This window comes from Sitophilus oryzae, unplaced genomic scaffold (assembly GCF_002938485.1).
Source record: "Sitophilus oryzae breed Bouriz unplaced genomic scaffold, Soryzae_2.0 scaffold_815_pilon_pilon, whole genome shotgun sequence".
NCBI classification, from domain to species: domain Eukaryota; kingdom Metazoa; phylum Arthropoda; class Insecta; order Coleoptera; family Curculionidae; genus Sitophilus; species Sitophilus oryzae.
Window position 1 is genome coordinate 1,685,201 of NW_022147434.1, and position 576,716 is coordinate 2,261,916.

The following is a 576,716-nucleotide window of genomic DNA, read 5'->3' on the forward strand; positions in this document are numbered from 1 at the left end:
ATATGACTCTATTTTATGCTAAACTTATGAATACAAAGTTTTATTGCAGCCGCTTGCAGCAAAGATGGCTATGGAAAATTTTGTTTAAAATTTAATATTTTTTGTGATACACTATACAATAATTAAGACTTTGAAAATTATTATTGAATACATGTTCGTATTAAAGAACTGGACAAATCGCAAGGTCATAATTTATATAGAATAAAAATATGATAAAAAGTTCATTAAGTTTTGGAATAAGTATGAAATTTTGCAGTTTAATTTGTAATAGTCAATTTAATACGGAAATTCAAATAAAATATATATTCTGGAAAAACACCCCTGCACTATTCAGTAAGTTATCTATAATAAAGTTATGACTATTTTTAACAAATTTGAAGATTTTAGAACACATTTGCTGAATGTCCCGCAAATTGCATTGGGTCGATCCACTGTGCGACTCTCGAGTAAATCGTTTAGCATTTTGGGCTGCCCTACTAATAGGTTTTTTGTAAGAAAATTACTTGTTGCCTTAACTTACTACGAAATACTACAAAAGTATCTTTACTGAGAACTTCTAGATCATTTTTCAAGAAGCAAAAATTCATGATTTTCTAGCATTGCTTATAACAAGTGCAAATCAACAAATTCAATGTTTTTGTTACATTAGCAACTAAAAAGTGTAAATTATAAAAAAACACATCTCAAAAATATTATCTCAATTTATTAACGTCAGAGATGCCGTTCGGTAGGTGTTTTATGTCCTTAGAGTAATTTTATTTTGTTCAAAGGGGATGAAACCAAAAATCTTCCCTTCTTACAAACTAAAATATCACTTTTAGCACTTATATTATAGATAAGTATTGTTAAATTCGAAATTCTAGCTAAATTTTAGGAGTTTTCCGTACCGTTTAACAATGAATATCTCAGGAAGAAAAAGTGTAAATCTGGAAAACAAGACAGGTTTATAAAGAATGCTTTTAGGACTACAACATATTGTAAAATAAGCGAAATCAAACTTAAATTTTCTTTCGAAATTAAAAGGGGGGGCCAAGCAAGTTTTCTCAAAAAACAAAATTTACCAGAATGCAACTAAAGTATTCTTCTCTATAGTTAATTCTGCGGTTTATTTATAACCGATCTTGACTAATTTGAGGAATTATAATATCTATTTTAAAACTTAAAACAATAAATGAAAATCACTCATTTCTCATCCATCGTCAAAACCAAACCATCTTGACGTCGTTTTTTCGATCATACTATAGATATAATAACACCGTATGCCGTATGATCGAGAAAACAACGGCATCAAGTTCACTTGGAAATGCCAATCTATGAAATTCCCAAATCCCTTAACACATCAACAGATCTTGACTAATTAAGAATATGTACCGGGTGGCCAACTAAGAATGGATGCCGGCTGTATCTCAGAAACTACTTATCGTATAACTTTGGAGAAAACATTCTATTAGGTAAATCAACCAAGAGAAATCTCTGGAAATTATTTTCAAGTTCGAAAAATGCCCGCTAGGGGGCGTTTCTCTAATAGCCAATCAGAAAACAGGGTTTTTCTCAAAAATATGCAGGTGAACAGGTATTTTAAACATTACTATTGTAATCATCGAGAAAATTGTAATTTTTTTGATATAAGGTATTGTGCTCTATCTCATAAAATAAAGTGATGGGGAAAGGTTAAACTTGCATTTATTAAAATATGGATAACTCTGATTTAGGTTATGCGATTTAAACAAACTAGGCCTGGTTTAAAAGAGCTTTTCTTCCTTAATGATCTCCAGTATAAATTTTGTTTCCACAATTTTTTTCGTGGTAGCTAGAGGGCGCTGTTTGATATCATAACAGATATTGCGCTTTTGCATAAAAAATTTAAATAGGAGGCTATACTTCTCTTTGCACAGTTAAATAGAGCACAAAATTTCCAAAATATCAGCAACCGCAAACCGCAACTTTCTATCTTCTCTCTAACCGGAGATATTAAGAGAACAAATCATGTTAGGCCGCTTAGGATTATATTGTCTAAAAATTACAGTAGTAGGCTAGGAAACAAAAAAAGGTAAATTGGTTACGTCAAAATATCAAAACGTTTAAGTTCAGTTTTCATGCATCCGAATTTCGGGCCTTTTTTTAAAAAAAATGACGTCATAATTATTTAAACGTGTTTTTGTAACATTATCATCCATCCATATAATTTTTACGAATTTGTTGATTAATTATACTTAAGTAGTTCTCAGATTAAAATGTCCGAAAGTCGGACAATCAATAATTTTGATAAAATTTCTAGGAATTTTGTGCCGCCATATTCCTTTTAACAGAAAACGGCCGAATTTCGTATGGCCGAAAACAAGGGGTTTATTTCATGTAACGTCATTTAGTTATTATCCAAGTGCGTCCTTGATTTCACTTGTTTTCGTGTTTTACCTGTTGTTTGTGTTATTTATTATTATATTATAAAGTTTATGTCGTTTGGGTCACTTTTCATATAGCACGGAACGAAGGTGCGAATCTTAACAATATGCACTACTGGTCCAAATCTACCCCTGTTGCAAGTAGTTTTGCACCAAGACCGTTGGTCGGTAAATGTTTGCGCAGGTATTCTAGAATGGCGAATGATTGGACTTTTTTAATTATCTGAATGAAATGAACTATCCATAATTTCTAAGAAATGAATCGCCAATTGTATTAGAGGATCCATCATGATGAAATTGCATTTGTTGCAATTTCATCAGCATGGATGCATTTAGTGTAGTTGAGGCAGTGGAACCGCTTATTTTGCTATGAATGTGTGGGGCTTCTTTGATACCACCTACTTTAGTAGATAGAAACGCTAGAGCGGCATATTTCCATGGCCAGCTGGGTCATCGGATTCAATATGCCTAGGTTTCAATTTATGGGGTCGAATCAAGAACGAACATGGATAAATAGTAATTAAATGGTATTAAAATGAAATTAAAATATATGTTTTGATATTTTGACGTAACCAATTTACCTCTTTTTGTTTCCTAGCCTACTACTATAATTTTTAAACCATATAATCCTAAGCGGCAGCCTAACATGATTTGTTCTCTTAATATCTCCGGTTAAAAAGAAGATAGAAAGTTGCGGTTTGCGCTGATATTTTTGAAATGTTATTCCCTATTTAACTGTGCAAAGGGAAATATAGTCTCCTATTTAAAATTTTTACGCAAAAGCGCAATATCTGTTATGATGTCAAACAGCGCCCTCTAGCTACCACAAAAAAAACTGTGGAAACAAAATTTATACTGCAGATCATTAAGGAAGAAAAGCTCTTTTAAACGAGCCCTAGTTTGTTTAAATCGCGTAACCTAAATCAGAGTTATCCTTATTTTAATAAAAGCAAATTTAACCTTCCCCCACCACTTTATTTTATGAGATAGAGCAAAACACTCTATATCAAAAAAATTACAAATTTCTCGATGATTACAATAGTAATATTTAAAATACCTGTTTACCTACATATTTTTGAGAAAAACCCTGTTTTCTGATTGATTATTAGAGAAACGCCCTCTAGCGGGCATTTTTCGAACTTGAAAATAATTTCCAGCGATTTCTCTTGGTCGATTTACTTATTATAATTCTTTTTTCCAAAGTTATACGGTAAGTAGTTTCTGAGATACAGCCGGCGTCCATTCTTAGTTGGCCACCCGGTACATATTATCAAATTGTGATTATTGTTAATTGAGTATTTGTAAAATCTTTTAACAAATAATTCAAAAGCAGCTTTATTGACTGCTTCTAGATCATTTTCTAATAAACAAAAGTTCATGATTATTTAATGTTGCTTGTCAACAAACACAACTCAGCAAATTTTATGTTTCTGTTAATATCGATGCAGTAGCAACTAAATTGGCAAATTATAATAATATAAATGAAAATTATTAAAAAATGTATCTCGAAAAAAAAACAAGTGTTACTTAATACAGTTGAAAAAATTGTATCTAGAAGAAGAAAAATTGAAAACGCTGTTTCCTAATGGAAGCATGGTTTTATGAAGCGCGTTTGTATCGTTTAAAGACGATTGTTTCATATAGATAACATACAACAAAAAACGGTATATAATGTTCAAGATTAAATTTTCTTTAATATTATACATAATATAGATATTAAATACAGGACTGTGCAGAATCAACCAATCCCAAAGTGTCCGACTTCTGGTAACTACACGACCGGACACTGGCAAGCTCTGTCCTACTAAGACTACTGAAAAAACAGCACTTTTAGCACTTAAAAATTAATTAAAATCATTGGTAGGTTTACGAAAAAAACTGTTATATTTAACGTGAAGCACAATAACCACACACTATCTATTTCATAAAATTTCATTTCCATGCCATCAATAAGGAAAATTTAATCAACAATTTAAACTCGACTTTTTCTAAACTGTCCGATCACTGACTAATTCACCCTAAAATATCAGTTTTAGCTCTTATATCATAGATAACTTTTGTTAATCTTAACTAAATTTTAGAGGTATGACAGTTAGTTTAAAACTTAAAATAATATTTACATTAGTGACAGTCCGAATGCAAATCCACCCACATTCTGCCTTAGCCAAAACCACCAAAAATAAGGGAAACAGCACTATACCGCACTTTCACGTAACTAATCAGGCAGCAGAAGATTTTGGCGAAATCACGAGATAACATAACACAATCTACCTCGTCAGGCTGACGTATCTACCTCGACCTTGCCGATACGAAACGCAAAGTACGATTTTTCTCAGTGGCGATCGAAGAAAATGCGGCACGGATGAAAGTACCTGCCAGACCGGGCCAGTTTCTTTCATTGATAGAGGAGTACTACGCCGATAAATGCAGAAGTCCCCCGAGGCAGAGAATGTGATTCTGTTTATTGATTAATAATTTCGATTTCATTTCTTTTCATCTTAATAGTAATATTGTTCGGCCAATCTAAAAAATGCTGTGCTTTCAAACTATTTGTTTAAATATTGCAGTGATGGTCATTAACGTAATTAGCAATTCATCCTGGGGGCCTAGGGTTGAGCCCAGGAGAAAGCCTAAGGCTTTTGTTTTTAAAAAATGAAGAATAACAATATTAAAAAATAAACACAATTTTTGAATAAAACGTTTACATGGAATTCTCTATCAATAAATTTCGTAGACTTAGAGTGATAGCACCGAGTTCCCGTGGATTAGTTAAATACCTACAAATTTTGTAAAAAGATAAAAAACATTTTTGGAACAAAAGAAAATAATATTGTTACGGATTCCGTGGGTCCACTAATTTAAACTCACGATAAAATACTTAACAAATTTATTTTCTCACTATATACACACAATTTATACTGATTACAACACACAATTAACTATTCAAAAATCCTTCGCCAATTTGTCAACGTTCGCTATTCAAAAACTCATTATACAGGGTGGCGCACCTCATTCGCCTCGATTGATTATACGAAAACGGAAAGATGTAGAAACTAAATATTTTATGGGTATATGCGGGGAGTCAATGTGCACAATTTAAAATTATTTTAAAATATACAGGGTGTCTCAGAACTAAGATCCATACCAAAGTTACATTTTTTCTTATGGAACACCCGGTATTTTATTTCATTTTTGGATTCTTAGACCCAAAAAAAGACATTTATTATAAGGGTTAAATATGTTTAAAATCATTGGTGTTTAAGATATTTAAAGATATTTGAATATGCATGCTACTAGAGAATTGATTTTCAATATTCTGTACATTACTTTTCAGAATTAATTCTTGTTCTGAGTTTAAAGGCAAAGAAATAAACTTTACTGAAAAATGTTACTGCTTCCTTAAATTTATACAGGGGTACCAAAAATTAGTGATCTATTTTAAGGATTTATTTTACATAAAAACTTTGTTATTTCAAATGCAACACCCTGTATTTTCTTAAATAAATCGAAGCAGATTCAAATGCTGTTTCAAACTATATTAGTGTTTCCGATACCTATCTATCTCAGATTTTGAATAAAAAACGATTTTTAAATAAAATGGCAATCAAGATGGCTGGTATCGCCATGGCAGTTTTCTAGTGACAGTTAGTAACTATTTTCAAAATCGACATTAGTTTTTATAGACTTTATTTAAATCTATACCAGTTTATTTAATTGACCTACAATAGTTTAATAAATAATATTTATTAATATGTATTTATTATTCTATCAAGAAAAACAAAGAAGTAGTTCTTTGTTTTATTTTACGATAACTTGTAGACTGTAGATATATAATTTTTTTATAAAAGAGCCAATTACGGCAAATTCAATTTCTCTACTTCCAACGACAGGTTTCTGCCTGTATAGTTTCTGCCTAAATAGGACAAGTAGTTTTTCAAAGGAACGCTTATCAGGAAGATTCCTATTTGGATATCTTTGAGCATTAGCTCTTGAGGCCAATAAATAATTTTCATCACAAAATAAAATCACTAGTAACATATCCATTCGTTCCACCAGCAGATATGGCTTTATTTTTCTTCATAAAATAAGAATACTTACTTAATAAACTATTGTGGGTAAATTTTAGTAAACTGTTTAAATAAATAATAATGTTATAATATATAAATAATAACGAAAATAGTTACTGTCACTAGAAAATTGCCATGGCGATATCAGCCATCTTGATTGCCATTTTATTTAAAAATCGCTTTTTATTCAAAATCAGAGATAGATAGGTATAGGAAACCCTAATATAGTTTGAAAGAGCATTTGAATCTGCTTCAATTTATTTAAAAAAATACAGGGTGTTGCATATGAAATAACAAAGTTTTTATGTAAAATAAATCCTTAAAATAGATCACTAATTTTTGGTACCCCTGTATAAATTTAAGGAAACAATAACATTTTCAATGTACAGGGTGTTGATAGTCAATTCTCTTGTAGCATGCATATTTAAATATCTTTAAACATCTCAAAAACCAATGATTTTAAACATATTTAACCCTTATAATAAATGCATTTTTTTGGGCCCAAAAATGAAATAAAATACCGGGTGTTCCATAAAAAAAATATAACTTTGGTATAAATCTTAGTTCTGAGACACCCTGTATATTTCAAAATAATTTTAAATTGTGCACATTGCCTCCCCGCATATACCCATAAAATATTTTGTTTCTACATCTTTCCGTTTCCTTATAATCAACCGAGGCGAATGAGGTGCGCCACCCTGTATTTCAAAACTAGACTGCTGAGCGCGGGTGCGCTTATATACATCCCTTTGGGGGGGCATCACCGTAATGACATAGTGTGACAAGGGGCAGGGGGGGTCAAAAGTTTTGTTACGTAACATGTTAAAATTTAAAATAGTAAAGCACCAAATTTATATAAGTAAAAAGCTTTAAAAATGATCTATATTTATTAATAATAATTGACAGTGATTCTTTAGCCTTATACATATATTATTTTTTTAGTTGTTTCTTGGGTCTGGTGACTATGGTTAGATTAAAACAATAGTTTTTCGACGACGTTTCGCATTTACTGTGTCATGTTTCTTCAGGATTTTTTTTGGCTTTCCTATGTCTTGAAGTGTTTAATACCGTTTCTTTACTAAGACTAGATTTATTAATAATTTAGCACTCTCGCTTAATACATGCATAAATTTGAAAAATGTGTGACGTCACATCAGTGGGGGGTGTTCTAAAAATGTGACACTCTGTGACAAGGACAGGGGAAGGGGTTCAAAAGTCTTGAAATTCGTGTGACGTAATTTATGGATGGCCCCTTTCGGGATGTTCCACATGAGCTAGACTATATTTGCAGCTGTAATTCTAATATAAACTATCATCTGACAAATTTTTAGGACTGCGAAAAAAAGGGCGATGGTTTCAATAATGTTTATTCAATTTTTCACCTGCCAGATATATTTCCCATTCTCACAGATTAGCTAGACTATTTTTTGTTTCTTAATAACATAACAATTCACATAAATAATTCTGGCATACTATCTCCCACTAATAAAAAAAAATATTTTCACTAAACTATTTTTATCGCTGGAAAAAAAAGTGCAGAATATTGGTATACTTTCTAAAACATTTTCCGCCCCAACCCATCGGAAACCCCCCCTTACATATACAGGGTGGTCCGAACTGTATTCCGGAAACTTCGGCAGCATATTCTGCAGATAAAAATAAGTAAAAAAGTTTGTGTAAATGTATGTCCTAAAATGCTTAGTTTCGGAAATACAGGGTGTAGAAGTTTCATTTTTATTTCGATTTTTTCCAAATAATTTCTGAAGTATCCTCAATATTTGGATGAAAATTAGTGTCAGATAGTATTTTGACATGAGCAATTTGATTTTAATGTCATTATGGCTCCTACTTGTAGAGGGCGCCACCTACATATTTTTTAACTGATTTTAAGAGTAATAACTTTTCGTCCGTACCTGTATAAAACTAGTGAGTTAAAAAATATACATTTGCGACGTTTTTTACGTAAAAAAGGTCTCTTGATAAAAATCGCTACGAGTAATGGTTTTCGAGATATTTTGAATCGATATTATCAATACCTATCATCATTGACATAAATTAAACATGTTGACTAAATAGTTATTAAACTGAAATCATAAATTTGAAATGTTTTTGTGTCAAACGTTCAACAGAAACTGTTTTATCATCATTTTTTTGCAGAAAAATTTATGATTAATTTTAAAAAAATTAAAATTTCCCAAATTTATTATTTCAGTAAAATAACTATCTACCCAAAGTGTTTATTTTTCGTCAATAATGACATGTAATTGACTATTTCCATTCTAAATATCTTGAGAATTGTTACTCGTAGCGATTTTTACAAAGAGATATTTTTTACGTAAAAAGTAACAGAGATGTATATTTTTTCCATCAGTGGTTTTATACAGGTACGGACAAAAAGTTATTACTCATCAAAACAGTTAAAACACGTGTAAGTGGCGCCCCCTACAAATAGGAATCATGTTGACAACAAAATCAAATTTCTCATGCCAAAGAACTCCTAGACACCAATTTTCATCCAAATATTGACGTTACTTCAGAAATTATTTAGAAAAAATCGAAATAAAAATGAAATTTCTACACCCTGTATCTCCAAAACTAAGCATTTGAGGACATACATTTATACGAACTTTTTTACTTATTTTTATCTGCAGAATATGCTGCCGAAGTTTCCGGAATACAGTTCGGACCACCCTGTATATGAAATTTGTTTAGAATAAGATACCGAATAATTCTATCGGTGTTTGCTGACAGGGAAAATAAGTACCGAAAATCTTCACTGCCTCCTGGACTATTATTTTAACTCAAATAAAAGTACCATAAATGGCAGGGGCGGATACAGGAATTTATTTTAGGGGGGGGGGGCCCAAAATGAAAAGCAATGTAGAATATGCTTTTTAGGGCGCCATTTTTAACGCAAAAGCCTAATATTTTACACAATTCACAGACTTTAGGGGGGGGCCCGGGCCCCATGGGCCCTCCCCCTGTATCCGCCACTGATAAATGGAGATGGAGATCTTTATAATGTTTGGGAGATAATGGCGATTTTTATAATTTAGTTAATAGATAAAAATAAATTTAAATTTATATGTTATAATCATCTTTTAATGTATATTTCTCTAAGATACGAAGTTAGGTATGAAGCTTTATCATATATTTAACAATTCAGTAATATATTAATATTCTTATCAGCTTATTCATAACATGTTTAAGATTTAAGATACGGAAATTTACATTGTAAATATAAATAGAAAGCTGCCAAATTATGTACAATTTATTTAACTCATCGGTACATCAATTTACCTATACTTAAACTCTTCGAGGCCGATCTGCAATTTCAGAGAAAGCAATATTTACAAATACGTGAGGCAAATTTTAAATACGTATAATCTTAACTTCGCAAAGGAATTAAAGGTCCAAACATAATAAGCACCAATTTTTTAATTTTAGGGTTTTACAATATTATAGTAAGTACTCGTAGTAGGTCTAACTGATCCCTATATAACAAAATGTATAAACTCTGCAAGACAATAAGCTGTTAAATCCTATGATATGTGCCTAGTAAAAATATACATACAGGGAAAGAACCTGATAACCACCTGCCATCCAGTGCTCTCTTGTAGAATTAGTAAAATGGCGCTTATCATTTATCATGTTTTTCTTGGACCCTCCAATTGCAATAGCACTAGAGGGGCCCAAGCAGTGATTTAGGATTTACTCAAGCGCAGGAGAATAGCATAAAGGGAGAAACGCAAACACTGCACCCTGAGCCACAACACAAACCGAAGTAGCTAAAATCATCAAGAGTGTGGTGTCAGTCAAATCGTCAGTCTCTTAAATAGGAGCTCCTTTTTAGGGTTCATTTAACATTTCTTTTGAATATCTAATGCGCTCCAATAACATTTTCCTTTCCTCATTTTCTACCCCTTTTCCATCCCCCAGCAACTTTTAAAAGGTCCTACACGCAACGTTATCTGAGAGATTTGAGCTGTACAGTAGGGTGGGTAAAAAAAATCGACTATTTTTTTCACTTTATACTCTGAAAAAAAGGTTGGTAGACGCCTCAAAAAAAGTATCTCCAAGTATGAGCTCTTAGTTTTAATAGGAAGGCCCTCCGCCTTTCAGTTTTCTATTTTTTCCTTATTATTAGAAAGAAAAAATCATATCTCGCTATCTACTATTTGGAAAAAAATCTCTCGTCTCATATATTTGTAGGAAATTGAATTCTCTACAAAAAAGGTCTCTTATTTTTTTTGTAAACCTCACCGGCACCGTTCGAAGTTAAAGTTAAAGGTTGAAGTTTGATTATTTTAAGGCCGTTTTATTTTTTCTTATGAATTTTATAACTTGTTAACAAAAAAGCATTATGATACATGCAACTCATGGTTTTGTAGGAAATTCACTGCTCTACAAAAATAGTTTCTCATGATTAGTCTATTAAATTAACCGTTTAAAAGATATTCCTTGTCAAACTTCAATGCGCAATAATTTTAACAGTTTTTGATTAAAAATTTGAACAATTGACCCACTTTCGATTCTTAAAATCGTCTGAAAACTACTCGTGAGAGTCGTGAGGAAGGCGTGGGAGATTTTTTTTGGCGTTTTTTGTTGCCTCGTTCAATTTTGTTTCGTTTTGAGCTATTTCCAAAATCTGGCGGTATCTGTACCCGAGGCAAAGGACTTTTTTCATAAATCTCAGTGAAATCAGTAAACCTAGACATTTCTAAAAGAGCTGTTGTTACGATATTTCGTTAATTACTTTTTTGTATAGAATTCAATTTCCTACAAATATTATATGAGACGAAATATTTTTTCCAGATATGATTTTTTCTTTCTAATAATACCTAAGGAAAAAATAGAAAACTTAAAGGCGAAGGACCTTCCTATTAAAATTAAAAGGTCATACTTATATATGATACATAAGAGAATTGTAGTAAGTGAAAAAAAGAAAAAAAGTAGTCGATTTTTTTGACACACCCTACTGTACAGGGTGGGTCAAATTCGACGCTTTTAAATGGAAACACCCTTTTCTATAGGAGATAGACAAAAACTAATATCGGTGTCTGGAGCTCAATTTTTGTCAAAAACATGATGGTGAAAACCGCATATCGATATCTGTTACCGTTTCGGACTTACGGGGTGTTTTTCAAAAATATGCATTTTTAACAAATCGCTGTAACTTTTGTGCTATGGAAAATTTTGTATTTTTATGCAAACATTTCTAAAGTACCTTTTTACGTAGAATTTAATGGTCTAAGTATAATTTTTTAAAAATTAATAATTTAAGAATTATCAACAGAAAATTTGATTTTTTATATGGGAAACCCTGTATATTTTTAATTTATTGAAAAGAATTTAAAATTACTTTTCCAAAAATATAACACACTTGATATTTTGCTCGATTCCTCTTCGAGATATAGAGTATATAAAAATTCGCCCGCTTTAAATAAGTAGGCTTTGAACGGCACCGGCTGTAATGCAAAAAAATTCTAACTGTGAGCATCAATTAAAACGAAAATAATATTTGCTATGAGAGATGCAGAATTTTATAACAATTTAAAATATATTTAACCAACATCAACACATTTAAACTATATCTAATAACAATAAAAATAAATAGCAAACCAAGATTAAGATATCATCGAAGAGATGAGATCTACGATATTTCAACATACTGAATATGTTTTATTTGCACAGAGCACAGACTTGGCGGGAACTGTACTAGACTATAGAGAGAAGAGAGAAAAATAACCGTACTATAGACTAACAAAATTATCTTTTATAAAATCTGAATGTGTAGTGTGAAAAGATCGCTATCGAGTTGGTTTTAAGATTTGAAAATGTGCGATTTGACATGCAGATCAAGTCGTTGAGTGTAGGGCCCCTTTTAGTCACGACCCGTTCTGAATCTGCCAGGTGCATATTTGATTGTAAATAAAACATTCTGCTTCACTTCGAATCATGTGTAAAAAATATTAGACCGAGACAATATTTTTGACTAAAAGTTTTGCTCTTTCTGTATGTGTCCAGCGTTAAGCCATAAAAACGACTTAGTTAAAGACTTAAAGATTTAAATCATTTTATTTTTAGAAATGACTGGAGACTTAAGTTTTAATCTTTTTAAAACTGACTTGTTGCTTGTTGCGGCTCTGGGGACTATTATTGACCACTAGGCATGTGTTGACCATCTTCAAATCTTCAAATGTAACTCGCATCTCCGAGAAAACCGTTAGCAAAAAAATACATGCAATGCTTGCGTATACGTAACATAAAGTTGCGAAAGATGTCAAGAACAGGTACCCTGGTCTAAGTCCAAAATGTTTGTTAAAATATACAAACTTATCAGATATTGCCTTTCGAGACAAAGTAAACATATGAATATGCTGAAGTATTAATACTTTATTTGATTCCACCTCTTCTTGGCTGCTTCTGGAAGGCAAAATATTATCTAGAACATTTCTTATTTTAAATAAGGTTGGCACCAATTGTTAAAATATACAAACTGATCAGTGATAAAAAAGAGTTGGTACAAATAAAATAAGTAGCTAAATATATAAAAATATTATATTACTAAATAAAAAATAAAACATCTAAGTACTTAAACTAGGTATCTAAATTTTCACATTTTTTGTTTTAGTTATAAACTTCACTATCACATGACTCTCCATCATCCATATTAGTCTCGTCAATAATAAGATTGGTATCATCAGCAAATAGCTCATTTTCGTCATCAATTTCATCTTCAACAGAAGTGTTTGTACTTTGTGTTGGTACGTCCAACACCAATTCGTCCTGTAAATTTTTATTTGGCAAGTAACCAAAATGAAACATATTCAACATATTATTAATGCAAAAAGCTGCTTTAGCACGATACACTATCGATTCCAATATATGCCTAAAGGCTGGTATATAGGTAATTACACGGGCATCCCGAGTTAATTTTGATTCACAACAAAGTTTATGCATATACCTGGTACTACTGTGCATTATTCTAAATATCTCTATAACGCTTTGTGGGTGTACTTTAAGCATAATTTCGAGAATGGGGAGACCGTGTGTTAAAAAAACTTTCAAAATCCCTATAGATTTTTTCAAAAAACATATTGTATTTGTACGATTTTTAACAGAGATAGCAATCAATTTAAGATCGGCCATTATAGTGAACACATCTAACCATACCTCCAAATGTTCTCGATTTGTTAAAGCCTGTATTTCAAATTTAATGCTCTCTAATAAAGCATTACAGATTCCTAAATAAAACACGTGAAAATTTCTTTTATCTATTGCTGCCCAGTCATGTAGGCAGTCTTCTTTAGTACTTAGATTTCCAATCTGCTCTTGAATAGTCTCTAATAAAGTCAGTATATCTTTCACACCGGCTATACTTAATAAATAGAATACCAAAACATTAATATTTTCATTACAGCCTCTCCCATTATCAATATCACCACTAATGTTATACCAACGTTTTTTTAATAATAATTCTGCTGTTTTTGATATTTTTTTCTTCAAATCTTCATTAGGCTGAATAATTTTATGAAGTACGTCCATAGTTCGAACCAAATTAACGGCCTGATTTAATTCTAAGCACTGATCAGCAAAGGAACTTAATCGCAAAACAAATCCTGTAACGAGCCGAATTGCGGAAGTCTGAGTATTATCTGATCTCATAGCTTTTAATATATTTTTTAACAAATCAATATTTGCAGTATGTTGAAATCCGGGCCATTTAAAAACTAAATAGAATGCTTGCAAAATAAACCCAAAACACATCCTTATTCCTTTTGCTTCATCTGTGTATAAATTGGGCAAATCATGTCGGTCATCCGTTTCATTCAATAGATTTTTGATATGTTTAACAATTATAAGTAAGTATTTATCAATTTGAGGCAAAATATATACACAATCTTTAATCAAATCCTCAGAATTCACATCATTAAGATGAGACAAACCTATGTCCTTATGATAAGTTAATAATGACAGTTTAGTTACAAAATCGTTAAGCAAAAACTTTACTTGTGTAATATTCAAGGAAGACGTCTGTGAAGATTCTGATACGTCACTTTCATCAATTTTTAATGGATATTTCATCAGATGCACTACATCAGTGTCTAGTATTCTAAATTGTATTTTTTTCTTAGGGGATACTGGTAATTTAGTAGAAGACGCAAGTTTAGTAGATTTTTGGGTATTAACAGGAGTATCACTGGTCTCATTTAGAACTGAAACTGATTTTATTTTTTTAGTTTTATTCTTTTTAACATTAGATTCAGTTTTGACAGTTTGTTTACTAGCTACAGACGAGTCGAAATAGCTGATTGGTAAATGATGTCCTGGAATATAATCGAGAAATGAAAACAGTTTCTCCTCAACTTCAAGTAGAGTTTGTAAACGTTGTATCACGATATTTTGGATAGCTGAATCTTTTACAGTTACAAACGCGCTAATAAGTTCCCTTATCCAATTTGCACAATGAAACAAGCAATCAGAAATTCGCTTTAAATCTTCAAGATCCAACAATTCAGGATCATCAACATCTGGTAAAATAATGCCACAATCCAACAAATCTCTCAGACTTAGAATATTTTCATTATGCTGCCTTAAATGCAGTAGTCTTAACACACGGAATAATGGAGATAATAATAGTATTGTATTATCCTTTTTAATGATTATATAACTTGCGATATTTATTCCTGTTAAAACAGTGTCTGTGCTAATTCTATATTGTAATGAAAAACTAATATCATTGATAGGCTCTGGAACAACGTCACTAACAAATAGTTTGTAAAAATCTTTTGTAATTATATTATAAAGCCACAATAAAAAATATTTATCAAATATATATGGACTAGCTAATATTGAAGCCAACTGATCATAGTAGAGACCTAGAAGTTCTGGCGAATTGGCAGTACAATTACATGCAAGTTCAATAAGACATGCTGCCTCTCTTGAAGACCCTTCTGGTATATTGTTTATTGATAGTGAGTTATTTACCGTACAATCACTATCTTCTTCTGTTTCTATTGAAGCCATATGTTTAATTATTACAAGAACACTGAGAATTCCTCTATGTTTAACCACTCTATCAGTACTTGTAAGCTGTTTCCGAAGAATAATGTGAATTTCATTTTTAAAACCAGATAAAGAATCATCACTACTAGTTTTTCCCCAAATCAATATACCTAATACATCAAACACAAGCTTAACATTTTGTAAACTCAGAGTATCCAATTTTTCTAGTAATTGCATTAGCAATACGATATGTGTTTTTAGTTTTTCTGCATCTGTTAATGCAAGTGATAGTAATAATTTTAAATTTGTATTTATTACACTTGAGTCAGTAGAAGCTGTTAATGATATTAAGCTTGAAATAATTTGACTTCTATAAATGACCCCAGTATATGCATGACTGAAAAGTAATTCAAATAAACGTGTTGAAAATTTTGCTACTGTAGAATCTTTAGATGACCTAACTAAGCAACATCCAATTTCAATTATAGAAGGCATATAATCTCTTAGTATCTGTTGGGACATATATTTTTCAAATAGCTTTTCCAAAAATTCAATTTTGAAAAGTCCCATACTAATGCGTTTTCGAAAAATACCTTCAATTAAGTGCTTACGGACTTCAGATGTATGATGCAACATAAACATTATTAAATAGTCAATTGGTTTATGGTCAGTTGATGATTTAATATTAGATACTGTTGCTAACCATCCTTCAGATATTGCCTTTCGAGACAAAGTAAACATATGAATATGCTGAAGTATTAATACTTTATTTGATTCCACCTCTTCTTGGCTGCTTCTGGAAGGCAAAATATTATCTAGAACATTTCTTATTTTAAATAAGGTTGGCACCAAACTAGGTAATTTAGAATCACTTAATAAAAATTGTAATGAGATTGGAAAATTTTTCGGACTCATGCCTACTTGACCAGCTAGTAATTTTGCTAGAATTCTATCTTGTACTTGACCCCTTATATCGGATTCTAAATTTAAAGCATTTAAACAATCAATAATAGCTCCAAACAAAGCATCATTATCGTCTAGCAATGTAATCAGCTGCCTTGCAGCTTGATCGCAATCAGAATCTGGTATAATTTGAGGAATAGCATCTAGAATTTCCAACTGACTGGAAAATGTAGAAATTTCAAGTATGTCTAACAATTTCTTTGTTAAAAACTGTCCATCTTTAATAATGGGGAGATATCTAAGAGGTTTAAGAATGTCCCTTAAATAAGATGTATCTTCTGTTTCCTCCATTCCAACTGTTGTTAATATATCAAGAAGAATGTTGATGACATCATTTTGAAGGCAGGGGACTTTTAAGAATAATCTGCAAAATTAAAGAAAATCCTATATACACAAAATGTATACCTACAAACATTCATATTACATAAGTTTTCTTATATAGTTCCTTGCATTCACCATTTAGTAAAATTCATTGTAAAAATTTAACTTCATGAAAAATTGAAAGAAATTATTTTTTTATGAGTGAGAGTAGTACCGTATGATCAAATAGAAACGGCGTCAGCGATGGCTATGAAATAAAGATAACTATCATTTTATATGTAAAATTATATGGGGAATGTCATTGATGTTCATTTCCAAGCCAACTGGACACTTGTTCTTTTTGACTGTTTTTTTTTTTCGATCATACTGTAGATATAATAAGACAATATATATAAATACATAATAATAGCAAAGTCTGATGGTAAGATTATTTGAGTATAAAGGTTATTAAAACATACTAAGGACACATTTCATAGATAGGCTAGTGGTTGAAATCTTAGATTAAGAATAAAAATAGAATTACAATAAATTTTATATAGTCCAAAACAGAAGATAACGCTTGCATTATACTGAATATACCAATAAACTAAGAAATTGACAGTGATAAATTCATTCAATTATCCTCTCCAATTAGTAATTATTACTTCAATTACTTATATGTTATAATCGTAAATCTTGAAACTAAGTTAACTTAAAATTAATACTAGGCTACTGGCTAATCAATAATTATAAAATACCACTAGGTATTTATATCGTTACATCGTAATAAAATCTAGTACATTTTTCAGTTATTTGTTGTCAAATAAATTTAGATAAAACTATGGCTAAGAGATAAACTAAGAGAAGAAATCAAAAATAAGAGGAAAGAATAAAAATTAAAACCATACCGAAAAAGACTATCCTGATATATTTTTATATGAGTGTCGCTATCCTTTTTCAAAACTGTTGGTCCCAAAAACTGCTTACAATACCGTTCTTTTTTACAGATTGTCTTCAAATTTCTTACAAAACTTAGTATTTTACTTTGACCATCTTCCCCTTCAAAGTATTTAGTCAATGCAATCACAACTAAAGCCTGCTCTTGAGTTAAAATATAATGTTCTTCTGTATTAAATTCAACATTTATACTAACTTCATTAAATAGTTTTACTAGTTGATCTTTCACTTCGCTAAGTAAATGTTGTGTTGTATTAATGGATAAAGTACAATTTCTTTGAGACAATTCCATTTTTTAATCATATTATGTAGGCAGCAATAGGAAGGTGGAAAATTTTCAAAACTGTTTACAGTTGCATGTTTACGTGAGAAAACCAAATAATTTTGCTTAAGTTTTGGGCATGTTTTGGGCTGTTTTGAAAATTGTTTTTTGCTTTTTAACCGCCAAATTTTGATTTGATTTGATTCTCTCCATCATAAAATAATTAACTAGCTCTCCATTGTCGCCAACGTGTGCTTAAAAAATATATAAAGTTATCGTCTCTCTATTCCTTTATCTATGGTTAACATTTCCTTTTTGCTGCTAGAGCTAATCTAGACGTGACCCTTGGACGTGACCTACCAATGAGGCCTACTTTGTTTACACGGAATCCGAACCAGATAAAAATTATAAAAATTATCTACCTATTCCGCAGTCAAAACTTTAAATCAGGAGTGGCTATGAAGAATACTGTCGCTTGCCATTTAGTTTGTACGGTCAAGGTCATTATTTTTCATCGCTACCGAGTTATAGAGTTCCAGCCCAGAGAAACTTTTTTCAAAGAATAGTCATTTTAATTTTATTTTACCCAACCCTAGATTATATATATGATCCTAGTTTAGGGTAATGGTGTGGATCCGGTGGCTGACCTTGAAACGAGTTTTTGCTGCATATAGTCACAGACACTACGCATGCGCACATCTTTGATGTTGCCAGATTGCGAGTTATTTTGGAATTATTTTCAGTAGAAAACAAATAGGTATGTGCTTTTCAGTGTTTTTTTGTCAATATATACCGTATGATCGAAAAAAGTCTGTTGGCTGGGAAATGACGATTGAGGACATTTCCCATATAAAATGACAGCGATCTTCATTTCATAGTCATCGCTGACGCTATTTTTTTTCAATCATAGTACGCGGTATATTATTATTTATATTATTATTTTAATATTTCGCACAACACGTGAACGCTTATTACATATGTATTATTATAGTCAATAAAATTATATAGAAATAAAACTCTAGATTCCTATCTAGATTATTATGCTACGTTTAAAAGTGCTTTATTAAAAATTCGGGAAATTAAAATTTCTTGTGTCCAAGTTTTTCTTTTTTTTTTTAATTTTAAATGCTGTAGCTCCATGTCATGTTCATAATGGTTTTTTTTTAACATTCCATCACAACAACGGAGGCCTTAAAAGGCCTTTTAGCCTCCGTAATTAAAATTGTAGAATCAGCTTCAGCAATAGTTACCTTGTTTAATTCTGCTTATACATATATTGCATTAATTTTCCGCTACATTAAGATTTCTCTATTCTTAAATTTATGTGATTTTCTTAGCATATATGATTTATAAGCCATATTTTTCCTAATGGAAGGATGGAATAGGATATGCAAAATTAAGATATTTTAACATTTATTTTCCAGACCAAGCATAATATAGTATTAAGATTAAGACATAACAAATATTATAAGAAAGATCTTAATATAAATCACAAACTAAGTCTTAATTTTCTCTTGTATAAACACAGGTATAAAACTAATCAAAACCCAACCTTCACCATATTGTCAAGATTTGGCATTATAGGAAACGAAATTACAGTAAATTAAGAAAATAATATCAGAGTACACGATATTAAATACTGTAATGTATTCTACGACACAAACCATCTCCCTTCTAAAGAGAAAAAGATAAAACATAAAGCTTATTTTAGTCTTATCAACACACTCTTCGATAAAATATATGTCTAAACAGGTCTAAAATTGCTATTAATCCACTAACTTGATATTTTTAAGAAATTATGATACAAACATTACAATCAAAGTATATTATATTAGTAACATTATAGGTAAAATATGTTACCTCTATCTCCCATTGACGTGTATTGTTCTATAAGACTCGTCATGGTAGTATTTCAAAACATCAATACAAATAATCAAAACTATTGTTGCCTGTCTGTAAATAACTAGAAATTAAATAACTTGAAAGAAATAAAACAATTTTAATAAGAAAAAATTCGTGTAAATATATAAATAAATGTTATTATTATTCAACCACTTCCATATCTCATCTGTGATTATTACAATTTTATATATTCATATTACTTTCATTTCACAATCTTCATTATCCTTCTTACCTTAATTTTGGATATTAAGATAAATCTGAAATTATAAGATTAATTATAGAATTTGTATTATTATTGATTAACACTCAAAAAAACATTTTTCAACTGCAAATAATTCGAAAATAAACTGCAATTTGGCAACATCGACGATGTGCGCTTGCGTAGTATCGATGATCAAATCCAGCAAATATGGGCTTCAAGGTCAGCCACCGGATCCACACCTTTGCCTAGTTTAGCTAGCTTTTTAAGACATCCCACATACAGAAAATAACACTTAATCAGAGATTTGTTATTTACATTTATAACCGAAAAAAATTGGGAAACTTGTTAATGCTGAAGACAAGCGGCCATTCATATGCGGCCTTCTGGAAGGGATTATCCTTCCACAGAAGAATAAGTAATGGACATATATAAAAACGTTTGTTGCCGGTTGTTGTGGACAACTGTTTCCATGGAATTTTTTAAAGAAGAAACATTACAGAACCGTCAAAGGCTCTCTTAGGTCAAAGGCACAAGGCATGTTAAAGGGAAAGGGACAGTAAATAAAAAAATATATCATGAATTCATTTTTAAAAACAATTAAAACTACAGGAAGTAATTGTAGATCTCTGCCATTCACCGGTAAGATTTAAGTAACTTTTGCGGATAGTTTTCATATGGTTTTCATAATGAATCAATATAAACATTATGAAGTAATAAAAATGATAAATGCAAAACATAACTGTAATAACATTTATTTTATCTGTTTTGCAGATATATTTAGTGCAAATTATTCGGTAGGCGAAAATGTCAGTGCTCGAATGCAAGAATTTAGAAAAAAACTTAGGGAAAAAACACCAATAGGCAAACTAGATGAACAACTAGCTAAACATCCACACGAAGAGAAAGAACCTTTAGAACCATGGCCAAACAATACAAATCCACACACTGGAGAAATTGGAGGGCCAAAAGGGCCAGAACCTACGAGATATGGTGATTGGGAAAGGAAGGGCAGAGTGACAGATTTCTAAACCCGATAATTATTTAAATAGTTTTTTAGAATTGTATATTGTTTATTAAATTGTTTTCCCAAATTAATGTTTTTTTTATCATTTTTAGAATGAATATAAACGTGAATTTAATCTATTTATTTTTATAGTAAACAATATGCTTTATAATATTATAATTAACAGAAAACAGTTAATTCTGTCTAGATGTTAGGTAATAATGTTTAACTATAATTTAATTTTTAAAAATAGTGTTTACTTTATGTTGATTAACTATTATAGGTAGATACTGATTTTATTTTAATCCATACAATTGAATTAAGATTACTTAATAAGTAATTTATAGTAGATTTGATATTGCCAAGAAATACTGAAATATTATCCCCATATTTCAAAATAATAAGTAATCTGTTAACATATAAGTAAAATCCTTCCTTTTATTAGGTAAACATTTAAATTTAGAAAGCACTGTTTTTCTTTTTTAATAAAATAAATACAAAAATAAATTTATTATTCCCTGATAATATTAAAATATCCCGAATACGACCCTGTACTCCTATCACAACCGTTCAATAAAATATTGCAGAAATGTCGACCTTATAACACCTATAAATACGATTGAAAATATTTCACTGTTCGACTTGAGTCACTAGACGATGAAGATTCCCACACAATCGCCCAGTGAAACAATCCTCCCTTTGCGCCATTTTCTTTATTGAAGGTGTGCATCTGTTTTTGTGTTTGTGTTGTGGTATTTTGTAAACAGAAATGGAGGAAATCAAAATAGACGAAATTAAAACAGATACCGTAGCTCAAATTGATTTAGGTAAATTATGTAGGACTTGTCTAGGGGAAAACGGAGAGATGAGATCTGTTTTTATGATGGAAGAAGCAACGGGACAAACGATGAGTATGGCTGATATGCTTATGAGATTTGCAAATGTTGAGGTAATATGAATATTATTATACAGCTTAAGAGCAGAAATTAAGCAATGTATTTAGTCTAAATAAAAAAAATTGTTTTTATTTGTACTATTTATAACAGTCTTTAATTTGAACTACTTTAAATTTACTACTATTTTAGAAATAGGTATCAACAGGTGCACAATTTCATTTATTATTAAATCATGAAAGACTTGTGCTCTTTTTAAACTTGGTTCAGAAAAATACTTGTGTCTCTTTCAATTATTACATTTAAAACAAAAAGGCTAGTTCTTTAGTTCGAAACACCAAATATGCAGTTATATCTATTTGGTCCACACAATTTATAAAGCATATAATAAGTAACACACGTAAAAAAATGCAAAGTAACACATGTAAACACTAGTGATGTTACGAATCTTAATATTCGTTACATCAGTTTTTATGATATCCTTATTCGCAAGATTTATGCAAATATCAACATTCAAGAAAATATATAAAATGTAGTAGGAAAATAACATTGGGTAAATTTAGCAAAGAAATATGAATTTCTTATAATTTTTAAGTTAGTATAATCTTGCAATTATATCAACTGTAATAATTAATTTCAATCAACGTTTACTTTAATATTTGATATTGGTTTTATGTTATAAAAAACAGTTTTTAATTAGCAATTACTAAATAAAAAATAGGTATACCGGGTGCTTCTCAAAAGTGGCTTACCCCCTATAACTTTTTTATTTTTTCAGATAAAAAATCAAAATTTGCTTTATTAATATATGACATAAATTAGGATTGTTTGACGTATTCAGTTGTTTTCTGTTACTTCCTGTTTCACCGGAAATGACTACAACTTTTGATTTTTAAATGGTACCCTCGGTGTTTTGTTGTTTTATTCAATAGAAAATGACACTCTGAATAGAATGTAGAATGACATATTAAATGTCAACTTTTCACATTTTCGAATATGGTTTATTTGAAATTGCAGCATGGGATTCATAATGACAAAATGACTCGAAATACCGAGTTTGTGATACCAAATTACTCGTAAAAAATGATTTTTTGAAATATGCTAATGAGCCACCCTTGTTCCATTTAAAAAAATGAGATATGATTAAAATTACGATTTGGGCATCTTTTAACTGGCCAGGATAAGATACGAATAACATTAGACGTTCAAATCTATTTTTCCAATGCTCCTTGATTAAAAATTAGTGTTACCAACACAGCCATGGCACTCTAGATTGAAATTTAAAATTCAATTTTGTTTTAAGCAAAAATGTCAAAAGTTGACATATGATATGGCATTCTATTCAGAATGTCATTTTCTATCATATAAAGTTGTAGTCATTTCCGGTGAAACAGGAAGTGGCCGAAAAGAATTGAATACGTTAATCAATCCTAATTTATGTCATATACTAACTTACCAAATCTCGTTTTTTTATCTGATAAAATAAAAAAGTTATAGGGGTGAGCCACTTTTGAGACGCACCAGTTATACTTCTTTTAAACGTTTATCAGTCTTTATATATATATCGTCGGTGAAATGTGGTCAACAGCTAACTCCATTATTTCTAATTTTACAGGAGAGCAAAAAAACGGTACGAAAAAAATTTACACATGTAGCTAATACCGTATGATCGAAAAAAATGGCGTCAGGGATGGCTATGAAATGAAGATCGCTGTCATTTTATATTTTAAAAAATTTTAAATTTAACTGGCAAATGTCATCGATCGTCATTTCCTAGCCAACTGGACGCCGTTTTTTTCGATCATACAGTATAGAGGCGTTAGTGCGTTAATTTGTTGGGGAAAAATAAAAATCAATATTTCTTTAAAAATTTAACGTAAAAATTATGTATTAAACGTATTATTTAATTAACGTAAAAAATGGAGTTAACACGTTTTACTGACGATATGTTTTGTGTTTATGAAGGGGGTTGAGGCCAGGGGGGCCTAAGGCTTTTGTTTTTTTAAAAATGAAAAATAACTTAAAAAACACATTTTTTGAATAAAACGTTTACATGAATTTCTTTATCAATAAATTTCATATACAATAAGTCTATGGTCTACCAAACCGCGTTCCGTAGGTTACTTAAATACCTACAACATTTTTTAAAAAAATAAAAATTAACCATTTTTTGAACACAACAAAATAATATTAACTAAACAAAACTAGAAAACGTAATTTTAACTGCATCACAAGCAAATAAAAATTAATACGTAGCCAAGAGTCATAATTCAGGATTTCTCTGGGGGGTGCCCAGCAGTACCAGAGGGGGGCCTGGCACCCCCGGGCACCCCTGTAGTTACGCTAATGTCCAAACTCCAAACAAGAGCTGTTTGAAGTTTTTAATGTCACTTTTTGCATTCATCTATGGGGTCGAAAAGTTGTTTTTCTTGTCATAAGATTTTGAAAATATTTTTTTCCTTTTAAATAAACACCATTACGAAGAAACAATGTTAAAATTCCCTCATTTTCTACTCTAAAAATCGATTTAAAAATTTGAAGTTTTCAATGTTATTTTTTGGATTCATCTATGGGGGGTTTCAAAAGTTGTTTTTTAAAAATGAAAACTTATATTAATATTATCTAACTTTTTTTGATAGTCCTGGATAAAGTATAGTATTCTACTCGCATATAATGGCTGTTATTCACTTGGAAACTTCATCCGCGTGATTAAAAGCCACCATTACATGCTCGTTGAATAATACACTATTAAATAATAATAATTCTTTATTGGTATTAATACAATGTTTACACAAGTCACAAATAGTAATAATAATTAATTTATAAATTAACAATTATTAATATACACCTGAAAGTCAATGGCAGAGCAACAAGTCAGTTAAAAAAAAACAAGGAAAAAACTTGAGTCGTTTCTAAAATCGAATTAAGTCAAATTCAACATAAAGTTCAATTGATTTAAGTCCTAAGTCTTTGACTTAAACCATTTTATTTCAAGTCAAGTCAATTTTGCATACTTAAATCACTTAAGTCATAAAAACTTAAGTGATTATTATTGACTTAAGTCTATATTTTTGACTTAAATCATGATAATCTGCAAGTTAAGTCAGTAAAATGATTTAAATCAATAGAATTACCCTCAAGTCAAGACAACCAGAATTCAATTTAAGTACCTTTTTTTAATGTTAGTATGTATTAATTTTCTTCTGTTCCAATAATTAGCGATTTTCTTACAAAATTTCATATTATTAATTTATTGTAGGTACAGATGAGAATAAAACCACTTAAAACAAAACGATTTATTTTCAGAATATCTAATATAATCAAGAATAAAAAAATAAACATAAAAAAATAAACACAACTTATATTAAATTAAATTTTGTGGTACTTACTACAGGATGGCCCATTTTTGCGTGTTTTACAGCGTTTCTCGTTTATGAGCAGAAGTACAAAGATGCGATGCATTACTATGCTACTTTTTTATGAAACTAAAAATGGTACACACATATTTGTCCTAGCACTGTTAGTTCCTGAAATACAGGGCGAAATTGAAATTGCTTTTTTGGACTCCATCATATCTCCATTATAACTTATCGAAAAGGTGAAAATCGAGCTCCATAGAGATTTCCAAGTAAAATTCAGTGGCGCAACTAAAACCAAGATACGAAGAGGGTCGAAAAATGCAACATTTTAAAATTCGCCTTGTATTTCAGGAACTAAGAAGACTAGATGTGTGAAAAAGAAATGCTGATGTTAAAAATTTATCATAAAAATATATAAAAACTTTCTAATGACTTAAGTCTTTTATAAAAAGATTTAAATTTTTTTGATGACTTAAATATTTTCTAAAAAGACTTAAATCTTAGGGCTTAAGTCAGCTTTCGAAAAATTACTTAAAATCAAATGACTTAAGTCATTAAAATTATTTAAATCCAAAAAATATTTAAGTTTTCTGTGAGCTTGCAGCTCTGATCAGTAGTAATTTAAAAACAACACATTTAAATATAATGAGACAAACATTATAAAAAATATATACCTATTTAACATAGGACGCATTCTTCTCTTAAATTTTTGCCAATCTTTTTATTTTATTTATTTTCATTTTGTACTTAAGATAATTATCCTCATTTACAACTGAAAGTTCTTTTTTATTTTTAATCATGACATCTACCTAGTGCGTCTCAAAAGTGGTTCACCTCTATAACTTTTTTATTTTTTCAGATAAAAAAAATGAGATTTCGTATGCTAGTATATGACATAAATTAGGATTGATTGACGTATTCAATTGTTTTCGGTCACTTCCTATTTCATCGGAAATGACGACTTTAATTGACGATTTTTAATTTTTAAATGGCACCCTCGGTATTTTTTTACTTTATCCGATAGAAAATGACACTCTGAATATAATAACATATAATATGTCAACTTTTGATATTCTCGCTTAAAAAAAGTTATTTTAAATTTTAATCTACAGTGCCGCAACTGTGTTAAAAACACTAATTTTTAACCAATGAGCCAATGGAAAAATAGATTTGATTATCTAATATTTTTAGTGTCTTCTCCTGGTTGGTTAAAAGATGCCCCCTAAATCGTATTTTTAATAATATCTCTCTTTTTCAAATAGAACGAGGGTTGCTCATTAGTATTTGGAAAAAACATTTTTTACGAATAATTTGATACCACACACTTGGTATTTCGAGTCAAATTGTCGTTATGAACTAGTAGTGGGAACTATTGAATGAATACTATCGAAACATTCGATAGTTGCAATTCATTCGAATAATTCGATAGCTAGTAAGAAAACATTCGTCGAAAACTATTCGAATAAAAATTATCGAATAGATGCGTCATCTGCCTTGAAATATTGTATTCTACTAATTCGGCAGCAAAAACCATTCATTTATAAAATTCATTCGTTTATGAAATTCATTTATTCGCCAGGATCGATTTTAATAAAATATAAACTGGATTTTAGTTGTCGTCCGGCGACGTAGGCTATATAGAAACCCGACAGCGATCGGTGGCAATGCTATGAAAGAAGCCGGCATCTTTGACTTTTTGCCGAGTCAAATAAAGATAAGGACACATTATTTTTTTTATTGAGGTGTTAGTATTTACACAGAAAATACATTATGAAGGGCGCTGTTGCCATATATTCGTATTAGTTGGTATTACCAAAGAATATTATCCTTTAGCATTAGTTAGTTAGGGATAGTATGTCTATATGTTTTGCATTTTTTTATTAATATTCTGTTGTTACACTGCAGTAATACTTTTTATTTTGGATGTAGGAAAATGATTTTTAATGTTTTTAAGCAAAGACTGGTTTAATAAATAATCATAACAGTAATAATTTGTTATACCTATTAACAACAAAATTTAAAATCATTTAATAATATAAACATTTTTTTAAGTAGTAGCAAAATATAAACAACAAATAGAAGTCAAAAGTATTTATATTAAACCCTATTTAAAAATAATATACCTAGTCTCTAAATGCGTGTGTGTGTGGCAACGTTGGTTTATTAAATAATAATAATTACACACAGAACTAATTTGTTATATTAACAACAAATTTTAAAATCATGAAATATAAACATTTATTAATTTTCTAAGCATGCAGTGTAATGGAAGGAAAATATAAATAAAAAATTAGAAATCAAAATTATTTATATTACTTTTTATTACTTTATATTACTATTTAAAAATAATATTTATTTTTACTGGCATTTACTTTAAAAAATAAATGAAATATTTCTTCGGAAAAAACTACATGTAAAATTAGCATCACCAAAATAAAACATTGTTAACTTTTTTTTAAATTGGCATGTAAAACTTTCAATTTAATTTTCTCACCCCAAAAATAAATATGTATTTTAAAATTAATAGTAAGTTCATCTCATCTCTCTTAAAAATCGCTACTTTTCAAAATTTCCCATTAAAAAATGCAATCTAACCTAACCATAATATACCATATAAAATTAAATAATTGAAAGATCGAGCTACGGAAAATCACACAAATTTTCGGAAAAATTTGCAACCACTTCACTTACCCCACAATCGTCAATTAAAAAAACTACTATTTTAGTATTTTAAATATTTTAATAAACATAAAATAGCACAGTATTTACAAGGAAAGTTATAAAAATTTGGAAGAACTAATAATGCACTGACGCACACAAAAATCAAACGAATACTAAATTTCATTTATCAAAAGCATTCGATAGTCGTGGCTCGTGGCGCAACGATAACCATTTAGTCGCACGGCGAGGTTGTCACATATGCTTTAGTATACAAATGAATGAATGATTTTATTCGAATAAAACCATTTGATGGTTGAAATCATTCATTCAGTAACCATTCGATAGTCTAATTCATTCGATAGTTCCCATCGCTATTATGAACCGCATGTTACAATTTCAAATACACCATATGCGAAATTGACAAAAGTTGACATGTCATATGTCATTCTATTCAGAGTGTCATTGTCTATCGAATAAAGTAAAAAAATACAGAGTGGCATTTAAAAATCAAAAGTTGTAGCTATTTCCGGTGAAACAGCAAGTGACCGAAAACAATTGAATACGTTTATCAATCCTAAATTATCTCATATACAGTACGTCTGCTGGATCTGTGTCTATGAAAGGAATGCGGACAAAAAACATTTAAATAAACAGCAATTTATTTTATACGTCGACTTGACGAATACGTCACCGCAAATCGCTCCGCCCACTCATTTTATTGGCTACTTGCAAATTAGTTGAATTTTTATTGATGGGACGCGTCGTCTAATTTTTTACGAAAAAAATTTAGAGGATATCGTTTTCCCTCTCACGGATACCCCGTAGCTACAGAACGGACAGACATACTGTACTAACATACCAAATCTCTTTTTTTTTACCTGAAAAAATAAAAATGTTATAGGGGTGAGCCACTTTTGAGACGCACTCGATATAATCTTTCATATTCTATTTTTTAACTACAGATCTCTTTTTTCGCTTTCGCGAATGTTTGAAAATTGACATTTGTTACATCACTAGTAGATTCATTTAAAAAATTGCAGGTGGATAAGGAGGATGGTCTTCCACAATTGATATGTCTTCAGTGCATTTTGCAGTTAAGCAGAGGTTTTTCATTCAAACAGTTGTGTGAACAGTCCGATTGTAATCTGAGACAATATCTTGGAAAACCCCCAATAAAATTAACAGAAAAAAAGGAAGATCCTGAACAATCTAACTTCAATAATTCTTTTTTAATTGACTCGTTTAATGATAGCAGAGACTCATATAACGATAGCAGTACTTCAAGTGACAGTGAAGATTTTAAAGAAGAAATTACTATTGTTTCTCATCCTGTGATTGAGAATGAAACTGAAGAAAAGGTAATTGCACATAAACAATTGTTACAAATTTCAAGAACTCAAAACGGTAACGATAAAAAAAAGAAATGCACAACAGAACTAAAAGGTATTTTTTATTATATATATTAATATAAGGTATATTTCGCTATTTTTTTTTTGTTTAGGTTCAAAGAAACCTCATGTTTGTAATGTTTGTAAAAAGACACATTTATCTTTAAAAGCATTCCGAAAGCATCTGCGTACTCATGTAGAAGACAGACCTTATAAATGCAAGCAATGCTCAAAAAGTTTTACCGAAGAGAACTATTTAAATAATCATATGAGATCACACATTCCCGATTCAGAAAAACCGCACGAATGTGAGTACTGTAAAAAGAGATACACGCATCCTACTCTATTGAATAACCATATGTTAAGGTAGGTATTTTATGAAAATCAGATAGGTGTCCCAATATTCCGTGGACATAGAACTACTACATATTTTTGGAATCAAAATAAGTTCATTGGACACAACTTACTAGTGATGTGTCGGTATTTGAGTAACGCGATTTTGGAGCGGTATTTTTTTTGTAACGTCGTGTCGCGCTCCACAATGAATCAGGAACCTGTTACTGAAGAACGACGATCATAATGACGATAAAATAATATAATATTTATAATTTGCAAATAAATTATTTATAATCGGTCTTGAAGTTAGCTCGAACCGTAGTAACCGCATAGCGACGTGTTTAGCTCCAGCCGTCGCGATTTCGTCGGTCGCCCTGATACAATAACGGGTCGGTCGCCAACGGTAGTAACTGGCACTGGTATGTACAGTACGTCTGTCCGTTCTGTAGCTACGGGGTATCCGTGAGAGGGGAAACGATATTCTCCGGATGTTTTTTTGTAAAAAATTAGACGACGCGTCCCATCAATAAAAATTCGACAAATTTGCAAGTAGCCAATAAAATGAGTGGGCGGAGCGATTTGCGGTGACGTACTCGTCAAGTCGACGTATAAAATATATTGCTGTTTATTTAAATGTTTTTTGTCCGCATTCCTTTCATAGACACAGATCTAGCAGACGTACTGTACGCAGCGTCGCGCGTGTTCGCAACAGCTGTCGCGCCGTAGTTCCGCCTGTCGCGAACAGAAGTAACTGGTAACTGGCTATCGACGCTCGACATCGGCGGCAACGTACTTCGTCGCTGGAGCTGGAGCTCTTCTAGGGTTCCGGTTTTGTCTGTCGCGATTTGGTCGGTTACTATTGGGGTTGGTGCTCCCGTCGCTACGTTACTTTCGAAATAGCGATTTTCTATAAAGTAAACACCGCTCTCAGTAATAGTGTAGTTCATTGTAGTAGTGTCATTTAGTAGTGTATTTTGTAGTATATGATTGATAATAAATAAAAGTTAGGTAAATAAACCTTTTTACAAAAATAAGAATAAATAAAGAAGAAAATATGATTGAAAAAAAAGGAAACTTGTAAAGCCACTCTCAATTGATTAAAAATAAAAATCCTAATTCGAGTAATATAATCTACCAAGAAAGAGAATTACATTTTACTAACATATACGAGAATAACGTAACGTAACAATGATTTTATTTTAATTACCTGACATGAACATTAACATTTTACTTATAAATTTTCTATGAGTAAGAAATATATGCAGATAATAACATACATCTAGATAAACATTTTAGCATATGTAGGTATCTGGAATAAGGATTCTAATTATGTTATTTTTTATTGTTTAAGCTTTTTAAAGCAAATATATTTTAAGAACAAGATAGAAAAATGTAATTATCTTACGAAAGTATTTTTTTTACTTTAAATTGCAGCGGTTATAACGTGGATCGGAAGAATATAAAGATCAAAAGAATACAAATCTAAATATTATTATTGGAAAAAATAAAAAATTTTCACTCTGAAGAATAGATGGCGAATAAAAAGTATTGAATACCGATAGATGCATGTACATATTTTAAGTCAATCTATTCGTGCTTAAATAATAAAAACTAGAGGTCAGTTTGGGGTAATAGGAATAGATCATATTGATTTATTTTATTTAATAGTTTAATTTGCAATATTGAAACCTAACGTATCGCCACTGTCATAAATTCTTCTAGCCATATGTATTGTTCACAAATTTGTCTATGAAATTGTTTATGAATTTACACGGGTACAGAGTTAACGGCAGAGTAGGGAGCAGTGTTGCCAGAACTTCTATCATTCTCAATAATAAATTTAAAAATACAATTTATATCATTACGAGTGTTTTATTTTTAAAATTTGCAGTTTGTGAAAAAAGGTGGTGGAAAAGTCAGTAAATCTCAGCAAAATGTATTTTGAGCTGGTAGAATGTAGAATGAGTGGGAAGGGGTTAATCACTGCGACTTTGCAGATCTATCGTGTGTATCTTTCTTGAGTTATAACTCATCATACAGTCCTAGGGCTTTGACAACAGCCAGTATCTAACAACGATAAAAAAAGCTGGCAACACTGGTTGGGGGTAGGTAGGTACTAATGCCAGAAATACTGCATAAGCGAGGACCGCGACGCGGACCACTTTGGAAGTCGGAACCTCGGTTACAAAATAGCGGTATTTTTCTGGAACGGTCGCTATTGTAACGCGACTAATGTGGAACCGGTATTCCCATCACTACAACTTACCTCTATACAAAAATGCTTCGTTTGTCCGTTAGAGGGCATCAAACTTTAAAAATAAACAGATTTTTTAAGAAATTTTAAGAACAAATATTCCGATTTCAATAGGATTTGGGGTGCGTATGTTTTGCTAATCGCTTTATCATTTGAATTTCACAAAATATATGAAAAATTACGGGAAGGGTAAGAACTACCCTCACCCCCACATAAATTTTAGTAGAATACTTAGTTGCCAACTCCACCGACGACTATTTTTTTTAATGGTCCTAGTATTTACTAAATTTTTGTATCTAGTAAAAAAACGATGCATAGTTTTTTTACTAGATACAAAAATAAAACAAATAACCTACAAGATATACAGAGTTCTAATATGCCGTGGAAATGGAATAGCTACGTATTTTTTGAATCAAAATAAGTTAATTGCGCACAATTTAGCTCTATACAAAAGGGCTTCGTTTATCCTTTAGAGAGCATCAATCAAAAATATATCTGATCATTAATGAATTTAAAATTTATGAAGTTTATTATTAAATATATTTTGTGATACTAACATAAAATTTCATATTTTTACCAACTAGATTATTAGAGCATACTAGATTTTATGCGCCTACATAGCTTGATGTGACAAGAAACATTTTTTGCAAGTCAACTTCGAAAAAAAAATATTTTTTCCTCAAAAAGTATACGCAGTAGCGTCTTTTTTTTACAAGAGGCACAAAATATACTAAATATTAGAAGGACTATTTTACGAAAAAAATGAGTCGTCGTCGTTGGAGTTGGAAAATATTTCTACTAAAATCTACGTAGGGGTGAGAGTAGTTTTTAGGGGGTACCTTAGCGTACCTTTTCTTGATTTTTGTTAAAGTCAAATGTTTAAACACTTAGCAAAACACAGGCATCCCAAATCTCATTCAAATCGGAATAACGATTCTTTAAATATCTTAAAAAATATGTTATGTTATCGACGCCAACGCCTATGATCCTTGTGATGGGCAGTCATTGCCACGCCGTGCCCGCATCCAGTGTCCGCTGATATTTGCGACATGCGGAGTCGTAGGCTGTGAAAACAGTTGGTTTCCGGGGCAACGGGTTGCTGATTTCGGTGGAGAGAAGATATTATTTGTCAAATAGTTAGAATTATATGTGAAATATCACAATTTTGGTTAAATATATTAATCTCCCGATTATAGTTATTTTTAGTTTGATGCCCTCTAACGGACTAACGAAGCACTTTTGTAATGAGGTAAATTGTGTCTAATTAACTTTTTTTGATTCCAAAAATTCGTCGTAGATCTATGTCTGCGGAATATTGGGACACCCTGTATAAGGAAAATCAAAAAAGTTGGCGTTCATGTCATCAAAGTATATATTTAACGAATGCGCGTCGTAGTGTTGCCAGGGCTACTTTTTGTACTTTGGCGTTTGACACGTGTCAAATAAGATTTGTATTGCCGATTTTTCACTTCAGTTTTAAACACAATACATATTACAGTTGAGGATTGGAACCTTTGGTGTTACACTGCAAAATAAAACACTAAATCACCACAATACACCAAAACACTTTTACTTTTACACTGGACGCGCGTTTCGCTAACCATGTTACCATCATCAGCAGATGATTATAAACTCTCAGTTTATAATAAGCAGATGATTATAAACTGAGAGTTTATAATCATCTGCTGATGATGGTAACATGGTTAGCGAAACGCGCGTCCAGTGTAAAAGTAAAAGTGTTTTGGTGTATTGTGTTGATTTAGTGTTTTATTTATAATAATGCAGATATAAAAAAAAATGTATATGTATTGTAAAATAAAACACTAAATCACCACAATACACCAAAACACTTTTACTTGTGGTGATTTAGTGTTTTATTTTACAATACATATACAATTTTTTTATATCAGCATTATTACCACAGTATAAAAACTATGCTTACATTTTTGCTCTTTACTATCAAAAGCAGATAAATTTTCGTGGACCCCCATTAACATCTTATGGACCCCCATTTTTTGTTCACGCCTACGTAGACCCCCAGCAAGTCTCCCGTGGACCCCTGGGGGTCCACCTGGACCACTTTGGGAATCACTGTACTAGACTATAGACTGACGAAATTATCTTTTCTAAAATCTGACCCTGTAGTGTGAAAACATCACTTAACTATCAATTTAGTCTTAAGATCTGATCTGTTATTTGGTATCAGATTAAATTGTTGCGTGTAGGGCCCCTTTTAGTCTAAAGTAATAATTTTAGTCGTAATAAGGTTCGAGATCTCGAAAGAAAACAAAAACTGTAATAAATACCCTAATACTTGATGACGTGCCCGCCAACTTTTATTGATATCTTTTAAAGGTATTTTTTTGTTAACTTTCAAGGCACACTGGTGAAAGACCATATGTATGTGAAATTTGTAATAAAGGATGTTACGCGGAAAATAGTTTGTTAAAACATATGAAAATACACATGAAAAAAAAGGGAGATCCTGGATTATTGAAACATATATGTGATTATTGCCGAACTGAATATCCAAGTGCTGAGGCATTATCAGTGCATATTAAACAACATAGTGGCGATAGACCGTATCTATGTAATATATGTGGAAAAACTTTTCCACAAAGGTTTAATCTTGAATTGCATTCCAGAACACACACAGGTAATATACCTTATTTAATCAGATTCAACTTTAACATTGTAACAAATCAATAATAAGTTATAAAATAATATTTGTAATGTTTTTAAAAATTGTTTGATTTTTTCTTTTATAAAAATTGTGAAGAGCTTGTAATGTATTAAAAAAATCTAAACTTACGTGAAAAAGAAAGCGCTATTTTAAAAATATATTATAGTGATTTTAAAATAGCTTTAAATGTTAAAATTAAGAATGCTATTACCGCTTCTGTAATATTTTTCTCAATTGGTAATTAAAACAATAAAAATTAAATGTATACACTGAGTGTTTATAAAAGAACTAGTGGTAATAGAGTGAACGAAGTTCCCATTCGTAACGAGGAAACGTTCGCGAACATTTGCGAACGTTCAGTATCAATGTACGGGGATGTTTCTTTAGAAGAGCACGTACGAGCACAAACGCGCATCTATTGACATATACGAGAATGTTCGCTTTAAATATTTTGTAGAATTTCTTGAAGTGATTCTTAATGTTTAGTCTAAATAGCCTTCGTTTAGCTAACTTAATCTGCCGAAATTCTGAGTTTAGGGATTCCCAGTATCTCTATTGTATACTTGTAACTACTCATTTGCTGTTTTATGGTGGGTTCATACAGCCAAATAAAATAAAATAAGAATAAAATAAAATAAAATAAGAAAGTTGGTTATATGGGATACCGTACATGCGTTCATACAGCCAAATAAAATAACAAATAAAATAAAAAGTCTTTATCTTTTAACTTCTTGTTTTATTTTATGTGAAAACGGCTTTGCGCACGCTTAATTCTAACCTACAAATATTTTCAGTTTGGATTTAATTTATTTTTTAATTTCGCATAAGTAAAATGTATAATATAGTAGGCAACGTACCGGCAACGAATAAATAAATATACTATAAATAGTAAAATTACTATAAACAATCGTAAAAGTTAACTTTTATCCAGCCTCATCCTACTGCGCATGAGCAAATATATATTTCTTATTTTATTTTATTTGCCTGTATGAACGCACACAAATAAGAATTCCTTATTTCTTATTTTATTTTATTCTTATTTTATTTTATTTGGCTGTATGAACCCACCATTAACTTGCAAATAGCAATATGTAGCGTTGACAGTTACTCTCTCTGTCTCACCCGGTATAGTATTTACCCATTGGGTATATACCGGATGCAAAACTTCGGATTTACCAAAATTTCAATACACCGGGTGTTTGTCCATTTCTGCTCACAGTCCCATAACCAGACACACCACTAAATTTATTCAGATTCTTAAGTACTACTTTTCTATTTTTTAGGGGAAAGACCGTTTGAATGTGAAATTTGTAAAAATGGTTATGTATCCAAAGCCAGTCTGAAGATACATATGCGCACGCATACTAACGAACGCCCATTCGTGTGCGATTTTTGTGGAAAAGCTTTCCGTCAATCTGGGGACCTAACAAGCCATAAAAGGCTTCATGGAACAGACAAACCTATAGAGTGTAATGTTTGTTTAAAAAGGTAATGTATAGGCTTGGTATATTTCGACCTATATATATAAGTCGGTTCAGAACGTTCTACGACGTTTTCGTCACCTAATCTCCACTCTTCTCTATTTAGCCAGGTAAATCTCTAATTCACACAAATTATATTGCCTAACACTTTTAGAATAATTATGTATAACAATTTTTTCGTGTGCTCGTTATTTAAACCCATATATTTGTTTAGTCGGCGATTTACGGTATTCTCCGATGGTGGCAGCACCGGCGGAGAATACACCAAGCCTATACTTTGTAATATTGCAGTATAACTAATGACAGATTTTTTATTACTCGTTTTGTATTACTTGAAAGTTTTTTTTTCAGATTTACAACAGTAATGAAACTTAAATATCACATGCGCAACCACACTGGTGAAAGACCATACGTGTGCACAGTATGCAACAGGGGCTTTACAGTAAACACTATTCTCCTTCGTCATATGCGAGTTCATTCTGGAGAGAGACCGTATGTGTGTGTCACGTGCGGAAAGGCATTTTCGCAGTCTAGCACTTTACATACTCATATGAAAGTTCATCAGAATGCAGACAAATTTGACCAAGAAAAGGAAACCAAATACGATAATGAAATTAAGTACAACTCCAACCAACAGCAGACGCAGCAACATATCGTCATTGATAACGCCAACAGATTAATTCAACCAAGTAAGTTAAGGCAATTCTATCTTTTGAAAATAATGTGTATATCTTTGTGGCGGGTTCATTTCTTGAAAGTAATTCTGAATTTTATCGCCATTGGAAGAAAATCTACAAAATATAGTAGTTATTTTTTTGGTTTAAATTCAACTGAATCCAGCTTGTCAGTGGTTTTTTTAAACGCACGTGTCATGTACAATGTTTTTTTCTACAACCGAAAAATAAGAAAATGCTGTTTTAATTTTCGTTTATCGATTTTTATATATTTAGCCCACCTTTAACTATGACATTTGTCACATTTTTTTCTGAAAAGTCAGTTTGCCCTGTCAAGTAAACTCGGGCACTTTTTGCCCAGAAAAATCATTTTAAAAATTACGATGAGCGATTCCGAAAGTCTCCCTTCAGATGTAGAAGTTGCCGCAGTACGTGCCACGGAATCATTATTGCCGGAAAAGTTAATATATTTAGATGTTCGTAGTTGTTTTTCATTATTATAAAAACTAGTTGTGTTATAGATTCATAACACCACTAGTTGTGTTATGAATCTCATAATAAAAAAATAGTGATGTAAAAACGTTATAACTAAACGGTTGTAGATAATAGTTATTTTTTGGTTTAAATTCAAATGAATACAGCTTGTCAGTGGTTTTTTTGCCAGTAAAAGTTTTGAATAAAAGATTAAGGAAGGACCATTTTACAATCGAGCGGAGTTGCCATTATCAATAAAAATACAATGAAAATAAAAATTGCTAAACAATATTTTATACAAAGTCAAACCTAACATAGTAGATATGCTATTTAGAGTTAGATAATGCGTATTAGATAATAAGTATTAGTACTAGAGTCATTTGAAACCGGTTTTGGATTTTATGAACCGGTTTTCCAGTACCTTTTTAAACCTTTTTTAAAGGGTAAAAGGTAATAAAAAGGTGTTTTTTTTGTTAAGTTACCAAAATAAATGACCTGCTATTAAATAAATTTGTAGGACGAGTTCTTATTCTAAATTTTAAGAAGTTTTAAGATACATTTTGACATTGACTTTATAAACAAAAACTAAAAGTGTATTTATTTACTGTCATTTGTCAGTTAAACCGGAAGTAATATAGTAGACTTTGATTAACTATCCTTACAGGGGTGTGTATACCGGGTGGTATACATCGGCGTTGGAAATATAGGAAATCCCATGCAAATTTTGAACTGTACAAATATTAGCTCCCCTATTGGGCGCGTTCAGGTATTGTAGACGAACGTCTATGTAGACGTGACGTCACAACCTTGGGTTGTGAATTTCCACTATTTTAAAACGATTGAAATTTGATCGTTTGACAATTGACATTGGCCAACTTTGACGTTCGATAAAACCGGTAAACATAAACAATTTATACTTTTGGGCAGATACTTAGGTAATACCTTATAATACGTATTAAACGATGATCATAGACGAAGAACGGTGATTAATAAAGTAATAAATGTAAATATTTAATCAAAATAAAATAATATAACCACAGAAAAGTAATTGACACAACAAACAAATTGTAATGCGCATGTCGAGTAAAAATTACCCTACTTAAAAGGTGGATAAGATTTTAACGCCCCAGTACACGTTATCTGATTTTATGAACGACTAGGACGTACTTCCCTAGAAGAAACATCTTTTATTTTAGAACGCTTATGGACGTAAATGTTACGTCCGGAGTGCTTCTACCCTGAATATCTGAACGCAGCCTTGATTCTACAGCTAAGTCGTAAAGGTCTGGGCATGCTGAAAACACGTGCCAAATTTGAACGATTTTGTGCAAGCCGTTTCTAACTAATTGAAGAAAAACTGCAACTATTTTTAAATTAAAACTGAACAGATAACAATGCAAAAAACCAGGTAAATACCAATATACCTTAAGTTGTCAACATATAATTTGGTCAATGTCAAATTATATTTCCTAAACCGTAAAGCTTTGAACAAGGTTTTAATTTGAACAAGTTTTAATTTACAAAAATGCATATTGGGCACACTTAACCGTAGGTACTATTACTATAACTTAGTAACGCAGACAGCACAACAAATTGCATTCAATCATAGGTTGACAACTTAAGGTATGTTGACAGGTTTTGCATTGTTACCTGTTCAGTTTTAGCTTAAAAATAAATGCAGTGTTTCTTAAATTAGACATAATATGTATATCTGACATATGTATTCCAGTATACGCAGACCTTTAATAAACCTATTTACGACTTCGCTGTAAAATCAACCAGGGGAGCCAATATCTGGATAGTTCAAAATTTACATAGGATTTCCTATGTTTCCAACGTCAATGCACCACCCGGTATATTGTAGGCATTGCCTACCCCAGACAAAATCATATTTTTTTAATATCATTACAGAGTATAAGAAATATTTGCAATAAGGTTTTGTTCTCTGTTTATTCTATAAATTACCTAAGACATATTTAAATCATTTTCGACTGCTGCGTTATCGCGGAATTCCAATATACAGGGTGTCCCAGAAATAAGTGCAAGTATTTTAACTGGTAATATAGTTCAACCCCAGAAACATGAGGTTTTTAGGTTTTTTCGCAAATTTTTTTTTTGAAAATTCGGAATTTTTTGAAAGTTTTTATTTTTTTTAGCTTTTATTTAAAAAAAATAATTTCTTGTTAATATGGCAACATAGGTAGTAGATTAAATTTATAAGAAAGGGAATCCAGAAAAGATCCAGTGGTTCCCAAATTTTTTGCAAAAAATCATTTTTTAAATTTTCAAAGTAAAATAACTCCGTTATTTTGGACTTATTTGAAAAACGCTAAAGAGAAAATGTGTTTCTTTTATCGAGATCTACCACACCTTAAAATACTTGCACTTATTTCTGGGACCCCTGTATATTTCAAAAAGGCGCTTTATTTGATTTACTCGAAGGCGGATTAATTTACTTTACATTGCCTCTAAATAATAATGGGATATTAAAGGCTGTGCCTTTGCGAATCCTCCACCCACCCTACACATCAATGACTAGAGGTCAATGCGTAAGGAAGAGATAAGGGAGTAAAAAGAGGACGAGGAAATAACGCGTGATTTAATTTCGTCACTGTACTGCAGAGTGATGCCAAATCTGAGAATTTTCCCCCAGTTTAGAGTAAAAAAAATAATTATATTGATTGCTTAATTAATTACTTGCTATTTTTATTTTAATATTTTGCCAATTTTTGCCTACCCTGCTTTGGTTTGGACTGCACGCCACTGATATATTTTACAGTTCCAGTTTATAGTTTTGTAAGTTCCAAAATTAAGTCATACAAATTTACCATTAGGTTGCTAATAAACAATTTACAATGTTCATTTCATAATTAAATTGAATTTATTCAAGTTTTCATAATCAACTTTAAAACTACATTTGTTTATATTTGAAGTTCCAGATTCACGGATGCTACAACAAGCACAGCCAATGAGAACGCTTCAAAGTGATAACGTACACGACAGCTCAAGGTTACTAACCGAAGCCACACATTTCCTAACCGATAACCGAACAATTCTAAACGATAACTCTAGAATTTTGGTGAACGATCCGAGACTTGTTGTAAATGTGGTGGAGCCGAATCGGTTGCTTGTCCAAGATAATACCGGTAGACCGCTTATAAATGATAATCGGTTGGTCACGATTGACAATCGCCTACTCAATAATGTTAACGATAACCGGCAAATACATGTTGCCGAAGGAACTCGGATCTTGACAGATAAATATATAACGTACGATTCGTATCATCGAGGTCATATGTAATTTTTTTTAGACATAAACAGTTGACGTTTAATTTGTGAGTATTGAACTTATTGAAACCGGAAACACATTGTATGTAAAGTCTGTCTCAACAAGTGAATACTTGACAATTGTCTGTCATACTAATTCAAAAATAAATAGTATTTTCTGTCATTTTTTTTGAATGTCTTCCGAAAATTTCCCTGTCTTGTTGGACATACTTTATATACTTAGCTTCATACATATGTGTCTTATGTATTAATTTATTTAATTTGTCTGGTATAACTATTATACGGTGTGTCCAAAAATATTGCCATAGTGTGTGTCAAAAATTAATCAACCTTATTTTTCAGTAAACATATTTTTGAAACTGTCCACTATACAAAGAGTACGTTCCACTAAGCACACATAACGTTCACGCTCAAGATCGCGATTTTTCCCGTTCCACTTGCTTGCGAGCGTTACAATCATAAACTCAAGTGGAATGGGTTATGGGGCGTTTTAAGTTTTAAGCGTCAATCCTGTCAATGTATGTAAATAAATAGTAAATAATAGTCAAAATCACAGAAGAGAATTCAAAAAATCTGTCTAAAAAAAGAAATCAAAATGTCTTTGGCGACAGTTGGATATTTGGTGCATCGGAATGTGTCTGAAACTTCTTCATCTAGTTCAGACGACTAGTGGAATGCAATTTTACAATATCGCGATGTAAAAAACGAACACTTAGGCCACGTATTATTGGCTATGAGAATCTATGAAAATTTTTTATCCTAAGTCGATAATCTTTTGTCTAAGTTTAAAAAATTGCGCCAAAATTCCTCAACGTCCACTTCGATCCTAATATTCAGATGGGTCGTTGTGAGCTCGGCGTGAGCGAAAATAATGACGTCATTAGTGACGTTTACGCCGCGACCACAACGTTCGCGATCGTCATGTGGAACGACCGAAGGCATATTTTGAGCATTAGGAGTACTTAGTGGAACGCACTCAAAATACCGTATGATCGAAAAAACGGCGTCTAGTTGGCCTAAAAGTGACGATCGATGACGTTTTCCATATAAAATGACAACGATAATCATTTCATAGCCATCGCTGACGCCGTTTTTATTCGATCATACGATACATTCTATGGCGATGGCTATGAAATGAAGATTGCTATCATTTTATTTAAAGGTATAATAAATAATAAATATTCAAAAATTGAATATTTATTATACCTTTATTATCATTGAAAATTAGGTTCAATGTCGCAGGTCGATGTATTTGAACTACCAATATTTTTTTTAACCAATGTGATGTAAAATTTATCTTTTATATATATTTATTTTATTTTTGTGATACTTTTTGATAATTAAAATGTTTTAAACAGAACAAATATGTATTTTCTTAATTAAAGTTTAAAATTAGTCGTTATACCTATTAATTTTGAAATTATAAAATAGTTTGAAATTGTAAGTATTCATCCCAGAAATTGTTTGTGTGTGATAATTTGTTGTTTGAATTGAATGCAATGATACATCACTAAGTTACATTTTTATATACCGTATGATCGAAAAAAAAACGTCGTCCAGTTGGCTTGGAAATGACGATCGATGACATTTCCCAATTAATTTAACATATAAAATGACAGCGATCTTCATTTCATCGCTGACGCCGTTTTTATTCGATCATACGGTACCTTTCCATTTGTGCCCAACAAACATCTGTGCAATCTGAAAATACATGACAATAGTTCTGTCATCTTAGTTAACAAGTAGATTGTATTTTCTGTCATTTTTTTGGACATCTATTAAAAGATTATTTTATATATTTTGAACCTAATTTAATTTTACTATTTATTAACTAAATAATTTACATATTTACAATACAGTAGAACAATTAATCCCATCTAGATTTCTTTTTTAAAAATTCTTCAGATCCATCATCTTTAATTGCACCATAGTATCCTAAACTTTCATATTTGTATCTCATATAAGCAATATATCCAAAACATCCGGCAAGTGCTGTTAATCCTAAACCCATAACAACGATATTCTAAAATTTAAGTTCTTAAATTATAGAAATCTATTTGGAGTTTATAACAGTACATTTTTACAGTTCGTTTAATTTATTGGAAAATATATATTAAATATTATTATTATATATAGAATGAATACATTATTTAGTTTACTTACAGGTTTTACGTAAAGTTCAAAATTTACTGCTCGGAATAAGTTTGTAGATTTCAAGGAACGTATACCATCACCTGGTTTGTTTTCTTTATTGGACATTATTATTTAAAAAAAAACCACATGTAGATAAAAGTTCCTCTATACTTACTAAGTTTTATTTAAATAAATATGTATATTATTAACTACTATTCCTACTAAATTTTTACAAATTACAAATATTTTTAATCTCGAATATCAATTTAATCTCAAATATCAAAATTATATAGGTTACATTTTAATTTTTCTTCTTCGTTAGTTTTTTTTTTCCTTCAGTTTAACGGCCTTTAGCTGCCTGGACTATACGGCCCGTGGATAGATTTCCTATCTCCATTTCTTCTATTTCATCACTGAGAGCGCCCTTTCAGGCATCTGGAACGAATCCATACCCTCCGTGTTTGGTCTTCAGAATGGACTATTTCTTCTATTCTTCAATTAAACTTTTTCAACTTCTTTCTTCTTCATTAGTTCATTATTTTATGGTCACAAGCTACAACTGCTAAAGTTATCCAGCCTATCTCCTATGTAGTGCGCTTGATTAGGGATAGGATGGTGATAGGAAAAAACAGGGGTACCAAAGGGTACACAATTATTTTAATTATATATGACTTTTCAGGGATGGTGTATTTCCAAAGATTTAAAAAGACATGACCTTGCAGTTACAGTAATCTATAATTTGAAGACGTTCTTGGCCATCTGTCAGCTGTCATCTATTGTCATAATTGTCATTATCAAAATATAGCAATGTTTTTATTCTAGCATTATTTATTTTTTAATATTCAAGATGATTCCTGAAGATATTCAATTTATGATAGACAAAATCTGTCGATCTTGCATGTGTGAAAGTGATGAAATGCAAAATGTATTTAAGAAAAGTGCAGGATCGTCAGAAGAACCAATGCTTCTATCAGATATGCTCATGGCTTGCGCCTCTGTAGAGGTAAATGATCATACAAAATACATATAAAATTAATTTATCAACAATATACAAATATATTACAACTAAGAAAATGTGATCCTTTATTATGAATAGGTTGCAAAGATAATTAGATACATGGGATATGATTATATTGAACCTAACTATGCAGAAAGATCTATTTTATATTAAACGTACCAATAATTGAATATCTATTAAATGTTGTTGAAAGATGCATTAGTTGAAGTTGCTAATTCTTATTCACTTTACTATTTCAGGTAGCAGAAGGTGATGGTTTACCTTATTTACTTTGCTTAACATGTGAGAACAAACTAAGTACAGCATTTGAATTTAAACAACAGTGTGAGAGATCTGACTCGGCTTTAAGGGAAATTGCAAATCAAGATGGTAAATCAAAAAGAGAAGAAAATATTATTGTGCAACCTGATGTTCATGAAGGCTTATTTGAAGAGGTAAAGCATAAAAAATTGTTTTTCTAGAATGCAGTGTCTGATTTTGTCTATTATTTAGGATGAAGATGATTTACCTTTGGCCAAAAGGTTTAAACAAGATGTTACTGAGTTAACTTGTTCATATTGTTTAAAGGTTTTTAGTAATAAAAGAGGATTGCGAATACATATTAGACAACATACTGGTGATGGAATGAGGTGGGTCTGTAAAAAGTTGTTCATTTCAAATTTTAAAAAAATTATAGAGACATTTTAAGACTAAGTTAATGCATTATTAGGAATATAAATAATATACAAATTTTTATTTGAAATCTGTCATTTTTTTTTAAGGTACTGTCCATTATGTTCTTCAAAATATACCCGTACAAATCATTTAGTGAGACATATGAAAAAACATGATAAATCAGGACATAAGAAAAAATGTAAGATATGTTCTGAAAAATTTTCCATAACAATGGATTTATTTAATCATATGAAAATGCATATAGAGGAGGTGACCAAATTTCTTAAATTTACTTTTAAACAACTTAACTTCTTTTATTGTTATTATTTAGGTGGAAAAGAAACATAAAATAGACCTTGATAGAGATATTATATTAGAAATTAAATCGGAAAAATATGAGACAGTAAGTAATGATCAAAATAACTTGGATGGAGATACACCATGTGAGCAAAATGAATTTACTGAAGAAGTTATAACTAAAGAGGATGGTGATATTTTTGAACAAAAAGCTATAACAAAGGTTTACTAGAACAACTAAGATACAAGAAATTATTAATAGGATAATTAATTTATTTTAGGATGATGATTCTGCAGATCTCCTACCTCTCAGTCAGTTTCCATTCAGTGATGATGACGTTGATAGAGATAATAATGATGTTGAGAATTATTCTTCGGAGAGCAAAAATGATTGTTTTGCTGAACAACCAAAGCGGAAAAGAGGCAGACCAAGAAAGAAGGTATATTAGTAATTGAATAAAACCAGGGGTTTGCATATAATGTAGTACCATGCCATCTAGATGAAACAAGTATATAACTACCATCAGTTATATAACTACCAGTTATTTTTGCTTCAGCCACGAGAATCGTCGCTGCTATTGGTGCTCTAAGCTCCACAATCTCGGTACCGCCTGCGCCGAAGGCATTTCATCGAGATTAGAGACTTATCTATTCTTCAATGTTGTCTTGCCTGTACCTAAGTCTTGTCTTTTTCGTCCTTTTCCTTTTTTTTTATAATGTTCCTTAACATCCTGCAAATCGCTTCGATATTTCCATTCGATAATGTCAGAAGGTTTCCGACGTTTACTCTCGTGATCTTCGTACCACATACTGTTTCTGTATTTTCCCGTATATCGTCGTGCGCGTGACCCACAAATGGTGTATGGTTGGCAGAGTCTGACGCCTCGCAATACCAGTATGTAGAAGAGTCTGTCTTGCGGATCCTGTGCAGATACTCGCCAAAGACTCCATTGCCAGTCCATGATGTAGTAGTCCGAATTTGCTTGGTTGCATTTTATCCAATCTTTGATATTAGATATGAAAATCTTTGTCCACCTGCTATATGCTTGCCATCGTGTCTGCCATCGGCCATCGCACTAGCACAATATTTCAGGCCTCTTTCCGGAAAGAGGTTCTGTTTTTATATATTTGGTTTCTTTCCTCGATCAGTAGGTGATCGATCCATGTGCACTATGACGATGCAACCCTGAGTGCTATCTTCCTCTTTATTCTTTCTAGAATGTTGTCATAATGTTAGAAGCGCATGGATCTGTCCAAGATTGGGGATGCGTAGAGTCTGGTCGAATGGACAAAACCAACCGAAGCCAGAAGTTTTATTTTTTCCTCGCGAGGTTCTCCGATATTGGGAGTAATTCTCGTCAGGTGCTGGATGATGCCAGTTGTTGGTTTTTATCCCTGATCTCTGTGACGTGCCACATTTTGCCTACCCTGCTTTGATTTGCTCTGCACGCTACTGGCAGAACCATGTTCATTTTAGTGTTTTATACGAGCCCTAACAACTATATGTTGGGATAAGGTCATATTTTGGAATTATTGCCCTGGTTTTTCAAAATGACTGAAAAATATATGTTTAATTTTTTAAATATAAACATAGCCATATATCCTAAACAACTTGACACTATTTTTAAGAATTTGTAAATCAAACCATATTTACAGTAGCGGATTTTGTTCATAAAAGGACAAATTTGCCTGACAACTAAATGTTGGAACAAGTATTTTTAAATAATTAATATCATAGGCGGCTTTGCTATAAACGTCACAAATGTCGCAAACTGTTTACTTCAGCATTGACAACTTGTATGTGACTTGATACTTTGAGTAGTGAGACTTACTGTAAGTAATTTTAATTTTTTTAATTTTCAATTTTGTTAATTTAATCCAAAGTAATGGTCCGTGGAAAAGCTACAAATCAAAAACTACGCGAAATTATCAATCGTCAATACAGTACGGGAAAAACAATTCGAAAAATTTCTGATGATTTAAGTATTCCAAAAACCACGGTCTTTAATATAATAAAAAAATACGGCGAATCTGCCAGTGTAGGCGTTAGAGGTAAAAGTTCGGGAAGGCCAAAAGTTGTATCTCAGAGAGATTTACGAAATTTCGTAAAAATTTGCAAGTCTGCGAGAAGTACTCTTCGCAAAGTAACAGTTAAATGGAATACTGTAACTGGATTAAATATATCAAGAGAATGTTGCCGAAAATATATCCATAAATGCGGTCTGGGGTTTTACAAGGTAAACTTTATTTTGTGTGGATAATCAATTACCTGAAGATTATTGATACAAATTCTTATTTAGGCCAAAGAAAAACCGCTACTGACAGAAATTCAAAAGAAAAATCGCTACAATTGGGCAAAATCTAAATTATCGTGGATCCAAAATGATTGGAATAATGTCATATTTAGCGATGAGTCTAAATTTGATGTTTGCGTTGGAGATCATCGAAAAAGAATAATACGAAATAAAGCAGAAGCCTTTCATAACGATTGCTTAAAGAGGGTTGTTAAATTTCCTAGGGGGATTATGGTTTGGGGCTGCATGTCAGCAAGAGGTTTGGGCAAATTACATTTTATAGATGGCACTGTTAACGCCCAAAAATATCAACATATACTTGAGACCTCACTTTTGCCTAGTGCTCAAGAATTGTTTCCAAACGAAAACTATATTTTTCAACAAGATGGAGCATTGTGCCATTCAGCAAAATCAACTAAAAATTGGTTCGGTAATAATAATATAAAAGTTCTATCCCATCCTGCAAGTAGTCCGGACCTCAATGTTATAGAAACTGTGTGGCATAAAATGAAGCAATATTTAAGAAACCACCCTCAACGAACAATTTTTGATTTGTGGGCAAAACTGCAGGAAATTTGGGATCATTTTTCTCCTCAAATATGCCAATCTTTGGTAAATACAATGCCATTAAGAGTTCAGGCAGTTGTTAAGGCGAAAGGTGATGTAACTCCGTATTAAACAAATTTCTTGTTGTGCTGTCCGAATATATAGTTGCCAGCAAATTTGGCTTGATTTTGGCAAAATAAGCTATTATCAAAAGTGATTTGTTTGCAAAGTTATAAAAATATAGTAAAATTGTCTAGATCATATTGTAATGTTTGAATTTAGAATAATAAACAAAATAAATTGAGTCGTTTTAACAAATTACTATTTTTATTGCAAAAAAAGACCTTGTCCCAACATATAGTTGTTAGGGCTTGTATATTATTTCAAAGATAATTTAACTTTTGCATTAGAGTTGATTTTTAAGAAAAAAATGATTCTGTATGAAAAATTATTTCAAATAATGTTTATATTATTGTTAGGAATGTATTGGAAGTTATTTAAATTTTGAAATAAATTACAGGGCGTATTACTGTAACATTCTTTCATTACATTGTTTTTAAAGATTAAACTTTAACAGGTATATTATTAAATTTAACAGGTGTATAGATTTCTAACAAAGCATTATAAGTATGAGGTTTGCTGTTTGAGTTTTTCGCTCCCATCTTTTTTATAAAATGAGCAATCATAGCACACTTTGAAACTATATTCATAGTGATATATTCTTACTAAAGATAAATATTTTTTATGGTATGAATATCATTTTTTTTTAAATTTAATTGATTATCTGTTTGGGTAATATTCAATTCCATCCAAACCAGAAGTATATTTTTATTTCTTAATTCTGCAAGACGAATATCTGCTATCTCCCTATTATGTCTGAAAAAATGATGTAACACGAAATATTGAGTTTTATTGTTCCCCAGCAAATAAAATTCTTATCTCTTATCATATTAACGCTTTAAAATACTTCCTACATATGTACAGGGACATCATTTTAAGTGTCTCACTCGATTTATAATTTTCCTGTTTGGTATTTAAAGATAGTGGAAAGATTTTCTAATGTAATTTTTCGCGAGGATGCCGATTCTCTACACCAAAATTTTTTAAAACATCAATTTTAATAGATACGACGCCATCTTGTTTTTTTTTAATTGGAAACCCCCACATATTTTAGCATGGTCCGGTAGACATATTTTAGCTAATTTCAAATATATATAGTTTAGTATACTTTGCTCTTACCGTTTTCGATATACAGTGGATTTAAAAATGAATTGTTCCAGAATCATTTTAAGTGTCTCACCCAATTTAAAATTTTCCTCCTTTCTATTTTAAGATAGTAAAAAGATAGTTTAATGTAATTTTTCGCGAGGATGCCGATTTTCTACATTAAAATTTTTTACAACGTCAATTTTGACAGATACGACGCCATCTTGATTTTTTTTAAATGGAAACCCCCACATATTTTAGCATGGTCCGGTAGACATATTTTAGCTAATTTCAAAAATATATAGTTTAGTATACTTGCACTTACCGTTTTCGATATACAGTGGATTTAAAAATGAATTGTTCCAGAATCATTTTAAGTGTCTCACTCAATTTAAAATTTTTCTCTTTTCTATTTTAAGATAGTAAAAAGATATTTTAATGTAATTTTTCGCGAGGATGCCGATTTTCTACAATAAAATTTTTTACAACGTCAATTTTGATAGATACGACGCCATCTTAAATTTTTTTAAATGGAAACCCCCACATATTTTAGCATGGTCCGGTAGACATATTTTAGCTAATTTCAAAAATATATAGTTTAGTATACTTTGCACTTACCGTTTTCGATATACAGTGGATTTAAAAATGAATTGTTCCAGAATCATTTTAAGTGTCTCACTCAATTTAAAATTTTCCTCTTTTCTATTTTAAGATAGTAAAAGATATTTTAATGTAATTTTTTCGCGAGGATGCCGATTTTCTACATTAAAATTTTTACAACGTCAATTTTGACAGATACGACGCCATCTTGATTTTTTTAAATGGAAACCCCCACATATTTTAGCATGGTCCGGTAGACATATTTTAGCTAATTTCAAAAATATATAGTTTAGTACACTTTGCACTTACCGTTTTCGATATACAGTGGATTTAATAATGAATTGTTCCAGAATCATTTTAAGTGTCTCACCCAATTTAAAATTTTCCTCTTTTCTATTTTAAGATAGTAAAAAGATATTTTAATGTAATTTTTCGCGAGGATGCCGATTTTCTACAATAAAATTTTTTACAACGTCAATTTTGACAGATACGACGCCATCTTAATTTTTTTTAAACGGAAACCCCCACATATTTTAGCATGGTCCGGTAGACATATTTTAGCTAATTTCAAAAATATATAGTTTAGTATACTTTGCACTTACCGTTTTCGATATACAGTGGATTTAAAAATGAATTGTTCCAGAATCATTTTAAGTGTCTCACTCAATTTAAAATTTTTCTCTTTTCTATTTTAAGATAATAAAAAGATATTTTAATGTAATTTTTCGCGAGGATGCCGATTTTCTACAATAAAATTTTTTACAACGTCAATTTTGACAGATACGACGCCATCTTAAATTTTTTTAAATGGAAACCCTCACATATTTTAGCATGGTCCGGTAGACATATTTTAGCTAATTTCAAAAATATATATTTTAGTATACTTTGCACTTACCGTTTTCGATATACAGTGGATTTAAAAATGAATTGTTCCAGAATCATTTTAAGTGTCTCACTCAATTTAAAATTTTCCTCTTTTCTATTTTAAGATAGTAAAAAGATATTTTAATGTAATTTTTCGCGAGGATGCCGATTTTCTACATTAAAATTTTTTACAACGTCAATTTTGACAGATACGACGCCATTTTTGATTTTTTTTAAATGGAAACCCTATCATATTTTAGCATAGTCCGGTAGACATATTTTAGCTAATTTCAAAAATATATAGTTTAGTATACTTTGCACTTACGGTTTTCGATATACAGTGGATTTAAAAATGAATTGTTCCAGAATCATTTTAAGTGTCTCACTCAATTTAAAATTTTCCTCTTTTCTATTTTAAGATAATAAAAAGATATTTTAATGTAATTTTTCGCGAGGATGCCGACTTTCTACAATAAAATTTTTTACAACGTCAATTTTGACAGATACGACGCCATCTTGATTTTTTTTAAATGAAAACCCCCACATATTTTAGCATGGTCCGGTAGACATATTTTAGCTAATTTCAAAAATATATAGTTTAGTATACATAGCACTTACCGTTTTCGATATACAGTGGATTTAAAAATGAATTGTTCCAGAATCATTTTAAGTGTCTCACCCAATTTAAAATTGTCCTCTTCACTATTTTAAGATAGTAAAAATATATTTCAATGTAATTTTTCACGAGGATGCCGATTTTCTACATTAAAATTTTTTACAACGTCAATTTTGACAGATACGACGCCATCTTGATTTTTTTAAATAGAAACCACATCAAATTTTAACACTGCCCGGTAGACAAATTTTAGCTAATTTCAAAAATATATAGTTTAGTGTACTTTGCATTTACCGTTTTCTATATACAGGGGGTTGAAATCAAGAATTCCTCTAATTTTTATGTATTTGAATATGAATGCCATTCACTTACAACTGAGTGGTATTTGTATCCAAATGCATGAAATTTACGTAAATTGAGCTATCTTATGATAAATGACTAGCAGTTTAAAACTAAATTTTCATTTTTTTATATACAGGGTGGTCCGAACTGTATTCCAGAAACTTCGGCGGCATACTCTGCAGATAAAAATAAGTAAAAAAAATATATGTCCTACAATACTTAGTTTCGGAGATATAGGGTGTAGAAGTTTCATTTTTATTTCGATTTTTTCGAATTAATTTCTGAAGTAACGTCAATATTTGGCTGAAAATTCGTGTCTGGGAGTTTTTTAACATGAGAAACTTGATTCTGATGTCAATATGACTCTTATTTGTAGGGGGCGCCACCTACATGTGTTTTAACTGTTTTGAAAAGTAATAACTTTTCGCCCATACCTGTATAAAACTATTGAGTAAAAAAATATACATTTTCTTGACTTTTTACGTAAAAAATGTCTCTTGGTAAAAATCAGTACGAGCAACCTTTCTCAAGATATTTCTAATGGAAATAGTCAATACATGTCATTATTGATAAAAAAATAAACACGTTGAGTAGATAGATATTTGGCTGAAATAATAAATGTGGGAAATTTTAATTTTTTTAAATTAATTATAATTTTTTCTGCGGAAAAATGATGATAAAACAGTTTCTGTTGAACTTTTGGCAAAAAAACATTTCAAATTTATGATTTCAGTCTAGTAACTCCACATGTTTAATATATGTCAATGATGACAGGTATTGATAATTTCGATTCCCAATATCTCGAGAACCATTACTCGTAACAATTTTTACCAACAGACCTTTTTTACGTAAAAATTGTTATAAATGAATATTTTTTCACTCAGTAGTTTTATAGTACGTATACTCAGTAGTACGGACGAAAAGTTATTACTCTTCAAAACAGTTAAACCACGTGTATGTGGCGCCCCCTAGAAATTGGATTTATATTGACATCAAAATCACATTTCTCATATCAAAAATCTCCCAGACACCAATTTTCATCAAAGTATTAACGTTACTTCACAAATTATTTGGAAAAAATCGAAATAAAAATGATACTTCTACACCCTGTATCTCCGAAACTAAGCATGTTAGGACACTTATACGAACTTTTTTACTTATTTTTATCTGCAAAATATGCTGTTATAAGTTTCCGGAATCACCCCATATGTAAAGGTCATATTGAAGAATCAAAGTATAAATAGATAAAAAAATTTAAGCGTCGTAATTGTCAAATTTGACATTTTCAAGAATTTTAAAATTCGAAAATTGTAAACTGGATAAGTCACTTAAAATAATTCTAAAGATTTCATTTTTAAATGCACTGTATATCGAAAACGGTAAGTGCAAAGTATACTAAACTATATATTTTTGAAATTAGCTAAAATATGTCTACCGGACAATGCTAAAATATGATGGGGTTTCCATTTAAAAAAAAATCAAGATGGCGTCGTATCTGTCAAAATTGACGTTTTAAAAAATGTTAATGTAGAAAATCGGCATCCTCGCGGAAAATTACATTGAAATATCTTTTTACTATCTTAAAATAGTGAAGAGGACAATTTTAAATTGGGTGAGACACTTAAAATGATTCTGGAACAATTCATTTTTAAATCCACTGTATATCGAAAACGGTAAGTGCTATGTATACTAAACTATATATTTTTGAAATTAGCTAAAATATGTCTACCGGACTATGCTAAAATATGATAGGGTTTCCATTTAAAAAAAATCAAGATGGCGTCGTATCTGTCAAAATTGACGTTCTAAAAAATTTTAATGTAGAAAATCGGCATCCTCGCGAAAAATTACATTGAAATATCTTTTTACTATCTTAAAATAGAGAAGAGGAAAATTTTAAATTGGGTGAGACACTTAAAATGATTCTGGAACAATTCATATTTAAATCCACTGTATATCGAAAACCGTAAGTGCAAAGTATACTAAACTATATATTTTTGAAATTAGCTAAAATATGTCTACCGGACCATGCTAAAGTATGATGGGGTTTCCATTTAAAAAAAATCAAGATGGCGTCGTATCTGTCAAAATTGACGTTTTAAAAAATTTTAATGTAGAAAATCGGCATCCTCGTGAAAAATTACATTGAAATATCTTTTTACTATCTTAAAATAGAGAAGAGGAAAATTTTAAATTGGGTGATACACTTAAAATGATTCTGGAACAATTCATATTTAAATCCACTGTATATCGAAAACCGTAAGTGCAGTATACTAAACTATATATTTTTGAAATTAGCTAAAATATGTCTACCGGACTATGCTAAAATATGATAGGGTTTCCATTTAAAAAAAATCAAGATGGCGTCGTATCTGTCAAAATTGACGTTTTAAAAAAATTTTATGTAGAAAATCGGCATCCTCGCGAAAAATTAGATTGAAATATCTTTTTACTATCTTAAAATAGAGAAGAGGAAAATTTTCAATTGGGTGAGACACTTAAAATGATTCTGGAACAATTCATTTTTAAATCCACTGTATATCGAAAACGATAAGTGCAAAGTATACTAAATGATATATTTTTGAAATTAGCTAAAATATGTCTACCGGACCATGCTAAAATATGATGGGGTTTCCATTTAAAAAAAAATCAAGATAGCGTCGTATCTGTCCAAATTGACGTTGTAAAAAATTTTAATGTAGAAAATCGGCATCCTCGCGAAAAATTACATTGAAATATATTTTTACTATCTTAAAATAGTGAAGAGGACAATTTTTAATTGGGTGAGACACTTAAAATGATTCTGGAACAATTCATTTTTAAATCCACTGTATATCGAAAACGGTAAGTGCAAAGTATACTAAACTATATATTTTTGAAATTAGCTAAAATATGTCTACCGGACCATGCTAAAATATGTGGGGGTTTCCATTTAAAAAAAATCAAATGGCGTCGTATCTGTCAAAATTGACGTTTTAAAAAATTTTGGTGTAGAGAATCGGCATCCTCGCGAAAAATTACATTATGAAATCTTTCTATTATCTTTAAATACCAAACAGGAAAATTATAAATCGAGTGAGACACTTAAAATGATGTCCCTGTACATATTTTTGTACCGTTTTTTTGCTCTCCTGGAATATTAGGAATAATGGAGTTAGCAGTTTATCACATTTCACCGACGATTTATACTGAGTGGTTATTTAAATACCTATATTTATTATGGATAAAGGAAATATTTTTCCTTATTTTAGGAACCTACTACTTTATATGAATGTAAGGAATGCAGTAAAGTACTTACTACATACTATGGACTTAGAGTTCATATGAGAAAACACACAGGTGCAGAATTAGCAAGCTGTAACGTAGATGTCAGTTGTCCATAAAGTATTGTTTGATATAAAAATATTTATGTTAAATTTTTATTTGCAGCATTGTGATAAATCTTTTACCAAAAAGAGCCATCTTAATAGACATTTACGAGCACACGGTATCTTTAATGGAAAAAATAAATTAAAGGGAGAGAAAAAGGTAATATAAATAAAATAAGCCTATTTTTACAGCGTAATCAAGCATTTTTAGAGGCCTTTATAGCCGTCTAGCTTAGAGAGCTGCGACCAGCAATGTATCATTTGATTTAATGGCTTGGCCGTTGGCTGGTCGCTGCGACCTGGTCGTCAGTGCATTTGAGCTCTTAATGCATAAAACATGTTAGAAAATTAAACATGCTATAAACACGCTAACTTATTTATTGAATAACCAACATTTTATAATTATTCTTCAATTATACATTAAAAGATAATAGAAAACAAATAATAACAATATTATTAAATCGAGAAATAGTACAATTTATATGGATATATCCTTTTAAAAAAATCGGTTTTGTGAAGAATTACCCACGCATTTAAAAAAAAACACTTCTGTTTTTTATTGCCAGATTATCTTAAATTGAATATTTTTAAACAATAAAAATTGTTGGATGAAATTGTTTTTTCTCTAAACAACTTTTTTTAACTTTATAAAATTTTCTATACAGATTCAGCAAAAACATCAGAATTAAAATGTAGAATGAGTGGAAGGAGGGCTAATGACCGCGACCTTAAAGATCTATTGTGCCCTCCTTTCTTGAATTATAACTCATCATACAGTCTATAGACATACATATACATGTCTATAGACATACATCATACATGGAGATCTTCCAGTTGTAGGGAGGACAGGGTATTTTCTATCCTCTTCTGACAACAGCTGTTTATCCTCCGAGGAGTGGACATCTACCTCCTATGAAGGTATACACCCTTCCACGGTTGGGATTTACCCCTCCGTGCCTTTCACAGTCGAGGAGCTTGTCTCCTGCTGCCATCTCTTTAACTTGGTCTTGGACCCGATACCGGTGTTTTTCCGAATCTATAATAGAGGATATATATCTCGTTCTCTATTGCTTTCTTGGATTTGAGGCTAATTCTTATTGTGAGGACCCGACCATGGCCCTTCTCCCTCAAGTTGATGACTCGCCAACTCAATGTCCTTACATTGAAGTTCTGGCAGAGCCTGGCCACGACACTATAGCCCGGGAAAAGACAATGAGGTGCTTCTTAGACCCAGCCAAAGTGCCAGAGGGGATTCCCCCTAGCACCTGAATTATAAACTAAATTTATAAATTGATTCAGTTATTGCTAACATATTCGTGAATTGAAACCTTAAATTTTCCTCGCATTATGAACGTTATAATAAGAGTTTTCGCATGGAATTGTGAAAATTTCGAAATTTTATTTTTTTTTCATAGAAAAAGTCATTCATCCAACAATTTTTTTTCTTTTAAACTTCCATGAACTATGGGATCTGTTTTAAAAGTTAAATAAAGCTCTAATTCATGGGGACTTGTTCGTCACAAAGACCCAAAATTTCATTGAGAATGATAAATACCAAGTAATATTAATTAATTAATATTATAGTTTATAAATAATTTATTTTTACAAATTTATTAATAATATTAATTATTAATTTAGATAGAATAACAATAATATTATTTGTAGTAATGTTAAATGTTTTACAATTTTTTCTAGGTCAGAGAATGTGAATTTTGTGATAGAAAGTTTAAGTATAGAAAAAGTTATGTGCATCACATGCAAGCAGAGCATGGTATGTCTGACATTGAATTTGAACTGGAGAAGGATAATTTAGGAAATACTACAAGCCAAAGTAATGTAAAAAGTGAAGGTAGGACTTATTAATTAATTAGGCTTAGATAATTTACTTAATTATTTTTGAATGATTTAACAATGCGAGCGTGTGCACGGGAAAGCTTACCTAATATTTATGTGCATTTAAAAGTATCTTACCTATTATTTACGTTTTGGTGTAAAACATTCATACAACCTCAAAAAATGTTAAATACGTGAAATTCTAATAAAGAGAAGAAGAAAATATATTCCTCTGCTTTTCTAATCTACAGGGTAATTCAAATTCGACACCCACCATTGGAATCTCAATAACTATAGAAGATATGATGCATGGTTAAATTCGGGTAAAGTTGTGCATTCATGTGCGTAGAATGTTTAGGAGGGAGGTTAATCACCGCAACCTTACAGATCTATTGTGTGTTCCCCTTTCTTGAGTTATACCGAGTTACAATTCATCATACAGTCTCAGGGCGTCGACAAAAGCCAGTATCTGAGACAGCTCCACAGAGACTAGCTCTCCATCTTCGACATTCTGCTGCTGTTTCTTGTTCTTTTTGCTGTTTAGGGAATAAAAAAAACGTAAAACGTCATAAATCAAGGGTCAGCGAGATTCTACGCTGAATGTCTGCGGCGTGTTCCCTGAACGCGCCCAGTGTCCTGTTAAAAACCCAGTGACAATCCGAAGATTGTTTTTACTCGGTCGTAAGTTCTGAGGAATTTTTTCGAGTGCCTTAAGCTCGATTTTCATGCATCCGTTATCCGACGATACGATGATGCGACATTCATTTTATTAGTTGAATTTAAAGACTTCAATTGGTTAGAAATCGTTAACCAATCGAAGCCTTTAAATTCAACCTATAAAATTAATATCGTATCAACGTATCGTTGGACAACGGATGCATGAAAATCAAGCTTTAGACCGTTGGAGAATTTCCATTCCAGGTTACGGATGGAGTCTTCAAGGTTCTTCAATTCCGCTTTATTAATGTGCGTAATAATATGCCGTTTAGAAACATTTAAAATTCCGTGTCGATCCGGAGATATTAGAGAACACTGAAAATTGAAGATTTTGATTTTATTTTTGTTTGACGTTGACAAGGTATCCGAAATCATTAGCACATTTTCATTGCCACTTTTTTCCAGCTGCACAATTGTGGTCTAAAACACAGATTTTATTTAAAAACATCTTTTCTCTATTTTACGATTGAAAAAATGCAAAATATCTATTTCTTTTAGAAGCAAATGATGAGAATAATTGTCAAACAAATGATGAAAATTGTCAAGCAAATGGAGAGGAGCAGCCATTGGATGAAAATTTACCAAAACTAGATGGACTAGAGGAATTTGATGTTACAGTCATTGACGAAATTGATGGAACGTCTAAAAATAAAGTCCATGTATGTCACGTGTGTGAAGCTCAGTTTGCCAGGGCTAATCATCTCACAAGGCACATGACGCTTCATAGATCTGTACTAACTCATAAGTGTGATCGCTGTGATCAGGTGAGTAGTGATTAAAGATTATTTTAGAAAAAGAAAATTATTAATTATTTAAAATAAATAATGACAATTTTAGGCCTTTTTCACTGAAGATCTTCTAAAGCAACATATAGAACAACAACATATTAATAAACCGTATGTCTGTACTACGTGTAATAAACCGTTTAGTAGAGGCGAGCATTTGATCCGTCATTTGAAGTTACATGAAGCTCTGACAGATGAAGGCCAACACAAATGTTCGATTTGTGAAACTCTGTTTGCAAGGTAATAAAAATATAGATAAATTAATATTATGTATGTCCCCAGATTGTCTTCACATTTTTGTTCGTTTTGAAAATGACTAATCCTGTTTGTATTTTTCTAAATTTCCATACCGTTTTAGAGAAAAATAAAAAAATAATATAATAGTTGAATTTTTCCCAAAAGTCTAAAAATCAAAAGGCGTTTCTATGGTAATAGCATTTCGTTTTCATTCTTTGATAGATGGTTTTTATTTTAATTTTGATTAACATCATAATTTCTGTAACATTGAACTGAATAAATGTTGTGCCTCTTTGACATATTACATATTAATAAAGCTTCATTCAGAACCCCGAAATCAGTGGAATAAATTAGTAGTTTCAATTAGCCGTAGAAGTTTGTTCACCTATTTTTAATGTAAGCATTCAGAACGTCATAATTAGTGGTAGTAATTTTCAATTAGTGGAAAAAGTTAACAAACCTTTGACTTTTCCACTAATTATACTTCAAAATTTGCGAGGAATGTCATTTTGGCCTTTGATTATCACCAATCAAGAAAAATTTTGGTTAGAAATCAAAAGTTTATTGTTTTATACACTAAATATTATGCTTTCTCTATGGATATAACTGACTACCGCAAGGTAGGATATTTTACTAGGATATTTTATTAATTTTAATTGTGTTTTTTAGACATTGTGAATGATTGTAAACTAAAAAGTATAAAGTGTAATTGAAACCACTAATTTATTCCACTAATTGGGAGGTTCTGAATGAAGCTTTTTTCCAATAATTGAAAATTACTACCACTAATTATGACGTTCTGAATGCTTACATTAAAATTAGGTGAACAAACTTCTACGGCTAATTGAAACTACTAATTCCACTGATTTTGAGGTTCTGAATGAAGCTTTAAAGTTAATAATAAAAAAAGATTTTCCTCTTTTACTGACAATCTGGGGACATACTCCAAATTAAAAAAGTTTTAAATTACAATGATTTTGCGTTACCCTGTATAGATTAAATATACTTTTTCTATATATTGCAGGTCTGACCTTTTAGCAAGGCATACGAAAACGCATCTAATGCAAGACAAAAGACACGTTTGCATGGAGTGCGGGAAAGCTTTTAATAGATTAGATAATTTAAAAACGCACCAAAGGATACATACAGGATTAAAGGATAATTCAAAACTGCATTTATGTGTATATTGTGGTAAAGAATTTAATAATTCGAGTAATATGGTAAGGTCTCAACAAAACTGCTAATATGCTTTTACTTTACAATGTATATGTAATTTTTAGATTGTTCATATGAGGAGACATACAGGAGAAAGGCCGTATAAGTGTAATGTGTGTGGGAAAGGTTTCCCACGATCGCACGACCTTAAATGTCACGAGAGAACTCACTCTGGTGAAAAGCCTTACTTGTGTACTTTGTGCGGCAAGTCTTTCAATAAAAGTAATAAACTGGTATGTACACCTTTTAATTAGTAAATTACATATCAGGACAGTAATCTAATTAAAACTGGTCTATCTGAAACTACTTATCAAACGACCCTCTAGTATATCTCATATCTCCGACCCTCTGTTGTTATTCAGTTTGGCAAAATAGGGAGCAATCAACAGTGATTCAAATAGTTGGCAATACTGTTTTTATTCTCTAAAACAAATTTTAGATTGAATTTTTAAGCAACTTATGTCATTAACGTCATTTTTTTTGGGCTTTTCTTTATCTTTTTGAAAATCTGCAAGTTTTTACTTTGTTATTTGTGAAATCAACATATTATTTTTCAATACAACTATAGTGTTCAACATGGAAAAGGAATAATGATATACCAGGTGCGTCGCAAAAGTGGCTCACCCCTATAACTTTTTTATTTTTTAAAAACATTAGACGATCAAATCTATTTTTCCAAGGCTCCTTGATTAAAAATTAGTGTTTTTAACACAGCCATGGCACTCTAGATTGAAATTTAAAATACGATTTTTTAAGCGAAAATGTCAAAAGTTGACATATGATATTCTATTCGCTGTATTTAAGGTTCTCATTAAAAAAAATATTTATTTTTAAATTGTGACAAAATGGTGTTAGATAGGAGAAAGTTGCAATAGACATTTTTTCTTGGAAATAAACTGAGCAGTCAGTGGCGTACTATTTTTTTTTTTTGAAAAAATTACGCGATGCATATCACATCTCCGCCATTGGTTAAAATTAAAACCTCTTCTTTTTACATTTAAAGTGTCTCTGTTAGGCAGACTCCTATAATAAAATTTTATAACGATACCTTCAACTGTTAATACTATTAAAGAATATCTTTAATTTTTCAAAAACTTTAACACCCTGTATCTTGCGTAAGAGGCATTTCCGGCCCATAGTGTGCTATATCAAAATTCATATTTCGACGTCCTCTATCATTCCACGAAAGCATGACCCACCTACAAGAATCACCCTGTATATATAAATATTTACTACAGAGCAACCACCTGAATCTCCAGCGGGAAATTTAAATTCCAGATAGTCAGCCCGGCGCCGAATATGTACATGGTTGGCAACAATGAATTTAAAAATCCCGCCCTAGATTATGTAACTAACAGTTTAACTGGTATCAAATATAGAAGTTCTTCTTACTGCTAATTTCAAGTGTATTTTATAGTATATTGGATACAAGAAACATTTTTTGGAATAAAACTAGTTATATGATGCCTTAATATGCATTGTTAACCTGTAACCTAACCTATATATTTTTAAATACACTTATTCAGTAATTAAATTAGAAAATTTTCAGATTAATTCCATTTATTTCCCCCCATTTAGAAAACGAAATAATAATGTAATATAAAAATATAAGTAATATAAAAAATGAATTTAAAAATGGGCATTATTAATATGGTAATTATATTTGGTTTGTTGTGACGCTAGTGATAAGAGCCGATAAATATTTGAATTTCTTAAATTTATTTGAGCAAAATCAGAATAGCCAACCACTTCAATCATCGTTGATCCATATACAGTTTGTTAATTTGTTTATTACTCGCGGCAAGAGCTTTATGGTTTGGTTTGGTTAAAAAAAGTTATATGGCAACTTCGGTCCGCTCGTCGATAGACGACGCGATGGGACGAGTCGGCAGAAAACCCTATAAGTGCATGCGTTCTCAGGCAGTGTTGCCATTCTGTTCCCCTATAAGTAACTGTCCAGTTAACAATCTGTATATAAGTGTTAACTACTTTAGTTAATAAATATGTGTCGTTGATCACTCCGTATTACACATATTCTTATATTTTTTTAGCTCAGGCACAGTAGAGTTCATACTGGTGAAAGACCGTACGTGTGTAATATTTGCGGTAGGGCGTTTACGCAATCTAACGATTTAGCCTTGCACATGCGCAGACATACGGGAGCTAGGCCTTACGCTTGCGGTGTTTGTCCTGCAAGATTTATCCAATCGGGTCAGTTGAAGAATCATCGCAGAGCCACTGGTCATTGGATGGAGACGCTGCCAGATTTGAAAGGCGGTCACAGGTATGTTCAACCCCGAAATTTTGTTAAACAAGTTTTGCTATTTTTACAATTTTCTTAATTAAAATTACGTTGATAATTTTGACAGTTAATAAGTCATTATTATTGTGTTATTTAACATCATTACCATACAAACGCTTGTTCTGACACTTTAACTACCTTGACGTTCCAATTTAGATAATAAATTAAATTCCATTTTAAATCGTAACTCAGTATTATTATTATTATTTGCTAGTTTTAACAGGCACAATCCTAAATTATTACGTCACATAAGTGTATTTTATGGGATACACAGAGTTATCAGAAATTTTGCGCTGACTTCTTAAAGCCTTGGACACGTTCACCAGTAAATCGTTGATGACGAGCTTGGTCTCATCTTTAGATGCGGCCACTCTGTCAAAATTGTATACCGATTTGGTCATTTTAAAAGTGTGGTCTGGATTTTAACGTGTAAGACAGAGAATAATATAAATGACCAGTTGACAGACAAAATCAAAAACGGCATACAGTGTTGCCGGTTTTTACGTTGGTAGGAAAATTTGTGTAGAAAAAAAACTATTTTAAAAACTTTCATGTATACTACTGAAATAAAGATAATATATCTAAACTAAATATAATCTATTACATCTGTAGTAAAATTAGTAACTAATTGTGAAAAATAAGGTTCCAACCCTAGATGCAACATTTTTCATAAACTCCTACTTGTGCGGTTTGAACTTTTGATACAAAATCTGACAATACCGCAGAGAACAAATTTATTAACCCAACTTTTGTCTCTTTTTAATACATTTGATTTCCCGTTAAGCTGCCTACATCACTGTCTTCCAGACCACACTTCTAAAATGACCAAATCGGTATATAGAAAAAGTAATATCATTTGTCATTTTCATTTTAAATTTTATTCTGAGTTTTCTTTGACAAATTTGAAATTAAATCTGCGTTTTGCGTAGTTAAAACTGCGATTTTCATTGCAATAAAATAACAAAACCACTAAATAGTCAGATTTTTTTTGTTATGACAAAATTACGAATTTTATTTGACACTTGTCAAAGTAAAAAAAGTAGCCATGGCAAGATTACGACGTGCATTTATCAAATACACTATGTTGTAATTTCCCAGCAAGATACACGCCTTTTTTTGATCATACGGTATTTTGATGACGTGCACGCCAACTTTTATTGATTTTTCTATGACCATTGGTTATTTTGAATAAAAACAAAAATATGCTGAAACACCGGATTTTTGCGATTTTGTACTTTGGAATATCTTCTAGTTTAATTAATGCTTTTCCATTACAGAGTGGAACCTGTAACTACTACAGTTGAACCAATGCCCATTAAATTTAAGACGTTCGGAAAGAACCGAGCCGTCAAACTCGAAGACGAAGCGGTGCAAGTACAGCATCTCCTTCAAACGCAAGAAATCGAACAGAGAGTGGATGCGCAGTCGCAACTTTCGCAGTTACAGTCCCAACCTCAAAGAATACTTATGGGCATCATGGGCGACATCAAGATACAAAGCGAGGTCCAACCGTTGATTATCGATTGTAACAAATTAGTCCAAATACCGGGTAGTGCGCTGTCACTCGTAACGCTGCAAGGCGCGAACGGCGAGGAAATTAAACTAAAAACTGAGATAGGTAGTTTCAACTTGGGGCAGGTAAATGACGGCCTGGACAAGCATAAGGTGGTGACGACATCCGACACCTTCGACGAAGGCGATGCGGCAGTCGCGTTTTCTACAGTACAAAGTTCAACGACGTATACCTCAGCGGAAAGTTTTGCGTACCAGACTTTTAATAATATTTAATTTGATCTCAGCAGAAAATTATTTGTAGGAAAATTTAGACGTGTAAGCTATAGACTTATAGTCCGTACAGGGGTATTCCATAAAGTTTGATGGGAAACAAATGGGAAAAATTATATTAATATATAATAGTTATTGGCATCAAAAAATATATTTTTTACAATATGTCATGCAACAATGGTCATGGCTGGCGAATTACAAAATTGTCTTATATGCAAGAAGTGGGGTTAGGTGACAAAACATCTAAACAAGTCAAAAACAAAAGTTGTTCAGAATTTAATTCTACTTGTATATATGTCGCAGGCGCATAGAATAATCCGGCTTTTTGCAAAAAGACTAGGCATATTATAAAACGCCGGCCTTTTAAACAAAAGAAAGAATTTTTACAAAAAGCCTATCTATTTTCAGTCGCTTTGCAAAATGCCTAATCAGAATTAGGCATATTAAACAATGACGATATTTTCTGTACACTTCTGCAAAAATATTGTTTTCAGTCGTTTTACAAAATGCCAAATCGAGGCCAGGCACTCCAGGCAGATTAATAAAAATGATCAAAATTTACTCAGCTATGAGCAATAAGCATATTGAATAATTTATGCTTAATAAAAATACCACATATTTTCCTATACAAAAACAATAATTTATTCATAAATTATAATAAGTAACATAATTTTAAATAAAAATATATTAAAACCTTAATATCAATATCTCGTTTAATTATTTATTATACTCTGTAATTTGATTCTGTGTGGCTGCCTCTTTGTGGAATTTTGCTGTCTTTTTTTGGAACTTTTATTCTTTTAGGATAAAATGAATTTAGATCCTTATAATAATCGTTCTTAACCATACTCCATTTAACAGATTTATCACTTTTTGTGCCATTATTGGGTTGGATAAATTTAGGTTAGTTTTACCCTTGTTTATATATTAATAGTTAGTCAATGTGCCTGTATAAGTCGATGCTGCCAACTGGTGGCAGAAATTAAAACGTAAAAAGGGGCGGAGACTATTGAATTTGACAAAGAAGTAGGGAGTAGGAATTCTTCGAATTTAATTCTCGGTAAAGAATAAAATATCTTATCTGATTCGAACCGAATTTATACCTCAAAGCGTTATTTACATTTTTTTATTTTTGGACATGGATTTATATTTATTTTGATTTTCATGGCCACTTGTTGTAAGCTAAAATTAGTTTTAATTTCAATTTGTTGATGAAGAAAAAATATTAGATATTTATATGTAGATATTTAAGGTAGAGGCTACAGGGTGTTCAATATATATTTTTGAAATTCGACTACGTATTTAAAATAGAAAAATATCTGCAGATTCTTTCAATGACGCAGCCTATACTGAGTGTTTTTTCAAAAGCGGTTCACCTCTATAACTTTTTTTTATTTTTTCAGATAAAAAAATTAAATTCGGGGTTTACCAAATTCGGAATGTTAGTAGGTATATGACATAAATCGAGATTGATTCGTATTCCGTTAGTTTCGGTCACTTCCTGTTTCACCGGAAATGTATACGAGTACAACATTTGATTTTTAAATGGTACCCTCAGTATTTTTTATACTTTATTTGATAGAAAATGACATTCTGAATAGAATGACATATATCATATGTCAACTTTTGACATTTTCAATTAAAAAAAATAGCATTTTAAAATTCAATCTAGTGTCATGGCTGTGTTAAAACCATTAATTTTTAATCAAGGAGCTTCGGAAAAATTGATTTGATCGTCTAATATTTTTTGTGTCTTTTCCTTTTTGGTACCTGGTAAATAGGTAATTTGGTACCACACACTTCGTATATCGAGTCAAACTGTCGTTACCTTTACGACCGGTTACATGTTGTTTTTTATCATGGCACTCTAGATTGTAATTTAAAATACAATTTTTTAAGTAAATATGTCAAAAGTTGACATTAAATTATTCTATTCACAATGCCATATTCTGTCAAATAAAGTAAAAAAATACCGACGGTACCATTTAAAAACCAAGTTGTAGTCATTTCCGGTGAAACAAGAAATAACCGAAACTAATTGAATACGTCAATCAAGCCACTTTTGAAAAACACCCGGTATATTATAATTTTTTCTGATAGATTTTACAAAATTCTTCAATTTCTATTAATAATGTCATATAACTATATAAATTACTTTAATGCTTAATAATAAATAATTTTTGTTTTGTCATGGCAAAACTTGTTATACTTGTTATAGTGTAAATGAAGTAAAAGAAGGATAAAAATTGAAAAATTCAGAACAGATTGCAAGCTGTATAGAGTATAGATGTACTTAATATACTTTCTTAACAAATGTTGAAAGGTTTTGTAAAATCACTAGAAAAAATAATAATATATAGGATCAGCCCAAAAAAACTGTTTGAACACAGTGTAGCATCTAACTCCAAGTATTTTTACATATATCTTTTTCTTCACCTCTGTAAAACACTCCTACCAAATTTGTGTAGCCCAACTTCGGAAACAACTGACAATTATGTAACATAGGAATAATTTTTTTTGCAAATACTAACGTTATTTATAAAAAAAAGTTATAGAATTTTAGGCAGAATCGAAAATAAAATAAAGGTTATAAATAAGAGTTTTGCATTAAAAAACATGTTACATTATATCCGCCACATTTTTTGAAGCACCCATTATACTCAAAAATAATATTTGAACTGTGTCTCTTAAGATTCTCTATACCCTTTTTTGTGAATTCCCAAAACAATTTGATAATTAACATTATTTATTTCCTGATATCTCATTTTATAATATTTCGAAAGAATCAATAAGGTATCTTATTTTTATAATTATTAGAAATAAATCGGATATAAAGGATAAGGGATATATGTAAGTGTATACCATACGATAAAAAAAACGGCGTCAGAGGTGGCTTGGAAATGAATATCGATGTCATATATTTGTACGTAAACAAATAGACGCCGTTTTTTTTTCGCTCATACCGTATAAGAAAACAAATTTAATAAAACAAACGCATTTATTAATATATGTATATAGATTTACATGGTATGAAAAATTCGCATTATAATCTCTGAAGTCCTACCATGGTCCCACCAATGGTTGGTTAAAGTGGCGAGTACGACCACTTAGCAGTCACACCTATAATAATTTAATAAAATATGAATATAATAAACAAACTTATTTCTTTTAGATTTTTTAAAAGCGAGTTATATGTGTTAAGTGGTTTTTGATTATTTTAGACTAAATTCTTTAGACATATGATTATTTTAGACCAAATTGTCTGCCCACTCAAACGTCTTTCAAAATTATAATGTAGGAAATTCTTAATATGTTTTAATTGGGAATACTTTTAGAAAGTTTCATTTTCACCAAACAAAACTACGTATGTATAATAAATTGCAGTATAATCAACTATAATGCATGATATATACTGGTGGCGTCAAAACTAGATGTTGGGTTTTTCTCGATTATTTCAAAGAGAACTCCACATTTTATGACATAAACGTAGTTTTTTCCAACTTTGTTTTGAAAAATAATTTTTAAATCCAAATAATCGATATTTATACAGTAATGTCCTCTTTTGGAATACATAATTATTTTCAGCTGCAGCGATAAAATAAATAATATTTACTGATACGCCAAGTAAAAAAATAATTAGGAAATTATTTTAGACATCTAATTCTTAATTTTTGTCGCTGATAAATATGTAGATACATCACTTTTAACGACAAACCTACTAATAAAAATTGCGAAAAACAAATCATGTTTATTCTCAAAGAGACAATTATTGAGAACAATTCAATAACTATTAATTTGGGATATAGATCTTAACAAAACAAAAGTTGGATAAAAGATTTGTTGATTTATGATATAAAATAAAGTGTTCCATTTGAAATAGCAAAGAAAAATATAATATATCTAGTTTTGACTCATCCTGTATATAATACAAAAAAAATAATATAAAGAAAATTTAATCATATAAATAATTTAGGAATTTAGCATATTTTTATATAATTATATGAAGAGAACATTACCTTAAATTAGTTCCAGTAAAAAACTTCCATATTACTTATTTTTAACTTAGAAAGGGCTTTAAATATATATTTTATTATATAAACAAAAATTTTTATTATTTAATCCAAAAATGGTCAAAATGAACTCTATACGATTACGACATTATAGTATTTTCTGGAATGACAATTTTTTGACAAATTCACCAAGAAAAAATAAAAAATATAGCCTTTCTTTTGACAAACTATACAACTCTAAAGTAAATATGTATTTAAATCTATGAATCATCCTGTATATCTATAAAAATACCTCCCTGTTAAATTTACGCTACTTTTGCATGCAAGCATACCTATTTTACAAAAATATGATTTGAGTGAAACTTTGAATAAGAAGACTAAGGAAGGAGCATAATGCTATCCATGTATTCATGCATGGTGGGCGGAAAAAGCGCCATAAAAGCACTCTAGGGTGGGGATCCTTGACAGTTCTGTTTGACGATTCATTTGACACATTTGAATTTGATTTGAAATTTTGTGAATTTGTCAGTCTTTACGGAGCTTATTTTATATTATTTATTATTTATTCTACTACTGATAGTTGTATAAAGGTAGTAAATCTAGATAGAAATTGTGGCAGCACTTAAATTAACAGTGACACTATCGCGATTTATCGAAAAAGACTCTAAAATAGTTGGTTGTGTAGCGTGCGGTAGATCTCGGCAAAAATTGAGTGAAATAATGGAACAACTTTTCGCTAATAAGTGACTATATAATATACATACGTGTAGTAAACCGATCATTTATGAAATTCACTTAAATTAACTAAATTATATATTTTTCTTGCATTTTAGCTTTTATTTATTACTTGTCAAAGATTAGATGTCAAAGAATTTAGATACGTTAATTTGACTTACCTGCTTCAGTAGCGTATCGGATGTTTGTGGTAATAAATACTTATTATAACTTATCTATTTTTATTAGAATTATATATTTTTATAACAATTTTAATAACTACCAACATTTATTCACAACGTAAAATAAAACAACAAATTATTGAGTCTACCCCACGTCTACCCTACATCATAGTTTTACATTTTTTAAATAAAATTAAAACGACACTGATAAACCGGAATTTAAGTCGGCCATATTTGAGGCCCATCGCGGTGTACCTAAGATTTTTGATATGCTCCTTCCTTAGTCTTCTTATTCAAAGGAGTGAAAATATAAAATAGGAAATCTGATATGAAGCTTTATCTAAACACAGGGTTGACTGTAGATAAACAATATTTTACGTTATTAATTAAGAAAAATTATAAAATACACAATATATATCTGACAGTTCCAAAAAAGCAAAGTAAGAAATGAAACATAATTTATAGCATAAAATCAGTATTTTTTAAATTTTTAAGTCAACTGGCCATTATCGTTTAATCTATCTATCAATCTATCAAATTTAATGTTTATTATTAAACTTATCTCAGACTCTCTATGAGGTAAAACTCTTAAGATAAAAACTCTAAAAACCAAGAGTGATTTAAAACAAATTTATATGAATTTAGAAATAAATATGAACAGTATTTACTCACCTGTAATACAGATGCTTTTTGTTTAATTAAATATGTTTCAAAATATTATCCAGCAGGTACAAAATACACATTACACATCACGTAAACAACACATAAAACTCATAAAATAATAGTTTGTAATCCAAATATTCAAAAATACTGTTTCGTTTCTTCGTGAGGGACGAAAAAATTGATTTTTTTAATTATTTAGATATGCATTAAGGTATATTTCAACTCAAAAGCTTATAAATAATTATTTTTTAATACATAACCTAAACGAAACGAAATCAGAGGAAGTCGAGAAAGATAAACAAAACTGACGAATTTAGAAACGAATATGACTTTTTTTTTCCTTTTTTCTTGTCACAGTTGAAACAAACAAGGATAAAGCTATTTTCGTAAAACATGCGTGAAACGTGCTAATAAGTAGCCCAATAGATGTGACCTCGCGCCCTTCCATTTTTGAACGATGGGCGGATTTAACGGATTCCCCTCAAAGAAAATCGTAGGGGAATAGAAAAATGCAAAACGGGCAAGGCGCCATCTAGAAGATAGGATTTTACTAAGCCCTCATTGTATATCTATTTATACATAATCAAGGGTTTTACTAATCCCGCGTAAAATATTTTGTGCGATCTGACTAGTCTTCATTGGGCATTTTGCAAAGCGACTGAAAACAGATGGGCTCTTTACAAAATATCCTTCTATTGTTAAAAACGCCGGGTTTTATAATATGCCTAGTCTTTTTGCAAAACGCCGAGTTATTCGATACGCCTGCGACATATACATATCAGGTTTCATAAATATACAGGGGCTTTGAAAAAAAAAACAGTTTTCCAATTATTTTTTGAAGACATATTTTTTTCATTAGGATTGCAAAAGACAAACCAAATCTAATAAAAATAATTCCTAATGCAGTAATTTAATTTTACTCTTCTTCAATATTTGGTAAAGAAATAAAATGTACATTTTCTATTTTTAATTTGAAAAAACAATATGCGTGTTGAAAAAAAAAGAAGTTGAAGTTTCCTTTTTTTATAATTTTTGTAGCTTAAAATCTATTAAAAATAAATTAAATAATCTGTTATTTATGGAACAGAGAAAATGTTGTATTAGGAATTATTCTTATTTTATGAAATTTTTGGGAAAAATATATTTTTTTTAATATCCAAAATATTGAAATTTTTTGAAAGTGCTCTGTACATTTATGACACTTGGCGCATAGACGTAAAATTCTGAAAAAATTCGATATTTAGGTAATCACTTAACCCCACTTTTTGCATGCCTAAAAAATTTTGCCTTATGCCTTATTTATAAAGGTGCGTATATGGTGCGTATTCATTATCCGAACGAACGAACGAACGAATGAAAGTGCGGTATATTTAGACGGGGACCGAACGCATGCGGCCGTTCGTTCGTTCGTTCGCTCGACCATCCGTTTCGAGTCGGTACATCAAAGGCGTTCGCCAACAAATGCCTCCGGTCTTCTCGTGCGGTCCCCGTCCATACCACTAGCGTACATTCGTTCGTTCGTTCGTGCGGATAATGAATACGCACCTTAAGTGGTTGATCCACGATATTTGTCATGCGTCAAATATTTTTTTGGTTGGGCACGCTCTTATGTTTCCCAATATTAAAAATTGTTTTTAAAAAAATAACTTTTGACTCAGAAAACTCAAGGCTTTATTTATTACTTTTTTAGTTTACAATATATTTTACTTTTAAATTATATAATTAACAATACAGAAAAGAACATGGTGACGGGCAGAGATTCGTTCTGCACTGTTGTTGATAGATCATTCATAGTTTGATGGCTGTGTTCACCATTTATAGTTGAAGGACTTCATGAATCAACGTTATGGAACAATGAAGGCTAGAAAATTCACTTTAAACTTTTTTCAGTAAATCAATAAAAATAGGTTATGAAAAAATTGTGGTCACTTTTTTGGCATAGCCTGTATATTAGACTATAAGCATATGAGCTAAACCACAAATTCTTTTTTAAAATAAGTCTTAATTTTATAATATTATGTAAACAAGTTATTTTTAGTATTATTGATACTAGGCTGTCAGAGAGAGAAATATATGTATTTTTAAACTGTTCAACAATTTGTGTAGAGGTAATGAATATATTTTTAAATACTATTATCTTAAAAAAATATATTGGTTAAACTTTATTAAGTGAATTATTTTTAATGTGTTCAGGTCTATTTACTTAATATTGTGAGGTTATGCCCGTATGCGCCGCATTATTTAAACAAGCTTAATATTGAGCCTAGGATATAGATCCAGGGTTGCCAAATCATTATAATGAAAAAGCAGGTGACTGACGCTAATTACTAAATTAGCAACTATTACAACTTTTGACAACCGACAATAAAACTGACAACCAAAAAAATATCTATATTAATATATCTGCTTTATTTTTTGGAAATTTCTATAGTTGCATATAGTAATATTACGCATACTTAAAAATAGTTTTAAACAATTTAAAAAGAAAAATCTAAAAAGCGGGACTATTTTTCCTAAGGCGGGATCAGTTAGATTTTTTCCTGCTTTAATGTCACACACTTTTATCCTAAAAAAATATTGTATTTTATAAAACGACAATTTTTTCGTGATAGTGATTCGCACAGTGCTGGTATACCAGTGAGACTGGCGCCAGCCACTGGATACGTGCAAATCAGCCTAAATTTTAAGTTGTGTTAATGTGCATTTATCTTTTTCTTATGGAATTTTTTTAATAAAATGGCAGAAATTACGAGAATTTCTGCCATCTCGTCGTAATTTCCAAGCCAACCATGACAGCATTTTTTCTCCATCGTATGATACTTCTGCAGAATGTGCATACAATATAAAATTGAAGCAACTTTAACTTCCTAAACCAATCAAAATTAAGCGTGCTAAACTGAAAACGGTGCATATGGGTATTAACAATTTGTAGAAGGAAGTCAAGTCATTAATTTGTAGGGTGGTATTCGTTTTCAAAGGGCCATTTTTTATGTTTAAACAGGGGCCTAAAAATGCTGACGTCACTTAGGGCCATTTAACGAGTTAAGTAACAGAGGGCGTCACTAAAGCTTAATATTCCAGCGTTGCCGTAATTTTACTTTGGAGGTTAAATTCACGATGGTTTTTTTCTTATTAAATTCGTTAAATTATTGGGAATTATGTTATATAAAGTTTGTATTTTTAATTATGAATTACGATATTAATCTTATAAAAAATAATTCTTAAATAATAGTTTCAACCCTAATCTTATAAAAAGTACCCAATCGAAATTAAAAAAAATTTGGGTACCTACTTACCTATCGTATCTATTTCGACACTGTAAGAATATCTACAAAATAAGATTTTTTTGCACTTTTTAACACTGCTGTATTAATCCAACGGAGACTAAAAAACTTTTTTTGCTTCCGACGATGCGACGGGAAGATACTTCCCGAAACGTTAAGCATATTTTCGTCCGTTAGGGAAACTTGTTTATCAGTAAACCACTGCTGACAATTAGTCTCCGTTGGATTAACGCAGCAGTGTTTACAAAAAAATAACTCTTTTATTTTGTAGATTTTCTTGCAGTGGCGAAATACCCATAGGACCAGGGTTGGCAAATATCATGATATTTATATAAATATCAAATATCGGATATATATCCGATATATATATCAAGCTTTGATATTTATTTTTGTTTTTATTTTTTATGTAAAACTGCGTTTAGTATCAAGTAAAATCAAGAGCTCAAGCAAATATTTTTATTTCAACTTAATTATTGTTGCTTTGTACAGAATAGGAACAGCATTAAAACAAAAATATATAAAAGATATACAGAAATTCTAAAAAAATAAACAGAACTTCTAAAAAATAAACAGGAATTCTAAAAAATAAACAGAAATTCTAAAAAATAATCGAAAATTCTAAGAAATAAACAAATATTCTAAAACTAACAACAAACAAATTTATATGTGATTTATTAATTTTATTATTGGTAAATCGTTAAGTCAGACGTCAGAATCAATAATTGATACTGTTTCTGGCAAAGTTTTTGGTACATTTGAATTGTCCCAGATCCAATCAATATTATCTTTTTTTTTGTTGATTGTTGTATTTAAATAAAAAGGTTAATTTTCCAGCTTTTCCGTTCCCAAGCCTATTACGCAGTTTCGAGTTTATGTAATTCGAGAATCGCATAAAGTAATAAAAATACGTTGTGCCGTAAACATGTTGACTTTTTTAACGTAGAAATTTAAGAAAAGAGTTGAGTTTTATTTTTTTATAAATATCATGATATACAGGGTGATCCGAACTGTATTCCGGAAACTTCGGCAGCATATTTTACAGATAAAAATAAGTAACAAAGTTCGTATAAATGTATGTCCTAAAATGATTAGTTTCGGAGATACAGGGTGTAGAAATTTCATTTTTATTTCGATTTTTTTCAAATAATTTCTGAAGTAATGTCAATATTTGAATGAAAGTTGGTGTCTGGGAGAGAAATTTGATTTTCATGTCAATGTGACTCCTACTTGTAGAGGGCGCCACCTACATATTCTTTAACTGGTTTGAAGAGTAATAACTTTTCATTCATTCCTGTATAAAACTACTGAGTAAAAAAATATACATTTACAACTTTTTTTACGTAAAAAAGGTATCTTGGTAAAAATCGCGGGTAACGGTTCTCGAGATATTTGAAATTGAAATTATCAATACCTGTCATCATTGACAAATTAAACATGTTGACAAAGTAGTTATTAGACTGAAATCTTAAATTTGAAATCTTTTTATGCCAAAAGTTCAACAGAAACTGTTTAATCATCATTTTTCAAAAATTTATGATTAATTTAAAAAAATAAAAATTTATTATTTCAGTCAAATAACTCTATTCAAAACGTGTGCTTATTTTTTGTCAATAATGACATGTATTGACTATTTCCATTTTAAATATCTTGAGAACGGTTGCTCGTAGCAATTTTTACCAAGAGACATTTTTTACGTAAAAAGTTATGGAAATGTATATTGTTTTAGTCGGTTATACAGGTACTGTCGAAAAGTTATTACTCTTCAAAACAGTCAAAACGCATGTAGGTGGCGCCCCCTACAAATAAGTTTTATTTTGACATCAAAATAAAATTTCTCGTGTCACAAAACTCCCAGACACCAATTTTCATCCAAATATTGACGTTACTTCAGAAATTATTTAGAAAAAATCGAAATAAAAATGAAACTTCTACACCCTGTATCTCCGAAACTAAGTATTTTAGGACATACATTTATACGAACTTTTTTACTTTTTTTCATCTGCAGAATATGCTGCCGCAGTTTCCGGAATACAGTTCGGACCACCCTGTATATCAAGGTATAAATATAATATATATCAATGATATATATCCGATATATATCATTGATATATATCATGCCAACCCTGCATAGGACTTTTTTGAAGAAATGAATCCGCCACAGGGGTATAGGTATAAACATTTTTTATGAATCTTATATAAATATTTTCTCCCGTTAAAAATATAAATTTAAATTGTAATATTGGGTTATTCTCTACCTAACAGGGCACTAAACACAGTAATCAGTGCCAACATTTATTGGCACTTTGTACCACACATGCTCATCACTTGCTGTCCTCCTTTCACGCAGTTGAGCTGCTCTGAACTGTTCAAGAACGCGATACTCTCACTCCATCCAATTGAGTCATAAAGTTCCAGAACTGTTCCGCGCCATATGGAGGCACCAGGCTATCGCGCACTGCTCCTTTCAGAACAGTTCTCGAGTAGCCCCAGGGCGTAAAGCCCGGAACTCCAAGTTCGCGAATGGAGGAACAGCAACTGTGTGTGGTACTTTCCAGAAGTGACGTCAGGGGTGCCATTACTGAATTTGAAATGTTAGATTTTGATTTCTTTTTGAAAATTGGGAAAAAATCCGGTAAAAAAAATTGTATTATTTATTCAAAATAATCAAAATATGCTAAAACACCGAATTAAGCCATAAGAGTGTCTGTGTGACATTAGTATATCTTTTGAATAGATATGTTGTGTTTACATACAATTCATATATTGTATCAGTTTATAATTTATGAAATTATAGTATTTAAGTAATATATGTTTGTCAAGTTTAGAAATGATTAGAATTATTACGCCACTTCTCTCGAAATCTAATTTATGTACAGGGTGTCTCATTTTTGTATGTTTTACATTTTTTCCCGCTTATAAGTAGAGATACAAAGATGCGGTTTCCACATTACTGTGCTACTTTTTTATGAATGGAATATAAGGGCGAATTTGAAATTGTTGCATTTTTCGACTCCCCTCGTATCTCGGTTATTTTATAACTTATCGAAAAGATGAAAACTGGGTCCTTTAGAGTTTTTCAGGTATAATTCAGTAGCAGAACTAGTTTTTCGTTGGCAGCTGTCATTTTTGATATATGACTCAAACTTATGTTTTTTTAAATGAGATACCCTCTATATATTATTATTTTATTTTTATTTTCTTGTTATGAGCTTTCTATAAATATAATATACTCTATACTTACTTTCCTAAACAAGGTAAAAAATGCATTATTTAACTTTTTAACATAAGGCGGTCAGTTTAAATTATGTAAACAAAGCAATCAAAAAAAATATTACTATTCCACGCTGGTTTCTATGTGTGAAATTATTGCAGAAGTGCATCTGCATCAAAGATATCAATAATATTGATTGACTATGTATTATCTAAAAACAGCACGAGTTCATTCTTAGTGCCAGTTTATTAAAATAACACAATGAAAAGTAAAATTATCTGATTAAACTAAATTAAACAAATAATAATTATAAACTAGGTTCTGGGTAGTTTTAAACTTGATTTATCTTAAAAAGTTAAATAAAACATTTCTTACCTTATTAATGAGTTGTTTGAGTCATATTTCGAAAATGACAGCTCTCAACGAAAAACTAGTTACGCCACTGGATTCTACGTGAAAAACTCTACGGGACACATTTTTCATCTTTTCGATAAGTCATAAGATAACTGAGATATAAAAGGTGTCGAAAAATACAATTTCCAGCATCTTTAGTTTCATCAAAAAGTAGCATAGTTATGTGGAAACCCCTTATAAGCGAGAAACACCTTAAAACACAAGAAAATGGGACAGACTGTACATGAAATATCAGAATTCTAGGGTAGAATTTTGGTAAAAGCTAAATATACATATGTCATATATTTTTCCATGTTAATTTTAAAATGTAAAAATGTTTTATAACAATGTATATTTTCATGTTTGTGTGTTTGAAAGAAAACATACCTTTATTCAAAATTCAGTTTGCGGTCTATTCATGAAAACGCTGGATTCATACGACACTAATTTTGTATAGGATATACAAATATTTTGAATAACTTGGGTACTTTTTACTATTTTAGAATATCTAAAGTATGCCTGACTTATGTAAATATATACCTTTCAATTTTCCAAAAAGGATGTATTTTATAAAATAGCTTAATAGCGAACTTATTTTTAAAGTTCATAAAAAAATAAATATGTATTATAGTTCCATGTTGCTTTATTTGAAATTTCTTTTTTACAATCGAAATATTTTATTACGATTCATACTTTTCTTAGTGACTTGAACTTCGTTCAGAACTTCAAAATTAGTGGTTTCAAATAGCATAGATGTTTGTTCCTCTACTTTCAATATAACCTTTCAGAACGTCAAAATTAGTGGCTATTGCGCATGTACGAGTAATGTCATTCTGCCCTTTGATTATCATCTGTCGAAAGAAATTGTGGTTAGAAATAAAAAGTGTATTGATTTATAACTGACTATCGCAAGCTGCTGCTAGGATATTCTATTTTAATTACGATTTTTTCTTTAACATTGGAAATGATAATAACCTCATAAGTACAAAGCATTATTGAATTCACTAATTTATGCCACTAATTTTTAGGTTCCGAATGAAGCACAACACAAAAGTACTTTTATTCCTAAAAATTGAAGTGCTGAATTTTTGCTACTTTATTTTTTTCTGTCTTTATCCTTATTGGCTGCTAAAACAGCTCCTGGTGCTGGGTAAGGTCTCTGTTGGAACAGCACGCCAGATGCTGTGTTATCTGCTCGGATTTTGTTAGTTTCAAGGCCGTCACTCCAAGTACCTTGAGGTACATCAGAGTATGCTGCGGGATCCATGGGATCTAACTGATCATCTTTCTTCTGTCTTTTTTCTTTGTCCCGTCGGTGCCGATCATCTCTGTCCCTTTTCCTTCTATCCTCTCTATTAATTAAAAATAACAATAATATATACAATTTGTATTAAAAAGGTGGAGATTTACTTGAGCCATGTGCTGTTATGTTATGTAATGTTGTTCGCTGATTATGACAATTTTCATAGTGATTTACAGCTAGATGTAAACACAAGACTTCACTTGCCAATAGGATTTGTAAAAACTGTATATAGTACCATATGATTGAAAAAATATATATAAAAGTTTATAAGAATATAAATCTGTTTAGTCATTTTAATGAAAAGTTGGTAATTTATAACACCAAATCAATACTAAATATTACAGTAACTGAAAAACAGTAATAATAGTGCAAGACTATGTTAACTTAAAAATAATAAGAAATTCATATTTATTTGGTAAATTTTCGAAATAATAGCCATTTTCAAAAAATGAACCCACTACAGACAGATATAAGTATACATAATCTACAATACCTTTCTTTGTCCCTATCTCTATCCCTTCGATCACCGTACTTGGATCTATGGTTTCTATCATCCTCATCACTCTCTCTGTCTTTCTCCTTATCACTAATTCTATCATTTTCCTTATCCTTTTTAGCAGTATCTTTGTCTCTTAATTTCTCCTCCTTTTCTGCGAGTATTCGTCTCTCTCTTAGCTTAGCCGCACTTCTAGTTAATAAAGCTTTTGGATGTTTAGGAGGTAACCACGATACCATATCTGTTTCCATATTCCAATAATAATAACGCCCCCTAAAATAAAAGAAATGATTAAATAAAGAATAATGTAATCAAGCAATAAATTTGCATACACTCCTTTATCAAAGACTTCTGTCCAATTATTTGGCAAAGGAAACTTTGCTAGAAGCTTTTGCATATTACGCATGTATTTTGGTTCAGGAGTCAAGACCCCCTTCCAATGTGTTTCGCACCAACGAGTACACTCATGAAAAATATTATTTTTATTAGGACAAGTGGATAGCCCTTTATAGTCGATCTTTTTCAATGGTTCCGACGGTTTATGTTTGGCTAAAAAAAAATTATTCAGCTACTTATACTTTAACTACTTAAATATAATTACGTGTTATTATCCCCCTTTTAGATAATTTGGCTGCCAAAGCTGGAGGTAGAGGCATTTTTTACTAATAGTTTCAATTTAAAGTTATTCTAATAAAACCAGATAAAACTTTTAAACTTTTGTATGTTTACTTTTCTCTACCGTTGTTTTAAAAACTGACAGGAAATTGAGGTTGGGTTGGTATGAAAAACTGTTCTTCATGATAGATTTAAAGTTCATAATCCAAAGTCATATATAAAAAGAAACATATATTTAAGTATTCTCTATTTTGTATATATGATCCAATATCATATATAATCAGGGTTGGGTTATAACGCGTGTATTTTTTTCGTTGTGATGTAAAATATATGTAAAAGCTCTTTCCTTGTCTAAGTGTAAAAGACATTAGCGATTGTTTGAGCCCTTTGAATTTTGAGCCTAAATATTCATTTCTACACAAAATACAAATTTAAAAAAAACGAATAAAAATATTTCGGTAAAAAGGATATAACTGGGGTATAATGTATAATGGGTATAATGGCTGACCTTGAGAGGTCTATTTGCTGCACTTATGGTGGGTTCATACAGCCAAATAAAATAAAATAAGAATAAAATAAAATAAGAAATAAGGAATTCTTATTTGTGTGCGTCTTGGTGTGCGTTCATACAGTCAAATAAAATAAAATAAGAAATATATATTTGCTCATGCGCAGTACGATGAGGCTGGATAAAAGTTAACTTTTACGATTGTTTATAGTAATTTTACTATTTATAGTATATTTATTTATTCGTTGCCTACTATATTATACATTTTACTTATGTGAAATTATAAAATAAATTAAATCCAAACTGAAAATATTTGTAGGTTAGAATTAAGCGTGCGCAAAGCCGTTTTCACATAAAATAAAACAAGAAGTTAAAAGATAAAGACTTCTTATTTTATTTGTTATTTTATTTGGCTGTATGAACGCATGTACGGTATCCCATATAACCAACTTTCTTATTTTACTTTATTTTATTCTTATTTTATTTTATTTGGCTGTATGAACCCACCATTACTCATAGATACTACGCATGCGCACCTCGTTGCCACTGTAGGTCTTCCTGTTTCTAAAGTTTTTGTTTTTTTTTTAAATCTACAAGTATTATATCACAAAAATTACTTTTAGCTCTGCTTTTAGTAATGGATTGTGATTGGACAGTTCAGAATTATGTTTTAGAATTGTCCAAGAATTATAATTTGATTTTTTATACCTGCGTTGCCAAGATATTAGCGAAACTCTGATGCCTGAAACTAATCTAAATAAATACATATTTTTTGTAGTATAGAACGAATTGAACCTTTACAATAATGATAAAAGTAAAATAATACTTTTTTAGGAACAGCGTTTTATATTTTATAGTATACACAAAAAATTAATATTTTTTCTACATCTGCTCAATCTGACAACGTTGATAGTGCGACATTTTCCGTTGTGCACGTTCTTATGTCGCTTTAATAGAAAAAGTTGGAAAAAGTGATTTTTCTGAATACTATTTGAGTGTATTCTGTTCCCTAAGGCCTGTTGTGGGCCTGTTTAACCTCGTGAAAATGTAAGTACCCATTATTTTGCCTCTTTTGTATAGTTTTTTTCATTTCTAATATTTTCAATTAAATATATCGTGATTACAATTACATTTTTATAATTTTCTTTTTCAAAATCGAATGTATGGGAATATAGATACTTTCTATATGATGTCCCTATTGTTACAACCAATTTACATTGTACCCCAAACCTAACCAAAATGCTCCATATATAGAGATATTCGGTATTTTGTGAACCTCTCTTTTGGTAAAATTTATTTCACGCAAATAAGTATCTTCTACGTGGTTGCCATCATTAATCCATTCTACAAACTCTTCCATTAATTGATTGTATATACCGTCGTATGATCGAAAAAAAACGGCGTCCAGTTGGCTGGGAAATGACGATCGATGACATTACCTATATAAAATTAGAAATAAAATGACAGCGATCTTCATTTCATACCCATCGCTGACGCCGTTTTTTTTTTCATTCATACGGTATTAATTACTTCTACATAGACACAAGTTCGTCAACACCTTGTGCCGGGTCCAGACTGTGGTCCAGACCAAGCAGACAAAACAGTGACAAGACAGAAACATTCCTGTTTTACGACAAAGTTGTGACAAATCCAATACATTTCTGCGACATTTTTGACTCATTTTTGTTTTGTTTCAAAATTCGGAGACATTTCAATGTCCCGTCTCGAGTTGGTAAAGATCAAAGTGTCTATGTTTTGTTCGTATATTTTGCGACAAGTTGTCGGCGCAGTGTGGATGGCGTGTGCTGCCAACAGTAGGAGACTAGTGAAATCACACATGGTTAATAAAACTCATTCGCAATAACTAAACTTTTGACTTTTTTGTACTTTTGTCTTTGCGGTGTGCACAATTTGTCTCAAGTTTGTCTAGTCAGAAGTATCCACATTTTTTGTGACAGGTTTGTCTTGTTTTTGTCTCAAAATCGTGTTTATTATTTGTCACCTTGGTCTGGACCCGGCATTGATTTTAATATAGAGTATGTCCCCGGATTGTCTTTACAAGAGGAAAACCTTTTTTATTAAGATTTTGAGAAAAATGCATTCTCATAAAGATGTTGGCTTCTTTTAAAATGATTTTTTTTATTTTTCCGTTTATAATTTTCTAAATTTTCATACTGTTTTAGAGAGAAAAAAAACAAGAAAATGTAGTTGAATTTTTAAAAATCAAAACGCGTTTCTATATGGTTGTATAATTTCGTTTTCATTCTTTGATAGATTATTATCTATGATTATTATTTACAGAATTTTAAATAACGTCATGTATTTTGCTGTTTTAAAATGTTAAAAAAGCACAACCATTATTTAGTTCAATTCTACATGAATTCTACCACGAAAGGGTGATGATAGTTATCGGAAAATTAAAGTCCCTCGGAAAATGTTAAACTTTAACACAGCTTCAACAAAAAATATGGTAATAATCAAAATTAACTATAACCATAGATAAAAGAAAAAAATTATCTATTATTATAACTAATTATATCAAAGAATAAAATCGAAATTATATATTACCATAGCCTTTTAGTTTTACGACTTCAAAAAAAATCAACTACATTTTTATGTTTTTTTTTTAATTTTCTCTAAAACGGCATGGAAATTTGGAGAAGTATAAACATGATTAACCATTTTAGAACGAGCAAAATTTTTTATAAAAAATGAATTTTTCTCAAAATGTCAGTAATAATAAAGTTTTTTTTGAAAGTCACCAAAGTGATTTTAACGCCTAGGCATAAAAGTAAAGCACTTTTACGCCTAAGCATAAAAGTACGAAATAATATTATTAAATTGACATAAAGTATCAAATTCAACGAGCGTAACCATAGTTTCTCGATATACTCGATAATTACATTCAAGGCATGCCTTTTAATTATTTTTATATTATTTGGAACGTTTGAAATTATTTAAAAAATAGCATTGTCTTATTCGGAGCAAAATTTACTTGGTCAAATAACGTACAGCCTCGCCACAAAAAGTGTCATTTTCACTCCTAATAAAACAATATACTATTTTCCTCTCGGAAAGACAACCCTATGGAGTGTAGAGGTAGTAGTTTGGTTTGGTTGTAGTAATCTTATGTACAGGGTGGTTAAAAAAGTGCCTACTTTTTTAAGCACAATCCAGTGGCGTAGTCAGTTTTTGTCTATGCTTGCTCTTTTTATCAGAAATAATGAAAAATATAATTTTATAAATGGAAATCGTAGTTGGCTATGAACTTAAAAAAATACTGGCATTTAACCCTTTCCAATGATATAAAGTTAAGGGTATCTATTTCTACGAATGAGGGAAATATTAAGTTTTTTATCTTTATATCGAGGCGGGCCTTGATTTTGTGTTGACCTATTTTCCTAATTATTTTTAATCACAATTTAATATTCTATATTATTATTTATCTGTATAATTAAAGACTTTTGAAAAGGTAAATTAACATTCTATATTAATATTAGTAATTACAATTGACATCGATACAATAAACAAAGAACAAAACTAAAAAAACTATTTTTTGAGTGACGAATATAGTTTTCTAAAAAAATTATCGGATGTTCAAACTGAGCACCTCCTTGTTGAATACACAATATACATCTTTTGCGCAAAGGGTTACAACGATTTATTAGGCAAACTGGTGTAATGAGTCCAAAAGCTTGCCTAGTAGCCTTCTGTAATTCTTCTCTCGTCTTAGTTCTTCCTTCAAAGTCGAACGGAGTTACATCACAGGACTTAGCTGGCCAAGATATGGGATTCCTTGTTCCAATCCAATTCTCTCTAAATTCTCCATTTAATAGTGCAGTTGTAACCCTGGCTTTTTAATTGTAAATGGTAATACCCTTGTAATACTAATATAGAATGTTGATTTACCTTTTCAAAAGTCTTTAATTATGCAGATAAATAATGATATAGAGTATTAAATTGTGATAAAAAATAATTAGGCAACTATAGGTCAACACAAAATCAAGGCCCGCTTCGATACAAAGATAAAAAACGTAATATTTCTCTCATTTTTAGAAATAAATACACATAACTTTATATCGTTGGAAAGGGTTAAACGCCAGCATTTTTTTAAGTTCATAGCCAGCTATGATTTCCATTTAAAAAATTATATTTTTTATTAAGCAAGTATAGAAAATACTGACTACGCCACTGGATTGTGCTTAAAAAAGTGCCTTAAGAACGTTTTCTACAGAATTTTATTATTCCGAGAAATACAAAAATTATGGGCAATTTTCCAAATGGTAAAAAAAAACAAAAAGACTGCGTATCTCGGTTGGCAGTATAAATATAAATATAAACAGGCGGTTTAGGCCATTAAACTTTTCTCAGAAATGGAGCCCATGACATCTATGTCGGTTTTGCTCTATCTAATCAGGAAATAGGTTTTCTCTGTTAAAACCTTTGAAAACAGACCAATGTCGACCACGCTATACATCTCTACACTCCATAGACAACCCGGGGACATATTGTACTTTTATTATTACCTTATTACCGTATTGATGATAAAATGTAATTATAGTTAATAAATAAAAATGTAATCAATGATAACAAATAAAAATTATATTTTACTACATTACACTACTTCTATCTCAGTTGTAGTTAATTTAAATGAATTGCAGTTTTTCTTAACATGACTTAACTAGAGTATAAAGTAATTCATATAGTTTTCTACATTTGTGTAGGTAATTAAATGAGTAATTTACCTAATTTAAGGGCAGGTATTTCAATCAAGGGCATTATTGTCAATAATCATCTAAAATAGAAGAATTAAATGTCTTATTCTATACATTTGTTTTGACATAAAGTTTGAAATATATTTTTATGTCAAACTTAGTTATTTAATAAAATGGAATCTAAAGAAAAAAAGAATAATCAAATTAGCGCAGATAATTATAGAATTAATTTAAAACAAGTAATGCCTTACATATTAGATGCACCGTATAAAGATATTATTAATGGGGAGGTAAGAAATATTATAGAAATGTTTGTTTGGTTGTTTAGGATTGAATGAAAAAAATTTAAAACGGTCAACAATAAGTAGATAAAACAGCTGTACGGCTTATTATCAAATTTAGTGTTTCATGTAAATTTATTGATATTAATAATGTAAAGTATTGGTACATACAATGGTACATACCAACAAATTATAAGAAATATTTTATAACTATTTCAAAAAGAGTAGACGTAGAGAGTCAGTTTTTCTATTTTTTATCTTTTGTAGTGGACTTATAATTTTTTTCAATTAATTTTAGACGCCATCTATTCCCATGCATTAATTATTTTTATCTCAGAATACTTTTAACAGCGCTTTCAGATGGAGCGGAGCGTCCGCGTGTTTTTTCAATATAGCCGTCGGACGAAATCCTCCGGACGGAGTATACGCGACCCATGTGAAATTGTTCATATAAACTCATGGTAGGTACTTGCTCGAAATCGCGGAGTATCCGCTCCATCTGAAAGCGCTGTAAAGATTACATTTTCCAAAGGCATGAGTGACTTACAGGGTCCGGCAGTAGTACGTCGACCATCTGTAGCTCCTAGAATAAAAAAAAAATTAAAACTTATAGTACGAGAGCTAGCAACGTCGGAAAAACAAGTATTTTAAGACGTCTGGCTCTTTGATATATGTTTTACTATGCTCTCTGGAACAACATGCGGCCCGTCTGGCTGCCGATAACCGTTGCGTTCACTACAGCCACCGAATATCTAGCTTGTGCTACTGCGCATCGGAAGAAGATCCTATATTTTTATTCGTCCTATAAATTCTAGTATTGAATATAAATCGAACATGTCTCCATAGCGCAGTGCGTAGAGTTTCCGACCAGGAACCGAAGATTCAGAGTTCGAATCCGGGTCAGGGCAAAGAGTTTTTTTATTTTATTTTCGTTTATATTCTGATAGTAAAGTATTAAATATTTGTTTTTTTAATCACCAGAATTATTTAATACTTTACTATCAGAATATAAACGAAAATAAAATAAAAAAGTCTTTGTCCTGACCCGGATTCGAACTCTGAATAATCGGTTCCTAGTCGGAAACTCTACGCACTGCGCTATGGAGACATGTTCGATTTATAATCAATACTAGAATTTATAGGACTAATAAAAATATATGATCTTCTTCCGATGTTCATTAGTGAACGCAAAGGGTATCGGCAGCCAGACGGGCCGCATGTTGTTCCAGAGAGCATAGTAAAAGATATATCAAAAAGCCAGACGTGTTAAAATACTTCTCGAAAACGTTGCTAGCTCTTAGACTATTAAGAGTCCATTTCACTAGTCCGAAAAAGTAGCAAAATAAGCGTTCGGCATTAAGAGCCATATGTAATAAACACGCGAATATTTGCGAAACTGTTAAAAAATTGAAAATACTTTAAACACAAAAGTGTTCATATTTAATTCTCCATCTAACAAAAATATAATATACAGGGTGTTCCATTTAAAAAACAAAGACAAACTATTTTATATTTTGTAAATTTTGGCATATAATTTTGAACACCCTGTATAGTCTAAGATTATAGGAAATTAAGTACAAACCAACTATAGTAAATAAATAGTATGGTTTTAAATTCATTACATTTTTTGTATTTTTATTATTTTTTTTAAAAAAAGTATATTTAAAAAAAAATAATATCTTAGGATTATGTAAAGTGATCATAAAGGAAGCCAAAATGCAATAATATACAGGGTGTTTCATTTAAAAAAAAATCATTCCGATGCACCCATACTTTTTTGAGCCACCCTGTAGAGGTTTAAACATTTTTCTGAAATACATACTTTAGGTTTGCAGTTATACAAAATTCCTAAGTTTTTTATTAGTAGAGCTACAGATAGATGCCCGACACTAAACTACCGTATGATCGAAAAACAGCGTCCAGTTGGCTTGGAAATGAACATCGACGACATTCCCCATATAGTTTTACATATAAAATGATAGCGACTTCTCGTAGCCATCGCTCACGCCGTTTTTTTTTTGGATCATATTGTATAAACCGTTTATTATTCTTAAATCACAGTTATAGGAAAAGAAAAAGAATCGTTTTTATAAGCCAAGAGTGAATACAAATATCTCTAAATTTAAAAGTTACTAGGACAGAATTCGCAACCAATACCGTTCCAAAATCTTGTTATTAAAATACCGACAGATCACTAAAAGTTACTAGTTTTCTTATGCTATGGCCAGAGATCAGAGATCTACCTCTATATTTTTGGCTATGGCAAGTAGAGTATAACTAGCTAGAAGGCACACTGTGGGTGCTCTTAGCAATGATAATATAGTTTTTATTAATAAAATATATTATTTTTTCAGATTAAACCGTCATTGGCTTATAAAGAATTACGTTGTACAACAGAAGAGCGATTAGAAAAACTACGAAATCCCCAACGAAAATTTAAATTAGTATCTAAAAGAGACGCGTTCAAGAGAATACCCGAAGCAGTGATATTTCAAAACTTCGACAAAGGCGTTCCTTATGTAGTTCCAATAGAGATTATTAATCAACGTGCGGTAATATATTTTAGGCGAATTCGTATAGTTCCTTATACTGCAACACATGTAAAAACACTTAGCTAATTTATCTAATAATGAAAAATTACAATTCAACTTAAAATAACACAAAACTACAACTACAGTCTGTTCAAGGAGAGAATTCCTGAGAGTAACAGTTGTGTCTGTCATTTTAATTATCAAAGAAATTGTATTTTCTGTCATTTTGGATATCGTTTATCGAAATCTTTCCTGATTTCTTGGACAGAATATAACAGGCATCTCTAAAAAGTGGTTCACAACATTTCGGGGATAGTCAGGGGCGGATACAGGAATTTATTTTAGGGGGGGGCCAAAATGAAAAGCAATGTAGAATATGCTTTTTAGGGTGCCATTTTTAACCCATAAGCATAATATTTTACACAATTTACAGATTTTAGGGGGGGCCCGGGCCCCATGGACCCCCCCTCTGTATCCGCCACTGGGGAGAGTGACACTATCCCCGAAATGTTTTATGGAATATTTCTGGAAATATTTCGTGGAACATTTCACAAAACATTTTTGGAAATAGTACGATAAATACGATTACTACTACGATACTACGATAAAAGTCCATACTTTCCCGGTCGTAATGGCACCCTCGGTATTTTTTTACTTTATTCGATAGAAAATGACACTCTGAATAGAATGACATATCATATGCCAACTTTTGACATATTCGTTCAAAAACAGATTGTATTTTAAATTTCAATGTAGAGTGCCATGGCTGGGTTAAAAATACTAATTTTTAATCAAGGAGCCTTGGAAAAATAGATTTGATCGTCTAATGTTTTTAGTGTCTTGTCCTGGCCGATTAAAAGCTGTCCAAATCGTATTTTTAAACATATCTCAATGTTTTCAAATGGAACGAGGGTGGCTCATTAGCATATTTGGAAAAAGCATTTTTTTACGAATAATTTGATACCACACATTTGGTGTTTCGAGTCAAATTGTCGTTATGAACCGCAAATTACAATTTCAAATAAACCATATGCGAAAATGTCAAAAGTCGACACGTAATATGTCATTCTAATCAAAGTGTCATTTTCTATCGTATAAAGTAAAAAAATACCGAGGGTGCCATTTAAAAATCAAAAGTTGTAGTCAGTTCCGGTGAAATCGGAAGTGAACGAAAACAATTGAATATGTCAATCAATTCTAATTTATGTCATATACTAAAATACCAAATATTGTTATTTTATCTGAATAAATCAATCTGAAAATAAAAAAGTTATAGGGGTGAGCCACTTTTTAAACGCACCCGGTATAGGGGTTACAGGAAGAAATACTTCCTGTTTTACCGGAAATGACTACATCTTTCAAATTTTTACTCTTTTTAAATCCCCCCCCCCAACTTCAAAATCTCAATATGCTTTATTCATCTTTTCGTTGTTGTCAGTTACTAAAATGGATATATTTGTATTTTGGAAGACAAATGACTTATGTTGATTTAACACACAGTGCATTAACTTGCTCAAAATCAAATCAAATCTATTACAAATTTCAGATATTATTACAAATATATTACAATTTTACACTGACTGTATAGAATTTAATAACTGTCTGAGGTTTGTTATTATACACCATCCACGTTTCACTTCATAGGCTCACAAAAAGTGACAAGCATATTTTTATATTAGGGTACTGCTACAAATGAAATTTGATACTTTATTGTTGATACAAATGTAATTTGTTAAAAGGTTATAGTAAACCTAATATTCAGTCTGGGAATATATAACGAATTTAATTAATAACAATTTTTAGCAAAATAAAACACTAAATGACCACAATACACCAAAACACTTTTACTTTTACACTGGACGCGCGTTTTCAGATGATTATAAACTAAAGATTATAAACTTTGAGTTTATAATCATCTGCTGATGATGCTAACATGGTTAGCGAAACGCGCGTCCAGTGTAAAAGTAAAAGTGTTTTGGTGTATTGTGGTGATTTAGTGTTTTATTTTGTTGTGTAACACAAAAGGTTCCAACCCTCAACTGTAATAACAATTTTTATTAATAATTTTAGGTTCCATTGAACATTATGATCCATTTCGAAAATTCGAGACATTTTACAGCAATAATAGAGAATAGCAAGACCAGAATTGCTCCTGGAATGTCTATAATTATAAAAATTACCTTTTTGCCTACTGAGAGATTTCTAGATTATGAGCACAAGATAAGAGTAACGTCTAATTACGAATGTTTTGTAATACCAATATACGGTAATAATAGTAATTATTAAAGTAAATATTTAAGACCTATATTTTGATACCTGCTATTAAAATTTAATGTATTACCTTTTTCATAAGATACAAATTTTTAAAATAAAACTTTCGGAATGATATAAATTGCACAAAAAAAAGTATGGAACTGATATGGAATGGAAGCTTACGTATAGCGTCAGTACAATAAAAATACGGAACGGATATGGAATGGAAATGGAAGGTATAGTGAGAAGCAACCTTTATGCAGCTGAAACACCTCCTAGACTACTGAAATTCCGTCGAGGCTTCTGAAACACTGTAAATGTAGAACAACCAGATGATCCCCTACATCAAGATCCACCAAGGGGAATCCACTTGAAATGGAAAACCTAGAGAACACTTAATAGAATTAGGACCGGTGTCCCTCCAGTAAAAGCCAATCTAGTGAAATGGGGTATAAATCATAATGCGGACACCCAGTGTAAATGCGGCCAAGAACACACCATGGATCATGTTCATCAAATTACCTTTAAGGATAATGGAAATAAAACAGTAGAATCCTGTGAAACTGAGCCATCTTCTAGTAAAAATTCAGATGTCTGACCCAATATTGATTTTTATGATTATGCTGTATTAAAGACTGTATTCCGTTTCTTATATTTTAAGAGATACGATTCTTGAAAAATATCTATCATTATTCTCAGCCAGCGTAAAAAAACTGGATTCTTTGAATCTTGGTTTTTCTGGTTCGTTTGTAAATTGTATGCCATTTTATCTCTTTACTGTGTAAAATATATTTTGAGATTACTCTCTTGTTCTGAGTAGCGTGACCATAATATAAATATAATTAAAATAATTCTCGCGAAGTTTCCGCGGTCGGCTAACCTGGAAAAAGAGTCCACCGACTCTTCGGTGCGTATATCTAATGTTTTCTATTGAATATGAATTAAGAATAAAAGGATAGCTTATGGTAATGCACTCAACCTTATGACACCTAGAATCTATTTATTTATCGTATGGCTATACATGCAAGAAAACCAGACTCTTAAACATAGACATAAAGTAAACTATAATGTAAATGAAAAACATTACAATGTAAATATATAAAAAAAACAAGTATATGATAAAAATACAACATAAAAAACGTATTTACGAACACTATATATTGACATCTAGATGGCCTATCCATTCCAAAGCTGCTGGAAAAACCTCCAGAAAGTCCCCCCAGTCTTCACCATAAGGGGATCCGAAGTCACATTCTGGGGAATGCATTTTACCCCACTTATAAAGGGAATCCGCACATCTTCCATGGTCAGAGCGTATCCTATTCAAAGTTGGCCATTTTTTCCGGTTTAGATCGGTACCTGGTATCTGGCAATAGTTATCTTCGAACCAGGAGTATAGGTGCGCATCGGCCATTTCTCTCCATAACTGAAGCCACTGTTCTCGAGAATTGTAGTTGTCTGCTTTAACTGCTTTTTAGTTGTTCAGTTCCCGATTTCAATCTATTCACCTGTAAAGCAGGGAGTGTTTCATGAACAGGGAGCGTTGGGGTAGCGATTATTTTATTAAATTCTCTAAGAAGAGCCTCGTTTCTGCGTAGACTAGGTGTGGATCTGATTGTCTCTGTAATCAGCCGCATGGTATTGTTCAGCTGTCTCTCTACGAGATTTGTGTGGTGGCTGTTCAACCACACAGGTGCACAATACTCTGTCACACTGAATACCAGACCAAGGGCGGAGATCCGAAATGTTGTTGCTTTTGCACCCCAAGAAGTACCACAAAGTTTATGTATAATATATTGTTTCGTGTTTTGATTTTACCAGCAACATGTTCTAGGTGTTTTCGAAATGGCAGTGTACGGTCTAGAGTAATCCCCAGATATTGTGGATATTTGTTGTTACGCAGAGTATTCTTACCAAACTGGACGCTTATTTCGGCATTCGCCAGCTTGTTATTAAGATGGAAGGTAGTATGCGTATCTGTTAGGTCAGAGATGTATATATAGTTGAATAAGAGAGGGGCGAGAACGGAGCCTTGGGGTAAGCTGTTGTTAAGTTTTTTAGGTTTACTTGTGCTCTCTCTTAGAAATACTTGGATATATCGGTTACTTAGCATGTTGTTGATAACTCGAGCTATAGTTTGACAAGGAAGTGATTTAAGTAATTTATAAACCAAATCTAACCAAACCTAACCTAACCTAACCATACCATCTCTCCAGACTATGTCTTAAGCGGTTGTTAAATCGACAAAAGCTATGAAGGTTTTAAGCTTAAGTTGGAAATTTCCTTCAATGCGAGATGTGAGTGCTAGGGACTTGGTCACAGCAACTGCGTTTAGGAATGAAACCTGCCTGTTCAGCTGGAATATGGTCTAAGATACTATCCTTTATTCTATTGAAAATAAGTCGTTCTAGGAGCTCATAGGTACAACTGAGAAGGACTATGGGTTGGCTTTTATTTTAGTTTTCTTCAATTCCTTTGGAATGTTGCCTGTTGATAAAATTCTCGAGAAGAAACTACAAAGCCATTTGAGGGCAGTTTTTCCAGCGCAAATAAGGAATTCTGGATGAATGTAGACTGTATCTACAGAGATCACATCGTTCAACCGAACTGGCTTTCTCACCTAATAACACCCCGATTTTCGATATTCCAGGGATGAAGGTTGGTAGCAAACCCCACTTGACGTTAACCGTCAAGTTACGAGTACCTCTTGGATTGGTCAGTTTGACACGCCCTTTTAGTCGGACAAACCTATTATCAACTACATTCAACTTTTGTTTTCATGTCTTGTGTGGTACCAATAAAACGTGTTTTTTTCTGTATTTATAGTCCTTTATCAAGAGTTGTTGTTGGTTTTAATGTGTTTACTTCGTCCTTAGTTAGCTTGTAAAGTTAGACAGCTTGGGAATTTTCAAAATAATACAGTTTTAGTATAGACAGACAGAAAGATAGTTGCAGATGTTATATATAACTTCCTTTGCTAAAAGGGTCCTATCCAAAACAAACACCTACAAGATAGATTTTGATGGAAAAGAAAACAATCTGTTACAATTGATGCAAAATAACTTGAAATGTCTGTGAGATGAATTCATTTAAGTAGAAATTATATGTCAACATTAAACTCTAAACTCAATTGAAAAGATGGATCAAGCATGAAATAAAGGTTCTATCATACATCAATACTGAAGTTGCAAAAACGTCAAAATATGACATTTCTTCTATTTTATTAAATCGTTTCGTATTTAACCGGTATTTTTCAAGAACCTATCCTTTCCGTAGTTTACCAATCTGTTTAACCAGGTATTACAATGAAGTACAGCCTTAATAATTGAGAATATCTAACAAATCACAACCCAAATATCTCTTGATAAATAATCCTCCTAGTTATATACACTCAGATGCAAAAAAACGCAACGGAGAAATTTTTGATCAAATTTAAAGTGTTATATTTTTGTTATTTTTTGCCCTATTTTCATGAACTTTTTAGCAAACTGTATATAATTAAATCAACTTTCATTCGTAAACTCAGCTTATTATAAACTTTAGTATTTGGCATATTATACAGGATTAATCAAGGGGTTGTTTTTTACCTTAATTTTAAAACACCCTGTGCAATAATTTCGTCTGTAAATTTTCCTAAAATATAATTTTCCAGTCAGAACCATGACTCCTGAGCATTTTGTTTTTTGATTCATGTCAATACATGCTTTGGTTAATTTTTAAGCAAAATGAACTGATAACGATAAATTTGCAATTTGTTTAATTATCATTACTTTTTGATGTAATTTTTTAATATGGCGAGATGGTTTTGGTGACTACTGTCGTAACGTCATATTACACTGCATTGAATATTCTATACTAAATTAAAAAAAAACGTTAAAGATTCACGATACAGTCCAATAAACACTAATAACGATAACAGAACTAACGATATTAAAGAAAACATCTTAAGAAACATATTTAAGTATACAAACAGAAAAAAAATGTAAAAAATAACCTAATACTTTGTATTGCCGCCCTTGGTTGCTATAGCTGCCTGTATACGCCCGTTTATACTATCATTGAGGCCGCATATATCATATTGCGTTATGTTCTCCCATTCTTCTTTAAGGACCAAGCGAAGTTAATTTAATCCTTAGATTTAATCAATCTGGTACTGCTTCGCGACCTCTAACTCTCCTGCCAAGCATTTGCCAAACGTCGAACATGATGGGCAGTTTATAGTAGTATATAGTTCACAATGATCACCAAAGCTGCCTTGTCAAATTGAACAATAACTTCAAAAAAGAAATGATAACTGAAAAAACTGCAAATTGTTGGTGGCATGCTCATTTCGCTCTTAAAAATTAACCAAGGCATGCATTGACATGATCCAAAAAACAAATTCCTCAGAAGACATGGTTCTGACCGTAAAATTATATTTTAGTAAAATTTACACATGAAATTATTGCACAGGGTGTTTTAAAGTTAGGGTAAAAAAACAACCCCTCGAATAATAATGTTTATAAAAAACTGAGTTTACGAATAAAAGGTGATATAATTATATACAGCTTGCTAAAATATTCATGAAAATAGGGCTAAAAATAACAAAAATATAACACTTTAAATTTGACCAAAAATTTCTCCGTTGCGGTTTTTTTGCATCTGAGTATAGTTATACTGAATAGTGAATTGCTCAATCAAATTTCTAGGATTATCGCCATTTATAAAGGGTGAGTCATAAATAAGTGCAAATATTTTTAAGGATATTTCTACTTTTGTAAATAAAACTAGTTATAATTGAGTTTGTTTGGTAGCAATCCGCTTTAAGTATTAATCTTTAGATAAATGGTGAATCATATACAATTAGATTATAAGCGAAAATATGTGATATTTATACGTAACAACGCTTAGCTTTTAAAATAGATTTCTGTTGCTGTTTATTTTTGATCACACATCATTATTATACAGGTTTATTAACCTCATTCCATACTGAATTAGCCACACGATTAGAATTTTAGAAATTGTGAGTGATGGGGTCGCGCGGTCGTTGGAGGACTACTAAAGTTACAATTTAAAATTATTTTCAAACGGTACAGAGTGTCCAAATAAATAAAAAATATTAAAGTTGTATTTTTTTAAATGAAATACCATGTATATTATTACATTTCTAGTTTCTACGATTAAAATAAAGGTATAAATTGAATTAACAATATAACAATTTTAATGCTCCATTTCTGTAGGTGTATTTAAATTTTTAAAACCAAATATTGTATTGAAGTTTTTCTATTTACTAAATTTTGTGTTGCAATAATAAAAATAATACTACCTTACATACAGAGCGTCTAAAAAATTATTTTTAATAATTAATAGCTTTAAACGGCAATATCTTGTTTAAATTAAATAGAACATTCTGTATATTTAGGAGAATCAGATGCATTATTTAATTATCTATCAAATTGTGCTATACCATTTTTTCCTATCTCTTCAAGTTTTCGTAGAAGATGCATGTTCTTATAATTTAGACCTTAATTATCAATATATCTAAAGAATATTGACATTTTAGATTATTTTTAAAGATGTAACAAATTTTCAAAGAGTACAGATATTAATATTGTCGATATAGTTCATGCTTATTTATACCAACACAGACGTTCACATTATTATTATATTGATTTCTGATTCAAATCCACGTTTATTTAAAATAATATAATTAATTAATATTTGGGCGGAACTAATTGTGGTATATTTAATTGGTATCATTTTTTACAAAGATTCAAATAACGCCTCAAGAGCATTTTCTCTTTGTAAACAAATCGGCTAGTAAAATTATCAGTTTTAGCACCTATACATTTTGTACATTTGTTGCTTTAAAAAAATATCTAAAATGTCAATATTCCATGGGTATATTGATAAAATTACATTAACTTGAAGAGGTTGGTAAAAAATGGTATAATACAATTTGATAAACAATTAAATTGTGCATCTGATTCACATAAAATATACAGGGTGTTACAAAATCGTAAATATTCCAAAAAACAGTAAGATTATAGTGTGGTAAACCTTACACCAAACTAAAAATGTAATAATATACAGGGTGTTCCGTTTAAAAAATAAAACTTTGATATTTTTAGCCGACCATACCAATAGGTATGGTAGGCTATTAGGATCGACAAAAAAAAAATTTAATTTTACTCAAAATGAGTTATTTGGGTCATAAATGACCTAAATACAAAATATTTTCGTGGTGTCTGTCTGTCTGTCGGCCTGCCGTCTGTAACACGATAACTCAAAAACCGCTGAACCGATTTTAACCAAATTTGGCACAAAAATACTGTGGCACCCGAGAATCTGGCCATTAGTTTTTGGTGGGGTGGGGGGTTGGTAAGGGGGTATAGGAGGGGGTTAAAAATTTAAAAAAATCGTAACTCCAAAATTAAAGTAGCTAGCGAAACGCGGTTTTCAAATTAAGATTAGGAATAATGTTTGCAACAAAATTTGTAATAACATCAAAATCAAAGTCGCAGTTTTCGAGATATTAACATATTTTAGTATGGGCGGCTATACGTGCCTCCCGGCGCCAATTTTTTTTTATTTAGGACACTTTGTACCTTTTGAAAATAATTTTAAATTGTAGCTTTAGTAGTCCTCCAACCATCTCATCACTCAAAATTTCTAAAAATGTCAATGTGTCAAATGAGGGGAATAACCCTGTATTGTTTTTAATAATAATTCTTATATCAATGCCTCGTAGTAGTTCCTAATTCGTTGTTTCAGCCCTTGGACCTCGTCCATTGTGCAACATGCCGGACAGAGTAGTACTTCCGCCTACGGTAGTCAGAGTACCAACTGAAAAAGTAATGATAGTCAAAAATTTATCTGAAGTTTTGCTATCTTATGTGGCGCTAACTGACAAACCGTTCACTAATCCTCTAACAAGAGCCACAGTTCCGCCACACGGTATTTTTGAGAAAGTGATTTCGTGTCTACCTCTGAAAGCGGGCATGGCCTGTGGAAATATGAAATGCTATTTTAGAAATCAGTTGTGTCTAACAGTGAAGCTGGAATGTGAGGTAAAACTTAAGTATTTATAAAAAGGTAAAGTAAACTGACACGAAAATCTGACAGCTAAAATTTTCATATATTTTAAAGCTAAATATACTTTGTTCTAGTGGACCGATTTTGCCTCTTTTTAAATCAAAAATTAAAGCCCTCATCTGCCTATTATACGAGGGACATCAAAGTAATCATATAACGTAAATGGGTAAACGTTTGAAAAATCCTTTGGAATGGTTTAGGTTACTCATCAAGGTGCATCTTGCCTCGATAGTTTTTTTATTTAACTCTACAGCTTCATTTTTATTGGAGATATTCGCTTTTGAAGAAAATAGTAATAATTTAAAGCAATTTTAGCATTAAAAACATGCCTTTGCTTTTGATCCTCATCAACATACATAAGCCTTAACTTAGTGGTTATTTTTTTGTCATGTGACAGTCATTGAAAAGGGATATTATTGTTGTTTGTTGGCGGTAACACTAGCAGAGAGTGTTTTAAGTCCAGTTGTCTATCATGTTCAATTTCACCAACTATAATACAAATTCTGGACTTAAAATTATCTCTATAACCCAACTTCCAACAAATGATCATAATATCCTTTTTCAATAACAGCGACATTACAAAAACAATGAACATAATTTGATAGGTCAGGTATAGTCCTAGCAGCTGGAAAAATATTATTCTCGACTCCAACAAAATGACTTTCCGGATGAATGTTAAAAAATATCGAGAAAATATGCATCTCAATGATAAAGTAGTTTTTAAGAGAAGAAATGTTGAACACATATACGAGCCCTAACAACTATATGTTGGGACAAGGTCTTGTTTGCAATAAAAAAATAGTAATTTGTTAAAACGGCTCAATTTATTTTGTTCATTGTTTTAAATTCAAACATTACAATATGATCTAGACAATTTTACTATATTTTTATAACTTTGCAAACAAATCACTTTTGATAATAGCTTATTTTGCCAAAATCAAGCCAAATTTGCTGACAACTATATATTGGAACAGCACAACAAGAAATTTGTTTAATACGGAGTTACATCACTTTTCGCCTTAACAACTGCCTGAACTCTTAATGGTATTGTATTTATCAAAGATTGGCACATTTGAGGAGAAAAATTATCCCAAATTTCCTGCAGTTTTGCCCGCAAATCAAAAATTGTTCGTTGAGGGTGGTTTCTTAAATATTGCTTCATTTTATGCCACACAGTTTCTATCACATTGAGGTCCGGACTACTTGCAGGATGGGATAGAACTTTTATATTATTATTACCGAACCAATTTTTAGTTGATTTTGCTGAATGGCACAATGCTCCATCTTGTTGGAAAATATAGTCTTCGTTTGGAAAAAAATTCTTGAGCAATAGGCAAAAGTGAGGTCTCAAGTATTTGTTGATATCTTTGGGCGTTAACAGTGCCATCTATAAAATTTAATTTGCCCAAACCTCTTGCTGACATACAACTCCAAAACCATTATCCCTTAGGAAATTTAACAACCCTCTTTAAGCAATCTTTATGAAAGGCTTCTGCTTTATTTCGTATTATTCGTTTTCGATGATCTCCAACGCAAACATCAAATTTAGACTCATCGCTAAATATGACCTTATTCCAATAATTTTGTGTCCACGATAATTTAGATTTTGCCCAATTGTAGCGATTTTTCTTTTGAATTTCTGTCAGTAGCGGTTTTTCTTTGGCCTAAATAAGAATTTTTATCAATAATCTTTAGGTAATTAATTATCCACACAAAATAAAGTTTACCTTGTAAAACCCCAGACCGCATTTGTGGATATATTTTCGGCCACATTCTCTTGATATATTTAAACCAGTTACAGTATTCCATTTAACTGTTACTTCGCGAAGAGTACTTCTTCTCGCAGACTTGCAAATTTTTACTAAATTTCGTAAATCTCTTTGAGATACAACTTTTGGCCTTCCCGAACTTTTACCTCTAACGTCTACATTGGCAGATTCGCCATATTTTTTTATTATATTAAAGACCGTGGTTTTTGGAATACTTAAATCATCAGAAATTTTTCGAATTGTTTTTCCCGTACTGTATTGACGAATGATAATTTCGCGTAGTTTTTGATCTGTAGCTTTTCCACGGACCATTACTTTGAATTAAATAATTAACAAAATTGAAAATTAAAAAAATTAAAATTACTTACAGTAAATCTCACTACTCAAAGTATCGAGTCACTTACAAGCTGTCAATGCTGAAGTAAACAGTTTGCGACATTTGTGACGTTTATAGCAAAGCCGCCTATGATATTAATTATTTAAAAATACTTGTTCCAACATTTAGTTGTCAGGCAAATTTGTCCTTTTATGAACAAAATCCGCTACTGTAAATATGGTTTGATTTACAAATTCTTAAAAATAGTGTCAAGTTGTTTAGGATATATGGCTATGTTTATATTTAAAAAATTAAACATATATTTTTCAGTCATTTTGAAAAACCAGGGCAATAATTCCAAAATATGACCTTGTCCCAATATATAGTTGTTAGGGCTCGTACCTGAGCATACGATGCTTTGGGCCTTAAGCTGAACATCGATAAAACTAAAACCATATGCACTCCCTCGGAAGATCGCAACAATGCTATAAAAAGCGGAGAAGAACTATTGGAATATGTAGCGGAATTCAATTACCTCGGCAGTTTAATTCCGGAAAAGGCCAATATCGACTCTGAAATTCAGCACAGGATTAGCAGCGCCGCAAAAGCATTCTGAAAATTAAAAGACAGGGTTTTCTATAATCATGAATTGAGTACACAAACGAAACTTGCAGTGTTCCGAGCAATAATAATCGCTACCATGCTATATGGAAGCGAAATCGAACATTTACGGAGAGCTTTTAGATGGTAAGAGGAAACCGGGGGACAACCCAAAAAGTACAAGGATATTTTCCACGAAAACTTAAAGGGGATAAGCAATATAAGCATTCAGAATCAGTGGGAAGAAGCAGCTCACAACAGAACGCAATAGAGAAGGATAAAAAACTCAGTTAATAGCGACAACCAAAAAGTAAAGAGGCAACAAAGCAATGAGATTTTTGAATGTCCGAAGTGCGGAAGAGAGAGACACCACGTATCGGGCTTTTCAGTCACAGAAACGCTCATGAAAGTAACGCCTTGTGTAACCATCTTCTGATGCGTGTCAAATACTCATCAGCGAGTAATAGCAGTAGTAGTAGTTTTTAAATTCCTTACTCTGTTAAACCATTCCACAGAGTGTTTTAAGCTTTTCCCCAAATAACAATATTTTGCTTTTAATAGTATAATAGACAGACGAAAGCTTTAATTTTTAATTAAAAAAAAAGAATAAAAAATCAAATAATTGAGCTATAGTCTGTCCAACGACAAGATCCTTGACAGTGATAGATGTATCTGTCATTTTAATTTCATAGTAGTTAATTTTATTTTATAAAAAAATAAGTTGGTGCAATTGGAACGAGGAAATTAATATATTTAAAATTTGAGTGACAAGTGATTACTTCAAAATATTGTGAAAAAAAAACTGTATAAAACTGAAAAAAATCTAATCGAGGTATTTTATTTAAAAAAAAATAAGGTATGTGTTAATACAAGACAAATAAGCACAAAACACCACATACCAAAAAAATATAAAAAAGAACCATTTCTTACTTTCTAGCTTCAAGAAATTTCCTGCATTTATTATTATATTTATCAATATAATATATAACTTATGTATAAATAAAAATTTGTAATATTCCCCAGGAATAAATAAAACAACATAAATAAAACAAAATATTTTATTAATAATAACACTTAATTTTTTAATTCTTAATAAACCAATAATAACACGCCAAATTTTATACCTTAAAAGTTGATCAATTAACTTTAATCTTAATTTTTTTAAACCAGTACCTTTTGACATTATCTTTCTGCAGTACTAAAAGCCATTATTTACGTACCTATCGTGTGATGTTATTTTACAGCTACTCCAGTTTAAGCATATACATATGTTCATAGCATTATATGTATATGTTCGATGAGATGGTATACAAACGAGATGGTATATAAACTTTATTAATGGTAACTTTATTGGTGTATAAAACTCTCTGCCGGCACCGAATATTAACTATAAACTGTACTCTGGGTCTACAGTTAATTTTCCCCCAATTTTTCCTTCACTTAACTTCACAAGACACAAAACACATGTAATAACACGAATCAAAACACATCATCTTCCAAAACATAGTGTATTTGACATAATTTGACAAAAAAATATAACTCTAATTTGACAAGACTTTGACAAGCTTCAAAAATCTAAAGGCGAGTTCATACGCATCTGCGTCCAAGATTCGTTCATCGTTCCGTCACTCCAATAATATTCAAAATATGATCTGTCATTTTTAAAATAAACCAATAATATAATATATATAAAACTGGTTAAAAACGAGTCAAGAGACGACGCATGACGGATTTATATATAAATCCATCGATAGAGTTAAGTTAAAAAATATTAGATTTTTTTTAGTGAAATAAATAGATTGGTATGGGCGTCATCTGCTTTTTTCTGTCGTCATCTGTCAAAATCTCACCTGAAAAAAAAGTATATACATTACTACATACAGAGTATATACATTACTAAAAAATATTTAAAGTCGGCCCACCAGAACAAAGTATATCATAACTTTTAACAAATTTCAACTTTTGTCTTATTGGGTCGCTTTTCAATAGTTATTTTATAATATTTCTCGTTCATTTCATAATTGGTTTTATGTAATTAGTGTGTATAAATCTAGAAAAAGACTATGTCTGGACTTGAGTTACAGTCAGATTATTGCGATATTCTTGGACGACAATACTGTTTTTAGCAGTCTTTTCTTGTTTAAACCTGATTTTCTTGTTTATTAGCATTTCTTAATTGTTGTTGTAATGTTTTATTGACATGATTTCCTGCTTCTCCACTGAGGTAGATGCAGAAATCCCCTTCTTCCTCTACTGACATTATTTTCATATTTAGTTTAGCATATTTACAAATAAAATTTGAACCAGAAATATACTAAAAATAATGTCTATACTTTTGTGGCTGCTTCATTTCTTAAAAAAATACATAAATACACTATACAGCGCTTTCAGATGGAGCGGACCGTCCGTCAGTCTAATGATACCTCAAAACCTTTACATCTATTTAAATTGAGTTTTAGAGTAACAAAAGCATGACGACATTTTTTGACAGTTACCGGTCCAGACGCTCGCTTCGTATTGTCGCTAACATCAGTGATCGAATAGGAACCGGTGTATATTGCAGCAGATTGGGTCGTTGTCCAGATTTAAATTTTATTATACTGTGGCGAGAGAGAGAGAGAGATGGCCTCATTACAGTTCAGATATTAGGTTAGTGAGCGTGCCAAGTTTGTAAAAGTAGATAGTAAAGTCGCAGTATAAATAACTAAAATAATTATAATTATAGGTATAGTACATATTGCACGTGTATTTATTTTCTAATATCGTTTTTGCCGATGTTGTAATGTTTGTATTCGGCTCGAAACGGGTCATTGGAGTGTCCTCCTCCCAGTAGTGGTATCTGATTGCCCTGCCAATTTAACAAACAGATAAAATATATTCCTATTATACAGTACTTTTATTTTAACTGTGGACATAGTGCATAACGAGGTGCTTAATATAGTGCAATGCTATTCTGCTATGTTCATTTTTAAAGTGAAAAAGTCAATGCATTGGATTTGAATGAATAATATGCAACCAACAATACTCCATTAGAAAAAAAATGTTTTAAAATAATTTATTTTGTTTAACTATTTCTTGCTCAATTGCTATTTCCAAATATTCTAATGTTGGATGAAGAAATAGCTTAAATTACATTTTTATTCATTTTTAGGTGAAAAAACTGTATTGCCTGTCAATATTTATTCAATGGACGATAAAAGTTTAGTTATGGCACTGACAACAGAGAGTGATTACAAATTACAATGATTAAAGCTTGATTTTCATGCATCCGTTGTCCGACGATACGATGATACGATATTAATTTTATTGGTTGAATTTAAAGACTTCGGTTGGTTAGAAACGGTTAACCAATCGAAGCCTTTAAATTCAACCAATGCAATTAATATCGTATCAACGTATCGTCGGACAACGGATGCATGAAAACCAAGCTTAACGCCTATGTTCACAGTTAAAATAAAAGCATTGTATATATTCTTTGCTGTTGGCAATGTAATAATTTTCTGATTAAAAGAAAAATGTCTTTTTATATTTATACTCAAATATGTTCCAGATCGGTAAAGGCGAATTTCCATTAGGAAAGGGACATATCCAAGGGGGCAAAATTGCAAAAAATTGTGTGTGCACTATGTGTGCATATTTGAAGTTAAACTTCCCTCTGTCTGTCTATCCGTCTACCCCTCTGTCCGACTGAGCACTTCATTCGGGTGCCTCTACCCACGTGCCAAGTTTGGTTCCAGTTGAACCATTATTACGAAAAATCCTGATGACTTCCATTTAGAGGCATCAGTTCGAAATGTCAAGGTCGTCATCCTGTAGCCTGTCTCCAATTATGTCGAAATCGACCCACATATTTCCCCAATATGAAATCGTTAGTCTCACCCTGATGAAGATGCAAACGAAACCTAGTGTCTAACTTTGCAGGGTGGAACCGTGTTCACCGTCGCTTACATAGCCACCCACCAAACTTCGCGATCGGACGACATCAAATTTTGACGTTCCTTACGTCAAAACTAACTGTCACAGTGACACGTGTCGTACACAGTCAAGTTGGCCTTGGTCCAATCTATCGACGTACCAAATCCTCCGTATTAAAATCCGTATTTAAATCGGACGATTTTTTTGATTTGATTCATTGATGGAGTTTCGATTTGGGATTTGATTCATTGACACATGATGGGGTTTCGTGGAGCACAAATCGTGAAAATATCATGAAAAAATGGGATTGCGATAAACCATTTTATTTTGTACAATAAATAATTATTGTTTTATTAACTTTTCGAAATAATAACGGTGTATCATTATATCCTGCATTATGATATCTATAAAATACTGTATTAAATCAAGTCGGCAATACAAAATATTTAATATTTGTAGAGTCATGTACGATTTATCTCAAAGTCTTATCGAATATTATCATATTTGGATGATCTATGTATCAATAATTGCAGATAGATCTAATTTGTTATCAATCGGTAAAATTGCAAGGATTTTTCGAAATTGATTTTTTCATTTAACATAAAAGTTATATAAATATGAGATGTATAAGTATAAAAAGAGGCTTATATTATTTTCATTTAATGAAAAATCTTATATTTTAAGGCTGTTAGCATGAATTTTTAAAAATTATTTTGTAGTCATTCATGGAATTATGTGGTATTGGGAATGTTAGACAGTATTTAGATAATAAAAAAGATACACATTACCGGTATTTTGACATTCGGCCAATAAAAATAGTAAACATTTATATAGTGCGCGAGTAATAAGCGCAAATATCAAGACAACGCAAATACAATATATAAGATACTAATTTAACAATGGGATCCAAAAAATATATGCGTGCAGACGAAGAAGTGTTTATAATTTAATTATGTTTGTAAAAAGGTTTTATTTTGTAAATCAAGTGATTTCCATACTTAAAAGAAACTTTAAACAATACCAAAATAAACCTGAAGTATAAAATTAAACAAATATATATTCTATAAAACAAAAAAAACTAAACCACCATTACAACTCTGAACGTAAAAGTAGAAAATAATATTTATGTAAGAAAACATATTCTCAACCAACTCAGTAATATGTTCCATAAAAGGAGTTCTTTGGCTTCATCATCCAGCTCTAAACATTCACTTTTCTTCCACATATGCCGAAATGCAGCCAAATAAGGGTCAGAGGATATCAGGAGACAATTAAAAACATCTTGATTTGTGGCATACCATGAACATTTTCGACTATTGTCTTTTCTGAAAAAACGTAACTTAAAATTGTGTTGCGGTCTATTGAGAAACACGGACTGCTTCAAATAAATATATCGCATAAATAGGCAGAATTCGGCAAACCATTTTTTGTTTATAAACAAATACATTCCTCAAACAATATTATTTGCGATAAGAGGAAACGTCGATAGGCGTCGATAGTATTTTTTTTGGTATTTTGTAAACTATAAAAATATGGATAAAAACTACGTTTAAAAAAACATGAAAAATTAATACATGATAATAATTTCAGAACTTTCTTAGTAATAGTCCAAAAGTAGAGAAAACCTTTTCTTTAAAATATAAAAAATAGTAATCATCTCGGGTTTTTTAAAGTCTCCAGGAATATTTACCTTCTTGTTTGCTATCACTAAGCGAAAAAGACAATTAAATGTGATGGGTTTAAGAGAAAAAAAAACATGGTTACAAATTTTATTCAAAAAATTTGTTGTTGTTTTTTTTAAACCAATGCTACTACTATTCAAAAAGTTTAAAAGTGTGTCATATAGTTTAATTTTTCCAAAATCACTTATGGCCGCTCTTTAACATATGCAAGAGCCACTGTGCGTCCGCGTGTTTTTATATATCTGTTGTTTTGTATATGGCCGTCGAACGAAATCATCCGGACGGAGCATACGCGACCTATGTGAATTTGTTCATATAAACTCATGGCTCGAAGTCGCGGACGGTCCACGCGTACGCTCCGCTTTATCTGAAAGCGCTGTTATATACCGGGTGCGTCTCAAAAGTGGCTCACATGTCAAAGTTGACATATGATATGTTATTCTATTCAGAATGTCATTTTCTATCGAATAAAGTAAAATATACCGAGGGTGCCATTTAAAAATCAGAAGTTTCAGTCATTTCCGGTGAAACAGGAAGTGACCGAAAACAATTGAATACGTCAATCAATCCTAATTTATGTCATATAACATACAAAATCTCGTTTTTTAACTGAAAAAATTAAAAAGTTATAGGGGTGAGCCACTTTTGAGACGCACTCGGTATATATTTTTTTTTCGTAATAGTGTTACGTTTTTCGTCGGTTCCGTGTGTATAGAAAGTCACAATTAATTTAAACACAATTTATTTACACTAAGTAACAACAATAACGAGATTAAAAAAAACTTAAAGAACTATTTATAACTTATTTACAATTTATCTAACTATTTATCTAAGAGGAATTTATTTCGAATTAGCGCGGCGATTGTAACTGTACGCGTCCACCGGTTGTTTTTCTCTCTCCTCTTCAGGCTTCAGGCGCCGGCTTTTATAGGAGAGAAACAGACAATCCAGATTTGTCTCGAGAATTCTTAGCCGCGTTCTTAGAACGTCGTGGAGCGTATGAGTCACAGCAGAGTAGCCGGCCTAAGGCCGAGTTCACACGGGTCCGCAACAATAGGATTTAATGTTTTTTCAACTCTACTAAATACAATGCTATATTTGAGAAAACCACATATAAAACTTACTATGTAAATACTTATTAAACAGTTAACTATTATTGACATATTTTTTCAAAAACAAATAAATGATATCGGATATTTTTATATTTTCAAAATATGACATTGTATGGTTCGTTCCAACCGGACCGAGAACCGATCCTGGGACGGTAATTTCTAGTCGCCCACTTATTGTTTGAAAAGTTTGATCGTTTGTCAAGATTAACAAATGAATTGACTGATAGGAAATTACCGTTCTAGGACGGTTCTCTTGTCCGGTTGGAACAAACATGTAGTGTTCGGCAAGGCGCAACTTTACTCCGATTTAATTATCTTTGCATCTCTTCTGGTTTACCAAGATCACGGTAATGTCAGTTAATATATGGGACTCACATGGTCACACTCTCATGGAATTTTACAAATAAAATGACAGTGATCTTCATTTGATAGCGATCGCTGATGCCGTTTTTATTCGATCATACGGTATATATCTAAAATATATATCTTAAAAATAAAATTCTTATGTGTTCAATTTTTCATAACTTTCCAAACTATGAGACACACTTTATACACTGTTTAACTAACTAGTTAAACAGTGTATATAAGATTATTTATTTCGTCTTACATGGCAGACAAGACCTCGTCATTGTAGTAGTACCTTTGATACTTAAGTGCGATCCGACAAAGTCGGCCTGATGATGGGGATAAATCCCCGAAACCGATGGCTGGTTCCTTCGGTCTGATGAACTTAATGCAGAAATTAGCACACTTTTAGGGGTTAAGGCATTTCTACGCTTCTGTATATTATTATTGTTTTATATAGAACCCTACTTTGCTTTTAGCTTCATCTACAGTCTACGGTTAGGTAGGTGAAGCAAACTTGAATAATAATATATTTTAGGTTAAAACAGTCAAACTAAACTTGGATACTCGCTTAGTAATTTTTGAAGATACTTATTTAGGCCTATGCAGTCGTAAGATTTTTAGAGTACAAAATGACAGTCCGTATACCCTGCAGTTTATATGGAAAGAGTTCGATGCCAAGAAAGAAAGTGAAGAAATGAATAAAATGCTTAATCTGATCGAAGACATGAGAGCATACGAGGAAAAAAGATACGCTAAGCTTGAATATTTGGACATTTTGAATCAGAGACAGCATTCCGATATTTACCGACGCATATACGAGGATGAAAAGAAAGAATTAGCAGCTAAAGAAGATATGTTTATATTTAGATCCGATTTTGCTGACATTATTCCAAAGGTTATTGCTTTTTAAATATCAGTAATCCCTTAATCATACTGAAGAATTATGTATTCGAAAAAAATATAAGAAACCGCGTTAAAATGGCAAATAATATTTTTTTTCAAACGTTACAAAAGTATTAAATTTTGCGACGTGATTGACCATATAAAAAATAATTTTAACGCCTAGGTATAAAAGTAAAGCACTTTTACGCCTTAAGCTTCATTCGGAACCTCGCAATTAGTGGAATAAATTAGTGGTTTCAATTATACTGTATACTTTTTAGTTTACGATCATTCACAATGTTTAAAAACGCAATTAGCAGAAATTAATAGAATATCTTAGCAGCAGCTTGCGTTAGTCAGTTGTATCCATAGGAAAGCCTAATATTTAGCTTATAAAATAATCAACTTTTGATTTGATTTGAATAGTGGCAAAAAATAATGTCTCAACTTACTACTACATTTTTATACAGGGTTGTTTACCACATACGACACGGAGTATTGTAGCTAAACGATTAGATTTTTACAAATTGTAAGTTTTGGGTTCGTTGAAGTACTATTATAGTTACAATTTAAAAATATTTTTAAAAGATACAGAGTGTCCCAAATAAGTAAAAAAATATTATAGTTGTATTTTTTTAAATAGAACACCGTGTTTATTATTATATTTTTAGATTCTACGATTAAAATAAAGGTAATTTTGATTAAGGTTTATCACACTTAAACCGTACCGTTTTTGAAATATTTTCAATTTTATGAAATTGCAGTAAAATGTTAAGGCTTCATTTCTCCAAGGATATCAAAGTTTTTAATAATAAATAATTACTGAAGTTTATTTATTGATCAGATATTATGTTGCAATAATAAACAAACTACTATCTTATACAGGGTGTCTAAAATTTTATATTAAATAATTACTAGTTTTAAAGGGCAATAACTTGTTTAATTTAAAGGGAACACCCTGTATATTTTACGAGAATTGTATTATCCCTTTTTTTACCTATCTCTTCAAATTTTCGTAGAAGTAGCATTTTCTTATAATTTAGACCTCATTTATCACTATATCTATGGAATATTGACATTTCAGATTATTTTTAAAAATGTAACAAATCTTCAAAGAGTACCAGATACTAATATTATATTGTCGATATAATTTGCTTATTTCGTTAAAAAAATAAGAAAAAGTGTTTAAATATTTGTTAAATAGCACCAATTAATATGATCCTAGTATTTAAACTACATTAATTGACTGTTTACGTTGTTTAATAATAATTGCTCCAAATACTAAAAAACTGAATTTTGTATGTGTATCAGGCAGTGTGGTAAAAAGTAACAACTTATAAATTTTATTTAATTTTTTTGACAAATGCTTATTTATAACTTCGTTCAACTACGTTCATTTTCATAACTTATTATTATTGTATTGATTTCTCAGTCAAATTCACATTTATAATAAGAAAATGCATTTTCTACGAAAACTTGAAGAAATAGGTAGACAATGGTATAATACAATTTGATAGACAATTAAATTGTGCATCTGATTCTCGTAAAATATACAGGGTGTTCCATTTAAATTAAACAAGTTATTGCCGTTGAAAGCTAGTAATTATTTAACATAAATTTTTGAACACTCTGTATAAGGTAATAAAATTGTTATTATTGCAACATAATATCTGATCAATAATTAATCTTCAGTAAATACTTAGTATTAAAACCTTTAATACCCCTGGAGAAATAAAGCCTTAAATTTTTTAATGCAATTTCTCAAAATTGAAAATATTTCAAAAACGGTAAGGTTTAAGTACAATAAAATTTAATTAAATTTACCTTTATTTCAGTCGTAGAATCTAAAAATACAATAATATACAGGGTGTTCTATTAAAAAAAACTATTATATTTTTTACTTATTTGAGCCACTCTGTATCTTGTAAAATTATTTTTAAATTGTAGCTCTAGTAGTCCTCCAACGAACCCAAAACTCACAATTTGTAAAAATCTAATCGTTTAGCTACAATACTCCGTGTCGTATGTGGTGAACAACCCTGTATAAATGATGTTTTGAATTCAGAAAATTGAATTATGTATACAGAGTTTACTTAAATTGGCTGTAAAAAATAAAAAATGGGTTGTATAAAACAATCAGCTTTTGATTTCTAACCACAATTTCTCTTGACGAGAGATAATCAAAGGCCAAAATGACATTTCTCGCAAATTTTGAGTATAATTAGTGGAAAAATTAAAAGTTTGGTAACTTTTTCCACTAAATGAAAATTCCTACCACTAATTTTGACGTTCTGAATGCTTACGAATTTGCAGAACAAACTTCTAGGCTAATTGAAACCACTAATTTATTCCACTAATTTCGAGGTTCTGAATGAAGCGCTACTGTATACAGGGTGGTCCGAACTGTATTCCGGAAACTTCGGCAGCACATTTTTCGCATAAAAATAAGTAAAAAAGTTCGTATAAATATATGTCCTAAAATGCTTAGTTTCAGAGATACAGGGTGTAGAAATTTCATTTTTATTTCGATTTTTTCTAAATAATTTCTGAAGTAACGTCAATATTTGGATGAAAATTGGTGTCTGGATGTTTTTTGACATGAGAAATTTGATTTTGATGTCAATATCACTCCTACTAGTAGAGGGCGCCACCTACATGTGTGTTACCTGTTTTGAAGCGTAATAACTTTTTGTCCGTACCTGTATAAAACTACCTAGCAAAAAAATATACATTTCCAACACTTTTTACGTAAAAAATATCTCTTTGTAAAAATCGCTACGAGCAACCGTTCTTAAGATATTTAGAATGAAAATAGTCAGTACATGTCATTATTGACGAAAAATAAACACGTTGAGTAGATAGTTATTTCACTGAAATAATAAATTTGGGAAATTTTTATTTTTTTAAATTAATCATAAATTTTTCTGCAAAAAATGATGATAAAATAGTTTCTGTTGAACTTTTGACACAAAAACATTTCAAATTTATGATTTCAGTCTAATAATTATTTAGTCAACATGTTTAATTTATGTCAATGATGACAGGTATTGATAATTTTGATTCCATATATCTCGAAAATTATTACTCGTAGCGATTTTTATCAAGAGACCTTTTTCACGTAAAAAACGTCGTAAATGTATATTTTTTTACTCAGTAGTTTTATACAGGTACGGACAAAAAGTTATTACTCTTCAAACCAGTTAAAAAATATGTAGGTGGCGCCCTCTACTGGTAAGAGTCATATTGACATCAAATTCACATTTCTCATGTCAGACAACACCAAGACACCAATTTTCATCAAAATATTAATGTTACTTCAGAAATTATTTGGAAAAAATCGAAATAAAAATGAAACTTCTACACCCTGTATCTCCGAAACTAAGCATTTTAGGACATACATTTATACGAACTTTTTAACTTATTTTTACCTGCAGAATATGCTGCCGAAGTTTCCGGAATACAATTCGGACCACCCTGTATAATTAAATAGTAACAATAGCAAACTGAGAATATCTTAAATATGATTGAATTCTAAAATAATTTTAATTGATATATTTAGGTGGGAAAAGTGTTGCCTCGTTCCGAATTTGAATTTACAGTTATATTTTGTCCCAAAGAAGCGAAATATTACAGTTGCGTTGCCTATTTGGATATAGATGGAGTCGAAGAGAGAATAAGGGTAGACTTGCAAGGAGACGGAATCGGACCACGAATGGCCTTAAATGTTTTAAGTATAGAGGCAAATCAGATTTATCTCACAGATAAGCATCAATATGAAATTGCTGTTTTCAATGAAGGTAATTAAATGTATCGCTACAAATGGCAAATGCATGATTTGTATTGCAACTTTTTTAATTAAAAGTGTAGCTGATGATGAGTGCTAATATTTTTTGACAATATTCTACTAAATTAATATTGTGGTATAAGAAGGCGACCATTTGTGAGGGAATCAAGGCAGGAGGAGGTCAAAGCGAATCTCACTAAATGTGTGAAATTCTCAACTCTGTGAAATTCTTAGGACTTGTTGTAGACAACTCGTTAAAATGGGACTTCGAAGCGAACTTTTCACATCGAAGCTCTATCAAAGAAACTAAGCGCTGCCTGTTTTGCGCTAAGATCAGTTTCTAAGGAACTTAACTTCCTAACCTCTAGAATAGCCTATTATGCCCTTTTTGAGTCACATCTTCGTTATGCCCTTCCATTCTGGGGTACTTGCTGCGCAACAAAATTTGATCGTATTTTCAGACTTCAAAAGAGAGCAGTTCGATATTTATTGGGACTGAACAGTAGAACTCACTGCCAGAATTTCTTTAAAAATTTCAAAATACTGATTCTTCCCTCTTTATTCATTTTTGAATCCGTTTGCTTAATCCGAAAGCACATATCTGCTATTCCCGAAAGGTCATCTCATAACTATCCACTTAGGAATGCGGAGCACGATCTTTATCTGCCAACCCTGAGCTCAGAACTAGTTAAAGGTTCAATACTGTACAATGCCAAAAAAATGTACAATCATCTGCCTTTAAATATCAAGATGATTTCGCAAAGCTCTGAAATCATACTTACTGGAGAGAGCCCTATATGCGGTAAATGACTTTTTTGTTGATGTTTAATCATGAACAATTTTGAATTTTAAAATTTTGATCATCTCACAGACTGGTCAAAGGTCAAGTATTTAATATTTTATAACTCTTAAAATTATATCTATTTACTGCTTACTGATCTGCAATTGTCCATGTATGTTATTTTTGTAATTTTAATGACTTAAATTTTTTTGAATTATATGATTTGTGTTGTGTATTTTTTGTTGTTTGTATATTTTTTTGTGTGCTTTTGTTTGTTTTGTGAGTGCTTTGACGATGAAGCTGTTTTGGCTTTTTGCACAATAAAGCGTTGTTTGTTTGTTTGTTTGTAAATCTCACGTGGGGGATAGAGATGGTTTCGGCAATTATCACGTAATTTTTTTCCGGGAAAAAATAGTGTAAAAATGTAAGAAAATCAAATTAACTTACGCAAGACGCGCACCAAGGTGGTAAGTAAGTGACGTGGCAGCGGCGTGGTAATCGAGTGGCAAATGGATCTGCTAAAGCCTACGTAAAGAAATGCTGTCGCACTAATAACAGTAGGGTGGCGGTGAAGTGGTCTTTTGTAAGTGGCGTGGCATCAGTCGGGTACCACTAGTTCCCGACAAGTTTAATTTTCGACTGGCAAGCGGCTGGTGACCACATAAAGTTTGAATTGCATCTGCCTTTTCAATACGTAATTATATTATTTAAGTATTTTTTTACTGAAGTGTAAATTATATTATCCTTAGTTCATCCTCTGAGGCTGATGACATTTTCGATAATAATAAAATTACAGATGAGATGAAGCAGTAACACCAACGTCGCTTGCTACTGCAGTGCGCATTACTTCACTTTCATGCCACTTCGCCGCTATTCCAGTGCCACGCCAGTTAATCACCATTCCTATGCCTCACGCCATTTCTTTGCTTCACCACCGCCACATCATTTCAGTGCGCGCCTTGGCTTAAGTAAAACATGTTTCTAGACTAGAATATGTCGAAATCTGACATAATTCTTCTGTATATTAAAATCCATAAATAGATGTAAAGATATTTTAGTATTGATATATATCGAAAATGTGGTTCCCGATCTCTTATTGGTCGAAAAATTATAGCGCGCAGTTTATTTAACAAGACGAGCTACTGAATTTCTGTGCACAAGCAATAACAGTTAGAGTCAATCAGAGCGAAGGCGAAGGAGCAGACGATTTTACTGAAAATTGCATGGATTAGATGACCAGGAACAGTCACTCTTGAAACCGTGCACTAGTTTCCACGACCTGAATTAGAGCGCTTGCACACACACCAGCAAAATCGGTGCCGGTGACGGTGCTGAAATCGATTGCAATATAAGTAAATTAGCTCAACTTAAGGAATTTTCTCAAGCCTGGGGTAGTGGTAAATGGAAAACTATACATATATAAATACTATAATAAAAATTAGAAATTTGCTACTATTTATAGTAGAAGATAAATATAGTTCTATGAAGCTAACCGATATACTTTTTTTGTAAAGGGAGTAGAAGCAGTCAATAAGTCGATCGTTAAAGCTATTATTCTCCTTATATTTTCCTTGACTAACTAGATTTGATTCTCCAATATTTCTTGTACGTAAATATATTTTTTCTGTATGAACGAGTAGGGCTAGCGAAAAACATGCTATTGCCAGATTAGGAATTTTATTAAGCATCGATGAGATAGACGATCATTTTTTAAATTTTGAGTTTAATCTTAAAAATAAAATTCTTATGTATTTTTCGGGAAACGGGGTTTCTAGAATTAATAATAATCCAGATTTTCAACTAAATCCCTTCGAACTGACAATAACAAAATGGCGACAACGTGTTCAGGGGTCGGCTGTCGGCTCCTTTGTTTTATTTTTCTGAGCCCACGTGCAAGACGCCGCACACTGACCGGCACATCATGCCGTCTGTACATCATCCGCGACTGGGCTCTCCCTCTCTCTCCGCTTAACCATAGAGCATAAAGACTACTAGAGCCCACCCGGGACCACGTTTGCAATAGACATTTCGATTGCGTCACCGTCCTTCCAAAAATATCAAGAAACTTTATTCTGATAATATAAAAGATGTTGCCACGAACATTTAATCATTAAATTATAAATTATCCGACATATTCAATTTTTCATAACTTTCCAAGCTATGATACACACTTTATACACTGTTTAATTTAATAAATAATAAAATATATAAAAAGATGATACATACTTTATAAAATGTTTAATCAAATAATCAAGGAATTACCTTTGATATTATTATTGATATCTCCAATACTTTCTCAGCATTTATAGTAACTGTTACTAGTAATTGTCTTTAGTTTGAGGTTACAATTTTATTGACATACATAGATCAATACAATACAGCCAAAATTAAAAATGAATTGCGCTCTCATAAAAAAGCACTTTTTTGTTACTAAAATGTCTCAACAGCCTCAGTATTTATTTTTTAATCTCAATCTAAAGTATTTATCGACATTGAACAAGGTCCCATCGCGAAGCTTGTATTCCCTACACTAATTTGAAGGCTCACAAATACGGCTCACTTAAGCGACTGTCACATAAAAACTAGACATTGTTATTTATTCAGCGTATGGCTCTAGTACACATAAAATCACATGTTATTATCACAGCTGTAAATATACTAATAATAAGAATACGAACAAAAATTGGACATGTCAAACACAAAATGTAAAAAGGAAAATTTAAAATATAGTACAAAACAAACTTGTCACAAACACACATCTAGTCTTTTTATATAATCAATCGCACTTGGCATTGCCTTCAGGAAATCTCCAAAATCTCCCTCATCTGCCGTTAAAGCGCATTCTTCTCGAATATGTCGAACAGTCTGTCGTAGAGCTCCACAATTACATACCGGAGTGGTGACCTTTCCCCATTTATAGAGAGAATCCATGCACCTGCCATGTTCGGTTCTCAGCCTGTTTAGCCTGTTTACTAACTAGACATTTAAAATCGCTGTAACCTTAGTAAAGTAAACGCCACGAATGTTTGGGAGTGATTCATCGCCTGATGAAGTTAGAATCGACACGCGCGCTATCATTTTTACCTTTGAATAAGAAGACTAAGGAAGGAGCATATCACAAATCTTAGGTACACCGCGATGGGCCTCAAATATGGCCGACTTAAATTCCGGTTTATCAGTGTCGTTCTAATTTTATTTAAAAAATGTAAAACTATGATGTAGGGTAGACGTGGGGTAGACTCAATAATTTGTTGTTTTATTTTACGGTGTTAATAAATGTTGGTAGTTATTAAAATTGTTATAAAAATATATAATTCTAATAAAAATAGATAAGTTATAATAAGTATTTATTAACACAAACATCCGATACGCTACTGAAGCAGGTAAGTCAAATTAACGTATCTAAATTCTTTGACATCTAATCTTTGACAAGTAATAAATAAAAGCTAAAATGGAAGAAAAATATATAGTTTAGTTAATTTAAGTGAATTTCATAAATGATCGGTTTACTACACGTATGTATATTATATAGTCACTTACTAGCGAAAAGTTGTTCCATTATTTCACTCAATTTTTGCCGAGATCTACCGCACGCTACACAACCAACTATTTTAGAGTCTTTTTCGATAACTCGCGATAGTGTCACTGTTAATTTAAGTTCTGCCACAATTTCCATCTAGATTTACTACCTTTATACAACTATCAGTAGTAGAATAAATAATAAATAACATAAAATAAGCACCGTAAAGACTGACAAATCCACAAAATTTCAAATCAAATTCAAATGTGTCAAATGAATCGTCAAACAGAACTGTCAAGGATCCCCACCCTAGAGTGCTTTTATGGTGTTTTTTCCGCCCACCATGCATGAATACATGGATAGCATTATGCTCCTCCCTTAGTCTTCTTATTCAAAGATTTTTACATTAAAAACGTAAATTTTTACCGCAGACGTGGGTTTTTAAAGGCCCGGTCTAATCATCTACCTGCGTCCTCCTACTTATTCTAAAATGTTAGCGTGATTGACAAAGACGATACTATATCGCGTTTCTTTGATTGATTCGTTTTTGTGCGTCAGTCCATTGGTGTGCTTGCAATGCGACCAATGGGGCATTCCATTTTATATTTATAACCAAATATATGTTTTGACAAGACTTTGACAGTTAAAACAACAAATTAATACAACAGATTATATATTGATTATTATATGACTTGAAACACCACGGCACTGGAATTAAGTTTTATGTGACCTTGAACAGATTAGTTCACATGGTAGCGACCGATGAATCACTCCCAAACATTCGTGGCGTTTACTATAGGTGTCTTTCAGGAGATACGCAAGCAAAATTTCCTGAATTTGATGCGTGATGTTGCCGAATACATCGTTGTAAACTCTTTAGCCTACCCTAGTAATATAATTTATTTTAAACAGTTACTAATTAATTTTAAGGTATTATACCTGGGACTGTGTCTTACATAGAAAAGGAATCGAACTTCGGTGGCACAATCAGATGCATTCCTAAAACCTTCAACGTGAACGCAAATGAAAAAAGGGCATTTATTTTGGTGTTCAGTTCTACAGTTCAAGGCGATTTTCTGGAAACAATAGATTTTATTATACAAGAATCCGGCGAAAAACTTCAGTGTCTCTTATCGTAAGAACATTAGTGTATAGGACTTTTACAGAACATGTAGTATTCTTACAAGATGTTTCATACAACCCGATCATTATCGCCTATAAACTGTTGTTTTGCCTGTCTCTATCCTAGTGATTTTTTTCACCATTCTAGATATTTGTTAGTAGATATACAGGGTGTCCCAGAAATAAGTGCAAGTATTTTAACTGGTAGTACAGTTCAACCAAGGGCGTAGATAAGGGGGGGGGGGTGTACTGGGGGACAGTACCCCCCCCTGACGCTTGACGAGATATGAGAATTGAAATAGTCATTGACTATGAAAGGATTTTTTTTAATTAAAATCCGACATAAGAACACTTTGTATGCTTTTAATTATGTTGATTTATCGTTTATAATATGTTCGACCTAATTAAAAGCACACAAAGTGTTCTTATTAACCAGGACAGATTAGTGGGGTTAACTCTAATCAATATCCATAAAGATATTGAAAATAAATGTTGATGCTGTTATTGATAGGTTTTCGAAACAGCGTACTAGAAAACTTGATTTTGTTTTGTAGTTTTATTTATAGTTTATAGTTTTATAGTTTTTTTGATAGTTTAGAGTTTTTTATAGTTTATAGAAAATTAACTAATAAACGTCGTTGTTTCATTTTTGTTTATGTTATTTACAAATCTATATTTTAATTTTTGTGTTATGTTTTTATATCTTTTTGAAGACAAAAAAATCGCCGTCGTTTTAATTCGACAAAAAAATTCCGACGGTGATTTTTTTTGCGACTTAATCATAGTACCACCCCCATAGCATACACCTATCTACGCCCCTGAGTTCAACCCCAGAAACCCGCCTATGAGGTTTTTTTCGCGAAAAAAATTTTGAAAATTAATTTTTTTGGATTTTTTTTTAGTTTTTACTTAAAAAACATAATTTCTTGATAATATGACAACATAGGCATTAGATTAAATTTACAAGAAAGAAAATCAAGAAAAGAGCAAGTGGTTCTGATTTTAGCAAAAAAACATTTTTTTGGAAATTTTTAAAGTAAAATAACTCCGTTATTTTGGACGTATTTGAAAAACGATAAAGAGAAAATATGTTTCTTTTATCGAGATCTACCAGCCCTTAAAATACTTGTACTTATTTCTGGGAAACCCTGTATAAAAAAATAAAATTTATATCATGTATTTATATTTTTTTATTGAAATTTATTTGAAGATGAAACTGTTTTTGTTACTAAATTGAGAACGGGTTGAGTAAAGATCACTGTATTCAATATTTTTTTAATCAATTTATTGATAAATTAACTCATAACGTATTATTCTAACTTCTGTAAATTATTTTAGAGGAAAAGTAATATGCCCGTTATTGAAATGTCTACCAAATAATCTTGAATTTGGTGAAGTAGCTATAGGTAAGTACCCTGAATCATCAAACACATAATTACATTACCTAATTCAAAACATCCGGTATTATAATTTATTATGCATTGAGGAAATAGACGATGTGTGCCATAATTTGACATAACGTTAACATTTTGTTTTATGTTTGTTCTTTTTTCACAAAAACAATATACGTTAGTATAAAAAGAAAGCAAATATCAGTTGTCAAGAAACCATAGGAAAACTATAAAGAGTGAGTCTTAAATATGTGCAAATTTTTTCAGGGGTGATATATTTCGATCCCAGGAACACGTCTAACGAGTTGTTTTTCTAAAAAAAAGATGTTGAAAATCTTACATTTTAATTTAAATTTTACTGTATATTTTAGAAAACTTTTTAGAACTGCCTGTTCACCGCAAATTTTCCCAAGGTATAATTTGTTATAGTTGTTGTAGCTAATACTGGAATGGCGGCCAAGACAAGATGCTCTTAGAAACAGAGACAGACCTCCGACAAGATGGTCAGATGACTTAAAGAGATTTAGGGGAAACTGGATCCAAGTGGCACAGGACCGAGAACAGTGGAAAGATTTGAGGGAGGCCTACGTCCAGCAATAGACACTTCAGGCTGGTAGATGATGATGATGATAATTTGTTAATCGCTGATATTACCATGGTTGCGGCACCAGGGATGCAAACTTTTTAGAAATAAATATTTTTTTTTAATTTTCAAACTTGAATAAGGCGTTTATTTTGGACTTATTTGAAAAGCGGTAAAGAGAAAATATGTTTCTTTTATCGAGATCTACCAGCCTTGAAAATATTTGCCCTTGTTTAAGACTCGCACTGTATAATATAATCCAACTAAGTATAAAGATTCAAACAAGTATAGCCAAACTTCAGGGAATGATTCGTAGAGCGATTTTATGTTATTTATGTAGTTAGTTTATTGGTCAATATTTAAATGCTTTTTCAGTGTAGAATCAGTTCTATATCTCGTCAAAGTTTAAATATATGCGAATAAGCCTGTAAATAACTGTAAACTAATATAGAATATAAAAAATAAGGACATATTGATTTGATGGTGATATTCGCCTATAAAAGATTTTTTAACCACCTCCTTACCAAAAAAAGGAAACAGACGGGAAAGTTTTAGTTTTGGATTATTAATAAATGGCGAAAACCGGACATAAGTGGTCCAACTTTATTTAGTTGTTATTTTGTTTATTTCTCTCTTTAGGAGTGGTACATGAAAGGACAATTGATTTAATTAATGAATCTAGAGTAGACATTTGCTTTGACATTGAAGTAAGCTATGCTCCTTCAGATCTTATTTACTTATTTGAGATTTCCCCTACAGATGGTTTAGTTAAGCCACAATCAAGTACTCCTGTTAAGGTTGTAACGGTTATTATTTATTTCAACAGCATTATTTTAAATATGGTATAAACGATTTTAGGTTACCTTATTTTGCGAAACAGACTGCACAGCAAGCGGTGTGATATCAGTAATTATGTGGAAATCACATCAGTATACCGCCACAATTCCATTCCATTGTACCTGTTCTTGTCCCAGAGTCACATGTTCCCCTGAAAAGATTATGATTAAGTTTTGTTTTTTGAATTGTAAATATCAAAGATCATTTAAAATAACAAATGAAACAGATATAGCAGGAAATATGGAATATGTACCAGAAGAGGTACGAAAATTTTTACAATAAAAAAATAATATTACATTGTAACTTGATGACGTATGACGTCTTGGAAATGACAAAGAAAATGAAAAAAGGATACCTTATACAGGGTTTTAAATAAATGCACATATTTTTAAGGGGTAGTATGCTTTTACCCCAGAAACACAATTATGAGGTTTTTTCGCGAAAAAAAAATTTCAAAATTTGAAAAAATTGATAATATGGCAACATAGGTAGTAGATTAAATTTACAAAAAAAAGAAAATATTCAGTGGTTTTCAAAATTTAAGCAAAAACATTTTTTTTGGAAATTTTCAAAATAAAATAACTTGGTTATTTTGGACGTACGGTAAAGAGAAAATCAGTCCTGAAAATATTTGCACTTTTTTAAGACTCATCCTGTATATTATTTTTATCTTATTGAATTTGCATTGTTATTCTTAAATATTTAAAAAGTACTAGGCATGATTGTTTTTATTTAAAACTTATATTACCACAATAATTTATAGTTTTGGATATACTTTTTATGATCCAGTTAAATTTACAGGGTGGTCCTCTTACCTACATTAGAGGAATTTATTATAAGTTTAGTATAATTAGAATAGTTCCAACAGGAAGGCAACATAAATTAATATAATAATGAATTGATCTGGCATCTGTTTATTTTCATTTTCTCGCAGAACGTTTTATTGTGCAAAACGATTTGAGTGCCTTTTTTATTACTTTTTTTTAGTTATTAACCAATAAGCGTTTTCAAGTACAAATGTAAACAATATATAGGCATAAGGTATTCTATTTCAAATAACTAAGTTGACATATACAGAGCGATCAATAATGATTGAATTCAACAGTTGGCAATACTGTGTTAGAGGATTTTAGGATTTGTGATTGGTACTGATGCTAAAAAATTATCTATCAAAAAATTTAAGCAAATCATGTCCATTCAATTTGACGTCAATTTTTTTTATATTCTTGAAAATTTTCAAGTTTTGACTTTGCTATTTGTAAAATCGACATATTTTTCAATGTAAAAAATTACTATTTTTCAATCCAGTTATAGTGGACAAGAAATACATACATAATCTTTGAATAAAAATATTAAGAAAGGAGCATATTAAAAATCTTAGATCGACCGCGACGGGGTCTAATTTTATTCAAAACGTGTAAAAATATGATGTAGCGTAGACATGGGGCCTACACTCAATAATTTGTGGTTTTATTTTTACATGATATCTTCTAACATTTTTTTTTGAATAAAACTAGTTTGCCTTAAAGTTTTCATTTTTTTTCCATTTTCTATAATTTTCTTCCAAAAACTTTAAGCGATTCGAATGAAAGTTTGAGGGTAAAAATTGTTCTTAATGTTAAAGTTTGAGGGTAAAAAGTGTTATATATATTCTAGTACTAAAAAAGTGTCGACATCAGACTCCCCAGGCACGTGCATATGGGTTATTACTGGAATATTTTATATATTTTACTACAAAAAATATGGTGCGTCACTGACTCTTTTCTTTCCTTAGCAAATTCTATAGGCCGTTTAATGCCGATTAAAAGTTTTTTGATTTCTATCCCCTTGATGAGCAATTTTACGCATAACAATAAAATTAAAATAAAGATAAAATAAATAAATAATGTTATTTATTTAATCAATTTTAGTATTAAATTTAATTAAAATTTATAATACTGATGTTCAGTGCTACTTATAGCAAATTCAAGAAAAAAAATTATGTTATTTGAAATAATTACAAAGGATCTATTTTTTAAAGTTTTAACATCCTGTAACTTTATAACTATGCATTTCCGGAACCATATTTATAGGAACATTTTTTCATATTTTTTTACAAGGAATCAATGAGCACTTATTTAATATTTTAACCATTTAATGACATGGACATTTTTTAAAGGTTGCTTTTTATTAGTTTTAGGTTAAGGCAAATTAATAAAATTGTGTTTATCTCATCAAGGAGGCTGAAGTCGGCACAATATCAGGAGACAACTTTCAATTGGCCCAAATAAGTCGAACATATAATAGCTTTCACCCTGAAAATTTCATAGGAATCGCTAAAAGCACTTGAAAGAAAATTATAATAGACAAAAATTAAGACTTTAACACTGTATGTAGCTACGAAATCTCCCCACGAGAGACAGTACATGTTTTTGAAATACTCTGTATACCTACTCTTTCGATGAATAAAAGAACAAACGCAAATTTTATCAATTTTGTAGAACGTGGAGCAAGCTATTCTCTGTGAACTGGATGATACTAAATTTTACATTCCCCCTAAAGGATCGATAGATGTCCCAATAACTGTAACTGTTACTGAATTGGGCCCGCAAGAATTACCTTTGGTGTAAGTTTCTCTTATATCTCTATATTTATAGAAATAATTGCATAGTCAAAACACTCATGGAGAAAAAAAGTTGATCAGAAATCATAGAAGTGTCACACAATAACTAACTAACTTTTGATTAAAATTTGACATACTGGTATTAGTACGAGAGCTAGCAACGTCGGGAAAACAAGTATTTTAAGACGTCTGGTTCTTTGATACATCTTTTACTATGCTCTCTAGAACAGCATTCGTTTCGTCTGGCTGCCGGTAAACGTTGCGTTCCCTACTGCGCATTGAAAGAAGACCCTATATTTTTATTAGTCTTTTAAATTCTAGTATTGAATATAAATCGAACATGTCTCCATAGCGCAGTGCGTAGAGTTTCCGATAATGAACCGATGATTCAGAGTTCAAATCCGGGTCAGGTTACAGACTTTTTTATTTCTATTTTCGTTTATATTCTGATAGTAAATTACTAAATATTTGTTTTTTTTTAATTACCAGAATTATTTAATACTTTACTATCAGAATATAAACGAAAATAAAATAAAAAAGTCTTTGACCTGACCCGGATTTGAACTCTGAATCTTCGATTTGTGTTCGGAAACTCTACGCACTGCGCTATGGAGACATGTTCGATTTATATTCAATACTAGAATTTATAGGACTAAATTAATAAAAAATATAGGATTTTCTTCCGATGCGCAGTAGTAAACGCAACAGGTATCGGTAGCCAGACGGGCCGCATGCTGTTCCAGAGGGCATAGTAAAAGATATATCAAAGAGCCAGACATCTTAAAATACTTTCTCGAAAACGTTGCTAGCTCTTAGACTATATGTTATATTTATGAGTTTATTTGTCAATAAGTGTTCATGAAATAAAGTTCAATTTTAAGAATGATTTTAGTATAGTAATAATACTCAAATGGGGCATCGGATTTGGGATTACATCTGTACTGGATATACAGGGTGAGTTTCCTACGATGTTCTCTATGGGTATCTCGGAAACTACTGGAGATAGAGAGTTGGTTAAATGGAGAAAGAATTGCAATTTTTGTGGGGTCATAAATATGCGCCTTTCAGATTTTTGAAAAAGTTCATGGCTTACTATATAGATATTTCGAAAAAAACAAATTTCGGCTATTTTAAAAATTGTCCCTAATTCCATTATAAAACAATTTTAAACAATAAGTTTTCAGATAAAAGTTGTAGATAATCACATCCTTTATGAAATTGTGTCCTCCGCTTTTTTCTAAAGTCTGTCATTTTTGACATATGATACAAACATGTCTTTTTTTAAATGGAAACCATAATTGGCCATGACTTCATAAAAAGCGCAATTTTTTAATCTTTTTAATGATATAAGCTATAATATGTTTTCTTCGGAAAATTACTGAGTTATAGCCAATTCTTATAATTTTTAAAAAATTTCACTTCACCATGGAAACAAGTTCAATCGTCGTTGCTCTCAGAAATGTGAAGCTGTCACATCCAAACTTTGTAAATTAAAATGAACAAAAATTGTAAATCAAAAATAACAGGCTTATGGAATTAGGAACAGTTTTTAAAATAGACGAATTTTTTTCAAAAATCTGCATATTTATGACTCCACAAAATTGCAATTCTTTCCCCATTTAACTGACTCTCTATCTCCAGTAGTTTCCGAGATAGTATCCATAGAGAACATTGTAGGAAGCTCACCCTGTATTGTACATTAGTATTTATTTAACATACTGTATAGTATAATCATTAAAGCAATGAACTGTATTGACATAATACATGCATTTACACATATTAGGAAATGGTGACTTCAACTGCTACTTTTTTCAAATTACATATAAAAATTACAGCATGCTGTAGTTAAAACAGTTAATTTCTGATTTTAGATTTTTGTTTGGAAAAGATATTAAACAAAAACTTTCTTCGATAATATGTAATGGACAAGGACCAGTAATAACGTATTATCCCGATGAAATCAACTTTGGAAAAGTTAATCTTTTAACAAAATATGAACAGTATCTATCTCTTATTAACGATTCGCCTATTCCTGCATTTATCAAAATATATTGTGTAAGTACCTATACATTACTTTGAATGTGGTAGACAATGATTCAGTTTAAAACTAAAAGAGTTTCGGACATCCATTGTCTTTATTTATTTTTGCTTACACAACGTTTCGGTCAGAAGTACCACTGCCGTTATCAAGTGTGAACTGTTAACGGTCAGTGAAATAATAGTGTGAAGTGATAAAAAGAGTTCACACTTGATAACGGTCAATGATACTTCTGACCGAAACGTTGTGTAAGCAAGAATAAATAAAGACAATGGAAGTCCGAAACTCTTTTAGTTTTAGTACGGACACATGTTACGATTATAGTGCCTACACGCCTATAGTCTGTCCAACGACAGGATCCCTGGCAGTGACAGTTATGTATGTCATTTTAATTCACAGGCAAATTGTATTTTCTGGCATTGTTGGATATCGTCTGTCGAAATCTTTCCTGAATTTATGCCATTTAGTGCCACACCGGATATACAGGGTGGCCTCGGTTGATTATACGAAAACGGAAAGATAGGCAGGCAATGTGCATCATTTAAAATTATTTTCAAATGTACAGGGTATGTCAGAACTAAGATCCGTACCAAAGTTATATTTTTTCTTATGGAACACACACCCGGTATTTTATTTCATTTTTGGATTCTTGGGACCAAAAACGGTATAAGGGTTAAATATGTTTAAAATTTTTGGTTTTTGAGATATTTAAAAATATTTAAATATGCATACTACAATAGAATAGATTATTAACACCCTGTACATTACTTTTCGTAAATTAATTTTTGTGCTTAAAGGTAGAGAAATAAACTTTACTGAAAAATGTTATTGCTTCCTTAAATTTATACAGGGGTACCAAAAATTGCTGATCTATTTTAAGGATTTATTGTATATAAAAACTTCGTTATTTCAAATGCAACATCTTGTATCAAGTGCTCTTTCAAACTATATTAGGGTTTCCTATACCTATCTAACTCAGATTTTGAATAAAAAGCGATTTTTCAATAAAATAGCAATCAAGATGGCTGGTATCGCCATAGCAATTTTCTAGTGACAGTTAGTAACTATTTTCAAAATCGATATGGACATTATTATTTAGATTTATAACAGTTTACTTAAATTTGCCCACAATAGTTTAATAAGTAAGTATTCATTATTTTATCAAGAAAAATAAAGCAGTATCTGCTGGTGGAACGAGTGGATATGTTATTAATGATTTTATTTTGTGAGGAAAATTGCTTCTTGGCGTCAAGAGCTTATTCTCAAAGATATACAGAGAGGATTCTTCCTGATAAGCGTTCCATTAAAAAACTACTTGTCCTATTTTGCAGAGTTGGTAGTGTACTTTATAAAAAAAACTATTAGGTAGAAACCTGTCGTTGGAAGTGAAGAAAATGAATATACCGTTATTGGCTCTTTTATAGAAAATTCATATATCTACAAGTCATCGTAATGTTGCGGACCCGTGTGGACTCGACCTAACCTAACTATATGTCCCGCCCTCAGATGACCTTAACATCGCATTAAAGAATAGACACCGTAATGATTCATTCGTTCGAGAAGAATCGAGTCCCACTGGAATGGACTAGTACATACGAGAACATTCGAAAACCTTCTCTACGCACCTAAGGATCTATGGACTATTCTAGAGTTCTTTACCTGTCGGTATATAAGCCGGCGACTGTGGCCTACAGGGGGTAGTTATAAATATACAAGTGCAGTTGACGCGCTAAAATTCAAAATAAATTCTTAGTTATAAATCGTTTGTAAATAGTTCTATAAGTCTTTTATCGTTATTGTTTTTGTTAATTAGTGTTAAATAAATAGTGTTTAAATAAATTGTGACTTTCTATCCACACGGAACCGACGAAAAACGTAACAATTGGTGTCAGGTGTCGGGTGTGTGATAGACTAAAAAATAAATAAATAAGACTGAAAATGGCTTCGAAAAAATTGTTGAAGGACTTGAAAGTGTCGGAATTAAAATGCATACTGGAAGAGAGAGAATGTGAGACAGATGGGAAAAAAGCATTTTACAAGCAAGACTAAGAGATGTTCTGATCGAGGAAGGTGAGGATCCTGACACATTTTGTTTTGAGTTAGAAGGTGATCTTGACTCGTCATTGAAGAATTTGCAAGAAAATTTAAACGACAATTTGAACAGTAAGATAATTAATCTAGAAGAAAGTTTGAATACTAAAATCAATACATTAGAAGATAAGATCATCGAAAATTCTAAAGATATACAGGCCAGCTTTAATAATAAAATACAGGAATTAGAAGAAAAGATAATAGATACACAAGACAAAATAACTGAGATTGAGGAAGATGTAAATAGAAAAGTCGAAATTTTGAAAGAACAAATAGCGAAGTCAAATTCACCAAAATGTCAAGAAACATCGGAGGGACCGAAACTAGTCGAAAATAGGTATACCTCAAAATCAGTTATGAAACCTACGCAGTTTGACGGAAAAACCGCTTGGGCCAACTACTTTTGCCAATTTGAAGCCGCTGCGAGAGGGAACGGCTGGACAATCGCTGAAAAGCTACCGCTTTGACTATCGCACTGCGAGGAGATGCGACTCATATCCTGCAGACACTGTCACCATCGGAACAGGGAGATTATCAGCAATTGGTACGACATTTAGAAATGAGGTACGGCCAAGCTCATTTGGGACGTGTCTATCATTCCCAGCTAAAAAATCGCATTCAAAAGTCAAATGAGTCTCTGCAGGAGTTTGAAGCCGACGTAGCCCGCCTGGTTCGCCTTGCGTATCCTGCTACGCCCGAGAATGTTATGGAGCGGTTGGCAGTACAGACATTCTCCGATGGCTTACGTGACAGGGAGACAAGGCAAGCGCTTCTTCTAGCCCACCCAACGCGCTTGGTGGATGCTTTAGCACGTGCCCTAGAATTTGAGGCCGCGAAACAGTTCTCGGTCTCTAGTGAGAGTACGGGCGGTCAACCAATGTTCCGACAAATCCGTGGAAAGCATTGTACGGAAAGTCATGGAGGAGTACATGGGCAAGAAAGGACCGACTTGTTGCTGGAATTGCGGCCAGGCAGGACACGTAAGAAGTCACTGTCAAGAAAAAGACGTGGACTCGGTTTCGCCAAGTGTCGAATCAAAGGGACACATATGGAGCAGTACCCAACAGGTTCCAACGAAAACTGTTCAAGTCGCATCGCTACAACACAAGTTCAACAGCATTTTTGTGGCTAGTTTCGTGGATGGAGAGTTACGGACCATGCTGTTGGATACGGGTGCGACCAAAACGATCATCAGGCCGGATATCCTTAAAACATCAAAAAGGATTAAAACAACACAATGGCGACTACGTACAGCTACAGGAAGCTGCGCTCTCATCCATGGAGAGGTAGATCTTAATTTTGTTATCGGAAGCACCTGTTTTAATCATCGAGTGTTAGTAGCAGACATCGAAGATGAACTTATTCTCGGAATGGACATCGTGACCACTAGAGGTTTTGAACTAAACCTCAAACAAGAAATTTTGAAAATAAATGAAGAAGAAGTGGTTCTACATCGAAAATGTGAGGAGACGCTTCGCGTGGTAGTAGCAGAAGATGTTTCGATCCCTGAGCGCTGTGAGATATTTTTGGATGGTCGCCTGGAAGGTAAAACGAATAATGGGAGTATTATTCTGTTGGAGCCAAGGAACCATGACAGCGAAATAGGACGAGGGGTCGCTGTTGGAAAACCCCTGCTACGAGCGAAGAAGTCTGTACCGGTAAGAGTAATGAACACGAATTATCATTCTGTATCCTTGAAGAAGGGAACCCTGTTAGGGTACTGTTGTTCGGCCTCCTCAGTCATTCGAAGCGTGGAAGCCTCCAAAGTTTCGATTTCAAAAATTCCGGACAAAATGGTTAAGGAGTTAGTAAACGTTAAGGGATTATTTCCCGAAGATAGTAGAAAATTGAGAAACCTGATAATCAAGTATCAAGATGTGTTTGATAAAGGAGAAGCAGGACATAGAGGTCGTACCAATTTAGTACAACATAAAATTGACACCGGAGATGCACGACCAATCAAACAAAATCCGAGTAGACTGCCGCTCGCCAAACGTGAAGAAGCTGACAAAATCCTTCGAGAAATGAAAGAAGAGGGTGTCATCGAACCATCTAACAGCCCGTGGACATCGCCGGTAGTACTAGTAAAGAAGAAAGACGGTACCACCAGGTTCTGTGTTGATTATCGGCAACTTAATAATGTTACCAAGAAGGATAGCTATCCCCTGCCGAGGAAGACGATACTCTAGACACGCTGGCGGGGTCAACGATATTCTCTACGTTAGATCTGAAGAGTGGATATTGGCAAGTCGACATGGCGCCGAAAGACAGAGAGAAGACAGCGTTCTCGGTGGGCTCCGGACTGTGGCAATTTACCGTCATGCCTTTTGGATTGTGCAACGCGCCAGCTACCTTTGAGAGACTAATGGAGTCTGTGTTAAAGGGACTATCCTGGACTACCTGTTTAGTGTACCTGGATGACATCATAGTGGTTGGGAAATCCTTTGACGATCATCTGAATAATTTGGAAGAAGTTTACAAGCAACTAGGGAGCTCTGGAACTTAGCCCCAAGAAATGTCATCTGTGTCAAGAAAAGGTACACTACTTGGGCCATGTAGTCTCCTCACAAGGAGTTGCGGTAGATCCACAGAAGACCAAGACAGTGGAAGAGTGGCCAATACCTAAAGATAAACATGAACTACGAAGCTTTTTGGGACGATGCACATACTATCGCAGCTATGTACAGGGTTTCGCCACCATCGCAAAACCATTGACCAGCCTTACCGAAGGCGAGTGGCGTTTCTCTTGGGACTCAGATTCTGACGAGGCATTCCGAAAATTGAAGAAGGCCCTGACTAGTGCGCCCATACTTAGCTACCCTCTTGGCAACGGAAACTTTATATTGGATACCGACGCTAGCAATGTTGCGTTAGGCGCTGTTCGTGAAGAACGCTGTTCGTCACAAATAAATTGTGACTTTCTATCCACACGGAACCGACGAAAAACGTAACAGTAAAATAAATCAAAGAACTACTTTTTTCTTGATAAAATAATAAATAGAGAAGAACTAATTGAAAGAGCTTTAAATCTGCTTCGATTTATTTAAAAAAATACGGGGTGTTGTATTTGAAATAACGAAGTTTTTATGTAAAATAAGTCCTTAAAATAGTCAGCAATTTTTGGTACCCCTGTATAAATTTAAGAAAGCAATAACATTTTTCCGTAAAGTTTATTTCTCTACCTTTAAACTCAGCACAAGAATTAATTCTGGAAAGTAATGTACAGGGTGTTAATAATCTATTCTATTGTAGCATGCTCGGTAGCATGCATATGTAAATATCTTTAAATATCTCAAAAACCAAAGATTTTAAACATATTTAACCTTCATAATAAATGCCTTTTTTGGGCTCAAGAATCCAAAATAAAATAAAATACCGGGTGTTCCATAAGAAAAAATATAAATTTGGTACCAAAAAACATAATTGCTTGATAATATGGCAACATAGGTAGTAGATTAAATTTACAAGAAAGAAAATCCAGAAAAGATCCAGTGGTTCTCAAAATTTGAGCAAAAAATCATTTTTTTTTTGGAAATTTTCAAAGTAAAATAACTCCGTTATTTTGGACTTATTTGAAAAACGATAAATAGAAAATATGTTTCTTTTATCGAGATCTATCGCTCCTTAAAATACTTGCACTTATTTCTGGGACACCCTGTATAATAACAAATTGTCTGTCCGGTAGGACAATTTAATTTCGACAGACAACCTTCAAAAATGTCTTTACGTTTTTAGAAAAACAACAGTCCGTTCTCCGTCGAGGAGGGCAATATACGCTTGGAAGGGGAAGACACGAAAAAAATCGCCGTCTCATTATTTATGAAGGACCCGAAAAAAATTAAGGATACCGTTTTTGTCGAGATATACCAAGGCGACGTGCTAACAGTTAAGGTGTCTGGCGAAGGTGTGGGCACCTCCATAGTTTGCGAACCGGAACTGCTGGATCATAATTTGGGAACGGTTCTAACCTACAAATTGTTTTGCGAAGAAATCAAAGTAATGAATAAGGGTTCTGTACATCACAAGTTGTTGTTCTCCAAACGGAGCGATGTGAAATCTTTAACTGAAGAGGGAGAAAGTGACATACCGTAGGATTTATTTGGAATATTATTTAGAAAAAAAAACAACGGCCATTTGCAATCGCCGAATAAAAATAGCTCAGGAAGAAGTGATACACGCTTTGTTTTTCCATTCTTGACATCATATTGGTTTTCACGTATCTGCTGAATTGGTCCATAAGTTGTAAACATTTCATGGACAGCTGGCTTATAAACTTATCTACCTATACAATATTTGTTTTTAAATTTATCAATAATTTATACCCTTTTATTTTTTCAATTAGTTTTAACATTTACTGACTCAACATAAAATAGAAACAGAAAATTTTTGAGTAAAATACTTAACTTTAACTAATAATAACATGTTAAAAACAATGTGAACGCTACTGATTAACTGGAAGTGAAGTAAGCCATATTGAAACACCAGTACGGCCTCGCCAAGTTTATTGATGTACCGTATGATCGAGAAAAAACGGCGTCAGCAATGGCTATGAAATGAAGATCGCTGTCAATTTGTATGTAAATTTATATTGGAAATGTCATCGATCGTCATTTTCTAGCCAACTGGACGCCGTTTTTTAGATCATACGGTACTTTATCCTTATTATTTTTATTCGTTGGTTCTAACATTAATAATTGTACATTAACATCAAACAGCATATTTTGTAAAAATATATTTAGTTATATAGTATCACACAAGGAACCTGATATTTTGCTTAACAGTGCGTAACTATACAGGGTGGCGAGAATTGATTCGAGAAACTTGGGCAGCATATTCTACTGTAAAAATAAATAAAAAGTTCGTATAAATTTATGTCCTAAAATGCTTCGTTTCAGAGATACAGGGTGCAGAAGTTTCACCTCTATTTCGTTTTTTTCCAAATAATTTCTGAACTAATGTAAACAGCTGGATTAAAATTAGCGTCTGGAAGATTTTTGACATACGAAATTTGATTTTGCTTGTTGAGGGCGCCACCTATATATTTTTTAACTGGTTTGAAGAGTAACTTTTTGTCCGTACCTGTATAAAATGAATTAAAAAATATACATTTACAACGTTTTTTACGTAAAAAGATCTTTTAGTTAAAATCTCTTACGAGTAATGGTTGTCGAGATATTTGGAATCGAAATTATCAATACCTGTCATCATTGACATAAATTAAATATGTTGACTAAATAGTTATTAGACTGAAATAATAAATTTGAAACGTCTTTGTACCAAAAGTTCAACAGGAACTGTTTTATATTTATTAATAATTTAAAGAAAATAAAAAGTTCCCAAATTTATCATTTCAGTCGAATAACTATCTACTCAACATGTTTATTTTTTTCAATAATTAGTACACGTATTGACTATTTCCATTCTAAATATCTTGAGAACTGTTGCTCACTGTTGGCATTTTTAACGTAAAGAATGACGAAAATATATATGAATCTCATGTCAAAAAACACCAAGACACCAATTTTTAACTAAATATTTACATCTAGTTCAGAAAATATTGTTAATAATTGAAATAGAAATGAAACTTCAACATCCTGTATCTCCAAAACGAAGCATTTTAGTGTTTCACATATATATTTTCATTCACATATGTTCATTTATTTATAAATTTATACTAACCTTTTTACTTATTTTTATCTGCAGAACATGCTGCCGAAGTTTCCCGAATACAATTCGGACCACCCTGTATATTTCCAAGACGTTTTGAATAATGAAATATACTAAGTGGAACTGAAAATGCGATACCTATGGAGAATGTTTTAATTTTTACTATAGTTTGACAAAATGTTGGCCTACCACTCAATGGTTAGTGATTAGAAATTAAACCCGAAACGTTTATTCAATTATTCAATTGTTTTCGGTCACATCCTGTTTCACCGGAAATGACCACAACTTTTGATTTTTAAATGACACCGTCGGTATTTTTTTACTTTATTCGATAAAAAATGCCACTCCGAATAAAATCACATATTATATGTCAATTTTGTGACATTTTTGCATATATTTTATTTAAAATTGTAACATGGGGTTCAAAACGACAATTTGAAACGAAATACCAAGTTTGTGATACAAAATTATTCGTAAAAAATGCTTTTTCCAAAGATTCTAATGAGCAACCGTCGTTCGATTTGAAAAAATTGGGATATGATTTGGACATCTTTTAACCCACCAGGACAAGACACGAAAAACATTAGACGGTCAAATATATTTTTCCAAGGCTCCAATTAAAAATTAGTGTCTTTAACAGTGTCGTGGCACTCTAGATTGAAATTTAAGAAACGATTTTTTAGCGAAAATGTCAAAAGTTGACATGTGATATGTCATTCTATTCAGAGTGTTATTTTTTATCAAATAAACTAAAAAAATATCGAAGATGCGATTTAAAAATCAAAAGTTGTAGTCATATCCGGTAAAACAGGAAGTGACCGAAAATAACTGAATTCGTCAATCAGTTAAACAAAAAAAAACTAACTACTTAACTAATTATTGGTAGGCCAACATGTCAAACTATAGTGAAAATGAAAGTACTCTATATTATGTTTTCAATGTGACTTAGTATGTGTTAATTTTAGAGGCGTATTTAGCATGGAGCCCTGTTTGTTCGATTTAGATAGCAACCAAGAGCAGATTATGAAGCTTATTGGAAAATGTAGAAACCCTAATAGGGTAGAAGAAAAGTTCTATTGCTATGCCATTATAGGTTCGATCAAGGGCATCAAAACTCTTAATGAAATGATAATTAGTGCTAATTTTGTTGACCCAAGTATACAATTCTCTATGACGGAGATGCATTTCAACATTAACGTTCTAGATGGAAAACAAACGGGAAACACAAAAGGTATTTTTTTGGTTATTTATTTTATAAAATTAATACCGTTGAGATTGGAACCACTGCACTGTTGTTACAACAGCAAATTAAAACACTAATTTATAACAATTCTCTAAGCATATTAGCATCAGCAGCGGATGATTAAATCTACTCAGTTTTAATAGTGTTTTGGTTTATTGTGGTGAATTAGTGATTTACTTTTCTGTTTATTTTATGTTTCATAAATGTTATCAGGCTAACATTAATTTGATTAAATTGCTCATTCTTTTTGTGTTATTTTTGTTACCGTTTTTGCATTTCATTTTATTTAAATTAAGAACTTTACTATTAATGAAACTTAATTTTTTGCAAGGGGTTTGATTTATACTTATATTGGTAAATTATTATATAAGTAATATACCGGGTGCGTCTCAAAAGTGGCTCACCCCGATATATTTTTTACATTTTCAGTTAAAAAATAGAGATTTGGTATATTACTATACAGGGTGGCGCACCTTATTCACCTCGGTTGATTATACGAAAACGGAAAGATTTAGAAACAAAATATTTTACGGGTATATGTGGGGAGGCAATGTGCACAATTTAAAATTATTTTGAAATATACAGGGTGTTTCAGCACTAAGATCCATACCAAAGTTATATTTTTTCTTATGGAACACACACCCAGTATTTTATTTCACTTTTGGATTCTTGAGCCCAAAAAAAGGCGTTTGTTATAAGGGTTAAATATGTTTAAAATCTTTGGTTTTTGAGATATTTAAAGATATTTAAATTTGCATGCTACAATAAAATAGATTATTAACACCCTGTACATTACATTTCAGAATTAATTCTTGTGCTAAGTTTAAAGGTGGAGAAATAAACTTTACTGCAAAATATTATTGCTTCCTTAAATTTATACAGGGGTATCAAAAATTCCTGATCTGTTTTAAAGGTTTATTTTACATAAAGACTTTTAAAAACGTTATTTGAAATACAACACTCTGTATTTTTTAAAACAAATCGAAGCAGATTAAAATGCTCTTTCAAACTATATTAGGGTTTCCTATACCTATCTAGCTCAGATTTTGAATAAAAAGCGATTTTTAAATAAAATTGCAACCAAAGTGGCTGGTGTCGCCATGGCAATTTTCTAGTGACAGTTAGTAACTATTTTCAAAGTCGACAATAGTTTATGGACTTAATTTAAAATTATTTAAATTTATAGCAGTTTATTTTTATTTCATTTACCTACAATAGTTTAATAAGCAATATTTATTAAATATATATTTATTATTCTACCAAGAAAAGCTTTCTTTTTTCGTCTTTGATTTATTTTACAATGACTTGTAGATATTATATGGATTTTCTATTAAGAGCCAACTACGGCAAATTCATTTTCTTCACTTCCAATGACAGGTTTCTGCCTAATAAGTTTTTTATAAACCACACTACCAGCTCTGCGATATAGGACAAGTAGTTTTTCAAAAGAACGCTTATCAGGAAGACTCCTATTTGGATATCTTTGAGCATAAGCCATTGAGGCCAAGAAGCATTTTTCCTCACAAAATAAAATCACTAGTAACATATCCATTCGTTCCGCCAGCAGATACTGCTTTATTTTTCTTGATAAAATAGTGAATACTTACTTATTTTAAACTATTGAGGTAAATTTAAGTAAACTGTTATAAATTATAAATAATAATGTCCATAAACTAATGTCGACTTTAAAAATAGTTACTAACTGTCACTAGAAAATTGCCATGCCGACACCAGCCACCTTGATTGCAATTTTATTTAAAAATCGCTTTTTATTAAAAATCTGGGCTAGATAGGTATAGGAAACCCTAATATAGTTTGAAAGAGCATTGGAATTTGCTTCGATTTATTTAAAAAAATACAGGGTATTGTATTTGAAATAACGAAGTTTTTATGTAAAATATATCCTTAATATAGATCAGCAATTTTTGATACCCCTGTATAAATTTAAGGAAGCAATAACATTTTTCAGTAAGGTTTATTTCTCTACCTTTAAACATAGCACACGAATTAATTCTGAAATGTAATGTACAGGGTGTTAATAATGTTAATACATGAATTATTGTAACATGCAAATTTAAATATCTTTTTAAGATTTTAAACATATTTAACCCCTATAATAAAAACCTTTTTTTGGGCTCAAGAATTCAAAAATGAAATAAAATACTGGGTATTCCATAAGAAAAAATATAACTTTGGTATGGATCTTAGTTCTGAAACACCCTGTATATTCCAAATAATTTTAAATTGTGCCACATTACCTCCCCACATATACCTATAAAATATTTTGTTTCTAAATCTTTCCGTTTTCGTATAATCAACAGAGGCGAATGAGGTGCGCCACCCTGTATAACACATAACATTTAAAAAAAACATAAGTTTAGGTTATATTTCGAGAATGACAGCTCCCAACGAAAAACTAGTCACTGGATTCTACGGGAAAATGTTTACTGGCCTCAGTTTTCACCTTTTCGATATAAGTTATAAAATAACCGAGATATGAAGGGGGTCGAAAAATGCAACATTTTCAATTTCGCCCTGTATTCCAGGAACTAAGAGGATTAGGACAAATCTGTGTGGCATCTTTAGTTTCATAAAAAAGTAGCACAGTGATGGGAAAACCGCATCTTTGTATCTCTACACATAAGCAAGATACCCCGTAAAACACACGAAAATGGGACAGCCTGAACAGGTATAAATAGGCGGGGTTCAAATATTTTTTATGTATACCTGTCCAAAATTACGTGCATGCAGTATTATTGTGTCTACCTTGCGGTGTTGATCTGCGAACATGGCGATATTTATTCCAAGCAAGGTAAAAGGTATTATTGATTTAAGAGCGAAAACTGTACTTTTCAATACTCATGATTTCTTGGCGCATCAAAAAGTGAATACTGGTGAGCCCAAAAAAAAGTGGAACTGTTGGTGAGCCCAAAACATCTATGGGGAGTAAGCCATTGGTTGTTGATGACTTTTCTAAAGGCATAATAAGGAGACATGTGCAAGCCTTTTACTTAAACAAAGATAAAATTCAGAAAGTTGTAGGTAAATGAAGATGAAGACGAAAACTTGCCGGTCCGGAAGAAAGAAACTTTGGACAACTTTAAAGGAAATCAACTTTTCATGGGAAAAGTGCAACAGAAAGTCTGTACTCATTGACAGAAGATAAAATTCTTTGAACAAGGCAATATCTAAGGGACATTCGTAAATATCGCAGGGAAGGAAAACCTATCTTCTATCTAGACGAAATATGGCTGAATGTTATGACATTCTGTTAAGAAAATCTGGGAAGGTAATAGCATTGGAAGTTCTTGTGAAGCGTGTTTAGGAGGATTATTGAAGAAAACCCGTCCTTCCGGAAAAGGACGCAGGCTAATTATATCGCATATTGGAGGAGATAATGGACTACTGCAATTCCAATCTAAATCGACCAAGGATTATCATGAAGAAATGACGGTGGATTTTTTTGAAGATTACTTTTCCGAAATGATAACATTACTTTCAGAAAACTCTGTCATTGTTATGGACAACGCCAGTTATGATACGAGATTAGTAAAAAAATTGCCAACTGCTTCTTGGAGGAAAGGGCCGGGACATTGTAGGTTCGTTGTCTCAAAAGGATATTGTGTGTACTTGTCTGTACTTGTGTGATATTGTATATAGTGTACTCGTATAATTCAATGTTACTGAAAATGCCAATAACGGGTAAATAAATATTTGTATTAACATTATCATATTATTTTACTTTGTGTAACAAAATACAGGGTGAGTCTTAAATAAGTGCAAATATTTTCAGAGCTGGTAGATCTCGATAACAGAAACATATTTTCTCTTTACTATTTTTCAGATAAGTCCAAAATAACCTAGTTATTTAAGTTTGGAAATTTAAAAAAAAAATGATTTTTTTTAAATTTTGAGAGCCACAAGATTTTTTCTGTATTTGGATCCCTTTTATTGCCGTAACCATAGAGTAAAGCCGTAACTATGGTAATATCAGAGATTAAGAAATTATACCGTCGGAAAATTTGCGGTGAACAGGGAGTTCTGAAAAGAAATATTTTAAAGATAAGTATTTTTTTTTGCTTCCGACGACGGAAAGAGATAACTTTTCGAAACGTTAAGCATTTTTTTCTTTGTTAGACAAATTTGTATTACTGTAAACATAACTTCTGACAAGCAGCGCCCGTTTAGGTTTAACGCAGAAGTGTTTACCAAAAATAACTATTTTATTTTGCAGATTTTCTTGCAGTGCAGTGGCGAAATACCAATAAAGGATTTTTTTGGAGAGATGAATCCGCCACATAGATATAGACATTTTTTAGTTCTCAAAAGTTGTCGAAAAATATACAGGGAAATTCAAAAGAAAATGCACGATTTTCAACATCTTTTTTTAGCGAAAAAAACTTGATAGACGTATTCCTGGGGTCGAAATATACCCCTGAAAATATTTGCACTTATTTAAGACTTACCCTGTATATTTAACAAAACTTAAAACAAATCTTAAAACCCTAATACCCGACACTGGTGCGGTCAGTACCTGAGAATATCTTTATTACCTATTGTTATACGGAACGTTGCTATTGTTCTCGGCAGACGTACCGGATGTATCCATCCACAAACGTGTTAAAGCTGTCTGAATTTCATTGGAACATATACCCTTTAAATGAAATTAGTCCCATCCATGTTCCATCTTTTAGCATGCCACACTGTACACAACAAAACGCCTTTTGCATTTATAATGGGGTCTTATCTCAAGCATTATGAAATAGAGACCATACCCTGTATCCCGTGTAGTATACCAGCATTAGCCTGTCGATGCTCCTACGCGAGTAAATGAGCTCTCCCGATATCCTAAGGTCGTGTTTGGGCCAAGTTTTCCTTAGGAGGTGCTTAAATTTTTTCATCTACTGTCTATCTAAGTCTATCAGCGCGTTTGTTCTCCTATATGTTCATGTAGTCTGGAAACCAAAGCAAAGTTATGTCGTATCTACTTGCTACGTAGGTTTACTTCTCGTATTGGGAGGATATGGTAGATAAATCTAGCGCCCACTGAGAATATTGGTACGTAAGGCAATAAATTTGATGAACCCTGCTGTAAAGAAATTACATTACATTACTAATTCTAAATGTAAATTCAAGTGAGTATATAAATTCTAAGTTAATGTTTAATATTTTTACAGATAAACTTCGTTTTCAAAACAAGACCGGAATTGATATTGATGTATCTATTACAATAGGCCATAGTTTTACTATATGCAGTAGCGGGAAGAAAACTAATAAGATTACGAAATGTATTAAAAACTTGACCGAAACAGTGACCGATGTCGAATATTGTCCAAGTATTAAGCAAAAACGTAGATATAAGCAAAAGGGCAAGTTAATTTTTGAATATGACAATCATTATAAATCGGTAAGGATAATTTACATTATTCTAGATACACAAGTATATACAAATCTGAATATATCGTCAATGTAATAAGTTGTATCTATCATCATTAGAATAAATTAGTGATGGGAATACCGGTTCCACATTAGTCACGTTACAATAGCGACCGTTCCAGAAAAATATATATATTAATCGGTTTAAAACGTTCTACGTCTTCCGATGCCATCTCTCCATGCCTGTCTGTCTCCGAAAGATCTTTCCTCCATAAACGTGTCAATCCCTTCCTGCCAACTTCTTCTCGGTCTACCCGGTTTTCTTCTTCCTGCAGGTTTCCAGTTTATAATTTGTTTTGGGATTCTTATTTCTGCCATTCGTTGGAAATGCCCGTACCATATGAGTTGACTGTTCTTTATGTCGTCCACTATCGTATGTTTAACTTCCATAATCTCTCTTATGCGTTCATTAGTTATTCGCTCGAGTCTTGATTTGCCTGCTGATCTTCTCCAAAAATCCATCTCTGTAGCTTCCAGCATTCGTTTTGTTGTTTCCTTAATTGGCCAGACTTCACAGCTGTACGTGGTATGATGGTAGCTGTATACTCTTTATGATGGTATTGTATATTAGAGTTTTGTTCTTGTTGTTTATGCTTCTGTCCTACAGTATCCCATCCAATACCGTGATAGCATTCCTTCCAAGTTGGTTTCGTTCTTTAATTGCTGTATCCAACAGTCCATCATTTGTGATTTGCATACCCAAATATTTGTATTTTGTGCAGCACTTAATTTTCTTCCCTTCTTCTAGTATTAGATCTTGTTGTTCTCCTCCAATACACATATATTCTGTTTTGTTAGTATTGATCTCAAGTCCCCATTTCTGATATTCTTCTATAAGCTTACGTGTCATATAATTTATGTCATCGTAATCTTGTGCTATGATCACCTGATCGTCCGCGAAGCAAAGTGTGTAGAGCATATTATCCCCTATGGGTACTCCCATATTTCTACATTTTTGCTTCCAACCTTTAAGAACTTGTTCGAGATATATCTTGAACAGTGTTGGTGAAATACAGCACCCTTTTTTCAGACCTTTGGTTCCATTAAATCCTGTTGTTAACTTTTTGCCGACTTTTATTCTAATTTTTGTTTGTTTATATAATGATTTCACTGCTTTTATTAGCTTTACATTTATATTGGTTTTTTTCATAGCTTCCCAAAGTCTCACAAGGGGAACGCTGTCGTATGCCTTCTGCAGGTCCACGAATACAAGATGTAGCTCTTGGTTTATATTGCTCTTTTTACTTATTACTTGAGTGACTGTAAATAAGTGGTCCACCGTCGATCTTCCGGCTTTAAATCCTGCTTGTTCTTCGGCTTCTATTTCTTGGTATTCGTTTTCGATCCTATTTCTCCAAATTTTTCCATATATTCTACTCACGGTGGCTGTTACTGATATTCCCCTGTAGTTTTCGCACTTAGTACGATCTCCCTTTTTGTATATAGTTGAGAGGTAAGCCTCATTCCATTCTTGTGGTACATCCGTTCCGTTTATGCAGTCCTGGAATATTTTCCTTAAGTGTTCGTACAGTTTTTTCGGTCCCGATTTAATTAACTCTGCCGGTATATTTCCCGGTCCGGGTGCTTTACGATTTTTTAGTGAGGTACATGCCTTAATTACTTCGTCCATTGATATTCTAATCGGGGATCCCATTGTTCTTATATTTGTCGTCACGTCAGGGTAGTCCATAAATTCGACTCTATTTTCCGTCATAAGATTTTCCATGTATTCTTCCCATTTTTGTGGTGTAATCGGGGAGATGATTTCTTTGCCTTTTCCCTTTCTGCCATTTTTTTCAGAAAAATACCGCGACAAAACACTGCGATTTTGTAACCGACGTTCCGACTTCTAAACTGTCGCGGTCCTCTAAAAATATATCTAACTTATCTATATTTGTAGATTAATGTAACTTTTATCCGCCACTCATTTTCCAAATATCGAGTTTATAATTGTGTATAAGGGTATAGCCAACCTATCTCATTTTTAGAAAAACGATGACATTCCTTGTTATTTTCCATCAATTTTCGTTTAAATAAAATCAACAGCTCATATTTATGTGTATTGCAATATAATATATTTAATGTTAAAATCAGGAACAAAGTCCAAACCACTGTCAAAAAAAATATTTATTGGCCTAACCTAACCTTAAAAATAGATATAAACAATAAAACTTATAATAGCGACGGGAGCACCAACGCCAATAGTAACCGACCAAATCGCGACAGGCAAAACCGGAACCCTAGAAGCGCTCCAGCGACTGCTGGAATGAAGTACGTTGCCGCCGAGGTCGAGCGTCGATAGCTAGTTACAGCAGGGACCAGTTAGTTCTGTTCGCGACAGACGGAACTACGGCTCTAGGAGCGCGACGACTGGAGCGAAGTTACGCCGCCGCCGCCGAGGTCGAGCGTCGATAATCAGTTATAGCAGTTACCATCGCGACAGGCAAAATCGAAACCCTAGAAGCGCTCCAGCGACTGCTGGAACTAATTAGGTCGCCGCCGAGGTCGAGCGTCGATAGCTACTTACAGCAGGGACCAGTTACTTCTGTTCGCGACAGGCGCAGGTGGAACTACGGCTCTAGGAGCGCGACGGCTGGAGCTAAACACGTCGCTATGCGGTTACTACGGTTCCAACTAACTTCAAGAGTGATTATAAATAATTTATTTGCAATTATAAATAATTTATAATTTTGTCGTCATTCTGATCGTCGTTCTTCAGTAACAGGTTCCTGATCCGTTGTGGAGCGCGACCCGACGGGACGTTACAAAAAAATACCGCTCCGAAATCGCGTTACTCAAATACCGACACATCACTAGAATAAATGCGTTGATTTTAGACCTAAATGCGAAAAATATATAAAATGATTTCTGAAAATAAAAAAATTCCGACCACAGCGCTCGATACGGCAGAAATTAGAAGTTTTCGGCTGTGTATTTCAAGCAGTTCCGATGTTGATCGCATTGAAATAATATTAAAATCGTGGATTTGTCATAATATTTAAATATTTTAGTTTTTTACTAGTGCAGTTATTGAAATTATTAAACACTCAGATACGAGGTTTGTGTGATGTAACGATGTTTCGGGTAGTAAAAATTAAGTGAAAAAGAACCCAAACTGGGCGTCGCTTTGTGTTGTGACAATTTCAAATTTTAATAAAATTCTCGAAAAAATTTTAACACGTTAAAGGAGGGCGTAGTTTCGTGGTTGTTGGGTGCAATAACATTCAATAACTCAACTTTCCCGGATATTCAACTCTCCCGAAACAACATTTTATAGCTCTACAAAGCAAGTGTTAAGCTTAATTACGTGACTAAAATTTTATTTGATATGAACTATAGGTATATACAGGGTGGCTTCTCTCATACGCCGCGGAGGCTCCAAGGAGAACGACAGTTTGTATTGATATGGAATTTTGTGAGCTTAATTAAGAGTTCTACAGGGTGTCCCCAAAAAAAGTTTATCAAGGTTGTGTTTTTTGTAACACCCTATATATTAATTGATTTTCGGATTCTGGGAAAAAATAAAGGTGAGTTTTATAAGAGAAGTATATGACTAAAATATCAGGTTTTTAACATATTTAACATTTTCTAGAAATAAAGAACAATTTTTAAATTACAATAAAATCTACCTAAATTGGAATTTACCCGGTATAGTCTAATATGTATATCTAATGTCTCTTTTATTTTAAACGGATCACCCAGTATATTATTCCGATATTCAATGGAGAATTCATGTCTCTTCAAAATATTAGTGAGGTTGCCTACCCCTTAAACAAAGACTTTCCTAGATAATTTTATTTGCATGATTTGATCTGGGTAGATCTTTACTATTTGATAAAATCTAGGGGGTGGCTGTGATATGTCTGACGTTACTCCAACATAGCTGTCTAATTAGTCCAACTTTAATAACTAGTTATCATTTTGTGTCAGTTAAAACAAAACAAATTCTCAGAAATTTACCGAAAATGCAAACTTACATCATCTTATCAGAGAGAATTGATATGATTCTATTAGTTGGTGAATGCAGAGCGCATATACCATTAATAGAATACTTAAATGCTCCTGATTTTATCTAGTCTGTTTTTTTATGGGGATATATTAAAGACAGTGTTTAAAAAACTCGACCAACTATTGTCGACAACATCAGAGAAATGATTGCAGCTGCTTTTCGAGGTAGAACTTTTTAAAATGAAAAGATCCTTTTGAAAAGACACTCATTTTATACAGTTAACAGAGAAGGAAGCATTTTGAGTATTTGAGCTTCATCATCTAGCTAAGTTTTGTCACATAATTATAGGTTTATATCTAGTTTTAATTGTGTAATAATTAAAATACATTTTAAACGTGTATCTTTCTATTACCGTTGAGTATTTTACTCTACAATCTTTAATTTTTGTTAAATTAACAAAAGGTATATGACAGCCACCCTAGATTTCTTCAAATAATAAAGATCTACTGACGCAAAATCATAAAAATTAAAATATCTAGGAAAATCTTTGTCTGAGGGGTAGGCACCTTAATAATATTTTGAAGATATATAAATTCCCCATCGAACACCAGAATAATATACTGGCTGTTCATTTAAAATAAAGGAGTAACTTTTTTTTAAAAGTGATAATGTTCCATATTAATTTTGTCTCACCTTGGTTTAACATACAATGGTTACTGTAATTAAATATCAGGCTATACAAGGTCAACTAAAATTTAGGGAGGCTGTTATCGAAATTTAAAATTTACTCTTAATTTTTACAAAATGTGAAATATGTCAAAATCCTTAGATTTTAGGTATATGCTTCTTTAATAAAACTCACCTTTATTTTTTTCCTAGAATCCGAAAATCAATTTATATATAAGATAGAAAACAAATTTCTTGTATAGGTATATAATAAAATTATATAAGGATTCTTGCCACTTAACTGCTTATATAGAAATTTAATTCTACGCTGTGTCTGTCATGATACGAAAGTACTACCATTGCACGCAGGCCGCTATCTCCCGTTCGGGACTTAATATCTAACCGACACTTTTCGACAAGTCGGAATTAACTATCTCTGCGCTGTGGTTGTCATTTTGTGGATCTGCCCAAGCTCACCTGATGACGGAGTAGGGCTCCGAAACCGGTAGTAAGAGCAAGTTGATCCACATTATGACAGACACAGCGTAGAATTAAATTTCTATATAAGCAGTTAAGTGGCAAGAATCCTTATATAATTTTATTTTATATATAAGGTGTTCCATTAGAAAAAACAAAACTTTGATGTGTAACTTTTTTTGTGGACACCCTGTATAATTCTATATATTTTTATAAAATTCTTTCAGTTAACCTACAGATGCTGCCAAAATTTCATTTCGATATAAACTACCGTTCTCCTTGGAGCTCCCTCGGCCTATTAGGGGCGCCACCCTGTATTATAAAAAACTTTTATTTTACGAACATTTTTTATTCAAGGATGTCATTAATCTACATGGAGAGGTGATGTTTCCCACGGTGAATTTATACCCAGATTCTTTAGATTTCCAATGCATACCACTAGGATCATCAAGCTACAAACTGGTTGTAATAAAAAATATCAGTTGTCTAACGGTGAACTTTAAATGGTACTGGTCGGAAAATATTTTCTCTGCAAAGAATATTAAACCGGATGAGGTAACAAAAACATTTTATTTCGAAAAATTAATGAACTTCTAATAATATATAATTCTAAAGCATGGCGATGAAATGTGCGTTAATTTTAATACTGAAGAGAACCTTCGAACTAAACCTTGGTTTTATACCGAAAATAAAATCTGTGATATTGTTCCAATGGAAGATGTGGAAAGATGCTCTCAAATCACGGAACCATCTTTATTAAATCAAGCTATTTATCGTAGTGAAATGTATAAAGAAGAAATGAAGGAAATTTTATTTCCACTGTTGAGTAGTGTAGAAGTAGAAGAATCCAATCTGTTTGATATGTCCTTTAAAACTTGCAACAGCCACGACATTACCAAATGGTTAAGTATAGAACCTAGTGAAGGTAAAACATAACGCCCAAACAAGGATCCATAAACTAAAAAGGTTGCTTGATAACTATTTATGGCCACCGGATGCTATATATTATAAACTTGCCGACCTAACTAATAGTATAGTAATAACTAACTAGTATAACTAACTAGTATTAGTAATAACTAATAACTTCTCTATAAGGCTCTATAATTAAAAAAAATTAAGCATTAATAAAGTTAAATTCACTCCAGGTTGTAACCACTTTTCCGACATACTGTTTTTAACCAAAATTTCAGTAAATAAAAAAAGCATGGCAACACTGCATAGTTCTTCAAATAAAAATAACGCAATATACAGTACGTCTTTCCGTTCTGTAGCTCCGGGGTATCCGTGAGAGTGGAAACGATATTCTCTCGATGTTTTTCGTAAAAAATTAGACGACGCGTCCCATCAATAAAAATTCGACAAATTTGCAAGTAGCTAATAAAATTAGTGGGCGGAGCGATTTGCGGTGACGTACTCGTCAAGTCGACCTATAAAGCCGGCATCCCACGACGCGGGACTTGGCGAATTTCGGCTTGGCAAGTCAGTTCGCCAAGTGGCGATCCAGCAAGCGTGGTTGTTTCCCACGGCGCGGTGCGTGGCGAGTGCAAATTTGCGCGCCACCGTCGACTGGACTTGTCAAGTTGCATAGTAGTGAAAACAGTGCAGTGTATATTTGTTTGTGGCAGTGTGTAGTCAACATGGTTGCCATCAGTTATGCTTCTTTCTTCTATTTAAGTTCCGCCACCGTGCATTTGACACTTAAATTAGTTTCAATTATTTTCCAACTATCATGAACAATATTTCTATTTTTGTGGCTTGGGTCCTTTGGATTCCAAATTGCTGGTTCACCTGCGTAAAGTTCCAAAAATTCTATAACCAGTTCATTTGACCACCCCATTCTTCAAAAAATAAATAAATGAGAAACTTAATTTGCAAAAAATACACCTATCTCAACGATTATTCTCCGACGATATGAAGAACGCTACTGAGACTGCTAAACATTTTTGTTTAATACAAGCCTACGTGGGAATGGTAGGAAATGATTCAACAAGTTCAGACAACTCAAGCCTGCGATGCTCGTTCATCCTTTGACTTGTACCACATTTACCGACAACTGACCGGAAGACCGCGCCGAGCCGAGCCGCTCGTCGCATCGACGAGTGCTCTCACTTCCACGACGCGTGGCTCGGCAAATGGCGCGCCAAACTCGCCAAGTCCCACGTCGTGGGATACCGGCTTAAAATATATTGCTGTTTATTTAAATGTTTTTTGTCCGCATTCCTTTCATAGACACAGATCCAGCAGATGTACTACACTCAGATGCAAAAAAAACGCAACGGAGAAAATTTTGGTTAAATTTAAAGTGATATATTTTTGTTATTTTTAGCCCTATTTTCATGAGTTTTTTAGGCAAGCTGTATATAATTATATCAACTTTAATTCGTAAAATAAGTGTTTTATAAACTTTAGTATTTGGCACATTATACAGGGTTAATAGAGAGGTTGTTTTTTTTACCTTAACTTTAAAACACCCTGTACAATAATTTCGTGTGTAAATTTTCCTAAAAATAATTTTGCGGTGAGAACCATGACTCTTGAGCATTTTATTTTTTGATTCATGTCAATAAATGCTTTGGTTAATTAAAAGCGAAATAAACTGACCACGACCAATTTGCAATTTTTTCAATTATTATTACTTTTTGATGTAATTTTTTAATATGACGAGATGGTTTACGCTGCATTGGATACTCTATACTAAATTTAAAAAAAACGTGAAAGACTAAAGATACAGTCCTGGTTTTAATAAACATTCATAACGATAACAGAACTAACGATATTAAAGAAAACATCTGTAATACTCAAGCATACAAACAAAAAAAAATTGTAAAAAATACCCTAATACTTGTCTCCCTTAGCTGCTACAACTGCATGTATACGTCCGTTCATACTGTCATTGAGGCAGCATACATCATATTGCGTTATGGTTTTCCATTATTCTTTAAGAACCAAGCGAAGTTCGTTTAATAAAGCTGCTACCGCTTCGCGACCTCTAAACCTCCTTCCAAGCATTTCCCAAACGTCGAACATGATGCGTAGTTCATAGTAGTATATAGTTTACAATAATCACCAAAGCCGCCTTGTCATATTGAAAAATAACTTCAATAAATGGTAATTGAAAAAATTGCAAATTGTTGGTGGCAAGTTTATTTCGCTCTTAAAAATTAACCAAGGCATGTATTGACATGATTCAAAAAACAAAATGCTCAGGACACACTGTTCTGACCGTTACATTATATTTTAGGAAAAGTTACACACGAAGTTATTGTACAGGGTGTTTTAAAGTTAAGGTAAAAATACAACCTCTCGTTTAACCCTGTATAATATGCCAAATACTAAAGTTTATAAAAAACTTAGTTTACTAATTAAAGTTGATGTAATTATATACAGCTTGTTATAAAATTTATGAAAATATAGCTAAAAATAAAAATATAAGCAACACTTTAAATTTGACAAAAAAAAACTCTGTTGCGTTTTTTTGCATCTGAGTGTATATAGAATTTTAAGCTGAATCTAATTCTGAATTATAGTCGAATCTTTCGATATGATTCGACTGCTAGATCTGCTAGTAATAATTGTTAGAATTGAAGACATGAGTAGATAAAGGTGTCATGTCGATTTTTTTTAAAAATAAGTTTTATCCAGTATTTCAACATCACTTTGACAGATCTGTCCTCCAATAGACTCTAAATATCAAATATAAATACCATAAAGAATATCCTAGATGATAAAGGTGTCATGTCACATACACCATCAATAATTTTTAGGCTTTAACTTTAAAAATGCGACATGACGTCTTTTTCCACTCATGTCTTCAATTATAGTCATAAAATGTACATGTTATTTCAACAGTGAGACCACCCTTCGATCTCCTATAACCGAAAAATTCGATAAATTCAATGAAGCACTCCTTTCAATAATATAACCTAGTTATCAGATAACCTTTTTAGAATAGACATTCTCTAATGTATAAATTTCTAAATTATAAGTTTGCTCTAAACGGACCAAAAATCTTTCAATGTAAAAATTCAAATTAAGTAATATTATATAAACTTATCCGCTAGCTAAATCATGTTTGTATGCTAACTAAATAATCTTTGCTTTGCATATTATAGTCCAAGATTCCAGAGCGATCAGACATAACTTATTTTCACAAGGATGAAATCTTAGGTTTCCAGTAATACTCTCATGATACAATTTTTTTAGAATTTAGAATGAGTGGGAGGGGGGTTAATCACTTCGACCTTACAGATCCATTGTGTCCCCCTTTCTTGAATCATAACTCATCATACAGTCCCAGGGCTTTGACAAAAGCCAGTATCTGGGACGGTTTTATAGAGGGTAGTTCTCCATCTCCAATATCAGTCGTACCAAAATTCATGGCACGAATGGTTGTCGTCTCGGCGCACTCAGTGATGAGGTGTACTGGTGTTTCACCATCTTCCCCACAGAATCTGCATTCGCCGTTTCTTCTTAGTTTCAATCTACTGAGGTGTTCATTGAGGAGACAGTGTCCTGTTAAAACCCCGTGACAATCCGAAGATTGTTCTTACTCAGACCTAGGAAGATCTGTGATTTTTATTGATCATAAGCCCTCAGAAACTTCTTCGAGTGTCCTAGACCATTGCAAGATTTCCATTCCAGGTTGCGGATGGAATCTTCCAAGTTCTTGAGTTCCTCCTTGAGTTGGTTACCACTTGGAAAGCAGAACGGTTCTGGTCCAGTTAGTGGAGTGTTCGCTCCTTTTCTACCTAGATTATTTGCTTTTTCATTGCCTTTTATCCCTTGGTGAGCAGGCACCCAGTGTAGGAGGACTTTGTTTTCTTTGCCTAATTTATTCAGCTTCTCTATGTATTCTTTGACCAATTTCGAATTGATTGAGACTGAGTTGATCGCCTTTAACGCTGCTTGACTATCAGATAAGATGGCTATTTCTTGTTTCCGATAGTTCCTATCTAAGATAAGTTGTACGCATCTCTCGATAGCGTAGATTTCTGCCTGTAGGATACTAGGGTAAGTGCCCATTGGTTCGGAGTAATTAGCTCTCGGCCCAAACACTCGATCCCTGTTCCCGTATTGGTTTTGGAAGCATCAGTATACCAAGTTATGGTATGGTCTTTTTAACTGCTGGGCAAGCGTTTCGCTCTTCCAATCCTTCTTATTGCTCAATACTACATTGACATGTTTGTCAAAGTTGTACGTTCTTGGCATATCGTCCACTGGGAGTTGCAGGAGTGGTATTTCCTTTTTGAGGGTGTTCCAAGTCCCTGATCTGACAATTCTCCCAGTACTAATTCCGTTAGTGACCATTCTAATCATTGTCGCATTGGCATATCTACCAATGACAATGTGCAGTGGTGTTAGATCTAGAATGACCTCTATTGCTGCTGTTGGACAGGTTCTCATGGCTCCTGTGATGCACACACATGCTAGTCTCTGGACTTTGCATAGGTTTAGCCTTGCCGTCCGTTGCTCTAGTTTTGTGTACCAGGCAACTGCTCCATAAGTAATCATGGGTGTTACTATCATGGTATACATCCAGCGCAAAATGTTAGGGGAACAGCCCCATCTATTTCCGGCCAGTCTTCTGCATATCATGAGAGCCTTTATGGCTTTGCTGGTAGTGTTCTTAATATGCCTGTTCCACAGGAGTTTACTGTCCAGGGTTATTCCCAGGTATTTAACTTCCTGTGTTGGCAGTATTTCCTTTCCATCTAGTTTTCTTTCAAGTTTTAGATTCTTTTCAAGTTTTTAAGACTTCGCCTTCTGGTGAATGGCACTATCGCGGTTTTGTCTGAGTTGATACTCAGCCCTACAGTCCTACACCATCTCTCAGTGATACGGAGTCCTCTTTGGATAATATCACACAAGGTGCCTTCATGTTTCCCCCGAGCGATCATGACTATGTCATCTGCATACCCAATGCAGTGTATTCCCGCTAGAGTTAATTCATCTAGTAGTTCATCGACCACCAAGCTCCACAGCAAAGGGGAGGTTACTCCACCTTGTGGAGTTCCTTGCGTTGTTTGAGTTCCTTGCGTTGTGTTGCGTTGAACAGCTACAGTTTTGGTGCCCATCTGAGCCTCTGCTGTTCGTGTTGACAGCATTTCCCAAAACCAGCGAATAATAGTTCTGTTCACCCCTCTTGTTTCTAGAGATCGCCTGACCTCCTTATGTGGTATATTGTCAAACGCCCCCGCAATATCCAAGAAGGCACAAATTGCTGTTTCTTTGCTATCCAGACTTGTCTGTATTAGCTCCGTTAATTGGTACAGAGCAGTTTCTGTGGATCTGCCCGTTCTATATGCATGCTGACTATCATGCAGTGGTTTAACCTTTAGATGATTTTCTCCATTATGGTTGTCAACTACTTTCTCCAGCGTTTTTAGTATGAACGATGTGAGACTAATAGGCCTAAATGACTTGGGATTTGTCCAGTCAGTTTTGCCTATTTTGGGTATGAAGATTACTTTTGCTCTTCTCCATGTGGTTGGTATATCGCTAGACTGCTTCTTGTAATGCTTAGTAGATGGTGAGTAGCTATTTGCTGACCCTCCTTTAGAAGGGCAGGAAAGATCCCATCCACTCCTGCTGCTTTATAGGGCTGAAAGGTGTCGATCGCCCATTTCAGCTTTTGTTCTGTTATTACTAGCTTGGCCACTTCCCAATCTTCCCTGCAAGGATTGTGGGGTTCAGTGGGAGCTACATAAGTATCAATAGGTATGCTACCTGGAAAGTGTGTATAAAGTAGGAGATTTGCTCTCTCTTCCTCTCCCTCCGTGTAGCTTCCGTCAGATTCTTAAGTGCCATGTTGGGGATAGATCCACTCTTGGCCATAGCTTTGTGTAATCTAGCTGCATCAGGAGTAGGAGTGATGTTTTCGCAAAAGGATCTAAAGTCAGACCGGTTTGCCTTCTTATCTCCTTTTATACTCAGTTAATTTCTCGCTGTAGAGCTGCCATTCGCCACTGGATTTAGCTCTATTAAAGAGTCGTCGGACCTCCGATCTAAGATTGGCCAACTTCTTGTTCCACCAGGGCTTGTTGTTACTTTTTTGTATGCCTTTACTTGCGGGGCAACTAGATTCGTATGCATCCAATATTGCACCGCTAACTTCCCTTGCATACCATTCTAGATGCAGATGGTTTCTGGCCCTACTTGCATCTATACTGTTTAGGTTGTCTACGAGATTGGTGTTATATATGTCCCAGTCTGTTTTTCTTGGATTCCTTCGAGTTTCTGTTTGGAGTGTGATTCCTCCTAATTTGAACTCGATGATTCTGTGATCTGATAGGGAGGGTTCCGTTGAGACCCTCCAGTATTTCACGTAACTGATTACACTAGCACTCCCGATTGTTAAATCTAATACTTCTGCCCGCTTTTTTGTCACGAACGTGAGGCTGTTCCCTACATTGAGTACTTCAAGATTGTATGCTAAGAGGAATTCAAGTAAACACTCACCTCTAGTGTTAGTGTTAGTGCTTCCCCATACCTCATTGTGTGTATTGGAGTCGCATCCCAATAGCAGAGGTAGTCGCCGTTGGCTGCAGAATCGCACGAGCTCCCGTACCTCCGGAGGCGGTGCCTCCCCGTCACCCGGAAAGTAAGCAGAGGCAATCACGATGTTTTTACTGCAATCCTCGATAATAAGCTGAACCATGATAGGAACAAGATCTCGGGTTGTAAATTCTGAAACACATGTGTAGTTAATGTCCTTTCTTATAAGAATACAGGCTCGGGGAAATTCCTACCTGTTATCATATATTACCTTTGAATTTTTTCCAGACAAACCTCTAATTTGTCCCTGATACACCCAGGGTTCCTGGGCTAGTACCATTGCATAATGATGTTTCTCAAAGAGTCTTGCTATTATAGCGGAAGACTCTTTTGCATGGTGCAGGTTTATTTGGGATATCCCATGCATGGGGGGAAGGAAGAAAGGATAAGTTCGGGGTGGGAAGAGGGGCTGGAGTAGGACTTTGGACCTGGTTTAGGTTACTGGGGTGTGTGAGGATTCTCCCGTTGTAGAGGGGATAGGGTATTCCTCATCTTCCTCTGACAACGGAAGTTCCTCCTCCGAGAAGTGGCCATCAACCTTCTCCGAGGATATACACCCTTCCACGGTTGGGGTTTGGCCCTCCGTGCCCTTCACAGTCGATGAGCTAGTCTTCGGCTGAGGTAACTGTGAGGTAGAGGCTGGAGGATCTGTCTCCATTTTCTCTACCTGTTTAGCTTGGTCTCTTCTTAGGCCTGATACCGGTGTTGTCCCGAATCTATAGTAAAGAGTGTATCCCTCTTTCTCTATTGCCTCCTTGGATTTGAGGTCAATTCCTATTGTGAGGACTTGGCCGTGGCCCTCCTCCCTCGAGTTGATGATTCGCCGACACGATGTCCTTACATCGGAGTTCTGACCCTGGATAAGGTTCAGCAGGTAGGTGGTGTCTTTCCCTTTGCTCCTCGGCAAAAAGACCGTGATGGTCGCCTCCTTAGGGATGTTTTCTCCCTTCAGAGCAACCAGTCCTGGCCCCTGCCAATTCTTAAGTTTAGGTGCCGTTTCTATCAACCAATCCGCCGATTCTGTAGATACACAGTCTATGAGGAGCATGCCCACCCGAAAGTGAATCCCCGCAAATCGCATTTGACCCACATTTTGTCCGTCGTTGTGTTGCTCTCCAATCGCCACTACTTCGTCCAGTATCGCCTCTTCTAGAGCCGTTTGCTGGTCGGTGGTCAGTACAACCTCTGGGTAATCCTGGTAGCACTGCCATTTTCACTTTTCCAGCAATAGAGGCAAAGCTGGTGATATGTCCCTGCTTGCCTCTCGGTGTTGGACGTCTTTCCATCCTGGCTTTTTTCTCTTCTTGCCGGAGCAGAGGTGAAAGGTTTTCGCTCCCTCTTTTGCCCTTTGGTGGAGATGCGCCGGCCTGTTTCTTGGTTCCTTTACCCTCCCCTCTATGGAGGAGTACTTTCCGTTTTGCTTCCTCTGGAGCAAGTCCTGCGTGGAGCAGTTGCCCTTCTTATCTCCTTCTTATACTCAGTTAATTTCTCGCTGTAGAGCTGCCATTCGCCACTGGATTTAGCTCTATTAAAGAGTCGTCGGACCTCCGATCTAAGTTTGGCCAACTTCTTCTTCCACCAGGGCTTGTTGTTACTTTTTTGTATGCCTTTACTTGCGGGGCATCTAGATTCATATGCATCCAATATTGCACCGCTGACTTCCCTTGCGTACCATTCTAGATGCAGATGGTTTCTGGCCCTACTTGTATCTATACGGTTTAGGTTGTCTACGAGGTTGGTGTTATACATGTCCCAGTCTGTTTTTCTTGGATTCCTTCGAGTTTCTGTTTGGGGTGTGATTCCTCCTAATTTGAACTCGATGATTCTGTGATCTGATAGGGAGGGTTTCGTTGGGACCCTCTATTGTTTCAAGTAACTGATTACACCAGCACTCCCGATTGTTAAATCTAACACTTCTGCCCGCGTTTTTGTCACAAACGTGGGGCTGTTCCCTACATTGAGAACTTCAAGATTGCATGCTAAGAGGAATTCAAGTAAACACTCACCTCTAGTGTTAGTGTTAGTGCTTCCCCATACCTCATTGTGTGTATTGGAGTCGCATCCCAATAGCAGAGGTAGTTGCCGTTGGCTGCAGAATCGCACGAGCTCCCGTACCTCCGGAGGCGGTGCCTCCCCGTCACCCGGAAAGTAAGCAGAGGCAATCACGATGTTTTTACTGCAATTCTCGATAATAAGCTGAACCATGATAGGAACAAGATCTCGGGTTGTAAATTCTGAAACACATGTGTAGTTAATGTCCTTTCTTATAAGAATACAGGCTCGGGGAAATTCCTACCTGTTATCATATATTACCTTTGAATTTTTTCCAGACAAACCTCTAATTTGTCCCTGATACACCCAGGGTTCCTGGGCTAGTACCATTGCATAATGATGTTTCTCAAAGAGTCTTGCTATTATAGCGGAAGACTCTTTTGCATGGTGCAGGTTTATTTGGGATATCCCATGCATGGGGGGAAGGAAGAAAGGATAAGTTCGGGGTGGGAAGAGGGGCTGGAGTAGGACTTTGGACCTGGTTTAGGTTACTGGGGTGTGTGAGGATTCTCCCGTTGTAGAGGGGATAGGGTATTCCTCATCTTCCTCTGACAACGGAAGTTCCTCCTCCGAGAAGTGGCCATCAACCTTCTCCGAGGATATACACCCTTCCACGGTTGGGGTTTGGCCCTCCGTGCCCTTCACAGTCGATGAGCTAGTCTTCGGCTGAGGTAACTGTGAGGTAGAGGCTGGAGGATCTGTCTCCATTTTCTCTACCTGTTTAGCTTGGTCTCTTCTTAGGCCTGATACCGGTGTTGTCCCGAATCTATAGTAAAGAGTGTATCCCTCTTTCTCTATTGCCTCCTTGGATTTGAGGTCAATTCCTATTGTGAGGACTTGGCCGTGGCCCTCCCTCCCCTCGAGTTGATGATTCGCCAACACGACGTCCTTACATCGGAGTTCTGACCCTGGATAAAGGTTCAGCAGGTAGGTGGTGTCTTTCCCTTTGCTCCTCGGCAAAAGACCGTGATGGTCGCCTTCTTAGGGATGTTTTTCTCCCTTCAGAGCAACCAGTCCCGGCCCCTGCCAATTCTTAATTTTAGGTGCCGTTTCTATCAACCAATCCGCCGATTCTGGAGATACACAGTCTATGAGGAGCATGCCCACCCGAAAGTGAATCCCCGCAAATCGCATTTGACCCATATTTTGTCCGTCGTTGTGTTGCTCTCCAATCGCCACTACTTCGTCCAGTATCGCCTCTTCTAGAGCCGTTTGCTGGTCGGTGGTCAGTACAACCTCTGGGTAATCCTTTGGTATCACTGCCATTTTCACTTGTCCAGCAATAGAGGCAAAGCTGGTGATATGTCCCTGCTTGCCTCTCGGTGTTGGACGTCTTTCCATCCTGGCTTTTTTCTCTTCTTGCCGGAGCAGAGGTGAAAGGTTTTCGCTCCCTCTTTTGCCCTTTGGTGGAGATGCGCCGGCCTGTTTCTTGGTTCCTTTACCCTCCCCTCTATGGAGGAGTACTTTCTCTTTTGCTTCCTCTGGAGCAAGTCCTGCGTGGAGCAGTCGGAGGTATCTCCGTGCTTCTGCTCCGCTAAGACCCACTCTCAGCGGATCGTCCAACCCGCCTGGTTGACCCAGGCCAGGTAGGCTAAACGGTAGTCTGTGTCGCCTGTTGTTGTCTCGACCCTTGCTAAAGGAGGTGGTAGCTTGAGTACCACTAGCGCAGGACGGTCCCGCGCAAGTGTCAGCCACCTCTCCTGTAGTTTTCTTTGGGGGGTTTGACCCCTTGGAACTTTCATTGTTCCTGTTCCCAGTGTCGCTAGGGGGTTTCCCCACAGCTTCTCCGGTGGTGTTTTTATTGTTATTACTGGATCTCATAGTGTTCCCACGAGTCGCTAGGGATAGTCAGTCCACTTCTACAGAGCCCCGCATGTAGAAGTAAGGGGTAAATACAATGGGGTGCCCCCTGATGCCCCAAGGTTGAGACCAGTAATGGCTAGTCCTCTATCTAGCCACGCATCCCTTTGACCTGGCCCCGCCATCGTAGGATTTAGGTTTTTGGTGAGGTTGTCTCCTCTTGGTCCAGGCGGTTAAGCCAAGACCCCCCACACCCTCTACCCGCGAGACATGACCACAGACAGTAGAAGGTGCCTGGTTTAATTGTCTTGGTGCAATTCCCTGGCCACTACAGCCAGAGACAAGACAATGAGTGAGATGCTTCTTGGACCGAGCCAAAGTGCTAGAGGAGATTCTGCCAGCACCTGACAAGGAGCTTCCCCACCAACGACAAGGTCTTGCATCTCCTAGGGGAAGCTCATGATACAAAGAATACAAGGTATGATATTGTGCAGGTTGGTCACTACGTCACAGGTGATAACAGGCACCATTGGTCGGCAAGCTCCGCGCGCCAATTTTAAATTGTCAAACAGATGACAATAAATGTGAAAATAATTTTTCAAATGTCAAGCTCGATGATTTGCCGTGATGATTTGACATAACTTTTGGGGTTATATCCATTGCCTGGAAACTTATATGGTGAAATTTTGATAAAATAATTTAGTACTCACTAAAAACACGGTATGTCGCTAGTGGTAGGAAAAATAATTTTTAGAGGTTACTAGTTTATTTGGTTGCCTGTGATATGCATATACAGGGTGTTTCCTAATTAATCTAAAAAATAAAAAATCGTTAGAAAACGGCTTAAGGCGGGCTCTTAATAAGTATATTTATTTTTTTCTCGGCAACCGTTTGATGAACAACAAAAACTCAAAAGATCAATTGTGTTGAAAAAGGATGACCAGTCAAGAAAAAAATATATTTTCTTTAAAAAAGCAGTAGTGTACCATTTATTTTAAGCAAAATATCGATTTTTTTTAATTTTAACACCCTGTAGATCAGAAAGGAAGTACTTTAGACCCAATGGTTATATAAAAATTGTTTTAAGAACACATGAGGAATCACACCACAATTTCTTAGACTAATTAGAAAACACCCTGTATATTGTCAACTTGACAATGATTGTTGATAAATCAAAAAATACCTTTTCTGTGAAAAAAGCCCGATTTTCGCAGGAAAAATTTTGGTTTTTATTAAATTTGGGCCTGCGTCTGCAAATACCGGTATGTTTTTTAATATTCTATCTATCTAAATGTTAAATATCAGAGTCAGAAATAGTTTTATTATTTATTAACTGTAAAAATGGTATACTTATAAGTTTTATCAAATATTGTGATTTACTTTCTACCTTGTAGTCAAAATTTATATTTAATAAACTGTAAAATATATATATATTCTTATGTTTTATTAAAGTTATTCTGATATACTAATATATCAGTGTAGCTTTAAAACTAAATCCTTTGAAATCAAATATAAACATAAAAAATATTTACCGCAGAAAAGGCGAAGGCGCTGGGTTAAACGTAGTCTCTACTAAGAACACGGAGGGGCGCTTTGACCCAACATTTTACTATTAAGTTTCATATCTATCTGAATAGAAGATTATTTTCTTTTATCTATGGTTATATCCTAATTCTTCCCTAATTTAGGTCTTTTTTTATTAATGGCAATTGAACAATATGGATATTTTTTTGTATGGCATATGATGTCACAGGTGGTATGCGCAAACTTAACGAAATTGGAGCCGCTATCGATCATACCTTATTTTCTTTGTACCATGTAATACTCTCATGTGCTTTGAATACCCGCGTGTTTGTGGGGTTTGTCCTGTGACACCTTGGCAGATACCAGGTGAGAAAGGTAACTAAAAGAAATAAATGACCTTTACTTATTTTTACATGTCTGATTTTTACGTTTTTAAGTTATATTTAATCAGTCAGACAGATTGTAATGACCAAGTCAGACAGATTGTAATGACCTCTATTATTTAGCCGTGACTAATATGAGCGCGGGAGAACTATGCGCTTCACAGTAATGTAATTAAATATTTAAAAACTTACTGCTTCCGATTTAATATTTTTGCATCTCTATTTAAATAAGATGAGCTTTTTTATTAAAGTAATGATTAATAATTATTTAAGTAAATTAATTTATTGCATATAAACTACTCAAAACAATTGTTTAGAAAATATTTCATAATTATTATCGCATATTTTCTAAAAAATATATTAATTTGAAAAACAAGACACCTTGAATTCTCTGACTTACGTTTTTAAATAGTTTGGATACTGTAAGAGGAAATATTGGAAAAATGCAATACTTAGTCGGCGAACTATTTAGTTGCAGATTTGTAACCCATATAATTCTTATGGAGCCGTGCTCACATGCAATCCAATAGTCGATCGATCGGCTCCATAAGTATGTTTGTATTGTTTTCATTTTTACAACTAATTTTATTTAAATAGAGATGCAAAAATATTAAATCGAAAGCAGTAAGTAATTTCAAAACATTTAAATGCTTTACTTGGAAATGCATAGTTCTTCCGCGCTCATAATCACGGCTGAATAATTTTTGTGTTTAGAGGATGTTTGGTCATTACAATCTGTCTGACTGATTAAATATAACTTTATAATAGCTGTCTTAATAACATATGTAAAAATCAGACATGCAAAAATAACTTAAATTCGTTTATTTCTTTTAGTTACCTTTCTCACCTGGTATCTGCCAAGGTGTCGCAGGGCAAACCCCACAAACACGCCGGTATTCAAAGCACATGAGAGCACTACTGAGAGCCTAATGTTTCATCCTTGTGAAAATAAGTTATGTCTGGTCACTCTGGGATCTTACTATGTTAGTGTTTTATTCATTTACAAGTCTTGTAAAGCCGACGTCTACGCCTTTAAATCCTAGCAGTAATGAAGTCGTTTTATAACCGTGAATAACAAAAATATGTGGGTTAGGACAAACCTTAAAAAATATATTAACGATTCTACGGTTTCCCGAAATGTAGGCATTTTGGAACCATCTGAATACACTATAGTCACTGTTGGTTTTAATCCTCCACCTAATACAGAAGTAAGTGCCGGAGCTATATGCAAAGTTTATGGAGGAGAAGAAGAAATATTAAACATTACAGGAAAATCTTCAAAATTATCTTATATTCTGGATAAAACTGTCATAGATTATGGAAATCAGGTAAACAATAGCATACATTCGTTGACTGAAGAAATAAAAAGATGCGCAACCTTATGGGCGATTTCGTGGCACGAAACCTGTCTGAGATGTAGCTGACGATACCGGTCGCCGCTAGTCAACTTGTCCGAGAATTAGTTTAGCTCTGCGCCACTGCGCGTCTATAGTCGTTTGCAGCGCAGCGAATAAAGAATATTGTACCGTAGTTCTGCTTTCAATCGACAGAGTGGGTGGTTGTCGGAAACATTTAGTATAATAATATATGATTAAACAAAGAACATCGTCAGAATTGGCTTGAAAATGAAGATCGCTGTTGTATCATATGTAAAATATTATGGTAAATATCAATAGTCGTCATTTCCAAGCCAACTAAACCACTTTTTTCGATTATACGAAATATTCAGGACCTATAGAAAAAATTTTGTTTTTGTTGTTTAATCTAAGTTTAACACCGAATAAATTTTCAATATATAAACGCGGATTTTTCATCCAAAGATATTTTTGTCAAACGTATTACAGATATTACACATTTTAATATGGCAACACCGTCGCTTTCAGTTCCACGCCGTTTTCGATATGCCTTCGTTAGCCGAACTAGAGTTGCGTATCTTCCCAATTCTTTTAGGAAACGACACTCATCCTTGCATATGCATTAAAACTTTGGGTTTACATTTTTTGTTGGGAATTGAATGGTTCAGCCTGATAGAAATCTGCCATTAGATTTTGTACAGTTTACTTTATCTATATACATGCATACATACTACATACTGCCATTACTCGCTGACGAGTATTTGACACGCATCAGAAGATGGTCACGGAAGGCGTTTTCTTTCATGAGCTTTTCTGTGACTCAAAAGCTCGATACGTGATATTATCTGTCTACGGCACTCCGGACATTCAAAAATCTCATTGCTTTGTTGCCTCTTTACTTTTTGATTGTCGCTGTTAACTGAGTTTATAATTCTTCTCCATTCCATTCTATTGTGAGCTGCTTCTTCCCACTCTTCATTCTGCTTGTTAATCCCCTTTAAGTTTTCGTGGAAAATATTCTTGTACCTTTTGAGTTGTCCACCCGGCCTCCTCTTACCGTCTTCAAGCTCACAGTAAAGCAGAGATTTTGGTATGCGGTTTTCCTGCATTCTGCATACGTGACCAGCCCATCTTAAGCGGGACTTTGTAATCATGACTTCAATATTCTCGCAGTTAGCTTTTTCAAGGACCGATACGTTTCAGACATGATGGAACCATTTGATTCTTAAGAGTTGTCTAAGATGTCTCTGTTCCAACTTGTTTAATGAGCTCATGTGTCGGCGGTATGTGTCGGCACCCAGGTTTCGCTTCCATATAACATGGTGGGAATTATTATTGCTCGGTAAACTGCGAGTTTGGTTTTTGTGCTCAAGTTATGATTGTAGAAAACCCTGTCTTTTAATTTCCAGAATGCTCTTGAGACGCTGCTAATCTTGTGCTGAATTTCAGAGTCGATATTGGCCTTTTCCGAAATCAAACTGCCATCTATTAAAGCTTATCTTAAGGTTCTACGTTTTATTTTCATTCAGCGATTATCGAATCATTCTCTGAAAAACTTTTTCCTTGCCCATTCGTACAGTCGGTCTTTCACTAGTCCTTTATCAACGCTAAAGTTGTACAAACATATTTTAAACTCGAGTTCATGTGAACTGTGAAAAGCGCTGAACTCGGCAATTTTAGTTAGGTATATTTTTCTTGTAGTATAAGATTATAAGACGATTAAAAACCCAGTTTAAGCTTCGAAAACAGCTAGCGTAATTTTAATCGTCAAATTGAGTGTCGTCGGATCATAGATAAATGAAACAAGTTTAGATTGGAAAGTGCCCATAAGGACAATGTAAATACTACCGTATGATCGAATAAAAACGGCGTCAGCGATGGCTATGAAATGAAGATCGCTGTTATTTTGTATGTAAAATTAAATGGGGAATGTCATTGATGTTCATTTCCAAGCCAACTGGACTCCGTTTTTTTTCGATCATACGGTATTTGGTGCATTTCTTGCAACAGTCGCGATCCAAAGCTTTTGATAATTTCGGATCGGTTCGGCTTTTTCCGGAATTATGTCGCCAAATATTATTTATTCAAATTTATTATTATTTCCTTTTAATTTTATAAATAAAATACAGTGTGTTGCATACAAGAAACTTTATTTTATATAAGGACATGTCATGTGAAATACCTATGAAACATTGGAAACCGACGTTATGCCACGATCCACGATGGTTTTTGCAGTTCACAGTTCACAACACATTTTCTTAGTTTTTAATGCCACTTTTTCATCATTATCACGGGTTTGAGTAAATAAAATTTAAATTAAACTCACAATATAGAAATAATTACTTTGAAAATGGACGCTTTAAACACTTAGTATATTTTTTCAATGAGGGCGGTTTAAATTTTGAAAGACTTTATAATTTTTGAAGATTCTGATTTTGACAAGAGAAAATTATTTCTGTTATTGTTTGGCGGTTGTTCTTAGAAACCGCTATAGCAGCGCCAGATCGCGTACAACGGTCGCGACCCAAAGAAAATATATATTTTGACGAGCTTTCCAATCTAAATTTATTTCCTTTATCTATGCGTCGGATTGAGCAATTTTTGAACCTAACCTAAAGTTCTTTTGTAGATATTCTGTGAAATATGTGTTCAAGAGTTAAATTTAATAAACGACAGCCTGTGTTGTATAGAATTTAAGACAAGTGGAGATGACTTGTGTTCATTTGAATGGGATCTATTTAACGTAGAACCTAAAACCGGAACTATAAGTGCAGGAGAGATTATTACATTTACTGTAAGATATTTTCCTGGAATACCTGGCTACTTTTCGAAAAAATTCGTATTAGAGGTTAAGCCATTCAAAACACAAAGTATAAATATTAAAACAGTCATATAATTTTAGCTAGGTTATCTGGAACAAGTTACTATTGATGTTTATGGTTACGCCGTCATGTGTCAAATATTTTTACATGCTCCCAGAGCATTGAACATAGACGACAGTGATTATTACAAAGCAATATCGTGGATAACACCTGAATACTTAGAAAGACTTCCACAAGATAATAATAATCCAGTTGAAGATGAACTTGTTGATTCAGCAGATTTCTTATATAATAATAACTGGACAGTAGTTTCGTATAACGTACGTGCCTGATAAAAAAAGATAATTTTGATTAAAAGATGCTATAATGTGATTCATAGTCAATTTTATAATCGTATATGTATACGGTTAGCCGTAAATTAGGATTTTTACATAAAGCTTCATTCAGAACCTCGTAATTAGTGGAATAAATTAGTGATTTCAATTACACTTTATACTTTTTAGTTTACGATCATTCACAATATTTAAAAAACAAAATTAAAATTAATAGAATATCCTAGCAACAGCTTGAGTTAGTCAGTTGTATCTATAGAGAAAGCCTAATATTTAGCTTATAAAATAATAAACTTTTGATTTCTAGCTACAATTTCTCTTGACGGAAGATAATCAAAGGCCAAAATGACATTTCTCGCAAATTTTGAAGTATAATTAGTAGAAAAGTAAAAAATTTGATAACTTTTTCTATTAATTGAAAATGTCTACCACTAATTTTGACCTTCTGAATGCTTACATTGAAATTAAAGGAACAAACTTCTACGCTAATTGAAACTACTAATGTATTCGACTAATTGCGATGTTCTGAATGAAGCTAAGGCATTTAAATTATTCCAATCTTTACTTGAATTGAAAAGCCCGGTAAAATCGGAAAAAGATTTGCCTCTTCAATTGAGAAGTAATAGTGTCTTTTTTATTTTAAATGGAACACCCAGTGTATTATTACAATTTTGAAAACTATCTTTTTTTATATTTTTTCTATTCTACATCTATATCTACTCCTACATATATTTAATCTAACTCTAACAGTTTTCCTGAAGTCCTGATTTCAGTATAATGAAAGTTGAAATTTGAATTATGGGTTAAGAAAGTCAGTATACTCGATCTTTCAAAAGTACCGATTGGATATCGTACAAGGAGATAAAAAATATATTCATAAAGGATTTATAAAAATAATGATGTTAAATTTATGATTTGCCTTGCTTATTCAGAATAATATTTTTTGTCAATTATATTTTATCTGTCTAGCCAATCTGTCTCTTTTAAATAAGTCAAAAACCAATAAGCTAAAAGTGTAAGAAGACATATTTGTCGGAACATATAACAACATTATTCTGTAGTGACGCTATAACCAAAATTGATATATTAGAACTCTGGAAGGTTAACTGTAGATGTTTTGCAAATGTTCCTGTAAATTTACTTTTACTCTTTGATATTCATAACTTGTATTTTTATGATTCGCCTTTCTTATTTTTACAAGCTTTAAAATTTTAATGTTTGTATGTTCTTACAATTTCACATTTTTAATATAGTATATTATAATACAGTATATAAACTCAGCGGCAAAAAAAACAGTTTTGCAGTTTTATATATGTATATAAATGTCATGATTAGAAAAACAAAATGCTCACAAAAGATAAGACTACAATGTGATTTGATTTAGCAATAGCTACTACAGCTGCTGCATCCTACAGGGTGTTACAAAGTTTGGGAAAAAACTTCGTCTTATTGTTGTGCCCTGTTGACGTAGCATCCGTTAGAAGGAATTAATTTACAATTTAAAAAAATCATCAAAATCTAATGAGTGGTTCGCGAGAAATCCAACTTTGAAATTGGGACTAGTTTTTAGTGGCCGGTTTTTTTTGCCAGTGAGTGTATTATGAATTTAAATCAAATAAATTAGGCTTTGTTAACTTTGTTTGCACTTAACAATAATTTGCCGGTGGTGTTTTACATTGAGAATTAATGTTAATTATAATTCAGAAAGATTGAAAAATATATTTCTAATTAAAGTAAATGTAATTATATAATTATAAAAAAATAGATATATGCTACCGAAACAACTCAGTAAATCTCATAAAATTAACATATCTTAATTATTTTTGACAGGTAATAATATAACATAACAAATACGTGAAACAAACATAACGTTTTAACTACATATAAACAAATTTCTTAATTGATTGGTTGACTCCTCGTTAACACATATTATGTGACTATTTACCAGTGATTCCATTTGTTTTTAGTTTAGTAAAGTAATTGTAAGATTCACAATAATTTCCCTATAATTCATGTCCTAATACAGACATACAATTTCCAGATTTACACACTGTGCATATAAACAATAAAGTCTACTAAAAATGATATGTATATTAACATTGATATACGTCAAACTCAAATTCAAATTTCATTGATAAATCAAACTAAAAAAAATCCAAATTTAATGTATTTCAAAATGGTTTCAGTATATAACGTAGCTTGTAAATTATAACTTATAGATTATAGATATTTAGGTAAATTATAAAATTATTTGATATTCATAACTTCTAGTTTTACGAGGCACCTTTCTTAGTTTTACAAGCTACTTAAATTATAAGTTGGTAGTCATCATCTTCATCATCATCATTTTCAGCTTATTTATCCATTTCCGATTATGGTTTAGCCTCCCTCACATACTCTCTTTGTAGTTGGGCCCATTGTTGTCTATTGTTGCCTATGCGGGCCCAAGTTATCCCTGTTAATTTCCTAATATCGCGGTCCCATCTAAGGTTCGGTCTTTCTCTAGGTCTTTTAGTTCCTTGTAGGTACCATGCTATAATTTTTGTGGTCCATCTGTTGTTCCTTCTTCTTGCCAGGCGTCCTGTCCATTGCCATTTGAGGGATTTGACTTTGTTGTTGACATCTATTACCTGGGTCCTTTGTCGAATCTATTCTATTTTTTACGGTCTTTCTTGGTTATTCCCAGCCTATTTCGTTCCATTGAGCGTTGTGCGATCTACAGTTTTCTTACGATGCCCGTTTTAAGTGTCCAGGTTTCGCATACATAGGTTGTGACTGGCAGTACACATTGGAAGAATATTTTCTTCTTTAGATAGAGTGACATTCTAGATTTGAATATGATCGAGTTTCTTCCATAAGTACTAAATGTTAACGTAATTCTTCTATTGATTTCTGGTAGTAGAGATCTGGAGCTGTGTATTAGTTGTCCTAAATATACAGGGTGATTCCTGTAAGTCGGTCATGCTTTCGAGGAATGATAGGTGACATCGTAATAATATTAATTTTGATATAGCACACTATAGGTCGGAAATGCCTCTTACGCAAGATACAGGATGTTAAAGTTTTTGAAAAATTAAAGATATTCTTTAATAGTTGACAGTCGAAGGTATCGTTATAAAATTTTATTATAGGAGTCTGCCTAATAGAAGAAAATTGCAAGAGACATTTTTTCTTGGAAATAAACCGAGTAAATAAAAAAACTCCGATATTTTTATTTTTATCAGTGGCGTACTATTTTTTTTGAAAATATTACCCGATGCGTATCACAGCTACGCCACTGGTTGAAACTGCAACCTTTTCTTTTTGCATTTAAAGTGTCTCTGTTAGGCAGACTCCTATAATAAAATTTTATAACGATACCTTCAACTGTTAAAAAACTATTAAAGAATATCTTTAATTTTTCGAAAACTTTAATACCCTGTATCTTGTGTAATAATATTAAAATTAATATTTCGATGTCCCCTATCATTCCTCGAAAGCATGACCGACTTACAGGAATGACCCTGTATATATTCTTCTACTATTTCCAGGGTTGTGTTATTTATTAGAATGTATTTTATTTCCACTAGTTCGTTGTACATTACTTTAGTATTTGCTAAATTCATTTTTTAAGACCCTCTTTATTGCTGGCTGTATTTAGTTCATTAATTTGTGGTTGTAGTTTATGACTATTTGCAATTAGGACTATGTCATCAGCGAATCTTAGATGGTTAAGATATTTTCCATCTATTTTTAATCCTTCGTTGGCCCATTCCAGTTGACGGAAGATCTCTTCTAATATTGCTGTAAACAGCTTTGGGGATATAGCGTATCCCTGTCGTACTCCTTTGCCAGCTGGGAACTCTGGGGTTGTTTGGTTTTATCATTACTCTAGCTTTGGCTTATCTGTATATATTGGTGAGAGTTTTTATATAAGGCCTTAGGATATAGGCTTAAGATATATCGAGTCAAAAGCCTTCTGAAAGCCTATGAAGGCTATGGTTAGTGGAAGTTCGTATTCTTTTGTTCGGCTGATAGTTTCTCTTAGTGTATCAATCGTGCTGAAGCCGCTTCTAAAGTCTGCTTGTTCTCGTGGTTGTGCAGCGTCTAGCGTGTTTTGTATTCTGTTGTTTATTATTTTTGTGAATATATTGTATTGTTATTGTTGTTACTGGTAGTAGGCTTATTGGTCTATAGTTACTTATGTCTTCTTTGGTGCCTTTCTTATGAATTATGTTGGCGCTATTCCAGTCTTGTGGTATATGTTTTCTCCTTAGACAACTTAGACAGTTGGTAGAATATTCTTACAAATTTAAATTAAAAGAATACGTCAATTAATCCTAATTGATGTCCTATACGAACATACTAAATCTCGTTTTTTTATCTGAAAAAATCAAAAAGCTATAGAGGTGAGCCACTTTTCAGACGCACCCGGTATAAACAATAAAATAATATTAGTAAAACATATTTAGTATAAACATGGAGAAAGTACACCAAACTCAAATTTAAAGCAAAAATTCAAATTTATCAAGAGAAACGAAACCAAAATTGCTAAAAAAGGTATTTCAAAATGGTTTCAATGGCGTATAGAAAAATACAATATATAATTTATTTCTTACGGAAGATGTACCCAATAATCAATAATTATACTTAAAAAACAAATCTCTATTTTTTAAAATATTTTTAATTAAATAACATATTTTAGGATACTTATCCCAGCTTAATGGACATAGACCTGGCAGCAGAAAGGATAATCACGTACAACTTTGTCTCTAAAAATAAAAGGATTTTAAGAGCTCACACATTCCTGAAGAAGATACCGTGCATCCCTGACTTGACACCACCCCCATATTTGATTGATTTTGGGCACGTCATCAGGGACCTTCCCGTATGCTATACAGTCACACTCTACAACTACGGTCCAATAAGAACCGATGTTAAGCTGGTAATGGATAATAAGTCTTCGCTTCTCGAAAGCGAGTTTGTAATAGAATATAAAGATACCATGCTTGATCCTGGAGATTCTGTGGCTTTGTACGTTATATTTTCGCCATCCAGAAGGAAAAATCCTGTTGTAGATAAAGAGGTTAACAATGTCTTTCGGTTGAGAGTACGGCACGGTCCTACTATTACGGTGAAATTGAAAGCAAAAGTTACTTTACCGACGATTAGCGTTAAATATGAAGAGATTTATTTTGAGAAAGTGAATTGTGGAACTGCGCTTAGAAAAACTGTTTTGTTAACAAACAAGTAAGAGCTAATAGTTTTGTTTTAATTTTAAATTACATATACAGGGTGTCCCAGAAATAAGTGCAAATATTTTAAGGGGTGGTAAATCTCGATAAAAGAAACATATTTTCTCTTTATCGTTTTTCAAATAAGTCAAAAATAATGGAGCTATTTTACTTTGAAAATTTCCAAAAAAAAATGATTTTTGTTAAAATTTTGAGAACCACTGGATCTTTTTTGGATTTTCTTTCTTGTAAATTTAATCTAATACCTATGTTGCCATATTATCAAGAAATTATGTTTTTTAACTAAAAACTAAAGAAAAATCCAAAAAAATTTTCAAAAAATTTCGAATTTTCAAAAAACGAAAAAAAATTCATATGCGTGTTTCTGGGGTTGAATTATACTACCAGTTAAAATATTTGCACTTATTTCTGGGACACCCTGTATATGTTACGGATAAAGTGGATACGTAGCTACTTTTAAAATTAACCAGTAATTTGTGTTTGGGAGCATTTTAGCCACTCAAAAATGTTTAAACGCCAAAACGTAGTTCGGTTGAATTTTCTTAAGTAGATAAAAGGTAATTAAAACAGGAATATAAAGCTTGTCACGAACTTATGCGAAGCGCGGCGTAAAACCGTGCATTGGATTAATTTTATGTAATATAATGCCGGTCCGTAAACTAACATTGCCTCGGTTTCCTGGCCGATGCACCATATCAACCATTACAGCGTCACTTTCCTTTGGCTTCCAAACCACATTGGAATTCCTGGCAAATGACACAGCTGACTACTTGGTTGTAAAAATGCCCAACCCTCACAAAACCAACCTTGTCTTTTGCCTTCTCCGTGCAAGTTCTAAAGAATTATGGCAAACCTATGATGGATAGTATAATCCGCCTAGAATGGGACTTAGACATGAACGATAATAAGCTTCATAAAATCAAAAGGGACTATTTTGAAAATAATCTAATATCTAGTGATGTCGATCCAAAATAATGTATACTGTGTTTTTTTAATTGGGTTTGGTAGGTTAGTTAGTTTCACTTCTAGGTAAATTAACGACATTATTTTCAAACTGTTTTTTTAATTGGGTTAGGACCGAAAAAAACTCAACAAAAGGCCTTTGTTTTAAATTAGTCTACATTTCGCAAAATTTATTTGCATCTTCAGGACATTACAAGTTAAGAGAGAGCAAAATACAATGAAAAATTAAAAAAAACTCAAAAAACACATCTCAGTGGAATTTCACACATATACAATAATTGGTAAAACTATCCTAATGTTAACGATTACGATGTTTTATTATCTTATGCATCTTAGAAAAACAGTTTGAAAATAATGTCGTTAATTTACCTAGAAGAGATTTCGTTGTACTCACTAGAATTCGTTTAGAACACACGAATCTTACCCAGGAACACCTCCTTAAAGGATGGAATCAGCCCATTTGCGAAACATGTAATCTGCCAATAGTATAATATAATTGAAATATATGATCTGTCATAATTAGATTGTTTAATGAAATATGATCTGTCATTTTTGAAATAAACCAATAAGACTGGTTAAAAACAACAAGAGATGACGCATGACGGTTCTATATTCAAACCCATCCATAGTTTACTTAAAAAATATTAGAATATTTTTGTAGTGAAATAAATGGATTGGCATTGACGTAATCTGCCTTTTTTCTGTCATCGTCGGTCGAAATCTTACCTAAATCGTAAAACAGAATATACTAAAACCGGAAGTTGTACGAAATCGATAGCGACTGCTACTATGTTTTAAGTATAGTCTGTCCAACGACAAGATCCTTGACAGTGATAGATGTGTCTGTCATTTTATTTTCAAATTAGTTTATTTTATTTTACAAAGAATTAAGTTGGTACAACTGGAACGCATAGTAGAAAATTAATATATTTAAAATTTGAGTGACAAGTGATTACTTCAAAATATTGTGAAAAAAACTATTTAAAATTGAGAAAATCTAATCGAGTTATTTTATTAAAAATAATTACAGTATGTGTTAATACAAAACAAACAAGGGTTTATTAAAAAAAAACACCACATACCAAAAATGATATAAAGGCGAAAAGATTTCCGGCTTTCAAGCTCAAGCAGCTTCCTGCATTTATTGTTACATTTATCAATATAATTATTCAATATGATTATTATTTACCTATCGTGTGCTGCTATTTTACAGACACTCCATTTTTTGGTATTGTATACAAGATAGTATACAAACTTTATTTGTGGCTAATACATCTATCAGGCCATAATTTCTGGTAAACTGTCTCTAGCGGTCTCTGGGCACCGAATATTAACTGTAAACTATGGTCTGGGTCAACACTTAATTTTCCCGCGAGTTTTCCTCCGCTTAATTTTAAAAAACACACGTAATAACACAGTCCAAAATGCAAAATATTTATCATTTCTATTTGACATAATTTGACACAAAATTATAACTATAAATTGGCAAGAGTTTGACACCTCTCAAAAATCTTAAGACGAGTTCACACGTATCGGCGTTTGTTTGTCGTTCATCTTTCCGTCAAACCAATAATATTGAAATATGATCTGTCATTTTTGAAATAAACCAATAAAACTGGTTAAAAACAACAAGAGATTGATTGAGATGCATGACGGATTTATATATAAACCCATCCTTAGTAAACTTAAAAAATATTAAAAACTTTTTTTAGTAAAATCTCTGGTAAAATAAATAGATTGGTATGGGACGTCATCTGCTTTTTTTCTGTCATCGTCTGTCGAAATCTTGCATGAGAAAAAAAAAACAGAGTATATATCTATGGAGTGTAGATGTAAGGAGAAATATCTTCGTGCATTAAAAAATGGTCATAAAAAATTCTTAAGATGGTGCTGCTGTAGCAAAAACGTAAAATTTAAAATATGCGCCGAAAAATTTTAGAACAGGAAATTATTCAAAAGAGATAAATATGATAAAGAGATAAATATTTGACTTGAAGGCGCGGGTTTAAAAAAATACAAATTTTATTTTCAATGCACATGAAATAAATTATCGATTTTTATTCAGCAGCAATATACTGGGCCTCTAATATATAAAAATAATTGTTTTATATTCTAAAAAATATAAACAAAGCTTTTTTGGGTAATGTTTGGTTATATTACTTTTATTCTCTTATCTATGGTTACCAATGACTACCAATAACTAACGAATACAAGGACATATAACACCCGAGATCAAATTGTTACCATGGCACCAAACAGTGCCATAGCCATATATTTCTTAATTTAGCTGATTGAAGGGATATTTATATTTTTGATAAATGTTTTGACTACACCTATGGTGTAGGCGGTGGTATCATACTAATTAATTACGAAAAAAAAACGTGTTAAAATGTTAACAAAATGTACAAGACTAGTATCGACGATTAGCACATATCAAGTACATACAGGGTGGTCCGAATTGTATTCCGGAAACTTCGGCAGCATATTCTGCAGATTAAAGTAAGTAAAAAAGTTCGTATAAATGTATGTCCTAAAATGCTTAGTTTCGGAGATATAGGGTGTAGAAATTTCATTTTTATTTCGATTTTTTCTAAATAATTTAAGAAGTAACGTCAATATTGGGATGAAAATTGTTGTCTCTGAGTTTTTGGACATGAGAAATTTGATTTTCATGTCAATATGACTCCTACTTGTAGAGGGCGCCACCTGCATATGCTTTAACTGGTTTGAAAGTAATAACTTTTCATCCATACCTGTATAAAACTACTGAGTAAAAAAATATATATTCACAACTTTTTTTACATAAAAAAGGTCTCTTGAAATTGAAATTATCAATACCTGTCATCATTGACAAATTAAACATGTTGACCAAATAGTTATTAGACTGAAATCTTAAATTTGAAATCTTTTTGTGCCAAAAGTTCAACAGAAACTGTTTAATCATGATTTTTTCGCAGAAAAAATTATGATTAATTTAAAAAAATTAAAATGTATTATTTCAGTCAAATAACTCTACTCAACGTGTGCTTATTTTTTGTCAATAATGACGTGTATTGACTATTTCCATTTTAAATATCTTGAGAACGATTGCTCGTAGCTATTTTTACCAAGAGACATTTTTTACGTAAAAAGTATATTTTGAAATGTATATTTTTTTTAGTCAGTGGTTTTATACAGGTACCGTCGAAAAGTTATTACTCTTCAAAACAGTCAAAATGCATGTAGGTGGCGCCCCCTACAAATAGGAGTCATTTTGACATCAAAATCAAATTTCTCGTATCACAAAACTCCCAGTTACCAATTTTCATCCAGATATTGACGTTATTTCAGAAATTATTTAGAAAAAATCGAAATAAAAATGAAATTTCTACACCCTGTATCTCCGAAACTAAGCATTTTAGGACATACATTTATATGAACTATTTTACTTATTTTTATCTGCAGAATATGCTGCCGAAGTTTCCGGAATACAGTTCGGACCAACCTGGATAGTATCAGAAAAATAATTACCAAATTCAATAAGAAAAAGCTAAAAAGGTGGAGTGGACTGTTTATTTACTTATGAAACGCAACTCCTGGCTCTTTCTTATCATTGCGGCTTTTACACTTTAAAGCTGAACACATCACCATTGTAATAAAGTTTATACAAAGTTCACTAAACACAACAAATTACTAAAAATCGCTAAAATTGTCCCTGTTGACGAGGTGATGACTCCTCCGTAGGCTCCAATTTGATGGCGTCTAACGTAACAAATTCTGCTGCAGTCCGTATACGGGCGTTACATGTCTTTGTATTCTTCAGTCATTGATGGTTACTTTTCATTTTTTAGATTTATGCCACTTGGTGAACCCTTATTCTCCCTATTTTTGTGACCACTTTTTCAAATAAAGTCTCACAAGAGATATTTCTCCTCATCTCTACACTCCATAAGTAGATCCGAAATTCTGAAATATTTGTTATATTTTAGTGGTAATGTGGAAAGCAAATGGTTTCTTTCATTTCCCAAATCGCAAAAAACGAATGCCCTTTCTGGTTTCTACGTCATGCCGAAAAAAGGAACGCTTAGTGTTGGCCAATCGACACTGTTGAACGTGTATTTTATACCCAGCGACGCCGAAACATACAGAAGAGTCCTAAAAATCGAGGTAGAAAAAAGCGACAATTTTCTATCGATAAGTTTATTCGGAGAAGGTGTCAATCCGAAGCTATCTATCTTACCGGAACGTATGGAATTTCCTTCGACACTAAATTACTTTTCTCGAACGTTGAAGTTTTACGTAGAGAACGTCAGCGATCTGCCTATGGAATTTTACTATCCAACATTCACTGAGTAAGTACAAAGAGTTCCTTCGTAATCTATAATTAAAGCCGCCCGATATACAAGGTGATCCGACTTATCTAATATACAGGGTGAGTTTTTTACTATGTTCTCTATGGGTATCTCGGAAACTACTGGAGATAGAGAGTTAAATGGAAGAGCAGAAGCATTATGCTTCTGAATTTCGTTCCACTCCAAAATTGGGTTTGGATTATTTATATGAATATATACAGGGTGCTACAAATTCGAGGTACGAGTATTGGTATCTCGGTAACCGTAATAGATACGAAGATGGTTAAATTGGGATAAAGTTGCGCCTTGGGATGTTCAATAAAAATGCCATCAAAAAAGTTTTACAAATTTCAAGGATTGCTGAGTTTTTTGAAAAAAACAGATTTTTTTGAAAATCAATTTTATTTGTTCCTATCGTTAGTTTTTAGAAAATCAAAAAACTAATTGTACATTCTCATAACCACTTTATTAGGGCTATCTGATAGTATTTTTAGATTTTCAAATTAGCTGATAATTTGTGAGATACAGAGGCCGACTTAATTTTCTTAAATACGGACCTGCATTTTTTATTTCAGATTTTGAAAGAACTCGGTCTCCTGAGTACAATGAAGTGCCACACTTTATACTTTTTTTTTGTTTCGGACATTTAAACACAAAATTTATTTAAACTAATTTCAAGGCCGGCTGTGTTTTTTAAATATTTAAATTATTCATCGTTACAATATTGATAAGCCTTCAAATTTAACTATGACGTGGGGTAAAACATTGAATACGAAAAATCAAATTCAATAAAAAAAAATAATTGCATTACTTGATGTCATTTGTAAAAGTGAAATCAATATTTTTCAACATTTACAATAAAGAGTACAAAATGCATTCAGAAGTATAAGAAGAAGATAAATGTTCAAAGAGCTATAAATAAAATTGAAAGAATAATAAATTTGTGCAATAGGCAAAGTGGTAACCCTTTCGAACATGTAGAGCATTAGAAATTAGTTTGTAGAAGGTGATTTATTTATAATAACTACGATTAATATTATGCATATTATTAGATCGTACACTGAGAATTTCAAATTCACAATAAAAAAAACTTAAAAATAATATCTTTAAATTACTAAGCTGGATATTATTTATTTCAATCTTTCAATTGGCTCGCGATTTTCTTAATTCAATGTTAATTAGCGCTGATCAATATTGTTGCAATGAATATAATCAGATTAAATATTTTAAGAAACCAGGGTCGGACTTGAAAATATTTTAAATAATAATTAAATAGTTTTGTTGTTGTTAAGGTACCCAAAACAAAAAAAAGTATAAAGTGTGGCACATCGTTGTACTCAGGAGACCGAGTTCTTATAAAAAAAGAAAAAGAAAATGCAGGTCCGTATTTAAAAAAATGAAGTCGGCCTCTGTATCTCACAAATTATCAGCTAATTTGAAAATCTAAATATACTGTCAGATAGCCCTAATAAAGTGGCTATGAGAATATGCAATTAGTTTTTTGATTTTCTAAAAAGTAACGACAGGAAAAAGTAAAATTGATTTTCAAAAAAAATCATTTTTTCCAAAAAAACTCAGCAATCCCTGAAATTTTAAAAACTTTTTTGATAGCATCTTGGTGAACATCCCAAGGCGCAACTTTGCTCCAATTTAACCATCTTCGTATCTATGGTTTCCGAGATACCAATGCTCGTACCTCGAATTTGTAGCACCCTCTATATTCTGATGTGTAATTATTTAATTTCTATGATTTCCTACTATTTTAATGTATTAATAATTAACTGTATTTTATTTTACTTTTTTGGAAATAAAGGCATTATTATAATTATAGAGAGTCGGTTAAATGGGGAAAGAATTGTAGTTTTGTGGGGTCCTAAATTTGCGCCTTTCAGATTTTTGAAAAAGTTCAAAATTGTCCATAATTCCATTATAATCTATTTTAGACAAAAAGTTTTCAGATAAAATAATCACATCCCTAATGAGTCTGTGTTCTCCAATTTTTTCTAAATCCTGTCATTTTTGACATATGACACAAACATATGTTTTTTTTAAATGGAAACCATAGTTGGCCATGACTTCATAAAAAGCGCCATTTTTAAGCATTTCAGCGATATAAGCTATAATGTATTTTTTTCGAAAAATTACTGAGTTATAGCCAATTCTATCTTTCTTGACTAATTTCATTTAGTTGGTATGGTATTCTTAGTCTGTTAAGATTTGAAATTTATAAAAAGACAGAATATATTATTAAACAGTTCTTTACAATTTACATTAGACACCAATTAAAACGTAAAAAAATAATATCACTACATTCACTTTAAGTTATTTTAGAAAATGTTCAAAAAATCCGCCATTGTTTTCAGTACATAAATGCATCTTTTTAAAACTGTATTACTAGCCACGAGTATTCTCACAGAACGACCGATTGAGTTTATTAAAGAACTCCAGTACCGCCTCTTCGAGTGCTTCTCTTAATTCATAAGTTCTTTTGTAAACCTTGTTGTTAACCATACCGCATAAAAAATCTAAAATGGATAGGTCAGGTGGTTCGAGGAGGCCCATGCAATTGGCCCACCTCTTCCAATCACTCAGTTTGCATAATTATGATATAAATAATTTTTAACATTTCTTTCATTATGGGGGAAAATGTCATAATGAAAGTCATGTTAGAACCACTCTATTGATGCGCGAGTATCTAAATTTTTATCTGAAGAATATGCTGCCGAAGTTTCCCGAATACAGTTTGCACCACCCAGTATAGGGTGGTGACAAATTAGTCGCTCAACATTGATATTTTGGAAACTACAAGAGATACGATTTCGGTTAAATGAGACAAACGCCTGCGAAGAAAACCCCGGTATCTAGATTACTTCTCCTATGTCAAAAATTTGAAATAAAATACGTTTATTTTTTTTAAATGACAATATATTCGGAACTATAGTAGATATACAGAGAAGACCAGGCTACTAGTAACATAGCAAGTTGCCGGACGAATTTACGTTTACCCGATTTGCGTTCGTACTCGAGATTCACTGCCGGCTAGTCGGCTGGTCAGGCAGTACGCAGTTGCAGTTGTGCTTGGACGGGTCGGTCGTGACAGACTAGGAATACGACGCGAGGAGTGCCGAGTATTTATTATTTTCATTTTAAGTGTTTACCTTCACTTAAGGTAATTTTTAAAATAAAAATATTTAAATATTTATTTGAGTGTGTTTACAAGCCAAAACTAAAAATAAATAAATTCTCTAAACCCAAAACTCATTTCCAAAATTAAAAAATACATCAATAAAATAACAAAAAACTAAAATATTACTCTAGATAACAAAAGTTATAACAAGTGTTCAAAAAGACCACCTTCTTGTGCTAGACAGAAGCCTAGGCGGTCGTAAAATCTCCGTCTGACATTGGCTAACATATTAGGGCTAATAGTTTGGAAAGCCTCTCGTATGTTTACTTGAAACTCATCCAGATTATTAGCCCTATTATGACCATACACTTTGGATTTTACATAACCCCACAAAAATAAATCATTGGGAGAAAGATCTGGTGATCTAGCGGGCCACAAAATAGTTCCATATCCACTAATTAAACGGTTTGACTCAAACGGTAAAGACCTATTTTGGAAATACCATTTTCGAATTTGAATTTTCTCACGATCTTTGTAAACATCCATTATTTTACTTAAAAAATAAATTTTACACGAGAACTATCGCGAGAATCTATGTATTCGTTTTGGCTACTAAAACACGAAAAATACAAATTCTAAAACATTCTAATCACACATCTATTTTTATTTTATCGCATTTGCTTTTTATCTGGCGGACGGGTATATGCTAATTCGTCCGGTTCTGCCTATGTTACTACTACGGTGGTCCGGTCTGTATAACTAGAGCCTAAAATGTACACATTGAAGAAATATAAAATATGTACAGTATTTACCTGCATAATATGGTATTGTGTATAGTCATATTCCACTCGGTATAACCGCTGATTCAAGAAAAAAGAAAATGCGCCACCTTATGCGCGATTTCGTGGCACAAAACTTGTCCGAGATGTAGCTGGCGTTACCTGCAGCCTGTCCGAGAATTCCGAGATTTAGTTTAGCTCTGCACCGCTGCGCGCCGATAGTCGTTTACAATAGTGATGGGCAAAACTGTTATTTTTAGATAACAGTTGAAACTGTTATAGTTATTTATAAAAAACAGCTTAAAATAACAACTTAAAAATAACAGGTTTCTTTATTTTACTGCTAAATATCTGAAAGTATGAGGCGGTCACCGCCAGGCGTATTAACGCAGTTGCAAGTTGCAACAATGACGTGCTCGGTGGTAATATTTCCAGGGTGTCAAAACATTTCTAAATATCGATTGTTATCTAAAATACCTCTCTAAAAACGGTGGTTGTTTACAAATAAGCGCTGTTTACAAATTGCGATATAAAAAAAGCCAAAATTCCGCCACTCGTCTATACCTATACATTCCGATCTACCTACGCCCTGCCCCTCGATCCGCGTAGATCCTGAATTGAGTAGCAGTGTTTTTGTTAGCAGCACCTTACTCGACGGGCGAGAAGCTCTTAGTTATGATTTTACCATTTGCGGTCAAAAAATAACAATATAAGAAAATGTGTAGTATATTCTTCATAAGTAAACCAACTACACACTAGAGTTCGAATTTATTTTACACTTAAACTAGCGTGTACCCGCGACTTCGTTCGTGTCGAATTAATAATTTCTAATGGTGATGATAAAGCAAAACAAGAATTTCAACGAGAATTTCCATTAACATACAGACTGGATAAAATTTTCTCACATGTGCCAAAAATAAGCTTTAAACGTCGAGCAGTTTAAACAGAATCGTGGTTAATCAATTACTCAGCTTTTTGGAACACCCTGTATGATTTTTGAAAAAATGTCAACATATGTAAAAAAACAAAATAAATTATGCGTGTCCAGGCGTTTTCCCGAATGACTAACCGTTTTTTAAATAACAAATATTGTAATATTTGAGGGGCGTTTTCACCCTGTTGGAATTTGAGATTCGAGAAACCCCTCCTTATCGAACCTCAACCCCAGAGTCAATCCGTTTGCCAAAAATCAGCTTTAAACGTCAAGCAGTTTAAGCAGAATAGTGATTACTCAATGGTCATATTTTATGAAACACCCTGTATATATTTTTTAAAAATCTGAATATATGTAAAACAACATAATAAAATATACGTGTTTTAAGAGTTTTTCCGAAAAACTCACCGGTTTTTAAATAAAAAATATTCTAATATTTGAGGGTAGTTTCACCCCCTTAGAATTCGAGTTTCGAAAAATCCCTTCTTATCGAACCTCTACACCCTAAAGTCAATCCGTTTTCCAAAAATCAGTTTTTTACGTCAAGGGCTTTAAGCAGGATCGTGATTAATCAATCACCAGATTTTTCAAAACACCCTGTATACATTTTTAAAAAATCTGAAAATATTATTCTGAAAATTTTTCAGAATAAATAAATACCTAAATATTGAAACTTAATAAGTAAGTACTGAAACATACAGCGCCATAATATCTCGACCTCCGCCCGTTATGCTCGTAACAGGTTGAAACAGAATGTATCTAAAACAACTGATGCGTTATTCTCCAAACTGTTTCGAACCTCCATCGACAATCGACCGATGCAGCAGCGTTCCTTTCCCACTCCGATTATCTCGACCACCGCCCTGTTATGCTCGTAACAGGTTGAAAAACAACGTATCTAAAATGACTGCTTCTCCAACCCGTTGCGAGCCTCCATCGACAATCGACCGATGCAGCAGCTTTCCTTTCCCACTCCTGTTATCTCGAATGCCAGGCGTTATGCCCGCAACTGTTTCAAAAAACCTGCTTCTTTTATATCCTATTATTTTTAAGCGGTATCGACCGAAGCAGCTACGTTCGCCGAAGCGCATTCCCCACTCCGTTGTCCGTTGTCTCACCGCCTGTATCGATGGTTGACGAAATAACATGTTTTCCATCCATACTAGTTGTTTTTTGGAATTGCTTCGAGCAGCATAGAATTTCGTGACGGTGCAGAGCGCCGACTTCGTTTTTCGTTTTACGAGCGGCCGATCTCTACCTGTCGTTATTTTATATCTGTTATTTTTTAGAAGTAGTAACGGTTGCGTTATGTTATTTATAAATAATTGTTATAAAATAACAGATAGTTAAATAACAACCCATCACTAGTTTACAACACAGCGGAGGATAAAGAATACTGTACCGTAGTTCTGCTTTCAGTTGACAGAGTGAGTGGTTGCCGGAAACAGTGTTGCCAGAACTACTGATTAATCCGTAGATTTACGGATTTTGGGTTCAGTAGGTTAATAATACGGATTTTCTATTATTAAACAATTTAATATAATATTATACGATTAAACAAAGAACGGCGTCATAGTTGGCTTGAAAATGAGGATCGCTGTTATTTCATATGTAAAATATTAAGTCCTCGGGTAAGTCAATAATCGTCATTTCCAAGCCAACTAAACGACATTTTTCGATCATACGACATATTCAGTACCTATAAAAGAATTTTTATTTTTGTTGTTTATTCTATGTTTAACACGAATAAATTTTCCCAATATAAACTCGAATTTTTCATCCAAAAATATTTTCGTCAAACGTATTACAGATATTACACATTTCAATATGGCAACACTGTTGCTTTCAGATCCACATCGTTTTCGATAAGCCTTCGCTGGCCGAATTAGAGGAAATAAGTGTTTTATGCGTTTACCGCAGAACGATTGGTGTCTCCACCGTTCAGCACTTGAGACGTAAGGGAAAATCAAATCAGCCTTGTCACGAATTCGCCCATTAGGTTGTGTACCTTCCCATTTCTTTCAATCAACGGTATACAGAAAAGACCAGGCTACTAGTAACATAGTAAGTTGCCGGACGAATTTACGTTTACCCGATTTGCGTTCGTACTCGAGATTCACTGCCGGTTAGTTGGCTGGTCAGGCAGTACGCAGTTGCAGTTGTGCTTGGACGGGTCGGTCGTGACAGACTAGGAATACGACGCGAGTAGTGCCGAGTATTTATTATTTTAATTTTAAGTGTTTGCCTTCACTTAAGGTAACATTTAAAATAAAAATACTTAAATATTTATTATTTGAGTGTGTTTACAAGCCAAAACTAAAAATACATAAATTCTCTAAACTCAAAAAAAACTAAAATATTACTCTAAATAATAAAAAAGTTATAACAAGTGTTCATAAAGACCACCTTCTTGTGCTAGACAGAAGCCTAGGCGGTCGTAAAATACCCGTCTGACATTGGCTAACATATTAGGGCTAATAGTTTGGAAAGTCTCTCGTATTTTTACTTGAAGCTCATCCAGATTATTAGCCCTATTATTACCATACACTTTGGATTTTACATAACCCCACAAAAAGAAATCATTGGGAGAAAGATCCTGTGATCTAGCGGGCCACAAAATAGTTCCATATCCACTAATTAAACGGTTGGGAAAAGTATTGTTCAAATATTCTTGAACAATACGGGCATTGTGGGCAGGGCAACCATCTTGTTGAAACCAGACATTGTGGAATCTTTCTCCCAATAACTCACGAATTCTAGGGACAATCTGCTGCTGTAACAAGTCCAAATACTTTGCAACAGTTAAATTACCCTCTATAAAAAATGGACCAATCATATGCTCCCCTACACAACCACCCCAAACATTTAGCTTTTGAGGATATTGCGTGCGTACCTCAAAATATCTGTGCAAATTTTCCTGAGACCAATATCGTACTTGTGTAGGGTTATGACGACTCAATAAAGGAAAATTTGATTCATCGGTGAAAACTATACGCCGAATAAAGTTTTCATCTAAATTGGCCTTTTCCATTACAGATTCACAAAACATCATACGCGGAAATTGGTCTTCATGGAAAATTTCTTGAGATTTGCGCGCTTTATACGATCGGTATCCATTCTTTTTAAGGATTCTTTTAACCGTGCTAGGTGAAGAATCTGTTACCTCAGCAATTTGATTACTTAAAAACATGGGATTTTGATCCGCGGTATCACAAATGAACACTTGCTTTCACTCCTGTTCTTCATTAATCAACACATAAGGCTTTTTGTGTTTTTGTGGGGACACGCACCCATGTGTTTCAAAATTATTAATAACTCTTGATATAGTAGGTAAAGATGGAATTGGCCTGTTTACAAAAATTTGTGGAAAAATTGTTTGTATATCCCGATAAGACCTATTTTGGAAATACCATTTTACAATTTGAATTTTCTCACGAACTTCGTAAACATCCATTATTTTACTTAAAAAATACATTTTACACGAGAACTGTCGCGAGAATCTATGTATTCGTTTTGGCTATTAAAACACGAATAAAAACAAATTCTGAAACATTCTTATGACATATCTACCTATTTTTATTTTATCGCATTTTTCGCCTGCTTTTTATCCGGCGGACGGGTATACGCTAATTCATCCGGTTCTGCCTATGTTACTATTACGGTGGTCCGGTCTGTATAACATTTAAACGTGTAATTTGGCGCTTTTATACGAATCTGGATTATTGTTGGCGATGACTAGATCTATTTTTTTATATTTTAGTGATATTCAACAGGAACAAATGTTAACAGATACTTTTCTAAGCGCTAAAAGTCTCAACTACGTTTTGATACCGTATCGACATGCTGGTGACACATTGCCTACTCATTTTAAAACCGAATATGACAATTTACTAGCTCGATTACGAAAGAAAATTATTGCCAAGAAGGAAAGTGAAGTTGCTACAACTGATTCTCCATATCCTAAACAAGAAATAAGTAGAGTCACGCTAAGGTAATATTGCTCTATCTACCGTAAGCCACGTATTAAAATATGTGTCCATTTATTAAAATTAGTTAGAAGAAGTTCTACAATTTTTTATATGCAAAAAAAAATAAATGGCAAAATGTGCTTTTATATGGGCTTACCATATTGAAGAAATTATTATCCAATTACTAAGTCTGATATTTAATAAATAATTAAACGATACTCTCAAAATTGTGATCTTGTATTAAATAAAGGTTGGTACTGTATGTAAACTGTATGCACGTCATCAATCATATTGACATTGACACTAAAATCTATAAACCTGACTAATTGAAATTTTGACAAAAATGTTTAAATTTGTTGTATAATTTAAGATACCGAGTAGCTCTTCATTTTACTTTATACAGCAAATGATTGTAACAGATATTTTATTTAGTTTAAACCTGCAAAAATTAGTTTAAACTTTGGTTTAAACCGAATTTTATTATCGCTATGTTGGTCATATTGCGCCGTGTTCAGCAATGTTGTCCTTTATTATTTGACAATTATCCTAGTGTCAGTCATTATTTTGTATAATATCATGTTGTGTATTATTTTGTATAATATCGTGTTGTTGTTGAGTAATTCTCGTTTTTGCATATTTTCATAGTCTTTTTTTAAAAAATACACTTTTATGCACAAACAGTTCTTTTAAGAACTAAATTTTCGAGTTTTTGAATTGCATTTCTTGAAACTGTGTGTTGAAAATATGCCGAAGCATTTAAACAGGCGAAGCAAAGAGCTTGTAGCTTCCCTGTTTTTTTTAAACTATTTTGAACGAAAACGTGACAATAAAGGTCCTTTATTAGCCTTGACTGCAGTAAGAAAAGTAAGTTTGATTGATAAGCACATTAAATTAAAAATAAAACGTAAAACTCTTTAAAAATGATATAATAAATACGTGTTTGTCAATTTTAAATTAAGATTCATCTCATAAATCCATCACAATCTGGCAGCGCTGTCGCCATCACTAAAAGTTGATCATGTGCATCGGAAATTGTTTTGCGATTACCATATGTTAATAATTTTTTACATTGAAAAATATGTCGATTTCACAAAGAAAAAAACAATCGAAAAAATATTAAGATTTTAATACCCTATAGCTACGAAACAAAGCAGAATCGAACCTATGTTGATATGAAAAATAAATCTTATTTTTACATGAGGAATCTCCCCACGGGAGATGGCACATGTTTTTTGAAACACCCTGTATAATACAAAATATTGAATACGGTTACGGTTCCACGAAAGTAAACTTAAAAAACAAAAAGCACAACTCAGCAGCAGTTCCCTTTTTATTCCAATACTCTCCAAAACTGATTTATTTGAAGAAATTATATAGCAACAACAAGTTGATATATAATATAATAATATTGTTGAGTTTAAATAAATATTTTAATGTATTCTGGTAGATTTGTGGTAGCTTTTGCTCTAATACTAGCATTATTTTTCATATTTGTACTTTACTGTCCATAATTACATTTCAGTTTAGTAATCAGAACATATTTTAGTTACGAAGATCCTCTAATAAAATATTCAAAAGAAGAACTGCACAAGATTTTAAAAGGTAACTTTTAACGTTTTTTAAATATAACTTTTTATACTAAGCTTTTTATACTTTCTATACTAAGCTTTTTATACTTTTTATACTAAAATTTTATACAGGGTGGCGCCTCTTATACGCCGCGGAAGCTCCAAGGAGAACGGTAGTTTATATCGAAATGAAATTTTGGTAGCTAGCATATGTAGGTTAACTGAAAGCATTTTATAAAAATATATATATATATATATATATATATATATATATATATATATATATATATATATATATATATATATATATATATATATATATATATATATATATATATATATATATATATATATATATATATATATATATATATATATATATATATATATATGTATATATATAATTATACAGGGTGTCCCCAAAAAAAGTTACACATTAAAGTTTGTTTTTTCTAATGAAACACCCTATATATTAATTGATTTTTGGATTCTAGCAAAAAAATAAAGGTGAGTTTTATTAAAGAATATACATATACCTAAAATCTAAGGATTTTGACATATTTCACATTTTATAAAAATGAAGGGTAAATTTTAAATTTCGCTAACAGCTACCTAAACTTTAGTTGACCTCATATAGCCTGATATTTAATTACAGTAACCATTGTATGTTAAACCAAATTGAAATTTGATCTGAAAAGTTATACAGGGTGAGACAAAATTAATAAACATTAGTCATTCAAACATTACGGTGTTCAATGGGGAATTTATATATCTTCAAAATATTATTAAGGTTGCCTACCCCTCAGACAAAGATTTTCCTAGATATTTTAATTTTTATGATTTTGCGTCAGTAGATCTTTATTATTTGAAAAAATCTAGGGCGGCTGTGATATACCTTTTGTTAATTCTACAAAAATTATCGAATGTAGAGTAAATACTCTACAATCGATAATACTCTACAAACGGTAATAAAAAGATACACGTTTAAAACATATTTTAATTATTACAGAATTAAAACTTGATATAAACCTATAATTATGTGACAAAAATTAGCTAGATGAAATCGAATGCTCAAAATGCTTCCTTTCCTGTTAACTGCATAAAATGATTGTCTTTTCAAAAGGGTCTTTTCAATTTAAAACGCATATGTGGAGTTATTACCTCGAAAAGCAGCTACAATCATTTCTCTCATGTTGTCGAGTTTTGTAAACACTGCCTTCAACATATCCCCATAAAAAAAAGAATAGATAAAATCAGGAGATAAAATCAATTTAAGTATTCTACTCGGTATTCTATTAATAGGTGAATGCACACTGCATTCACCAATTAATAGAATCATATCAATTCTCTCTGATGTAGGATAAGTTTGCATTTTCGGCAAATTTCGAAGATTTTTTTTTGTTTTAACTGTCACAAAATGATGCCAAACCAAACCAAACTAGTTGTTAATGTTGGACTAAGTAACGTCAGACATATCGAAGCCACCTAGATTTTATCAAATAATAAAGATCTACTCAGATCAAATCATGTAAATGAAAATATCTAGGAAAATCTTTGTTTGTTGGGTAGGTAACTTTAATAGTTTCTTGAAGAAACGTGAATTCTTCATTGAATATCGGAATAATATACTGGGTGTTCCATTTAAAATAAAAGAGTAACATGCTCTTAAAGGTGACCAATTACTAATCAATATTAATTTTGTGTCATTCTGTATAACTTTTTGGATCAAGTTTAATTTGATTTAAAGTACAATAGTTAATTTAACTACATATTAGGTTATACCGGATAAATTCCAATTTAGGTAGCTTTTATTTTGATTTAAAAATTGTTCTTTATTTCTAGAAAATGTTAAATATGTCAAAAACCTTACATTTTAGTCATATACTTCCCTTATAAAACTCAACTTTATTTTTCTCCCAGAATCCGAAAATCAATTAATATATAGGGTGTTCCATTATAAAAACACAACTTTGATATGTAACTTTTTTTGGGGACACCCTGTAGAATTCTCTATATTTTTAAAAAGTGCTCTGAATTAACCTACTTGCATATGCTAATAAAATTTCATTTCCATACAAACTGTCGTTCTCCTTGGAGCCTCCGCGGCGTATGAGATGCGCCACCCTGTACTAAGCGATTTTATTATTTATATAGAGTACATCGATATGGGAGAATTTCAAGAGGACGTTGAATCTTCTTCGATATGTCATTTAGATGAATCACCTCAAACTTTCGAAATTATAGAACCAGATGTGAGTCCTGAAACAGATCAATACGAAATAAACGGTGGATTAATAATTATACATGGAGGTCCATATACAGGTAAATACATATTTCTATATGAAATAAAAAAAATATACAGGGTGTTTCAAAAAACATGTAGCATCTCTAGTGAATCTCGTGGGAGATTCTTCATATAAAAATAAAATTTATTTTTTATACCAACATAGATCCGATTCTGCTTTCTTTCGTAGCTAGAGGGTGTTAAATACTTCATTTTATTTTGATTTATTATAATTTTCTTCCAAGTGCTTTTAGTAATGTGTTTTAAAGGTAAAAGTTACTAGGTGCTAAATATTTTAATTCTAAAAAATGTCGACAGGTACATGCATATAGGTTCCTTGAATAAATATGATATGACTGGAATATTTTTCTAAAAAAAACTTGGGCGCAACTGACTTTTTTCATTCATAGTTGGGTAGGCCGTTTAATGCTGATTAAAAGTTGTCTCTTAATATTTTGTCGATTTCAGTCTCCTTGATGAGATAAACGCATTTTTATTAATTTGCCTTTGTCCAAGTCTAATAGCAACCTTTACATTTACTCATTGATTTCTTGAAAAATATGAAAAAAGTTCCTACAAACATAGGTGCGGAGGTGCATATATTTAATGTCAATTAAACTTTTAGTTGCATAATCGAGGGCGCGATTTTTAAATTCATTGTTACCAACCATGGACATTATTAGCCGTCGTCGCGTCGTGCTGACTAACTGGAATTTAAATTTCGCGCTGGCGATTCAGGTGGTATCTCTGGTGGTAAACTGTAAAAATGTCAAGTTGCCGTATTTGTTTATTTATTTATTTCCTGACATTGTCTTATGACATATTCTTTTTAGAACCTCTTTTAGTGCAAAGTGTACAAGATAGCGTAATAAGCGTAAAAAACTCATCGCAATTAGATAATTTATTCATTTTTAAGGAGATCAAAACGTTCAAATTTTTAAGGAGATCAAAAATCACAAAATATTAAGATACAACTTATATTATGATATAATCAACATTAAACGGCCTACACAATTTTGCTAACAAGAAAAAAAAACAGTGGCGCGCATGTTTCTTTTTAGAAAAATGTTCTAGTGATAACCCATATGCACGTCCCTGGTAAATCTGTCGACACTTTTTTAGCATTAAAATATGTACCTAGCACTTATAGTAACTTTTACCCTGAAAATTTTATTCGAATTACTAAAAGCACTTTAATATTATAAGAAAATTATAATACATAAAAAAATTGTGTGTGCACTAGGTGCGCATAATTGAAGTGAAATTTCTTCTTACTTCCGTCTGGTTGTCTGTCCGTCTCTGGACTCCATTTGGGTACCTCTATCCACTTGTCAAGTTTGGTTCCAATCGACCAATAATTCCTGATGATCTAGTCCATTTAGAGGCATCGGTTCGAAACGTCGAGGGCGTCATCCTGTAGACCGTCCCCAATTATGCCAAAATCAACCCATTTTTTCTTCAATATCAAATCCTTATAGACCTTATATCCGTCCCACCCTGATGAAGATGTAAACGAAACGTCGTATCCAACTTTGCAGGGTGGGACCGTGTGCACCGTCGCTCACTTAGCCTACCCACAAAATTTACTCGCGATCGGACGACATTAACTTTTGACGTTTCTTACACCAAAACTAACTGTCACAGTGACACGTGTCGTACACGATTAAGTTGGCCTTGGTCCAATCTATCGACATACCAAATTTCATTTAAATCATTTCATCAGGGTTTCGTTATGCACGAATCGTCGTCAAAATATCTTGAAAAGATAGGGCTATATTCCGAGGTTCAACCTCCTAGCTCACATATGGCCCGAGGTATGATACTCCAAAGACCCATCTTAAGTTCTCATTCGCTTATCACTTTTTCGATCATTACCACGTTTCGTGACGCATGTCGTGACGCTAGCTGATGTGTTACGGACTTGAATTTTTACTCCCAGCGTGTGTAAAGAAGTTTCACTTTAAAAATGAAGTTTTTAACCCCCTGTAGCTGCGAAACAAAGCAGAATCTGACAGTTGATACAAAAAATAAATCTTATTTTTACGTGAAGAATCTCCCCACGAGAGATTGCACATGTTTGTTGAAACACCCTGTATATTGTTAGAGTCGTGACGTATATATTTGAAGATATCTGTACTTTAAATACACTCAGATGCAAAAAAACGCAACGGAGAAATTTTTGGTCAAATTTAAAATGTTATATTTTTGTTATTTTTACACCTATTTCCATGATTTTTTTAGCAGGCTGTAATTATATCAACTTTAACACGTAAACTCAGCTTTTTGTAAACTTTAGTATTTGGTATATTAAACAGGGTTAATCGAGGGGTTGTTTTTTGACCTTAACTTTAAAACACCCTGTGCAATAATGTCGTGTATAAATTTTCTTAAATTATAATTTTACGGTTAAAACCATGACTCCTGAGCATTTTCTTTTTTGATTCATGTCAATATATGCTTTGGTTAATTTTTAACAGCGAAATGAACTGATAACCACCAATTTGCAATTTTTGTAATTATCATTACTTTTTGATGTAGTTTTTTAATGCGACGAGATGGTTTTGGTGACTATTGTCGTAATGTCATATTACGCTGCATTGGATATACTTTATACTAAATAAAAAAAAGTTACAGACTAACGATACAGTCCTAGTTATAATAAACATTAATAACGATAACAGAACTAACGATATTAAAGAAAACATATGTAATACTCAAGTATACAAACAGAAAAAAAAATGTAAAAAATACCCTAATACTTTGTATTGCCGTCTTTAGCTGGTATAACTGCCTGTATACGCCTGGCATAACTGCCTGTTTATACTGTCATTGGGCTGCATATATTATAATATTTCGTTATGTTTCCCCATTCTTGTTTAAGGAGAAAGCGAAGTTCATTTAATGAAGCTGGTACTGCTTTGCGACCTCTAACCCTCCTGCCGAGTATTTCCCAAAAGTCGAACATGATGGGCAGTTCATAGCAGTATATAGTTCACAATAATCACCAAAGCCGCTTTGTCACAATGAAAAATAACTTCAAAAAAGAAATGATACTTGAAAAAATTGCAAATTGTTGGTGGCAAGCTCAATTCGCTCTTAAAAATTAACCAAGGCATGTATTGACATGATCCAAAAAACAAAATGTTCAGGAGACATGGTTCTGACCGAAAAAATATATTTTAGGAAAATTTACACTCGAATTATTGCACAGGTTGTTTTAAAGTTAAACCCTGTATAATATGCCAAATAGTAAAGTTTATAAAAAACTGAGTTTACGAATTAAAGTTGATGTAATTATATACAGCCTGCTAAAAAATTCATGAAAATAGGGCCAAAAATAATAAAAATATAACACTTTAAATTTGACCAAAAATTTCTCCGTTGCGTTTTTTTGCATCTGAGTGTATTATGAATTATTCTTCAAAGAAAAAGAAAGGAGTTTAATGCTATCCAATGCATTAGAGACGGAATGAACATCATGACTCCATTTCTAACAGTTCTGTTATTCTGACTTTTCAATCGACACATTTCAAATTTTGAATAATATTATATTTTTTCAATTTTATAGTAATAGTGGAGTGCTTTAAGCCCTTATGAGATACAAACCTCGGAATTCATTTACTGTGAACGAATTTTTATAAAACTTTTTGCATTGTATTGTTAATAAGATATATTACAAAGTTTACCTATTTAAATTCGTTGCTTTAGCTTTAGTATTTAAATAAACACACACATAAATAAATGCATACATACAAGATGGCTCCGTTTTCCGGAAAAGCTGTGTATCAGGATTCCTATTTGAGATTTTCACTCCAAACTTTTTACAAAATATATGTTTAATGGTAGTTCACATTTCAAAAATATTTTTATAGATATACAGGTTGAGTCAAATATACAGGGTGTTTCAAAACAAATGCGAAAAACTTCAGGGGGTGATTCCTTGTTCAAAATAAAGGGTAGTTTGCTTCATAAACGTTGGGTCAAAAGTCAACCATTAGGGAGATATTGCGGTACAAAGATGGCGGAAAAATAATGTTTTTATTTTTTATCTTGAAAACGAAAAAAGATAGACTAATAAAATTTTATGGAAGCGTTACTGTTATGAAAACACACTTTCTGGTAATTTTTTCACTTTTTTAAAATGAGTGGAAGGGGTTGAAATAAACTACCCCTATCATTCTTGTTAACGAAATTTAAACAAAAATCTTATCAAACACATGCAAAAAAAATGATTTGGATAGTTTAGTTTGTTTAGAAACTTTTTTATCTCTTGTATTTTTTTGATAAAACTCACCGATTTGAAATTAAAAAATAAAATGTAAAGCATTACATGTCAGGACAAAAAACATTTTCTGATAAAGAATCTAGTGGGCTGCTGTAATTTTTTTAGGAAAAAATCTAGTCGGCCGCTGTTACTTTTAGGATGTTCCTAATATTATTTTATTTGACATTACTCTACTGCAATACGTTATTATCTAGATGATTATTATTATCGTTATTATCACTAGATTCTTAATCTAAAATGTTTTTGTCCTGACATATAATGCTTTACATTTTATTTTTAATTTCCAATCGGTGAGTTTTATCAAAAAAACACAAGAGGTAAAAGTTTCTAAACAAACTAAACTATCCAAATTAAAGCATTTGCATGTGTTTGATAAGATTTTTCTTTAAATTTCGTTAACAAGAATGATAGGGTAGTTTATTTCAAGCCCTTTCCACTCATTTTAAAAAGTAAAAAAATTACCTGAAAGTGTGTTTTCATAACAGTAATGCTTCCATAAAATTTCATTAGTCTATCTCTTTTCGTTTTCAAGATAAAAAATAAAAACATTATTTTTCCGCCATCTTTGTACCGCGATATCTCCCTAATGGTTGACTTTTGACCCAACGTTTATAAAGCAAACTACCCTTTATTTTGAACAAGGAATTACCCCCTAAAGTGTTTCGCATTTGTTTTGAAACACCCTGTATATCATTTATTTATTCGAGTTTAGTGAATTTGCTATAAAATTCTGATTCCAAAAATACCTTAATACCATAGAGTATATTAAATGGTCATTGAATTATGACCACGTCTATGAGGACGTCAATATAGACGTCCAGGAACCTTCGTATGAGAACTTCTAATCGAGACGATCAACGATCAACTTATTGTAAGTTTATCGCTAAGAAACCGCCGTTTGTCAGCTTTTCAAATTGATAATGAATTGCCCTTAAGAACCGTACATATTAACTAACGGACTACAAGAAAAAGATTAAATGAAGCAAATCTTATGTCAAGATGGCCTGCTTCGGGACCAGAACTTACTAGATGTGTTGACTAGGCCCAACAGCAAAGGCATGGTCTTAATGTAAAAATTACGAAAAATGTTAGTGCTTTTTTTAAAACCGAATATTTCCAACAAAAATAAAGCTAATGAGATGAACCAAAAAACAAACCATCGAGAAAAGATGTATCTAGATGATAAAATAATTTTTAAATTTCTTGCTGTTTTAACATATTTCACAGGGTGTTTCAAACTTTCATAAAAAATATCAACATTTTGTTTTCCCTCGTATAATTAACAGACGGGCAGTTTCATTTTTAACTTAGAAAAAGATACTAAGAAGTCCACTAATTTGGCAACACACTGCTTAAAAAATCATCAAAATCGGCCCATTAAAATAAAATATATTAACCTTTAAAATACATCAAAGTTTTAAGGTGCCCATTTTTCGTGCCGGTGAATGTATTTCAAGAACTATACATTTTAGTCATATACTTTTCTAATGAAACAAACCTTTATTTTTTTACTAGAATCCAAAAATCAATTAATCTAGAGGGTGTTCCATTACAAAAAACATAACTTTGATGTGTAACTTTTTTTGGGGACACCCTTAGAACTCTACATAATTTTAGAAAATACTTTAAATTGACTTACATAAGCTCAGAAAATTTCACTTCAATACAAACTTTTGTTCTCCTTGCAAAAACCGCGTCGTTTATGACGCGCCACCTTGTATAATTCGATTTCAATCAAAATTTCAATGATTAGAATATAAGCAGAATAGGTATAGCTTATGCATTAGATTTATTTATTTCAATAAATTTACTTAGAAAAAGAATTAAAAAAATCAAAATATTAAGAAGGAAATAATTAAGAGTTTACTAAAATTACTAAAATAAAAAATTAAAAGCAACGAAAAAAAATGGGTAAACATTTTAGTATTTTATCTATAAAACACAATACAGAAAGTATCACATTAATACATTCACAGTAATTGAATTCCGAGGTAAAGTCTCTGGGCCCTCCACTATAAAATTATTGTAAGAAGTATATTTATATATACACTTTTGTCTAAAATTTATAGAATAAGAAGCAATCAATGGTACTTTATACAAGTATAATGGTTTTATTGTCACTAATATAAAATTATAAAATTTTCTGTTTTATAGAATACTATAAAGCTGAATACTATATAGATATACAGGGTGAGTCGAATATATATCATTTATTTATTCGAGTTTAGTGAATTTGCTATAAAATTTTGATTCCAAAAATACCTTAATACCATAGAGCATATTAAATGGTCTTTGAATTATGACCACGTCTATGAGGACGTCAATATAGACGTCCAGGAACCTTCGTATGAGAACTTCTAATCGAGACGATCGACTTATTGTAAGTTTATGGTATGGAGTCTAAAAGGAGGAGGCGAATCGAACGCAAAAATTTTGGGCCCAGATTTCATGATCTAAATGAACTTCGAAAATCGCCGTTAGGGGCGCTTGTGATGATAGGGATACTAAAAATACACAGCTTCTTATGACAAGAATAACTATTTTATTATAAATTATAGAGCCAAGTTAATATTTGGGCATATTTTTACCAGAGTTAGCTTTTAGAAACGTGTTTTTTTCGAATTGAGCAACGTGCGTGGCTAAAATTGTGAATACAATACCTTAAATTTGAGTTTGAAAAGTTAGTTAGGTTATAACAGATGCCGGTTTTAGATATTCTTTTCCTAAGTTGTTATTATAAAAATGTTTTATTATGGGGTTCTATTTAGTGCATACACGGCCGAAGAAAAATATAAGCTGCTAAAGTAAATGTTTCCTTCAACTGGTGTACAAAAAATATAGAAGTTCCAGCAACAAACGTATCACCAGTTCAACCTTTTGATTTGATGTAAACAGTAATTGTTTCTTGATGAGAAATGTGAATTAAATAGTTTATGATGTGAGTGTGTTAGTGATTTATTAATAATTTTGCTGATGCAGTTTAAAGTTTCATAATTTTTCATGAAAACACTTGGAATGGACATGTTTACGTGCAGTTCATTGTGATACTAATAATAAACATTAAAAACTTTTAAACTAGTAGTGGTTTTATGACAAATTACAGCAAATGAATGACGAAAATTAATCAGGAATTATATAATATAAACATTGCACTTATCTTGTTTGATTGGTGTTGTGTATCTCGTAACTTTTTACTTTTTTTTAGCTTTTCAAAATTGTAAGTTTTAATGTCATCAGCAAAGTTTTGCCAATTATGACTGTTTCACAGACATTTAAATTGAAGATATATTATGTTCAATGTCACCTAACAATTGTGTTATAAATACATATAATAAGTCAGGGACTAACGTATGATCGAAAAAAACGGCGTCCAGTTGGCTGGGAAATGAACATCTTTAACATTCCCCATATAATTTTATATATAAAATGATCGCTGACGCCGTTTTTTCGATCATATTGTATGTATTCCTTCATATATTTATTTAGGCAGACAGTAGTATCTATCAGTAGTATCGACTTACTAGGGAGAAAGAAAATATAGGAACTAGTGAGGTTGCAGTCGGAAGGGTTTGGACTAGAATTAATACACTTTGTTAATGGTCAATCTTTCGGAATTTATTTATTCCTTCCTCAGGATACTGAAATGGAAATACATGTTACAGAAAAAAGGCTATAAAAGTGGAAAGAACTTACTCAACGTGGTAAAAAACCTTCTCTAAAAACTACATTAAAAAATAGGCTTACAGGAAACATTGAAAAACATTAAATTTATTTATTTAGGAATATAAATACATAACTTTAATTTTGATTAATTGACTAACTCCAAATAGCTAAATTTAATAAATGTAACATACACCTGAATATACAATAAAGAAATTATCTACTAATAGTAAAATAAATTATCTACCCTTATCTACTGATAGTTCCGTTTTGGTTCCGTCAACTAATTTTGTCTAAATAAGTACATAAAACACATCACTACTGCGAAGTATTTTGTCTGGGGAACTGCCCTTTGCCAATGCTGTAGCAAGTTAGGATGTCTTTCTTCTTTGTCGATGCTAGGATCCTAGTAATCCTAGTAAAAGAGATATACCTAATTATTAAATAAATTTAAAAAAATATTTTTTCACTATTCGAGTTGGCTGTTATTTTGAAACTACATTTTTGAAGTGTAAATAATGTTTAATATTCACTTTCTATAATATTCAAATAATATTTAATAGCAATGGTTGTTAATATATATATTATTAATACCTACTTATTTAATAACAGGTAATTTAAACACCTAGTAGCACATATATAATAACATGTTAGAAGATATTAAAGTATTAAATTATTATTATTTTAGGCTCTCTAGGTTATGTCATGCAGATGTTCGATTTTGGGCTATATTCTCTATTAATATGATATTTAAATAAATCTGTACACTGATTATATATAATTTTAATGTTTTTCTTAACAATTATCATAATTTTTTTTAAATAAATAATATTACTTACATTAGGAGCTTTGAAAAGTTTTGGGTTACTTTTCTTTCTTCGCTTTTTTATCATTGAAATATCCACTTTTACAGGCAGATACCGAGCTATTTCTACTGTATAGTTTTTTTTTCACAATGTTCATTGTTATACTGCTAAAAATTCAACAAATTAACTATAATTTTAGCAAAAATAAACTTAAACCGTATAATAACAATGAAAATATAGTATCCATATCGATCGCAGTGCCTCTACTGTCAAACCGAGGAACCTGCTTAAAAGTGGGGACAGAAATTTCAAATATGCCCATTGCCGATAAACCTCCTTTTTTAAGCCCTCCATAGTTTATGGCTAAGAAACCGCCGTTTGCCAGCTTTTCAAATTGATAATGAATTGCCCTTAAGAATTAAAATTAAATGAACCAAATCTTATGTCAAGATGGCCTGCTTCGGGACCAGAACGTACTAGATGTGTTGACTAGGCCCAAAAACAAAGGCATGGTCTTAATGTAAAAATTACGAAAAATGTTAGTGGTTTCTTTAAAACCGAATATTTCCAACAAAAATAAAGCTAATGAGATGAACCAAAAAACAAACCATCGAGAAAAGATGTATCTAGATGATAAAATAATTTTTAAATTTCTTGCTGTTTTAACATATTTCACAGGGTGTTTCAAACTTTCATCAAAAATATCAACATTTTGTTTTTCCTCGTATAATTAACAGATGGGGAGTTTCATTTTTAATTTAGAAAAAGATACTAAGAAGTCAACTAATTTGGCAACACACTGCTTAAAAAATCATCAAAATCGGCCCATTAAAATAAAATATATTAACCTTTAAAATACATCAAAGTTTTAAGGTGCCCATTTTTCGTGCCGGTGAATGTATTTCAAAAACTATACATTTTAGTCATATACTTTTCTAATGAAACAAACCTTTATTTTTTTTCTAGAATCCAAAAATCAATTAATCTATAGGGTGTTCCATTACAAAAAACATAACATTGATGTGTAACTTTTTTTGGGGACACCCTTAGAACTCTACATAATTTTAGAAAATACTTTAAATTGACTTACATAAGCTCAGAAAATTTCACTTCACTACAAACGTTTGTTCTCCTTGCAAAAACCGCGTCGTTTATGACGCGCCACCTTGTATAATTCGATTTCAATCAAAATTTCAATGATTAGAATAAAAGCAGAATAGGTATAGCTTATGCATTATTTATTTATTTTAATAAATTTTAAAAAGAATTAAAAAAATCAAAATATTAAGAAGGAAATAATTAAGAGTTTACTAAAATTACTAAAATAGAAAATTAAAAGCAACGAAAAAAATGGGTAAACATTTTAGTATTTTATCTATAAAACACAATACAGAAGGTTTCACAATAATACATTCACAGTAATTGAATTCCGAGGTAAAAGTCTCTGGGCCCTCCACTATAAAATTATTGTAAGAAGTATATTTATAACACTTTTGTCTAAAATTTATAGAATAAGAAACAATCAATGGTACTTTATACAATTATAATGGTGTTATTGTCACTAATATAAAATTATAAAATTTTCTGTTTTATAGAATACTATAAAGCTGCCAATGCAATTTCCAAAACTTTGTCATTTCCCACATATAGTATAGACAGATTAATTATTGAAGCCTTAGTGGAACAGACACATCCTTGCTCGAACGATATACTTAGTGTTATTGACGAACAATATTATGAAATCACTTATTCGACATCAAAAACGAATCTAACAAGATCAGCAGATATGGAAGGTAAACTTATTTTTAAATACTTAGGGTGTATTCCTTTGCTTACATTGGTTATGGTTTTATGTTCCGTTTTTATCAAAGTTTTCTTAAAGTTTTCTTAACCAAGGAAACACGGTTCCTGAAAAATATCTATCATAATTGTCACCAAACTAACCAGCGCCAGACGGTTGGTTTTTATGATTTTGTTTGTCAATTAGTGTCATTTATGTGACAGAAATCAAGCAAATACTGGAAGTTCGAGTGTAATTCTCATTTAATTTCTAAAATTTGTAATAATATTTTGTATTTATATCCAAAAACAACGGAGGTAGATAGTAAAGGTAAATAAATTTCAACTAACTAAATAGAATAACTTTTTAGGATCATTTAAACTTATCATGCAGCCATTGTTCCTTAAATCAATAGCATTTAAAGAAAACATGAGAAACAAGACAAAAAGTAATCGTGAATGTTTTGTTAGCTATAAAAATATAAATAAAAAATATAAATATTTATTAGATTTGTTTATTTATTATTGATTTGCTTTAATATTGGACCTGCAAATCTTCACTTGAGCTGCCTAACGAGTTTAACAGTTCATTAATGAAGTACTTTTCAATATTAAAAAAAATCCATTGAAATGAAGAAACAATCGTAAAAGCAGAGAATAGATACATTTAAAATGCATAAAAGATAAATTTTATAATAAAGGAATTGACATTTAGAAAACGTCAACATTTGACATTTCCAGTATTTTACCAAACCGTTCCGTATCAAATTGATGTTTTTCAGGAACCGCTCTTTACCGTAGTTTACCGGTTTGGTTCGCCTGGTTTTGCAACGGAATACAGCCTTAGTCATTGAACAATGTTGGAAAGATATTTTTTTTAGCTTAGATTAGATAGGGATAATAAACTAACTTAGGACACGCATGACAATAGCAATATTAGGGAATGCTGATAATACTTTATGTAAATCAAACACTAAATTTGTAAATCATCATCATTTTCAGCCTATTCAACCATACCAAATTATGGTGTAGCCTCCCTTACATACTTAAGATAATTTCTTTGTAATTGAGCCTATTGTTGGCTATGCGGGTTTAAGTTATTTCTGCTGATTTCTTTATAGCATGGTTCCATCTTAGGTTTGGTCTTCTTTTAGGCCTCGAGGATACCATGCTCTAATTTTTGTGGTTCATTGAGCTAAGCCACATCGTCGCTTTGCAGCAAAATTACTCAAAATTAATATTTTTGTTAATTTTACCTTGTTACGAGTTTTCTTCCTTTATGAATGAATCTTGCCTGTGCCTTCTTGTTGGTTATCTTCTGTTCTGACTTGGTACTGGTTTTCCCACCACCTCTATCTGATCTGACATTTGATCTATCATCTGATCTGATATCTGTCTTGGATCGATGAGGCTCTGGCGTTTGACTTTGATTTAACAACAATCAACCAGTGAATTGTAATTATTTCTTCTTGCAGATGCTGAATGTTGTTACTCGTGTCATCACTAATCCTACCCACTGTGCCAATTAAAGTTTTACTGCGCTAGAGCGAGTTTTATAAACTTTATTGTTCAGGCATTAAACAACGTTTACAGTTGATTCAAGATTCTTCTTATGCTCTCTTAACAAAGCGTCGGCTACCTCTCGCATGTACCTGTAATGTGTGTCATCAGTGTTTCACAAGTACACGGGACCTACAGTTTATCGCCGAATCCGATCGGCACTATTTGAGAAGCTGTACAGGGCAAATATACTCAAGGTGGTTTGTCATTGCCATTGCTTAGATAAATAAATATTTTTATTTAAATAAATAAAGCGACCGTACTGGCTGGGGATCGAACCCAGTACCTCTCGCACCGTAGATCGACATACTACCGCTGGAGCTACGGCCGGTCACAGATTAAACACTTAATAATAATTATATTCACTTACATCGGCAGCAAAACCCCTTGACAATCTGAAGATTGTTCTTATTTAAATCAAGGAAAATATTTTATTTTTCTCGGTCGTAAATCCTGAGAAACTTCTTCGAGTGTCTTAGACCGATGCAGAATTCCCATTCCAGGATACGGATTCCGCTTTGAGTTGGTTTCCAATCGGTTAGGTTAGTGGACTGTTCGTTCCTTTTCTAGCTAAATCATTTTCTTTCTCATTACCTTCTATCTCTTTGTGGGCTAGCACCTCGGCTAGCATCTAGAGGCTATTTCTTGTTTCCGATAGTTCCTATCTAAAATAAGTTGTACGCGTCTTTCGATAACGTAGATCCCTACCTGTAAGATGCTGTATAAGTAGGTGACCAATAATTCGGCGTATTTAGTTCTCGACCCAAATACTCCGATAACTGGTTCTGCTTTGGTTTTGGAAGCATCAGAATACTATAAACGTTATATATATGGTATAGCCTTTTTACAGCTGAGCAACTATGTTGCTCTAGTTTTGTGCGCCAAAGCAACTGCTCCATAAGTAATCATGGGTCTTACTATCATGGTATACACCCAGCGCAAAATATTAGGGTACTTTACTTAATACACTTTAATCTTTACTTTGTTCCTCTATTAATTGTTTTGAATCTGAGTTTTTTTTTCAGATAATATGTATGATAAAATATTACAAAAAATTAATACCATTCTAACAACAAAACCAAAGAAATCTACCAAAAAAGGATCTCTTACAGATAAAGGTAGTAGAGGATCATCTGAAAAGAGTCAAAACAAAGCAAAATCTGGTACTACAGATTGCTTTTTGAATATCCTACCGGAAAACCTTGTAGATTTATTAAAAATGAAATTTTGTAAATTTCCCTTTTTGATTATTGAAAGTTTAGTTAGTATATTCTGCCCAAAAGAGAACTTAGCTTTGTATAGTATTTTGAAAGCAGCTGGACCCTTAAAATACATACAAATAATACTATTTTCATACACTACATCGGATTTTATAAAGAGCGAACAGAATAAAGATGAAGAAATCGATGAGAGTAAGATTGTTAAGGATATTAAAAAACAAGAGGTTAGTGACAAAATTTCTAAGAAAAGTGCCGTTTCGGACAAGAAGTCAAAGGCTAGTGAGATGAAAAAGAAGCTTCCGCCAGTTCCGAAAGCCTTGAAAGATAAACTGGAAAAATACGAAAGCTTGCAAAGAGAAATTGTGCATGTGGCGCAAAACTGGGATAAAATATCTGGTGTATTAAAAAAGGTAACTAACGATTAATAAAAAAATGCGAATATTTTCCTTCAAGTTGAATAAGGCATTTTATACTCCTATGCAGAAGTAGGCCAACCTGTTACTATTATTTATACATAGCAACTTAAATCAACAGATTTGTGTTATTTTTATTAATTTTACTAGTACAAAGTCAAAATATTGAAAAAAATGAGTATATTTTCTCTAGTTAGCATATGAGTATTTAAAAAACGATAATTTATGTTTACAGAGTGTCTTAAAGCTAATTTTCTCAGATCTAAAGAATTATATTTTTAAATGGGCGTTTCACCTCAATTGGTAGAGGTACCTTAAGAAGGTTCAAATTTATGACTAAGAGGCAAAGCATTACGAACTTTACATACTAATAAAACATAGTCGAGACACAATTACAGACCTCCATCAAAACTAGCGCATAGGGATTGCTTCATGCTAGAAGTAAAATGATCGGCATTTAACAGATAATATTTGTAAGAAATAAAATAGCATTATTGTTTACAAAAAAAAACCTGAAACTAATTTTGAACGGAGTCCTCGTCTATTTGTTTGACGAACCTTGACATTATTTGTCCAGTTTACACGGTCATATTACATTCAAACGAAATGAATTCAAGTTACTTGATCAGCTGGCTTGACTCGTGTAAACGCACTTTAATGCTGCGTTTGGCTACATTTATCTTTAAAAGATTTTGATGTGAAATTCATTTACAGGTTTTGAATAATTATTTTATTATACTTTTTTAGCCGTTTATTGACAAGATACCGAAGTCCACAAGAAAGGATATAAATACGAAAGAATCGGTGAAAACATTAAAAAGTTCCGCTAGAAAAGTCTCAGATACCAACATAGATGACTTATCGAAATCTGAAGATATTGGTATTAAACGTCATATTTCATATTATACAGGATTTTTAACACTAATTTATTATTAATAATTTTTAACACTAATTAAAGTGTTTTTTAAATGACACTCTCGGTATTTTTTTGTTTTTTTTTATAGAAAATAACACTGACATATCATATGTCAACTCTTAACATTCTCGTTTAAAAAAATCGTATTTCAAATTTCAATCTGGAGTGTCACGGTTGTGTTAAAAACGCTAACTTTTAATCAAAGATCCTTGGAAAAATAGGTTTGATCGTGTATGTTTTTCTTATTCTGACCGGTTAAAGGTTGATTCTCACTATACCTTCCATATCAGCTCCCTTCCGTTTCTCTACCGTTTACATAAAATATTATATCATGTAAATGAATAGGATGCTAATCAATGCACACTATCCGTTCCGTTTCCCTTCTGTTCCATACATTTTTTTGGCGGACGGACTGAAGCGTATCGGAAACAGCATTGTCAAGTTCTTACATTTGTACCAGCTCTGTTAAAATTTTGCCGATATTTATTTATTCTTTCACCTCTTAATTAAGTCTACTGCTGTTTTCAAAAGATACAAATTTTTAAAATAAAACTTTCATAATGATATAAATTGTACAATAAAAACTATGGAACTGATACGGAACGGAAGCTTACGTATACCGTCAATACAATAAAAATACGGAACGGATATGGAATGGAAACGGAAAACGTAGTGAGAATCAACCTTTAAAGATGCCCGAATTCAAATGGAACGAGGGTGGCTCATTAGCATATTTGAAAAAATATTTTTTTTACAAATAATTTGGTACCACACACTTTGTATTTTAAGTCAAATTGTCGATATACTGGTGAATGACATTCGAGTAAATATGGAAGACAAAAAAATCACCTGTTTTGCTTTGCTTGATTTTAGCAAGGCATTTGATACTATAAATTACGATATATTACTAGCTAAACTCCATTACTTCGGATTATCAGAAAAATCTATAACGTTTCTTAAAAATGATCTATCTAATCGTCTGCATTGCGTTCAAGTAAGACAGGGGAATCATCAATTAAAGTCAAATTACGTTTCTATGACATGTGGAATTCCTCAAGGATCCATATTAGGGCCATTGCTATTTTCATTATATGTTGCCGATATGAATAAAGAAATGAAGTTTTCTACATTACAACAGTATGCAGATGATTCACAAATTTACTGTGCTTTCGCATCTGATAATTTAAAACAAGCTGAAGAAAATTTTAAAACAGATATTAATAACATATACAAGTATTCAATGGAACATAATCTAAAATTAAATGCATCCAAATCCTGTATTATGCTGCTTGGAAATAATCAGACTTTTCTCAATTATCTATCGGATAATCTTGATATATGTGTTAATAATACTAAAATACCAATAGTTAAGGACGCTAGAAATGTCGGCATATATTTTGACTCTGATTTAAAATTTGATATAAATGTAAAAAATAAATTGAAAATTGCATATATGCAACTAAAAGGTTTGGTTTATTTTAAAAAACATCTTCCTCAGAATACAAAATATTATCTGTGCAATTCGCTAATTTTGTCCTTGTTTGATTACGGAGATGTGGTATACGGCTCTTCATTGACTCAAAGGGTTGCCAGATCCATTCAAAAACTTCAAAATTCCTGCATGAGATTTTCGTATAATATCTCATTTCGTACACATATTACGCCATATTTAAATCAATTTAGTATTGTCTATAGTAAATAGGCGAAAACTTCATATGTTAACATTTATCTACCGTATCTTACACACTGGCCAACCGCCTTATTTAAAATCATTGTTTATACCTTTTGACCACACTCATGTAACAAGAAACTTACATCGTTTCAGAATACCTCACATAGGACGGCTGGCTTTCAGAAATCGTTTTCTTTTCTTGCGCCGCAATTATGGAATTCTCTTCCAATCAGTGTTAAATGCTTTAAATCACATTATTTTAATAAATATGTTAAGAATAATTTGCTGGTTTTACAATCGAATATAATATAGAACTTATTTCTAAATTTATCTTTTATCTTTTGTTATTTTGGCAAACTGTGGTGAAGGGGTCTTTAATTTGATATGGTTTTGACTGGCTCACTACTCAGCTTTACAATTTTGGAAAATATTTGTGTATGTGTTGAAATTGTATTTATATACTTTTTAACATTGCTAAATTGTCTTGCAGACGCTTTGTTCTGTGCGCTCGGGGTTTCTTTTTGCTTTGCCGGTCGTCCTCTGTTTTTCTTACGAGTTTGTTTGTTGTTGGTATATTATTGTATTGAAAATGAAATTCTGTTTAGTTATTTTTTACAGGGAGTGTGCCACACTGATGCCTTTAGCAATCTGTCAATCGGTTTTATAATCGCGGTGCACTCCTTATTATGCTATTAGGCTATTAGTCAGCCAAAGTATTTTTTCAGTCAGTTTGTATTTTGTATATTTTTTATATTGGGGCCTAATAAAAAGATTTGATTTGATTTGATATGAACACCATGTTACAATTACAAATAAACCACATGCGAAACTGTCATAAGTTGACGTATTATATGTTATTGTATTTAGAGTATCATTTTCTGTCGAATAAAGTAAAAAAACCAAGGGTGTCATTTAAAAATTAAAAGTTGTAGTCATTTCCGATGAAACAGGAAGTGACCGAAAATAACTGAATGCGTCAATTAATCCTAACTTATTTAGTTATCTTTGGTCACTTCCTGTTTCACCGGAAATGACTACAACTTTTAGTTTTCTTGAGTGAAAATCCCTGTATTAACATTATTACATTTAATTGTTATCAAACGTGTATATTGATTTTAGGATGTTACTTCTGGCTTATTTTAAACAGTCACGAAGATCGACCTGTGGATTTCTGTTCCATGATAAGGAACTCCATTGAAACTTTTGCTGAACTGAATGAAATCTTACAAAGTATCGATGAGTCGACGAGACAGGTTTTGGAAGAGACAGATACCTTATTTTCAGTCATTTCAAAATATAAATCCAAAGACAACGTTCTGTCGGATATTTTTAACATTAAAAATTGTAAATCAAGGGATAGTATTGACAGTACAAAGGTAAAGTTTACAGCAATTATTAATTTCTGCTATTTTTTTATCACCTCGTATACCTCGAGGCTATTCAAATGATGCATGGAATCCATATTTTTCCTCTATTTTTCTCTACATACCTCTTCAGTTTATTCTTATTAGAGTGATATGTGTTTTTTCTCTTTGATCTAACTAATAGAAATTTGAATAACAGTAAAGCAACTATTCTAATAAAGTTATAGATTCAAATATTTCAAATTAAATTAAATTATTACATATGGATTCTATATAGTTCATATCAAATAGCCTTGACCGGCACAGCGTTGCCCACTTTTACATATTTTCTTTTAATCAAAAAAATTTTAGGAAACAAAAATAAATTAATTATAAATATATAAACACTTATTATTTACATCAATAAAACTCACGGTAACATTTGGGCTCTGCGGTGGAACTCTAAATTCACTTATTTTATTAATAAATACATATCTAGCTTTCAATATTAGTGTATATAAATCATTTGTGTCAACGAAAAACAATACTTTGTTACATAAATTATCGATAATACTTAAAAAATATAAGCCTTGATATTATGCAAATCGGTAAATCGGCCATCTATATTTACAATTTTTCGTGCCATGTTGCCGATATGTTTTCATTTTCCTTTAAGATTTTTATTTTATTTAAACTCTAGAAATTATCAAAATACCATTTTTAAATAAACAATTACTAACACAGTAGTTGTTATATTCAATCGTTTCAAGAGGAAAAACATTTTTATTATTGATATTTTGAGAATTTTGCATGAAACCAAAATGCATTCTTCATAAAAAATGTTTGCTTGTTCTAAAATGGTTAATCCCGTTTATACTTTTCCAAATTTCCATACCGTTTTAGAGCAAAGGAAGCAAAGAAAAACATGAAAATATTGTTGAATCTTTTCTAAGTCCTAAAAATCAAAACGCGTTTCTATGGTATATAAAATATAAAAATAAAAAAATTCTAACAAAATAATAATTTAATATTCTAGTCTAATATTTTCATGTTTTTCTTAATTTTCTCTAAAATGCTACGGAAATTTGGAAAAGTATAAAGGGATTCATTTTCGAATAAGCAAAAAAATTATGGAGAATGCGTTTTTCTCAAAATGTCGACAATAAAAAAGTTTTTCCTCTTGTAAAGACAATCTGGGGACATATACTGTATATGTGTAGATGTGGAGCAATAAAGAGTTCAAGTTGTAAGAATTAATTATACATATAATTTATTTAGAGTCTTGATGATTTGGTATCAAAAATTAATACTAATTTATTAAAAATTTTGCTTTTATTATACGAAGTAGGTATATTATTTGTAAAAACCTTTGTAAAAACTAATTTTAAGATTTTTTAATAACTTATAGTGGCAGATGAGTAAACATTTTTTTACGTACTAGTATATGGATATATGAAATGCTGGTACTGACTCTAGGAGGGTCTCTGATACTGCCCTAGAAGTTTCAGACCTGTATCTCATCCGGAAGTGGTCGTACCGCAGAGCCCAAATAGAGTAAACGTCAAATATAAAACTTTAGCTAGACACTTTAAATTTGGTATGGAGACTCCAGGAGGATCTCTGATACTACCCTAGAAGTTTCAGACCTGAATCTCACCCGGAAGTGGTCGTACCGCAGAACCAAAATAGAGTAAACGTCAAATATAAAACTTAAGCTAGAAGCCTCAAATTTGGTATGGAGACTCCAGGATGGTCTCTGATACTACCCTAAGAGTTTCAGATCTCTATCTCACCCGGAAGTGGTCGTACCGCAGAGCCCAAATAGAGTAAACGTCAAATATAAAACTTAAGCTAGAAGCCTCAAATTTGGTATGGAGACTCCAGGATGGTCTCTGATACTACCCTAGAAGTTTCAGACCTGAATCTCATCCGGAAGTGGTCGTACCGCAGAGGCCAAATAGAGAAAACAACAAAATTAAAACTTAAGTTAGAAGCCTCAAATTTGGTATGGAGACTCCAGGATGGTCTCTGATACTACCCTAGAAGTTTCAGACCTGAATCTCACCCGGAAGTGGTCGTACCGCAGAGCCCAAATAGTAAGTAACGACGAAATTAAAACTTTAGCTAGAAGCCTGAAATTTGTAGGGTAGTATTTATGACTCTCCTGGAGTCTCCACACCAAATTTGAGGCTTCTAGCTTAAGTTTTAATTTTGTCGTTTACTCTATTTGGGATCTGCGGTACGACCACTTCCGGATGAGATTCAGGTCTGAAACTTCTAGGGCAGTATCAGGGACCCTCCTGGAGTCTCCATACCAAATTTGAGGCTACTAGCTTAAGTTTTAATTTTGACGTTTACTCTATTTGGGCTCTGCGGTACGACCACTTCCGGGTGAGATAGAGATCTGAAACTCTTAGGGTAGTATCAGAGACCATCCTGAAGTCTCCATACCAAATTTGAGGCTTCTAGCTTAAGTTTTATATTTGACGTTTACTCTATTTGGGCTCTGCGGCACGACCACTTCCGGGTGAGATAGAGGTCTGAAACTTCTAGGGTAGTATCAGAGACCCTCCTGGAGTCTCCATACCAAATTTGAGGCTTCAAGCTAAAGTTTTATATTTGACGTTTACTCTATTTGGGCTCTGCGGTACGACCACTTCCGGGTGAGATAGAGGTCTGAAACTTCTAGGGTAGTATCAGAGACCCTCCTGGAGTCTCCATACCAAATTTAAAGCGTCTTGCTTAAGTTTTATATTTGACGTTTACTCTATTTGGGCTCTGCGGTACGACCACTTCCGGGTGAGATAGAGATCTGAAACTTGTAGGGTAGTATCAGAGGCCATCCTGAAGTCTCCATACCAAATTTGAGGCTTCAAGCTAAAGTTTTATATTTGACGTTTACTCTATTTGGGCTCTGCGGTACGACCACTTCCGGGTGAGATAGAGGTCTGAAACTTCTAGGGTAGTATCAGAGACCCTCCTGGAGTCTCCATACCAAATTTAAAGCGTCTAGCTTAAGTTTTATATTTGACGTTTACTCTATTTGGGCTCTGCGGTACGACCACTTCCGGGTGAGATAGAGGTCTGAAACTTCTAGGGTAGTATCAGAGACCCTCCTGGAGTCTCCATACCAAATTTAAAGCGTCTAGCTTAAGTTTTATATTTGACGTTTACTCTATTTGGGCTCTGCGGTACGACCACTTCCGGGTGAGATAGAGGTCTGAAACTTGTAGGGTAGTATCAGAGGCCATCCTGGAGTCTCCATACCAAATTTGAGGCTTCTAGCTTAAGTTTTATATTTGACGTTTACTCTATTTGGGCTCTGCGGTACGACCACTTCCGGGTGAGATAGAGGTCTGAAACTTCTAGGGTAGTATCAGAGACCCTCCTGGAGTCTCCATACCAAATTTAAAGCGTCTAGCTTAAGTTTTATATTTGACGTTTACTCTATTTTGGTTCTGCGGTACGACCACTTCCGGGTGAGATAGAGGTCTGAAACTTCGAGGGTAGTATCAGAGGCCATCCTGAAGTCTCCATACCAAATTTGAGGCTTCTAGCTTAAGATTTATATTTGACGTTTACTCTATTTGGGTTCTGCGGTACGACCACTTCCGGGTGAGATAGAGGTCTAAAACTTCTAGGGTAGTATCAGAGACCCTCCTGGAGTCTCCACACCAAATTTCAGAATTATAGTTTAAGTTTTAATTTTCTCGATTACTCTAATTGGGCTATGCGGTTCGACGAAAAGAAATCTATAAAATATGCGTAACAAATAATTTTTGTCTTATTATAGAGAATATAATATATAGGGTGGTCCGATCTGTATTCCGGAATCTTTGGCAGCATATTTTGCAGATAAAAATAAGTAAAAAACTTCGTAAAAATGTATCTACTAAAATGCTTAGTTTGGAGATACAGGGTGTAGAAGTTTCATTTTTATTTCGAATTTTTTCCAAATAATTTGTGAAGTAACGTCAAAGTTTAGATGAAAATTGGTGTCTGGCAGTTTGTTGATATGAGGAATTTGATAATTTTGGTAAAAAATCGAAATAAAAATGAAACTTCTACACCCTGAACTCCCGAAAGTAAGCTTCTTAGGACATACTATACATTTATACGAACTTTTTTACTTAGTTTTATCTGCAGAATATGCTGCCGACGTTTCCGGACTATAGTTTGGACCATCCTGTATATATAGAAATTTAATTAACTGCTAATGTCATTATTATTGTTTATTATAATTAAAAATGAATAATATAATTAAGAATAATCTTTTTTTACATTACAAATATTGTTTTCCAATTTATATTATAATACTACCCTATGATCGAAAAAAAACGGCGCCGGCGTCCAGTTGGCTGGGAAATGACGATCGATGACATTTTCCATATAAATTTATATATAAAATGACAGCGATCTTCATTTCATAGCCATCGCTGACACCGTTTTTTTTTTCGAACATACGGTATATATTTCTAGAGATTCAAATGTACCAGCTCTCTAATTAAAAATATCTTCAAATACCCCAACTCTTTAATTTTTAAACAACTCAATACCAATAGATTTTTTACAATGAATTATCTATTATTCTTTATCTAAATATTATAGGCAACCCAACTTTTCCTTCTTCAATAATATTTATTAAATATGTTATTAACATATTATAGTTATAAATAAATTAAATGATAACAAAAAAATAATATTACTAAGGGTTTAATAAAATCGTTAGGAAAAAGGTAGTATAAATTAAAAACAAAACCGGTTAAAAAACAAAGTTATAAATAAATTAAATGATAACAAAAAAATAATATTACTAAGGGTTTAATAAAATCGTTAGGAAAAAGATAGTATAAATTAAAAACAAAACCGGCAACATTGCACCATAATTTCTGTGTCAGAACCGGCGACAGTTGAAATATTTGAATGCCGTTCATGGTTATTATGTGTTTATTTGATAATTATTACCATATTAAATATATTTTTTAAACAAAATATTGTTTATTTGGTACAGAGACAAATTATAATAACTTATATACACTAATATTGAAGCCTAGGTATGTATTTATTAATAAAATAGGTGAATTTAGTGTTCCACCGCAGAGCCCAAATGTTACCAAACTCACCTCCTTAACAGCACTTAACGCCCACTTGCACCGTTTGTATAAACTTTGTTTAAAGGCTAAACAGTGATTAACTATAATAATGCCCACTTGCCCCGTTTGTATAAACTTTGTTTAAAGGCTAAACAGTACAAACTATACATATTTTATTATAGTTAATCACTGTTTAGCCTTTAAACAAAGTTTATACAAACGGTGCAAGTGGGCATAAGGGGCCATTACTACAGCTTCCTTGTTCAAAATATTGTAATAAAGTTGCGATGAGTTTTTTACAGCTATTAAACTATCTAATACACTTCGCACTAAAAGAGGTTCTAAAAAGAACAATGTTCGACTGCAAGGTCTGCTAGTAAGCATTTTTAAGCTTAAAGTATCACAAGACTATTTATTTAAACCAAAAACTCGTAATACAAAACTAAAATGTCAAAACGAATGACAATGTCAGGAAATAAATAAACAAATGTGGCAACTTGACATTTTTTACAGCAGAGCTACCACCTGAATCCCCAGCGCGAAATTCAAATTCCAGTTAGTCAGGCTGGCGCCAAGTATGTCCATGGTTGTCAACAATGAATTTAAATTTTTTTGACGAGTTTCGTCACTAAACAATACTTTCTTCCAAATCTTGAACTGTCCAGTCCAAGTGTCTTCGTGCAAATTCTAGTCACCAATCATTTCTTGGCTGGATGTCTGCTATAAAGTAAAAACTAATCGTCGTCGAACATTCCTCGACAACTAACTTGTAGTTCAGGAATTTCAACAATTATCTCTGCTCTTGACAACCATCCTGAGATTATTTTGAGAAATTTTTTTGATTCTTGTATCCATCTAAAATGTAGTTTTTCTTGGCCTCCCGATTTTGTAATTTTTCAACTCTTCATATAATTATTGTCATTTGTTATACAGGGTGAGTCTTAAATAAGTGCAAATAATTTCAGGGCTGGTTGATCTCGATAAAAGAAACATATTTTATCTTTACCATTTTTCAAATAAATCCAAAATAACCGAGTTATCTTACTTTGAAAATTTCCAAAAAAATGTTTTTTGCTTCAATTTTCAGAACCACTCTGAACACACTCTTAACCTCTCGTTTCTGGGTTTTCTTTCTTGTAAATTTAATCTACTATCTATGTTGCCATATTATCAAGAAATTATGTTTTTAACTAAAAACTAAAAAAAATCCAAATTTTCTTTTTTTTTTTCGTGAAAAAAACTCATAATTATATATATTGGCACTTATTTCAGACTCACCCTGTATAATTAGTTAATTCTATGTGAATTTCATAATTTTTTAGTTTACTACACGTAACACGTATACAGGGTGGGCCACTGAAAACTTACAATGGCTGTAATTCTTAAACCAAAAAAGATATCAAAAAATAAAAAATACCGTTTCTATAATATCGAGGGGGAATACAGATGACGTATTTTTTGAACCACCCCGACCTACCCCTTAGGCGGCACCCCTACTCACTTGAAAATCTTAAAGGACAACACCCCACTTGTGGCGCCTTTTTGGAAAGCCCATGAAAAATGCTAAACGATGGTCATAAAGTTTTTAGGGTGAAATTGAAAAACTACCCCTTACACGAAAAATTAGGTGGACATTTATAAAAAAGTGATTTTTTCAGCATAAGTTATAAATTGGGACCCAGCTTAATGAGGCAAATGATATATTTTTCAAACCACCCCGACCCACCCCTAGGTGCCACCCACTCACTTCTAATCTCAAGATAGCGATACCCCACTTGTGACACTTCTTTAGAAAGCTAAATCAAATTGCTAAACGATGGTCATACAGATTTCAACTTCTGTCTTCTTTCAACAATTACTGGTAAGTAGTGATAAGAAATGTAGGTGTGACAATTTGAAAGAAATTTAAAATGATAATTTATTTTAACAATTGTTCAAAATGACAGCTGTTTTGTTCCATACAAAAATACAAACGATTTTCAAATTCTTCTCTTACTTTTTGGAAAGTCTCTCTCGGAATATTTCTACATGGCTTCAGTTATCCTCTGCCGCAATTCTTGCGACGAACCTGGTTTGGTCTTGTAGACTATGGATTTCGTATAACCCCACAAGAACAAGTCTAAAGGAGTGAGATCAGGTGACATTGGCGGCAACTCGATTGGACCCCTTCTGCCAATCCATTGCCTTGGATAATATCTATCCAACCACCTCCTTGTGACAATAGAATAATGCGGAGGGGCTCCATCTTGCTGAAAGTGTATGAGGTCTTCATTAAGAGTTAAATCTCCTTCCAAATCTCTTTGATTTTCAACCTCATTTACAATGGCTGGCTCTATCAAATTGTTCAGCATTTCCACATCACCAGTCAATTTCCGTCGATGAAAAATGGACCTATAATTTTATCGCCTAGTATTCCGCACCCAACATTGAGCTTTTGGGAATGTTGGGTGTGTCCTTCAACAACAATATGCGGATTCTCATCGCTCCAGTATCTGCAGTTCTGCTTATTCACAACTCCGTTTAAAAAAATTGAGCACTCATCACTAAAATAAATATTTTTAGTGAGTGAAGGTTCCCTTCGAATTTCCTCCGTCATTAGTTCACAGAACTGAATCCTTCTATCTGGATCGTCGTCGCCAAGTTCCTGCAGAATCTTCATTTTGTAGGGATGGAATTTGTGCATTTTCAATACTCTCCTGACAGATGTTCGAGGTATACCTGTGATTGATGCCAACTGGCGTGTTGATGCTTCTAGATTGACCGATACCTGACCAATAACTTCCATCTGCATTTCTTCATTCAGTACCATGGGCCCTGTCCTTTTTTTATTTTTGACCGACCCAGTTTCTTGAAACTTTAAAATCAAATCTCTAACATAAACGTGACTTACGTTTTTGTCCGGATTTCTCTCATTGAAAGCACGGGCCGTTCTCAAATAACACATACCTTCAGCACCATAAAGAAAAACTATTTGAATTCTTTCTTCCACAGTATAAACCATTTTTCTTTCAAATAAGCGAATCAAATAAACGTTTAAAATACCACCAAATTTGCAAACGATTGAAAATCGATACAAGACAGTGCAAAAACGCAAAGATATGCCGTTTTAAGATATCTGTTTGTTGAAAGTAAAAAAATAGATGATAAGGAAGAATTTGCGTTATCGCAAAATTAGGCTGAACGATTAGTAAAACATCTTTGTGTTGCCTTTTTTATTATCTACATTTTTTATTTTTAGCTTTAAAATGGCAATGGTTTAAAAATGGCATTGATGAGATTAGAAGTGAGGGGATGGCACCTAGGGGCACCAATTTGTAACTTATGCTGAAAAAATCACTTTTTTTATTATGCCCACCTAATTTTTCGTGTAATGGGTAGTTTTTCAATTCCACCCTAAAAACGTTATGATCATCGTTTAGCATTTTTCATGGGCTTTCCAAAAAGGCGCCACAAGTGGGGTGTTGCCATTTAAGATTTTCAAGTAAGTAGGGGTGCCGCCTAAGGAGTGGTTCAAAAAATACGTCATATGTATTCCCCCTCGATATTATAGAAACGGTATTTTTATTTTTTTCATATCTTTTTTGGTTTAAGAATTATAGCCATTGTAAGTTTTCAGTGGCCTGTATTAGGTATATATCTACTTTTTTATTCTTATATTTTTCGAAGCTGAATTCACATAAAAATTTTTTTTAATATTTTAGTAATAAAAAATCCTATTTATTGGGAACTATTTAGCGATTGTTAATAATTAATACCTATATTTTCTGACCATTGTAGGGTCGTAGTAAATCTGCTACAGGTTCAGGAGAATTAAAGCAAAAACGTAGAAGAGGTTCTAGAAGAAGTAGTGTTAGTGCAAAGTCAATTGATCTATACAGAGAAGGAGTTACAAAAGGTATATACCAACTTTATTAATTTGACGTTCATATTGTAATTGTTCTTAGAGAATAACATCCCAGAGATGGCTAAAACTGTTATTTCTAAAAATTTTATTTCAATTCAGAAACTTTCACTATCTATTCTATTTATTTATGAACAATAACATATTATGAACATTATGATCAGTTCTACAATCCTCTAGGATATCATTTATAACTCTCCAACAAAAACGGCGGATTGTTGTTTACAGTTTCAAAACCAAAAAGTAATAATGCAATCCCGACTTTGCAAGCAATCAACTGTTACAACTTACTGATAAACTACTCTGTTAATACTATATACTTATAAAACAATAAACTTTTGATATCTAAGCACAATTTCTCTGATGAATGATAATCATGGCTGGGAAACTTAAATTGAAATGACAGTTCATTAAAAATAGTTCTTCCTCCAAGATGCAGAGGCGCAAAATATTCAAACTGTCAGTATAAATTTCAAATTTTTGACAAACGTCAATAATTATTCAAACTGACGCGGACGCGGCGTTTTTGTTGCGATTTTGGCGGATGATTTCGTTTTAAATTTTAAATTATAATATTCTTGATTCCCTAGTTTTTATTTTTTTATGAGTATTGTGTTTTAGCGAGTGTTTTATTAGTTGTGTTTAAGTTAGTTAAGTGTTGCGTTTAATTGTTTAGTTTTGTGATAAAAACTTTTGTTTAATTTTAATAATGGTGTTTAATTGTTGCATTTGTAAAAACTATAAAAAAGACAGCCTGAAACTGCATCGTTTTCCGAAGGATCCAATGGTAAGTAAATTAAATATATGTACCTACATTATTATATAATACTCTTATATTAATACTGGGAATTAAAGATTCAAGTTAGCATATATATATATTTAAGTTTTTGAGGTAGGAAGTTTAAGGCATATAAATGTTGCCATTCAGTAAGATATTTTTTTTCTGGTCATTCAGTAAGATATTATTCTGGCCAATCAGTAAGATATTTTTTATGAAAATATGAAAAATAATTGATCACATTTATGGAAACCCAAGACCAAGACATATCCTGTTTTTTAATTATGCACAGTTTTAGTCTGTTTTTGGTTTGAGTTTTTCTATTTTTCTTTCTTCTAAAACACAGTGTGCCTCAATATAAATTATAACGAGGTTTTTTTTTCTTTTAAACTATCATATGAAACATAGGTATTCTTAAATATTTGCACAATCTACATTATATAAATTGCTAATTTTTATCTTTGTCGTCTCTACTGAAGTAACGACTTGCTCTAGAAAGTTGCTTTTTTACTAAAAGATAGCTAAATGGCTTTTCTAAAAACTGTCGTCGCCGGGTTTTTGATTTAATTAAAAAAATAAATAAATATTTTTTTTTCCTGATGTCGTGGCGGATGCGCCAGGCTTCAACTAGTATAGTTATAAACCTCAATCCAAGTACTTAAACAAACACTTTCAAAATTATAATTTATGTAATTTATTAATAACTAGTTGAAGCCTGGCGCATCCGCCACGACATATCAGAAAAAAAAACTATTTCTTTATTTTTTAATTAAATGAAAAATCCGGCGACAACAGTTTTTAGAAGAGCAAATTAGCTATCTTTTAGTAAAAAAAGCAACTTTCTAGAGCAAGTCGTTACTTCAGTAGAGACGACACAGATAAACATTAACATTTTATATATGTAGATTATATTAATTTTCACCATATTGTCATCAAATTTCCATTGTGATCATACTGATCATGTAGTTTATTTTGCTTATGGGGATTGTGTATACATCTTTAATAGATATATTATGATGTTAATTATTAATTAAAATCTTATGAAATCCATTTCCAAAAACCAAATGAAACAAAAAAAAAAAAAAATATATATATATATATATATATATATATATATATATATATATATATATATATATATATATATATATATATATATATATATATATATATATATATATATATAAATGCCTACTAGAGATAAATATTTTGTGGCTGAGTAAGTTCTTTGGTCGTCTAAATCCTATTAATCTTGGCATACATTTTAGAGAGTTTTAAAATATATATTTTAACATTAAAGGGCCTAACACAATAATATTGCAACTCTAAATTAAAAGTACCATTCTTATATTTGTAGTTGTTTAACCAGTGGGTTGAAAATATTGGCCGAGATGATTTAACGACAAAAACAATGGATAAAGTTAGAGAATCATATCGGGTTTGTGACATCCATTTCGCCCCAGAGAGTCGCTATACTGGAATCATATATCTAAAATTATACAATTATTTAATAAAAATATTTTATCAGTTATCATATATAATATACTAATTTTATAAGAAATAACCCCTAAGTGTTTGATTTATTGTTATAGCATTTCTTTTTCAAGATTCCAGATTTGTTGAAACCAAATTAGTAACAAGGGAACAAGTCAACAGTACACCAGAAGTACCTAGTGAGGTAATACCATCACACCAAGACCAAGATATTCAGAAGCCATCTACATCTCAAGTGACACCACAAACTACACCAAAAAGAAAACGTAGCTTGGTAAAATTAAGTTCTCCGGCCAAATTATCAGGTGAGAATATACAACAGTAACTTTTAATTATATTTTGGAGTAGTTTAACAAAATCACTTTTACAGTGGATAGGTTTCGCTTATTTTTACATAGATAAATAACACTTATATAGGTTTTGAAACTTTTGGCGATATAGCAGCAAAGTACCCAAAACGCTAGTTCACCACAAAATCGATGACAACATTTTAGTTCACTAACTATATTAGCATCTACAGCCAGATTATTGTTTATTAATATTTTTTTTATTCCAGGTCTGAAAAGACGAACTCGGATTCTTGCCTATACAAAAATTGGCCGAGCTTCCCAATTGACTCCAGAGGGGAGAAAATTATATAAAATTGCAGGTGATTTACGTAAAACCGCAAAAAGATTAAATTTTAGCCGCGAAGATTTAAAAAAGCAGATTCAAAAAATGAAGGAAATTATAGATTCTCCAGAATTTTTAAAGGCAAAATTAAATAAACATACCTTTGATTTTGTAATGGCTCAGTTGAGATGCCAGCTACTAAAACCGAAGGGTAGACGCTATACCCTAGACGAAAAAATTCTTTTTTTGGCATTCTTAAAACAAAGCCCCAAAGGATATAAATTGATTAGACAGATATTTGCTGCTCCATCCAGAAAAACACTGACAAATTTGCTAGGAAAAATTCCTTTCTACGCCGGGGTTAATGACGCAATAATGACATCAATATCAGCTAGATGTAAACTTATGGATGAAAAAGAAAAGTGCTGTGCCCTTGTTTTTGACGAAATGGCGATCGATCCAATGCTTCAGTACAATAAGAAGAAGGATATTGTGGAAGGCTTCCAGGACAATGGAACGAATACAGGTAGAAGGCCACTAATCGCAGATAAGGTGATGGTTTTTATGGCGAGGGGAATATTTAAAAATGGAAGCAGCCCCTAGCCTATTATTTCAACGATGGCGGAATGAAATCAGATGTAGTGGTAAACTCAATCAAAGAGGTGGTACTAGCATGCCAGCATGCTGGCCTAAAAGTGTGGGCCCTTATTTGTGACCAAGGGACACCTAATGTGGCTGCTATTAATAAAATGTATAAATACACGGCTGAAGAGTATATAAGAAATGGCGAAGAAAACAGGCTTTTTGGAGTGAAGATTGGGGAGCAGGAAGTGATTCCTCTGTATGATCCACCACATTTGTTAAAATGCATAAGGAATAATTTCTTTATGTATCAGGTTTCTTTTAAATGGAGAAACAGTGGAACAGAAGTCGCCAATTGGGACCACCTAAGGAAGTTATTCGAAATAGAAAACCAAGAAGACGACGAATATAGGTGCTGCAAAAAACTAACTAGGGATCACATAGAAAACACGAAAAAAATGAAAGTATCAATGGCTGCACAAATATTCAGTAATAATGTGGCTTCAGTTATGAAAAGGATGGCTACGAGAGGCAATGTTGTTGCTGATCTAAATTATTTGCCACAAGGAGCAGTTAGTACAGCCGAGTTTCTTCTTTTTATGGACTACGTATTTGACAGTGTAAATGGGTCATACGTATCCATAAAAAAGGGAAAAACCTTAAAATGTGCAATCACAAAATCAACAGGCCACAAAACTTTCTGGGCTGAGGCCATAAAAGTTTTCTCATCAATGGAATTTTCGAGCGGTTCCAAAACTCACATAGTTCCCCCATCAATAAAAAATTGGATGCATACTTTAAAAGCATTTTCCTACTTATGGTATAAGTGTGAAAAGGAAAATATTGCATTTTTATGCCCAAGGAATCTAAATCAAGATCCGCTCGAAAATTTTTTTGGATCCGTAAGGAGTCATGGTGTTCGCAACATCAGTCCCAATGCTACCTCGTTTGTAAATTCCTTGAAATCACTTGTGATTAACAATTTCTTAGCCAGTCATTCAAGATCTGCTAATTGCCAGAATGACAATTTAAAAGGTCTAGATGACCTTAAACATATGTTAACGTCCCTCGAACCAGTTATAGAGGTTGACGTCAGTTTTCCTAATGTCATAGTGCCTGAGTACCAACCAGCCCATAATTCTTTATTGAAAAGAGGGAAGCTAACATATGTAGCAGGTTTTGTGGCTAAGAAAGTGTTAAAGCGCATTGGAATTTGCAAACAATGTAGGCAAGACTTAGTTGGAGATGACAGGAGCCGAGCAGAATGCTTTATTGTGGATGCAAGAGCCTATTCTGCAAAAGCGTTACTGGCCCCTTCAACAAATTTTAACGAATTTTTTCAAAAATGTATATTTATCATGAGTAATATTTTGCCTCAAATATGCCACAGCCAAAATATTACTACGCTAATTAAAAAAATATTAAACGAGTTATGCAAAGAAAAAATATTCTGTTGCAATAAGCATGATGTTAAAAAACTTATATGTGATTATATTTCAGTTTTTCATTTGAACGTATGGATTAAAAATGTAAATGCCATATTAAAAGGAAAGCAAGTAATAAACAAATCATCCATAGATAGACTAAAAATATATGCATCTAAGAAATTCGAAAAACATAGGAATTATTGTAGTAGGGTACGTAGGATGAAAAATATTCAGCATTAATAAAAGTCACACTTTTTGCCTGATTTAGGTATTTTTAAAGTAAAGAAATTAAAGTATTTTAAGTTAACGTCTTCTTTTTATTGCCAGGGTTAATAACAACAGCACAATTTTCTCAGATGTTAGATCCTGTTTTAAATTAATAGGAGAACTAAACTATCGTCAATTTACAATAGAAAAAGTAAAAAAATCGGTCTTGCACTTAGATTGTGGGTTAAAAAGGGGTTTAAAAGAAAAAAATCGCCGTTGTGTGGTTGGCTCATCCAACCCAATTTATAATGAGATAACAAGTATACACACGTCCAGATTTTTCATCCAACCCGACTAAATCTGATTATTATGAATTAAGAAAGCGACGTTTTTTGCTGTTACATTTTTTTAAATAGCTTACCATTACTTGCTATTTGCACTATTTTATACTTAACTCATTATTTTGTATTAGGTTTAAATAAATTATAAGACATCTAGGCATATATGCGACACCTGTGTGTGTCTCATATTTTTAGATTATAAAATTAGATAATATATTTTAATTGTCTTAAATCTAAGTAGCTTAACTAATCTTAATTAATCAAACAATAAATAAAATACAAAAGAGGAAAATAAATTATCGGAAATTATGTAATTTAAATATGATATGCCTATTGATTATATTTCTCTTCAAAAATATGTTGATAAACGGTATTTAAATCTTCATAAATATATTTTTTCCAATGTTACCTGATTGAATTTTTAATATTATCATTAAAGTTTTCAGACATAAATAAATTAAGAAATTCCTACTTATTAATAGTAGTAGTGTTTTATTGATTTTTTATCATCTTATATTTGATAAAATAATTTTCGACATGTAAGAACAGTGTGTGCTTTTAATTAGGTTGATTGGCCGTTTATAATACGTTCGAGCAGATTAAAAACATACATTGTGTTCTTACTTCTTACATGTTGAAAATTATTTTAAATCGATTATAACCAGATTAAAACAACCCCCCTTCCCCGCACCCGTCTGTTCCGATAGTATTTCTTCCTCCAACTACCAGAGGCGCCCTTGTATAATAAAATTGAAATGTATAATAAGTTGCCTATCTATTTAATATTATAAGTCTTTTATCTATGATGATAATCAAAGGTCAAAATGACATTCCCCGCAAAATTTGAAGTATAATTAGTGGAAAAGTCAAAAGGTTGTTAACTTTTTCTACTAATTGAAAATGACTACCACTAATTTAGACGTTCTGAATGCTTACATTGCAATTAAAGGAAGAAACATCTACGCTAATTAAAACCACTAATTTATTCCACTAATTGTAAGTTTTTTAGTTTATGATCATGTCTAAAAAACAAAATTATAATTAGTGGAAAAGTTAAAAGTTTGTTAACTTTTTCCACTTTGAAAGTTCCTACCACTAATTTTGTCGTTGAACAAACTTCTACGCTAATTGAAACCACTAATTGCGAGGTTCTGAATGAAACTTAATTAAAACCACTAATTTTGATGTTCTGAACGAAACTTTATTGTGAATTGTCATTGTCAAATATTTTTAATCAATCACAATATCACAAATGATTTCTATTATCGCATAAGCCTATAGGATAGACGGAGGTATGCAGTGGCGGACTAAAAGATTCGGAATTGTACCTTTAAGGTATGATTCCGAATATGACCGCAACGACCGACTGCAACCACAGACCGCACACTGCAACCGCATTGCCGTTGCCGTCTGAGGTCGGATTAATGCAGGACACAGCGACACAGATAGTCCTGTAGTCGTAGATAAGAACTCCTCGAGGAAACATGTTAGTATCTTCTGCGATTATTGAACTCTTGTTGGAAGAGGAAGATGATGATGATGTGTTACTAATGCATACTAGGAAACAAAGAAGGTTGACAATGCCTTTGTATAAAAATAGAATAGATGAGGGAAGTTACTCAGTGCTAATATAAAAACATTTGTTGAGTAATGAAACCATATTTAGAAGCTAATGCCGTTTAAATAAAAGGCGGTTTCATTTTGTACTAAGCCTCATTAATGACGATATTAAACCAAAGTGTACAGGGTGGTCGAAATTGGTCTGTTTTAATAGAGAAACCCTATTTCCTGACTAGATAGAGCAAAACCGACATAGATGTCATAGGTTCGATTTCTGAGACACGTTTAATGACGTAAACCGCCTGTTGATATTTTCACTGCCAACTGAGATACGGGGTCTTTTTGCATTTTTTACCATTTGAAAAATTGCCAATAAACTTTTGTATTTCGCGGAATAATAAAATTCTCTAAAAACGTTCTTAAGGCACTTTTTTAAGCACAATCCAGGGGCGTAGTCAGTTTTTCTCTAGAGTCGCTCTTATTGTCAGAAATAATAAAAAATATAATTTTTTAAATGGAAATCATAGTTGGCTATGAACTCAAAAAAATGCTGGCTATTAATCCTTTCCAACGATATAAAGTTATGTGTATTTATTTTTAAGAATGAGAGAAATATTAGGTTTTTTATATTTATATCGAAGCGGGCCTTGATTTTGTGCTGACCTAGTTGTCTAATTATTTTTTATCACAATTTAATATTCTATTGTATTATTTATCTGCATAATTTAAAACTTTTGAAAAGTTCATTCATTCAACATTCTATATTAGTATTACCAATTAGAATTAAAACGCCATGGTTACATCTGAACTATTAAATGGAGAATTTAGAGAGAATTGGATTGGAACAAGGGGCCCCATATCTTAGCCTGCTAGGTCCTATGATTTAACTTCTTTCGACTTTTTTATGGAGAAAATTAAAAGACCTAATATATTAAAACCACTGGGACGAGAGAAGAATTACAGAAGGCAACTAGGCAAGCTTTTGGACTTATTACACCAGTTCGCCTAATAAATCGCTGTAACTCTGTGCGTAAAAGATGTTTATTGTGTATTTAACAAGCAGGTGTTTAGTTTGAACATCTTTAATGATTTTTTTTAGGAAACTATATTCGTCACTCAAAAATACGTTTTTTTAGTTTTGTTCTTTGTTTATTGTATCGATTTCAATTGTAATTACTAATACTAATGTAGAATGTTAATTTACCTTTTCAAAAGTCTTTAATTATGCAGATAATAATAATAATATACAATATAAAATTGTAAAAAAATAATTAGGCAAATAGGTCAACACAAAATCAAAGCCCGCTTCGATATAAAGATAAAATAACCTAATATTTCTCTCTTGCAAAAAAACTGACCACGCCACAGGATTGTTCTTAAAAAAGTGCCTTAAGAACGTTTTTACAGAATTTTATTATTCTGCGAAATAAAAAAGTACAGGTTTCTATAGTCTTCAATGGGATGTATTCTAAAGTAGGCGTCATTGCCGTCGAACGGCAGTCCTCGCTTTAACTGCAAACCGCTTACGAACCAGTATTGCAGTCGACTTCACGGCCTTCATGCTGAAAATATCATACCTACACGTGAATGAAACTGTCTTTTTTTAAACGGCAATAGCTTCTAAATATGGTTTCATTACTCAACAAATGTTTTTGTATTAGCACTGAGTAACTTCCCTCGTCTATTCTATTTTTACAAAGGCATTGTCAATCTTCTTTGTTTCCTAGTATGCATTAGTAACGCATCATCATCATCTTCCTCCTCCAACAAGAGTTCAATAATCGCGGAAGAAACTGACATGTTTCCTCCAGGAGTTCTTATCTACGACTGCAGGACTATCTGTGTCGCTGTGTTCTGCATTAATCCGACCTCAGACGGCAATGGCAATGCGGTTGCAGTGTGCGGTCTGTGGTTGCAGTCGGTCGTTGCGGTTTGGTTGCGATATTCCGAATCATACATTTAAGGTACAATTCCGAACACGACCGCAGACCGCAGCAGCAGACTGCAGGTTACACTACATATTTCTATAGTTTTCAATGGGATGCATTCTAAAGTAGGCGTCATTGCCGTTGAACGGCAGGCCTCGCTTTAACTGCAAACCGCACTACCGCTTACGAACCAGTATTGCAGTCACGCAGTCGACTTCACGGCCTTCACATGGCCCAAAATGAGTTTTTCGGAAACCGCCTATTTATGGCGAGCCTTATACTCTTTGGTTTAATATCATGTTTCCTCGAGGAGTTCTTATATACGACTGCAGGACTATCTATGTCGCTGTGTTCTGCGTTAATGCGGTTGCAGTGTGCGGTCTGTGGTTGCAGTCGGTCGTTGCGGTCATATTTGGAATCATACCTTTAAGGTACAATTCCGAACACGACCGCAGACTGCAAACCGCAGGCGGCACTACAGGTTTCTATAGTTTTCAATGAGATGCATTCTAAAGTAGGCGTCATTGCCGTCGAACGGCAGCCCTCGCTTTAACTGCAAACCGCAGTATCGCTTACGAACCAGTATTGCAGTCGACTTCACGGCCTTCACGCTGAAAATATCGTACCTACAAGTGGTCCAATATGATTTTTTCGGAAGCCGACGAAGAAAGATTAATTAATATAGTGGCAAATCATACAGTCATTTATGACGTAAGTCATGAAGAATATCGTAACGTGCTGAAAGGCAATGTGTGGAAAATGGGTTTTCTTTGGTTTAATATCGTCATTAATGAGGGTTAGTACAAAATGAAACTGTCTTTTATTTAAACGGCAATAGCTTCTAAATATGGTTTTATTACTCAACAAATGTTTTTGTATTAGCACTGAGTAACTTCCCTCATCTATTGTATTTTTATACAAAGGCATTTTCAACCTTCTTTGTTTCCTAGTATGCATTAGTAACATCATCATCTTCCTCTTCCATCATCATCATCTCTCCATCATCATCTTCCTCTTCCAACAAGAGTTCAATAATCGCGAAAGAAACTGACATGTTCTCTCGAGGAGTTCTTATCTACGACTGCAGGACTATCTGTGTCGCTGTGTTCTGCATTAATCCGACCTCAGACGGCAACGGCAATGCGGTTGCAGTGTGCGGTCTGTGGTTGCAGTCGGTCGTTGCGGTCATGTTCGGAATCATGCCTTGAAGCCTGTCAGGGGCCCGGAGCGGCAAACCTAAATGTGGCCCCCGGTCTGTTCAGGTAATGATACCGTATGATCGAGAAAAAACGGCATCAGCGTTGGCTATGAAATGAAGATTGCAGTCATTTAATATGATCGTCATTTTAATAATTTAATGCACATTTTGTAAAGATTAAATGACCTAAAATTCAAGTATTTATATACTGTAGTAATAAAAATTGATATACAGTATCTCCCCGGATTGTCTTTACAAGAGGAAAAAAACTTTTTTATTATTCACATTTTGAGAAACAATCATTATTTATAAAAAAAATTCTTGTTCTAAAATGGGTAATCCCGTTTTTACATTTCAAAATTTCCGTACCGTTTGAGAGAAAGTTAAGAAAAACGTGAAAATATGGTTGAATTAAGTCCTAGAAATCTATGGTAATATCAATTCGATTTCATTTTTTGATAGATGGTTATTATATGGTTATTATTAATTTTGATAATGTCATATTCTTTGTTCTTGTTAAAGTATGATATTTTTCGGTAACTACTATCACCCTTTTCGTATCATCAAACTAAATAAATTTTGTGCTTCTTTAACATTTTAAAATAACAAAAAAATACGTTAATTAAAATTTTATGAATTACAACCTATCAAATACCTTATTTTAACGAAGTTATATTACCATAGATAGAACTTCATTTAATTTTTAGGACTATTCAACCATATTTTCATGTTTTTCTTAATTTTCTCTAAAACGGTATGGAAAATTGGAAAAGTATAAACAGGATTAACCATTTCAGAACAAGCAAAAATTTTTATGAAGAATGCATTTTTCTCAAAATGTCAATAATAAAAAAGTGTTTCTTCTTGTAAAGATAGATAATCCGGGAACATACTGTAGATAATAGGGAACCGACGAGCCCTGACCCGTGGCCTCGGTAGATTAAGGACTCCAGCTCCGAAAAGGCCCCAAAAACGATAACATCAATTTTTTAAAAATTATAATAATATTTTTAAATGGAATAACGAATGCAATTTGATTTAATAAAACGAGTAATAAATAATCATATATTATATCACAAGACCTATAAATTTAATCGATTAAACTATTCAAATACATTTTGCGCGTGATTTTGCTTGGAAAATAGTTGAATGGCACAATAATTTAATAAAAACCGGAGATCGAGAAAATTATTGTGCATGAAACTATTTTCTAAAAAGCAAAATCATACAAAAAATTATTTGGGTAGTTTAATCCATTAAATTTATAGGCTGAGTGATATACGGCTAGATTATTTCCTGAATGACTTAGAACGAAGCGAATGACTTAGGATGAAGCAAATAACTATAAGAATTTTATTAACTATATAAAATTTAACATTTTCGGATAACATTTTTTCAAAATGACGTCTCGTAAGTAATGTCTGGTAATGTTTGTGCTTCTGTTACCTTGGTTACGCATCCCAACAATGCATCGAGGACCGTTTCGCACGTCAACATATCAAATTCTGACGTATCTTTCTCCACTTATTTGTTCAAAATAATATCGAATAAGGGGTTTTCACCGATTAAACTCGTTATTAGGTCATACATATGAGTTGTAAATCAATGTTTTTAAATGAACTGTTGCCAAAATCTCTCAGAATTAGTGATAAACAACAAAAAGAAAACCCAAAAGGAAGCCGAAAAAATAATCGCGGTTAAACAGGTCTTGGAATTTAATCACTTATCTAAACAAAATTTATTCGAAAAATTAGATTAGCTGATTGGTCCATTTCACGATGAGGGAAATAATCAGCTAAATTAGAGGTGGCAAAATAAAACAGTAATTCACCACAATCCACAATACATAAAACTCTTAGTTTTAATCATCTGCTGATAATGCTAACATAGTTAGCGAAATGCGCGTCCAGTGCAAAAGTAAAGTATTTTGGTGTATTGTGGTGAATTAATGTTTTATTTTGCTGTTGTAACACCAAATGTTCCAACCCCCAACTGTAATAAATTAGATGTATTATATTATAATAATATACTACATCTAATAGTATAATATAATACATCTAATAGTATAATATAATACATCTAATATAACCATAATTTTGCTAATGAGCCATATACTACCATTCACGGGCCCTGCAGATCGGGAAATCTCCGAGCGAATATTCGCATGTATTTAATAGAAACTTATGATGACAAAGTTATAGGAATACCGGTTCCACATATGAGCCGCGTTACTTTCGCGATCATTTCAGGGAAATACTGGTACAAAATATCGCGATTTTTTCGAAGTGCCCCTACGCTGTCTCAGGCTCGTGGCCCCCGTTATACTAAAGATGGCACTGCTAATCGGTTAGAAAGCAGGAATACAAATTATGTTGTGCATTGATTGAAATTTATTTATTCAGTAAAAATAAATAATGAAACCATTGAAATATAACTTAATAGCTAAAATAAATAAATTCAGTCTTCAAGTTTATATTCATAATTTTAATCTTTAAAATTATAAAAAAATAGTTATTCGATATTCTAAACAAAAAAAAAATACCTCTTAATTTAATTTCCCAATTTAATTAATGGGGCCTGATAATTAATAATTAAGTAAATATCTGCTTCCATTTATACTATTTATAGTTTGCGTATACGTAATGGTGCGTTTAGACTTGAGCACGCACGAGCTGAGCGTACGCGCACGGCATTCGTTCGCGCTCTCAGCTCCGTTTAAATTAAAAAAAATATTTTTCGACGAATGAAGTGATCCATTTACGCGCGAACGGCAGAGTTGTGTTGGTGAAGGCACGCACGAACGCAGACAAAACAAATTTCCGGTGCAAACTGACCGTTCGCGCACACATAAAATCCCTTTGAGCACGGACCAAAAACCGACACCAGACGGCTCACGTTCGCGGCTGCTCGCGCACAGACAGATTCAGAGTGAGCGTGGATCAGTGCGTGCGTGCTCAAGTCTAAAAGCACCATAAAGTTTGCATACTCCGACTACAAATTGGGCTTCATAACTACTGAACAGATATTAGCCTTGTTTGCCAGTTGAATAAAAAATTATTTTTTAAGATTTGGAGGCCCCCTAAAAGACGAGGCCAGGGGCGGGCCGCCCCTTCCACCCTTTCTTAGTCCGCCACTGGAGCTATGAGAATTCAATAATTTTAAAATCTTTCTAATTTTAAAATTTTCTAACCAATTAATGTTTTTAAATTCAATCCATAAAATTAATATCGTATCGTCGAATATCGGACATATAAAAATTCGCCTTTAAGCGAAAATATAACAAAAATTAATTGACATTAGTAGTTAAGATGCTCCTTTAATGACTAAATAGACGTGTCTTTTGTGTAGAATAAAAAAAGTTAACGCACTGTATTTATTTTGCATTTTAGCAGAGAAAAAAGATAAAGAGGATAGAGAAGAATTCACGACTAGAATGATTTTGCAACCTGGAGAAAGTGCTAAATATGAAGTAACCTTCAACCCCTCTAAAGTTGGAAATTTCAAACACAATTACATTTTAAGAACGCTCAACAACAACAACTTATATCAGATAAGCTGTATGGGCCTTTGTGAAGTTCCTAATATTGATTTTAGGCCACAAGTTATGTTCCCAAAAGTTTTAGATGACATTAAAGAAAAAACGGCTTGTGACCATTTCGTTTTTATAAAAAAACAAAACGTTTTAGACTTCGGAAATGCCATAGGTAAGTTTTGTACAATCGTTCAACGTCACGGTCAATATAGACACAGCCTAAAACGCATATTTGACAAATAATGATGACGTAACGTTGAACGATGGCTGAATCTTCTTTAAATGAGCTTCTAAAGATCGCATAATATATACAAACATTAATATAGAGAAATCAATAAAAGTTGGCGTCATCAAAGACGTCGAGGTTATATATTATCAAGTTAGTTTGTTGCTGTTTGATCCCTCACTCGAAGGCCTTGGGCCCATTGCGATACCCCTGTATTATTGTATACTAAACCTTCATCTCATTCTTTGCGTTAAAGCACTTCCAGCTCTTTACAAAGTTCCCGATGTCGCTGATGTTGGCTTATTCTGCTGCTTCCTCTAGTCCCTCCAAAAAAATTACAAATGCATAGACAAAGAAATAAAAAGAGACTGACAAATCTCATGGTAAAGAGTGGGACCGCGTTCCCGTAGCGCAACTCAGAATAACAATTTTGAAACCAATTAGCAGGACCATGGAAGGACGTACGTCTGTATTGCTATCTTTCTTTATTATGTGTGCTTTATATGAAAAAGAAAGAGATAGGTATAAAACGTATCGTAAGACATTATCGCACATTCCGGCTGGCGGGAAATTTAAATTAGCCAATATTAGTAGTATTCTTTCGTTCTGAACGAACTGAAAATTTGCACTTAAACTGATTTATATATACCCTATATCACATAAAGGGAACGTGGTGTAGGGAATAAATCAGTTTAAGTGAAAATTTTCAGTTTCTTTTATAACGAAAGAATACTACTATTATAAGGGAATATATATTCCCTTATTTATTTATACATAAAAATAAATAAAATTTTTATAATATAATAACAAAAAATAGCAGTGTTTATTCCACCCACATACCATTTTTAAATGCAGAAGAACTGACTGAAATTTCTTTAAGGGGCATTAAAAATCTCATTTTCGAAAAAAAGTGGAGCTGCCTGGTTATTGCAGCCACCTCTTCAATTATTATCAGTAATTTTAGAAAAAATAAGCATTTTTACATATATATATCTAAATTTTCCCAGACATTGAGGCACTTTTTTAAATTAGTTTATTTTAAGATTATTAAATCACATTGTTAAATAAGTTAAAATAAGTACCTACATTTTTTAACCATCAGTTTTTGTCAACTGCCCAATTGCAAAAACAAAGTGAATATCCAAGCAAAGAAGACTTTACGAGAATCATGACCCTGAACCATTTTCAAGTCTAGTTTTAATCCTAAAACAAAAGTAAAATAGGTATATTAATTAAGTTTCTATCTGGTTACTATAAACCAACTGATAAATATAACATACTTACTTTTATTTTACCGGGTGTCTTTAACATATCTATCAGAGAAAGAGGGTACCAATACATATAAAAAATAGATGATACTGGCTCCCGCAGCAAATAAAATAACAAATAGTATAACCTAAAATTATAAGTAACAAAATATAAATACCTACCTGAAACATTTGAATTTGTTCCCTATCCATATCCATAAATCAATAAAATGGAGAGGTTAGAAAAAAAGGTAAATCACCAAAAGAAAAATTAACAAACATGACGAATAATTCTATCAATATAACTAGAATATTTTGATTGTTTTCTAACATTAAGATTCTTTCAACCACTGTAAGTATTTTTGAAAGAAACTTTGTCATTTTCATTTGATATATTTATTCTGGATAATATAATATTTTATTATCATAAACTATATAATACGTACTAAACTCAAACTTATAGTAGGTACTACAGTTTGTTGAACATTTCTTTGATAGTCCGACGTTGTACTTTCCCCGATGGCGTCATAGGAATATTGCTCACAACTAAAATACCACTCCTGAGTCTGTGACTATTTGATACACGTTCATTTATATAATCCAACAACTCTTTGACGTCAACCTTAGAGTTAGGCTTCAAAACAGCCAAAGCTCCTGGATGGTTATCTACCAGATGCTTCACACCAAATACCACAGCTTGTGCCACTGCGGAATGTGAAAGCATGACGTTTTCAATGACACTGGAAATCATCTGACTGGTTTGGTATTTAAAGGTTTCGTTAATTCATCCAGTCACGTAGATGTAGTGGTCCCGGTCATAAAAACCAAAGTCTCCAAGTTTCAGAAAACCATCTGCATCGAAAGCGTTACTTGTTTCGAGGTTATGGTAGCCAGACATTAAGAAAGAGTTACCTAATAAAATTAACATTCTTTCAACCATTGTCAGTATATTTGAAACAAATTTTGTTATTTTCATTTGATATGTTTATTCATCATGACAACCAAGATGACAACATCATGACAATTATTGTCATGATGTTGTCATCTTGGTTGTCATGATGGCGAAAGGTGATTGTTATGGCGATTGTTCTAATTTCTATTTAGAAATTACGTTTTATATGGCTGCTTCTTTCTCCCTTGTTATATTAGAATGAGATAGTGGGCCCAATAGACGCAATGCGCAGATCAACATAAATAGAACCAAATTTTGCGTTCTGAGTTGCGCTACGGGAACGTTGTCCCTCTTTTTGCCATTTAATTTACCAGTCTCTTTTTTATTTATTTATCTATGTACAAATGGTATTTCACACATGTCATCATGTCAAAAGTCAAAGTAAAAAAGTAGCCCTGGCAACATTGCGACGTGCATTCGTCAAATACTAAACAACGCCAACAGACAACAACTACAAGTGCACGCCAACTTTTATTCATTTTCCTTATACATGATAAAAAATATAATTTTATATAAAGATCATACCAAATAAACTTTTAGTCCCGTAATTATATACGTAACATATTTTCTTTTAAACAAAATATTTTAGGAAACAAAAGGCAATTAATTATAAATATATAAAGAGTTATTGTTTACATCAAGAAAACTCACCTCCTTAACAGGATTTAAGGGATATGAAGGGCTATTACTACCGCTTTCCCGTTCTAAATATTCTAATAAGGTTGCGATGAGTTTTTGGCAACAGATATTAAGCTATCTTTTACATTTCGCACTAAAAGAGGTTCTAAAAATAACAATGTTCGACTGCAAGGTCTGCTAGTAAAAATGTTTAAGCTTAAAGTATCACAACACAATTCATTTAAACCAAAAACTCGTAATAAAAAACTAAGGTCTCAAAACGAATGACAATGTCAGGAAATAAATAAAAAAATGTGGCAACTTGACATTTTTACAGCAGAGCTACCACCTGAATCTCCAGAGGGAAATTTGAATTCCAGTTAGTCAGTCCGGTGCCGAATAGCTCCATAGCTGGCAATAATGAATTTAAAAATCGCGCCCTCGACTACGTAACTAAAAGTTTAATTGGTATCGCTAATATAATTCTTATTTCCAGTTGGAGCAAACCCCGAGAAATGTCAGACTTACAGTTGTAAAATGCTGCTCCGAAATCCACTATCTACAGAAGCCGACGTAACTGTTTCATTCAATAACGATTTCTTTTTTGCTGACCTGACCAGCGTAACAATACCACCAAAAGATAAACGAAATATGAAAATTTCTATTAAGCCGAACAAAATAGGCTCGGTAACATCGAATCTTTATATCTCTATAGGAAACAACCCCGTTGTGCGAGAGTTTGCGCTAGTCTGTACGGCATGTAAACTGGAGTTTAATATAGCGCCGAAAACGATTGCTTTTGACAAAGTACCGTTAACTTACTATGCTAAAAGAGTGATAAAACTGACAAACTCTTCGCCGATAAATTTAAGATGGCAAATGGACGAGTACAAATGGGCAGCGGATATTCTATGTATTCCCGAAGTGTCGGGTTTTATCGGTATATTTTCAGTCAATGACGTTGTTTTCCGATTTCATCCTAAAGAAGAAATCTCATTTCCCAAGAAGCAAGTATTAATTAAGGTAATATACGTTTTATATGCATTTCTTAGAGTAGTCGAAAAATTTCCGAAAAAAAGTCCGAAACTTTCCACAACAGTTTTGCCGGAAATCTTCCACCGAATTTCTTGTGAAAACCTTTCGTATTCCTTCAGCTTTGAAATTTCCCAGGTCTTGTAAGAATTCATCAATTTCTTTCTTCTAAATTGAATCTACTACATATCATGCTATATTATGTTTATTAATTAAAAATTAAAAAAAAAATCAAATTTTCAAAATCGCAAAACATTTTCCGATGCACGGCATCAATCATATCGACATTGACATTAAAGTCTATAAACCTGATAGTACGAGAGCTAGCAACGTTGGAAAAACAAGTATTTTAAGACGTCTGGCTCTTTGATATATCTTTTACTATGCTCTCTAGAACAGCATGCGGCCCGTCTGGCTGTCGGTAAACGTAGCGTCGGTGTAGCATTGAAAGAGGATCCTATGTTTTTATTAGTCCTATAAATTCTAGTACTGAATATTAATCGAACATGTCTCCATAGCGCAGTGCGTAGAGTTTCCGACCACGAGCCGATGATTCAGAGTTCGAATCCCGGGTCAGGGCAAAAGACTTTTTTATTTTATTTTCGTTTATATTCTGATAGTAAAGTATTAAATATTTTTTTTTAATTACCAGAATTATTTAATACTTTACTATCAGAATATAAACGAAAATAAAATAAAAAAGTCTTTGATCTGACCCGGATTCGAACTCTGAATCATCGGTTCGTGGTCGGAAACCCTACGCACTGCGCTATGGAGACATGTTCGATTTATATTCAATACTAGAATTTATAGGACTAAATTAATAAAAAATATAGGACCTTCTTTCGATGCGCAGTAGTGAACGGAACGGGTATCGGCAGCCAGACGGGCCGCATGCTGTTCCAGAGAGCATAGTAAAAGATATATCAAAGAGCCAGACGTCTTAAAATACTTTCTCGAAAACGTTGCTAGCTCTTAGACTATGACTAAATGAAATTTTGGCAAAAATGTTTAAATTTCTTGTATAATTTAAAATACCGAGCAGCTCTTCATTTTACTTTATAGAGCAAATGATTGTAACAGATATTTTATTTAGATTAAAGCTGCAAAAATTAGTTTAAACCGAATTTTATTATCGCTATGTTGGTCACATTACGCCGTGTTCGGCAATGTTGTCCTTGTATTATTTGACAATGATCCTAATGTCAGTCATTATTTTGTATAATATCGTGATGTTGTTGAATCAATTCTCGTTTTTTTGCCTATTTTCGTAGTCCTTTCTTAAAACTTGCACTTTTAAGCACAAACAGTTCTTTTATGAACTAAATTTTTGAGTTTTTGTATTGCATTTCTTGAAATTGTGTGTTGAAAATATACCGAAGCATTTAAACAGTCGAAGCAAAGAGCTTGTAGCTTCCCTGAAAAACAATTTGAACGAGAACGTGACAATAAAGGTCCTTTATTACCCTTGCTGCAGTCAGAGAAGTAAGTGTGATTGATAAGCACATTATACCACTTTCAAAGTTAGTTTTTATTAAGTTCTGTGATTATTAGTTTGTGAATTAATAGCACCCTCTTACTTGTTATTACCACTTATGGCGTTGTAAGATGTACATCAATAGATAAATATATAAATAACCCATAGTAACGCTTATAATAATCTTCATAATGGACTAGTTTGTGCCAATATATATAAATAAGCCAATATATATATAAGTAAAATAAGCTATAGAACGCATAAATCAATTAATTACTAAAATATTAGTTACTAAATTAAAAATAAAATGTAAAACTCTTTAAAAAATTATATAATAAATATACTATTTGTCAATTTTAAATTAAGGGTGTATTCCGTTGCTTACCTTGGTTATGGTTTTATGTTCCATTTCTATCGGTTTTTCTGAAAGTTTTCGTATTACGGAATATGGTTCCTGAAAAATTCGGTTATAACTATAACCAAAACTAGCCCGAGAAGGTTGGTCTTTCTGGTTTTGTTTGCCAATCAATGTCATTTATGTGACAGAAATCAAGCAAATATTGGAAGTTCGAGTGAAATTCTCATTTCATTTCTAAATTTTGTAATAATATTTTGTATTTACATCCAAAAGCAATGGAAGTAGGCAGTAAAGGTAAATAAATTTCATTAACTAAATAGAATGACTTTTTAGGACCATTTAAACTTCTCATGCAGCCATTCGTCAACATTTGACGTTTCCAGTATTTTATCAAACCGTTCCGTATCAAACCGATGTTTTCAGGAACCGCTCTTCACCGTAGTTTACCGGTCTGGTTCGCCTGGTTTTGCAACGGAATACAGCCTAAGATTCATCCCATAAATCCATTACAATCCGGCTGCACTGTCACCATCATTGTCACTCAAAGTTGATCACGTGCATCGGAAATTGTTTTGCGATTACCGTAGACGCGTTTCTGGGGTCGAAATATACTACTTCTAAAAATATTTGCACTTATTTAAAACTCACCCTGTATATTTCATCATCATCATTATTGTCCAGCCTTTTATGTTGACCACTGCTGCACATAGGTCTCCCGTAACAGTGCCCAAGTATTTCGATTTTGAGCTGCTTGTATTCAATTTGTCTCCTCTCACTTAGGTCGTCTGTCCACGTGATTGGTGGCCGCCCTCGATTTCAGTACGCCTCGTCTCGTGATCTCCATTTCTTTGTCCATCGTCCATCGGAAATTCATGCCACGTGACCGACATAGTTCCTAATTTATCCTGGTCACAGCATCGGTTACATCACCACGTTTTCTTATTATGTTGTTGGCAATCTGGTCTCTCAGAGACACTCCCAACATTGCTCTCTCCATCTTACGCTTAAAGGTCTTTCTCTTTAGACATATCGAGATGTTTGATGCAAAAAAAGTTTTCCATAAGCAACCCAATTCTCCTATTCAAAGTTCATGTGTTTGTAATATTAAGTTTTATTCATGACCCAGGTAATGATAAGAGAGAGAACCTGTTGTTCTATTGGAGTGTTGTTTACCGTCAATTGCTCATTACAGGGTTTGTCATTTTCCGATTATATTTTTTTTTACCTGAGGTTAAATATTATCATTAATTTTTTATGCAATATAATAAACAATATACATATGAACAAAATTAATAATTCAATACCAAGAATAACAATACATTTCTTTTCAGATATTTGACGTAAACAGTGAAAACATAGAACCATTCCACGTGGAAACGATATCGATACACGGCGATTCAGTAGAATACGCTTTAGAATTTGATAAATTAATAGACTATGGAGAAATAAAAGGAGGAATTGAACATAAGTTGAACTTCCATATTACAAATAAAAGCAAATGCGAGATAGCAATTAAGTATAACTATATTGCGTATAGAGTGCAACCTTTAATATCGGAACAGTTAATTGTAACGATCTATTCCGATTAGCGAATCGTTTGTATTATGCAAAAAAAAATTGTGTGGTTATTTAGTTATAATAATACATATTATTATAATGATAATTATATGATACATAATTAAAAAATAACTTTAATCTGTTTTCTACAAATATAAAATTTTACCTTGTAAAAATAATAAAAATCAAATGAAATCATCTAACACAGAAAAAATTGCACATCACCCCATAACCATCTATCCCACATTGTTTTTGGAGTGATCTTTTGTTGACGAACTACAGCAAAATAAAACACTAATTCACCGCAATACACCAAAACACTTTTAGTTTTGCACTGGATGCGCGTTTCACTAACCATATTAGCATCATCATCAGATGATTAAAACTAAACTAATATCTAGCCGAGTAGACGACCGAGTAGACGTGGCAAAACTAGTAAAGCGAGTCAAAACCAACCGTAACAATTAATTACCAAGAGCAATAGGAACGAAGAACTGGAGGAAATTAGACCATTGTCTCTGTTCATACTATCTTTACAGCTATTAATTTTGACGCTCTCATATGCAATTGCTTGTAATTTGAGACTTGTTTAATTAATTTTAAATTATTAATATCTACATAATGTTCTTTATCAACAATATGTTGAGCAACACAAAATTTATCCGGACTAACATATTTTGTCAGAGTCATATGTTCTTTAAATCTTGTTAATATCGATCTTCTAGTTTACCCAACATATTTCTGATTACAGTCTTTACATGATATTTCATAAATACCCCACCTTTCCAGTGGAGGTGTTTTATCTTTAAGATTGTTATACAATAATTGTAGTAATTTATTATTAGCACTATACACAAGTTTATAACTGACATTCTTAAAAATTCTTTTTAAACTACGGGATTGTTCTCTATCAAACGGTATTGAAAAATATTCTGACGTATATTTCTCCACTTGAAAAGTCGAATTTGGAGAAATCAGAAACTTATACCTACGTTTTCTAATTATTTTATCAACTAGTGAAGGAGAATATCCATTACACTCAGCTACATTCCTAATGTAATCTCTTTCTATTTCATATTTTTCGTTAGTAAGTGGAAAGCTAAGTAACTATGAACTAAGAAATTTAAACTAGACATCTTAAGGTGGGTATTCACTTGCAACAAAACACTCCGAACGAACCAAACGCGCCGCGCACGCTGTAACAAGTTTGTGTAGTTAGTACGTTGCGCCGAACCGAACCGAACGCGCCAAACATTTTCCGAAGCTTGGCGGTAAACGGGATTTGCTCAAAAGAATTTGTTCGTTGGCCGGTGTTCAGTTGATACGGCAGTTTTGAACGTTCGTTGTGTTTGGGGTGTTTTTAAACTGTACCTAGCTATGGAGTGGAACAGAGAAAAGTGTTTAGAGTTAATTGATGATTTTGAAAGGCGACCTATTTTATTAAATTAATTATTAAATTAATTAAATTCTTCTTATGCATATAATCTAGGTCACTAAGTAAGGCCATATTATATTGACAGCGCCAAAAGAGGCGTCTTGCCCACATTTTTCGTTCTTTCCTTTTTTTCCCTTTTTTGATACCCGCTAATGCCTCTATAATTAAAAAAGCACCAGCGGCTATGGTAATATCAGATGCATCCTTATCGACAAACACACTAACACTGATTACTGGTGGGAACGCAGCGAACACCGCAAACAGGCGGAACGCTCCGCGCAAAATGTTTTGTTGCAGGTCGTTCAGAGCGCTCCCGGAAAATGTTTTGTTGCAGATTGTTTGGAGTGCGCGGCGCGTTTGGTTTGTTCGGAGTGTTTTGATGCAAGTGAATACGCACCTTTATGTTCAACACTGTGATTTGCATAGGAATATACATTAGGAATATATTATCTGCGTGTAGGGGTATTTTTTTATAGATGGTCAAATTCCAGGCAATTATAAGTATTTCTAATACTAAGCACATGCGTAGTTGACAAGTCTTTAGAGGAACGTTCCGATTATGGAGGTAGCGTTCCAACCCAAACCCAAACCCTTAACCCAAAAGCCTAATATTTAACCCAACTTATAGATTTTAAGGGGGGTTTGGGCTCCATGGGCCCCCTCTGTATCCGCCATTGGATGTTCTGATTAACATGAGTTCCGATTAAAGAGATTGCACTATATTAATACCGTATATTTTGCCAAAATCTATTTTTCTAAATAGATTTGAAGTTCCAAATAATCCATTAGAGGAAAACAATTTTGTTAGAGAGTATTTTAAAGTGTCCCCGGCGAGTTTAACTTTAGGAGCCCAGAAAACTGAAGCTCTGGTCACGGTGTTTCATCCAAAAAGTAACTTTACTGTTGAAAATTTATTTATACTAATGATAAACCTTGGCGAAAATATGGAGTCTAGTGATATTATTAAATCGTACAAAGTTTACATAAACGCTTCTGTATTTATGCCAGTGTAAGCATGTAAATATTAATAAATATTTGAAAATGTAGAGGACTTTGCACACAATCTGTTCAATATAAATCTCAATGTGTTTCGATATTTTGAGATGTACTTTTTGTGAAAACATTTTCCACTTCCTGGCACTTCGGTTTAACCGGAAGTGGTTACCAATTTGCATATTATGCATTGAACCTTAGATTAAGAATAAAAACCGTAAAATACAACAGCCTATAAGGTATAAAATGTATATTTTATATTTTTTTATTCTACAGTTAATTTTTAGTTTATAGCAACTGTTAAAATTGCCTTATCGGTATCTATCAAAAATAGTAGATAAAATAGTACTTTAACCCCAAGGGTAGATTAAATGATACTTTAACAGCGAGAATAGGTTAAAAACTTTATTTCTTTTTGCACGTTTTTTAATTGCTTTCATAAGTTATTCGGGATTTAAATGGATGTAGTCGGGATATGGCGTTTGTCGCCTGAGCCTGAATATCTGTTGGTAATTTACTTATTTCGTTTTGGGCCATTTCTGGCTCCAATTCAATCAGCAATCGACACGAAAGAGAATTAAGAAATTTAACTCAAAACTGACAACTAAAGACACAGCTTTATTTATTTGTCAAATTACATAGAAACCAACACCAACCCAGCACAATATTTTTTCTACTTGTAATAAATTCCTTGAAATAATAATTTCTGAATATTTTTTAAAACGTAACTCGCTATGGAAAAAAATATTGTTTTATACACGACGATAAAATTGCATTATCGTCCCCCGAAAAATAAAATACCATTTTATCGTCTTGTATAAATAAATAACAGTTAAATATTATAGTACAGTTATAGTAGGTAGTATGTCCTCTTGATCACTAAAAATAACATTCTTGTTTTATTCACAACGAAGTTACAAGGCGATCAAAAGAACCGTGAATTGCTTCGAGAAAAAGATTGCAGTGTCCCTAGATATACAAAATATGTTTGGCATTTAATGTAGAGTTTAAAAATCAAGAAATATATAAGGTATTTTATTTAAAGTAAATAAGTTTATAGCCACTTGTGGTTAAACCGGATAACAGAAAGTGGAAACTACAGTTCATACCAAGTAAACTTTTAGTCACGTTAAGCTTGATTTTCATGCATCCGTTGTCCGACGATACGTTGATACGATATTAATTTTATTGGTAGAATTTAAAGACTTTGATTGGTTAGAAAATAATGCAGTTTTTAAATTTATTGCGTTTTCATGTCTCCGTTTATCGGATGTGCGTTGGTGTTATTTTACATTTTCGTTTCCATACGATTTTGCTATTTTACTTATATTTTTATTATGGTTAGATTAAAATTGTTAAAAAAGTGTCAAAACGTCCGTTATCGTATGAACGGGTCCGTTGACGGGCTGAAGTAAAATATTTACGGATGAAAAGTGGCGCGAAAACGCTATGACCAATCAGAGCACCGGACCATCGTATCAACGTATAACCGATGCATGAAAATCAAGCTTCATAGGCCAGTCAATCTGGAGGTTGAGGTAGGAAAAAATTAGTAACCAACCGATATCAACGGGAATGTGTAGATAATGATCTCCTATTTAACCACTCAAAAGTCCCATTAGGTCTCAGTGGGGGAAGTTTGAAAAAAAACGCCGCCATCTTGGATTTTTTTGTTTTTTTTTCAAATATCTCCGTTTGCATAACTTTTTTCGAAAAAACTAAAGATATGTTTTTTTAGAGAATTAAATTTGGAATATTTTACTTTCAATCATTTTTTTCTAAAATCAATATTAATAGAGATAGAGCAATTTTTTTCTATACGTTTTATAAATTTTCCAGTTTTTTTAAACCAATCAGCTATAATTTTTGCGTTAACAGTATAATGTTAATATGGATAAACCAAGTATAAATTTAAGCATTAAAACAATTAAAATTAACGTTTAAATATTATTTATTAAATAAAGTTATTGTTAAAAAAATTATTATTAAATTAAAACTATTAAATTATATTGATCTGATTGATTAATTTTTTGATCTTTCTTTTATCCATATTGTAGAGGATCTAACTTATTTTTTTACAATAACTTTATTTAATAAATAATATTTAAACGTTATTTTTAATTGTTTTAATGCTTAAATTACACTAACCTAACACTATACTGTTAACGTAAAAATTATACCTGATTGGTTTAAAAAAATTGGAAAGTTTATAAAACGTATAGTAAAAAATTGCTCTATCTCTATTACTATTTATTTTACAAAAAAAAATTATTGAAGGTAAAATATTCTAAATTTAATTCTCTACAAAAAATATATCTTTAGTTTTTTCGAAAAAGTTATGAAAACGGAGATATTTGAAAAAAACAAAAAAATCCAGGATGGCGGCGGTTTTTTTCAAACTTCCCCCACTGGGACCGAATGGGATTTTTGAGGGGTTAAATAAGAGATCATTATCTACTTAATCCCGTTGAGATCGGTTGGTTACTAATTTTTTCCACCTTTACATACAGGGTGGTCCGAATTGTATTCCGGAAACTTCGGCAGCATATTATGCAGATAAAAATAAGTAAATAAGTTCGTATAAATGTATGTCCTAAAATACTTGGTTCCGGAGATATATATCCGGGTGTAGAAGATTCTTTTTTATTATGATTTTTTCCAAATAATTTCTAAAGTAACGTCAATATTTGAATGAAAATTGGTGTCTGGAGTTTTTTGACATGAAAAATTTGATTTTGATGTCAATATGACTCCTACTTGTAAGGGGCGCCACCTACATGTGTTTTAACTGTTTTGAAGAGCAATAACTTTTCGTCTGTACCTGTATAAAACTGCTGAGGGAGACGTTTCATTTACCCGCTAGTAGTTATAAAAAGCATTTTTGGTAAACTCTGTCTCTAATAGTTTCTGAAAAATAAAATCAATTTTTTTAAAAAGGTCCGATTAAATTTATTTCTCCGAAACTAAAGTTCCAAAAAAATTCGTAATATATCTAGAAATTCACTTGCCCACTAATAGTTATAAAACGTATTTTTGGTAAACTCTGTCTCTAATAGTTTCTGAAAAATAAAATTAATTTTTTTAAAAATGTCCTATTAAATGTATATCTCCGAAACAAAAGTTCCAAGAAAATTCGAAATATATCTACAAATTCATTTACCCGCTAGTAGTTGTTATAAAAAGCATTTTTGGTAAACTCTGTCTCTAATAGTTTCTGAAAAATAAAATTAATTTTTTTAAAAAGGTCCGATTAAATTTATATCTCCGAAACTAAAGTTCCAAAAAAATTCGTAATATATCTAGAAATTCATTTACCCACTAGTAGTTATAAAAAGCATTTTTGGTAAACTCTGTTTTTGGAACTTTAGTTTTCTATCTAGAAATTCATTTACCCACTAGTAGTTAAAACGACGTTTTTTACGCAAAATAGGTCTCTTGGAAAAAATCGCTACGAGTAATGGTTCTGGAGATATTTGGAATCGAATTTATCAATACTTGTCATCATTGACATAAATTAACATGTTGACTAAATAGTTATTAGACTGAAATCATAAATTTGAAATGTTTTTGTGCCAAAAGTTCAACAGAAACTGTTTTATCATCATTTTTTCGCAGAAAAATTTATGTTTAATTTAAAAAAATAAATATTTCCCCAAATTTCTTATTTCAGTCAAATAACTAACTACTCGATGTGTTTATTTTTTGTCAATAATGACATGCAGTGACTATTTCTATTCTAAATATCTTGAGAACGGTTGCTCGTAGCGATTTTTACCAAGAGATATTTTTTACGTAAAAATTCACGGAAATGCATAATTTTTTACCCAGTAGTTTTATACAGGTAAGGACAAAAAGTTATTACTCTTCAAAACAGTTAAAACACATGTAGATGCCGTCCCCTACAAATAGGGCTCATATCGACATCAAAATCAAATTTCTCATGTCAAAAAACTTCTAGACATCAATTTTCATCCAAATATTGACGTTAATTCAGAAATTATTTAGAAAAAATCGAAATAAAAATGAAACTTCTACACCCTGTATTTCCGAAACTAAGCATTTTAGGACATACATTTATACAAACTTTTTTACTTATTTTTATCTGCAGAATATGCTGCCGAAGTTTCCGGAATACATTACCAACAATACAGTTCGGACCACCCTGTATAATACTCAGCTACGTTTACTGGCCTATTATTAAGCTTGACCGGCACAGCGTTGCCCACTTTTATATTTTTTCTTTTAATCAAAAGATTTGAGGAAACAAATTAACTATAAATATGTAAACAGTTAATATTTACATCAATAAAATTCACCTTCTTAACAGCACTTAAGGGACATAAAGGGCCATTACTACCACTTTCCCGTTCAACATATTCTAATAAAGTTGTGATTAGTTTTTTACGGCTATTAAGCTATCTTATAACCACTTCTCACTAAAAGAAGTTCTAAAAAGAACAATGTTCGACTGCATGGTCTGCTAGTAAACATTTTTAAACTTAATGTATCACTATTACACTCTTTATTTAAATCAAAAACTCGTACTACAAAACTAAAGTGTCAAAACGAATGACAATGTCAGGAAATAAATAAATAAATGCGGCAATTTGACATTTTTTACAGCAGAGCTTCCACCTGAATCGCTAGCGCGAAATTTAAATTCCAGTTAGTCAGCACGGCGCGCGGCGCTGCATGCGGTGGGCAACAATGAATTTAAAAATCGCGCCCTCGATTACGTAACTAAAAGTTTAATTGATATGAAATATATTAATAATAAAGTTGACTTGGAAATAACCTTAACTTTAAACATTCAGTTTTGTACGCAAAATTAGATCCTTAAAAACTTTTAATGAAGTGGTTGAGTGAACAACCCTGTTCCATATGAAGAGTCCTTTAACGAACAAAATTGTGTGAAAAACTCTGTATATAACAACTTATATTAATACTAAAATAACAAAGTATATTGTAGTTTTAAAGTTTGCCCTGCGTCTTATCTAAATTTTGGAAATGTCCAGCTGCTGAATAATAAAAGGATGAATATCACGCTAACCAACAAAGGAAAATTTCCATTCAGTTTTAATATGGTAAATTACGCGAAATTATTAACAGCAAAAATTAAAGGTAAGTATCATATCGCAACTTTGTTGTACCTTCCTAATTTGTTATACCGGGTGCGTCTCAAAACTATTTTATTTTTTCAGATAAAAAAACGAGATTTGGTACGTTAGTATATGACATAAACTAGAATTGATTGACGTATTCAATTGTTTTCGGTCACTTTCTGTTTTACCGGAAATGACTACAACTTTTGATTTTTAAATGGCACCCTCGGTATTTTTTTTACTTTATTCGATATAAAATGATACTCTGAATCGAACGACATATCATATGTCAACTTTTGACATGATCGCACACTTGGTATTTCGAGTCAAATTGTCGTTATGAACCGCAGGTGACAACTTCAAATAAACCATATGCGAAAATGCCAAATGTTGACATATATGATATGTTGACATATTATGACATATTATGTTGATATGTCATTCTATTCAGAATGTATTTTTCTATCAAAAAAAGTAAAAAAATACGGAGGGTGTCATTTAAAAATCAAAAGTTGTAGTCATTTCCGGTGAAACAGGAAGTGACCGAAAACAATTGATTATGTCAATCACTTCTAATTTGTGTCATATATTCTAACATACCAAATCTCGTTGTTTTAACTGAAAAAATAAAAAAGTTATAGGGGTGAGCCACTTTTTAGACGCACACGGTAAGTAATTACTTTTTTGTAAACATTGCTGCGTTAATCCAACGGAGACTCGCTTGTCAGCGGTGATTTACTAATAAACAAATTTGCCTGTCAGACAAAAAATGCTTAAAGTTTCGGGAAGTATATCTCTTCCTGTCGTCGGAAGCAAAAAAACACAAAGAACAAACAAAATAACATTTAAAAGAGAGAACACTTTTTTTTAAACAGATACGTCTATAAAAACCGTATACATTTTGTTTAAATCATGATACAAAGAAAACAAGGTATGATAATAATAATCGATAGCGGCTCCAATTTTGTTCAGTTTGCGCATATCACATGTGTCATCACTACGCCATACAAAAATATCCATATTGTTTAGTTGCCACTAATAAAAAAAAGCCTATAATAGGGAATAATTAGGACATGAAACCTCAAAAGTTATGTCAAATCATTGAGTTTGGCATTTGAAAAGTCATTTTCACATTAATTATGTGTTATCAGTTTGACGATTTGAAATTGCCGACCAACGGTGCTGATATCACCAGTGCCAATATCATACCTTCTTTTCTTTGTATCATATGTTAAAATGACATTATATCAAGTTAAACTTCAAAATTAACCTGATACTGATAATTACTACCTGATAACAATAATTATATTTAATGAGGTAAAACCAAAAAGCCTCAAACTTTCTGTATGATTATATTTTAATTTTGTTTTTAATTTTTATTTATGTTCTTTAAATTCAAAGACTCGATTTCCATACATTACTAACCTCTACAGATGCATGAGCAATACATTTATTTTTATGAGAGTGTACTAAAAAAAACCTCTTTTATTTTTCTTTAGACGCTATCGCTTCTTTCATAATAATTTTTGCGACGTTAAAATCTACTGTGTCCCATGAATGCTGACAAATCTTGGATTTGTGAAAATTGCCTTTTCTTAAATAATCTTTATGTTCTTTAATTCGAAAATTTAAGGGTCTACAGTACATCTGTCCGTTCTGTAGCTACGAAGTATTCTCTCGATGTTTTTCGTAAAAAATAGACGACGCGTCCCATCAATAAAAATTCAACAAATTTGCAAGTATCCAATAAAATGAGTGAGCGGAGCGATTTGCGGTGACGCACTCGTCAAATCGACGTATAAAATATATTGCTGTTTATTTAAATGTTTTTTGTCCGCATTCCTTTCATAGACACAGATCCAGCAGATGTACTGTAGATGTTTCGCCAATATAAAACTTATCACATTCACTTGATATTTTGTATATTACATTTTTTATTTGTTGTTCAGTGTTCATTGGTTTAGTGTGGGTTAAAATAGATATAGTAAACGCCACGAATGTTTGGGAGTGATTCATCGCTTGATGAAGTTAGAATCGACACGCGCGTTATCATTTTTACATTAAAAACGTAAATTTTTACCGCAGACAGAGAGATCTAGCAATTCTCTCTTGTTTTGTTTTTTGAAATGCCCCTTACCTACGAAGCTTTGAATAAATAACTCGGTTATTTTCAATTTATTTTAAAATGGTAAAGAGAAAATATGTTTCTTTTGACCAGATTTACCACCCCTTAAAATACTTCCGCTTATTTCGGGGACACCCTGTCCTAACCTAACCAAACCTATTATTTTAAATAAAAATAATTGTGTTTTCAGGAGATAAAGAGCAAAATAAGAAATCTAAAGGTAGTAAAACGAATGCTGGTGATAAAAGTACAAAGAATACAAAATCTGGTAAGTTTTCCATAGATAGAGAAGTATGATAGAATATTTATGTGGCGGATATAACTAACTTTTTTCTAACATATTTTACTTGTTTTTGTTATTAGCAAACTACTGGTTTTGGGTATATAATATATAAAAAAATGTTATAGGATTTTACGCAGAATCTAATACTAAAATTAAAAACAGGATGTTAGCAGTAAAGGCTCAAAAATAATAAATTGTTTATTTAACACTGCCTAGTACTATTCTGTTTGACATTTATTCCTAATTCTCAAAACATGACATAATCAACATGAAGAAATACAGAAGAAGCAAAATACTATTAGAAGCCGGATTATGAATCTTTTACTGTATAATATAACACTATTGGATTGTAGTTCGATTTAAAATAAATGAAAATGTAAAAATAATAAATAATTTTTTTTTCTAGATAAAAGCGATAAAAAGAAAACCAAAGAGAAAAGTACGAAGACAACAACAAATACTGGCAAAGTAGTGACGAATAAGAAAAACAAAGCGGAAAAAATTAAGTCAAAAACGAGCAAATCGACGAATAAATCGAAGAGTAGTTCACAGTAATATAATTTTAATAGAATAATTTTAGATTTGCTTTTAAATTTAAACAACGACTTGGCTAAATATACCGTATGATCGAGAAAAACGCCCAGTTGTCTTGAAAATGACTATCGATAACATTCCTCACATAATTTTACATACAAAATGATAGCGATCTTCATTTCCACTGTTTTATTTTCGATCGTATAGTATTTTGACCTATAAACATAATTTTATATAACTATAAAGTCTGTAGGTGTCTTCTTCATTTTCAGCTTGTATTTCACTACTCCTAGACATAGGCCTTCTCCAAATATTCCTATTTCTGTCTTGTAATTTTTGTTCATTCTTTTCCCGCATATTCTTCACATCATCGATCCGCCTCTTTTGTAGTCATGCTATACTTCTTTTAAAGTACTTTTAGACGGTCAGTTCAGTTTTTCGTTCAGTTTTAGTTCAGGTGTCCGTTATCGTATATCTAAACACAAAAAAAATATTGATTTGCCAAAAGTTTTTGTATCAGTTATATGTTAAACTGATGTCTAAACAAACCTGCTAGTTTTTAAATACGGATCTGAATTTTTCATTTCCGGTTTTGACAGAATTCAGTCTCCTGAGTACAACGATATGCCACACTTGCCATTTTTTTTGAGGGTACTTTGACAACAACAAAACTATTTAATTATTATTTAAAGTAATTTCAAGTCCGACTCTGGATTTTTAAATTATTTAACCTGATTTTATTCATCGCAACAATATTGATGAGCGCTAATTAACATTGAATAAGGAAAATCGAGCCAATTGAAAGATTCAAATATATAATATCCAGGTCAGCAATTTTAAGATATTATTTTTAACTTTTGTTATTGTAAATTTGAAATTCTCAGTGTACAATTTAATAATATGCATTATATTAATAGTAAACGATAGAAGTTATTATAAATATATCACTCAAGATGTTCGAAAGGGTATCCACCATCCCTATTGCACGCATTTATTTTTTGTTCAATTTTATGTATAGCCCTTTCAACAGATCTTTTTATACTTCCGAATGCATTTTGTACTCGTTGTAGTAAATGTTGAGATGTATTAATTTCACTTTTACAAATGACGCCAAGGCATGCCGCCGAACTTTGGCGATAAGTCCAGGAATCTCGCTGGCCATTTTACTGCTCCGCCATTTCCAATCCATCTTCCAATGAAATGATTTGATTTTTATATTATATTATATTAATAATTTTTATTTTTTATTATTTTATTGTCTTTGATTTTCCGTATTCAATATTTTACCCCACGTCATTATTAAGTTTTAAAGCTCATCAATATTGTAAGGATGAATAGATTAAATATTTAAAAAAAACAGAGCCGGACTTGAAATTAGTTTAATTAGAAAAAATAGAAGTTTAATTAAAAAAAATATTAAGTGTGGCATATCCTTAGGGCATATCATTGTACTCAGGAGACCGAACTGTTTCAACACCTGAAATAAAAAATACAGGTCCGTATTTTAAAAATTTAAGTTGGTATCTCACAAACTATCAGCTAATTTCAATATCTAAAAAACTCATCAGATAGCCCTGATAAAGTGGCTATGAGATTGTGTAAACCCAGCAATCTTTCAATTTTTTGAAACTTTTATGATAGCATGTTGGCGAACATCCTAAAGCGCAACTTTACCCCAATTTAACCATGTTCGTATCTGTTACGGTTATACGGAATTTGTAGCACCCTGTAAAGTCATTAATATTTTAGAGAGAAAATGGTGAAACTAACTAAACTCGAAGTAAATAACTTCTCGATCATTCCATCCAGCGGTATCGTTCCGCCCAACAAAACGTTTGAAATGTCGGTGGATTTCAATCCTACCGAACTTGCGTTCTACAAGGAGGAGGTGCTACTCAATATAACTGAACTGGACGATGCAGAAAAGAAGAAAATTATCAAATTAGAAGGAACTGGGTGCGAACCGAAAATAAACCTGTCAGACTTTGAAAATATATTTGCCGAACAATACAACATTCGTCATATAGACGACTTTGTAGAACCAAAAAATGTAAGATAACAAGGTTTTTTTTACTTAAATTATTTAAAAATATACATACTGCTGAAATTGGGTTTATAGGTTAAGGAAAGTCGACATATTCGATCTGTCTAAATCAACTGATTGGATATCAAATAGGGAGTTCAGAAATAATTATTTCCGTTTGTTATACAATCGTTCAAATTATTGTTTATTTTAAATTCAAACCTATGTATATTATTTAAGATGTCGAAACAAAAATAATTTTGATTGAATTTTAGCTTTCAATATGAAGAATTTATGATTTAACCAATGTTTATTCAAGATCATATTTTTGTCAATTTTACACATGTTTTATTTTTATCTCGAAAACTATTAGAGATTGGTATAGGTTAGTAAAATTGAGACATGGAAGTAGTTTCGAAAAATATAATAATATACCGGGTGTTCCATTTAAAATAACAAAGATGTTACCACTTTTATTATGAAGCGGCAACACTGTAGTGCTGAAAATAATTTAGACAGATGAAGCAGGTGCCTTTATGCAAAAATCCAAAGTTTCAAAAAAATCCTGTCACCGGTTCCCCATATAAACGTCTAACGTGCCATGGCCGTGAATCACCCTGTATAGTAAATACCTAGTCACTTAGCAAAACATTGATCTTTATAATAATCTTGCTTTGATTAGACAAATGACTAATTTTGCCTAAATTTGCTTTATGCCTACGCTATACAGGGTGTTTCAAAAAACATGTGCCATCTCTCGTTGGGAGATTTCTCACGTAAAAATAAGATTTATTTTTCATATCAACATAGGTCCGATTCTGGTTTGTTTCGTAGCTACAGGGTGTTAAAATCTTAATATTTTTTCAATTTTTTATAATTTTCTTCCAAGTACTTTTAGCGTTTCGAATGAAATTTTGGATGTAAAAGTTACTATAAATACGACATATTTTAGAGCTAAAAAAGTGTCGATATATTCACCAGGGACGTGGATATGGGTAATCACTGTAATATTTTTCTAAAAAAAGCATGTACGCCACTGACTTTTTTTTTCTCTTGTCAGCGAAATAATGAAAGCAGTTTAATATCGATTAAAATTTGTCTCTTGATATTTTGTCGATTTCGGCCTCCTTGATGAGATAAAAGCAATTTTATAATAGCAACCTGTTAAAAAATTTAATATCGTTAACTTGCGAAAGTTTTAAACAAGAACTCATTGATTCCTTATCAAAAAATATAAAAAAAAGTTCTTATAAACATGGGTATGGAAATGCATAGTTTAGAGTTACAGGATGTTAAAACTATTTAAAATTAGGTTTTTTGTAATTTGTAATTATCTTAAATATCATTATTTTTTATTTGAAATTGCTGTAGGGACTAATAGTAATAAAAACTAATAGAAATAATATTTAATAATAAATCTGATAAGTAAAAATTGCTGTATCTAATCTAATTTTTGTTACATTCCAGGTAGAAAATTACTGCGTATTTTCATCTTCAGAAGTAGCACTATATTTCAAGCTCGTGTGCGTAAATACGACAAAAACCATTCGTATTTACTTTAAAAACATAGGATTTGTCAGAGCTAATTTGATGGCGAAATTAGACGATGACGAAAACATTTTTTCAATTTCTCCCGCAAGTAAAAAAGTCGAACCTTACAATTCTTGTTCGTTCGAGATCAAGTTCCACCCACTTACGCTAAAAGTAAAATTTTTGCCTACAACCAATATTTCAAGAATTATAATTTATTTTTAATTTTAGAAAATAACGCGCCATTTAGAGCTTTCTTGTAATTCCTCTTCAGATAATAAACTTACGGTGCTCTTAATCGGTGAACCAGCTCTGCCTCAGATAGTTATGTTAAGTCCTGTAACAGAGAAAAATTGTGCAGAACTAAATTATGATCCCACATGTGTGGGGTATACGCAAACTAGAGAGATTAAACTTAAAAATGTTAGCAAAATCCAATGTAAAGTTATTGTTGAAATTGGAAACGATGAAAACTGTTTTGTTATAGCACCTGAGGAAGATACTGTGCAGAAGTTAAATCTAAAAGAGGAGGAAGGTGAGTTTGAAGTTGTACCATTGAACACAAAGACTAAGGAAAGAGTATATTGATATAAAAGTGGGAATTCTAGTTCCTTGGAAGGGAACACAAATGCACAATTGCACAATTTTTGACTTGCTCCTTAGTATTATTATTATTCAATGAATATTTCATACCGTTACAATAATTTGTTTTCGAGATTCCTGTAGTACGCATTTTTTATAGGACACGGTGTATACAGGGTTGTTCGCCACATACGACACGGAGTATTGTCACAAATTACCTATAACAGATGCGAAAGAACACCGAATTACGCGTTCAGGTTTCTGTGACCTTCAGAAAGACTTCATAGACAATCCGCATCAATGTATAGTTTGGGTTATTATTTGTTTGGGTGAAAATAATCTGCACCAATATGTTATCGAGACATACAAAAAGATCCACAGACTTCGAGACATACGAAAAATCAAGTCCATTTAGCGTGTGTCGCAATTTTCACAACTTAAAAAATTAGTTTTTTATAGCTATAGCAACTGCAGCGACTATGAAAAAAGCTGTGTGATTTTCATAGAAAATAAGGGCACCTGTAATTCATTTGAGAATGTAAATCGCTAAAAGAGGTATCAAATCTCTTGGATTTCTATTAATATTAAATAAATTTTATTAAAAATTGAACTAAAATTGTTAGTATCATTAAAAACAATTCAAATTCAATAATTGTATCAGTCAAATTCCCTCATTTAAGGTAAATATTAAAGTAAATATAAATACAGCTCATTCTAAGCTCTACTTATCTTTAAGAAAAATGTAAATCATTGTTGCAATTGGGCCTTAATGCCATTTCAAATGAACAATAGTATTAATAATGTACATTATAATAATAATAAATTTTATATCATAGTGTGTATTAAAACTACTAAAACACTTTTAAATTGGTATCATATTAACAACTTTTGTTTTTTAATCCAAAAAAAAGTTACCAATTTTCTCAATCAAAATATTTGTGGTCCTGAAAAGGACCTTCGTTTTCCCATGTTCGTCAAGGTAGGTAATCGGTAAAAAAACAGGATAATGAAATTTAAAAAATTACAAAAATTGTTCAAAAGTGCCTCCCTCTTGCATTAAACCAAACGATCATAAAATCCCCTCCTCACATTGGATAACATATCAGGGGTGACAGTGTCAAAGGCATTAAATATTTTCTGCCTTAACTGCTCCAAGTTTTGAATTTCTTCATGGCCGTAAATTTTAGATTTTATGTACCCCCATAAAAAGAAATCATTCACCGAGAAGTCAGGTGAAATTAAACGTCAGTCTAAACAAAACTGTCATTTTTGAAAACTTGTCAAAATTTGGACACACTCTAAATGGACTTGATTTTCCTATATCTCGAAGTCTGTGGACTTTTCTGTATAATCTCACAGTAATTTAATAGATTGATCGTCATATTATATCAGCTCGTAGGAGATTAGGAAAAAAAAAGATATTTATAGTATAAAAAATTAATTTATTTAACAAAATTTAATTAAAGATGTGACAAAATAGTTACATTTCTATTGGTTCTATCGGACTTTTTTCGACTATATAAATCTTTATTTTTGTAAACTTTAATGCATAAAATATTTTCAATCTAATAAATAATTTAATGATGTAAATAAGAGGAAATTTCTCACATGGGTGGTCAAATTCTATAGTTTTCATTATATCAAACAACCTCTGAATGTTTTCTTCAGTGCAAAACTCATCAAAATTTAATATAAATAATTTTTCCAGCCTGTAAATAAAATGAACAAATTTTTCCACTTTCATGATCAAAGGCTTTTAAATGGGTAAATAATTTCGAGTTATCCAAAGATTCGGATTCTTTTGCAAATTTTAGACAAATATCACATTGATGTATTTGAAGACCCTTTTTAATGATGTAGTCAAACATAATTAAAGGCATTTTGAGTTGAAAACATTTCTCAGAGGCTGTTTGATATAATGAAAACTATAAAATTTGACCACCCATGTGAGAAATTTCCTCTTATTTACATCATTAAATGATTCATTAGATTGAAAATATTTGATGTATTAAAGTTTACAAATAAAGATTCATATAGTCGAAAAAAGTCCGATAGAACCAATAGAAAGGTAACTATTTTGTCACATTTTTAATTAAATTTTGTTAAATAAATTAATTTTTTATACTATAAATATCTTTTTTTTCCTTATAAATAAACACATTTGCATCCCATTTTAAATAAGATATACAAATTACCAAAACTTAGAAATAACAGTTCAAAAGTTCAACAAAAATCCTACACGCCTTTTTACAAAGAAACATATAACCACGCACTATGTCATTCCAGCAAGCGAATACGACACAGCATAGGTTTCCGGACCAAACGACTGGTGTATTTACACCACCACAAATTACCTATAACAGATGCGAAAGAAAGCGACTGCATCGGAAACCGCTCGGCAAACCCGACACGCCTATTGAGTGGTGTAAATACATCAAGAGATACAAGAGATATGTAAAAATGGTATAATACAATTTGATAGACAATTAAATTGTGCATCTGATTCTCATAAAATATACAGAGTGTTCCATTTAAATTAAACAAGTTATTGCCGTTTAAAGCTAGTAATTATTTAAAATAAATTTTTAGACACTCTGTATGAGGTTAGTATATTTTTTTTTATTATTGCAACACAATAACTGATGAATAAATAAACTTCAGTAAATATTTAGTATTAAAAACTTTGATACCCTTGAAGAAATGAGGCCTTAAAATTTTTACTGCAATTTCACAAAATTGAAAATATTTCAAAAACGGTTAGGTTTAAGTGTACTAAACCTTAGTCAAATTTACCTTTATTTTAATCGTAGAAACTAAAAATGTAATAATATACAGGGTGTTCCATTTAAAATAATACAACTTTGATATTTTTTATTTATTTGGGACACGCTGTATCTTGTAAAAATATTTTTAAATTGTAGCCCTAATACACCTTCAACGAACCCAAAACTTACAATTTGTAAAAATCTAATCGTTTAGCTACAATACTCCGTGTCGTATGTGGTGAACAACCCTGTATATTTACAATATTTAATAATTTATAATTTCAGGTGAAAATATTTTAATACCAAATTTAACAGTAAATTTGATGCCGGATGAAATCGCAGAATTTCAGATTATTTTTACACCTTTAACAGTTATGCAGACTGTACAAAAAATTTTACAAGTTCAGATAGTTAACAATCCATATGAACTTAATCAGGTAAATATTATTATTACAGTATTACAATACAGGATGATCCAGGGTTCCGAAAAAGCTTCATACAGGTTTACGGAACACTGCTTCACCCTGTATAAGCCAAAAATCTGTCAAGCTAAAGAATAAACGATTTCGAAAGATGACATCCAAATATTACCCAAAAAGAAATAATTTTATTCTAGAACTAGCTCTGGAACTAAAACGATAGATAACTGTCATTGTCATAACCGGATGCGTCTTAAAAGTGGCTCACCCCCCTATAACTTTTTTATTTTTTCAGATAAAAAAACGAGATTTGGTATGTTAGTATATGACATAAATTAGGATTGATTGTCGTATTCAATTGTTTTTGGTCACTTCCTATTTCACCGGAAATGACTACAACTTTTGATTTTTAAATAGCACCCTCGGTATTTTTTTACTTTATTCGATAGAAAATGACATTCTGAAAAATAGATTTGATTGTCTAATGTTTTTAGTGTCTTAGTGTAGGTTTACATGCATCCGTAATGCGTCGCTCGTCGTTGATTTTGTGCAATTTTATTGGTTTATTTAAAAAATGACAGCTCATACTTAAATATGACTGGAGGGACGGAACGACGGAGGACGCATTACGGATACATATAAACTCACCTTTATCCTGGCCGGCGCGGCACGGCGGTAAAAGATGCCTAAAGATGCCTTTTCCTGGCCAGTTAGAAAATACTCAAAAAAGACTTAAATTCGCTAAAAATATCGTCATACATAAAACAAATATTTAATACTTTACTATCAGAATATAAACGAAAATAAAATAAGAAAGTCTTAGTCCTGACCCGGATTCGAACTCTGAATCATCGGTTCGTGGTCGGAAACTCTACGCAATGTGCTATGGAGACATGTTCGATTTATATTCAATACTAGAATTTAAAGGACTAATAAAAATATAGGATCTTCTTTAATGCGCAGTAGAGAACGCAACGTTTACCCAAAGGTTTACCGGCAACCAGACGGGCATGCTCTTCTAGAGAGCATAGTAAAAGATATATCAAAGAGCCAGACGTCTTAAAATACTTGTTTTCCCGACGTTGCTAGCTCTCGTACTATTAGGTTTGTACTTAAACGAAATTCCTAAGGTTTTTATTCTAGCAGCTACAGATGCCCGACGCATATTTGATGACACTAAAGTCAAATGTCATCAAACTATATTGTTTTTTGAACGAGTTACCTCTAATTAAGCTAATCTGAGCTTCATCCGCTGTAACATTTTGTTTTAGATACTTCTCACAGCATCCAGTTATGATTCCGACGTTGTTATCGATAATCTGAAAGCGCTACAGTTAAAATCTGAAGCCATTGCGTCCAATTCGTCTTTGCTGACCAGAAATCCAATCGGATACGATTTAAACTTGGGCTACCGGGAAATCAATAGACCCAGTAAAACGTCCTTTGTTATCAGGAATAAATCCCAAACCAAGATTTACAAATTTAGATTCTATAATTCTACCCTGACCTTTATTCCTGAGGTGGGACACTTGAAACCGCTGGCATGGAAAGAAGTGTTGGTTGTTTTTAAAACGACGCGTCCGTTGATCAAATTGAAGGTACTCAATTATTCTCCTTTTTGCTTTTCAGATAATTACTAATATCTTTTATTCTAAATGTATATCCTAATAAATATAATAATAGCTCCCGTATATAGCGTTTAACGTCTTGGGAGTAGCAAGGTACAGCTTGCCATACTAGAGCCGTTCGGTATACAAGGGAAGTAGTGTGGCTAGCATTACGCTTCAACCGCCTATTATTACCTCAGGATAGTGAATCCCAAGTACTCATTTAAGGCTGAGTCGACCTAGGTACCCAAACTATTTTTATTTTATTAAAGTAGTCGGCTGATGAAATGCCGGCTGATGGGATTCGAACCACAACCTTTGAATTGGCAGACGAGAGCTGTACCTCTATGCCACCGTAGCGTAATGCACCACGTATAGCGTAATGCATAACGAAAATCAATCGTATGTTTTACAGAGTATGTCGTTCAGGAGTAGAGGTGCAAAGATGCGGCTTTCATGTTACTATGTTACTTTTTTAAAAGACTAAAGGATTCCGTGCTACACATATATATTTGATATAATTTAAACTTTTAGTTACGTAATCGAGGGCGCGATTTTTAAATTCATTGTTGCCAACCCTGGACATATTCGGAGCCGGGCTGACTAACTGGAATTTAAATTTCGCGCTGGAACAAATTGCCACATTTATTTATTTATTTCCTGACATTGTCATTCGTTTTGACACTTTAGTTTTGTATTATGAGTTTTTGGTTTAAATAAACAGTGTTGTGAGACGTTGAGTTTAAAAATGTTTACTAGCAGACCTTGCAGTCGAACATTGTTTATAGAACCTCTTTTAGTGTGAATGGCCGTAAATGGCGGTAGTAATGACTCTATGTCCCTTAAGTGCTGTTGAGAAGGTGAGTTTTGTTGATGTAAATAATAACTATATATTTATAATTAATTTATTTTTATTTCCCAAAATATTTTGATTAAAAGAAAATATGTAAAAGTGGACAACGCTGTGCCGGTCAAGCTTAATTACGTGACTAAAAAAATTACATGATAAAAAATTACCTGACAAAAATATTAAAAAGTTAAATAATGCAGTTTCTTACCTTATATATGAAAATAAGTATAGAGTATGTAATATTTTTGAAAAGCTAATAATAAGACAAATGAAATAAATAAATAATATAGAGGATATAGGATATCAAACACATACATGATGACAGCTCCCAGTGAAAAACTATTATAGTTACGCCAACACTGTATTCTACGAAAAAAAAAACTCTATGGGATACAAGGGGATACGATACGAAGGGGATCGAAAAATACAACAATTTAAAATTCGCCTTGTATTTCAAGAACTAAAAAGGTCAGAACAAGACTGTGTAGCATCTTTAGTTTCACAAAAAAAGTAGCAAAGTGATGCGAAAAATCGCATCTTTGTATCTCTACTCATAAACGAGAAACACCACAAAACACAGCAAAATGGGACACCTTACACCAAGAAAAAAAACTAACTATGTAACTAGATTATTTTTGATAAGTTATCAGCCTTTTTATACGTTACATTGCCTTTTTGATAAGTTATCAGACAAGTAAGCTACGAGAGGTGTTAGTAATGTGAAAACCGTATCTTTGTTCCTCTACACATAAATGAGAAACCCCGTAAAACACACGAAAATGGGACACCCTGTACACAGTATTATATGGAAATCTGATATATGTTAAATCCGCCGTATCGGGTAACAGTTTTGCTTGCGCCTTTCTTAAGGCGAGCCTAAAGGTGTTCTTCTTAAGGTTGATTCTCACTATACCTTCCGTATCAGCTACCTTTTGTTTCCCTTCCGTTCACATAAAATATTATATCATGTAAATGAATAGGACAATGCATATTATCCGTTCCGTTTCCCTTCCGTTTCATATCCTTTCCTTCCATACATTTTTTTTGGCAGACGGACTGAAGCGTATCGGAAACAGCATTGCCAAGTTCTTACATTTGTACCAGCTCTGTTAACAATTTGCTGATATTCATTTATTCTTTCACCTCTTAATTAAATCTATTACCTTTTTCAAAAGATACACATTTTTAAAATAAAACTTTCGTAATGATATAAGTTGTACAATAAAAAGTATGGAACTGATACGAAACGGACGCTTACATATCGTCAATACGATAAAAAATACGGAACGGATATGGAATGGATATGGAATGAAAACGGATAGTATAGTGAGAATCAACCTTTAAGGTTGATTCTCACTATACCTTTCATATCAGCTCCCTTCCGTTTCCCTTCCGTTTACATAAAATATTATATCATGTAAATGAGTAGGACAATGCACACTATCCGTTCCGTTTCCCTTCCGTTCCATATCCTATACTTCCATACATTTTTTTTTGACGGACGGACTGAAGCGTATCGGAGACAGCGTTGTCAATTTCTTACATTTGTACCAGCTCTGTTAAAATTTTACTGATATATATATATATATATATATATATATATATATATATATATATATATATATATATATATATATATATATATATATATATATATATATATATATATATATATATATATATATATATATATATATATATATATATATATATATATATATATTTATTATTTCGTCTCTTAATCAAATCGATTACCTTTTTCAAAAGATATTAATTCTTAAAATTCGTCAATACAATAAAAATACGGAACGGATATGGAATGGATATCGAATGGAAACGGAAGTAGGTACAGTGAGAATCAAACTTTAAGAAGAACGAAGTTATTTTAGGCCAGTAAGCGAGGGTTTTATAGGGTCCGAATACTGAACACCTGCACCGATTAGCGTGAAATTTTAACAGTGATTCTAGATATATGTAAGAAATAAAAGTTACATAGTAGCGATATGTGCTTTCACCCTGGGGGTGTGTACCACCCCTTCTCGGGGGTGAAAAATAAATCACCCATTTTAATTACAAAAATCCATAAAGCAATGAATTCTAAGCAAAAAATGTTCTATAACATTTCTTCAGAAAATTAATATATTCCTAGTTATTTAGGATTGAAAATGTTGATTTTTCATCTAAAATTCATATATGCAATGCAGTTTTTAGATGAAAAATCAACATTTTCAATCCTAAATAACTCGGAAAATATTAATTTTTTGAAAAAATCTTATAGAACATTTTTTGCTTAGAATTCATCGCATTATTGATTTTTGCAATTAAAATGTGTGATTTATTTTTCACCCCCGAGAAGGGCTGGCACTCAACCCTAGGGTGCAAGCACACATCGCTACTATGTAACTTTTCAGGGGCGGATACAGGAATTTATTTTAGGGGGGGCTCAAAATAAAAAGTAATGTAGAATATGCTTTTTAGGGTGCCATTTTTAACCAAAAAGCCTAATATTTAACACAATTCACAGATTTTAGGGGAGGGGGGCCCATGGGCCCCCTCTCTGTATCCGCCACTATAACTTTTGCTTCTCACATATATCTCTATTCACTGTTAAAATATTTCACGTCAATCAGTACGGGTGTCAAGAGTTCGGAGGTAATGCCCTATTTTTATTCTCGCTTACTGGCCTATTTAGGAAATTATCTAAAGAAAAAAGAAAATTCATCTACCACCTATAATTAAGATTTACCTATTTGTTAATATTTTAGGAAGAAATAACATGTAATATCACTGAAATTGAGTATATTTCACCGGATACGCAACCTCTCTCTTGGGACGATAGACAAAAATTCGTACATTGGGTTCCAGAAAACGATTATTCCAATACAAGTCAAGAAGGGTCAATTTTTAATGGTATTCCAGGCGCAAAGTAATCCATAATACATATTTTCATATTTTATAAATATGGCCATAAATCTCATTATTCTGGGTTGGTGAGTTTAAAAACGTATCGGGCAAAAGAAAATTCTTACGGTAAATAATTTTCGACAAATTTTAAAGCCCTGATATATTTTTAAGTGAAAAAAGTATTTTAAGCTTCTAATAAAAAGATTAAGGAAATACTATAATGTTATCCATGTATTCATGCATAGTCGACGGAAAGGGGACTCTAGGGTGGGGATCCTTGACAGTTCTGTTTGACGATTCACTTGACACATTTGAATTTGATTTGGAATTTTGTGGATTGGTCAGCCTTTACTGAGCTTATTTCATGTTATTTATTATTTATTCTACTACTGATAGTTGTTTAAAGGTAGTAAATCTAGAAGGAAATTATGGCAAGATTTAAATTAACAATGACACTATTGTCATTATTGTGATTTGTCGAAAAAGACTGTAAAATAGTTGGTTGTTTAGCGTGCGGTAGATCTCGGTCAAAAATCGAGGGAAATAATGGAATAATTTTTCGCTAGTAAGTGACTATACCGGGTGCGTCTCAAAAGTGGCTCACCCCTATAACTTTTTTATTTTCTTAGATAAAAAAACGAGATTTGTTACGTTAGTATACGACATAAATTAGGATTGATTGACGTATTCAATTGTTTTTGGTCACTTCCTTTTTCCCCGGAAATTACTACAACTTTTGATTTTTAAATGGCACCATCGGTATTTTTTTACTTTATTCAATAGAAAATGACATTCTGAATAGAATGACATATCATATGTTAACCTTTGACATTCTCTCTCGCTTAATAAAAAATTGTATTTTAGAATTCAATCTAGAGTGCCATGGCTATGTTAAAAACAGTAGTTCTTAATCAGGGAGCCTTGGAAAAATAGATTTGATCGTCTAATGTTTTTAGTGTCTTATCCTGGCCAGTTAGAAAATGCTTAAATCGTATTTTTAATAATATCTCATTTTTTTTCAAATGGAACGAGGGTGGCTCATTAGCATATTTGAAAAGCATTTTTTACGAATAATTTGATACCACACACTCGGTATTTCGAGTCAAATTTACGTTACGAACCGCAAGTTATAATAAACCATACGCGAAAATGTCAAAAGTTGACATATGATATGTCATTCTATTCAGAGTGTTATTTTCTATCGAATAAAGTAAAAAAATACCGAGGGTACCCTTTAAAAATCAAAAGTTGCAGTCATTTCCGGTGAAACAGGAAATGACCGAAAACAATTGAATACGTCAATCAATCCTAATTTATGTCAAATACTAAAATACCAAATATCGTTTTTTTAACTGAAAAAATAAAAAGTTATAGTGTTATACACCCGGTATAATATTCATACGTGGAGTAAACCGGTCATTTATGAAATTCACTTAAAATTAACTAATTTATATATTATTTCTTGCATTTTTGCTTCTATTTACTGCTTGTCAAGGATTAGATGTCAAAGAATCTTATCTTTTAATCTACGTCAATTTGACTTACCTGCTTCAATAGCGTATCGGATGTTTGTGTTAATAAATAATTATTATAAGTTAGCTATTTTTATCAGAATTACATATTTTTTATAACAATTTTAATAACTACCAACGTTTATTCACAACGTAACATAAAACAACTAATTATTGAGTCGATCCCACGTTTACCCCCTTGTGTCTGCCCTACGCTATATTTTTACACGTTTTGAATAAAATTAGAGCGGCACTAATAAACCGGAATTTAAGTCGACCATTTTAGAGTCCCGTCGTGGTCGATCTAAAATAATTATTGATATACTCCTTCCTTAATCTTTTTATTCAAAGATTTTAAGTTAACGTCTCCTTTTTGAATCTGAACGGGGCCTACGTTGTTTAGGCGGAATCTGAACCGCACTCCTCGACCATATCATTGTTAATGGCCTACCGACTTGGCGAGGAAACGAAAACAAATTAATAATAATTATTTTTTTTGTAATCATATTTTGCTAACATAGTTGGGCTAAACAATTTTAATGGAAAAAAATAATCTTCATAAAAATTGAAAAAAAGCAATCGAAAAAATATATTTTTTTTATCTTTGGAGTTAAATTCGTGGAGATATAGGATATACAAAAAAATGTATTCTTGCTGTTAAAATAAAAATATTAAATTCTTTATACAAAAAAAAGTATAAAGTATCTGGAATACAATAAAAGTATTTTAGGTACCTATCTACGCTTGTATTTTTTCAAATATGTATAATAAAATTAATATAATAAATAATTTTTACACATTTTAAGGCCCCACGTTGGGCGCCAATCTATAACGATGTTATTATCATATTTATGGATGTTTTAAGCTTTATTCAGAACCTCGCAATTACTGGATACAACTTACTACTAGAAGCTGCTGTTGCTAGGATATTTTATTAATTTTAATTGTGTTGGTTAGACATTACGAATGATTGTAAACTCAAAAGTATAAAGTGTTATTGAAACCATTAATTTATTCCACTAATTGCGAGGGTCTGAATGAATTTTTACGCATCATAATAAATATTAGAAATAATGAATTTTGTATACTTTATACTTATTCATATAAAATATAAGGTACTTTTAGTAAAATTATTAAAGATAAAGTAGAATACTTCATTATGATCTAACTATGACTCCATTTTTATGATTTAGTAGCAGTAGACCCTTATGACTTGTTAAAATTTAAGTGGCTGTAGAATGTAGAGTAATCTAAGTATGATTAGCAATAGTAAAATTTTTTTAATAACCCTCTACGCATTTTTGACAAATAACTTGTGATTTATTGTTGAAAAGAGAATTTTAAGCTATATGAATGTTCAAAACACAAAGCACATGATGCTGTTTAAAATTCTTTGCTTAGGATCACTTAGGACAATATTAAATTTTATTTTAATAATAAATGTGAGTATTAATGAACTAATTGTACCCAAGTTTATCGGTTTTCAAAAATTTTCAAATTTTGATATGAGGGCTATAAAGATTTATTTTAATATTCATGGATGAACGAAGAATAATCAGGTTTAAAGCCATTTTAAACCATTTTAATATGAACGATTGAAAAAAATATTTTTAAGGAAAAGCTCGAACGAGAATATATTAGACGTAAAGGGTAAAGTTATAATGGAAGGAACGGAACCGGCCATAAATGCCTTGCCAGAATCTATTCAGATCATTCCAATTTATCTGACCGTATTATCTGATTATAGCAGATACGTATGTGACACGCGTAATCTCAACTTCTACACTACTTACGTAAAAGAGGTAAAAATTTCATTTTTTATGTATCTGGGAAAATCTAAAATGTTTGTAAAAATTTTCAGAAAAAAACTCAATCGTTTGAAGTGAGCAATATTGGAAAAACCTCTTTGAATATTGAATGGACGGTTACAGAAAAGCCTTACCCAATTACTATTAAAAAGTCAACTTCATCAACTGGTTTTTCAGGAAAGAGCTCTACTGAAGGTTAGACCTCTTCTAATAGAAACATTGACCAAGTTTGAAAGTTTGAAAAGTTTGCGGCCTCGCAATGATACAAAACATATTTTTATGAAAATGCATATTTTTATTTCTCCAAAAAAAGTCCTGTGGGTTATCGCCACTGTAAGAAACTTTGTAAGAAACGTTTCGGGAAGTATATCTCTTCCAGGCGTCTGAAGCAAAAAAACACAAAGAACAAAGAAAAAAACTACTTAAAAAATCTAAATGCAACTATTCGAGAACACTTTAGTTTTTTTACAGATACGTTTATAAAACCGTTGACGTTCTGCTAAAATGACATTATATCCAAGTTAAACTTCGAAAAATAAACAATTACTCCCTGATAACAATTACTTAATAAGGTTGGTTAATGGCGAGGTCGGAAACTTTTCAGACCACCGTCATATTTTTTTCCAAATCTATATAATTTGATGTTACAGTACCAATATCTAAGAGCGTTAGTACTTCAACTCTAAGCTCCTTTAGTGAAGCTACTGATGACATTAAAACAGCAGTAACCATTGAACCTAATATAACTACTATCGACCCGGAATCTTCTAAATCGTTTGAGGTTTCATTTGTGCCCGAAATACCAGGCAAATACGAATTTATTATGACTTCTTTGATAAAATCGCTGCAACCAGATTTTGGCGATATACAAATTAATGTCTGCGGTGAGGCTTTAGCCGTTCCATTCTATATCGAATTCGAAGATGGAAAGGCTTCAAATAAAGATTTAAAATTAGAGTTCGAAAGCATTGGAACTGGACACGAATCTATAAGGTAAAAAAATTTAGTTAATAATTAATACAGGGTGACTCACTTTTTAGAAATATCTTCATCTCTCATTTCCGTTTCTTTTTTTTAACCATTTTTTTGTAAGAAATGCCAGAAAAATATTATTTTTCTGTTTATTATTACGTTGATTTCATGCAATTTTATTGGTTTGTTTCAAAAATGACAGTTTTTACTTAAATATGATTGGAGTGACGCCCACACTTAAAGTGCGTTTATATTAAATATTCTTGCTCACCCTTGCATATTTTTTATAAATTTATATCACTTGGGTTTTAGACATTATTTTGCTCTTGCTTATTTATTTTTTACAATAATTGTAGTAATAGTAATTGTAGTAAGAGGAAAAAACCAACTATGTCCACTTTATAGGAATTTCTAAGTAATCAACTTAATCTGTTGAAAATACCAAGTCCCAAACACATGTTAAATTGTAATTGAATATAACAAGCAATGTCCAAATCTCAGGTCCAAATAATAACGCATACAGTAATAATTTTTGTAACTTTAAAAATACCGTATGACCGAAAAAAACGCATCTAGATGGCTTGGAAATCACGATCGATGACATTCCCCAATTTTACATATAAAATGAGAGCAGGAATCTTCATTTCATAGCCAATCGCTGATGCCGTTTTTTTGATAATATTGTATTTGGCAGCACTCAATCAGTTTTCTCTGTAAAAGTCAGTTCTGTGACATCGTTTGTTTTTCCCTTACCCTTCAATTAATTGAAATGTTATACAGGGTGCTTATAAAAATGTCACAAATATTAACTTAATAATACAATAGAAAGCGTCAATTTTATTAAACAGAATACCTCGTTATTCTTTTTTTGTTTATTTGCCTTCAAAAATAAAGGTAACTATTTTAAGAAAGTAATAAGTATAATGATAAATATAATTTATTCTATTTATGTAGCTAGCATATCGACAAACTTATATTTTTGAAGTGAAACAAAAAGTGAAAAAGTAAAAAAATTTCAAGGCCATGACACGACACGTCCTTGACACACAAGCTAGCGAGAAAAAAAGTGGTAAGCCAATGAGGAAGTTCAGATGGGTCTTTTTTTTTAGCCAGAGGCTTGAAACTCGGAATGTAGATGGGGCTCAAAGATCTTTTCATGATATTTTGCCGTTTAGTGCACTACGAAACCCCATCATCAATGAATCAAATAAAAAAATCATCCAATTTAAATAAAATTTGGTATGTCGATAGACTAGACCAAGACTAACTTGACCGTGTACGACACGTGTCACTGTGAGAAACGTGTAAGAAACGTCAACAATAACGTCCGATCGCGACCAAATTTGGTGGGTAGGCTATGCGAGCGACGGTGCACACGGTCCCACTCTGCAAAGTTGGGTACGACGTTTCGTTTACATATTCATCAGGATAGTCCTACCCTGATTCGATCGATATCGATTCGATATTGAAGAAAAATGTAGGTTGATTTCGTAATAATTGGGGACGGGCTACAGGATAACGCCCTCGACGTTTCGAACCGATGCCGATGTCTCTAAATATAAGAAATCATCCGCATTTTTCTTAATTATGGGTCGATTGGAACCAAACTCGGCACGTATATAGAGGTACCCGAATGGAGTCCTCAGGCGGCCAGATGGGTATATAGACAGACAGACAGACCGACGGAGGTAAGAAGAAGTTTCACTTCAAATATGCGCACATAGTGCACACACAATTTTTTTTAATTATTTTAAAGAGTAATAATTTGTCCGTACCTGTATTAGACTACTGAGAGAAAAACTATACATTGCGGCCGTTTTTACGCAAAGAGAACTTTTTTTGCGTAAAAAACGGCGAAGATATTTTTCTCTCAACAGTGTAATACAGGTACAGACGAAAAAATTACCCTTAAAAACTGTTAAAAGACATGTAGGTGACGCCCCCTACAAGTAGGGGTCATACTAAAATCGAAATCGAATTTCCTATGTAAAAAAATCACTCAGCAACCAAGATGTCGACGTCAGTTCAGAAATCACTATGTATCATTTGGAGAAAACCTAAGTAAGAATGAAACTTCTACTCTGTAAAACCAAAAAGAGTTTAGGACATACATTTACAATATTTTAATTATTTTTATCTGCTGAATATGTTTTCCGATTACAATTTGGACCACCCCGTATAAAAATAATTTTAGGATGTGCTTCTTAGATATTAAGAAAATTAAAATTAAAATCTTAACCCGCTTTATATTTTAACTAGATGGGAAATTATATTTTACAATTATTATAGAAATAATTGCTTTTTTAATTTCTAGGAGAGCTTTGTTGGTTAATGCCAGTGAAGAAGAATTTTCTTTCGAACTGATACCTACTGAAAAAAAGCAATTTTCATATTTTTACTGTCAAACTTTAAAAGGAACAGTAGCGAGTAAACGGAAAGCGCCACTGGAATTTTCATTCAATCCCCAAATTATTGGACATTTTATGGAATCATTTAAATTAAGAATTATCGGAAAAGACATAGTGGAGTTTATATTACTATCCGGTTTATGTAGAGAACCAAAGGTTTATTTTACAGAAACTAATGTAGATTTAAAACCAACAGTGCCTAACGTAAAATCAACGAAGTCTGTCGATCTAGTAAACGATGAGACGTTTTCGATAGCTTTTAAGTTTAATAAACGATCTTTAGTTGGACAAAACCAATTGGAGAAGTTGGACGTATTTCCACTTTTTGGAAGGATAAATCCTAAAACTAAAACTGAAATAAAGTAAGTTTGTACAGAGTGTCCCATTTTGGTTGCAATCGAGGGTTTTCTACTCAGAGAAATATTATAAATAGACAAACCTTACTCTACAGGGTGTCCCATTTTCGTGTGTTTTACAGGGTATCTCATTTATGAGTAGAGGAATAATGTTCTACGTTTTTATGAAACTAAGGATGCTACACACAAATTTGTTTCTGAAATAGCGAATTTGAAATTATTGCATTTTTTGACCCCCCTCGTATCTTGGTTATCTTATAAATTATCTAAAAAGTGAAAACTGAGTTCCATAGAGTTTTTCACATATAATTCAGTGGCGTAACTAGTTTTTCGCTTCTTGAACGTTCTTGAAATATGACTCAAACTTATGTTTTTTTAAATAGGATATCCGATACGTTATTCTTTTATTATAATTACCTTGTTACGAGCTTTCTAAAAATATAATATACTCTATACTTATTTTCATAATCAAGGTAAAAAATGCAGTATTTTACTTTTTAATATAGGCGGCCGGTTTGAATTAGATAATTAAAACAATCGAATAATTTATTCGACGTCAAATTTTGGCGGTTGGCTATTCCACGCTAGTTTCTGTGTGTAAAATTATTGCAGAAGTGCTTAAAAAATATCAGTAATTCTGATTGGCAGCGTGTTAGCTAAAAGCTGCACAAATTCATTTTCAGTGCAGTTTATTAAGACAACAGGATGGAAAGCAATATTATCTAGTTAAATTTAAATTAAATATAATAATAATACTGTAACGTTTTTAGTTCGTTACATGTCTTTTATACATGATATGTGATATCTGGCGTATTGTCACCGGATCATTCAGGCCTGATAATTTTTTTGACACGCTTGGCGTGGTTCTAAAGTTCTCTAGTTGACAACCCTGTTATCGTTTCACTGCTTCAGTTTAATGTATCTATTCTCTGGCTTCAGTGGAGGCGCTGTCAACATCGCTTCAAGGTTTCGCTCTCGGCGATATAACCTCACTTTTGGTTTAGTATAATACTCTTTTAAATTAGGTTGATTTATATTAAATTAATTAACGTTTGGGTTACTCTCTAACGGACAAACAATGCCCAATGTAAACTGTGTTCAAATAACTTATTTTGATTCTAAAAATACTCGGTAGTTCTATGTACAGGGTGGTCGGAATTGGTCTGTTTTAACAGAGAAAACCTATTTCCTGACTAGATAGAGCAAAACCGACATAGATATCATGGGCTCGATTTCTGAGACACGTTTAATGGCATAAACCGCCTGTTGATATTTTCACTGCCAACTGAGATACGGGGTCTTTTTGATTTTTTACCATTTTGAAAATAGCCCATAACTTTTTTATTTCGCCGAATAATAAAATTCTGTAAAGACGTTCTTTAAGCACTTTTTTAAGCTCAATCCAGTGGCGTAGTGAGTTTTTTTTTCTATGCTTGCCCTTTTTATCAGAAATAATGAAAAATATAATTTTTTAAATGGAAATTATAGTTGGCTATGAACTTAAAAAAAATGCTGGCATTTAATCCTTTACAACGATATAAAGTTATGGGTATTTATTTCTAAGAATGAGAGAAATATTAGGTTTTTTATCTTTAACTCTACTAGGCCTCTACTAGGCAAGCTTCTGAAATTCTTCTCTCGTCCTAATGGTTCTTCCCTTATATATAAGGCCTTTTAATTCCCCCCATCAAAAAGTCGAAAGGAGTTTCATCACAGGACCTAGCAGGCCAAGATGATGGGATCCCTTGTTTCAATCCAATTCTCTCTAAATTCTCCAGTTAATAGTGCAGTTGTAGCCCTGACTTTTTAATTGTAAATGGTACTACTAATATAGAATGTTGATTTACCTTTTCAAAAGTCTTTAATTATGCAGATAAATTATGATATAGAATATTAAATTGTGATAAAAAATAATTAGGAAACTAGGTCAACACAAAATCAAGGCCCGCTTCGATACAAAGATAAAAAACCTAATATTTCTCTCATTCTTAGAAATAAATACACATATCTTTATATAGTTGGAAAGGGTTAAACGCCAGCATTTTTTTAAGTTCACAGCCAACTATGATTTCCATTTAAAAAATTATATTTTTTATTATTTCTGACAAAAAGAGCAAGTATAGAAAAAAAATGACTACGCCACTGGATTCTGCTTAAAAAAGTGCCTAAAGCACGTTTTTACAGAATTTTATTATTCCGCGAAATAAAAAGTTATGGGCAATTTTCAAAATGGTAAAAAATTCAAAAAGACCCCGTATCTCAGTTGGCAGTGAAAATATCAACAGGCGGTTTACGCCATTAAACGTTTCTCAGAAATCGAGTCCATGACATCTCTGTCGGTTTTGCTCCATCTAGTCAGGAAATAGGTTTTCTCTGTTAAAACAGACCAATTTCGACCACCCTGTACACGAAATAACAACTAGAAAAAAAAACAAGGAATAGTGCATAATAAATATATAAATTGTGTAATCAAAATATTAATTTACAGATATTAAGTATACCGAGTGGTGCATCGTCGTTGGAAACGTAGGAAATCCCATGCATATTTTAAACTGTTCAGATATTGGCTCCCCTATTAATTGTACAGCGAAGTTGTAAATAGGTATTTTAAAGGTTGCGTATGCTGAATACACAGGTTAAATTTGAACAATTTTAAACAAGCCGATTTCAAGTAATTTAAGAAAAACTGCATCTATTTTTAAAACTAAATAGGTAACAATGCAAAACCAGGCAAATTTTAACGTGCCTTTAGTTGTCATCCTATAATTTTATCAATTTCAATTTTTTTAACATTTGCTTTTTTAACCGTTAAGCGTAGGTACTATAACGTAGTAGTAGTAGACACCACAACAAATTACATTTAACAATGATAAAATCGTGGGTAGATAATCTAAGGTATATTGACATTTGAGTGGCTTTGTATTGTTACCTGTTCAGTTTTAATTCAAAAATAGATGCAGTTTTTGTTAAATTACTTAAAATCGGCTTATTGAAAATTGTTCAAATTTGGCATGTGTATTCAGCACATTTAAAAAACCTATTTACGATTTAGCTGTAAAATTAATAAGGGAGCCAATATTTGGACAGTTCAAATATCGCATGAAATTTCCTATGTTTCCAACGACGATGCACCACCCGGTATACTTAATATCTGTAAATTAATATTTTGATTTTCACAATTTATATATTTATGATACGCTATTTCTTGTTTTTTTTCTAGTTGTTATTCCGTGAACATAGAACTACTACGTATTTTTAGAATCAAAATAAATTATTTGAACACAGCTTACATAATAGCATTATTTGTCCCTTAGAGAGCAACCCAAACGTTCATTAATTTAATATAAATCAACCTAATTTAAAAGAGAATTATTATTTAGTTTAATTTAATTTAGCCATCGCATAACCGGAAAAATGCATATACATGTATATTTGAAATCGGAAGAAAAATATCTTTCAAAACAACTTAAAATATGCGGGGTATTCCATTCAAAAAAAGTGAGCTTATAAATTTTTCTCAACTTTCTGATCATCTTGTTTATTAGTTATTTTTACTTCACGTTGTGGTGGTTCAGGTTGGATGGTTTACCCGAACCACAACTTCAACTTCAACATTTCAACATTTTGTTTCTGGTGAGTAAGCCTGCAGGTATCGCACCAAATTTTTCTGAAAACGCAGGGTACAGGGTCTTGGTGTACAGGGCGTGTGGTTTAAAACAATTTAATCATTGGGCAATATTTCAAAAATGGAAATATTAAGAAATAAACAAACTACGCAAAAAGTTTCAAAAAGAGTTGTTTTTTAAATTTTAGATATGGTGTCAGACAATATAGCGTGTGAAATTAAAATATTTTTAAAATCACCCTGTATCATAAAAACTAAGAGAACCTAGGAAGAGACTATTTGGTTTGCGACATCTTTTCGTTTAGTTAGGTTAGGACTTTTACTCAGCTCAATTTTTTTTTCTCAAAACCATATTTTCATGTTTCTTTTTAAGTTTCTTTAAATCGGTATGGAAATTTGGAAAAGTACAAACGGTATTAACCGTTTTAGAACAAGCAAACATTTTTATGAATAATGCATTTTTCTCATAATATTAATAATATTTTTTTCTCTTGTAAAGACAATCCGGGGACAAACTGTTTATTAATAAGCGGCAAAAAAACAATTTCAACCAAAGCGGGACACATTGTACGCCAGCCATGTTTAGATTTTATTATTCATGCAAGTTTCTTTCAGAATAAGTTTTATCACTCCTCACATTCTAGTCAATCAGTTTCTGGTAAAATGTTGCGTGGAAAAATTAAAGGCACCATTAGGTTTGCATGTGAACACAAGTTGTTTAAAGATCAAAACGTCAGTATGTTATAGAGATATAATTGGAGAAATTATATATCTGGAAGATAAAGCAGTAAATAATATAGATTTAGGCCATGTAAGTATAGTCTACGTATAGGGAAATTAAAATAACTTTGGTTACACATTATAATACGACCACCAGCAAACAGTATAAGACGACAATATGGTGTCATTGATGACGTGCAACCAAAGTTGTTTTAATTTCCCTTTAAAACTACTGAAATTAAGTAGAGAGTCGGTTAAATGGGGAAAGAATTGCAGTTTTATGAGGACAAACAAATGCCTCTTTCAGATTTTTGAAAAAGTTTAGTTCTAATCCCTAATTCCATTATAATTTATTTTAGACAAACCGTTTTCCAGATGAAAGTTAGTAGATAATCACAAAGAGATGATGTTCTCCGTTTTTTTCTAAAGCCTGTCATTTTTGACATATGACACTAACATATATTTTTTAATGGAAACCATAGTTGTCCATGACTTCATAAAAAGCGCTATTTTTAAGCTTTCCAGCGATATAAGTAGTATGTTTTTTTTTCGAAAAATTACTGAGTTATAGCCATTGCCTGGAAACTCGGAGTGATATATGTTCAAGTCAATAACTCGGAAACGGTTGATTTGAGGTACATTGTGTGTATTTCGATTTTTGCTTAGAATTGAAGGAAGAATTGACATAAGCAATAATATACAGGGAGTTCTACTTAAAAAAATGAAACTTTGATGTGTCACGACTTTATGACCGACACTGTGTACATAAATTTATTACTCGCCAATAGACATTTAAAAACCTTATAATTTTTATATACCTTTTTGTGGCACCTTTTGTATTTTACCTAATAATCGACCGTTTCCATAAATCAAAGCGACCCTGTATATGATATGAAAGAGATCAAACTATCACTCAGTCTAAAAAATGGTAGTTTTTTAACTTTTTTGTCCAAAACGGTACGATTGATGCAGATTAGTACACTCTAACGGACAGACGAAGCACTTTTGTATAGACGTAAATTATATTCAATTAACTTCATTTGATACCAAAAATATGTAGTTGTTCTATGTTCACTGAATATTGGGGTCTGTATAACTAGGAAAAACAAGGTCAATCATAAATATATAAATTGTGAAAATATAAATCTTAATACAGATAACAGATATTAAGTATAAATAAATATGTGTATAGTCAAGTATTGTTTATGTAATATACGATATGGCCGAAAACAGGCGCCACAATGCCTTGACGTTGCTTGATGACAATCTGTTATATTTTATATGTAAAATTAGTTTTTATTAAAATTAAAATTAAATTAAAAAACAACTTTTCATCTTATTTTTCGATCATAGGATATTATACGGTATGTCCCCGGATTTTCTTTACAAGAGGATAGATCAAAGGGATAGATAGACATAGATAGTCTTTACAGATAGAATAGAGATATTGTCTTTACTTTGATTTCATTCTTTGATAGATCGTTATAATTAATTTTCATTAACGTCATATTTTTTGATGTTAAAGTATCACATTTTCCGATAAATATTACCACCCTTTCTGTAACATTGAACTAAAATACATTTTGTGCTTTTTTAGCATTTAAAAAAGAAAAAAATATGACGTTAAATAAAATTCCGTCAAAATAATCTATCAGAGAATGAAAACAAAATTATATTATCCTATTTTAGAATTATATTATCCTTATAAAGGATACATTTTTCTCAAAAGTTCAATAATAAAAAAGCTTTTCCTCTTGTAAATACCGTAAAAAAGCTTTTCCTCTTGTAAATACCGTATGATCGAGAAAAAACGGCGTCAGCGTTGGCTATGAAATGAAGATCGCTGTCATTTTATATGTAAACTTATATGGGAAATGTCATCGATCGTCGTTTCCCAGCCAACTGGACGCCGTTTTTTTTTCGATCATACGGTACAATCCGGGGTGGTAAATACAATCAATGTACAGGGTGGCTCGAATTCGACGCTCATCATTGGTATTTCGGAAACCGTAAGAGATACAGAATCAGTTAATTGGAGGTAAAGTTGCGAAATTTGATGCTCAATAAAATGCCGTATTGCATTTTGAAAAATTCCGAATACTTCCGAATATATTCGAAAAAAAAACGGAATTTTCAATTTTGTTTTCTATTGTTTCCTGGCTTTATTTGTTAAGATAACTTAAAATAAAAAACACATTTTCATGGCCACTTTTTCTACTCTATAACTCTGTGTGATTAAATATTGGCTCTGACGTTTCGGCTTCTGGCGACCATCATCAACTTAATTTTTTTAAATACGGACCTGATTTTTTTTTCAAATTAATTAAATCCTTTCATTACTCTTAAAACACTATATATAGTCACTTTGATATTTGTTGACGTTTCGTACAGAAAATTCCATCACCAGAATATTTTATGCAAAAAAAAATAAAAAGTAAAAATACAATACGGCATTTTATTGAGCATCAAATTGCGCAACTTTGCCTCCATTTTACCGATCCTGTATCTCTTACGGTTAGGTTGTAAGTACATAATCTCAATAATTTAGCTATTAAACCAACCACGGTTTATTCTTTGCGTGCATACGAACAACATACCACGAATATACACTCAGATGCAAAAAAAACGCAACGGAAAAATTTTTGCCCAAATTTAAAGTGTTATATTTTTGTTGTTTTTAGCATTATTTTCATGATTTTTTAGCAAACTGTGTATAATTATATCAACTTTAATTCGTAAACTCAGATTTTTATAAATATTAGTATTGAGCATATTATACAGGGTTAATTGAGGGGTTCTTTTTTACCCTAACTTTAAAACACCCTGTGCAATAATTTTGTGTGTAAATTTTCCTGAAATATAATGTTACGGTCCGAACCATGTCTCCTAAGAATTTTGTTTTTTGGATCATGTCAAAATATGCTTTGGTTAATTTTTAAGAGCAAAATGAACTTGAAACTTGACACCAAAAATTTGCAATTTTTTCAATTATTATTTCTTTTTGAAGTTATTTTTCAATATGACAAGCCGGCTTTGGTGATTATTTTGAACTATATACTACTATGAACTGTCTATCATGTTCGACGTTTGGGACATGCTTGGCAGGAGGGTTGGAGGTCGCGAAGCGGTACCAGCTTCATTAAATGAACTTCGCTTGGTTCTTAAAGAAGAATGGGAAAGCATAACGTAATATGATATATGCAACCTCAATGACAGTATGAACGGACTTATACAGGCAGTTATAGCAGCCAAGGGAAGCAATGCAAAGTATTAGGGTACTTTATACAATTTTTTTTTCTGTTTGTACACTTAAGTATTACAGATGCTTTCTTTAATATCATTAGTTCTGTTATCATTATTAATGTTTATTAAAACCAGGACTGTATCGTTAGTCTTTAACGTTTTTTTTTTATTTAGTATAAAGCATCCAATGCAGCGTAATATGACATTACGACAATAGTCACCAAAACCATCTCGTCATATTAAAAAATTACATCAAAAAGTACAACCCCTCGATTAACCCTGTATAATATGCCAAATACAAAATTTTATAAAAAAACTTAGTTTACGAATTAAAAGTTGATATAATTATACACAGTTTGCTAAAAAATTCATGAAAATAGTGCTAAAAATAACAAAAATATAAATCTTTAAATTTGACCAAAAATTTCTCCGTTGCGTTTTTTTGCATCTGAGTGTATAAATAGTATTGAACTGCCACCAAATTCATTCTTCAATTTACTTGAAATAGACTTATTTTCCGTAGATGAATAAAGGCAAGAAAGAAATGATACCTTTTAAAATTTCTAACACTGGACAAACTGGAGTGTTTTATAACTGGGAATATGACTCGAAATGTATTGCACACTTATATGCATTGTCGATTGAAAATGAGAAAGGGTTTTTAAAATGTGGCAATCACACAAAAACTAATATGAGCATTCAGGCCTTGCGACTTGGAGCTATAAAACAATTTAAAGTTGTTCTTAAGGTATGCATAAAAAAAGTAAATATTTAATTTAAATACGATTATATGAGTTGTAGAATTATATTCTAAAAATTTACTTTTATTTTTATGACAATTATTCGCAACATTAAAAAAATTCACAGATTTTGCTTGTGACATCATTTGGAAGAGCTAAATAGAAATATAAAAGAACTAAACCTTGTTTGGAAAGCAATTTCACATTCGTGACGTCAGTTGCCTCACAGTAGTATAGGCATATTTTGAACCCCTACAGTGCATAGTTACTGTAGATAAAAATAAATTAAATATAGTTGGCTTCAACGATAATTTAGTTTGCAGCTTCTTTTCATCATACCTAATAACAAACCGTCACAACCACTAGTCATAATATGCATCATGTACATATGTATTTTGAAACATCATTATGAGATTTAAGTAATATGAGTCTCTTTATTGACGGTTTTTTTATGACGAAAATAAGCAGCAAAATATATTATCGATTGCAGCAACTATACCGAGTTTACATTCGGTATGTCTAATTAATATAGAACATTATACCTATGACTATGCATGCTTTTAAAAATTTGCTACCATTATATTTTGATAGTTGAGATTATTTGTTAGCTTCTTAAACAAAGCCCCCGACCCATAATAATTCAAATCTTTATCACCCAAGACTTCCAAGAATTATGAAGTAATCTCACGTCAAATTTTTTTTAAATTATTGCATGCCTTAAGGCCGTAAGTATTTGCAAAGTTAACAAAAATATTTCTTTGCATACCTTGCAATTAATATGTTTTGTCCAATTTATCAGTTCTGCATCATATCCGAAATTCAGATTGTGTGTGACACAACGAAGAGACAACGTGCAACGTGAACGACAAGAAAAATGGCAAGTAAAAAAAATTGTAAGGTCTTAATTACTAATTACACAGTCCTTCCCTTGAGTTCTCCTGCCTAAAATATGTATTGTCTTTCTTGAGATTTTAAATACAAATGATTGAAGCTCATACAAGTTTACCACAATTTAAACTTAAGATAATTATTTAATTATTAAATCCATAATTATATTAAAATATAACACTTACGAAGTTAATAAATATTAACAATTTCTACTTAATCATTTAATAACTCTGATAAAAACACGCTTGACTTTTTATTTTAGAAATCATACGGGCTATAATCATTAATATGACTATTATATATTAACAATACTTAAATCAAAATTTATTTGAAGGAATGCTATTATACTGTATTACAATAACTGTAAAACAAGTATGTAATAATAACTCGGAATAATTATTAAAAACTGCTCATCGCGTTATCGATGTCGGCGTCTTGTCACTGTTATTTCATCTTTTATTTAGTATTGTCACTATATTATTTTATTAGCCGTTTAGGTATAGTTTGATTTCAGATAATGCAGATTTTAATATGCCATTTGTGTTTTTTTTTATTGGAATTATCATTTTTAGCATAGTTGGTATACTCTATGAAGTGATTTTAAGTGCTCCTGTCCATTTTTCAATTATTAAAGTGCCTATTTAGATACATTTAAAATTATAGTATTTGTATTATGGGTTTGTTTATTTTTTTATGAAATGTATTTTTTTCTTATTAAAATAAACATACCTTACTAGATCACTAGCTAGCCAGTTTTAAATACAGGGTGTTAATTAAGTATCCAGCCAAACTTGAGGAGGTGATTCTTTGAGTGTTTTTAAGGCAAAAAGTTCATATAAACATTTGTCCGGAAATGTATAATTTTACATACAGGGTGTCAAGGTGTTTTCTAATAGACCTTTTTTATTAATATCTCAAAGATCCGTTGGCCAATTTTGTTTGAAATTTCGCCGTGTTGTGAACTTTGATAAGTTAGCACTAATTAAATGATAATTATTATTTACAACAATATTCAAACAATAAAAACTTATCCCAATAAATATTTGGCAACGCCTTGGATTCATTTGTTTTTACGCCTGTTTTCATTATTAATATAAAAAAAACCATGCAAGCTTTTTCTTTGTCCTAAGTTGTTAATTAAAAAAATAATAATCATATAAAAAATATAGGGCCTAAATTTTAGCAAGATGTATCAGCAGATCCGATGAGACCCGAGTTATATGTTTTGGTATTGATTTAATTAATTATTCCCTTTAATGCATTTACCTATCCTACGCGCCAAGAAAAAATATTGCATTAGTCTAAATTTATTATTTATAATAAAATTATATAAGGATTCTTGCCACTTAACTACTGATATAGAAATTTAATTCTACGCTATGTTTGTCATAATGTAGATCAACCTGCTCTCACTACCTGTTTCGGAGCCCTACTCCGAATATCCATCATCAGGTGAGCTGGAGCTCACCTGATGATGGCTGCTCAGTGGTTTCGGAGCCCTACTCCATCATCAGGTGAGCTTGGGCAGATCCACAAAATGACAACCACAACGCAGAGATAGTTAATTCCGACTTGTCGGAAAGTGTCGGTTAGATATTAAGTCCCGAACGGGAGATAGCGGCCTGCGTGGTAGTACTTTCGTACCACCGAGGCGTAACTATCGGTAGTAAAAGGATGATAAAAAACTTTTTTTTCAGGCAAGCCAAATTATAAATAGAGAACAAATTTCTTGCAGTATAGGTATATAATAAAATTATATAAGGATTCTTGCCACTTAACTACTGATATAGTAATTTAATTCTACGCTGTGTTTGTCATAATGTGGATCAACCTGCTCTCGCTACCGGTTGTGGTTGTCATTTTGTGGATCTGCCCAAGCTCACCTGATGATGGAGTAGGGCTCCGAAACTTACTTTTTTTAGTACTTTAGCGTTTCGAATGAAATTTTGAGGGTAAAAGTTACTATAAATGCGACATATCTTAAGGCTAAAAAAGTATCGCCAAATTCACCAGGGACGTGCAAATGGGTTATCACTGGAATATTTTTCTAAAACAAGCATGTACGCTACTGACTTTTTTTTCTCTTGTTACCGAAATAGTGTAAGCAGTTTAATGCCGATTATAAGTTGTTTCTTGATGTTTTGTCGATTTCGGCCTCCTTGATGAGATAAACGCAATTTTATTAATTTTTTTACAGCGAAAGTTTTAAATAAGTACTCATTAATTTCTCCTCAAAAAATATGAAAAAAAAAGTTCCTATGAACATGGGTATGGAAATGCATAGTTTTAGAGTTACAAATGTTAAAATTTTTAAAATTAGGTTTTTTGTAATTATCTTAAATATAATTCTTTTATTACTCGCTGTATATATATATTATATATATACTATAGTATATATATATATATATAGTATATATATATATATATATATATATATATATATATATATATATATATATTAAATCGCTGTATGTTGGACTAATAGTAATAATAACTAACAGTAATAATATTTAATAATAAATTAGGTAAATTATATAATTTATTAATTTTATTTTAATTTTAATTTTATTAATTGTGATTGTGCGTTAATCTCATCAAGGAGGCTGAATTCGACAAAATATCAAGAGGTAACTTTTAATTGGCATTAAACGGCCTACACAATTTTGATACCAAAAGAAAAAAAGTCAGCGGCGGCGGCGCACATGTTTTTTTTTTGGAAAATATTCCAGTGATAACCCATATGCACGTCCCTGATGAATTTATCAACACTTTTTTAGCATTAAAATATGTAGCACTTATATAATAGTAATTTTTATCCTCAAAATTTCATTCAGACCACAAGTACTTGGAAGAAAATTATAATAAATCGCAAAATTATTAACACCCTGTAGCTACGAAACAAAGCAGAATCGGTTCTATGTTGATATGAAAAATAAATCTTATTTTTACGTGAGGAATCTCCCTACGACAGATGGCACATGTTTTTTGAAACACCCCGTAGATTATGACAATAGTTTTTTTACCATATATAAATTCGCATATTATGATTATAAAATTATTAAATCATGTGATGACGAGAGTTTAGGTTAATTTTAGAGTAATTACTTCTTGTTAATCATTTTAGATTATGTATGGGCCTACTTATAACATTCACCTTAACGCTGTTTGTGATAAACCTGTCTATACATTTTCATTTAATGAATATGATTTTGGATATTGTTTTCCACAAAAAGGCGACACTCGCCTTTATAAAACTAGCTTAACATTCAGAAACATGGATTCGAAACCCATATTGTAAGTATACAAAATTAAATCAATCATAATCATACTATAATTTAATATTCACTATTAATTACTATGTTTACCCTGGCATTGCGAACAGAATCCTTTAAATCAATCCTTTGTATTCATTTTTATTAACAAATATAGCTTTTATAACTAAAGACAAATTAATTAAAAAAAAACTATTTTTTAATTAATTAAACAATCTGTAATTAAACTGTCTTTCAAAAAAACTTAATGGGACAGCAGAAAAATCAAACAAAGTTTAAAGCAATTTATATAATTATGATTATTGTTTTTTAGCTTCATTCGGAACCTCGCAATTAGTGGAATAAATTAGTGGTTTCAATTACACTTTATACTTTTTAGTTTACAATCATTCACAATGTCGAAAAAACATAATTAAAATTTTAATAGAATATCCTAGAAACAGTTTGGGTTAGTCAGTTGAATCCATAGAGAAAGCCTAATATTTAGCTTATAAAACAATCAACTTTTGATTTCTAACCACAATTTCTCTTGACGAGAGATAAATCAAAGGCCAAAATGACATTTCTTGCAAATTTTGAAGTATAATTAGTGGAAAAGTTAAAAGTTTGATAACTTTTTCTACTAATTTTTCTTAAAGCTTCGTTCAAAACCTCGCAATTAGTGGATTAAATTAGTGGTTTCAATTAGCGTAGAAGTTTCTTCCTTTCCTAGTAAACAATTGTATTTTGTGCGACGTTTCGTAACTTTATTGTCCCTTTTTCGGGACTAAAACATTTTTCCTGAGTGTAATTAAAGAACCGATAATAAAGCCGAGTTTCGGGAGGTATATCTCCCTCCGTTATCAGAAGCAAAATAAAAACACAAAAAGAAAAAAAACTATTTGAAATGTTTAAATGTTATTTTTTATAGAAAACTTTAGATTTCACGATCACTGTCGTGCCTATCTAGTTCGCCACCCTGTAGCTATACATGGGTATAAATTAAACATGTGAATTATAAAAATAAAAAAAAAAACATTCTTAAAATCAAAATGTGTACAGGGTGTCCCACTAAGAATAGCTCTCGGCTGTATCTCGGAAAGTATTAGCCGCAGGGCCTACGGAAAAAAAATATTTATAATTAAAGGAGCTATGAGAAATTGCTGGAAATTATTTTCAAGTTTGTAAAACGGCCGCTAGAGGGCGCAACAGCTACGGAAAATAAGAAAATTTATACAGAAAAATAAGAATTTTTACAGAATTTTGCCTAGATAGTGGATACTATAAATAATAGCTTTATAATCTTCAGTAAATTTTGGATTTTTATTTGTTAGAACCATTTTCCTCTATTTGCTGAAATAAAGTGGTGGGGGAAGATTTTATCTGTCTTTATTTAAATATTAATAACTCCGGACTGGATGATGGGAATTCAACAAACGAGGGCTCGTTTAAAAGAGCGTTCCTTACTCTATATTATACCATAAAAACAATAATAACAATAAGCTTTTGAACGTAGACGCTAAGGGGCACTGTCTTACAATTTAAAAACAATTGTGCTGTAATTGTAATTTTAGCTGATAGTAAAGAGTTATAAAAGCTTAAAAAGTCAGCGAAAACCGCATTTTGATATCTTCTTTCAAACCGAAGATATTAGCAAAATTATAATAAATACCCAAAAAATAAGCCCTTAATTACCTTATTTTTACAACACGGTATAAGTAGCCCTCTTGATTATGCCTATTCTAATAAAAAATAAGATAGAAACAGTTAGTTTATTTTAAAATCGACGATATACCAGAATACCATAATACCAGATGTATTAATATCTAATAATTAAGATATTAATAACAGTGAACAAGAAACGATGCCTCAGTGAAGTCATGGTAGGCTTTGGAAAAAAGTTGCTTTTGACGTAATAGTATAAACGTCAAATTGTTATTAGATCGAGATTTTGATAGTCTTAGCAGCGTTTTTTTTTTGATTGCTTTTTCAAAATGCCTCTATTATTTGATGTAGTTGAAGTTGTTAGCATACTGAAAAAGCAATAAAAAAATAAAAAAACGCTGCTAAGACTGATTTCCCTCATAGTTTATAAATTATCGGTTGTCAAATTTCTTTAATTTCAACATTGACTCACTGACAGATCATAAAAATTCTAAGGTACTTCTAGAAGAGTTGATTAGGTGTGAATCATGTTCACAAAAATTGTGATAAAAGAGTTGTATTCTGTTTATTATATTTATATTTATTTCATATTTTTCACAAATAATATAAATATATAACTGTTATATATAAATTTGTTAATATTAACATACCGGCTGTTTCTCAGTTATAGTGCCTCACCCCTACAATTTTTTAATTTTTTCGAATAAAAAACGAAATATGGTATGTTAGTATATAACATAAATTAATTTTTCAATTGTTTTCGATTACTTCCTGTTGGAAATGACGACAACTTTTGATTTTTAAATGACACCCTAGATGTTTCTGCTCCATTTAAAAGAAAATGAAATTTTGAATAGAATGACATATCATAATATCAACTTTTGACAGTTTGAATTAAAAAAATAATTTAAAATTTTTATTTAGTGTGCCGTGGCCATATATGTAACGACAATTTGACTCGAAATACCAATTGAATGGTAACAAATAATTCGTAAAAATGCTTTTCTCAAATATGTTAATAAGCCACCCTCTTTCCATTAGAAAAAATTGAGTTTGAGATTTAGGCATCTTTTACCGCCGGCCAGGATAAGACACGAAAAACATTAGACCATCAAATCAATTTTTCCAAGGCTCCTTGATTAAAAATTGAGTTTTTAACATAACACTCTAAATTGAAATTTAAGATACGATTTTTGTTTAAGCGAAAATGTAAAAAGTTGACATAAATCTAGTTAACTGATGGTTAATACTTTTAGACCAATACTGAATTAAAGTAAACGCCACGAATGTTTGGGAGTGATTCATCGCTTGATGAAGTTAGAATCGACACGCGCGCTATCATTTTTACATTAAAAACGTAAATTTTTACCGCAGACGTAGGTTTTTAAAGGCCCGATCTAATCATCTGCCTGCGCTCCTCCTACTTATTCTCAAATGTTAGCGTGATTGACAAAGACGATACTATATCGCGTTTCTTTGATTGATTCGTTTTTGTGCGTCAGTCCATTGGTGTGCTTGCAGTGCGACCAATGGGGCATTCCAGTTTATATTTATAACGAAATATATGTTTTGACAAGACTTTGACAGTTAAAACAACAAATTACAACAGACTATATATTGATTATTATATGACTTGAAACACCACGGCACTGGAATTAAGCTTTATGTGACCATGAACAGATTGGTTCACAGGGTAGCGACCGATAAATCACTCCCAAACATTCGTGGCATTTACTATATCTATATTTATATCTCTATGCTTTTACAGATAATTTACTATTACTTAACCAATAATATCTAAAAAAATTTTAGACTGGAAAATGACTTTGAAAAAAAGGATTTCTTATCAGTTGATTTTGCCTCTAATAACGTACTACCTGGTGAAATTAGAAACATGAACATTTACTTCCATCCCCAAAAAGTTGGTTACTATAAAACAATTTTACCGTTTTTACTGAACGATGTTAAGCATTCTATCCCAATCACTGGAGACTGTGTTCCTATTAAATTGCAGCTAAATAATTTCAAAGATAAATTTGTTAATTTTGGAGAAGTTTTAGTAGGGTCGACTAAAAAATTTAAAGTCAATTTTTACAATGATACCTCAAATAAAATGGAGATTCATTTCAATTTCTACGACAATTTGATCTTCCATAAGAGAATAGTTAAAAATTTATCAAAAACTGACATAAAGATGCCAGTTGTTCCAGAACATGTTGTTAAAGAGTAAGTAAAAAAATGCTTCTAATATAACCAACTGTTCCTTGTCCGCCAAATAAATAGACGTAAGTGTATTTAATATTTATGTAGGTTAAAGGCGAAAAAAGAAGATAAGAAAAAAGGAGAAAATCACAAGGAAAAACAGAAGACAGAAAAGAAAAATAAAAAAGATAAGAATAAGAACGTCGAAAAACATCTTGATGAGTAAGTTTGAGAACTAAATAAAAATTAAAATTAATTGAAATTATAGGGTATTAATATCATGTAAGTATCTACCTACTACAGTACTCATATAAGGCTAGTATACAGGGTGGTCCGAACTGTATTCTGGAAACTTCGGTACCATATTCTGCAGATAAAAATAAGTAAAAAAGTTCGTATAAAAGCTTAGTTTCGGGGATACAGGGTGTAGAAATTTCATTTTTATTTCGATTTTTTCCAAATAATTTCTGAAGTAACGGCAATATTTCGATGAAAATTGGTTTTGTCTTTGATGTCAATATGACTCTTATTTGTAGGGGGCGCTACCTACATGTGTTTTAACTGTTTTGAAGAGTAATAACTTTTCGTCCGTGCCTGTATAAGACTACTGAGTAAAACAATATATTTTCGTTATTTTTTACGTAAAAAAGGTCTCTTTGTAAAAATCGCTACAAGTAATGGTTCTCTAGATATTTGGAATCGAAATTATTAATTCCTCATCACTGACATAAAACTGAAGACTGGATTCATAAGTTTGAAATGTTTTTGTGCCAAAAGTTCAATAGAAACTGTTTTATCATCGTTTTTTCGAAGAAAAAAATAACCAACTACAACATGTTTATTTTTAGTCAATAATGACATGTATTGACTATTTCCATTCTAAATATATTGAGAACGGTTGCTCGTAGCGATTTTACGTAAAAAATCACGGAAATATATATTTTTTACTCAGTAGTCTTATACAGGTACGGACGAAAAGTTATTACTCTTTAAAACAGTTAAAACACATGTACAAATCCTACAAATAAAAGTCCTATTGACATCAAAATCAAATTTCGTCAAAAAAAACAGGCACCATTTTCATCTAAATGTTGATGTTACTTCAGAAATTATTTGGAAAAAATCGAAATAAAAATGAAATTCTTACACCCTGTATCTCCGAAACTAAGCATTTTAGGACATACATTTACGAACTTTTTTACATATTTTTATCTGCAGAATATCAGCTGCCGAAGTTTCCGGGATACAGTTCTGACCACCCCGTATAGTAATAAATAACACAATTTTCCCGCCAAAAAAGCACAAAATGTCATCTATTCCATAGCATTGAACTAAATAAATTTTGTGCTTCTTTAACACATTCAAACAGCAAAAAATATGACGTTAATCAAAATTATCAATCAAAAAATAAAAAGATAAATATTATATTAGGTACCTGAGAAACGTGTTTAAGTTTTTGGAAAAAAAATAACTATATTTTCATATTTTTTTAAATTTTTCTCTAGAACTGTATTGAAATTTAGAAAAGTATAAACATGATTAACCGTTTTAGAACGAGCAAATTTTTTTATAATGAATGCATTTTCTCTCAAAATATTAATAATACAAAAGTTTTTCCTCTTGTATAGAAGATCCGGTGATATACAGGGTCCGGCAATAGTGCGTTGGGCATCTGTAGCTCCTAGAATAAAAAACTTAGGAATTTTGTTTAAGTGCAGACCTAAAGTATGTACCAGGATGTATTTCAGGAAAATATTTTAACTTCTATAGAGTGGCTCAAAAAAGTGTGAGTGGACCTAGATGATTTTTTTAAATGGAACACCCTGTATATTATTGCATTTTGGCTTCCTTTCAGATCACTTTACATAACCCTAAGATATGAATAAATATATTTCGATAGTTTCAGAGATAATAATCAAAAAAATAAAATAAATCAAAAATATATATTTTTCAGCCCTTCTTAAAAAAATTATTAATAATACAAGAACTGTTCTGAAATCAAAACTATATTAGGTATATACATTAGCTGGTCTGTTCTTACTTTGCTATAAATATGAAAATCGTAAATTATACAGGATGTTCAAAATTCTACGCCAAACTTACTAAAATATAAAATAATTTTTCTTCGTTTTTTTAAATGGAGCACCCTGTATATTATTTTTTTATTAGATGGAGAGTAAATAAATGAACATTTTTTGTATTTAGAGTATTCCAAAAATTTTAACCGTTTCGCAGATACACGCAGTATTATTTCATATGGCACTTTCAATGGTAAAATATGAGAGGAAAATCATTGGGTGTGGCTTTGATAAAAATTTACTGTGGAAAATGCCATATGAAATATAAATCCGCAAATATCTGCGAAACCGTTAAAAATTTTGAAATACTCTAAATACAAAAAATGTTCATTTTTTAATTCTCCGTCTATCGAAAAAATAATATACAGGGTGTTCCATTTAAAAAAACGAAGAAAAATTATTTTATATTTTAGTAAGTTTGGCGTAGAATTATGAACATCCTGTATAATTTACGATTTTCATATTTATAGCAAAGTAAGAACAGACCATCTAATGTATATACCTAATATAGTTTTGATTTCAGAACAGTTCTTGTATTATTAATAATTTTTTTAAGAAGGGCTGAAAAATATATATTTTTGATTTATTTTTTAATATCTCTGAAACTATCGAAATATATTTATTCATATCTTAGGGTTATGTAAAGTGATCTGAAAGGAACTCAAAAATGCAATAATATACAGGGTGTTCCATTTAAAAAAAATCATCCAGGTCCACTCACACTTTTTTGAGCCACCCTATAGAAGTTAAAATATTTTCCTGAAATATATCCTGGTACATACTTTAGGTCTACACTTAAACAAAATTCTCAAGTTTTTTATTCTGGGAGCTACAGATGCCCGACGCACTATTGCCGGACCCTGTATAATGTAAATCGTGATTAACCCTGTATATGTAATAGTATTTTCTTATGTCCATTAAATTCGAATTTATTATTTCCACGAACATCTATTTTCCTATAGCAAACCACAAGACGATTCGGAAGCTTTGTTAAAGCTAAAGGCCGAAGAAGATAGAAAAGAATTTTTAAGTTATTTCTCCATTACGCCTAGTAGAGTAACTTTACCACCGCATGGTAATGGAAGTATAGAAATTTCTTTTGCATCTAAGAAAAAAATAAACTTTGAGGAACAGGTGAATATTTTCTCATTTATAAAGTATATTATACATATTTCTATATTTGTGATATAAAAGTAAAGTAAGTAAAGTAAAGTAAAGATTTCAGTTAACGTCTTCTTTTTGCTGCCAGGGCTAATCTGGACGGGGCCTACTTTGTTTACGCGGAATCCGAACCGCGGTCTTCAGCCATATCATGGTCAATGGCCTACCGACTTGGCAAGTGTCTAAATCGACTCTTACTCACGAGATATCCGATCTCATCCGGCCACGAACCGGCGCGGCGTGAACGAGCAGTGTGTGTCAATAGATTGTACACTTTTGCCTTTTTTTGGACAACAGCACGATACAGAGTTTCGAACCGGTCACCCGTCCATCCACTAGTATCGCCTTACGTCGCTTAACTTCGGTGTTCTAATGGGAACCGGTGCTTCGACGTAGCTGGGCCGTTGCCTCATCGTTGCCTTATTTATTTGTGATATACAAAATGGTTAAAAAGTTTTATGATCAAGTGCGATAACAAACAATTCTTAAGGGAATTTTTATTAGGATTTTTTAACTCTATAAAACTTTTTGATTGTATTATATACAGGATGAAAATTATTATCTATGCTAGAAAAAATCTGGGCGACGATTGATTTTTAGAAATAGAGGGTGTTTTAAAAAACATGTGCCATCTCTCGTGGGGAGATTCCTCAGGTAAAAAAAAATATTTTTGATATCAACATAGGTCCGATTCTGCTTTGTTTCGTAGCTACAGGATGTTAAAATCTTAATAACCTTTCGATTTATTATAATTTTCTTCCAAATACTTTTAGTGTATCGAATGAAATTTTGAGGGTAAAAGTTACTATATGTGCTACATATTTTAAAGCTAAAAAGGTGTCGATAAACTCATCAGGGACGTGCATATGGGTTATCTCTGGAATATTTTTCAAAAAAAAAAACATGTGCGCCACTGACTTTTTTCTTTAGATATCAACATTGCGTAGGCCGTTTAATCTCAGTTATAAGTTATCTCTGGTGCCCGGTGGCGTAGAGGTACAGGCTCTCGTCTACCAATCTCAAGGTGTGGGTTCGATTCCCACACCCGGCATTTCATCAGCCGACTATTTTTATTAAAATAAAAATAGTTTGGGTACCTAGGTCGACTCAGCCTTAAATGAGTACTTGGGATTCACAATCCTGAGGTAATAATAGGCGGTTGAAGCGTAGTGCTATATACACATTACCTTCCTTGTATACCGAACGGCTCTAGTATAGCAAGCTGTACCTTGCTACTCCCAAGGCGTTAAACGCTATATACGGGGGCTATTATTATTATAAGTTATCTCTTGATATTTTGCCGAATTCGGCCTCCTTGATGAGATAAACGCAATTTTATTAATCACAATTAATAAAATTAAAATAAAATTAATAAGTTATATATGTTACCTAATTTATTATTAAATATTATTACTATTAGTTATAATTACTATTAGTCCAACTTACAGCAATTTCAAATAAAAAAATAATCGTATTTAAGATAATGACAGAAAACTTAGTTTTAAAAAGCTTTAATATCCTGTAACTCTAAAACTATGCATTTCCATACCCATGTTTATAGGAACTTTTTTTCATATTTTTTGATGAGGAATCAATGAGTTCTTATTTAAAACTTTCGCAAATTAATCATATTAATTTTTTTTAAAGGTTGCTATTAGACTTGGATCAATGCAAATTAATAAAACTGCGTTTATTTCATCAATGAGGCCAAAATTGACAAAATATCAAGAGACAGCTTTTAATTGGCATTAAACTGCGTACACTATTTCGCTAACAAGAGAAAAAAAAGTCAGTGGCGTACATGCCTTTTTTAGAAAAATATTTCAGTGATAAGTTATTAAAATATGTCGCATTTATAGTAACTTTTACCCTCAAAATTTCATTCGAAATCCTAAAAGTATTTGGAAGAAACTTATAATAAATCGAAAAAATATTAAAATGTTAACACCCTGTAGCTACCAAACAAAGCAGAATCGGACCTGTGTTGAAAATAAGATTAATATGAAAAATTAATCTTATTTTTACGTGAGGAATCTCCATGGGGAGATCCACTCTCATGGGAGAGAGAACACATGTTTTTTGAAACACCCTGTATATATTGAATTTTTTATATAAAATATTTTGGGTAAGCGTTTTTCTACAAAGTTGTTTGCTTATACAGGGTGAACCAATATCACGATATTCATCCCAATCTCAATTTGCACAAAAGCGTTCACTAAGCAAAGAGTGTAGAATGTAGAATGTATGGGAGAGGGTTAATCACCACGACCTTACAGATCTATTGTGTCCCCCTTTCTTGAGTCATAACTCATCATAGTCTCAGGACTATAACAAAAGCGAGTATCTGAGACGGTTCTACAGAGGTTAGTTTTCCATCTCCGAAATCAGTCGTACCAAAGTTCATGGTATGAATATGGTTGTTGTCTCCGCGCCCTCAGTGATGAGGTGTTATGGCGTTTCCCCATTCTCCCCACAAAATCAGCTTTCGCTGTTGTTTCTTAGCTTCGATCTACTGAAGTGTTCGGTGTTCGTTGAGGAGACAGTGTCCTGTTAAAAAAACTGACAATCCGAAGCTTGTTCTTACTTAAATCAAGGAAAATCTTTATTTTTCTCGATTGTAAGTTCTCAGAAGTTGATTGATGTAAACAGAAGAATCTAATTTTTTTGACAAGTTGTAAATAAAAACCAAAATCAAGAAAAGATATACTATAATCAATTAAAATTCTTAGTGAATTTCAAAATTGATTGATTTACTACACGTAACGTGAATTTATATTGATGTTCTTAACTCCTTCTAGATTTACTACTTCTAAACAAAACTGAACAAATTAGGTAAAGAAAATAAAGTCCTCCTACTCTTAGTCCTCCTATCAGCTCACTAAGGAATAGAAGGCAATGAAAAAGCAAAATATCTAGCTAGAAAAGGAGCGAACACTCCACTAACTGGCCCAGAATCGTTCTGCTTCCCTAATGGAAACCAACTTAAAGCGGAACTTAAGAACCTGGAAGACTCCATCCGTAACCTGGAATGAGAATCCTCCAACAGTGTAAGACACTCGAAGAAATTTCTCAAAACTTACGACTGAGCGAAATAAAAGCTTTTCTTTGATTTAAGTAAGAACAATCTTCGGATTGTCAAGGGTTTTTTAACAGGACACTGTACTCAACGAACACCTTAGTAGATTGAAGCTAAGAAATAACGGCAAATGCAGATTCTACGAAGAAAATGGGAAAACACCAGAATGCTTTATCACTGAGTGCGCCGAGACGACAACTATTTGTGCCATAAATTTAGGTACGACTAATATCGGAGATGTAGAACTAACCTCTATGAAGCCGTCTAAGATACTGCCTTTTGTCAAAGTCCTGAGACTTTATGATGAGTTATAACTCGAGAAAGGGGGACACACAATAGATCTGAAGGTCGCAGTGATAACCCACATAACTTATTCAAAGGTCGGAGGATAAATGAGTAGTAGCTGTCTGGACACCCTCAATCATCTCGAAAAACTTTTTTAATATGGACTATTTTTGAAAAAACTCAATAATATAATAATAATGATATCCAGCTTTACTAAAAGAGAAATAAATACATATTCCTTTTTTAAAAGGCGAAGTCTTAACCTCATACTTATCCTATTGACCAACACAAATTGATAATACGATAGTACAGAAATAAAGAAGTTATTAACAATAAAATTATAATAGAGTTTCTTGCCTTGAACTACCTATATAGAAATTAATTCCACACTGTGTTTGTCACAATGTGGATCAACCTGCTCTCACTACCAAAAAGTTGCAAAAGTTTTATTCTATATTTTTTACAAATGAAATGGTGATTGTAAACCAATACTTTAATCATAAAAAAACTATCAAAACTTTTACAAAAAATAAAATTACAGAAAACGTTATTTTAACAATCTAACGGGATCAAAGATCTTCTTCTGAAATATGGCCACTTGCCTTTACATCATTTAGCCAGCATTTGATGAATCAAAAACATTTTTTGACCATTGTTAAGTGCGAGTCGGACTCGCGCACGAAGGGTTCCGTACCATTCATTATCTATACAACATTAGACACTATATTATTATAAACTTTTTTTTCGATTTAGCTGAAATTTTGAATGCGCGGATAAGTAATTAAAAAAAATGAAGAAACTACTAAAAATTGTATTAATCAATAATAAATATGTAAAAATATGTAAAAATTAAAAAAAAACGATTAAAAAAAGTCGCCTTGACTAGGATTCGAACCTGCCTTATTACGGCTCCAACGTCATAGTAGCGTAAAGTCCTAACGCTTTAACCACGCGGCCACCGAGGACAACGATTATATGTAAAATTCTTACCTAAAAGATAATGTTTAGTGAAAGTACTTTTTTATTTATAAACATTTATTTAATTCTGTTTTTAGTATTTGTTCTTATAGCGGCAACATAGATACATTATCTGTAAAAATTTCAACTGTCTAGCTATAACGGTTCATAAGATAGACCTTTGTGACAGACGGACGAACGGACAGCGAAGTCTTAGTAATAGGGTTCCCGTTTTTACGCTTTGGGTACAGAACCCTAAAAATGGTCTTGAGAGTTTTTTTAAACAATTTTATTGACACTGATTTTATATTTATATAATTAATTTTAAATCGCTATTTAAAGCGTTGAATATATGCAGTGAATTATATGTAAAGGATCGCTTTTTATTTTTTAATATGTCCTGTTGATTCACCCTGTAGAAGTTAATAACTTTGAAAGGAAACGGCATCGGCAAATCGAAAAATGTAATAAAAGGAAACGCTATCTGATTTTTTTGGCGGTTACTAATCTGTTATGTTTTTATGTTGTATTATTTTAGATGCGTTATTCTTTTCAGATTTATTTTGAAATTGAAGACCATTATGAACCTTTTCTGTTGATAAAGGGGTCAAGCATAATGCCTGAATTTTCGTTAGATTTAATCGAGTTAGCATTCTCTGGTATTATTGTTGGATGCAGCAGTTCTAAAGAAATAAAATTGAGCAATATTGGAGATGTAACAGGAAGGTATAAATACAAACAACACTAAATACCGATTATGTACAGGGCGGTCAACAATGATTGAACTAGTTGGAAATTTTGATTTTGCCTGTTTGGTTGACAATAAATTTAAGAAATTTTATTATTTTTTCAGATAAAAAAAAATAATTTTGTACATGACATAAATTAGGATTGATTGACGTATTCAATTGTTTTTGGTCACTTCCCGTTTCACCGGAAATAACTAGAACTTTTGATTTTTAAATGACACCCTTGGTATTTTTTTACTTCATTCGATAAAAAATGACTGTGTGCATAGAATGACATATCATATATCAAATTTTGACATTTTCATATATGGTATATTGTAAGACACGGTTCGTAACGACAATTAGACTCGAAATACCAAGAGTGTGATACCAAATTGTTCGCAAAAAAATAGTTTTTCAAAATATGCTAATGACCCACCCTTGTTCCATTCGAAAAAATTGAGATATGATTAAAAATACGATTTGGGCACCTTTTAACCGGCTAGGAGAAGATACGAAAAACATTAGACGATCAAATTTATTTTTCCAAGGCTTCTAACCCTTGATTAAAAATTAGTGTTTTGTTTTTTACACAGATCTAGATTGAAATCTAAAATACGATTTTTTTTTGAGCGAAAATGTCAAAAGTTGACATATAATATGTCATTCTATTCAGACTGTCATTTTCAATCGAATAAAGTGATAATATACCAAAGGTGTCATTTAAAAATCAAAAGTTGTAGTCATTTTCGGTGTAATAGGAAGCGACCAAAAACAATTGAATACGTCAATCAATTCTAATTTATGTCATATACCGAATCTTGCTTTTTTATCTAAAAAAATAAAAAAGTTATAGGGGCGAGCCACTTTTGAGACGCACCCTGTACCTTTATGGGCTTTATATTATTCCATATTCGCTTGTTACTTCATTAAATTCAGTATCATCCAACCATACATTTTATACAGGGTGTTTTAAAAAACATGTGCCATCTCTCGTGCAGAGATTCCTCACGTAAACATAAGATTTATTTTTCATATCAACATAGATCCGATTTCTGTTTCCTAGTTACAGGTTGTAAAGTCTTAATAATTTTTCGATTTAGTATAATTTTCTTCTTTTTTACTATAAGTGCGACATATTTTAAGGCTAAAAAAGTGTCGCCATACTCACCAGGAACGTGCATATGGGTTATCACGGGAATATTTTTCTAAAAAAAAAGCATGTACGCCACTGATTTTTTTTTTGTTAGCGAAATAGTGTAAGCAGTTTAATGCCGATTAAAAGTTGTCTCTTGATATTGTGTCGATATCGGCCTCCTTGATGAGATAAACGCAATTTTATTAATTTGCCTTGATCCAAGTCTAATAGCAACCTTTAAATAATCTAATATTATTAATTCCTCATCAAAAAATAAGAAGAAAGGTTCCTATAAACATGTGTATGGAAATGCATAGTTTTAGATTTACAGGATGTTAAAAATTTTTAATATTAGGTTTTTTGCAATTATCTTAAATACCATAATTTTTTTATTTGAAATTGCTGTAGGTTGGACTAATAGGAATAATATTTAATAATAAATTAGGTAAAATATATAATTATTTATTAATTTCATTTTTATTTTAATTTTATTAATAATTGTAATTAATAAAATTTAGTTTTTCTCATCAAGGAGACCGAATTCGACAAAATATCTAGAGAAACTTTTAATTGGCATTAAACGGCCTACACAATTTTGATATCAAAAGAAAAAAATTCAGTTGCGCATATGTTTTTTTTTAAAAAATATTCCAATGATTATGCACGTCCCTGATAAATGTATCGACAATTTTTTAGCATTAAAATATGTAGCACTTGTAGTAAATTTTACTCTCAAAATTTCATTCGAATCACTAAAAATACTTGGAAGAAAATTATAATAAATATACAGGGTGGTCCGAATTGTATTCCGGAAACTTCGACAGCATATTCTGCAGATAAAAATAAGTAAAAAAGTTCGTATAAATGTATGTCCTAAAATGCTTAGTTTCGGAGATACAGGGTGTAGAAGTTTCATTTTTATTTCGATTTTTTCCAAATAATTTCTGAAGTAACGTCAATATTTGGATGAAAATTGGTGTCTGTTAGTTTTTTGACATGAGGAATTTGATTTTGATGTCACTGTGACTCCTATTTGTAGAGGGCGCCACCTACATGTGTTTTAACTGTTTTGAAGAGTAATAACTTTTCGACCGTACCTGTATAAAACCACTGACTAAAAAAATATACATTTTCATGACTTTTTATGTAAAAAATGTCTCTTGGCAAAAATCGCTAGGAGCAACCGTTCTCAAGATATTTAGAATGGAAATAGTCAATACATGTCATTATTGACAAAAAATAAGCACACGTTGAGTATAGTTATTTGACTGAAATAATAAATTTTTATTTTTTTAAATTAATCATAAGTTTTTCTGCGAAAAAATGATGATTAAACAATTTCTTTTGAACTTTTGACACAAAAAGATTTCAGTCTAATTACTATTTAGTCAACATGTTTAATTTATGTCAATGATGACAGGTATTGATAATTTCGATTCCAAATATCTCGAGAACCATTACTCGTAGCGATTTTTACCAAGAGACCTTTTTTATGTAGAAAAAGTCGCAAATGTATATTTTTTTACTCAGTAGTTTTATACAGGTACCGACGAAAAGTTATTACCCTTCAAAACAGTTAAAACACATGTAGGTGGCGCCACCTACAAATGGGAGTCATATTGACATCAAAATCAAATTTCTCATGTCAAAAAACACCCATCCACCAATTTTCATCCAAATATTGACGTTACTTTAGAGATTATTTGGAAAAAATCGAAATAAAAATGAAACTTCTACACCCTGTAGTGGTGGTCCGGATACAATTCGGAGCACTCTGTATACAGTGGTCCGAATTGTATTCCGGAAACTTCGGGAGCATATTCTGCAGATAAAAAGAAATAAAAAAATTCTTATAAATGTATGTCCTAAAATGCTTAGTTTCGGAGATACGGGGTGTAGAAGTTTCATTTTTATTTCGATTTTTTCCAAATAATTTCTGAAGTAACGTCAATATTTGGATGAAAATTGGTGTCTGTTAGTTTTTTGACATGAGGAATTTGATTTTGATGTCACTGTGACTCCTATTTGTAGAGGGCGCCACCTACATGTGTTTTAACTGTTTTGAAGAGTAATAACTTTTTGTTCGTACCTGTATAGAACTGCTGAGTGAAAAAATATACATTTTCGTATTTTTTTACGTAAAAAATGTCTCTTGGTAAAAATCGTTACGAGTAACCATTCTGGAGATATTTAGAATGGGAATAGTCAATACATGTCATTACTGACAAAAAATAAACATGTTGAGAAGATAGTTATTTGACTAAAAAGGTAAATTTGGAAAATTTTTATTTTTTTAAATTAATAATAAAATTTTCTTCGAAAAAATGATGATTGATGATGGTTTGGCACAAAAACAATTCAAATTTATGATTTCCGTCTATTAACTATTTAGTCAACATATGTTTAATTTATGTCAATGATGACAGGTATTGATAATTTCAATTTCAAATATCTCGAGAACTATTACTCGTAGCGATTTTTATTAAGAGGTCTTTTTTGAGTTAAAAACGTCGTAAATGTATATTTTTTTACTTAGTAGTTTTCAGGTACGGACGAAAAGTTATTACTCTTCAAACCAGTTAAAAATATGTAGGTGGTGCCCTCTACAAGTATGAGTCATTTTGACATCAAAATCGAATTTTTCATATCAAAAAACTCCCAGACACCAAATTTCATCCAAATATTGATGTTACTTCAGAAATTACTTGGAAAAAATCGAAATAAAAATGAAACTTCTACACCCTGTATCTCCAAAACTAAGCATTTTAGAACATACATCTATAAGAACTTTTTTACTTATTTTTATCTGCAAAATATGCTGCTGAAGTTTCCGGAATACAGTTCGGACCACCCTGTATATAATAAACAAACCAAAATCGGACCTATGTTGATATGAAAAATAAATATTATTTTTACGTGGGGAATCTCCTCACGAGAGATGGCACATGTTTTGTGAAACACTCTGTATTTAAGAAATCATTAAACGGTGCTCAAAATTGGGATTCTGTATTGATTAAAAGTTACTGCGTCGATTACGTTCAATTCCTAACCTTGTTATGAACGCCGAGATAATAATAAGCCGTGATTATGTAAGTTTTCCTTTTCTATTTTAAACACTATTGTTGTATTGAAAAACAGTAATTATTTAATAATAACAAATTCAAACCAAAAAATTGGCATCAATGAATTAACATAATTTGCTAAAATTTTTCGGTTAATTATTTGTTTTGGCATCAATATCACTCGCTAATCTTAAAATCCTCAACACAATATTGTCAACTATTTCAATCATTTTTGATTGCTCCGTATATTAATACGCAATAAATATACTTTTATTTACAGTTACTCTTGGACATTTGACGAAAAAAGAACTTCTGTCTTTAATATAGAACCAAAACAGGGTTTTGTAACTCCAAGAAATTATGCAGTTTTTAAAGTTACTTTTAATCCAACTAAAGAAAAATGTGAATATAGAACAAAGGTTTGTAACGACATATACCGGGTGCGTTTCAAAACAAATTTTGATTTTTAAATGGCACCCTCGGTATTTTTTTACTTTATTCGATAGAAAATATCACTTTGAATAGAATGACATGTCACATGTCAACTTTGACATTTTCGCATATAGTTTATTTGAAATTATAACTTGCGGTTCGTAACGAAAATTTGACTCGAAATACCAAGTGTGTAGTATCAATATATTCGTAAAAAAATGCTTTTTCCAAATATGCTAATGAGCCACTCTCGTTCCATTTGGAAAAAAATGAGATATGATTAAAAATACAATTTGAGCATTTTCTAAATGGCCAGGACAAGACACTGAAAACATTAGACGATCCAATCTATTTTTTCAATGCTCCTCGATTAAGAATTAGTGTTTTTAACATAGCCATGGCAACCTAGAAATTTAAAATACAATTTTTTATTAAGCGAGAATGTCAAACGTTGACATATGATATGTCATTCTATTCAGAATGTCATTTTCTATCGAATAAAGTAAAAAAATAGCGAGGGTACCATTTAAAAATCAAAAGTTGTAGTCATTTCCGGTGTAACAGGAAGCGACCAAAAACAATCGAATACGTCAATCAATCCTGATTTATGCCATATACTAACGCACCAAGTATCTTTATTTTATCTGAAAAAAAAAAAAATATATAGAGGTGAGCCACTTTCGAGACGCACCCGGTATATCGATTATAATTATTTTTCAGTTTACATTATTTTTTATTTTATTCGCGTAATTTTTACTGTCAAAGGCCGTTTGATCATAAAACTCTTTGATCATGTTTTATCTATTGTAAATGTTTTATAGGCGAATTGTTCTATTAAGGATTACAAACTGCCTCTTAAATTGCTGCTAAAAGGAAATTCAGTAAAGATGCCAGATCCAACTGACACTTTGTCTTTTACCTGCAACGTAAGAAGTCGAACCGAACAACCAATCAATATAACTAATAAGTAAGTAATGTATATGTTACGGTTAAGGTCCGATATCCGGTTAATGTCGACATTACCCGGTTAATCTCGAGAATAACACAAAATATATGAATCGGACCTATAAACATAGGTCCGATTCTGCTTGGTTTCGTAGCTACAGGGGTTAAAATCTTCACTTTTTTCGATTTATTATAATTTTATCACAGGAATATTTTTCAAAAAAAAACATGTGCGCCACTAACTTTAATGTCGATTAAAAGTTGTATCTTGATATTTTGTCGAATTCGGCCTCCTTGATGAGATAAATGCAATTTTATTAATCACAATTAATAAAATTAAAATAAAAATAAAATTAATAAATTATATTATATTTTACCTAATTTACTATTAAATATTATTACTATTAGTTATTACTATTAGTCAATAACAGTATTTAAGATAATTACAAAAAAACTAATTTTAAAAAGCTTTAACATCCTGTAACTCTAAAACTACGCATTTCCATACCCATGTTTATAGGAACTTTTTTTATATTTTTTGATGAGAATCAATGAGTACGTATTTAAAACTTTTGCAAGTTAATAATATTATATAAATTATAATAGTTAATATATAATATAAATTTAAGGTTGCTATTAGCGCAGATTGGGTATACTATATGTATACAGATAAAAATCTTGTCCCTAATTCGTGGTACGAAAATTGTTTTTATGACAATGAGCAAACCAGTAATATTTCCTGTGCGCAAAAATAAACTCGCGTTTAAACAGCGTAATAACTGGGCCGGTCACAAGGGCCGGTCAGGCGCTGTGCACAATTTTAGAGACCATAAGTGGGCGTGCCAGGGGAAAAACTGTGCAGGGCAATAAGTTATTAAATATTATGATATATGACTAATAAAAAACTAGAATACACGGAAAACCCCTGATAACCACCAGCCGTCCAGTGCTTTGCTGTAAAATTAGTAAAATGGCGCTAATCATGTTTTTCCCTTGAACCCTTCATATTGTGAATCACATCTCAATAATTAATAGTTTTATGACGTTTGAAAAAATGTTATTTTTCTATTACAGCACTTTTGAACAATGGCTATTAAAACCAGAAATCTCCAACGATCAGTTTTCTACAGCCAAGGAAATTATTGTTCCACCTCAAGTAGAAACGCCAATTAACATCACATTTGCTCCAAGAGCTATGACAATACCAACCGATACTTTTAAGGTAATTTAGTGAACCATCAGTAACTGGACATTCTCTCCCAATGAGCATTTTACATTTAATTCCCCTTGAGAAGTTTATAGTAAGTCCAATGGGTGTTTCGCCACTTGTACTGTAAAAAATTACAAAATAAAATGGTTGTTTTTTGGAAATACTGCTGCGTTAATTCAACGGAGACCAGCTTGTCAGCAGTGACTTACTAATAAACAAATTTGCCTAATGGACAAAAAAATGTCTAACGTTTCGGGAAGTAGATCTCTAGAAGGAAAAAATATCCATAATGCAAGTAACTTTATTTCTACTTTAACTTGGCATAGGTCTCGTGATGATCAAAAAAACATCAAAATGTCATCAAACAATCAAAACCATCCACTACGAAAATTAGGGATAACCACAATAACCACATCTTACAAAACATATACTGATTGTGATAATCTTTATTTCTTTGGTCCCACAATGCTTGTATTTCAAAAAGACCCAAAAACAGTTTTTCTATATGTCATTATTAACGTTTGTTATCGTAAAATCAAAATAATCTTATTACAGCAGTTTTTGGTCAAGGATACTATAGAGATAAGGATAGTTCGATTGCTATCTTTCTGCACTGTCAGTTTTTTTACATCATCTAGGGACCGAGTTGAAGTTGGAGCTAAAGATTTTAGACAGTGACAGTTATTTTTGCGTTTAACGGACGAGCGCACAGTGCGGTGAAAGATAAATTTAGCGGGATAAAACCGTTTAGTTAGAAATAAGCCAAAAAATGTGTACTGATAAGAATAAATAGTAGACATTCCAATTGATATAAAAATGCATGAATATTCTTTGTATTTCGATACATTTTATCAACAAAATATTTACAAGTGCTTATACATTTTATTCCAAAGCCAAATTATGTTGAAGATTGCCAAAGATGTGTACTTTTCTACTGTACGTATATTATTTGTTAAAGTCCTTCGTGCCTTTGTTCTGCAGATATCAAACTTTTACTTTTTTTCAAAAATATGGATATATTGAATGATGTAGATCTTTTGAGTTACCAATAGTTACCAACGCAGGTAGTCACAGTCACAGGAAGTTCAAGCTTACCAGGTGAATGCCCAAAAGTTTCATTTCAATTGAATAGTATAAAATAAATAAAAACAAAACAAAGACTCGTTAAAGGGTTAATTGAAGAGCATTTAAAAGAAGAATTGGGTTTTGCAAGTACTATATGAGCTTTAGAGCTAGTGGAAGTAAGGATGCTGCTGTAATTGTGGAAACCTTAATTCCATCGAAAGGCACTGAGTTTAAAAAATTAATAGCTGCCCATACACGGAAAGGCCCGGCCTTCGGATTTGATCTTGAGCCCGGAGCTTTAACCCAAATTACCATAGCGGAAATATATCCGCGGACTTTGTCTTTCACGCAAACCTATGGTATTTTGGGTTAAAGGCCCGGACCCAAGGCTAAGGCCGAAGGCAGGGCTTTTCCGTGTATGGGCAGCTAATAAATGACAGCAATAGTCAGTTCGGCAATTTTTCTCAAGACAAAAACATCCAAATGATATTCTAGTTAAATAAAGCATGACGATATGCTAAAGTTTTTTTTTACTTTCTGATAATTTATAATAAAACTAAATGATTATTACTAGTTTTAATAAAATTTTAAAAAATTGTCTTAGATACTACATATGAATTTACAATTACCGAGTGTTAAAATTAAAGTATCTATCTTATTATTTATTATTTTCAAAATAAAATATAATACCATAGTTTTATTATCTTGTATTTATTTATTTATTAATAAATAAATAAATTTAACCATATGGTTGCTATATATTAGACCATTTGCTACGTTCTTAGATTTTAAGTCCCTAACATGGCTCCTGAGATTTTTTCCCGCTAGAATAACCATCCACCGCACTGTGGAGCGCTGGTCCCTGCGCGACGTAAGCATCCACGGCCACTACGACAGCGGCGATTTGACGCGATCAAACAGTCCTTTAGAATATATACAGTCCTTGGTTTTTGGTCGCTTATGCGTAAGTTATTATTAACACCCTCAAAAGGCGATCTTATAAGTCAGAGAGAGAAAAATGCGAAGTGTTTATTAGATAACCACTTAATATTCTTTCGTTATTCAGTACATCTTATTGTACTGAGCGTGTTGGCTGTACTCTTCGTACAAATGAAAACTGACACCCAAAACCAAAATTGTCGGCCCGGTATATAAAACTGTAACTATTCGCCACAATCCATTTTTATCGGAGGTTTTTATTTTTGGGAAAAGTATCTGCACCATATCAAAGAAACTGTAGTCTGTCCAGTGAAAGAAGGCAGACTATAATTAGCTACATATACAGATTGTTAACTGGACGGTTACTTATTGGGGAACAGAATGGCAACACTGCCATACCTCCACTGCCTGACTCGTTACTTCGCGTCGCGTCGTCTCTCGACGAGCGGGCCGAGGTTGCCATATTTCTACCATAAAGCTCTTGCCGCGAGTAATAAACAAATTAACACAACCTGTATATTTATTTTAAATTTCCATCATTTTTAGGGCAACGTTTTCATCCGCTTACCTGACGGTAGTGGACTGAGGTATAACTTAGAAGGAAATGCTACCGAGCCCTTAGTAGAAAAAAAAATTGAAAGAGAATTAAGTTGCAAAAAAATCCATTACGAATTTTTGGACGTTACAAACTGGTTGACCTCCAAGCAAAGTTTCGATGTCAAAACTAAGTTAATTTCCCATGTAACGAGCCACACGTTATATAGGGTGTCCGGCTTTAAAACAATCCAAGTTGAAGGAAAGGAGACCAAGAAATACAAATGGGGAATATATCTCGTTAACGAAGGCTTTATCGAATTGAAAGTAACGTTCAAAAATCCCGAAACTGGCGAGTTCCTTTTTTACGAAATCGGCCTAAAAGGTCTGCCATGCGAGCCAATCCAAACAATGTCCTTCCACACTACTGTAAGAAAAGCAGTAACGCGGCAATTAGTTTTGGAAAATCTAGTTAATATACCAGTGACGTATTATTTAGAATGTCCAGGAAAAGGTTTAACCTTTGAAAATATTGTAAAGATGGATCCGTATACCACGGTAAGCTAATAATTAGTAATTATATACATCCATTATAGTATACTAGGAGTGAATTGCTCTGGAGATCTGGTACGAAGGAGAAAGAAAAACGCGAAGTGTTTATTATAAAGTGTGTCCCAATATTCCGTAGTACATGGAGCTACTATAGTACGTATTTTTGGATTCAAAATAAGTTCATTGGACACAATTTACCACTATACAAAAGTGCTTCGTTTGTCCGCTAGAAGGCATCAAACTTTAAAAAAATAAACACATTTTTCAGATATTTTAAGAACCGTTATTCCGATTTGAATGAGATTTTGAAGGTCTATGTTTTGCTAATTGCTTTAACATTTGACTTACACAAAAATCAAGAAAAAGTACGGGAAGGGTGAAAACTAACCCCCCCCCCCACTATATAAATTTTAGTATAAATATCCACCCAGATTTCCAACTCCACCAGATTTTCTTTTCGTAAAATTGTCCCTCTAGTATTTACTACCTTCTTTGCCTCTTGTAAGCCACATCGCATAGTTTTTCAGGACATTTTTTTGGAGAATTTATTTTTCCAAAACAGACCTACAAAATATACAGGGAGTTTCAATATTCTGTGGACATAGAACAACTATGATTTTTTTGAAGTAAAATAAGTTAATTGCACATAATTTATCTTTCCACAAAAGTACTTCGTTTGTCCGTTAAAGGGCATCAATTAAAAATAAATCCGAACGTTAATTAATTTAAAATTTATTAATTTTTTTCGCTTTTTATGAAGTCAAATATAATTTGTGATACTAACACATTCTTCTATATTTTCCCACCAACTAGATTATTAAAGGAGAATAGATTTTATGCGTCTCCATAACTTAATGTGAAAAAAAAACATTTTTTGGAAGTCAGCTTTAGGAAAAAAAGTAAAGCTTAAAAAGTGTGCGTGGTGGCGATTTTTTACAAGAGGCAAAAAAAATATAGTAAATACTAGAAGGATAATTTTACAAAAAAAAATCCGTCGTCGGTTGAGTTGAAAAATATTTATACTAAAATTTATATAGGGGTTAGGTTAGGTTAGGCCCTTCCCGGACTTTTTCTTCATTTTTGTGACAATCCAATGTTAAAGCACTTAGCAAAACATAAGACACCCAAAATTTTATTCAATTAGGAATAATGGTCCTTAAAATATCTAAAAAAAATACCTTGATCTTTTTAAAGTTTGATGCCCTCAAAGGTAAATTGTGTCCAATGTACTTATTTTGATTCCAAAAATAAGTAGTAGTTCCATGTCCACAGAATATTGGGACACCCTGTATAATCACTTAATCCGGTACTATATTTCATGCGCTTGGGAAAATGGGAAAATACTTGCTCTTCTTTGTTTGTTCAGTATATCTTATTGTACTGACTCGTATTGACTCTGGTGGTTCTATTCGAAATTAGCAGGTTATAATAGTTTGTCAAACAACTTTCATTTTGATTCTCATTCTTCTGTCATTTTCTGCTGTCATCTGATGAAATATTCCCTGACTCGTTGGGCAGACTTTAGTAACCACCAGGATGTGAAAAATATATAAAAAATACACCTCTAAACTTAGTTAGGTTAGATACATTATTTCGAAATGTAATTTTACTCAAAAAATAATAAGAAACGGAAATGTTATTAATTACAACCTATTTTTAGTCTAAAATTGATGTCACTTATAAACCAATAATAGTCGAAAATACATCCACTACTTTAACAGCAAAATGTGAAGAATTGGGCACGTTTTTGTTCACAATTAAAATGAAAAGCAACCCGCCTGAACCTAACGAGGATCTATTTTTTGAAGCCGAGCTTGGCGAAAAGGCCACCAAAACAATTCTGTTTAAGAATAATTTCGAACAATCTTTAGAATTTTCGTATAAGGTAAAAGTAAACATTTAGCACTAACCTATTATGCAAAAAAAAGAAATAAATGGATAAATATAAAACTGCCTCTACACTATTCGCGAAATAAACCGAAGTAAGTCAATGACGAATGGTAAAGAGAGATATTTCGTATTTCTTCGCCTAACTTTGCCTCGTTTCGGCTTATTTTCGACGAGAAAATACAAAATCACTATTCGACCCTCTGCACTATTCGACTTTGACCTACTTCGGCCTATTTCGCGAGTAGTGTAGTGGACATTTAACATTAGAACTGTTAGCAACAAAGCAAACAGCTTATTTGAAAACCTTTTTGATTAGATTTATTTCTGATCACGGCTTATGTATGTAAGTTGCATTTTTTTTAGTTTGACGATCCTGAATTTTATATGGAACGATGTCAATCAATGTCGCCAGGAGAAACAGGAAAAATTATTATAATTTTTGATCCTTCCAATCTAGGAACGCTCGAAAGTAATTTATGTCTATTTTCTGCGATATCCGGAGAATATGTGTAAGTAAATAAACTGTCAAAAAACAGATTGCAGTTATCTTTGAATAAAAAGATTAGGGAATGAGCAAATGAGCATATGAATTATATTTTTAATATGAAAAATAAGACAAATTTGAATTTGATTTGAAATTTTACGGATTTGTTGGGCTTTTTGAACTTATTCTATAATATTTATTATTCACAATTATTGGTTTCGTTCAGAGGTAGTAAATCAAGAAGTATCTTGGTCGGATATGAAATTCTCAGTAACGCAGAAAAAAAATCGTGGGTGTTTGGGAAGGCTTGAAAGGAAACAATGTTTTTGCGACGTTTCGCGACTTTACTGTCGCTTCTTCAGGCACCAAAACATATATTAATCCATATTATGCCTACAAACATTCATGGAGATTCCAACCGCCAACACATACAGACGAATCGAACACTGCACCGCATCTTTGTATTTCAACTCATAAACCAGAAACCCTATAAAACACACGAAAATGGGACCTCTACAAGAAAAAATCAAGACATCAATTTTGTTAAAAAAATATTGACAATCAAGAAGATGAGCAGTGGCGTACCATTTATTTTCGGCAAGACATTCTTTTTTTTATGTTTAACGCCTTATAGGTAGATCACAAAAGTACTTTAAACCCTATGCTGATATATTTTTTTTAAACACATAACAAGTCTAATTTTTTTAGACTATATAGAAATCACACTGCATATGAATAATTATTTGTGCTATACGTGGTAACTGCGGCGCCGCCGTTTACTTACATCGTCGCATTGCGGCGGTAGCCGAAGAAACTTGTGTCTAGCTCCAGCAGGCAGCTGTTAAGCCCGACCAATCACGTTAGAGTTTTTGACAAAAACCAATGAATCACACACAAATAACAAAAACACACTCCAAATAAGCACGCTAACCAACCTGATTGGTCAAGCTTAATAGTTGCCTGCTAGGGCTAGACATTTCTGCCGAAGAAGAGCGAGGCCCTCAGGCGCAGTCGAGTAAAAGACGTTAGATCAAACACATCGTCTATTTTTTTTTATTTGACTCTCGATGTTTTATTATTTAGTTAGTTGTCTCAAATATTCAATTTGTAATTACAATATAATAATCATACGGTATCATATACAGGGTGCTACAAATTCGAGGTACGAGCATTGGTATCTCGGAAACCGTAATATATACGAAGACGGTTAAATTGGGGCAAAGTTGCGCCTTGAGATGTTTACCAAGATGCCACCAAAAAAGTTTTAAAAATTTCAAGGATTGCTGAATTTTTTGGAAAAACGGATTTTTTGGAAAATCAATTTCATTTTTTCCTGTTGTTACATTTAAGAAAATCAAAAAACTAATTGCACATTCCCATAGCCACTTTATTAGGGCTATCTGATAATATTCTTAGATTTTCAAACTAGCTAATAATTTGTGTGATACAGAGGCCAACTTAATTTTTTTAAATACGGACCTGCATTTTTTATTTCCGGTTTTGAAAGAACTCAGTCCCCTTAGTTTAATGATATGCCACACTTTACATTTTTTTTTGTTTTGGGTACCTTAACAACAAAAAATATATTTAATTATTATTTAAAATAATTTCAAGTCCGACTCTGTTATTTTTTATTTATTTAATCTGATTATATTCATAACAACAATATTGATCAGCGCTAATTAACATTGAATAAAGAAAGTCGAGCCAATTGGAAGATTCAAATAAATTATATCCAGGTCAGCAATTTAAAGATGTTATTTTTACCTTTTTTTACTGTGAATTTGAAATATCGGTGTGCGATCTAATAATATGCGTAATATTCATCGTAGTTATTATAAATAAATTAACTTCTACAAACTAAAGCCGGAGTCTCATGCATCCGAAATCCGATGACACGACGATCCGACGGTGCTCCTATTGGTCGAAATATTTTGACACCAATTTTTATCCGATATTTTTAACTAATCGTCCGACGTCGTATAAAGTTAAATATTGTTTAACTTTTGTACGATATCGTGTGTTTTTTAACCCCACTTTTTTTTAAAACATTGGTTTTTAAAAACAAGTTTAATGGGAAGTGGGCAATTTCGGGATATTTGTTTAAGTGTTTCTCCAATAAAACATGATATGAATCTCTATTCAATGCAGCAGAAAAATGTCAAAACTGTCAAATTTCGGAACGAACTTTCGGATATATGTGACAGGCTTTTTTTATTTCACACGATAACTTCAAATTTCGGATGTCGTACCATCGGATTTCGGATGCATGAGACTCCGGCTTAACGATGAATAGATTAAATATTAAAAAAAACAGAGCCGGACTTGAAATTAGTTTAAATAAATTGTATTCAAATGTCCGAAATAAAAAAAAAATATTAAGTGTGGCATATCATTGTACTCAGGACACCGAGTTCTTTGAAAATCTGAAATAAAAAATGCAGGTCCGTATTAAAAAAAATTAAGTTGGCCTCTGTATCTCACAAATTATCAGCTAATTTAAAAATCTAAAAATACTATCAGATAGCGGTAAAGGTGTGGATCCGGTGGCTGACCTTGAAGGCCATATTTGCTGCATTTGATCATCGATACTACGCAAGCGCACATCGTCGATGTTGCCAAATTGCAGTTTATTTTCGAATTATTTGCAGTTGAATTTTTTTTGAGTGTTAATCAATAATAATACAAATTCTATAATTAATTTTATAATTTCAGATTTATCTTGATATCCAAAATTAAGGTAAGAAGGATAATGAAGATTGTGAAATGAAAGTATTATGAATATATAAAATTGTACGTAATAATAACAAAGATATGGAAGTGGTTGAATAATAATAACATTTATTTATATATTTACATTAGAATTAAAAATTATCATTTACAGATTTTTTCTTAATGGTTTTAAACTTATTAGAATTATTTTATTTCTTTCAAGTTATTTAATTTCTAGTTATTTACAGGCAACAATAGTTTTCATTATATGTATATTGATGTTTTGAAATATTACCATGACGAGTCTTATAGAACAATACACGTCAATGGGAGATAGAGGTAACATATTTTACCTATAATGTTACTAATATAATATACTTTGATTGTAATGTTTGTATCATATAATTTCTTAAAAATATCAAGTTAGTGGATTAATAGCAATTTTAGACATATATTTTATCGAAGAGTGTTGATAAGACTAAAATAAGCTTTATGTTTTATCTTTTTGTTTTATTTTTTCTCTTTAGAAGGGAGATGGTTCGTGTCGTAGAATACATTATCGTATTTAATATCGTGTACTTTGATATTCTTTTCTTAATTTACTGCAATTTCTTGTTTCCTATAATGCCAAATCTTGACAATATGGTGAAGGTTGAGTTTTGATCTTATTAGTTTTATACCTGTGTTTATACAAGACCAAATTAAGACTTAGTTTGTGATTTATATTAAGATCTTTCTTATAATATTTATTATGTCTTAATCTTAATACTATATTATGCTTTGTCTGGAAAATAAATGTTAAAATATCTTAATTTTGCATATCCTATTACATCCTTCCATTATGAAAAATATGGTTTATAAATCATATTATAGCTAAGAAAATCACATAAATTAGGTGTAAGAATAGAGAAATCTTAAATTAGCAGAAAACCTATTATGAACATGACATGGAGCTACAGCATTTAAAATTAAAAAAGGAAAAAACTTGGACATATAATTTCCCGAATTTTTAATAAAGCCCTTTTTAAACGTAGCTAAATAATCTAGAGCAATTAGATTAATTATAGGAATCTAGAGTTTTATTTCTATTTAATTTTATTGACTATGAAAATACATAATAAGCGTTCACGTGTTGTGCGAAATATTAAAATAATAATATAAATCCTTGATATAAATAATATACCGCGTACTATGATTGAAAAAAAAATAGCGTCAGCGATGACTATGAAATGAAGATCGCTGTCATTTTATATGGGAAATGTCCTCAATCGTCATTTCCCAGCTAACTGGACGCCGTTTTTTCGATCATACGGTATATATTGACAAAAAACACTGAAAAGCACATATTTGTTTTCTACTGAAAATAATTCCAAAATAACTTACAATCTGGCAACATCGAAGATGTGCGCATGCGTAATGGCTGTGACTATATGCAGCAGAAACCCGTTTCAAGGTCAGCCACCGGATCCACACCATTACCCAGATAGCCCTTATAAAGTGGCTATGAGGATGTGTAATTAGTTTTTCGATTTTCTTAAAAGTAACGACAAGAAAAAATAAAATTGATTTTCCAAAAAATCCGTTTTTTTCCAAAAAACTCAGCAATCCTTGAAATTTTTAAAACTTTTTTGAGGGCATCTTGGTGAACATCTCAAGGCGCAACTTTGCCCCAATTTAACCATCTTCGTATATATTAAGGAGGGTCCACATTTAGTAACATGTTATATAACATTGCTATTTAACAAGCTACATGTAACATGTTAAAAAACCGGGGGCCGTCCACATTATAGTTTTCGTAGTCATGAACCGTTTTGGCGAGAAAGAGGTTCAGCTCGCAGCAGCGGCGTGCGTAATTATTTTTGAACTAAGGGAAAGAAAGTCGAGAAAAAAAGCGGTTTTGAGTCCGCCATAGCCTACCAGCAAGATCTAGATACAGTTGAACTCAATTAGCTTATCTTTTCAATACTTGCCTCGGCTGTTTCTCGTGGTGTCGTCTGTCTTTTAAAAACATTAATAATTTACAGTACTAGATGAAAATCGCTGTCATTTTATATGGAAAATTATATGGGGAATGTCATCGATCGTCATGTCCAAGCCAACTGGACGGGAGGCCGACGGGACGCAGTTTTTTTTTCGATCATACGGTATTATTGACCAGTAAATAAACAAACCCAAGAACAGTTAACCTAAACAAACCAATATCAGCTCACCACACTAAGATTCTGTCGCGCACGTCCCTGAAAATATGAGCGGCTAAACTAGAAATTTAGCAAGTGTGGACGCGTTGTTTCATGTTACAATAGCAATGTTGCACAACATCTTTTGATCTTTACCGACTACAAATGGATAACATCTAGCAAGTTATATAGCATCGAAATTTGCTAAATGTGACTAAAAAATATGTAACATGTTATATAACTTTGCTATATAGCAGTGTTATATAGCAAGTGTGGACCGTCCTTTACGGTTTCCGAGATACCAATGCTCGTACCTCGAATTTGTAGCACCCTGTATAAGATAAAGTGGCTCTATAACTTTTTAATTTTTTCAAATGTTTTCGGTCACTTCCTGTTTCACCGGAAATTACTACAACTTTTGATTTTTAAATGGTACCATCGGTATTTTTTTTCTTTAATCTATAGAAAATTACTCTGAATAGAATGACATATCATATGTCAACTTTTGATATTTTCGCTTAAAAAAATCGCACATTTTTGAGACGCACCTGGTATACTAATATATTCTATAAACTTTGTTTTAACCCTCTGTAGCTACGAAACAAAGCAGAATCAGCCCTGTGTTGATATAAAAAATAAATTTTACGAGAGATGGCACATGTTTTTTGAAACACCCTGTATTGTCTCCATATTAATTTATCATACCAATCAACTTATACCATATTTTTAGTTACAAATTAATCGGAGAAGGCTTAACACCGACACCTAAAGGACCATTCATCGTTAGAAGTAACTATCCTGCTTACATAGATTTCAGAAATTCATTTAACGACGACAAAGTGTTCGTTTACGATATACATCCGGAAATATTTGTTGCTGATCTAACGGAAGAACTAATCAAAGCCAGGAAGACAAGCAGAATTATAATAAAAGCTAATTCTAACGAAGAAACTGAAGAACCAGTGGCGGGAAAATTAGTTATATATTTGTCAGACGATCCTAAAATAAAATGGTCATATTATTTACATTTTAAACGGTGAAAATAAAGATATATGCCATTTAGTTCTTGTTTTTTTAAGTAAATAAGCTTTCCTATTTCTTTATCGGTTAAATTTTAAATCTATTTATTTAATCAAAAATATAAAATTAACATGCCTCTCCCCAGAATTATTCAAAGTCATCATCATCATCATTCTCAGCTTATTCAACCATTTCAACTTACCTCTATACAAAAGTGCTTCGCTTGTCCAGTAAAGGGCATCAAAATTTAAAAAATAAATACATTTTAAGAACCGATAGCCCGATTTGAATGAGATTTGGGGTGCCTAGGTTTTGCTAGGCACTTTAACATGTTATTTACGCAATAATTAGAAAAATGTATGGGAACTGTAATAAGACTAATTTTTTCTTCGAACTGTAATAATAAGACTGATTTTCATAATACTGATTTTTTCTTTGTAAAATGGTACTTCTAGTATTTACTACATATTCTATCTCTTGCATACAACCTAACCAAGTTAAAGTGGTAGAGAAAATGGAGACAAATCCTCCAGCCTCCAACTCACGGGTTCCTCCCTCAGCCGGAGGCAAGTTTCTCGACTGTGAAGGGCGGCACGGAGGGCCAAATTCTAACCGTGGAAGGGTGTGTACCCTCGGAGAAAGAACTGTTGTCAGAGGAGGATGGGAAATACCCTGTCCCCTCTCAACAGGGGTATGATCACAGGTATGATGGGTTATAGACTGTGTGATGAGTCACGGAAGGGGGGCACAATAGATCTTTTAGGTCGCAGTGATTAACCCCCCTCTTACTCATTCTACACTCTACATTCATCTCTTGTAAAAAACGCGACCGCGCATACTTTTTGAGAAAAAAAAGTTTTTTCGAAACTGGCAAAAAATATTTCTTGGTAGGTACATAAAGCTCTGTAAGCACTTGAAATCTAGAATGAGCTAATATTCTAGGTAGCAAAAATATGGAATGTTGTGTTAGTATAGCCAGGTATAGCAAATGATATGTGTATATGACAAATAAGCTTCATAAATTTTAAACTATTAAACTAATCAAAGTTCTTGTTAAGTTCTTGTATTGATTGATGCCCTCTAACGGACAAACGAAGCACTTACAAAGCAAAAACAATAACTTAGTAAAAGAAGCCTCTGGTAAAAGCTTTTTCCGTTATAATTGAATTCATTTCTCAGTTACTTTCTTGAATATTTTAGTCTCTACGATGCTACGCTCGCGATGCTACAGTGCCACTTTTTCGCTTTTTGTGCACTCCTGGAAAGTGATTTTTTTTCTTGATTGCGGGGCTATTATTTGCGTCCCATAAAAGTTCATAAATAAATTTATAGTTTCTTTTGTGCGACGTTCGGATTTGTGATCCGGATTTCAAGTTTCATCATTTGTCCGGATTTTGTCCATATATTTCGAATTTTTGATTAGAGTATAACGAGTCATGATTAAAATACTATACGAATAGAGTAAAATTGATTAAACTTTACTTACCTATATTAATTATTAAATTATTCTTAAAATACTAAAAACAGTTCAGAATACAAAAGCCGTTTATATCAGTGAGTAAATTCAAAAATACACATGCCTAATCTCTACAAAATTATTAATACGGAATAATAGTTAAAATATTAACAATTAAAACAAAACAAATTTGAAATTATCAGCTATTACTTTTAATCTCCCCTGTAGATTCAAGCGCGAAAATGGCGACTACCATGGCATTTGGCAACCTTGATTTGGCACTTTGATTTGGCATAAGAAATTTTTTTGATGCGCACTCGTCGCAACTCGCAACTCGTTCTCTCTACCTCTATATTAAATAACAACAAAAACCAAACAACGCTTTATTGTGCAAAAAGCCAAAACAGCTTCATCGACAAAGCACTCACAAACAACAAAATCACAAAAAAATACAAACAACAAAAAATACACAATACAAATAATACAATTCAAAAAAATTTAAGTCTTTAAAATTACAAAAAGAATATACATGGACAATTTTAGAACAGTACGCAGTAAATAGATATAATTTTAAAGTTATAGAATATTAAATATGACCTTTGACCAGTGTGTGAGATGATCAAAATTTTAAAATACAAAATTGTTCATAATTAAACATCAACAAAAAGTCGTTTACCGCATATAGGGCTCTCTCAGTAGGTATGATTTTAAAAGCTTTGCGAAATGCGGGAAAGAATGAAAGCGATTTGATATTCAAAGGCAGATGATTGTACATTTTTTTGGCATTGTACAGTATTGAACGCTTAACTAGTTCTGAGCTCGGGGTTGGCAGATAAAAATCGTGCTCTGCATTCCTAAGCGGATAGTTATGAGATGGCCTTTCGGGAATAGCAGATATGTGCTTGCGGATTAAGCAAACGGATTCAAAAATGAATAAAGAAAGAAGAGTCAGTATTTTCAAATTTTTAAAGAAATTCTGGCAGTGAGTTCTACTGTTTAGTCCCAATAAATATCGAACTGCTTGCTCTCTTCTGAAGTATGAAAACACGATCAAATTTTGTTGCGCAGCAAGTACCCCAGAATGGAAGAGCATAACGAAGATGTGACTCAAAAAGGGCATAATAGGCTATTCTAGAGGTTGAGAAGTTAAGTTCCTTAGAAACTGATCTTAGCGCAAAACAGGCAGCGCTTAGTTTCTTTGATAGAGCTTCAATGTGAAAGTCCCATTTTAACGAGTTGTCTACAAGAAGTCCTAAGAATTTCACAGAGTCCACGACGTCAATAGTAGTGTTATTAAGTACAAAAGGTTGTATAGTACTTTTATATGACAAAACTTTAGTTTTTGATAGGTTGAGGCATAGGAGATTAGAATCGCACCAAGACTTAATGGTGCGTAAGTCACTGGATATAGTATCATATAGCGCCGCAACATCTGGGCCGCTCCAAGTGAAACTAGTATCGTCCGCAAAGAGGCAGATTTTACCGCTAATGTCTAGATTTGCAATGTCGTTGATAAACACCAGAAACAAAATAGGGCCAAGTACTGAACCCTGAGGGACACCACATTCTATAGGCTTACAAGAAGACATAGACGTATCAATCCTCACAAGCTGCCTTCTGTTGCCAAGATATGACTTAAGCCATTCGAGCGGCACTCCCCTGAAACCATAGTATTGCAATTTGTTAATTAAGATATTATGATTTACACAATCGAAAGCCTTAGAGAAATCACAGAAAATTGTAGCTGTAGAGTGATGGTTATTCAGGCTAGAGTATACATTATTAAAAAGGTCGAACATAGCATCATTTGTGCAACTGTTACTTAGAAATCCAAATTGATGGGTAGTAAGTATTTTATATTTAAGGAGAAAAGATAGAAACCTTTTTTTAACCAATCTTTCAATGATCTTAGATAATGTGGGCAGGAGTGCAATTGGGCGATAGTTCGAAGCTTCATCTTTATCACCTCCTTTATACAGAGGAATAATTATTGCTGTCTTAAGGCAGTTTGGAAAAACTCCGTTTTGGAATGTCTCGTTAATTAAAGTAGTAAGATGGTTTAATGTGCATTCAGGAAGTTCAGAGAACATTTTGAGAGTAAGCCCATCAGTCCCTGATGAGGATTTGTTTTTAATATTATTAATTGTACTACGGAGCTCATCTAATGCTACGGGCGTGAGGAAGAAACTGTGTAAATTCTCATTTGCTTTAGGGAGATATGAAAGTGAATCATGGGAAGGAGTTATGGTGTTTTGGTTTGACTAAATTTTTGGCCACATTAACAAAGTAAGTGTTTAAATCTTCAGGTGAATTAAAGACTGTGCCAGACGAAGAAGTCTTATTCGTTAAGTCATTTACAATAGCCCAAGTCTCCTTAGCGACATTACCGGCTTTGGCTAGCCTCGCATTATAATAAATGTCCTTGGCAGCTTTCATAGTCTTACGATAAACCTTTCTATAAAGTTTCACGTAATTATGAAAGAAGACGCTGTCCGTGAATTTCTTAAGGTGAGATAATGAGCGCATGCTCTTTGCAGATATACGCAAGCCTGTAGTAGACCAGGGTATACCTTGTTTACTTTTGATAGGCCTAAGAGGAAACGCCTTGTACGCCAGATTAGACAAGGTATCCATAAATCTAGAAAATTCGGAATCGACGTCAGCCGAGAGAACAACCCACTCTGTTGTTAGACATAGGTGGTGAAAATTTAGAAAATTTTCATCCGAAAAAATACGGCCCAATTTGCGCGAGGTATTTTTGCATTTGGATTTTAGCAAAAACTTTGTCAATACTGCCTCATGATCAGAGAAACCTCAGTGAAGGACTCTACAGTCAACGAATTCCGGGTCAAAAAACGACACGACATAGTCTATAGTACTAGAGCCAGTTTTAGTTATTCTAGTTGGTGAGTCAACATGCATGAGTATACCAAAAGAATGAAAAATGGACTGGAGAGACTCCTTAGCTGCACACACACTGGAAAAGTCAATATTCAGGTCGCCACACAAAATTAATTTACTTTTTATAGGTAGGGATTCAAGCAAGCTTAGCAATTTTTGACTGAAAATATGTACGTCAGCGTCAGGTGTTCTGTAAATACAAATAATATAGAGGTCAAAAGCATTATGATAAACGACGGAAAATTCAAGAAATTTTTCGGATATTAGAGTATCGAACTTAGTTACTGCCGAAAAGTCATTGTTAGTAGACATTATCATAGTACCTCCATGAGAAGAGTTACTTCTACTGAATCTAGTTAATGTAGTGTATTTTTTGACAAATACAGGCTCATCCATATTTAACCAATGTTCAGTTATGGCAACAATTTCTGGAAAATTGAGCTCTTCTAATAAAAGATATAATTCATCCGTTTTATGTCTTAAGGACTGAATATTAATTAAAAAAACACTAAGCTTGCTATCATGGTACAAAGAATACAAGGTATGATATTGCGCAGGTTGGTCGCTACGTCACAGGTGATAACAGGCGCTATTGGTCAGCACGCTCCGCGCGCCAATTCAAATCGTCAAGATATTGTTATAAACCTGTTTTTTTTGTTTATATACCGTCATTGAATTATCGCTAAGCAAGTTACTGTGGAGCAGTGCATAAGGAGTCGGGCTAGGAAGCGAGAGACCGGAGTTCGAATCTCGGCGGAACATCACTTTTATTTATTTTTTAAATACTGTTGTATTCTATAGTTTATTTTGTAGTATAAAAAGAACTATTTATTCTGTTATTTTTAATCTCCGTTATTAATATAAATTGATTGTTAGTACAATACCTCATTTAATATAAAATAATATTCTACTTTTGAAATGTATCGGGCCCTAATTGTACCTAAAAGTAATATATTTTTAGTGATATACCATATTGTAAACTATTTAATATTTCAGTCACTTAAAAAGTTAATTTGCATTGAATAATTGCCTACCATTAAAGGAAATTTGAGCTATATAACCCTTGATGGGCATATTCTGGGTATGCAACTACTTCCTTTAAATTTTGGGTGTCGTTCAACCGATTTATTCTCAAAACCAGAAACATCTACATATAAAAAGAAGCACAGGTCACTAATTATAATAAACTTCACCCTTGGTATTACTTCCTCTAATTATAATAAACTTCACCCTTGGAATTACTTCTATCACAATTACAATACGTTCATCTACATTGGCATTTTCTACTTTTCGATGGGAAACAATAAACTTCCCAACATTTTTTAAATGATGTAACAATTCCTCTTGTGGTTACTTTTCCATAGATATCCTCATGTGAATTCAGAGGCAATAAAAATGAAAATTATTTACCATAAACATCGCAAACTAAAAACCTAATAAACAATTTTATACCGAATATAGAAATAAATTTAGTATTTTTACCTATTATCGTCCAAATCCATGTTAATAGATAATTATTATTTTTAAATATATTTTTGGAACTGCTGGTTTTAGTAATTATTAAATTAAACGAACTAAAAAGTCTTAAAAATTAACAATTCTTAACCATAACCCCAAAAATGCAGATCTCCTGTCAACTTTCTTTATTTTTTATTTATTCATTATTTTCCTAGTGACGTCACAGGTGGTATGCGCGAACTGAACGAAATTGGAGCCGCTATCGATCATACCTTTTATTCTATTTTTATTCTTTGTACCATGGCTTGCTATCGTCTAGTTTTTCAGAGGGTGCTTGATCCTCTGTTCGCGTCATTTCACCTAAAAATTTGTAGTTTTACTTGGATAGAAATACTTGGTATGACTTTCCCTAATTCTCTGAAGCTGCTGAAGTTTTTCCGTTGAAAAGAAGGACCTGAAGGCAGAAAGATCCGCATCCACTTCAGCTGAGGGTGCAGCCACACTATCCTAAAAACGGCGTATCGGCGTAACGGCGTAATGACCTTGAATAGATTTCCAGTAATTCTATTGGCTGAAATTTTTGACAGATGAATTTGACAGATAAAATTTCTGACAGATGAATGTTTCAGCCAATAGAATTACTGGAAATGTATTCAAGGTCATTACGCCGTTACGCCGATACGCCGTTTTTAGGATAGTGTGGCTGCACCCTGAGTCAATACCATAAACGTTGTGGAAGCGATAATACAGCCTGCGCAGGGAATCCGCGTCACTAGGAAGTCCCTCTGATGCCATAAATAACTTGATGCTGGTGTTGGTGTGCCCTTCAAAACACACACTTGAGGGTTGATCATGGAGATAGACGAGGAATAGCCGAATAGGCTTTAATATGGAAGGGTCCCTCGGGTCCCTCAGCCTAGCAAGCAAATAACGCCCATTTGCCTCATCCGAATTCTGCGTCATCCAAACCACAGGCGGAGTCAACGGTATCTCTGGGTTATTATATGACTGAGAACCACAGTTCGAAATCTGCGGAAACAAAGTAGACCCTCAACTGCCAGAGCCAATCCAGAGTAGCTACGGCTTTATTAACTTAAAATACTAATAGGAAAAAGAGGAAAAAACCACAGAACAAACCTTTGAGTACACATTTTGACGTTTTGAGAGAAACTGGCGCGCAGGCGCATCTGACCGTTATGATTTTTCGTTAGTATATTCTGTGGTTATGATTTCCCATCTGATCTAGACACAATCTAGACAGGTTAAAATTTAAAAAATTAAATTTTTATTAAACACATAGAAACAAAAAATGTCCTTAGCGGCTAGAAACGGTAATTTTAGTATTAAATTTAATAGTGGATATATGACAATATAATTTAGTACGCTAGTGTTATTCAACATGTATCAAATATTTTAGCAATTTGTAAAGCATTTACTCCATCAATTCAGATTAAAAGATTCCGAGGAAAAATAAATATTCAAAAACCGAAACCTCCACATTTTGAAAGGGCAAAGTATTTAGCACTAGCAAAACCATGGTTCCTACCACAAGATACAGACAAAAAACGATGTGGTAATTTAAAAAAATTAGACTTTCATAAGCAAAAAGAGGAAAATCCATTTCAAAGAATTTTGTCTCAAGAATTATATAGATGGTTCAAGACATCCAAACTTGTAGCGTTTTGTCATTATAATCCTATGACAAAAGATGATGAGTATAAAGCATATATGTTACTCCATAAAGAAAAAATGCATTTTAAAAAGTATGGAAAGGAAACATTGGAAATGGCTGTTAAAGGAACACCATATGAAGCAGTGCTGGATTTTTATGTGTCACATAATATAACAATATTTAGTCCTGAACCAGAAATTAAAAAATTGTTAAAAATATTACGTAGATTCCCTCAATTAATATTGTTAGGTAAAGTATAAACTTTATTTTTTGCTTTGTATTTGAAATAAAACTTTTATTTATCTTGCTATTGTATATATGAAAGTAAAAATCAATTACTTCTTGACATCTAATTTGCAAAAGTAAAAGATTTTTTTTTATATTTTAATTTCAATGTTAATTTATGATAGGTGTTTTAATTTATGCTTTATTTTAGCTGGTATTTATGAAAACAAACTAATATCTAAGGAAGAATTAGTGTATTATAGTAACATACCTAATATACAAGCAGCACAAGCAACTTTAGTTCAAACATTGAACAGTGCAGGAACACAGTTGGTCAGCAATTTAAATAGCCACCAGTCAACACTTGTGTCACACATAGACCAAAGGGCCAATCAGTTACAAAAAGGAGAATAAATTTATTGTAGATAGTGTTATTTAATTACAGGTTTTAAATTGAATCTAGATTACTTCTTTTTATTATTTTTCTTTTCTTTTTTGTTTTTCTTTTCTTTCTTATTCTTTGTTTCTTTATGCTCTACCTTTTCTTTCTTGCTCTTCTTGCTACTGCTGCTTAAAATTGTAATGGGTACTTCATAATTTAAATATAAAGCATAGTTTGGATGAGAAACATATCTCAGGATTGGTAAATTCCTTAAGTAAATCTTACAAAAGAAATCTAATATTTCGTGTGACTCTTTAATGGTAAATATCTTTTTACTTGTTGGAGGAAACTATAAAAGATAAAGGTAAGTATCAAATATCACAATATTTTAAAATATTTACAGGTAGACTATGGCACATCATAAGGTCTTTAAAATACATATAAACCTTCTCAGGAGTAATGTCAATACTACTGATAAAGTATAAATGGGATAAATAGAACTGTGATAATAAACAACCACTTTTTTCCAAATTAAAATGGTTATCTTTGCAAAATTTAATAACATCACATATCAATTCAATTATAATATTACTGGCACTCGGTGCGGGAATTTTATATAAAGTTCTTTCTAAAAATATAATTAAAACTAAAAAAGTTAAATGTACACATCTACGTACCAATATATTCTGTAAGGTCCAATTTATTTTCGATTTTTAAAATTTCTTCGACACTTTTTTCATCTAAATATTCCCATTGCGCCAATCGAGGTTCTTTGGTAGGAAAGAGAAACTTATTAAACGCGTGAATTCTATGAACTTCTCCATCACCTTCACTTAAATCACATGTTAAATAATTATCTGGTTTTGGTATTTGAACAGACTGAAAAGTAGTAATATGATTTTTCAATATATTTTTTGGAATTGCTGAATGCTTATCGTTCATTTTTTTACTATAACACCATAATAACACTTTTGTCAAATCTTTGAAGGATCTTTCAAAATTTATAAAATTATTCTCAGTACTCTCTGTTTATTTCCGTTATACGAAATTGTAGATATACAAGCATTGTTATAAGTTGTATTAATAATTTTGGTAATTTTTTTTAAGATTTAAAAAAATTTAAATTGAATTAATTTACCCGCCCATATTATTTATAATTATCTGTGGAAAAAATATATCATATAGTTCCATAATATATGATATAAGGAAGATGCCAATGAAAGATGCACTACTATCAAGCACTACTATACCAAAGAGTAGATAAGACAAGAGACGACAGTGAACAAAGAAGTCGAATTTCGCGAGAGAGACGCAGATATATTAAAATTTAAAGGTCCCATTATGGAGTCTAAAAGGAGGAGGCGAATCGAACGCAAAAATTATGGGCCCAGTTTTTGAGATCTAAATGAAGTTCGAAAATCGCCGTTAGGGGCGCTTGTGATGATTGGGATACTAGAAATACACAGCTTCTTATGGCAAGAATAACTATTTTGTTATAAATTATAGAGCCAAGTTAATATAAGTAAGTTAAAGTGTTTTCAACTTAATATCAAAGAATATTTGATCGATTTCAAGGCGTTCGCGTTTGCGCAGAATGGTGTTGTGATCCAGTTATCGATTATTTTGACGACGCTGCCGCAAAGTAATCAAATATCAATTTGTTGTTTTCAACTGCCGGGGGGGCATTTAAATTTAAAGAAATTCTCCATTTATTATGGTTAGTTAACATAATATGTTTTTGATTTAAATCGACAGTTTCAAAACTGCGTACAATATTGTTATCATAACTCCTGTACAGATAATCTGTGAAAAGACGCTAAATTTTTCTGACCTTTTGTCCTCATTAAACAATTAAATTGATATTAAATACCTTATTTACAATACAAAATGTTTGAATGTACTGAATTACGTGTTTCAATTTAAAATTTTTGACAAAATTTGGTAAAAATTGTTCTAAATAACTTTTTGTTCAAGTTGTACAAGGTCATAAAAACATAGCGGTTCATAATTATTTTTGATGATTACCTACCTTGTAGGAAAATAATGAATAAACCTAGAAAAAGAAAGTTGTTTTTGTTTTATTTTTTTATTCGTCCCTCAAATTGTGTTTTTAAGACTGTTACATAATTTGTCCTCTAACAAATATTTTCAAAATAATACATAAACATAATAATGATCTATTATTATGGATTTGGACGATAGGTATTAGTATTTATCCTGGTTTTTATCGACAATAAAAACTCAATCTTGTAATAGAACATCAGTGATTAACTGTAGTGAAATATTATATAGTTTAATACACTGTCAATTTGTTTAAATTCAAGTCATTAATATATTGATAAACAACCCAAATTATTCCTAAATATTTTATTATAAAAAACTTTATTAGGTTTTTAGTTTGCGATGTTTATGGTAAATAATTTTCATTTTCATTGCCTCTGAATTCCACATGAGGACAGAGTTGAGGATATCTATGGAAAAGTAACCACAAGAGGAATTGTTACATCATTTAAAAAAATGTTGGGAAGTTTTTTGTAAAACACACATTATGATTTGTCGTAATACTAGAAAAAAGTCATTTATTTTTGCACAAAAAGAAAATTATCGATCCTTATTTGTCCATAACAAATTTTATATGTAGATGTTTCTGGTTTTGAGAATAATTATTAAGAAAATGAATTATATGATCCAAAATTTAAAGGAAGTTTTTAAGATAAAATAGAATATATCTTCATCAACTGTTATATAGCTCAACTTTCCCTTTAATGGTAGGCAATTATTCAATGCAAATTAACTTTTAAGTGACTGAAATACATAATAGTTTACAATATGGTATCATTGCAAAAATATACTTTTAGGTACAATTAGGGGCCACACATTTAAGGCCATAGAAAATTATTTTGAACTTCATCATAGTATTCTACTAAGAATAAAAGTGTATATTAATAACGGAGATTAAAAGCTAACGGAATAAATAGTCTCTTTTTTAACACTTTTAAAATAAACTATAGAATACAACAATATATGAAAAATAAATAAAAAGTTTTGTCTCAGTGATTTGTGGCACAGATACAAATTAATATATGCCCCATAACAGTTTTTAAATAAGAAACTTCTGCTACAGATTTAATTTTCTTATTGGCATAATACCCTTTCTTCCTATATGTAAATCTTGCCATTTTTTCAGTCCAATGTTCAATGACGGTATATACACAAGAAAACAGGTTTATAACAATATCTTGACGATTTGAACTGCGCGCGGAGCGTGCTGACCAATAGCGCCTGTTATCACCTGTGACGTAGCGACCAACCTGCGCAATATCATACCTTGAGTACGTTCCACTAAGCACTACTATAACGTTCACGCTCAAGATCGCGATGTTTCCGGTTCCTTCATACCTGTAACTGTGCATAATCATAAATTAAGTGGAATGGGTCCTCCTCTTGACACTCTGAACACTGCTGCTGAGGTAATGTTAGAAATATTTAGCACAAAACTACAACTTCAACAACACGTTCTTTACAATAAAATTAACTACTTGAAAAAATACGTTAAAATAAACTATCTATTGATATTATTTTTCCTCCAAATTTCCTTTGTATGAGTAAGTAATAGATCTTATTTGACGTATTTCTTATATTTGAAGCCATATTTCATGGACACTTAAAGACATTATGTGTTTTATGCAGAAGCTTCAACATTGATTAAGTATCTTCTTCCTCCACACCTTCAGTCCTCACTGTGCCATAGCCATCCCGTGCTACAGTTGCAGCCAAAACCGTGCGGCAGCGTAACCGCCACAGTTAAACCTTTTCACGCAGCTTACACACAGCAATGATGGAACATTCGAGTGGGACAAAATTATCGTCCGGTAGTAAAAATACCCCCCTCAATCGGATCTCCCGGAGGGGTGCCTACCGAGCGTATCATCGGAGAAACAAAAACATCAATGTTTCACGTTTGCGGCGTGGACGTCCGCACTCTACTGGACAAGATAAATTCAAATCGACCACAGAGAGAAGAACAACAGCACTGGTCTCATTATGAACTCCACCGATTAAATATAGATGTTGCCGCTCTAAGCGAAACACGCTTTGCAGATGAAGGTAGTCTCACTGAGGGTGCATTACAATATGTATTGAAACTTCATCCCGCAGTTCACACGAGATTCATGGTGTAATGCATTTTACAAAATCGCGACGAAAAAGCGAACAAGTTAACCACGTACCTATTGGTGTCTCCTGAACGTCTTATGACCCTAAGGTTATCCCATAATCTTTTGTCTAAATTTTAAAAATTGCGCCAAAATTCCTCAACGTCCACTTCGATCCTAATATTCAGATGGGTCGTTGTGAGCTCGGCGTGAACGAAAAAATAATGACGTCATTAGTGAGCAGAGTATAATCTTTGCATCACCAATACGTGGTTCATGCTGAAGGACAAGTTTAAAGGTACCTGGAAACATCCTAGATCAGGCCACTGGCATCAAATTTGACCACATAATCGTTCGGAAGGACGCATCTAAAAGATGTTAGGGCTCACAAAAGCTAGAGTAGATGCCGAATGCGGCACTGACCACCGACTTTTAATTTCAAAAATGAAAATCCAGTTAAAACCCAAACATCCACGCTGTAAAAGCAAAACAACATGACCAGATTGAACATGCCGGGTCTAGAAAACAACAATACTGCCGGACGTTCTCCGGGAAGCCATCAAAGGATCACTTCCACCGATAACTTCAATCTCAGTATTGGAAGCTGAACAAGGCTGGACACAATAAGGGATGTGATTCATAAACCAGCGAAAAACTGGAAAAATCAGGCAACAGTCAAATTTAAACAGACTGGTTTGACGAAAAAAGCAACATCTGCCAGGCTTTGGCTTTCTTTTTGTCACTCACATAGAAATCATGATACCGCCGTCACTTTGCAACAAAGAACACCGGGCCAAGACTGGTAGACAATTTTAAAACAGCCAACAACTTTTTCGATAGAGAACTGCCATTTGAAGGATAACTGCGATTATTCAAAAACTGGTAAGTCAGAAATTACACATACGCCACATTTTATTCGTAAATTCTTCTAGGCTGTAAACGTATATACGCCCTGGGTCTAAGAAGGTAAGCTGCCCAATCATGGCTCAAAATGGCGAACTTCTAAAAGAGGAAGAACAAATTAGAAATCGCTGGAAAGAACATTACAGCCATATCCTTAACCAAGAAAACAACGTATTAAACACAATACCTCAGTATAACAGCCTCGTTGTATTAGACATCCCAATAACAGAACAAGAAATAAAGACCTCCATAAAACAGCTTAAAAACAACAAATCAGCGGGCTGTAACACGATATTCCGGCGGAAATCTATAAGTGTGCAAGTAAAGAACTTATTGGTCATCTTAAGGCTCTCTTTGATGTCGTGGGAAAGCGGAGAGGTACCTCAGGATTTTCGCAATGCGAATATAGTGAATATATTTAAGAACAAAGGAAGTGCATCAGACTGCGGAAATTACCGGGGAATTTCGCTATTGGCTATCGGCGGAAAAATTCTGCAAAAATAATGTCAAACCGCCTGCACCCACATATAGAAAAAAATTCTTCCAGAATCGCAAACGGGTTTTCGTACCAACCGCGGCACCGTCGATTCCATTATTTTCCATCCGTCAATACAGGAAAAAGTAGCATATTGTCTTAACTTTATGTTGCATTCATCCTGACAATCTAACAAAATTCTCTATTTGTGAACAGAGATGCGCTTTGGGCAATTATGTGCGAAGTATAAAATACATAACAAATTTCAAGGGTACATCTGTGTAAAAAGCCTCCATAACAACAACAAGTCAAGAGTGTCACATCATGGATCACTGAGCGACCCATTCCTAACAAATACAGGAGTTAGGCAGGATGTGTCTTAGCGCCTCCTATTCGCAACATATTCCATGGCAGCGCTCTCCATTATAGTGGACAGCAAACGCAGGAGAGAGGGATTGGGCATTAGATACAGATATGACGGCGGTCTGTTCAACATAAAAAGACTCAGGGCAAAAGGAACGTAAATTTAGCACAGAACTTCAATACGCTGACGACTGCGTGTTATCATGCAAACACGGTAGTTGTAATTACAAGAAATGTTATGAACATTATTTACCTGGGCATATACTTAGGCTTTATCAGTTAAGCTGAACATCATAAAACTAAAATGTCTGTGCACTAGTATGAAGATCACAACAATTCACTAGTTATCGGAGAAGAAAATATTTGAACTATGTGGCGGAATTCATTAATTGATCATCTTTCTTTTTCAGAAAAGGGGAATATTCTTTCTGATTGTTAAAAACAGGATATAGTAGCGCCTCAAGAGCATTGTAAAATTAAAAGACAGGGCTTAAAAAATCAATGATATTGTTTACTAATGTGTAATTTATTTACTATGCATTATACCGAGCAATAATAAGTCCCCACCATGATATCATTGATTTGCTGTGTAAAGTTAATAGACATATTTTTTAATACATTAAATTATATTAAAGTAGAATGAGTGGGAAAAGCAGCTCACAATAGAACTCAATGGAGAAGGGTTGTAAACTCAGTTAACAGCGGCAACCAAAAAAGTAGAGAGGCAACAAAGCAATGAGATTTTTGAATGTCCGGGAGTGCGGTAGGCAGATAACAGCTACGTATCGGGCTCATTTCAGTCCAGAAAATGCTTCTTGGCTTCTAGAAAAGGCCTTGCGTGACCATTTTCTTTATGTGTGTCGAATGTCTAAATTCGAGTATTTGGCTGTATGTATTTTTGTATGTATGTATGTTGTCATAAACTTCACATAAAATTAATCATTTTTCCCGGCGTAATTAGCTTATTAGAATGACTAACAATATACAACTAAGCCTTTTGAATTAGTATTTAGAATAATTGAGATAAAATAGGCTTTTAACTAGATAACAACAAATTACGAGTCACAAACAAAACAAACAGATCGTCAATTTGGTCGAAAAGTTCCAGCGCCGGGAAGATGTCTGCCATCTTGCTGTCGACAAAATTTGAATGCGCACTCGTCGAAGCTCATTCTCCCCACTTACCATATCTCGTGGAATAGGTACATTAAAGAAATGCTAACTTCATGTTAAAACGAAACAGACGCCACGTGGTGTCGCCTGGCAGTACTAGCTAAATTCAGGGGAATTGAGGGGCGGGGCTTTCGAGAAATTAAAAAAATATATTTTCTGGTAAATGGCACGAGACTTCACAGGAAGTAAATCCAACACGATTTCTTTTGGCCTTATTAGCAATATGTTCGGGATTTTGGAACATTATTAAAGACTTTGTGTGATTTTCAGAGAAAATTCATAGTAAATCAAATTGCATTAAATAAACAAACTCATTTATTTTTTAGAAGCTGCGATTTATATTACATTATAATATTCAAATATATATATATATATATTTTCTAACAATGTAAAAAGAATATCCCGGAACCTGAAAAAAGAATGATGAAAACGTAATGACTTAAATTTTAGTTCTCATCTACATTTTGCTAATAACTATGTCCGCAAAGAGTAAACATACGTCCTTAAAAACATCATTTTAGTAGTATGTTATCATCTATAGCTATTATTAACTTTAAACAGTAAGTAAGTCAGTGAGACTAAATAAAATATTTTTTTTAAATATCCCCTCTTTTAAGCCCCCGCCCCTCCAATTCCCCTCAATTTAGCTTAGTACTGCCAGGCGACATTATGTATTTTATATATCGCATATCCCGTTCAAAAAGTTTACTAACTCAAAATAGAAGAGAATATAGAGAACATTGTCAGGAGAAGTAAAAGAAAATTTAAGTTAAGGCAATATGTCTGTTTCATTTTAACATGAAGTTAATGTTGATTTAATAAAATTATTCCTGGTATCCTTCTGAGGTATAACCCCGATTAAAAGGACTACGTTTTTTAATAATTGTTTGTAATTGTAAACATTATTCTGTTCCAATCCCACAATCGAAATCGATATTCAGTAATCATTAAACAAATTTATCTTACTATATTTGAGGTTATAAAGTATTTAAATAAAGATCGTAAACACGAATCAAATCATGTTTCAAATAAATTATAGTTATCTCCGTGTTTTGATATTATTATCAGGTAACTTTCAGTTAAACAGTGTTGCCAGATGGAAGGCAAAATACAATCGGTATCGAGTATTTGCAAAAATGGTTGAAATCTAAAAAAAAAAATACGTTTACATCTTAGTTGTATTTACGAATAAATATTTTGTGTAATTTTGACTTACTATGTTAACCGTGAACAAACCCCAAATACATCCAAATGGTCATTTAATATTGTAAAACATCAAAATTGTTTTAAATCACATCAGTTTTGGAACTCTTGCTGTTTTCCCATACAAGTGACATCCCTGTGAAACTTAACCTATGATTTTAGGACGCTAATCAGCTGTGCTAATCAGGCTTAAACCTAAACAAATCTTATTAGTTGTTTTCTTGCATTTTTGCCTTTAATTTGTGTGTTTAGACATTTTATTTATGCAAAATCGTAATGAGAGTTTTAGGTTTAATTTTAGTATCGTTTTCTGTTGCTTACTATTTTGTAATTATTGTTAAATATGAATACTGAACAGTACACGCAGTAGCAGGATGAAGACAGATATTGGCAATTGCGCATGCTTATAAAGACTTCTAGGATAGGTCTTATTCTTCGACAATAACATAATACGAACAGACGTTTATAATAATAAGGTAATAAGAACATTTTAAATAGATAGGTATACTATAAAATATATTATTAATAAAATCAACATCCATAGATCGAATATTTGGCTCTGAAAATATTGGTAAAAACCAGACTTAGAATAAAATTGAGCAAAACTTTTTTTTTGTACATAATACCTACATTGTGATATTAGAGAATGGAGATTTTAGTACCGCGACCTTATAGATCTATTGTTGTGTTGCATTGTAATATTTACATTTGTTCAGATCGCTGATATTCTAAAAAAAAAATACACGTAAATAAAACACTTCTTACAAATCGACTTGGTCACTTTATCTTGTTTACCAACGATATACAAAATATTGCTTTTATTATCTTTTTCCCTGACAAATATGTTTTCTAATTATAATTTATTTTATATAATATTTAGAAAACTCATTTTTTTTTCGTTTCTATTTATTTCTTTAGCCATACAGTAACTATTTATAAGCTATACAGGCAAGTTTTAATAATGGTCTATTTCAAATTTTTGCAGAAATCAAGGAACGAAAATGGTATAGATACCATTTAAATGGTATATCGAGGCAACACTGCAGTGGAGCAAACATGAAAGGTACCGCGCGAACTGTCGTCTCTATGTCTTATCTACTTTTTGACTATACCATGACTATACGCTTTCAATTCGCGATTATCAGCTACGCAACAGAAGCCTCGTTACATGTATAAAATTGTAGCAAAAGGAGACAGGCTTTAAAAGTCTGTCTCCAAATCAGATATTTTGATGTGGTAGTTTCGCTACTACATAATAGAGGGCAATAAATTTAAAAGAAAACAGTTTTCTACGAACAAAATTTAAAAGAATTTGTGCAGTGTTGCCATTGTGTAATTCATATCGTAATACTTCCTGATAAAGCTTACCTTCAAATTTGCTACATCATTTAAACATATTAAAATAGATCAGAGCTGTTTTTTTCAGTTTGCCATGTTAGATGGAATTAAATCTTATGAGCTAAATTACAATCACTTCCTGACGTTTGATTGTATAATTGAATCCTGAATTTTCATTGTAATTCGGCGACAATATAATAAGTATTGTTCTACTATTATTATAGTTCTACCACTTCCTGACGTTCGATTGTGTTCATACCAAGTTCATATCGTAAAATCGGGAAAAAACGGCGTTAGCGATAGCTATGAAATGAATATCGCTGTCATTTTATATGTAAATTTATATGAGAAATGTCATCGATCGTCCTTTTCCAGCCAACTGGACGCCGTTTTTTTCAGAAGCATATCAAGTGATACCATAATATAGTACTATATTACGATACATGGCGTTCGATTGGGCTTAAACTTGGTATACTATATCTTCAGTGACATTGTAATATTATGGTACCATGAAGCATATAAAGTGGTACCTTCTATAGTACCATATTTGATGACATAGCAATATTAGGTACATGGCGGCAATAGGGCTTAAACTTGGTATACTACGGATCTTCGGTAACATTGCAATATTATTGTACCTAAAGTATAATCGAGTGGTGCCATAATATAGTACACTATTATGATATCATTTCCTGGAGTTCGATTGGGCCCAAATTTGGTATACTTGGTGTTTCTTTATAAAAGATTTGTTTAATTAATAATTTTAATTTATTTTACGAATTTTAATTTATTGTTCGATGTCGTGACAGCAACTTTTATGCCGAACTAATATATTATTAATTGTACCTGTTTCACTTTTTTAAAAAATCTACCTAGGTCTATATAAATAACGTGGCAAACGGAAGAAATTTGTTATTATAGTATTTTTTTAGTCAGTTAACATTTTTTGTACTGCATTTTAATAAATTATTTCCATTATGGTACCTTAAAGTATTAGTATTTCCATTATATAACGCTCCAGCATTATGATAACATATCACTGGAGTCAATTGCCCCAAATATTATATAATTTTAAAGGTAATTAAAGATTTTTTCTTAGTTAACAATTATAATTTAGTGTATAATTTTAAATGTATATGTTTTGTAATAATATACTTAAACCTATTTTAGCCAAAGGAATAATTAATATAAGTGTATCTGACAAGAAAAGAAGAATAGAAAGAAACACATACTGCATTATACAAAATAAAAAGAATGGGATGCCGATTCAAGTCTTTTTGAATCTGGCAACTGTGCATATTCAGCCGAGCTATAAGGCCGTCGACGAGCCGTCGATCCAAAACCGAAAGTTCAAAATTTCTAATTATATTCTGATTATGATATTGTCGCGCCATCTAGTATTCTATTTGTGAAATTTTAGCTCTTTCATTTCGAGTATTTTTCTGTTGCGTAGCTAGATATTCTGTGCTTTCACTATACAGATCTTATATGATCTTTATGATACATATCCCTGACATACTCTGGCAGCTCAGGCCGAAAAGCTAATTATATATGATACATATATAATTTAACACATATCCCGGTATCTTGTTTTGGCACCATATATAATGGAAATAAACAATCAACTTCTTCACGATCATATATATTGTTCACGATTATTTCACGATGATAGAAAGGAGAAACGTCAAAGTCAAATCGACTTTTAAACGATTTCAGATCACAGAGTTTCAAGATGGTGGAGGTTGTTGAAGATATTATTATGGACTCCGACGACAATGAAGAAATTCTTCCTAAAACAACAGAAGAGTAAGCGCTTTAATAAATAATTATATTTACTTTTCATTGTTAATGTTACACCTCTACAGTTTGGTTTATATCCTAATTCATCCGGTTTTCAAATACGTTTATTGAGCTATTCATTGTTTTCTTTATTTATTCAATTCCAGTTCTTGAATAATAATAACATCCGGTTTTTTTTCATTCACTTTGATTTTGACGCAAAATAAAACTCTTAAATTAATGATTTTTGGTTCCTATCAAACTATTTTTAGAAGGATTGTAAAGTATAAAATCTGTTTTTCTGCAGAAGTGACTTTGATATGAAAGTAATGCCAAATAAATTATTCATAAACTTCCTGTTTAGACTTCAGAACTATAAGTAATACTTTTAAATATTTGTTATTGCATTTCTGGATTTAATTAAATTATGTTGATATGACATTAAAAAAAAATTGTATTATTAAAATAAATTGACGTTTGTTAGTTTCACTCAGGTTTCACTAAAACTAAAGGGCGGCTGAACCGATTTAGCTAATTTTGGTTTTTGGAATATTTGTAGAAACCCAAGGAAGGTTCAAAAGTTCAAAATGTGAAAAATATGAAGAAATTGCAAGGAAAACAGTAAAAACTACTTTATTTTCCCATACAAACTGATTGTACATGGATCGACCTGTTAAACAGGGTGCGTTCAGAAATTAATTTTGCAACTAAACTTACCTATAAAGAGTACTTCAGAAATCAATTTCTTTACTCTTTTATTTCAATTATATTTATATTTTATTATATTATTTCAATCTATATGTTTTCTAAGTGTATATCGTTTATTATCAACAGAGGATTTTTTTATGTAGCTTGATATATCTTTCTAGTTGTCACAAAATAAATTTCTGAATGCACTATAAATATTTGATAGCTATGGAGTGTAGATATATTGAAATGACAACAAAACTGTCACATCTATTGGTCTCAATCATTCCAGCAGTGGGATTCTGTAAGCTCTGTAGCAAGAAATTTTCTGTCAAGCCTATGCTATTTGTATACGATTGATGAGTCACTATACAGAAAATATGTTTACAGAATCGCTAGCCAGATCATTTTCGTCAATCAGTTGTCCATCCCACAACATTGGACTCATTTCTTTAATAATTGATACAATGAAATTAAATATAGCTACCCTACCCATCTTATAAATAATGAAAAATAGCTAAGTGACAAGCTATATAGTGTTTTCATGAAAATTGCCAATTTATTATTTTTTCTTTTTGATTTTAATAGTTTTTTGTTTGGGATGATTTTTTAATACTAGTTTTATATTGCTATTGTTTTACAATTTAACAAAAAAATAATTTTAAAATCTTATCTGACCTATATTACGATAATAGGAACATAATATATTATACTTTGATATGTCTAAAAATTTCAAAAGAGAATCATATTGCTTACTTTTATGCCAACCTTGCACTGAAAAATAATGCTTTTGCACTATCTTTTTGAAACCTTCTGCAGAAAAAAATAATTGTTTTTCTACTTTTACTTGATATTTAGGTGTATTTTTTTAATTTGTATTTACTGCAGATATTGTTTTTCCTCTTACAAATATCTTAGCCCGCCCAACAATTCTAATTTCTTGATCCTGTACTTTTCTAAAGTAAAAAAGTAATAATCACCTTTTTTTGTTCTGTGTAATACCTATAATAGTAAGAACCCATTTTATTTTTAGATTAGCTGAACTTAAAAAAGAAAATGGCAATCAACTCTTCAAAATCAAGCAATATCGTTCCGCTCTTCCTCTCTACACCGAAGCCATCACCTTGTGTCCGGATACAGCAGCATACTATGGAAATCGAGCTGCCTGTTATATAATGTTGAATCGTCACAGAGAAGCTTTGGAGGACGCCCGGAAAAGTGTGTCCTTAGATCCTCGATTTGTTAAAGGGTAGGATGTATATTTTAAATACTGACTAAATTACCGCCGCGGCGGTATAGACAATAGGCTTGTTCCATCATATTTTAGTTGTATGTTTTTAAACTTTTTTGGTTACTAATTATAAAATAATAATTGTTTTGTTAAAAGCTAAAATAAAAGTCATATAAGACTTTAAAGTTTGTAACGCTGAGACAAAATTTATCTGTTATTGAGACGAGACCATGCCCACTCGTGACGTAGTTCCACCGCTCATGTCTTGCCGTCAGTCAGTTCGAAACGGCATAAATAATTTGAATTAACGTAATTTGGCGTTTTGTCGTTATTAAAGCTAATTTGTTGGTTTAATATCATAAAAAGCATTTGGTAGGAGAAGGGTTACATAAAACTGGTTTGGATAAATTCCCAGGACTGGACATTTTCATTATTATTTATGATGATTATGGACAATTTTAATAAAAATAAGTAATTTATTAGGTCAGAAATGAGGGGAATAAAGCTACAAAAATATAAGTAAACTTTTTAATTTCTATTCTATTTTCTATTATTTAAATACCGTATGATCGAGAAAAAAAGGCGTCAGCGATGGCTATGAAATGAACATCGATGGCATTTCCCATATAAAATGACAGCGATCTTTATTTCATAGTCATCGCTGACGCCGTTTTTTTTCGATCATACGGTACTTTTTTTTTTTCATAAAAGGGGCCGTCCTCTGCCGGAAACACTGCGACCTGTGAGGCCTATTGTGTTTGTCCCCCTTCTATATCTGCACCCATTCTCCTATCCCTGTGCCCTGCACTAGCTTATGCAGGCTTGATAGGATGGGAGCATAGTTCCTCCGGTTCTAGCCTAGCTTTCCCAAATAAAGAGTGTCGCTTGCGATCCAGAGCCTCGCAATGACATATTATGTGCTCCGCTGTTCAGGATCTTTATCGCAGAGTCTACAGCAAAGACTTCCGTGATACAGGTTGAGCTTGTTCAGATAACACTTGACAGCCATGTGTCCTGTCAAGAGGCCTGTTGTAATCCGCACTTTATTCCTGCTAAGCATTAGCAGTTCTTTTGCGGTTTTAGAGCTAGGTCCTTGGATAAAAGCCTTGCTGTGCCTGTGCCCCTGTCTGTTTCTCCAGTGGACAATGTGCTTTTCTTTGATCCAGAGTTTTAGTGCACTACGGGCCATACATTTGGGTATTCCCAGTACTGGCTCGGGACCAAGATAGGTTGCCGATGATCTGTGCCTAGCTAGCTCATCGGCTTTTTCGTTGCCTTAGATGCCGCTGTGGCCCGGCACCCAGAATAATTTAATTCTGTTCCTTTGTGCCAGAGCTCCCAGTTCACCCAGGCATTCCCAGACGAGTCTCGACGATACTTTTGGGTTCATAAGCGCCCCAAGTGCCGCCTGACTGTCTGAGCATATATTGATGAGCTTACCTGAATAAGCTCCTCTATTGTTTTCTCTTGCACATTGTACAATGGCGAAGATTTCTGTCTGGAATACGGTTGAGTGTTTACCCAAGGAAAAGGATAAGCTTGCCCTTGGTCTTTCCCCCAATACTCCAGCTCCTGTTCCTTCAGCGGTCTTTGACCCGTCTGTATACCAGGTTAGTCCATCCTGAAGGAATGTTATATCTGTCCACATTCCTCGATCCATTTTGTTCACCTCGATTGGTTTGTGGTAGCGTTATAGAGGGGTCATTTGGTCCGATCTCATTTGGAGTAGAGATCCTCCGATAGAATCTCCCATCTTTAAGTGTCCTGTTTCTGTCCTATTTCCCGGAGACAAGACACTTTGTTGTCGATAGAGTCCCATTCTTGCCTCCGCCTGGATCACTATGTGAAGAGGCGGAAGGTCCAGTAGCGCCTCCATTGATGCAGTGGGCGTTGATTTCATTGCCCCTGTTATGCTCAGACAAGCAAGTCTTTGCACCTTACTAAGGCTGAGCATTGTTGTTTGTTGCATTACCTTAGGCCACCATACCAAGGATGCATATGTTACTGAACGCCTCACCACTCCAGTGTACAGCCAGTGCACCATCTGTGGTCTGAGGCCCCAGATTTTTCCATGAAGTCGTCTGACTACCGCTAGTGTAGTCACCGCCCTCCTTCCAGGTCAGTTTGGTATCCAGCATGATTCCTAGATACTTGACCTTCCCCGAGAGAGGAATCTCATCACCGCAGAGTCTTAGAGGTCCTAGACCCTCCAAAATTCTTCGTTTGGTGAAGGGGATTATTACGGTCTTTGTAGGACTGATATTTAGTCCCTCCCGTGTCACCCATGATTCCACAATCTTTAGGGCCCTTTGCATTCGCTCCCTTACTGTTGTGTTAAACTTACCTCTGACTAACACGACCAGATCGTCTGCGTATCCCAGAGTGCTGAAACCAGCCCTGTTGAGACTATCAAGCAGTCCGTCCATAACGAGATTCCACAGCAGAGGGGAGAGAACTCCACCCTGCGGGCATTCTCCCGCCACCCGGACTGCAACCAGTCTCATTTAGTAGGGTGGTATATACCACTCGACTTTTGAGCATGCAGTCTATCCACCTGCAGCAGGTCTCCTCTAATCCGAGGTTCCTTGTAGCTCTCGTCAGTGACTGAAATGAGGTGTTATCAAACGTCCCTTCTATGTCGAGGAATGCCCCTAAAAGCACTTCTCTTGTTTCGAACGTCGACTCCACTTTGCTTACTAGCTGATGGAGTGCCGATTCGATTGATCGTCCTACTGTGTAGGCATGCTGGTCTTGGTGAAATGGTCTTTTTCCCATTACTTCATTCCTAACATACGATGGGCCTAAAGGCCTTCGCCGTAGAATAGTCCAGACGCCCATTCTTGGGTATAAAAGCTACCCTGGTCAGCCTCCAAATTCTCGGTATATATCCTAAGGCCAGACTAGCTCTTAGTAGTGTGCAAAGTTTACTCGTCCTTGCTGGAGCATTATTGGAAAAATACCGTCCGGTCCCGGTGATTTGTATGGCTCAAATGAGCTTATAGTCCATTTTATCTTTGATTGGTCAATCACCCTTTTTGAAACCTGCCAGTCTTCTCTTGAGGCTCTTCTCGTGAAGTTCTCAAGTCCACTACTCTTTCAGGTTTCTGGGGATTGCTCCAAGGCTGTTGATCTGGGAAAGTGTACCCGAAAGAGTTCGGTCGGCGTTTCTTTCCCAGTGGTTGTGTATTCTCCTGCACTAGTTACAAGAGAGTTAATTGAGGTCTGAGAGTCCTTAGAGAGTATTTTTTGAAGTCTGGCACATTCTGAGGTACTATCAATGCCCTCGCAGTACCTCCTCCAAGATAATCTCTTTGCTCTCTTCAGTTCCTTGTTATATTCGGTCAAAGAGGTCTTATATTCCCCCCAATCGCCGGATCTTTTTGCCCTATTCCAGTTTTTCCTTACCTGCCTTCTCCTTGCCTCTAGCTGGACGGTCCACCAGGGTGTTGCCCGTTTGTGGCTTCTGACAGTCTGGGGGCAGTTTTCCTCAAAAGAAGATCTGATCGCGTCAGTCAATTGCTCCGCGACCAGTTCCACCTCAGTCGCATTCCTTACCATTGATTTGATACTCGTCAGTTTGCTAGTTAGGTCTGCCCCAAAGGCTTCCCAATTTGCATTCCGAGGATCACGGTAGGTTTCTACGGTCCTTTGTATTCCCGAGATTTCAAACCTTATGTGTTTGTGGTCCGAGCAACTCTCCTCCTCTGACACACTCCAGTTTTTTATGAAATTGCTAACAAAAGTGGTGGCTAATGTTAGATCTATAACTTCCTGCCTTTGTGTGGTCACAAAAGTAGGCCTGTTACCTTTATTCATTACGTCTAAATTATTTGCCATAAAGAATTGCAGCAGAGCTTCGCCTCTAGGGTTTGTGTCTGTGCTTCCCCAGAAAGTGTGGTGCGCATTTGCGTCCGAGCCAATGATCAACTGAGATCCATTTCCTCTGCAGTACCTCACTAGCTCTTCACAGTCTCTGGTGGTGGTGGATCAGGGTCATCGAAAGGAAGATAAGCCGATCCGATTATAATGTCCTTCGGCCCTTCTCCGTTCGTTTTTATGTGTACCGCTGTCAGATCATTGTTACAGAATTTTAGTAAGGGCAGTACTTTTATGTGTGTTTTAATTAGTATGCAGGTCCTAGGTCTGTCAGAGGTTCTACTGTATATAAGTTCCACCCCGACTCCCTTGAGGTCTTTTATTTGACCCTGGTTTATCCAGGGTTCTTGTATCAAGGCAATGTCACAGGTCTCCATTACCTTACAGAGGACAGCCGTAGCTGCCCTACTGTGGTGCAGGTTCGCCTGGACGACCCTCATTTCGAGACTCAGCGCCCTTCAGTGCCCGGAAGAAGACCCGTCCGAGCTTATAGTAAGCCTAGAACTGGGTCTGCTCAAGGGCACTAAAAGACGCTAAGTCGATGGAGAAGGCGATGGTTTGGCCATTCTTCTCCACCTTCCTGCTTAGTGTAAGCCAGTCTCCCACATTCAGGCTAGGGTTTTGACGCCCAAGCCAGGTACTGACTTCACTTTCCTCGACTGTCTCTGGTATCCAGACGAGGACTTTTGGTCTCTTAGAAGGTCCTTAGAGTTGACCGTAGTCAAGTCCGCCCCTTCCCAGAGATTGTTTAAGCCGGCTACAGTATGCTGCAGCCATGCTTTGGTGAGGTCGTTGGCACATGAGATCCAAAGAATCCCTCCCACGTACCTGGTTCCCTCAAACTGCGGCGGATTCTGGCTCCCTGAAGGAGTTTCAGTCAATGCCGCCAACAGCCTCGCTTGGATCAGGTCCGCTTGCTCCTGACACAGGAGGTTGTCTCTGGATGGCGTCTGGAAATCACCGCCATCCTAAGTTCCCTTGAGGCGTCACTGTTAGAAACACCAGTCTGCACTTCCGTGCTCCTGGGTTTCTTCCTCATAATGGCTACAGGGGGTGTAGAGGAGTCCGAGTGCGGTCTTTTTTTGCCCGTACTTTTCTCCTTTTTCTTGGCTGGAGTGGAGCTGGTTGACGGTCCGTGTTTTTCCGTTTTCCCTCCTCTCTTTGCCTTATTTTTCTTAGCAAGGTTCTCCCTTGTCCAGGTTCCCTCTGCTATTTTTTTTAGCTTTCAGGGTCTTCTTTTTCTGTGCTCCTGAAATTTTCTTGTTCCGCAGGCCTATGTTTCCAAGTCCTGTGGTTATATTTGACACCTCGGCAAGCTGTTTCTCACGATCCGCAGACGAATCTGCCCTCGTTGTACTTGGCCCAGCGTCGGTGTCTGGTTCTGCTCCAGAGTCTTCCCTTTCGGGATTCTCCGGAACATTTGTTGAGGAGTCACTCATTTCTGAGTCCTCCTCGTTCGTTTTTTTGGTTTTTTTATATCCTCTGTCCATAAAGTTCCCACGAGTAGGGGTGAAAGAAGGTCAACGCCTGCAGAGCACCCAGTGCAGACGCAAGGCATGTTACTATGGGAGATTGCCCGGTATCCCATAGGCTCCGTTTGAGGCACCCGTTTGAGGCACAGGTGTCATTCATCCATCGGCACGGATCGCGTGACACCTTGGATTAGCCTGTGTAATGTGTGTGTGTGTGTGTGTGTGTGTGTGTGACGATTGCAAACTTGGTCCAGAGTCGGCTCTAGTAATCTTTATGTTCTATGGTTGTGGAGAGAGTGGGGGAAAGTTCGGTTACAGATGATGGGCAGACGGCATGATGTTTCTTTAATTTCTAAGGTTAAGAATATTTTACAAGTTTCCTTACAATATTAATGGCCGAGTTTTAAAGATCTTTTGAATAAAATGCTGATGTCAACTGATCTTAGACACATGAATGCGAGATGCGGGAATGGGCAAAGGGTATAGACGTGGATATTCGTACATTGAGGCTACTAAAGGCAATTAATAAAAAAAACTGCTAAATTCAATGTTGTAAATATTGCCTTATGTTATATCTATTAACGATCAGTTGTTAATTAAGTGATCACCCAAATCTTCAACTGGTAATTAATTTTAGACCTATGGGTAAAGGTAAATACAATCTTTCACAAACCAGTTTTTTAATCATTTTACAGCACTAGTACCTTAAAGTAATAATTTTTGGTACTATTGGGGTGTGTTAAACATAATTTTAATTTTTATATTTAATTTAACACATTTCTGCAAAAATATACATATTATCACAGATAACACATAATCCAGATGGCCATTGCTTACGGAACAGCATGTTTTCGATGAGACAGTTCCCTATTAATGACACAGAGGGCGCCTATAGCCAAATCTAATAATATTTTTAAAACGAACGAATTTGGAGCCACACCACGGCCACGCGATGTGAAGCAACGTAGCCGGTTGTTCACATTTATAAGCAAATTCCCGGTCAAACCCAGGGAAAATGTATATTCGGACTTTAATACTAGACAATTGGATATGAAAATACTAGTCGCAGTGGATGTTTGAAAGTCAGAATTTCTAGATGGGCATATAGGTATATGCTATTTATAGCCATGAAATTTATAATTTAGATTTTATTTTTATTATTTGTCTCTTAATATTCATTAGCTGAAAATAAGGGTAAAGGTTATCTATATAGTAATAAATAAAATTTGGCACATAGGTTCCTTAAGTGATGTAAATGAGCACTAAGAAGGGATTTTTTGAAAATTCGACCGCTAAGGGGTGAAATTAGGGATGAAAAGCTGCATAAAAATTTGTTAAAATCTGGTTTAAGAGTATGAAATTTTTCACGAGTGCTCCTTGACTGACGTAATTGAACACTAAGGGCAATTTTGGAAATTGCGCTCGTTAAGGGGGATATGGGGGTACTTTTGTATACAAAAAGCATGTCCTAGGACTACGAAATTTTGCACAGAGGTGCCTTAAGTAGCGTAACTTAACAGTTCGATTATACAAAGCGATTTTAGGAAATTCTTCTACTAAGGGGTGAAACTGGGGGTGAAATTTTGCATATTTTTTTAAAATTAGTCCGAGGAGTTTGAAATTTGGAAATTGTTAATTAAGCGACGAAAGTGAGTACTCAGAAACGAATTTTGGACATTCATCCCCTAAGAAATAAGGGATGAAAATTGGTATAAAAATTTGTCAAAATCGGTTTTAGAAGTATGAAATTCTGCGTAGACGTTCCTTATGTAACTTAATTTAGCACTAAGAGGCAATTTTAGGAAATTTTCCCTCTAAGGGGGTGAAATGAAGGGTGAACGTTCTGAAAAAAAATCTGTCCTAGAAGTATGAAAATTTGCACAGAGGTTCATCAAGTGATGAAAGTTATACTCAGAAGCGAATTTTGGGCATTCATCCCTTAAGAAATAAGGGATGAAAATATGTACAAAAATTTGTTAAAATCGGTTTTAGAAGTATAAAATTGTTCGCAGACGTTCCTTATATAAGGTAATTTAGCACTAAGAAGCAATTTTTCGAAATTTTCCCTCTAAGGGGGTGAAATGAGGGGTGAACTTTCTGAAAAAAATCTGTCCTAGAAGTATGAAAATTTGCACAGAGGTTCCTCAAGTGATGAAAGTGAGTACTCAGAAGCGAATTTTAGGCATTCGCCCCATAAGAATTAAGGGATGAAAATTGTACAAAAATTCATTAAAATCGGTTTTGGAAGTATGAAATTTTGCGCAGACGTTCCTTATGTAACGTAATTTAGCACTCAGGAACAATTTTTGGAAATTCGCCCTCTAACGGGGTGAAATGAGGTGTGGACGTTCTGAAAAAAAATTGCTTGTTATTACTAAATTACGTTACATAAGGAACAAACAGAATTTCATACTTCTAAACCCGATTTTAACAAATGTTTGTACAAATTTTCATCCCTTATTTCACTCTCTTAAGAGATGAATGTCCAAAATCCACCTGTACAAAATTCCACACTCGTAGGACTGTTAGTTTTAACAACAATTTATTAAAGTGCAACTATATAAAAATTATACAGGGTGGCGCCTCTCATACGACTCGGAGGCTCCAAGGAGAACGACCAGTTCGTATTGAAATGAAATTTTGTGAGCATATGTAAGTTAATTCTGCGCACGTTTTAAAAATATAGAGAGTTCTACAGGGTGTCCCCAAAAAAAGTTACACATCAAATTTGTGTTTTTTTGTAACGGAATACCCCCTTTATTAATTAATTTTTAGATTCTAAGAGAAAAATAAAGGTGTGTTTTATTAGGGAAGTATATGACTGAAATGTAAGGTTTTAGACTTACTTAAGATTTTGAAGAACAATTTTTAAATTTCAAGAAAAACTACCTAAATTGGAATTTACTCTATTGCACTTTAAATCAAATTAAAACCTGACCCATAAAGTTATACAGGGTGGGGCAAAATTAATGCTGAACATTGGTATAACCTGTATAACTCCTTTAATACCCACCCTGTATAACTCCTTTAGTTTAATTGAATCACCCAGAATATTATTCCGATATTCAATGGGAAATTCATGTCACTTCCAAATACTATTAAGGTTGCCGGCCTACCCCTCAAACAAAGATTTTCCTAGATATTTTCATTTCTATGATTTAGTGTGAATAGATCTTTATTATTTGATAAAATCTAGGGTGGCTGTGATATGTCTGACGTTACTTCAACATAGCTGTCAAATTAGTTCAACTTTAGCAACTAGTTATCATTTTGTGTCAGTTCGTCAGTTGAAACAAAAAAATCTAAGAAATTTTCCGAAAATAGAAACTTATCCTACATCAGGGAGAATTGATATGATTCTATTAGTTAGCTCCTGATTTTATCTATCTGGGCTTTTATTTGATTAACATATATCAAATAAAAAAGCCCAGACTAGACAGTGTTAACAAAACTCGACCAAACCAAACCAAACTATTGTCTGAAACTGCATTTTTTTACTTACTAAATATGAATTTTACTTTGTTTTGTTGATCTTTGAAAGGTGTATAAAGTCGAATCATTTTAGATTGGACATTTAAATTTTATGGGATTTTCGGGATCCCGGAATTTAATATCGGGATTTCGGAGATAAACATACACGCCGCCGGGATCCTGGGAGTTCGGGATTTCAGGAAACTCTAGTCGTGAGATTAATGATGTACAGATGCATGTCATGTTGATTTGGAAGTGACAATCGATAAGATTTATCATATAATTTTACATACCTATTAAACGACAGCGATCTTCATTTCCAAGCCCACTCCCATGCCTTTTTTTTCTATCGTACGGTATATTCACTAACTGCATTACCTACTTATAATTTATAACAGTTTATATTCACTGATTCATTTATAATTTGTATCCACTTAATATTACTTGATTTATCCATCGTAAACTTTGCATAGATATAGAAATATAACGATGGACAACTCTTAATGTGTTAAATTATACCCTACGATCGAAAAAAAAACGGCGTCCGATTGGTTTGGAAATGACGATCGATGACATTCCCCATATAATTTTACATATCAAATGACAGCGATCTTCATTTCATAGCCATCGCTGACGCCGTTTTTTTTTCGATCATACGGTATATGGTAAAAGCCATCGATCACCATTTCTAAGGTAACTTAACGCCGTATTTTTACATACAAAATGTGCAAAAAAATTCTATATGAATGAACTCACAATTTTCTATCCACTTTGTACATAAATTAGGATCTCTTGACGCATGAAACTTAAACACATGTACACCTGATTTCCGAGAAATCTCACAATTGTAAAATTGACACTTATTACCAGACATTTTAATAATAATTATCACTAATCACACAGTTGTAATCAAAGACAGTCAAAGGTATATAGTATATTACCATCACAGATTACCATATATTACCCGGCTTTTAAAATATCCATTAAAAACAAAAAACAGTAACGACATATCTAAATCTTCTATCTTTGTCGCATATGGTTCGTTCCTGTATTATTCTGTGATAAGGGAAGGAATAGAGATTTTCTGTGATAAGTGGTAAAGCTAGGTTTTCATATGTACAAATTTGGCAAACTTTCCAGGAAATTCGGTCATATTTTTATTATAAAATTATTTATCATAAACAAATTTATTGTAAAAAAAATTTTGAACGTATACTCAAATTTTAAACGTTTCAATTAATAAATAACGTAAATCACTTTTAAATTAAATTTAAGAAAAAAAATCAAAATTAATAAAACGTCACTTATGAACATAAATCACTTATGAACAAATCATTATTTTAATTTCAAATTTATATTTCGAAGTTATATTACAAGTTATTTACTGTTGTCTTATACAGAGTATATCAAGACAAATGCGAAACTTTAAGGGGTGTATTCTTTGTCAACATTTTTAAAATAAGCTGAGAGGTTGAAATAAACTATTTCTAATATTCGTTAATTTGACAAAAAACTGGAGCAACGATATGGAAAAAATGGATAGATTTGTATATTTAGAACGTTTTTATGACTTGCAATTTTTCCATTAAATTCATTATTTGAAGTTAAAAAAAAAATGTAAATCATTATATGTATTGGGACCAAAAAAATATTTTAGCAAAGAAGCTGTTCGCCTTAAAAACAGTTTTATTTTCTACTACTGTAAAATATTTTTACAAACGACATATAAAGATAATTGATTGACAAACATGTTTTAAGCTACCCTTCCTAAATCTTCCTTAAAATAAAAAGATTAACAGATGGGAATACATATTATACCGTATGATCGAAAAAAAACGGCGTCCCGTTGGCTGGGAAATGGCAATCGATGACATTTCCCATATAAATTTACATTTAAAATGACAGCGATCTTCATTTCATAGCCATCGCTGACGCCGTTTTTCGATCATATGGTATATCAAATAAAGTATTATTAGAAAAGCTCACTAGATTGTTTTCTGGTAAAAAGACCTTATTTTGTCATAACAGGTGACATTTTTTGTTTTAAATCAAGTAGGTTTTAAAAAACTACAATAGGTAAAAAAGTTTCTAAACAAATAGAATATCCAAATTAATTTATTTCCAATGACAATAATGTGTAAGTTTGTAATTAAAGTTAGTTAATAAGAATAATAGGTGTAGTATATTTCAACATCATTCACTGGTTTTAAAACATCAAAAATATGCATGTGTTTTCATAGTATAACACAGAACAGATACAAATATAGACTACATTTGTATCTGTTCTGTGGTATAAATATGAATTGTTCCTTACGTTAGTTCTTATTGATATAAAAGCAAAAAAGTATAAAAATTAAAAGCTGCAATTTTATTAAAAATATGTTATTCTAACACATATTTTTTTAACTGTAATGTTCTAAATTGATCAAAATATAAATGTTATTTTTTTCCTAGGAAAAATAAAACTTCATAACTTAATTTTCATAAATAAATTTATTTCTATTAAATTTTATAGAGCAATTTGTATTACAGTTTTATTTCACATATTTTGTAATACTGCTTCGGTGCAGTGCCCCATTGCTATCTGTGAGTTCATTTAAATTATGATGACATTACTGACTAGAAGATAAAAATGTACCTAAGTACCTTAATATTATAATCAAAAATGACTAATTTTGTAAATTATTACCTATAATGGTTAGATGAGTTGTGAATGTAAACTTCTTTACGCTGGTTTCTTGAAGTTAGGTGATATTAATTATCTTCGCATCATCATGGGCTCTAATCAACTGTAGAATATTCGTCAATCAACCTGAAATATGTAATATTATTTACTTTATATTTACGAAAAATTATCATTTTCTTTTTATGAAAATTTTGAGTTTAAATTTAAATGTGATTAGAATAAATATACATCAGTATTTAACATTTTATCATAAGTAATATTCTATATATTATCTGTGATTTTATGCTAAAATGTTAGTTTTGTGAAAATATTACTTACCTATAATATTTAAACGAGTTCCTGAATGTACAATTTGTTTATCACGATGTCAAGTTCTAAAATCTTGTATTGGTTGTCTAAAACTGTTTGATTTTGCTTAGTTATATTGTATCCTATATTTTATTAAACAAACTCGAAATAATGTTTATAATTACCTTCATCAGCCTTCATATCATTAAAGTGATAATAATAATCACTTATCATTATCAGTCATTATGTAGTTATTTGTTCATTTGTTGCTCTGTTTGTTGTTGTTTGTTTTCAAAGATCATTTTTGAGGTTAATGTCATATGAAACTTTTCGTAATTAGGGAACTGGTAATTGACGTGTGACGATAGATTAATAAAATAATAATGAACGTATTAAGTTAAATATTTATATATTAATTTAACATATCTATTTCATGTTTATAAATTACATAATTTTTAATTTGGTATAGTACCTTTAATTTTATATATTCATAATGAAATGAAATATATTTCGATATAACGTTTGGCAACCACGCAACTGAAGTGCAAGCGACATCTGTGCAAGAGAAGCAAAACCTCCCAAAAAAGTGAGAAAAGAAATCTAAAAATTTCAGATTATTCAAATGTCACTCCAATATTTTTCCAAATTGGAGTGAAATTAGGGTGACAATTTTTAACACGTAAGGAGCCATCTGGATTATGTGTTATCTGTGATATTATACTTAAATAAATAACAATATTTTTATATTTGGTAAAAAATGAGTACTTAGATTGATTAACGATTATTCAGTGGAATAATAATATCTAATGAGTATGTGTTTTCGCGGATAAAATCAAATTTAATGATTTTATATACAAGCTGATAAATTCTAAACTGACTTTAAGATATGTGATTGGTTAGTTCGAGATTCTTCCGCGACTAGACCTAGTAATTTGAACAAAACTTTGGACTCAAAATAGTAATGATTTGGAGGCCAGTTTACCTTAAGTTAAGTTAAGCAGCTCTAGCAACATTGTAGCTGTAACTGTCTACAGCTACAGCTCTAGCAAATAAAACACTTTTTTTACTCTTTTTTCTTTTCTTTACCTCTGTTTGATTAATGCCCATCTGATTGCTTTGAATATTTTGATATTAAAACTGAATTGTATATCAAATTTTTATGACTAACAAATGTTAAGCGCCAAGTCATTACTTCTTTGAGACACACGTCGTCAGAAGCCTCTAGCCGCTACCAGTAACTCTATCCAGTCGACACAAACTTGCACGAATGAGTTTTGATTGCTTTGAATGTTTTGATTTTAAAACTGAATGTTTCACATCAAATTTTCAGTCAGCTGCTGTTTAGATCAGCTTTGATCTTAATTTCCGGATAGTAAGTTGCGGCTAGAAGTTAGTTGATTTCTATATGACTATAATTGATGTTAAATTACAATATGCCGCCGTCAACGACAAATTAACTCAATTTTCTACTGGCATTTACAGATATAGAAATATCATTCCGGCGAATGACGGTATACTTTTGTATAGACTAACAACACCGAAAACAATTGTTTAGCCAGTGTTTTTAAATAAACCAATATGTTTTGGTTTGGTATATATAATATAAATATACAATGCAATATACAATTTATATTTTTCTAGATATGTTCGTATTGTCAAATGCGGAATTGCCTTGGGCGATTTGGTAATGGCAGAAAACGCCTCCAAACAGGCTGAAAAACTACAACCTGGATCGACGGCTGCAGAATTACGATCTTTAGAAAAAATTAAGCAGTACGATCAAGAAGCGGCAAAGGCATTGGAGGTTAAGGATTTTCGAAAAGTAGTTTACTGTATGGATAGATGTTTAGATGAAGCTCCAACATGTGAAAGATTTAAATTGACAAAAGCCGAGTGTTTGGCTATTTTGGGAAGGTTAGTTTTTGATTTTATTTTATTATATCAGCAGAATGATAATGTGTGTTCAAGATAATTGGACACCTATAAGAAATAAGTTTAATTTTTACCTTCTCAGTTTCCATTTTTTATTCTTGAATGTTAAAAAGGGCCACTACACTACTCTCGAAATAGGCCGACCTAGGTCAAAGTCGAATGGTGAAGAGGGTTATTTCACGTTTTCTCGTCTAATGAGAATAAGCCAAGACGAGGCAAAGTTGGGTGAGGAAATACGACATATCCCTCGTCATTATTCGACCTTAATCTACTTCTGTGTGTAGAGGCAGTTTAAAAATCAATTTACTCTTTTATACCGTATTTCTACGTCTCCGTTTATTTTCATTAGACGAGGAAACACGAAATATCCCTCTTCACCATTCGAGTTTGGCCTACTTCAGCCTATTTCGCGAGAAGTGTAGTGGATGTTTTAAAACTGATAAGAAATTAGTTGAAATATATGTTATTTGGTTTGGTTTGGTTTTAAAACAAAGTCAAGTTTTTTCATAACTTACTGTACAAAATTAATTTAAAGTGCTATCCAATGGAGAAAATTATTTATAAATAATTAATAATTGTACAGAAACAGTTGAAAATTAGAATATTGTTTTATTTTTTTTTATTGTAAATACATATTTACGAAACCTTTTACTTAACACTGTTTTATCGTATCTATGCATATGTTTCAATATATTAATAACAAATTGTATTTTATTTGTATTAATGGCAGTCTGTACTTTTAGTAGGTATGAATACAATATTTTGACCTGGATCAAATTCTATGCTGTAATTTTTACATTTAAATAGTTTGTTTTAAGTATTTTCAAAAATTGTTGCAATTTTCTACAATTGCCCTAAAAGATTTAATTTTCTATAAGCATGTTTTGAACTAGGTATTTTCACTCAAGCGTGTTGTAGTATCCGAATACAGGCTATAAGGGGAAAAAATAAGATTCCTTTTTCTATAGTAGCTGTAATTTTAAATATGATATATAACTTTATTTAAATTCATTTTTGATATAATTTGGAAAATTTACCACTTTCTGGGGATGGATGGATTCTCTTGCTTTTTCTACATTTTGGTGTAAAACATAGGTAAAAAACGTAAAATTGTAAAAATGAAAAAAATCTAATAAAAACAGAATATTTTTTTTCCTTTCCAACCTATATTTTCAATTATTTCGGCTTCAATTTTGATTTTTCAACAAAATATAAAACTATAATTATATTATCAATGTAAGTACAATTAAATATTTTTTACTACTGTTATTATTAAAAGTGTTCTCAAAAAAGCGTGCACTTGTGCTATTTAAAACTGAGTTCTGTCACTAAATAACATACTTAAATCATATAAGAGTTAGCTTCGACTTGGAAACGACGAACAATGATATTCACTATATAATTTTACATATAAAATGGCATGGATGGTCATTTCCATGCATACTCTGACGCCGTTTTTTAATTAAATTGTATTTCTGAGAAAGTTTAAAAACATTTTTTTTTCATGTGTTTAATTATCTTAAATTAACTGTATAGGATAAACAATCCAGATAAAACACATATTTTTTCATTCGCTAGATATCAAGAATCACAAGAAATTGCTAATGATATATTGCACTTCAATAAGGGCAGTGCTGATGCTATTTTTGTAAGAGGATTGTGTCTTTATTATGAAGATAATATTGAAAAAGCTTTCAACCACTTTCAACAGGTAGTTTTATTAATTTTTAGTATTAAAATTAATACAACAAATTTATGTTTTAATTTAGGTTTTGAGACTTGCCCCTGATCATGCCAAAGCTATGGAACAATACAAAAAAGCAAAACAATTGAAAAAGAAAAAGGAAGACGGTAATGAATCTTTCAAATTATGCAAATTTTTGGAAGCGGTAAAACTTTATACGGAAGCTTTGGAAATTGACCCACTCAACAAAAAAACAAACGCAAAATTATATTTTAATAGGTAAGAAAAAAAACAGTGTTTTGGAAAATTGTTATTCTTTTTTAATATTTATAGGGCTACTGCTTTATCGAGACTTACAAAACCCAAAGATGCTATAAAAGACTGCACTGCAGCGTTAAATTTAGATGACACATACCTTAAAGCTCTTTTAAGGCGAGCAAAGTGCTACATGGATATTGGAGAATATGAAGACGCAGTCAGGTAAGTTGTTAACTCAATTAACATTTTATTAGAGTTTGAAGTCTTTTTTTAATAGGGATTATGAGAAAGCATGCAAAATGGATAAGAGTCGTGAGAATAAAAGACTGTTGCAAGAGGCTAAATTGGCGCTTAAAAAAAGTAAAAGAAAAGATTATTATAAAATACTGGGAGTGGAGCGAAATGCTAATGAAGACGAAATTAAGAGAGCATATAAGTAAGCATATTTTTTTAATCATGATACAAAGCATACAAGGTATGCTATTGCGCAGGTTGGTCACTACGTCACAGGTGATAAACGGCACCATGGGTCGGCAAGCTCTGCGCGCCAATTTCAAATTGTCAAACAGATTGTGTCATCTGTGAAATTTGATTGTGTCAAAAATAATGTCAAAACATAACTTTTGGGGTTATGTCCTAATTCTTTCCTATTTTAGGTCTTTTTTTATTAGTGGCAATTGAACAATATGGATATTTTTTTTGTATGGCGTATGACGTCACAGGTGGTATGCGCAAAATTAACGAAATTGGAGCCGCTATCGATCATACCTTGTTTTCTTTGTACCACGTTTTTTAATTATGCAAATAATAAGGAACAATCAACAATGGTCGACATAGTTGGCAATACTGAAACTTAGAGAATTGTAGGTTTAGTGATTGGTACTGATTACTGATGCTACAACAAATTATAAATCGAAAAATTTTAGCAAATGATGTCAATTTATTGACGTCAATCTTTTATTGTTTTTTAAATTTACAAGTTTTGACATGTTTTTCAGTGGAAAAAATTACTATTCTTCGAAATAACTATAAAGGTACATTCGGGCTGAGATCGTCGAGCGTCACGTTGAAGTGGAATCAGTTCGCTTAACTTAAATTAGACCGTTCAGGCAAAAAGCGTCGCGTTTGACGTTGTACTAGCGTTCGCTGAACGTCGGGCGTCAAATCTATCTGAATTTTTGACGCCAGAGCCACCGAAGTCCAGGCAAGACATGCACTTTGGGACACAAAATTGTCACAATATAGAAATATAAACATCCGTAATCGGCTATTTAAAGAAATTATATCTATCTCTATTCTATATGTTTGAAATTTATAATATCTTTATTTAAACGTCTCTTTATTTTTAATAAGTTGGTTCTCCAACTTTTTGTATATTATTTAAATGCAGAATATGACATTTCTAATGGTATCATTAAATAAACTGCTCTCGTTAAAGCCATTTTATAAACTAGAAATGTAAAAAACACGCTAAACTGGCGCTTTCAGCCTGAACACCTGGACACGTCGCGACACTCGACGATTACATAATCACTGCTTATTTTCATCCTGGTGTTCAAAACAAAGTTGAACATAATCGGCAAAGTAATTTTTATACAATAAAGAATTGCAATTGTGAGCACCATTTAATTATTTTTATTAAATATCAGAAACGTAAGAGTTGGACGATTTTAAAATACGGTTAACTAGGAAGTAACAAACGAAAATGGAACAGTATGATAAGCCCATATAAAACTAGTTTGTGAGAGCTTAATATGCGTTTTATTATTAAAATTTATACACCATTCTTGAACACGTGTGTGACAGATTCATCATTTTCGCTGGGAAGCATACAAACCATTCATTTGCATTAATTTCTTTGTGGTTTTGGTCTTTTATAGCGCTATGGACATATTTTCTTTAATTCTTAATTTTATTTAATCCTCAATTTTCATTATCCTAATATCAGTAGAAGGTTATCCAATTAAGGGGTGTTTTATGAGGCCGTTATTTGACTTATTATAGAAAGAGAGCTTTAGTTCACCACCCAGACAGACATGCAAATGCCACAGACGCCGAGAAGAAAGAACAGGAAAAGAAATTCAAGGAAATAGGTGAAGCATATGGCATACTCTCTGACGCCAAGAAAAAAGCTCGTTACGATAGCGGTCAAGACATGGAAGATTTTGATGGAGGCATGTCAGGTAAAATATTTTCTTAAATTTTTTTACCTATATTAAAAAGTACCATTTATACCCTGTGTAAAAGTAGCAAAAGTGATATTTTTATATTTTATCCTGTTGTAACAATATAAGTAATACTCTTATAAGGCTAGTATATAATAATATATAAAGGCCTGTTTACACTACGTGCAATACGGTGCAATGGCAATTTTAGTTGCCCGAACGCATGCGCACCTCACACTTTTCGATCAGCTGATGCAATTTTCATTGCATTGCATGGAATTAGAACACGCGCTAATTTGATTGCACGTAGCATGCAATTTTTGCTTCTACCAACCGAAAAAAATCAAATTTTATAATTAAAATAATATAGTTTCTGTTTTACAATTCTTGTTATAGGTACAAATAATAATAAATTAAGATAGAAACTCAAACTACAAAATCTAAAAACCTTTAATAAGACATACATAACGATGCCTCGAAGATAAAATAAAAAAATAAATGAAACAGTTGTTATATTCATTTTATTTAGGTTGGCACAATAGATTCTCAAAATTATAGCATGTATTTTATTGCACCCTATGTAAACGGTAAATTGCGCGTACAACCGAATTGCATGCCATTTTTAAAAATTGCGTTGCATCCAATTGCATCTAGTGTAAACACCGTTTAACACAATTCTTTCACCAAGACTGTGAAATAGAAAACCATATACTGGTAGGAGAGCAAGAGAGATAGAAGGTATACCGACAATCCCCAATCTTTTGTCGTAGCCGCTTGTATATCACATTACACTAGTGTTGGGCGCTCTTATCGACGTTTTAAAAACATCGATGTTTCGCCAGTGATATTCAATGTTATTCAATGTTATTTTAAGATCAGTGTTAGTGTTAAACACGTCGGATACGCTTATGTCCTGTGATGTGCAGTGGTTCGTAGTTTCGGTATTACTAAAGTTTTGGTTTTATTAACAATAAAATTATGTCTATACAGGGTGGTCCGAATTGTATTCCGGAAACTTCGGCAGCATATTCTGCAGATAAAAATAAGTAAAAAAGTTCGTATAAATATAGGTCCTAAAATGCTTAGTTTCAGAGATACAGGGCGTAGAAGTTTCATTTTTATTTCGATTTTTTCCAAATAATTTCTGATGTAACGTCAATATTTGGAAGAAAATTGGTGTCTGAGGGTTTTTTGACATGATAAATTTGATTTTGATGTCAATATTACTCCTACTAGTAGAGGGCGCTACCTATATGTGTTTTAACTGTTTTGAAGAGTAATAACTATTTGTCCGTACCTGTATAAAACTACCGAGCAACGAAATATTATACATCTCTGTGACTTTTTACGTAAAAAATGTCTCTTTGTAAAAATCGCTACGAGCAACCGTTCTTAAGATATTTAGAATGGAAATAGTCAATACATGTCATTACGAAAAATAAACACGTTGAGTAGATGGTTAGTTCACTGAAATAATAAATAATGGGAAATTTTTATTTTTTTTTTTAAATCAAATTTTTCTGCAAAAAATGATGATAAAACAGTTTCTGTTGAACTTTTGGCACAAGAACATTTCATATTTATGATTTCAGTCTAATAACTATTTAGCCAACATGTTTAATTAAAGTCAATGATGACAGGTATTGATAATTTCGATTCCAAATATCTCGAAACCCATTACTCGTAGCGATTTTTACCAAGAGACCTTTTTTACGGAAAAAACGTCGTAAATGTATATTTTTTACTCAGTAGTTTTATACAGGTACGGATGAAAAATTATTACTCTTCAAATTGGTTAAAAAATATGTAGGTGGCGCCCTCTACTAGTAGGAGCCATATTGACATCAAAATCAAATTTCTCATGTCAAAAAACTACCAGACACCAATTTTCATTCAAATATTGACTTTATTTCAGAAATTATTTGGAAAAAATCGAAATAAAAATGAAACTTCTACACCCTGTATCTCCGAAACAAAGCATTTTAGGACATACATTTATACGAACTTTTTTACTTATTTTTATCTGCAGAATATGCTGCCATAGTTTCCGGAATACAGTTCGGACCACCCTGTATATTGTCGGCTTTATAACGAAAAGGGCGTATCTCGATTTTTGGGAATTTCGAGATATCAACTTCATCACATGCTCAATGGGTCATTTTTTAGCATGGAAAACTGGCTGTATCTCAAGTTATTATCCCCGTCTACCTTATTCATTTTATATTCTTTTAAAAAATTGCCCTATGCTAAATGCTAGAATTAATAAATATTTAGAATTTTTAATTGCTCTCCTCAAAAGTTGCAAAAATCGAGATACTTGCCTTTTCGTCATAAAGCCGACAATACAATATGTACCATACGATAAAAAAAACGGCTTCAAAGACGGCTGGGGAATGAAAATCGATAATAATTTTGCCGAGGTCAAGCCCTAGACGTCGTTAGTTGGCTCGTACTCTTCTTTATTTTTTAATGACACTGACTGCCAGTTTGCCTTAAGAAGATTGTAATTTATTTTTATGAGTAAAAATGATTTTTAAATGGTCTGGATGGAAATAGATTTGTGTGGAAAGATTCTATCATTTTTTAATCTTCCTATAATTAGTTTTAATTTTTGATGTTGTCACTCTTTAGTAAATGGCGTCTAGAGATTGACCTCGCGTCATAAAAATTATGTTTGTTTTCATCTATTTGCTACTAATGATAGCGCTACGTTTCACTTCTATGTAGTGTAGCTTTTTGGTAAAAAAGGTAAGTTAGCGAAAATTCTAGAGAAAAGATGTCATTTTCATTTTACTACTACATTAGGGCGCAAAAATGTGGTTGGGTGTTTTTCACTCTTATTTTAATGCAACACTAAAGATGGGCAAATAAATTTTGTTTAAAAAGAAAAATTTTAAAAATATTTTCGACTCAAAATACCTACTATACAGGGTGAGTTTTAAATATACAATGCAAATATTTTTAGGGGTAGTATATTTCGACCCTAGAGACATGTCTATGAGGCTTTCTTCGCGAAAAAAATTGAAAATTTGGAATTTAAAAAAAAATTGGGATATTTTTTAGTTAAAAAACATAATTTCTTGATAATATGGCAGCATAGGTAGTAGATTAAATTTACAAAAAAGAAAACTCAGTAAAGATCCACTGGTTTCAAAATTTAAGCAAAGAATCGTTTTTTTTTTAGATTTTTAAATAACTGGGTTATTTTGGACTTATTTGAAAAACGGTAAAGAGAAAATATATTTCTTTTATCGAGATCTAATAACCCTGAAAATATTTGCACTTATTTAAGACTCACCCTGTATATTTAGAGTACTGTAATTACCTCAAAATTTAAAAATAAAACAATATTAATTTCTAAAGAGCAGAAGATAACATATTTTAAACATTGCTAATAATTCATAATTTTCGTAAAAAATTAAACAACCTTTCAAACAGCGGCGTAGGACGCGTAATTCTGTACATAAGGAAAGCAGTCACGAGAGCTTAGTATATTATAGTTGATAGGTTGATTTGAATGCCCCCGTCTACGCTTATTTATAGCATTGTGTATGTTGTTGCCGTCGCACTCTCTTGGCGGATGCTGAAAATCTTTACTAGCCTTTTAAGAGTATTTCTTATATGCGCTATAATAATCTGGACTTAAACATGCATTGTTCTTTCCAGACGTCGACCCTAACCAAGTCTTCCGAACATTCTTCAGTGGAGCCCCCGGCGGTGCTGGCGCCGAATATAGTTTTGGTGGATTCCCGAACGGATTCACGTTCCAGTTTAGCTAATTCCTTCGCCTCCACAGCCACATTCCTATCTAAATGTTCTCATGAAATATCCATTTCTAGTAACTTATGTTTAGAAATTTAATATGTAAGTTTTTAATATCATTTTTACCTTTCTTTGTTGGAACGCCTCTAATAATTTCAGTAAACTTGAGAATATATACTAGCAATCATTCTATGGTGTATTACTATAGTGTTATAGGCATGTAATACCTACATAATTTTTTGTATATAGTAATAAAACATAAAAAAAATCTAATTACCTTTTATGCCAACCTTGTTGCTTAAATTTATGTTAAATATATTATATCACACAGTAGTTTATATCGTTTTTTTTTCCTACTATACTAAAATAAAATAACACAGGGGTGTCTCACTTGGGGAAAAATGTACACGTACTGCCAAAATATAATTTTGTTGCCCAGGGACTGCCAATAACTGCAAAGGAGACTGCCTATGACTGCCATAAAATTTTTATAGTCGACTGCCTAAGACTGATGAAGGGGTGTAAGGGGTATTGAAGCGATACATATAGCCGAGCTTACCCAAAAGTCAACCTCACCTTCACGTGGTGCACCCTGTTTTCACAAACGAGGCTCTGGCGTCCGAGTATAGGCGGTATAACGCTATACAACCCTCAGATCTACCATCGTTCTGGGGAAGAGAAGAAGTAGACTACTCCTACCCGGCCGAGAACGTAGCACAAGGGAACTATCGTATCAGTCTTCACTGTGCCATAGTCATCCCGTGCTACAGTTGCAGCCAAACTGTGCGGCAGCGTAACCGTCACAGTTTAACCCTTTTACGCAGCTAACACTCATCAAAGATGGAACATTCGAGTGGGACAAAATCATCGTCCGGAGGTAAAATATCCCCTGGATCGGATCTCCGGGAGGGGGTGCCTACTCGAGCGTATCATCGGAGAATTAAGCAGCGTCAACGTTTGCGGCGTGGAACGTCCGCACTCTCCTGGACAGGCCAAACTCTAATCGACCAGAAAGAACTGCTCTGGTCTCACAGGAACTCCACCGGCTAAGTATAGATGTTGCCGCTCTTAGCGAAACCCGCTTTGCAGATGAAGGTAGTCCCACTGAGGAGCATTACACCTTCTTTTGGAAGGGTCACCCTGCCACACACAGTAGAATTCATGGCGTAGGCATTGCTGTCAAAAACGAAATCGCCACCAGTTTAACAGAAGTGCCTATTGGAGTCTCCGAACGTGTCATGACCCTAAGGTACCCCATATCAGAAAACCTACGTCAATATCATTAGTGCCAACGCTCCCACCCTAGTCGCTAAGGTTGAGGAAAAGGATAAATTTTACCAAGATCTACAAAATGCCCTCCAACGAATTCCAAAGCAGGAGCGAATCATCTTGCTAGGTGACTTTAATGCACGTGTCGGCAATCAGCAAGAAATATGGCCAGACGTATTGGGAAAACATGGAATGGGAAATGTAAATAGCAATGGTGAACGCTTGCTAACAACATGCACAGAGTACAACCTTTGCATCACCAATACATGGTTCAAGCTGAAAGACAAGTTTAAAGGGACCTGGAAACATCCCAGATCAGGCCACTGGCATCAATTGGACCACGTCATCGTTCGAAGGAAGCATCTGAAAGATGTCAGACTTACAAAAGCCAGAATAGATGCCGAATGTGGTACTGACCATAGTTTCGAAAATGAAACTTCAATTAAAACCCAAACATCCACACTGCAAAAAGCAAAACAAAATGACCAGATTAAACGTACGGAGTCTAATGAACAACGACACCGCCAACGCCCTCCGGGAAGCCATCAGAGAAGCACTTCCACCGATAACCTCAATCTCCGAAGCTGAACAAGGCTGGATACAATTGAGGGATGCGATTTATAATACGAGCGAAGAAATACTGGGAAAATCCAACAAAAAGAAACAACCAGACTGGTTTAACGAAAATCAACCACATATTAGCTATATCAGCTGACCTCCACGACCTTAATACCAGAAAACGCAGCAGTTATGTGGTGCCTAAACACCGGACAGCCTTGTTTGAAAAATCGTTTTCGTATTATGCTTCGAAATACTACAATTCACTTCCTCCGCACATTAAAAGCTGTTCGTCCATTGCAGGTTTTAGGAAATCTCTTGTTGATTTCAACTTAACTTTATAAAAGTATTATTGAATTGTATCTTAAGCTCATGTATGGGTGTTTTATATGTCTTTTTTTTTGTTCGTTTATATAATTTAGATTTATATTACGAGGCATGTTTTTTAAGTAAGTACCGTTTTGCGATTCCGCCGCCGCAGCGCTACGGTCGGCTTTCCGCGCATGCGCGCTGGTTACCTACATCTCTTGTCTATGCACAGACGTCAGTATAGTCTGATTCTTCATTGTATACGTTGTTTATTGAGTGTTTAAGATGCCTCCGACAATCGTGAGCCCCGCCGATTGTGAAGTACGGGCTGTCATACGATTTCTTAGTGCTAAAGGTGTAAAACTGATCGATATTCATCGTGAGATCTGTGAAGTTTACGGACAAAACATTATGAGTGATGGAATGGTAAGGAAATGGGTGAGAGCATTTAAGGATGGCCGCACAAATGTGCATGATGAAGAACGGAGTGGGCGTCCTTCGGTCGTTAATGAAGATTTGGTGCAGAAAGTGGACGAAAAGGTGAAAGAAAACAGACGCTTTACAATTTCATCATTGTGCGACTACTTTCCTCAATGTTCTCGTAGTGTTTTGTATCGCATTGTGACCGAGAACTTGAATTACCGGAAATTGTGTTCACGTTGGGTTCCGAAAATGTTGATGGATTTGCACAAAACCCAACGTTTAGGCAGTGCATTGACTTTCCTTGAGCAGTACCACAATGAAGGTGAAGATTTTTTAGACAAAATTGTTACTGGTGACGAAACATGGGTGGCCTACGAAACACCAGAATCGAAACAACAGTCCATGGAATGGCGACATTCATCATCACCCAAAACAGTGAAGTTTAAGCAAACAATTTCTGCCCGGAGAATCATGTGCAGTTTTTTGGGACAGAAAAGGAGTATTGCTAGTGGAGTTTCTGCCTCGTAATGAGACAGTCAAGGCAGCATCTTATTGTGAGACATTGAACAATCTGCGCCGTGCAATCCAAAACAAAAGACGTGGCAAGTTGAGTAAGGGTATTGTTTTGCTGCATGATAATGCCCGTCCACATGTGGCTAATCGGACCAAAGATCTCATCAAATCTTTTAAATGGGAAACTCTGATCATCCTCCATACAGCCCTGATCTGGCGCCCAGTGACTACCATTTATTCCTGCACTTGAAGAAACACCTGGGCGGTCAGCGTCTTCAAGACGATAACGAAGTCAAAACAGTTGTGATACAGTGGTTAACCAATCAGGCGGCAGAATTTTATGAGGAGGGTATTGAAAAACTGGTGCCACGTTATGACAAGTGCCTCAATATTCACGGAAATTATGTAGAAAAGTAGATTAAGGTACAGGCTTTCATGTAAAAATAAAATTATTGCGATATCTTTGCACGTTTTTTTTTAATTCCAAAACGGTACTTACTTTAAAAACATGCCTCGTATATTAAAATTGTTATATTGTTGTATTAGTATTGTATGTGTATTTTGTATTTTTTTAAGGTGGTTAGATTGAGTGGCGTATGCTAGACCTCGCCACCTACATAAAGTCAAATTATTATTATTATTATTATTATTATATACCTACAGGTTTTGTTGGAACAAAAGCATAGAGCACATCAAGCAGTCACTGCAAATCCACACAATCCAAGGCTGGTGGACAACTTTAAAGCATCCAACAACACGCTTCGAAGAAACCTGCGCCAACTAAAGGATAACTGGTGGTCACAAAAAGCAAATCAGATTCAAGAGTACGCCGCGCATCACGACTATCGTAAATTCCTCGAGGCTGTAAAAGAACTATACGGCCCAACTAAGAACGTAAGCTGCCCAATCAAGGCACAAAACGGCGAACTTCTAAAAGAGGAAGAGCAAATCAGAAATCGCCCGAAAGAGCATTACAGCTATATCCTTAACCAAGACAATATCCCCAATATGCAAGCACTAAACACAATACCTCAGTATAACAGCATTGATGTATTAGATATCCCAATAACGGAACAGGAAATAAGGGCCTCCATAAAACAACTTAAAAACAACAAATCGGCTGGCTGTGACGCGATTCCAGCGGAAATCTATAAGTGTGCAAGCAAAGATCTTATTGGTCATCTTAAGGCTCTCTTCGATGTCATATGGGAAAGCGGAGAGGTACCTCAGGACTTTCGCAACGCGAATATAGTAAATATATTTAAGAACAAAGGAAGTGCATCAGATTGCGGAAACTACCGAGGAATTTCACTACTGGTTATCGGAGGTAAAGTTCTCGCAAAAATTATGTCAAACCGCCTTCACCCACATATAGAAAAAATCCTCCCAGAATCGCAAACGGGCTTTCGCACCAACCGCGGTACCGTTGATTCCATATTCTCCGTCCGCCAACTACAGGAAAAAGTAAAGGAACAGCGGAGTAAACTTTATGTTGAATTCATCGACCTAACGAAAGCCTTCGACTCTGTAAACAGAGATGCACTTTGGGCAATTATGCAAAAGTTCGGAGTGCCCAACAAATTTCTTAGTGTGTGTAAAAGCCTCCATAACAACAACAACTCGAGAGTGTCACATCATGGATCACTGAGCGATCCCTTCCTGACAAATACAGGAGTTAGGCAGGGATGTGTTCTAGCTCCTCTCCTATTCAACATATTCATGGCAGCGCTCTCTATTATAGTGGACAGCAAACTGCAGGAGGGAGGAATGGGTGTTAGATACAGGTATGACGGCGGTCTGTTCAACATAAAAAGACTCAGGGCAAAAACACGTATAAAATTCATCACAGAACTCCAATACGCTGATGACTGCGCTCTAGTTGCAAATACGTTACAGCAATTACAGGAAATGCTGAACACATATACCTGGGCATACGAGACTTTGGGCCTTAAACTGAACATCGATAAAACAAAATTCATGTGCACTCCCCCGGAAAATCATAACAGCGCTATAAAAATGGGAGAAGAACTATTGGAATATGTATCGGAATTTAATTACCTCGGCAGTTTGATTTCGGAAAAAGCAAATATCGACTCTGAAATTCAGCACAGAATCAGCAGCGCCTCAAGAGCATTCTGGAAGTTAAAAGACAGGGTTTTCTACAATCATGACTTGAGCACAAAAACGAAACTTGCAGTGTATCGAGCAGTAATAATCCCCACCATGTTATATGGAAGCGAAACCTGGGTGCCGTACCGCCGGCACACGAGCGCATTAAACAAGTTGCAACAAAGACACCTTAGACAACTTTTAAGAATCAAATGGTACCACCATGTCTCAAACGTATCAGTCCTTAAAAAAGCAAGCTGCGAGAGCGCTGAAGTCATGATTACTAAATCTCGCTAAGATGGGCTGGCCATGTATGCAGGATGCAAGAAAACCGCCTACCGAAATCTCTTCTTTACGGTGAACTTGTAGAGGGTAAGAGGAAACCGGGTGGACAACTCAAAAGATACAAGGATGTTGTTCATGAAAACCTAAAGGGGATAAGTATGCAGCATCGGTGGGAGGAAGCAGCCCACAATGGAACGCAATGGGGGAGAATTGTAAATTCAGTTAATAACGACAACCAAAAAGTAAAGAGGCAACAAAGTAATGAGATTTTTGAATGTCCGGAGTGCGGAAGAGAGATAACATCACGTATCGGGCTTTTCAGTCACAGAAAAGCTCATGACAGGAAACGCCTTGCGTAACCATTTTGAAGCGTGTCAAATACTCGTCAGCGAGTAATGACAGTAGTAGTAGTAGTAAGACTGATGCTAACAACTGCTAAGAAAATGTACATGTAATTCGAACAGTGACACCTCGAAAATAACAGAAACTAAACGTGAAGCCTTATGCCTCGGTTTCCTACAAAACGGTGTCGCAAAAGAGGCTGTATAATGTTAAACATCCATTTAACTAAAATTTTCTGAACTTGTCAACTTATGGGAGGAGAAAGTTAATCAACTTGACTTTATAGATTTATTGTGTGCCCTTTTCTTGAGGTACTCACTATACAGTTTCAGGGCTTTGACGGAAGTCAGAATCTGAGACTGTTTTACAGAGGCTAGTGCTCCCTCTCCGATAACAGTACATACCAAAATTTATGGCATGAATGACTGTCGTCTCGGCACACTCAGAGATGAGATGTTCCGGTGTTTCCCCATTTCTTCACAGAACCTGAACCTGTTCCTTCTTAGCTTCAATCTACTGAGGTGTTCATTGAGTAGACAGTGTCCTGTTAAAAACCCCGTGACAATCCCAAGAATGTTCTTACTTAAATCAAGGAAATTATTTAATTTTTCTCGGTTCTGAGAAATTTCTTCCAGTGTGTCAGACTGTTGAAGGATTCCTATTCCAGCTTACGTATCCAGTCTTCTAGGTGCTTGAGTTCTGCTTTAAGTTGGTTTCCACTTGGGAAGCAGAACGGTTCTGGTTTGTGGGCTGGTATCTAGAGTATTTTCTTTGCCTAATTTGTTCAGCTTCTCTAGGCATTCTTGGACCAACTTTGAATTGATGGTTACTGAGTTGATCGCTCTTAAGGCTGCATGACTATCAGATAAGATGGCTATTTCTTGTTTCTGATAGAACCTATCTAATATCCAATAAGATATACGCATCTTTCGACAGCGTATATTTCTGCCTAAACGATGTTGTGGTAGGTGCCCATTGGTTCGGAGTATTTAGTTTTAGATCCAAATCCCCTTATCCTTGTTCCTGCTTTGATTTTGGAAGCGGTATACCACGTTATGGTATTGTATTTTAATTACTAAGCAAACGTTTCTCCCATACAATTCTTTCTATTGTTCAATACTACGGTTGGGAGTTGGAAGGAGTGGATTTTTCTTTTAAAGGCCCAAGATCCTGCGCGGAAGATTCTCCCAGTACTCTTTCCGTCAATGACTATATTGTAACAGAGATTCTAATCACTTGCACATATAACAGAGATTCTAATCACTGGCGTATATCTCCCAATGGCAATGTGCAGTGGTGTTAGATCTAGAATGACCTCTCTCTATTTGCTGCTGTTGTGCAGGTTCTCATGGCTCCTGTGATGCAGATACGTGCCAGTCTCTACATTTTGCACAGGTTTTGTTTTGCGGTAGTTTCTCTAGTTTTGTATACCAAATAACTGTTCCAAGTAATCATGGGTCTTACTATCATGGTATACATCTAGCGCAAAAAGTTAGCGGCGCAGTCCCATATCTATTTCTCGCCAGTCTTCTGCATATCGTGAGAGTCTTTGTGGCTTTGAATGTAGAATGTTTAGGAGGGGAGTTAATCACCGCGACCTTACAGATCTATTGTGTGTTCCCCTTTTTTTCGGGAACACTGTATGATGAGTTATAACTCGTTATAACTCATCATACAGTCTCAAGGCTTTAACAAAAGCCAGTATCTGAGACGGCTCCACAGAGGCCAGCTCTCCATCCTCGACATCAGCCGTACCCTTTGTGTGGCTTTGCTGAAAATGTTCTTATATAAGCCCATTCCACAGGAGTTTACTGTTTAAGATTATTCCCAGATGTCAAATATCTTCCTATGATCGCAGTATTTCTTTTTCATCTAGTTGGATTCTTTCAGGATCAGGTTTTTCAGAAAATTGGAGTTGCAATTTATAAAAACTTATAACTTCATCATTGCTTGTTTAGGACACCCTGTATACAACAAAATATTTTTAGGATATTCAACTTTATAAACCATGCAACATTTATATTAAACTTTTTTTTCATATCTTTCTCAACAACGACGATGTATGTTCGCACCCTGTATGTTTTCCCAATAATAATATTTCAGATATAAGTAGATAAAGAAAAACGCGGAAGTTTCCAATTTCAAATAAAAGGTGTGTACGTTTGGTTGTTATGGTGATAAGGGCGGTCTTGAAAATCGACCCTTATTTCCAAACGACGTGCGCCCTTCTAGGACGCATGCGCCATTCAGATTTTTAAAACAAAACTCGAAATAGGTGAAATGTTAATAGCGGCTTTTGCGGATAGTTTTAAATTATATTTGAAACCCATGTCCTAACAAAACAGTATGAATGAGGACTAATTGCCTTAATTTTCCGGTAAGAATTTACATGTAAAAGCAACTTTTTTTTAGTTATCGAATTTAAGATCGATACTTGGTTATTTTTAACAATGTAAATATCAAACTGGTTCTAAGTGGAAAAATCTTGTCAAAGTTAGATTTTTAAAATTGGGTGATTCGTAACCTGTAAGATTATGTATCGATCGCATTAATTAAATATTTAGAGTGCTTATTTTTGGTTTGGTTAGGCAGTGTTTTTATAACTTCTACATAATACGAGAAAGACAAATAAGATATTAATATTTGTAGATAGTCATCACTTTGTTGATGCTATCGTTGATTCCATGGCCGGGTCCAACAATTTTCAAAATATCTTGTCCAAGAGATAACGCAAGGATAGTAAGAAAAATAGTCCAGAGCAAATGGATTCCAGTTTTAGATAAATACAAGGTAAGCAAAAAATATGTTTTTAATCAGTCATTTTAAATACGTATGTCGCCGGACAACTGTTGCGAAATATGAAATACATTTCTTTAATTAGGGAAATACCATATGATCGAAAAAAACGGCGTCAACGACAGCTGGGGAATGACAATCCATGATAATTTTGGCGAGGTCAAGTCAACTTATGTCATTTACTTGGCCCATACTCTTCTTTATTTTTTAATGGCGCTTACCGCCAGTTGGCCTTAAGAAGATTGTATTTTATTTTGATATTGAGTAAAAATGATTTTTAAATGATATAGTTTAAAATTCGAGAACATTTTTTTTTTGTAGAAATAAATTTGTGTGTATCCTTTTTTAATCTCTCTATAATTAGTGTTTATTTTTGACAGATTTTATGTCAATTTTTATATAATACAGTAAATGTCTAGAGATTGACCTCGCCAAAATTATAATTGATTGTAATTCCCCAGCCGTCATTGCCGCCGTTTTATTTCCATATACGGTATCTTCTAAATATTATGGTCAGAAATAAATCTAATGAAGTTGGCCATAAACTTGTATTATCTATTAAACAACACTATTTTGCAAGTTAAAGAGTTAAATATTCCATAAGAAAAAATAGAAATATTCAAAATAAGGTGGTTCTTCAGATCATTTTTTAATGAATAGGAGGACATTTATAATATACACTATACAGAGTAATTTACGACGATGGTATGTTAAATGTATATAAAACGGACAGGGCCATTTTTTTTCAAAATTTGGATCTTTAGATAAATGCTTCTGCTCCATGGACTATTATTTTCAAGATTGTATTGTTGTCACTTTATTTAGAAAGTAGTAGAATCAATGTAATTTTAAATGAAAAGCCTGGTTTATTATTACATTTTTGAATATTATTTTAATTTCTCATAATTTTTCTATTATACTTATTTATCTTCGTATTTTTCTATTTATACTTCTAACAAAACACGCTGGATAACTTTTTACTGTATACTACTGTACTTTTTAATCTGATTTTGAATTTTGCTTCTCAACCTATCTCGCTTATTTTTCAATGGACGTCTTCTCTTAGGAACCCTTATGGTGCAGTGTTTGATGATATATGCATCCTGATCCTTCTTGATACGAGACTTGTAAAATTTTGCATGAAATTGAGTTACGTCAAGATTAGATAACTGAAAGCATTTAAAGCTCTTTGTATCATGTTGACACACGGGATAACTCGGTGGTTTTTTAGCTGAATATCTAAAATACACGCTATTTTCAACTTAAAAACTTTACGCGAGAAAAGAAACGTTTACCTTTTCTCCAATGCAGCACTTCTTTTCCATATTTTTTCATTTTTAACTTTCTTTCGAGCTAAATAAGGGGTTCTTTCTGTCGGGGCAGTCATATTCCTAATTATAATAAAACAAACACACTAAAAACACTTTGAATATTGAACGACAAAGTCTTCTCACCACACTGTTTACAATAAAACTAATAATACAGAGTTAGCCAGCAACGGCGTACCACGGATATAACTGATTTTGGTTATTATATATATATTATTCCGCATGGATATCGTATGGATAATATCTGATTTTGTACGTTGCTGGATATATCTGCATTTGCGCGTTTTATATCATTGTATATATCTTGCTTTGAACTTCAGAGAAATATTTATCCAAGATTTGGTATGCGAAATAACTTATTTTGAATGTTGGTTATGCTTCTAATCGACGCATTTTTATGAAAATAAAAATATCCATACATTTACAGCAAAAATCAGAAAATTGGAAATATCTGGTTTTGCATCTAGGCGCCTCATATTTTTTACGCAAAAAGTAACAGAGATGTAATTTTTTTGGCTCGGTAGTTTTATACAAGTACGGAAAAAAGTTATTACGCTTTAAAACAGTTAAAACACATGTAGGCGGCGCCCTCTATTAGTAGGAGTCATATTGATATCAAAATCAAATTTATCATGTCAAAAAACTCCCAGATACCAATTTTCATCAAAATATTGACGTTACTTCAGAAATTATTTAGGAAAAATAGAAATAAAAATGAAACTTCTACACCCTGTATCTCTGAATTTAAGCATTTTAGGCAATACATTTATACGAACTTTTTTTACTTATTTTAATCTGCAGAATATGCTGCCGAAGTTTCCGGAATACAGTTTGGACCACCCTGTGTATATACCAAATTTAAAGAGCAGGGAAATTTTGAATTTTACTATTTTATCATTCTGTAAAACACCTTGTTGTTGGTAAAATAATTTTACATGCTTAATTTAATAACTTAATATTAAATGTATTAATATGTCTAAAATAGGTTAAGTTACCACTAGAATGCCCCTTTCATCCTCAACGGGACATATTTGGTCCACAACAAGCTGCCAAAAAACAACACAGACCTTCACAATGGACCTGCGGCATATGCGGAAAATCATTTTTCGAAGAGAAATATTTAGATATGCACTTTGACAATCGACACAAAGGATATATAAACATGGTAATAGTTGTTGTGCACAAAAAAAATATTATAGAAATACTTTAACAACAGAGACAGGTTTTTATTTAATGAATTGCTATTGTATAACTATTATTTAGAAAAATAACAGTGCGTAACAGGCTTTAAAAATAACGGCTTTATTTTAAATCAAAACATTTTTTTATAGTTTTTCCTGTTTTTAAATTGATTTCAACTCCAAAAGAGGGTTTATGTCTAATACCATACGATCGAAAAAAAAACGGCATCAAAGACGGCTGAGAAATGACAATCGATGATAATTTTGGCGAGGTCAAACCCTAGACGTCATTGCCTGGCCTTTACTCTTCTTTTTTTAATACTTACCGCCAGTTGGCCTTAGAAAGGTTGTAAGTTATTTTTATACTGAGTAAAAATTATTTTTAAATGATGTAGGTAGTTTAAAATTAGAGAAAAAATATTTTTTTGGAAATAGGTTTATGTGCCTGGAAACGCTCTATCCTTATTTAAACTTTCTACAATTAGTATTAATTTTTGACAAGTTTTATGTAATTTTTAAATAAATGACTTCTAGAGATCGACATCGCCAAAATTATTACCGATTGCCATTCCCCACCATTGACTAAAGAATACAGGGACTCGTAACGCCCATCTCCTATGGACTGGAGCTGAATTTCTGTTGTTAAACGCCATTTTTTTTTGAGACAACGGGTGTGTCTCCAGCGGCAATTTTAGCGATTTTTAATAATTTGTTGTGTGCAGTGAACTTTGTATAAACTTTATTACAATGGTGATTTGTTCAGCTTTCAAGTGTAAAAGTCGCAATGATGAGAAAGAACCATAGACCAAAGGCCTAGTAAAAATATTTATCAAAAATATAAATATCTGTTGAAGCACCAAAATTGAGAAAAATATGTGACATGGCACTGTTTGGAGACATTGTAACAATTTGGTTTCGGGTGTTACTGGTCCTTGTTTCTTTAGTCGTTGTTCCCCGCCATCTGTGACGCCATTTTTATTCAATCATGCGGCCATTTTTATTCAATCATTTATTCAAACAGACAGTATTCAAAGTTAAAAAATAGGTTGGGGAACGATAAAAGAGGACCCGCATTGAATCGACTCAGACGATCGACTAGACTAAGAGCTACCAGCAGCTTTTGGTATAAATATATATAAATGAAATCGATTACCGGTCCAAAACTTACGCGTGCGCGGGGTTTCGTCGACCGGTCCGATGATTACATTTTATTTCTATGTAAACCAAAACCTGCCTACAGCTCTTAGTCGAGTCAACCGGTCCGAGTCGATTCAGCGCGTCCTCCTTAAGCCAAAACTTATCTGGATTTTTGTAGAACTTCTCCGAGTCGTAGCACAAAGTTTTTTTCTATTATAATGAGTTAAAAGGACTGACATGATTTAAAACAGGATGATTTTAAACTGTTTTAAACGCAGCCTAAACGCAGCTTAAAAGCAGTTTTAAACAAATATTTAAAAAAGTAATGGTGTTTTAAATACGTTTAAAATATAACAACCCTGGATTTTAGGCTGAAGACGCCGTGTGTCTAGCAGACTATTGCGATATAATGAGATGCGACGTGATCAACAGTTTAGAACTTAAAACTACTTCTTCGGACCACGATAATACGGATATCGAAATATGGCGAGAGGGATCTTCATATACTAAAGCACTAACAACTTCTGGACCACGGGATGTAGCTAAATACACTGTCAAGACAGATAATTTCGTATTTTTGCAAAAAAATGGGAAAGCTGATCAGGAAGAACTGAGGAAACGGTGCCAAAAAACAGACGCTCCTGAGGCTGCAAACATGAAAGGTAGGAATTTGATATAATTAATTTTTCTTACTAAAAAATAATTATCCATTTCGATCTACAACTAATCCTTTCCGCAAACCCAACTTGATTTTCACAATTTATATATTTATGATACGCTACTCCTTGTTTTATAGTTACACAGGGTGTACAATATTCCGTGGGCATAGAATTACTACATATTTTTGGAATCAAAACAAGTTAATTGAACACAATTTACCTCTATACAAAAGTGCTTAATTTGTCCACTGGAGACTAAAAAACTGGACTTAAAATAAAATGACTTAAGTTGTCAAAATGATTTAAATCATAAAAGACTTAAGTTTTCTGTGAGCTTGCAGCTCTGTACTCGGGGTACTCATTCAGAATTTTTTTAAACGGTTTTCAATCTTGTTGGAAATATACTTCAACGTTTCTTTCTGCATGCGGAAATATTCGTAAAATTTTTGATGGTGAGCCGTGATGACTATGAACGTACCTTTACACTAGAGCGCTCGGTCATGTCAATCTCCGCCTTAACGTATTCCCCTAACGTTTTTTTTTAATTTTAGAAAGCAGCTCATCGAACCAAGTAGACAAAACTCTACAAAATACCAGTTCTGACGTTTGCCAGAGCGATTTGGTAGATTCGGCTCTACCGGCACCTGACAATCGACAGCAACGCATCAACGAAATTCAAAAGTTAAAAGCCAACTGCAAACCGGAAGAGTTGCAGAAAATTAAGACGAAATGTGAGATTTTGGTTAGAGATTGTATAGCTAGTTTGCTAATTGAACTAAGTATTAAGGATTTTAAAGAAGTGGAAGGTAATTAGTAAACATAAAACAAAATTGAACTATAGTTTGTCCAAAGAGGGCAGACTATAATTAAATTTTGATTTTTGTTAACTCAAAAGTTTTTTTGTCCAAAAAAGTCTATATGGGTATTTCGCAACTGTAAGAAAATCTACAAAATAAAATAGTTATTTTTTGTAAACACTTCTGCGTTAATCCAAACGGAAACTACTTGTCAGAAGTTAGGTTTACTGATATACAAATTTGCGTGACGAACAAAAAAATTCTTAACGTTTCAGAAAGTTTATCTCTTTCCGTCGTCGGAATCAAAAAAAATACAAAGAGTAAAGAAAAAACTATTTAAAATATTTAAATTCAACTATTCGAGAACATTTAGTTTTTTAAAACAGATACGTCTATAAAAACAATTGACGTTCTGTTAAAATGACATTATATATCAAGTTAAACTTCAAAATTAACAATTACTACCTGATAACCTTTGAATAAGAAGACTAAGGAAGGAGCTTTGAATAAGAAGACTAAGGAAGGAGCATATCAAAAATCTTAGGTGCACCGCGATGGGCCTCAAATATGGCCGACTTAAATTCCGGTTTATCAGTGCCGTTCTAATTTTATTTAAAAAATGTAAAACTATGATGTAGGGTGGACGTGGGATAGACTCAATAATTTGTAATTTTATTTTACGTTGTAAATAAATGTTGGTAGTTATTAAAATTGTTATAAAAATATATAATTCTAATAAAAATAGGTAAGTTATAATAAGTATTTATTAACACAAACATCCGATACGCTACTGAAGCAGGTAAGTCAAATTAACGTATCAAAATTCTTTGACATCTGATCTTTGACAAGTAGTAAATAAAAGCTAAAATGCAAGAAAATATATAATTTAGTTAATTTAAATCAATTTCATAAATGATCGGTTTACTACACGTATGTATATTATATATAGTCACTTACTAGCGAAAAGTTTTTCCATTATTTCACTCAGTTTTTGCCGAGATTCACTGCACGCTACACAACCAACTATTTTAGTGTCTTTTTCGATAAATCGCGATAATGTCACTGTTAATTTAAGTTCTGCCACAATTTCCATCTAGATTTACTACCTTTATACAACTATCAGTAGTAGAATAAATAATAAATAACATAAAATAAGCTCCGTAAAGACTGACAAATCCACAAAATTTCAAATCAAATTCAAATGTGTCAAATGAATCGTCAAACAGAACTGTCAAGGATCCCCACCCTAGAGAGCTTTTTCCGCCCACCATGCATGAATACATGGATAGCATTATGCTCCTTCCTTAGTCTTCTTATTCAAAGCTGATAACAATTACTTAATAAGGTAAAACCAAAAAGCCCCAAACTTTCTGTATGATTATTTTTAATTTTTACGTATGTTATGTTTATTTATGTTATAGTCTTTAAAATCAAAGAAGCGATTGCCATACATTACTAATATCTACAGATTCATGAGCAATACATTTATTTTTATTAGATTGTATTAAAAAACCTCTTTTATTTTTCTTTTAGAGGCTATCGCTTCTTTCATCATAATTTTGGCGTTATTAAAATTTATTCTGTGCCCTGTGTCCCATGAATGCTAACAAATCATTTGAAAATCTCCCTTTCTTAATAATCTTTATGTTCTTTAATTCGAACATTTAAGGGTCTAGATGTTTCACCAATGACACATTAACGAAGTTAATGTAATTAACATAAGTAACTAACTAAGTAACTAATTAGCTAAGTAACGAATACATACGAGTACTCAAATTTTCGATACTTTTACACCTCTACTGGAAAAAGCCTTAATTTAAAGAAGCCGTATTCATATCTAGCAATAAGAGCTTTAGGGATCCAAGTAACCATAAAACGGACCAATGGGTGTATTCTCAATGGACAACCTCATGCTTGACTACACCCAACTATTTCACGAGTGAATGTTCTGCTCTAGTATATAAGTAGTTTTAGGATTTTAGATTGGTTCACACTTGATAACGGTCAGTGATACATCTGACCCAAACGTTGTATAAGTAAAATAAATAGACAATACGTATTTAATGGTCGATATAATAATGAACAATAAAAGTCCGAAAATAAAGAAAGGGAATGCGTTTTGGCTTTTCATTTAGTTGGAAAATACCTTTATCTTTTTAATAACACACTTAAACCCCAATGGTGTTAAAGCTTTTTCGTTAACAAGGCAGTACATGAAAAGTTGTACAAGTGAAACCAGCTGTACCAACTTCATTACCAGTGAAAATTTGTTCGATTATTTTTCATGCTTACTGCCTTGCATACTGCACAAGTAACTATTTTCAAGAATCTTTTAAAGATTCATAATAATCGCACTATATATAATTCAATTCCTAACACAACATCTTCCCAAATTTGTACCATTGCACAAAACCAATTAATTATAAAATAAACTCAGGAAAAAGGCCAACAAATCAGCAAAAATTAAAATCAGTTTCAAATATGTCAAGTGAAACGACGCCAAAGAAAACTGTTAAAAATGGTGTGTCATGATGTCGTTTCCATCTGTAATACAATAATATAAAAACAGTAGACTCTTTCATCAAAATTAGTTATTATAGAAAGATTAAAATTTCAACTGGAAATGATAATTGATTGATACAGAATATATTTTGTTCATCATTATCACAGATTAGAATTTAAATTCCAGCCGCCTCAATTAAACACGTTCTTGGTTCATATTTTAGATGAATTCAACAGAGCAGTGTGTTGGTATCTAACATGTGACAGATATTGGGAAGATTCACAATCAGACATAAAATCGTTTCCATGGGGATTGCTTTGTATGGTTATGATGGTACTATCTCTAGGGGTGTGTCTCTGTTACTACGTTGTATGGGTGTTATTTGAGTAAGTACTATAAACTATTACATAAGGTTTAAATAATTATAACTGTTATCTAAATATTAAAGAAGGATATATCACTAATAAAACTGTAATGTCGCTAATAGTTAGCTAATAGTGTGATAAAAATTAAATTATAATAAACTTACAAATGTGTAATGTTACGGAGAGTAATTTAAGAAATTTATTGAATTAAATTTTATTTTATCTATTGCTAATTTTTCCATTATTATTTAAATTTTCCATTTCCAAAAAGTGAAATAACACAAAATAATACGCGATGACGTTTATACCGAGTATTTTTTAAAAGTGGCTTACCCCTATAGGTAATTTTTTTATTTTTCAGATATAAACGAGATTTGGCATGTTAGTATATGACATAAATCAGAATTGATTGACGTATTCAATTAGTTTCGGTTGACATTTTTGCTTAAAGTCAATAGTATTTTAAATTTCAATCTAGAATGCCATGGCTGTATTAAAACCATTAATTCTTAATCAAGGAGCATTGGAAAAATACATTTGATAGTCTAATGTTTTTCGTGGCGTTTCCTAGCCAGTTGAAAGATTAATCGTATTTTTAATCATAACTCAATTTTTTCAAAACGAGTGTGGCTCATTAGCATATATGGAAAAAGCATTTTTTTAACAAGTAATTTGGTACCACATATTTGGTATTTCGAATCAAATTGTCGTTATGAACACAACCATTGCACCCTAAATTGAAATTTAAAATACGTTTTTTAATTCAAAATGTTAAAACTTGACATAATAATATATATCATTCTATTCATACTGTCATTTTCTCTAACCAAACCGAAAATATTTGAATACGTCAATCAAGGGGTGTCTCACTTGGATAAAAAATGTACATGTACTGCCAAAATATCCTTTTACTGCCAAGCGACTGCCAATGACTGAGAAGAAGACTGCCTATGTCTGCCATATAATTATAGTCGACTGCCGTAAGACTGATGCCAACGACTGCCAAGAATATGTACAATTGCGATCAAAAAAAGTAGTACAACAAAATATGATTTAATCTGCTGGTTTATAATAAAAACAAATAATTGGCGCCGGAAGGCACATATAGCCGCCCATACTAAAATAAGTAAATATGTTAATAAAATAAAAAGCTGGTAGGCAGTTCTTTTAGTTTCAAAGTAAAGGAATTTTTCCAATTTTGGTCCGCGGTTATTTCCCCTATCCGCCTGGGGTCGCGTCCGATGGGAGAACGGATTACGGAAACACGGAATATCTCAAAAACTGCGACTCTGACGGATTTTGATGTTATTACAAATTTTGTTGCAAATAGTATTCCTAATCTTAAATTGAAAACCGCGTTACGCTAGTTACTGTAATTTTGGAGTTACGATTTTTTTAAATTTTTAACCCCCTCCCATACCCCCTTAGCAACCCCCACCCCCACCAAAAACTAATGGCCAGATTCTCGGGTGCCACATTTTGTGCCAAATTTGGTTAAAATCGGTTTAGCGGTTTTTGAGTTATCGTGTTACAGACGGACAGACAGACACCATGAAAATATTTTGTATTTAGGTTATTTATGGTCTAAATAACTCATTTTGAGTGAAATTAAAAAAACTTTTTTTTGCCGATCTTAATAGCCTACCATACCTATTGGTATGATCGGCTAAAAAAACTTGAAAAATTGCCCATTTTTAAAAGGTAGGTAACTTTTTTATACTTTTATTTCGCCACGTATACCTACCAATTATTACCAAATTCATGGTAACGCCTAAAAAGTTAGGTGGCATAATTTTATTGTATTGTTCGACGATATCCACTTCTCGATATCCTTATAGACCAAGAGTTCTATCTGGGACTACTAATTCTTGTACTACTTTTTTTTGATCGCAATGGTACATGTAATTCCAACAGTGAGACAGTACTCGACGTGAATCCATCCTGATTTATGTCATATATAACAGACCAAGTCTCGTTTTATTGTCCGAAAAAATAAAAGTTATAGGGATAAGCCACTTTTAAAAAAACACTCGGTAGGTATTGAAGACGTTTATGTATAATAGAAGTTATGTATAATAGAATATATTTTTATTCTTTTTCTAAACGTTTTAATAAATAGAACTCTAAATTATAAGCGAAGATAAAATATAAATCTAATAACACACAATAACACGGCAGAGAATAAAATTTGTCGTTATTTAATAAAATAGGCCTATACTGTTATATATTTCAGAATCTGTTATGATTCACAAAAACCGATATCAGTATTTTTAGTACAGACGATGTCAGCGTTACTAGTGCTAGTATTACTGACAGATCGACACCGTCACCCGCGCATTTACTGAGGGGTGATATAGTGTCTACTAGTGATGGCCACCACGTTTATTCAGAGGATTACATAGGCGGCGATAAGGACAATGAGTACATCTATGTCACTTATCCCCCAGATTTAAAAAGAAGACTGTTAGAAAGGTAAGCCTTATGTTATTGTAAAATGTTTACGAGGGTAGTCTGAATAGTTTCTGAACTCACTTCTTCTAGCGCCTTATCTGATGAGCATAGCAAAAAAATGTCAAAGTAGATAGAAAAACATGTGTTGTTACATACGTTACTCAATAACGCTTTAACTACCTGTGATTTCAAATTTATTTTTCGTTCCTTGAGCCAATCTCAATTTCATCTATAAAATTTGGGCATGATTATGTTGGTGTTGGTGTATATGAAATCGGAAATTTTTAATTATATTTTATACACGATATCTGGAGTAATTGAAAAATCTGATATTTTGAAAACTTAAAAACTCTTCCACTGTATTGTCAATAAAGTCAAAGAAATCTAAACATTTGTTTTTGGTGCTCTTACCAATGGTCTACAAAAGAGTGCCATACTTTTTTCCGGTTCAAAAAGCATTTTATTTCGTTGATTTGCTAGTAGGTACTTTTCATGTCTACCATTCTTCAACATACCAAATATTATTTTTATCAATTAGTTTATATCAATAACAATGTGCCCAATTGCACTCAGTATTACTTAGCGACATTGATAGATATAAAAATTACGTTATCTTTTAGTATTAAAATTTTTGGTTCGACTGAGTATTGACTTGAACTACGAGAATTTATGCATGAGCTAGGCAACTGCCCCACTCTGTCCCACCGTGGCTACCCAGCTTGTCTGTCTTCAAAAGTTGGTCGTGAGCATGTTAGTTTGTCCAACGACAGGTTCTCTGACAGCGACAATTTTATCTGTCATTTTAACTAACAAGAAAATTGTATTTTGTCATTTTTTGGATGTCATCTGTCGAAATCCTCCCTGAGTCGTTGGACAGAGTATATATTACAAACTATACAAAACGATTGGAAACTTAGTAGTCTCAAAACTTAAACTGTAAATAATAGTATCATTCATATCAACTCGGCGTCGACCGCCAAACAACCCATTCGTGGACCTATTATAATTTACGTAGAAAGCAGAGTTCGAGACGCTTTCGTTTCGAGTTTGAGACGACCCGTGTGTGCAAGGTCGTCTTAGAGTCTGTCACGCGACATGCAAACCAATTGTTCATATTTTGTTGCATCAAGGCTGCCATACACATATATGATTTGGTGAGGTTGGAAACTTTCAGGCTATCGTCGTACTAGACCAATCCCATCTTTGAAAATATTCAATGTTTAGTTAATCTAGATTAGAACTTATTAAAGTTCGTTTCTCTTGTGGCTTAATTTCAAAATATTGCTTAAAACTAGAGAACAATTAATAAACTAAACCAAGAATGTTAAAATGGTAAGCTAACTTTTAGAGATTTATTAGATTATATCGCATTTCAATATTACCTAGTTGTCTTAGTTTAGATATTTAGATTAGAATGTATTACACATTTTTAACTACTTTCAAAAACTATGGCTTTAAAATCGAAACAAGTAAAATTACCATAACATTTCCACATATCAAATTCCCAGCCAAAGAACGTTTGATGTTACATACCGTGCTGGCAACTGTTACTCTTGGGTTGGTATTTACATGTGTGGAAGTAAATCGCAAAAAAAATTACAACGACTCGTTAATAAATAAACAAATAAAGTATCACGAGACGTAATTAAGTCGTGAAGCATGATGTACACCTTACCCTAGAACTTTAAGTACTGACAGAGGTACTGATTGTGTCGACCGGTCAACTGCGACAAATCTGCTATATCCCCTTCCACGTCTCTTAGCAATGTGCACAGTTTCTCGATTCATTTCATACGTTTGGCAACGTGTTTACTGTTCTCTCTTTGTTCAGTACATTATAAACGCATTGTACTCTTCTTACATACGGAAATCTCGACCCAAGACTAACCTTTGCCAGCCCTTAGAATATTTATAGTGGGTTGACACTGCTACTCTATTATTTTGTTTAATTAAAATATTTTTTCTTAGCTGCTACAATCGAACTACACGCTTGTGAGGTACTAGAAAGTTTAGGAAGAGCTACTTTTTCATAAAACAATAGAAAATATTAGTTATAATTAGATAGACCAAACTTGTACACAGAATTTTACTCAGAAATGTTTAGATTCGCTTAATAAAATGCTAAACCAATAAATATCCTATATTCTTAATTTAACGTAGACGTTTATTTACACTAAAGGATTTTAAATCTAAATTTAACAAAAAAATCTTCAAGCTAGAAAACTTATATACTCCTATTTCAGTAATACTCATAGACCCTTTTTTGGGTCTCTCAACTGATTAAAATGTAGACATAGTTTTTACCTCCCTTTTGTTACGCATTAGAAATACAGAAAGCTGACTTAGGATGGCGTTGATATATCTATATACCTTTTATCTACGATTGAAAAAAAAACAGCGTCAGGTTGACTTGGAAATAACGATCTACGACATTCCCCCTATAAAATGGCAGCGATCTTCATTTCCAAGCCAACACTGACACGTTTTTTCCATTCTTATGGTATATGCACTAATACTAGAGAAAAGACATCCAAAAATTAACAGAAAGAATACTCTTCAACCTCTGCTTCAACTAAAATGACAGACATAATTGTCACTGTTATATATTCTCTCATATATTTGGATACACTATACATTTATACATCAATAAAATAAGCATTACATGAGTAAAATTCTGATGAAAGTGTTCATTTGTAGATTTCTAGTCAAATACTTGTCTTTATAGTGCCTAACTCCTTATTATAGTCTATAGATGTTTTAGGTAGGTTTACTTTAAACATATTAACGACTCTATAATTCTTATTTAGATATAATTTTATTTATTTCTTGTATTATAGATAGAGTTATAATATAGTTCTTTATATAATTAATCGAATTATTTTACCTACTTTCTCATTAATAAACTCTTTTGTAATACTTATTGTACCTGCATTTTTTCAGGCCCAACAATATTGTTTAGAATGGCTGTGGTGTATGAACAAATATACTCTAAGATAACACTATAGATTTTTTTATTACTGGATGTAACCAAAATTCTTTTAAATATCTGAACTCATTATAATTTCATAATAAAATATTATACAAGACCTAGTGTTCCAAAAAAACTCCATATCCCCCAGGTTCTTAATAATTCTTCCATTCTGTCTTTTTATAAAATATTTAGATAATGGTAGCGAACTTTTTAGAATTTTGTAGATATACAGGGCGATTCAAATATATTTTTATACTAAACTTGTCATTTTTTTAAAGAAATCCTGTATTTTTCGAATTCAAATATTAATGATACAGGATGTAAAAACTTTAAGAAATAGGTCTTGTGTAATTATCTTAAATACCGTTTTTTTAATTTACTGTAGGTAGCACTGAACATCAGTGTTAAAAATTTTAATAAAAATTAATAATAAATTAGATCAAATAAATACCATTTTTTATATTTTAATTTTATTAATTGAGTTTAATAAAATTGCGTTTATCTCATCAAGGAAATCAAAATCGACAAAATACCAGTCGAAAATCGAATGATTGGCATTAAATGGCCTACATAATTGTGCTGTAACGAGTCAGTAACGTAGTTTCTTTACAAAATATTCCGGTAATAACCTATAATAATCACATTCCTGGTAAATCTGTCGACACTTTTTATCATTAAAATATGTACCACTTAAAGTAACTTTCACTCTCAAAATGTCATTCGAATTGCCACAGGCTCTTGGAAGAAAATTAATTATAGGTAAAAAAGAAGAATGTAACCTGTAACCCCCTGTGTGTACAAAACAAAGCAGAATCGGATATACGTTGATATGAAAAATAAATCTTATATTTATACGAGCAACCTCCCCACTGGAGATGGCACATATTTGTGTTGAACCACCCTGTATACCAAATGGAAATAATGTACTGAAGATAGGGAGCTTTTTTCATTCACTGGATCACTCTGTAGAGCGATAAACTTACAGTGCAAATGCCTATATCCTACCATATATCCTATTGATCAACTAGGGATTCCTATATGTATAGGCTTGGTGCATTCTCCGCCGTTGCTGTCACCATCGTAGAATACCGTAAAAAGCCGACTAAACAAACACACGGATTAATAGCGAGTTCAGGAAAGATTGTAAAAAAATTAAAAATGTAAATCTTTTGATACCTTCATAACGTGTATTATAATTTATTACTCAAGCTAATAAACTTTGTAGATTAGTAATAACATGCCGCGCCGCCTGCTTCAACTACCCTAGCGACCATAGTTTTATGCACCGATTTGGGAGATAACTAGGGCTATCTGGACTGTAAAGTAATTCTTTAAAGGTATATATAATTATAATTTTAGAACACGGTCATAAAAAGTTTAAGCACTAGTTGATTAAAAAGACGTATACTATTAATATTGGTTAAATTATATTTTATCCTCATAGTAGGACATGCCTATTTAATTTTATGATTGTGTAATGCACACAAGGGAGTAAACAACTGTTTACTCACTTGTTTCGTCGAACTGCCTGAGTTCATTTTTGTTTTTGATCAAATCGGTGTGATTTGTAATATATTGTTCCGGGAGAGTTCTATTGTTATTACACTCAACAAGCACGCAATTATGCTCTACTTGTCATGTTGACATTTTTTCGGCAATTTTATTATCATTTTAAATTGTCACAAGATAACGCATCGCCCAGTTTGGGTTCTTTTTCACTTAATTTTTACTACCCGAAACGGTGCTACATCACACAAACTTCGTACCTGAGAATATAGTTTCAATAACTGCACTTGTAAAAACTAAAATACCTACTTAAATATATGACAAAGCCACGATATTAATATTATTTCAGTGCGATTAACATGAACGGCAACTGGAATTGCGTAAAATACAGCACCGGAAAGTTTTGATTCCTGCCGTACCGAGCGCTACTGTCGAAATTCCTAAAATTGACCGAAATGCACCAAGCCTATAAATTGCCAATTTTTATGTGCTTATTAATTTATTAATTAAGCTTATTAACCAGTTAAAATAAATAAATAAAAAAATCTATTTGTATACATTTATTATAAGCCCAATAACGCTATCATACAGTAATCAAATGTTTATAACAAACTGGAGTTATCACTCATTATATGACTTGATTTGTGTTTTACCTTAAAAACAAATTTCAATTTTGAATTTCATTCTTGCTTCTTCGGTTCGGTACCAACTGCAGTACCAACATCAAAATACTACTAGAAACTCCCTCGATGGAACAGACGTGCAACTGGAAATCCTATAAAAATTAGGATTACAACATTACATTCATTCTTTCTCATTCATACAAACGCGTATCTAAAAAAAACGTAAAAACAGTTGGTTAGAAATCGTTTTAACTAAAAAAAAAATATGTATGTTTTATTACTTTGGAAATTGAAAAAAAACTGCAGGAGATTAGATTGAATAAGCGGAAAGTTGGAAGAAAAAATGATGGAACGGGATTTGAGAAAGAGGAACATTAACATTCACACACTGACTCTCGCTTTCCGTCACTCGTTTATCTACAAAAGAAAAAATATTAAGATTAATACGCGTGTGGAGAGGAATTCGGTCTCGAGATGGAAGTTAGCGCCTTCTAAAATTGCGATCTCGGCCACGATCCCGCTCCCTCCCTTGATCTCTGCGTCCAGGAAATCGAATCTCCTCCATTCGACGCTTGTTCTCCTCCAAGCGGGCCTGCCTTTGTTGCTGTTTCAAAGCGATCTGAAAAACAAAACAGAATATTTATTTGCTAGTAGAGATGAGCAAAACTGTGATTTCCCAATCGCAATTGAAACTGCGATTTGAGTTTTCAATCGCAAACAAATGAGTTTGCGATTTTTAAATCGCAGCAACTGGAACCTGCGATTTGCATAATAGTAGGTGTCGTCACTGGAAACTGTCCCACGGGGGTAAACTTCGTGAGGTGGAAAATTTCCAACGATGACTACAGCATAGAATGCGGAGGGGAAGAATAAACTATAGAGCACCTGCTCTGCCACTCTCAGGCACTGGAATATCGACGCTTTAAAACTTTAGGGCAAGGTTTTTTGGAGGGACTAGACGAAGCAGCAGAAGCCAACATCAGCGACATCGGGAACTTTGCAAAGAGCTGGAAGTGCTTTAACGCAAAGATATAATGAGAGGAAGGTTTGGTACAACAATACAGGGGTATCGCAATGGACCCAAGGTCTCCGAGTGAGGGATCAAACATGATCCCAAACCCCAGCAACTTAGCCTAACCTAACCTAACCTAACCTGCGATTTAAAATCGCAATCGCAGGTTACAGTCGCCACATATTTACCAATCAAAATTATTCGTAAAAAAATGATTTTTCTAAATATGCCAATGAACCACCCTTGTTCCATTTGAAAAAAATTGAGATATTAAAAATACGATTTGGGCATCCTTTAACTGGTCGGGGCAAGACGCGAAAAACTATAGACGATCGAATCTCGAATTTATTTTTCCAAGGCATCTTGATTAAAAATTAGTGTTTTTAACATAGCTATGACATCCTAGAATGAAATTTAAAATACGATTTTTAAGCGAAAATGTCAAAAGTTGCCATACGATATGCCATTCTATTCAGAATGTCATTTTCTATCAAATAAAGTAAAAAAATACCGAGGAGGTAATTTGAAAATCAAAAATTGTAGTCATTTCCAGGGAAACAGGAAGTGGCCGAAAACAATTGAATACGTCAATCAATCCTAATTCATGTCATATACTAATATACCAAATCTCGTTTTTTATAGAAAAAATAAAAAAGTTATGGGGCTGAACCACTCTTGAGAAACACCCGGAATATTATTATCCATAGAAAAATAATACCTGCTCTATAAATAAATAATATCAGAGAGAAAATTCAATCGCAGTTTACTATAAAATGCTTCAATAGACCACAAAATTACATTCGCAACAATATCGCAAATCACAACTCAACTCACTAAAAATTCAAACTCGCAAATAAAGTCAAGGTCCCAGTTTACAAAGTCACAATCACAGCAAAATCGCAAACAAGTTGCAAGTAGCAGCTATATTGCTGAACCAACTGGTTGCCTAAATTGAAACTCGTAAGAAGAACTAACTAAACTAACTAATAGAATAAATCGCAATCGCAGTTTCCTATGAGAGCCAATGGCAGATTGCGATTTTAAAATCGCTGCGATTGAATCGCAGTTTGCAATTTTTTGCTCATTTCTATTGGCTAGTTCCGGCTGGTACTAAAGGATATAAGAGTACTTGCCCAACCAACCGCTCATATAAATAGAAAAAAATAAGCCCACGACCACAGAAAAAAGGGAGTAAAGCGTTTTAGCGTGTAAAGCGATTAACGCGTCTTTTTTAAATATTAAGAAGTGCTAAACGCTACACGTTTTTGGTCAGGCCACTCAAATACCGTCATTTTAGCAGTGTGGTCTGAATTTTAATGTGTAATACAGTGATGTAGGCAGCTTAATGACAAATCAAATGTATTAGAGAGAAAAAAGTTGGGTTGATACATTTCTTCTACGCGGTATTGCCGGATTTTGCATCAAAATTTCAAACCGCACAAGTAGTAGCGTTTCCGAAAAATGTTGCATCTAGGGTTGGAACTTTATTTTTCACAATTAGTTACTTTTAACTACTGTAGTGGATTATACTTAGCTTAGACATATTATCTTCATTTCAATAGTATACATATAATAATAATAATTTATTTTCTTCTACACACATTTTACTACAAACGTAAAAACCGGCAACACTGTACGCCGCTTTTTATTTTGTCTCTCTGTCTATCAACTGGTCATTTATATTATTCTCTTACATTAACGCCTTTAGGGCCACAGACCACACTTCTAAAATGATCAGGTCGGTATGTTCGTGTTATTTTCTTTCTAATCGGAAAAGACGCTTTACGCGCTAAGGCGCTTTACTCGCTTTCTGTCTGGACGTGGGCTAAGTATGCCATTGAAGAACAAAGCCAGGTTGGATCAAATGAATTTATCACTTTGAATAAAAAGACTAATGGTGCGTAAACAGTAAGCCATGAACTTTTTCAAAAATCTGAAAGCCGCATATTTATAACCCCACAAAACTGCAATTTTTTTCCATTTAACCGACTCTCTATTTCCAGTAGTTTCTGAGATATCCGTAGAGAACATCGTAGGAAACTCACCCTGTATATTATAAACGCGAAAGTTTGTTTGGATGAATGTATACATTTTTTGTGACTCTTTCACGCAAAAAGTATTGAATGTTTTAATGAAACTTTAACAACAATATAGCTTATAGATCAGAATAAGGCTATAAATTACGGGTAGTTCGGTACTTTGATACTTCGTTAGTTAAGTGGTTCGTTAGTTCGGTATTTTTTAAATGGACGTTTACTGCCGGTTGATGTTTATTTTACCTATATTTTTATTTCAATCTAGATTAAGAATATTTATTAATTAATATGTTCACTGTATTGAATACAGTAGACTCTCGATTATCCGATTGCTGGATTATTTGAGTTGAGTTGAACCTGAGTACACCGCCGTTGAAATCCGTATTAACCGAGCGACGCCGTATTATTCGAATATCAGGTCTAATATATCGGGGAATTGCCGAGAATCTCAAAATTGGCGAAACAATACAAGCTGATTTTAGTGGTTCTTTTGTTTGTCAAAATCATTAATAAAATATTTTAACATAGGTATTAGTATTTATTATTAAATAATACATATTAAAAAAAATGTATTATTTAATAATAAATACTAATACCTACGTTAATAAAAAACAAAATTAAAAAAATCCGGATTATCTGAGCCGCCAATTATCAGAGCTAGGGTACAGCCCACATTAGCTTGGATAATCGAAAGTCTACTGTACTTTACTATAATATAATTTAACGTATACTTTAACCACAGTAACGCGTTGCAGAGTCTGCTAGTATATTATAACTTTATACTATATAAAATTATAAAATAAAATAAATCCAAACTCCAGATATTTGTAGGTTAGAATTAAGAGCATAGATAAGTCATGATTAAGAAACCGTGAAGCATGCGCAAAGCCGTCTTATTTCATTTTGCTGTATGATCCTCCCCCTCTTTGTGATTTATGGTAACCTGACGGCCATATTTTGAGAAACATTCAAAGCTTGGTAGTATTAAGACAAAATGTAGCACCATCTACAGATCGTAGTTAGTGCTAGTGGAATATTATATTTATTACTTACAAATGATTTTTTAAGCTTATTCGTCCATTAAAGCCCCATACTCACTATGCATATATGCGGTTCGTCTTGCAACCCCATTTTCACTATACAATGCGTTGTGTCGCGGTTCGGTGTATTGTTTGAAGTCGGTTTTAAGGCGAACCATAAAGAAAAATGCCACAAACACGAATTTCCAACGGAACTAACGAATCGCATCGACGAACCGCAATAACGTGCATCTTCGCATCGATGCATAGTAAGTACGGGGCCTAATACATTCAGTCCTTGCTGATAAAAATTATAGTTTTTTTATCTTGCATTGTATAAATTTACATATTACAATAACTCGCTTATAAACTTAATACTGTATTGATTTTAATATCAATAATGTTTAACTGTTATTTAGGAAATAAAGAACAATACAATTCATATAATTTGGCGTCAAATACATTAAAGCCAGTATAATTCCTCCTAATATATAAAAATTACACGGGGATGATAGTCGAATTGAATATACATACATATAAAAAGTACATAAGAAATACAAGTTTTAAACAGACAATTTGTATGTGGTTACCTCTTCAGGAGCAAGGGGCTGCCAATAAATACTAGGAGTAGCTTTTGTTTTCAAAAATAAATCATCCATCGCTTTTTGCGGAACCGGTTCCTCCCGTCTCTTTTTCTTAGAATGATAATCTAAAACATCAAATTAAGAAGTTTATTAAATTATTTCTAATATATTTTAGTTTGTTTTATACCTTCTGGCGTGTAGGATCGTCGACTATGTTTTCTTGTTCTCTCTCTACTCCTGGATCGTGACGTCCTGCTTGGATAGTCGTTTTTTCTTCCAATATCCCATTCCCTGGTCGCTCCTCTGTCACCATTTCTTTCTTCTTTGACCTCTTCTTTAGGCTTTTCCAGCTGAAAATGATACATGATAAAAATAATACTAAATCTTAAAATTAACAGTGACAGCATTTATAATAATGCTCTTTAATAGAAATCATTGAACAAAAGTACTAAGGAAGGAGTATATCGACAAATCTAGACACTGCGAAGGGGGCATATTATGGGCGACTTCAATCCCCATTATTCAGTGGCGTTCTAATTTAAAAAAAAATATATCTAATCAATCATATTTCTCTAATAAAAAAAGTTAGAAAAATCTAACAGGGTAAAATATTGTTACGGCAGAACTGCCGACAACATCGCTCGAGAAAAAAACTAAACACTCAATAAAAGGGCATCTAAAGAGGAGGGTAAAATGGTCTTTGAAATACATTTAAAATGAAAATACAAAAAAAAAATAGAAAAACTATTTAAATACAAAATAGAAAATACTATTTAAATTTGTATTTAAAATGCAAAATAGAAAATAGGTATTTTAAATTGGCGATTAATACAAAATAAAAATAATTTCTTTCTTTTTCATGACATATTGTGATATGTTACTTTTCAAAATTACTTTAGCTATACTTCTCTATTATTAACACTTTATCACTTATTGTTTCAATATTCTTATTGAACATTTTTATAAAAAGTTGAAGAAACAACTGTACAAAAAGAGAGGAGTGCCTAAATTAAGCAAGCTCCAACGTTGCCTACAAATAAACGACGACCGTCTCGCGCCAATAACTAATACGGCTGCCAATGTTGCTAAATTTCACGTACGTCCTCTGAAACTTGACAGAGAAACACGAAAGAAATCTGATGGAAATGAATCAAAATTGATAGAAACGTTGAAACTTGCTTAATTTAGGTGCTCTTCAAAAAAAAACAGTCAAAATTTCCTCTAAGTAAATAAGTAACTTCCAGATAAGAACCATAGATACCATAGAATACTATGTTACCTATGACCAGGATATGGAGTGTAGAGGTAAGGAGAAATATATTCGTGCATTAAAAAATGGTCATAAAAAAGGGAAGACTTAAGATGGCGCTGCTGTAGCAAAAACCTAAAATTTAAAATGTGCGCCGAAAATTTGTAGAACAGAAAATGATTCAAAAGAGATAAATATTTGACGTGAAAGCGCGGGTTTCAAAAAAATACAAATTTTATTTTCATGTCACATGAAATATATTATTGATTTTTATTCAATAGCAATAGACTGGGCCTCTAATATATTATAAAAAAAATTGTTTTATATTCTAAAAAATAAAAACAAAGCTTTTTTGGGCAATGTCTGGTTATATTACTTTTATTCTCTTATCTATGGTTACTTTTACAGGACAGATATGGGACAACAACGGTATCAGGTCTAAGGAGAGACCAAGTTAAAGAGGTGGAGAAAATGGAGACAGATCCTCCAGCCTCCACCTCACGGGTTCCTCAGCCGGAGGTAAGCTCCTCGACTGTGAAGGGCGGCACGGAGGGCCAAACTCCAACAGTGGATGGGTGTGCACCCTCGGAGGAAGAACTGTTGTCAAAGGCGGATGGGAAATACCCTGTCCCCTCTACAACAGGGGTACGATGGGTTATAGACTGTGTGATGACTCAAGGAAGGGCGGCACACAATAGATCTTTAAGGTCGCAGTGATTAATCCCCCCTCTTACTCATTCTACATTCTAAATGGTTACTTTTCATTTTTTAGGCTTATGCGTCATTAGCGCCACCGTTGTCATTTGGTGAACCCTTAAGCTGTACGCACACTGGTGCTATCACGGCCACGATCACGATCTCCACGCGGCCGCGGCCAAAAGTTGCTGAAGAATACATATGAGCCGTTTCACATTGGCGCGATCGACTTTTGGAGACGAAGCGGCCTGGCGGCGTTCTATTCTGCGGTGGCGATCAGATTCGAGTTTGATCGCGTGATCAGATGGCGATCAGAGATCGCGTGATCGCAACTCAACTGATAGGAGTTTTCCGTTATTTTTTGTGTTTTTTCTTGTTGCAATTTAGAAATGGAGTTAACAGAGCAGCTAATTAAGCCTGTAAAAATACACAAAATTCTATATGATTTATTCGATCCAAATTACAAAAATAATAGAATTAAAAATAAAAAGTTTGAGACAAAATTGGAGTTGCAATTGGATTGGATAGTACATAATATGTATACATTTTTATTGAACGTAAACGCGTTGGTGTGTGCTAGAATGATCGCTGCCCTGATCGTGACCGTGATGGCGGCCGTGATCGCACCAGTGTGCGTGTAGCTTTATTCTTCCCATTTTTGTGACCACTTTTTCAAATAAAGTCCCATGAGAGATATTTCCCCTCATCTCTACACTCCATAGAAAGACCACTCTGATGAAGTGCATACATGCTGGTTTCTAAGTAGTTTAATTCAAATATTTGGATGTGGCGGGAAAAACATCCTGCTCAAATTAAGTTAATCCATTTCTAACATACAATGTAAAACAATATCTTATAAAAAAACATTAGTCTCTATCTAGGTCTCTATTCACTAATCATACCGTGCTGGCAACTGTTACTCTTGGGTCAATATTTACATGTGTGGAAGTAAACCGCATAGGGATCTTACTAAGTCGGAGTGAGAGAAATGCGACGGAGTGCTGTTGCGACGTTGCCGGTACGACTTTCCCTATCAAGTAAAGTAAAATGACGATCGCAAACAGCTTATTTTTAAAAGACTTTTTTTCGAAAAGATAACTAGATAAAATCATTAGAAATGTTTCTGAGCATCTGAAATGGAATTATAAGGATATCTTTAAGGTGTCATTTTTTTTTATAACGAGAAAACGTCAGTAATCGCGGTAATTTAAAAACTCAACTTTTTAACACATACCACGCCATAACTCAAGAAACACTTTAGATATTGAAACTTTTTTTATTTTGAAGATAGGATCTTTTACAATATGTTTACATAAGAAAAAATCGATAAGTTTGTTTTTTTCCATTCAAAAATTGTAAATAACCCATCTATTTACTTTTAGAGCATAGCAATTTTCAGCAGTCGTGTAATTTTTTTATTGATAAAGATTTTCACTTACTGTCTATGAAGAAAATGCAGCAGAAATATTAAGAAAGTTTTTAAAAAAACTACAATCAATAATTATTTCTAATAGATTTGGAGATATCGATTTTTGAATTCAGAGTTCTAATAGCCCGACCACTGTCGAAAACCAACTCAATTCCACTTATTTTTACCAAAAATTCAAGTGTTTCTAGCTTGCACTTAAAAATTTTCAAGCTATAGCGAAAATTATAGCGACTCGTTAATAAATAAACAAAAATAAAGCATCACGAGACGTAATTAAATCGTGAAGCTGAACGCATGATGTGTACACTTTTCCCTAGAACTTTAAGAACTGACAGAGGTACTGATTGGGTCGACCGGTCAACTGCGACAAATCTGCTATATCCCCTTCCACGTCTCTTACTTAGCAATGTGCACAGTTTCTCGATTCATTTCAATACGTTTGGCAACGTGTTTACTGTTCTCTCTTTGTTCAGTACATTATAAACGCATTGTACTCTTCTTACATACGGAAATCTCGACCCAAGACTTACCTTTGCCAGCCCTTAGTATATTAAAAATTACTTCATGTCATAATCGTTTTTTATATACAATAGAAAATACATTTATGAAAGTGTAAAATTTAAATATTTTAAAAAATTTTAGACCCCCTTAGAACCAAAATGATACTGTTTAAAAAACAAAAAAATAAATCTTGATTTTAAATTAGCTGTACAGTGTACTTATTTTGTATAATATAGCTATGCTATTTCTAAATTTGGCCTCAGAAACGTTATTTGTTTAATAATTCAACTTAATTCATTTGCCTATGTCTTAGAGATTCTATTAAACTTCTTTATAAAGTTCAAAGTAACTTCTACTATTAACTGATATATTTGTAAACCATGTCGTTACCTTAATTTCTTTTTCTGGTGTTTTCTCCTTTCTCAGCACTATAGGCGGTTTCTTAGCAGTCTCAAAAACATCCACCGTTGAGTATTCGATAATAAGTTTCTTTCCATTACCAATTGGCCAGTTAACTCCATGTAGTGCATTCCGTGTCGCCTCCGCTTCCCTAAAAAAGGCAAACAATAGTAAATAGTTTTTTAAATAAAAATTGATGTTAAGGTTATTCCTAGTAATGATTAAATTTCGTTAATAGCAGTGTCGTGCAATGAAAATCTAAGCAGGGTAGGAAAAAATGGTAAATTAATAAAATAAGAATAATATAGTTAATTAAGTAGCTAACACAGGTAAATAAATGCACATATTTTTAGGTGTGGTAAATTTCAATCCCAAGACCACGTTATGAGGTTAAAAGAGAAACGTTTGTATTTTTCGATTTTCTTTAATATAATGTTATGCGCTGACAGGCAATTTTCAGTCGGCTGTTCATTTAGTTGCAGATTTATAACCATTGTATTCTTATGAAGCCGCTAACATGCGATCAAATAGTTGGCCGATCGGCTCCATAAGAATGGAGTGTTTTCACTTTTGCAACTAAGTTGGCCGATTAAAAATTGCATGTCAGCGCGTAGCCTAAAGTAAATCAATCCGTCTTCGCGGAAATCATACAGAACGACTTTTTGGAAAATATTATACCGGGTGAATCGCAAAAGTGTGGCTCACCTCTATAACTTTTTTATTTTTTCAGATAAAAAAACCGAGATTTGGTTAAGTTAGTATATGACATAAATTAGGATTGATTGATGTATTCTTCCTGTTTCACCGGAAATAATTAGAACTTTTGATTTTTACATGGCACCCACGATATTTTTTTACTTTATCCGAGAGAAAATGACACTCTGACTATGACATATCATATGTCAACTGTTGACATTTTCGCTTGAAACAAAACTGTATTTTAAATTTCAATCTAGAGTGCCATGGCTGTGTTAAAAACACTAATTTTTAGTCACAGAACCTTGGAAAAATAAACTTGATCGTCTAATATTTTTAGTGTCTCGTCCTGGCCATTTGAAAGATGCCCATATCGTATTTTTAATCATATCTCAGTTTTTTTAAATGGAACGAGGGTGGCTCATTAGCATATTTAAAAAAAACATTTTTTTAAGAATAATTTGGTACCACACACTTGGTATATCGAGTCAAACTGTCGTTACGAATCGCATGTTGCAATTTCAAATAAACCATATTCGAAAATGTCAAAAGTCATTTTCAATCAAATAAAGTAATAAAATACCGAGGGTGCCATTTAAAAATCAAAAGTTGTAGTCATTTTCGGTGAAACAGAAAGTGACCGCAAAGAATTCAAAATGGCAATCAGTCCTAATTTATGTCATATGCTACAATACTAAATTTTCGATATTTTATCTGAAAAAACAAAAAAGGTATAGGGGTGGGCCATTTTTGAGACGAACCCGGTATAGAAATTTCGCGATGACGGCAGTAACCGAAAATAGTTGAAATATATCTTAGGAATCCTCTAGAATAAAAATAAGATAAAAACGTCTAATGTAATAATATAAAAAGATTTTATGATTCTGTCTGAGGTAGGCCTTTTTGTCTACATTATATGCATTCCACTGATTAGTAGTGTATTAGATAATTCTATAGCTACTTACTCAGTTGTTTCATAGTGTACATAACATTTAGATTTAATCCTATCAGTCCAAAATCCATCTTCTCTAATTTTTCCCGTTCTTTCCAACAGTTCTTTAAGCTGTTTTACAGTAAAAGGCCTCACTAGATTAGTTATGTATAAAACATCTGAAACAGGATTTCTTGCAGGACTTGGAGGTGGCTTTAGTTTACTGGCCGTATCATCAACGATGCTAATTTTCCTATTCATAGCAATGATATTTTCTTTCTCCCTTAAATCTTCAGGTTCGGCATTAAGTTCAGCTTCAATTTTTTCCATTTCTTCTGCTTCCATTTCATTAAAAGACTTTTGTCTTTCCTTTTCTGACACCCTTTGTTCCTTTACCAACTCAAGGTTTACTTCATTATCTGGTATTAAATCAAGATTAGGGCATAGTTCCCTTAATGTATCTAGCTTTAAAATATTTATACTGCTAAATATATCAGACTTGGTCCATTTTGTTTTCCTGTGCTCAATATCTTTTTGTGTTGCTTCTTCATCACCACAAATTAACTTTCTCCTAAGTTTAACAACTTTTGTTGGTTTCTTCATTCGTGGAGATTTTTCTGTTAAGAACAAAAGAAAAATGAGAAAAATAGTGCATATTTAATATTCAGTAAGTTAATACAAAAACAGTAATCAAATTTAGGCCATCAGAATCCTCAGCATAATTTAAAAATACATGGAAAAAATGACATAAATTGTTTATTGTTTTACTGTTAGAATGAACGAATATCATAGAATATGATAAATTTTGACAATTTTGCCAAAGTTTACCATGTCTTTACAAAGGAATTATTTATCTATTGGTGTTTTAAAGCTCAGTAAATCGTAAAACTCCTCAACAGTTATTTATTTTGTTAGTAAGGAAGGCACCTAATATACATACTTTAATTACTGATCTAAATCCGGTTTAAAAGTTATAATAAATATCAACCAACATATTAAAACATTTCTAGATTTTATTCATAACAAATACTATAACTACCTATAGGGAAATTGGAACAATTTCCGTTGCACGTCATCATGCGTCGTCTTATGGAGTTTGCTGGTGGTCGTATTATGATGTGCAACGGAAGTTATTTTAATTTCCCTATAGTTGGGTTGTCTTGAAAGTTTTTACTGATACTTTTTGATAATTTTCTTCCAAGTACTTTTATCGTTTCAAATGAAATTTTCAGGGTAAAAGTTACTATAAATGCGACATATTTTAAAGTTCAAAAAGTGTGGACATATTCACCAGGGACGTGCATATGGGTTATTACTGGAATATTTTTCTAAAAAAAGCATATACGCCACTGACTTTTTTTCTCTTGTTAGCGGAATAGTGTAAGCAGTTTAATGCCTTTAAAAGTTGTCTCTTGATATTTTGTCGATTTCGGCCTCCTTGAAGAAATAAACGCAATTTTTTTAATTTGCCTTGATCCAAGTCTAATAGCAACCTTTAAAAAAATGTAATATATCATTAACTTGCGAAAGTTTTAAAATAACTACACATTTATTTCTCATCAAAAATAATTATAAAAAAAGTCCCTATAAACATGGGTATAGAAATGCATAGTTTTACAGCAACAGGATGTTAAAACTTTTAAAATTAAGTTTTTTGTAATTCTCTTAAATACCATTATTTTTGATTTGAAATTGCTGTAGGTTGGACTAATAGTAATAATAACTAATAGTAATAATATTTAATAATAAATTAGGTAAAATATATATTTTATTAATTTTATTTTTATTTTATTAATTATGATTAATAAAATTGCGTTTATCTCATCAAGAAGGCCAAATTCGACAAAATATCAAAAGATAACTTTTAATTGACATTAAACGGCCTACACAATTTTGATATCAAAAGAAAAAAGTCAGTGGCGCACATGTTTTTTATTAATATTCCAGTGATAACCCATATATTCATAGTTTTAAATCGCATTTAAAGCGACACCTTCTAGATCAACAATGTTAAATTATACTTGAGCAGCGCTTCTTTCCTTTTAGTGTTTTCCTAAACAATTTTACATATAATTTCTATTTTTAAGTTTCTTCTTTTTCCTTTTTAAATTTTAATTTGTTAAGCAAACCCTGTATTTCTTTTTTATATTTTCTTTTTTTTTATATTATTGCTATTTACATGTTAATGCATTAAACAAGGCTGGAACTTGATCAGTTATGCTGTATTTCCAGTCTTTTTGTAATTTTGTATATTTTTCTTTTCTTTATATTTTTGTTTATTGTGTTTTATAATTCTTTTGGTTGTATCTAATCTATGTACACAAATTACAATAAATTTTCTTATTATTATTATTATTATTATATGCACATTCCTAATCAATTTATCGACACTTTTTTAGCATTAAAATATATAGCACTTACAGTAACTTTTACCCTAAAAATTTCATTTGAATCACTAAAAGTACTTGGAAGACAATTATAATAAACTGACAGATTATTAAGTATTTAACACCCTTAACACCCTGTAGCTGAAGCTATGAAACAAAGCTGATTCGGAAACTGAACTTATTTTATGTTATTTATTGTAGTATGTCCCCAGATTGTCCACGCGAGAGGAAAAACTTTTTTACTCTTGACTTTTTGAGAAAAATGCACTTTCCATAAAAGTTTTTGCTTGTCCTACAATAGGTACTCTGTCGGTTTATAAGGCCTAAAAATCAAAATGCGTTTCGATGAAAATATCATTTCGTTTTTGTTCCATGATAGATATGGTTATTATTAATTTTGATTAACATTATATTTTTTATTGTTTTAATGTATTAAAGAAGCACAAAATTTATTTAGTTCAGTGTTACAGAGGAGGTGATTATAAATGTTGTGTTTATATCAACATTTTAAAATAGCAAAAAAATGTGACGTTAATCAAAATTAATAACCAAAGATAACTACTGATTCACTACTAAGAAAGTGGTCTCTGTAATAACCATCCATCAAAGAATAAAAACGAAATGATGTTACCATAGAAATGCGTTTTGATTTTTGGGACTCTGGGAGAAAAATCAACTATATTTATATTTTTTTTTTATTTCTCTCTAAAATGGTATGGAAATTTGGAAAAGTATAAACGAGATTAACCATTCTAGAACAAGCAAAAACTCTTATGAAGAATGCATTTTTCTCAAAGAGTTAATAAAAAAAAATTTCCTCTAGTAAAGGGAATCTGGGGACATATACTGTACAATTGGTTTTGTTTGGAGGTGGTAAATCTAGAAGGAAATTTTGTGTCAAACTTTGAATTAAGTGACATTATTGAGATTTACCGAAAAAGGCTGTAAAATAGATAGTTGTGTAGTGTGAAATAAGCAGAAATAAGTTAAATAAGGGAATAACTTTTCACTAGTAAGTAACTATATAATATACGTTACGTGTAGTAAAACGATAAATTTGGAAATTTACTTAAAACTGACTGATTATACATTTTTTCTTGCATTTTTGCTTTTATTTAATACTTGTCAAAAATAATATTAAGATAAGTCAGTATGACTTACATGTTTCAATAGCCTATCTGATATTTGTGTTTAAATAATTAAGTAATTATAACTTTCTTATTATATTTCGCTCCTTTCCGGGTCTGTTATTTGTTGTTGTATAACTAATAAGTTTGATTATCCTTGGCTGTACATATAGATTTCATTATTATTATTACTTATCTTCTGTCATACATAATTAAATTGTTCTATTTACTGACTTGGAAATAAAGACATTTATTATTATTATTATTATTATTATTATTATCCATGCATTTTTGTAAGAAATATTTTTTTATAAAAATTTTAATAACTAACATTTATTACCTACAGAATTTGTATGTAATATAAATAAAAACTTATTAAAAATATAAGGTTACCTTCGTTTTTCCTAGGAGACTTCTCAAAGGCTGAACTATGTCTTCTTTTCACCTCACACTTAGCAGACGATGCTTCCTCCTGCTCCTTTGTTTTCTCATTATGTTCTTGAAGAGAAGAGCTCCTCTCCAATTCAGTACCACCATTTTTAGATTCTATAATTTTTGTACTCCTTTCATCTGTAGTTAACCTTTTTAAAGAAATCCTTTTTCTGGTATTCCTGATACCAGTTGTTTCATCTTTTTTTGGACTTTTTTTCCTAGTTTTTTCATTATTTGATTCATATGAAGAACCCCAGACAAACTTTTCGTTGTCATTCCTAGGAGATACTTCAGGTGTATGCCCTTCATTAATGTTTAGGTCTTCAGGAACAGTAGTTTTTATGTCAATATTTCTTTTTAAACAAATTTTTTTCTTCACATCTTTTTTACTGCTACTATTATCATTCGTACTAAATGGTGGCAATTCAACTGACTGTTCGGTTGTATCTTCATTAGTATCTGTAGAAACTATATTTTTCTCTTCAGTACCCTCTGAAGAAATTACATTTTTCTCTTCAATACTCTCTGAAGCAGTTACCTTTTTCTCTTCGGTGCTCTCTGTGATAGTTATTTCTTTCTCTTCATTATGTGGCTCTTCCAGATTACTGCTTGTTTCGTGTAAATTATATTCATTCAATGATTTGCCAGTATTTACTTCTTCAGTACTTTTAGAATAATTAGTAGTATCCATATTTAAATTAACAGGTGTTTCATCTATATTGTCTTTTTCAGTAGATACATTATCTTCACCCTCCTTAACTTCCACTACTTCATGAGACTCTGTATTATCAGACATCACAGTCTCCTGTTCTCCTTTAGTTCCTTCCTCATTATTCTCACCAGTACTCACAGCATCTGATATATTTCGTTCAGATTCATCAATTTGTTGTTCCTCTTTAGTGCTGCCGGGTGACTCTTTTGTCACCTGTATATTGTCATTTTCAGATTCAACATTGGCTGTGTAGTTATTTGACTTAGTTTTACTTTTAGACTTACCTTTACCTCTTTTCCCTTCTTTTACATCTTCAGTTTGATCATCTATTTTAGGTACTGGTGATTCACGATTTCTACCTCTAATTCTTTTTTTAAAAGGTTTTTTAGAGTCTCGATCTGGAGAGTCACTCTCTGACGAATCTTTTTCTGACCTGTCAGGTGACTTATTCGCGATATTCTTTAATTCCTCATCAGAATCCTCACTAGTTGACGACTTCCTACGTCGAGTGGAAGTTCTTGTTCGAGTTCTTTTAGAAGTCTCAGATTTAGTTTTTTCAGCTCCTCTTAATGTAGATCTGGTGCTTTTTCGAACCATCTTTATCCGATTCTATAAAAAATGGTTTTAAAGAAGTTTTAAATTAAAAAAAAAGGACATGTTATTTTATGAAATTTTATTAGGCCGTCTCGGGCCGACTAAAAAATTTTACCAAGTCTAGTTTATATTTATAACTAACAAACCTTAATGATGATTTTAAAATTACTAACAATTTTCAATGTAAAAAAAACTCACCACAATATAATATTAAACTTATAAAACAAAACCGGAAAATCTATCCCTAACTAAAATGCTCTCTCTGAAAAACTTTTTTAGCAAACAAAGCGTCAAAAGTCATAAACGTCAAACAAGCTTGAAGAGCTTACTTATTGCTCTGTGGTGTCTATGTTTTTTCATATATAAATTAATTTATTTTAGTTAAATGTGGCTGGATTATATGATTGGTGTATGATTGATACCATCAAAGAGCAATAATATAATATATATCATATATATATTATCCTTATCTACGCTTTTTACTATTTGCTATTTTATATTTACTATCTATATTACGCCGAAGTTTTCTTTCTTAATTTCCATAACATTTTTTGGTAATGGTGTGGATCCGGTGGCTGACCTTGAAACGAGTTTTTGCTGCATATAGTCACAGACACTACGCATGCGCACATCTTCGATGTTGCCAGATTGCAAGTTATTTTGGAATTATTTTCAGTAGAAATCAAATATGTGCTTTTCTGTGTTTTTTTGTCAATATATACAGTATGATCGAAAAATCGGCGTCCAGTTGGCTGGGAAATGACGATTGAGGACATTTCCCATATAAAATATCAGCGATCTTCATTTCATAGTTATCGCTGACGCTATTTTTTTCAATCATAGTACGCGGTATATTATTTATATTATTATTTTAATATTTCGCACAACACATGAAACGTGAACGCTTATTATGTATTTTTATAGTCAATAAAATTAAATAGAAATAAAATTCTAGATTCCTATAATTAATCTAATTGCTCTACATTATTATGCTATACGCAACTATACGTTTAAAAAGTGCTTTATTAAAAATTCGGTAAATATTAAAAGGGATGTGTCCAAGTTTTTTTTTATTTTTAAATGCTGTAGCTCCATGTCATGTTCATAATAGGTTTTTTTTTAACATTCCATCAAAACTATGGAGGCCTTAAAAGGCCTTTTAGCCTCCGTAATTAAAATTGTAGAATCAGCTTGAGCAACATTTACAGTTAACTTGTTTAATTCTGCTTATACATATATTGCATTAATTTTTCTGCTACCTTAAGATTTCTCTATTCTTACACCTAATTTATATGATTTTCTTAGCATAATATGATTTATAAACCATATTTTTCCTAATGGAAGGATGGAATAGGATATGCAAAATTAAGATATTTTAACATTTATTTTCCAGACAAAGCATAATATAGTATTAAGATTAAGATATGACAAATATTATAAGAAAGATCTTAATATAAATCACAAACTAATTACAAACTAATCTTAATTTGGTCTTGCATAAACACAGGTGTAAAACTAATAAGATCAAAACTCAACCTTCACCATATTGTCAAGATTTGGCATTATAGGAAACAAGAAATTGCAGTAACTTAAGAAAAGAATATCAAAGTACACAATATTAAATACTGTAATGTATTCTACGACACAAACCATCTCCCTTCTAAAGAGAAAAAGATAAAACATAAAGCTTATTTTAGTCTTATCAACACACTCTTCGATAAAATATATGTCTAAAATTGCTCTTAATCCACTAACTTGATATTTTTAAGAAATTATTATAATGAAAAAAAAATTAAAATATTATAATCAAAGTATATTATATTAGTAACATTATAGGTAAGATGTTACCTCTATCTCCCATTGACGTGTATTGTTATGTATAAGACTCGTCATGGTAGTATTTCAAAACATCAATACATATAATCAAAACTATTGTTGCCTGTAAATAACTAAAAATTAAATAACTTGAAAGAAATAAAATAATTCTAATAAGTTTAAAACCATTAAGAAGAAATCCGTACATGATAATTTTTAATTTTAATGTAAATGTATAAATAAATGTTATTATTATTACAATTTTATATATTCATAACTCTTTCAATTCACAATCTTTATTATCCTTCTTATCTGAATTTTGGATATCAAGATAAATCTGAAATTATAAAATTAATTATATAGAATTTGTATTATTATTGATTAAAAAAAAAATTTTCAACTGCAAATAATTCGAAAATAAACTGCAATTTGGCAACATCGAAGATGTGCGCTTGCGTAGTATCGATGATCAAATGCAGCAAATATGGCCTTCAAGGTCAGCCACCGGATCCACACCTTTACCCATTTTTTTTTCATAAGTTACTTTATATTTCCAAACATTTAATTACACTAGGCCAGGGATAAGTTTGGTGTAAAATACACGTTCAAATATAAAAAAATTACATATCACAAAAAGGAATTTATAAGCAAAATAAAAAAAATTGGATAATACCAAAAAATGCGTTTTTTATAGAACTTAAAAAAACCGCGGACACAAAATCTATGTTTTTTACAAGATAAATACCAGAGAATAGATAAATACCATAACAAATACTACTTTCGATTATATATATATATCATGACTTTATATATATATATCCCTGGTGTCAAGTATTAAAAATTAACTGATCTTCTTCATCTATGGTACGTATATGGGACAGTAAAAAGAACAGTAAAAATTTATTGCTGACTTGTTTAAAGCTGACTATTTTTTATAAATATAATTGCTACTGCAGTGTGACTAGTTACCACATACTAAGAATTAGGACAAAAAGATTCTTCTGAATATTTGAGTAACAATAGTTCAAAAAATATTAAATGACGTGGTAGATATTTAATCTTCAAAAAACGTCTATGTTGCAGTTTTGATGACGATCAACTGGACAGAATGCTGAAAATTAGTGCTATAATTTTATTGTTTAATATTATTTATGTTAGTTCTTTTTACTTACCGGGTTTGGCTCCAGTTAACTACTGCAAAGAAGAGGATCAAACTAAAGACTGTAAGGTAAAGTCACAGTAAAGTTTACTTATACTTTACCTTAGTTTATTTTTTCTTATACACAATTCTGACAAAGATTAATTTTTTATAGTCGGAAGTCACCTTATACGTTAATCGGCTGAATACAGAAGAATCAGTTATACCATATGAATATAGTCATTTTGATTTCTGTTTGTCAGAAGATGATTCAAAATCGCCAGTGGAAAACTTGGGCCAAGTTGTATTTGGAGAGAGAATAAGACCCTCCCCTTATAAAATCAGTTTCATGAAAAATGCTAGTTGTGTTCATCTTTGCGATAGACACTACAATGGCAACAATAAAGATGATAACATGCGTCTAGCTACCCTTAGAAAAGGAATTAGTTTGGGCTACAACCACCATTGGATAGTTGACAACATGCCAGTAACTTACTGTTCTGATAAAAAAAATAATCATATTTACTGTACAACAGGCTTTCGAATGGGTTGTTATTCTCGAAATAAAGGGTCAACTTGTGATATGGAACCATCAAATGAACCTGCATACTATATTTATAATCATGTTGATCTGAGAATTACTTACCATTCAGGTGCTAAAGAAGAATGGGGTTCTAAGTTTGGTAGCAATGGGGGAAGGATCATATCTGTAAAAGTAACTCCAAGGAGCGTGGATCATTCCTCGTAAGATGCCAGAAAACTTTCATAATTATAAATAATAAAAGTTGTTTTTTAGTGGTTCTTGTGATGGAGCTAATACAAAAATGTTGAAATTTCCTCCAAAACCTTTAGGGAAAGATGAAGTATTTAATATAAAATATTCATATTCTGTAATATTTATTCAAGATAATTCTGTGAAATGGTCGTCAAGATGGGATTATATATTGGAGTCCATGCCCTATCCCAATATTCAATGGTTTAGTATTTTGAACTCACTGGTTATTGTATTGTTCCTCTCAGGAATGGTTGGAATGATTTTACTGAGAACTTTATACAAAGATATTGCAAGATATAATCAAATGGACAATGGAGAAGACGCTCAAGTAAGAATTTGGTACAGTTATACAGGGTCCGGCAATAGTGCGTCGGGCATCTATAGCTCCTAGAATAAAAAACTTGGCAATTTTGTTTGAGTATAAACCTAAAGTATGTATTTCCGGAAAATATTTTATCTTTTATAGGGTGGCTCAAAAAAGTGTGAGTGGATCAGGATGATTATTTTTGAATGGAACACCCTGTATATTATTTAGTGATGGGTTGTTATTTAACTATCTGTTATTTTACAACAATTATTTAGAAATAACATAACGCAACCGTTACTGCTTTTAAAAAATAACAGATATAAAATAACGACACGCAGAGATCGAGTGTTCGTGAAACGAAGTCGGCGCTCTGCACCGCCACGAAATTCGATGCTGCTCGAAGCAATTCCAAAAAACAACTAGTATGGATGGAAAACCTATTATTTCGACAACCATCGATACAGGCGGCGAGATACAACGGACAACGGAGTGGGGTATGCGCTACGGCGCGGCGCGTCGTGTTGGGCTGACAACAGCTTAAAAATAATAGGATATAAAAGAAGCAGCTTTTTTGAAACAGTTGCGGGCATAACGCCTGGCTGTCGAGATAACAGGAGTGGGAAAGGAGCGCTGCTGCATCGGTCGATTGTCGATGGAGGCTCGCAACGGGTTGGAGAATAACGCATCAGTTGTTTTAGCTATGTTGTTTTTTTACCTGTTACGAGCATAACAGAACGGCGTTCGAGATAATCGGAGGTTTGAAACAGGTTGGAGAATAACGCATCAGTTGTTTTAGATACATATTGTTTTTCAACCTGTTACGAGCATAACGGGCGGAGGTCGAGATATTATGGCGCTGTATGTTTCAATACTTTGTTATTAAGTTTCAATATTTAAGTATTTATTTATTCTGAAAAATTTTCAGAATAATATTTTAAGATTTTTTAAAAATGTATACAGGGTGTTTTGAAAAATCTGGTCATTGATTAATCACGATCCTGCTTAAAGCCCTTGACGTAAAAAGCTGATTTTTGGAAAACGGATTGACTTTAGGGTGTAGAGGTGCGATAAGAAGGGATTTTTCGAAACTCAAATTCTAAGGGGGTGAAACCACCCTCAAATATTAGAATATTTTTTATTTAAAAACTGGTGAGTTTTTCGAAAAAACTCTTAAACACGTATATTTTATTTTGTTGTTTTACATATTTTGAGATTTTTACAAAATATATACAGGGTGTTTCATAAAATATGACCACTGAGTAATCACTATTCTGCTTAAACTGCTTGACGTTTAAAGCTGATTTTTGGTAAACGGATTGACTGTGGGGTGTAGAGGTGCGATAAGGAGGGGTTTCTCGAATCTCAAATTCCAAGAGGGTGAAAACGCCCCTCAAATATTACAATATTTATTATTTAAAAAACGGTTAGTCTTTCGGGAAAACGATTGGACACGCATAATTTATTTTGTTTTTTTACATATTTTGAAATTTTTTAAAAAATAATACAGGGTGTTCCAAAAAGTTGAGTAATTGATTAACCACGATTCTGCTTAAACTGCTCGACGTTTAAAGCATATTTTTGGCAAATGTGAGAAAATTTTATCCAGTTTGTATGTTAATGGAAATTCTTGCTTTGCTTTATCATCACCATTACAAATTAATAATTCGATGCGAACGAAGTCGCGGGTACAACTTAACAAGTATAGCTAGAGACGTGAGAAATATAAAATAAGAGACGCCCCCCGATGCGCAGTGGACATCCCACAAATTTGCTTCAATCAGATTTTTCGTAGCGTAACTGCATCTCTCTTCCGCCGAATGCGTTCTCTCTCTATCGTGTGCGCGACCGGTGCTATCCCCAAGTCTCTTCCTATATTTGTCAAACTGTACATGCTAGTTTAAGTGTAAAATTAATTCGAACTCTAGTGTGTAGTTGGTTTACTTATGAAGAATATACTACACATTTTCTTATATTGCTATTTTTTGACCGCAAATGGTAAAATCATAACGAAGAGCTTCTCGCCCGTCGAGTGAGATGCACCCTGTACACTGCTACGCAATTCAGAATCTACGCGGATCGAGGGGTAGGGCGTAGGTAGATCGGAATTTATAGATATAGACGAGTGGCGGCATTTTGGCTTTTTTATATCGCAATTTGTAAACAGCGCTTATTTGTAAACAACCCCCGTTTTTAGAGAGGTATTTTAGATAACAATCGATATTTAGAAATGTTATGACACCCTGGAAATCTACCACCGAGCACGTCATTGTTGCAACTGCGTTAATACGCCTGGCGGTGACCGCCTCATATTCTTTCAGATATTTAGCAATAAAATAAAGAAACCTGTTATTTTTAAGCTGTTATTTTAAGCTGTTTTTTATAAATAACTATAACAGTTTCAACTGTTATCTAAAAATAACAGTTTTGCCCATCACTAATATTATTGCATTTTTGGCTTCCTTTCAGGTCACTGTACATAATCCTAAAATATGAATAAATATATTTTGATGGTTTTAGAGATATTAATAAATAAATAAAAAAAAATGTATTTTTCAACCTTCATTAAAAAAAATATTACAAATACAAGAACTGTCCTGAAATCAAAACTGTATTAGGTATTCACTTTAAATGGTACATATTTAACGTTGCTATACATATCGTAATCTAAAATCATACAGGATGTTCAAAATTCTACGCAAAACTTTTCAAAATATAAAATAATTTTTCTTTGTTTTTTTTTAAATGGAACACCCTGTATATTATTTTTCTATTAGATGGAAAATTAAAAATGAACATTTTTTGTATTTAAAGTATTTCAAAATTATTAATGGTTTCGTAGGTACACGCAGTATTATTTCATATGGCTCTCTCAACGGTAAAATACGAGAAAAAAATCATTGGGTGGCTTTGATAAAAATTTACTATGGAAAATACCATATGAAATATAAAGCCGCAAATATCTGCGAAACCGTTAAAAATTTTGAAATACTCTAAATACAAAAACTGTTTATTTTTTAACTCTCCATCTATTGAAAAAATAATATACAGGGTGTTCCATTTAAAAAAATGAAGAAAAATTATTTTATTTTAGAAAGTTTGGCGTAAAATTTTGAACATCCTCTATGATGTACAATTACCATGTTTATAGCAAAGTAAGTAAATATCTAATATAGTTTTGATTTCAGGACAGTTCTTGTATTTTTAATAATTTTTTTGAGAAAGGCTGAAAAATATATATTTTTTATTTATTTATTAATATCTCTGAAACTATCGAAATATATTTACTCATATCTTAGGATTATGTAAAGTGATCTGAAAAGAAACCAAAAATGCAATAATATACAGGGTGTTCCATTTAAAAAAAATCATCCCAATACACTCACACTTTTTTGAGCCACCCTCTAGAAGTTAAAATATTTTCCTGGAATAACATCCTAGAAAATACTTTAGATTTGCACTTAAACAAAATTCTTAAGTTTTTTATTCTAGGAGCTACAGATGCCCGACGCACTATTGCCGGACCCTGTATATTGAAATATACATAATATGGCATTTTTTTAGGAGGAATTTGGGTGGAAACTAGTACACGGTGATGTGTTTAGACCACCTCGCAAGGGAATGTTGCTCTCAGTTCTTCTGGGTTCAGGAATTCAAGTATTCTGTATGACACTTGTAACATTAGCTTTTGCTTGCTTAGGCTTTTTAAGTCCAGCAAATCGAGGTGCATTAATGACTTGCGCAATGGTACTATATGTTTTATTAGGATCACCAGCTGGTTATGTTTCTGCTAGAATATACAAAAGTTTCGGTGGAGAGAAATGGAAATCAAATGTTTTGTTAACATCTATGCTCGCTCCTGGAATAGTATTTGGTCTATTTTTTGTTATGAATTTAGTTTTATGGGTTAAGGATAGTTCAGCCGCTATACCATTTAGTACTCTAGTTGGACTTTTAGCATTATGGTGGTTAGTGTCTGTACCACTAACGTTTGTTGGAGCATTTGTTGGATTTAGGAAGAGAGCTATTGAACATCCTGTACGTACAAATCAAATTCCAAGGTTAATTCCAGAACAATCAGTATATACTCAGCCTATGCCTGGAATAATAATGGGTGGTGTATTGCCCTTTGGCTGTATTTTTATACAGTTATTTTTTATTTTAAACTCCATTTGGTCCGCACAGATGTATTATATGTTTGGATTTTTATTCTTAGTTTTTATAATTCTTGTTATAACTTGCGCTGAAACTACTATCTTATTATGCTACTTCCATCTTTGTGCTGAAGATTATCATTGGTGGTGGAGATCGTATCTAACATCTGGATTTACTTCAGTTTACTTGTTTCTATATTGTTGTTATTACTTTAATACAAAACTTCAAATTGAGGATGCTGCCTCTGCCTTCTTATATTTCGGTTATACAACTATAATGGTATTTTTATTCAATCTTTTGACTGGTTCCATAGGGTTCTTTGCTTGTTTCTGGTTTATAAGAAAGATTTACAGTGTTGTAAAAGTTGACTGAGGAAGTTGTTTTAAGTGGACTATAAATTGTATTATTATTGCCCTTAGTTTTTTAAAAACTATTTAGCTATAAATGTGTTTATACTTACTGTTCAACAGCAACTGAATGTTTGTAAACTACTACATTTTACTACAAAAAATGGATAATTTTTTATTTTGGTATTAACAGGTGCATTAAATATATCATAACTTAGGGTTGTAATTTATTTTATTGATTCAAGATTTTAATATAATAAAAATAGATGATTACCTGAAAACTTGACTTAAAATAGGAAAACAACCCTACAGTAATGATTAGCTAATGTGAAAGAAATAACATTGTATAGATACCTATTTATGTTTATGGCTTTAGCCAAGAAACTGAATTATTATGTAGATTCCGAGTTTATCAGGATAAAAATCATCCTCAATAATATTTTATCATTCTCTGATTCACTATCTTTATAAGAATACATTTTTATTTTGATTATCAATGATGTCCCTATACAAAAGAATTATTTGAACTGTTATTCAGTATAAAATAAATTTATTAAATGTAAAGCAAAAATATTACTACGGCCAGTAAAACATATTTCATTCACATTTGTTGGAAGTAAGTTAAAAATTCAAGATATGGTTACTATTTTAGTTGCTAACATCACTTAATTCTTCAGAAATAGTCTCAATATTTTTGTTCTTTTGTCAAAAGCACATTCTTTTGAAAAAAAAATAATACTTATTATGTGATTTGAAAGTCTGCTATTGTAAAATACTAGTGTTTATTGTAATATAAAATTAATTTCTACTATTTCTTTTTTCTTTGAACCATTAGTTTATATACATATAGTTTTCTTTCTTTCTTGGGTATGAGGTTTTATAATTGAATGGAAAATATTTTTTATGCGACGTTTCCCTCCAACATGCCCACTATGTTTTTTCAGCCACTTTATTCTAAAACTTGAAGTCGTCTTGTTGCATCAGTCTGTACAAATGAGTGCAGACAACAATGAGTGCTAATTCATTTGTTGGAGCGAAACGTCGCATAAAAAATGTTTTCCATCATTCAATTATAAAACCTCATACAGGCTCATACCACAGAATATCTAGCTACGCATATATAATACTGCGTAGCTAGATATTCTGTGCTCATACCTAAGAAAGAAAAAAAAATGGTCAAGTCCGTACCATTCAATATCTATACAACATTAGACACTATATTATTATAAACTTTTTTCCCGATTACAGTTGAGGGTTGGAACCTTTGGTGTTACACAGCAAAATAAAAACACTAAATCGAGTTTATAATCATCTGCTGATGATGCTAACATGGTTAACGAAACGCGCGTCCAGTGTAAATGTAAAAGTGTTTTGGTGTATTGTGGTGATTTAGTGTTTTTATTTTGCTTTTTTTCCCGATTTAGCTGAAATGTTGAATGCGCGTATAAGTAATTTAAAAAAAAAATTAGTAAATATGTAAAAAGTTAAAAAAAAGATTAAAAAAGGTTGCCTTCACTAGGATTCGAACCTGCCTTACTACAGCTCCAACGTCATAGCAAGTCCTAACGCTTTAACCACGCGCCCACCGAGGACTTGAAAGATTCTTACTTAAAAGATAATGTTTAGTGAAAGTACTTTTTTATTTATAAACATTTATTCAATTCTGTTTTTAGTATTTGTTCTTATAGCGGCAACATAAATACATTATCTGTGAAAATTTTAACTGTCTAGTTATAACGGCTCATCAGATAGACTTTTGTGACAGACGGACGGACAGCGAAGTCTTAGTAATAGGGTTCCCGATTTAACTCTTTGGGTACGGAACCCTAAAAACTATATGGAATCATTTCTACTTGGATTTTACTGTTATTTCTTTATTTTAAAATAAATTATATTTTTCTGAAAAGAAAACTATCTAATATAGAAGTTCTTGAGTTCCCTGGGTTCTAGAGCATCTCTGAGCTAAAGGAAATTATCTGTATATATTGGTATATGAACAAGAAAGTTCTTCTATATTGGTATATAGAGGGTATAGTAAATGTACTGATCAGTACTGATAATATACTTGAGATACTTAGAAACCTACATATATGGAGTGGTCAGAATTAAAATGGATCGAGCCCAATTTCCTATTATTTTAAGATAATCGTCTTTTTTACAGAATATTGTTTTTTTGTCTTTTTCCAGTAGGGAAATTAATCAAGTCACATTTCTCGTATTAAGGCTGATTCATGGTACACCGGGCCGTACCCGAGCCGGGCACGTTCCGTGCAGTAGACACCGGGCCACGTCCGGGCCTTCAATATATGCTACACCGAGTGGACAACGGGGATCATGTCCGTGCCGATTATATTCTAGAAAACAGTGTTGCCGCAGTGGTACATTTGTACCAAATTTGATACTTTTAATTCTATTTGGTACAGTGGTACACATTTTCAAATCCAGGATAATTTGGTACAATAATGATTTCCCACGCGCACCGAAAATGAATAGATATTTAATAATTATTGTCGTTGATATTGCATTAAACGCGCTTACCGATACCATTCGGAGATAATCCGCATTAATTAACGACGTATTATAAACGTTGTAATGTCCATAGCGTTGCCTATATTAAATAACCCAAAGAAAAAACTTGAAAATTTACTTTTTCTAACATGCTTCTATATTTGCGTTTTTTTTTAATAAAATTTAAGTTTTCCAAGTATTGTGTGTAGTATTAGAATTACTTAGATTTCTTCAACCTATACATACTTATAATTGGATTTTCTGAATTTCTATTTCATGTTTTTCGTCTCGATTTGTGTCTTTCTCCAGGAAGTTTTTTTATGTAGGAATTTATGAAGAAATTCACAGCGACCAAACCGGTTAAAGTCATTTGCAGATGTATTTTGTTGTGCTTTAAAAAATTGTACCAAAGTGGTACATTTTTAGTTTATAATGTGGTACGCGCTAAAAGTTGGGTGCGGCAACACTGCTAGAAAACAGTCGCTATAGGCCCGTAGACGAACGAAGTATTTAGCCCGGGCGACTCATTTATGTTTGCCGCAACGGGGCCGGACCGTAGCGGATCCGAGGAAAAATGTACACCGACATTTCTCGGACGGGTTCCGGCGAAGCTCGGCCCGTGCTCGGCTTAGCATGAATGCATAGGTATAAATAACATTTGACAATGTTTGGCCGTGCCTTCACCGTCGCACGGCCCCGGCCCGTCATGGTGTACCATGAATCAGCCTTTAAGCAGCTATAGCCTGTTTATCCAACTTGTTTATTTTAATTAAGTAACATTAAAAAACTTTAACTGTCATTTTTTCCATAATTCTTTTTGGACTTGATTCAGTTCACTTCTGAAGCCCTCATATGTATATGCTGTACGGTACTTCATGTATTTATAATATAATATATACATATATCAAGATATAGAAATAAAGATAATATATCTAAGCTAAATGTAATCTATTACAGCTGTAGTAAAAATGAGTATTTGTGAAAAATAAAGTTCCATTTCGATTGCTACATTTTTTGTAAACCCCTACACGTGCGGTTTGAAATTTTGATGCAAAATCTGGAAATACCGCATAGAAAAAATGTATCAACCCAATTTTTATCTCTTTTTAATACATTTGATTTTTTATTAAGCTGTCTGCATCACTGTCTTAACATTAAAATCCAGACCACACTTTTACATGACCTGATCAGTGTATAAATATTTCCAAAGGGCGTTTAAAGATTACAAATAAAATATTGAGATTTTGACCATACTTTAATGCTTTGCTGGAACAATAGATGCCAAATAATTTGTGCTAAAATCAACTATATTATAGTTCTGCCTTAACGTTGAATCTTGTTGAATATTATCAAACCACCTTGAAACATTTATGTATTTTTCTTTGTCAATATTAGAGAGATTTGTCTAAAAGGGAAAATTTAATTATTTTATAAATTCAAGAGTTATATGCTTACCATAACGTTAAAGAGTACGTAATATAAAAGTGCATCTGCAATGGTAAAGGCATTACCCACAAGATATGTCTTAACTTTTAGAAAGTCATTTAAGTCCTGGAATTTTCTATTATTTATAAATTAACAATGGAAAGAAAAATCACTTACTGCTAAAATATTCTGAGTATGTTGACTGTTACTTGCGTTTCCCACATAGATTAATATATATTCAAGCCATTGACGAATTTCAATTTCAATTAATTTATTTGTTGGTCTCAAATTTGAGTTGGAGTCTTTCAACAAAGCAAATATTATGTTCATGGCTCCTTTTGATGTACTATTATTTAAAGTGCGAGTAAATAACTAAAAATGTTTCGGTTGCAACGTTAGGGTCCATGGCCAATTTTAATTACTATAAAATTCTTACAGTATTACTGGTAGATATTTTGCCTAATGGGGTTTTCAAGTACTTAGCCAAATCCGTAAAATTTTGTGGTGATATTTTCAACATGTTTTAAGCTTTAATCTCTTTCCCTATGTGTTAGATTTTTGTATCTAGTGAATAAAAATTCTCACAGAAAAACATCAGAAAACTCTTCACCAAAAGCAGAAAGTAAGGTTAGGGTTAAGTAACACAGAAATGTCAATGTCACTGTTTAGACATAGAGTAAATAGAATTTTAAAGCTTATTTACAAATTATTTTAGCTTCTATGGTTATAGGAGGGATGGGTGCGTAAAATCCTATTTTTACGTAAAAATTATTTCTTAGTTATTTTAAGGTCGAAAATATCAAAAACTCAGCAAACTTGATTACCCTTTTATCCCTTTAAGTTTTATCCTCTCATTTTTCTACATTTTTGGAGTGTGTTTAAATTGTTATTTGGGCTAAAACAATAATAAATGTGGTTTATTAGAGATAACTAACGTAATTTCTGTTTCTTTTTATTTGTTTTTCCATGGTTTTTCCCCTTTATTACATCGTTTACGTATGTCTTTGTACCAAAACATTAAAATGCGCATAAACGGCCAATTTTTTTATAATTTTATTCATAAAAACCTACGTCCGTTTAACGTGTATTTTTGAACTAAACTGTAAAAAAGAAAAAAATGCGTAAACTCGCGCTCATTTTTTTATGTTCTTTGAGAGCTTAAAGATGGTGTAGGTCCGAATAAGTTTATTTAGATTAGTAAAAACTGAGTAGACATATTAGTATATCACACTCTTTTAAAAGCGCTAGAATTTTTTTCGAAAATTTTATACTTAAACCAACTTAAACGCCGCTTGTCCTTCTTATAAAGCGCTTGGCAAATGTAGTAAAAATATTTTTTTATTTATTTCATTACGCTTAGTATTCTCGGAATATATTTTTTTTATTTTATGTAGAAATAAAGATTTATTTGAAACAATCGAAAATATAGATTGTTTAAATATAGAGAATAATCAGAATAAATAACATTTTTTAAATTTCTATAAAATATGAAAGAAAAGAAAAGAGATAATCTCTGCGGGACCATAATATCTGCGATAATATATCGTATGATCGAAAAAAACCATCAGTTGGCTTGGAAATGAACATGACATTCCCCGTATAATTTTACATATAAAAAATGATAGCGATTTTCATTTCATAGCATGACGCCGATTTTATTCGATCATACGGTATAAATATTATTCGACAACAAATTTTTACTTTAACAATAAACTTATAGGCAACTAGAAATACTATCATTCCACAATAATTTTTGTTTTTGTTAGCTTAGGTCAAAAATATTTAACAATAATTAATGAATAATGAATCTATAATACCAATATTGCAAAACAGTATGATGAACGAAATTATTTAAGAAATTTGTAATACAATTTAGAAATCTGGTCAAACATTATCTTTTTCATTTATTACCATTTCACAACTCTATTTCACATATTTATGTTTGTCAGTAACGATAAGTAGTTCGTCTCATGTGTTTCAAATCGTACATTTATTTTTTTGTAGGTATTATTTCTTTCGAACCATGTATAAAAATTTAACAATAGATTTTAGTCGGTAAGTAAAATCTTATTAAATTGAGAAAATATATACCTAATCCATAATTATTAAATATTCTTAAATCTATTTATACGCGATTAAGTCTAAAGTTTTAAATAAATAACAATACCTCAGATTTTAGCTCAGTATATCTTCAGTTAAATTATGACTAGACATTATTGTAAATACAGATATTATGGCTTACTTATTTACCTACTTTGATATGGTAATTTCAAAAACTTAAAAAGATTGTAATTAATTACTCTATTTCTATTATAATGAATACCTATTGTTTAAATCAGTTGTTACGAGGGACGACAAAAAGTATATTATTTTTTCTTTATATTTTTATTTATTCTATAGTTTGTTAAAAACTATAAATTTATAACATTTATATATTATGTATTATGCATCTTTGAATGTACTAAATACATAATATGGTATAAGGTGTATTTAAAAATACATTTAAAAAATTCAAACTCAGTCAGAAATAATTCAAATTGTTTACAGTTAGAAAATTGGAGAACGCTGGCATAGATGCCGCCTAATCTTTTTTTACCAGGGTCGGATTTCTTCTATTTTCTTCTATTTTATATACCATTTATAGTTTTTTTAAGTTTTGATATATCTATATTATTTTATATTATACCGGGTGGGTCTCAAAAGTGACTCACACCTATAACTTTTTTATTTTTTCAGATAAAAACGAGATTTGGTATATGACATAAATTAGGATTGATTGACGCGTATTCATTTGTTTTTGGTCACTTCCCGTTTCACCGGCAATGACTACAACTTTTGATTTTTAAACGACACTCTCGGTATTTTTTATTTATTCGATAGAAAAAGACACTCAGAATAGAATGACATGTCAACTTTTGACATATTCAATTAGAAAAAACTATCATTTTAATTTCAATTAGAGTGCCATGGTCATAAATGTAACGACAAGTTCACTTAAAATATCAAATGTGTAGTACCAAATTATTCCTTGAAAATGCTTTTTTCAAATATGCTAATGAGCCACCCTCACTCCATTTGAAAAAATTGAGATATGATTAAAAATACGATTTGGGCATCTTTTAACCGGCCATCGGCCAGGGCAAAACAAAAAAAAAACATTAGAAGATCAAATCTATTTTTTGCAAGGCTCCTTAAACTAGTGTTTAAAAAAAACTAGTGTTTTTAACGCAGCCATGGCCTTCTGGATTGAAATTTAAAAAAACGATATTTTTTGAGAGTGTCATTTTCTATCGAATAAAGTAAAAACATTTAAAAATAAAAAGTTGTAGTCATTTCCGGAAACAGGCAGTGACCGAAAACAATTGGAAACGTCTATCAATCCTAATTTATGTCATATACTAACATACCAAATCTCGTTTCTTTATCTGAAATAATAAAAAAAAGTTATAGGGGTGAGCCACTTCTGAGACGCACCCGGTAGAGTAGTTAAGAATTAATAGCAATATTTAAATCTAATTGAAATATTATATACCTAAGCAAAATTTTAGATTTAAATTTTAACAACCATCTATTTATATACAGGGTGTCCCAGGTTGAGCGCGCATTAAGGTGGCTTCCCACGGCCTGTAGTTTTACAGGCCGCGCCGCGCCGCAACGGAAAAACGGGCGAGGCGTAGATATTACCCTATATTACGGACTGCAGGCGGAACTCTTCCCACGGCGTGTTTGTGCCCGAGTACCTTTTGAAAACCAATCATCTGTTTACCTATTTTTGAGGTTACTAGTGTTCGGGATTGGTGATTACCTACCATTTTGTGATTATCAACAACTTATTTTGGATAATTATCAGTAATGTCAGATGAAGAAAAAACTGCTGCCGCAGCCGCTGTCATACTTTTTAACGGGTATTATTTACTTACGAATCAAAAGGAAAAGATAAAAAGGCGTTGGTGGACATCATCGTATAATAAGAGCCGAGCGAGGAAAAGTAATCCCCTTTCACTTTCTTTTTTTCACTTAGTGTGCCATGGAAATCTAGTGACATTATGGCTAACCTGATTTTTATATTTTAAGTAATTTCACACAGTTTTTTTACATTAAGTGATTTCGTTCGTCCACTCCATATTAAACCCACCAAAAGCAACAAGAGTAACAAAAACAATAATTATGTCTGTCTACATCAACAGGTCTGCACAGGCATGAACACACCGCGCTGGATCGGGCCTTTGAACTTACCGACTCGAAGCGGATTCGTCGCGCCTCCTCGCGTCACCTCAGGCGGCCGTCTTCCTATGGCGCGTTGGCGCGAGCTGGCGCGGTTTGGCCTGTAAAATTACGGGCCGTGGGAAGCCACCTTTAGAAGTTTCTAGAGGACTACAATATCTCTATCGGAGATTTTTTGCACATAATTGTTTCACAATGAGATCTTAAAATATTATAAACCTAAGCAAAATTTTAGATTTAAATTTTAACAACCATTTATTTATATACAGGGTGTCCCAGGTTGAGCGTGCATTAGAGGTTTCTAGAGGACTACAATATCTCTATCGGAGATTTTTTGCACATAATTGTTTTACAATGAGATCTATTGTTTAAAAATATTTTTAATATGGCGGCACTTCCGGAAATACCAGAAGTGCCGGCCTGTGATAGCAACTTTCTTATTTTAAATGGGTACCCCAATTTTTTATTATATATTTAAATTATCTGTAAAATTTTATGAATTTTGATGTCAAACACACTCTAATACCTAACCGTTTTTGAGAAAAAAAAATATTTAAAATTTTTGGAGGAAACAAACTGCCTGTCAAAAAAATTTGTATAGCCTAAACGTCAATTTTAGTGATTACCACAGCCACTGTGACATAAAGAGAAGACATGTGGCTATCTATTTCAAAAATTGAATTATTTGAATGTCATATAATATTGGCCCTAGCTGTCATGGAATGGCGAGATTAAAAAAATTTCATAAATATATTTTTTTTCAAATGGAAACCCACTTTTTTTATTTCACTAGTGAAAAGATTTTTTAATTCGTTAATTTTTGATTAAACATGTTCCTATACCTAAATTGTTTTTGAGTTTTTTTTATTAATTTTTAACAATTATGTGCAAAAAATCTCCGATAGAGATATTGTAGTCCTCTAGAAACCTCTAATGCACGCTGAACCTGGGACACCCTGTATATAAATAAATGGTTGTTAAAATTTAAATCTAAAGTTTTGCTTAGGCTTATAATATTTTAAGATCTCATTGTGAAACAATTATGTTCAAAAAAATCTCCGATCTAGATATTGTAGTTCTCTAGAAACTTTTAATGCACGCTCAGCCTGGGACACCCTATACCGGGTGCGTCTCAAAAGTGGCTCACCCCCTATAACTTTTTTATTTTTTCAGAAAAAAAAACGAGATTTGGTATGTTAGTATATAACATAAATTAAGATTGATTTTTAAATGACACTCCCGGTATATTTTTACATTATTCGATCATAAATGACACTCTGAATAGAATGACATATCATATGCCATACATATGCATACAGGGGGTGCCATTTAATAATCAAAAGTTGTAGTTATTTCCGGTGAAACAGGAAGTGACTAAAAACAATTGAATACGTCAATCATTTCTAATAATTTATGTCATATACTCACGTATCAAATCTCGTTTTTTTATCTAAGAAAATAAAAAAGTTATAGGGGTGAGCCATTTTTGAGACGCACCCGGTATATATGTATACGGATGGTAAAGTCGGATACTGTATATACTGATACATACTATATGCGTTAATGCGATTCGTGCATCAACGCATCAAATCGAAACATCAACGAATAGTGAGTAGCAGATTTAACGCAATGTATATCACATCTGTATTGACAGGTATTTTTCGTTTGAGCTATATAGCGTTACAATATGATGTCACATCATATTGTAACGTTTTAGCTAAAATATACACGGGGAGTTGAAAATAGAGCACGGAGAGCCAAACCCAACTCTCGGAGTAGGTAGATATGTATTCCTCGGAGGAAGAACATCTGTTGTTAGACGAGGATGGGGGTGGGGAATACCCTGTCCCCCCTACAACAGAAAAATCTCCATGTATGCTGAGTTATAGACTATATGATGAGTTATAACTCAAAAAAAGGGGGGCACAATAGATCTCTAAAGTTTTCCTAAAGACTAGTGACGTCAGTAGAATCTTATTAGTTCTCATATTCTGGCATTTTTTAAAATGTAGGTATTGCAATAAATTTATAATGGCTCTATATTTTAGGACATCTATATATTTATGCCCATTAAGATGGAAAAGTACCGTAAAAAGAATCGATAAGATACTGATAGCAAATAGAGGTGAAATTGCTTGTAGAATAATACGAACCGCCAAAAAGATGGGCATTAAAACTGTAGCTGTGTTTAGTGAAGCTGACAAAAATGCATTACACGTTGCTTTAGTAAGTAATAGCCGTAATAGTGTTAACTATAGATAATGTGTCTGTTATTGAATAAAAATACTAAGGAATGATACCTATACATATATTAACAAACTTGGAGAGATCGTTAGGGTGTTACCGAGGGTGTTACAATAGTACCGTTCGAATTTTTTTGGGCATGTTGATTTTGGTCTGGGGATCATTGCACTGGCTTTACAATGTATTACATTTAGAACTAAATTTAGGTAAAAAACAAAGCTGTGAACGTATTTTTAGATAAAATTGTAGACAAGGCCAACAATAAGTTTATTGAGTGGCTTACAACCACATAACCAATGTTTACTTTTATAAACAATTTCACTAAAACGATGAATACACGATTTTAATTTAGTATTATTATTCAAAATATGCTTTGGAGGTCCTTCAAAAGTCTTTAATTTTTCTAAATACACCATATAACTGAAGGATGATTACAGAAATTATTTCTATTTTATAGCCGCACTCATGATTCGGTTATTGCGACGCGCGACTATATTTTTTATTTTATACGGCGAACGACATGTAACGAGGACAGTCGCATCATCGCGCTGTCGAGATATTTTTATTTTTAGTGTTTAGCGTCGGTCTTTCGAACACAGTGTAAATAAATACCGTAAATCCGGACACCTTTAAATAGATATTAGCATATTATGTTTTAGTGTGTTATAGTTTTCTGTTTTTTATTTTTTTTTTACATTGTTATTATTTATATAGGCTAACGAAGCGTATGAAATTGGGCCTTCTCCATCATCACAAAGTTATTTGAAAGGCAGAACCATTATAGAGACCGCTAAGAAGTTCAACTGTCAAGCAGTTCATCCAGGTTATGGATTTCTTTCAGAAAATGTTGAATTTGCTGAGGATTGTCAAAAAGAAGGTGTGATTTTTATAGGCCCTCCTGCATCTGCCATTAGGGATATGGGTATAAAAAGGTAAAAAAAATAAAAAATATCATTTTTAAATCACAGTTAAAACTCTAAACGGACGAATCATTAATCATCAATCTCAATCTGAAATATGCAAGATTCCATAATCTTATTAAGTTTATTTAATGCCAGTTTTTCACAATTATCAGGGGTTTGACCAAATAAAATTTAAATTAAACTTACAAGATAGCAATAATTACTTTGAAAATGGACGCTTTAAACACTTTTCGGTACTTTTTCAATGCGGGCAGATTAAGTTTTGAAAGATTTTATAATTTTTGAAAATCCTGACTTTGCCAAGAGAAAATTATTTCCGTTCTTGTTTGGCGGTTGTTCCTGGTAACATAGCATCGCCAGATTCCGTACATCTGTTTGTTTTTTTCTTTTATACAGTGCATTGATATTCTGTGTCGTGTACTTTGCTAAATTATGATTTCTAACGAACTATTTTTTTGTATGCAGCACGTCCAAATTAATTATGTCAAAAGCTGGAGTACCTATTATAGAAGGCTATCATGGTGAGGACCAAAGTGTGGATAATCTAAAAAATGAAGCACGAAAAATAGGATTTCCTGTAATGATAAAGGCTGTAAGAGGGGGAGGTGGTAAAGGTAAGCCCAAACTCCCGAGATATTGCTTCTGATGTATTATTTATCATATATTATAATAATATCATATATTATAATCATGTATTATAATAATAATATATGATATATATTATTATTATAAATAAATATATTTATTTATCTCTATTACTTATTGAATAAATAGATTAAGGAAGGAGCTAACTAACAAAATTGATTAGGCAGGAAGTGGTGAGACTCAGTGGTGTTCCATTTGCTTTATAATTTTAAAATATAAAATCAGGTCTAACACAGACTTTTACAAATTTATACACTGTTATCTATTAAGGCTATTAGCCAATTATAAAACCAATTAAAAAAGAAATACTATATAATAGACATAGAGAAGCGCACCAAATTCGGTAAAAATTCAGTTACGTTAAACCTGCCAAGATAAAAGTTAAATAAAACTGAAGACGTTCCTTATTCCTGTGCCCCGCACCAATTTGTGCAGGTCCTTGATAGGATGGGAGCACAGTTCCTCCAGTTCCAGGCCTGCATTCCCATATTCCCAAATAGAAAGTGTCGCCTGCGATCCAGAGTCACACAGTGACATACGAGGGGGATGTAGCTATTAAACATCTAGACTCTAGACTGCTTGTGAAAACGAGTTTTATTTTAAAAATTATTCGACAATCGAAAGCTCTCATTCAATATACTCCCCTTTCCTCGCTACATATCGTTCCATTCTTATTCCCATTGGTTGAAGGAATGCTGGAAGTCTTCGTAAAAGCTGCGTCGATTTTCCTTTCGCTTCTTCCATCGACTCAAACCGCGTACCTTTCAAAGCAGACTTAATTTTCAGAAATAGAAAAAAGTCACAGAGTACTAAATCAGGTGAGTATGGCGCGTGTTCGAGCACTGGAATGCCTCTATTGATAAAATAACGCCGTGATAACGCTTCACAGATAGCAATAAGTTATAGGCACGTGCATTATCCTGATGATCCTGATGCAAGATCCACAATTTGCTTTTACACAACTTTAGCCGAGTCTCACAAACTCGCTCTCGCAGTGTTGCTAAAATTTTTAAATGTTAAGTCAAAAAAAAATATTAGCATGGCTTTAAATTATGATTTCGGCAGAAGAAAAATCTACGTTAGTTTCTAACCTCTATCGAAGAAGTAATACTACAGCGTCAAAAACGTGTTTAAGTGCTGTAATAATAGACATTTCCAGGTAACCATTGGCGACTCCTTCTTTAGTTACGTCATATTATTTATTCCTCTAGGACGTCTTTTATGCACGCACTGCACGCAATCTCGTTATTTAATAGCCAGACCTCGTATTATGTACTACCGTTGATTGAAAGGATTGGGAAGATACGCAACTAATAATAAAACTAACTAACCAACTAATAATGGGCGAATTCGTGACAAGGCTGATTTCATTTCCCCTTACGTCTCAAGTGCTGTACGGTGGGGACACCAATCGTTCTGCGGTCCACGCATAAAACACTTATTTTCTCTAATCCGACCGGCGAAGGCATCGAATATCGAATACGGTGTGGATCTGAAAGTGACAGTGTTGCCATATTAAAATGTGTAATATCTGTAATACGTTTGACGAAAATATCTTTGGATGAAAAATCAGCGTTTATGTATTGAAAATGTATTTGTATTAAACATTGAATAAACAACAAAAATAAAAATTCTTTTATAGATACTGAATATGTCGTATGATCGAAAAAAGTCGTTTAGTTGGCTTAGAAATGCCGATTATTGACATTTACCATAATATTTTATATATGAAATAACAGCCATCTTCATTTCCAACTCTGACGCCGTTCTTTGTTTAGTCATATATTATATTAAATTGTTTAATGATAGAAAATCCGTATTATCAACGTAGTGTGCCCAAAATTCTTAAATCTACAAAACTAAAATTCTGATTAATCAGTAGTTCTTCACTGTCTCCGGCAACCACTCACTCTGTCGACTGAAAGCAGAACTACGGTACAGTATTCTTTATCCGCTGCGCTGTAAACGACTAACAGCGCGCAGCGGCGTAGAGCCAAACTAAATCTCGGAATTCTCGGACAGGCTGACGGTAACGTCAGCTACACCCTGGATGGAGAGGTTTTGTACAACGAAATGGCCCATAAGGTTGCGAATCTTGTAATTTCTTCAATCAACGGTACTATGCTGTTTCATGATTTGTTGTTTCGCATAGCCTGCAGCAAAGACTTCCTTGATACATGTTGATTCTTTTTAGATAGCACTAGACAGTTATATGTTCTATCAAGAGAACTGTTATAATCCATGATACAAAGAATACAAGGTATGATATTGCACAGGTTGGTCACTACGTCACAGGTGATAAACGGCACCATTGGTCGGCAAGCTCTGCGCGCCAATTTCAAATTGTCAAACAGATTGTGTCATCTGTGAAATTTGATTGTGTCAAAATGTGAAAATAATTTTTGAAATGTCAAGCTCGATGTCAAAACATAACTTTTGGGGTTATGTCCTAATTCTTCCCTATTTTAGGTCTTTTTTTTTTATTAGTGGCATTTGAACAATATGGATATTTTTTTGTATGGCGTATAACGTCACAGGTGGTATGCGCAAACTTAACGAAATTGGAGCCGCTATCGATCATACCTTGTTTTCTTTGTACCATGGTTATAATCCGTCCTTTATTCCTGCTGAGCATGTCTGTTGATTCAGTTGACAGTGTGCTTCTCCTTGATCCAAAGTTTTATTTTCAAAGGGCTATAAATGGTTTATGACGTAGATTTTTATATTCATGCGTTAAAGATTAAAACTACGCCATTTAAAATAGCTACGAAGATGTTTTTATCTTATCGTATGAATATAAAAATAATATTTGACTCCTTCTTTAGTTATTTTATTAATATGCTTAATCAATTATTATTTTTTTCTCTGTACCAATTATGAAAACATTTAAAAACTAATACACTTACTCAGTCTTATTTGAAAAATGGCAAGCAATCTGTCTGGCCCATTTAACAAATGGTTGTATCTAAAAAGATTAGTTTAAGGTATGAGAATTGCCCGTTCGGAAGAGGACTTTGAAGAAGCTCTAGAATCAGCGAGAACGGAGTCTCAGAAGGCGTTTTCTGATTCCGTGGTCTTGCTGGAAAAGTTTGTAGAGGAGCCGCGACATGTGGAAGTCCAAGTTTTTGCCGACGCGCATGGCAACGTCGTTCATTTATATGAACGAGACTGTTCTGTACAAAGGAGGCATCAAAAGATCATAGAAGAGGCACCAGCCGTGAGTTCATTAATAAATTAGAGTAGCTGCATCTAAAGAAGTAGGCAGAAGCGTTAAGTCGGATCTGAGGCATGCATCCGTTGATACGATCATCCTTTTCGCGTAATTTTTCATCTGAAAATGTCTAATCCCTGTAACATTTCGTACCTTTTTCGTACGATAACGGATGTTTTGACAACTTTAGTCTAATCTTACTTTTTTGTTGGAAAATTTGGAACATTTATCCCTATCAGGAAGTGTCTTTGCAGATTATATTGATTGACGTATTTAATTGTTTTTGGTCGCTTCCTGTTTCACCGGAAATGACTACAACTTTTGATTTTTAAATGGCACCCTCAGTATATTTTTACTTTATTCGATAGAAAATTACACTCTGGATAGAATGACATATCATATGTCAACTTTTCACATTTTCGTATATGGTTTATTTGAAATTGTAACATGCGATTTATAACGACAATTTGACTCGAAATACCAAGTCGTAAAAAATGCTTTTTCCAAATATGCTAATGAGTCACCCTTGTTCCATTTGAAAAAAATTGAGATATGATTAAAAATACGATTTGGGCATTTATTAACCGGCCAGGACAAGACACGAAAAATATTAGACGATCAAATCTACTTTTCCAAGACTGCTTGATTAAAAATTAGTGTTTTTTAACACAGCAATGGCACTCTAGATTGAAATTTAAAATACAATTTTTTAAGCGAAAATGTCAAAAATTGGTAAATTAATGATGTGTCTTCTATCCAGAGTATCATTTTTTATCTAATAGGTAAAGTAAAAATATACAGAGGGTGCCATTTAAAAATTATAAATTCTAGTCATTTCCGGAGAAACAGGAAGCGACCAAAATCAATTAAATACGTCAATCAATCCTAATTTATGTCATATATTAACATACCAAATCTCGTTTTTTTTTCTGGAAAAATAAAAAGGTTATAGAGGTGAGCCACTTTTGAGCCATCGGTGTAATATTACATTTTAAAGAGCGCTAAAAATATTAATAATGTGCGCGTTTAGGGAACACAGCGGCTGACCGACCGCTGAGTATTTTACTCAGTGGCTGACTGTTTTGGGTGTAAAAAGAGACCGTTTAGGGAAACCGCTTACTCAGCAACTCAGCCGCTGACCGTCCCTGAACGCGCCCAATGACTGATAATTAAAATTCACAGAAACCGTTATGGAAATACCAAAAAATGTCAATTGGAATTGTATTTTCATCCTGATTGAAAGATCAGACTTGCCGCTTTTTTGTTTGTCTTTTAGTGAACACAAATTGCATTAAAAGCTTCAATAGCTAAAAGAGTATCTATAGCTTTAATTATTTTTATGTCGTACTAATCACGTTCTCTGTAGCCTTACACTTAGATGCGGTTATTCTACAGTCTGTATTAAGTATGCAGCGATTTATACTAAAGTTTGTTCAACAAGTCAGTGAAGATTTCGACAGATAACATTCAAAAAATGACAAACTAAAATTTACCTGTGAATTAAAATGATGAACATAAATGTCATGTATGTCCTCTAGTTGGACAAATTTCAACAATTTCAATAATTGTGAAATGAATTCAACTGAACATTTTCTAAATATTCGGCAATTAATATAGCTTAAAGCATCTTCATATTTTGTTTTCAATTTCTCAGCCTGGTTTGTCATGGGAAGTAAGAAACGAATTGGGTGCTGCGGCTGTCAGAGCTGCGCAAGCTGTCGGGTATTTAGGAGCGGGAACAGTTGAATTTATACTGGATAGAAAAGCACATAATTTTTATTTTATGGAGATGAACACTAGACTGCAAGTAGAACATCCAATTACAGAAATGATAACAGGTATTCCGTCGCAGCTTTCACAGAATAAAAAAATACCTACTTGTAGATATCGATGACGTCCAGCCATTCAGATTCTAACTCTCCAGCTCGCAGACATCTCTTCAGAGAAGAGAATGTCTGTAGATTTTAACAGATTTGACAATAACCTAAATTTTTATTGATTATTTTGTAGAGGTAGACAATGGTGGATAAGGAAATAAAATATTTATATACTTGGAATGACATTGTCTATAAGTTTGAAAATTTACATAATGTTTCGACTTATATTTGTCAATTGTCGTTTTCATCTAAAAAATAAAATTAATAAAACTGCTCATCGTTAAATCTTTCAGATTGCTGATAAGAGGCTTCCATAGGTTTTTGATCCCACAATGTTGGGCCCACTGAAGGTGTTCAGATTGTTGTGCATATAGGCCAATCAGTGCTGTTCTGTTTTAAATTATTCTGGCTTCTGATTACTCTATTCTCTGTTGATTGTTTCATTCTACACATGTTCTCTAATAAGCATGACTTCGTCGTGGCGACATTTTTTGACTCCATTGTATTGATAAGGGTCTCTAGATCTCGCTGATATACCGTTGTCGTCGTTAATGATATATTTTCATGACATATTTTGGAACAAAGATGGGCAGGGTTTACACCAATTTTACATCAGCGTCTATCACAAATCCAATTCTCTGCTTAACTGATATCAGTCTGCATTGACCTGATTGAAGTCGAAGAACACGTGTATCATTTCTACCAGTATTTAAGACTTCTCTAGTTGGGAACGCATAGTGCTGGTTCTTATTCTACGAATGATAATGTAATGCGTATACGCAAAGTTGCGAACGATATCAAGAATTGCACAGCTGTGCTTGTTTTGGTGAAAGGGTTAACACGTTAGTTTTTCTTCAAATTCCAAGTCATCATGTCCCGGTATCCATACTAGAGATGGGAATTATAGTTCCTTGGGAGAAACTAGTTCTTTAGTTCTAGTTCCTCCAGAGGAATAGTTCCTTGAACTAGGTCTTTAGTTCACAATAGTTCCCGACTAACATTGACATCCCGTTGCTTGCTAATGGGTTTCGTTCTCAGTCAGAACTATTTACAGTATGATCTGTATAATTTACAAAAACATATAGGTAAGTTTTATTGCAGATAAAAAAAAATAAATCACAGCTTAAAAAAACTATATTATACATGAAATGGAGCAAATAATACAAAAATTTTATGAAAATTGCATCTTTCCTCACTTCAAGATTTTTGTTTTTGTCTAAAAATTCAGAATATCTACTTCGTTCTATAAGATATTTCTAAATTTTCGGGACCTAAAGTGAAACATTCCCATTAAATATTGAAAGAACAAACTAAAAATCAAAAACAGTATCCATGGCAATTTTGTGTGGTAATTACGGCGGCTGTGGCAATAGACAAGGCCGAATCTATCGTCGTCGGCTTGTATTATATCTCGGATCTGCCGACTGAATAGATTCCCGTGAACTAGTCTTTTAATTAGTTTCTCTAGTTCCTCTAGGTTCGGATCCGATAACATACGGCTAGCACTCCACACTCCTGCCTAGCATCGGGCTACGATCGCGCTGACCGATCCGTCGCCGTCGCATATTATTATATATGGGTCACAGTCTCGAACCCGAAATAGGTCCTGAGGAACTAGTTCTTTGAGAAACCGGGAATTAGTTCCTTTCATTCCGGGGCCGGAATAGTTCATTGAAACTAGTTCGTTCACGAACTACACACCTCTAATCCATACCAACGAGATCTTGTTCTTTTCTTGAAGTAAATTTAATAACTTTTTACACTTTAGAGTTGACATAGATATGTATTGAATTGTTTTAAGTAATTTTTTGCCTGGTTCATAGTTCGAAAATATATTTAATATCTTTAATATTTTTTCGTTCTACTAGCATCTGTTTATGGTAGGGGAAAGGAGTCGAATATCGATCAGTGGCTAATATCGATCATCTTAGTTTTACACAATCCTACAGAGATATAAAACTATTAGCGTGCTGCCATCTGTTAAATCAGATCAAAATTACCAACAGCAATTTCAGGCAGTTTTATTGTAAGGTCGAGTGTGTACGCTCATAAATAGTTTTTGTGCAGTTTTCTTATAGTTTTTTCGGCTTTTTAAATAAGGTTTGTATTTATCAAGGTTAGAAAACCCTATGCTGTTATCAATAGTTTCATGGCACTTTAAGGTGTTTTATGTAGTGCTTACAAATATTATACTTGGTTGAGGTTGGGAGTTTTCAATGTTAAAAAAATGGCGTCCGTACGGCGGGCAATATCGGCCAGCATGATCGATATTACACGCCTATGATCGATATTGGCCTAATGCCTTATATTCTTTGCAGATGCCCCCAAAAAAATATTTTCGTAAGACAAACCGCTCTGCATGGTCTGAGGAAAATATGAAATGGGCTGTGAAGGCGGTTGAACAGAAGACACAGTCCATTAGAAAGGCGGCAAAATTAAATGGAGTACCACATGCCACGTTATGCGACAGATTGAAAAACAGGTATCCTAGTAAAAAAGTAAAATTAGGTAGGAAACCTGTATTAAATGAAGATCAAGAGACAGAACTGGCAAGTCATATTTTAAAATTGGCAAACATGTTCTACGGATTGACACCAAGTAAAATCAACTTTCCACCTAATTTTAACGTCGAAAAGAAAACCTGCGTTTTTTTTTTCGAATTTCTATCAGACGTCCAGAAGCTACCAGTCTTAACCGAGTAATTGCGTTTAATCGAAAAGATGTGAACTTATTTTACGACAATTTAGAACTAGTCTTTGAAAAATATAAATTTCCTGCAAGACGCATTTGTAACGTGGATGAGACGGGAATTAGTGGAGTACATAAACCTCATCGAGTTTTGACGGAAAAAGGGAGAAAACAGGTGGGTGCAATTACAAGTGGCGAAAGGGGTCAGACAACCACTGTTGTATGTTGTATGAGTGCCGCAAGAGACTTCGTGCCGCCAATGTTTATTTTTAAACGCGAACGTATGAATGTCGCTCTAGAAAAAAAATGGACCTGTAGATGCAGTCTACCGTTGCTCGAAGTCAGGATGGATCACTGAAGATTTATTTCTGGAGTGGTTAAAGCATTTCGCTCAATATGTAAATGTCTCTACTGTAGATCCAGTGCTAGTAATTTTAGATAATCATACCGCACACTCTTCCTTGAAGTCTTATAAATTCTGTCATGAAAACGGGATTGTTCTTGTTTCACTGCCCCCACACACTTCCCACCGGCTCCAGCCTCTGGACGTCACATTTTTCAGTTCACTAAAGACAGCATATAGTAAGGAAAGCGATCTTCATATGAAGACCCATCATTATAGCAAAATTGAAGTGACTGACATCGCAGAGCTCTTTGACAAAGCTTTTAATCGCATCACTTCTAAAGAAAAAGGTTTAAATGGGTTTAAAAATACGGGTATATTTCCGTTAGACAGAAACCTATTTGATGAGGAAGAATTTACTGAAATGTCAGTAGAAGCAACAGTAGGAGCAAATTCCGACATCGAAAGAGAAGCTAGCGAATTAAGCTTTTCTCCCGAAAATTCGGTTTATTTAGATTCGAAGCCCGGAACTAGTACGGCTTCAGACTCATCATATGTACCACCCAAAAGCTACTATAAAAAATATGTGTCAAACTACACCGCCACTGGAAACCTATAATACGAAGCCGCGTGCTAATTTAGAGAAAAAAAAGCGTCAGCGCAGGTCATCTTCCAGCGATAGCTTTTCAACAGACATTACAGAGGTCTCCGACGAAAACGCAACCGAAGATGGAGACAAGACCGTTTAGAAAAACCACTCTTTAAAAAAAGAAAACAAATGTCCCAAATACTAACATCCACTCCGCTGCAGGCATCTTTAGAGAGTGTTTAATGCTTCGATAAAAATGGCAGTAACCTGTTAATTATAAAAATTTAAGTTTTAATTTCTAGATATAAAAGTAAATTTAATATTGGGGTAATAAAGAATAATCCCACATAAAAACGTATTTTTTAACGATCTTAATAAAAATAGAAAAATCTAACGTGATTTTAAGATATACGGCGTAAATACGGTAGCAGAGAACTAGACACGCCATAATATTATTCTTCAGAGGCTGGAGCGCACTCTGTCAACTATTCAGTCAAATGCTGATAGGTGACATCACAATTCGCGTCATTTCAAACCAGTGAAATTTGTATTGAATTTGATTTGTTATTTATTCCTTAATTGTAACTTCGTTGCATTTCTTTTTGTATTGAGAGAGTACTTTTTAATCACTTCAATTGAATTTTATATTAAAAATAACAAAAATTTACTATGGTTAAACACCGGATTAAGATTACTAAAACAACTCCTTAAATATCGGTCAGTTTGACTGGATCACGTAAAATGAAATGACGAATGACGAAATTACTGATGTAGCGTTAAATTCTTCAAGTGGCTGATGAGGAATTTCCACATGTTTTTAATATTAACGCTCTGGCCCGAATGAAGAGTGTTCAAATTTTTAGACCTATGTCAGGGGCTAAACTAGTACTGCTCTTGTACTGGCTCATTAATTATTTTCACATCCGATCACTGTATCTTGTATCAGTGGCGGACTAAGCATGTCGGGGGCCCGGGGCGGCGAAGCTAAATGTGGCCCCCGGTCTGTTTAGATAATGATATACTTCTAATACACATTTTGTAAAAATTGAAAGACGTATGTATAATGGTTGGCAAAATTCAAGTATTTATACAGGGTGTCCCAGGCTGAGCCCGCATTAGAAGTTTCTAGAGAACTACAATATCTACATACAAGATTTTTTGCATATCATTGTTTCACAACGAGATCTATCGATTAAAAATATTTTCAATATGGCGGCACTTCCGGAAGTACTGGAAGTTGACAGCAATTTTCTTATTTTAAATGGGTGTCCCAATTTAAAATTTTTTTTCCTATAAAATTTTATGAATTTTAATATTAAACACTCTATACCTAACGTTAACCGTTTTTGAGAAAAAAAAATATTTATAATTTTTGGAGGAAAAAAACTGCCTGTTAAAAATATGTATACAGGTTGTTAATTTGTTTATTACTCGCGGCAAGAGCTTTATGGTTGAAATATGGCAACCTCGGCCCGCTCGACGATAGACGACGCGACGGACGGGACGAGTCGGCAGAAAACCCTATAAGTGCATGCGTTCTCAATAGGCAGTGTTGCCATTCTGTTCCCCTATAAGTAACTGTCGAGTTAACAACCTGTATAGCCTAAACGTCAAATTTAGTGTGATTGCCACAACCACTGTACCATAAAGAGAAGACATGTGGCTATCTGTTTCAAAAATTAAATTGTCCGAATGTCATATAATAATGGCCGCAGCTATCATGGAATTGAGCGATTAAAAAATTATCATAAATCATTTTTATCAAATGGAAATCCACTTATTTCACTCGTGAAAAGGTTTTCATTAGTTTCGTTTTAAAAATTGTTAGTTTTTGATTATGCATGTTCCTGTACCTAAAATAATTCGTTTTTCCGGACACCCTATATACTGTAATAATTATAATAAAAATCCATATAGATATAAATTCATCAGCAGTGCCGTCTTTACGTAGGTATCTGATGGGCACTGGCCCCCGGAGTATTAAGGGCCCCAGCTCTAAAAAGACATCAAAAACGATAACATCAATTTTTTAAAGCTTATAATAATATTTTTAAATCGAAAAACGATTGCAATTTGATGTAATAAAACAAGTAAGTGCAAAAGTAAAGTGTTTTGATGTATTGTGGTGAATTAGTGTTTTATTTTGTTGTTATAACACCAAAGGTTCCAACCCCAACTGTAATAAATTAGAGGTATTAAATTATTGAACATAATTTTGCTGACGAGCCATATATCTACTACCATTCACGGGCCATGCAGTATTAGATCAGGAAATCCTCGACCGAATGACCGAAAACAAACAAAGTGATGGAAATACCGGTTCCACATATGTGCCGCGTTACTTTCGCGACCGTTCCAGGGAAATACCGCGACAAAATATCGCGATTTTGTAAGTCCTCCAAGATCCGAGGGGCCCCTTCGCTGTCTCAGGCCCGTGGCCCCCGATATACTAAAGATGGCATCGCTCATCGTCGGTAAAGAAGCTAGAATATAAGTTATGCTGTGCATTGGTTGTAATTTAAAATGTATATTCAGTAAAAATAAATAATGAAACCATTGAAAAATAACTTAAAAGCTAAACTAAATAAATTCAGTCTCAAAATATATAAAAAATAATAATTATTCCATATTTTAAACAAAGAAAATTACCCCTTGATTTAATTTCCTAAATAGAAAATGCCCTTGACAATTATTGGGGCCTGATAATTGATAATTAAGTAAATATCTGCTTCCATTTATACTGTTTATAGTTTGCGTATACGCATGATTTGCATATTCCTCCTACAAACTTCTTCATAACTACTCAACACATATTGGCCTTGTTTGCCAGTTGAATAAAAAATTATTTATTAAGATTCGGAGGCCCCCTAAAAGACGGGGCCCGGGGCGGACCGCCCCTTCCGCCCCCCCTTAGTCCGCCACTGTCTTGTATTGATTGATCCATACGTGTTCTGTGATACAGGATTTCGTGGTGTCATCTGTTGACATGTTTTTCTAGTGAATTTTGATTCGTACTTATAAAAGTCCGTTAATCTCGCCCATATAAAGGGCACGATGCTCACAAGGAATTTTGTGAATTGAGATGGTTTATGGTATTTTTAGAACTTGTTTTGCTCAAAGCACTCGTTGCCAAAGTCGTAAAACAATGTTTTAATTCAGTACTTTCGGCTAATCTTCTCTATTTAGTCACTAATTTCTTTATAAGGGATGCAGAGTAAAATATGAATTTTATTCATTGGTCTATCGCTTGATTGATTTTATTTGGTTGCCAATTTACCTGATAGTAGATTCACTTTAATTATATCTGCAGAATATCTATCTTGCTGCAAGTCCTTCGTGATATTTTGTGATGACCATTCTTCAGAAATGATCTATAATGAATGGCCGGAAATCATCGAGAAAGTAAAATAGATTTAAATATAAATTAAGGAATGAAGAGCGCTATTTAAAAAGTTTAAATTCCAATAGGTACTGATCTGGTAGAATGGCAGATAAAAGTTGCATCTGGAGAAGAACTTCCAGTGAAACAGAAAGACATTCCGTTGCGAGGTCATGCATTCGAGGCTAGAATCTACGCAGAAGATCCTCAAGGGGGATTTCTACCAGGAGCGGGACCATTGGAATACCTAAAAACTCCTTTGCCATCTGAGGATGTCAGAATTGAAACAGGTACTTTAATTGTTTGGTTCAATTTCAATCGTCAAATACCTAATTCTTACACTAAGTTTAACGATAAGAGTAAATAATAACTTGGTTTATATCTGAACTCATACTGAACCGAGTATGTACGGTACAACCGTGCCTAAAAGTTATTGGCCTATATCGAAAGTCCAAAGTAGACTGAATCCTTCTTTAAAAGACGAGTAACAGAAATTTTAAAAAATTGGTCAAGTGCGAGTCGGACTCGCGCACGAAGGGTTCCGTACCATTCATTGTCTATACAACATTAAACACTATATTATTATAAACTTTTTTTCCGATTTAGCTGAAATTTTGAATGCGCGTATAAGTAATTTAAAAAAAAATGAAGAAACACATTACTAAAAATTGTATTAATCAATAATAAATATGTAAAAAGTAAAAATAAATATGTAAAAATATGTAAAAATTAAAAAAAAACGATTAAAAAAAATAAGTCGCCTTGACTAGGATTCGAAGCTGCCTTACTACGGCTCCAACGTCATAGGAGCGTAAACTCCTAACGCTTTAACCACGCGGCCACCGAGGACTTCTTAAAAATTCTTACTTAAAAGATAATGTTTAGTGAAAGTACCTACTTTTTTATTTATAAACATTTATTTAATTCTGTTTTTAGTATTTGTTCTTATAGCGGCAACATAGATACATTATCTGTAACAATTTCAACTGTCTAGCAATAAATGAAATTAAAAAATAACTACTATTTTAATAAACGCAAAAATAGCACAGTATTTATACGGCGAAGTTATAAAAATTTGGAAGAACTAATAATGCACTGACGCATACAAAAATCAAACGAATACTAAATTTCATTTGTCAAAAGCATTCGATAGTCGTGGCTCAACGATAACCATTTAGTTGCACGGCGAGGTTGTCACATATGCTTTAGTATACAAATGAATGAATGATTTTATTCGAATAAAAACATTCGATAGTTGAAATCATTCATTCATTAACCATTCGATAGTCTAATTCATTCGATAGTTCCCATCGCTAATAGCTATTATAGCTTGATTTTATCTGTAGGTGTACGACAAGGTGATGATGTTTCTGTATTTTACGATCCTATGATAGCAAAATTAGTGGTATGGGGCAATGATAGATTTGAAGCACTTTCCAAGTTAAAAGTTAAATTGTTGGAATATAATGTATGTATATGTATAATAAATGTAGTCGATAATGATTCAGTATTGAAACTAAAAAAAATCGCATTTCCATTGTGTTGACCATATTTGTAAATTGTTTACACTTGATTACGGTCAGTGATACATCTGACTTTTTTTGACAATGATTCATATGTGTCATAAGGTACAAATATGTATAAATAAACACATAGAAAGTCCGAAATTCTTTTAGTTTCAATAATATAAATATGTTAGATAATGAGAGTTGAAGACATATTACATATGTGTGATCTTGAGTTTAACACTAAATTCGAACTTGCATAGTATTTAGTGATGGTTTGAACAGATGAATATCTAGCAAGGGCAAGCCCAAAACTGGATCCTGCAAGACCAAGACCATGGAGATCTTGGTCTTGGTCTTGCATTTGCTCATCATTAGCTACTAAACTAAAACTTCAAAACCAAAAGAAAGAAGACAGGATTTTCTGATATTGTAGAAAATATTTTTTTTTGTATGAAATAAGCCAAAGATGTGTTTAAATTAATTTTCATTATTTTGATTTCATTATATTTTGTTTATTTTTTATGTTTAATATCCATTAGATAGCAGGATTGGAAACAAATATAAATTTCTTACTGGATTTGGCGAACCATGGTGAATTTGAAGCAGGCAATGTTCACACTAACTTCATCAAAGATCACGAAGATACTTTATTTAAAAATGTTGCACTTAACGAGGTACAACTAATTCAAGCTGCTACATCTATAGTTCTACTGGACAAACTGGATGAACTGAAGGTGGCTAGTTTCAAAAACGACAGCTTCAATCCGTTTACTGTCGAAGCCAATTTTAGGGTTAACTATCACCATATTAGAAATATTCAATTGCAGTTTGATGATAAGGGTAGGTATAACGAAAGGGTATAACTAAAAAAATAGGTATAACTAGGTTAATTTCACTTTTTTCACACATTGACCGAAGACTAAACTATAAAGAAAAAGTAATTTAAAATATTAACGACAAGTTTATATTTTATCTTGTTCAAACATCTAGCTATAAAACATTGTTGATTTACTTTATTTAGATAGGAAATCTAAATTAGACTCTGATAATTTTAATTGAAATAATTGTAAATTATTATTATTGTTACATTTTTACTAGGTTCCGTGACGATAATTTAAAGTCTTATTTATTTAGCAGAATGTATTTTCACTAACGAAAACAACAAGAAACTATATAACACTTAAAAACTAATTATTAAACTTGTATACAACTACACTCAGATACAAAAAAACGCAACGGAATTTTTTTTAAAAAAATTTAAAGTGTAATTTTTTTAATTTTTAGCCCTTTTTTCATGATTTTTTTAGCAAACTGTATATAAATATATCTACTTTAATTTATAAACTCAGTTTTCTCTAAACTTTAGTATTTGGCTTATTAATTAATAAGGGTTGTTTTTTACCTTAAATTTTAAAACACCCTGTGCAATAATTTCGTGGTAAATTTTTCTAAAACATTATTTTTTGGCCAGAACTATGTCTTCTGAGCATTTTGTTTTTAAGCTCATGTCAACATCTTGGTTAATTTTTAAGAGCCAAATGAACTTGCCACCAACAATTTACAATTTTTTCAATAATTATTACTTTTTGATGATATTTTCTAATATGACTAGGTGACTATTGTCGTAATGCCATATTGACTATGCATATTGACAATTACATTTTGTATACCTGTGATTGAATATGGTCCTTATTATCGAAGATTGCGCAAAATCCGTTGCCTTGTTGTTGAAAATGGGCGAAATCACAGAAGAGGGGCAAAATTATGAATATGTGGCTAGGGTAATACACTTTCCTCGCTCTACAATATCTACGGTAGTGAAACGTTTTAGACACACTGGCCGAAATATGCGTAAAGCTGGTTGTGGTAGGATGTAACGATGGGCATTACGATTCTTTTTAGTGAATCGAATCACACGATTTAATTTCTCATATTGAATCGTCTCCTACGATTCGTTCATTTGAGCGAACCACATGCACAATTTACGTTTCATAAAAACAAGAATCGTAACTGACACTACCAGCGATTTTTTTTTGGTCATACAATTACTTAATAATTTGGTCATACAATTACTTAAGGGACCAGAAAAAGAAATATACAGTTCTTTATTTGTTTTTCAACACTTTATGACACTGGCGTAATTTGATTATATTATTTTACCAATAATATTAAAATCAATTCATTTCATATATACTATTTATTAAAGACTTCTTAATACCAATTTAATATTTTTAGAGCCATATTTTAATTCCGATTTAATAATCATAATATAACATCGCATGATCGAAAAAAAAATGGCGTTCAGTTGGCTTCGAAATGATCGATGACATTCCCCATATAATTTTACATATTAAAATCGAATTTTACATATTAAAAGCGGACTTCATTTTATAACCATCGCTGACGCCTTTTTTCTCTCATAATGAGCAGAGGCCAACAATATTTATTTGGAATTGCATAAAAACACGATTTCATCTTTTAGTCCGATATTTAATGGTTTATAGTCGGTAATATTATTTTAACAAAAATATTAACGTGAAAATTAAATACCTTACAGATACTCCCGTACTAAGCACAGTATAAATAAGTTTTTTTCTTGTAAATAACTTATCGTTTGCATTTTATTTATGCCCATGATGTTTGTTTAGGGCTTTTGTTCAGGTTTATAATGGTGCCTGACTCTATGCCTATATCACCGCCGCGCCGTAGAAACGAACGATCGTATTGTAATCCGATTCAATTATCACGATTTTTTTTTACGGCTCATCGTTCAAATCTTTTGGATCCGTGCTGGCCACGATTCAGTTGAACGAATTGTATTGTAAGCAATGAATCAATTCTTACGACTCTGAACGACTGATCGCATTGTGATCCGATTCAATTCACACGACTCTTTTTTACGGCTCATCATTCAAATGTTAGGATCCGTGCTGGCCACTCAATTGAACGAACAGTATTCTAAGCAATGAATCGAATCTCACGATTCATTTTTAATACTCGTTTAAATCAACGACTCGTTCAATCTTTGCCCACCTCTAGTAGGAAGCGCAAAACTAGCGCTCTAGACTAGACGATTGATATATCAGAATCAACGCTTTGAGGGACCGTCATTTAACGACGGTGCACACAAGAAGTTAGCATCAGAAGCAACCTCGTCATATTAAAAAATAATATCGTACGATCGCAATAGCGCGTCGAGCATCTGTAGCTCCTAACATAAAAAGCTTACGAATTTTGTTTAATTGCAAGCCTAAAGTATATATTAGGAGGTATTTCAGGAAAATAATTTAACCTCTACGCGGTGGCCAAAAAAAGTACTTTAGTTTTGCACTTAAACAAAATTTCCATGTTTTTAACTCTATGCCCGACGCACTATTGCCGAACCCTGTATAGGAGTTATATATTATTTTTTTCTAACTCTCTTTCAGAATACAATATTAAAATTAAATTCCTAAATAAGCAAGGAGAATATGAGGTCTCTTGCGACAATGGAATCACTTGGACGCAAGTCAGTGCTAACCTCGATACCAAAAATAATGAGAACGTTTTAGTGTCTTCGATAAATGGTCACAGAAGTAGGATAAATGTATTCCGGAATAGTGACATACTAGCAGTTTTTGATAAGGTGAGTTTTTAGCTTTATAAATCATATAAATCAAAGCTTTATAAACCATACAGGGGGCCAGTGTTCCGACAAAGCCCCATGTCGAGTTTCCCATTTTGGATTTTCACACTAAAAAAGTATTAAGTCGAATCTTGTATAGTGTTTCCTCTCTTATAACTGAGTGATTTTTGAAGTATGATTTGGTTTATGATTTTTGTATTAAGTTTAAAAAAAAAGATAAAAAGTTGCCATTTATTGAGGCTTTTTAACTGGAAATACTTTATATATGATGAATTTTTCACAACTAATCATACTTTAAAGAGAGTCTAAATTATTTGTTATACCGGGTGCGTCGCAAAAGTAGCTCACCCCTATAACTTTTTTATTTTTTTCAGATAAAAAACCAGATTTGGTATGTTAGTAAGTACGTATATGAAATAAATTAGGATTGATTGACGTATTCAACAATCTAACCAAACCTAACATTACACTTGCTAAAACCAAAATCGATAAAATTATTGAATAATTTTTAATTTTTTGAAAATAAATGAAAAATTAGATGATTTGTTTTCTATTAAGAAATAAAAATATGCTATTTTATAATTTTATTGCAGCTTTAAATGTGCTAAAAATTAGTCAAAAATCGTCATATTTCAAAAACCATGCAATATACAATATAGAATATAGAATACGACATATTATTGTATCACTGGAACATGAATTGTATAATAAACCCAATGAGGAATACATCATTCTATACAGGGTGGTCCGAACTGTATTCCGGAAACTTCGGCAGCATATTCTGCAGATAAAAATAAGTAAAAAAGTTCGTATAAATGTATGTCCTAAAATGCTTAGTTTCGGAGATACAGGGTGTAGAAGTTTCATTCTTGTTTCGATTTTATCCAAATAATTTCTGAAGTAACGTCAATTTTTGGATCAAAATTTGTGCCTGGGAGTTTTGTGACACGAGAAATTTGATTTTGATGTCAAAATGACTCCTATTTGTAGGGTGCGCCACCTACATGTGTTTTAACTGTTTTGAAGAGTAATAACTTTTTCTCCATACCGGTATAAAACTACTAACCGAGCTACTAACTAAAAAAATATACATTTCCATGACTTTGTACGTAAAAAATGTATCTTGGTAAAAATCGCTACGAGCAACCGTTCTCAAGATATTTAGAATGGAAATAGTCAATACATGTCATTATTAACAAAAAATAAGCACAAGTTGAGTATTTGACTGAAATAATAATTTTTTATTTTTTTAAATTAATCATAAATTTTTCTACGAAAAAATGGTGATTAAACAATTTCTGTTCAACTTTTGGCATAAAAAGATTTCAAATTTATAATTTCAGTTTATTAACTATTTAGTCAAAAGTTCTATCTCGAAAACCATTACTCGTAGCGATTTTTACCAAAAGACCTTTTTTATATAAAAAAAGTCGTAAATGAACATTTTTTTATTCAGTAGTTTTATACAGGTATGGACGAAAAGTTATTACTCTTCAAACCAGTTAAAAAATATGTAGGTGGCGCCCTCTACAAGTAGGAGTCATATTGACAAGAAAATCAAATTTCTCATGTCAAAAAACTCCCAGACACCAATTTTCATCCAAATATTGACGTTACTTCAGAAATTATTTGGAAAACACAAACTTCTACACCCTGTATCTCCGAAACTAAACATTTTAGGACATAATTTATACGAACTTTTTTACTTATTTTTATCTGCAGAATATGCTGCCGAAGTTTCCGGTATACAGTTCGGACCACCCTGCATAATGAAAAAAAAAAACAATAAAAAGTATCAACACACATTTTCTAAAAAAAGTTATTACTATTACTGAAAAGATTTGCGTATAGTTTCCTTTAAAATGGATTCATCGGTATATATCTGATGTGCCAATATGACTTGGAGTACGAAAATTGTCCTACATTAATAATTAATTTGTTTTGACATTTGTTAAATAAATATTTACATTACTGAACATTACAATTTCCATTTTAATTTTAGAATGGAAAAACCCAATTTGTCATACCACACATAACATATTCTACTGAAGATGATGCATTGGCTTCTAGTAGTGGTAATAAGGCAGTAGCTCCAATGCCTGGAATTTTAGACAAATTACTGGTAAAAGTAGGAGATAAAGTTAAGAAGGGAGACTCACTTTTCGTCCTGATTGCTATGAAAATGGAGTATGTTGTTAAAGCAACTCGTGATGCAACAATCTCGAATATCAGTTTCAATATTGGCGATAGCGTCTTGAAGGATGCTGCTGTTATACAATTTGATGAAGCTGAAGAAAGCGCTTAATAATTTTTTGAATTATTGGCAAATATATTTTATACTGTAATTTTTACATGATGATTTTATTTATTTTGCCGTTACAAGAACATTCTAAAATACAAAACAACACCCCATGGTGGGGCGTCATAGATGATTCTTCTCATATACCAAGTCAAAATCCTTTAGGACTTATAATAGAGATTATTACCATTTATATTACCCATGCAAATCAACAAGTTCCTACCAAATAAACTTTTAGTCACATTATTATGTTTGACCGACGCAGCGTTGCCCACTTTTATGTATTTTCTTTTAATCAAAATATTTTAGGAAACAAAAGTAAATTAATTATAAATATACAGACAGTTATTATTTATATCAACAAAACTCACCTTCTTAACAGCACTTAATGGACATAAAGAGCCGTTATTACCGTTTTTCCGTTCAAAATATTTTGAAGTTGCGATGAGTTTTTACGGCTATTAAGCTATCTTGTACACTTCGCACTAAAAGAGGTTGTAAAAAGAGCAATGTTCGACTGTAAGGTCTGCTAGTAAACATTTTTAAGCTTAAAGTATTAGAACGCTATTTATTTAAACCAAAAACTCGGAATACAAAACTATATAATAATAATAATAGCTCCCGTATATAGCGTTTAACGCCTTGGGAGTAGCAAGGTACACCTTGCCATACTAGAGCCATTCGGTATACAAGGAAGGTAATGTAGCGAGCTTCAACCGCCTATTACCTCAGGATTGTGAATCCCAAGTACTCATTTAAGGCTGAGTCGACCCAGGTACCCAAACAAAAAAAAGTGTTAAAACGAATGATAATGTCAGGAAATAAATAAATAAATGCGGCAATTTGACATTTTTTACAGCACAACTCCCACCTGAATCGCCAGCGCGAAATTTAAATTCCAGTTAGTCAACACGGCGCCGAATATGTCCATGGTTGGCAACATTGAATTTAAAAGTCACGCCCTCGGTTACGTAACTAAGAGTTTAATTGATATCAAATTATACCTACTAAAAACTCTCAATGCCAAAATGCCAAATATTGACCATGCAAACTCACAAGTTGCGGTTTTACTTGAGGTTCATCTTCACTAGGTTTTGTGTTTTATTTTGTGATTGAAACAGTTGGGCAGATGCACTTTATTACAAGAAACAAGACAAGAGACGTTTGACCATAATTCAATGCGTTCGACATAGTCTAAAGCCAAGTCAAAAGGATGTATAGTAAAAAAGGAGTTGCACTGGTTCTGAGAGTCTTGATTGCTATGAAAATTTGTTAATGCATAAAACAACACCCCATGGAGGGTTGCCATAGACAGGGGCACCGACCGCGTGGGTGCTCGGATGCTAAAACACCCACGAGCATAAGCATCAAAACTAATCAGTTTAGCAACTTTATGACACTCGCATCTCATCCAGCCTATTTCCCAATTCCAGACGTCAATTTCAGTAGTTCTAAGGAAGTTTCCTCGTTCATTCTTAGGTAGTTAAACCAATCCTGTTTTTCAACTGTTAAATCAGCAAGCAAATTAACATGGCAATAGTTGTTTCCTTTAAGTAACCGTTGTTTTTCAGCGTTTTTACTTAAACTAACCTAGACAGATGTGTATTTCGGGAGGCCATTTTTACTTAGAAAAAATGTGCCGAAGTGAGTCCGTAACTGAGTTCATTATAGATAAAACTGTACTATAAAATTGCGTGTGTGTGCGACAGGCGACAGGCTGTAACAGGTTAAACTGCGCAGTCTAGCCTGCACAGTCTGCCTGTGTTTAATAATAAAAATAAAAATAAATAACTGTGCGTTTGTGGGGGCTCTAAAAGTGTTCAGAGAGATTATAGATTTATACAAGGTGAGTCTTAAATTAGTACAAATATTTTAGGGGTAGTATATTTCGACCCCCGAAACACTTTCGTGATTTTTTTTTAAATTTGGTAGTTTTCGAAAAAAAAATGGATTTTTTAAATTTTTAGTTAAAAAATATAATATCTTAATATTATGGCAACATAGGTAGTAGATTATGTTTACAAAAAAGAAAACCCAGAAAAAAAAACAGTGATTCTCAAAACATGGCCATCAAATACATATTTTTTTATTTTTAATAGGTAAAATAACTCGGTTTATTTTGGGCTTATTTGAAAAATGATAAAGAGAAAACATGTGTTTCTTTTATCGAGATCTACCAGCCCTGAAAATATTTGTACTTATTTAAGACCCTCCCTGTATATTAATTATAATTATTCTAAATTGGAACCGAATTGTAAACTACATTAGGAATGTGTGTTTATATCCACGATAGCTCACTGTCAATTTATTTAGCTGACCAAGTATGTGAAATGTGCTATGTGATGTGGGGGAAAGCTCGTTGTGTTTGATTAAATTGTGTTTATCTTTGAGAATTTTTAGTCTTGACTGATAAATTTGTTTATATAAAAACCCTAAGCTGTCTACCCCCAAATGTCGAATATCATCACTAGTAGCTCTTCTCAGCAACTTTTAGCTTCGTTTTATTTTATATCTCTATAAAATACAGTTAAAGTATCTGTCTGTTGTTTTAATGCCCGCCCTTACACGATTGTAATGGGTAGAATTAATATTTTCACAAATTGGTATCTGTACTAAAAAATGTTATTTCTGCATAACTCAAATTATACTCAATAAAATTGTAAAAATGATAAATTGGTATGGTATTTTTTTAATATTGTTATGTATGTTACATATGTAAAAAAGTGTAATAAATACGACAAATGTAACAATCTGGAAATTTGTTACATTTACTCATATTTGATGAGCACCCACGAAAAATTTCATAAAAGTCGGCGCCCCTGGTCATAGATGTTGAAGAATGTAGAATGAGTGGAAGGGGTTTAATCACTGCAATCTTCAAGATCTATTGTGTCCCCCTTTCTTGAGTTATAACTGATCATACATGGGGATCTTACTGTTGTAGGGGGACAGGGTATTTACCGTCGTTCTCTGACAACAGATGTTCTTTCTCCGAGTGTATACACCCTCCCACGATTGGGGTTTGGCTCTCCGTGCCCTTCACATTCGAGGATATTGTCGAAGGCTGAAGTACCCGTGAGGTGGAAGCTGGAGGATCCGTCTCCATTTTCCCCACCTCTTTAACTTTGTCTCACCTTAGACCTGATACAGGTGTTATCCGGAATCTATAATAGAGGATATATTTCTCTTCTTCTATTGCCTCCTTGGATTTGACGTCAATTCCTTGTGAGGACCTGACCAGGTCCCTCCTCCCTCGAGTCGATGTCCTTACATTGGATTTCTGGTAAAGTTGGTGATACGTCCCTGCTTGCCTACCGGTGGACGGCTTTACTCATCTATCTAGCCACGCATCCGTTCCAAAAACAATTTATAAAAGAACGCACGCCAAAAAAAAAACGCATTTAGTGGCTATAAAAGTGTAAAAGTTAGATACATAACTCGTCTAAATCTGTAAAATCAAGCTTAAATCTATTTATTTTTTTTTATCTCAATGGCGCACAAAAATATTGTTTTTCGAAATTTAAACCCCCTACCATGATAATTGTTGATTTTATTGTTATAATATTTATTTAAAACGCACTAGAAGTTGCTATACGTGACTAAAACTAAGAGCTAAACGTTTGTTTATTTCGAATGATAGTCAATTATAGGTATATCATCCATATACTAACAACTCAGTGTTATAAAAAACCTCCAGTAGATTTCCTTTTTATAATCAAAATATGCTTTTATTATGGTTCTTGTAACAACAGCACAATAATCACAATAACAACTCATGATATACCTACTGCTATTCTAATACATCAATAGCATAAACAAAAAATATATTGGCTATGTTAAATTCCTGTTAAATTAATATGAAGACCCTAAATATGAATTATATTCTTTTCTGACGACTTGCTGCGGGGGAATGTCCTCAGAAAGTAATAAGGACAAAAATTCTTTAGGATATGTAGAAATAAAGCTGAGTAATCACATGGCAATCTTTTTTTCGTTTTTAAGTGGCCGTCCTATGCCGGAAACACTGCGACCTCTAAGACCTATTCTTTGTATCTTTGTATGTACATCCAGTCTTCTAATCTGAACCCTGTACGAGTTGGCGCAGGACCTTGATAAGCTGGGGGGCATAGTTTCTCTAGCTTTGCTGTCATCTTCTAGCTTTGCTCTCTCAGCTATAAGGTGTCGCGCTCTTGCTATCGAGAGCCACAGTAACGTATTATGTGCTCTGCTGTTTCATGATCTTTACAGCAGTGCCGACAGTAAAGACTTCCTTGATACAGGATGAGCTTGATTAGGTGGCACTTAACAGCCATATATCCTCTGCCAAGAGCTCTGTTGTAATTCACACTTTATTCCTGCAGATCATTATCAATTCCTTTGTGGATCTAGAATTAGGTCCTTAGATGAAGACCTTGCTATGTCTGTGCCCTTGAGTACTTCTCCAGTGTACTGTCTGCTTCTCCATGATCCAGAGTTTTATTGCATTACGGGATCGGGTATTTCCAGTACTGACTCTGGGCCCAAATAGGTTTCCGACGATCCTTTCTTGCTAGTTAGTTGGCTTTTTTGTTGTCTTGGATGCTGTTATGCCTCAGCATCCAGAATAATTTAATTCTGTGCCTTTCTGAGTTCCAAGCATTTAGTACCTACTATGAAGTCTAGCTAGACTTCATAGCACTAGCACTAATCTAATATACCCTGCTGGCAAGCGAAACCTTGGGTTGGCGTTTACATATACCTATATAGGAGTGAATTGCTGTATCGTTATGGCATCTAGTAAGTCGGAGAGAGAAAAAATACGAAGTATTTATTACATAACCACTTAATCTGACGCTCTATTCCATGCGATTGGGAAAATACCGAGGAAAATACTTGCCTGTCTTTATTCAGTACATCTTATTTTGCTAAGCGTGTTGACCGTACTCTTCGTACACACGAAAATCGGCACCCAAGACCAGAAATGCCAACCCTAGTATGAAGGCTAGCCGTAGCCTTCATAGATTAGGCAGCACTAGCGTTTTAAATTGATAAAAAAATACGTAAATTAAGTAATCAATATGTTATTCAACAAAACTGTCACAAATAAGTCACTGTTAATGCGAAGAACTTTAAAATACTTAGATATTATGTACCTACTTCTTGATACATATAATTAACAATTAAAATGCTTTAAGAAATTGTGAAAATAATTATAAATTAGGTTTTCACCGGTTCTGCAAAATATTCACTTATATTATTTGTATTCATCACATAGGCCGTTCCTAAGAGTCCAGTCCTTATTAATTATTCACACCAGGTTTTACGTATTTAGAAGTATTACATATAATTTATGTTCGAATATTTTTTTTCCAATTAAACATTTCTTTTTAAATCGTGAAAATTGGTAAAACTGTTTAATATGCACGTAACATAGTAATACAAAGCGACGGCAATAAAATATTTTCATAGAAAAATTAACAGAAATCCATATTACATAAGTAATTGAAAAACAATTTAGAAAAACTATAGGATTGACAAATATACACTGATACATTAGTTAATTAATTAAATACTTTTTAGGATACCTATTTTTTATCAAACTACCTAACGGGTTTTTGCCTTATACTACCGTACGATCGAAAAAAACGGCGTCCAGTTAAGCTTGATTTTCATACATCCGTTGTCCGACGATACGTTGATACGATATTAATTTCATTGGATGTATTTAAATGCCTCGATTGGTTAACCATTTCTAACCAACCGAAGTCTTTAAATTCAACCAATAAAATTAATATCGTATCATCGTATCGTCGGACAGCGGATGCATGAAAACGAAGCGAAACGAAACGTTGGCTGGGAAATGACGATCGATGACATTTCCCACATAAAATGACAGTAAGTAAAATACTATACAGAGTGTTACAATTAAAAAAAAATACCCTGTCTTAGATAATGAGCTTATCTTTTACGGATTTATTTTATTAACCTTAGTGTTTAGGAAAATGTAGGTGAGTATTAATAACACTAAATTCACCCTTGGTTTATACAAACTTTTGGATATACTGTTTTTAACCAAGTTAGTAAATAAGAACTAGTATGACAACATTGTCTTTCGAATAAAAATAGTGTCCTATATGCAGAATTTTATGCATTATGAATTCAATTTTGTACAGGAAAATAAGAGGTTGCAAAACTTACAACCTCATCATTCTAGTCCAAGAGCTGGGAGTAAAATGAACTGCCTCATAAGTTACCAGAGGTTTGATGCTGGAATTGCAATAGGGTTGCATTAGCTAAAGAAAATGATAAGTTGATATTGCAGTAAATAGTGAAAATAAATATAGAGTGATATATACAGGGTGGTCCGAATTGTATTCCGGAAACTTCGGCAGCATATTCTGATAGGCAGCATACTCTAGTTTCGGAGATACAGGGTGTAGAGGTTTTATTTTTATTTCGATTTTTTCCAAATAATTTATGAAGTAACGTCAACATTTGGATGCAAATTGGTGTCTGGGAGTTTTTTGACATGAGAAATTTAATTTTGATGTCAATATGACTCCTATTTGCAGGGGGCGCCACCTACATGTATTTTAACTGTTTTGAAGAGTAATGACTTTTCGTTCGTACCTGTATAAAACCACTGAGTGGAAAAATATACATTTCCGTGACTTTTGTTTGAGCAACCGTTCTCAAGGTATTTGGAATGGAAATAGTCAATACATGTCATTATTGACAAAAAATAAACACGTTGAGTAGATAGTTATTTGACAGAAATAATAAATTTGGGAAATTTTTATTTTTTTAAATTAATCATAATTTTTTCTGCGAAAAAATAATGATAAAACAGTTTCTGTTGAACTTTTTGCACAAAAACATTTCAAATTTATGATTTCAGTCAAATAACTATTTAGTCAACATATTTAATTTATGCCAATGATGATACGTATTTATAATTTCGATTCCAAATTACTTGTAGCGATTCTTACCAAGAGAGCTTTTTTACGCAAAAAACGTCGTAAATGTATATTTTTTTACTCAGTAGTTTTATACAGGTACAGACGAAAAGTTATTACTCTTCAAACCAGTTAAAAAATATGTAGGTGGCGCCCCCTACAAGTAGGAGTTTTATTGACATCAAAATCAAATTTGTCATATCGAAAAACTCCCAGATACCAATTTTCATCCAAATGTTGACGTTACTTCATAAATTATTTGGAAAATATCGAAATAAAAATGAAATTTCTGCACCCTGTACCTCCGAAACTAAAAATTTTAGGACATACATTTATACGAACTTTTTTACTTATTTTTATCTGTAGAATATGCTGCTGAGGTTTCCGGAATACAGTTCGGACCACCCTGTATATTGGAGAAACACATAGCAAACCAGATCAAATAATTTTTAAATAAACAGAGTGTTTTATTTAGGAAAACATAACTTTAGTTCGTATTTTCAAAAATATTTTTTTCCGTAGAAACATAGACTACGCCACTGTATTCTACGTAAAAAGTTCTACATGAAACAGTTTTCACCTTCTTGATACCTTTTACAGTAACAGAGATACCTACGTAGGGTTGGTCTCAAATTGCAAAATTTTGAAAAAGATCCTGTAGCTCAGAAACGAAGAGGACTATGAAAATTTTGTTTACAGCATCTTCCGGTTGACAAAAAAAGTGGGACAGGTTTGTGCAAACCGCATTCTCCTATCTTTACTAATAACGGAGATACTGTATGATTTCAATCAAACTGGGATACCCTCTATATCGCAACGGTGGCCGTAAAGACTCGGCAGACGAGCGGTTTTATACTAGGTAATGCTACGCTATTGCAATTTCAACATCAAACCTCTTGTAACTATGAGGCAGTTCATTTTACTCCCAGCTCTTGGATCATTCTTTTTTTTGGGGGGGAACACCCTGCGACCCTGCATACAACAAAATATTTTTAGTGAAGCTGAAATCTGGACACTCAAAACCGCCACAATCAGCCGTCTGGAAGCATTTGAAATGTGACTACATAGACGAATGCAAAGAACACCATGGGTGACTATGCAAGGAAATGAAGCAGTCTTAAACAGGGCAAATGCAGTTCGTGAACTTTTGACAACAGTTACATGCCGAAAGCTGTCATACCTCGGCCATGTTCTTAGAGGAAATCGTTACCGGATTCTCCAACTTTTAATGAAGGACAAAATAGAGGGCCGCAGGGGTGTAGCAAGAAAATAAATCTTCTGGTTGAAGAATATTCGGGAATGGACATGCATACATAGCGCTGAACAATTGTTTAGAGTGGCTGAAAACAGGGATCAGTTCACCATCCTGATTGTCAACGTCAGGGGGGTTTGACAAGGCACAGTAAGAAGAAGAAGAAATTTAAAATATTAAGTCATACTATAGTTATTGTAGAATTATGCGTATTGTAAACGGTCTCATATATTTTAATTTTTATTAATATTCGTTTTTTAAAGTTTGCAAATGCTTTTAGAAATAATTTATCATATTATCATACAATATAATTTGAAATTTTAATGACACATTAAGACCATTTTTATTACATAAATCGCTACATTAATCGTTAAAGAAAACAAAGTTTTGCTAAAAATAACACTAATTTTTCTAAATAGGTTCATCATTTATGCTATATGCTATTATGTTTTTAATTGATTTTAAACTTATACATTTTAATAACGTGCAAGAACATTACTATACGTTGGTTTTCAATGAATGAAACGTGTTATTTAAAAATAACAAAATAGCTGATGCTCTGGTATTACAAGTTATAAGTACCAGGGCACTCTGAAAAGTTTCCGACTTTTAGTTTTTACCGAAAAATAAATTATAGATTTATTTCGGTATGTCTAAGTTAGTCTAACGAGAGAATACCTGACAGTGAGAGATTTCTGTCATTTTTATTAACAGACAAATTGTATTTTCTGTCATTGTTTGGATAATATTCGTCTCACTAATATTCTTCCCCGACTTGTTGGACATACGGACAAAGAACTTTAAAGGTAAAAATAAAGATGAAAAAGTGTTAAGTAGATACACTTTTTGCCTTACAAATAACATCAGAAGTTGGATTATCCGCTTTTGAATAAAAAATAAAACTTTTAACATTTTTTAAGTAACTACACATTTTCGTTTTGCGATTAAATTTAATTTTTTATATAATTAGCATGAGTTAAAATCTGTCCAAAGATTCAGGGAAGATTTCGACAGATGACATTCAAAAATTACAAAAAATACAATTTACTTGTGAATTAAAATGAGACGGACAACTTTTAATGTAACGGATCGTTAAACAGATATTCATAAAGCGCACATAATCGTAACCAAAATAAAGAAAATACATTTGTAGAATGTGTGGGAGGGGGGGGGGGGTTAATCACCGCCACCTTACAAATTTATTGTGTCCAACTTTCCTGAGTTACAAGTTATAACTCATCATACAGTCTCAGGGCTTTGACAAGAGCCATATCTAAGGCGGTTCAAGAACAGTCCTACCAAAGTTCATGGCACTAATGGTTGTCGTCTTGGCGCACTTAGGGATGAGGTTGTACTTTTTAGATGCTTTATTCTTCGCAGCGTGTCTCCAATTCGTGTGTGCTGGCTGGCGAGTTCTTCCTCTCGTCGGTGTCGTCTCCTTCCCCGACCCCGCCTTGCCGGCCGGCGCGTTGTCAGACTTCCTCAACAGAGGTGTTTTGGTGTTTCCCCATTTTCTCCACAGAATCATGCTCCAACGTCCCCACGAATCACAAATTGTTACGTTTACAAAAGTGGTTACCAAAGGGCAACCCTCTATAGAGCTTTACGATGGAAATTACAATGAGTAGACTACGTGTCGATGTTGTGAGATTTCGCTACCAATAACCAGTAAGACAAATTGAGAAATGTATGTCTGTGAATTACAAATTGTTACGTTTACAGAAGTAGTTACCAGAGGGCAACCCTCTATAGAGCTTTACGATGGAAATTACAGTGAGTAGACTACGTGTCGATGTTGTGAGATTTCGCTACCAATAACCAGTAAGACAAATTGAGAAATGTATGTCTGTAAATCACACATTGTTACGTTTACAGAAGTAGTTACCAGAGCGCAACCCTCTATAGCGCTTCACGATGTAAATTACAATGAGTAGACTACGTGTCGATGTTGTGAGATTTCGCTACCAATAACCAGTAAGACAAATTGAGAAATGTATGTCTGTGAATTACAAATTGTTACGTTTACAGAAGTAGTTACCAGAGGGCAACCCTCTATAGAGCTTTACGATGGAAATTACAATGAGTGTACTACGTGTCGATGTTGTGAGATTTCGCTACCAATAACCAGTAAGACAAATTGAGAAATGTATGTCTGTAAATCACAAATTGTTACGTTTACAGAAGTAGTTACCAGAGGGCAACCCTCTATAGCGCTTCACGATGTAAATTACAATGAGTAGACTACGTGTTGATGTTGGGAGATTTCGCTACCAATAACCAGTAAGACAAATTGACAAATGCATGTCTGTGAATTACAAATTGTTACCACAGATAACACATAATTATGTGTTATCTGTGTTGTTACGTTTACAGAAGTAGTTACCAGAGGGCAACCCTCTATAGAACTTTACGATGTAAATTACAAGGAGTAGACTACGTGTCGATGTTGTGGGATTTTGCTACCAATACGTACCAAAGACGTCTAAGTACCTAAGACGAATAATTGAGAAATATATGTCTGTAAATTCTAAACCAAATGTCATTCTACATAGAATAAATAATTTAATTTTTGTAGACCCTTTTACGTTTACAAAAACGTAAAATGTTTATATTTACGTTTTACTTGCGATTTATCCAGATTTTGCATGAATAAAAATATTTTCACATTTTTACTAATAGCTTAAACACATATCAAAGATCATGTTGAACGAGTCAAATTAAGATACAGTACAAAAATTATCACAAAACCAAAATAAATATCTAATTTAAACATTAGATGACATTGCAGCCTCTTTAATCATAATTATATCTTGTATTAGATAGTGCCATACTGAACAACTATTCAAATTTAATTAATATAGCTAGAAAGTTTATTTTGACCAGGGGCCTTTCTGTAGGGATGCCCATCCTTAGCCGAGAGAACCGGTTTTGAGGCGCCGGAATCTCGCCTTCGCCCTATTCCTGTTAGCTGCATAACACCCATCCATTGGATGCCATACATTACCAGTGGTCACGCGGCTCTCATGAGCCTTCGAGGACGTAGGAAATAGGACTTGCAGGCAGAGCTTATGAAACAGTGGACATTTCTCAGTTTTTGATGAAATATTCCTACTCGACATTGGAGTATCTCCTTGAGATCCGTTATCAGCCTTCGACCACCTTTCAGATCACTTTACATAATCCTAAGATATGATTAAATATATTTCGATAATTTCAGAGATATTAATAAATAGATAAAAAAATATATATTTTTAACCTTCCTTAAAAACTGTGGAAAATGCCATATAAAAATGAAATATAAAACCGCGAATATCTGCGATACCGTTAAGAATTTTGTAATATTCTAAATACAAAAAGTGTTCATTTTTTAATTCTCCATCTATTGAAAAAATAATATACAATGTGTCCCTTTAAATAAAACGAAGGAAAATTATTTTACATTTTTAAAAGTTTGTCGTAGATTTTGAACATCCTGTTACCTGATTTACGATTGCTATATTAATAGCAAAGTAAGTACGGACTATTTAAAGTAAATACCTAATATAGTTTTGATTTCAGGACAGTTTCTTGTACCTATTATTAATAATTTTTTTAAGAATGGCTGAAAAATATATTTTTTTTATTTATTTATTAATATTTCTGAAACTATTGAAATATATTTACTCATATCTTAGGGTTTTGTAAAGTGATCCGAAAAGAAGCCGAAAATGCATAATATACAGGGTGTTCCATTTAAAAAAAGTCATCCTGATTCACTCACACTTTTTTGAGCCATCCTATAGAAGTTAAAATATTTTCCTGAAATACATCCTAGTACATACTTTAGGTTTGCTGTTACACAAAGTTTCTGTAGATGTTATTTTACAGAAATAGAGTTGTGCCGGAAGTAAATTATATAGAAATATACCTATACAAGAACGGGTTAATATAATATTTATAACAGTCACCCGTCAATCCACCCGCATCGTCTAACGTCACTTAACTTCGTTAATCTATTTGAGAACTCATTTGGGAACAAGTGTTTTGATGTATCGTTCAGTCTAAAAGGGGTCGTAGGTATGATAGTACATATTTTAAGATTCCATTAAAAAAACTTGTATTGTAAAAATATATATTTCAATCACCCTGTATAATGTGTATATCAATGAAACTATTTTTAAAATGAGTGCTGCTATTTCCGGTATATTTTACAGGAAAAATTGGAGGAAAAATCTCAAATACAAAACGCACCGAGCTTTTTTGGAACACTGGGTCACCCTATATTTTTAAGTAGTAAATTAAATTTCTTAATTGCCTCAGTGCGTGTAAAGAAATTTAAAATAAATTAATTGTTTACTTAAAATATTTGTATTGACTTTATCGATTATATAATTCACTTATAAAAACCCAATCAAATAATAATTATAAAATATTTATAAGTTGGTGACAAAAGTGCTTTTATTTTTTTGCCAGATTACACATCATGTATTTGGTGCCATATATTATAAAAAGAAGAAAAATACCACATTGTTCAAATTATTTTTTTGTTGTGTGTTAAATTAATTCATATTGAAAAACAATGATCGCCTGTCACGTTTTTCCCACAATTACAGGTAAAAATCTTCAAGTTCTAAAAAATCCAACCGCACCACAACAGTCCCTCCCCACTGAAATATCGCCAAAATCAAAATAAATAAATTACATGAACCTTTTCCTTGGGTCTGCATACATATCTTTGCCGTTTCTTAACAACTTATCGGGCTTCCTATCACTTCGGTCATTCTTTTTATTTACCGATTACTGATAATTAACAGAATTTCATTTTAAAAGTATATTATTATCATTTTAAATCTTACGAAGTGTAAGTACTTTGAAATTTTGCCACGATTTTTATCGGTTTTTATTTTACTTAGTTCGAATGTTTGGTGTAGTAACAATCGACTACAATTTAGCCTTTTTAAGTGAAATTATTGTTTCTGTGAGGAGAACTATCATTACTATTTTCGAAAGAACAATAATTACAGTTGTATATTAAATACTCGACGACATTCAAGTGAAAATGGATGGTTTTAACGATAAGAAAGAAGTTTATCAAGTTTGTGAAGGAAAACATATCAAAGAAACGACAAGTTCTCTTAAGGATGACGGGTTATCGATAGATTTGAACCGGTAAGTAAACGTTAAAAGTTAATTCAAGTAAATTATGTGTGTTTAATGTCTACAGTATGATCCCGGTTTGTCTTTACTGGAGGAAACACTTTTTTATTATAAACTTTTTGAGAAAAATGCATTATTCATAAAAGTTTTTGCTTGCTTTAAAATGGTTAATTCCATTTATACATTTCCAAATATCCATAGAGTTTAAGACGAAAATATTGGAATTTATTTCAAAATCCAAAAAAAAGTTACAAAAATCAAAAAGCGTTTGTATACAGGGTGAGTTAAATAACTGCAAATATTTTCAGGGCTGGTAGATTTCGATAAAAGAAACATATTTTCTCTGTACCGTTTTTCAAGTTCAAAATATATGAGTTATTTTACTTTGAAAATTAAAAAAAAAGGATTTTTTGCTTAAATTTTGAGAAGCACTGGATTTTTTATGGGTTTTCTTTCTTATCTACTACCTACTATATTACTATGTTGTCATATTATCAAGAAATTATGTTAACTTTAACTGTTTATGTTTCAACTATAAACTAAAAAAAATTACAAAAAATTGTTTAAAAAATTCCAAATTTTTAAATTTTTTGTTTGCCCAAAAACCCTCTTAATCGTGTTTCTGGGGTCGAAATACGTTACCCCTAAAAATATTTGCATTTATTTAAGACGCACCCTGTAGTAATATTATTTTGTTTTCATTCTTTGATAGCTTGTTATATGATTGATATTAATAATTTTTATTAATGTCATATTTTGTGCCGTTTTGTTAAAAAAGCACTAAATTTATTTATTTCAATGCTACGGAATAGTTGATCATAAATTTTATGATTCTTTAATGGCGCGCTCAGAGGACTCGTGTACTTGGCAAACATTTGTTTTTGGTATACAGGGTTTGGCAAAAGTTCGTCGGGCATCTATACAAATTTATTATAGGAGCTTTGACGCACAATCGCCGGACCCTGTATGTCAATAACAAAAATATTTGCCAAGTACATGAGTTACATACTTTTTTCATAACTTTATTCTATAATTATAATTTTTAAACTTGATAAACTTTTAATACTTATTATATTTCCTGAGGACTATGATATACAGGGTGGTCCGAACTGTATTCAGGAAACTTCGGCAGCATATTCTGCACATAAAAATAGGTAAAAATGTCGTATAAATGTATGTCCTAAAATGCTTAATTTCCGAGATATGGGGTGTAGAAATTTCATTTGTATTTCGATTTTTTGCTCGCTGGTATTATTATTATTATTACTTTAGTTTTGTATTCCAGGTGCCCGGTGGCGTAGAGGTACAGGCTCTCGTCTACCAATCTCAAGGTAGTGGGTTCGAATCCCACACCCGGCATTTCATCAGCCAACTATTTTTATTAAAATAAAAATAGTTTGGGTACCTAGGTCGACTCAGCCTTAAATGAGTATTTGGGATTCACAATCCTGAGGTAATAATAGGCGGTTGAAGCGTAGTGCTAGCCACATTACCTTCCTTGTATACCGAACGGCTCTAGTAAGCAAGCTGTACCTTGCTATTCCCAAGGCGTCAAACGCTATATACGGGAGCTATTATAATTATTATTATATTTCGATTTTTTCCAAATAATTTCTGAAGTAGCGTCAATATTTGGATGAAAATTGTTGTCTGGGAGTTTTTTGGTATGAGAAATTTAATTTTGTTGTCAATATGACTCCTATTTGCAGAGGGCGCCACCTACATGCGTTTTAACTTTTTTGAATGGTAATAACTTTTCGTCCGTACCTGTATAAAACTACTAAGTGAAAAAAATATACATTTCCGTGATTTTCTACATAAAAAATATCACTTGGTAAAAATCGCTACGAGCAACCGTTCTCAAGATACTTACAATGGAAATGGTCAATACATGTCATTATTGGCTAAAAATAAACTTGTTGAGTAGATAGTTATTTGACTGAACTGATAAATTATGGAACTTTTAATTTTTTTTAATTAATTATAAAGTTTTCATCGAACAAATGATGATAAAACAGTTTCTGTTAAATTTTTGGCCCAAAAACATTTCAAATTTATGATTTCAGTCTAATAACTATCTAGTCAACATGTTTAATTTATGTCATTGATGACAGGTATTGATAATTTCGATTCTAAATATCTCAAGAACCATTATTCGTAGCTATTTTTACCAAGATACCTTTTTTCCGTAAAAAAATCTCGCAAATGTATATTTTTTCACTTACTAGTTTTATACAGGTACTGACGAAAAGTTATTACTCTTCAAACCAGTAAAAATATATGTAGGTGGTGCCCTCTACAAGTAGGAGTCATATTGACATCAAAATCAAATTTCTCATGTCAAAAAGCTCCCAAATTTTCATCCAAATTTTAGAAACTATTGGAAAAAATCGAAATAAAATTGAAATTTCTACACCCTGTATCTCCGAAACTAAGCATCTTAGGACATACATTTATACGAACTCTTTTACTTATTTTTATGCGCAGAATATGCTGCCGAAGTTTGCGGAATACAGTTTGGACCACCCTGTGTATTCTTCTTTAGTCTTCCTTTTGAATCTGAAATTTTTATTATTTATTCTTTCTTTTAAATTATTATTTCAACATTATTTTACAATAGAAAAAAATAATTGAACGGAGACTTGATTTAATTTATTATAATAAACCCCTTTACCTATGGTACCTAACACAAAATTAAATTTTAACTAAGTATACAGGATTTTTCAGAAAATTAAAAAAAAAATAGAATAACTAATACCGTTGATTGAAATGAATTGGAGTTGGTTTGGTTTTATTTTAGAATTTAAAATTATTTTGGAATTACAGATTCAATCAACCTACTTTTACTTACTGCCATTACTCGCTGACGAGTATTTGACACGCATCAGAAGATGGTTACGCAAGGCGTTTTCTTTCATGAGCTTTTCTGTGACTGAAAAGCCTCATACGTGATGTTATCTCTCTTCCACACTCCGAACATTACAAAAAATCTCATTACCTTGCCTCTTTACTTTTTGGTTGTCGTTGTTAACTGAGTTTACAATTCTTCTCCATTGTGCGCAGTGATTCCTCCCACTGATTCTGCATGCTTATCCCTTTTAAGTTTTCATGGAAAATATCCTTGTACCTTTTGTGTTGTCCATCCGGTTTCCTCTTACCGTCTACAAGCTCACCGTAAAGAAAATATTTTGGTAGGCGGTTTTCTTGTATCCTGTATACGTGACCAGCCCATCTTAAGCGGGATTAATCAACCTAATACCACATACCTAAAATAACATACTATTAAATACATACCAAGTGGCCAACTAAGAATGGACGCCGGCTGTATCTCAGAAACTACTTATCGTATAACTTTGGGAAAAAAATTATAAGAGGTAAATCGACCAAGATAAATCGCTGGAAATTATTTTCAAGTTCGAAAAATGTCCGGTATGGGCGTTTCTCTGATAGCCAATCAGAAAACAGGTTTTTTCCTCAAAAATATGCAGGTGAACTGGTATTTTTAATATTACTATTGTAATCATCGAGAAATTTGTAATTTTTTTGATATAGAGTGTTTTGCTCTATCTCATAAAATAAAGTGGTGGGGGAAGGTTATACTAGCTTTTATTAAAATAAGGATAACTCTGGTTTAGGTCAACCGATTTAAACATGCTAGGGCTCGTTTAAAAGAGCTTTTCTTCCTTAATGATATCCTGTATAAATTTTGTTTCCATAATTTTTTTCGTGGTAGCTAGAGGGCGCTGTTTGACATCATAACAGATATTACGCTTTTGCATAAAAAATTTAAATAGGAGGCTATATTTCTCTTTGCACAGTTAAATAGAGCACAAAATTTCCAAAATATCAGAGGAAACGGTAACTTTCTATCTTCTCTCTAACCGGAAATATTAAGAGAAAAAATCATGTTAGGCTCCCGCTTAGGATTATATGGTCTAAAAATTAGAGTAGTAGGCTATGAAACAAAAAGAGGTAAATTGGTTACATCAAAATATCAAAAGATACGTTTTGAATTCATTTTAATACCATTTAATTGTTATTTATCCATGTTCGTTCTTGATTCGACCCCATAAATTAAAACCCAGGCATATTGAACCCGATGACCTAGCTGGCTATGGAAATATGCCGCTCCAGCGTCTCTATCTACTAAAGTAAGTCGTATCCAAGAAGCCCCACACATTCATAGCAGAAAAAGCGACCAAGCTGCACCAACTGCATTCATGCTGACGAAATTGCAACAAATGCAATTTCATCATGATGGATCCCCTAACAAAATTGGCAATTCATCTCTTAGAAATTATTATGGATCGTTCATTTCATTGAGATAATTAAAAAAGTCCAATTATTCGCCATCCTAGAATTCCTGTCTAAACATATACCGACCAACGGTCTTGGTGCTGAACTACTTGCATTCAAGGTAGATTTGGATCAGTAGTGCATATTGTTAAGATTCGAATCTCCGGATTTATATGAAAAGTGACTCAAACGACATAAACTTTATAATATAACAATAAACAACACAAACAACAGGTAAAACACGAAAACAAGTGAAATCAAGGACGAACTTGGATTAATAGCTAAATGACATTACATGGAATAAACCCCTAGTTTTCGGCCATACGAAATTTGTTATTGTTCAAAACAACATGGCGGCACAAAATTCCTAAAAATTTTAATAAAATTATTGATTGTCCGACTTTTGGACATTTTAATCTGAGACCTACGTATAATTAACCAAGAAATTCATAAAAATTATGTGGATGGACGATAATGTTACATAAACACGTTTAAAAATTTATGACGTATTTTTTTTAAAGAAAATGCCCGAAATTCGAATGCATGAAAACTGAACTTAAACGTTTTGATATTTTAACGTAACCAATTTACTTTTTTTTGTTTCCTAGCCTGCTACTGTAATTTTTAGACCATATAACCCTAAGCGGCAGCCTAACATGATTTGTTCTCTTAACATCTCCGGTTAGAGACAAGATAGAAAGTTGCGGTTTGCGCTGATATTTTGGAAATTATGTGCTCTATTTAACTGTGTAAAAAGAAATATAGCCTCCTATTTCATTTTTTTATGCAAAAGCGCAATATCTGTTATGATTTCAAACAGCGCCCTCTAGCTAACACGAAAAAAAGTATGGAATCAAAATTTATATATAATAGCTCCCGTATATAGCGTTTAACGCCTTGGGAGTAGCAAGGTACAGCTTGCTATACTAGAGCCGTTCGGTACACAAGGAAGGTAATGTGGCTAGCACTACGCTTCAACCGCCTATTATTACCTCAGGATTGTGAATCCCAAGTACTCATTTAAGGCTGAGTCGACCTAGGTACCCAAACTATTTTTATTTTATTAAAAATAGTCGGCTGATGAAATGCCGGGTGTGGGAATCGAACCCACACCTTGAGATTGGTAGACGAGAGCCTGTACCTCTACGCCACCGGGCACCCCTCAAACAACCCCCCGGGCACCCCTCAAACAACCGCAACAAAATTTATACAGGATATAATTAAGGAAGAAAAGCTCTTTTAAACGAGCCCTAGTTTGTTTAAATCGGTTAATCCTTATTCTTAATCTAAGGTTAATCCAAACCAGAGTTATTCTTATTTTAATAAAAGCTAGTATAACCTTCCCCTATACCACTTTATTTTATGAGATAGAGCAAAACACTCTATATCAAAAAAATTACAAATTTCTCGATGATTACAATAGTAATATTAAAAATACCTGTTCATCTGCATATTTTTGAGAAAAACCCTGTTTTCTGATTGGCTATCAGAGAAACGCCCCCTAGCGGACATTTTTCGAACTTGAAAATAATTTCCAGCGATTTCTCTTGGTCGATTTACTTATTAGAATTTTTTCCCAAAGTTATACGATAAGTAGTTTCTGAGATACAGCCGGCGTCCATTCTTATTTGGCCACCCGGTACATTTTATATACAATAACATACTATTATAATTATTATCATTTGATAAGAAGGAAACTTAAATCACTATTTAAGTTTCCTTTGCTCATCACTATGAGCAAATGCAAGACCGAGAGCAAGGTCCCCTTGGTCTTGCAGGGTCTAGTCTTGATCTTGGTCTTGTTCTCTTACATGTCTTGTATTTCTTAATAGATTTTTGCACTTGCAGAAGGAGTATATTCTACATAGAAATTTTTAAACTAATGGTATTTTTAGTAACGCAAATACAATTTTAAGGAAAGAAATATAGAGAATATATTAGAATATTTATTTGTCTGACAATAGTAGCTGTAGTTGTTTCAATATCTGTCCGAAATATCGAAGTTCGACCGTATTCCATTCAAAAAAAATTTCCCTGCAAAAATATATTTCAACCGCCCTGAATATACAGAGGCAGATATATTGGGGGTTGTTGGGTAAGTCCTCCCCAACTCCAACCCACAACAAAAGCGGAAAAATGCCACATTGTTCAAACTGTATTTTTCGTTGTGTGTTTAAATTAATTCATATTGAGAAACAATCATTGCCTGTCACGTTTTTCCCACATTTACAGGTAAAAATGTTCAAATTCTAAAAAATCCAACCGCACCATAACAGTCTCTCCCCACCGAAATATCGCCAAAATCAAAATTAATAAATTACCTTTGAATTGAACCTTTTCCTTGGGTCTACCATTATTACGGTTTCTTAACAACTTATCGGGCTATTCGTATCATTTTAAATTTTACCTGTATTTTGAAATTTTGCCGCGATTTTTATCTGTATTTTATTACTTAGTTCGAATGTTTGCTGCAGTAACAATCGACTATAACTTAGCCATTTTAAGTGAAATTAATCTTTGTGTAAGGAGAAGTATAATTACTATTTTTAAATGACCAATTGTTCGAGTTTTATATTAAATACTCAACGAAATTCAAGTGAAAATGGATGGTTTTGATGATAAGGAAGAAGTTTATCAAGTTTGTGAAGGAAAATATATAAACAAAGCGACAAGTTCTCTTAAGCATGACGGGTTATCCAATGATTTGAACCGGTAAGTAAAAATTAAAAGTTAATTCATGTAAATTATGTGGATTTAATGTCTAAAAAATAATATGGAAATAATTCAAAACATTTGGTTCCTCTCTTTGGATCTTTTTCATAACTCATAACTTTATTCTTTAATTAAATTATTATAATTTTTAAACTTCTTTTAAACTTAATTTTAAAACTCTCGTGGGGAAATCATAGATCCGATTAGAGGTTAAAGAGGTTAAAGTTCATTTTTTTCGATTTATTATAATTTTCTTCGAAGTGCTTTTAGTGATTCGAATGAAATTTTGAATTTTTGGTAAAAGTTGCTATAAGTGCTATACATTTTAATGCTAAAAAAGTGTCGATAGATTCAGGGACGTACATTATGCACTGTTTAATTTTATTAATTTGATCTAATTTATTCTTAAATATTATTACTATATATAGTATCTACAGCAAATTCTAATAAAAAAATTAAGATAATTATAGAAGACCTAATATGTATGAATGACGAAAACAAATAATATAAAAGGGAACTATAATATACTGCGAGCGCCAATAATAGCTGTCAATTGATACCCAATGTATTGAAAACGTATTATGGATAATCAGTTTTATTAAATTATTTAATAAGTATTTTGAAGCAGAAGATCAAGGTTAAAATAGTGGAATTTCAGGGGAATCTGTTTATAACATTCACATTTAAAATTATTGACTTAATTGAAGTTAATTTTATAATTTTTTAATGTCTAAAGTCAATCGTTATAAAAAAATCAGCTGGTGAGAGTAAACATAAAATTGTTCTTTAAATTGATTTCTAGAAAAACATCTCTAAGAAACGATAAATCAAACTGGTACGTAATGAAAACAGAAGTCAATTTAATGTTAAAAACTTTAGTTTAAACTGTGTGTTTTAAAGGTGATTCTTTTGTTTAGTTTATAATTTTCTTGGTTTAACACAGGCAACTCTACTACAATCAAAATCTACAGTATGTCCCTGGATTGTCTTTTCAAGAGAAAAAACTTTTTTATTATTGACATTTGGGGGAAAAATGCATCCTTCATAAACATTTTTGCTTGTTCTAAAATGGTTAATCCCGTCTATTTTTCCAAATTCCCATGCCGTTTTAGAGAAAATTGAGAAAAACATGAAAATATGGTTGATTTTTTCTAAGTCCTAAAAATCAAAAGGTGTTTTATTGTAGTATCCTTGTTATACAAGGGTAATATCAATTCGATTTCATTCTTTGATAGATGGTTGTTGTTAATTTTAATTAATGTCATATTCTTTGCCGTTGTTAAAGTATCATATTTTCCGTCGTCAACTGTCATCACCCTTTCCGGAGCATTGAACTAAATAAATTTTGTGCTTTTTTTTAAATCAACCATATTTTCATGTTTTTCTTAATTTTCTCTAAAACGGCATGGAAATTTGGAAAAGTATAAACGGGATTAACCATTTTAGAACAAGAAATTTTTTTATGAAATATGCATTTTTCTCAAAATGTCAGTAATAAAAAAGTTTTTCCTTTTGTAAAGACAATCCGAGAACATACTGTATACAGTATTGTCACTGGTGATGAAATCTGGATTTACTCTTATGAACCCGAAAATAAACGTTAATCGGCTGTTTGGGTATTCCGAGATAAACCAAAGCCGACTAAAGTTTCCCAAAAGCGATTTATGTAGCAACAATTTTCGTGCAAAATCAAAGAAATGTTACTGCTGATCGGTTAGTACATAATTTATTTGTTTGTCGGAAGTAATTGCTGAGTTTCGAAAAAATAACCCTCAACGACGGCGACGAATGATCCTCAAATAATGCAATGCAAGTTTCATCAAAAACATGGAATTATTGGTATTGGACCATCCTCCATACAGTCCCGACCTAAAGTCCTAACAACTTTTTTACTTTTCCAAAAATTAAGAATGAACTGCGTGGTCAAAGGCAGCTTTTTGTACATCAAAAAACGTATTTTGATGCATAGAAGACGTATATCAAGTTTCACAAAGATACCTGTAATAAAATCAGAGTTATAAAAAATGCTTTTTTTTAAATTTTACCACCCTGTATCTCAGAAATTAAGATGTTAGGATATATATTCATATGAGGTTTTTCTCTTAATAGGTCCAAGAATCACCCTTTTAAATATTAACATGTTATTAAGGAACACCGTGTATGCAAAATACAGGGTGGTCCAAAGTGAATTCCGAAAACTTCGGCAGCATATTCTACAGATAAAAATAAATAGAAAAGTTCGTATAAATGTATGGCCCAAAATACTTGGTTTCGGAGATACAGGGTGTAGCAGTTTTATTTTTATTTCGTTTTTTTTCAAATAATTTCTGCAGTAACGTCACTATTTGAATGAAAATTGGTGTCTGGGAGTTTTTTCACATGAGAAATTTAATTTTGAGGTCAATATGACTCCTACTTGTAGAGGGCGCCACCTATATATTTTTAACTGGTTTGATGAGTAATAACTTCTCATCCGTACCTGCATAAAACTACTGAGTAAAAAAACTATAGATTTGCGACATTTTCTACGTAAAAGAGGTCTCTTGGTAAAAATCGCTACGAATAATGTTCTCGAGATATTTGGAATACAAAAATATCAACCTACCATTATTGACATAAATTAAACATGTTGACTAAATATTTATTAGACTGAAATAATAAATTTGAAATGTTTTTGTGCCAAAAGTTCAACAGAAAGTGTTTCAACATCATATTTTGGAAGAAAAATTTATGATTAATTTACAAACATAAAAAGTTCCCAAATTTATCATTTCAGTCAAATAAGATAGTTATTTGACTCAACATATGTTTATTTATTGTCAATAATGATATATTGACTATTTCCATTCTAAATATCTTGAAAACTGTTGCTCGTAGCGATTTTTATTAAGAAACATTTTTTACGTAAAAGAAGTTTCCGGAATACAGTTTGGACCACCCTGTATTAAAGACAACCCTCGTATGACGTGTAATTTTTTTCTTCTTCCGCATGTTGGATTGATACTTCCGCGATTTCTTTTATTTGTCTATAGCTGGAAATCTTGACAGTGTCCGCTGGCTCATTAATAAACTCGACTTTAATTATTCATAAATCAAAATTAAGAATTTGAATAAAAACAACGAGACAGACGACCTTCCCACTGGTCGATCACCAAAATGAAAAGAACAAAATAACAAAATCGTTGTTTTGGTAGTATACCTATACCGCTTTTTTCAACCCAAACCCAGCCAACTAAATACGTAGACGCGATATATGAGTTGCTTCATTCTTTCGTTAGTCGGACAAGAGGAAATATTTCTCTGTTAATAATTAATAATTGTTGATCTCGGAAATTAATTTATTCACCTACGTTCGTTACGTCTTAAACCTAATTTTATTTGAAATTTTGACAGTACAAAATTCGGATGTTTATGACGGAAGAATTTGACGTTAACTTTGCGGTTTTGAGTGAAACAAATAAAATAAATATTATAAGAACACAAATATTAAGGAAAACGACAGGAACATGAGCTGTTATAAAGTGAAAATAAAAAATGATAATCAAGAATTTAATCAAGTTGATGAAAAAAGGAAAAACAAAGAGTCGTGTAGTTCAGTGGGGAATGATGCGGTGTCTAAAAAGTCTGAGAAGTAAGTAAATATATTTTATTACGTTATATGCACTGTTATACCCCAAATAAATGTTAAAAAACTATAATTAAGTACCTTAATATAACAATATAAATATGCAAAAATAATAAACTGAGATGCAAAAATAATGCAACGATCACCGCGATCTTATAGATCAATTGTGTGTTAACCTTTCTTGGGTGATAACGGGTTATAACTCATCATACAGTCTTAGGGCTTTGACAAAAACCAGTATCTAAGACGACTCCATAGAGGCCAGCTCTCCATCTTCGACATCAGCCGTACCAAAGTTTAATTATTTTACCAAAGTTTAATTATACCGGGTTAATCGTAGCGTTGTTTTCTACCCTAAGTTTAAAACACCCTGTGCAATAATTTCGTTAGAAAATTTACCCAAAACCTAACCTAACCTAAAATCATAAAGTAATGATAAATAAAAAAATTGCAAATTCTTTGTGGCAAGTTCATTTAGCTCTTAAAAATTAACCAAAGCATTTGTTGACATGAGACAAAAAACAAAATGCTCAGGAGATATGGTTTTGACAGAAAAATAATATTTTGTACAGTGTTGTCGAAGAAACCATCAGACCAGGATTAGGTTAACATTTATTTTTTTTTGTAAAAAAGATCCCATATTATTTTTTAAAAATATTTGTCAAAAATGTCGATCATTTTGTGATATGATCACATGAGTGTAAAAAAATCCACTCAGTATAAATGCTGACATTATGTTAATTTTACGGAAATTGCGAGCGAAAAAAAAATACACAGTATATTTTTTAAAAATATTTTAAATATTTATATCAGCCTGTATATCTAAGAAAACATTTTTAAAACCGTGGCTACAAATGCCCTCATATTTTCTAAAAAAAGACCGGTGAAAATTTCAAATACTCTCAAACTTTGGAGCTGTTTCTGAACACTGGGTCACCTGGAAATATTAAATATATAATAATTGAGGTTACTGATTTAAATATTTGTGTTCTCAAAGAATAAATTACCATATAAATACTATCAAAACGTAATTTATTCAATAATTAATTATGTATTAATGCTCATATTCTGTTATTAAATTAAAACAATGAATGGCTTTCAATTGCTTTTGTTCTTACCTTGCGAATTGTTATTTATTTTCCTTAAAATCTAAACGGTGAAAAACTGGCAGCATTTTAAAATCCGGAAATTTTTGAATCATAAAAATGCTAATTATTAAATTCTTAGGCTTTCAAAATATTTCATCCTTGACTTTGCGGACGTCAATGTTTTGACGCTCGTCTAAAAACTCGATTCGTTGTTTTGTCTTTTAATTTTTAGTAACATTAGGGGTCAATGCTAAGAAGTAATGTCACATTTTGGACATAATCATTGCGGCGATATTAACTTAATTTGTTAATATTACAAGTATATAAAAAATACCTATACCGGGTGTTACCGGTCTCAAAAGTGACTCACCCCTATGTGTTTATAACTTTCTTGTTTTTTCAAATAAAAAAAAACGAGATGTGATCGTCTAATGTTTTTCGTGTCTTGTCCTGGCCGGTTAAAAGATGCCCAAATTAGGTATGTTCGGTTATCCGGTATACCGGTACCAGGACCGGTACTTTTGAAATATTCCGGTATCTGTATCGTTTTTTACAAGACCGGTTTACAAGACCGGTTTACAAGACCGGCTTACAAGACCGGTTTACGAAACCAGTTTACAAGACCGGTTTCGGTACTGGTACCGGAAGACAGGTTTCAATCGATACAGGAAGACCAGTTTCGATCGGTACAGAAAAATAAATTCACGATAATATGAAAATCAAAAAACCTATATAAAACAATTTCGGTATCGGTTTTTGTGCAAAGCTGATTGTGTTCTCCAACTCTAGGTATCGCATGATCGAAAAAAAAACTGCGTCAGCGATGGCTATGAAATGAAGATCGCTGATATTTTATATTGTTGCGGACCGGTGTGGACTCGACCTAACCTAACTATATGGCCCGCCCTCGGATGACCTTAACATCGCATTAAAGAATAGACACCGTAATGATTCATTCGAAGATTCGAGAAGCATCGAGTTCTACTGGAATGGAGCAGTACATGGCAGTAGTCCACCTGCTGCTATTATGGTCTGTATAATTTGAATGTCAAAAAAAATAGGCTAGTTTTTGTCAAAAAACTAGCCTATTATTATATTATTTTTTATATAAGCACATGTTTTTTACTGATGCTCTACTAATTTATTTACTAAAAAGTAACTTTTTTTTAATCATGCCTACTGAATATAAAATAAAATGTCCCAAGAAAGCGCTCAGTGGTTGAAAGAACTATTGGCTGACTCTTTGCAAGTCAATAATACCGGCCAAATGGGCATAAAAGCATAATGCATGCTTTTGGAATCCCTGCAAGGACTTTGAGACGTAGGAGGCAAACAACAACACAGAAAAAAGCAAGCATAGGGCCATCCTCAACTTTTGGATATTAGTTAAAAAAATAAAAAATAACCTTAGATATTTAACCAATATGTATACGTATTTTTTTTGCGGGGCATTTCTCCCATGTTGGAAGGGCAGTTATGAATAGACGAGTGTAGTTGACGCGCTAAAATTCAAAATAAATTCTTAGTTATAAATCGTTTGTAAATAGTTCTTTAAGTCTTTTATCGTTATTGTTTTTGTTAATTAGTGTTAAATAAATAGTGTTTTTAAATAAATTGTGACTTTCTATCCACACGGAACCGACGAAAAAACGTAACAATATGTAAAATTATATGTGGAATGCAATCGAATATCATTTCCAAGCCAACTGGACGTAGTTTTTTTTTTCGATCATTCGGTTTAATACGATCAGGAACATGCAATGTAATTTACTTTGATGCATGTTTAAGGCATTGCTAGTCTACTTTGGTCTAGTAATCTAGTCTTCTTTTTTAGTACATCTAAAATTCAAGTAAAGCATATTACTCATGGATCACTGATGTATATTATGTAAATTAAAATGTCCGTAAAAATCAGGCCGATATTTAATAGCGTCTACTCTATTACTGAAAATATGTAAAATAGTATCTTATTTCCACTCCATTTATATCTCCAAGAACAGCAGCTTCCAGTACTTTTTCCACTTTTCATAAGTAAAGAAAATGTTTGACAAGAAATCAACATTTTTTAACAATGATAATCTTAAGTTAGATCAATAACGTTATAACAAAGTAACGGATCGATTTACGATATATTCCGAGAAATCTAATATATTCTTCAAAATACCGTATTTATTACGTTACCGTATTTACTTATAACGTTATAGGCACGAGAACTTTCCATTTACATTTTTTTAACACGTATGATATGTCATTCTATTGAATTACTTTATCCGATTAAAATACACAATAAAAAAAACACAAAAACAAAGCCAAGCAATACTAATTTATTTCATATACTAAGATACTAAATCTCGTTTTTACCAGAAATAATAAAAAGTTATAGGGGCGAACCACTCTTGAGAAACACCCGGTACATTATGATAGTTGCCCTAGAAAAATAATACCTTCTCTATAAATAAATAATATCAGAGAGAAAATTCTCTCGCAGTTTACTATAAGATGCTTTAATAGACCACAAAATTACATTTGCAACAATATTACAAATTGCAACTTAAAACTCGCAGATAAAAAAACACGGCCCCAGTTTACAAAATCACAATCGCAGCAAAATCACAAATCGCAACAAAGTCGCAAATCGCAGCTATAGTTATACTTGTTGCATAAAAAAGTGTCATGGTAGCCAAAAAAGTGTTTTAATGGGCTCCCCAGGGCAGATAGGAGGACCTAGGTAAGAGGTAGATCGAGAAAATCCTGGATCGGAACGGTTAAGGAAGCAATGGAACCTCGTAATTGAGAAGCTGATTGTGTCCTAAATCGAGATGTGTTGTGTGGCAAAATAAAATCGCAAATCGCAACAAAGTCGCAAATCGCAGCTATAGTTATACTTGTTGCATAAAAAAGTGTCGCGGTAGCCAAAAAAGTGTTTTAATGGGCTCCCCAGGGCAGATAGGAGGACCTAAGTAGAGGTAGATCGAGAAAATCCCGGAACAGTTAAAGGAAGCAATGGAACCTCGTCATTGAGAGCGTTGTGTCCTAAATCGAGATGTGTTGACATGGCAATAATTGCAAATGCATCAAAGTCGCAAATCACGTATATCTATACTTGTTGCATAAAAAGTATTTATTTGTAGCCAAAAAAGTGTTTTAATGGGCTCCCAGGGTAGATAGGGGGACCTAGGTAAGAGGTAGATCGAGAAAATCCTGGATCGGAACGGTTAAGGGAAGCAATGGAACCTCATGTTAGAAGCTGGTGTGTCCTAAATCGAGATGTGTTGTGTGGCAATAAAATCGCAAATCGCAACAAAGTCGCAAATCGCAGCTATATTTATACTTGTTGCATAAAAAAGTGTCGCGGTAGCCAAAAAAAGTGTTTTAATGGGCTCCCCAGGACAGATAGGACAGATAAGAGGTACAGGACAGATAAGAGGTAGATCGAGAAAATCCTGGATCGGAACGGTTAAGGAAGCAATGGAACCTCGTAATTGAGAAGCTGATTGTGTCCTAAATCGAGATGTGTTGTGTGGCAATAATCGCAAATCGCAACAAAATCACAATCGCAGCAAAATCACAAATCACAACAAAGTCGCAAATCGCAGCTATAGTTATACTTGTTGCATAAAAAAGTGTCGTGGTAGCCAAAAAAGTGTTTTAATGGGCTCCCCAGGACAGATAGAGGACCAGTAGAGGTAGATCAGAAAATCTAGATCGGAACGGTTAAAGGAAGCAATGGAACCTCGTAATTGAGAAAGCTGATTGTGTCCTAAATCGAGATGTGTTGTGTAGCAATAATCATGATATAACAAAGTCGCAAATCGCAGCTATATTTATACTTGTTGCATAAAAAAGTGTCGTGGTAGCCAAAAAGTGTTTTAATGGAGGCTCCCAGGGCAGATAGGAGGACCTAGGTAAGAGGTAGATCAAGGAAAATCCTGGATCGGAACGGTTAAGAAAGCAATGGAACCTCATGGTGAGGAAGCTGATTGTGTCTAAATCGAGATGTGTTGTGTGGCAATAATCGCAAATCTGTAACAAAATCACAATCACGGCAAAATCTGAAATCACAAGAAAGTCGCAAATCGCAGCTATAGTTATACTTGTTGAATAAGAGAAAGTGTCGTGGTAGCCAAAAAGTAATTTTAATGGGCTCCCAGGGTAGATAGAGGACCTAGGTAAAGAGATCGAAAATCCTGGATCAGACAGTTAGGGAAGCAATGGAACCTCGTAATTGAGAAGCTGATTGTGTCTAAATCGAGATGTGTTGTGTGGCAAAATAAAATCGCAAATCGCAACAAAGTCGCAAATCACAGCTATAAATTATACTTGTTGCAAAAAGTATCATGATAAGCCAAAAATTAATGGGCTCCCCAGGGCAGATAGGAGGACCTAGGTAAGAGGTAAGATCGAGAAAATCCTGGATCAGGGCGTTGAAGCAATGGAACCTCGTAATTGAGGAAGCTGATTGTCCTAAATCGAGATGTATTTGTGTGGCAAAATAAAATCACCAAATCACCAGCAAGTGTAATCGCAGCTATAGTTGCCATTGCATAAAAAGTGTCGCAGTAGCAAAAAGAAGTGTTTAATGACTCCCCAGGGCAGATAGGAGGACTGGGTAAAGGTAGATCCGAGAAAATCCTGGATCGGAACGGTTAAAGGGAAGCAATGGAACCTCATGGTAGAGAAGCTGGTGTGTCCTAAATCGAGATGTGTTGTGTGGCAAAAATAAAATCGCAAATCGCAACAAAGTCGCAAATCACTATAATAGTTATACTTGTTGCATAAAAAAGTGTCGTGGTAGCCAAAAAAAGTGTTTTAATGGGCTCCCCAGGGCAGATAGGAATAGGTAAAGAGGTAGATCGAGAAAATCCTGGATCGGAACGGTTAAGAAAGCAATGGAGCTCATGGTGAGAAGCTGATTGTGTCCTAAATCAAGGATATTTGTGTGGCTTAATAATCGCAAATCACCAACAAAATACAATCACAGCAAAATCACAAATCACAGCAAGTCATAAATCGCAGCTATAGTTATACTTGTTGAATAAAGAAAGTGTCGTGGTAGCCAAAAAGTGTTTAATGGGCTCCCAGGGTAGATAGGGGACCTAGGTAGGAAGTAGATCCGAGGAAAATCCTGGATCGGAACGGTTAAAGAGCAATGGAACCTCGAAATTGAGAAGCTGATTGTGTCCCTAAATCGAGATGTGTTGTGTGGCAAAAATAAAATCGCAAATCGCAACAAAGTCGCAAATCACGCAGCTATAGTTATACTTGTTGCATAAAAAGTGTCGCGGTAGCCAAAAGAAGTGTTTTTAATGGGCTCCCCAGGGCATATAGGAGGACCTAGGTAAGAGGTAGATCGGCGTCCTGGATCGGAACGGTTAAGGAAGCAATGGAACCTCGTAATTGAGAAGCTGATTGTGTCCTAAATCGAGATGTGTTGTGTGGCAAAATAAAATCGCAAATCGCAACAAAGTCGCAAATCGCAGCTATAGTTATACTTGTTGCATAAAAAAGTGTCGTGGTAGCCAAAAAAAGTGTTTTAATGGGCTCCCCAGGGCAGATAGGAGGACCTAGGTAAGAGGTAGATCGAGAAAATCCTGGATCGGAACGGTTAAGGAAGCAATGGAACCTCGTAATTGAGAAGCTGATTGTGTCCTAAATCGAGATGTGTTATGTGGCAATAAAATCGCAAATCGCAACAAAGTCGCAAATCGCAGCTATATTTATACTTGTTGCATAAAAAAGTGTCGTGGTAGCCAAAAAAAGTGTTTTAATGGGCTCCCCAGGACAGATAGGAGGACCTAGGTAAGAGGTAGATCGAGAAAATCCTGGATCGGAACGGTTAAGGAAGCAATGGAACCTCGAAATTGAGAAGCTGATTGTGTCCTAAATCGAGATGTGTTGTGTAGTGTAATGGAAAGACAGCAATAGGCTGTAGTTGGAAACAAGTATTATAAGTATACTTAAATCAAATCCCGTTTATGCATGTATGATAGAAAAAAATTGGCAGCAAGCATTAAATAAAATTATTAAAAATCGATTAAAGATAGCGCTTGTTGTTCCGGTAAATATACCGGGTGCGTCTTAAAAGTGTCTTAACCCTATAACTTTTTTATTTTTTTAGATAAAAAAAAACTGAGAGATTTGGTATGTTAGTATATAAAAAAATAATGCAGTTTATGTAGAATTCTATAAGAAACACAAAAATGGTAAAAGAAATAGGGGTTGCTATTTAAAATTTTAGGGGTAGGTGCCCTGGGGGTCAAGGGGTTGAAAGTAACACGACAACAAATGCCTCAAAAATTGTCCCCCTTGATATGTAAATTGACGTGTTTCGCCAAATTTTCATACTATCATCGGTAGAGGCAGTATTAAATACTGTTCGTTTTCCAATTGTCACCCTGTATAAAGAGAATATTTGTCCTTTCTCAGTTATAAATATATTCTTTTCTATAAAATTCTAAAAGTTTCCATAATGGTTTGTTTACCATTGTTTTTCTTTGAATTAAAGTTATATGTTCGAGAAATATTTAAGTATGCAGTACATGTGGATATAATCGGTTTGTATAACATGTACCTTTAAATGACGGAACTGTATTTATTTTATTGTAATGTTATAATGGGAAATTTTCTAGATTTGTCGAGGTCTGTTTTAGTATTAGACATATTATGGAATATATTAAATCAATTGACGAATATACAGGGTGTAAATAAATAATATGCTTTTATTATTTTTCTTATTATTTTTTAAAGAAATAATAAAAGCTTTTTGTGTGAAAAAGGAAAAACAAAGAACTGTAATGTTTGTTACCTCGATCTGATAACAGTATCTTTTTTTATGTTGTGGATAAGTTATTTTATTTTGTGTGATAAAACACAACTTTAACAAAGTAACGTACCTCTGCAAAACCCTTCGGATAGTGTGGAGTTCTGCGATTTGTTTTTGCATATACTTTTTTGACCATCTGGCAACACAGAGCGTCGAATAATCTGAAAAGCACTTAATAGCATGCTTCATTTTTTTTTAACTTTCCAAGTTAAATGACGGTTATTTTCAATTTATTTTAAAAATGATATAAAGAAAATATGTTTCTTTTGACCAGATTTACCACTTACAATACTTGCACTTATTTCTGAGACACCCTATATCTATGAAAAGATTTTTAAAATAACCCCTAACGGAAAACCTGATATAGAGATTTCTTTCAAAATATGAATAAGAAAACAATAAGGAAATAAAATCAACATCATAAATATTATTATAGTTGCGAAATAGTAAACTTACTAATGTTTTTTTATAATTCTCTTAACAGTTTACGTGTTTCATTTTTTAAAAATAGTTACCTAGTAATAAAACTTGATTTTTTATTTTATTTATTTTTCTCTACCTTGCATCTGACATTGGAACGAAGTATGGATTTCCTATAGAAATGACCTTCCCCAAGCCGCAGGCATCGAACTTTTAAGAGAAATCATAATAAACACATTCAGAGAGTAAATATTTTCGTAATTAATTTAATTAATTTTGATAGTGGTTGTAAATTTATTACATATTTATTATTATTATTTGAAAATGTATATTATATATTATGTTTTATATAGCAATAAACTACCATGACCGTTAATTATTATGTGACGGTAGTTTGCAAAACATACAAGAATGTAGATTGTAGATTGTTTTGGAGGGGGGTTAATCACCGCAGATCTATTGTGTGTCCCTCTTCCTTGAGTTATAACGAGTTCTAACTCATCATACAGTCTCTGGGCTTTGACAAAATCCAGTATCTGAGACGGCTTCACAGAGGCTCACTTTATGACTCGAATCGTTGTCGACTCGGCGCACTCAGTGATGGGGTGTTCTGGTGTTTCCCCATTTTCCACACAGAATCTGCATTCGTCGTTCTTTCTTATATTGAAGTATTTGTTGAGGAGACATATTGAGTGTCCTGTTAAAAACCCCGTGACAATCTGAAGATTGTTCTTACTTCTTCAAGGAAAGGTAAATTGTACGCATCTTTCGATAGTGTAGATTTCGCCTGAACGATACTGGGGTATAGGGAAATTAAAATAACTTCTGTTGCACATCATAATACGACCACCAGCAAACTCCATAAGACGACGCATGGTGTCATTGATGACGTGCAACGGAAATTGTTCCAATTTTCCTACACGTGTCCATTGATTCGGAGTATTTAGATTTCGGCCTAAATACTCCTATCCCTGGTTTGGTTTTAGGAGCGTTAGTATACCACCACGTTATGGTATGGTCTTTTACCTGCTGAGCATATGTTTCTCTTCCAATTTTTTTTATCGTTCACAACTATGCTATTTTGCTATTTGTTGCTATTTTTTTCAAACGCCACAAATTATTTTAAATATTAAACAATTTCAAACGTTCAATTTTCCATCACGTCGCAAAAATTATTACTTTTGTGACGTTTGAAAAAAATCATATTTTGTCATTTTTTGGATGTCGCATGTCGTGAGCGAATCTAGATAATTCTCCATCTATTTTTAGTCCTTTGTTGGTCTAGGCTAGCTTACGGAAGATTTCTTCTAGGACTGCTGTAAACAGCTTTGGGGATATCGTCTCCCTGTCGTACTCCTTTGCCAGTTGGGAACTTTGCGGTTGTTTTATATATCATTACTCTTAAGGCGGGTTCTCACTTGTCAGTTTCGCTGACGCAGTCTGACTGATTCAGTGATACTGAACAAATAATGAACGTCAGAACACATTTTCATGTTAAATGATCAGTAAATTCGTACTTTCAGTTAAAGTGAAAACCAGTTCTACTTTTTTCATTTTTGACTGATCATTATCGAATAATGAATAGAAACTGAAGCGTACTTTTGCTTCTTTGTATAATTGGTGAGAGTTTCTATGTAAGGCCTGTCAATATTTTGTTTCGCTATGGCTTGTATTATTGCTTTAGGATATAACGTGTCGAAAACCTTCACAAAGTCTATAAAGGCTATGTCTATTTCACGTATACCTACTATATATAAACTATTATATACTATAATTTTATAAACTTTTAAACAATTCTAAATGTCATAAAGCTTGGCATTAAAAATATATTATCTGTTACTTGTTTCAGAAAGAAGAATCGTTTTACATGCAGACAAAAAGTATCGTTGGCAATATTAGCAGCGGCAGATTTTATCTGCTTTTGCTCCATGTCCATAATGTCGCCGTTTTATCCAGCCATTGCTACCAAAAAAGGAATGACAGACACTATGTCCGGCCTAGTGTTCGGATTTTACGCTTTAGTAATGTTTCTTTCTTCACCAGTGATTGGTAAAGTAGTAAGTTATTGGTCCGTAGTTGTAGAGATTTATATTGTTTTCTTAAAAAATAATCCATTTAAACCGGATGTGTTTCAAAAGGGTTTTTCCTCTATAACTATTTTATTTTTTCACATAGAAAAATGAGATTTGGTACGTTAGTATATGACACAAATCAGGATTGATTGACGTATTCAATTGTTTTCGGTCACTTTCTGATTCACCGGAAAAGACTGAACTTTTGATTTTTAAATGACACCTCGATATTTTTTTATTTTATTCGATAGAAAATGACACTCTGAATAGAATGATATATCATTTATATGTCAACTAACTTTTGACATTTTCGCATATGTTTTTTTAATTGTAACATGCGGTTCATAACGACAATTTGAGTCGAAATACCAAGTGTATGGTACCAAATTATTCGTAAAAAATTCTTTTTCTAAGTATGCTAATGAGCCACCCTCGTTCCATTTGAAAAAAATGAGATATTATTAAAAATATGCTTTGGGCATTTTTTAACCGGCCAGGATAAGACACGAAAAACATTAGACGATCAAATCTATTTTTCCAAGGCTTCTTGATTAAAAATTAGTGTTTTTAGAACAGCCTTGCAACTCTATATTATGAAGATGAAATTTAAAATACAGTTTTTTAAGCGAGTATCATTTCCTATCGAATAAAGTAAAGAAATACACGGTCATTTACGGTGAAATAGAAAGTAATCGAAAACAGTTGAATACGTCAATCAATTCTAATTTAAGTCATATACTAACATATCAAATCTCGTTTTTTTATCTGAAAAAATAAAGAAGTTATAGAAGTGAGCCACTTTTGAGAAATACACGGTATATAGATAGATGATTTGTTGAATCTATTCTGAGTTATGGGATTCTGGAGTGGAGAAATGCATCCAAAACTTTGACCAAAACAGTTTTTTAAAGGCTTTTAAACATTTTACAAAATTACATATTAAAAGTGATATTTAGAAAACCGAAATTATTTCACACTGAGTTGCTATATTCGATTCCCCAATCTTAAACATTCTCAATGTCGTTAGATTTATGCTATTAGAATCCGAAAAAAAAACAATACACCATAATTATAGCACTAGAGCTAATATACACAAACATCTTAATCTTACGAAAAACAGAACTGCGTTGGGTATGAATTCGCTAAATTATATGGGACCAAAATTGTATTCCTCTGGAGATATGCAGAATAAGTAACATTCATAAATTTAATCTACAATGTAAAAAATATACAGGGTGGTCCGAACTGTATTCCGGAAACTTCGGTAGCATATTCTACAGATAAAAATAAGTAAAAAAGTTCGTATAAATGTATTTCCTAAAATGGAAATAAATTGGAAAAAATCGAAATAAAAATGAAATTTCTACACCCTGTATCTCCGAAACTAACCATTTTAGGACATACATTTATACAAAGTAATGTCAATATTTGGATAAAAGTTGGTGTCTGGGAGTTTTATGGCACGAGAAATTTGATTTTGATGTCAATATGACTCCTATTTGTAGGGGGCACCTCCTGCATGTATTTCAACTGTTTTGAAGAGTAATAACTTTTTGTCCGTACCTGTATATAACTACTTACTGAAAAAATATACATTTCCGTGTTTTTTTACATAAAAAATGTCTCTTGGTAAAAAGCGCTACGAGCAACCGTTCTCAAGATATTAAGAATTGGAACTGTCAATACATGTCATTGACAAAAAATAAACCTTCAATTTCAAAACTTCATTCAATAAAATGGCAAATTTTGGAACTTTTTATTTTTTTTAATTAATCATAAATTTTTCTTCGAAAAAATGATGATAAAATAGTTTCTGTTCAACTTTTGGCGCCAAAACATTTGAAATTTATGATTTCAGTCTAATTTCTATTTAGTCAACAGGTTTAGTTTATGTCAATGACAGTAGATCTCGAGAACCATTACTCGTAGCGATTTTTACCAAGAGACTTTTTTTTGCGTACAAAACGTTGTAAATGTATATTTTCTTACTCAGTAGTTTTATACAGGTACGGACGAAAAGTTACTACTCTTCAAACCAGATAAAAAATATGTAGGTAGCGCCCTCTACCAGTAGAAGTCATATTGACATCAAAATCGAATTTTTCATGTCAAAAAACTCCCAGACACCAATTTTCATCCAACTATATATACGTTACTTCAGAAATTATTTGGAAAAAATATAAAAATAAAAATGAAACTTCTACACTCTATATCTCCGAAATTAAGCATTTTAGGACATATATTTATATAAAATTTTTTAGTTATTTTTATCTGCAGAATATGCTGCCGAAGTTTCCGGAATACAGTTTGGACCACCCTGTATATTTATTATTATATTATATTATTATTTTTTGAATTTTATTCGATTAAAGTTCGATGCCCTCTAATGGACAAACGAAGCTTTTTGTGTAAAAGTGCTTCGAATTTTCGTAAAGTTTTAAACGTTTTATGTGGACATTTCTTTAATAATTTGCATCTTTTCTTATAAAGAAAATTGGTTTTACTATATGATATATTTTTTCAGCTTCCTAAAGTTGGCGCAAAGAATATTTTTATTTACGGATTATTTGTATCAGGAACTTCCAGTATTATTTTCGGGTAACTTAACTTATTAGAATAGACATGAAATATTGCATTATTATAATTAATCTGTTTTAGATTATTAGATAAAATTGAAAGTTATACACCATTTGTGATATTATCCTTCCTAATAAGAGGAATGGAAGCTTTAGGTTCTAGTGCCTATAGTACAGCTAGTTACGTACTTATAATAAATATATTTCCAGACCATGCAGGAGCTGTTAGAGTAAGTATAACAGAATTAGAATAAGTATAAGTACATGTAATAGCTTCACTGCAATTATATCATCAAAACTCAATAATTTATTGATATAGAAATAACATTACAGTTTAAGCGTTCTTATGTCTATTGCTGACATTTGGTAATCATCATTTTTCATGTTCATGACATATGTTAAAATGGTTTTATATTGTATATTGGGTATGATGAATTGATTTGCATATTTTTTTTGTTAACTTAATATTTTTTTATTACCTATTTTTTGCAAACCTTTTGATATATCCTGTATGTAAGAGCATACAACACAATAAATTAATTGTCATTATTGGAGTTAAATTTAATAATTTGTTTACTAACTCAACTCTATACAACTATATAAACAGGGTCTCCCAATATTCTGTGGTCATAGAACTCCTACGTATTTTTATAATCAAAAAAAGTTAATTAAATATTATTTACTTCTATAAAAAAGTGCTTCATTTGTACGTTAGAAGACATCAAATTAAAAAAAATAATTAGTTCTTTAAAGATATGTACTTTAAGAACCGGTATTCTGATTTGAATGCGATTAGGGTTGTCTATGTTTTGCTAGGTGCTTCAACATTTGACTTTTACAAAAAAAAACACAGAGGGTTTAGCATGAGGTTTAGCACAAGTTTAGCACAAATGTTTTGCAATTGTACTGTAACAACTGATTTCTTTTTGTAAAAAGGTTCTTCTTGTAAGTATTTACTACATTTTTCTCTCTTGTATAAAAACGTCACCTTGCATAGTTGTTGAGAAAAAGAAAGAGGTTTTCCGAAGCTGATCTACGAAAATTATTTCTTGTCACATCAAACGTTAAATCTAGTAAGCCATAATAGTCTAGTTTTGAAAATGTGGAATTTTATGTTAGTGTCACAAATGATTTTTGACAATAGTCTTTTTACATTTTTAATTAATTAACGGTTGGGTTCTTTGAATAAGAAGACTAAGGAAGGAGCATATCAAAAATCTTAGGTACACCGCGATGGGCTTCAAATATGGCCGACTTAAATTCCGGTTTATCAGTGTCGTTCTAATTTTATTTAAAAAATGTAAAACTATGATGTAGGATAGACGTGGGGTAGACTCAATAATTTGTTGTTTTATTTTACGTTGTGAATAAATGTTGGTAGTTATTAAAATTGTTATAAAAATATATAATTCTAATAAAAATAGATAAGTTATAATAAGTATTTATTAACACACTATACGCTACTGAAGCAGGTAAGTCAAATTAACATATCTAAATTCTTTGACATCTAATCTTTGACAAGTAATAAATAAAAGCTAAAATGCAAGAAAAATATATAATTTAGTTAATTTAAGTGAATTTCATAAATGATCGGTTTACTACACGTATGTATATTATATAGTCACTTACGAGCGAAAAGTTGTTCCATTATTTCACTCAATTTTTGCCGAGATCTACCGCACGCTACACAACCAACTATTTTAGAGTCTTTTTCGATAAATCGCGATAGTGTCACTGTTAATTTAAGTTCTGCCACAATTTCCATCTAGATTTACTACCTTTATACAACTATCAGTAGTAGAATAAATAATAAATAACATAAAATAAGCTCCGTAAAGACTGACAAATCCACAAAATTTCAAATCAAATTCAAATGTGTCAAATGAATCGTCAAACAGAACTGTCAAGGATCCCCACCCTAGAGAGCTTTTATGGTGGCTTTTCCGCCCACCATGCATGAATACATGGATAGCATTATGCTCCTTCCTTAGTCTTCTTATTCAAAGGTTGGGTTTATGTTTTATTGATGCCCTCTAACGGATAAATTAAACACTTTTGTGAAATAACGGATAAGTGAAACACTTTAATGAAACATTCTAACGGATAAATGAAACACTTTTCTTCTAAACAAAAGTGTTTCATTTATCCGTTAGAGGACATCAATAAAAACACAAACCCAACCGTTAATTAATTTAAAATTTAAAAGGATTATTATTATTTTTGTAATGATAATAATCTTTTTAATGAATTTTATGATTTTTTTAATTAAATGAAACACTTTTGTTTAGAAGAAAATTGTGTCCAAATACAGGTTGATTCTCACTTATACCTTCCGCATCCGCTACTTTCCGTTTCCCTTCCATTTACGTAAAATATTATATCATGTAAATGCAATGAATGGGAAGGGGAAGGCAATCCGTTCCGTTTCCGTACCGTTTCCATGGTTACGTTTAATAGTGCGAATACAATCAAATTTTATGTACGGAGCGGAAAGTATAGTGAGAGAATCAACCTTAACCTTTAACATTTTTTCCAAAAGTACGTAGTAGTTTCTATGTTCACGGAATATTGTACTGGTAAGAGCCTCTATAACCATATCCGTCCGGTACAACTCACATTTTCTACAAGTTACAACAGTTTTATAGGCTTTAAGATTTAAAGCAAAATATTTGCTGATTGATTTTAGCTTTATATTTAGGTTATTATACCGTATGATCGAATAAAAACGGCGTCAGCGATGGCTATGAAATGAAGATCGCTGTCATTTTATATGTAAATTTATATGGGAAATGTCATCGATCGTCATTTCCCGGCCAACTGGACGCCGTTTTTTTTCGATCATACGGTACTTTTTATTTAAGTTTTTTCTATGGATCGAAACATATTTACAGGTTGTCCCATTTTTGTGTGTTTTATGAGTAGATTAAAGATGCAATTTTCACATTACTATTCTGGTCTTTTATAAAACTAAACAGATTTATTCTAGCCGTCTTATAGTTCCTGAAATACAGGGCGATTTGAAAATGTTTTATTTCTCTTCCTTTGTAGCTCGGTTATCTTACTCACTTACTACCGTTACTCGCTGACGAGTATTTGACACGCATCAAAAGATGGTTACGCAAGGCGTTTTCTTTCATGAGCTTTTCTGTGACTGAAAAGCCCGATAAGTGATGTTATCTCTCTTCCGCACTCTTGACATTCAACTAAAAGGATTTCGGTTATCTTATAACTGAATAAAAAGATGAAAAGTCCTATAGAGTCCCTGAGTCCTATAGAGTTTTCCACGTAAAACCCAGTGGCATAACTGGATTTTCGCTGATATGACCCAAACCTTTGCCCAAACATAACTTTTTTTTTAAATAGAATGTCCTGTGGCCTATATTTTATTTTTGTATTGTTACGATGTAGGCAACCACTGATAAAACACACCAATGCAACTTCTTCACGGGCGAATACCTGGCTGTAGTATAAAAGCTCAGTAGTTTTAGGAATTACACCGAAGTGTAAACTAAACTGACAACGGTCAGTGATTCTTCTGACCGAAACGTTGTGTTAATCAAAATAAATAAAGACAATGGAAGTCCGAAATTCTTTTAGTTTCATTGTAATCTAAAAGCTGCACAAGTTCATTTTCGGTACAGTTTAGTAACATAACACGGCGGACAGCAAAACTATCTAGTTAAATTAAAAAAAAATAATAATACTCTTTTAAACTAGGTTGATTTAGGCATAAATAGGCAAATAAAATAAAAAAATAATATACATACTATAATCTAGTACTGGTTCCATTTAGACAGCTCCCAGCGAAAAACTAGTTACGCCACTGTATTTTAAGTGAAAAATTCTATGGGGCTCATTTTTCATAAGTTATAAGTTAACCGAGATACGGAGGGGGTCGAAAAATGCAATATTTTCAAATTCACTCTGTATTTCAGGAACTAAGAGGGTTAGGACAAATTTGTGTGTAGCAGTATCTTTGGCTTCATCAAAAAGTAGCACAGTAATGTAAAATCCTCATCTTTGTATCTCTACTCATAAACGAAAAACCACATAAAACACACAAAAGTGAGATATCTTATACTTTGACCTAATACCGGATGTTTCATAAAATATGTCCTATCTCTCGTGGGGAGATTCCTCTCATAAAAATAAGATTTATTTTTCATATCAATATAGGTCCGATTCTGCTTTGTTTCATAGCTACAGGGAGTTAAAGTGTTATTTTTTTTTCAATTTATTATAAATTTATTTCAAGTGCTTTTAGCGATTCGAACATGGTAGAAGAGGTAAAAGTTACTATAAATACGACATATAATAATGCTAAAAAAATGTCGACAAATTCACCAGAAACGTGCATTTGGGTTATCACTGGGATATTTGCGTGGTGCACATGTTTTTCTAAAAAATATGTGCCCCCACTAACTTGTTTTTCTTTTGTTAGCAAAATTGTATAGGCCTCTTGATATTTTGTCGATTTTGGTCTCCTAGGTGCGATAAACGTAATTTAATGTATATGGCTTAATTCAGTTCTAATATCAGCCTTTTACCTTAATTTATCAACTAAAATTTTAACGTCATTAACTGGTCAAAATGTTAAATAAATAGTCGTTGAATCCTGATCAAAAAATACGAAAAAAGTTCCTATAAACATGGATGCGGAAATGCATAGTTTTTAAGTTACAGGATGTTAAAACTTTTTAAAAATAGGTCTTTTATAATTAAATTTAACTAGCGTGTACCAGCGACTTCGTTCGCGTCGAATTAATCATTTGTAATGGTGATGATAAAGCAAAGCAAGAATTTCCATTAACATACAAACTGGATAAAATTTTCTCACATTTATGTCAGCATGAGAAAAAACTATATGGCGATATTATTATATAACTTGGTAATATTTGAGGTGTAGTTTCATGTCGTTGGAATTTGACTTTCGAAAAATCCGTTTGCCAAAAATAAGCTTTTTACGTCAAGCAGTTTAAGCAGAATCGTGGTTAAGAAATTACCCAGCTTTTTGGAACACCCTGTATGATTTTTTAAAAAATTTCAAGCGTTTTCCCGAAAGACTAACTGTTTTTTAAATAACAAATATTGTAATATTTGAGGGGCGTTTTCACCCTCTTGGAATTTGAGATTCGAAAAATTCCTCCTTATCGAACCTCTACACCCCACAGTCAATCCGTATGCCAAAAATCAGCTTTAAACGTCAAGCAGTTTAAGCAGAATCGTGATTACTCAATGGTCATATTTTATAAAACACCCTGTATAAATTTATAAAAAATCTTAAAATATGTAAAACAACAAAATAAAATATACGTGTTTAAGAGTCTTTCCGAAAAACTCACCGGTTTTTAAATAAAAAAATAATTTAATATTTGAGGGATAGTTTCACCCCCTTAGAATTCGAGTTTCGAATTATCCCTTCTTATCGAACCTCTACACCCTAAAGTCAATCTGTTTTCCAAAAATCAGCTTTTTACGTCAAGCGCTTTAAGCAGGATCTTGATTAATCAATGACAGTGGCGTAGCGACAAATTATGCCCCACCCCCGCGAAACTTGAGTTAGGCCCCCCCCGGCCTCCTCCCATATTCCCTATTTTGGGAATAATTCTATATTTATATTATTTTATTTCCGGACCTCAGAGGTTTCGGGCCCCCTTTGGGCCTCCCCCCCCCGCAGCTTCGGTGGTTTGCGGTAGTAACGCTAGGCCAATGACCAATGACCAGATTTTTCGAAACACCCTGTATACATTTTTAAAAAATCTTAAAATATGTAAAAAAACAAAATAAAATATACGTGTTAACAACAAAATAATTTATTAGTTTTATTTTAATTTTAATTTTATAAATTGTGATTAATAAAATTAGGTTTATATTATCAAGTTTATTATGGACAATATAGAAAGACACAACTTTTAATAGGCATTAAATGGTCTACACAGTTTTGATCGCAAGAGAAAAAAAAAACTCAGTGGTGCACATGCTTTTTTAGAAGAAAAGTATTCCAGTGATAACCCATATGCACGTCCCTGTAAAATGGTAAATCTGTCGACACTTTTTTAGAATTAAAATATGATTCAAAATTCTCAAAATTTCATTGGAATTGCTAAAAGCTGATTCAATTCATATCAAAAAAATGATAATAAATCGAAAAAGAATGAAAACTTTAACCCCCTGTAGCTACGAAACAAAGCAGAATCGGACCTATGTTGATATGTAAAATAAATCTTAATAGTTAAAGTTAATAAATAGATGGCACATGTTTTTTGAAAATTATTTTTAATAAAATAAATTATTATTTTGTATATTATTCAATTTTAGGGCCTTCTGGAAACATTTGTTGGATTAGGTTTAAGTGCTGGACCCGCAGTCGGAGGAGTATTATTTACGGTATGAGTTTTCACGATTCATCAAACGATATCATAAAACAAATAATCGTATTTCCGACTTTGATAATAAATGTCAATTTAATAAATTATTAATGAGAATCAAAAAACGACAAAAATATTTTTCTGATTTTAAGGTCTAGGTCGTTCAGTTTGTGTTATTAGCAAAATGTAGGTACGTTTTTTTAAAGCTAAATTTTTGATTTTTGCTTTAAGGAAATATAATTAATACATTTTCTATTCAACACTATCCTGCAGGCATATACCCAAAAAATATACGAATTAATTGTATTATTGTAGGTACTATCACAGATAGAATAGAAGTCTATAAATAGTAGAATACGCAGAATATACTAACGAAAGTAGAATATAAAATTTCTTATTTTTTAATATAATTTCCAATTTTAAAAACACCAATTTTTAGTTGATAAGAATTATAAACTTCTGTTAGCATCATATCACAGTTATAATACTTTATATAAAATAAGCTCTCCAAAGTCTGAGGTATGATTATGCTTTAATATGAAAAATTGTTTTAAACTCTTTTGTTGGTAAATAATTACTGAATGTAGTTTCTTCTAGGAAGGTTGGAGGGTTTGGTTTATCATTTTACGTTGTTGGAGTGGCCACGATCCTGATAGCATTTTTAAATATTTATTTATTGGCAAATCCTGAGAGTAAGTATATTTTTATTACGTATTTTGTATGGTCTTCTGTGTCGGATACACTGCAATCTTGAAAACGTATTAGGCAAATGGTTCCTATCAAGATTAATATTAAGTAGGGTTTCCAAGATGGTTATTATTAATTTTGATTGACGTCATATTTTTTGCTGTATTTTAAGTATCATATTTTCCGATACCTATTATCACCCTTTCCTTGTACTAAATAGCCTTAAACTCTCTTGAACTAAATAATTAGCTTTTTTCGTTTTCCTGTTATTACCGATTCTGAACCGTCCTAGAATTGTGATGCGTATGCGCAGAAGGAAATATGAAGACATTATTTCATTTGCGCATGCGCTGGAGAGTTCTAGGACGATTCAGAATCGATAATAACAGGAAAACGAACAGACTTATTGTTGTAACATTTTAAAACAGCAAAAATATGACGTTTATTAAAATTCTATCAATGATAATCTCTCAAAGAATGAAAGCGAAATTATATTACCATAGAAACGTTTAGATTTTGAGGACTTTGAAGACTTAATTCAACCATATTTTCAAATTTCTCTAAAACGGTATGAAAATTTGGAAGAGTATAAACGCGATTAACGATTTTAGAATAAGCAAAAATTTTTATGGAGAATGCATTTTCCTCGAAATGTTAATAATAATTTTTTCTTTTGTAAAGAATCCAGAGATATACTGTATATATAAATTTAATGTAAAAAATATTTTGTATCACCCTGTTTTGTATCACCCCCAAAATTTAAATATTTTACTGATAAAAATGCAATGAAAAATAGAAGTATAAAAATAGACTACTTTTTTTGGGACACCCTATAGGTATAAAACAAAATATTTTTAGAATATGCACCTTTATAAACAATGCAATATTTATATATTTTTTTATATCTCCAATGAAATATACTTAACGACGTATTCCCATACATAATAATTACATACAAAAATTGATGAAAACCGTTTCGGAGGAGTGCGACCACAAATACCGTGACACGAGATTTTCATACAGGGTGTTTTAAAAAACATGTGCGATCTCCGGTGGGGAAATTCCTCATGGAAAAATAAAAAAAAAATAATTTATATATTATAGATTCTGCTTTGTTTCGTAGCTACAGGGGGTTAAAACTTCATTTTTTATCGATTTATTATAATTTTCTTCCAAGTGCTTTTAGCGATTCAAATGTAATTTGAGTGTAAAAGTTACTATAAGTGCTACATATTTTAATGCTAAAAAAGTGTCTACATATTCACCAGAGACGTGCATATGGGTTATTATATCTCTAGAATATTTAAAAAAAAACATGTACGCCACTGACCTTTTCTTCCTTTGTTAGCAAAATTATGTAGGCCGTTTAATGCCGATTAATAGTTGAATCTTGATATTTTGCCAATTTCGGTCTCCTTGCTGAGATAAACGCAATTTTATGAATTTGCCTTAATCCAAGTCTTATAGCAATAAAATGTTTAATGGGTCATTAACTGACCAAAGTGTTAAATAAGTACTCATTGATTCCTTGTGCAAAAAATGAAAATAAGATGTTAAAACTTTTAAAAAATTGGTCTTTTTGTAATAAACTCAAATACCATTATTTTTTTTTAGGATTTGCTGTAGGTAGCCCTAAAAATCAGTGTAATAAATTTTAATAAAATATAATAATAGTCTATGATAATAATAGATTAGGCTAAATAAATGATTTATTAATCTTAATTCTATATTGTGTCTACTAATTGTGCTTAATAAAATTGCAATTATCTCATCAAGGAGATTGAAATCGACAAAATATCAAGATACAACTTTTAATCGGCATTAAACGGCCTACATAATTTTGCTAACAAGAGAAAAAAGTCAGTGGTGCACATGTTTTTTTAGAAAAATGTTTCAGTGATAACCCATACGCACGTCCCTGTTGAATATGTAGACACTTTCTAAGCATTAAAATATGTAGCACTTAAAGTAACTTTTACATTCAAAATTTCATTTTAATTTCTAAAAGCACTTAAGAAGTAGATAATTATAGCAAAACGAAAAAAAAAATATTTTAACCCCTTGTAGCTTCGGAACAAAGCAGAATTGGACCTATGTTAACATGAAAAATAAATCTTATTTTTACGTGAGGAAGCTCCCTACAAGTGATGGCACATGTTTATTGAAACACCCCGGATATTAGATATAATTATTTTACTTAATTAAAAATAACGGATACACATAAAGATAATAATTATTATAATAAATATAAACTGGAATGTTTGAGCTTATAATAACAGGTCTCGTAAATTAGGAAAATCCAGTAAAATAATAATAAATAATATCGAATTTTTGAACAACATAATTTTAATTACTACGTTACAATTAATTGTATATTTTATTATTAATAAAAAAATATTATTTTAAAAATTTAATATTAATGCGATGTGCAATAGAAGAAGTAAATTCCTAAATAGTTCTATAATTTTAAACGAGTAATTTAATTACATGTTAATGTTTCTTTGCAGAAAATGACTTGGAGAAAAGTGGGTCCCTATTAAACTTGTTGAAGCTCCCTTCAGTACTAATTACCTGCTTAATTATAATTATAAGTTCCATGACAAGTTCATTTCTCGAGCCGACATTAGAACCTCATTTAAGAAAGGTAAGCAAATTATTGAGAATGTTGCAACATGCAGTCTAAGCTAGTAGCTATTTTGATAAACTGACAAAAAATATTTATTTTGACCAGATTTACCAAGTAGTTTGGATATTAACCAGTTAGATGTTAGATTCTAAACTAACTGCTTTTTACCTGCTATTTTATAAGATTGAACCAATTCCTTCAAGATAACAGCAACTTTTAGGTAGTTTGTAAAATGGATATGGATCGGCTCAGAACATAACGGGTGGTACATCGGCATGGGAAACATAGGAAAACCCATGCAAATTTTGAACTGTCCAAATAGTTCAGTTAAAAATTGTAGTCAACACAACAAATTACATATGGCAATAATAAAATCTTTGAATAGAATCACAGGTTGGTTGACAACTTTGTTAACATTTGTCTGGTTTTGCATTGTTACCTATTCAGTTTTAATTTAAAAAGAGATGCAGTTTTTCGTAAATTAGTTAAAATCGCTACTGAGAAGTTTGCTACTAGCAGGGGATAAAGAAGACCTAGATTATAGCCCGTAAACTAAAAGAAACCTATGTGGACTGGAGGGGGACTAACAATAAATATGGAAAAAAACGAATTACTTGTACAGGGTGGGTCAAATTCGACGCTTTTAAATGGAAACACCCTTTTCTATAGGAGATAGACCAGTGATTCCCAAAGTGGTCCAGGTGGACCCCCAGGGGTCCACGGGAGACTTGCTGGGGGTCTACGTAGGCGTGAACAAAAAATGGGGGTCCATAAGATGTTAATGGGGGTCCACGAAAATTTATCTGCTTTTGATAGTAAAGAGCAAAAATGTAAGCATAGTTTTTATAAGGGCCTATTTCCAAAGCACCTTTTACGTAGAATTTAATGGTTTAAGTATAATTTTTTAAAATTAATAATTTAAGAGTTATCAACAGAAAAATTGATTTTTTATTTGGGACATCGGTTGGAAAATTGATTTTTATTTGGGACAACGGATATATATTTTTAATTAACTGAAAAGAATTTAAAATTACCTTTCCAAAAATATAGCACACTTCATATTTTGTTATAATCTCCTTCAAAATACAGAATTTTTAAAAGTTCGCCACTTTTAACTAGTAGGCTTTGGACTCCTTATTGATGATATGCCCTTAATGGAACTCGAAAACATTATTTTTCCAGCAAGACGACGCACCGCCTCTGAACGCTGAAGTTATCCGCAAATTTTTGCAGCCAATTTCAAGAATAATTGAATAGCTAACCAAGATCCCAGCCATTGGCCGTCGAGACCGCCTAACTTAGTGCCCATGGATCTAATCCTATGCATATATTTGCGGAAGAATGAAGGTTCCTTATTCTTCCATATTATGTAGACAAGAATTAAAAATACTTAGCAGTTATGAGGGGGTATCTTTCACCCCCACCGAGTTAATGAATTCCGCGAGAAATGTTCAAAAACTGACCCGTCTGTCCATAACAGAAGACGGTCGATATGTCGAACACCTGTAGCAAAATCTCATGTCTTGGTTTGCTATTTATTTTTATTGTTATTAGATATAGTTCAAATGTGTTGATGTTGGTTAAATATATTTTAAATTGTTATAAAATTCTGCATCTCTCATAGCAAATATTATTTTCGTTTTAATTGATGCTCACAGCTAGAATTTTTTTGCATTACAGCCGGTGCCGTTCAAAGCCTACTTATTTAAAGCCGGCGAATTTTTATATACTCTATATCTCGAAGAGGAATTTAGCAAAATATCAAGTGTGTTATATTTTTGGAAAGCTAATTTTAAATTCTTTTCAATAAATTAAAATATACAGGGTGTCCTATATAAAAATCAAATTTTCTGTTGATAATTCTTAAATTATTAATTTTAAAAAATTATACTTAAACCATTAAATTCTACGTAAAAAGGTACTTTGGAAATGTTTTCGAAAAAAAACAAAATTTTCCATAGCAAAAAAGTTACAGCGATTTGTTAAAAATGCATATTTTTGAAAAACACCCCGTAACTCCGAAACGGTAACAGATATCGATATGCGGTTTTCACCATCATGTTTTTGACAAAAATTAAGCTCCAGACACTGATATTAGTTTTTGTCTATCTCCTATAGAAAAGGGTGTTTCCATTTAAAAGCGTCGAATTTGACCCACCCTGTACATAGGAAGGGAAAATTGTAACCTACAACTGGAAAACTCAGAAAAAATAGAAACCTGTGAGGTATACTTTGGAGGTATATAAATATTTAGGGGTGACATTTGACAAAACGGGTTCAGACAAGGAAATAAAAACGAGAGTGATACATCTCTGGAGTAAAATAATTACGAAACGTAGGAAATCTATACTAATATATAAAATCCTTAAGTGACTGATATACTGATTAATCACGATCCTGCTCAAACCACTCAACGTAAGAAGCTCAATTTTGGCATACAGGTTGATTCTAGGGTGTAGAGGTTCGATAATAAGGGATTTTCCGAAATTCCAGTTCCAAGAGGGTGAAGCCACCCCTCAAATATTACAATATTTTTTATTTAAAAAACGGTCAAGTTTCCGAAAAAACGCTTAAACACGTATATTTTATTTTGTTTTTTTACATATTTTAAGATTTTTTAAAAATGTATACAGGGTGTTTCGAAAAATGTGGTCATTGATTAATCACGATCCTGCTTAAAGCGCTTGACGTAAAAAGCTGATTTTTGGAAAACAAATTGACTTTAGGATGTAGAGGTTCGATAAGAAGGAATTTCTCGAAACTCATATTCTAAGGGGGTGAAACTATCCCTCAAATATTAAAATATTTTTGATTTAAAAACCGGTGAGTTTTTCGGAAAACTCTTAAATACGTATATTTTATTTTGTTGTTTTACATATTTTAAGATTTTTTATAAATTTATACAGGGTGTTTCATAAAATATAACCATTGAGTAATCACGGTTCTGCTTAAACTGCTTGACATTTAAAGCTGATTTTTGGCAAACGGATTGACTGTGGGGTGTAGAGGTTCGATAAGGAGGGGTTAGCATAATTTATTTGGTTTTTTACATATTTTGAAATTTTTTAAAAAATCTTACAGGGTGTTAACAAGTTTTCTTGTTCCAAAAAGTTGGGTAATATCTTAACCACGATTCTGCTTAAACTGCTTGACGTAAAAAGCTTATTTTTGGCAAACGGATTTTTCGAAAGTCAAATTCCAACGAGATGAAACTACCCCTCAAATATTACCAAGTTATATAATAATATCGCCATATTGTTTTTTCTCATGCTGACATAAATGTGAGACAATTTAATCCAATTTGTATGTTAATGGAAATTCTTGCTTTGCTTTATCATCACCATTGCAAATGATTAATTCGACGCGAACGAAGTCGCTGGTACACGCTAGTACAATATATAACACTCTAATTAAAAGTAATTTGTTATACGGTTCAGAAACTTGGAGAATGCAGAAAAACATAGAATAATAATAGATGCAACCGAAATGGATGAACTAAGAAGATCCGTCAGAGTATCCACAACCGAGAGAGCGAGAAATGAAAATATCCAGGAACAAATGGGAATTCAGGACACGGTCAGATCACTGGCTATACAGTCAGGGTGGCGATTGCCAACCGAGACCTATATTTAAAATCGTTCATTATTAGATTTTCTTAAATAGAAATAAAAAAGAAAAAAGTGACGGTAACATTCTGAAGTTATCCCGAAAACTTTTCGTGGATTAACAATATTTATATTTGCATTGCATTACAGGTAGTTCCCAGATTTCAAACACTAACAACAAATCAATAGGGAAAAATTGTCCAAAACATAAACCGAAAATATACGCAAAAAATCCACCCGGGTCCCTATGGACCAGTCCGACCCTGGACACAATTATGACTGACATCGAAAGAAGGCAACTTGTCTGGTACGGCCATGTAAAACGTATGAATATCAACAGATTACCCAAAAAAAAACAATGAACTGGATACCAAATCACTGGAAAGAAAAGAGGTTGCCCAAAAGGAACTTGGTACGAAGGAGTTTCTCAAGCCATGAGTATGAGAAATTTAGACGATGGCCAGTGGGAGGATAGAAAACAATGGGGTCACAACATCCCGCACTTTCTAAACCGATTAAATATATATGTTACGGTTAAAGTCCGATGTCCTGTTAATATCGGTTAATGCAGTGGTTTTCAACCTTTTTGAACCTGCGCCCCCCCCTTTAATTTAAAAAAAAATTGTGCCGCCCCCTTAATTTTTCTAATAATCTAATTTAATAAATACTCAACTAATATTATAATTTATTTAATGGGCTACAAAATAATATACAATATTATGTAAAAATATACATAAAAAAATAATTATTTATTATAAGAAACAATAATTTTTTATGGACTTTTTTGGTTTGTATTCGAAGATGATATTTTTGAAACAGCTGCATGCCCCCCTTGAAACAGCCTCGCGCCTCACTAGGGGGAGGTGCCCCACAGGAAACCACTGGGTTAATGTTTGGGTTTGGTTTTGTTTTTGGTTGTTTTGTGTTATTCTCGAGATTAACCGGGTAATGTCGATATTAACCGAATATCGGACCTTAACCGTAACATATATAATATCTAAAAGTTCCGGTACGGTAGCGTTCAAGATTTTCAAGCCCCAAATTGCAAAATTTTTCCTGTAGCTCAGAAACGAAGAGGGCAATGCAAATTTTGTTTACAGCATCTTCCGTTTGACAAAAAGTGGAACATGTTTGTATAGAATATAGAAACCGCACCGTTCTATCTTCTCTAATAGCGGAGTTACCGCATGATTTCAACCAAAATGGAACACCCTGTACACCCAACTTTAGTTAATGTTCCGTCACATTATAACCGAATTTATAATGACAATTCTCTTTTCAGTTTAATTTGACACCTAGTCAAGTGGGTCTTATGTTCCTGTTCCTGACTGCCTCGTATGGCATTTTTAGTCCAATAATTGGCTGGTTGACTGACAAGCTAAACAATTACTCTTGGTTAATGACGTCGAGCCTCCTTTGCAGTTCAGTGGTTCTGTTATTTTTGGGTCCCTCGCCGATATTCAGCCAAATAAAAGAGTAAGTTCAGTTAAAAATTATTAGTCAAGTTTCAAAATTATTTTTCATAGATCTTTTGATTTTAACATTGACGGAAATTATAAAAATAACATTGCAGAACGTCATTAAAAATAATTTATAATATAAATATCGAAAATAATGTCTATACATATGTTTGTGCCGGGTTCATTTCTTGAAAAGAATTCTGTTTTTTGCAAATGTAGGGATTCTTGAAAAAAAAATCTGTTTTTTTAAGGAAAATCTATAAAATAAATGTAAACACCACTGCGTTGATCCAACGGAGACCAATTTTTCAGTGGTATTTCAGTAAAACAAAGTTGCCTAACCGACAGAAAATGCTTACCATTTCAGGAGATATACCTCCTCCCGTCGCGCGTCGTATCGTGAAAAAGCAAAAAAATACAAAGAACAGAATAAAATTATTTAAAATATGCAAATACAACTATTCAAGTATAGTGTTTCCGAAGTCAATTGGAAGTACTAAGACTTTTAATTCTTTTGTCTGAAAAGGCGCCGACAAAGATAGTGCCGAAATTAAAAGTCCCAATCTATTTCAACTGACTTCAGATAAACTATACACTTTATTTTGTAGATCACATCTTTTGTTTCTTGTTCAGTGTTCATTTTAACTTATACAAGGCTTATACTAAGCCAGTAAACACTGAACAACAAACAAAAAATGTGACAACTTTTAAATACCGTATGCCCAAAAATAAGGCGTCTAGTTTTCGAAAATGCCAATCTTTATTTTCAAGCTTTATGCGACACCGTCACCGCGAATGGCTTAATTTTAAAACCACCACTTTTGACAAAAATACAATATTTAATAAAAATTGATTGATTTTAAGTTTATGCTCTTACAAAAGTCGCTTAAAAATAATATGTTTTTCCTTTTTAGTTCAATATGGTTAAACATAGTGGTTTTGATAGCATTAGGAATATTAATTGCAATGTCCCTTATGCCAACCTATCAGTATATACTGGATAGTTCTATGTAAGTACGTATATTAAGAAAAAATATACAGTATGATTGAAAAAAAAACGGCATCAAGTTGTCTTGGAACCTGTAAATGACGATCGATGTACATCGCACTGTAATTTTTTATGTGAAATGAAAGCGTCCTCATTTCCAAGCCCACTCTCACGCCATTTTTTTCCGACACTACTGTATTTAATTTTTATATTTATGTTTTGCTAAATTGCATAAAATTTTGTAGCTTAACTATCATCTATTTGTAAAAGGAATTGATTAGTGCCACCTCATTCTGCTTTCCACTTATCGTGGAAGTAATGTTTTTTGAAACTAGAAACTATTTTTTAATCAGTTGAGCTGTCTGATTTTTTTCCCAGCTTTGTTCCCGCCAGGCTTCTGCATATCATAAGAGCCTTTTGTGCAGGGTTGCCACCCGTCCCGATTTTGATCCAAAAGTCCCGCGTCCCCATGCAAAGCCCTAATGTCCCGATTTTTATATGTTTAATAACCACGTTTTTATTAGACAATAAAATTGTAAAATTTATTATTAAAAATACAAGTTTATTAATTTATTGAATCCAATTAAAAACAGTTCCTTTCCAGAAATTAATTAAAAAATAAAATAAGTAGATATTGATACTCTGTTTAATGAATATTCGATAATAAAAACTTGCGTAAAGGAAATTTGCCAAAAAGGATATAAAAATTATAGATAATAAAATAAAGTATTTTTAAAACTACAGTAAATTATATGCCTTCATTGTTTAAGGTTGTTATTTATGCATTTTCACGTTTAATTTTGAAGTAGACAGACGCTAGAAATAGATATTCAGTTAAGCTCATTAGAACGGAACTTATCTCATTTAATTTTAAGATATCGCATATAAGATTTTGGATTTAACGGAAAAATGACAAGGCTCTTATTATTATAGCAACAAAACAAATAAAAAATATTCATTACAGTTACAGGGATCTTTGGTGTTACAACAGCAAAATGTATCACTAATTCACGGCAATATACCAAACCCTTTTGCTTTTAACACTGGACGCTAGTTTCGCTAATCATAAATTTGAAGCTAACCATCAGTTTTCATCATCTGCTGATGAAATCTGCTTTTAAAAAAATTAAGTTGGCCTCTGTATCCCACAAATTATCAGCTAATTTGAAAATCTAAAAATACTATCAGATAGCCCTAATAAAGTGGCTATGAGAATGTGCAATTAGTTTTTTGATTTTCTTTAAAGTAACGACAGGAAAAAATCAAATTTATTTTCAAAAAAATCCGTTTCTTTCCAAAAAACTCAGCAATTCTTGAAATTTTTAAAACTTTTTTGATGGCATCTTGGTGAACATCACAAAGCGGAACTTTGCCCCAATTTAACCATGTTCGTATCTATTACGGTTACCGAGATAGCAATGTTCGTACGTCGAATTTGTAGCACCCTGTATACATGCTGACATTAAACCGTTATATGATTTATGTAAAAAATACCCTTTATATAATTTTGTCCAATATGGTTTTCCACTACTTTCTTCATTGTTTTTAGTATAAACGATGTGAGATTAATAGGCCTAAATGATTTAAGGTTGGCCCAGTCAGTTTTGACTATTTTGGGTATGAAGATACCTTTCGCTCTTCTCCAGATGGTTTGTATATATTCCATCGCTAAGCTGCTTCTTGTAATGTTTAATAGACGGTAAGTAGCTATTTCCTTGCCATTCTTTAGAAGGGCAGGAAAAATCCCAGCTACTCCAGCTGCTTTATAAGAATAGCCCATTTCGGTTTTTTAGGAATGGTATATTTTAAATCCCAGGAACACATTGAAAATGTATTTTTCGAAAAAAAATTGAACATTTTTTGAACAAAAAATATGATTGGGGCATCTTTTAACTTATATTTTAAAGAAATTAATATTAAAAATTAATTATATTTATTGTTATTTCGTAGGTTTTTTATTTGTAGTGATATTTTTAACGTAATGATAAAGATTAGGTATATACTATATTTTACATAAAAGTTACGACAGTAATGCGACTACGAACTATACCCGATTTTGGCACATTTCCCAATTCTATACCACGTTAGAGACATCTTCATTGCTGAACTAAGCTTGAGGGCGGGGCTCAGATACTCTATGCTCTCTCATGGTATATTATGGAAATACGCAGACGGGTTTTGCAACTTGACGGCTCAAATATAAAAATAGTGTTTTACTCCTTCTATAGTTTTTCTGATTTTTTTCTAAACTGTTTTCTACTTTTAGGGAAAATGGATTCCACGAATGTCTAGGAACCCACAGCGTCATTGCCGGTTTATGGTCATCTGTATATTCCTTGGGGGAAGTTGTGGGACCAGTGTTAGGCGGTGTATTGATGCAACATTTTGGATTCCCTACACTTTCGACGACGTTTGCTATTATCAATTTTGTTGCCGGTGTCATAACGTTGATTTATTTTCGAAGTAAACGGTCAAAGTCAATTGAAAAAGTACCTAATAAAAAGGGAGAAGATAACGTTGTATTTTATCTTGAAGCTACAAGTACTCCGGTAGTGGAGGATATTAGCATTTGTAGTAGATTATAAGACGGATATTAATGTCAGTTTATAAGACTTTTAGTATTATTTTTTAACATTCGACTATTTATATTTTTTATCGTTGTTTTTTAAGTATTATATTTTAAAAAATTGTAAATAATTGGTCTTGATATCTATTTACATCACACTTTTTTTCATTTTGCGGTATCTCTGTAATGATGTGTTACTTGTGTTCTTAAACCATACCTACCTATTTGTAAGTAGATATATGTATTATGTACTTTTTAATAAGCACAATATAAAATAATATAGACTTTTTTCATATTTTGTGTTGTGTGTTTTATTTAATAAAATAACTTTATACAAGGTGAGTCTTAAATACAAGTACAATCAAGTACAACCATTATCAGGGGTGGTATTTTTCGACCCCACATCTATGAAAAAGAAAGAGGTTGAAAATCGTGAATTTTCTTTTAAATTTTCCTGTATATTTTAGAAAACTTTTTAGAACTGCCTGTTCACCGTAAATTTTCCCACATTATAATTTTTTAATCTCTGATTACTGCATTAAAAAGGATGTAGAATGTTTGGTAAAAGGATTAATTACCGCAATATTACAGATCTATTGTGTGTCTCTCTTTCTTGAGTTATAACGAGTTATAACTCATCATACAGTTTCAGGGCTTTTACAAAAGCCAGTATCTGAGACGGCTTCACAGAGGGTAGTTCTCCATTTCCGATATCAGTCGTACCAAATGTTTATGGCACGAATAGTTGTCGTCTCAGGGCACTCAGTGATGAGCCGTTCTGGTGTGTCCCCATTTTCGCCACAGAATCTACGTTCGCCGTTGTTTTTTAGCTTCAATCTACTGAGGTGTTCGTTGAGGAGATAGTGTCCTGTTAAAAACCCCGTGATTGTTCTTAATTAAATCAAGGAAAATCTTTGATTTTTTTCGGTCGTAAGTTCTGAGAAATTTCTTAGAGTGTCTTAGACCCTTGGATGATTCCAATTCCAGGTTACGGATGGAGCCTTCCAGGATTTTGAGTTTCGATTTAAGTTTTCACTTGGAAAGCAGAACGGTTCTGGTTCAGTTAGTGGAGTGTATAAACTTCTCACCACTCATCACTTGTTTCGATGTTTCCGATCTTGATTTTGTTAAGACGCTTCTTAGAGTTGAAAATAGTTTGTAGAGTAAATATATTTCGATAGTTTCAGAGATATTAATAAATAAACGAAAAATATATATATTTTTCAACCTTCACTAAAAAATTATTATAAATGCAAGAACTGTCCTTATTTCGAAGCTTATAACGTTTTTGGTCAAGTTTTATAGCTGTATTACAACCAAATGTCATAGTTATATGTATATTATATATATTATATATATTTTTTTTAAATGGGACACCATGTATATTACAAGTGTATTAGAAAGCACAGTTTTTTTCTCATAAAAATATATTACATTTCTCAAAAAGAGAGGGTATGTATTTCTGAAGTTCGCAAAAATTGTGCTTTCTAATCCAAGATGTATTTTAAAAATTATAGTTTATAGTTTATACCAATAACTGTGATATTTGAAAGCGTTTAAATTAAAAATAGAGAAGAATAAAAAACTTAAAAACAATTGTTACAAAGTACAATTCTTTGAGAAACCTCAAAACCAGCCTTGTAATAATATTTTTGATTTTGAAAGCATCATTTTACGAAGAATGACTTTTATTTGTGGTAGGACTAAAATCACTTTTATTTGTGGTAGACCAAAAGAAAAAACGCTCTTTGGGGCCAAGTTTAAATTTAAACAATGATAAAACGCTACGGATAAGAGTCGTCTAATAAAGCAAGGCCCTGGAGGCTTTATCAAACATTCAAGCTATTTAAAACCAGAAATAAAATTTAGGGAAAAAATGCAGGAACTGTCGGACTTTAGATGGTCTATACTTCCTTTGCTATAAATATCGTAATCTTAAATCATACAGGATGTTAAAAATTCTACGCCAAACTTTCTAAAATATGAAATAATTTTTCTTTTTTTTTTCAAATGGAACAACCTGTATATTGTTTTTTTATTAGATGTAGAATTAAAAAATAAACATTTTTTTGAATTTAAAATATATCACAATTTTTAATGGTTTCGCAGATACACGCAGCATTATTTCATATGGGGCTCTCTCAACGGTAAAATACGAGAGAAAAATCATTGGGTGGCTTTGATAAAAATTTACTGAGGGAAATGCCATAAAACAGTGTAACAAATATAAAACCGCGAACTGTTAAAAATTTTGAAATACTCTAAATACAAAAAATGGCGAGTATATAAACGCTCAACTTGTAGATTGTACTTTAGTTTATAATCATCTGCTGATGATGCTAACATGGTTAGCGAAACGCGCGTCCAGTGTAAAAGTAAAAGTGTTTTGGTGTATTGTGGTGATTTAGTGTTTTTTATTTTGCTGTGTAACACCAAAGGTTCCAACCCTCAACTGTAATGATTTATGATTACCATATTTATAGCAAAGTAAGTAGAGACCATCTAAAGTAAATATCTAATATAGTTTTGATTTCAGGACAGTTCTTGTATTTATAATAATTTTTTTAAGAAAGGTTGAAAAACATATTTTTTTTATTTTTACTTTAGAGTCTTAGGACCCGATCAAGTTGTCTGTAAAAGTCTTCAGTCTCGTCCTCTGCTTTTTCTGCTGTTGGAGCATAGACCTGGATGATATTGATATTAATAGGCCTGCCCAGTAACTGAATTAGAATTACCCTTTCTGAGAGAGGAATAAAGTTCTTTTGTAAATTCTCATCCATTAAAATACTAACCCCCCGCTGATGATTTTGATCAATACTGTCATTTCCGGAATAGTAAAAGACTTTACCTTTCGATTTAACAATTCCAGTGCCGGGCCAATAGACTTCACGGACTTCAAGGATATTTACCTCCATCCTGTTCATCTCCTGTATTAAATTGTCAAATTTTCCAGCTGCAAACAATGTTTTTACATTCCATGTCGCAATTTCTGTTATCTTATTTAGTTGGAACCAGGGGATTCTTCGCACCTCTTGACCACTTAAGGTCTGCCCAGGACTAGAGACTTCCAACATACTTAATAAGAAATACTAGGATGAATATCCTGAGGATATCTATGAAGATCTTTAATGCGGTGGTTTCCCATTGCCTTCCGCATTTCCCTGCCGTTGCCCACCTGCTGGTTCTTTCGCCTTTAGGGATGATTTCCCATTCCGAGGACAAGGTTGTGCCCTCACTCTTGTTAGTTCTTCCACTTGGAGCTGTTGACTTACAAGAGGCAACTGCTTATACTGGCAGTCATTCGGTTGACAGAGCCTCGTCAGTTTTCTAGCAAGGTGCACCACGTGCAGGTGAGGTTGTCGGTTAGGTTAACATAGGTACAGTACGTCTGCTGGATCTGTGTCTATGAAAGGAATGCGGACAAAAAAACATTTAAATAAACAGCAATATATTTTATACGTCGACTTGACGAGTACGTCACCGCAAATCGCTCCGCCCACTCATTTTATTGGTTACTTGCAAATTTGTCGAATTTTTATTGATGGGACGCGTCGTTTAATTTTTTACGAAAAACATCGAGAAAATATCGTTTCCCCTCTCACGGATACCCCGTAGCTATAGAACGGACAGACTGTGGGACAGACGTACTGTATATGTTATGACCCCTTACACCCCAATGGGATACCATGTACCAGGAATTAACTCACCACGAAGGTATTTATAGATATGATCTACTAGATTTCTTTTTCGTTTAAATTAAAAGGCAATTTAATAACATTTAATATTTAATGAAACATATTTTTTGAACCTCAAATAATTTAATTATTTTAAAGTAACTATAACTCTCTAAATTTAAATCAAAAAGGTTAAGAACCGAAAATAAATCATGTTTGCAGCTGTTTGCAAATTTGGTTCAGATATTTTTAATTACAAATACTGTTCATATAGATGTAGTTATTATCAGTCTCACGCTGACTAAAATGAATAAAAAATTATTATAATCGCTACTATAGCTTTGATATGTCGAGACTAGAGATGTTAATTAATATCGAAATCGATATATTTTATTCAAACGTATCGATTTTTTTTATCAGATAATAAATATCGGGAGCTATTTTTTAAAATTGCTTTAGTCTGAGATTTTTACAAATTGGCAATATGTGACAATTGATAATTCAAAATTCTATTTTTTATTGTTATCAAATATGAACCGTTCTAGAACTCTACAGCGCATGCGTAGATGAAAAACTTGCCGCACATTTCCTTCTGTGCATACGTGTCACAGGTCTACGACGACTGTTAAGAATTGATGATAAGAAAAACCCGAACCGGGATCTAAAAACTAAAGCATCAAAAATTTCTCTGTGGACAAACTTTATTAGAATTTTGCTCTAAATTTTCTGTTTCTATTTTCCTATTTATCACATGAATTGTAGAAATATACATGGTGTCCCAGAAAAAAGTAAAAGTATTTTAACTAGTATTATATTTCGATCCCAGAAACACGCCCATAAGGTTTTTTTGCAAAAAAAAAAAGAAAATTTTATATTTCTCTTGACATTTTTCGGAAAATATTGAAAATCTTTTGATGCTGCTTGTTCAGTTTCGGGAAATTTGTTAATATTGCTTCGAGAAAATGCAATGTTGCCACCTCCTACATTATCCTCATTCTGTATGTTTATAAGTTAAAGTTCACATTTTTAAATTTCTACAAAAAATATTTAAATTAATTTTATTCACTGTAGATTTTTTAATCATTGTAGATTACTATTATATACAGGGTGGTCCGAACTGTATCCCGGAAACAGAAAAAAATATGTAAAAAAGTTCTTATAAATGTATGTCCAAAAATACTTAGTTTCGGAGATACAGGGTGTAGAAGTTTCATTTATATTTCAATTTTTTCCAAATAATTCCTAAAGTAACGTCAATATTTGGATGAAAATTGGTGTTTGGGCGTTTTTTGACATGAGAAATTTGATTTTGATGACTGATGACAATATGACTCCTACTAGTAGAGGGCGCCACCTACATATTTTTTAACTGGTTTGAAGAGTAATAACTTTTCATCCGTGCCTGTATAAAACTACTGAGTAAAAAAATATACATTTACGACGTTTTTTACGTGAAGAAGGTCTCTTGGTAAAAATCGATATACGAGTAATGGTTTTCGAGGTATTTGGAATCGAAATTATCAATACCTGTCATCATTGACATAAATTAAACATGTTGACTAAATAGTTACTAGACTGAAATCATACATTTGAAAAGTTTTTGTGCCAAAAGTTCAACAGGAACTGTTTTATCATTATTTTTTGCAGAAAAATTTATGATTAATTTAAAAAAAATAAAAATTTCCAAAATTTATTATTTCAGTGAAATAACTATCTACTTAACGTGTTTATTTTTCGTTAATAATGACATGTATTGTCTATTTCCATTCTAAATATCTTAAGAACGGTTGCTCGTAGCGGTTTTTACAAAGAGATATTTTTTTATGTAAAAAGTCACAGAGATGTATATTTTTTCGCTCGTTAGTGTTATACAGGTACGAACAAAAAGTTATTACGCTTCAAAATAGTTAAAACACATGTAGGTGGCGCCCTCTACTAGTAGGAGTCATATTGACACCAAAATAAAATTTCTCGTATCAAAAAACTCCCAGACACCAATTTTCATCCAAATATTGACGTTACTTCAAAAATTATTTAGAAAAAATCGAAATAAAAATGAAATTTCTACACCCTGTATACTTTATTCTCTGAAAGTAAGCATTTAAGGACATATATTTATACGAACTTTTTTACTTATTTTTATCTGCAGAATATGCTGTCGAAGTTTCCGGAATACAGTTTGGACCACCCTGTATAGCCCAACGTCTACTAAATTTTAAATACCTTTTTTAATGTTAATATACCTTTAGTAAACTGAAATAATGAAACTAAATATTGAACAATTATAGCAGCTTTTCAACAGTTCAGAATCAGCGCCCTCTATTAGATATGTAATGTTATTTGAGATTTTACTCAAAACAGTAAGAGCGCTTGCACACACACCGGCAAAATCGGTGCCGTAGTCGGTTTTTAGTCCGGAGTCAATTTATTTTAAAAAGGGCAAAGAGAAAATATGTTTCTTTTTTAGCCAAATCTACCATCCTTTAAAATGCGCTTATTTCTGGGACACCCTGTAATATGTGCTAAGTGCTAGTTGATGCGAACCAAGGGCGAACTACATTGTTCGCGATTTAATTTTCGACCCTAACACATCGATATTTTTCTTATAATGACCATCTCTAGTTAAATATTTTTGTAGGAACTCACTCACAATAATAATGTATTGTTGGTATTGTTAAAAATAACCTTATTTATTTGTGATATATACAAAGAAATTTAATTGGTTGTTCCGAAAGATACGTGAAATATTAAACAACACATTTTTCAGTGATTGTGAATAATTAAAATTGTATTTTTACTAGAAGTAATAAGCCCGCTCAGAGGTAAGTAAAAATAAATTAAATTCATTATTTTCATATATTTATATCATTCTGGTTCGCAATTCTAATCAGAAACAAGTAATCTAGATTGGATCCTAGTTGTACAAGAGAAAATTACTAAAAATCTATCACAAATCACCCATTTAACATATCCCGGGTGCATCTCAAAAGTGGCCCACCCCTATAACTTTTTTATTTTTTCGAGATTTGGTATTGTAGTATATGATATAAATTAGGATTGATTGACGTATTCAATTGTTTTTAGTCAATTCCTGTTTCAACGGAAATGACTACAACTTTTGATTTTTAAAGGACATCCTCGGTATATTTTTACTTTATTCGATAGAAAATGACATTCTGAATAGAATGACATATCATATGCCTACTTTTGACATTTTTCGGTTAAAAAAATTGTATTTTAAATTTCAATCTAGAGTGTCATATGGCTGTGTTAAAAACACTAATTTTTAATCAAGGAGCCTTGGGAAAATAAATTTGATGATCTAATATTTTTCGTGTCTTCTCCTGGCCGATTATTTTTTAAAGTTTGATGCCTTCTAGCGGACAAACGAAACACTTTTAAATAGAGGTAAATTGTGTCCAATGAACTTATTTTGATTCCAAAAATACGTAGTAGTTCTATGTCCATGGAATATTGGGACACACTGTATAACTTATATATGTACAGGGTGTTCCACTAAGAACAGCTCTCGACTTTATCTCGGAAAGTATTAGTCGTGGAGCTTGCGGAAAAAAATATTTATTTTTTTTTCTAAAGAGATTATAATTTATTTTTTCTAAAGAGAGCATGAGAAATTGCTGGAAATTATTTTAAGTTTGTAGAGCGGCCGCTAGAGGGCGCAACTGCTATTAAAGATAAGAAAAAGGAGTTTTTACACAATTTTGCCTAGATAACGGATTCTATAAATAATAGATTCATAATCTTCAGAAAATTTTGCATATTTTTTGTTAGAACCATTTTTCCCTTAGATTTTTCCCTATCTGCCAAAATAAAGTGGTGGGGGATGGTTAGATCTGTTTTTATTTAAACATTAATAACGCCGGACTGGATAAACGTAATCTAACAAACGGAGGCTCGTTTAAAAGAGCGTTTCTTACTCTATATTATAGCGTACAAACAATAATAATAAGCTGTTGAATGTAGACGCTAGGGGCGCTGTCTTACAATTTAACAAAAATTGCCCGTTTTTTCAAAAAAATTAAATGCGATAGTATATATAATTTTAGCTGATAGTAAAGAGTAATAAAAGTTTAAAAAGTCAGCGAAAACCGCATCTTGATATCCTCTTTCAAACCGAAGATATTAGCAAAATTATAATAAATACGAAAAAATAAGCCCACAACCTTATTTTTTTAACACGGTTACAGTAGCCATCTTGATTATGACCATTCTAATAAAAAATAATATAGAAACTATTAGTTTGTTCTAAAATATACCAGAATACGATAATACCAGATGTATTAATATCTAATAATTAAGATATCAATGACAGTGAATAAGAAACGACGTCTTAGTGAAGTCATGGTAGGCTTTGGAAAAAAGATGCTTTTGACGTAATAGTATAAACGTCAAAGAGTTATTAAATCAACATTTTGATAGTCTTAGCAGCGTTTTTTCTCTTTTTAAGAATGGTATTCTGGTATATTGTCGATTTTTTGAATGAAATAATCTTTTCTATCTTATTTTTGATTAGAATGGTCATAATCAAGTGGGCTAGGGATACCGTGTTAGAAAAATAAGGTAGTTTAAGGGCTTATTTTTTCCTATTTATTATAATTTTACTAATAACTTTGGTTTGAAAAAAGATATCAAGATGCGGTTTTCGCGCCTAGTTTTCGCGCCCCCTAGCGTCTACGCTCAAAAGCTTATTTTTATTATGGTATAATATAGAGTAAGAAATGCTCTTTTAAACGAGCCCCCACTTATTGGATTCCGGTCAACCAGTCCGGAGTTATTAACATTTAAATATAAACACATCTAACCTTCCCCCACCACTTTATTTTGGCAGATAGGGAAAAATGGTTCTAACAAAAAATATGTAAAATTTACTGAAGATTATGAATCTATTATTTATAGTATTCGTTATCTAAGCAAAATTGTGTAAAAACTCCTTTTTCTTATTTTTAATAGCAGTTGCACTCTCTAGCGGCCGCTCTACAAACTTGAAAATAATTTCCAGCAATTTCTCATGCTCTCTTTAGTCATAAATATGTTTTTCCGCAAACTCTACTACTAATACTTTCCGAGATACAACTGAGAGCTATTCTTAGTGGGACACCCGGTACATTATATCCTAGTTCTAAATACCTACTCTATCTCTACATAAGATGAATAGGCTTTCAAAATAATCATAATGCGACTGAACAACTTACCGTAGATACTAATAATTATGTTTATTATCTAATAAACATTTCAGAAGAAAATTTTCAGACGGTTATGAACTTATACCTTGTAAATAAAATAGTAAACATAAATACTAAGATAAAGTAAAGTTGTTCTTTCCACATAATCTTATTTAATTTCTATGAGAAATTTTACTGGTCTGATAAAAAGTAAGAGATAACTGTGATTGTTCGTATTTATACATCAGTGTAATATCTCAGTTATTATAGTACGATTAGTGTAAACAGTCGTTCTAAATAGTGTGTAGTTGTTTTATTAATTCTATCTTCAGCATCAGTGAATTTATCTCCCATTTATGAATAAAAATGTAAGAAAATAAATTCCGAATTTTATAAAATTACTTTTGTAAAATCTATAGATAACATTTAAAAAGTATTAGCTTGCATGCCAGTAAATTAAAATTAAATATGTTAGAAATATCTAGTGAATTTATATCATTTTATTAGTGAGTGGTATTATGGAATATTTCACCTAATTTAAGAGTAAAGCAAATACTTTACAAATTTATCTATATAAAAACTGCAGAAAACAGAAAATATTTTGTAATTATTATTCCATGTCTAACTTTTATTTGCAACATGTTAAGAACAACGTATTTCAATGTTTGTTTGGTTTTTTATAGTTTAAAATCTTATTGTGTTATTATAATACAGTATGATCGATAAAAAACGGCGTCAGCGATGGCTATGGAATGAAGATCGCTGTCATTTTATATGGGAAATGTCATCGATCGTTATTACCCAACCAACGCCATTTTTTTTTCTACCTGTATTACAATATAAAATAATTTAGTTTGAATGTGGTAGACAATGATTCAGTATTGAAACTAAAAGAATTTCGGACTTCCATTGTCTTTATTTATTTTACTTACACAACGTTTCTGTCAGAAGTATCACTGACCGTTATCAAGTATGAATTAAAATAAATCCTAAAACTACTGAGCTTATAGGTATACTAGAGCCCAGCATTCACCCGTGAATTAGTTTGGTGCAGTCAAGCATGAGGTTCTCCACTAACAATACCTGCATTGAAGTGTTTTATGAGTGGTTGCCATGTTGTTGAAATTTCTACACTTGGATTGCTAACGATTTTATTATTATTAGACCTTTTTAAATTTGCGTTTTTTTCCAATGGGGCTTTTTGTGGACAACCCAGGCTTTCGACCATTTTATGTTATGGTACTTGGATCACACATGATCTGCAATGCCCGACTACATTGTTCACCTCTGCGTATGTTTTTTTATGTCTGTCAAGTCGTACATGTAGAGAACGTTTTCTCTGCAAAATCCCTAGACAATATTGACACATTGGCTCATTAGACCCTAGACAAGTCTGATTCATTGCCCAATATCGAAGGTCCCAGGCAAATCCGGAGACGATTACTGGCAGCGGTAGTTACCTCCGTCCTGCTCTACGGGGCACCGGTGTGGTCAGAATCGCTGGAACTAACAACATATCGCAGGAGAATGACATCACTCCACCGACTCTCAGCGATCAGAGTAGCGTCAGCATACTGGACGGTATCACAGGATGCAGTGCACAGATGCAGTGAGTGTAGTGGCATCATGCCTGCCTATCGTTATCTTTGCGGGAGAACGTCAGCGACAACACCGCAACAAGAAAGCCGAGCAGCGACAGGTCTTCTGTGAAGAAGATTGGTTAGGCCTGAAAGTCTTCGACTCTGGCAAGTGAGATGGGACAGCTCGACGAAAGGTCGGTGGACACATCGACTAATCCCGGATGCCCGGATGTCACCAAAGGGGTCACCCGTGTGCACGGGGAGGTTGGATTCTACATAGCCCAGCTCTTGACTGGGCATGGATGCTTTCGAGAATACTTGCACAGATTCAAGAGAAGTGACTCCCCGAACTGTCACCATTGCTGCGTGGTGACCGAAGATGCGGAGCACGTGTTCTTCCGATGCTCTCTATACGAGCGGACAAGGACGGAAGTCGAGAGAAATCTAGGCTTGTCCATCAGCCAAGAGACAAAACGTCATCTACATGTACGACTTGACGAACCTAAAAAACATACGCAAAGAGTCATGAAGTCGAGCATTGCAGATGATTTTGATGATTTTATTTTAGGTCTATGATAAAGACAATGGAAGTCCAAAATTCTTTTAGTTTCAATAAAATAATTTATTTAACAAACTAATGACCCAAGATCTTTGTCAAATTTATTTGACAAGAATATGTTTTTCAACGATTTAAATTTTAATTCGGATTATATAGGGTGGTCCACTTTTTATTAGGATTTTTATCTCATATAACGAATTATCCATTTTACGAAGAAAGTTTCATATCAACATAGTGTCAAAATGGTTTGTTTTAAAAATGGGATTGTTAAATTTAAAAAAAATGGTCCATTATTTTTGCAGTAGATACATATCTCTGAATATATTTAAACTAGATTTGGTAAGAAGAATTGTATTATGGCAACTGGCAACCATATTCGATGCTGAAGGGGTAGAGGCAATATTTAAGTAAAGTACTCCATTTAAATTATATTTGCACTGAAATCTATTGTTTGCGATAATTTTATTTTGTAAAGTCTGTCCAACGAGTCAGGGCAGATCTCGACAGACGACATTCAAAAAATGACAGAAAATACAATGTGCCTGTCAATTAAAATGACAGACACAACTGTCAGTGTCATGGATCTTCTCGTTGACAACATTCTGTCTTATTTTAAAATATTTTTACATACATATTTTCCTCCTGCGTGTTTGTAAATGATTTTGTAAGTGATAGCATTTACTACAGATCTACTTTCTTTTTTGTAAAGAAATCTGCATCTTTAAGTAATTAAATTGGAGTTTTTGTTGTGTATTGTATAAATTAGTATCAAAGTTATTATACATGCTATATTAGATTTTTGCAAATTGTAAGTTTGGGGTTCGTTGAAGTACTATTAGAGCTACAATTTAAAAATATTTTTACAAGATACAGAGTATCCCAAATAAATAAAAAATATCAAAGTTGTATTTTTTTTAAATGGAACACCCTGTATGTTATTACATTTTTTGTTTCTACGATTAAAATAAAGGTAAATTTAATTAAGATTTATTACACCTTACCGTTTTTCCAATATTTTCAATTTTGTGAAATTGCAGTAAAACATTAAAGGCTTCATTTTCCCAAGGGTATCAAAGTTTTTAATACTAAATATTTACTGAAGTTTATTTATTGATCAGTTATTGTGTTGCAATGATAAAAAGAATACTCCCACATACAGAGTGTCTAAAAATTTATTTTAAATAATTTCTAGCTTTAAACGGCAATAACTTGTTTAATTTAAATGAAACACTCTGTATATTTTAGGAGAATCAGATGCACAATTTAATTGTCTATCAAATTGTATTATACCATTTTTTACCTATATCCTTTCAATTTTTCGTAGAGAATGAATTTTCTTATAATTTAGACCTCATTTATCAATATACCCATGGAATATTGGCATTTTAGATTGTTTATAAAGCAACAAATGTGGTGCTAAAAACGATGATATTACTGTCCCATTTGTATACAAAAAGAAAACTATTTAAATTTTTATAAAAGAGTATACTTCATTAATTAAATACACCACCATTATTTCCGCCCTAATATTAATTAATTTGATACTTAATTGTGTTAGTTAATAAATTATTCTAAACAAGTGTGGATTTGAATCAAAAATCAATATAATAATAAGTAACAACTGAGACGTTCATTTTTATAATGAACGTCTCAGTGTTACAAATAAGCATTAGTCAAAAAACGAAATAAAGTTTTTGAGGTGTTACTTTTTACCACACTGTCTAATACACATACAAAATTGTTGTTTAGTATTTGGAGCAATTATTATTCATCTACGCCAACAGTCAATTAATGTAGTTTGAATACTGGAATTATATTAACTGGTCCTCTTTAACAAATATTTAAACAGTTATTTTTTAGTTTTAGTTTATTTTTTAATGAAATAAACGAACTATATGACAATATTAGTATCTGTACTCTTTAAAAATTTGTTACATCTTTAAAAATAATCTAAAATGTCAATATTCCATGGGTATATTGATAAATGAGCTTTAAATTATAAGAAAACGCATTTTCGAAGAGATAGGTAAAAAATGATATAATACAATTTAATAGGCAATTAAATTGTGCATCTGATTCTCATAAAATATACAGGTTGTTCCATTTAAATTAAACAAGTTATTGCCGTTTAAAGCTAGTAATTATTTAAAATAAATTTTTAGACACTCTGTATAAGGTAGAATAATTTTTATTATTGCAACACAAAATTTAGTAAATAGAAATACTTCAGTGCAATATTTGGTTTTAAAAACTTAAAAACTTAAATACGCCTAGAGAAATGAAGCATTAAAATTTATACTCTATTCTGACAAAAACCTAAATATTTCAAAAACGGTAAGATTAAAATGCGGTAAACCTTAATCAAATTTACCTTTATTTTAATCGTAGAAACTAAAAATATAATAATATACAGGGTGTTCCATTTAAAAAAATACAACTTTGATATTTTTTATTTATTTGGGACACTCTGTATCTTGTTAAAATATTTTTAAATTGTAGCTCTAATAGTGCTTCAACGAACCCCAAACTTACAATTTGCAAAAATCTAATTGTCTAGCTACAATATACTCCGTATCTTATGTGGTGAACAACCCTGTAGACGTAATAACCAATTTGTATGATAATTTTCTCCGATCCCTATATATTTAAATAAAAAATCATATTGTTTTTATTTACATATTTCAGTTAATAGCACAATGGCAGCGAATGAACCTGTACCATATAAATCAAGTGATCTACCGTCAGAGGCTCCTGGTTCAAATTCTAGCAAGAGCAGTTTTGCCTTTTCATCCAATTCGGGTAATTTCAGACCTGGAATATACAGAAAATATCCTCGGAGTAAATCCTTATCGAACATCGCCCCTGATGATTACACCCCTGGAGAAATAAGAAGGATCAAAGAAAGACTGCTCAGGTAAGTTATTCTAAATAAAAAGTTTGTTAATATACTCCTTCTGTATTAGATTATTGTAGATTTTTCTACAAACGTATCTAAAAATTCACTTTTTTGTAGAACTACATCTCATCTGGAACCTTCAGCGATTAGGAAATTTACCAAATTCCAAAAAGTTACATTGGCAATGTTAGCTTTGGTCGATTTCTTTTGCTTTTGTTCCATGTCAATCATGGCACCCTTTTTCCCTAAAGAAGCAGCTGATAAAGGATTATCGGATACCACATCTGGAATAGTGTTTAGTTTTTATGCTTTAGTCATGTTTCTATCATCCCCAGTATTTGGAAAAATTGTAAGTATTAAACTAACAATCGATTAAATACAGCATTTTTCACACAAACCGTTAGGAGTATTTTAAGATTTAATGTGGATATTTGTGGATATAATTTTAATAATTAATAGAAATCGGAATGTTATAGATTAAGACTATTTCGAGGTGCAATTTCTTGAATCGTTGATTGAAAGAATTGAGAAGAACTTATTTCTTCAATCAACAATATTACCCTTCATGGAATTTCCGGTTTACCGGAAGTTATGTTAAATAAATTCATTTTCGACTATTTGATGGGGTTTCTCCGTTTATGACTAAAAGACAAAAAGATGCGATTTTCATATCACTGTACTCATTTTTTTTCGAAACAATGGAGATTTGTTAGCCTTCTAGAAAAAATCTAGGGCGGGTAATTCTTGGGGTAATTTTAAATAAAAAATAAACAGAGAAATATAATATTGCATGCCAATATAATATTTCTATTAAGAATAAAACATTAATATAGACTCTAAAGACCCTGAAGATTACAGACCCATTACCTGCCTCTCTAATGTATATAAACTAATGACAAAAATAATCTGTACAAAAATCACTGAATATCTGGATAGAAATCATATAATAGCAGTAAAACAGAACGGATGCCGAGAAAGATCTAGAGGCAGTAAATAATTACTAATCAAAAATAGTGTTAGGCATGCAGGCGCAAGATAAACAAGACACCTATCGATAGCTTGGATAGATTATAAGAAAGCGTACGATTCTGTCCCGCATTCTTGGCTTCTCGAGGTTCTGAAACTATACAAAGTTAATCAACAACTCATCAAACTGCTAAAAATAGCTATGTCAAAGTGGAGTACCGAACTAATAGTAAAACATCAAACTGAAAGCTATGAAACAACTGAAACAAAAATAAGACGAGGTATATACCAGGGGGACAGCCTAAGCCCAATATGCTTTATTATTAAGAACAGTACATATGGATATAAAATTAATAGCCAAACGAACTACCGGATGTCACACTTGATGTACATGTGGACGACCTAAGATTGGACTGAGTAAATGTGCTGCAGCCAATGCGCTGCAGTTCATTACAAAAAAGGAAAATTAAAAGACACACCGAATATAAAGCTAATGAACGAAGTAGAAATCAACACTCTCAAAGAACCAGCTTACAAATATCTAGGCATGTAGCAAACCGGCCAAATTATAAACAAGGCAATGAGAGATACCGGCCAAATTAAAGAGAAGACAGTGAGAGATATTACTAAAGAAAAATATTTAAAACGTGTGAAAACAGGTGTCCGAACATACTTACCAAGGTCAAGAAACCAAACCAACCGAGTTAATCGTGAATCGAAAAAAAAAAAGAAATAATAATAGCAATAAGAAATATTCTTACATTTGCTTTTCTTAAACCTGCTGGCTTGTTAGTGTAGTAAATACTTTTGTGTATCGCAGTCAATTTACTGTCTTGAAATATTGGGATATAATTATTATTAATACAAAAGAATAAGCAAAGAAAGTACATCGAGCTGATTGTCCAGGTGCGCAGGCTATGTCCTAAATTACAATTAATTGTCGGTATGTGAAGAATGAGAGCGCTTAACCAAACTTCGGAAAATTCTATTATGCCGAGGTTCAACCTGGCAGCTTGGAATGTACTTGTATATGTAGAAAGCAGTGGTTATTGGGACCCTTCTTCGGAGAATTTTCGGTACAGTACGTTAATAATACAGATTTTCTATCATTAAACAATTTAATATCTATACTATATATAGTTATATAAAATCCTTAGGTGACTGACTCACTGATTAATCACGATCCTACTCAAACCACTCAACGTAAGAAAAGCTCAATTTTGGCATACAGGTTGATTCTAGGGTGTAGAGTGTAGAGGTTTGATATGAATGGATTTTTCGAAATTCCAGTTCCAAGGGGGCGAAACCACCCCACAAATATTACAATATTTTTTATTTAAAAAACGGTCAAGTTTCCGAAAAAACGCTTAAACACGTATATTTTATTCTGTTTTTTACATATTTTAAAAATGTATACAGGGTGTTTCGAAAAATCTTGTCATTGATTAATCGCACGATCCTGTTTAAAGCGCTTGACGTAAAAAGCTAATTTTTGGAAAACGGATTGACTTTAGGGTGTAGAGGTTTTTCGAAACTCGAATTCTAAGGGGGTGAAATCACCCCTCAAATATTAGAACATTTTTTATTTAAAAACCGGTGAGTTTTTCGGAAAAACTCTTAAACACGTATCTTTTATTTTGTTGTTTTACATATTTTAACATTTTTTAAAAATTTATACAGGGTGTTTCATAAAATATGACCATTGAGTACCCATAATCACGATTTTGCTTAAACTGCTTGACGTTTAAGGCTGATTTTTGACAAACGGATTGACTGTGGTGTGTAGAGGTTCGATAAGGAAGGGTTTCTCGAATCTCAAATGCCAAGAGGGTGAAAACGCCCCTCAAATATTACAATATTTGTTATTTGAAAAACGGTTAGTCTTTCGGGAAAACGCTTGGATTTTGTTTTTTTATATATTTTGATATTTTTATATATCAAAATACATACATAAGGTGTTTCAAAAAGTTGGGTAATTCATTAACCACGATTCTGCTCCAGTTTGTATGTTAATGGAAATTCTTGCTTTGCTTTATCTTCACCATTACAAATGATTAATTCGACGCGAACGAAGTCGCGGGTTCACGCTAGTAATATTATATGATTAAACAAAGAACGGCGCCAGAGTTATGCGTTGGCTGCCAGAACGAGTGGAGGCTCCACAGTACTACGACTTATACTGGAGACATAAGGGGAAATCAAATCAGCCTTGTCACGAATTTGCCCATTAGGTTGTGTATCTTCCCAATTCTTTTAATCAACGGTACTAGATTTAATTTTTTTTCCTCAAAGGTATTGTGAATGTGGATAAAAATAAGCTTGGATTGATCTGGATTTTCTATTTTTATTGGTATTATTAATTTCTGAGACAATTTTATTTTATACCACATTTTGTCTTATTTATAAATTTCTTTCTGGAAAGGGGGGATAATTAGCTCCATTACCCCTCCCGGTAGATGCCCTTTAAAATAACAATTTTTTTTAATTCCCCCCCCCCCTTATTAACATAAAAATATATACATAATGTGTTGTTTAATTTCTAGCTTCCTAAAATAGGTGCAAAGTTTGTCTTCTTATTAGGAATGTTTGTAGCGGGCATATGTAATTTATTATTTGGGTAAGTAACATAGAGTACAATGATAAATTTTAAATAAAAGAAAGATTCAGGAGATACTTAGTGTTAACTTAATGATAATACAATATATTAATACTAGTTGAAGCCTGGCGCATCCGCCACGACATCAGGAAAAAAATACTTTTTATTTTTTTTAATTAAATGAAAAAAAAACATCGGGCGACGACAGTTTTTAGAAGAGCCAATTCTCTAGCTATCTTTTAGTAAAAAAAACAACTTTCTAGAGCAAGTCGCTACTTCAGTAGAGACGACACAGATAAACATTAGCATTTTATATATGTAATCTATAAATTCAACTCAATTCTGGTTTATTTTGCATTTTCATTATAATAAAGATTGCAAACACGTTGGCCTAGATAGTCTAGGTATATGACATTTTTATTGTATGTTACATATAACTATGTAATTAGCCAACGAATAACCAATCGAGTGTAAACTTTTTATTCGTATTTGTAACAAAAAATACTGAAACTATTTAATAACAGGGTACTCGATAAAGATTAATATAAGACTGCCTTTATAGCATTTAATTGTTAATTTTACTTTTCAGTATGTTAGAATACGTTACGGATTATACGATATTTACCACACTATGTTTGGTTATAAGAGGATTTGAAGCTTTGGGTGCAAGTGCATTTTCCACGGCTAGCTACGTGTTTGTAGTCAATACCTTTCCTAATAACATTGGATCAGTGATAGTAAGTAATTTAATCTTGTTTGTTAATGTAAATCAATGTTAATGTTTTTGATTAGCATTGAATGTATGGCACAGCATTGTTTTCTATAATATGCTTCTGATCTTGATTCTAAAGGCGCGTACACACCGCAAAAACGAGAATAAAATAAAGTAAATATTTGGTAAATATAATATTTTTATTTCACGGAAAGCTAGTATTGGTACAGATTTGTTCATTAACATTTTTTTTAATTACCTATACCTATGGATGTAAAATAATTTTTAAAGATAGTTTGCATTAATACAAAACTCAAAAGTGGCTCATCCCTATAACTTTTTTATTTTTTCAGATAAAAAAATGAGATTTGGTATGTTAGTATATGACGTACATTAGGATTGATTGACGTATTCAATTATTTTCTGTCACTTCCTGTTTCACCGGAAATGACTACAACTTTTGATTTTTAAATGGCACCCTTGGTATTTTTTTACTCTATTCTATAGAAAATGACATTCTAAATAGAATGACATATCATATGTCAACTTTTGACATTTTTGCTTAAAACAAAATTTAATTTTAAATTTCAATCTAGTGTGCCCTGGCTGTGTTATAAACACTAATTTTTAATCAAGGAGCCTTGGAAAAATAGAGTTGATCTTCTAATATTATTCGTGCCTTGCCCTGGCCGGTTAAAAGATGCTGAAATCGTATTTTCCAAACCAAACCAAATCACAATTCAATTCTTTCAAATGGAACGAGGGTGGCTTATTAGCATATTTTGAAAAAGCATTTTTTTACGAATAATTTGGTACCACACATTTGGTATTTCGAGTCAAATTGTCGTTATGAATCGCATATTGCAATTTCAAATAAACCATATTCGAAAATGTCAAAAGTTGACATATGATATGTCATTCTATTCAGTGTGTAATTTTTTATCGAATAAAGCAACAAAACCCCGAGGGTACTTTTTAAAAATCAAAAGTTGTAGTCATTTCCGGTGAAACAGGAAGTGACAGAAAACAACTGAATACGTCAATCAATCCTAATTTATGTCATATATTAATATACCAAATCTCGATTCTTTATCTGAAAAAATGAAAAAGTTATAGGGGTAAGCCAGCACTTTTGATACGCACCTGGTATAACGAAAATCGGATCATTTGAATGAAATAAATTAAATATCAATTTTTTTTCACGAAAAGCAAGTATTACTACAGATTGGTTGGATGATTTATAAAATAATTATTAGATATATTCCTATATTATATCTAATAAATATAATTTAGCATGATAATATTGTATAGTTATTTCTACTCATTTCAGCATTACGTTAAATTAAACACTAGATAAAATATAATATTTTTATTTTAGGGAATCTTGGAAACATTTGTAGGGTTAGGTATGAGTACCGGCCCGGTACTTGGAGGATTTCTTTATTCGGTATGTATCCAATACATGCAGGGGTTTCACACGTAACACTTTTATTAACTTATTTTTTTTGACATCACTAGAATAAAAGAACTATGAAAGGAGAAAACTAATACTTAGACCGAGGAAGTTTTTTACGATTTTTTTAATTTATTTCTTATTTACTTTGGAATTGGTATTATGCAAAATGTATAAACCTGGATAGATATATTAACATGTACAGCGTACAATCGATACCTAACATGTACAGCGTGCAATCATTTCTGGACTAAAATTATGAAAAATATTAGAATATTTTCAATATATTAATATACTATATGTTCGGAAAAAAAAACGGCGTCATCGATTGCTATGAAATGAACATCGTTGTCATTTTATATGTAAAATTATAAAGGGAATGTCGTCGATCGTCATTTCCAAGCCAACTAAACGCTGTTTTTTCTATAATACGGTATATAATACAAGGATAATACCATAAACCGAAAAAAAAACGGCGTCAAAGACGGCTGGCGAATTACAATTCGATGATAATTTTGGCAAGGTCGAGCCCTAGACGTCATTAATTGGCTCGTACTCTTCTTTATTCTTTAATGACGTTTACTGCCAGTCGGCCTTAAGAAGGTTATAATTTATTTTTATATTGAATAAAAATGATTTTTATATGGTGTAGTTTATTCGAGAAAAAATATTTTTTTAGAAATAGATTTCTATGTCTGGAAACTTTCTATTCTTTATAAATCTTTCCATAATTAATCTTAATTAATTAATTAATAATTAATTTGTCAATTTTTATTAAATGACATCTAGAGATTGACCTCGCCAAAAATATCATCGATTGTCATGCGCCAGCCGTCTTTGATGCCTATTTTTTCGATCATACGGTATAATAATATATTTTACGATTACAAGACGAGGAAGGACCACTTAACAAATTAGGTTTTTATTTTTGGATACGGCAATTTTATGAAAATTACGATACTATTCCAGCAGCGTATCTATTATGTTTATAATTGCATTAAATTATTTATTTTTATTAGGAAATTATTTATAAAAATTATAAACTAAACCTTCAAATTATTGAGTGTACCTCAGAGATATAGAGTAGGGAGAATGAGCTTCAACGAGTGCGCATCGAAAAATTTCCTTATGCTATGATTGTTAAATTTGTTGTGTTTTTCTGAACAAACGTCTTTTGTATTCTTTTGAACTATTTATAGTATTTTATGGGTACTTAATAATTAGTAGGTAGTTAGTTTAGTCAATTTTACGTTTAGTAGATATTTTAATCATGGCTCGTTGTACTCGAGTATAAAGGAGTAGTAGTAGTAGTACCCTATAATCTCTATATCTCTTGTGTAATTTATTTTATACTTCAACAAGTTAAAAGAATAGGATGCCACAGGATATACAGGCACGGCTACAGATAACCAGGAAATCAAGTCAGCTATATTGACCACACACCCCATCGCGATCTTACCAATTTTGATGATATACTCCTTCTTTAGTTTTTTTATTCCGTTAAAAATTCTCATTTCAATTTTGTAAGAAATAAAAAAGTTTTTATTCACAATGACATTAGTATCATCCTATAATTCATTGTAAAATTGTTTATCTTAATTTCGTTTTAGATAGGTAGGCGGTTTCGATTTACCATTTATTGTTTTGGGCGTTTCCATGATGGCTATTGTTCCGCTAAATATGTGGCTCCTGCCAACTGTTGAAGGTAATTATATATAGCGACTTGTTGAAGGTAATTATAATATGGCATGCTTTTAAATATTCCTAACCATGCAATGACACAATTAGGAGACAATCTGTGATTTTTTCGGGTAAAATTTCACTAGTTTCCTACCTTTCACTACTTTCCTAAAAGTTTCCTACCGCACTCGAAAGTTTACTATAATTTTCTCTTGAGCTCCCTACTCATTTCTAGATTTTTTTGAATTTATTTTTATAATTTGAAAGCATTATGTTAAAGTCGGTGCGCTTCACTAAACGATATAGCTTTTTATATAAACACCAAACACCGATACGATATACTATTATAATATTATTATCAGATTTATTATGCATTTTTTAATTAAGACTATTTCGTTTTTAACCCCTTTATCAAAACACCTAGAGCATTTAAAGAACCACTAGGGATAAAAGGGGAGTCTTAAGCAGGCTAGGAAAACCTGGATTGTGCAGACGATCTTTGTGTCTTTTCCCATTCACATTCGGATATGTCTCCAAAACTTCTAAGACTCCAAGACGAAGCTAATAAAGTCGGTCTTCAAATCAACGTGGCGAAAAGCAAAGAAATTATGTCAAATACTCTCAACAACCAAGATCTATTCCTCTCAACAGAGTCATCGAAAGAGTTGATGAATTTGAGTATCTGGGAAGTATGGTTCGCAGCGATAGGGACACGGAGAAAGATATAGAGGAAAGAATCTTGAAGGCACAAAGACACACAGATGCATGCTTGCATCTATGTGGAACTCCTCCATATATAGAAAAAAAAATCCAGCTTTTCAACAGCAACGGAAAATCTATTTTACTTTATGGATGCGAAACATGAAAATTTACGTGGTCTCATGGATCGCCTGTAGGTGTTTGTTAACAAGTGTCTTCGAAGAATATTGAGAATTTTCTGGCCCGATCAAATTAACAACGAAGAACTGTGGAGAAGAACATCACAAAATCAAATAGATATATAAATTAAGAAAAGAAAGTGGGGCTGAATGGGCACATTTTGCGCAGACCACACAGAGATATCGCAAGACAGGCACTTGAATGGAATCGGCAGGGAAGACGAGCCAGGGGAAGGGAACTTAAATTTACTAGTAGCTAATACGAATTTAAAACCCCATTACAACAGTATCACAGTTTCGGCAGAATGGCATCATTAAATCAAACCAAACACATCGAAATTAATTAAATCGAATTGTTTAAGTGATATTTTCAAAAGTCAAACTCGGAAACGGTTGGTTTGATTGTGTGTATTTCGATTTTTGCTTAGAATTGGAAGAATTGAAATATGTAATAATATATAAGGGGTTCTATTTAAAAAAATGAAACTTAGATGTTCCACGACTTTATGATCGGACCCTGTATACTTAAATTTATTACTCGCTAATAGATATGTGAAAATCCTATAAATTTTGGTATTTAACTTTTTGCGGTACCTCCAATATTTTACCTAATCATCGACCGTTTCCATATATAGAAGCGACCCTGTATACATAGAGAAAATATATGGTGCATATCCTAAAAATATTTTGTTGTATCCAGGGTGTTCCAAAAAAAGTTATGATAAAGTTTTAAGGTTTATAAATTACACCGCCTATTTTTCTGTACATAATTGGATTCAGCATAAAATTCTCCGTGTAGTACACTATTTTTATTTGAAGCACTATGCGGTGTTGCCATTCTATTTCGTATTTACTGAAATTTTTGTTAAAAACACTATATCCGAACTGTGGTAAAAAACTGGAGTAGGTAAATATAATTTTATTAATACTTAGTGGCTGGCCGTAGTCCCAGCAGTATGTGTCGATTTGCGGGGCGAGAGGTACTAGGTTCGATCTCCAGCCAGTACAGTCGCCTTATTTATTTAAAATAAAAACATTTATTTGTCTAAATAGAGCGACCAGCGAGCCGTCACCTCAAGGAAGGCAATGGCAAAAACCACCTTGAGTATATTTGCCTTGTACAGCCTCTCAAATAGTGCCGTTAGGATTCGGCAATAAACTGTAGGTCCCGTTTACTTGTGAAATACTGATGCACATACTGATGACTGATGACACACAACACAAGTACATGCGAGAGGTAGCCAACGCCCTGCCTAGAGTACGGCCGCTACAGCACTGTTAGAAGAAGATTAATACTTACCTATATTTTCCTAAACATCAAGGATACCTAACAGAATAAATCCGCAATGTTTATCTTATACGGAATATTTTTATGACGTGGCCAATATTGCAATATTTAGAATGCTCTATCTCAAATTTTTAACCTAACACCCTGTAGGTATATTATTTCTCTTTTAGATGCAAAATTAAAACAGTAATATTTTTTGCATTTAAAGTATTCCTATATCATACTAGAACTACCCTCTATAAAACCGTCCCAGATACTGGCTTTTGTCAAAGCCCTGGGACTGTATGATGAGTATGATTCAAGAAAGGGGGACACAATGGATCTGTAAGGTCGAAGTGATTAACCCCCCTCCCACTCATTCGAAATTCTAAAAAAAAAATTCCTATATCATTAACCGTTTCGCAGATATTTCCAGTATTATATTGTATATGGCTCTTTTTCAGTAGTAAAATATAAGGCAAAAAATTATGAGATGGCTTTGATAAAAATTTACTGCTAAACCGTTAAAAATTTAGAAACACTTTAAATACAAAAAATGTTCATTTTTTAATTCTGCATCTAAAATAAAAATAAAATACAGGGTGTTACATTTTAAAAAAATGAAATAGAGCATTTTAAATATTGCGATGTTGGCGATGCCATAAAAATTAGAGTATAAGTAAATTTTCCTTCGCGGGTTAATAATCTTATCATTGGTGTTTAGGAAGATGTAGTTAACTATTAATGAAGTGAACTTTACTCTAGTTGTTAACCACTTTTAGAGTATAATGTTTTTAACCAAAGTTTAAGTAAATATTAAATAGAATTAAAACACCGCATACTGCGGAAATAAAAATAGCGTAATGTATGCAGAATTTTATGCTGAATCCAAATCTGTACAGAAAAATGGGGGGTGCAAACTTTATCATAACTTTTTTTTGGGACATCCTGTATACGACAAAATATTTTTAGGATATGCACCATTACAAATCATGCAACATATATATAAAACTTTTGTTCATCCCTTTGTCAACGATGAGCGATGATATCGGAGTTCCTCGCACTAATGAGCCACCCTGTATATATTTTTTACAATGACTAAAACTTTAGTCATTGATTTTTTAACTGTAATGAAATGTAGGTAATAATTTTTCGTAATTACGCTACTGAGATATCTATGGAAGAATATTTATACATTCTCGCCATTTATGTCTAATTTATTGATGAATCCAGGGCACGGAATTTGTATATATGAAAAGGATAATTATTACCTGCAACTAAAAAAATTGAAAACAACAATTGTGTTAGGTATAGAATTTTTCCTAATTCTGCACGTTTACTTTTTATACCTGTAGTACTGTGTATTGTGATATATTAAAGCAGTTTTGCTAATTACATACAAAACTATAGCAAGGTTTTACAATCCTAGAGAAAACATGTCTTTCCAATCGACAGGTGTGTGTGACTAAGTATAGATTTTTTTAATTCTTGTTCCCATTTCTTGTCAAAATCATATAGCTGGAGATGGACAGACTAATGACTATAGGCACAGCTATAGATCTTGGTGGTAATCACTAAAAATTAGAATTAATGACTATTTTAAAAACCTTTATATTAATTGTATAGAATTTGTGACAATACATAACATATAAAATATATTCTAATAATATCTAAAAAATATAAATATTTTTAAGTTTATTAGTAACCACTAATCGCTATTGTAAAGTCTTATAATATCTAATGGCTTGGCAGGTAAGTTTGTTACTGGACATTTTTGATTTTCACTCAAATACTTATAAACACAAGGAAAGCAAAAAATGTATCCCGATACTGGAATGACACTTGGATTGTTCCACTTGAGTTTGCATATTGGACATTTTCCTTGATATGTTTTTCCACTGGAGTCATACAATGGAACTTGCACCTTCGGTAGATCTGTCATATTATTTTTAGGCATTTTTGCATTCCAAGATTCAAGAAAATGTATAAAAAATGCAGTAACTTCAAATATATTTCCTAAAGTTCTTCTTACTATGTCAAAACTTAACTCTGAAAGCACTAATTTTCTGGAAAATAAAATTTCCCATAAACTTGGTGCCGGAAGCTCATAAGAGTAACATAACTTCATATTTAACATGTGTAAACTTGGTAATTGGTACTTTGTGTCAAGAGCCATGTATCGGAGATAGTAATGGATATGCATAAGGCCCCATATAATTTGAAAAACTGTATGTGAAAATATTAGAACTTTTTTAGTTTGCCCTCCGATGTCCTTCTGAATGCATCCTTCTGCATACTCAATTCTATACTGCTGTAACTTCTCTTCAATTTTTCTTTTTATGAATGGTATTATTACCAACGTAATAAAAGATAGTTCTCGTTCGCGTTGTGTTAAGCCGTTTCCATTTCCAATGACTCTTTCCAAATTGTAACAGTTTTCCGAAAATGAACTATTGTAATATTTTAAATGATAGTATTGTAAAAAACTATTCAGTATAATAAAAGCCCCTTCATGGTGATTATACACAAATTGAAACTGCCTCGGAAAAACGGTAGTTAAAAATTCGATTGTCTGTTGGAAAGCTGGATATAAGGTTTCATTTAACGTTTGCTGTGCTATAACTTCGAAAAGGGAAGGCCGAGATTGGAATGTTGTAAAATTTGCTATACTTTCTGCCATAACTGTACAGAAATTTCTAAAGTCTTAAATTCCCATGAAGATAATTTCTAGAGAAAATATTAAAGAACGACATATTTATTTTGAAAATTTCGGTTAGAGGTTACGGTCTCTTTTCTTCTTCTTATTTTCATGGACTCAAGGACGCACACCACAGCCGCTAGAAAATATGCTTTTATATATGAACTATGGAGTGTAGAGGTATATGAACGACTGATCGAGATACTCGAGATAGACTCAAATTAATTTACTCGATAAACCTAAGGATAAACCATTATTACTTCTATTAGAATATTATGTAATATTACGACTATTCTAATGTTTTCACATACAATTCCCAGATCACTCCACACTCTCCAAATTAAGCTTTAATATAGTCTTCTTAATTCAAAGCTTTAATGCAACTACTCACAGATATGGAGAGAGGGTGTATATAGGGTGATTGCCAATGAATAAAAAAAGTGTTTTTTTATTCATTGGTGATTGCAAATGGGCGCCATTGTCTATTCGTAACGTCAAAATAGTTACAAGTGAATATTGATATGAACTTCCATGTAGCCCCTCTATATACGAGGGTCCTATAAAAAATATTAATACTTATAGCACAGAATATCTATATAGCTACGCAAATAAGTAGAAAAGTAATAAAATAAAATAAATACGTAGCCAGATATTCTGTGCTTATAGGTATATAATTTTTTATTTAATATTGTTTTGTAATTTATTATTACTGTATCACTTTATTTGATTAGCTTGACTTTTAATTATTATTAATATAATAACTGATATACATGTACAAATAAAATACACTACAAAAAAAATACACAATAAAAATAATATGAAAAAAATAGGTGCACAATTATTTTTTCTAAAGATTGAATACCCAAAATTGGTTTCAAAAAGATATACAGGGTGTTCTAATATTTCATGGACATAGACCTACTATGTATTTTTAGAATCAAAATAAGTTCATTGGACACCATTTACCTCTATACAAAATTGGTGTGTTTATCCGTTAGAGAGGTCATCAAACTTTTAAAAAATAAACACGTTTTTCAATCTTACTTTCTTCTATGAGTTAGATGCTACCCTTGATGCTACGCAGGGTATTTCGAATTTAGACTATTTTAAATCAAAAATCTCAACTTATTTATACAGGGTGTTTCAAAAAACATGAGCCATCTCTCGTCATTCCCCACGTAAAAATAAGATGTATTTTTCATATCAACATAGGTCCGATTCTGCTTTGTTGGGTAGCTACAGGGTGTTAAAGTCTTAATATTTATTCGATTTATTTTAATTTTCTTCCAAGTACTTTTAGCGTTTTGAATGAAATTTTGAAGGTAAAATTTACTATAAATGGGACATATTTTAAAGCTAAAAAAGTGTCGAATACCAGGGACGTGCAAATGGGTTATCACTGGAATATTTTTCTAAAAAAAGAATGTACGCCACTTACTTGTTTTTCTCTTGTTAGCGAAATAGTGTAAGCAGTTTAGTACCGATTAAAAGTTGTCTCTTGATATTTTGTCGATTTTAGCCTCCTTTATGAGATGCAATTTTATTAATTTGCCTTGATCCAAGTCTAATAGCAACCTTTAAAAAAAATTGATAATATTTAACTTACATGACAATATGAAAAAAAGTTTCTATAAACATGAGTATGGAAATTGATAATTTTAGAGTTACAGGATGTTAAAACATTTTAAAATTAGGTTTTTTGTAATAATTATTATCTTTACCATTATTAGCCGACCATATACCAATGGTAGGTATGGTAGGCTATTAGGATCGGCAAAAAAAAAGTGTTTTTAATTTCACTCAAAATGAGTTATTTGGGTCATAAATGACCTAAATACAAAATATTTTCATGGTGTCTGTCTGTCTGTCTGTCCGTCTGTCTGTCCGTCTCTCCGTCTGTAACACGATAACTCAAAATTTTGATTTGGTTGCGACCAAACCAAACCAAACCGCTGAACCGATTTTAACCAAATTTGGCACAAAAATACTATGGCACCCGAGAATCTGGCCATTAGTTTTTGGTGGGGGTGGGGGTTTGTAAAGGGGGTATGGGAGGGGGTTAAACTCCAAAATTACAGTAGCTAGCGAAACGCGGTTTTCAAATTAAGATTAGGAATAATATTTGCAACAAAATTTGTAATAACATCAAAATCAGTCAAAGTCGCAGTTTTCGAGATATTAACATATTTAATATTTTAGTATGGGCTGCTATACGTGCCTCACGGCGCCAATTTTTTTTTATTAAGGTTGGACTAATAGTAATAATAATAATAACTAATAGTAATAATATTTAATAATAAATAAGGTTAATAATAAATAACTTAATCGAACAGCACGCTTTGTATCTTGGCATACGACCCGATACAAGTATTATGATTATTCCAGAGAAACCTGTGATGACAAAAAAAAATCCGAATTCGACAAAATATCAAGAGATAACCTTTAATTGGCATTAAACGGCCTACACAATTTTGATATCAAAAGAAAAAAGTCAGTGAGGCACATATTTTTTTTTAAATATTCCAGTGATAACCCATATGCACATCCCTGATGAATTTATCGACACTTTTTTAGCATTAAAATATGTAGCATTTATAGTAATTTTTAGCCTTACAATTTCATTCGAATAACTGAAAGTATTTGGAAGAAAATTATAATAAATCGAAAGATTATTTAGACTTTAACACCCTGTAGCTACGAAACAAAGCAGAATCGGACTTATGTTGATATGAAAAATAAATCTTATTTTTACGTGAGGAATCTCCCTAAGAGAGATGGTACATGTTTTGTGAAACACCCTGTATATGGTACCAATATTATTTTTCTTTTTTTTTAGGTTTTACACATTTCATCAAAAATTATACGAATTTTTATTATAAATTAAATTTGTTTTATAGATTTTGATAACGTGTCCAACAAGAAAACTTCTGTATTGAAGCTGATTAAAGTACCTGCGGTGTCTGTAACAGGTCTGGTAGTGGTTATAGTTTCAAGCGTATGGTCGTTTTTAGATCCGACACTGGAACCCCATTTACGACAGGTATGTCAAAAACGCAAGGAATTAATACGAGTGTATTCTGAATCAGAATTCTGAAGAGTTTCCGTAGACACTATGATAAAAAAAACATTTTTTTTTAATTTAATGACATCAATCGATCTATTTTGCTAACAAGAGAAAAAAGTCAGTGATGCTTTTTTTCTTGTTAGCTTGTATTTAAGAAAATAATCCAGGGATAATGCATATAAAAAATAATCCAGGGATAATGCATATGCACGTCCCTGATGAATATGTCGACAATTTTTTAGCTTTAAAATACTTATGTTGCATTTATAGTTACTTTTTCCCTCAAAATTTCCTTTGAATCGCTAAAAACACTTAATATAAAAAGTAGTTATGGCACATATGTTATTTTGAAGCACCCTATGTATAATAATAATTGTCAAATTTATTTTAGTTCAATTTAAGTCCAGAGAAAATTGGATTGATCTTTCTTTTATTTTCCGCCCTATATGGTCTATCCAGCCCTGCCTGGGGTTGGTTGGCGGATAAAGTTAACAACCATTGGTCAATGATGGTAGTGGGACTGTTCATGTGCACTATAGGATTGTTGCTATTAGGTCCATGTCCATTTATTCCAAATATAGAAAGGTTGGTATATACGGGGTGGTAGAAAAATGCGCGGACATTATCTGTAAGTGATTTCTCAAATTTTCTGTTTTTTTTAGTTCCCTTTGGTTGAACTTAGTGGCCTTGTCATTATTGGGTATATCTGTAGCTTTAGCCTTGATGCCAACTTTCCAAGGAGTTTTAAACAGTGCAATGTAAGTCTTTTGGAAGATAGTGTAATGCGATCAACGACATATTATACAGGGTGACCCAGGCTTCCGAAAGAGCTCTATATTAGATTTTTGGTTTGCGATTTTCATTTCAATTTTTTTACATAATATGGGGGCAATAGTAACGCGCGTTTTGAAAATAATTTTGTCAACATACAGGGTGATACAAACATATTATTTTTAAACCAAAGTTGTATATTTTTAAATGGAATACTATCTTTTTTAACTCACTAGATTTGCCTTTAAATTTCCATTCCAAAAATACCATAATATCATATACTATACCGAGTGTTTTTTTGAAATATAACCCTTTTTAAACTAAAGAGAGGGAGGGGTATTGGTTTATAGAGCGCGTCAACAGCGAGGGTTTTTTTAGCGCTCAATAATAAGCTTCAGTTAATATGAGGTTATTTTAAATTATTAGAAATTAAAGTTTTTTCGTTACTTTGATGCTGTCTAACAATTCCATAACTTTATTAATCTTCGAAATGTTAAAAGGCGCGAAAATATTCTCATAGGTTGAGAAAAAAATGCATTAAAGAATCTAGACCTATGGGAGGCAACAGGTAAGCATTCAAAAATGTATAAACTAAATTGCTGCTTATTAAAAGCCCTCTTAAAATTCTAAATTCGAAGAATTTTAACAAAAATTTAACAGAAATTACTGTCACACATTACTTTAAAAAAATTAAAATAAAAATCACAGACCAAAAACCTAATATAGAGCTTTTTCGGAAGCTTGGGTCACCCTGTATGTAAAATTATGTGCAGTGGAGGCACGTGGTCATTTCTAAAGGTCAGCAAAACAGTAACATGCGGTATTAGAGAACCGCATGATCTTGTTTTCCTTCATATGTTTTTTTTAAAGGAAGAACAACATTAGTCACAGTTAGCCTGGGCCAAGATGTCAAGAAAAAAAATATATGAACTTTGAGTACATTATTTTTTAAATGCCGATGCCACTGGCTTCAAAAAAATATAAAAATTAAAATCGCCGACGTACAATTGGGGTCTCTACACAAATTAAAAAAAAAACTTTTTCAACCAAAGTAGAAAGCGCTCAAAAAGTTTTGTTAATAATAAATAACGACCATCATCACCAAAAGGTATGCTTACTGTTGCCCCCCTCCCTGTTTCTAAATCCAGGAGGTTGGGTCTCTACACAAATTTAAATAAAAATAGACTTTAATCTAACGGAAAAAGCAAAAAAATATATTTTTTTAATATTTTAGTGATAAAATTTTACTTTATGATCATAAGTATTAGTAAACAAGTAAAACTACTAACTAACAATTGAGGAAGTACAATTAATAACTTTAACACACACTGAATTTAGACTAAAAAGGAAGAAAACAATTAGGTACTAGCTATAAGTAAATAAATAAATTATAAATACTATGAGTTTACTGTTGTAGTAAGCAACACTCCTAAGGAGTTTTTTTGATAGTTTTTTGATCTCGGATTTGAATTAAAGTTTTTTGAGAACAACTTAAAGGAATGATGCACCTGCTCTGAGGCTTGCTCAGAGTAAAAGCCCAATGCTTTCTGTGAAATACTAACAAGATCCACTATATGGGGAACAACAGCGTGAATTTTTGGAGTAAAACTGATTTTCGTATCTCTTATTTTGTCGGAAAATTTCAGTATATAGGCTTCGTAATAATTGGTATCAATATATTTTCCAAAACAGCTGGCTACCACATCATTGAAGGCACAAAATACCTCTATGTATTTGTTGTCTAAAAAAAATAAACAAAGGGCTTAGTGTCCAAATAACAATAATAAAATAAAGTTTGTTACAAAGTAAGTACCAGGATCTAGTGCTTTAAGGACGTCAACTTTTTTAAGCAAGTTTCTGGCATTATTTCTATTATTATTATGTTTTTTGTACAACTCCCATCTAAATAAATATATAGTTGATAATTGGAAGATTGTCATCACCAGTTATTAAAGGAATGTTGACGCAATTCTCTAAAAATTTTAATTAAAATTTGCAAAAAATAACTATTAAAAAAGTCAATAAAGTAAACTTAGCAGTACACTTACTGTACTTTTTTGTTTCTTTTAAATTTCCACCTGTCTCCTCGTTCCATAATGTACTCCATTTGGAAATAGCTTTTATGGATCTTAGTTCTCCCCTTGACTGTAAATTTTTTGAGTTAACATCACTCCAGGTACATAGATTGAAGGCCCAATATAATCATTATCAACTTTAGATCTGCGGCAAATGTGTAAGAACTGACTCCACAAATAGTATGGAGTTGCAAAATCTCAAACATTGCTCTGATATTTTTGTAGGTTTCTATTATTTTGGGAGCCAATCCTATTATAATAAGTTTGTTTATTCCGGTACTTTTATGTTTTTCTTGTTTTATTTCGGGATTTTCGTAACAACATAAAGACAGACAAATTTTTAAAGATCCACCTACACTATCTATGCCCACTTTTAAATGGAAATCATCAGTAAGTTCACGTTTTTTAAACAAATGGTATTTCCATCTGGCCAGGCAGGCAAATTGGTCAAAAAAATCTTCTTAGAAGTGTTGCTTCCTACAACAGTAACCATGTTTAAAATTTATTTATTTACTTATAGCTAGTACCAAATTGTTTTCTTCCTTTTTAGACTAAATTCAGTGTGTATTAAAGTTATTAATTGTACTTCCTTAATTGTTAGTTTGTAGTTTTACTTGTTTAATAATACTTATGATCATAAAGTAAAATTTTATCACTAAAATATTAAAAAAAAAATATTTTTTTGCTTTTTCCGTTAGATTAAAGTCTATTTTTATTTAAATTTGTGGAGAGACCCAACCTCCTGGATTTAGAAACAGGGAGGGGGGTAAAAGTAAGCATACCTTTAGGTGATGATGGTCGTTATTTATTATTAACAAAACTTTTTGCGCGCTATTTATTTTGGTTGAAAAAGTTTTTTTTTAAATTTGTGTAGAGACCTCAATTGTACGTCGGCGATTTTAATTTTTATATTTTTTTGAAGCTAGTGGTATCGGCATTTAAAAAATAAAGTACTCAAAGTTTATATATTTTTATATGTTCTTGACATCTTGGCCCAGGCTAACTGTGTAGTACTACAAAAAAGGGAAAGGTCTTAGCGATAAAAAACCTATCTGTAAATGACAATTCAATGTACCTACCATAATAGAGAATTCATTAAAAGTTGTCGTGCACGTTGAAACTGTCCCATAGAGTATGGGATACGTTTTAAACATTAACAAAAAGCTCTAATTCGTGGGGACCTGTTCGTCACAAGACCTCAATTATGTAATTACGGTTTTTCCTAGGTACTGCAATTAAATATTGTAAGTGAAATTTTGCTTCACCGAGCGCGGCGAGCCGCTACTGTTTTCCATATCTTTTGAAAGAAATTTTGTGACATTAGATACTTATTCTAGACATGGAGGATGCAGCGATTCCATAACAACGTATAGTGTCGTCGCTGGCGTTTGGTCTAGCATGTACTCTTTAGGAGAAGTTGTTGGCCCGTTATTAGGTGGATTCCTATTGGACAATTACGGATTTCCTATATCATCCACTGTAATGGCTGCATCAACATTCTTTATGGTAAGTTGTGTGTACACGAGGTGCTATGCATGCGAGAATTATTATACAAGGGTTGTCTTTTATATTTTGCATATAGAATCATAGTAAGCGCCTGGCAACATATATCAAATGTCAAAATTAACTGTCATCTTTAGTTAACTTAGCGCAAAAGTTTTAGACCGCTTCGTTTAAAGCTGTACCTAAACTGAATTTCACGAGTCAATCGAAAAATTAAATTAAGCGGATAAAATTTTCGGGCAATAATTTTTGAAGGCAGCTGTCTCAACAAGAATACAGAATACCTTGTCGAGTTGGTTACTGTTTTCGGCAATGAACCTCCACATCAGTTGACAATTTCTCGTTGGTATGGAAAATTTAAGCTTGGACGGATTAGTCTTAGAGACGAATGAAGAACAGATCCACCAACAACGGCAGTCACACAGGAAAACGTCGATGCTGTACGTAAGCTGATCCAAGAAGATCGACATATGTCACATATTGTGAACTTGAAGCATCATTGGGCATTTCAAAGACCTCATTGCAAAAAATACAAGATTGATTGATTTATCTGTAAAAAATTAGTTTCTCAGAAAAAAAGAACAGAAAGCAATAATTAGAGTCAACTGGTGTCAAAAAACTCTACACCGGTTTAACGATGGGAACACCCTTTTCTATAGGAGATAGACGAAAACTAATATCGGAGTGTGGAGCTCAATTTTTATCAAAAACATGATGGTGAAAACCGCACATCAATATCTGTTAGCGTTTCGGAGTTACGGGGTTTTTTAAAAATATGCATTTTTAACAAATCGCTGTAACTTTTTTGCTACGGAAAATTTTGTATTTTTGTGAAAACATTTCCAAAGCACCTTTCTACGTAGAATTTAATCGTTTAAGTATATATTTTTTAAATTAATAATTTAAGAATTATAAACAGAAAATTTGATTTTTTATATGAGACACCCTGTATATTTTTAATTCATTAAAAAGAATTTTAAATTATCTTTCCAAAAACATAGCATACTTGATATTTTGCTCGATTCCTCTTCGAGATATAGAGTTTTTAAAAATTCGCCCATTTTGAATGACTAGGCTTTGAACGGCGCCGCCGCCGGCTGTAATGCAAAAAAATTCTAGCTGTGCGCAGCAATTAAAACGAAAATAATATTTGCAATGAGACACGCAGTATTTTATAACAATTTAAATTATATTTAACAACATCAACACATTTAAACTATATGAAAACAATAAAAATTTATGGAAAATCAATACATGGGAGTTCCATTAGGGGCATATCATCAATAAGGGGTCCAAAGCCTACTAGTTAAAAGTGACGAACGTTTAAAAATTCTGTATTTCAAAGGGAACTATAACAAAATATCAAGTATGCTATATTTTTGGAAAGGTAATTTTAAGTTCTTTTCACTTAATTAGAAATATACAGGGTGTCCCAAATAAAAAATCAATTTTTCTGTTGATAAATCTTAAATTATTAATTTTAAAAAACTTATACTTATATAATATATAAGTATAAATAATTTTAAAAAACTTAAACTTATACTATATATTTGTTGGTTTAGCAATAATTTCTCTCCAAGATCAAAGAACTGCCGATTGGTACATAAACATTTGTTTGCCGGAAGTAATTGCTGAGTTTCAAAAAACCAACCTTAAACACGACGAATGACCTCCACCAAGTTCCCACTCAGCTCGAAAAACAATTGAGTTTTTAAAGAAAAAAAACATCGAGTTGTTTTTTCTTTTATCCTCCATACAGTTCCGACCTAAGTCCTATATATAACGAATTTTTTACTTTTCCAAAAATTAAGAATGGACTGCGTGCTCAAAGTTTCCAATCCCCAGAAGATGCAATTAGCACCTTCAAAAACGCAATTTTGAAAGTACCAACAAGCGAGCGAAATCTACTTTCAGAATTGGTTCCAACATGGAAAATACTTCGTAAAACAATAGAGCATTTAAAAGTTCTCTAATGTTTTTTTCTACCTCTAGGTATATTCAAAATATAAAAGACAACCCTCGTATCACTGTGACTCACGCTATACATGTTGTTAACTGGACAGTTACATATAGGGGAACAGAATGGCAACACTGCCTATTGATAACGCATGGACTTATAGGGTTTTCTGCCTACTCGTCCCCGTCGCGTCGTCTATCGACGAGCGGGCCGAGGTTGCCATATTTCAACCATAAAGCTCTTGTCGCGAGTAATAAACAAATTAACAACCTGTATATAATTGTTACATGTTTTTTCAGGGTATCGTAGCTTTCTTCTTTTTCGTATTCAAATCGGTCTGGCACGAGAATGAAAGTGAATCAGATAGTGGAATAAGCGGTTCCTGGAGGAGTCAACATAGCGAAGACAGTGTAGAATCTACTCCGCTTTTATTGTCATCTATTGGATCCAATTATCGAGCATACACTGAAGAAAAAATCCAGTATTACGAGCAAAGCAGAAAACATGAAACTGAGGTAGTGTGAAAAAGCAATGTTGCACGCAGTTATCAGTGTTTAGCGGCCTGTACACTACTCGCGAAGTAGGCCGAAGTCAAATATCAAGGTCGAATAGTGAAGAGGGTTATTTTGTTATTTAGTATTTCCTCGTCTAATTTTGTCTCGTCTCGGCTTATTTTCATTAGACGACGAAACACGAAATAACCCTCTTTACTATTCGACTTTGACCTACTTCACCCGCCTCCGCGAGTAGTTTAAAGTAGTGATGGGAAAAACCGATTAATTTCAATAATCGAGTACTACTAGTATCAAGCGATTGCAATAACCGGGCGATCGCTCGAGCGAAATATCGCTCGTATTTAAAAATACGGCTTTTCGTCCGCCACTTGGTGTAAGTACTCGTTAACGCCAAGCGCCAAGCAGTAAGTTGCGTGCGCAGGGTACAGATTCTTTCGGTGATGAATGGCAAGTAGCAAACGACGAGCGATTCGCTTGATCGCTTGATTTAGTTTATTTCAAAGCATTGTCGATGTAGGTCGTAAAATTAAGACAACTTTTTGTCTCTCAGATACGCAACGGATAAATATGTATACGGCGTCGTATAAATTTGCTACCTGCAATGTATGTAGAAAATTCGCTCAGTTTTTTATCGAGTATAACTGTTATCAATTAAAATTTTTTTAATTTCTCTTTTAAAATCTTTCAAACACATACTTTTAAAATGCTTTGGCAGAACATTGTATAGTTTTATGGCCCAATAGCCCGGTCCAGTCTGACACCTTCTCAGTCGCCAATATATGGGTGCAATGCACTCTCTATTCCTTGTAGTATAGTTATGTATGTTCTCGTGCGCCACAAAACAATGCAAATTTTCCTTTATATAGAGCAGGTTCTGGAATATATAAATGGATGGCAATGTAAGTACGTTCATTCTTTTAAATACTGTTCTGCAGTCGTCTGCAAAATGTAGCCCCCCAATAAGCCTCAGAGCTTTTCGTTGCAAACGGAAAACCCGGGAAATACTGGGAGAGTGACCCCATGCAAGAATTGCGTAGGTTAAGTGGCTATGGAAAATTGAGAAATATGCAGTCATCAATACATCCGTCGACACTCTGGTCTTTAAACCACGCAATAAATACAAAACTTTAGACAACCTACTTGCGAGTGCGTCAATATGAGCACCCCATTATAGTCGTGGCTCAAGATAAACTCCCAGAAATTTTACAGGGTCTAATCTTGAATCTTTTATGTCTCTCATTGAAAAAATCATTCTGTTTGTTTTATCTTTATTCAAAAGTAATTTGTTAGCTTTAAACCAATCTTCTGCCACATCCGGAGAAAACATAAACGCTTCAATGGATGCTTCCAATGAAGAGCCTCGCACCAATATCGTCGTGTCGTCAGCAAAAAGAGTGTAGTTTGGTTCATTGTAGCACTGTGGTAGATCATTAATGAAAATCAAAAAAAGAACGGGGCCCAAAACAGATCCCTGGGGCACGCCAATACTTAGTTTGCGCTTTTCTGATATCGCCCCAGAATATTGTACTGTCTGATATCTGTCTTCCAAATAAGACTTTATCAGATTAATACTTCGTGTACAAAAATTGTAAGCTTTAAGTTTTTTCAAGAGAATCTCCAAATCTAAACAGCCAAATGCCTTACTTAAATCGCAAAAAAGGACTGCGCAATACTGACGATGATGAAAAGAATCTAATATTTCTGAAATTAAATTAAGGATTGCTAGTCCTGTGTTCTTTTTCTCTCTGAATCCAAACTGCGAATCGTTAAAAAGGTTATAGTCTTCAAAGTAGTTTATTATCTGTTTGGCTAAACATTTCTCAAATACCTTGGAAATTATTGGGAGCAAGGATATAGGTCTATAGTTTTCCATCTCATCAGGATCATTTTTCTTATATATAGGTATAACTATAGCTCCTTTTAATATGTATGGAAATATGCCGTCTTTGATACATAAATTAATTAATTTCGTTAATGGTACTAAAATATGATTTTTTACGGTTTTAATCTGTAAATAACTTTACAATTAAACCGAATATATCACGGCTATTTTTATTAGTTATATTATCAATCACTTCACGGACATCGTTGAATGTAACTTCTCTAAAGATAAAACCAATATCGGGAACTCCAGGCAGCCGACCCAAATTCTCAAAACGATCATCATGTACAATGGGAATACTTCTCCTAATATCCGTTGCTATATTTGAAAAGTAATTGTTGAAGTCTTCTGCTGTTATTTTAGTTGTTTCAGGGGATATCTTATGTTTGCCAGAGTGCTTATTTATTATTTCCCACATACATTTTGCAGAATTTTTTGAACTACGCAGCCAGTTATCATTTGCCGAGATTTTAGCACTACTAATGGATTCTCTATATTTTTTCTTATGAATTATATATGCTTGTTTAAAGTTGGGATTATACCGTCCACACTGTTTATTTAAATCACTGAGTCATGACAAACGGTCCCTCATTGCTTTGAGTTCTTCATTAAACCAACTATTTAAGCCGGGTTGGTCGGATCGTAAGTTATATTTTTTTTCTGGAAATGAATTTAAGTAACATTCTTTTAAAATGCATATAAATCTATAAAATTTATCGTCAATATTTGTGTTCTTATCATTTATAAAATTCCAATCAATTTGAGCGACCTTATTATAAAAGATAAATAAGCCTCTTTGTGTTATTGGTCTACAAATCCGCAATACCTGTGTAAACATAGCAGTACCAACATTCAAGACAAGGTCAATCTCCTGCGCCATGTGGTCCGATATATTGAAATCTATAACCTTAGAAGACAAAATCCTTGCGTCGGAGCTAACAAAAATATTATCGAGGCAAACATTATGTCGGGTTGAAGAATCTATAGTCTGTTTTAAATTGTAACTTACCAAAAGATCACACAGTTCGAGTGAGTTAACGTCTTGCGTGTTAAAATGAATATTGAAATCTCCAGCCATTACGACAGTTTTGCAAGCATCCAGCGCACCGAGAACGCTCTCCACATTACCCATGAAAGTGTCAAACTGGCCGGACGGAGACCTATACAAAACTAATACATACATATAAAAATTTTCCACAAAAATACCTGAACATTCAAAGTGTTTCTCTATATTACAATCTATCACAATATCTAAAATATTCAGATTGTTTTTAATTAAAATGGAAATTATAATAATAGCCAAATACTAAAGATTATAAATCACTGTGTTTACGAGTTAAAGCTGATATATTTGTATACATATTTGCTAAAAAAATTCATGAAAATTGAGCTAAAAATAAAAAAATATAACACTAAATTTAATGAAAATTTTTTTGCATTTGAACGTATATAAATTAATAAAAAGATAATTGTGGTAAAAATGTTTCTCCAAAGTACGACCTGTGCTGATAAACAAAAAAAAATCGTAAAATTGAGAAAGGTAGCTTTTGCTATTTATTTTAATTGGAGATTATGAAGTAGTAAAATAAAACACTCATCACAATAGGCCAAAACTACTTTTCCTTTTTGATATGCATGTAATTTTTGTATAGATTTGCAGAAAAATATATGTTTTCACTGTTAATCATTAATAACTAATTTAATAATTTTTTTTAGCTGGGAGATACTGATTTCGATCAAGTAACTGATATAAGAGGGACGGTATCAATAACATCTAAAGGAGCCTGTGAGGTGTAATTAGTTAATGCACACATATGTATACAATTAAACGTATTATGTACTTTTTATATGTATATACATAAGTATAAATAGATTTATAACAATTAAAAAATTTAACAATAAATATTTGATACATTTTTATCCTAGATTTATTAATGCAAAGTTCAATATTTATCTTAATAATATTGAATTTAAAGTTGCTTAAAGGAACGGCAATACAATATGCAAGAAAAATTGTTGTTATCTATCTTTAATAATAATGTAATAATAATGCATGGACATAGACAGACATAACGACATAGCAAAAATAATTCACTGTGAAATATGCTGATGAAAGAACTGAAATCATAAACAACCCCCTATTGCAAATATACTCCTCAGGCAGTCATTAAAATTAAAAATTAAAATTGGAATATATACTAAGGCACATCAATAATAACTGACAAAGAAATAACACACAACAAACCGGACATACTTATTCTTATTTATAAAAAAACAAAAAATAGATAAAAACTGATAGATATAGCTGTACCACTTGATGATAACCTTGGAAAACTATATGCGGAAAAAATGAATAAGTATCAAGACCTAAGCTACTAATTAAAACGCTTGTATAAATTGAAGAAATTTCAAATATTACTGTTAATTATATCGTGCAGCGGACTCATTGGATGAAGATTTATGAATAACTTACAGATGTTGAATCTGAAGAACTTATTAGCAGAAATTGTACAGGGTGAGTCAACGATAGAGTAAAGTCCATTATCTCATTTATTTCAAGGTTTACAAAAAAATATTAAATACAAAAGTTATAGAGACGGTTAAGATACACATTTTAAATTATTATAGAGTATACAGGGTGCTTCAAAAAAGTGTGGCGAATATAACATATATTTTTTAAATGCAACACCCTATTTTTTATTTTATTTTTAGATTCTACGTAAAATTCTATAACTTTTTTGATAACCTAAAATTAATAGTTTTTGTAATATTTAAATTTGTTTAAACAAATGTTAGATTGCAGTGTGATAAAAAATTGTCAGTGATGGCATTGTTTCTGAAGTTGGACAACTAAAATTTGGTAGGAGAATTTTATAGAGATATAGAAAAATATCTATGTAAAGATATTCTAGTTAGATGCTACAGGGTGTTGAAAATATATTTATGAATTTCAACTATTTAAATTTAAAAAATCTCAACTTGTTTAAACGGGACACCCTATATATTATCATTTTTTCTGATAGATTTTACAAAACTCTTCAACTTTTATTAAGTATGTCATATACCTATTTTTAATAGTTTGCGATTTATTCCAATTTTTTCTACTTTTACCCATATTTTTAATACATTTTAATACAATTACGCTATAACATCATAGTTCCATAACAAAAAGTAAGCATTATCAAAATTTCATATCTATTAAGCAAGTTAAGAACAAAATTTGAAAAGTATAAATGGTAGAGATAATAGTTACAGATTGTCCTGAAACGAATTAGTGAATGTGACTAATTTACACGAACAAGCCAGGAAAAACATATTTTTTAGTTCAGTACTATATATTACATAGTACTTTTACTATAGTACTAAGTAGTATAAGAATAGATGTAGATTATCTAGAAAACATCTTCAATGTGTGTCAATATTGGCTTTAACAAATGAATTATAAACCAGAATTACTACGAGAAAAAAATTTACTGTATGTCGAAGAAAATTCCTGTATCAGTAATTTTGAACAATTAGGTAATCTAGTATTTACCTAATCTGTGACTATTCGCCCCGACGACGGAAAATCCAAGTGTCATCTTTCATAATATAGAAATACACCAAGAAATTCACGACTACGATTGTAATTTTTTTGGGTAAAGTTAATTAATTTTAACTAATAACAGCAACTGTAACTAATTTTTAAGCTACTTGTTAAAGATAAGTAATAAATAGTTGTGTTTTGTCATTGCAACTATATTTTTATAAGGTAATTGTATTAAAAATATATGTAAAAATAGAAAAAATTGGAATAAATCGCAAACTATTAAAAATAGGTATATGACATACTTAATAAAAGTTGAAGACAGTTTACAAAACAATAAATTTTGTAAAAATGTGTTCTATCAGAAAAAATAATAATATATAGGGTGTCCCATTTAAAGAAGTTGAGATTTTTTAATTTTAAGTAGTTGAAATTCATAAATATATTTTGAACACCCTGTATCATTTAACTAAAATATCTTTACTTATATCTTTTTCTTCATCTCTATAAAACTCTCCTACCAAATTTTGGTACTCCAACTTCAGAAACAATGGCACCGCTGACAATTTTTTACCACATTGCAATTTAATTTTTTTAAACAAATTGAAATATTATTAATTTGATTGTTTAAACAAATTGAAATATTACAAAAACTATTAATTTTAGATATATAACATTGTATATAAAAAATTTATGGAATTTTACGCAGAATCTAAAAATTAAATAAAAAATAGGGTGTTGCATTTCAAAAAACATATGTTATCTCCGCCACACTTTTTTGAAGCACCTTGTATACTCTATCATAATTTTAAAATGTGTATCTTAACCTTCCCTATACATTTTATATTTAATTTTTTTTGTAAACCTCGAAACAAATGAGATAATGAACTTTACTCTATCGTTGACTCACTGTACAAATGGCAGCTATTCTGGGCACCTGTCATATAATTAGTAAACTTAATAACCTTGGTCGATAAAACCCGGTTAAACTTCTCGCAATACCAACCGCACAAAGCGACAGAAAAAAATGGATGGATAGGTATTATTTCATGAATTTACTGCTCGAATAAACGCCAGACCAGACAGAGCGTTTTTTAATTTACTTCATGACATGTAAGTCAAAGTTCAAAAGGGGACTGTTTTGTAGGCCAATTTACCTACAATAACTTTTGTGTTAGGCATTTGGCTAGCTATCAAATGTTGTAACCTGTCTAAAGTATCAAACGTAGGCTTATTAGGTTGCTTTATATCTTCAAGAAGATGTACACTGTTTGGTTGTTCCAGAACATTTTCCACGTATGTTAAATATGTTGGCAAAAAACCCCAAGTAAAACTGTTAAGACTGTGTTTTAAAGAAGTAACACAAGAAAAAATTCGGGTATTATAGAGAGCTATATAATATCTATGTGGGTATGGGACAAGAGTTAAAATTTTAATTTGATTGCACAGTTTTAGACCTTGATCAAAGTCACATTCAATACGAACTTTCACTAATTCTAACCTGTTAAGATTTTTTAAAGTGCTTATATTTTTCAAGATATCAAATAAATAACACTCTCGACAATCTTCTAGTCGTAGCGTTTCTAAGGTGGTTAACGATTTGATAAAATTATCAGCAAAACTCTTAGGCAAATTAGCGCATTCGCCTAATGATAAATATTTCAGCGTTCCGTTCAGACCAATTTTACAATTTTCCAAATTTAAGCTGTTTAAATTTGTTACTCCAGTTAAAGACAGGCATTGTAGTTTTTTTGACAAATTAAGCGAATCGCATAAATTGTGCATTTCTCTATCGCAATGGATCTTCAGTTCAGTAATATTTGGTAAGAGATTTAAAAAATCTAATTTTATATGTCTTCCTGGAAAACCGCAAATAAAGTTGGCGTTGAGGCTGGTCAAATGCGGGTTATACTCTGGAATTTTTTCCATAAACGTTACATTAACTGGTGCTATCGCAAATTTTCTTAGTTCGGTCATTGTCTCAAGAGCTAGTAGAAGATCCTAAAACAAATAAGAAGCGTATTAAATAAAAGCATAGAAATGAAGAGCACACGGGAAAAACGATAAAAGTCCATTTTTGCTAATTTTGGTTTTAATCCATAATATTTTCCGTCTTAAAAAGCTACACGTTTTCGTGCCTAAATAAACGGGAATATCATAGAAACAGAAGCATTTAATTATACCACATACTCGGAAAAAACGATCGTCCATGCGTAATTTTAATTAAAAAAATGCTCTCCTGAACATTTATTGTTTTTGGACAATCATCGTTTTTCCCGTGTGTTCTTCAAATGATTTTAAATTATACTCATAACAACTTAGATTTAATAATTAATAACCCTTATAATATTGAGAAAAAAAAAACGTGGCGCTTAAGACAGGGGCGCCGACTTTTATAAAACTTCGTGGGTGCTCATCTGATATTGGTAAATGTAACAATATCCAGATTGTTACATTTGTTGTATTTATTACATATGTAACATACATAACAAAATTAGGAAAATACTATATATCAATTTATGTAAATTTTTCAATTCAGAATAAGTCGTAAACTATTAAAAATAGGTAAATGAGATACCTTATAAAAGTTGAAGAATGTTGTAAAATCTATTAGAAAAAATGATAATACATAGAATGTGCTATTAAAAAAATTGCGATTTTTAATTTTAAGTAGTTGAAATTCATAAATATATCTTGAACACCCTGTAGCTTCCAACTAAAATATCTTTTTCTACGACTAGCCTAGAAAATGCAGTTTGACACATGTTTGACACACGAAAAACTCGATCTGAAATTGACGTTTTGCAAACTGTCGTGTGCTAAGGATTTAGCGCACAATTTAAAATCTTTTAATTAAATTATAAAATTCTGAAATCAGAAAATATATTAGTTTTCTATAGTAAATTTGGCTTAATCAGACAATAAATAATTATACATTATTTTATAATAAATTCTAATAAAATATTAATTCAAAATTATTTAAATACAAGGTCAAGTTTTCTTTAAAATCTACAAAGTCCAGTAAGTAAAGATTCTAGAAAAATTCCAGAACCCGTCGAAGGTGGCCTCATTTTCGAGGTCAGGAAACAAAATTCCTTAGAAAAAATGCATCAATTAGAACGCACGTAGCCATCCTAAAAAACGGTGGGGACAATAGATTCTTCGAGAGAACCCACACCGGTTGTTAGGTGTTGATAACCACCGGTGTTTCAGTCGGTGTACCGGTGTTTATCTCGACATCGGTATTCATCTCAACACCGGTGTTTATCTCGACACCGGTGTTTATCTCAACACCGATGTTTATCTCAGCACCGGTATCGCGATGAACACCGGTATCGGTGTCGATGGTGCCGTTTGTTTTTTTTAGTTTTTTAATGTAATATTTTTTAGTTTATTTTACAGCTACGAATTTTTGTTTTTTTATGTTTTGTTTTGTTTTCTATTTATTTTTGATTAAACAATTGTTTACTTTATAGTTGTTTATCTGATGCTTTCACTTTATTTTAGTGATTAGTCTGGCAAAAAAAATATATATTTAAATTTGAAAACTTTAAGTTAAAGTCGGTGCGCTTTAATAAACGATAAAAATAAAAGCACCGATACGACATTATTATTATCAGGTTTATTTTGAACTTATTAATTAACATTATTTCTTCTTTAACCCGTTTATCAAACACCGGTGTCGATATCAAAACCAGTGTCGTGGTCAAAACCGGTATCGAGATGAACACCGGTGCCCAGACAAACACCGGTGTCGGTATCAATACCGGTGTCGGTGTCAACACCGGTGTCGGTGCCAAGTGCCAACACGGGCGTCGGTGTCGACACCGGAACACCGGATAGCTTATATTTGGCCACCGGTGTTAAAATGGGGTTCCGGTGTTTGGAACAGGCCTACTTATAATGCCGGGTCCAGACCAAGGCGACAAAAAATAAACACGATTTTGGGACAAAAACAAGAAAAACTTGTCACAAAAAATGGAGACTTCTGAGAAGACAAACTTGAGACAAATTGTCCACACCGCAATGACAAAAGTACAACAAAGTGAAAAGTTTAGTTGTTGCGAATGAGTTTTATTAACCATGTGTAATTTCACTGGTCTCTTACTGGTGGAAGCACACGCCATCCACACTGCGCCGACAACTTGTCGCAAAATATACAAACAAAACATAATAGACACTTTGATCTTTACCGACTCGAGACGGGACATTGAAAAGTCTCCGAATTTTGAAACAAAACAAAAATGTCGCAGAAATGTATTGGATTTGTCACAACTTTGTTGTAAAACATGAACGTTTCTGTCTTGTCACTGTTTTGTCTGCTTGGTCTGAACCAGGTTAACTATTCTTGGTCTGAACCCGGCATAAGAAACCAATTAAAATTGGTCGCGTCTTAAAAAAATCGACGCAATATTTTTAGATATTGACCTCCCTACAATAATGACCACGAGCCGCCACTGCATGTTACTTACATCGAATAATAGAAATTCGCAATCTATTATCTTCAAACTACACGTTCTTCGTTGGCATAAGAAATTAGCCATACTAGGAATATTCAGACGATATCCTGTCAATATAACGGATCGCCATAATATCGGGTCCAGAGCTAGATCTCTCCATAGTTTGCAAACTGCGCAGCAACGGAGCACATCTGGAGAATCCAACCATTTAAAAACCAGTGGCAATGTATTATGGGATATCCATTCAACGATCTCTGAATCTTCTTTTTCTACCATTTTTTTCCTTCTCACTGCTTTTTTATTATTCACCGTGGTCATTCTATCTTGAAATATTAGAGTAACCTATAACAAGTTATTTAAAAATCTTTTACGTTCTATAGCTAAACAATTTTATTTTTCAAAAATATGGTTTTTTAAGTCGTTAAAAAAGGGTAGGTAGAGCAACAAAATGAAAAAACAAAATAGATAATAGAAAAACTATTTAAAATACAAACTAGAAAATACTAGAATTGCCCCAAGACATATAGCCGGATGGGACTACCCTGTCCGTCATACCAGACACCCTTTACTCCTTTACTGTCTGTGGTCGGGTATCACAGGCAGGGGGGGGGGGGGGGGTCTTGGCTTAACCGCCCGAGGCAAGAGGAGACGACCTCAAAAAAACCTAAATCTTAAAAAAATTTATTACATCCAAGTTGTTTAATTTCTTGTTACTTACAGGCAACAATAGTTTTGATTATATGAATTACATGTATATTGAAGTAAACGGCGTCCAGTTGGCTTGGAAATGACTATCGATGACATTTCCTATATAATTTTCAGTGGCGGCTCGTCAGGGTAGGCAAGGTAGGCGGCGCCTACCCTAAGATTTTGGCAGAATTTAAGCGATTTATTAATCATTACATTATTTACTATTAATGTTGCCAATACATAATAATACTGTTAAAACACGGAAGTGTGTTTTAATAATCAATATTATTTTAATATTTGTGGTCTTGTATATTAACGATATTAACATATTAACTACCGCTGGCGTACGCTGACCGCTGACTGTGCCGCTGCGTTAAGGTGCGTATTCATTATACGAACGAACGAACGAACGATCGAATGAAAGTGCGGTATATTTAGACGGAGACCGAACGCATGCGGCCGTTCGTTCGTTCGTTCGCTCGACCATCCGTTTCGAGTCGGTACAACAAAGGCGTTCGCGTCCAGTCTTCTCGTGCGGTTCTATCGTACGGTCTCCGTCCATACCACTAGCGAACATTCGTTCGTTCGGATAATGAATACGCACCTTTAGAAAACAAAATAATTTTGACCGTTGGAGTGCCTTTGTTCGGCGATTTCTACATCGCCTACTATCAGATAGTCTTCTGTCTCTGTCTAACTCATCGTGCGGTAACGATGCGACGTAAGTCGGAGTTGTATCATATTAAGGCGGGGCTTAGGCGAAATCTCCGGTCGCCTTCGCATGAAGTCGTGGAGACTCGGTAGGCTTAGATGTTAAGGGGATATTCCGGATATTTCATAAGGAGATATATCACATTTCGTTAAGGGGATGTTTCATATGATTCATTATACGTAGCATTTAAAACTTCTATATGAAAATTCAAAAACCGTTTAAAGTAAATTGGAAACATTTTTCGGGCTTGTCGGAGATTATTAAAAATTATATAACCGGTTGTATTTCAGAACACGCCACAGAAATAAAAGAATCCGAAATAAAAAAGCGCGTTATTTTATTCGGTGCAAGAAGACGATACAACAGATATTACAGAAAAGTCTCTGTGCTATTTCAATTCTATATGTTAATAAAAGCGGCTAAGTCAAATATCTTTGCGAATTTTGTTTTATGAAATATTAGATAACATTGTTATACATTTAGAAATAGGGTTTGCAGATAGGTACTCGTATGTCTCAATTATTTTTATTTATCTCTTGCGGATCCGAAATTTAGAGAATCCTATAAAAAATTTCCAACGCATTTAACATCTCATTTAACAAACTTGTTATAACAATGTGATTTAACAAACAAAAAATGTTATTGACCAACATAAATTAATGAATAAATTGCAGGTATTAATAATAGATATGATAATTTCGAGCATAAAATAATTTAAGGAGAATAATCCTGGAAATATATTTCCATGCGATGTTCATTTCAAGCCATTGCTAACGCCGTTTTTTTTTTCGATCATACGGTATATTACCGCATGACGAGTCTTACAGCACAATACACGTCAATGAGATAGAGGTAACGTTATTTTACCTAGTTTTATTATAGTGTTTGTATCATAATAATGTGGATTAATATCAATTATAGGCACATATATCTTAGCTAAGAATACTGATGATACTAAGCTTTATGTTTTATCTTTTTCTCTTTAGAAGAAATATGGTTTGTGTCGTAGAATACATTACAGTATTTAATATTCTGTACTTTGATATTCTTTTCTTAATTTACTGTAATTTCTTTCCTGTAATGCTCCTCTGAATGCTCCGAATCTTGATAATATGGTGAAGATTCATTTTGATCTTATTAGATTTATACACAGACCAACTTAAGACTTAAGTTAGTTTGTGATTTATATTAATAAAGATATTTTTTATAAATTTTTTTATATCTTAATACCTACTATACATAAGTAAGCTTCAAGCTTTTGTGGTTTGGAGAATAAATGTTAAGATATCTTTTATACTTGCATATCCTGCTTCCACTACGAAAAATATTGTTTATAAATCATATATGCTAAGAAAATCACAAAAATTACGTGTAAAAATAGAAAAATCTTAAGGTAGCAGAAAGATTAATGCAATATATGTATAAGCAGAACTAAACAAGGTACCGCGCGATTATATTGCTATTCCGCCGTTATAATTACGGAGGCTAAAAAGTCTTTTTAATGGCTACGTTATAGTTTTAATGGAATGTTATGAAACCTATTATAAACATGATATGGAAAATATTGAGCTACAGCATTGTTAAAAAAAAAGAAACTTGGACACGCTCCTTTTAATTTCCGAGTTTTTAATAAAGCACTTTTTATCAGATTAATTGCGAGGCGCTTAGAATAAAAGGGATACAATTAACTTTTTTCTAAATGCAGATTTAAATCATTTAGGTACCAATTTATTTGATATAAAATGGAATTAAGGAAATTCTCCAGTGGCACTAATTTAAGTAGAGTAGAGTGTAGAATTTACTTAATTTCCTTTTATACTAAATAAATTGGTATCTAAAGTGTCTAAATATGTACTTAAGTCCATTTAGAACAGAAATGATCACTTGTATCCCTTTTATTCTTATAAGCGCCTCAATTATAGCAATCTAGAGTTTTATTTCTATTTCATTTTATTGACTATGAAAATACATAATAAGCGTTCACGTGTTGTGCGAAATATTAAAAATAATAATATAAATAATACCGTATGATCGAAAAAAATTGGCGTCAGCGATGACTATGAAATGAAGATCGCTATCATTTCATATGAAAATTTATATGGGAAATGTCATCGATCGTCATTTCGCAGCCAAATTTTTTTTCGGACGCCGTTTTTTTCGATCATTAGGTATATATTGACAAAAAACACTGAAAATCACATTATTTGTTTTCTACTGACAATAATTCGAAAATAAACTGCAATCTGGCAACATCGAGGATGTGCGCATGCGAAGTATCTGTGACTATATGCAGCAAAAACTCGTTTCAAGATCAGCCATCGGATCCACATTTTTACCCATAGAGAAAGATAGTAAACAGTTATATAAACTTTACCAGTTTGGTAATGGTGTGGATCCGGTGGCTGACTTTGAAACGAGTTTTTGCTGCATATAGTCGCAGACACTACGCATGCGCACATCTTCGATGTTGCCAGATTGCAAGTTATTTTGGAATTATTTCCAGTAGAAAACAAATATGTGCTTTTCAGTGTTTTTTTTGTCAATATATACAGTATGATCGAAAAAACGGCGTCCAGTTGGCTGGGATATAACGATTGGGATATAACGAGGACATGTCCCATATAAAATGACAGCGATCTTCATCATAGTACGCGCGGTATGTTATTATATTGTTAAGGTCAAGGTGCATTACTGGTTGCATAACCGCAACGTGCATTGAGGAACCTGGCGAATTCGACAGAAAGTAAAAGAAAATTACAGAATTCTTTAGAAAATTCCAGAAACCATCGCCAGGGGGTATATAAGGCCCGCGCTTTGACAGTTGGACAAGTCTGAAGATAGTCTGAAGTCTGAAGTTTGATAATACCGCGAAATACCGTTAGAGTAATAGTAGTTGCATAAGTTGTGTTGTAAATAGTATAAGTTGTGTGTACAGAGTGAAACAAATAAATTCGTTAAGTATTTTTTATCGTGAGTTTAAATAGTGGGACCCACGGAATCCGTAACAATTGGTGTCGGAAGTGCGATTCAAGAAGATTTTAAGAAGAAATTAAGTGGATTGGAAGATTTTTAGACCGGATTAGAGTATTTTTATGGTTGGTACAAGGGAACAAGCGAAGAAAATGGAGGAAGTAAGCAAACTATTAGGCGATTTTATGGAGAATATGAGAAGGGAGAAAGCAGAAGAACAAGAAAGACTCCGTAAAGAACGAGAAGAAGAGCGAGCCCGATTAGAAAGAGAAATGGAAGAGGAAAAACTACGACGTCAACAAGAACAGGACCGGCTTGAGAACATTTTCGAGGATTTGAAAGTTCAACGACAACAAGAGAAACAAGAAGAACAGGACCGGCTTGAGAAAATACTGGGTAATTTGGAAATTCGTTTGGAGGAGCGACGTCAAAAAGAAAGACAAGAAGAACAGGACCGTATTCAGAAAATTTTCGAAAATCAAGGAATTAGACAAGAACGGTTGGAGAAAATTGTTGAAGATTTAAGTGCGTCGCCAGAAAGAAAAATTTGAAGATCAGGACCGTCTTAAGAAAACTTTGGAAAATCAGGAATTTCGACTACAGAAGAATTTTGAAGACCTGGAAAAACGGCAGGAAAATCAACTTCAAGAAACCGTAGAAGATCTTGAGGAACGCCTTCAGCAGAAGATAGAAAGATTGGAGATGGACCTACAGAAGACCAAGGTACAAGTAAAGACACCTGGCGTTCAAGGAACAGCGAACCTTAAGGCCCCGACCTACGATGGACAAACGACCTGGACGATGTACCACCGCCAGTTTGAAGCAGCCGCCGCTGCCAACGGATGGACTGACCAGGAGAAAGCAGCGGCACTTGTCATCGCGCTGCGTGGCCCTGCCCTGGAACTGCTGCAAACTATTCCTGCAGCCCAAGAGCAGGAATACGAAACTTTGATTGCTGCACTGGACAGAAGATATGGCGACCAACATCGACGTCAACTTTACCAGGCCCAGATTAAGACACGCCTGCAGAGGTCCGGAGAGAGTCTGCAGGAATTCGAAGCAGACTTACGTCGGCTGGTACACCTGGCATATCCAGAAGCACCGGAAGGGTTTAGGGAGGAACTCGCCGCCCAGTGTTTTATCAGCGGACTGAGGGACAACGAATTACAGAGGGCGCTGCAAATATCGCGGTTTTCTACAAGCAGTGAAGCACTGGTCAGGGCGCTGGAAATCGAAGCTGCTTTTAGCGCCATCCCTAGACCGAAGATAAGATCTGTAACGGTCGAGGAACAGCCCGGAAGTTCTCACATACGTTTGGAGGAGATGTTTAGTAAACTATGTGAGTTACTAGTGAACAAGAGTAGCAACAACACCCAGACAGAGAACCATAGAAGATCACAGGATATAAGGTGCTATAGATGTGGCAGGAATAGCCACATCAAACGGGATTGCCGCGTTCAAATGCGATCCCGTTCACCATCCAGAGAACGTAGGCACCAGGAAAACTAAAATCAGTCAATACTAAGGGGCGAGTATTGACTGGGGAGAACAGAGCCCCCAGGATTTTTTCCATTAGGAGTCTGGGAAGAATCGCTGACAGTTTAGTGATCGACGGGAAGGTCAATGGTAGGAGAATCCGAATGACAGTGGACACTGGCGCTATGGTATCGTTGGTGCGGGCTAACTCAGTGCAAGGATTGAAGCTGATGCCTCTGGGAAGAAGAGTGTGTTTACGTACAGTTACGGGGGAAATGGCCGTTGTACGGGGAGAGGCTATCGTCGAACTGAAGTTAGGAAATTTGAAGTTTCAGCATAGCGTCTTAGTGGCAGATATTGAAGATGACTTCATCTTGGGCATGGATGTGATTCGTCAACATGGATTTTCGTTCGATCACCAGAGAAATATCTTAAATATTGGAAATGAAGAGTTCATGTTATCTCCAGACGAGGGACCAGGCAGAATGGATGTAAGATCAGCGGAAACTGTGATGATACCTGGTGATACCAAGAAGACTGTGTTCGGGAAACTAGAGAAAACCGCTGGGTGCCGTGTAGGACGGGTACAAATTATCGACAACGACCTAGATCGACGACGAGCTACCTTGGACAAGAAAATGAAACATCGCGAAAGCACTATCAGAATAAGGAATTTTAAGCTTAGAACTGACGAACCATGGACGACGATACAATTGAGGAAAGATCAAATGGAAGATCCAGACATCGGAGCAATACTACGGCTCAAGGAAGGTAACGGCGAGAGACCACCGTGGCAGGATATTGCGGACAGAGGGCTCGTTTTCAAAGCTCTCTGGGCTCAGTGGAATTCACTGGTGATTGAGAATGGATTGTTAAAGCGCACGTGGGAAAGTGCGGATGGCAGGACAGTAACAACTCAGTTACTGGTACCAAGGAAGAAAGTTACCCAGGTATTGGAAGAAATTCACGGTGGTAAAACTGGAGCCCATCTTGGGGTAAACAAGACCTTGAGCAAGCTGAGAGATCGCTTTTACTGGGTGGATTATTGCGAAGATGTCAAGAAATGGTGTCGACAATGTAAAATTTGTGCAGCCAGCCAAGGACCAAGCACTCGATCTAGGGGAAAAATGAAACAATATAACGTTGGACTGCCATTCGAAAGAATCGCTGTTGACATTGCAGGCCCATTCCCTGAAACGCACAAGGGCAACAAGTACGTTTTAGTGGCGATGGATTATTTCAGTAAATGGCCAGAAGTTTTTGCCATTCCAAACCAAGAAGCATCGACTGTAGCTGAAGTATTAGTCAATAATGTCTTCAGTAGATTTGGAATTCCTTTAGAGCTTCACACTGACCAAGGAAGGAACTTCGAGTCAAGACTGTTCCAGAAGATGTGTGATCTGCTTGGTATTCACAAGACTAGGACAACAGCTTTACATCCGCAGTCTGATGGGATGGTCGAGAGATTCAATAAGACCATTGAAGAACATCTCTCGAAAATGGTGGATGAACATCAAAGAGATTGGGATCAGCATATACCACTATTCCTAATGGCATATAGAAGTGCAGTTCACAACACCACCGGACTTTCACCATCGAAGATTTTATTTGGTCGAGAATTACGGTTGCCTTGTGACTTGGTGTTCGGATCACCAGACGACAGCACCACGAACGTAGAGGACTACGCGGATGAACTGAAGGAAAGGTTATTGGGAATTCATAAGGCCGTGAGAAGTAAGATTACGCTAGCCAGTGACCGGATGAAAGCTCGTTACGACCTCAGAGCTAATTCTACGGGATTTCAACAGGACGATATGGTATGGTTATATAACCCACAGCGCAAGAAAGGAAGGTCCCCAAAGTTAAATCCAGCATGGGAAGGTCCTTATTCAGTCATCAAGAGGATAAATGATGTTGAGTACCGGATTCAACGCAGCCCTAGAAGTAAGATGAAAGTAGTTCATCTGGATCGATTGAAGAGATACCAGACAGGAAACCTTGATCGGGACGATCAAATTTGAGAAGGGGGCAGTGTTAAGGTCAAGGTGTATTACTGGTTGCATAACCGCAACGTGCATTGAGGAACCTGGCGAATTCGACAGAAAGTAAAAGAAAATTACAGACTTCTTTAGAAAATTCCAGAAACCATCGCCAGGAGGTATATAAGGCCCGCGCTTTGACAGTTGGACAAGTCTGAAGATAGTCTGAAGTCTGAAGTTTGATAATACCGCGAAATACCGTTAGAGTAATAGTAGTTGCATAAGTTGTGTTGTAAATAGTATAAGTTGTGTGTACAGAGTGAAACAAATAAATTCGTTAAGTATTTTATCGTGAGTTTAAATAGTGGACCCACGGAATCCGTAACAATATTATTATTTTAATATTTCGAACAACACGTGAAACGTGAACGCTTATTATGTATTTTCATAGTCAATAAAATTAAATAGAAATAAAATTCTAGATTCCTATAATTAATCTAATTGCTCTAGATTATTATGCTACGTGCTTTATTAAAAATTCGGGAAATTAAAAGGGATGTGTCCAAGTTTTTTCTTTTTTTTAAATTTTTAAATGCTGTAGCTCCATGTCATGTTCATAATAGGTTATTTTTAACATTCCATCAAAACTACGGAGGCCTTAAAAGGCCTTTTAGCCTCCGTAATTAAAATTGTAGAATCAGCTTCAGCAACATTTACAGTTACCTTGTTTAGTTCTGCTTATATATTGCATTCATTTTTCTGCTACCTTAAGATTTCTCTATTCTTACACTTAATTTATGTGATTTTTTTAGCATAATATGATTTATAAACTATATTTTTCCTAATGGAAGGATGGAATAGGATATGCAAAATTAACATATTTTAACATTTATTTTCCAGACAAAGCATAATATAGATTAAGATTAAGACATAACAAATATTATAAGAAAGATCTTAATATAAATCACAAACTAATTACAAACTAATCTTAATTTGGTCTTGTATAAACACAGGTATAAAACCCTTATAATCAAGGATAAAACCACAGATAACACATAATCCAGATGGCCATTGCTTACGGAACAGCATGTTTTCGATGAGACAGTTCCCTATTAATGACACAGAGGGCGCCTATAGCCAAATCTAATAATATTTTTAAAACGAACAAATTTCGAGCCACACCACGGCCACGCGATGTGAAGCGACGTAGCCGGTTGTTCATATTTATAAGCAAATTCCCGGTCAAACCCAGGAAAATGTATATTCGGACTTTAATACTATACAATTGGATATGAAAATACTAGTCGCAGTGGATGTTTGAAAGTCAGAATTTCTAGATGAATATATATGCTATTTATAGCCATGAAATTTATAATTTAGATTTTATTTTTATTATTTGTCTCTTAATATTCATTAGCTGAAAATAAGGGTAAAGGTTATCTATATAGTAATAAATAAAATTTGGCACATAGGTTCCTTAAGTGATGTAAATGAGCACTAAGAGGGATTTTTGAAAATTCGACCACTAAGGGGGTGAAATTAGGGATGAAAAGCTGCATAAAAATTTGTTAAAATCTGGTTTAAGAGTATGAAATTTTTTCACGAGTGCTCCTTGACTGACATGTAATTGAACACTAAGGGGCAATTTTTGGAAATTCGCTCGTTAAGGGGGTGATATGGGGGGGTACTTTTGTATACAAAAAAGCATGTCCTAGGACTACGAAATTTTGCACAGAGGTGCCTTAAGTAGCAATAACTTAACAGTTCGATTATACAAAGCGATTTTAGGAAATTCTTCTACTAAGGGGTGAAACTGGGGGTGAAATTTTGCATATTTTTTTAAAATTAGTCCGAGGAGTTTGAAATTTGGAAATTGTTAATTAAGCGAGGGAAAGTGAGTACTCAGAAACGAATTTTGGACATTCATCCCCTAAGAAATAAGGGATGAAAATTGGTATAAAAATTTGTCAAAATCGGTTTTAGAAGTATGAAATTCTGCGTAGACGTTCCTTATGTAACTTAATTTAGCACTAAGAGGCAATTTTAGGAAATTTTCCCTCTAAGGGGGTGAAATGAAGGGTGAACGTTCTGAAAAAAAATCTGTCCAAAAATCAAGTGATGAAAGTTATACTCAGAAGCGAATTTTGGGCATTCATCCCTTAAGAAATAAGGGATGAAAATATGTACAAAAATTTGTTAAAATCGGTTTTAGAAGTATAAAATTGTTCGCAGACGTTCCTTATATAAGGTAATTTAGCACTAAGAAGCAATTTTTCGAAATTTTCCCTCTAAGGGGGCGAAATGAGGGGTGAACTTTCTGAAAAAAAATCTGTCCTAGAAGTATGAAAATTTGCACAGAGGTTCCTCAAGTGATGAAAGTGAGTACTCAGAAGCGAATTTTAGGCATTCGCCCCATAAGAAATTAAGGGATGAAAATTTGTACAAAATTCATTAAAATCGGTTTTGGAAGTATGAAATTTTGCGCAGACGTTCCTTATGTAACGTAATTTAGCACTCAGGAACAATTTTTGGAAATTCGCCCTCTAACGGGGTGAAATGAGATGTGGACGAAAAAAAATTGCTTGTTATTGCTAAATTACGTTACATAAGGAACAAACAAGAATTTCATACTTCTAAACCCGATTTTAACAAATGTTTGTACAATTTTCATCCCTATTCCACTCTCTTAGGAGATGAATGTCCAAAATCCACCTGTACAAAATTCCACACTCGTAGGACTGTTAGTTTTAACTAACAATTTATTAAAAGTGCAACTATATAAAAATTATACAGGGTGGCGCCTCTCATACGACTCAGGCTCCAAGGAGAACGACCAGTTCGTATTGAAATGAAAATTTTGTGAGCATATGTAAAGTTAATTCTGCGCACGTTTTAAAAATATAGAGAGTTCTACAGGGTGTCCCCAAAAAGTTACACATCAAATTTGTGTTTTTTTGTAACGGAATACCCCCTTTATTAACTAATTTTTAGATTCTAAGAGAAAAATAAAGGTGTGTTTTATTAGGGAAGTATATGACTGAAATGTAAGGTTTTTAGACTTACTTAAGATTTTGAAGAACAATTTTAAATTTCAAGAAAAACTACCTAAATTGGAATTTACTCTATTGCACTTTAAATCAAATTAAAACCTGACCCATAAAGTTATACAGGGTGGGGCAAAATTAATGTTGAACATTGGTATAACCTGTATAACTCCTTTAATACCCACCCTGTATAAATCCTTTAGTTTAATTGAATCACCCAGAATATTATTCCGATATTCAATGGGAAATTCATGTCACTTCCAAATACTATTAAGGTTGCCGGCCTACCCCTCAAACAAAGATTTTCCTAGATATTTTCATTTCTATGATTTAGTGTGAATAGATCTTTATTATTTGATAAAATCTAGGGTGGCTGTGATATGTCTGACGTTACTTCAACATAGCTGTCAAATTAGTTCAACTTTAGCAACTAGTTATTATTTTGTGTCAGTTCGTCAGTTGAAACAAAAAAAAATCTAAGAAATTTTCCGAAAATAGAAACTTATCCTACATCAGAAAGAATTGATATGATTCTACTTTTAGATTCAAATTTTTGTTATATAATTATACATTTATATCTAATTTTAATTCTGTGATAATTAATATATGTTTTAAACGTATGTTTTTATTACAGTATTTTATACTACATCCTTTAATTTTTGATAAATTAACACAGCCACCTAGATTTTTTTCAAATAATAAAGATCTACTGACGCAAAATCATAAAAATGAAAGTATCTAGGAAAATCTTTGTTAGAGGGGTAGGCAACCTTAATAATATTTTGAAGATATATGAATTCCCCATTGAACACGGAAATAATATACTGGGTGTTCCATTTAAAATAAAGGAGTAACTTGCTTTTCAAAGTGATAAATGTTCAATATAAGTTTTGTCCCACCCTGTATAACTTTTCCTGTCACATTTTAATTTGGTTTAACATATTATGGTTATTGTAACTAAATATCAGGCTATACAGGATAAATTACAATATAGATAGCTGTTATTGAAATTTAAATTTTATTCTTCATTTTCACAAAATGTGAAATATGTCAAAATCCTTACATTCTAGGCACATGCTTCTTTAATAAAACACACCTTTATTTTTTCCTGGAATCCAAAAATCAATTAATATATAGGGTATTCCATTACAAAAAACAACTTTAATGTATAACTTTTTTGGGGGACACCCTGTATAACTATATATTTTTATAAAATGCTTTCAATTAATCTATATATGCTTCATTTCCAAGCCCACTCCCACGCCGTTTTTTTTTCGATCGTATGGTATATTCAATAATTGCATTACTTATAATTTATAACAGTTTATGTTCACTGATTCATTTATAATTTATATCCACTTAATTACTTGATTTATCCATCATAAACTTTGCATAGATAAAGAAATAACGATGGACAATTCTTAATGTGTTAAATTATACCGTATGATCCAAAAAAAAAGGCGTCCGATTGGCTTGGAAATGATGGTCGATGACATTCCCCATATAATTTTACATATCAAATGACAGCGATCTTCATTTCATAGCCATCGCTGACGCCGTTTTTTTTTCGATCATACGGTATATGGTAAAAGCCATCGATCACCATTTCTAAGGTAACTTAACGCCGTATTTTTACATACAAAATGTGCAAAAAAATTCTATATGAATGAACTCACCACAATTTTCTATCCACTTTGTACATAAATTAGGATCTCTTGACGCAGGAAACTTAAACATATGTACACCTGATTTCCGAGAAATCCCACAATTATAAAATTGGCACTTATTACCAGACATTTTAATAATAATTTTATTATCACTAATCACACACAGTTATAATCAAAGACAGTCAAAGGTAAATTACCCGCCTTTTAAAATATCCGTTAAAAACAAAAGACAGTAACGACATATCTAAATCTTCTATCTTTGTCGCATATGGTTCGTTCCTTTATTATTCCGTGATAAGGGAAGGAATAGAGATTTTCTATGATAAGTGGTAAAGCTAGGTTTTCATATGTACAAATTTGAAAAACTTTCCAGGAAATTCGGTCATATTATTTTCATTAATAAATTGTTTATCATAAATAAATTTATTAAAAAAAAAATTTTTGAACGAATATTCAAATTCTAAACGTTTCAATTAACAAAAAAAATTGGCCAAGTGCGAGTCGGACTCGCGCACGAAGGGTTCATTATCATTGAATGTACCATTCACACATTATCTATACAACATCAGACATTATATTATTGTAAACTTTTTTCCGATTTAGCTGAAATTTTGAATGCGCTTGTAAGTAATTTAAAAAAAATGAAGAAATACATTGCTAAAAATTGTATTAATCAATAATAAATAAGTAAAAATAAATATGTAAAAATATGTAAAAATAAAAAAAAAGATTAAGAAAAAGTCACCTTGCCTACGATTCGAACCTGCCTCACTACGTCTCAACGCCTTCAAATCCTAACGCCTTTAACCACACGGCCACTCGAGGACTTGAATATTCTGTGTAAAATTCTTACTTAAACGATAATGTTTAGTGAAAGTACTTTTTTATTTATAAACATTTATTTAATTCTGTTTTTAGTATTTGTTCTTATAGCGGCAACATAGATACATTATCTGTAAAATTTTCAACTGTCTAGCTATAAAGTTAGTTAATAAGAATTAATAGGTGTAGCATATTTCAACATTATTCACTGGTTTTAAAAAGATCAAAAAATATGCATGTGTGTTTATAGTATAAATGAATTGCTCCTTACGTTAGTTCTTATTGATATAATAGCAAAAAAGTATAAAGTATAAGCGCAATTTTATTAAAAATATGTTATTCTAAGTTAGAATAACATAGAGTTAAAAAAATATGTGTTACAATTTCTAACACATATATTTTTTTAACTCTAATGTTCTAAATTAATTGTTCAAAATATAATTGTTATTTTTTTCCTAGGAAAGATAAAACTTCATTAATTTTCATAAATAAATTTATTTCTATTAAATTTTATAGAGCAATATGTACTACAGTTTTATTTCACATTTTGTAATACTGCTTCGGTGCGGTGCCCCATTGCTATCTGTGAGTTCATTCAAATTATGAAAAATCACTACTGATCTAGAAGATAAAATGTACCTAAGTACCATAATATTATAATCAAAAATGACTAATTTTGTAAATTATTACCTATAATGGTTAGATGAGATGCATGTAAACTTCTTTAGGCTGGTTTCTTAAAGTTAGGTGATTAATTATCTTCGCATCGTCATAGGCTCTAATCAATTGTAGATTATTCTTCAATCAACCTGAAATATGTAATATTATTTACTTTATATCTATGAAAAATTATCATTTTCTTTATGAAAATTTTGAGTTTAAATTTAAATGTGATTAGAATAAATATACGTCACTAATTAACATTTTATCACAGGTAATATTCTATATTACTTTATGTTTACTTTTGTGAAAATATTACTTACCTATAATATTTAAACGAGTTCCTGAATGTACAATTTTACTTGTTTATCGCGATGCCGAGTTCTGAATCTTGTATTGGTTGTCTAAAACTGTTTGATTTTGCTTAGTTATATTGTATCCTATATTTTATTAAACAAACTCAAAATAATGTTTATAATTACCTTCATCAGCCTTTATACCATTAAAAGTCATTATTATCAGTTATTATTATGTAGTATGTAGTTATTTCTTTGAGTTATTTGTTGTTGTTTGTTTTCAAAGATCATTTTTGAGGTTAATATCATATGAAACTTTTCGTAATTAGGCAACTGGTAAATGACGTGTGACGATAAATTAATAAAATAATAATGTACGTATTAAGTTAAATATTTATATATTAATTTAACATCCGGTATTACCTAACATCCATATCTATTTCATGTTTATAAATTACATAATTTTTAATTTTATATATTCATAATGAAATGAAATATATTTCGATATAACGTTTGGCAACCACGCAACTGAAGTGCAAGCGACATCTGTGCAAGAGAAGCAAAACCTCCCAAAAAAGTTAGAAAAGGAATCTAAAAATTTCAGATTATTCAAACGTCACTCCAATATTTTTCCAAATTGGAGTGAAATTGGGGTGACAATTTTTAACACGTAAGGAGCCATCTGGATTATGTGTTATCTGTGATAAAACCCTTATAAGATCAAAACTCAACCTTCACCATATTGTCAAGATTTGGCATTATAGGAAACAAGAAATTACAGTAAATTAAGAAAAGAATATCAAAGTACACGATATTAAATACTAAATAATTTTGGATATCAAGATAAATCTGAAATTATAAAATTAATTATAAAATTTGCATTATTATTGATTAACACTGAAAAAAAAAATTTTCAACTGCAAATAATTCGAAAATAAACTGCAATTTGGCAACATCGACGATGTGCGCTTGCGTAGTATCGATGATCAAATGCAGCAAATATGGGCTTCAAGGTCAGCCACCAGATCCACACCTTCACCCCCAGTTTTTATTACTTTCTCTGTGCCTTTACCCTTTTCTTTACCTAAAGAATTTATCATGAATTTATTCAACAATCAGATGTAGTGTAGAATGTATCGCATAGGTGTATTGTTACCAAAGATATTTTTATTGTTACACTCAGAGTTACACTTTACTTGCACTTTACACTCTTTGTTACACTAGTAGTCTACACTTAGTGTGGCTGCACTGGTATGAAATTGTCAATAATGTCAATAATGTCAATCATTTGTCAATTCAAATTTCAAACTAACGGAATTGAAAAGGTTATGGACAAAAGGGACAAAAGTGTTTAAAATTTAAAAACAAACTTTATTTTTTATTAATATTTTTGATATACTATTAGTAGCAGTTAGTGGTGTCAACCTTTGTGATACTATGGATAACGAAAGAACATTTATATCAGAGGACTATGAAGGACTTTTACTCCAATATAAAAGTTTGCGACAAGAATTAGATGTGGTAAAACAACAATTACACGACTCAACCAGACAGGCAAAGTTAAGCGAAACATTATTAAGAGATTATCAAAGTGAAATTGAACTCCTTCAAAATGGTGATCGTAATGAAAAAGAAAAATTGGAAACAAAAATTGTCAATCTTGAGGAGGCAATTAATAATTTAAGGTAATACCATTTACAATTTTTTAATTTTTTTTTTAATTTTAACGCTATACAGGTTGGCCCATTCTGAAAAATTAACAAATATTGAAGCCAAACTAATAAAGAAAGAACAAGAGAATGAGGACTTAAAAATTGAAATTGACCTATTAAAAAAGTCAAACTGTACAGAAAATGATGGTGAATTATCGATGGAGTTTGAAGAAGTATTAAGTTTAAAAAGTGCGAATGAGCTTCTTAAAAAAAGTTACGAAGAATTACTTGAACACTATGCATCCTTACAAAATCAGCATACAGAAGTCGAAATTCTTCTAGAAGTAAGAAATTTTATTAGTTATTCATGGTAGTATTAATAAACTTACTTTTAAATTCCAGCAACATAAAGAAGAAATATCTCAACTGAAAGAATCATTAGAAGTGAAAAGAAACGAAGTTGCAGAAAATACTGTCCTAATAGAGAAACTTAATGATGATTTATTTTGTGTCAGGAAAGAATTAGAAACCTATAGAAGCAAACCTCTAGATGAAGGTAGCAAGGGCAATTCTTTATTTGCAGAAGTGGACGATCGTCGTGTTTATCTGCAGAAGACTGTAAACAATATGAAGACTGACTATGTCCGAATAAAACAAGAAAAAATGCAATTTGTTAAACAGATATCTCATTTACGCAAAGTAAATGCCGATCTTCAAAGTATGTGGCGGAAAGATTTAGAACAAATTGATGAGGATAAGCAAATGGTTGTAACAAGTTTTAATTAAAAATAGATTTTGATTTTATGTTTAACAGAAATACTTTAGGTTGTAGATTCTCTAAATAATAACTTAAAGATTCTTCAGGATATGATTGATGAACAGAAAGCAGAACTGGAACAAAAGGCGGGGAGGTTAAATGACAATTTATCACCAGAATATCAATTCTATCAAGATGTGATTAAAAGTAAAACGTAATATTGTTGTATCTTTATTCAATTACTGTTTTATTACCTATATATTATTTTAGGAAAGAAGTATATGACTTACAAGAAAAGTTGTCGAAAAAATCCCTTGGTGAATATTTGTTAACAACATCACTAAACAAAGCCAATAAAAAAATTAGGCAGCTTAAATTAAAAGTAATGGAATTCGAGGAACAGAGGCAAAACTTGTCTGAAGAGCAGACCACTTCTTGTGAGCCAATTGTTGAACATAGACACAATCCTATTTATGGAATTGATAGGTACACCATATTGTTTTATATATATTACGGTTAAGGTCTGATGTCCGGTTAATGTCGACATTACCTGGTTAATATCGGGAATAACACACAACAAAACAACCAAAAACATAACCAAACCCAAACATTAACATGTTAATGTCGACATCAACCAGACATCGGACTTTAAACGTAACATATTATACACTCAGATGCAAAAAAACGCAACAGCAAAATTTTTAGTCAAGTTTAAAGTGCCACATTTTCTATTTTAGCCCTATTTTCATAATTTTTTTACCAAACTACCTATATAGATATATCTATTTTAATTGGTAAACTCAGTTTTTAAAAAAGAACTTGTATTTGGCTTATTATACAGGGTTAATCGAAGGGTTGTTTTTACCGTAACTTTAAATCACCCTGTGCATTAATTTTGTGAGTAAATTTTTCTTAAAGTTATTTTTCAGTTAGAACCATGACTTCTAAGCATTTTGTTTTGTGGCACATATCAATACATGCCTTGGTTAATTCTTAAGAACCAAATGAATTGAACTTACCACCAGCAATTTGCAATTTTTTCAATAGACCATTCCAGAACATGTGACTTTGACAGATCCGCCATTTTCTCTGGGAGACATACAAACCATTAATTTGCATTCATTTCTTTGTTTTTAGTCTTTTATAGTGTTATAGACATATTTTCTTTAATTCCCAATTTTCATTATCATATATTGCGTCACCGACAGAAGAATAATATTAAACATTTTTATGTAAAGTGGTTAGGCTTTCGGTCCAGGTTTAACTCATGGATTGATGTTTCAGATATTATTTAAAATTTATAATTTGGAAACTTTATACTATTGAAATGAACACATATTAGTACGTATTAAATCCCATGCTAAAATGGGTCGTGAGTTACTATACGTGTTAAAGTTTGGCCTTCACTGGGAATGGGTATATCGATTGGTTGGAAAAAAGATAGGATGAAGGTCCAGAGATCCTCAAGAAAACCACCCCCAAAGGTACATTTTTTATGTTTTTGCAATTTTCTCGGTAACTATTGATTTTTTGGAAAAATATCAAGAGGCCTCATTTAAATAAAAGAAAATTTCCTATCGATTGGTGTATACAAAGTTCATAATCACTTGATTAATAATCGAAGAGAACGGTAATAAAATTAGGATAAAAATAAAAAATGTGACGAGCTAGACTAATATTACCTATATTAATAAAAATAGAAATTAAACTTCCAATGATCTGATCATTTCGAAGAAAAGTAACTATTTTGAATGTTTCCAGTTATTTTTAAAACTAATTTCTTCCTTTCTATGACTTTGCAACGCTGCTATAAATTTTCAGCCGCACCGCAGCGCAGTACGCAATCATTATCGAACGCAATAAGTTGAATGACCAGAGTAGACGATGACCAAAATCCGACATATTAAGCTGTATATTGAGTCATACAGAAAACTCAGATACAGCTGAAACAGCAGAAATCGGAATCCCTCAATACTTTGATAGCGTAGTAGTCCATGGTGGTGGTTTGATACATCTTTTAAATCCCACTTCCGACACGATCTCTTTCGAAGACTATGTAAACAGATGTTTTTTGACATACATATTATCAGAATTCAAAAACACCCCTCAGTGGCACATAACGTGGGATAACTATCCCACGGGATTGATTGGAAAATGTCAATTAAGTCGGACACAAGAGAAAATCGTGGTACCAGTGCCAGGATCAAAATCAGTTCTACGACGAAAATACCTAAAAAATGGTCTGAATTTCTTCGGAACTTGGATAGATAAGCAACATTTTTTTTTTAATTTTCAAAGAATGTCGGTTATTCTGGACTTTTTTGAAAAAAGGTAAAGAGAAAATATGCTTTATTTATCGAGATCTACCAGCCCTGAAAATATTTACACTTATTTAAGACTCACCCTGTATATTAAAAGGTCACATTTTACATAAAAAATCATATCGTGGGCGTACAGCGAAAATCCAGTAAGTCACATTTTTGGTTGAATTGGATTAAACACACCACTATGTCCAGTTTTTCATGGTCTTTTACATGAAAAACCCATTCCAACAAGTCCAATTTCGGCATCCTTATAATATAAGGATGCCTACTTAATGGTTTTTTCATGTTAAAGACCGTGAAAAACTGGACATAGTGGTGTGTTTAATCCAATTCAACCAAAAATGTGACTTAGTGGATTTTCGCTGTACGCCCACGATATTATATTAAAGATAACACAACTCAAATTAGCGTCGCTAATATATCATATATGCGATTAAATTTTTCATTTTCTTATAGTTTTAATTTTCTAATTATTTTTTTATTAAACGCTAACAAACCTGCATCTATTTTAAGTTTTAATAATATTTAGTTCTGAAAGTTAGTTCTTTCTTTAAGTACTATTATAAGGGAAGGATAAAATATAGATTAATTAATTCACAAAGATTAATTATGTACACAAATAAAAAATAGTAAGATTTCAGGACTTTATCATTAACAGTAGCAACGCTGGCCGTATTCCGAAAACACGTTGAGAAGACAGTTAGCAGGTTTACCTCCCATTCTAAATTTTTAGGCGGGATTCGTTTTGTCGCTTCTCTCGATTGTTTTTCTCTGGTTTTACTTACTGGAACCTTGGACTAATGTGTTTACATTTGGACAACGTGAAAATGAATTGGGTTGTGACCATTTCTGGAGGATGCATCCACATTATCCTAAAAAAGCGGATCGGCGCATCGGCGTAACGATCTTGAAACGATTTCCAGTAATTCTATTGGCTGAAAAATTCATCTGTCAGAAATTTTATCTGTCAAAAATTTCAGCCAATAGAATTACTGGAAATATATTCAAGGGGGTTACGCCGTTTCTAGGATAGTGTGGTTGCACCCTGGACTGTTACAGTAGGCGCGTTTGGTATTCACGATATCGATCGTTCGTTTATGACATCCAGATGTAAAGCCAAGCCCGCACTATAGACGGGTGGAGGGAAACTTGTCGGGTAGAGGGTGAAGGTTAATGGGTAGAGGGTAAATATACCTTGTATGCAGTAGTGGACGGAAAATTATTAAAACAATAACCAATATAATCAAGTTCATTTGCAAATTGTAGCTCCAGTGAGTGTCTTTAGTATCATGCCCCTTTCAAAATTTGCCAGAAGGTGTCTGCTCTGTGACAATTCTTATGTGAATTTTGTAAATATGGAAAATAAGAAGATGTGGGTGTATGAGTATAACTTGCATAGAGACCATGATGGAGAATTTTTGCGAGTTTACAAGAAAATGCAAAATTACCCTGACAAATTTTTTAATTATGCACGTATGAGTGTAAAATCATTTGATTTTCTACTTAATAAAGTTCAAGAAAAATTAGAAAGGACGTCTACAAACTTCAGAGAAGCAATTTCTGCAGAACAACGCTTGTGCATTACAATTTTTCTTCCATTTTTAGACCAAAACTACTTTACGCCTGGCTGAAAATAGCGAACACGACTGATACTCAAGCGGCTCGCTTGGCGAGTTGCTTTGTGGCTTAAGTTGGTGGGGGATTGCACTGCGGCTGGTTTGGTTAAAATCGCATGTTACGGAAACATACCTCGCGGGTTACTTGGAGGATCGCTTGGCGGGTCGCTTGGCGCCTCGATACCCACTACCCTTCAGGTAACTTGCACTGCGGCCTCAGCTTAAGGGAAGTAAATCTCAACCGTTCGGTAAATAAAATCATAGCAATCGGACGGTGATCTTTTTGCTCGGAGAATTTTGACGGAGCAAACAGATTAATTTGAATTAACGAGGTTAAATTTCCAAGTAATTACTCTTATTTTTGTTGCTTAATGCAAAACCACGTACAAAACTCAAAAAATAAATTACTGGTCCTTTTGTCTGTGAACGTTGAAAGATTTTAATTGGGAATTGGGATTTCAAACTTGTCACTTTTCCCTTAGCGATCCGAACATTCCAAACCGTTCGGTAATTTCAGGTTACTCCATTCAATCCTTTGATAAAAAGACTAAGGAAGGAGCATATCAAAAATCTTAGGTACACCGCGATGGGCCTCAAATATGGCCGACTTAAATTCCGGTTTATCAGTGCCGTTCTAATTTTATTTAAAAAATGTAAAACTATGATGTAGGGTAGACGTCGGGTAGACTCAATAATTTGTTATTTTATTTTACGTTGTGAATAAATGTTGGTAGTTATTAAAATTGTTATAAAAATATATAATTCTAATAAAAATAGATAAGTTATAATAAGTATTTATTAACACAAACATCCGATACGCTACTGAAGCAGGTAAGTCAAATTAACGTATCAAAATTCGTTGACATCTGATCTTTGACAAGTAGTAAATAAAAGCTAAAGAAAATATATAATTTAGTTAATTTAAGTGAATTTCATAAATGATCGGTTTACTACACGTATGTATATTATATAGTCACTTACTAGCAAAAAGTTGTTCCATTATTTCACTCAATTTTTGCCGAGATCTACCGCACGCTACACAACCAACTATTTTAGAGTCTTTTTCGATAAATCGCGATAGTTACAAATAACATAAAATAAGCTCCGTAAAGACTGACAAATCCACAAAATTTCAAATCAAATTCAAATGTGTCAAATGAATCGTCAAACAGAACTGTCAAGGATCCCCACCCTAGAGAGCTTTTTCCGCCCACCATGCATGAATACATGGATAGCATTATGCTCCTTCCTTAGTCTTCTTATTCAAAGATTCAATCTGTGATCACGTGACAAAAAATCCGTCGACATCTGGATGTGATTACCGAACTTGGCTTGTTTGTGTGCCTCCCAGCAAATATGACCGACCTGTCAATGACGTCATTTCTGGAATAGTCTATTATGGCTTTTAAGGTTATTTTTTAATATGACGAGGTATAATTCATATCAAATAAACTTTTAGTTACGCGATTAAGCTCGACCGGTACAGCGTTGCCCACTTTTACATATTTTCTTTTAATTAAAATATTTTAGGAAACAAAAATAAATTAATTATAAATATATTAACAGTTACTAATTACATATACAAAACTCACCTTCTTAACAGCATTTAAGGGGCTTAAAATATCACAACACAATTCATTTAAACCAAAGACTCGTAATACAAAACTAAAGTGTCAAAAAGAATGATAATGTCAGGAAATAAATAAATAAATGTGGCAACTTGACATTTTTACAGCAGAGCTACCATTTGAATCCGCAGCGGGAAATTTAAATTCCAGTTAGTCAGCCCGGCGCCGCATATGTCCATGGTTGGCAAGAATGAATTTAAAAATCGCGCTCTTGATTATTGCCTATCACAACACAATTCATTGTACCCCTGCTACCATCTGCCTTACACTTATTTCGACCAGTATGTCTAAAACGTTCCACTGATGAGTGTGTAGTAGGCCAGCTACATATTCATAATTTCGTCCAAGAGGAGCAACGGCTTTTGCAAAATCTTCGACACCGAAAACCCATATTTAATCGTATACAAAATGTAATTATCAATATGATATTACGAAAATATTCACTAAAGCCACCTCGTCATATTAAAAAGAATATCCAAAAACAATAATAATTGAAAAAATTGCAAATTGTTGTTGGGAAATTCATTTTGCTCTTAGAAATTAACCAATGAGGCATGTATTGATATGAGCCAAAAAACAAAATGATCAGGAGTCATTGTTTTGACCGAAAAATAATGCTTTAGAAAAATTTATTACGGGAATTATTGCACAGGGTGTTTTAAAGTTAAGGTAAAAAACAACTCTTCAATTAACCTTGTATAAAATAAGCCAAATACAAAAGTTTTTAAAAAACTAAGTTTACCAATAATTAAAGTACATATATTTATATACAGTTTACTAAAAAGTTCGTAAAAAAGACTAAAAATAAAAAAAATGTAATACTTTAAATTTGACGATTTTTTTTTTCCTTTTTTTGCATCTGAGTGTATTTACTTAGGTATTGCGAAACTATTAATAAAAAGACTTATTTAGAAAACTTTAGAATCTTTAAATAAATACATTATTTTAGTGTACCATTGCAGAAAAGTTGCCTAAAATCAAAAGAAAATGTATTAAGAGTTGATCAAAATGAAGAAACTTTAGATTTAGATACTTCAAAGCATAATCACTCAGTTGATGCATTTAACATCTTCCATAATCGAAGAAGCAGAAGAGAAATAGAAAGAAAAGAAAATTACGATTGTCCAGCACCGGACTTTAATACAGAAGTGCATACAAATTCCTTTCAGAGTAATGATCTAGATATCACTGCTAGTGTAGAAGATAAAGAAAATAAAGATGTCTATGAGAATATGTCAAATTTAAAGAAGAAAGGAGTTACTTTTAGTGAAGATACAACAGAGGGCTCAGGTCCAGCGCGAAGAAATTGTACGCTAATTGTTTCGGCCCCAAAGAAAATGTTTTAACTTGAGTCGCAATATTTTCATGTACCTATCTAATTTTATCATGTTTGATATTTTTTTTGTTAATGCTTCATTAAACAGATTTAACCAATGATTTAAGTTTAAATAAGACTGAATCTAACACCCATACAATTTCAGTTACAGAACACACTTAACTTCAGTACTACTTTATAAATTTCAATATTAGTACTATTTCATGCAGGGAGCTCCAAAGAGATTGCAACAAATGATTTTTTTTGTAGTTGTTGAGCAGAGGTTTATAGGCTTGGTGCATTCTCCGCCGGTGCTGCCACCGCCGGAGAATATCGTAAATAACGAATACATACACGGGTTTAAATGGCGAGTAAACGAAAAAATTAGATATATAATTATTCTAAAAGTGTTAGAAAGTATAATTTGTGGAAATTCTAAACAAAAAAATAAAAAGGTAAATATTTTGATATGTTCAGAGGGTCTAACTTGCATTATAATTTATTCTGTTAAAAAAAATTAGATGAGTTCAACTACGGTAGCGAGCATAGTTTGATCACCGGTTTTGCTAGTGGGGCATAATTGGAGCTATTTCGGTTATAACGAAATTTTTTAAAGGTACAGGGTGTCCCACTAAGAATAGCTCTCGACTGTATCTCGGAAAGTATTAGCCTCGGTATTAGCCGTAGAGCCTACGGAAAAGATATTTATAACTAAAGGGGCTATGGGAAATTACTGGAAATTATTTTCAAGTTTGTAGAACGGCCGCTAGAGGGCGCAACTGCTATGGAAAATAAAAAATAGAAATTTTACAAAATTTTGCGTAGGTAGGGGGTACTATAAATAATAGCTTCATAATCTTAAGTAAATTTCAGATTTTTTTTGTTAGAACCATTTTCCCCTACTTGCTAAAATAAAGTGGTGGAGGAAGGTTAAATCTGTTTCTATTTAAATGTTAATAACTCCGGACTGGATGATTAGAATCCAACAAACGAGGGCTCGTTTAAAAGAGCTTTGCTTACTCTATATTACACCATAAAAATAATAATAATAAGCTTTTGAACGTAGACGCTAGGGGGCGCTGTCTTACAATTTAACAAACATTGCGCGTTTCTTCAAAAAAATTAAATGCGATATATATTTTATTTTAGCTGGTAGTAAAGTGTAATAAACGCTTAAAAAGTCAGCGAAAACCGCATCTTGATATTATCAACTTCAAACCGAAGATATTAGCAAATTTATAATAAATACGAAAAAAACTAAGCCCTTAGTTATCTTATTTTTATAACACGGTATCAGTAGCCGTCTTGATTATACCCATTCTAATAATAAATAAGATAGAAACGATTAGTTTATTTTAAAATCGATAATTTACCAGAATACCATAATACCAGATGTATTAATTATCTAATAATTAAGATGATAATAACAGTAAACAAGAAACGATGGCCCAGTGAAGTCATGGTAGGCTTTGGAAAAAAGTTGCTTTTGACGTAATAGTATAAACGTCAAATTGTTATTAGATCAACATTTTGATAATCTTAGCAGCGTTTTTTATCTTTTGATTGCTATATCCACAAAGACGCTATTACGACAGTAGAATGTTTAATCGCTTGGCCTGCCGTTTTCATACTACGGAAAGTACGCATTGCCCTGTGTATCGATGAGGACATAGAGGTCGAGCTGAAATTAAAACAGGATAAATGTTTAGGTATATGTGCAGTTTGATCCCCAATAGTACCAGGGTATATAATTATCAAAGATGCATATTACATTTATAACAACGTATTGTTATAAATTACCTACTTGTTTTTCTTCTATCAAAATTCCTATGCACAGCAGTGCGAGCGTTAGATTAAAATCGGCGGTGGCAGTGGTATAAACCGCTTCTTGGAGTAACAAAGCCATTTTGAAAAAGCAATCAAAAGATGGAAAACGCAGCTGAGACTATCAAAATGTTGATCTAATAACAATTTGACATTTATACTAGTATGTCAAAAGGAACTTTTTTCCAAAGCCTACCATGATTTCACTGAGGCTTCGTTTCTTGTTAACTATTATTAACATCTTAATTATTATATTGTTGCGGACCCGTGTGAACTCGACCTAACCTAACTATATGTTCCGCCCTCAGATGATCTTAACATCGCATTAAAGAATAGACACCGTAATGATTCATTCGTTCGAGAAGAATCGAGTCCCACTGGAATGGACTAGTACATACGAGAACATTCGAAAACCTTCTCTATGCACCTAACGATCTATGGACTATTCTAGATTTCTTTTGCTGTAGGTATAAAAGCCGGCGGCTGTGGCCTAGAGAGGGCAGTTATAAATATACCAGTGCAGTTGACGCGCTAAAATTCAAAATAAATTCTTAGTTATAAATCGTTTGTAAATAGTTCTATAAGTCTTTTATCGTTATTGTTTTTGTTAATTAGTGTTTAAATAAATTGTGACTTTCTATCCACACGGAACCGACGAAAAACGTAACAATTGGTGTCAAGTGTGGCGTGTGTGATAGACTAGAAGAATAAAAAGACTGACCATGGCTCTGACAAAATTGTTGAAAGACTTGAAAGTGTCCGAACTGAAATGCATATTGGAAGAGAGAGAGAGTGCGAGACAGATGGAAAAAAAGCATTTTGCAAGCCAGTCTGAGAGACGTTTTGGTGGAGGAAGGTGAGGATCCTGACACGTTTTACTTCGAGCTGGAAGGTGACCTTGACTCGTCCTTACAAAAATTAGAAGACAATTTGAATAATAAAATCAGTGATAAAAGTATGGAAAATTCCCAGGATTTGCAAGAAATTTTAAATGATAAAATTAATATTTTAGAAGATAAGATCGCAGAAAATTCTAAAGACATACAGGCCAGCTTCAATAATAAAATATTGAATTTAGAACAAAGTTTATACAACAAGATAACAGAAAACTCCAGGGAATTAGAAGAAAAGATAATAGATACACAAGACAAAATAGCACAGATTGAGCACGATGTTAACAGAAAAATCGAAATTTTAAAAGAAGGAATAGCGAAGTCAAATTCACCAAAATGTCAAGAAACATCGGAGGGCCCGACACTCGTCGAAAATAAGTATATCTCAAAGTCAGTTATTAAGCCTCCACAGTTTGACGGAAAAACCGCTTGGGCCAATTATTTTTGCCAGTTTGAGGCCGCTGCGAGATCGAACGGATGGGCAATTGCTGAAAAGGCTACCGCTTTGACTGTCGCACTGCGAGGAGATGCGACTGATATCCTGCAGACACTGTCACCATCGGAACAGGGAGATTATCAGCAATTGGTACGACATTTAGAAATGAGGTACGGCCAAGCTCATTTGGAACATGTCTACCATTCCCAGCTCAAAAATCGTGTTCAGCAGCCTAATGAGACTCTAAGAGAATATCAAGCTGAAATAGTCCGCCTTGCTCGCCTTGCGTACCCTGCTATGCCCGAAAATGTTATGGAGCGCTTAACAGTACAGGCTTTTATTGATGGTTTACGTGACAACGAGACAAGGCAAACACTTCTTTAGCTCATCCAACGCATTTGGGAGATGCCCTAGCACGTGCCCTGGAATTTGAGGCCGCGAAAGAATGCTCTAGGTCTCTAGGATTTGTACGGGCTGTTGAGGAGAGTTCCGACGATTCCAAAGTGGAAAGGATTGTGCGGAAAGTACTGGATCAGTATATGAGCAAGAAAGGGGGACCGATTCGCTGTTGGAATTGCGGACAGATGGGAAATCGTTGCAAAGAAAAGAAAGAAGTGAAAGTCTTAAGGACGACTGTGGTTGGTGATAGTTGGCAAACCGAAGATCTTGCAAATGACCAAATCAGTGATCCAGAGTTGGGCTTGGTGATTAACTGGAAAAACGCGGACCAGAGACCAACGTGGGAGGAAGTTTGCAGATATTCGCCGAACGTGAAGTCGTACTGGTCCCAGTGGAATTCATTGGTAATAGATAACGGATTACTTCGCCGTGTGATTGAGAGACCAGAGGGACAAGAAGAGAGAAGGCAGATCGTCATTCCAAAGAAGAGGGTCCCGGAAGTCTTGACGGAAGTTCACAATGGAACCAGCGGTGGACATCTTGGTGTTAGCAAGACCCTTGGCAAGCTGCGTGAACGGTGCTATTGGGTGAACTGCACAGAAGACGTGAGGGCCTGGTGTAAGAAATGCGACGTTTGTGCTGCTATCAATGGACCACAAAAGCGTGGTAAAGCTCCAATTCGCCAGTACAATGTAGGCAGTCCTTTCGAACGAATAGCGATCGACGTGGCTGTTCCTTTCCCGGAGACGAACAATGGCAACAAATACATTGTGGTAGTAATGGATTACTTCAGCAAATGGGTCGAGGCCTACGCGTTGGCAAATCAAGAAGCGTCCACCATTGCTGATGCTCTTGTTAAGGAATGGATCTGTAGGTTTGGTGTTCCCATGGAGCTGCATTCAGATCAGGGAAGAAACTTTGAGTCCAATCTGTTCCAAGGCGTCTGTGAGGTCCTTAACATCCGCAAGACCAGGACGACAGCTCTGCATCCACAATCCGATGGGATGGTTGAACGCATGAACAGAACCATCAACCGTTATTTGGCCAAAGTAGTCTCTGACCACCAAAGAGACTGGGACAAATTTCTTCACCTGTTCCTGTTGGCCTATCGTTCATCCGTCCAAGAATCCACAGGGCAAACTCCAGCCAGCATCGTTATGGGACGGGAAGTGCGCCTACCTTGTGACCTGAAGTTTGGTTGCCGACCGGGAGAAGAAGTCGCCGGAGAAGATTATGTCCACACACTACGTCAAAGGATGGACGATATTCATCAGAGAGTCCGCCTCAATATTCAAAGTGCTAGTGACCGAATGAAGGAACACTACGACATTCAAGCTGAGCATGGAGGATACCAACCAGGGAAGTTGGTGTGGCTATACAACCCGCAGAGACGTCGTGGGTTATCTCCGAAGCTACAATCCTCGTGGGAAGGGCCATACGAAGTCATGGATAGGATTAATGACGTCGTATACCGTATCAGAAAATTGCCAAAAGGAAAACCGAGGGTAGTCCATTTCAACCGTTTGAGCCACTACCAAGGCGAAATAGAAGATCGTGCTGGGACCGTGAGAACCTGCAGCTTTGATCCCCCTGATTCGGAGATGTCCTTTGACGATTTCATGGCCCGATACAACAGCAGTGAGAAGGCTCGCTATGGTGTAATGGTGTAACCAAAGAAGATCAACGAGACCTCTTTTCCGTGCCTCCTGATTATTCACTCGCTCATTGTGTGGCCCGAGATTTGCGGATGTCCAGAGGAATCGCTGCGACGTTCAATGAGAAGTTTGGGCGTGTCGGAGAACTACGCCGACAGGATCCAGAGGTTGGAAGCGTCTTGAGGCTAACCGACAATGCACATGGTCAAGCAAGACACATCTTCTACCTGGTCACTAAGGAATGGTCGCCGAGTAAGCCGACTTATCTCAATCTATGGAAGACCCTGATTGAACTCAGAGAAGCCTTGCTAAACAACAACATTACACGATTAGCCATTCCGAAGCTGGCGTGTGGACTCGATGATTTGAGTTGGCGTACAATCCGGAACATGATTGAAGTCTTGTTCAGATTTACGGGAATCGAGATCCTTGTTTGCTGCTACAACCCAAAGCTGAGATCGGGAGAGAAAACTGTAGACTGCTATTTCTACCAGACTCTCAATGTACCAGGGGCCAGCTTTGCAAATACCTTCATTCACCGTGTACATCTCGGGACGTGCATGTACCTAAGAAGGGGGCAGTGTTGCGGACCCGTGTGGACTCGACCTAACCTAACTATATGTTCCGCCCTCAGATGACCTTAACATCGCATTAAAGAATAGAACCGTAATGATTCATTCGTTCGAGAAGAATCGAGTACAACTGGAATGGACTAGTACATACGAGAACATTCGAAAACCTCTATGCACCTAACGATCTATGGACTATTCTAGATTTCTTTTGCTGTAGGTATAAAAGCCGGCGGCTGTGGCCTAGAGAGGGCAGTTATAAATATACCAGTGCAGTTGACGCGCTAAAATTCAAAATAAATTCTTAGTTATAAATCGTTTGTAAATAGTTCTATAAGTCTTTTATCGTTATTGTTTTTGTTAATTACTGTTAAATAAATAGTGTTTAAATAAATTGTGACTTTCTATCCACACGGAACCGACGAAAAACGTAACAATATATTAATACATCTGGCATTATGATATTCCGGTATATTGTCGATTTTAAAATAAGCTGATCGTTTGTATCTTATTTTTTTATTAGAATTGGCATAATGAAGAGGGCTGCTGATACCATGTTACAAAAATAAGATAATTATAGCCTTATTATTTCGTATTTACTATTTTACTAGTTCGCGAGAAATCCAACTTTGAAACTGGGACTAGTTTTTAGTGGCCGGTGAGTTTATATCCGTATTGTAGTCATAGATTTAATTGTAGTACATTTTTAGACAACTTCTTTATTTTTAAGATTTTGATGGTCAAACATCAACAAAATATTTCTTATGTTTGGATTAAATTTTCTTGAAAGTAAAAACATAATTTTAAATTCCGTTACAATACGGAAATTGATTGAAGTTTTGTGATTACAGTGATATATAATTTCTAAGGTTTTGTAACAAATTGCTCGCTATTTTATAGCAAATGCAAACCTTAATTAAAGTACATGTGTTTGGAATTTTGCATGTGGCTTAACACGACAGGATCGGGCTAAGCCTTAGGGCAAATTTCTGAAATATAATACCGGGTGCGTCTTAAAAGTGGCTCACCCCTATAACTTTTTTATTTTTTCAGATAAAAAATGAGATTTGTGCCTACTTGCACCGTTTGTATAAACTTTGTTTAAAGGCTAAACAGTGAAATAAGATATTATATAGTTAATCACTGTTTGGCCTTTAAACAAAGTTTATACAAACGGTGCAAGTGGGCATTTTGGTGTGTTAGTATATGACATAAATTAGGGTTGATTGACGTATTCAATTATTTTCGGTCACTTCCTGTCTCACCGGAAATGACTACAACTTTTGATTTTTAAATGGCACCCTCGCTATTTTTTTACTTTATTCGATAGAAAATAACACTCTAAATAGAATGACATATCATATGTCAACTTTTGTCATTTTCGCTTTTTCAACTTTTGTTCAATATTTCTGACATTATCGAAATATATTTACTCATATCTTAGGATTATGTAAGGTGATCTAAAAGGAAGCCAAAGCTGCAATAGTATACGAGGAGTTCCATTAAAAAAAATCATCGCGATCCACTCACATTTTTTTGAGCCACCCTATAAAAATTAAAATATTTTGCTGAAATACATTTTTGTAAATATTTTAGGTCTGCACATAAACAACATTGTCAAGTTTTTTTATTCTAGGACAAAGAGTTGAGAATTCTAGGAGGTAGAGATGCTCGACGCACTATTGCCGAACCCTGTATATACCGGGTGCGTTTCAAAACTGGCTCACCCCTATAACTTTTTTTGAGATTTGGTATGTTAGTATATGACATAAATTAGGATTCATTGACTTATTTAATGGTTTTTGGTCACTTCCTGTTTCACCGGAAATGACTACAACTTTTGATTTTTAAATGGCACCCTCGGTATTTTTTTTTACTTTATTCGATAGAAAATTACATTCTGAATAGAATGACATATCATTTGTCAACTTTTGATATTCTCGCTTAAAAAAAATCGTAATTTAAATTTCAATCTAGAGTGCCAAAAGGCTGTGTTAAAAACACTAATTTTTAATCAAGGAGCCTTGGAAAAATAGCTTTGATCGTCTTATGTTTTTCGCGTGTTGTACCGGCCTGTTAAAAGATACCCAAATCGTATTTTTAGTCATATCTCAATTTGTTCAAATGGATCGAGGGTGGCTCATTAGCATATTTGGAATAAGCATTTTTTTACGAATAATTTGATACCACACACTTGGTATTTCGAGTCAAAATGTCTTTATGAACCACATGTTCACCACAATTTCAAATAAACCATATGCGAAAGTGTCAAAATTTGACATGTAATACGTCAATCTATTCAGAGTCTCATTTTCTATCGAATAAAGTATAAAAATACTAAGGATGCCACTTGAAAGTCAAAAGTTGTAGTCATTTCCGGTGAAACAGGAACTGACCGAAAACAATTGAATACGTCAGTCAATCCTAATTTATGTCACATATTAACATACCAAATCTCGTTCTTTTATCTGAAAAAGTAAAAAAGTTATAGGGGTGAACCACTTTTGAGACGCATCCGGTATATATTTCTTTCGGCCACACACCCGCTTTACCCGACCCCTGAGAGCGACCCGAACACTACAGCGTAATAGACTCTTAACTAAAAAATGTATTTAGTAAAATAATTTTACTAAATAATTAATTAATTTAATTAATTGTTAATCCCATCCAAAACATAAAATGTAAAAAATGCCAAGTCTCGCAACAATTCTTCCACTATAAAAAGTTGTGAGATCTCACTTAAAACCAAGTCAGTTTATTTGATTTGGTTTCTCTTTAAGCACCTATTCAACAATTTTGTTATAAATTGTTAGTATAATAATTAATAAAGAATAATCTACCATTTCGATTACTAAGTAAATCTGAACAGTGCTCTTAAAAAGAAAGTTTTTTAATTAGTATAAAATATCATATCGTGCAATTGCCATGTCATAATTATTACAGAAATAAACATGTCTAATATTGATACTAACAATTTATAACAAAATTGTTGAATAGGTGCTTAAAGAGAAACGAAATAAAATAAACTGACTTGGTTTTACATGAGATCTGACAACTTTTTATAGTGGAAGAATTGTGTTGTGAGACTTGGCATTTTTTACATTTTATGTTTTTTTTTGATGGGATTATATATACAGGGTAGTTTATATTATAAATGCAAATATTTTCAGTGATTGTAGATCTCAATAAAATAAACTATCTTTCCTATTTGACATTTTTGAAATATAAGTTCATGTATGTAAAATATTATTCCCTTGAGTACAGAAATGAACAGTGAATTAATTATTCATTATTTATTTATTGAGTTATTTATACAATATTTACGAGTATATTTATAAAGTCTATATTTCATAAAGTTTATAATTCAGGTAATTCTTAAAAAACATTAGCTTTATGAATATAAAATTAGACAATCCACCAAAATAATTAAACTGATTTGTTTTGAATTAATTTTTTGTTTAGTATCAAATATATCTTACATTATTAAATAAAAAAACTTATCCCTATGCACTAATAATTCAAGTTTAATACGTAGCAAAATTCTTTTTGTAGACGTACGAGTCTGCAATACGCTTTGTGAACTTCTGATGGAACTCTTCAGTCACCCATCTGATGTTATAACAATAAATAAACTTTTTACCCTGGAATTCATTAAGATGTCCTATTATCCTAACATACTTTCCTACAGACGTTTGGTCAAAGTTTTGCGGTACTTCCTGGTTGTTTTTCTCACCAAAAACTACATTCTTATACTTGAATGTTTTGGGTGGTTCGGAGGACAAGATAACCACACAAAGAATACATGCGGTACCATCATCTAAAGCCAGTCTAAAATGGTCGCCTTTCTTTGCAACCATCTGGATGCGTGCGGAGAACATGACTCGGGAAAATGGGACGCCATTGCATATAAATTTTTCACTTAAAGCATTTGCTTTCTTCATGTCAAGCAAGTCTCTAATAAAAAAGAAAGAGATGTTGTATTGCAGCCTACTAAAGGCCACTTCTTTAAATGGTTCTTTGTATATTCCAGATCCAGGAGCAGGAGTATTTTCCGGAACATCTTTGGGTAAAATTTTCCAATCTAAACCTGTGGCATTAAAGGACTGGTGTTCTTCGCACGCAGCTACTTTTACTTCGCCCCCTTCATTTACCGTAATGACCCATTGACCTTCTTTAATTATATCTGACAATGAGTTAGAATCATTTCCAGACATTGTACACGAGAACCTGTGTATCTTGTATTGCTAAAAATGTAACTTTTGAAAAAACATAACGATATATAGGTTAATATAAACAAACCACCACGGAGGAATCAAACCACTTGATCCTGAGGAGACTTTTTATTGTTAATCTAAGGAGACTAACTAATAAAATAATCTATTTTTGTATCACAGCCTTAAATAAATCGACCTTAAATTTAAACAGATATTAAGATAAACATCTACCTATACCTATACCTAACTACACTAACGATTTTTAAATATGGATCACAATATGGATGGAAATATGGAAATGTTCGGCTTCCCGCCAAAACTTTTTTCTTGATCTCTCTATCGGGAATCGAGAGACCCGAGTTCTACGCATGCGCAGTAAGCAAATTTCTGTTGATGTTGCCAAATTGTGCATGTCTATTATTTTGAAATTAGATAATGATTAGATAACAAATACCTAAATCCTTTCTTATACGCCACAAAATCTCCCTTTTTAATATAATTATAATTTAATTTTCTTTATACAGATTTATTTTTTCTGCTTTTTACTTTTTTTATAAACTTTATTTTTTTCTCCTTTGTCATTATTAAAATAGAAATCTTAAATATAGTATTATTATTAATATTACCTATTAATTAAAAAAAGCAATAAAATCTGTTAAATAAATAAATTTATTGGTTTGAATGAGAATAAAATACAGAAATAGATACTTGAATGTAGTGATGTGTCCGTATTTGAGTAACGCGATTTTGGAGCGGTATTTTTTTGTAACGTCGCGTCGTGTCGCGCTCCATGGCGAATTAGGAGCCTGTTACTGAAGAACGACGATCATAATGACGACAAAATTATAAATTATTTATAATTTGCAAATAAATTATTTATAATCGCTCTTGATGTTAGCTTGAACCGTAGTAACCGCATAGCGACGTGTTTAGCCTAGCCGTCGCGATTTCGTCGGTCGCCAACAGTAGTAACTGGCATTGGTATGTATTACTGGCACTGGCACTGGTATTTATTATTTTATGCTGGTATGTACGTAGCGTCGCGCATGTTCGCTCCAGTCGTCGCGCTCTTCGAGCCGTAGTTCCGCCTGTCGCGAACAGAAGTAACTGGTATCACAGATTAGGTATCCTATAAGTATACAGATAAAAATCTTGTCCCTAATTCGTGGTACGAAAATTGTTTTTTTATGACGATGTGCAAACGAGTCAAATTTCCTGTGCGCAAAAATAAATTCGCGTAAAATAACAACAAACAGCGTAATAGAGAGATATCGCTAAACCGAATAGCGTGCATGGACGTTGTGGCATGGACGATAAGGCCAGGTGTTATTTCCTTTACGTGAGGTAGTATTAACTCTCTTCATTTAAGCTACACGCACACTGGTGCGATCACGGCCGCGATCACGATCACGATCAGGGCAGCAATAAAGTGTTTGTACACTTAAATCCCTGATCGTGATCGCGGCCGTGATCGCGCCAGTTTGCGTACAGCTTTATAGTTATCGGATCGGAAATAATTCTGATCGCGTCGCGTCCGCTATTTAAACTTAACCTAACTTTGAATTTAAAACTTTGAAATTGTTTTGTTTACTAGGTATTTTAAAACTAAAGGGCTAATGTGCTTATTTCCAGTGCTTTATTGTTCAACGTCTGCCAGTGGGTTTAGGGCAACAAGCAACAAATTCTCTTAGAAGGGCTAAGTCGTCATAGCAAACCTAAGACTCTTTATAGGTTCTTTAGTATTGGAAGAGGGGGAATCCATATTTTGGGCCATATTTATTTAATTAAAACTAATCCCCCAGCTACTTAAATATCAAATTATCTAATAAAACCTCTGAATAAAACTAAAGCAATAATTCAAAACAATTCAAACATAACCTAAAATAAAAGATTTCGCCGGCCGGCTCCGGTTGTCAAATACCCGCACATGCCCATTTAAGCCGGAGTCTCATGCATACGAAATCCGATGGTACGACATCCGAAATTTGAAGTTATCGTGTGAAATAAAAAAAAGCCTGTCACATACATCCGAAAGTTCGTTCCGAAATTTGACAGTTTTGACATTTAGACTTGTAATTACTATGTGTTATTATTATGTATTATTCCATGTATTATTGGAGAAACACTTATAAAAATAACTTCCTCGCCAAATATCTCGAAATTGCCCAGTTCCCACTAAATTTGATTTTAAAAACCAATATTTTCAAAAAAAGTGAGGTTAAAAAACACACGATATCGTACAAAAGTTAAGCCGGAGTCTCATGCATCCGAAATCCGATGACACGACGATCCGACGGTGCTCCTATTGGTCGAAATATTTTGACACCAATTTTTATCCGATAATTTTAACTAATCGTCCGACGTCGTATAAAGTTAAATTTTGTTTAACTTTTGTACGATATCGTGTGTTTTTTAACCTCACTTTTTTTGAAAACATTTGTTTTTAAAAACAAGTTTAGTGGGAAGTGGGCAATTTGGGGATATTTGGCGAGGAAGTTATTTTTATAAGTGTTTCTCCAATAAAACATGACATGAATCTCTATTCAGTGCAGCATGAGTGCAGCAGAAAAATGTCAAAAGTGTCAAATTTCGGAACGAACTTTCGGATGTATGTGACAGCCCTTTTTTATTTCACAGCATAACTTCAAATTTCGGATGTCGTACCATCGGATTTCGGATGCATGAGACTCTGGCTTTAAACAAAATTTAACTTTATACGACGTCGGACGATTAGTTAAAAATATCGGATAAAAATTGGTGTCAAAATTTCGACCAATAGGAGCACCGTCGGATCGTCGTGTCATCGGATTTCGGATGCATGAGACTCCGGCTTTAAGCAATTTTTAAACGTTAGAGGTTATTTAGAAAGAGCGCTTGGTGTAATTGGTCGCGTTCATCAAGACGTAGCGCTACCAAAACCAAACTAATAAAAAAAGACCTAAAATAGGGAAGAATTAGGACATAACCCCAAAAGTTATGTCAAATCATCGAGCTTGACATTTGAAAAATTATTTTCACATTTTGACACAATCATATTTCACAGATGACACAATCTGTTTGACAATTTGAAATTGGCGCGCAGAGCTTGCCGACCAATGGTGCCGTTTATCACCTGTGACGTAGTGACCAACCTGCGCAATATCATACCTTGTATTCTTTGTATCATGTTATTAGCGGGTGTTGCGTTAAAAATTGACTCGCGCATATCGTAACCATGATAAGGTACACGTAAATACTGGATGACGCTATTCGGTTTTCCCATATCTCTCTAATAACTGTGCCGGTCAGGCGCTGTGCACAATTTTAGAGGCCATAAGTGGGCGTGCTATGTGCGCAAACTAGTCACCTAACTAGTGCCCGATTCCGAAAATTGGAACCACGAAAAACAATAAAGAAAAAACAAAGATTATAATCTGTGCTGGTATCTGCTGTAACTGATTATCGACGCTCGACCTCGGCGGCGACGTAACTTCGCTCCAGCCGTCGCACTCAGAAGATAGAGGTAATTGGTCCCTGCTGTAACTGGCTATCGACACTCGACCTCGGCGGCGACCTACTTCGTTCCAGCAGTCGCTGGAGCGCTTCTGGGGTTCCGGTTTTGCCGGTCGCGATTTGGTCGGTTACTATTGGCGTTGGTGCTCCCGTCGCTACGTGTACTAGTGTAGTACGAAGTACGTGTACTAGTGTACTGAGTCTAGTGTGAGCAGTCGGAGCAAACACACCTCTGAGGATGCTAGCCACTCGTGCTAGCGAAACGTTAGGAAGCAATTCTAACCGACGACGGCCTAATATCCCGAAAAACCAAATTTCTTCAAACGATGGCCGCGAAAGCCTAAACTACTACAATTTTATCTAATATTTCATAAAATAGCATTTATTAATAACTATGGAGGGCTTAAAAAAGGAGATTTATCGGCAATGGGCAAATTTGAAATTTCTGTCCCCACTTTTAAGCAGCTTCCTCGGTTTGACAGCAGAGGCACTGCGATCGACTGGGATACTACATTTTCATTGTTAGTATACGATTTAATTGTGTTTTTAATAAAATTTATAGTTAATTTCGAACAAGCCCGAAAAATGTTTCCCAGTTGCTTTAAACGTTTTTTGAATTTTCATATAAAAGTTTTAAATGCTACGTATAATGAATCATATGAAATATCCCCTTAACGAAATGTGATATATCTCCTTCTAGAATATCCGGAATATCCCCTTAACATCTAAGCCTACCAAGCCTCCACGACATATCCACGACTTTATGCGAAGGCGACCGGCAGTGTTCCCAACTCTCAAAAATTTATCTCCCTAAAAATCTAAAACGCTCGCATCAAAAATCCCCAAAATATCCCTAAAAACCTAAAAAATATCCCGAAAAAAACCCTAAAAATATAAATAATAATAAATAATCAATTTGTTGTGTTTTAAGTGGTTGACCTTGAAACGTCTGATCACAGCAATGTAGCCAACTGTTCGAAACTTTCCATTAAAGCAATACCAAACTTTCTTAAATCAACTAACATCCCCACAACTGTTATCCAAGATTCAGTGATTAAAATAAATAAATTATGGTAAAGGTGTGGATCCGGTGGCTGACCTTGAAGCCCATATTTGCTGCTTTTGATCATCGATACTACGCAAACGCACATCGTCGATGTTGCCAAATTGCAGTTTATTTTCGAATTATTTACAGTTGAATTTTTTTTTTGCGTGTTAATCAATAATAATACAAATTCTATAATTAATTTTATAATTTCAGATTTATCTTGATATCCAAAATTAAGGTAAGAAGAATAATGAAGATTGTGAAATGAAAGTATTATGAATATATAAAATTGTAATAATAATAACATTTATTTATATATTTACATTAGAATTAAAATTTATCATTTACGGATTTTTTTATCATTTACGGATTTTTTCTTAATGGTTTTAAACTTATTAGAATTATTTTATTTCTTTTCATTAAAAGTTATTTAATTTCTAGTTATTTACAGGCAACAATAGTTTTGATTATATGTATTGATGTTTTGAAGTACTACCATGACGGGTCTTATTATAGAACAATAAACGTCAATCGGAGATAGAGGTAACATTTTACCTATTATATAATGTTACTAATATAATATACTTTGATTATAATTAATGTTTTTATCATAATTTCTTAAAAATATCAAGTTAGTGGATTTTATCGAAGAGTGTGTTGATAAGCAGTGGCGGATACAGGGGGAGGGCCCATGGGGCCCAGGCCCCCAAAAGTCTGTGAATTGTGTAAAATATTAGGCTTTTTGTTAAAAATGGCGCCCTAAAAACCATATTCTACATTGCTTTTCATTTTGGGCCCCCCTAAAATAAATTCCTGTATCCGCCCCTGTTGATAAGACTAAAATAAGCTTTATGTTTTATCTTTTTCTCTTTAGAAGGGAGATGGCTTGTATCGTAAAATACATTACAGTATTTAATATCGTATACTTTGTTATTCTTTTCTTAATTTACTGTAATTTCTTGTTTCCTATAATGCCAAATCTTGACAATATGGTGAAGGTTGAGTTTTGATCTTATTAGTTTTATAAGAATAATATAATAATAATAGAAATACAAGACTAAATTAAGACTTAGTTTGTGATTTATATTAAGATCTTTCTTATAATATTTGTTATGTCTTCATCTTAATACTATATTATGCTTGGTCTGGAATTTAAGTTGTTTAAATAATGTTAAAATATCTTAATTTTGCATATCCTATTCATCCTTCCATTAGGAAAAATATAGTTTATAAATCATATATGCTAAGAAAATCACATAAATTAGGTGTAAGAATAGAGAAATCTTAATGCAACAGAAAAATTAATGCAATATATGTATAAGCAGAATTAAACAAGGTAACTGTTAATGTTGCTGAAGCTGATTCTACAATTTTAATTACGGAGGCTAAAAGGCCCTTTAAGGCCTCCGTAGTTTTGATGGAATGTTAAAAAAAATCTATTATGAACATGACATGGAGCTACAGCATTTAAAAATTAAAAAAAAAGAAAAAACTTGGACACATCCCTTTTAATTTCCCGAATTTTTAATAAAGCGCTTTTTAAACGTAGCATAATAATCTAGATAGGAATCTAAAGTTTTATTTCTATATAATTTTATTGACTATAAAAATACATAATAAGCGTTCACGTGTTGTGCGAAATATTAATATAATATACCGCGTACTATGATTGAAAAAAAAAATAGCGTCAGCAATGACTATGAAATGAAGATCGCTGTCATTTTATGAAAATGTCCTCAATCGTCATTTCCCAGCCAACTGGACGCCGTTTTTTCGATCATACGGTATATATTGACAAAAAAACACTGAAAAGCACATATTTGTTTTCTACTGAAAATAATTCCAAAATAACTCGCAATCTGGCAACATCGAAGATGTGCGCATGAGTAGTGTCAGTGACTATATGCAGCAAAAACTCGTTTCAAGGTCAGCCACCGGATCCACACCATTACCTAAATTATTTTGTTTTATTTATACTTTCCTATTAATTTTGAAAAATAGCAGTAGCGGTCTTATCTCTTCTTTGGCAGCGGTATTCCATTGAAATTTTATCCCTAAAAATATCCCCAAAAAATTTTACTCCCTAAAAAAATCCCCATATAGATTTTTTCTCCCCAAATTTAGGGATAAAATCCCGGAGTTGGTAACACTGGCGACCGGAGATTTCGCCTAAGCCCCGCCTTAATATGATACAACTCCGACTTACGTCGCATCGCTACCGAACGATGAGTTAGACAGAGACAGAAGGCTGCCGTACGTCGTGCATCGACTCTGATAGTAGGCGATGTAGAAATTGCCGAACAAAGGCACTCCAACGGTTAAAATTATTTTGTTTTCTAATCCAGCTGCACAGTCAGCGTACGCCAGCGGTAGTGAATATGTTAATATACAAGACCACAAATATTAAAATAATATTAGAGAACAACGGCATACGGTCGAGTCGGCCGCTCCTGGCACGTATATGTAGACGTAAAGAATCTTTTACGTGTATAAAAAATAGAAAATATAAGAAATGCGCATGTGTACGTAAACGTTTACGTGTTTGTAGGCCGATTCGACCGTATGCCGTTGTTCTCTATTGATTATTAAAACACACTTCCGTGTATTAACCATAGATTTAGGAAGAACAGATATCACATTATGCATTTTAACCCGATCAAACATTCGGAGGTTGACTACGTACTGTAAAAACCAACTGAGATAGAGAAGGCGACATTGCCACATATCAAATTTGCGCCTATCTACTTAGTTTGATTTGCAGAAAAGGTGAATTTAAAACCTTCACCGCATCAATAAATCTCAATTTCTTAATTAAATTAATAGTTTATTTTTAAAGAAGCATGCGTAATAATATGTTATTAACCAGAGGATATATGCGTTACTATTAAAGGACAGCAAAATATAAACACTAAATCACCACAATACACCAACTGATGAGATTAGATGCATATGAAAGCATCAGAATTAATAAATGTAAAGATAGTATGAACAGAGTCAACGGTCCAGTTCCTTCAAGTTCTTTGTTCCTACTACTCTAGTGGCGGAAATCTAACTGTTACGCTCAGTTGGCTCTGACTCGGTTGGCTAGATTTTGCCACGCCCACTCGTTGCCCACTGAGCGTGTATACAAACGCTCAACTTGTAGATTGTACTTTAGTTTATAATCATCTGCTGATGATGCTAACATGGTTAGCGAAACGCGCGTCCAGTGTAAAAGTAAAAAAAGTTTTTTGTGTATTGTGGTGATTTAGTGTTTATATTTTGCTGTGTAACACCAAAGGTTCCACCCTCAACTGTAATTAAAGGACATGTTTACTGTTTAATGTGCTGAAACGTCTAGAACTATTGGCAACGTCGCTGCTAGTCTTCCAGAATGAAATGAGCTGTCCGTCCCACCACCCCTCGCGACGGCCCATGGTCCGTTATAGCGTACTACGTTTAGCCTTTGGTTTAGCTTACGGTGTGTTTGAAGTCGGAATCAAGTCCGAAGTTAACTTTTTAGTGTTTTTCAATAGTTTTGTTTTTGTTTAATGTACTTTTGAATCTGCGAATTTTCAATATGGTACGACAGTGTCAAATGTGTGGACAAAAAGCTCAAATTACCCGAATTTGTCTTTTCATAGGTAGGTATTGTTTCCGCCGCGCCGTAATCGTACATAGGCGTCCCACAAGGGAGCCTCTCACAATTAAAATAATTTCTAATTATATTTGTTGAATTTTGATCTCTTAAAAAAAGAACGTAGTAGCCGGTAATTGGATTATAATTCGTCTCAATTACTACCTAACTGATGTAGATCATAACAAATTTGAATATAAACGTTACATTTGAAACTTTATTATAAGCCAGAAAGTGACATTTTTTTCTTAAAATTGCGTCGTATTTTAGTCATTATATACGATATTCTAAAGGAATTTTGCTCAACAAATAAACAAAGGTGTTTACCCGACCTTTTTTACATTTTATTGCTTTATTATATCTGCCCCTTCGGCCTTGTTTAGACAATTTTTACCACCGTACAAATACATCTTCCTAGAGTTATTTGTACGGTGTGTTTAACTTTTTTTAGAATGGGACGAACTGTAAATAATTCTTAGGCTACTAGTTTTATACATACCTATATAGAGAGTGACCCAGGCCTCCAAAAAAGCTTTTTACCTATTACGTTTTTGGTTTTTGATTTTTATTTCTTTTTTTTACATAAGATGGGGGCCATTGTAACGCACATTTTCAAAATATTTTTGTCAACATACAGGGTGATTCAAACCGCAATACATATGCTTAATACAGTTCATGAAGATTAGGACATTTAACTAAAATTTGATTATCTGATGAAGCTACCTTTAAAAGTAAAGGATTTGTAAATAAACGTAATAGGTACTTATTATTATGCGACAGAAATCCCATACTGTAGCACACAGATTTGATACTTTTAATGATAAATGCCTTCTATTGCGAGACTAAAAGGCAATTGCCTCGTATCAGAGCCATCATAATATAAGAAGAAGACCGAAAGTCAAATCTTGTCTTATTTTTCAAAAAAAAACACAATTTTCTCATTAAATATTGATTTTAGGTATAGGAAGTTATTAATAATACAAGATTAAACAACTATTACACAGTACTTCACAGGAAGCTATCGATTGCGAACTAACTAAATCGTTACTAATTAGGTACTAATTTTGAAAGGTTCTTTTTAAGATAAAAAAAAAGGTAAAACTAAAACCTAAACTATCATTTGAGATTAAACGGGAAGTTCTAAATAATGTTGTCTATTCTAAACAAGAAAAATTTATTTATAAGTTAAGTTTTATAACATTCCTAATAAAATTTGGACGAAAAGAATATTTCTGTTTGCTGTAGGTAATTTTCTCAGGGAAAATACGTAAACAAAAATGACTTTTTAAGTCAAAAAAAGTCAAAAGAACAAGTTATTCTAAAAAAGGACTGTCCTTTTCAAAAAAGGACAAGTGGCAACCCTAGGTATTTTTGGAATGGAAATTTAATGGCAAATCTACAACTTTGTCAAATGTCTAAAATGTGCCTAAATGCCTCCATATTCTGAAAAAAAAATGAAAGAAAAGAATACAACAAACAAACCTAATATAGAACTGTTTCGGAAGCCTGAGTCACCCTGTAAATATTCAAAAGTAACTGAAAGTTTATATAGAAGTAACTGAAAGTTTAAATTGAAAATCCACGTTGGAGCGATTTTCGAAAACTACTAACGTTTCAACATAAGTATATGTGGGATATTAATTGTATTATTATATTAGACCTTATAACAAAAACTCATCTGACGAAAAGTGTTAATGTAGTATATTAATATGGAGTAAAAATTTTACTAATTACTTTACTTTTACTTTACTAATTAAATTCGTTCCAAAAAACGATACGCCACTGGCCAGTAGAACAATCCAAATGCGCCTAGTTGCCGGGGTCGGAAATTTTAGACTTCTCTGTCTCTTCTGTCCTTGTTTGACACATTGGAATGTTTGATACACTACCAACGAGTATTTATGAATGAGATGTTCGGTCTATCTTTATAATGTCTTTGGTATTAACAGTATTTTTATGTATTGGCAACATTAATAGTAAATAATGTAATGTAATAAAATCTTAGGGTAGGCGCCACTGATAAGTTTTATTGTTTATATCTATTTTTAAGGTTAGGTTAGGCCAAAGTTAGGCTAATAAACATTTTTTTTTTGACAGTGGTTTGGACTTTGTTCTTCATTTTAACATTAAATATATTATATTGCAATACACATAAATATGAGCCGTTGATTTTATTTAAACGAAAATTGATGGAAAATAACAAGGAATATCATCGTTTTTCTAAAAATGAGATAGATTGGCTATACACAATAATTATAAACTCGATATTTGGAAAATGAGTGGCGGATAAAAGTTACATTAAGCTACAAAATATAGATAAGTTAGATAAATTTTTAGCGAGGACCGCAACACTTTGGAAGTCGGAACCTCGGTTACAAAATCGCGGATTTTGTCGCGGTATTTTTCTGGAACGGTCGCTATTGTAACGCGACTCATGTGGAACAGGTATTCCCATCACTACTTGAATGTAAGATATTATTAATTTAAAAAAATAAGATATTTAATCATCAAATTCTTGCGAATTAAGTACGTATGATAAAAAAACAGAGTCAGAGTTGGCTTGGAAATGATGAGCGATGAAACTCACTTATATATAAAAATCATCAGTTACCTTTTTCATGCCAACTATGAAAAAAACATTGTTTTGAAAAATGTTGCACATGGAATGGAACGCACAAGATAGAATAAAAATGTTAAAATTTTAATATATTGACCAAATGCCAAAATAATTTTTTTCTGAGAGAGAGGAGTTTTTATTTCATGGCAACATATCCTATTATAGATTTTGACAGCTCTAATTTCTTTATCAATATAATTGGACACAAATAAAACACTATAGTTAGCTACATTTAAAAAGAAAAAGTAATTTATGTAATAAGGTGAAACTCCCCTAAACTTCGCCTAGGACACAGTACATTCCGTTTTCAAAATTTAAATTATACATGATTAAAAAAAATAAACAGACAAATTCTTTCCTTAATATCCATTATTATAGGATCAACCTAATTTTGGGGCTATCGATATTCTCAACACTACTGCTGCTTCTCTACCACTGTTTTTTCTACCTTTATTGCCGTGCTTCTTAATTATTGTTCATGTCCAATAAGCATCTACAAAATATATAATATTATATTTAATTAATACATCTGTGATTTATAAATCATATTTTGTATTAAAACGTTATGGCAAATATTAAGATATCTTAACATTTGCTTTCCACACCACAAAGCATAATAATATTGTAGTATTAAAACAAAAAATATAATAAAAAATATCTTGTTAAAACATTTTGATTTTTTGCATCATAATGTAAATTTAATATATTCAAATTAGAAACTTCGCCATATTGTCAAAATTTTCTAAGCGGTATTTATTTTGATAACTTACAAAAAATTACATAAAATAAAACAATCCAAATACAGAATATTAAATATTGTAAGGTATTCTACAACATAGACCATCTACCTCTTAAAGAGTAAAAGATAAAACAAAGCTTATTAACTCTCCCATATAACACACAATATCCGCAGGATATTTATAGAATGTCGGAATGTCCCATTATAGGATCATCTTATAAAGACATCTATAGGATATCCTCCAGACATCCTGAAATCCTGTAGATGTCTCAGAATAGAATATCCTATGGATATCTCTGTCGTATATCTAATGTACATCCAGCTGAGATAAATTAAAAGTGGATTGCGTAAATAGTTATTTACTGTTACCTCTTTACTAGATTTTATCAAAAGTTATTTTTATGAATTTTTTTTATTTGTAATTGAATATAGGACTATCTGTCATTGTAGAATAATTTAATACATAAATCAGAAATAATAAAATAAATATGTTGACTGCAAATAAATAAAAAAATAAACCGCTTGGGTGTAATGACATGATATAATATTCAAATAATATTCATAGGTTTAAAACCTTTTTAAAAACCATCAAATAAGAATATCAATACCTAAATGATTATGAATTTATGTTTTTAATGTATATGAATGATAATGATACAAGGATAATATTATGATCCGATCACAATGATAATACCTTATTACTTCACAATCTCCATTAAGTAGGTATCTTTCCTGTATTTTACACATAATTCACATCACTGGAATTTTTTGATATTCGTCAAGATAAATCTAAAATCTTAAAATATAAATTATAAAATTCATCATAGAATTTGTATTGTTACTGTACCAAAAGATACTGTATTATAGGTACATGCTACATTTACCTGTAATCCTTGTTTATGAAATATTGTATATATAATGCTGAAATAGAAGAAAATCGAGTAGAATGATATCATAACTCCATGCTGCTTTTGAAGATGCGCTAAAAAGACCTTTATCAGTAGGAAAGAATACAAAGCAGCCTTCTAAACTTTTATAAATATTTAACTGTCCTTCATATACTCTGTTTTTTTTTTCTCAGGTAAGATTTCGACAGACGATGACAGAAGAAAAGCAGATGACGTCCCATACCAATCTATTTATTTTACTAAAAAAGTTTCTAATAATTTTTAAATTAACTATGGATGGGTTTAAATATCAATCCATCATGCGTCGTCTCTGTTGTTTTTAAGCAGTTTTTATTGGTTTATTTCAAAATGACAGTTCGTATTTCAATTTTATTGGTTTAACGGAACGATGAACGACAAACGGACGCCGATGCGTATGAACTCGCCTTTAGATTTTTGACGCTTGTCAAAGTCTTGCCAAATTCTAGGTTATAATTTTTTGTCAACTTTTGTCAAATACCCTGCGTTTTGGACATTGAGTTATAATAAAGTTGTTTAAAATGGTTTTGGAAGATGATGCATTTTTGATTGGTGTTATTACATGTGTTTTGTGTCTTTTAAAGTCAAGTCAAGTGGAGGAAAAATCGAGTGAAAATTAACTGTAGACCCAGAGCACAGTTTATGGTTAATACTAGCTGTCCAGGCAGAAAGTCTTATACACCAATAAAGTTACCATCAATAAAGTTCGTATACCATCTCGTCGTAGATAAGTGCATCTCGAATATGGTAGGACCATACTAAACACATACTAAAAACTGGAGTAGCTGTAAAATATCGACATCACACGACAGGCAATTAATGGATTTTAGTACTGCAGAAAAATAATGTCAAAAGGTACTGCTTTAAAAAAAATTAAGATTAAAGTTAAGTAATCAACCTTTAAGGTATACAATTTGGTAAGTGTTACTATTAATAAAATAGTTTGTTTTATTTATGTTGTTTTATTTATTCCTGCGGAATATTACAAATTTGTATTTGTACATAAGTTATATTGATAAATATAATCATAAATGCGGGAAGTTTCATAAAGCTTGAAAGTAAGAAATAGTTCTTTTTATATTTTTTTGATATGTGGTGTCTTGTTCTTGTTTGTTTTGTATTAACACATACCGTTTTTTATTAAATAAAATAACTCGATAACATTTTTTTCAGTTTTATACAGTTTTTTCACAATATTTTGAAGTAATCACTTGTCAGTCAAATTTTAACTATATTAATTTCCTCTGCTATGTGTTCCAGTTGTACCAACTTATTTCTTTGTAAATTAAAATAAACTACTTTGAAATTAAAATGACAGACACATCTATCACTGTCGAAAGGATCTTCTCGTTTGGACAGACTATTCACAATTTCAGTGAAAAAGAGATTAGAAAAAACAAGGTTAGAAAAAATATAGGTAATGGTGTGGATCCGGTGGCTGACCTTGAAACGAGTTTTTGCTGTATATAGTCACAGACACTACGCAGGCGCACATCTTCGATGTTGCCAGATTGCAAGTTATTTTGGAATTATTTTCAGTAGAAAACAAATATGTGCTTTTCAGTGTGTTTTGTCAATACAGTATGATCGAATAAACAGCGTCTAGTTGGCTAGGAAATGACGATTGAGGACATTTCCCATATAAAATGACAGCGATCTTCATTTCATAGTCATCGCTGACGCTATTTTTTTCAATCATAGTACGCGGTATATTATTTCTATTATTATTTTAATATTTCGCACAAAACATGAAACGTGAATGCTTATTATGTATTTTCATAGTCAATAAAATTAAATAGAAATAAAATTCTAGATTCCTATAATTAATCTAATTGCTCTAGATTATAATGCTACGTTTAAAAAGTGCTTTATTAAAAATTCGGGAAATTAAAAGGGATGTGTCCAAGTTTTTTCTTTTTTTTTTTAATTTTTAAATGCTGTAGCTCCATGTCATGTTCATAATAGTTTTTTTAACATTCCATCAAAACTACGGAGGCCTTAAAAGGCATTTTAGCCTCCGTAATTAAAGGTTGTAGAATCAGCTTCAGCAACATTTAAGACAGTTACCTTGTTTAATCTCTGCTTATACATATATTGCATTATTTTTTCTGCTACCTTAAGATTTCTCTATTCTTACACCTAATTTATGTGATTTTCTTAGCATAATATGATTTATAGACCATATTTTTCCTAATGGAAGGATGGAATAGGATATGCAAAATTAAGATATTTTAACATTTATTTTCCAGACAAAGCATAATATAGTATTAAGATTAAGACATAACAAATATTATAAGAAAGATCTTAATATAAATCACAAACTAATTACAAACTAATCTTAATTTGGTCTTGTATAAACACAGGTATAAAACTAATAAGATCAAAACTCAACCTTCACCATATTGTCAAGATTTGGCATTA

General features: G+C 32.6%; 24 protein-coding genes and 1 long non-coding RNA gene across 37 annotated transcripts in view; 13 read left to right on the forward strand and 12 right to left on the reverse strand.

Moving 5' to 3' along the window:
- Positions 1 to 4,673, reverse strand: part of LOC115889511 — a 149,955-nt gene extending 145,282 nt beyond the window's left edge. Inside the window, exon 1 of one of the 2 annotated variants that reach the window (XM_030909530.1) lies at positions 4,523 to 4,673. The gene's annotated coding sequence lies outside the window, so the exon portion shown is untranslated. The remainder of the gene's footprint in view (positions 1 to 4,522) is intronic. The other variant, XM_030909531.1, reaches the window with a different exon arrangement.
- Positions 4,674 to 13,012: 8,339 nt separating this feature from the next.
- Positions 13,013 to 18,167, reverse strand: LOC115889510 (Fanconi anemia group D2 protein homolog). Its single transcript, XM_030909529.1, has 2 exons — positions 17,650 to 18,167; positions 13,013 to 16,805 (listed from the first exon to the last, which is right to left on the reverse strand). Exons 1-2 carry the CDS (start codon positions 17,988 to 17,990, stop codon positions 13,100 to 13,102), a joined length of 4,047 nt encoding a protein of 1,348 aa, XP_030765389.1. The 5' UTR covers positions 17,991 to 18,167; the 3' UTR covers positions 13,013 to 13,099.
- Positions 18,168 to 20,542: 2,375 nt separating this feature from the next.
- Positions 20,543 to 21,159, forward strand: LOC115889517 (succinate dehydrogenase assembly factor 4, mitochondrial-like). Its single transcript, XM_030909538.1, has 2 exons — positions 20,543 to 20,703; positions 20,836 to 21,159. Exons 1-2 carry the CDS (start codon positions 20,640 to 20,642, stop codon positions 21,090 to 21,092), a joined length of 321 nt encoding a protein of 106 aa, XP_030765398.1. The 5' UTR covers positions 20,543 to 20,639; the 3' UTR covers positions 21,093 to 21,159.
- A 520-nt stretch (positions 21,160 to 21,679) lies between these two features.
- On the forward strand, positions 21,680 to 41,611 carry LOC115889513 (zinc finger protein 2 homolog). The gene is made up of 7 exons (XM_030909534.1): positions 21,680 to 22,016; positions 29,021 to 29,423; positions 29,482 to 29,734; positions 34,337 to 34,614; positions 35,925 to 36,129; positions 36,474 to 36,811; positions 40,204 to 41,611. Exons 1-7 carry the CDS (start codon positions 21,837 to 21,839, stop codon positions 40,569 to 40,571), a joined length of 2,025 nt encoding a protein of 674 aa, XP_030765394.1. The 5' UTR covers positions 21,680 to 21,836; the 3' UTR covers positions 40,572 to 41,611.
- A 738-nt stretch (positions 41,612 to 42,349) lies between these two features.
- LOC115889518 (small integral membrane protein 8) lies at positions 42,350 to 43,002 on the reverse strand. The gene is made up of 2 exons (XM_030909539.1): positions 42,722 to 43,002; positions 42,350 to 42,581 (listed from the first exon to the last, which is right to left on the reverse strand). The coding sequence occupies exons 1-2, from the start codon at positions 42,815 to 42,817 to the stop codon at positions 42,426 to 42,428; spliced, it is 252 nt and encodes an 83-aa protein (XP_030765399.1). The 5' UTR covers positions 42,818 to 43,002; the 3' UTR covers positions 42,350 to 42,425.
- Positions 43,003 to 43,491: 489 nt separating this feature from the next.
- On the forward strand, positions 43,492 to 64,559 carry LOC115889512 (zinc finger protein 189-like). The gene is made up of 15 exons (XM_030909533.1): positions 43,492 to 43,694; positions 43,949 to 44,143; positions 44,202 to 44,338; positions 44,471 to 44,633; positions 44,695 to 44,883; positions 44,942 to 45,100; positions 54,380 to 54,496; positions 54,558 to 54,656; positions 56,192 to 56,345; positions 57,545 to 57,810; positions 57,884 to 58,071; positions 59,093 to 59,288; positions 59,349 to 59,516; positions 61,335 to 61,567; positions 62,863 to 64,559. Exons 1-15 carry the CDS (start codon positions 43,539 to 43,541, stop codon positions 63,371 to 63,373), a joined length of 2,931 nt encoding a protein of 976 aa, XP_030765393.1. The 5' UTR covers positions 43,492 to 43,538; the 3' UTR covers positions 63,374 to 64,559.
- An 11,893-nt stretch (positions 64,560 to 76,452) lies between these two features.
- On the reverse strand, positions 76,453 to 78,390 carry LOC115889515 (polyglutamine-binding protein 1-like). The gene is made up of 4 exons (XM_030909536.1): positions 78,228 to 78,390; positions 77,959 to 78,175; positions 77,624 to 77,899; positions 76,453 to 77,179 (listed from the first exon to the last, which is right to left on the reverse strand). Exons 1-4 carry the CDS (start codon positions 78,280 to 78,282, stop codon positions 76,924 to 76,926), a joined length of 804 nt encoding a protein of 267 aa, XP_030765396.1. The 5' UTR covers positions 78,283 to 78,390; the 3' UTR covers positions 76,453 to 76,923.
- Positions 78,391 to 83,604: 5,214 nt separating this feature from the next.
- On the forward strand, positions 83,605 to 304,227 carry LOC115889577 (hydrocephalus-inducing protein-like). Its single transcript, XM_030909629.1, has 62 exons — positions 83,605 to 83,754; positions 86,100 to 86,297; positions 88,347 to 88,542; positions 95,283 to 95,578; positions 105,881 to 106,240; positions 109,787 to 110,024; positions 115,243 to 115,447; positions 116,773 to 116,840; positions 118,048 to 118,205; positions 118,267 to 118,506; positions 120,726 to 120,850; positions 122,719 to 122,902; positions 128,712 to 129,064; positions 131,609 to 131,874; positions 137,064 to 137,293; positions 142,772 to 142,969; positions 143,030 to 143,339; positions 156,871 to 157,055; positions 159,712 to 159,876; positions 159,985 to 160,224; positions 164,921 to 165,465; positions 170,402 to 170,764; positions 179,365 to 179,595; positions 181,119 to 181,174; positions 183,295 to 183,462; positions 189,864 to 189,899; positions 193,771 to 193,968; positions 196,540 to 197,144; positions 197,895 to 198,027; positions 200,855 to 201,111; positions 209,949 to 210,066; positions 223,589 to 223,903; positions 227,271 to 227,797; positions 230,973 to 231,157; positions 233,397 to 233,642; positions 238,596 to 238,747; positions 241,044 to 241,121; positions 241,543 to 241,687; positions 243,420 to 243,720; positions 245,161 to 245,397; positions 245,455 to 245,758; positions 248,856 to 249,007; positions 250,261 to 250,587; positions 254,212 to 254,372; positions 257,477 to 257,663; positions 257,723 to 257,864; positions 258,320 to 258,662; positions 260,956 to 261,411; positions 265,646 to 265,841; positions 269,517 to 269,741; positions 273,746 to 273,915; positions 277,350 to 277,763; positions 277,848 to 277,961; positions 280,780 to 280,951; positions 285,853 to 286,022; positions 290,505 to 290,643; positions 291,478 to 291,623; positions 292,676 to 292,823; positions 295,362 to 295,907; positions 297,562 to 297,786; positions 298,155 to 298,300; positions 303,895 to 304,227. The coding sequence occupies exons 1-62, from the start codon at positions 83,638 to 83,640 to the stop codon at positions 304,202 to 304,204; spliced, it is 14,421 nt and encodes a 4,806-aa protein (XP_030765489.1). The 5' UTR covers positions 83,605 to 83,637; the 3' UTR covers positions 304,205 to 304,227.
- LOC115889516 lies at positions 150,358 to 152,424 on the reverse strand. The gene is made up of 2 exons (XM_030909537.1): positions 152,282 to 152,424; positions 150,358 to 152,202 (listed from the first exon to the last, which is right to left on the reverse strand). Exon 2 carries the CDS (start codon positions 151,047 to 151,049, stop codon positions 150,402 to 150,404), a length of 648 nt encoding a protein of 215 aa, XP_030765397.1. The 5' UTR covers positions 151,050 to 152,202; positions 152,282 to 152,424; the 3' UTR covers positions 150,358 to 150,401.
- LOC115889514 lies at positions 213,560 to 215,549 on the forward strand. The gene has a single exon (XM_030909535.1). The coding sequence runs from the start codon at positions 213,583 to 213,585 to the stop codon at positions 215,203 to 215,205; it is 1,623 nt and encodes a 540-aa protein (XP_030765395.1). The 5' UTR covers positions 213,560 to 213,582; the 3' UTR covers positions 215,206 to 215,549.
- A 6,952-nt stretch (positions 304,228 to 311,179) lies between the features above and the next one.
- LOC115889541 (39S ribosomal protein L10, mitochondrial) lies at positions 311,180 to 312,358 on the forward strand. The gene is made up of 3 exons (XM_030909573.1): positions 311,180 to 311,330; positions 311,417 to 311,920; positions 312,108 to 312,358. Exons 1-3 carry the CDS (start codon positions 311,309 to 311,311, stop codon positions 312,308 to 312,310), a joined length of 729 nt encoding a protein of 242 aa, XP_030765433.1. The 5' UTR covers positions 311,180 to 311,308; the 3' UTR covers positions 312,311 to 312,358.
- LOC115889540 (coiled-coil domain-containing protein 189-like) lies at positions 312,293 to 313,410 on the reverse strand. Its single transcript, XM_030909572.1, has 3 exons — positions 312,956 to 313,410; positions 312,680 to 312,906; positions 312,293 to 312,627 (listed from the first exon to the last, which is right to left on the reverse strand). Exons 1-3 carry the CDS (start codon positions 313,218 to 313,220, stop codon positions 312,361 to 312,363), a joined length of 759 nt encoding a protein of 252 aa, XP_030765432.1. The 5' UTR covers positions 313,221 to 313,410; the 3' UTR covers positions 312,293 to 312,360.
- Positions 313,411 to 323,539: 10,129 nt separating this feature from the next.
- Positions 323,540 to 347,511, forward strand: LOC115889454 (dnaJ homolog subfamily C member 7). The gene is made up of 9 exons (XM_030909436.1): positions 323,540 to 323,693; positions 325,387 to 325,602; positions 339,019 to 339,291; positions 340,888 to 341,020; positions 341,079 to 341,272; positions 341,327 to 341,473; positions 341,529 to 341,687; positions 343,256 to 343,434; positions 347,083 to 347,511. Exons 1-9 carry the CDS (start codon positions 323,620 to 323,622, stop codon positions 347,193 to 347,195), a joined length of 1,488 nt encoding a protein of 495 aa, XP_030765296.1. The 5' UTR covers positions 323,540 to 323,619; the 3' UTR covers positions 347,196 to 347,511.
- A 7,147-nt stretch (positions 347,512 to 354,658) lies between these two features.
- On the forward strand, positions 354,659 to 371,669 carry LOC115889565. Of its 6 annotated transcripts, none has more exons than XR_004051470.1 (8): positions 354,659 to 355,363; positions 355,636 to 355,776; positions 358,096 to 358,275; positions 359,799 to 360,090; positions 360,639 to 360,893; positions 363,611 to 363,773; positions 365,986 to 366,224; positions 368,172 to 369,137. XR_004051470.1 is itself a non-coding variant. In XM_030909617.1 (8 exons), exons 1-8 carry the CDS (start codon positions 355,337 to 355,339, stop codon positions 369,160 to 369,162), a joined length of 1,284 nt encoding a protein of 427 aa, XP_030765477.1. In that variant the 5' UTR covers positions 354,659 to 355,336; the 3' UTR covers positions 369,163 to 371,669. The 6 variants fall into 6 exon arrangements, 5 of the variants coding, with proteins under 5 accessions (XP_030765477.1, XP_030765475.1, XP_030765479.1 ...); XM_030909617.1 differs by lacking the exon at positions 368,172 to 369,137 and adding an exon at positions 369,144 to 371,669 and having other exon boundaries at positions 366,018 to 366,224; XM_030909615.1 differs by having other exon boundaries at positions 354,660 to 355,363; positions 366,018 to 366,224.
- On the reverse strand, positions 371,226 to 387,412 carry LOC115889564 (apoptotic chromatin condensation inducer in the nucleus). 2 transcript variants are annotated; one of them, XM_030909613.1, is made up of 7 exons: positions 387,306 to 387,412; positions 385,763 to 387,122; positions 381,890 to 382,472; positions 380,220 to 380,379; positions 376,142 to 376,304; positions 375,961 to 376,079; positions 371,226 to 371,922 (listed from the first exon to the last, which is right to left on the reverse strand). In XM_030909613.1, the coding sequence occupies exons 2-7, from the start codon at positions 387,108 to 387,110 to the stop codon at positions 371,785 to 371,787; spliced, it is 2,511 nt and encodes an 836-aa protein (XP_030765473.1). In that variant the 5' UTR covers positions 387,111 to 387,122; positions 387,306 to 387,412; the 3' UTR covers positions 371,226 to 371,784. The 2 variants fall into 2 exon arrangements, with proteins under 2 accessions (XP_030765473.1, XP_030765474.1); XM_030909614.1 differs by lacking the exon at positions 387,306 to 387,412 and having other exon boundaries at positions 385,763 to 386,726; positions 386,798 to 387,122.
- Positions 387,413 to 389,770: 2,358 nt separating this feature from the next.
- On the forward strand, positions 389,771 to 396,452 carry LOC115889484 (transmembrane 9 superfamily member 2). Its single transcript, XM_030909488.1, has 4 exons — positions 389,771 to 390,150; positions 390,236 to 390,804; positions 390,857 to 391,163; positions 394,704 to 396,452. Exons 1-4 carry the CDS (start codon positions 390,031 to 390,033, stop codon positions 395,664 to 395,666), a joined length of 1,959 nt encoding a protein of 652 aa, XP_030765348.1. The 5' UTR covers positions 389,771 to 390,030; the 3' UTR covers positions 395,667 to 396,452.
- A 2,933-nt stretch (positions 396,453 to 399,385) lies between these two features.
- On the reverse strand, positions 399,386 to 400,223 carry LOC115889548 (eukaryotic translation elongation factor 1 epsilon-1). The gene is made up of 4 exons (XM_030909585.1): positions 400,011 to 400,223; positions 399,752 to 399,946; positions 399,605 to 399,700; positions 399,386 to 399,554 (listed from the first exon to the last, which is right to left on the reverse strand). The coding sequence occupies exons 1-4, from the start codon at positions 400,092 to 400,094 to the stop codon at positions 399,405 to 399,407; spliced, it is 525 nt and encodes a 174-aa protein (XP_030765445.1). The 5' UTR covers positions 400,095 to 400,223; the 3' UTR covers positions 399,386 to 399,404.
- Positions 400,224 to 401,375: 1,152 nt separating this feature from the next.
- LOC115889480 (methylcrotonoyl-CoA carboxylase subunit alpha, mitochondrial) lies at positions 401,376 to 427,181 on the forward strand. 2 transcript variants are annotated; one of them, XM_030909485.1, is made up of 12 exons: positions 401,376 to 401,629; positions 405,847 to 406,024; positions 406,757 to 406,974; positions 407,431 to 407,579; positions 410,595 to 410,827; positions 412,476 to 412,659; positions 419,787 to 419,987; positions 421,044 to 421,165; positions 421,745 to 422,045; positions 424,634 to 424,830; positions 425,205 to 425,233; positions 426,833 to 427,165. In XM_030909485.1, the coding sequence occupies exons 1-12, from the start codon at positions 401,598 to 401,600 to the stop codon at positions 426,864 to 426,866; spliced, it is 1,878 nt and encodes a 625-aa protein (XP_030765345.1). In that variant the 5' UTR covers positions 401,376 to 401,597; the 3' UTR covers positions 426,867 to 427,165. The 2 variants fall into 2 exon arrangements, with proteins under 2 accessions (XP_030765345.1, XP_030765344.1); XM_030909484.1 differs by lacking the exon at positions 425,205 to 425,233 and having other exon boundaries at positions 401,377 to 401,629; positions 426,833 to 427,181.
- Positions 427,182 to 439,961: 12,780 nt separating this feature from the next.
- Positions 439,962 to 482,574, forward strand: LOC115889542 (MFS-type transporter SLC18B1-like). Of its 3 annotated transcripts, none has more exons than XM_030909576.1 (10): positions 439,962 to 440,464; positions 461,266 to 461,473; positions 464,013 to 464,086; positions 464,147 to 464,294; positions 470,383 to 470,451; positions 471,034 to 471,124; positions 473,627 to 473,763; positions 478,633 to 478,826; positions 479,725 to 479,820; positions 482,065 to 482,574. In XM_030909576.1, the coding sequence occupies exons 1-10, from the start codon at positions 440,355 to 440,357 to the stop codon at positions 482,381 to 482,383; spliced, it is 1,446 nt and encodes a 481-aa protein (XP_030765436.1). In that variant the 5' UTR covers positions 439,962 to 440,354; the 3' UTR covers positions 482,384 to 482,574. The 3 variants fall into 3 exon arrangements, with proteins under 3 accessions (XP_030765436.1, XP_030765435.1, XP_030765434.1); XM_030909575.1 differs by lacking the exon at positions 439,962 to 440,464 and adding an exon at positions 447,217 to 447,460; XM_030909574.1 differs by lacking the exon at positions 439,962 to 440,464 and adding an exon at positions 450,701 to 451,091.
- A 6,146-nt stretch (positions 482,575 to 488,720) lies between these two features.
- LOC115889460 (MFS-type transporter SLC18B1-like) lies at positions 488,721 to 522,191 on the forward strand. Of its 2 annotated transcripts, none has more exons than XM_030909446.1 (13): positions 488,721 to 488,860; positions 496,046 to 496,274; positions 496,374 to 496,605; positions 499,766 to 499,839; positions 500,408 to 500,555; positions 501,909 to 501,977; positions 503,598 to 503,688; positions 511,404 to 511,546; positions 511,962 to 512,155; positions 512,233 to 512,328; positions 515,754 to 515,922; positions 518,176 to 518,391; positions 521,990 to 522,191. In XM_030909446.1, the coding sequence occupies exons 2-13, from the start codon at positions 496,057 to 496,059 to the stop codon at positions 522,068 to 522,070; spliced, it is 1,731 nt and encodes a 576-aa protein (XP_030765306.1). In that variant the 5' UTR covers positions 488,721 to 488,860; positions 496,046 to 496,056; the 3' UTR covers positions 522,071 to 522,191. The 2 variants fall into 2 exon arrangements, with proteins under 2 accessions (XP_030765306.1, XP_030765305.1); XM_030909445.1 differs by lacking the exon at positions 488,721 to 488,860 and adding an exon at positions 491,470 to 491,589.
- LOC115889461 (peroxisome assembly protein 12) lies at positions 507,400 to 508,653 on the reverse strand. The gene has a single exon (XM_030909447.1). It carries the CDS (start codon positions 508,486 to 508,488, stop codon positions 507,517 to 507,519), a length of 972 nt encoding a protein of 323 aa, XP_030765307.1. The 5' UTR covers positions 508,489 to 508,653; the 3' UTR covers positions 507,400 to 507,516.
- A 2,450-nt stretch (positions 522,192 to 524,641) lies between the features above and the next one.
- On the reverse strand, positions 524,642 to 549,923 carry LOC115889463 (F-box/LRR-repeat protein 7-like). Its single transcript, XM_030909449.1, has 3 exons — positions 549,906 to 549,923; positions 528,272 to 528,601; positions 524,642 to 525,800 (listed from the first exon to the last, which is right to left on the reverse strand). Exons 2-3 carry the CDS (start codon positions 528,575 to 528,577, stop codon positions 524,925 to 524,927), a joined length of 1,182 nt encoding a protein of 393 aa, XP_030765309.1. The 5' UTR covers positions 528,578 to 528,601; positions 549,906 to 549,923; the 3' UTR covers positions 524,642 to 524,924.
- On the reverse strand, positions 540,706 to 543,278 carry LOC115889464. Of its 2 annotated transcripts, none has more exons than XR_004051454.1 (4): positions 542,762 to 543,278; positions 542,603 to 542,689; positions 542,310 to 542,428; positions 540,706 to 542,240 (listed from the first exon to the last, which is right to left on the reverse strand). It is a non-coding gene; the product is annotated as an uncharacterized LOC115889464 (long non-coding RNA). The 2 variants fall into 2 exon arrangements; XR_004051455.1 differs by having other exon boundaries at positions 540,706 to 542,258.
- On the forward strand, positions 543,856 to 551,987 carry LOC115889462 (protein Spindly-like). Its single transcript, XM_030909448.1, has 6 exons — positions 543,856 to 544,260; positions 544,313 to 544,571; positions 544,630 to 544,992; positions 545,053 to 545,198; positions 545,255 to 545,470; positions 551,502 to 551,987. The coding sequence occupies exons 1-6, from the start codon at positions 544,013 to 544,015 to the stop codon at positions 551,896 to 551,898; spliced, it is 1,629 nt and encodes a 542-aa protein (XP_030765308.1). The 5' UTR covers positions 543,856 to 544,012; the 3' UTR covers positions 551,899 to 551,987.
- Positions 551,988 to 560,952: 8,965 nt separating this feature from the next.
- Positions 560,953 to 562,302, reverse strand: LOC115889551. The gene is made up of 3 exons (XM_030909588.1): positions 562,115 to 562,302; positions 561,943 to 562,053; positions 560,953 to 561,887 (listed from the first exon to the last, which is right to left on the reverse strand). Exon 3 carries the CDS (start codon positions 561,855 to 561,857, stop codon positions 561,168 to 561,170), a length of 690 nt encoding a protein of 229 aa, XP_030765448.1. The 5' UTR covers positions 561,858 to 561,887; positions 561,943 to 562,053; positions 562,115 to 562,302; the 3' UTR covers positions 560,953 to 561,167.
- Between the last annotated feature and the right edge of the window lie 14,414 nt (positions 562,303 to 576,716).

Coding starts and splice junctions, on each gene's coding strand:
- LOC115889542 (XM_030909574.1), top strand. CDS start 450,967: ATGAGCTGTTATAAAGTGAAAATAAAAAATGATAATCAAGAATTTAAT. Junction 470,452..471,033: donor TCGGAGGAGTATTATTTACG/GTATGAGTTTTC, acceptor TCTTCTAGGAAG/GTTGGAGGGTTTGGTTTATC. Junction 473,764..478,632: donor TAGAACCTCATTTAAGAAAG/GTAAGCAAATTA, acceptor TTCTCTTTTCAG/TTTAATTTGACACCTAGTCA.
- LOC115889577 (XM_030909629.1), top strand. CDS start 83,638: ATGGAATCTAAAGAAAAAAAGAATAATCAAATTAGCGCAGATAATTAT. Junction 241,122..241,542: donor TACAAAGAATACAAAATCTG/GTAAGTTTTCCA, acceptor TTTTTTTTCTAG/ATAAAAGCGATAAAAAGAAA. Junction 292,824..295,361: donor TACCAACCGATACTTTTAAG/GTAATTTAGTGA, acceptor CATCATTTTTAG/GGCAACGTTTTCATCCGCTT.
- LOC115889460 (XM_030909446.1), top strand. CDS start 496,057: ATGGCAGCGAATGAACCTGTACCATATAAATCAAGTGATCTACCGTCA. Junction 500,556..501,908: donor ATAACATTGGATCAGTGATA/GTAAGTAATTTA, acceptor TTTTTATTTTAG/GGAATCTTGGAAACATTTGT. Junction 503,689..511,403: donor GCTCCTGCCAACTGTTGAAG/GTAATTATATAT, acceptor TTTGTTTTATAG/ATTTTGATAACGTGTCCAAC.
- LOC115889484 (XM_030909488.1), top strand. CDS start 390,031: ATGCTGAAAATTAGTGCTATAATTTTATTGTTTAATATTATTTATGTT. Junction 390,805..390,856: donor AGGAGCGTGGATCATTCCTC/GTAAGATGCCAG, acceptor GTTGTTTTTTAG/TGGTTCTTGTGATGGAGCTA. Junction 391,164..394,703: donor ACAATGGAGAAGACGCTCAA/GTAAGAATTTGG, acceptor GCATTTTTTTAG/GAGGAATTTGGGTGGAAACT.
- LOC115889461 (XM_030909447.1), bottom strand. CDS start 508,488: ATGGCAGAAAGTATAGCAAATTTTACAACATTCCAATCTCGGCCTTCC.
- LOC115889541 (XM_030909573.1), top strand. CDS start 311,309: ATGTCCTTAGCGGCTAGAAACG. Junction 311,331..311,416: donor GTCCTTAGCGGCTAGAAACG/GTAATTTTAGTA, acceptor CAAATATTTTAG/CAATTTGTAAAGCATTTACT. Junction 311,921..312,107: donor CCCTCAATTAATATTGTTAG/GTAAAGTATAAA, acceptor GCTTTATTTTAG/CTGGTATTTATGAAAACAAA.
- LOC115889514 (XM_030909535.1), top strand. CDS start 213,583: ATGAAATCAGATGTAGTGGTAAACTCAATCAAAGAGGTGGTACTAGCA.
- LOC115889516 (XM_030909537.1), bottom strand. CDS start 151,049: ATGCGATTTGCGGGGATTCACTTTCGGGTGGGCATGCTCCTCATAGAC.
- LOC115889510 (XM_030909529.1), bottom strand. CDS start 17,990: ATGGAATTGTCTCAAAGAAATTGTACTTTATCCATTAATACAACACAA. Junction 16,806..17,649: donor TATCAGGATAGTCTTTTTCG/GTATGGTTTTAA, acceptor TTAATTTTGCAG/ATTATTCTTAAAAGTCCCCT.
- LOC115889548 (XM_030909585.1), bottom strand. CDS start 400,094: ATGTTGAAAATATCACCACAAAATTTTACGGATTTGGCTAAGTACTTG. Junction 399,701..399,751: donor ATACTCAGAATATTTTAGCA/GTAAGTGATTTT, acceptor AGAAAATTCCAG/GACTTAAATGACTTTCTAAA. Junction 399,555..399,604: donor ACGTACTCTTTAACGTTATG/GTAAGCATATAA, acceptor TTTCCCTTTTAG/ACAAATCTCTCTAATATTGA.
- LOC115889454 (XM_030909436.1), top strand. CDS start 323,620: ATGGTGGAGGTTGTTGAAGATATTATTATGGACTCCGACGACAATGAA. Junction 341,021..341,078: donor CTTTCAACCACTTTCAACAG/GTAGTTTTATTA, acceptor GTTTTAATTTAG/GTTTTGAGACTTGCCCCTGA. Junction 341,688..343,255: donor GAAATTAAGAGAGCATATAA/GTAAGCATATTT, acceptor GACTTATTATAG/AAAGAGAGCTTTAGTTCACC.
- LOC115889565 (XM_030909615.1), top strand. CDS start 355,337: ATGAGGACTAATTGCCTTAATTTTCCG. Junction 363,774..366,017: donor GTTGTATGGGTGTTATTTGA/GTAAGTACTATA, acceptor AACCGATATCAG/TATTTTTAGTACAGACGATG. Junction 366,225..368,171: donor AAAAGAAGACTGTTAGAAAG/GTAAGCCTTATG, acceptor ATTTTTTCTTAG/CTGCTACAATCGAACTACAC.
- LOC115889515 (XM_030909536.1), bottom strand. CDS start 78,282: ATGCCTCTACCTCCAGCTTTGGCAGCCAAATTATCTAAAAGGGGGATA. Junction 78,176..78,227: donor TAAAAGGGGGATAATAACAC/GTAATTATATTT, acceptor ATTTTTTTTTAG/CCAAACATAAACCGTCGGAA. Junction 77,900..77,958: donor GAAGTCTTTGATAAAGGAGT/GTATGCAAATTT, acceptor CTTTTATTTTAG/GGGGCGTTATTATTATTGGA.
- LOC115889564 (XM_030909613.1), bottom strand. CDS start 387,110: ATGGTTCGAAAAAGCACCAGATCTACATTAAGAGGAGCTGAAAAAACT. Junction 382,473..385,762: donor GTCTCCTAGGAAAAACGAAG/GTAACCTTATAT, acceptor TGTTCTTAACAG/AAAAATCTCCACGAATGAAG. Junction 371,923..375,960: donor AGCCCCTTGCTCCTGAAGAG/GTAACCACATAC, acceptor TTTGTTTTTCAG/ATCGCTTTGAAACAGCAACA.
- LOC115889540 (XM_030909572.1), bottom strand. CDS start 313,220: ATGAACGATAAGCATTCAGCAATTCCAAAAAATATATTGAAAAATCAT. Junction 312,907..312,955: donor GGACCTTACAGAATATATTG/GTACGTAGATGT, acceptor TTATATTTTTAG/AAAGAACTTTATATAAAATT. Junction 312,628..312,679: donor TGATGTGCCATAGTCTACCT/GTAAATATTTTA, acceptor TATCTTTTATAG/TTTCCTCCAACAAGTAAAAA.
- LOC115889551 (XM_030909588.1), bottom strand. CDS start 561,857: ATGTCTGGAAATGATTCTAACTCATTGTCAGATATAATTAAAGAAGGT.
- LOC115889512 (XM_030909533.1), top strand. CDS start 43,539: ATGATTCCTGAAGATATTCAATTTATGATAGACAAAATCTGTCGATCT. Junction 45,101..54,379: donor GAGGCAGACCAAGAAAGAAG/GTATATTAGTAA, acceptor TCCTTATTTTAG/GAACCTACTACTTTATATGA. Junction 59,289..59,348: donor TTAATAATTCGAGTAATATG/GTAAGGTCTCAA, acceptor TGTAATTTTTAG/ATTGTTCATATGAGGAGACA.
- LOC115889462 (XM_030909448.1), top strand. CDS start 544,013: ATGGATAACGAAAGAACATTTATATCAGAGGACTATGAAGGACTTTTA. Junction 544,261..544,312: donor GAGGCAATTAATAATTTAAG/GTAATACCATTT, acceptor AACGCTATACAG/GTTGGCCCATTCTGAAAAAT. Junction 544,993..545,052: donor TTGATGAGGATAAGCAAATG/GTTGTAACAAGT, acceptor GAAATACTTTAG/GTTGTAGATTCTCTAAATAA.
- LOC115889517 (XM_030909538.1), top strand. CDS start 20,640: ATGAATTCATTTTTAAAAACAATTAAAACTACAGGAAGTAATTGTAGA. Junction 20,704..20,835: donor TAGATCTCTGCCATTCACCG/GTAAGATTTAAG, acceptor TCTGTTTTGCAG/ATATATTTAGTGCAAATTAT.
- LOC115889463 (XM_030909449.1), bottom strand. CDS start 528,577: ATGACCACGGTGAATAATAAAAAAGCAGTGAGAAGGAAAAAAATGGTA. Junction 525,801..528,271: donor GCGAATTTCTATTATTCGAT/GTAAGTAACATG, acceptor TATTTGTTTTAG/GATCTTCTACTAGCTCTTGA.
- LOC115889518 (XM_030909539.1), bottom strand. CDS start 42,817: ATGTCCAATAAAGAAAACAAACCAGGTGATGGTATACGTTCCTTGAAA. Junction 42,582..42,721: donor TTGAACTTTACGTAAAACCT/GTAAGTAAACTA, acceptor CTTAAATTTTAG/AATATCGTTGTTATGGGTTT.
- LOC115889513 (XM_030909534.1), top strand. CDS start 21,837: ATGGAGGAAATCAAAATAGACGAAATTAAAACAGATACCGTAGCTCAA. Junction 34,615..35,924: donor GCATTCCAGAACACACACAG/GTAATATACCTT, acceptor TCTATTTTTTAG/GGGAAAGACCGTTTGAATGT. Junction 36,812..40,203: donor CAACAGATTAATTCAACCAA/GTAAGTTAAGGC, acceptor TTATATTTGAAG/TTCCAGATTCACGGATGCTA.
- LOC115889480 (XM_030909484.1), top strand. CDS start 401,598: ATGTATAAAAATTTAACAATAGATTTTAGTCG. Junction 421,166..421,744: donor TTAAATTGTTGGAATATAAT/GTATGTATATGT, acceptor AATATCCATTAG/ATAGCAGGATTGGAAACAAA. Junction 424,831..426,832: donor TACTAGCAGTTTTTGATAAG/GTGAGTTTTTAG, acceptor TTTTAATTTTAG/AATGGAAAAACCCAATTTGT.